This window comes from Lithobates pipiens, unplaced genomic scaffold (genome assembly GCF_037356315.1).
Source record: "Lithobates pipiens isolate NorthernLeopardFrog02 unplaced genomic scaffold, aLitPip1_a1.2 Scaffold_19, whole genome shotgun sequence".
Taxonomy (NCBI): domain Eukaryota; kingdom Metazoa; phylum Chordata; class Amphibia; order Anura; family Ranidae; genus Lithobates; species Lithobates pipiens.
The window spans coordinates 466,271,194-466,717,159 of NW_027507764.1; the positions used below are offsets into that span (position 1 = coordinate 466,271,194).

A 445,966-nucleotide genomic window follows, 5' to 3' on the forward strand; every position below is an offset into this window, starting at 1 on the left:
TGGCAAAGTGCATTCCTGAGAACTGAGTTAGAAGGGTGTTGTATTGTATTTGAGCCGAGGAGAAGAGACGTTGTCATTGTGTGTGTGTTAAAAGATTCAATAAACAAACGACTTTCCAAACTACGAATCATTATCACGAATGTCTATACATACATAAATAGTGAATTTCAACGAATACGAACGAATGAATTCGACACTCTACGAATAATAATGAATTATCCGAAAACTTAATAACGCAACATAACGAATATAACAGAACGAAATTATGCATTTTACGAATTACAACGAACCGAAACTAAACAAAATTTTCCATTGTGCACAAGTCTAGCATTTGTAAATTTCAAAAGCCAATATAAAGGAATACTAGCAGTAAAAGTAAAAGCATTTGTGGGTTAACCAATAATTGTTTTGTATAATTCTCCTTTAAGGGGCTATGACGGGGATGTGTCCTAGGCCTACATACTTTTTCTAATAGGTGTCCCTTGTAACCATCTCAAAAAGTTGGGTGGTATGTTATTGCAGCTGCCCAGTCCTTAGATATGGTGGCTGCATTAGTTGTCTTTTTTATGCTTTTTCCTTTATTTATATGTGGTGGTGTTGCAAATAATACACATCTTATCCCTTCGTATCTATACTTCTACACTTATTTCTCCATTGAATCTATGGCGGCAGCCATGGTTGTCTCTAGGGATGAGCTTGGGTTTGAACCCAGGGGGAAGCTGATGGGGTGAGAAATTACCCACCCCACAGTTGTACATATACAAAGAGCAGAGATGTCCAGTATAGCAAGGAAATAATATGGCAACATTAGTTGGTCACTCAGCATGTAAAAAAAATATGACAGGCTGAGATGGTAGAGTGGTATAGCAATTCCAAATTTTTACCGCCGCCGCATAAGTAGGGTGCTGGTTCAGTATGCAAAATGCGTATGAGCAAAGAAAGTCCGGATAGCCGCACTCCAAGTAAATACTTTTATTGAAAAATAGGTCCATGCAAATATGAAATAAAAAACATAATTACTGACGTGTTTCACGCCACTTTACCGGTGCTTAATCATAGCCCAAACTGAAAGGGGTAGTCATTGTTTGCATCTGCACACCCAGCAATTATCTGTGGTTAAGAACACATGCCGTGTCTGTATCCAGGGTCGCCTCTGCCTAACTGTAAGTAACCACTGGTTGAGCTGAAACAAGCAAATAGCAATGGCTCGTCTCAGCCTGTCATTGCTTTATACAGGCTGAGTAGCTGCAGCTGTTTGCATACAGCTGTGATCCTAGCCACGAGAATGTGTTGATTTATGCCACTGGAATCTGCTATATGCAGATAATCGTCCATGTGATGCAGAACTTACAGGTCTTGACCCTCCCCATTGCCTGTAACTAGACAGTGAAAGGAGAAGCAGCATACTAATTAGCTCAGCTGTTTGTCACTCTGCTCTCCTCTCCTATCAGCATGTTCTTCGTTAGCCTTGTAGCACTGCCAACCTTTTCCTTGGGCTGTGTCTCTCTCTTGTAGTCTTAGCTCTGCTGTACGGGGACTTCAAGAAGCTAATATCAGGTCAAATGCAGGTACATGCACTGCTTACATGAAAAAAATCCATAAAATTATTAACTACATTAACCACTTGCCTACTGGGCACTTTTACGCCAATTTTCAGCTTTCAGTGCCACCGCATTTTAAATGACATTTGCGTGGTCATGCAACACTGTACCCAAACTAAATTTTAATCATTTTTTTCACACAATTAGGCTGGATTCACACCTATGCATTTTTAATGTTTTTTGTATTTTGCAGATTTGCACTACAGTCCATTTAACATGGTTTCCTATGGAACACGTTCTGTAGTGCAAATATGCAAAATGCAAAAAGCACTAAAAATGCATAGGTGTGAATCCAGCCTTAGAGCTTTCTTTTGGTGTATTTAATCTCCCAAAACAGCTGTGGAGACAACTGTTTTGGGAGAAGTCATTACCTTGGAGCGGTAATTCTTTGTATATGTATTTAAGCACTGCTGGGATTTTTATTTTTTGCTAAATAAATGAATAAAGACAAAACATTTTGAAAAAAACAAAAACCTTTTTATAGTTATAGGTAATTTTTCTCCTTCACTGATGTGCTCTGATGAGGCTACACTGATGGTCACTGATAGGCTCCACCGAGGGGCACTGATAGGCTGCACCAATGGGCACTGATGAGGCGCCCTGGTGGGCACTGATGAGGCGCACTGGTGAGCACTGATGAGGAGGCACTGGTGGGTACTGATGAGGCTGCACTGATAGGCAGCACTGATGGGCAGTGATAGGTGGCACTGATGAGGAGACACTGATGAGCACTGATTGGCAGCACTGGTGGACACTTATTAGCAGCACAGTTTGTCAGCATGAGGAAAGGAGTGCCGATAACCAGCTTCTGTTTACATGCTTGATCAGCTGTGATTGGACACAGCTGATCGTGTGGTAAAGAGCTGCTGATTAGCTCTTTACTTCAGTCTGTGATCAGCAGTTTCCTCCAGATACTGTGATCACAGAGCGGGTGCGAGGCAGGCGCAATCACGGGAGGTCATCATATGACAGCCTCCCAGAACTATCTGTCTGCGCTTTAGCCATCATTTGGCTATAGTGCAGTCAGCAAACAGTTAACTACGGAGACAGACCCAGACTTCCATGCTAAGTTTCAGACAAGCTGCATCAGACAAACTTTTTCAGTTTTCATCTGACTTTTGTTGGCTGTGCGAATGGAAAAACTTTCTGGCAACAAAAATCCGATGGAGCAAAGTCTGATCGTGTGTACAGAAAACCATAGGACTTTTGTACAAAGTCCAAACACGCATGCTCAGAACCAATGCAAAAGATCAGACAACAATATGGAAGTTGACCAAAGGTGGTGGTAAAGAGCAAAAAAAACACGTAATTTGGTGAAAGTTGGCTGAAAAAGTCCAATGCCCTTTGTTAAAAAATCCACAGGAAAGTTTGTACAAAGTTCGATCGTGTGTATGAGGCTTAAGTAAGAAATGTTTATTTAAAGCCCTACTCCAGGCAATGATTGGATTTTAAAAAAAGTGCATTGTGTGTCAATTATCTTAAGCCAATGGGTCAAATTGTGGGCGACATCAGCCGGTACAATAAAAACTGGCAGACATTTGATCCATGTGTATGGGAGCCGGTCCGACAGAAGCTGGCCATTTGGCCATCTTCTGTTGTGCCACGTACACACGATCGGAATTCTCATCGGAAAAAGCTCTGATGGTTTTCCCGACAGAATTCCGACGGAATTCGGCTCAAGCTGTCTTGCCTACACACGGTCGCATCAAATTTCCGATCATTTATAATGTGGTGACGTACAACACATACGACTTGACTAGAAAAGGGAAGTTCAATAGCCAGTAGCCAAAAGCTTCTGTCTCATAGTTGAATCTGAGCATGCGTGATTTTTGGCGTGTCGGAATTACGTACACACGATCGGAATTACTGATAGAAAGTTTTTCCGGCTGGAAAATTGAGAACATGCTATCAATTTTTGGCTGGTGGAAATTCGGACAGCTAAATTCCGATGGAGCATACACACGGTTGCATTTTCCGATGAAAAGCTCTCATCGGTCTTTTTCTGGCCGGAATGTGTACGCGGCATTGGAAGAGCATGCTGGAAAACCAGCAGCCGACTGTCACCCGATGGCTAAGAGTGTTGACCGCCCCCCTGTCAGAATACAACAGCTATTACAACAGCCTGTGGTTTCAGTTAGGTAAAATGGGCATTTTAATAGTTTTTATTCTTCATACCAGCGATTAGTTAGAGGGGATAGAAGGGATTGCTAATATCTCAGAGTTGGACTCTTTGCTGGTGTGATTTTTAATATTTAAAGGGAAAGGCCCACTTTAACTTTTTACATTCTGCTTTCCACAGGTAGCCTAGTTCTGTTTGCAATGTTTTGGTAATGGCAGAACAATGTAAATCCCTCCATAGTCCTGGTGAAGACATTTAAAAAGCATTAGTAATAGTAAGACCTCATCTGGAATACACACTTCAGTTTTGGGCACCAGTTCATAAAAGAATATCAGAGAACTGGAGAAAGAGCAGAGAAGGGCAACCAAACTGATAAGAAACATGGAGGGGCTCATCTATAAGGAAAAATTAGAGCAGGGGTAGGCAACCTTAAAGAGGTGGAGATCTACCTGAACAACATGGGAGAAGTTAAAGATCACCAGGCACACTGTCGCCTCCTCACACCAGTTTCAAACCTGTAATTTCTGTACTATTGTGTCGCAATCCCCTGCATTGCAGGCAGGCATGGACTGGCCATCGGGACTACCAGGAGTCTCCTGGTGGGCCAAATGGCTCAGTGGGCCAGTCAGGTGCAGTCCTGGAGCTGCTCCTCTCTGACAGTGAGTGATCGCGATTTCACTCCTGTCAGAGGGAGCAGCTTCCATCATATGCTGGAGAGAGCATTAAGCTATGCTCCCTCCAGCCTGCAGAGGGAGATAGACAGCCGGCAGACTTTCCTTCCTCTCTCTCCCCCTATCACCTGTTATCATATGACTGGAAAGAGCAATGAAAAGCTGCCTTCAAAACTGTGAGTACATGTGGAAGGGGGAGGAGAGGGAGGACACTCTGATGTGAAGGGGGCTGATGGTGGGGACTCTGATGTGAAGGGGGCTGCTGGTGGGGACTCTGATGTGAAGGGGGCTTCTGGTGGGGACTCTGATGTGAAGGGGGCTTCTGGTGGGGACTCTGATGTGAAGGGGGTGTCTGATGTGGACTCTGATGTGAAGGGGGTTGCTGGTTGGGACTCTCTGATGTGAAGGGGGCTGCTGGTGGGGGATGCTGGTGGGGACTCTGATGTGAAGGGGGCTTCTGGTGGGGACTCTGATGTGAAGGGGCATCTGTTGGAGATTCTGATGTGAAGGGGGCTTCTGATGTGGACTCTGATGTGAAGGGGCTGCTGGTGGGGACTCTCTGATGTGAAGGGGGCTGCTGGTGGGGGCTGCTGGTGGGGACACTAATGTGAAGGGGGCTTCTGATGGGGACCTGATGTGAAGGGGGCTTCTGGTGGGCACTCTCTGATGTGAAGGGGGCTGCTGGTGGGGACTCTGATGTGAAGGGGGCTGCTGGTGGGGACTCTGAGGTGGTGGGGACTCCTGGTAGGGACTCTGAGGTGGTGGGGACTCCTGGTAGGGACTCTGATGTGGTGGGGACTCCTGGTGGGGACTCTGATGTGAAGGGGGCTTCTGGTGTGGACTCTGATGTGAAGGGGGCTGCTGGTGGGGACTTTGATGTGAAGGGAGCTGCTGGTGGGGACTCTGATGTGAAGGGGGCTGCTGGTGGGGACATTCAAAGTTAAAGTGGGCTGGTCATGATGAAGTCCAGGGCCAAATTTTTGTCCCAGTCCAGCCCTGATTGCAGGGCAATCATGGGTTTAAATCAACTGGTGAGGAGGCAACATATCTCCTCCTCAGCACCTGTCAAACACACTCAGAGGCAGCAACTAAAGGTGTACACATTCTGCAGCAGGAATTAACCACTTGCCAATCATGACCCATTCAAGTAAATGGGGCCACTCCACATAGGACAGGCGTCAGCACTACAGAGGGGGCATCAGCTTATGTGGCTCTTGCTCCCTACTACAGCTCCATCTTTACAAGTAGTCCTTCTGCATTGCACTGTGTTTGATGCTTTGGGATGGTGGGTCAGCAAGCTCAGACCGCGATCTACCAATCACCTGTCCACAATCTACTGGTAGATGGCTATCTACAGGTTGCTGACCCCTGGATTAGAGGAACTGAATTTATTCTATCTTGAGAAGAGGTGATTATGAGGGAATATGATAAATTAACATGTATAAATACATAAGTCGTCCATATAGTGAACTTGGTGTTGACTTATTCACTTTCAGGTCATTACACAGGACAAGGGCACGCGCTTTATTTCCGGAGGAAAAGAGATTTAACCTCCAAAATCGAAAAGGCTTCTTCACATTAAGAGTTGTGAAAATGTGGAATAGACTCCACCAGATCCAGTTATGGCCAGCTGAGCTAATAAAAAATTGCTGAACTGTGGGCATAAGACAGACACACTTGAAGCAACTTCGTCCAGATTGAAAAGTGAATAAAAACAAGTGACAGTTACACAGATACTGTGGGGACTACAGAGGTCAACACTTTTCGCACTCAGAGCTTACTCATGATGGAAGTATATGGAGGTTTTCAATGTATGTATTATTTTGTTTCTATTGGTATAACTCGATGGACTTGTGTCTTTTTTCAACATAAGGCTGATGTCAGATGGGCAATTCTGGTGCTGGGGACAAATCTGCAAAAGTGGGATTGCTGTCTGTCTATACTTATAGAATTGTTCCCTCTGTAATTGAACACAGTGGGATGTTGCTCTGCTGTTGGTCCAGATACAGGTAAACATCAACCATTAGTGATCTCATTGCCTCAGTAAGCAAGGGAGTAATTCCACAGAGACAAACAGGAAGCCTCTTAACGATCTGCCAATGGAAATTTTGACAAAATACTAATGGCAAATCCGATAGTGGCAGTTACCCACCTGACACCAGCCTAACTATAGTAAGAGATTTATAATCACCTATGTATTTTAATGTTGTGTTTAAAGCTGAGCTCCAGGTATGCTCTTTCTTACACTGTGGAGCTAATGTAGGTAAGCATATCTAATACCTCATGGATCACTGAAGAAGCTCTCAATCACTGTAGTACTTAGTGCTACGGTACTACAGTGATCACTGCTATCTTCCTGATAGGATAGCTCAGGTGGGTTCGGACTCATGTCCAAACTTGCCTGAGCTCACCCCTAGGTGTTACTATGCAGAAGGTCAGCCACTCAGCACAGGACCTCTCTCTCTATTAGCATTGACTACTACAATGATTTCCAGCTTCCCAAGTGGCCACTCAGGTATAAGAAGCCAGAACTTTATAACTACTGATGGATTAAAGCGGAGGGCCGTTTAAAAAAAACACTGCAGCAAACACTGCAGCTGCTGACTTAATCAGCCCACTTACCTGTCCAGGGCGCCCGCGATGTCGGCCGCCAGAGGCCGACCCGTCCCTCGGCTCTCGGGTCCCGGCGTCGCCATTCCTTGTAAGTGAAACAGGCAGTGGAGCCTTATGGCTTCACTGCCCGTTTCCTACTGCGCATGCGCGAGTCACGCAGCGCTTTGTGAATGGGACACGCTGTGTTCTGGAACACACAGTTCCCAGAACACAGCGCGACCCATTACCCAGAAGACGCCGCACGTAGGAGAGAAGACAGAAGATCTCCGCGGAGGAAGAAGAGGAAGATTAGGATTATGTGCCTAGCAACAGGCACTTCTGGTAAGTAAAAAAAAAATTTTTTTTCATTTTTTTTTTTTTTAGATTTTTTTTGTAATTTTTAATCTTTTTTTTTTTTTTCAGGGTGGCCCTCCACTTTAAGTGAATAACATTAATTATCTTGTTACAATGGCATCAGAAAGTTGGGATACATAAGGCCGCGTACACACGGGCGGATTGTCTGCCCAACTTAGTCCGCTGAACCGTGTTTCAGCGGACAATCCGCTCGTGTGTGGGCTTCAGCGGACTTTTTCAGCGGACAGTCTGACGGACTTTGTCTTTCGGAATTTCCGTAATTTTGTCCGCTGAAACTTGGTTTTGTCCGTCCAAACTTGGTTTCAGCGGACAGTCCGCTCGTGTGTAGGCAAGTTGGACGGACTAAGAATGGCGCATGCTCAGAAAGGATTTACACGGCCGAAGGTTGCATTGCAGTGTATTGGACGTCGTTTTTCTAGTCCCGTCGTATGTGCTGTACACGTCATCGCGCAAGTTTTCAGCGGACTGTCTGTTCATCGTGTGTGGTCAAGTCCGTTCATTCAAAATTTGGAGGGACTGTCTGTCGGATTGTCTGACGAACTTAGTTGGGCAGACAATCCGCCCGTGTGTACGTGGCCTTAGGCAGCAAGGGAATATGTTACCCTTTAATAAATAGACATCCACACTCTGTGCTCAGATGTCTCAATGAGGTGAAATATCTTTATACAGTATCTCAGTACCTAAGTGAAAATGTCCAAATTTGGCCCAATTAGCCATTTTCCCTCCCTGGTGTCATGTGACTCATTAGTGTTACAAGGTCTCAGGTGTGAATGGGGAGCTCACACTCTCACTCTCTCATACTGGTCACTGGAAGTTCAATATGACACCCCATGGCAAAGAACTCTCTGAGGATCTGAAAAGAGAATTGTTGCTCCACATAAAGATGGCCTAGGCTATAAGGAAGATTGCCAAGACCCTGAAACTGAGCTGTAGCACGGTGGCCCAGACCATGCAGTGCGGGACTAGCAAAGGTGGCAACATTGACCTCCTTCGCTAGTCCCGGCTACCTGGAGCCGCGTTCAAAATTAACTGACTTTTCTCCGTGCGGGAAAAGTCTGTTCATTTCAAAAGTATGGTGGACTAGCACACACGGCCGTATTGTCTGCCAGACTGCAAGTCCGGTGGACAAATTTTGATGCAAAACTACTTTCTAAGTACGCCAGACTTTTGGGTAAAAAAAGTCCGCCGGAGCCCACATGGGGGGATTGTCCGCCGGACTTTTCCGCCGGATTGTTTGATCGTGTGTATGTGCCATTAGTAACACAGATTACTAATCAGCCAATTACATTGCAGCAACTCAATGATTTAGGCATCCAGATGTGGTAAAGACGACTTGCTGAAGTTCAAACTGAGCATCATAATGGGGAAGAAAGGGGATTTAGGTGACTTTGAATATGGTATGGCTGTTGGTGCCAGACAGGCTGGTCTGAGTATTTCAAAAATGACTGATCTACTAGGATTTTCACGCACAACCTTCAAATATCCAGTGAGCGGCAGATGTGTGGACGAAAATGCTTTGTTGATGTCAGAGGTCAGAGGAGAATGGGCAGACTGGTTCAAAATAATAGAAAAGCAACAGTAACTCAAATAACCACTTGTTACAACCAAGGTCTGCAGAATACCATCTCTGAACGCAAAACACATTGAACCTTGAAGCAGATGGGCTACTGCAGCAGAAGACCACACTGAGGGGCACTCCTGTCAGCTAAGAATGGATGAGTCTAATTTTTAGATTGGATGGAGAGCATCTGTGAACAGCAATTCATTACCACAGATTCTCAATTGGATTTAGGTCTGGACTTGGCCATTCTAACACATGAATATGCTTTGATCTAAACCATTCCATTGTAGCTCTGGCTCTATGTTTAGGGTTGTTGCCCTGCTGGAAGATGAATCTCTGCCCCAGTCTCAAGTCTTTAGTAGACTCTAACAGGTGCTCTTCTAAAGACCCGCAACACACCCTTTAATTTTCGGACATCAATTGTGTAATGATGACCGATCATCTGCAAATCTTACCATTAGTACGGTGCTTTTGACAGCCGATTGCACTTTTTTGTCAGACAAAAGCTAAATGTGCAGACTATAAAATTTTTGTCGGACATTAACTCAGAGTCTGATTTTCCTTTCATTAGTATGGTTTTCATACGAAAAAAATCGTAAGAGCAAGACTACGCATGCTCAGAAACAAAAGAATTCATACTAAACTATTCAACAAATTACGTCACTTCTGACATATGCTGTCAAATGAAAATTCTTGTATTGTTAGTAACCTCTTCACTTTCGATATGAGACTAGCATGCCACAAAAATCGGACGTTCTGTCGTCCGAAAATCAAAGTGTGTGTACGAGGCTTAAGATTGCCCTGTATAAGGCTCCATCCATCTTTCCGTCAACTCTGACCAGCTTCTTTGTCCCTGCTGAACAAAAATATCCCCATAACATGATGCTGCCATCACCATGTTTTACGGTGGGGATGGCGTGTTCAGGGTGATGTGCAGTGTTAGTTTTCCTCCACACATAGCATTTTACTTTTAGGTCAAAATGTTAAATCTTGGTCTCATCTGACCAGAGAACCTTCTTCCACATGTTTGCTGTGTCCCCCACATGGCTTTTCCCAAACTGCAAATGGAACTTCTTATGGCTTTCTTTCAACAATGGCTTTGTTCTTGCCACTCTTCCATAAAGGCCAGATTTGTGGAGAGCACGACTAATAGTTGTCCTGTGGACAGATTCTCCCACCTGACCTTTTGGATCTCTGCAGCTCGTCCAGAGTTACCATGGGCCTCTTGGCTGCTTCTCTGACTAATGCTCTCCTTGCCAGATCTGTCAGTTTAGGTGGATGGCCATGTCTTAGTAGTTTTGCAGTTGTGCCATACTCTTTTCATTTTTGAATGATGGATTGAACAGTGCTCCATGAGATGTTCAAAGCTTGGGATATTTTTTATAACCTAACCCTGCTTTAAACTGTCTGGTGTGTTCCTTGGCCTTCGTGATGCTCTTTGCTCACTAAGGTTCTCAAACAAACCTCTGAGGGCTTCACAGAACAGCTGTATTTATATTGAGATTAAATTACGCACAGGTGGACTCTATTTGCTAGTTAGGTGACTTCTAAAGGCAATCGGTTCCATTACATTTTAGTTAGGGGTATCAGAGTAAAGGGGGCTGAATACAAATGCATGCCACACTTTTCAGATATTTGTTTGTAAAAAAAATGTTTATTTATCAGTTTCCTTCACAATTATGTGCCACTTTGTGTTGGCCTATCACATGAAATCCCAATAAAATACATTTATGTTTTTGGTTGTAATATGACAAAAATTTGGAAAATGTCAAGGGGTGTGAATACTTTTTCAAGGCACTGTGTGTATATATATATATATATATATATATATATATATATATATATATATATATATATATATATAGATATACTGTATAACATACTACACTATATTGGTATTTTCCCCTCTGATGGCGGTGTTGATCTGGAACACTGCATGTTGACAATACTGAAAAGAGGAGTTGTAAATGAGAGTTTGCAGAGCCTGTTTTGCCTTTCTTCGAAAGTAAGGTTGTTAAATCTGGTGGGTGCGGTGTGATCACGGATGGAGGGATAGTGCGTTTCTGATTCTTTTCATCCTGTTGGATTGACACTGTTTGCTTTCTACACAGGCTGTTATTTATATATCATCACAAACATTGCTTGTTTGTTTTGTATGGATACTATTTGTATTGACATTGTAACTTTATTTTGAAAAAGTTACAATTCATTTATTCACATTGTAGCACTAATAGTTGTGTGTTCTCACACAAGAGCCGGTTCACACATGGGCAACTCAGATCCGACTTCAGGTCGCCCCTAGTCGCCTCAGGTCGTACAACATTTAAAAATCAATGTAAGTGAATGAGAGCCATCTTCATGCACGCTACTGAAGTCGCTCCGACTTCAGCAGAGGTTCCTGTACGACTTCAATCCGACTTGTAGGCGGCTGGTACCCATTGATTTCAATGGAGGTCGCCTCCAAGTCGGATCTCCGTCTATACGTAGGCGTGGGTTCCCCCTCCAAGAGCATACCAGGCCCTTAGGTCTGGTATGGATTCTAAGGGGAACCCCCTACGCCGAAAAAACGTCGCTACCCGGCCGGCCAGGAAAGGGGGTGGGGACAAGCGAGCCCATGTTGATGAGGCCTCTTCCCGACAACCCTGGCCGTTGGTTGTCGGGGTCTGCGGGCGGGGGGGCTTATCGGAATCCGAGAGCCCCCTTTAATAAGGGGGCCCCCGGATACCGGCCCCCCACCCTATGTGAATGAGTATGGGTTACAATGTACCCCTACCCATTCACCTGTGAAAAAAATGTACAAAAAAACACGCACACAAGGGTTAAAATAGTTTATTGCACAGCTCCGGGGTTCTTCCGTCTTTGGGGGTCTTCTCGCCCGGCATCTTCTTCGTCGCCGCCCTCTTCTTCCGACTTCGGGGGTCTTGTCCCCCTCTTCGGTTCTTCTTGCCGGGCCATCGCTTCTTCTTCCAGCTCTTTTACTAGCGGTGGCCCGGTCTTCTGTCGCCGCCATCGCCGTTGCCGCCGCCTTCCGTTCTTCTTCTTCTGGAGATGTTGACTCGATGCTCTCTCTGGCCGCAATGCCAGGGACGCGGTGCGCAGCGACTTATATAGGGACAAGGGGCGGGGTCACCAGTTGATGTCACATGGTGACCCCGCCCCCTTACGATGTCACAGTCCCGGAGGATGATGGCTCGCTCGTCCCCACCCCCTTTCCTGGCCGGCCGGGTAGCGTGCTCGGATAAGGGTCTGGTATGGCTATGGGGGGGCCCCATGCCGTGTTTTCGGTGTAGGGGGTTCCCCTTAGAATCCATACCAGACCTAAGGACCTGGTATGCTCTCGGAGGGGGAACCAACGCCAATTTTTTTTTTCATAAATTTGGCGTGGATTTCCCCCTTCAGACCTCATTCTCTGATTGGCCACGGCAAAAGTCGCCTGGCCTGGGGCGACTTAAAGTCATGTTGTAAGTTGCCCCAGGTCGTGTCTAAGTCATGTTCAAGTTGTCTCCAAGTTGCCTCACAAAGTCGTCCTGGAAGTCGTGTCGCCCCTGTGTGAACCGGCTCTAAGGGTAGCTCAGCGCTGGGCTCCTTGAAGTGTAATGCTGGATACACACAATGTAAATATCAGCTGGTTCAGCAGGGACCAAGACATTCAGTGTGTACAATTGACTGTCCAACAGAAGCGTTTCACAACCGTCCTCTAGCAAACGGGCATGCTGGCAAATCAAAATGTGGTCAACAGCAGATCAATGCTGGCAGCCAAATGACTGTGAGCACTGATCAGTGTGTTCTGGCCGGGGGGGGGGGGGGGGGGGGGGGAAGCACATGAGCATCAAAACCGGACCATGGAGTAATGGAAGAAGATGACCTGGTCTGATCAATCACTTTTTTTTTACATCATGTGGATGACCGGGTGTGTGTGTGTGTGTCACTTTACCAGGATGCATTATGGGAAAAAGACAAGCCAGCAGAGCAGTGTGATGATTTGGGCAATGTTGAAGGATCTGGCGGCTTGTTGCATACTTTCAGAGGTCTAGTGGAGTCCATTCTTTGATGGGTCAGGGTTATTTTGGCACAAAAAGGGGACCTACTCAATATTAAGTGGTTGGTCATAAAGTCATGGCTGATTTTAGTATATACTTACATGGTTCCAGGCTAAAGAAATATAACTATGCAATACAGATCACCTTTGAAGCTACAAATGCCATGTACACAGGTCAGTCCTCCATCTACTGGGGCCATTCTCAACCTTTTCAACACAGAAGAACAATTTGAAATTACTTTCCATTATCAGGGAATCCACGATAAAAATGACTATATCTACAGCCATGGCCAAAAAATGTAAGAATAACACAAATATTAAAGTGATTTAAGGGTTTTTTTTTTTGTGCAGCTTGTTTTGCACAGGTCCTTGTCTTCTGGGGTCACTGCCAGGTGGTTTTTCGCCCTAATGTATAGGATGCATTAAGGTAAAAAATCATGAAGGTTTACAACCCCTTTAATTTTCACAAAGTGCTGCTTCAGTGTTTTTAGATCTTTTTGTCAGATGTTACTATGGTATAGGTATAATTACAAGCATTTCATAAGTGTCAAAGGCTTTTATTGACAGATACATTAAGTTTATGCAAACGAGTCAATGTTTGCAGTGCTGACCCTTCTTTTTCAAGACCTCTGCAAATCACCCTGGGATACTGTCAATCAACTTCTTGGCTACATCCTGACTGATGGAAGCTCATTCTTGCATACTCAATGCTTGAAGTTTGTCAAAATGTATGTGTGTGTGTGTGTGTGTGTGTGGGGGGGGGAGGGGGGGGTTCACCTGCCTCTTGAGGATTGACCACAAGTTCTCAATGGGATTACGGTCTGGGGAGTTTACTTGCCCTGGACCCAAAATGTTGATGTTTTGTTCCCCAAGCCACTTAGTTATCACTTTTGCCTTATGGCAAAGGTGTTCCATCATGCTGGAAAAGGCATTGTTCATCACCAAACTGTTCTTGGATGGTTGGGAGACATTGTTCTCAGAGGATGTTTTTGTACCCTTTTTTAATCAGGGCTGTGTTCTTATGCAAAATTGTGAGTGAGCCCACTCCCTTGGGTGAGAAGCAACCCCACACATGAATGGTCTCAGGATGCTTTACTTTTGGCATGACACAGGACTGATGGTAGCGCTCACCTTTTCTTCTCCAGACAAGGTTTTTTCCTGATGCCCCAAACATTCATCAGAGAAAATTACTTTACCGGGGTCCTTAGCAGTCTAATCCTTGTACCTTGCGCAGAATATCAGTCTGTCCCTGATGTTTTTCCTGAAGAGAAGTGGCTTCTTTTCTGCCCTTGTTGACACCAGGCCTTCCTCCAAAAGTGTTCTCACTGTGAGTGCCGATGTACTCACACCTGCCATTCCTGAGCAAGCTCTGCACTGGTGGTGCCCAATCCCACAACTGAATCAACTGTAGGAAACGGTCCTGGCACTTTCTGGACTTTCGTGGGTGCCCTGTAGCCTTCTTCACAAATGCATTGGTTATTTTTTTTTTCTCTGGGGGGGGGGGGGGGGGGCGGGGGGTGGAATGACACCAGGGACTGTAAGGCTTTATGAGGGGAAGATGGCAAATCATGGGACCCAAAACGATTAGTTTATAATTCTAGACATTAGTCTTTATTTTAGTTGCTGGTCCAGTATCCATCAAGTAGCTCTTTGGTGAAAAGCTTGGGCTATATGACCTACCTGTCACGTCCTCTTCTCTATTTGAGATGCCCATGTACTATAACTTATTGATGGAGTTGGTGAGCAATATGTTTACTTGCATCTTTGATACATTCACTGTTGTATGAAATTATGAGCTGTATATTATTAATTTTACTCAAATCTGACAACCCTTTTAGACATATATGGAAGTTCCCTGAAGAAGCAGCAAATATTCTGCGAAGCGCGTTTGAACTTGATGTGTTGTGCAAACAGATTTGATAAAAAATGTTAATGTTTTGTTTTCAACTCCAAATATCTGTGTTACGTGGCTGAATTATCATATGCCTATCATTCTCATGTTCTTATATGGGATGTTTTTGATGACCCATGTATGGGTCTTTTTAATATTTATTTGTAATAAAAATTATTTATATCTCTTAAATTATGTATGGGTCTTTCTCAATGACAACATCACATCCAATAAAGTCCTGCCGCCCCGTTGGAGTAATGTTTTTTGGTTCTTGTATGGGATTAAGTTAATTTTCATGGCAAAGAGGGACTTTGCAATTATTTGCAATTCATCTGATCACATCATAATATTCTGGAGTACAGTTAAACCTTGGATTGCGAGCATAATTCGTTCCGGAAACATGATTGTAATCCACAGCACTTTTAAATCAAAGCAAAATTCCCCATAAGAAATAATAGAAACTCACATGATTCGTTCCACAGCCATTTAGTCATAGGTCTTTCAGTTTATAGTTCATATAAAAAGATTATAGCAATGTGATAGGTTGTATACAAGAAACGAACAAAACTCTGGACTCCGGATTAAGTAAAAAATTAAAATGCCTTTATTTCTTCAAGTGAAAAAACTCCATATCACACGAAACATCACAGCAAAGGGAAAAATAGAACAAAATACTGACGCGTTTCACGCTAAACCCAGCACTTACTCATAGCTATGAGTTGTGTAACCATAAAATGTCCATCCTCAAATGGAAGCCTCCACAAGGGGATTAGAAGCAAAATTCAGCAGGAGCTACAAGTATAAAAGAGAAGAGAGGTACCTCTAAGTGTAGTAATATGGTTACATTTAATGAAAGTACAACATTTAGCAACTCACATGGTTGATGATTAAAAGAGGCACATCTAAGTATTCGGGCATCTGGAGTAAATCTATCCACATAGACTGTCCTCCGCACCGCTGACTCTCACCGCTGTCAGTCTGCAATTGTGATCGGGAAGACTACCCTGCAGTAGTGTGATCTAAAAGCGAGGCTTGAATGGCTCTTGGAACGCAGCGTGGAAGGGATGGCCTTCATGGCGATGCGGTGGATGGTCTATGCGGACAGCTTTACCCCAGATGCCCGAATACTTAGATGTGCCTGTTTTTAATCCTCAACCATGTGAGTTGCTAAATGCTGTACCTTCATTAAATGTAACCGTATTACTACACTTACAGTAGAGGCGCCTCTCTTCTCTTTCATACTCAGTTGTGACGTGATGCTACTCGTATATCAAGACATCGCTCATTTATCAAATCAAAATTGATAACATTTTGCTTGTCTTGCAAAACACTCTCAAACCAAGTTATTCTCAAAGCAACGTTTTACTGTATATGCAAAATACCATCGTATAAACAGAGGCAGCAAACTGTGAAAATGAATATTTGTGTCATTCTCAAAATGTTTGGCCAAGGATGTAATACTCATTATACATTAGTGTGGTCAGTGGGAAGATAAAAAAGATATATGGTGTCAGTGGGAACTTATCTGAGAGACAGAACTTTCTCATTGCTCAAGGAACTCCTAGCACCCTCTGGAGGATCCCTGGTGTACAGTGTCATATATACAGTATATAGCTGTGTGTGTACAGTATATAGCCCCCTGTGTGTACATTATATAGCCCCCTGTGTGTACAATATATAGCTGTGTGTACAGTATATAGCCCCCTGTGTGTACAGTATATAGCTGTGTGTGCAGTATATAGCCCCCTGTGTGTACAGTATATAGCCCCCTGTGCTCCCCATACACAGTACAGAGGACGGGGTGTCAGGCACTGTCCAATCACACACAGAGCTGTCAGGTGGCACCCAATGGGGTTGATCCTTCCTGTCTTCCAGCTGGAGGGCTCCTGGAAGGAGTGCAGTGTGAGGCGGGCTGTGTTGCTGTGAGCACCTAGGAGGAGGAGGAGTAGAGGGAGGTTGGTTGGGAGGAGGAGGAGGAGGAGGGTTGCCATCCTCATGCACCTTCCAGGCAGTGCCGGGCGGATGAGAAGTGATCACACCGGAGAGATGATGAGATCTCCGCCGTCTGCCTGCTGATCACACCGGTGGCTCTCCGCTCATCACCTCCTTATGGCGTCTCGGCAGCAAACCCGGATCCAGGTCTACCTGGAGAGCAACCGGATCGGTCCGCTGTTCGAGGTGAGCGGGGTGCGGGGGGGGATGAGGACACATGGCGGACCGGGGACCGGAGCACACTGTCCATGTACGGGGAGAGAAGAATGATGGTTTGGAGGATACATAGCGATGCAGCGTGCTGTCTGTGTACCGGGAATGTGCCATGGATCAGGGGACCGGAGACACACATCCCGGGGCCAGGCGGGGGAAGTGTACGGAGCTGAGTATATGGGAGGACCGGGGCCAGGCGGGGAAGTGTACGGAGCTGAGTATATGGAAGGATCGGGGGCCATTGTGTGTGTGCGGGGAAATGCTGACTCCACAGCGTCCTCACTGTTGCCATAGCGAGGGGAGCGGCGCCCAGGTGTATCGCTGCTGGAGGCCCCACAGCGCCCCTACCGGCCGTGCGCTTCTATAGCGGCCCAACCACCACTTACACTGTAATTCCACCTCTGCCGCCAATTAGGGAAGATAACACCTACTTTATATTGTCACATCTTCCCCATCACATGACATCACTAGAAAAAATATTTACATTTTTATGTTTAGCATTTTAAGTGCTTTTTATTTGCGGAACCACTTGCTTACTGGGCACTTTTACTCCCTTTTTGCCCAGGCCAATTTTCAGCGCTGTCACACTTTGACAATTGCGGTCATGCAATACTATACCCATATTAAAATGTTAGCATTTTTTTTTCACACAAATAGAGCTTTCTTTTGGTGGCATTTAATCACTGAGGAGAACATTTTGAAAAAAAAAAACTAGTTTCATAGTTATAAAGTTTTGATAACTGGTAATTTTTCTCCTTCATTGATGTGCACTGATAGGCGGCACTGATAGGTGGCACTGGTGGATACTGATATGCAGCACTTATATGCACTGGAAGGTGGCACTGGTGGGCACTGCATAGCAGCAGTGGCTCTCCATGTTCTGGACTGATGTCCCTCTGATAGAAGCCAATAATCAGCTTTTTTTTTTTTCTCCTCGTGCTGTCAGCATGAGGGGGGGGGGGGGGGGGAACGGATTACAATCTTCTGTTTACATCCCGTGATTGGGATCGGTCCCTTAATCCAATCTGTGATCAGCTGAGTCTCATTGCCCAGCACCCCAGCGAGAGCTGCTCCCGCCCCCTCCACAGCCTAGCACCCCAATGAGAGCCTGAGCCAGCTGCTCCCAACCCCTCCACAGCTCAGCACCCCTGGTGAGAGCCTGAGCCAGCTGTTCCCACCCCCTCCACAGCCAAGCACCCCCGTGAGAGCTTGAGCCAGCTGCTCCTGCCCCCTACACAGCCCAGCACCCCATTGAGAGCCTGAGCCAGCTGCTCCCACCCCCTCCACAGTTCAGCATCCCAGTGAGAGCCTGCTGCTCCCACCCCCTCCACAGTTCAGCATCCCAGTGAGAGCCTGAGCCAGCTGCTCCCACCCCCTCCACAGTTCAGCATCCCAGTGAGAGCCTGAGCCAGCTGCTCCCACCCCCTCCACAGTTCAGCATCCCGGTGAGAGCCTGAGCCAGCTGCTCCCACCCCCTCCACAGTTCAGCATCCCGGTGAGAGCCTGAGCCAGCTGCTCCCAACCCCTCCACAGCCAAGCACCCGGGTGAGAGCCTGAGCCAGCTGCTCCCACCCCCTCCACAGCTCAGCACCCCTGGTGAGAGCCTGAGCCAGCTGTTCCCACCCCCTCCACAGCCAAGCACCCCCGTGAGAGCTTGAGCCAGCTGCTCCTGCCCCCTACACAGCCCAGCACCCTATTGAGAGCCTGAGCCAGCTGCTCCTGCCCCCTCCACAGTTCAGCATCCCAGTGAGAGCCTGAGACAGCTGCTCCCACCCCCTCCACAGTTCAGCATCCCAGTGAGAGCCTGAGACAGCTGCTCCCACCCCCTCCACAGTTCAGCATCCCAGTGAGAGCCTGAGACAGCTGCTCCCACCCCCTCCACAGTTCAGCATCCCAGTGAGAGCCTGAGCCAGCTGCTCCCAACCCCCCACAGCCAAGCACCCTGGTGAGAGCCTGAGCCAGCTGCTCCCACCCCCTCCACAGCTCAGCACCCCTGTTGAGAGCCTGAGCCAGCTGTTCCCACCCCCTCCACAGCCAATTACCCCCATGAGAGCTTGAGCCAGCTGCTCCTGCCCCCTACACAGCCCAGCACCCCATTGAGAGCCTGAGCCAGCTGCTCCCACCCCCTCCACAGCCAAGCACCCTGGTGAGAGCCTGAGCCAGATGATCCCACCCCTCCACAGCTCGGCACCCCTGGTGAGAGCCTGAGCCAGCTGCTCCTACCCCCTCCACAGCCAAGCACCCTGGCGAGAGCCTGAGACAGCTGCTCCTGCCCCCTCCACAGCCAAGCACCCTGGTGAGAGCCTGAGCCAGCTGCTTCATTCCCCTCCACAGCTCAGCACCCCAGTGAGAGCCTGAGTCAGCTGCGCCTGCCCCCTCCACAACCCTAGAGCTCCAGTGAGAGCCTGAGCCAACTGCTTCCACCCCCTCCACAGCCCAGCACCCCAGTGAGAGCCTGAGCCAGCTGTTCCTGCCCCCTCCACAGCTCAGCACCCCAGTGAGAGCTTGCACAAGCTTTTCCTGCCCCTTCCACAGCCCAGATCTCCAGTCAGAGCCTGAGCCAGCTGCTCCTGCCCCATCCACAGCCCAGATCTCCAGTGAGAGCCCGAGCCAGCTGCTCCTGCCCCCTCTACAGCCCAGAGCTTCCGTGAGCGCTGGAGGGACAAAGCAGAGAGCTGGTGACTGGAGGCTGAGAACCAAGCAATTAGTCTTTGATTGCTTAGTTCTTGGTGTAGAGGTGGCAGAGAACAGCTGCTGCTGGGATCAGTGCTGCAGCCATCTAGGTGACTATGACTGATTTTTCTTTTCCATTCCTGAACTTCTCTTGTAAGGATTGATAGCGCAGTCTGTTTAGGGTGAAAGACACTGTGGGGCTGTCCAGAAAGCCTTAGAATTGGCCATGTCATTCGCCTTCAAAACATCTAAATGTTAAGAATTTTGTAATTAATTTTTTTTTAGGTATGCTGTGTGAATGGAAACACAAAACAAACATATAGTGGAGTTTTTGAAAATTTGACAGCAGGAATGGAAACTCCCTTTATCCACTTCAATCGCACGTTATAGCTGAAAGACGGCTACATGGCTGTCGTCCAGTTCTGGGACATCCGCCCACAACCCTGCCCCCTGCTTGGGCACAGCTGATCACAGATCAGGGTAAAAGGCCAATCGCAGAGTCCCATTACCATGCGATCAGCTGTGTCCAATCATAGCTGATCACATGTAAACAGACTTGCCAGTTATTGGCAGTTCTTTTTTCATGCATCGTGTCTGAGGAAAGGAGAGCCGATAATCGGCAAGACTGTCAGTACATTGTTTACACTGATAATCAGAGCACTAATTATAAGTGCGGAACAGTACAGCTCATCCATGCCTCCTCATCATTGTTCATCTCCTCATCAGTGCCCATGAGTGAAGAAGAAAAATTACTTATTTGCTAATTTTTATAACAGAAACTAAGAAAAACATTTATTTTTCAAAAGGTTCAGTATTTTTTTTGTGTATTTCACAAATCATAAAAAACCCAGTGGCGATTAAATACCACCAAAAGAAAGCTATATCTGTCTCAAAAAAATGACAACAATTTCATATGTGTACAGTGTTGCATGACCGCGCAATTGTCATTCAAAGTGTGACAGCGCTGAAAGCTGAAAATTGGCTAGGGCAGGAAGGGGGTTAAAGTGCCCGTTATTGAAGTAGTTAAATCATATGTCCACTTGAACAGTGGAATTGGGGATAGCACCTACTTTATATTTGTAGCAAAAGTGGAAATACACCTTAAGGAGCCCCACATGCTTGGCACATTTGGAATGGCATTTATTGAAGACGTTGTAAACCTCCGGAACCCCCCCCCCCCCCCCCCCCCAAAAAAAAAACCCTACAAGACAAAGGCATTATAAAATACTTACCTTTAGAATGATGTCCTGCAGTGCCGCTACTGCATCTCCCATAGCCGACATCTTTCAGCAGAGATACTTCCGGGTTTGCGGGCTCCAGCGTATGCGCACCGTTGCCGCCAGTCACAGCATGGGTACTGAAGAAAGGGCATGAGCGGGACGTTTCTTCAGAGAGCATGCGCCAATGACGTCGGCCGCAGTGTATATAGTGAATATCTCCTAAACTGTGCAAGTTTATGAGATATTTACAGTACCTACAGGTAAGCCTTATTATAGGTACAAGTGGTGTAACAGACTTGACAACCACTTTATCACCATGTTCTTGAATCTACTAAATGAAATCAAGGCTTTATTAACTGGCTTGGTGATTTTATAACAGCACAGCATATACGCAATGTGCATGCCTTATTTTCAAAGTCCCTGAAAACCAGAAGGCAGTCTTTTCCAGTATGGTAGTTTATAGTGTGGGGGCATCTGCTGATTCTAATAATCACTCGGATTTCAGTTTAGTGGAGACAGCTCAATGATAGGTGGGATCAGACGGGTTGCTGTGCTCTTCTCACTACCCATAAATTAAATGAAATCCGTCATTTGGCACATTGTGGTTAGTGATGTTTTTCATAGTATAGTAAGCTATAGTAGGAAAAGAGGTTTTGGTTTTCTGAAGTCATATCTATGAACAATCCATCCTTTTTGTTTGAGATGAATTGCTGTACTGGACAGCTGTGGGAAATACCTCACTAAACGTTGGCTGGCTGCACATAATCCAATTTGAACCAGCAATGTAGTATGAGACCACCACAACAGTCCATTTATTATACCCAGTCCGGCAGATTGGCAGCCTACATATTGATTGGCAAATCAAAACCTGATTGTGTATGACCGGTTTTACTGTTTGTCCTTACAGTGTGTCCATGCAATAGTGTACTATGTATATTTATGATAATCTATTCATTGGATCCTAGTTAGATCTAGTGTGTCATATTTAGGAGGCACTTTTCTTTGAAACCACTTGCTTCCCAGTGCATCCTTGAGACCTCTGAACCAAGGGGTAAAGCAGTGAGTGTGCTGGTCCCCAATCCCTTCCTGTACCATATCAGGCCAAATGCCTTTTAACATTCAGGAGATACCTTGAAGGGTAAGGGAGAGGTGGGGGGATGGGGTACAGCAAAGCCTATCCCCCCTCCTTGCAAAGCACACTTGCCCCAGTGTTAAGGGTCTCTTCTCCATCTCTAATGCCCCAAAAAGAGGTAGGGGTAATTTAGGGGGGGGGGGCTTGTTAAGCCCCCTTGTAATAAGGGGGTGACCACATAACTTTTCCTCCCAGGGGAATGAGTACAGGGGTACATTAGTGAAAAGGTGAAAAAATCCTATAATGAAATAAAACACAAGAATATACTTACTGGCTTAAAAAAATAATGCTTATTAAAGTCCCTGCAAGGTAAATCTATGTCTGTCTTTCAATCAGTGCTGGGACAAGGTCATCTAGAGCCCAGGGCGAACATGCCAAAATGCCCACCCCCCCCCCCCCCCCCCCCAAGATGTATGAGCATCATGTGTCAGAAAAAAAACACAAAAACACTGAGCACTAATCTGCATACTTACTTCCTAAGCGTAAATCTCCCCTCTTTTCAGTACAAATCTGCCCCCTGCTGAATTCCCCCCCTTTCAGAACAACCCCCCCCCCCATCCTCCAAATGCCCCCCTCAGAAAAAAATTCAGTCCTCCTAGCTCAAATCCTCTACCCCCCTCCCAGCACAAATTCCCCCAAATCCCTCCTCCTAGCACAAATATCCCCCCTCCTTACACAAATCCCCCTAAATCACCACTCTTGGCACTAAAGTTTCCCTCCTAGAACAATACCTATTCCTGCCACCACCCAAATCCCACCATCTAACACAAATCGTTCCGCCTAATATCCTTGTGGTGCCCTCCCACCTGAGGTAATACCACAGTGCCTAGGGCAGCCACCCCTCTTGCCCACCCCTTGTCCACCCCTTGTCCCGGCTCTTCTGTCAATGTCCAGTGAATGTTGTAGATGTCAATAGCTGATGATCATAGCTTTTGGCTCCAATTCAGTGGGGATCTTTTCACACATCTCCAGCTGATAGGAACAGACATGGCTGGTGTGAAGGGGCCCTAAGTTAAACGTTGATGCAACCCTGTTGCAAAATTAAAGTATAGAAAGAAATTGCATCTTGCAGAAAAAGAGCATTTAGGCTCGGTTCACACCTAAACCATCCGTGGATTGCACAGCAACACTGTCCGTCCCTGTTCTCCGTTTCAAGGACGAATCAGGGCAGAATCTTTGCCTGAATTCGGTCCTGAAGCGTTTCTGTGCAGTGCGCTCCGCAGTCGCACCGGAGACATGTGTACCGACTCCATAGAGAGCCGGTCATATTCTCCTGCTATGCGAATTGGATGTTGGGAAACCTGCATCCAATTCGCATAGGTGTGAACCCAGCCTCAACTTTATTCGACCTGCTACACATGCAAGATAAAGACACTGCAACCCAATCAAGCAATCTGGGCCGTCAAGATCTCTATTTCTATTATCTATTTCCACTCACTGTGTCTGACTTGTAGTCTCCCTCATGTAACACAAGAGGCCTTCCATGTAGATTCATTTGGCAACCAGGTGAGGATGAATAAAATTTCTCTTTATTTAGTCCAAGGATAACACGTTTCGAATAGAGCCAACACTAATGCGTTTCAGCCTACCAAGACCTTACCCGTAGCAAGTCTGACATAACCAACTAGAAAGATATATAGATATATGCTATACCACCTGCTAGCAAAAATCGCATGTAAAATTCAACAGGCTGATTGTACATTCAGCCTGCCCATATGTAGTTGGAATCTCTGCCAGTTCCTGCTGAACCGGCTGAGATTGAAACCATCTATGGCAGGCTTAAAGTGACTGTAAACAATCACCTTGTAAAACAACCTATTCCGTTTGAAAATAGAAATGAAAGGCAAAACTTTTTTGTAAAGATATAAAAAAAAACATAAATCCCTTTTTCCCCCTTTAAAAAAAAAAAAAAAAAAAGTGATCACATTCCCTCTGTTCTCAGCTGCATAAGAGCTGGGGGGAGGAGAAGCAGCAGTATACTGAGCTTTCCATTGAATGGCTGTGCGGGGGGGGGGGGGGTTGTCTGGGCAAGTCTGATCATTGGAGGAGAGCACATTGAGTTCCCAGCATAGCTAGATAACTGACTATGATGTATTCTCCTGCTTAGTGTGGTCAGTTTTATAATAGGAGAGCAAGGGGACTAGCAGGAACACCAGGGATTTCATACAAAGGAAGCAATACAAAGAGAACAGCTACTTTTCATACAAGTACATATTATAGCAGGCACATACCAGAAATATGAAGTGTTGGGGTAACAGACGCTTTAAGCTTTAGTTATTTAGCTCTGTAAACAGGTGTTTTCTGCGGGGAAGGTAAGGTCAGTTCGGTAAAAGTGAAAAATACAGTATTTCTAAGCAGTAGTTAATTTTACCTAGCTAAAAGTATGTGTGTATATGCATATGTGTGTGTGTGTGTGTGTGTGTGTGTGTGTGTGTGTGTGTATATATATATATATATATATATATATATATATATATATATATATATATATATATATATATTCAAAGCCTTTTATGGTAGCATGACTGTCCACAATTAGATTGGTATAAAATGATAATCTATCCTAACAGCTTCTAGGCTTGAAAGATCAAAGATTCTGTATTCTTTGATGAGGCAAAATGTGAGTTTTTCATGTGCTTCTTGGGGTGATGATTAGCAAGGGTTCCGCAGGGTATAAATTCTTAGGAGACAACTCATATCGTTATATTCCTTCAAGCCCAAAGTTTATAACAAGATCTATAGACGGTGTTAACAATGTTGGGGCTCATTTACACCTTCATCTTTGAAAAGTAATCGATGGAACGCTTTTCACACAGCAGTGCAGGCATGGCTGACAGGCATTCAGGAGGCAATACTGCCGCCTTCTGAATGTCAGTTTTTTTTTTTTTCTGACAGCCAAACAGGGTTTTGAAATGCTAAGCTTGCTGCTGCAGTGTGGCCCCATTGACTTAAATAGCAGCGGTACTGTTCATTGAATGTGCCGGAGGGGATCATTTTTTGCTGCCCTGCAAAGTAAAGCATTGTGGCTGCAGCATGCGCACCACCCTATCTAGCTGTATTTGTAGCCTAAGGTAGAGGGGGCATGAAAACATCCCTCAACTGTCTGTTTTTACCCCCCCCCCCCACACCAAAAGTGTAATCTAAGCCTAGGCAGATATTAAAAATAAAAATGATGGATTTCCCTATCCACGCAAGTGAGGTGTGGACTCCTCTGCTGTCAGAATACACTGATTAGATCTGCAGCTGATTTCAGTTAATGCACAATAAAACTGGAGTAAGTGGAGCAGTAGCCAGTCAGGCCATGTGCTGAAAAGTAGCATTCTGATAGAAAGAGAAAGCAGTAACAGAGAGCTCAGCTCATTACTGTGCTCTTTCTCTTTCACTAGCCAGCAAAGATCTGGGCTCAGAGGAAGTGAATTGAATGTTGCTGGCCACCAGACTGAGGACATCTAGTGGCAGAAAAAGTAAGGTCCAGGAAATATCCTTGGATTGAAGCTGAATATTGCATCAAGGGCTAGCTTTGTTTTTCTTATCCTTTTTAAATGGGCAATTTATTTTTATCTTTTTGTATTTGGCTAGAGTTCTCATTTTAAGTTAATGAAAATGTGAACTTTTGGGACCTTCGTTAGTCTCCTTCTTCAGGCTTTATGCAATTCCCTTACGGCACTGAGGCTGTATAGCTGTAAACACTGCCCGGAAATAAGGATGATGGGATTTACATGACTGTTCCATTCTGGAGTCAGAATTTGTCTGGGAAGTAGGTGCTCAACCTAGATCATACCAGAACAAAGATTGAAATCGGAAGACAGAAGGTGGAAACGCTGCAAACCTGAGCCCAGCCACTATACAGAAAGGTAAAGATACGGCTTTAGCATAAGATCCTCCTGACTACATTTCTCTGACGTGTTTCGTCCAACACATGGGGCTTAATCATAAATATGTTCTCTTTGATTCTTCTGATTGGCTTCTGCTAGCCTGGATCAGCTTGTTTGAACACTGACACCCGTTTTGTGCTTTGGACTGCAGGTTGAGGCTTTGTAGTGCTTTGAGCAAAGATCGAGCTAATCTTATTGGGTAGAAATAAAGATGAAGGTATTCCTTGGGCAATAGGTCTCTTTAAAAGGTAATAAATACCTGAAAGTGTGATATTTTAGCACTTAATTCTAAGTCTAGATTTGGTTTAAAAGTCTTCTGGCACAAAGGAACACTTGACACGTAGCAGTACAGCTATCTGATAAATGAACAGTTTATTGCCAAGTATCTTAGTGTCCAGGTTTCATAATGTAATGCTAATTTCACTATGTGTGTGTGTGGCCATTCTGAATAATTACCCCCATGTCCAGGCACAGAGTTGTCTCCAGGGCTCTCGGCTCAATTCAGATTTAGTTATTAAAATGTCCCAACGGACACAAAAATAACTAATTTTTATTCTGCTATTCATCTTCTTCACCTGACTGCTCTACTTGCTAATTTCCTATGATCATATCCTAAAGTGTTTTTTACAGAGTGAAGCCACCAATATAGACTATTGCAGCTTGCATAGGTTGCACACCACATATCAGTAAGCATGGAAATGAACATATCAGTGAACAAGTCTTTTAAGTAAGCCTGTTAAAAAAAAAAAAATAATAATAAAAAAAAAAAACCTGTATGTCCTGTTTAGAGGATCTTTTAGGCTAGGTTCACACTGCTGCGATGTCCGAGATCGGATGTGATTCACACAGCACTGCAGTGCAAATCACATGCGATCTCTGTGCGATGCGATTTCAGCCATACAGATAGTATGGTCCGAATGCGATGCGAATTCAGCCAAACTTGTACAGGACCCTTTTTTGGTCCGCAACAGAATCGGATCGCTTGGGTGTTCACACCATGCAATCCGATTCCTGTACGAGTTTGCAGATCGCACTGCGATATGCAAACTGATTTGGGGGTGTCATTAACTTTTAACTAACACTCCCAGCAGTTCTCATAGAGCAGTGTGAACTGCCGCCGGGAGACATGCGGGAACCCGCAGTAGATTCGCAGCGTTCCCGCATCGCAGCTGTGTGAACCTAGCCTAAGTGCCAAATCTTACCTGAGCCTCTCCAACACACATTAGGGACTGTGACAGAGGTTGCTTGAACAGGAACATGTAACAGGAAGCTCCATGTCAGCCCAGATGCATTGGTTTAATTCACTCATTTACATTGGGTTCACACTAGTGCGATGCAGGAACCAGCGCCATTCCAGCGCCGGTTCCAGCATTGCTCCTCTCCCGCAGGCAGTTCACACTGCCTTGTGCAAACTGCTGCGGGTGTCATTAAAAAAGTTTAATGACACCCCTAGTTTAGTTCACAGATCACAGTGCGAACTGTAAACTCGCACAGGAATCGGATCGCATAGATGCGCACACCCCTGCGATATGAATCTAGTTCAGGGAAAAACCAAGTCCCTGCACTATTTTCTGTATGAATTCAATGCAAGTTCAGCGATGCAACTATATGGCTGACCTTGCATTTCTCAGAGATCGCATGTGATCGGCACCAGCGGGGCGAGTGCGAATCACATGCGATCTCTGAGATCGGGCTAGTGTGAACCCAGGCTTAGGTCTGGTTCACACTGCTGCGACTTCCACGCCAACATCCCAGCGCAACTTCAGCACAACTTACATATGACTTCTGTTTTTTGTTTTATTTTACATCTACAGTAAAATAGGAACAACCAATGGAGATGTTCCCAATAATATACATTAGAATGCACTAGCAGAACAAACAAAACAAATTATAATGAAATATAGCACTCCGTGGACTTAATAGTCAAAGGGGTTGTAAAGTTAAATGTTTTTTCACCTTAATGCATTCTATGCATCGTAGATCGAAATTTTGATGGTTAAGCATAAACAGGCTGAATTTCAATCCATCTATGCTTATTCTTCTTCAAGAGAAGTTGATCTAATGATCGACAATTCCTGAACAGGATTTTTGGTATACTTGATCACTAACCGGTTGCATCGCTGATCAGTGTATTCCGGCAGCAGAGGAGTCTCGCTGCCAGAACACAATGACACAGTGGAGGGTTTCCCACATTCACCTCAATTGTGTGGATGGGGGAATTGGAAATGGCCAGTTTTAGAGTGGGTTCTTCCATTAAGGTTGACCTCACTCTATGATTAGTGCTGTTCTATTACAACCTTGAAAGGGACTTGGCTGTACAAAGCATAAGGCCCCATTCACACCTGAACGTAGCGTTTTCAGGCAGAAAAGCGCGTGATTTTGCTGCGTTTTTACCCCTGCAGGTCACTGTTCACTCTGCTCTACACTTTTATGACTTGTTTACATGTGCTGCCATGCTTACTGCCCCTCTTTAACCACTTGCTTACTGGGCACTTAAACACCCTTCCTGCCCAGACCAATTTTCAGCTTCCGGTGCTCTCACACTTTGAATGACAATTACTCAGTCATGCAACACTGTACCCAAATTAATTTTTTGTCCTTTTTTTTTTCCCACAAATAGAGCTTTCTTTTGGTGGTATTTGATCACCTCCTGGGGTTTTTATTTTTTGCGCTATAAATGAAAAAAGACCGAAAATTTTGAAAAAAAAACCTGCATATTTCTTTGTTTCTGTGACAGAATTATGCAAATTATTAATTTTTCTTCATAAATTTTGGCCACTATTTATACTGCTACATATCTTTGGTAAAAATAACCCAAATTAGTGGATATTATTTGGTCTTTGTGAAAGTTAGAGAGTCTACAAGCTGTGGTGCGAATCGCACAAAATTGATCACATCTGATGTACTGGTGGACTATCTCGCTTCTTGTGACCCGAACAAGCCAGGAAAGTACTAATACCCCCCAAATGACCCCTTTTTGGAAAGTAGACATTCCAAGGTATTTAGTAAGAGGCATGGTGAGCTTTTTGATGTTGTCATTTTTTTCCCACAATTCTTTGCAAAATTAAGATTTTTCATATTTATTTATTTTTTTCCACAAAATTGTCATTGTAATAGGTTATTTCTCTCACATGGTATGTGTATACCACAAATGACACCCCCAAAAAAATTCTGCTACTCCTCGTGAGTATTACAATACCACATGTGTGGGACTTTTTCACAGCCTGGCCACATAGAGAGGCCCAACATGCAGGTAGCGCCATCATGTGTTCTAGGAACATAAATTACACATCTAACTTGTTGACTACCTATTACACTTTTGAAGGCCCTGGAGCACCAGGACAATGACACGTGGCACTGATGACAGATGGCACTGATACATGGCAATGATGACACTTATACGTGGCACTGATGACAGATTGCACTTATACGTGGCACTTATACGTGGCACCGATGACACGTGGCACTAATACGTGGCACTGATGACAGATGGCACTAATACGTGGTACTAATATGTGCCACCGATGACAGATGGCACTAATACGTCCACCGATGACGTGTGACACTGATGACAGATGGCACTGATAAGTGGCATTGATGACACGTGACACTGACAACAGATGACATGTGACACTGACAGGTGGCACTGATGACAAATGGCACTGATACGTTGCACTGATGACAGATGGCACTAATATGTGGCACTGATGACAGATGGCACTATGTGGCACTGATGACACGTGGCACTGATGACAGATGGCACTGGGGACAAATGGCACTGACACCAGGTGGCACTGGGGACAGATAGCACTAACAGGTGGCACTGGGGCAGGATGGCACTGGGGCGGATGGCACTGGGGGAGGATGGCACTGGGGCGGATGGCACTTTTTTTTTACACTCACGGCCGCTGCAGCCGTTCATCTCTCCCCTCTCACTGTGAGGAGGGAGAGCGGCGCTGAGAGATGATCTCATATGTTTACATATGAGATCATCTCACATTGGACACGCCTATCGTGCTGTAAACGGCTGCTGTGATTGGTCGTTTACAGCGATCTGTGTTTGCCTGTCTCCGGGGGACACGGCAAACACAGAACTTCCCCGATGCGCACCCGCGGCGGCGCGCATTGCGGAAGTAAACAACAGGACGTCCAGGGACGGCCTCCCGGACGAAAGCGCCCGCTCTATGGCCGTCTTTCGGCTATAGGGCGGGCGGGAAGAGGTTAAAGAGGTCGACATTGAATCGCTTTTCAGAGGCAAGTTGCCTGGAGATGATGGGATGGATTTTACTAAAGGCAGTTTGCAAGTGCAGTTGCTCCAGAGCTTAGTAAATGAGGGGAAGGTCTGTTGTCTTCCATCATCAAATCATGTGCAAGAAAAATTTCATTTTTTAAAATTTTTGTTTTATTCCCTTGCTTGTGATTGCAAAGTGAACCTTCATCTCATTTACTAAGATCACAGTGTACAGTCTATTTGCATTTAGTAAATCCACCCCGATATGTCACCTTACCACATAGTTACATAGTAGCTGAGGGTGAAAAAAGACACAAGTTCATCAAGTCCAACCTGTGTGTGTGATTATATGTCAGTATTACGTTGTATATCCCTGTATGTTGTGGTCGTTCAGGTGCTTATCTAATAGTTTTTTAAAACTATTGATGCTCCCCGCTGAAACCATCGCTTGTGGAAGGGAATTCCACATCCTTGCCACTCTTACAGTAAAGATCCCTCTACGTCGTTTAAGGTTAAATCTCTTTTCTGCTAATTTTAATGAGTGGCCGCGTATCTTGTTAAACTCCCTTTCGCTGAAAAGTTTTATCCCTATTGTGGGGTCACCAGTATAGTATTGTAAATTGAAATCATATCCCCTCTCAAGCCTCTCTTCTCCAGATAGAATAAGTTCAGTGTTCGCAACCTTTCTTTATAACTAATATCCTCCACACCCTTTATTTGTTTTCTTGCTCTTCTCTGTACTCACTCCATTTCCAGCACATCCTTCCTGAGGACTGGTGCCCAGGACTGGACAGCATACTCCAGGTGCGGACCAGAGTCTTGTAGAGCAGGAGAATTATAGTTTTATCTCTGGAGCTAATCCCCTTTTTTTTGCATGCCAATATTCTGTTTGCTTTGTTTGCAGCAGCTTTGGCATTGCATGCCATTGCTGAGCCTATCATCTACTAGGACCCCCAGGTCCTTTTCCATTCTAGATTCACCCAGAGGTTCTCCCCCTAGTGAGTAGATTGCATTCATATTTTTGCCACCCAAATGCATTATTTTCATTTTTCGACATTAAACCTAATTTGCCCACCCCAATAATTTGTTCAGATCTACTTGCAAGGTTCCCACCTCCTGTGGAGAAGTTATTGCCTTGCTTAGCTTAGTATCGTACACAAATAAAGAAATTGAGCTGGTTACCCCATCCTCCAGGTTGTTTATGAACAGATTAAATAGGATTGGTCCCAGGACAGAACCCTGGGGGACCCCACTTTCCACACCTGACCATTCCAAGTACTCCCCATTTATCACTACCCTCTGAACTCGCCCTTGTAGCCAGTTATCAATCCATGTACTCACCCTATGTTCCATGCCAAGAGACCTTACTTTGTACAGTAAATGTTTATGCAGAACTGTATCAAATGCTTTTGCAAAATCCAGATGCACCACGTCTAAGGGCCTTCCTTTATCTAGATGGCAACTCGCCTCCTCATAGAAGGTTAATAGATTGATTTGGCAAGAACCATTCTTCATGAATCCATGCCCATTACTGCTAATGATACCGTTTTCATTACTAAAATCTTGTATATAGTCCCTTATCATCCCCTTCAAGAGCTTGTATACACATCCATCGAAATGGGTCAATTTAGGTGGCAATATTGTCTGCTGAACAAAACCTGTTGTATAAATGTTGCCGCTCAGTGGCAGCATGTACTACCGTGGCCACTGGCCATGCTAAGATGGAGGAGGTTGGTTAAACTACGGCTCAACCACTCTATTTTACTGTCCCTGCCCCCCCTGTATAAACAAGACCTTAATATGTAATGCTGCGTACACACGATAGGACATTCCGGCAACAAAATCCATGAGATTTTTTGCAACGGATGTTGGCTCAAACTTGTCCTGCATACACAAGGTCACATAATGTTGTAGGAAATTCCGAACGTCAAGAACGCGGTGATGTACAACGACCCAAGAAAATTGAAGTTCAATAACCAGTGCGGCTCTGCTTGACTCCGAGCATGGGTAGAACTTTGTGCGTCGGAATTGTGCACACACAATCGGAAAAGCTTCCATCGAACATTTTCCGTCAGAAAATTAGGGTCCATGCACACTGGTTTCCAGAGGAGTTTAGCATTTTGCCTGTAAAAGCAACTGTTGTCCTATGTGTCCATGTGCTTTAGGTTGTTTAGAGGAATATTAGAGGCATATTTTATGCTCCGCATTTAGAGGCAGAGATTTTCTGGCAGAAAAAACACTAAATAAATACACTTGAATTCTTCTAAACACCGGAACAAAAAATGCTCAAGATTAGCATTTTTTTCTGCCATGCATGGACCATAATACTTATGAAGATGGTAGTACATTGGTCTTCTACACAAGAATCAATGAATATTTTTATATAAAAGTCTGCTTTATATTGATGCGCTGGCAGGTCCCGGGGTGAAGTGTAACAGGGGAACTGAGCTGAGTTTGATGTATTTTTTACAGTGATGGGTCACAGATTGAGAGACAATACCAGTGATTGTGATTGGATTTTACAATGGTTGGTCACAGAGTGATCTTCTAGGAGATATAAACATTTATGTGTTTGAGCAGAATGCATGCCTATTGGCACTCTTCCTGGCATAGCAGCAGCAGGTACGAAATTCCTGACAATCTTTTTGCACAGATCATTATCACAGCACATGTCTTCATACTGGCAATTAACACGTTGCTAATGATAAGGACACTTCCATGATGGATGGATGTCATAGGAGCTCAATGGGAGTTCAGCTGTTTGCTTGGCTTTGGTAGTAATAGTTGTTTTTCTATTATGTGCCCAAAGTGACTTGAAATTAGAATTACTGCTTTGTCAAAAGATTGCAGATGTTATAAAAAAATGTGTGTTTTAATATATTTATACATTATGTTCTATTTAGAGAACATGTGGACTAATTAGGAATAGCTAGATAGATATATTTCCTTGCCCAGTATGCTTGTTAGCCATGCACAGTCTATTTATGCGACAAGAGTTCATCAGCTGATTCTTTCAGAAGGGACTTCGATCTTTTCCTTCTTGACTTAGCTTTGGAAAGATAATTACCAAGCCTTGAATGCATTTGACTATGGATTACATCAGTGATATTTTGGCTGGGCTAACTCATTCAAACTCCATTAGGTATATAATTTAGATGCATTTGTCATCTGAATATTAAGAGGGCATTGTTGGCAATGTTAACTAGAAGAAAAAACAAGACTCTTGAGTTTTTTTCATTTGATAGCGATGACTCTTAGGTCCCATTAGCACTAGTGAAGCACGCCATTGGGTTTTGCACAAATGTGCGTTGTTTGCGCATAGTCACACAATTAGGACAGCCCATTAATTTCAATCGACTGGCCTACTTGTAGCAAAAAGCTCATGCAGTGAAATATATTTACATATTATTTTTTATGTTCTAGCACAGTACTACTTTCACGGTTTTGACAAAGCACATATTAAACGTGTGAAACGTGTTAACCTTTTTTTCCCCTGCCAACATGCATTGTGCCTGTTTTTGATTTTTTGACTAAAGAGGCTTTTATCTGCATTATATGGGTGTGCAGCCGTCCATTCTTCTTTCTTCACATGTACTCTACAGCAATGACTGGGCATGCACCCCATGCATAGCTGGATTGTAGACACCATCATTTCCGGTTCACCTGGAGCAGCAGGATTGATTTTACAATTTCCTTGGCAAGTCTGGATTTTTTTTTTTTTTTCTTTTTTTTAAGTATTTATAGTCCTAAAGTCTTGGCTATGTGTTTTTATTGCAATTTGTCTATTGTATATGTTGTGTTTCATGCATTTCTGTTTATGAAAAAGGATTTTTTAATTTTTTTTTCAAATAAAAAACAATGATTAAAAAAAATAAAAAAAGCTCATGTACCTTTTTGAGACTTACTCATTCTGTGCTTTTAGTGCAACATGTTTTTGTGCACACAAGAAAACGCTTTTTACTTTGAGTCTGGAGCTCCTTTAACTATGAATGTCATTGCAAGCATGAGGAGGACTTTTGCCCGTTTTGTGTATGCAACACTGCATTTTTGTGAGAGCTGCCCCTCTACACTAGTGTAATTGGGGCCTTAGACTAGGTCATATACATGCATATATCAGTACTGCATATGTTTGGCTTTTAGAAAAATATGTAAAGTTAAAGAGGCTCTTCAGCGTGGGAAAAAAAACAAACATAAAATAGTCAGCAGCTTCAAATACTATAGCTTCTGCCTTTTCATAAAGATTAACTTACCAGTCCAAGAATCCAATACTGCCCTCAGCCAGGTCGGTCCCCCCCCCCCGGCACCTCCATCTTGGATATGGTGTTTCACAGCAGGCTTCCCACTGCACATATGTGAGTAGTGCAGCACTTTCTCAATGGACCCACCGGCTCCTGGGACCTGTGATGTATCCCAGGCAGTGGCAGACAAGCACAGGGGCGAACTTGCGCACAAATCACCTAGGTGATCTGAATGGAAGTGGGAATGGGTACCAGTCCAAACAAGGTACTCACTACCTGAAAATGAAACCCTGAGAGGGGTGGAGATTTTACACTTAAATTAGAAGCTTACTCCAATACAAATGTAGCTGTACTCCCGTAGGGGCTGCTAGTTGTTGTGGTCCATCACCCTGCCCAGCCAGGCACACAGTCCTCAAGCATCTAGAGACATGAAACAGTCCAAGCACTTTTTTTTTTCTTTTTTATTGGGGGAATTCAGCTTGGATTAGAGTAGGGATGGTAGGAGATGCCCAGTTGAAAAAAAAGACAAGTAGGTATTGAGACTATATACACTTTCTGTATATACAACGTCTACTCCTCCTCCAGCATTTCACTTGACTACTGATCTCACCCTTCAGCACATCACTTGCTTGCCAATTATCACTCAAGGGACCAGCTAGCACTGAATGCAGGCCTGACACTGGCTCAGTCAGGCCTAAAGCAGATGTCCTTTACAGGCAGGGACCACAGGCCCCTTTGGTGTAGCAAAATTGAAGGTAGTCCCAGTGCTAGCTGTCCCACATGGCTACTGATCCCAGCACCACCTCTTCAGGCCCTGATAGCTCTCCTGGCTGCAGCTGCGCCTCTCCATTGCCTGTGAAACCACAGTCCACTTCACAGAGTGCACTCTCCCAGTCCTCTCAGGTGTGCCTCCCCAGTCCTCCTGACTGTGTGTCACTTGCCATTCTCCTGGCTGCGTTCTGTTGTTCCTACCTGGAGACTTGCCTGGCAGTGCTCTTCTGCTGTCCTCTCCTTGCTCCTGTGCCTCCTGTCCAGGACACTTCCTTGGGTTGTGAGAAGGTCCTGTCCACACCCGAGCCCAGGCCCGAAGTCAAGTCACTCCACTCCACTCCCCTACCCAGACTGGGGTCCCAGCAAGGCCATGACAGCCTAGTACTCCATCTTCAGCTTCCACCCGAACAACTCCAACTCCCACACCCTGAGTTTTTGAGGAGGCCTCCCCCCTGCCAATTCAGGTTGGGGATTGGTTAGGGCTCCTCAGAATACTCCAGGCAGCTCCACCTCTCCTCCTTCCTTTCCAGAAGATTTCAGCATATTCTGGAAAGAAGTGGGAGGACTCAGCTCTGCCTGAGTCACTCCCAACCTCTATCAAAAACAAGCAGGCTTGGCTACTAGCCAAGCCTGAAATATACCTACACGACAGAAATCTAACCACTGTAGTGTCCTAACAACACTAGAGGGTGCTACACTAAAATCTCCTAATCTACTGGAATCCAAGACTAACCTATCTAGCTCTGTAAAGAAGAAATCTCTATACATACGTTTTCTGAATCCGGTTTGGTCCCACACTGAGCTGTCAGCGGCGGCTTCTCTGTGGAGGTGGGTGCAGAGGAGGCAGCCAACAGCGGAAGCCCCATAGTAACTCTATGGGTGACATCACTTCCCAGGCTGTCTCTTATGCAGAGCTTCTGCTGTGGGAGACCAGACCAGAGCGGCTTCAGAAAAGGTATGTATAGGGATTTCTTCTTTACAGAGTTAAATAGGTTAGTCTTAGATTGTTCATGGCTGTAAATTTTGAGATTTTAGTATTAGGGTGAACTTCCACTAAGTTCATAGACCAAAGCTGGCCATAGATGGGTAGAATTTCGAATGAACATTCTGAGGAAAATAATGTTCTAAGAAAGTTTGTTCATTTTTCTAATCATTTAGTGGGGTCAAATCGATGTTAGCTTTCCACTGCAGTAATGAGAAAATTTTGAAGGAGCGGGATGGAAATTTTTTCTCAAATAAACATATTTCTAACCGTGTATGTGGTTTTCCTTCTGTAAAGTGCATTCATACTAAAATCAAATGTTAAAAGCAAACAAAATTTTTCAAACAACATTTGAATGTTCTGAAAATTTTAATATGACTTTTCTTAAGAATGTTCCTTCAAAATTCTATCCATCTATGGCAAACTTAAGCTAGAGCAGCAAAACAACCAACATTATAATGTTTGTGATGTATAATATTATTATTGTATTTGATTTGCTATGTAGTGCTTATACAGACTTGACAGTTTACTTGTTGCCATGTTGGGACAATAGAAGTATTGTAATGCAACAGCTATGTAAACATTCCATAGTTACAGCCCAGCTCCTAACAACTTTTTTTTTTGTTGGCTTTGAACAGAGGTGTTTTGGATTCATGCTCTAGATAAGATAGGGTCTTAGTTATTAATTTCTTCCTGGCAAAAGCCTTATTTTTTTTCCTTGAACTCCCTTTAGATTTACAGTAAGGCTTTATGTACACTGCTGCTGGTAAACGGATGTTTAGGATCAGTTGGCCATTTTTTTCAGCTACCCCTAAACTCTCCTCTGTTATTTTATCTGTACATGTACAAAGGGTTGTTTATAGTCATTTCTAGGCAATTGAGTTTAGAAGCATTTTTTGGAAAGCAAAAAAATGCGTTCAGGACGGATGTTCAGAGGCATTTGAAATGCCAAATGCCCGTAACAGTTTGTAAACACGTGTAAACGTGGTAACTCCTGTTTAGCCGCATTTCATTTTACAGAGATTTTTAAGTTTTTGACCATTTGAAAAAAATGCTTCTAAACACAAACGTGGCTAAATGCGGCATGTAAACATGGAAAAAATTAAATTTTTAAATTCCAGTTACTATCTGTCAAGTTAAATAGTTCAGGAGAGGTTTGTAAAACATCCCATGTACATTAAGCCTAATGTGTCATTACATATGTTGTATTCTTTCTCTGTTTAAAATCAAATTACCTGTTTTCATATAGTTTTCCCGATTTTATTGTCATTATCCATCTGTTCCTTTTACTTTATCTGTTTTTATGATTATGTACTTTTACCTATGGCTTTATAAATGGCATGTTAGACTTGACACTGTTGTGCTGCTTGTTATTGCTGATACTGCAATAATCTCTTCATGTGTGCTGCAGCCTGTGATAAGATTTTATATAATTTAATATAGAGTGTGTGTGTGTGTGTGTGTGTGTGTGTGTGTTGTGTGTGTGTGTGTGTGTGTGTATACCTGGTTTATAATCAAGATAGAAGGTGCACAATGGAAGGGATTATTAACTGTATACCAAAATTCCTCAGCAGTCCACTATGTCGGCTTATAAAAGGAACCAAATAAATGCCTTTTATATCTTGATGGGAACAGAAGTCCCAATTTTGCGCATGTCCAAAGTAAAGCTACATTCTGATGTCCATGTGCCCCATTGCAGTCCCATCTACAGGAGTACACACTAAAGGGATATTTAAAGTAATAAATGGAGTGAAAGTTTACCTAGAGGTTGGGATCTTCCCTCCCTAAAGCCTAATAAACATGGACAGAATGGTGGGTGACATCAGCCGGTTCAATAAAAAACAGCCAACATTCGGCCCATGTATATGGCAGCCAGTCTGACGGACGAGCATGCTGGAAAACCAGCAGCCAACCAGCTCCCAATCAACGTTCTCAGCCAATGGCTGAGAGCGCTGACCAGAGTGTTCTGGCAGGGGGGCTGTCCCCTTGCCAGAACACAATAGCTCAGCAGGGGAAATCACTGTATTAACATCTGGATTGTTAGTAGAGCAGCTCCGATCTAAGCTGTCAGGTTTTTTTTGTTCAACCTGCTGGGTTGAATGAAAAAAAACAAGTAGTGTGTACTAAGCTTAAGGCTAGGTTCACACTGCTTCCTCCACCCCAAACTCGCTCACCCATGTCTTTATGGACCTTGCTTTGTGCACTGGTGCGCAGTCATGTTGGAACAGGAAGAGGCCATCCCCAAACTGTTCCTACAAAAATTTAGAACATAAAATTGTCCAAAATGTCTTGGTATGCTGACATCTTAGGAGTTCCCTAAGAACTAAGGGGCCAAGCTCAACCCCAGAAAAACTACCTAGCGAAGTATGGTTGGATGTGCCATGAGACGCCTCCATCCCGATATAATATACAAAGTAACATTAATTGCCAATGGGACTTTAGATGAGGAGTAACACACTCAGTAATAAAATCAATAAAGTAAGGTTTATTGGTAAATACAATTTAAAACAGATCAACATTTATGACAATATGACTTGTGTCGCAATTGTATATGCTGTATTATTTTTTTCTTTATTTGCTATTTTTCCCCACAAAAGTAAAGTTACCTTTTAGGTAATATAATTATGAATTCACTTCTGAATATATGTTCCTACAATAGTCTACCCTGGCTATTCTCAACTAGGGGCCGTAGAATGCTAGGGTTCCTCCAGAGGTTGTCCAGGTTTCCGTGAGCTGTGGCGGATTGACCTCCCATAAGATGCTGCCTACTTAGTTTTGGTGTCAATCCACTTGGCAGAGCCAGTTGCATGACATAAAAGATGTTTTTTTATGTCTGCAATGGTGGCATTCTGACAACCACTGTAAGAAAGTCATTCTTCCTATTGACCACTAATGTAAGGGGTATTATTTCCACTGACCACTAATTAATTGGTTTAGCAGGGGTTCACTGAGACCTAAAAATATTTTAAGGGTTTCTCTGGGGTAAAAAGGATTAGAAAGGCTGGTTTATACATTATACTATTTCTGGTCACTTGAAAGGTTCTCCTCAGTCCTCCTGTTGGGCTCCATTTCTGCATCCAGCTATTCACTTACCTCCAACACATTGCCAAAATCATCTCCCTTAGAGTGAAACTAAACCCACTGTCACAATTTGATATCTGGATGCATACTACACATTTTGAAAAAAAATGTAAATATATTTTTGAAGCCATGTACACTCTAGTCATGTTACTTCCCCCCCAGCTTCACACCACCATGTGCAGTCAATGGGTGGAGCTAGCTAGAGACCTCCATGTAATCTGCAAAATCACTGCAATACAGTAGCAGCAAGACTCCCTATGTTTTCACACAGAGAGTCCTGATTGATGTGGGACTCCTCCTAGTTTACCGGTCTGATGTTTCACACAAAGCTTAAGGACCGTTCACATATTACATTTACTAGCAGAGTTGGTGGTAAAAGCAGTCTGTGAACTGTTCCTAAGGTTTGTGCTTTGTGTGAAACACCAGACCAGTAAATTAGGGAGAGAAATCCCCTATTAATCGGGGTTCCTAATAGTGCCGTCCCGCAGTCCTAACTTTGGAGCCGCCCCTGTCTCGTGGGGCCACTGGAACGGAGAAAAACGAAGAGGCTGAAAAGGAAAGTTCATGGAGCATGGGCAGGATTGTCCCCATCAGCCACAGAATCGGCTGCCATTTTGTTGACAGTGAAAGAGGTAGGAGATTAGAAAGGCAGGATCAACTAGGTAGTCATGTAAATATAAAAGATGGGAAAAGAAAAGATGCACAATATAGATAAAGAACATCATCATAAATTCAAATGCCAAGAGAAAAGTTTTGCGTTTAGTGACACTAGAAGATTCTGTCTAATCTTCAAGTACACCTTTTATAATGGCACATAGTTTTATTTTACCTATAATTGGTTGGCTGCTTCTTTAAAATAAGATTGGCGTCAATCTCTACTACAATCATATCAAGCTTCCCAGTATTTTCTGTGCTTTGATGGCCTGGCTAAGGGCCATACTGCCTGTGGGCAGCTGATCATTTGGAACCAAACCTTGAATAATCAATTTTTCCTCCCACTTGATTAAAATCGTATACAAAGCAGTAATGAGGGCCATCAGGTCATCTCTATTCCTCTCCACAGAGATGAATAAAAGATTGGAAAAAATAAAATAAAGACAATTTTCTGCCAAAGCAAAGGCTGGCACTGGCTCACACATACAGATCTATTTTCGCACAATGTGCCAGATTGTATAATCGGGTTATAAAGTTAAACCTGTATATGGGGTTTGTAGGCTACCTTGTTTCTTGCTGGGTCTTGGGGAATTCTGTTGCCCACATATGAAGAATGTCTTACAACTCTAGCCACACAGAGGTCCACGGGGGATCATTTGCATCCAGATGTACTGACCAGAGAAATTATTGCAACAATGTTTCTTGTAATTTAACTTCTGATGAAAGTGAGTTTATCATGGCTGTGTCAGTATGATTGAATAAATTAAATTAACTTTAAAAAGCAAATTTTTTCCCTGTAATACACACCCCAGATTGACAGTTTGACAAATGTAAAATCAATGATTTCCTCAATCTGTACTTCCGAATAATGAATTATTTCTATCATTTAGCAGGAAAGTGTGTTTAGTCTTGCCGAGGGACAATAATTGTTGCTTAGTATGGGTATTAAAACAGAGGTTTGTATTTGGAAGCCTGGTGCACATTGATGTATTATATCCCACTGCAACCAATCAGCATTAATCAAACAATATTTAACTGCTGAGAGATAGAGCTGTTAGGCTTTCATGGATTATAGCATTTCATTGATCTTCACAGAGCCTTGTAAAAAGTCCAGTCTCAATGAAATCCAGGATATTGTTTTGAAATGAAGGGCTCATGAAATCCCTAATTGTAACCAATAATCGTAATGAGAGCAGATGATATGCAGTCCAGTACCCAAAACACTCATAAAATATGTTTACCACCTGTAGTACATTATGTTTGTTTACCAGGTATCTGAGCAGAGCAGTGACAACTCCCAATGCATGCCCAGATTCCTTTTGTCCTATTTGAAGGCTGCAAGTTATTGCACATTGGGGAGAAAGGGTCATTTCACATGATCCAATACAACAAGCAAATATCCGCAATGGTATTCTAAGCAGCCGGCATAATTTGTTTGATCATCAAAAATAAAACATATAAAAGTCCACGTGCAGTGCTATAATTAAAAATCCAAGGGGGAAGAGTAGATAAACCCGTCACCAGTTTCAGTATGTGTAGAAAGGCACACTACACCGCACCACATGGAAATTCAGTCTGCTTACCAGATAGCTAAAACAAGCAGGCATGAAGTGGATGAACCACAATAACGGCTCCATTCCTCAGCTCAAATCGAATTTAGATTGAATTTCAAACCAGGGTTGCGGTTAATCATCAGACTTTTTCATACTGTCACAACTTCTTATGACTCTCACATAGGATGTATGTCAATCAGTGCCCAATGAAGAAAAAAATACAGCCAATAGTGAATCCGTAAAGTTATATATAAAAATGTATTGTAGTAACGTACATTTCAGTACAAGAACAAATGCATCATAAAATTGAACTGCTCGACTCTCAGCATGCTAGTGTCAGCCCGTCTGACATGTTTCATCCAACAGGATTTCATCAGAGACGTCCTTTCACATGGCCATGCAGGGAATCTGTTCCATATTGTGACTTCAAGCTATTTTTTTCCTTATTCTGACATCGGACAGTGGTGGACCCATCCAGAAAGAGACCCAGCAACACAGTAAGTACTGCTAAAAAAAAAAACTCTATTTATTATAAACAAGGAGATGAAAATCCAACCAATTAAGCTAACATGTTTCAGCCCTGTTGGCTTCCTTTGCTAGATTTTTATCTTCTTGTTTATAATGGATGATTCTTTGGCAGTACTTACTGTGTTGCTGGCTCTCATTTTGGACTGTTATTATTGTGATCCTGCAGAAGCTCAGAGCTAGAGTGCCAGTGATTTCCATTCTTCTATTTAGGGTTGGGAGGTTGCAGGGCAGCTTATTATTTTTTCATTGGTGGACCTGTGAATAAGCCTTTAGGTGGCCAGATGTAAACAGATTTGCGACAGGCTACCTCTGATCAATCGTGGTTAGGTCTGGGAAAACAGAATAGGACACAATCCTTTTTTTTTTTTTTTCTTGTAGACCTGGAGGGACTTGGAGGTAGTCATATTAAAAAAAAGATTCATACCCATTTACATCTGTCTGCCCGAAGACTTGCATAAAGCTTCCGATCAGGTCCACCTGAAAAAACTTGACACGCAGACCTGATTGCAAAGTCCATGTCAAAGAGGCCAAATGGTGAAAGCCCGCCTTAAATGATAGAAATAGATATGTAGTCAGGAATTGTAATAAAAAAACATTTTTATGGTCCTATCTTCATTTACTGTAATGTTAGTTGTACAGGGTGTCTACATATGATTGCACAATTCAACAGATCCTAGAAGTAGCCTCATTGATCTCAGCAATGTTGCATACCTTGTCAGGGGCACCCCATCACTACAAAAGTCTGGATGTGAGAACAAGCAGTAGCATGAGTGCTGAAAGGTGTGTCTGTTACTCGGCTCTGTCTGCACATATAAGGACTGGTAGCAATATTTTAACCACTTTCAGACCGGACCATTTTGCTGGTCAATGACCAGAGGTCTTTTTACAATTTGGCACTGCGCTGCTTTAACTGGTAATTGCGCGGTCATGCAATGTTGTATCCAAACGAAATTTGCGTCCTTTTTTTCTCACAAATAGAGCTTTCTTTTAAAGGTATTTGACTGACTCTGAGATTTTTATTTTTTGCGATATAAACGTAAAAAGTGCAAATTTTGAAAAAAAATGATATTTTCTACTTTTTGTTATTAGAAAAATCCAATAAACTAAATTTTAGTCATACATTTAGGCCAAAATGTATTCAGCCACATGTCTTTGGTAAAAAAAAAGTCAATAACTGTATATTTATTGGTTTGCGCAAAAGTTGTCACATCTACAAACTAAGGTACATTTTCTGGAATTTACACAGCTTTTAGTTTATGACTGCCTATCTCATTTCTTGAGGTGCTAAAGTGGCAGGGCAGTACAAAACCCCCCCCAAATGACCCCATTTTGTAAAGTAGACACCCTAAGGAAATTGATAAGAGGCATGTTGAGCCCATTGAATATTTTTTTTTTTTTTTTTTAACACAAAGTTGTCACTAAATGATATATTGCTCACACATGCCATGGTTATATGTGGAATTGTACCCCAAAATACATTCTGCTGCTTCTCCTGAGTACGGAGATACCACATATGGTCGACTTTTTGGAAGCCTAGCCGCGTACGGGGTCCCGAAAGCCAAGCACTGCCTTCAGGATTTCTAAGGGCATACATTTGTAATTTTACTCCTCACTACCTATCACAGTTTTGAAGGCCATAAAATGCCAAGATGGCACAAAACCCCCACAAATGACCCCATTTTAGAAAGTAGACACCCCAAGCTATTTGCTGAGGGGCATGTTGAGTCCATGGAATATTTTATATTTTGCCACAAGTTGCGGGAAAATTACAAACTTTATTAATTTTTCACAAAGTTGTCACTAAATGATATATTGCTCACACATGCTATGGGCATATGTGAAATTACACCCCAAAATAAATTCTGCTGCTTCTCCTGAGTACGGGGATACCACATGTGTGGGACTTTTTGGGAGCCTAGCCGTGTACGGGGCCCCGAAAACCAAGCACCGCCTTCAGGCTTTCTAAGGGCGTAAATTTTTCATTTCACTCCTCACTACCTATTACAGTTTTGAAGGCCATAAAATGCCAAGATGGTACAAAACCCCCACAAATGACCCCATTTTAGAAAGTGGACACCCCAAGCTATTTGCTGAGAGGCATGTTGAGTCCATGGAATATTTTATATTTTGCCGCAAGTTGCGGGAAAATTACAAACTTTTATTTATTTTTATTTTTTTCACAAAGTTGTCACTAAATGATATATTGCTCACACATGCCATGGTTATATGTGGAATTGTACCCCAAAATACATTCTGCTGCTTCTCCTGAGTACGGGGATACCACATGTGGTCGACTTTTTGGAAGCCTAGCCGCGTACGGGGCCCCGAAAGCCAAGCACCGCCTTCAGGATTTCTAAGGGCATACATTTGTAATTTTACTCCTCACTACCTATCACAGTTTTGAAGGCCATAAAATGCCAAGATGGCACAAAACCCCCACAAATGACCCCATTTTAGAAAGTAGACACCCCAATCTATTTGCTGAGAGGCATGGTGAGTATTTTGCAGCTCTCATTTGTTTTTGAAAATGAAGAAAAAAAAAAATAATGTATATTTTTTTTCTTTTATTCAATTTTCAAAACCTTGTGACAAAAATGAAGGTCTGCAAAATACTCACCATACGTCTTGGCAAATAGCTTGGGGTGTCTCCTTTCCAAAATGGGGTCACTTGGGGGGATTTTGTGCTATCTGGGCATTCCATGGCCTCCGAAACTGTGATAGGCAGTGAGGAATGAAATCAAAAATTTACACCCTTAGAAAGCCTGAAGGTGGTGCTTGGATTTTGGGGTACCGTACGCGGTTAGGCTCCCAAAAGGTCTCACACTTGTGGTATCCCCGTACTCAGGAGAAGCAACAGAATGTATTTTGGGGTGTAATTTTACATATAACCATGGCATGTTTGAGCAATATATCATTTAATGACAACTTTGTGCAAAAAAATAATAATAATAATGTCTTTTTTCCACAACTTTTGTCAAAATATAAAATATTCCATGGACTCGACATGCCTCTCAGCAAATAGCTTGGGGTGTCTACTTTCTAAAATGGGGTCATTTGGGGAGGTTTTGAACTGTTCTGGCATTTTATGCACAACATTTAAAAGCTTATGTCACACATCACCCACTCTTCTAACCACTTGAAGAAAAAGCCCTTTCTGACACTTTTTGTTTACATGAAAAAATATTTTTTTTTGCAAGAAAATTACTTTGAACCCCCAAACATGAAGTGTTTTTTTAAAGCAAAAGCCCTACCGATTAAAATGGTGGGTGTTTCATTTTTTTTTTCACACGGTATTTGCGCAGCGATTTTTCAAACGCATTTTTTGGGGAAAAAACACACTTTTTTTTATTTTAATGCACTAAAAATCACTATATTGCCCAAATGTTTGATGAAATAAAAAATATGATCTTAGGCCGAGTACATGGATACCAAACACGACATGCTTTAAAATTGCGCAGAAACGTGCAGCGGCGACAAACTATGTACATTTTTAAAAGCCTTTAAATGCCTTTACAGGTGACCACTTTAGATTTACAGACGAGGTCTACTGCTAAAATTAGTACCCTCGATCTGACCTTCGTGGTGATACCTCACATGCATGGTGCAATTGCTGTTTACATATGACACCAGACCAACGCTTGCATTCGACGTTGCGCCTTAGCAGGGGGGGACAGGGGTGTTGTTTTTTTATTTTTTATTATTTATTTTGCTTTTTTATTTTATTTTTAAACTGTTCCTTTCATTTATATATTTTTTTTAATGATTTTTATTGTTATCTCAGGGAATGTAAATATCCCCTATGATTGCAATAGGTAGTGACAGGTACTCTTTTTTGAAAAAATGAGGGTCTATCAGACCCTAGATCTCTCCTCTGTTCTCAAAGCATCTGACCACACCAAGATCGGTGTGATAAAATGCTTTCCCAATGGCGCTGTATACATCCCGCAAAATCTAAGTCATGAAATGCTCGTAGCTTCCGGTGTCTTAGGCCATAGAGATGATTGGAGCCATTCTGGTCTCTGATCAGCTCTATGGTCAGCTGGCGGAACCACCGGCTGCATTCTCAGGTTCCCTGTTGGGACAGGAGAGCCTGAGAAAACCATGGAAGATGGTGCGGGGGGGGGGGGGGGACATTCCCTCCCACTGCTTGTAAAAGTAGTCTAGAGGCTAATTAGCCACTAGAATTGCTTTTACATAAAAGCCGACCGCTGGCTGAAAAGAATTATACCAAGATGATACCTAAACCTGCAGGCATCATTCTGGTATAAGCACTCAAAGTCCAGCAACATACCAGTATGTTGCTGGAACTGGTTGGGCATATATTGTAATTTTTTTTTCATGCAGCCTGTGGGCTGAACGGAAAAAAATATTGATCGGTGGGTATGCCCACCATTAGATACCTCCCTTCATCCACCCACTTCTAATGGTGGGCATACATGCACCATTTATATATGCCGAAGCATGGGGGCATCCTCCCGCAAAAGGTAGGAGCAGATCGCTCCTCCACCCCTTATGCCCCCATGCTTCGGCATATATGCTCTTTTTTAACTGTGGTGGTGAAATCACCCCCGACAGTGCTGGAGTCGCGGCTTTATGTATCGTGGGAGCAAACGCTGTTGCTGTCAAGATAAATAAAACCGCGCTGCAGCAGAATGGCGTACCTGCTAAGCAAATGATGGTTAACAATAAAACAAAGTAACATTACAGTATAACAGTAGGACTTACCATACCTGCAAAGCAAATACAAAAAAAAAATAGCAAAAAATAACACATTTAACACAATCTGTGCCTAAAATATATATATGCCGAAGCATGGGGGCATCCTCCCGCAAAAGGTAGGAGCAGATCGCTCCTCCACCCCTTATGCCCCCATGCTTCGGCATATATGCTCTTTTTTAACTGTGGTGGTGAAATCACCTCCGACAGTGCTGGAGTCGCGGCTTTACACATCGTGGGAGCAAACGCTGTTGCTGTCAAGATAAATAAATCCACGCTACAGCTGAATGGCGTACCTGAAAACAAAAAATGGTTATGTACGTCGACAGAATGGCACGGGCAGGCATATGGGCGTACCTGTACGTCCCTGCCTTCCCGCGGGTGGGGGGCCCGATCGGGCCCCCCCCCGGTGCCAGCGGCGGTCGGTATCTGTTCAGGAGCGATCCGGGATGAGGGGGCGGCCATTCATTCATGGCCACCCCCTCGCGATCGCTCCTGACGAATAGAAATGCAGTGTGACATCACTTCCTCTCCTGTAATGTAAACACAGGCAGAGGAAGTGATGTAATCTCTCCTCGTGTCGGTCTTTTTCGTTCCGGCACCGAGGAGAGAGGATCGGTGAGTTGCACCAACACACCACATGTACAGTAGAACACGCCAGGCACACATTCACCTCCCGATCACCCCCCCAATCACCCCTGCACCCCCAGTCACAGTGACGCCAATTGCATTTTTATTTTTTGCATTGGTGTCATTTGTGACTGTAATAACTGTTAGGGCAGTTAGGGTTAGCTCCCTTTAGCTCTAGGCTACCCCCCTAACCCCCCCAATAAAGGTTTAACCCCGTGATCACCCCCTGTCGCCAGTGTCACTAATAAGCGATCGTTTTTCTGATCGCTGTATTAGTGTCACAGGTGACGCTAGTTAGGCAGGTAAGTATTTAGGTTCGCCGCAGCTTTTTATAGCGTCAGGGACCCCCATATACTACCGCATAAAGCCCCCTGATTGCCCCCTAGTTAACCCTTTCACCAGTGATCACCATATAACTGTTACAGGTGACGCTGGTTGGTTTAGTTATTTTTTTATAGTTTCAGGGCACCCACCATTTATTACCTAATAAAGGTTTAACCCCCTGATCACCCGGCGGGTGATATAAGTTCGAGGGTCAGATAAGGTCTGCGTCGTCCCAGGCAGCGTCAGGTTAGTGCCAGTACCGCTAACACCCACGCGCAAAGCATACACCTCCCTTAGTAATATAGTATCTGATCAGATCTATATTAGAGTTGCCAGCATTTTAGGTTTCCCAAAACGCATTGTTAGCGGGATCAGCCCAGATACCTGCTAGCACCTGCGTTTAGCCCCTCCGCCAAGCCCAGCCCAGCCCACCCAAGTGCAGTATCGATCGATCACTGTCACTTACAAAACACAACACACATAACTGCAGCGTTCGCAGAGTCAGGCTTGATCCCTGCGATCGCTAACAGTTTTTTTGTAGCGTTTTGAAACAGTCGCTGACAGGCTAGGTGCTTTTTTACCTGTGAGTCTCACTAGTGTACCCCTAAATTTAGAGCCCAAAATGGCAAAGCGAAGGTACACTAGTGAAGAGGCCTACACGTTTCTGAGCATGACAGATAGTGAAGAGGACGTCACTCATCTGTCAGATTCAGGCTCAGAATACGATCCTGTAGAGGACAGCGGCTCCATGACAGATAGCTCTGGCGACGGAGATGAGGTCCCTGTTAAGGACAGGTGTACCCGATCCCGAATGTATTCTGTTGTTCGGGTGGAGGAACCGCAGGTCACTCATATGGAGCAGAGACGTACTAGAGCCGCTCATCCTTCTGGTGAACTGGCAAGCACCAGCGGCCTAGTACACCCTGGACGTACATCCAGCACTGCAGTAGCACGTGGTGACGTGGCGAGTCCCATAAGTGCAGTTCAAGCTGGTGAGGTGGCAAGCACAAGTAGTGTCCCGCTGCCACCAAGACAAAGACAAAGACAGGCCCGTCGTACCCATAGTGCCCTTCCTGCAGAATTCGCCAATCCTAATTGGGTGCCCACCACTTCTGCAGAACCCGTACTTCCCCCATTCACTGGCCAACCTGGCATTAACGTGGAAACAGTTGATTTTACGACACTTGACTTTTACTCAAAATAGTTACATTCAAGGCATGCCATGAATTATATTTATTACACTTACTGGTCCTCTCAACTAGACTACCAAGCCATCAAATGGCTAGTGGGCTGGTGGCATGACAGATCCAATGTGCAGCACCATGGCAACTGCAGATGAAACAGAGGCTAAGATGGCAGCTTCCTTGGCTGTGAAGGATAGCAGGGTTCAATTTCACTTCAAGTGTAATTAAAGGCAAATCTTTGTTTTAGTTCTAAATATAGTGTGTAGAGGGTAGAACACTTGTCAATTGTATTGCTGTCTGTACCCCAGTTAGGGAGATTCATCCTCTCTATTTGACCTGTTTACCATTATCATTGAAAATTAAAGTAAAAGAAAATTTAAAATTTTGGGTTGGCACCAGAAAAGTAATGGAGGGAAATTTTTCCAATGGGGACACTAGTTCTGGTGACCCTGGTCACACCTCTGGATTTCCTTTCACTTCCTGTTTTGGCTATGGGACAGGAGAAAAGGATGAAAAAACCTTTCTCTTAGTTTGAGAGTTTTTTTAAAGGAGCTTGTGGCCTTCTTTAGTAGTGCCACTGACTTCAAACAAATACAGAAACAAGACTTTAAGTCAGAGCTACTGTTAGAAATCACTGGGCCCCATACAGCTTACCTGAAAGTGCCCCCCCCCCCCGGGCCGAAAGTGACTGAGGACATAGATGTATCAGTTCCTTTCTCTACAGCCTCGGCTGCACAGATGAATGAATAGAAAGCACTCTGAGGCTTCCTGCTCATTCACGAACAATAGTAAACATGGTTTCCTAAGCTTCAGTGATGAATGGGCACAGTAGTGATTGGTACCAATCACTCGCTGTTTTAATTCGGGAAAGGACTATTAAATTACATATTCACTGTCCCCTTCCCCTACTCTCCATCCTGAAAAACCCCTGTGTGCCTGCAACAGCTTCTGGCAGGAGAGGAGGGAAGCTGGCAGAGCAGCAGGGGAAAGGGGCACACAGGGGGGCTCAGACAGCAGATGGAAGGGGTGTATGTGCTAGAACCAATCCCCCTGCAGTGCAGCCGGAGGGGGGGAGAGGAGGAGAAACTGGGAGCACTGCAGGGAAGGCAGTAAAGGATCAATGTCTGCAATAAGACAGTACAGCAGGCCCTCTTGCTCAGCGGGTACCCAGGTCCCCCTTTTGAACTGATGGGGCTCAGGCCCAGTACAGGAGGGCTGGCTGTACTGCCTTATCAGCGGCCCTGCTGTTGTAAGTACTACCATGCAATAGGATTGTGGTGTATAGACAGTGGTCAGTCATCAGGATCTACCTTGAAAGATCTATCGCATTTCATTGCTGCAGGCAGAATTGCTGTAAAAAGAGCTCTTCTGCTCAAAAGTTACACATCACAGTATTTTAGTAAAAGTGCTGCCATACTTTAAAGTGACCTTATTGGAACTATGCACTCTTTATTGAAGTCAATGGTCACTGTTCAAAGATATAAATGAATATAATGTTTGCATGCAAAACAAAATTGGGCAACAATGATTGATGTACAAATATATGCAAAGCAGAGAAAGGTAGAAGCAGTGTCATGTAATTAGCATTTGATTACAGGTTCTGTACTGTGACAGTGCCTGCGATTCCATTAATAAATGATGAGTGTGGCATAGGTCATATGAAACAGTGTGCTGGAATTTGCACTTACTGTTCCCATGTGCATGCTCATAATTACTCGGCTGCTGTGTTAGGGATATTCTCGATCCCTTCCTCTTGTGGCTCAGCATCTAGCCTTTATAACAATGTTTGTTACTCCACTTGGCACGGGCAGTTAATTAAAGTTTTCTTCTTGCATGCAGAAATGTCAAATTCTACTCACAGAGGGCGAACTTGAAAATATAATCATGTTCACATGCCAAGGCTGGAAAAGTAGCAGACGATGCATTGTGTGCATTAAATGGCTTTATTTTTAGGTGTTTCCTAGTAACCCTGCTAGCAAACTATTTAATTTTTTTTGTTCTTTTTCAATTTTTTTTAAATCTGACAGCTTCTCTTAATAACTTCCGGACACCAGTATTCATAGGTGATTTGTTTAACACTACTGTAGAAAATATAAATTGTTTATGCCATTTGGTTCTAACCATTAACCATCCTGCACTTAAAATTCCAGTGCTTAAAAAAGTACAACTCTATGGCAGCCTAGATCAATATCTACCACTCACGGTACATTAGTCTCTTGGTCAATGGAAAGAAAGCTCCTTACATTTGTGGTCAGTGGGAAGAATCACCTTCTTGCAGATTGCAAAAAAGATCATTGTTGTCAGTGGCTAACTATCGAAGAAGCAGAAATTGCTCATTGCCTAAAAACAGCTATTAACCTCTGGAGGAATCTTTGGGTTCCCCGGTACCCTGTTTGAGTGTCAAGTGCCAAATCCAGTTACTATGTAATGCACACGTGTTATAAAATAAATTAAAAAATAATTTACTTTCTGTGACTGAGCCAAATCCTCCTTCATTTGTGTTTCACATGCTCCCCCTCCCACACATTGGAAGGCATTGCTGTTAATCCAAAAAGCATTGGCCTGGTCTAGGTGTGGACAGAGGTCAATTGACAAGCTACAGACCTCATGAATCAGTGGTTGCTAACTATGATGTCCAAACCTACGTAAAATGTTTTCATCCTATTCTATTGCAAGTGGGCCCAGCCTATACAAGAGTGGCAACTGAAGCTAAAAATCATTGTAGTAGGCACCGCAACTACAATGATCTCCACTAGTTTCTGGGTCCCATGCTGTGTGGTTGCCCTGCTATATTGTGAACACAGGAGTTTCCGGACATGTACCATTCAGGGAACACTTTGTATTTTCTTAATAAATGCAAAGGGTTTTCTGATTGAACGAGGTGGAGAAGTGGGTGTTGATGTTCCTCCCGCTACAGTGATTTTTTTTAGCTTTCATGAGGATCTTGCAGGTATGGCACATACGCAATTTCATAGATCCAAAATGGACCAATGTAAAAATCACCATAACTGGAATTCAGCTTTTAGTGCTGAATCACATGTTTCTCTAATGATAAGTCTTAGTTCTACATTCATTTTCTACCAATAATAATATTGGCTGCAAGAACAGCTTCTTTACTACTGCTTGCGGCAGTTTTGATCACCACATAGTCTGAAAGTTGTTCATTTTGCAAAACCAAAACATCCATGGTTGCTGCTTTTTTGCAGAGAAACATGTCCCCCTTTATGCCAGAAAATGCTAAACAAGTAGCCCTGGTTTGTGTTTTCTTAACTCAAATACACCTTTTAATGTCTACATTTATTGGTGAACCACCTAAATATGTAAATGTTTTACAAGCATATATTTTTACAAAAACATAGTTCCTCTTAAGGGATTTAAGCCTTGATACCCATGGTGAAAGCATGCTATATTCACTAAACCAGGGATATGCAATTAGCAGGACCTCCAGCTGTTGCAAAACTACAAGTCCCATCAAGCCTCTGCCTCTGGGTGTCATGCTTGTGGCTATCAGAGTCTTGCTATGCCTCATGAGAATTGTAGTTCCGCAACAGCTCGCTAATTGCATATCCCTGCACTAAACCATAGTATTGTCGATCACCATATTTATATCTATAATTAGGTGACTGATATTTTCTATTGATTTTAGCCTAGGGCTGCATAGAGTGTTGACTGGCCTGTGGTTCTTGGTATGTCACAATGGAGAGGTCAAGGACCACTGCTGAGTTATATTGCCATTGTGGTGACTATGGGTATCTGGCGGTACCTGCTGTTCTATTAGTTGTAATTATTGAATTCACCCTTCTATTTGTCCTGTTGACAATTGTCACTAAGACAGAAAGTGATGTGAAATCCAAAATTTGAGTTGTCACCAGAGGTGAGGTAAAATCCTTCAACTGCGACAAATTTTCCTATGATATAGTTGGGAGTTCTGTTCACTTTCAAGAAAAGTACCCTCATTTCCAGGACAGAAACAAAAGTGAAATCTCTCCAGTGGAACACAGTTAGCAAAAAAACACATCCCTACTCTATCCACTACTCTAAATTTGGCCATTGAAGGATCACAATTCAGGCAGTTTAGCAGGGACCAGCTGAAATTTGATCCATGCCTGGCTGTTCCTGCTTGACAGAAGTCAATCCAAAGATTGACTTTTTTTGAACGGGAGTGTTTGAGCAGTGGCTGCAGCCACAGATTAGTGTATACTGACAGTGGAGGATTCAGACCCAAAGATTGAGTCTAACTTATGTTTGACCCGGACATCGAGCTCTTCCTTAGTTAGGAGCTGTTTTGGGGGCAGGAATGCCACATGGCCATATTTGGACTAATTAATTGATCAAATGTGACCATATTAGATCAATAATGTCACCAACATCATTGATTGGGGCGACAGCCTGCTGTCATAGGCAAGTTTAAGTGGGTTCGACCCCAACCTTAGCTCATCCTTAGTTACAACAACTTCTATCATAAAATAATTGAGCACACTCACTCTTGGGATATGAACATGTGTGTTCTGTTGCAGTGCAATCTGTGACATTTTCTTATTGTCTAGAGGTAAAAAAAGAAGAAAAACAAATGGGTTTCTATTTTGGTGTAGTGTTTTTTTGTCCAGGGTTTGTTTTGTAACCTCTTTGGTGCCCTAGACATTAGACTGCACCTCTACCAAGGGCTATGGTATTGTTACAAATGGAGCAGCAGCACGCCTTTCACCTCACATCTCTCTTGTGAATAATGTAGAATATGAAGCAGCTAACAGGATATCCCATTTTGTATCAACTGGAGCTAGAAATCTTATTTCAGATATATATATGAAAGTATAATGTGATTTTCTTGGATCAATAATCCTCTGATGCTGCAAGCCCTGCAGTACAAGGCACACAGGCTTCTAATGTATACTGATGCTATCTCATTGTTCTGAAGATATATTATTTTCAATAGAAACACAATGGTAAACCAAAGTATAAATTATTTTTGTCTTAAATATGAAATATGATATTTACCAGCTAGTAGCAAACTATTTTCTATTGGTGGTTTTATATTCAGCTTTCCATAAAGAGCTCAAACACTTGTATGGTATTTGCTTATGAAGGTTTTGTCCATGGGCCTTAAAGCAACAATAAATCTCTTGTGTACATGGCTGGATCGGATCAGGCTCAGTTAAGCATGGGGGGGATCCTGCAGCACAGAAGGTTCTTTTACTTAATGGATATGATGCAATAAGGTAAAAAACGTTAAGTCTTTAGAACCACATTAAACCCAAGTGAAGCCTTGGTATGTGTGTTTATGTTGACTTCATTAACTTTTTCTTTGGATAAAAAAAAAAGTTGTATTAAACCCAAAAGCAAAGATTTATTATACTGTAGCTTAACCAATTCCTAGATTTGATGGCTGCATTAGTTTTCTTTTTAAGTTTTATTTCTTTTTTCATCTGGTGATCCAGTAAGTAAGTGTTGTTTTTCAACAGAACACGCTGTTCTGCAGATGTAGCAGTTAAAAGGTTAAGACAAACTATTTACCACTGGCAGGGGTACTTACAAAGATCAGCTTTTATTTATTAATGTGAAACCTTTAACCCAAAAGGGAAAAAAACAAAACCCTTTTGCTATAAAGTGTTAGCTAAAGTTGGCTTTAATTTCTTTAGTTTATTAAAATCTGCTAATAACAACTAACCCTCCCCCCCAGACTGACAGTGCTGCTGACCAAAGGTGCCTCTGTTGCTTCTTCATCCAGAGTGCAGAAACTCTAAGCCCTTGTACACACAGTCAGACATTCTGACAACCAAATCCGTTGGATTTTGTCCGACAGATTTTGTCCGAAACTGTTGCATACACACGGTCGGACAAAGTTGTTGGGAAATCCGATTCTACATAACGTGTTGACATTATTTCGCTACGACGGGACTACGTTCAGGCTAGTAGCCAATAGCTTTGTCTAGGAATTTGATCTGAGCATGCGTGGCACTTTGTCCGTCAGAGTAGGCTACACATGATCGGAGTATGTCCGATCGGAGCATTTTGTCGGAAAATTTTACGGACAAGTTGGAAAACTTGGTCCGTCGGATACTCCGACGGAAACAGTCCAATGGAGACCACACACAGTCGGATTATCCGACAAAACGGTCTGATAGGACACATTCCGTCGGAATCTCCGACCGTGTGTACAAGGGCTTTATACATGAAGTGTGTTATTGGTCAGATCATCAGGTGAAAACTGAGGAAAAAGCAAAGAAAAAGAAAACAAATGTGGCCACCACATCTGATGATTGACAAGCTGTAATATATTACATTTCTGGCTTTGAGTTTTGTGACACTCAACCAGGACAGGGGCATTTGGAGGGGACTGCAGGATGGCCTCTTACCCACTAACTATGGGCTCTGGCTTTTAAGGGAACACAACTTTTTGTAAAGTGTATACCTGGGGGACCCTTGGGTTGGTCTTGTTTCTGATTCAAGTTCATGTCTCCCCAAAACATACAGACTCTGGAAATCTAGGCCCAGGATCCATATTTAGGGCCTAGATGCCCCATTACCAACAATGACTGCTTCAGACTGTGAGACTCAGAACAGATGCTACTATCATCAGCTCAAAGTAACCTAATTCTGTGGTATCCTGATATAATCTGTTTAAGGTGTTCTGTTATGTAGCAGCGGGCTCCTGAAGAGCACGTGCTATGTTTTTCAAAGTTAAAGCTTTACCAAAACTACAGTTTGGTTTGGGCCTATTTGACTAAATTTGGCTTCTGTGTCAGTCTGACTGGACTGTGAGATGTTCGGCCTGGCCACAGGGGGGCACTGTCTCTGGTGGTAGGCGTAAAATTTATGGTCTGGTTAGGCGCTTGAATTATTTCCCTCTCTGAGTCAGGTCAGTGGGAGTGGCCCTCCCGCTGTGCCCTCTGGGAGAGGGTATTTAAGACATGGACGTCACGTAGTTCTGGGTTCTGGTCCAGTATGCTGTGCTGAGTATATGGTCCTGGTCTTCCTGACCAGCCCCCGGGTAGGCTATGGCCTGGGGTGCGGTTCCACCCGACTTTGATGCCTCGGGGCTGGCTAGCCCAAGGCAAGGGAACTAAGGAAGGATTCCAAGGTGGATGGGTGCTGTCTCCGGTCCGGGAGAGACCCAGTGTACTTTGAGCATTCCAGGGGAGGACTCTTTAGAAGAACACCACGCGTGAGGTTGGTTTTCTTAACGAGAGCCTGGAAGGGCTGAAGTAATCGAGAGAATCCGGTCTTGGGGATATCGCCAAGTGGGCTGAAAGATCCAGGTATCCTACAAGTGTTCTACCGCTTAGTTTTCCCTACGTGTTCTGCAACAATGTTGGTGATAAAGACTTTGTTTCTAATGCCGCGTACACACGATCAAACAATCGGGTGGAAAAGTCCAGCAAACTCAAGTCCGCCGGACAATCCCCCCGTGTGTAGCCTCCGGCATACTTTTTTGACCCGAAAGTACGGCGGACTTAGAAAGTAGTTTTGCACTCCAATCTTCCCGCTGGACTCTCATTTCGGCAGACAATCCGGCCGTGCGTATGCCAGTCCGCCGTACTTTTGAAATGAACGGACTTTTCCCGCCCGGAGAAAAGTCCGCTCATTTCAAGCGGGTCTCCAGGTAGGCGGGGCCCGCGAAGGAGACGTCGCTGGCCCCGCCACCTGGTATGGACTTAAAGGGGAAACTTAAACTTAAAGGTCCACATCAGACCCTTGTCCGAGCATGCTACCCGGCCGGTCAGGAAAGGGGGGACGAGCGAGCGCCCCCCATCCCAAAGCACCTTGTCCCCATGTTGATGAGGACAAGGGCCTCTTCCCGACAACCCTGGCCATTGGTTGTCGGGGTCTGCGGGCGGGGGGCTTATCGGAAACCGGGAGCCCCCTTTAATAAGGGGGCCCCCGGATACCAGCCCCCCACCCTATGTGAATGAGTATGGGGTACAATGTACTCCTACCCATTCACCTGTGGTAAAAAGTAAAAAAAAAAAAAAAACACAACACAGGGTAAAAATAGTTTATTGCACAGCTCCGGGAGTCTTCCAGCTTTGGGGGTCTTCTCGCCAGACTCCTCCGCTATCTTCTGCAAGCTCTTTTGCTAGCGGAGGAGCCCGGCTTTCTTCCTCGCCGTCGGCCTCTTCTTCCGACTTTGGGGGTCTTGTCCCCCTCTTCGGTTCTTCTGCCGGGCCACCGCGCCTTCTTATAGCTCTTTAACAGGCGGTGGCCCGGCTTCTGTCGCCGCTGTCATCGCCGCCACCCTCTGGCCTGCTGATCTTCTCTTCTTCTCTTCAGATGTTGACTCGTCGCATCCTTTGCTCACAATGGCTCCGCCAGATGATGTCCCCGCCTATTATGATGTCACAGTCCCAGCATCCTCTGGGACTGTGACACCATAATGGGCGGGGACATCATCCAGCGATGTCCCTATATAAGTCGCCGAGCGTCGCGTCAGAGCCATTGTGAGCGAAGGATGCGACGAGTCAACATCTGAAGAGAAGAACAGAAGGTGGCGGCAACGACAGCGGCGACAACAGAAGACCGGGCCACCGCCTGTAAAAGAGCTATAAGAAGGCGCGGTGGCCCGGCAGAAGAACCGAAGAGGGGGACAAGACCCCAGAAGAGGGGGACAAGACCCCAGAAGAGGGGGAATAGACCCCCGAAGTCGGAAGAAGAGGCCGACAGCGAGGAAGAAAGCCGGACTCCTCCGCTAGCAAAAGAGCTAGCAGAAGATAGCAGAGGAGTCTGGCGAGAAGACCCCCGAAGACGGAAGACCCCCGGAGCTGTGCAATAAACTATTTTTACCCTGTGTTGTATTTTTTTTTGTACTTTTTTCCACAGGTGAATGGGTAGGGGTACATTGTACCCCATACTCATTCACATAGGGTGGGGGGCCGGTATCCGGGGCCCCCCTTATTAAAGGGGCTCCCGGATTCCGATAAGCCCCCCGCCCGCAGACCCTGACAGCCAACGGCCAGGGTTGTCGGGAAGAGGCCCTTGTCCTCATCAACATGGGGACAAGGTGCTTTGGGGTGGGGGGCCGCGCGGCCCCCCCTTCCCCAAGGCACCCCCCCATGTTGAGGGCACGTGGCCTGGTACGGCTCAGGAGGGGGGGGGGCGCTCGCTCGTCCCCCCCTTTCCTGACCGGCCGGGTAGCGTGCTCAGACAAGGGTCTGATGTGGACCTGGGGGGGATTTTTTTCGGCGTGGGGGTTCCCTTTTAAGTCCATACCAGGTGGCGGGGCCAGCGACGTCTCCTTCGCGGGCCCTGCCTACCTGGAGACCCACTCGAAATGAGCGGACTTTCCTCCACGTGTGTGGGCGAGTCCGTTCATTTCAAAAGAAGGGCGGATAGTACGGCGGACTTAGTATGCCGTATTAGTCCGCTGAAAAAGTGCCGTGTGTGGGCAAGTAGCCCGTTCGGAAAGTCGGATGGACAGTCTGGCGGGAAGTCCGCCAGACTAAGTACGTCGGATAGTCCGCTACGTGTGTATGCGGCATTAGTAAGCACCTTGTTGGCTGCTAGGCCTTGTGAGAGAGGGACTGTCCAACCTGAGTGCTCATCCAGCTGTGAATGACTATTCTCTGGATGCGGATAAGAGAGAGTAGATGTGGCGCTATACTCAGAACTTATTATAAAAAATTAATTGCAAAAATAGTACCAAAAAAATGTAATAAAGACAGGGGTGATAAATGTTATCACCGTGCTTAAAGATCTAATGTGGTACTTATGAACTACCAAGACATCTATAAAAGTGAATCTTATATGGCCGTATGTGAAAAAGGGCGACAAATATATAATATCACAGTAGTATAAATTATAATGCCAGCAATCGCAAAGTGAAAACATTTTGAAAATTATGACCTAATATTCAATTATACCATGTGCCAAACTGAAAAAAAAAAAAACCCACACACCTAATGTGCTGCTATTGCTACCTAAATCAACCTATAAAATTCATACAAGATTTGCTTAAACGAATAATATATATGAAAAAAGTATAAACACAATGTGACACTCAAACTAAATTAAAAAACTGAATGTGACAGTCAGATTATGTAGTAAAAAGTCCCATTTAAAGTAGAAAAACGTGACTGGTGCAGAAAGATTATTTATGTTTTTCTTCAGAAAACCAGAACTTCTGCCGGTGCGCTTTTCAGTGAATAGTAATGTTATTACCCTCACCAGAAATCTTACCCCTGTTGGGGTGAATAAGCCTCCACAGTATGAGCCACTGTGCTGCTCTCTGGCATCAGCTGGTGTTGTCCTGGGAGATGCTTGCTCTGCTAAAAAAAAAAAAAAGCTGTGAAATGTGGTCATGTGATCCTTAGTTCTTCACATCCTTTGATGTGAAGAACTAAGGATCACATGACCACATTTCACAGCTTTTTTTTTTTTAGCAGAGCAAGCAAAGCAACGTAATTTAATGGCGGTTTGCCTGCCAGTGCCATTCTGCTGCAGTACACCTGCGGTGGCTGGTCGGCAAGCGGTTAAAGTGTAAGTTCACCTCTACAGAAAATCTGTAAGGTAAACTTATACTGGACCCTCTCCCCATTGCACCCGGCCCCACTAACTTGGAGTGTGGTGGGCTCCCATTCTGATAGATCATACAGCCACTTTACCAGTCGGGGATTTGAAATCCCTGCAGCTTTCTCTCCTCTTCGCCCATGGGGACAGGACAGGCTATGCAGGTTCTGATTGGTTTGACAATTGGTCAACGGCGCTGACCAATTACAATGCTCATATACATAACTCCTGATGAGGTAAATTTGGGAGATTACGCAGAAGGGATTTCTAAGCCCCGGACTGAAGAGGCGGCTATACGATGGCTCATAATGGAAGATCGCTGAGCTCCAGGTCAGTGGGATTGGGGGGGGGGGGGATGAGGAACCGTCCTGTGTACATTTTTTTCATGCTAATATTCTGCCAGCTTTGGTAGCTGCAACTTGACATTGCATGCTATTGCTCAATCTGTCATCTACTTTCAAGTGTATTTCTCCCATTGTTAACAGAATCACCTATTGTTTTTGTCTGTCTGCTCATGTATGTGTTTATACTTGTAATAATGTGTATTGTACAGTACTTTGTATTTAGGGTTGTAGGTGCCGAATGGTCTGGTCACCTAGGCTGGTATAGGTGACTAGTGAATTATCTCATGTTAATTATATAACTATCAGCTATTAGCTGCTAGAGATGGACTAGCGTAGTTTATGTTGGCTGTTCTTTAGTTATGTTAATTATATTCCTGTATACAGTTTCCTTTGCATACAATAATTTGATCAGGCTCATCTGACCTGTTGTAGTATATACATTCTGTGTGAGTTTTCAAAAGAGTCCCAGTTCCCATACAAGCTATTGTCGGCTAGTCTTGAATGCTCAGCTATAATATATGATTCCGAAGTCCAGACTGGAGGAAGCTGTATACTGACGGAAGCAGTCGAGTTGGGTGCTGCACGGTTCTGTCACAAGTTTAATACTGTTTTAGTGTCTAAAGAATACTCTATCATCCAGGTTCTCTTTCATGTTTCTATTGCAGGTGAGAAAAGGATAATGAGAATATAATTTTCTAATTTTCCCTTTTTTTTATTTTTTTGCTGCTTGCTTGATATACCTAAAGTGGTAGTAAGTGCCAGTTTTTGGGTAAACCGATCATACTGGAAAACACGGAGCTTGAATCCATCCTTCGGGTGAAAGATCTGGAGAAGCCCATGTCTCAGGTTTACGGGTCCCTGCTGGTTGCTGCCATCCCCAAGCTGTCCTTCCTCCACAGGAAATGGGTGGGGGACATACCGGAGCTGGATGAAGATGATCGGAGGGAGATTTGGGATTTTCCATTCTCCCCTCTGGTCTCAGCCAGGGACAGACTAGTCCAATATAAAATTATACACAGAGCCCACTACACACCCCACCGACTGCACTGGATGTCGCCGACGATTTCCCGGCGTGCTGGCGGTGCTCCTATCAACCAGGGGACTTCTTTCACATTTTCTGGGCTTGCCCAGCAATTGCACATTATTGGAGGGAGGTTCTCCATATGATAGTTAAGATTACTAAGATTAGTGTTCCTTATGATCCTAAATATTGTCTGCTGGGGCTGGTGGAGCAAATGTCAATCCTCTTTTTGTACTATGCACGCAAGGCCATCACAATGAACTGGAAGCAATCATCTCCCCCTTCTATAAAAACAAAATAGATGCAGCGCTAATAACAACACATAATTGAAATACGTGATAAATTAATTCATGAATAATGAATACAGTTAATTAACCACAAAAGGAAAAAAGAAAAAGAAAAAAAGTGATCAAAAAAAAGAAAAAAAGAAAACTAATACATTAGAATCAATAGTGAAAAAATGTATATAAAGTGCCCACGCTATAAGTGAGTAATAATGATCTCCGTGATCTATCTTCAAACAGCATGCAATGTGCGTCCTCTTCACCACAAATAATGTATAGATTGCCTGCTTACCAGAGGGCGATGACTGCCAAAAGAAAAGTCTCGCCTAGCGTTTGGGAAATAGGTCTCCCGCAACCCTTTAGATGTTCATAGAGCCTCCGTATGTAACACTGAATGCTGGGAAACAAAAGAGACTTCCATAGTGTGATACCATAAAATCAATACGTTTTTAATAAAGATAACGTTTGCACTCGCAAATTACTAGTCATCAAATGGCCGAAAATATATCTAAGTGGGTAAATCTCCAATGCGGTCTCGCCAAAACAATCGCTCTACTTCCTTGTTCCTGTATCCATCCACCGTTTTGCGTCTAGCATGATGACGTCACCGTCAAGGCCCTACCCTACGTGTTTCGTCAGCAAACGGACTTCGTCTGGGGATTGGCCAGTCCTCCTTCTGTCAGGTTCTGAAAAAAATCTAGTGAACGCCAGTCTGCCCCTGTATAAAGCCACCTACTCGGGCAGGGGTTGCCCACAAAAATTTGAAAGGGTGTGGACCTGTTGGCTAGATGATCATACTACGGCAACTGATGCAGTAACTAACCCCTAGAGTAACTTTACGGTTATAGTATGATAGTGGTTGACTCAGGTACTCTCATCTCACATTATCCTGTCATTATAGTATTGAGCACAGACTCTCCTGACCTAAACCTCTCCCCACATTGGGGTATAGATCAGCAAGGTTGTGTTCTGCCCTGTTGCAGACTGTTGCTGCTTCAGAGGCAGACTGTTTAGGTTATAAGATGTGCCCTGTTGTGGTCGGTTGCTGTATCAGAGGATTTGCCCCTGTGTGGGTAATGTTTAGCCCCTGGCTGGGCAATTTTTGTATGTTAATTAAAAATTTAATAAAAAAGTGTTAAAAAAATAAATAAAATAAAAAGTTGTTTTTTGGATTTGATTAAGTACATTGAATATTTCCTAAACTTGCTGTGTTTAGAAGGTATTCCCACTCGATGCAGCTGGTGACATCACCAGTGCATGCACTCTGGAGGTCTGGCATACCGTGTCGGACCTTCAGAGCTATGTGCCGTTGCCAAATGTTCCCGTGTGCATGCGAAGGAGTGATGTCACAGCTGTCCTGGCCACTTGTACAGGAAGCCTTGTCAGCGGTGACAGCGTGCCGCTGGAGGGATTCATTCTAAGGTAAGTATTTCATGCAAGCTGCGGTTTACTACAGCTTTACTTGTACATATAAATGTTCTATTCATTAATATGTAAGAGGTCATTAAAGCAATATGGTAAATCGGAGAGTTAAAATTGGTATGTAGGGATCAGTAGAACAAGGTGAGGGGTCTTGGTGTTCTGTGGTCTGTCCATGTTTTGAAAAAAATGAAGGCCAGTTCAAAAAGGGTTAGAGAGCCTTCTTCAAAATAGCACGTTTAGCAAATATTGAAGAAAGCAGTTACTTTACATAGCATCTAGAAAGCTGTTTCATTAATATCCTTGGCCTAAATGCTTAATCATTTTACAAGAAGGGTTAGATTTTGTCATTGCTATGATGGAGATACAGAAACCACAGAACTACTTGGCCATGTCCAAAGAGCTGGATCAACCCAAGAGTGTTTCTCAAACCATAATGTTTAGAATGGTTGTTTTTAAAGAGCTATACCTAAAGTAACCACTGTAAAAACTGCTGTGATCAGAAGTCTGAAAAACTTGATATCTTTCCATTTGACTAGTTTGAGAAACTGACTATTCCTCTTTCTAAGGTTGGTTGGAGATTTAGTGGTCCATCGTCATGCTTGCAGACATCTTCATCCCAGTTCCCAGGATACTCTCACCCTGTCCACCAGTCGCACATATGACACCCTCCTCCTGAGTGGTCCAGCAGCCCACATCCACTTTCCATTTGGTTCCGTCTGGATCACACTCACTTTCTGGACAGTCCCAACCCTAATTATGTGGGAAATGTGCATTCTCACTAACTCCAATAAGGGAGACGCAGCCCTGTACACGCCATCGGGGGGACAGAACACATAGATGCAGTACTGTCTTGGCAAATCTGGCATCTATGTATCTTTTTGGTTTAGAATCCATTTAGAAATATTACATTTTAGGTGCTCTTCCCACCTTCCCTTTCTGAAGAATTCCTTCATGTCACTGCAAAGCTTACAGTAAACCTTTAATTTCCTTTAGATTTTTGATTTAGATTTTTTTCATCTTTTTGATTTTAGGCTAGTTCGTTCTGTGTTATGTTTGCAAAGAAAAAAAAAGGCTGCAAGTTAAAAGCAGAATTTGCAGTAGAATGTTAGTAGGTGTAAAAGGTACCTGAAAAACAAAAATTCGATTTATACTTAACTTACCCCGTTCTTTCTGCCAGCTTGGTGATTATATCACAACGATACTTGGGGTAAGATTCTGGGGAATACAGAGCAGTCCAAATCTTGTGAGAAAGTGTTCTTGTAACTGGATAGAGTGTCTTCTCGCAAGATTTGGCCTGCCCTTTCCCAAGAATGTTCCTGGAAGGATGGTGATGTCATGCCCAGTATTACAAGAAGATCATATGAATCAAACTTAGATTTTGATTAGGTTATTTTCTAGTCTGCCACTGATTTTGATACAGAAGTGTTCTGCAAAATCTGCTATTGTTTACTTATTTCATGGAATTGTGTGCTTCTGGGAAGATATTTAATTTTTGCATATGATCAAGAAAAAAATGCTGCTTTCTGTCTGAGCAGGTTTCTTTGTTTTGTAGAGAATAGATATAGGATGGATATAAAAAGTGGCATAGGCCCATGAATCATTACATATTACTAATTAGAGACTTTACTTGTGTTGTATCCTATTCGTTTTTATTTTTTTTATTTTATTTTATTATTAATGCTGTATGGCCCATTTTCTTTTTTTTTTTTTTTTTTTTTTACAATAAGTTTTTATTAAGCAAATGTCACATTGTAGTTACAGAGTCAACATATACACGTAAAGGAAGCCTGTGCTAGCAGGAGAACAGACCAATATAGATGTCACAGGCTACAATATGCAGAGCACTTATCTGCAACAACAAATAATGCACACTAAAAGTGACATAAAGAATTGAGTGATGAGCCCAAATAGGGCCCTATGAACCCTTTAATGAGTAAAACAGACATCACAGCCTCATATCAAGGGAAAGGGAAGGAAGCAGGCTAAAGTTAGAAAGTGTAAAATAAACTAAAAAGATGACAACCAAGGAAATAGAAAACCTATAGAAATAGAAAGGAAAACAGAGTGAGTTTGCAGAGCTTCAGAGATCATGTAACACCTCCCCGCCAGGCCGGCCCAAACCGAGACCCCACCACACCAATCAGCTAAGTGTCTGGGGGAGAGGGGAGTTCAGCCACTAGTCAAACTCTCGAAAGCCGCGGAGTATTTGAACTGAACCCAGGGGGACCATGTAATGTGGAATTTGTCAGCCGAGTCCTTAGCGGTAGCCAACATTTCTTCCATGGCAAAGATATGGTTAACCGAGTGCACCCAGTCTCGGATAGTGGGAGTAGTGGAGAGTTTCCAATATTTAGGAACCAGGGATTTAGCTGCAATCAGCAAGTATTTTGTCAGAGATCTGTTATATTTGCCCAGAGAGACGTTAGATATATGCAGGAGACAACAACCCGGGGTGAATGGCCCATTTTCTTAACATCTGATTAACACCTGAAAGTATCAGTAAATATTCAATGGACTCCTGCGCTTAAATGGGATTTGTGAGGAATGCTCTTATTTAGTGGATGCCGCAAGCACTTTCATGAGACACTAAGCACTTTGTTTGCATTTTTTGCACTTTATTTTTGCTTGCTTGCTTTTTTTGCACTGTAGTTTTGCATTTTTTGCACTTTATTATTGTCACTAGTTTGCGCTTACGTAGCTAGTAACTGTTTATATTTCAGTCACTTTGGTTTTGCTATGATGCACTCGGCCCTTTCTGTCATAGAAGTCTGATTTATAGTTAGACCACTGCATGTGGTTTTGCACTTAGCACTATTTTTATATCATAGAAATATAAGTTGCACTTGGGATTGTGACAGTTATTATTGTGTACACACTGTTGCAGGCACTATTGATAGAAGAATTTCTACATTAGGATAAGAGTTCTCCCTTACTACTTTACCATACTAGTTTGAATATATACCATCTGACATATCTCCATCTGAATAATTTAGCTCTATAACATTTTCGTGTAAGGTCCCATTTTTTTGGAAGCGCAGCACCACCATTTTTTCTTTTAGTCTAAACACCTGAAAGTAACTTGTTTTTTCCTTTTTTTTTTTTTTTTTAATACTGCTTTCAGGTACTTTTCAGGCAAATGATTGGACCGCATCTGCCTACCACCTTTTTTTGTGGAATTTTAACAGCATTGGGATTGGTTTTGTCACTTGGACTTTGACAAAGTCCAAGTGACGAAACCGGTCAGGGAGTGGCTTTGCGGCGACCTGAAGCGATGTAGTGTAATCTGCGTTCCAAACACATGGCTGTGAAACCGGAAGGGGATAGCGCAAGACGGTGAGCTGACTGAGGTTTATCCCCACAGCACAGATAGTTTAACCTGAGCTGCTGGGTTTCACATTGAAATTAACATGAGGCTGTGTGATCAATCTGGGACCAGCATTGGCATTTATGGAAAATACTTTTTATGAAACTTTTAGACTCAAATAAAACGAATCAAACGGATCTGCTCGATGTGGAGTCTGCTTGCTTTTTTTTTTTTCATGTACTGCTGCTATTTCAGATGTCTGGAGTTTGAACCAGAGGTGGAGGCTGTGATATTGGTGGTGGAGTAAGAGTTGTTGAATTCTTCCATTTGGTGAGTTTAAACTCTTAGGGGGTCGTGTGGAGCACGGTGTGGAGGATAACGGTGTTGAGTGCACTTACCGATCTATCTACAAAACTCACCCATTTCAGCTCTCTCACGGACTTGGTTTATTTCCTGGACATCTATCACTGTATTTAAGACTGTGATTAGCAGCACTATTTTGAGTCTGTTTATATGTATATATTAATCATGTACATTTATGTGAATAGTATGTGTTGACTGGAGCGCTGCTTTGATTATTGAATTTTAATCGCTTTTAAGTGATTGTTAAATTGTTTTAATCATATATATATATATATATATATATATATATATATATATATATATATATATATGAGAGAGAGATAGGTATAGATATAATATATATTTATAATATAATATCTCATACATACACACACACACACACATATTATATTAAAAACAATGTAGGTAACTTATAATACTTGCTATATTAATAACCGGGACCAGTGATCTTTGCAATGAGTCTTGCGCTGCTGCACATGAGATTACTGCAAGTCGCTTGTCAGTTTCTGCGGATCGGTCACAAGAAATCACCCAGCATAGCAAACAATAAGAAGTTATTTGCATTTAGTAATATATTTTCAACTTCACTGCGTGATAAAATTCTGTTTTGTCTTCTGGCTTCATGTTATAACAGAAAAGGAATGGGAAAGCACTGGTAAGACTGGTCACGCCTAAACTCCAGCACATTGCAGTGAATAATGGTAAAGGAAGTGCTGCGTAACAAAAACCTTACCTGCATGATGAATGAGGATTGCATACCTTTCTATTGCATTCTACTACAATACCAAGAGAGATGGGAGTTTTCTGTTACACTAACCTCCTATAAATGACTGCTATAGTCAAGCTGTTTATGAAATTACTGACTCAGTCTACCAAAAAAAAAAAAGAACGGAGAAATGCTTTGTTTTAGAAGACCATAACAAAGCAGGCAATGAGCCGGTATCATGGCCAATGATCTTGAAAACAGCAATAACAGAAAATGCAACACAAATATCCTTAATCTTATTCTCAATCCTGAATAACCTGAAGAACTTTATAAATAAGGGATGAGTGCTATTAGCCCCAAAGATTCTATAACTTTATCTCTGTAGTAGTTCCCTCAGAGTGTTTGGGGAGGGGGAAATGAAAAACGACTCATTCTAGGACCATTCCTCGCATATGAGAAAATCTTTGTGTGAAATATTCCTTTTTATTAATGGTGGAATTGTACACAAAAGTTCTTTTAAATGGATAACTGTATGGCTCTGGTTTGGCTTTCAGTGCTGCGCCTTGAACGTTGGTCCCCCCTCTCTATATTGCATTCAGTAGATTTTCTTCTGGAGAACCCATTAGATGGCTATGACATCTGCATTATAATAGACCCCGAGTGGATTTATTAATGTTTGTAAAATGGGTTTAGAAGGGAGCTTCTATCAGGTGCTATCAGGGCTGTGGAAGAAAATATCCAAGCTGAAATTACAGATGGCAAAATAAGATTTGGCAGAGGAACAAGCATTGCTGCCTCAATCCACACAAAACATTTTCTAAACAGAGGTAGGGGTTACAACCTCTGTTTTTGGGATAGGAAGTAAGGGAATTCAGACATCAGCACAAAACTGACAAGAACATTTGGATAAGTGTTCTGCTAGAGCGAGCATCATCCCATAGTACTGTCCCTGTACTTGAAAAAAACATGCAGAAGTCCAAGGATGTGACTGGAGCCTAAGGCTCATTACCAGCTGGTTCCTGGATATTAAAATAGAAAACAGCTTGCCGTGCTCATGAAACTTTTTGCTTTGAATTTGAATAATTAATTTTCACTTACAATTGTGCTGGCTTACTTGTGAAATATTGGATTTGCTCCCTTTTTCAGATTTATGATCTGAGAAGGACTCTGGAATTGAATGGCCCTTTTAGGTGTGACATTTGCTGACCTTTCAAATGCCCAATGTTGTGCTGATATCACACACTGTTGCAATTAACATAAACTGGAGTGCATACATAAAAGGCACAAAGATCTCCTTTTGGTAATGTCCAATATGCCCAAGAACCCCCATTTAAGGGGGGGGGTGCTGAGGGAAATCAGGTAGATGGCCATAAGGGCGCCACACAATCAGGTAGATGGCCATAAGGGCGCCACACTGATGAAGTCCAGAGTAGTTTTTCATTATTGAAAGATCAGCAAGATAAGAAAGCCACTGCATTATAGGGTTCACAAACTCCTCCTTTCATCAGGGCTTGTATGTAATGTTATTTCAGAAATTCCCAGACACAGAAAACTGCAGATTTCACAAAATTCTAAATTAACACTCTATCAAGTTTTTTTTATCGCTGTCTGTTTCCCCTCTGGGGACATTCAGCCTCTCGCATTGTCCTGGTGACTGCCACTAGAGCAGGCAAAATCTTGCAATGTGGACACTAAGGCCGCGTACACACGGGCGGACTGTTCGCCCAACTTTGTCCGCTGAACAGTGTTTCAGCGGACAGTCCGCTCGTGTGTGGGCTTCAGCGGACAGTTTCAGCGGACAGTCTGACGAACAAAGTTTTTCGGAATTCCCGTTAGACAATCCGCTGAAACTTGGTTTGAGCGGACAGTCCGCTCGTGTGTAGGCTTGTTCGTCAAACTAAGCCTCGCGCATGCTCAGAAAGAATTTACACGCCGAAGGTTGCATTGCAGTGTATAGGACGTCGTTTTTCTAGTCCCGTCGTACGTGCCGTTCACGTCATCGCGCACGGTTTCAGCGGACTGTTCGTTCATCGTGTGTGGTCAAGTCCGCTCATGCAAATTTTGAGTGGACTGTTGGTCGTACTGTTTGACGAACAAGGTTGGGCGAACAGTCCGCCCATGTGTACGCGGCCTTACTGTTGTTGGAAGGAGTTCTATCCATTTTTACTCTTTCCAAAATAAGAAAAAAAAAGTTTTGGCTTTAGATACACTTAACCTCCCTGGCAGTTTTCTTGAGTGTAGCTCTGGATTAAATTTCAGTACCATTAGCGGTAACCTCGAGCCACACTCGGGACTGCATTGCAGGATCCTGGTGCAGTGTACTTGCCTTGTCCCCAGGTTCCTGCAATGTCCCCCTGCTGTGTCCGTGGGCTCTGTCCTTTGCCCCATGCTCTGTGTGCTGGGCTCTGTTTCCTGTGAGCGACGCACGGGGGCGGAGCCCGGTGGCAAATTCAAAAAATTAAAGAGTCATAACACATACAGTACACTGTAATCTTACGGATTACATTACTGTATGAAATCATTTCACATCCCTTTTTGTCTCTAGAGCTTTGTCCTATGCCTGCATGCAGTTTTATATTCTTTATACTGCTGAGATTGTCCATAGCAAAAGTGACCAGCTAGAAAACAGCGATAGTAAATTAGAACACTTGCAGAATTGAGTGATAGTGAATCGTGGGGAAATTTGTTTTATTATTATTTTTTTGAATTATTTATAGTTATTTATTATATTATAATTAATGATTTTGTGTTTCAAACTTTATCATACCCGGGATATCTACTAGACTATCGTTTGGACAGATTTAAGTGTGTTATTGCTAAGAATTACAAGCTTACAATATAAAACGCCAAATTTCTTTGCAAAACAATTGTATCGCTTTGAGACGCAAAAATCTGACATATTCATACCGCTAGGGAGGTTAAAGAGCAGAAACATCCTTTATAAGTGAGATGCAAAATGAAAATAACTAAAATATAACTCCAGTCAAAAATATTTTCTAGTTTTGGAAATAGTAGGGAAGGGTTAATCATCTGTCAGGCTTCTGTGCATTCTGTGTCCCTGTTGGAAAGATGCATAGCCCTACCATGAGTCTTGGGGATCATTGTCAGCAGGAGACAAAGTGAGGGGGGATTCTGAACCATAGTACTTCAATTCACTACCAGGTAAATCATTACTACTAGAACTCTTTTAATGTCCTTTTTTGTTTGCTACTTTTATAATGATGTTCTTGTTACCAATGTTAATGTGAATTATTTAATGTTTAGCTTGAAATGATTTTTGATAATTTAATAACACAGGAATAATTGGATCTCTACAGGAGCTCTTATCAGCTGACAAATAATCTCAGGAAAACCAGCCTGTCTGGTTAAATGCCAGAAAAGGTTAAAATAATGTAAACAAAAAATTATATTATTTTTTTTACAACTATTTGGACAAAATTGCATAAAAATGGTTTTGTACCTTGTCTTTGGTACTTTTTTACAGATGTTTTTTGAGGTCACATTTGTTTGAACCTTCAAATGGTTATTGCAATGGTTCTAATAAATAATTATAATAAATAAATAAATTATATATATATATATATATATATATATATATATATATATATATATATATATATATATATATATATATATATATATATATATATATAGCTTTTACATGTATTTAAATTATCAGGTGCTAATGGGGTGTGACCAAATATTAACATATTTTGCATGGACCCTCTGCACACTGTTATACACCCTTGCTAGCAAACTGTTCAAATGTAAAACAGGGATTTTTAGTATTGCAATACATGTTTAAGCTAACCAACTGCACCAAAGTAATTCCTCTATGGCCAGTCCTACACTGTTTTGCCACTGCAAATGCTCAGTGGACACAATGCCATCCTGGGGCACAGAGACACAAGCTTCAGGTCTGGTTACTTGCCTGCCTTACAACAGAGAAAAGATACACCTGTGCTCAAATCCCAATAGCTTGTACATGTGTTTAACCACTTGCCTACAGGGCACTTTTACACCCTTTCGGCCCAGGCCAATTTTCAGCTTTCACCGCTGTCACACTTTGAATGACAATTGCCTGGTCATGCAACACTGTACTCAAATTAATTTTTTATATATTTTTTTTCCCACAAATAGAGCTTTCTTTTGGTGGTATGTATTCACTGCTGTTTTTTTTTTTTTTTTTTACAAAAAAAAAAAGTTTTTCTTAGTTTCTGTCAGTAAATTTTGTAAATAAGTAATTTATCTCCTTCACTGATGGGTGCTGATGAGGCTGCACTGATGGGCGCTGATGAGGTGGCACTTATGGGAACTGATTAGGTGGCACTGATGAGGAGGCACTAATATGCCACACTGATGGGCACTGATAGGTGGCATGGATAGGCGGCACTGGTGGGAGGCACCGATGGACATTGATGGACAGCACTGATGAGCAGGCACTTATGAACACTGAAAGGCAGCAGTGACTGGCATCGCTAATGGCCACTGATTGGTGTCATTGATGACCACTGATTGGTGGCAGTAGGGGGGGCTTTACTGTAATCAGGGCACTGATGATCAGTGCCCTGATTACATGTCCAGGTGTTCCAAGCGAGGGGATGCCGCTGATCGGCTTTCCTTGCCACACACTCTGTCAGTGTGAGGCTATGAGAACGAGTCACTGGCACTTCTGTGTTTACATGTGACAGGTCACAGCCCCTCACATGGTTAAAGAGCCGTGCAATCGGCTCTTTAGAGATTGGGGTTGCGCTGTGTCTTAGCAACGCGCTGCGGTCACAATGGGCACACTGCGCGCAGAGAGTGGCCGTTCTGGGCGTTGTCATATGATGTTTACCCAGAATGAGAGCCACACCCGTCCCTCTGTCATTTGACTGTGGGCGAGCGGCAGGCGTTTAAACTATCAGGTGCTAAAGGGGTGTGGCCACATATTGCAAATTCTGGATGGATTTACTTTTGCATAGTCTGCTGGAAAGGCTGTATAGCAGTGTGCAGAGGGTCCATCCAGAATTTGTAGTGTTAATATGTGGTCACACCCCTTTTGCACCTGATAGTTTAAATACATGTACAGGTATATCTTTTCTCTGTTGTAATGCAGGTCAGTGACCAGACCTAAACCTAGTAGCCACCCCCCCCCCCCCCCACCTTGTGTCTTTATGCCCCAGGTTGGCATGGTATCCACCATAGCATTTGAAGTGGAAAGACTGTGTAGGACTGGCTATAAACGGGATTACTTTGGCATAGTTGGTTAGCTTAAATATGTATTGCTATATGTGAGAACTAAGGGTGTATAGCAGTGTGCAGGGGGTCCATCCAGCACTGTGAATAAATAACGCAGCCAGAGGGGAAGGGGGTGCAGGGGTATCTGTATGTTACAAAATGTGAAATTATCCTAGGGGTATGCCTGAAAGAAATTCCAGTGGATTCTAAGCCTGTGAAACCATTGTGATAGTTGACAACTAATAAAAGAAATAGTTGAGGTTCTCTGAGATATCTAGAGCTTATGATAGGTCCCATAGAGACCACACTCTATATCTGTGATGGAAAGCTGAAAACCAAGAGAGTGAAGGGAAAATCGGTAAAGAAACCACAAGACGGGGGGATAGAGAGCAGGGAAAGAAAGCGAGAGAATGGGGAAATGGGGAATGGGGGTGTGGGACTAGTTTAGGCAGTTTAAATAGGCCTCTGCAGTCAGTGCAGGTGGTATGCAGTTATAGGCCAACAGAGTAATGCCCTGTACACACAGTCGGACATTCCGACCACAAAATTTTGTCCTAAACTTGTGTTACATACACACAGTCGGACAAAGTTGTCGGAAAATCTGATCTTTCGGAACGAGGTGACATACATTGCGTACGATGGGACTACGTAGAGGCTAGTAGCCAATAGCTTTGGTCTCGTAATTTAATCTGAGCATGCGTGGCACTTTGTCCATCGGAATTCTCTACAAACGATCGGAAAAAGTCAGATCGAATTTTGTTGTCGGAAAATTTTAGATCCAGCTCTCAAACTTTTTCCATCGTGATTTCCGACGGAAAAAGTCCGATAGAGTCCACACACGATCGGATTTTCCAACAACTTAATCCGATCTGACTTTTTCCATTGAAAAGTCCGACCGTGTGTACAGGCTATAAGTAGAGATTTTGTGCTCAGGAACCCATAACTGCTTATATTCAGGGGAACAGTTGAATTTGATCCAATAGAACCAGGTGTTTGTAGATTCAATAACTTCCTTCATCTGCTTAGTTTAATTAATTTTAGTAAACCATAGGATCAAAGGGGGGGCTTCGTCTGCTTCCAGAACAGTGGAATGCACACTTTTGTTGTGTTCAGTAAATGGATAAGCGTAGAGCATTTGTAAAGTTTTAGCAAAATTTGAGTCGGATGGAGCAGAAAAGCTGCCGTGTTCTCGGGCAGCTGAACTTCTGTTTGAATATCCAGCATCTGACACGTGCCCAAAAATCTTGAATACCCCTATAGGCCCAAAAGATGTGTAAACAGGTTTCCTCCTTCACCCGGCAACACCAGCATAATGGAGAGCTTGAAGGAATCATTTTGGTAGGATTGTGGGCACCCTATACCATTGAAATTGTATATTATATCTCCTGTATAGCACATGCAATTAAGGCCTTGTGGGTCATCTGAATAATACGGTCTCTTTACTGGTCAGTGAAAGTGATACCCAAGTCCTGCTCCCATTTGTCAAGTATTTTGGAGACAGTGAAGAGAGCTGATTAGAAGGTGATAGGATAATGATACACTGTGCAGTGGCAGTTTCTCTGCTAAACAGAGTTTCTCAAACTCCATCAGGGTTAGCAATAGTACTGCTTTCCCCCAAATAAGGGTCAGGATGTGATGTATTTGCATAGCTTTCCATAAAGGCAATGTTTTGTGAATCAGAAACCAAGTTCCATTGCCCTGTTCTGCAAAAGTGTTGTAAGCAGTAGGTGCCTTGCTGCACCACTGATGAGAAAGAGCTATTATGCAGGCCCAGAGGAAATTTTGAGTTACCTACCACCAGGTTCAAGCCCAATGACTTGGAATCATTCACATTTGAGAGCTTAGAAGTCCTTAAAATCGACAATGTGCTACCAATGGTTGGGTGGTGAAAAAGGTGTTGGGGTACATCCATGGAAGACCTTCTAATGGCCACTTCAAGAAAGCCTGTTCTAAAGCGACTCGTCTCTTGCTGGAGGAGGGATGGCAACAATTAAGAATCTGGGCCATATGCGTGGCCTTGTAATATTTACCAACATCTCGCAATCCTTGTGATTTCCTTGCCCAGAAAAAGTTCCCCAGTTCTCTCCATGTCTTGTTCAGGAATATGCCTAGGATGTTAATTGGTAGGGTTTGGAACAGGTATAAGAGACACGAGGCAGGATGTTCATTTTGATCACGTTACTTCTTCCAAAATATGATAGTCTTAGACCACTTGGCAAAGTCTTTCTTGAAGAATACGTTTTTTTTTGTTTTGTTTTTTGCCGTTTTTTCTTTTTTTTCTTTTTTTTGTCTTAGATCTTTATGGAAATAAAATTGCCTAGGTTTTATAAAGTACAAATATGTACTAAGCGTAGGGTCTAGCTACCCTACAGCTAGGTGCCTGGCAATCATGTGTTACTCAGCTGTATTAATGCAAACTTGTATACCTGACAGCATTACCCCTTCCCAATAACAAGTCATACAAGAGTGGCCTGTTTTGCCACTCAAGGTGCGCTCAAGTAAGACAGGAATTTGAAAAATATGGTGTAATGGGGGTGGGGGGCTCCTGAAAATCTCAGTCTGTGTGAAAATACTGCTGCTAGATATTTCCATTTCATTCATGCTATTAGTTTATTATGTTTAAAGCAGAACTCCAGTCAAAATCATAATCCGAGGATTTTAGAAATATGTACAACAAATATGTCCAACCTTCACCTTATAGCTGAAAGTATTCTCCATGTACACAGTTCAGAAGCCTTCCTTCACAAGAAAGTATGGTGCTAGCACTTGACCTATCTGATGGGTAACTGGCAAACAATGGTTGCTGAAAGTGTGTATAAAACCAATAATGAACATCATCTTTTTTTGTTCCCTTTCAGTTTAGTAATTTTACCATTGATAGTTTTGTTGTGTTTGCTTGATGAGGGTAAAACATACATGTTGATCTTGCCAAAAATCCTGTCCGGTGATAACTTGTTGTGCTCTCTGCCTGTGCTGCGCTCTAATCACATTCTTCAAGCTTTATTTCCACAGGACTACAGAACCCCTCCCATCTTTTTTTAGTCCTGTTTCTATTGTTGAAGAATAACCAGGTGAAAATTAATTAAAGGAAAATTGGACAAATCTACCCCTGTAGTGCCCCCTTCCCCCTGTCCTGGAAGGGCTAAATGCTTATTTAGTCTAGGGATGCAGGAATAAGCTGTATTACTGACTTTATCCCTTGGTCTGGCAAGCCCCAGTGCTGCTCACTTCTGCCTGAAGCTCTAGGCTATGGGCAGTCCATCAGCCTCATTATATACAGTGCAGGGATTTGCATATGAAGGAGGTGAGCATGGGTCTACCACCCAAAATACCTTTAAAGACCCATTAGCGCTGGACCAGTCATATGGATAGAGGCAGTCTGTCACAGCTGGGAACCCAGAAATAAGGCAATTTTTACTTTTTCTTTTATGGAACTATGCGGTGCATTGTTGTAACCTATGTGAACAAAAAAGGTGATCTGTAAAATCACAGCACACAAAAAAGTTCAGAGGGTACAAAAATGGCCAAATTTCTGAGAAAAATGGCCTCTAACATGGGGCACAAGGCTCCTAACAGGGACAGGGTACTCCATGGTCTACTTTGGCAGAAGCCAGATGGACCCAGCTTCTTGGTTACAAAGCCGGTCCATCAAGTACTCCGAAGAGAGACCCCTCCAGTTGAGGAGAGACACGAAAGACCCGAAGGCCACAGAACCCGCCCCCAACAACAGAGCAGGCCCCGATAACCTGCACCCTCCATCTTTGTGCATAAAAAACATGTAGTGCAAGTGCCTATGATAAATGAGTACAAAAAAAAAAAAAAAGTGCCAAGTACAGATACACAAAGCAGGCCTTAATGTCAGTATAAAAATTACCCTTGGACTAGTCACAATGCCTGCCTAAAATGCATGTGCAAGAAAAGCAATTAGTGACGTTACCCAGTGCCAGTGGAAACACAGTGGGGTTCCATACCATAGTAATATTCTTGACACCTCTGGGAGGCCACTCCCAGTGGGCACATCACTGGGAGCTCCAGGAGTAAGGCAATTATTACACCTCATCTCTGCACCCCTAGAATAAATGAGCATTAACCCTTGCAGTGTAGGGGGCTGCAAGGGTAGATTTTATCAAATTCACACCCTTCAGCTTTCAAAAAAAAAAAAAAAAGTAATCCTATGCAGCCAGCACATTGTAGGTCTGGTGAGCTTCAGTATATTGTTACACTTTTTTTTTGGGAGGGGTGGTTGATGGGCTTAAAGCTCTGCTTCTTTGGTCACATCTGCTAGTTTGGTGGTACACAAGGTCATCCTGTGCTCTTCCCTCTTTTGCATGCCTTATTTTTGTTTGCATGCAAGTAGTAAGTAAATATTTGCATACACATTTGCAGTTGCCTGCAGTCTTCCGTCTTTACACATATTGTTCATTTAATCCTGGTGCTTGACAAAATGAGTGCAGTGCCATGCAGCTAAACATAGTAATTACCACTCAGCATCACATGTGTTTTGTTTTTAATTAACACTTTTTTTTTTAATTAAAGCTAAAGAACGTGTGATCTTGAGCAAGAAATAAAATCTGGAATAAGCACATTGGAGTAAATCAAGGTTTTTGTTTCTAATGCACCTTGGAATCCAGAGTGGTATGTTTGGGAAACCTATTTTATTTCTTGCTGATTTTTCGAATAACAATCTTTTTTGTTTTTCTGAGATGGCCAAAGCACTTTTGCTAGATTCGAGTCTAGTCATTTCAATTCTTGCTCTCATTTCTCTGCATTCTGGCTAGGAGGTTGAATGGCAGTGTTTAACAGGTTTCTTTATATACATGATTTCCCAAGGAATGCATCAGCTTAGCACAGTGAGTAACTGAGTATTCAATGCTGCTTAAGGGTGGAAATGTTTGCTAGATAATGAGGAATTAGTTTGTATGGACATGTATCGGCTTCATTTTATGAACCTCCACAGAGAGGTAACGGTGCACAATCTGCTCATGTACTTTTTTCCTTCTGATAATCTCCTGATTTAAGTGGTTAATGTGGACCTTAGTAAATTTTGTTAAGGGAGAATTCCACTTTCATAAAAAAAAAAAGTATACAGAACAAGCAAATTTGTAATTTTATGTTATTTAAAGCTATCTTTCTGTTTCAATATGAAGGTACTGTAATTTTCTATAAATGTTCCAAAATTGGAATGCAATACGGAAACTTGGAATTGTTCTGGTGTACTTTACGTCCCTAGAGATGTTATTTCCTGCTTGTGTGATTGGCTCACTGATTTTCTCAAATGTCTGCAGTAAAATGCTAGTTTTAAACATCCTCTGCAGTAAGAATTTCAGTTTTGTTACGATACGTCCTGAAGAGTTTACGAATTCTAAAGAAATGCAAACATTTCAGCTTTCCTCGGTTAAAATAAAAAGCACCAGAGATTAGATTTAAAGTTTTTTTTTTTTTTTTTTTTTTTTTTTTTTTTCCAATAGAAGTTTATTGAAACAATTGACATAACAATACAAGTATAACATTGAACAAAAGCCCATAAGGCACCATATAACATATTGTTCTGTCATAGAGTCCGATACAGAGTACCTCACACTGCAATATTTCAAGTATGCCATTATAATAAAAGTAACAAAAAAAGGAAAGGCCTCTGTATATACGGAGCCAGAAAAAAGTGCTGATAACCCCCTTTGACCAGTGCATCCTGATACATTCGTTTGTCGGGGGGGGGGATTAGATTTAAAGTTGACCTTCCTATTCAGTAATCTGTCTAGAAAAGGTATGGTGAAACAACTTTTTTCTTCAGCGCAAAAAAGGTATGGCTCCACTACACAGCTTGTAAAAATCAATGCAATGTGCATTGATCACCCAAAGGGGATCGTCATTTTTCTCAGCGAAAGCTGATTTACTCTTTAAGTGCGATCACAGTACATTCCAAACCCTTTTCTATGCTGAAAGTTTTTTTAAAGGGAATATGGGAATATACAGTATAGTGTTTTGTGTGTGTGTGTGTGTGTGTGTGTGTATATGTATATGTATATATATATATATATATATATATATATATATATGTATATATATATATGTGTGTGTGTGTGTGTGTATATGTATGTATATATATATATATATATATATATATATATATATATAATATAATATTGTCAGTTGAATCTGACATTTTGTATATGACTGTTTCATATGTATATTTCTAGATTCCTTTTGTTTACTAGAATATTTTAGGGTATTGTGCCAAAAAAGAAGTTGTTTACAGCACTCAGTAGTTGATGTTCAGATTACACGCGGTTGTCAAAATGCATGAAAGTTGTCATGATTGCAACCTAGATGGTACATTGTGGGTTGGGATCCCCAATAGACTTTCTGATTTGGACCTTTTTTGTGTGATCTCAATAGCAGACTGACTGCTGGCTGTTGTACTGCTATTTGGGGCCATAAGATATAATTATTGAACGCTTTGTTTAAATGACAGAAACCTTTCACAGCCAGCTGAACTCTTTTGCAGCATCAAAAATATAGTTTTATATGGCCTTTAAAAAATAGAATAGGAGATAGAAATAGATGTCTACAAATCACTTTTTGATTGGCTGTAACAAAAATAGATCTACATCGAAGTGGTGAATTAGTTGAATAAATAAAATAATTGAAAGATTTTAAATGCAGGTTGTATGTATGTCATGAACAGGTGTGACCAGACTGTGTGGACTGCAAAGAGGAAACCAACACACATGTAAGGTGAATAATATAAAGTGTATTAAAGATAAGTAGTAAACAAGTAAACACCCCAAATACAAATAGTGTTCAACTAACCAACAGAAACCCACAGACAACAAATAATATATACATCCAAAGGGAAGTGCTAAATTCAAACACGTTAGCCAGGCCAGGGTCATACGCAGCAGATCAGCAGATGAACAAGGGCAGGACAGAAGAGGGAGATGATGGATGGGATCAGGCTACAAGGGAACAGGAACACCGGAGGGACAGAATCAGGATGGGATCGGGTACAGGTTACAGGCTAACAGGTCAGGGAGCAAGGACGATACCAGGGCAAGCATGTGAATGCTTGCCAGTTATTTATATGCATACTTGCAATTAGCCTCAGGTGGCACCTGATCGCAAGAGGTGCTGTTTGCTCCACACTGCCAGGATCCATCCGCTGGTGGACGCCAGTACTGCAGCCCAAAGATGATATAACACCAGCAGGGGAAAACTTTCCTGACAGTTCCAAACTGCCAGGAGACACCTGCTGGTGGACCTCAGTACTGCATGCCAAATGATAGATATTACCAGTGGATGGAACCTTTCCTGACAATGGATTTGTCTTAGCCCCTGTACACACGGTCGGAGATTCTGCCAACCAAATCCGTCGGATTTTGTCCGTCGGATTTAGTCCGACGGATTGTGTCCGAAACTGTTGCATACACATGGTCGGGCCAAGTTGGCGAAAAATCCAATCTTTCACAACGTGATGACGTAATTTCGTTACAATGGGACTACATTCAGGCTAGTAGCCAATAGCTTTGATGTAGGAATTTGATCTGAGCATGCGTGGCACTTGGTCTGATGAAAATGCTCTACACATGATCGGATTAGGTCCGTCCGGCCAAGTTGGTCGGGAAATCTTTCCAACATGTTGGAAAATTGGGTCGGACGGAGATTCGGACGGAATCAGTCCGATGCATACCACACACAGTCGGATTATCTGACGACACGGTCCGATAAGACTCATTCTGACAGATTCTCCGACCATGTGTACAAGGGCTTAGAAGAAATTCTGATGTCAAGTAATAGCTTATCCATTTTTAACACATACCTCTACAGTATGAAGTCCTGTACTGAGACATTCAGACTGTGATTGTGGACCCGTCCTTCTAAAAATACCATCTGACTGTCATGCTTGCCCACAAACTTCAATACTGTTTTCATGTTTGACTTGGTACAAGTATGCAAATTCGCAATTTCAGCCATAAACGCATGACAGAAAATATGACAGCCAGAGATCTTGGTGTGAACCTAGGAATGCCTTGGGTCAACCCAGCCTTCTAATCAGCCTTAGTGCTCTTATCATTGAGCAGGATTGGCAAAAGATTGAACTCTACATTGAGAATGCACATAGCAGTGGTGTTGAGAACGGTAATAAGAGATTATCTAGAAAGATATACCTCTGATACACCTCTACTTCTCTTACCCTTTGATGATGTATGACCTTGTGTTGTAAGTTCTGGACATTGTGAATGTGATGAAAACAAGAATGATTAATAAAATATGGTTATATACTCTGGTCAGCAATTGGATTGTTTTGGAAGACACTTGTCAGAACACAATAGCACAGCAGGGGAGATTGCTGTACTAACATTGGATTGTTAGTACAGCAACTCTGACCTGAGCTGTGAGGTTTTGTTAATTGAACCCGCTGGGTTGAGGGAAAAAAAAATAGTAGTGTGTACTGAGCAGAGATCTTTATCTCGACTGTTCTGTTTTTTATAAGGAAACTGAGAAACCTTCAGATGCGATAGGAGTTCCATATTGATATTTTATTGTCATAGTGGAGCGCATAGAGGTATACATCAGCGTATGTTCTGATATGACAGTTATCAGAGAACTAATTTATAGAACTTCTAATCAAAAGCAACATGTATCCATGGCACATCACTTTATCTTATCTTCATACACATGCCATACCTAAGGCAAAATTTCATATTGCCAACAGACATATGTTGACAAAGTCCCTAAAAGTTGTTTATCACTCAAGCTAGTGTGACCATCTTAATTACTAATATAAAATGAAGGATGTATCCTCATGTTAACTATTATCATACTACAATTGGTAAAAGAAAGGAATCAACTAGTAGCGACCATATATTAACCCTATACCTAATTCCCCTCTTTGATCACTAGGCTTTATGGTCTAGGGCAGGGATCCTCAAACTACGGCCCTCCAGCTGTAGCAAAACTACACATCCCATGAGGCATTGTAAAACTCTGACATTCACAAACATGACTAGGCATGATGGGAATTGTAGTTCCTGAACAACTGGAGGGCCATAGTTTGAAGACCCATGGTCTAGTGGCTGTGAGAAGCACTTTTACTTACCTGATCCTCTGCTCCCCCATGCTGCAGCGGTACATTGTACCTGAGTGTCCTCACATCCAGTGCAGAGCTGAGATTTCTGCATTAGTCTTGATGATGTTCAAGGACCTTGGATCACTGGTTCTATATAATAATCTTTGGGGGTTCTAAGTAATTTTGTAGCAAAAAATACTAATTTTAACAGGTAAGTAAAAAAGGTTTAGTCTTTAATTGGTTAAACTGCCCTCATTAACAGACTGAAGTTCATTCCTTTGATCTCAAAAGAAGGAAATGTTACAATGTTTCACTTTTATCTCTCCTGAGATGTTGTAATAAACTTGGCAGGCTTCCTGTTGTTTTTTTTTGTATTTTTGACAGCTGTCGGCTTGAGCAGAGAACTCTCCGCACTGAATCAATTAAAAAAATGCTGTGTTAAGATTGCGAGGGGGGGGGTTGAATCGCAATCTCGATTCTTTAATGATTAATCGTGCAGCTCTACTCTCCTGTATCCTGCAGTAGCTGCAGGGGAGAGAGAACTGTGTGGGGACAGTGCACAGGGACTTCAGAGCAGTGTAGGGAGGGGGTGCACAGGGACATCAGAGCAGCGTAGGGAAGGGCAGCATAAATATGGGAACCAATCCTTCTGTGGCTTCCCCTGCAGATCCACTTGCAGCAGCTGAAAGCTGGTGTGAGGGAGAAGCTGACTGCGCTGGTGGAGCCACAGAGAGATTGGTTTAATCGATTGCCTTCACTGCTCCAATCACACCCCCTATTGCTTGTCAGATGCCTGGGCCCCTCTGTTGAATTTGTAGGGGCTGAGCCCCGTACAAGATGGCCGCCAGTACTGTCTTATAGGTGGAAGTGATGGCCTGCATGCGTGCAATGGCCATCTGTATACAATGTAATACCGCTCTACAATTTCAAATAAGGAGGTGTAGATAATGAAACTAAACTCTGACATTCTCTCCAGTCAATATACCGTTATACTTTTAAGTGATGATGTCTGGGACTGGTAGTTGTTGGACTCAATGTTACTGGTATTTTTAGCCTTTTTTTGCTGTAACAAGAGGACCCATGTACTTTGGATGAACCTGGTCTTATTCCTATCCTGAAATTTGGATCACTGTAAGATACTGGCACAGGAGTAAGACAGTGTCGCATAGCAGTGGTGTTAAGAGTGACATTACAAGATCATCCAAAGATATATCACTGATTCTCTTACTGCTTGTTATGCATCGTCTTGTCTGCTAGGTGAGTGCTGATGAACAATAGTTAAGGAATTAGAACTTCCAGGCGTCCTGGAAAAGTAAAAGATGATTGTGTATGAGATAAATAAGTACAGCAAAAATCCACGGTTTTTAAAATGGTAATTGGGTTTACATAAAACACTTTTTTCGATTTGATTCCTTAGTCACAGACCCTGTAATTAAGGAATTTGTTTAATCCGAATTGGTTGCAATGGATTTGACAAGCTTAGATTTTCTATCAACCCTGTTATTGGCTGCTGCTGTAGAGTAAATGACTTTGTACTTTTTGGATAGTAACACATTTTTATTTTTTATGTGGGACTTTTTTTTTTTTTTTAAAGTGGTCATCTAATTTGTGTAATTTAATTTTAATTATGATTTCTTTTGATGATTACAGTGTCTGTTTTATTTAAATATATATTGACTTTCTTATTTGAAGTTTTTAAAAGAATTTCTATTTGAACTGAGACTGTTGCAGTTTAAAAATATCAGAGCATGTGCAGAAAGTAGAGTTTCTGATAAGTTTATGGTGGGAAAGGTGCTATACCCATCTTGCTGGCACATCCTTGTATCTGAGATGATCATTGCTTTGTAAACATGTGAATGGGTTCAGGTAGTTATTGGCTATTTCTATCTGTGTTAAGGTACAGAAACTAAAGGCAGCTTTCCTGAATGGCAGTTTCCAGCAAAGTAGAACACGCCTATTTTTTTTTTTTATGACTGATGTGTACCCAAACATGTAATCCAAGAAAATTTGTGACAAAGATGGTTATACAATGTGCACCCCTTTCTTGAAATCGCCCTTATTCATGCTTTTCTTTCCTGTTTCATTTGCTCAAGTAAACCCTTTTGTACTAACCTTATGATAGCTGTACAAGGCCTCATTAAATCATGTAAGTCAGCTATTTCTCTTTTTTGGTTTGTGCAAATTGGGCAATTTAAGGGATATAATAAAAAAAATAACCAAAAAATGTTTGGGAGATTCCAACGGACAATATTTCAAAATTAAAACTTTATTATGGGAACCAGCTTCCTATAACTTATACATGAATCAAAAACCCCTGAAGTCCCCAATAAACGCCCCACTCATAAAACCAACACTATCCTAAGTTATATATCACCTATCAATTTTGTTTCAAAATGGCAAAAAAATAACCGTGTGGAGCTCCCTGCAAAAATACAGATTCCTGTGCAAGGACCCTTCCTGGAAAAGCACCTTGACTCCATGTTGATGTGGACAAGGGCCTCTTCTCTATAGCCCTGGCCTGATGCTTGTTGGGGTTTGTCGGCAGGGGGCTTACTGGAATATGAAAGCCCTTTAAAATTAAAGGGCTCTTAGATATTGTTATATTAAGAATGTTGTGTGCTTCATTTTGCCCATTGAACTCTTTTAAACTGTTTTTTTTTTTTTTTTTTATTGTTCTATTGTAGATTCAGAAAAAAATGTATTTAGTATTTTGTAGGTCCTTATTTTGTTCAATTCTTAGGTTATCAGTTTAAGGAACCTAGCAGGCTAAATACCAAACTTTGTGGCCATCCAAATGCTTGTTTTAGATTTTTTTGTATGTTGAAAAATCTGTGTGACTTTGAAAATGCTCTTTATGAAGAAGAAATGGAAATCGTGTTTTAGGTTAGGGTTAGGTTTTAAGTCCCACTAACCTTTTGGCTATCCCTTTACCTTGACTAACTGAAAAAAGTTAATGTTGCTGAACTGTAGAATTATTGTGGTACCAGAAAATGCTTTTGTTGTCTTGTTGTTTCCTTTGAAGAAACCTTGGATCCTTGGCCCATGATGAATATGAGGCCTCAGCCTTTTTCCAAGTTAAAATTAAGCTATGTAGTGTTTCAAGGTAACATTTTTTTCCTCTTATAAACACTTCATGTTCAGCCATATAGGCAGACTGAGGAATCTGATTACATCATTCTCATACCTTTTGAGCACAGCTTGTAATCTCATAGGACTATGGTCCTGGAACAAATGAGGAATATAATTGTTATGTCAACAGCAGTGGCGGCCTGTGGATTTTTTTTTGGGGGGTGCTGCAAACAGTATGCTACCCCCCGCTCAGTAGCACTTACCTCATCAATAGTGGCTTCCCCTGCTCGACCACAGCCTTCCGTTCTCCTGCTTTCCACAGGTCACCACGGCGATGGTGGTGGCAGCTTCAATTTCCTCTCTCCTCCTCGGCAGCCAATCAGGAGTGTTCTCTTTTTGGCCAATCTGAAAACGGGTCTCACACCGGAAAGGTCGTAATTAACTGCACATTATCTGGACAGAATGTTTGGGGAGATAGTGATGTGTTCCTGCTTAGGAGATGTATGTTAGCTTGGGGGCTGCAAACTCTGCAGGGCTCCAACACACACTCGTTGCCTTTCCAACCCTTCACATATTTCCACATAAACTTCCCTCCTGGCATTAAACTTTTGCCAGGTATGCTGCTCAGCTTACCACCCCAAACTGATGTTCCTCCTTCAGCTCACCTCTCTACCTGCATGTCCTGTGAGCAGAATAGCTGATCTAACCATCAGGTAGCTGTGATTGACAGGTAGATTGAAGCGGAAGCTGTCATGGGGCCCCCTGCTGGCAGTGCCTGAATGGTCAGGTGTGCGGCACTTACTGTTGCAAGCTGTGTCGGCAGCTGGTGGTGTAGCACCTGCCACACAGCTCGCATACTTCAAAGTCTTGCCGGACACGGCTGCTAACAGGGAACTGGGTTCCTGTTGTGGAAAAAGTACAGGAACTCCGTTCCCATGCGTTTCTGCAGGACTTGAGCCCTGAATCTATCCATTGCATATAGAGGGTGGCGTGAAGAGAGAAGGTGGTGCCCCTAATGGTTGGACCACCACTAGACAACAGGAAAAGAAAGCTTAAATATTCAGAATTAAGCTTAGAATATTGTAGCTATCACTGGATCTCTGGATTAGCTAAGAGGACAATTCCAACAGTGGGATTTATGAAAAGGTGCATTTGAAATTGGGGGAACAAAACAGAATACATTGAGTGCTGTCATGTAATAACCACATATAGTTATCAGAATACAGATTTTTATTTTTATTTTTTTCCTTTCTTGCATTAGTTGTCTTATATGTAATATGAAAACTGTAATGATTGTCTTTATATATAATTGGAAGCTTGGAATGCTTTTTTTTTTTTTTTTTTTTTTTTTGCTCTTTGCATACATTTTAAAAAATCACACCATTAATTTAGAGTTCACCCATGGTGTCACACAGCATTATTAGACAGAACAATAGCTGTTTTTTTTTTGTTCAGAATTTTTTGGGGGTGGTTTACTAAATAGGCAAATAGACTGTTTACCTTTAGTGAACCACCCCCAAAAAGTCTGAAAAAAAAAAAACGGCTATTCTGCCTAATGCTTCGCAAGGGGAAGATTTTTACTTGGCTTTGTGAATGAGGTGAAGATCTGCTGACTTCCATCATCCGATCTTTGGCTAGCAAAATTATAAATGATTTTATTAATTTTTTTCCTATTTTTCTTGCACGTAATTGGGTATTGTGGCTTTTTAAAACAATTGGCAAGCTAAGGGACAATTACCTTACAAAGTAAACAGTCTTTAGTAAATCAACCCCAATTGATCTGACTAAAGCATGAACAGCTGGGAGCAAGAACGGGGGAGGTCACTCTTCCTCTGCTCTTGTGGCTTTTTTCAGCAAAGCAGATAGAGGTAACCTAAAACAAACAAAAAAAAAATGGTCAGAGTTCCACTTATTTGCTTAAAATGAGAATGCATTATTTCAAATTTAAATATTTTAAGTGTTTTTTTTTTATATTCCTGTTTATAACAAGAATGTACAACATCATTATGCATTCTTTTTAACAAGCTTTCAGGCAGAATTCAGATGTCTCGAGGCAGAGTTAAAACTCTGCAAGAAATAATTGTAGCCTTAGGTAAATGGGTGTCTAGTTCAGTGGAAAGCAGCTATATATTAGGGTGAGACTTTAGACTGGTAGAATCGATAGCCAGATGCATAAAAATAGATTTTACAGGTAGCATATTGTAATCAACTTTTTTGTTTTGCTGTAAATTCTAAAGTTCACCCCCCCCCCCCCCCCCCCCAAAACTAGAAAATTATATTTTAAATTAAGTGTTTCAATTAAGAAAGTGAACACTTTTTCCTTAAATTAGCACTCTGCTTAACCTGGCATATCAGTTTATAGAAATAAGAGAATTCTGTCCTACTGGAGACATCAATATTTCATTGTTCTGAAGTGCATTTTTATGCTCGATGTAATATGAATTTAAACTCTTTACCTTTGGGAAAACTGCAGATAGGATGATGACAAGCTAACATTTTAAATAAGAGGATTTAATTCTTCTTTTGTCAGCTTTAAGTTGGTAAAGCATTTTCTCCTCCATTTTTCTAATTTTGCTCTACTAAAAAATCTTCCCCAAGACACGTAGCACTGTCAGCAGTTTATGGATTCAGATGCTCACTTTAAAGTTTATAATAGTAATGCTGACATAAGGGTTTGATTGTGTGTGCTTAATGTAAAAAGTATTTTAGCCTGCACACCTTTTGTGATTGGCATTGTAAGTATTTATTAGTGGGCACACAAATTCACAACAGTATTGTTTATACATGTCCAAAGTCTATTTTTGTACTGGGTATCCAGTTCAGAATGGTAGTTGTAACCTATAAAGCCTCCCAGAACAGAGCACTTTTTCACATTTCTTTTTAGTCATCAAGAATACACCTATACAGAACCTTTTCACTTTTCTTTCAGGTCACCATTTATGCCACTTAGGGGCCCTCTCACATGGGCTGTCCGATCCAGACCACCTGTCAGTTTTTCAGGCGGATGTGATCGGACCCTCCATCTTCTCTATGGAGCGGGAAATGTCCACTGACACCTGATCCTGTTCGCCAAAAACAGACGGATGGTGGTCCTATTTTCCATCTGTCCGGCGGATCGAATGCGATGGAAACAGACAGGCGGTCAATTTCCTTCTTTACAAGGATACTGTGGTGACCTTCTGGTGTAATGCAGTTCAGGAAGCCCTTGCCTTTACCTTTGGATGTGATGCTTTTCCCATTTGCTAGGAAAACTTTGTCTTTTACACTGTAATCAATGTTTGTGAAGAATGTCTCATCGTCTCAACATGAGTTCGACTCAAATTCGAAGCTCATCCCTACTCCCCATAAGGGATGGCATTGATGGTGTGGGATGGATGACAACTGGCTGCAAAAAAAGTAGTGCTACCAGAGCATGGTTTCTTATAGGTGCATGTTGAAACCTCACCTGTAGTTAGATTGCCTATTAGAGTAATGTCTAAATAGTTGGTACTGTAAACCTCATGCTCAATTGAAAAATGCTAATTTAACTGATTGTTATTAAGACATTTCCAAAATTCATGCAATCCTATAGTGTCACCATCCCAAACCATCATAAGGTCATCCATGTAGTGACCATACCATACCATAAATCTGCCTGGCAAAGAGGTTGCTGGGAGAGAACAAAAATTGTTCCTCTCACCAACCCTGTTAGAGATTCGCCATGGATGGTGAGAATCTAGCGTCCATTGACGCCCCACAGCGCTGGACATAATACACGCCATTGAATAAAAAATAATTGTGCTTTAATAAGAGCTCAACGCTTAACAAATTGAACTCCTGTAGCTCCTGACAATAGGAGCTATAGCGTTGAAAATGATATTGGATGGCCTGCAATCCAGCGCTGTGGGGAATCGACGAATAAAGTGCCTTCACATCCACTGTAGCCCAAACATAGGTAGATGTCCATTTGACAGATGTAATATGGGATAGGACTCTGCTCGTATCTCTAATGTAGCCAGGCAATCTGTGTACTAAAGGCTGTAGGTGCTGGTCTACCCATTCTCCCAAATGCTCCAATAAGGAACCAATTCTGGCCACGATTGGTTGTCTCTGTAAAGGACAATCAATTTTGTGAACTTTGGGGAAATGATGGAAGACCGGCACCACAGGTTTATCCACATAGAGATACTCATCAGTTTTGGATGACAAAACTCTCATAATAATGGCCAATTGTAAATGTTTTAAAAGAGTTGATTGAAACGGCATAGTGGGATTAGTGGACAAGGGACGATCTGTATCACTGTCACTAAACTGTCTGATAGCTTCAGATCTATATTGTTCCCATCACTACCACTGCTCCTCCCTTATCTGCTTCTTTTATCACTAACCCCTTATTGTCTTTTAACTGCTGTAGATCCTGTCTCTCTTCCTTAGAAATGTTAGTTTTCCTAGATGTTAAGCTACATTGTTTCAATTGGATCAATTCCCCCTCTATTAAAGCCTGAAATGTATCTATAGTGGAATTTCTTGCATTTACAGGGTAGAAAAACTTGTCCCCATATTATGATGTACTACATGAAACTTCATAGAAGCCCATATGCGATTCAGAGTACAGCTGTTCTAAAGTTAATGATGCAGATAAGTCCTGAAACCTAAAAGAAGAAACATGTGGACAAACATCCTGTTCTACAGTTGATTGATTTTGGTCAGAATCACTCACCATCTCTGATGTCAGTGGGTCATCCACCTGTTCATCCGTTCCCTGTTTGTAATGTTTCCACAGCAGGAGGTTCCTGACAAACCTATTGGTGTCCAAAATGGTGTTTGAAAATATCAAGATGATAGGTGGGTGAAAAAGATAGACCCCGTGACAACAGAGATAATTTAGAATCAGTTAAGACCTCATCCGTTTAATTAACTACTGAAGTGATGGTAGATAATTTGCTACTTATTTTCTCCTCCTCTCTGGATATCGCCGATCTCCGTCTTCTCCCCCTCACCTTTGCCTTTTCTTGCAGTGTCCTGTTTTCTGGTTGGTTGTTTTTTCTTTGGGTGCTGATAATATGTTTCTGATATGGCATTTGACACCCCAAATGCAGGCTAGAAATCCAGCGTGTTTGTCAGCACCGGATCGCGTGGTACAAAAGTACCATGTGATCCGGTTGCTCTATGTTATTAAAGTACTGAATGTACTACTTATGATGCAGTCTGTTGTGAGTCAGCTCATTCAAAATGAATTGGCTTAAATTGCGCCGCACAGAACTTTATGTGACAGGAACACGCTCCTATATTGTGATTGTAAGTCATTTTCTACAAACCAGTATATGCACATGTAATGAAGTGTGCTATACTTGTACAGTCATGATAAATGTTTAATTGAAAGCAACAGAATGCTTATAAGATTCAAGTAAAATTAAGTTTTACATTAATGGTTTCTATTAATTATAGTACTTTTCAATTAAAAATCTGAAGCAGATGTTTCTGTAATTAAAATCTAGTACTTAACTAGTGTCTTCTATGTCTGTTTTTTAATTCTTTTCATTTTACAAAAAACATCAATAGAAGGTTTAGAGCCCATTCACACAGGGGCAACTCCTGATCCGACTTCAGGTCGCCCCAAGTCGCCTCAGGTCGCCTCAGGTCGGACAACATTTAAAAAGCAATGTAAGTGAATGAGAGCCGTCTTAATGCACACTACTGAAGTCGCTCCGACTTCAGAAAAGGTTCCTGTACTACTTCTATCCGACTTGTAGGCGACTGGTACCCATTGATTTCAATGGAGATCGCCTCCAAGTCGGATCTCCGTTTATACGGAGGCGACTTTGACAGAATTATCAGCTCTCAAGAGGGAACTCCACGGCAAATTTCTGAAAAAAATTTGGCGTGGGTTCCCCCTCCGAGAGCATACCAGGCCCTTAGGTCTGGTATGGATTCCAAGGGGAACCCCCCTACGCCGAAAAAACGGCGTGGGGGTCCCCCCCAGATCCACACCAGACCCTTATCCGAGCACGCTACCCGGCCGGCCAGGAAAGGGGGTGGGGACGAGCGGGCGGCCCCCCCCCCCTCCTGAGCCGTACCAGGCCGCGTGCCCTCAACATGGGGGGGTGCCTTGGGGGAGGGGGGGCGTGCGGCCCCCCCACCCCAAAGCACCTTGTCCCCATGTTGATGAGGACAAGGGCCTCTTCCCGACAACCCTGGCCGTTGGTTGTCGGGGTCTGCGGGCGGGGGGCTTATCGGAATCCGGGAGCCCCCTTTAATAAGGGGAGCCCCCGGATACCGGCCCCCCACCCTATGTGAATGAGTATGGGGTACAATGTACCCCTACCCATTCACCTGTGGAAAAAAAGTACAAAAAAAAAACACAACACAGGGAAAAAATATTTTATTGCACAGCTCCGGGGGTCTTCCGTCTTCGGGGGTCTTCTCGCCGGACTCCTCCGCTATCTTCTTGTAGCTCTTTTACTAGCGGAGGAGTCCGGCTTTCTTCCTCCCCGCCGCCGGCCTCTTCTCCCGACTTCGGGGGTCTTGTCCCCCTCTTCGGTTCTTCTGCCGGGCCACCGCGCCTTCTTATAGCTCTTTTACAGGCGGTGGCCCGGTCTTCTGTCGTCGCCGCCGCCGCCGCCGCCTTCCGTTCTTCTTCTTCTCCAGGAGATTTTGACACGACGCTCTCTCCGGCCGGAATGCCAGAGCCGCCCTGCGCTGCCACTTATATAGGGACAATGGGGCGGTGTCACGTGGGTTGATGTCACATGGGTTGGTCACATGGGTTGATGTCACATGGTGACCCCGCCCCCTTACCATGTGACATCAACCCATGTGACCAACCCATGTGACATCAACCCATGTGACACCGCCCCATTGTCCCTATATAAGTGGAAGCGCAGGGCGGCTCTGGCATTCCGGCCGGAGAGAGCGTCGTGTCAACATCTCCTGGAGAAGAAGAAGAAGAAGAACGGAAGGCGGCGGCGGCGGCGGCGACGACAGAAGACCGGGCCACCGCCTGTAAAAGAGCTATAAGAAGGCGCGGTGGCCCGGCAGAAGAACCGAAGAGGGGGACAAGACCCCCGAAGTCGGGAGAAGAGGCCGGCGGCGGGGAGGAAGAAAGCCGGACTCCTCCGCTAGTAAAAGAGCTACAAGAAGATAGCGGAGGAGTCCGGCGAGAAGACCCCCGAAGACGGAAGACCCCCGGAGCTGTGCAATAAAATATTTTTTCCCCTGTGTTGTGTTTTTTTTTTTGTACTTTTTTTCCACAGGTGAATGGGTAGGGGTACATTGTACCCCATACTCATTCACATAGGGTGGGGGGCCGGTATCCGGGGGCTCCCCTTATTAAAGGGGGCTCCCGGATTCCGATAAGCCCCCCGCCCGCAGACCCCGACAACCAACGGCCAGGGTTGTCGGGAAGAGGCCCTTGTCCTCATCAACATGGGGACAAGGTGCTTTGGGGTGGGGGGGCCGCACGCCCCCCCCTCCCCCAAGGCACCCCCCCATGTTGAGGGCACGCGGCCTGGTACGGCTCAGGAGGGGGGGGGCCGCCCGCTCGTCCTCACCCCCTTTCCTGGCCGGCCGGGTAGCGTGCTCGGATAAGGGTCTGGTGTGGATCTGGGGGGGAACCCCACGCCGTTTTTTCGGCGTAGGGGGTTCCCCTTGGAATCCATACCAGACCTAAGGGCCTGGTATGCTCTCGGAGGGGGAACCCACGCCAAATTTTTTTCAGAAATTTGCCGTGGAGTTCCCCCTTGAGCTCATTCTCTGCTTGGCCTCGGCAAAAGTCGCCTGGCCTGGGGCGACTTGAAGTCGGGCTTGAAGTAATCACAAGTCGTTTTGAAGTCGTCCCAAGTCGCGCTGTGATCTTAACTCAAGTCGTGTCCAAGTTGCCTGACTCAAGTCGCCTACAAGTCGTGTTGCCCCTGTGTGAATGGGCTCTTACAGAAATGAGTTATGATGGTACATGGTTGTAGTAGAAAATAGACAAGATCACAACCAATATGTAATGGCTGATTTCACTACATGCTACACCAAGAAAAAGTTGTGCAAAAGTGTCACCAATCAGATAGAATGAATATGAAAATAAAATATCTCAGCAATAGCTCCACATAAACAATACAAAAACCAATAAGTCTAAAATTGTGTTGCGCTCTCATTATAAAGTGCAGAGAGTCATGATGACAAGCTTCCAATAAGATGAAAATAAATAAATAAATAAATAAATAATAATAATAATAAAAAAAAAAAAATATATATATATATATATATATATATATATATATATAAATTAAGATGTAAATTAAAAAAATCATAAATCGTCCAATAAAGACTGTCAGTAAAAAAGTGCAAAATGTTCATATAAATGCGTGTGTTATCAGGATCTCATGCTCTAATGTGAATAAAAAATCCTTCACATCCAAAAGTGCACACCCCACTCATAAGCCTCTTACCAGCTACTATGACCCCAAGATGGAGGTCTGAACCTTTAATTACTACACTATGCATTCTTCCTTTGTTTCCCCTCCTCATTGAGTCTATTGTGTATCATCCTGGTTGTATGGTAATCCATCCTGGAATTCTGCCTCTTGACAACCATCCATCCCATGGGGATACTGTGATAAGGTGCAGCCAGACCGCCATCTTGGGGTCATAGTAGCTGGTAAGCAGCTTGTGAGTGGGGTGTGCAACTTTTGGGAGTGAAGAATTGAGATATATATATATATTTTTTTTTTATTTTATTTTTTCCCCCTACTTGCACTTTCTGCACTTTATATTGATAGCGCAACACAATTTTAGACTTGTTGATTTCATAACATACTGCAAGTGGGGTAAAAAAAAAAAAAACTCTGCATCCTTCTATAAAGCAAAGCAGCTCTGCAAACTCTTATGGTGTATGGTGAGAGGTAGAAAGACTCTCCAAATCTGATAGCTCAGGGTTGTTTTAAAAATCAATTTTGAATGCAACACAATTCAGCTTGTTACAGATGCCTTTTCTATAATCCTAACCAAAAAATGCAGCATATTGAATTTTTTTTGTACCATAGTAAACATAGGTTAAGTGCCTTTTATTAAAACAAATTGCTTTTGTAACTGTTATATCTGCTATATATAAGCAAAATTAAGTTTTTTCCTTTTAAACACTTGTGTGCCTCTGGGTAATCCAAGACTATAGATATAGAGAAGATTGTTATGTACGACAAACCGATCTGGGCTTAATGTTGGCCTGCTGGTGGTGCGCTGTATATACAAGAAAGAACAATACAGACATAACTGTTCATAAATCAGCATTCCGCTTATCTCAGATGGAACCGTTTTCACTGAAAACACATAAAGAATCAATTGTTTACAGCCAAGGTCTGTGTTATATATCGTTATGTTCAGACCTCAAGGCCAGAGCTAAGCAGTTCCATTAATTGCAGGGTAAACCAAGGATATCATCTAGAGATAGTTTATGTTCATATACACAGAGACACTCAAATATCTAGGGAATCTAGGGAGAAACTGTAGCCTGAAAACAGCTGTACTGGTAGTGTTTATGTATAGCCCACAACTATGTCCTTTTAAAAACAGCCAAGGGTACGTAGCTCAGAATCTATAGGGGACAGTTCAATGGCACCACCAATGCATCTGGGTTGCAGCGCACTTCAACGCACTGCAGTACACTACCATGTGTTGTGGTGCCATATGCTGCTTAAAATGGTGCATTCATGTTTTTTTGGTGTATCCATTCAAATGAATGGTCAGCCTTAAAGTGTATTTTCACTTTTGCAGCCATATTGGGATACCACCTTTTTTATATTTATGTTTTTAATAACATAGCACAACTTAAAAAAATAAACATTAGTGGATAGATTTTTGAGTATTTTTTGCTTCAAATTCTTACATGCTGTCTATTAGAGGTCGACCGATATATAGGCCCTGAAAAACGCCCCAGTGTGAAAGGGGTCTAACTGTTAGATTTTATGAGATGAAGGGAAACAAAAATAAAAAAATCGGCCTAACCTATCGGCCCAAAAAAATTGGCATCGTACATCGGCCGCTGCAATTTCTAAATATCGACATCAGCATCGGCTAGAGAAAAACCCATATGGGTCGACCTCTACTCTCTATGCTTTGTGATGTTTAGGAGGAGCTGTGGAGTAATGTTTAACATAATTAAGGCAGAATTCCAGGCAAACCCAGCTACTCTTAAAAGTGCTCAAAACCCCCTCCGGACACCTATTCTGGCTAACCTGTGTAGGAAAGATCTGCATTCTTGCCATACTTGTAAGCCCACTCTGGTCCAGTCAAGTGATCTCTCCTGTTTCAACCAGCCCCAGCTGCAGAGGAGAGAATGCTCAACAATGGCTGGTAATGCAGTCACCCATAGGCTCCTATGGCCCATCCATTGTCTGCGTTCTTTCCTCTGCAGCTGGCCCTGGCTGACATGGGAGAGATCACATGATTGGACCAGAGCAGCCTGAAAATAAGTTACAGATCTTGCTTGGGCTTCATTTAGATGTGTTGTTGGGGGGGCAGCAAAAATGCGTAGTTGAGACGTGTTTTTGCGACACGGCAACTACCCCTCCTTAAAGCTAAATTCAACTTTTGTAAAAATAAAATAAAATAAATGCACATCTTTTTGCAGGTAAAAAAAAATGTGCATTTGTTATTGTTTTTAATGTAGCATCCTGTAAAGCATTGCACCCATTATCAGGAGATTGTGGGTGCAATGCCTTGATCCTGCGGACTTAGTACACTGTAGGCCCGTACCTCCGAGATGAGCAAGTTATTGAATGGCAGGAAGAATCAATGAACTACAAGGATGCTCACTGGTGCCCTAGCAGTTCATTGAGATATATAAGCCATCATCCGCAATGGTTTATGGTATTTGTAGTCTTTTCCTTCACAGGAAACTGTAAATGAATGACGTGGCTGTGTGGGATCACCGCTGCCCTGTTTTCAAATTGTGACAGCGAGTGCAGGAAACGTTGGCAATGGGTGTAACATATAATCTGCTCCTATCCCACATATAACATATGTAACCTATAACCTGCTCCTATTTATCCTTTAACCTGTAATAAAATGTGGACAGGGGTGTATATACAGCACAGCACTATCACATACACACAGTACTCAGAAAATGCACAGGACCCTTTTTTAAATTTGCAGCAAATTCGCACTGCTGCTTCACCGCAGATATGTGAATCGGCTCCATAGAAAGCCGGTTTTGTTCCCATGTCATGCGAATCGGATATGGTTAAAAACGCACCCAATTTGCATTTATGTTTATATTCTGCCAAGAATGTGTCCTAAACACCTTATTGAAATCCCCTGAATGTCTGTTAGTATCTGGATTAGTGTTATAATATAATTCAAAGTTTTTTGTGGGTGCACCAAAGCTTCTGTGTGGCCCAGACAGTTTGACCAAATCAATTTAAAGTGGTTGCAAACCCTCACATACACTCAGTGAAGTGACTGGCCTCAGGTGATACACCGAGATGAAACCAATTTTCCTACTTGCTGTATGTTGCACCTGTCTATCTAAAGTCTTGTCTTCTCTACATCCATTCAACATCCAGAATTTATACAGCTTTTCTGAGCTATCATAAAAAAAAGGGGGTGGAGAGCTGAAATTACATTTAGAAGATCTCAATGAGGAGAAAGCTGATTGGAGGGAAGGGACACACCCCATTTCATTCATCACACAGGAACAGAGCTGCAGCTGTCCCTCAGCTGGAGGTCCCTCCCCGTCACCATTTTTCTCCCGGAGTCAGAAGTGATTCATGCTGATAGCAGATGAACGAAGCAGCAGACATAAATTACACTAATGCCGCATACACACGATCGGATTATCCAGCGGACCAGAGTCCGCCAGACAATTCGCCCGTGTGTGGGCTCCGGCTGACTTTTTGACTCAGCAGTATGGCGGACAATCCGTTAGTCTGTGTGCTAGTCCACCGGACTTTTAAAATGAAGGGACTTGCCCACACACGGAGTAAAGTCCGTTCATTTTCAACGTGACTCCAGGTAGCCAGGACTAGCGAAGGAAGTCAATGTCACCGCCTTTAATAAGGGGGCCCCAAGATCCCGGCCCCCCACCTTATGTGAATGACTATGGGGTACGATGTACCCCTACCCATTCACCTGGGGAAAAAAAGCGTTGATAAAATAAACACAACACAGGTTTTTAAAATACTTTATTAGACAGCTCCGGGGTCTTCTTCTGTCTTCAGGGGTCTTCTCGCCGAACTCCTCCGATATCTTCTGCTCTTTTACAGCTAGCTCTTTTACTAGCGGAGGAGCCCGGCTTTCTCCTTCGCCGTCGCCGCCGTCCGGGGGGCTTCTTACGATTTCGGGGGTCTTGTCCCACTCTTCAGTTCTTCTTGCCGGCTTCTGCTATCTTCTTGCAGCTCTTTTACTAGCTTTAGCCCGGTCTTGTTGCTGTCGCCTTCCTCTTCTTCTCTTCCTCTTCCAGTCGTGTGTGGGCAAGTCCGCTCATTCGGAAAATCCGGCAGACCTCTGCTGCAAAGTCTGCATTAGTGCTCTTAATTGAGACAAGTACACACTATAGAGGGATATGCTTTGTTCATATTTCATGTCTGAGTTTGACAACCACTTTGAGTAGGTCTAAACTCAATTAGTGAAACTTCATGTAAACATTAATATTTTATTATTACAAGTCACTTGCAATCTTGCAAGCTTTTTTTTAATACTGGGTGATCCTGTGCTAGGATGATGACATTGTATCCCTGTCTCACAGTTGCTTTTCAGCCTAGTTACCCTGTCACACTGGCTTTCAGTGGAGACTGCCAATGCTTATTGCACAGGCATATTTCATTGTTCTCGCCAACAAGAAGCCTGCCCTGTGCAATGACAAAGATATGCCACTACATGTATGTAGGAAGGTATTGGCTGCAAAGTGGTGGAGGGAGATCAGTAGCATTGAAATGCAGCAAAGGATGAGAAAATTGCCAATGATTTGATTCACAATGCTTTAGCAAACTAAATGTCAGATTTCTGGTAGATTTAATTAGACGACTTCAGATTTCCATTGTGTGTGTTACTGAGCAATTGACATATGAATGTAAAAAAGTGATTTTCCTCACTGTGTCAACTAGCCCAACATTACCATGTGGCTTTATATTTGACCGTTTAACTTCAAATAAAACCTTTGGGTTTGAAAAATGTCTTCCTCTTAAGTTATTCCCTGAAATTTCTATAGCCATGTTGTTCTAGACATTTTTTGGATTAGCAAGTGGGGGTTTTACATTCAGGAATATCTTGCTGGACAGCAGTTATTTAATAATTTCAGCACAAAGAAAATGATTCTCAGTTTGCTCCGAGATCCAGTCCATTACATAGATTGCATTTTTGAATCATCCTGTGGCCATCCATGCATTTAATACATTGTGGAATTTAGTCACAGGCCATTATTCACAAGTCCAATTACAAGGAAACTTTAATTAGCTGTGTCTAAATGTACCTGTAAGAAGTTATGGTAATTAATAGCTATTCTGTTCAGTTCGTAATTGATAAACATATGGAAAAATGTGTTCGGGAAAGGAAAAGAAATCTGTGTTAGTGGGTGGGATGTTCTTTATTGATGAAGTTATGCTGAAAATAAATCATAGTTTTGTGTGTATGATATGGAATCAGGATAATAAATGAGGACAATTTATATATTGTTCCTTATTATTTTATGCAAAATGTTTTTCAACCCGCATCACTCTGTTTAGTTTTTTTTTTACTAATGATTATAGCTCATTGACTTATCATTATGAAGTTTCAGGTTCATTTTCTACCATGGCTATTTACAACAAGCTTGTTATCCCTACATATCATGTATTCCTTCTATTATACCAAAATTAATTTTTTTATTTTGCAAAATGTAGGGTCATTTACTAAAGAAGTGGGGCATGTTGACTTTTTCTTTGCAAGGGATTTTTCTCTTAGCTTATTATGTTGCGAAAAGTCACTTTGCAAAGAATACCCAATAACTTGCAAGGAAAATAAAATAAAAAAATGTTTGCTTGCTCAGGTTTGGATAATGAAAGACAGCAGAACTTTACTTTATTCACAAAGCTAAAGGGAAAATTCCCTTACAAAATGAATATTCACTTGGCTAACTGAACAGCCTATTTTTTTTTTTTCTACATTCTTTAAGAAAAGACGAACACCACAAATACTTAACAGAAAGATATTGTACATGTCAAATTAATCAGGAAGAACAGAGCATCAAGCATGTTAATAGTACAGGTTATAAGGCATCTGTTGGCTTACACATCACCGTGCAATGTGAACTTCCACATACATCAAAAAGTACAATTAAGGAAATGAAGATAGAAACGTAGTGCTGCGGTGTCACCCAGTTTTTATTTGAAAACTGAGAAAACCATAGCATACCCCAGTGTAGCAGAAGAAATAGATGCTAGGATAAAAGAAAATAAGACAGTCATGTGGTCATGATCCACAGCCCAGGGGAATCGGCCTGTCAAGGGAGAGAGGAGGGAAGATAAAAAAAGTGGGGGTAACCAAAATTATGTGGGGGAATGGGTAAGGGAGAAGGATGTTATGACAATAAGAAGGGATCCATCCATTGGCAAGCATTACCTATAAAGGGTAAAAATATGGTTTAGGTTACCATCTTATATGACTCCCTGTCAACTCCGATAAATGAAAGATAGAAAGGTATAAGGACTACCATATTGGACAGCCTATTTGTCTTTATTAAATCAAGACCATTAAGTGGGTGAGATTTATCCTAGATAGTTTTTTTTGTTTTTTTGCATGCTATAAGAAGAAAACAAATAAGAATGTTCTTATCAAGATGTTTGTATGTTGGATTTTAGTTGCAACAATTCCAAGGTTTCAAGCTGTCCTTGAGACGTTCTAGTAAAAATTAGAAAGATTTAGCATACATTGGCTAAATTAATGCTCTTGGGGTTTAAATGTCTTTTTAACTTTTTTGACTTTGAATAAATTGGCTTGTGTCTATATTTCTGTACTGAGTTCCCATGTAAATGATTCTGTATTCAGTGTAGAATATGGTACTTTATAACCTCTTTCAGCCTGTGTTTTTCTATCCAAATTTCAGCATGTGTCATACTGTTGTGTCCATCAATCATTGTCTGTGTTCATCAGATATGAGATATATTTATTTATAAGTAAAAATACACATACTTTTATTTTTAAGGGTATTTGGATTCACTTTGTAGCTCAATAACCTCTTGAAATGCTCTTGCTCTGTGGGCTCATATTATATATTTATGGCACAAGGACACAATCTTTCTGGGTTCTCAGGATTAATGTATTGTAGCAGTTTCAGCAATTCAGAAAGTACACCTTTTAGAAACTTTCCGACGGGGAGTTTGCCTACATGTTCATGCATGCTTTGCATGCTCAATCAAATATTGGCTCTCTGATGGGCAAGATATATTGTCCATAACACCACCAACCAGATGAGCAGCAGAATAGTCTTTTCTAAACCAAGTCTGTTTCCCTCTCACTGTCACTGAGACTGGGTACCCATAGCTATTAGTCCAAAACCTTAGAGAATTATTATTACCTATCATAAAGAGAGGCTGCATTGCCATGTTCTAAAAAAATATTTTTTTTTTGTTTTTTTTATAGTTGGACATCAGCACCCAAAAACTGAAAGTAAAAGCTGGATTTGTGTCCTGCTGTGTGTATATATACTAGGAACTGTGTTTTTACTACAGACAGGTCCCAGATAACTAGCTTATTTTTATTTTTTTATTCTTTGTGTGTATTACTTTATATAGTTTTGGCTTCTCAGTAGGTTCCATGAATTAAATTATTCCGAGACTGCCAACTCATCTGACATTTTAAATTATTCAGGTTCTGTGTTTATTTATATTTTGTTAGTGACTTACTTGGATTTAATCAGCAGCAGAGTCTGTGTAAATCATTTATGTCAGGATTTGTGAATTGGGAAGGGGTGAATTGGCAATAGTTAACACCCTTATAAAAGGCAGACACTTAAGTCACCAGGATACTGGAAATTGGTTACTCAAAACTTTTTTATAGAGAATATATTTTTGGAAAACCACAAGTCTCTCGCATAAAAGGAGGTCTTATTCTCCCTGCTTCATTTTTAAAATATTTGATATTCTTGAAAATGCAACATGAAAAGCCACAGCCCACCAAGAAACACCCAAAACTGAACACAGAGTTAAGAAGAATGGCACAGAGACCTTTCTAGTAGAATATCTAAGACCTATAAGCCCTTGTACAGACGGTCGGACATTCTGACAACCAAATCCATTGGATTTTGTCCGGATTTTGTCCGAAACTGTTGCATACACACGGACAAAGTTGTCGGAAAATCCGATTGTACATAACGTGATGACGTTATTTCATTACGACGGCACTACGTTCAGGCTAGTAGCCAATAGCTTTGGTCTAGGAATTTGATCTGAGCATGCGTGGCACTTTGTCCATCGGAGTAGGCTACACATGATCGGAGTATGTCCGATCGTAGCATTTTGTCGGAAAATTTTACCGGCAAGTTGGAAAAGTTGGTCCATCGGATATTCTGACGGAAACAGTCCGATGGAGACCACACACAGTCGGAATATCCGACAAAACGGTCCAGTAGGACACATTCCATCGGAATCTCCAACCGTGTGTACAAGGGCTAAGATGCTGACTATAAATTAAATGTGGATAATTCTGTGTAGATTGACCCATTAATGTTGAATTAAAAAAAAAAAAACACACCACAGCTGCTGAACACTGCTCCAATTTTCATGTGAAGTCCACCGAGAAACTGCTGACCTCCACCAGCATGAGGAATCTGTGAGAGCTGCAGTGGACCACAGAGATCAACACCTCCCAAGGTGTTGGTTTGCTTGCAAACTTCACACAAACATATTTTAGCAACATTTGTTGGTGTGGGACGCAGGAAAGGTAAGTATTTCTGATTACTTTTACAGGTATGCCTGGATTTAACAGTATAGCAGCAAGGACAATTTACATTTAAAGCAGCCTGGATTACATGGTCTCTGGCAGCCAGGAGCATCATTGGAGGTTGTAAAGATTTTAAAGTATCCACCCCCACATAGAATCTATGGGTTTTTAAAACCTTAATTTGTAACATAAGGCAAAACTTTTTTTTTTCTCCATTTTGGAAAGAGTAAGGGAAGGTCTTTTTTTTTTTTTTTTTTTTTTTTTAATCTGTGTCCTATAGGGGAGATTTCCCTTCACTTCCTGTCTCATAGTCAAAACAGGAAGGATTAGAAATCCCTCCAAAGTGAGGGAACCACGGGGTGTCACAAGGGTCACCAGAACTAGTGCCTTACTGGAAGATTTCACCTCTATTACTGTTCTGGTGTCAACCCAAAACCCAAATAGAGAGGGTGAATTTCCTTATCACTTTTACAGTATGTATTAATGAGCATTTTGCAGGTATTGACAGGCATTTTTGATGTGTCTTCATGTAGATCATTAAACTATTTAGGCTTGTTACTGTGGCCTGAAAATGCATGTAAGGCTCGTCATACATGTGTTTTAATGCATTATGATTGACTTCTATTGGCCTTAAAGGAAAAGTGGGGCCAACATTTTTTTGGCTGTACTTCTCCTGGGGATCACAGGAGTGCACTTCGCTCGGCTCTCCTGTGACCTGTATTCTGCTGCTGAGAGCCTGAGATAACCACTCTTTTGCTCCCTGCAGTCCAGCGCTCCAGTGAGTGCTTGAGGGGCAGAACAGAAAGCCAGTGACTGACAGTCACCACTCTCTTCTCACTGAAAACCGGAAACTGAGCGATCTACGAGTGAGGGACAGATGGAGTATCAGATTAATGCTGAATCCACCTAGGTAAGTATGAATGTTTGTTATTTTTTCTCTTTTTAAAATGCATGATGGCAGACAAAAAGCGCAGTTATTCCAAATGCACTGCAGCACTGCGTAGAGATGTGAACAGGCACTGTCAGTAACATTGCCTTTAACCCAATCATTTTAGCATGTTCCAGCGTGCGTATAAAAATGCAGATATGTGAATGGGATGTAACACTTACTGATATGATTACTTTCCCAAGATGATTTCTTTCATGTTTATCTAAGAATCTAAAACTTTAAAAATACCAGAGCTGCCCTATGAAAAAATTGTCTTTTTTCGCTCTATTTTTAGTTCTTAAACTTTGCTGTTTGTTTATCGTTGCTAAAAAAATTTCCTGTGTTTCCTTGGGAATTAACACATTAAAGTTGAGATTTACACCTCTACATTCTGATGATGATAAGCATGGTTTGCAGATCTTGTTTAATTTTGTATAGCTTGATAGTGGTTCTCTGCCAGCAGGTGCTGCAAGCAGCATGAGCTGTCACATACATGGTGGGCCACATGCCCGCTACAGATGCAGCGAACATAAGGGGTAGAGGAAGATGGTCACTGTTGATTTTACATTATCATCCTGCAAAACCTTTGGGTGGATTAATGTTTATTTTTGATCTGTTTACATCCTCCCTTTACGACTTGTCTATACTCTTACATCCTCATTTACATTTATAGAACTAAACACTGTAACCCAGGTTGCCAATTACAAAACTTTAACATATATATTTTGATTAAAATCCCTGCCATATTAAACCCTGTAGCAGGGTTGCCACCTTTCCTTCAAGTCAAATCCGAACACTTTAGCGGACCACGGCAATTATTTTTTTTTTTTTAAATAGTAAAAACTATACATATATTTTGCAATTAAATAACATTTCTAATCATATGAAGTTAATCACAAAATTCCCCCTTTGCATTAGAGTCCATAGAGTTCCCCTTTTACATCTGATCCCACAGAGTTCCCCTTTTACATCTGATCCCAAAGAGTTCCCTTACACTGTAAGGGGCGACTCTGCAAACTCTGATGTAAGGGGAACTCTTGGGACTCGAACATAAGGGATGTTCTGGGAACCCGGATTTATGGGGGAAACACTGATGTAAGGGGTGCTCTGAGAACCCAGATTTACCTTGCTGTACTCAGAGGCAGGAGAGAAAAGTGGGAAGACTTCAGTCATAGACCGGGATGGATGGGGAGCTCACTCACCCCTTGGCAGTCAGCACCTCTCATCCAAATGTATCTGAGGCTGCTGGACTTCCTTTTCTGAGGCACAATGCCAGGGATTGGAATATGGACAGACACAAAAGGGTAGGGGCGATAGGAAGAGGAGCAGATTGATCCCTCTCTTCTCTCCAGTTTGTGTGTGTGAGAGTGTGTGTGTGTGTGTGTGTTAGTGCTGGCTTTGGGAAGTGTGAAAGAGAGTGAAACAGACACTGTTGGCTTAGACAACTGTTGCCAGCAACTCTGATGGTAAGCCATAATCTAGTCTGAATAATGTGTCCGGGTTTCAGGTGGTCAGAAAAGACACATGATTCCAAACCTGAACTGTCCCGGTGAATCCTGGACAGGTGGCAACCCTACCCTGTAGCCAGATCGATCATTCATTTTAACAATAGTCTTCCAAAAAAAATGATATGGCATTTAACATATTTTATGGGTGTTATTTACTTGTATAGCCCCCTTGTGTAGACATCCTAAAGCTCTGAAACTGATGCTAAGTGATGCCATCTTAGATGTGATGTCAGCAGCCTTAGCAGACTAAGGCTGGCCATTCATTATTCAATCCTCTTGTACAATTTTTCTTTACATTTACCAAAACCATATAAAATGAAGTCAAGCCTAAACATTTTGTATCAATTTGTATGCAATCAAGCAGACCTTTGCATTACATAGTTGAAGGTAAAACCAAAATTGAATAAGAACATTGTATAATGTATGGCCAGCTTAAAGCGGAGCTCCACCCTAAAGTGGAGCTTCCGCTCATTGGAACCCTCCCCCCCTCCGGCGCCACAGTTGGCACCTTTCAGGGGGGAGGGGGGTGCAGGTACCTGTACAGTACAGGTATCTGCACCCACTTCCGGCATAGATATCTTCAGAATCTACGCCCCTTTCCGCAGGTCCCCCGCTGTCTGCTGGGAAACACACGGATCCCAGAGACAGTGGGGACCATCCTTGTTGCGCAGCGCGACTCGCGCATGCGCAGTAGGGAACTGGGAAATGAAGCCGCAAGGCTCCACTTCCTGATTCCCATACCCAAGATGGCGGCGGCAGCACCCGAGAGACAATCGAGAGATCGTCTTCGGGTGCCGACATCGCGGGCGCGCTGGGCGGGTAAGTGTCCTTATTTTAAAAGTCAGCAGCTGCAGTATTTGTAGATGCTGGCTTTTAAAAAAAACAAAAACGGCGGAACTCCCGCTTTAAGGCCCCTTCACAAAGGCCGGCTCCAGTTTTGCTTATTGGGGAATTGATCCGCTGATTCCCTGCTGAGTGGAGCTGCGCGGTGACAGCTCTGTGTCCGCTCCACCTATGCAGAGCAGACACGGACACAGCCTACTCTGCTCTATGGGCAGCCAGATGTAAACAGACCGACTGCCCATTTACACCTGAATGCCCTCCAATCCTGCCAGAAGGAAAGGATCAGATGCCCTCCCGTTTGTTTTTATTGGATCTAACCTGGAGGTAGCTGGGTATAAATAAACACCAGTCTGTTTACATCCGACTATACATAGAGGAGAAGGGGCCTAAGAAGTGACTCTATCTGCCTCTCTCAACAAGTCTCAACAGGGGTTTCATGGAACTGTAGGGTTCCTCAAGCAATGAACGATTTCTGCCTCTAAGATAAGTATCTACTGACACAAATAAGTTTAGCTATCTGTAATGACAGGGAGCGGGGGGCTCCTTCCCAATGACCACAACTGTAGTATGTGTTGTAGATATATACTTAATAGTAGGTGTTCTCTAAGACCTTAAAGTTATTTCAAAAGGTTCCTCCATGTTAAAAAGACTGAGAATAGCTGCTTTGATTTGCTTCCCTCCCTAAAAGCCACCCTGCAAGTAATCTTCTTTTTATCTGCAATATTTTAAGTTGGTGGCAGTGTACAAGGAAATCAGTCAAATGAAAGTGGACAGGTTTTAACATTCCACAGACAGAGCCTCATTTTACTAGTCAGATATATCCATCCACTTCTGTCCTGCATTGAAGCTATGATGATACCCACCCCACATGATGAAATTTGGGCCAAGTCATTTGCACTCACAACCAAGCACTGCATCATAGAAGATCACAAATTCCTTCATACTTGAAAGCATTGTGTATTTCCTGAAGGCTCAAAATTAGTATTGGCACATGGGGAAGGTGAGTATAAGTGGGTCACGGAATGGGCTTTAACCCTTTCGCTGCCAGGTCTGTACCCCATATGGACCTGACAGCAGGGGGTTTCACACACAATTCTGTGGCTCCAGCCGCTGAGTTTGTGTGTAAAACTGACAGGCAAACTGCTGCCTTTCAGGTGCCAGCACTGCCACCTGATTGCTCATACACACCCCCCATTACTGGTGCCCCCCAGGCTGCTGCTCCCCATCATGCTTTCTGGGCTCCACTTGCCCATCTGCGGGCCAGGAGCAATATGATGGGTGCCAGAGCCTGGAGGGAAAGGAGAAGAGGGGATACGCATCCGTTCTCCTCCCCTTCTTGTTGTGACATGGAAAATTACATCTATGACGTCACTTCCAGGTTAGCCTTTCTGTGTCCCTGGTTGTATTATGCCACAGGGGAGTGTAGTCATGGGTTTGTGGTAATTTGAGCTTGTCCGATACGATTTCCCATACCTGCGTATATTGGTAAAGCAAGAATTTGCAGTCACCCACCCTCTCTGCACCTCTTATTACTCCTGTTATTGCAACAAAGGGGGTCTAAGGTCGAATGTGACAATCTGGGGCATAGATAGTGTTGAAGTCTGGTAGGGCCATTCCGGCAAGGTCAGTAGAGTATTTTAGTTTGCTACAGGGGAGTTTGTGTCTGCTGGTACCTCATACAAATGGTTTAAGTATTGCTTCCATTGATTTGAAATGCTTAAGCACCAAGTACACTGGCGAGTGCCATATCATACATAATATTTTGGGCAGTAGTACCATTTTCACAAGATTTATTTGGCCTATTACTCCTAGAGGAAGTCGGGTCCAAATTTGAGTTTTCTGTTTAAGCATCTCAAAGTGTGGCATTATTTTCATTAGGACATAGTCAGCTGGGTCTTGAGTGGTCTGTATTCCTAAGTATTTGATGTGATATACTCTCTGTAAAGGGAGCAGGGCTCGGTCTTTTGGCGATGGGAAGCTGTCAAGAGGAAGTTTTTGGGATTTGATTTGAAGGCTTGAGAAGGTACCAAAACATTTTATCAAGGCCAGGGCTGTGGGCAAGTAGAGCAGAGTGTCACCTGCATACATGCTGATTTTCTGTAACTGATCCCTTGCTTAGGCCTACTAGATCAGGATGTGCACAGATAGCGATCACCGATGGCTCTGCTGCCAGAGCGTAGAGCAGTGGCGATAGAGGGCAACCCTGTCGTGTACCTCTGGTGAGGAGGAACTTTCTGAGGACCACTCATTGGTCAATACCCTAGCAACCGGAGCCTGATATAGTAGTTGAACCCATTTTATAAATCTGGTGCCTAGGCTAAATTTTCCCAGGCAGGTCCATAGATATCGCCACTCAACCGAGTTAAATGCCTTGGCCGTGTCCAAGGTTACAATCATTCTGGGCCCTGGGTTGCCATGGGATGTCTGAAGATTTATAAATAATCGTTGAAGATTGAGCAAGTTGTTCCCGCCCGGCATGAAGCCCAACTGGTCTTTGTGTACCAATGATAAAATGACTTTTTTGAGGCGAATGGTTAGGACTTTTGCAAAAATATTGACATCCACCTGGAGTAGAGAAATGGGGCAATATGATTCTGGGAGACTCGCTTCCTTGCCTGGTTTGGGGATTGATACTATTGATGCTTCCCTCATGGAGGTGGGTAAATTTGAGTTTTCATATATGGAGTTATACAGCAAGAGAAAGTTGGGACCAGGAGATCCGAGTATGTTGAATAGAATTTAATAGGTAAGCCATTGATCCTAGTGACTTAGATCTGGGGAATTCAGCTATGGCCTCGGCAATCTCCTCTGTCGTCAGCAGTGCCTCTAATTCTAAAACATGTTCCTCAGTTAGTTGAGGGAGATGTATCTCACAAAGGAAGTCCAGTGAGGAGGTGTCAACCGAGACTGAGGTTGTATATAGTGTGGCGAAGAAGTCCCTAAACATTGTTTTTACCTGACTAGGTTCTGTCACCAGTCCATTCCCAGGAGAGCGGAGTGAAATCACTACGGGTGGCCTCTCCTCACAATGCACTAAGTAGGCTAAGCGCTTCCCAGCTCTTTCCCCACGTTAAATAATTTTTGTTTATGAAAAAACAGTTTACGCTTAGACTTTTCGTAGTGCATTTATTCAACTGCTCTAGTTTGTAATTTGAGAATATTTGCCCTATCCAGTGTGAGGTCGTCCAAAAACGCTCTCTCCACAGAGAGCAGGTCAGTCGTTTCCCTACCCAGTGCAGTTTACGAGGCCTAATGCCTTGTACACATGGTCGGACATTCCGACTACAAAATCGTCGGATTTTTTTCCGACAGATTTTGGGCCAAACTTGTCTTGCATACACGCGCACAAAGTTGTCGGAAAATCTGATCGTTCAGAACGAGGTGACATAGAACACGTACGACGGGACTATAAAGAGGGCAGTAGCCAATAGCTTTCGTCTCGTAATTTATTCTGAGCATGTGTGGCACTTTGTCCGTCGTATGTGTAAAAAAAAACGCACTATAAAACCCCTCTAAGGCTGCTTTCACACTGGGGCGGGAGCAGCGTCGGCGGTAAAGCGCCGCTATTTTTAGCGGAGCTTTACTGTCATTTTAGCGGCGGTGTGCGGGCGCTAGCGGCCGAAAAGGGGTTAAACCTGCCCGCAAAGCGCCGCTGCAGCGGCGCTTTGCCGGCGGTATTGCCTATTGCCGCGGTGTCCCATTGATTTCAATGGGTAGGAGCGGTATAGGAGCGGTGAATACACCGCTCCTTCACCGCTGCAAAGATGCAGCTAGCAGGACTTTTTTCACCGTCCTGCCAGCGCATCGCTCCAGTGTGAAAGCCCTCCGGCTTTCACACTGGAGTTAAAGGGGCCGGTTTTTTTCAGGCGTTACACAGGCGCTATTTTTAGCGCTGTAACGCCTGAATACCGCCCCAGTGTGAAAGCAGCCTAATAGCTGCAACTCAAAGTGGTATACAACACTAAAAGACAATCAAAACAAATGGAGCTGCGCTAAAAACTAACATAACCATGTGAGTATGGTGATAATTAAACCACGTGTATATATAGGGAATATAAACAATATACCCCAAAGTCCAATTATAACAATCAAAAAGACACTAACACTTCATCCCAGGGACTTTGGGGCATATTGTTTATATTAACTATATATACATGTGGTTTAATTATCACTATACTCGCATGGTTATATGTTAGTTTTTAGCGCAGCTCCATTTGTTTTGATACTTTGTCCGTAGGAATTGTCTACACATGATCGGAATTTAAACAATTGGATTTTGTTGTCGGAAAATTTTAGATCCTGCTCTCAAACTGTGTGTGCTGGAAATTCCGACGGAAAAAGTCAGATGGAGCCCACACACGATCGGATTTTACGACAACAAGATCCGGTCGCACATTTTCCATCGGAAAGTCCGACCGTGTGTACAGGGCATTAGTCTGTTGATTCTTGTTGTGAGTGTCGATTGGGCGTGGATTTTAAAGGCGTCCCAAACTATCTGTGGCGATGCAGTGTCTTCATTAGTCAGGACGTATTGTCCCCATTCAACCATTATGTCTTCATCTTCTGGTAGTAATGTTAGCCAGAAGGGGTTTAGCTGCCACGTAGCTGGGGGACGTTTGTGTGGAAGGGACAGTGTGGCTCAGTAGGGACAATGCTCCGAGAGTGATCTAAGGGAGAATTCTACATTTCACAGTCTGGGTAAGAGAGAATGTGATATGAGGATGAGGTCTATTCTGGACATTAAATGATGTGAGGAGGAGAAGCAGGAGCATGCCTGTAGCGTTGGGTGTTTGGACCTCCAAGTATCCACAAGATTAAAATATGCTAGCAGTCTAGCAAATTATGTAGCATGGGATGGAAGCTGAGTTTGAGTGTTTCTGCACAGTCTATTAATGTTTGGGTTGAGGGTGTTGCATAGTGTTGTATGTGGGGTGAAACTTCGCTGTACAACTAACACATTATAGGACTATGCTCACTTAGTGTAGTGAGCTCTCTAGTGGGTTGTCATCTTCCGCTGGGAAGAACTGATAAACATGGAAATATCCAAGTAAGGATGGTGGAGTAGGCTGATCCTATAGTGAAGCCTGGAATCAGAAGTCATCTTCAGCAAAGGAAATTGTAGGACTGGTGTGAGTCTAACATTGCACATATGGGGCAGCAGTGACCCCTGATGGTAGCTATGATGCAGCGTTGAGGCCATATTTGCAGAGTGTATGCCCTTGTTGTCAGATAACCCGACCGTGTGTGGGCTCCATCGGACTGTTTCCGTCGGAATATCCGACCAGCAAAGTTTTAGAGCAGGGCTCTAAAACTTTCTGACAACATGATCCGATCAGACTTTGTCCGATTGTGTGTAAATAATTCCGATCGAACAAAGTGCCACGCATGCTCAAATCAAATTCCTAGACCAAAGCTATTGGCTACTAGCCTGAACGTAGTCCCATCGTAATGAAATAATGTCATCACGTTCTGAATGATCAGATTTTCCGACAAGTTTGTCCGACCGTGTGTATGCAACAGTTTCGGACAAAATCCGTCTGACAAAATCCATCTGACAAAATCCAACGGATTTGGTTGTCAGAATGTCCGACCGTGTGTACAAGGGCTATGTCTGCAAACTTGAAGTTTAAGTACCAAGTGTTTCTGTGTCCCCAGGGAAGAGATACCATGCAACAATATCAGAGAGCAGTCAGCTTCTTTTTTAGTGTGAAAGGAGTCAAGTGGGAATCCGGGGATGAGAAAAGGGGTACATTGCATTGTTTCCTATCTGGGTGTTTCTCTCTGTTCAAGCCAGGCAATTGCCACATCAGGCTCTTCAAAGAAATAAACTCTGTCTTCTCCCTCCACTCAGATGTGCAGGGAACAGCATTGCATTTTTTATGTGCTTGATGCAAAGGTGTCTTTTGGGTTCCGCGAAGGTCTGGCGTTGGTGCTGTACTTCTGCAGAAAAGTCTGTAAAGACCGCAATCATCTTGTTTCCAAAAGGTATATTCGCTTTTTCTCTGCTTAATCAAAGAATAGTGTCTCTGTCCTTGTAGTTGAGGAATTTTGTATTAACAGTGCGAGGCAGTGCCCCGGCCGGTGGCGGTCCTTCAGACATACGGTGCGCTCATTCGACAAACGTAGGTGAGAACTCCTCTTCACCGTATGTGTTGCAGAGTAGTCAGTCAAGGAATGGGGGGGGGATCTTTCCCCTCGACCCCCTCAGGCAGGCCAATGAATATAAGATTGCAGTGGCGGAGTCTGCTCTCAATGTCATCTTGTTTCTGCAGGAGTTGGTTAACCTGCAGCTGTGGTGTTCTGGAGGGGATCCTCCACATTGCTCAGACAGGTCTCTGCATCTGTGACCCTCTCCCTCAGCTTATAGAAGTCCTGTCTCACTAGGGAGATCTGGCTGTGAGTGTTGTTTGGCAGGCTGTGATAGCTTCTTGGCAAACTGTAAAACCTCCAGCACCTTTGCTGTATCCGCTCCTGTGGATGTCCCCTCCCCCAGCACGGCGCCGATATGTTGTCCAGGGGGTCCTTTTCTTGCCAACGATTTTTATTGAACTTAGCGACCACGACTGTGGCTTTTTTTGGTGGAAACATGGCCTAGGAAGGGACCTGATGTAGCAGCAGCAAAAGTCGGGCCTCGGGCAGTGAATAAGGTCCCAGGAAAAGCGGTTCAGGATATTCAGCTGGAGAAGCTCAGGTCACTAGCGTCCTACCTCATGCCACTCCAGGCCATGCCCCTTGAGTATCTAATCAATGCAACTTCGTCTTTTATATTTTAGCAAAAATGTGGGTAGTTTGTTTGCCCTAAAATTCATTTAGTGTGTTTTTTACTTAATTTTTGCGTTTCCTAAACCTTTGCGTTAATTATATGTGACATAAAAAATTGGGTCTATCACCATTTTATTTTCTAGGGTGTTTGCTTTCAGAAAATATATAATGTTTGGAGGTTTTGTGTAATTTTCAGGCTTAAAATTATTTTTTAAATGTGTGCAAAAAAACCCCCTGCAAAAACGGCTCTGGCAGGGAAAGGGTTAAGATACTTTTCCCATGTAATCTCTTTAAATATAATTGCAATAATTTATTTACTTAAAGCGGGGTTCCACCCTAAAGTGGAACTTCCGCTGATCGGAACCCTCCCCCCCTCCGGTGTCACAATTGGCACCTTACAGGGGGGAGGGGGGTGGATATACCTGTCAAAGACAGGTATTTACACCCACTTCCAAGCATAGACTCCCGTGGGAGTCTATGTCATTTCCTGTCCTGCCGTGCTGTCTGCTGGGACACACACGGGTCTCAGTGACAGCGCGGACAATTTCTATTGCGCTGCGCGACTCGCACATGCGCAGTAGGGAACCGGGAAGTGAAGCCGATTCGCTTCACTTCCTGATTCCTTCACTTAGAATGGTGACGGCAGCAGCCGAGAGCCGAGTGATCGATCGGCCTCGGCTGCCGGCATCGCTGGAACCCGGGACAGGTGAGTGTCCATTTATTAAAAGTCAGCAGCTGTAGTATTTATAGCTGCTGGCTTTTAATATTTTTTTTTAGGTGGAATCCCTCTTTAAACTATCAGAACAGTGGAATTGAGTTAATTTCAGAATTTTCTGTTGATCGTTAGTAATTACCGCTGTGTTGTCAAAAGTGGTCAAGGTAAGGTAGCCCAGCCAGAAGTCTTGTGTATGAAATTGGGTATGGAAGAGAAGGCCTGAATGCCAGGCACATTTGTTTGCTGGACCAACTTTTATCAGAATGTGCTAGATCTACCTGTGTAGCCAGCACCTACCAGGTAGATCCCTACTTTATACCTTCTGTAGTGCACTGTGAGAAGGAAAGACATTTTCAAATTAACTGCTAAAGCACAAACACAGACATCTCTATTGTATGCAGAACCCCCATGACCTATTCCAGTGCATACATTTTCATATGTAAACCTACTCAGATGATCTTTCACAACTCGAGATAATGACGGTCATTTTTTTTTTTTATATAATTTTTCAGATAGTCAATGTTTGTTCTGTAGGTTAATTGTAATGAGTAATGATGTGTGGAGAATGGATGGCCTTTAGCTGTTCTGGCCTGTTACCCTCATGTTCTAAACAATTAAGCTGTCATTGTTGATATGTATCATGCGGCTTTGTTACCAGAGATATTTTTATTATGATGAAATGAAGACTCAGACTCAATCTTCATCTGTATACTTTAAAGCTGAACTCATGGATATTGGGCACATATCAATGCAGCTTGGCATTAATAAATACACCTGTAGCACTGACCCCCGAAGGAGCTGCTAAATTTGTTTGGGCCTGCACTCTGTTATTAAACCCCCACTGACTTGGCTCAGACACCTTGACACAGCTGTGGTGCAATGTTGGTGTGGAATAAATGGTGAAAAATAACCCCACAATATACAGTGTAATGACAGTATACCTTGATTGTCACCTGGGTATCCAAGGGCTCCACCTGCTGGAGAAAGAATAATACTCCACACCAATGTACTTAACCAAAGGGGTATTTTTATTGTGGTAAAGATAAGGTGATAATTACAGTGAATCTGAACAACAGGTAAATATGGCACAAATACAAGGGAGCTCCCACTAATTTAACTTCTAGGTGCAAGGCCTTGCAATAACACACAGTCTTTGATCTTCTTTTCTTCTGCTAGCTATAAAGGTCTGTAGTGATTTGTAATCCAACAAAGTGAGATAATAAAGGTTAACTTAGAAGCGATCCTGGAACTGCTTCTGGAGGTACTCTAATGATTATTACCTCTGGTATGGCACGGTACTAAAGTGTGAAGAGGAGTAGGCTTTACACCTGCCTATAGTCAGTCTTTGTTAGATCCTCCTACGTGGGACTACAGGTCCCATCGCCTCTGTATGGAAGTCTAACTGTATGCAAGTGCGTAATAAACTGTGGGCCACAGCCCCCTCACCAACTGGATGTGATGGGATGCAGTAGTTGCGCTCTGGTGCACTGTGTCTTGCATCTAGCTGGCCGGCTCCGTCACACCGCTCTGTTACGCAAAATGCGCTGGGTCCCTCTGATGGCTCCGACAGGTGTCTCTGGATCCTTCCCGACCCGATCACTCAGTCTCTCCAGCTATCAGATGAAACAGATTTGTCTTTGCTGTGCTCCATAGTGGCTGTAGGCTGCGTTCTCTGGAGACACTCCACACAGGTCTTCACAGACAGGCCATGCGTCCAGAAGAGACCTAATATGGCCGCACGGGGCCCTTTTATTGCCTACCCAGCATGCCTTTCAGTACAGGGTGATCATGGGTAGGTCACCTGGCATTCTGGGTAAATGAGGTCAAATATCAAACGTAAACATGGTCACTTCCTGTTATATTTCCAACATTATGAAAAGGAAAATCATCCAAGTCAATTTCCAGTTTTGGGTGCTAGATGGCGCCAAATACTAAGGAATAACATCAGCGCTACACACCATTACATTTATTTCTAAAAGCATGCAGTGTCATGCATTGTGCACTTTTCTTACCTTCAACCACTGGTTGAAGGAAAGAAAATAGGTTGATTCCTGCAACGGCACAGTCAGTGTTGATGGGGGAATCCCTGCTGGGGAGCGATTTTATTCCAACAGCAGGAGGTTTCCCAGCCATCACAATTAAAGTTGTTGTAACCCTTAAAAAAAGATCCTGTTCCTTTAATGATCTATAGCACAGTGCTTGTGCCATATCATTTGTCCCTTCCTATGTTGTAATATACCTGGTTGATCCTGCCTGTTCCTGTGTTCCACGGTCTGTGCTGACCAAGGTATTCATGGCTGCTGAGTTTACATGCCTCCGTCATCTTGCCCTCTGCTGTGAGCCTCTCCCTGCTCCCCCTCCCTCCCTGCCTGTCAGCGTAATAGTGGCTCTCCTCCCTGCCCCCCCCCCTCCCGCTATTCAGCTGTAATATGCAGCAACAGTACTTGTATTTCCTCTGCATTGTGCATTTTTTTTTTCAATTATAGTGTGTGTGTGTGTGTGTGTGTGTGTGTGTGTGTGTGTGTGTGTGTGTGTGTGTGTGTGTTTTTTTTTTTTTTATGAAAAGGCTAAATACCTTTCTTCCATACCGCTGCTGTGTTGTCACGTGACTCTGTCAGAGTCGGGGTGATGCAGTGCCTGGACTGATCTGTGTGACGTCAGCAGAGAGTGGACTTCAGACTGCTCTCTGCTGAAACGGGTCACAGGAGTGCTAACTAATTTCATTAAACTAATTAATTTAATTTAATTAAACTAATTTCATTCCTGTGACCCATAGGAGAAGCCCAGCCAAACAAGCTCAGAGTGGACTTCTCCTTTTAAAATATATATACAGTGCCTTGCGAAAGTATTCGGCCCCCTTGAACTTTTCAACCTTTTGCCACATTTCAGGCTTCAAACATAAAGATATAAAATTTTTATTTTTTGTGAAGAATCACCAACAAGTGGGACACAATTGTGAAGTGGAACGAAATCTATTGGATTTTTGAAACTTTTTTAACTAATAAAAAAATGAAAAGTGGGGCGTGCAAAATTATTCGGCCCCCTTGCGTTAATACTTTGTAGAGCCACCTTTTGCTGCGATTACAGCTGCAAGTCGCTTGGGGTATGTCGCTATCAGTTTTGCACATTGAGAGACTGAAATTCTTGCCCATTCTTCCTTGCAAAACAGCTCGAGCTCAGTGTGGTTGGACGGAGAGCGTTTGTGAACAGCAGTTTTCAGCTCTTTCCACAGATTCTCGATTGGATTCAGGTCTGGACTTTGACTTGGCCATTCTAACACCTGGATACGTTTATTTTTGAACCATTCCTTTGTAGATTTTGCTGTATGTTTGGGATCATTGTCTTGTTGGAAGATAAATCTCCGTCCCAGTTTCAGGTCTTTTGCAGACTCCAACAGGTTTTCATCCAGAATGGTCCTGTATTTGGCTGCATCCATCTTCCCCTCAATTTTAACCATCTTCCCTGTCCCTGCTGAAGAAAAGCAGGCCCAAACCATGATGCTGCCACCACCATGTTTGACAGTGGGGATGGTGTGTTGAGGGTGATGAGCTGTGTTGCTTTTACGCCAAACATATCATTTTGCATTTTGGGCAAAAAGTTCGATTTTGGTTTCATCTGACCAGAGCACCTTCTTCCACATGTTTGGTGTGTCTCCCAGGTGGCTTGTGGCAAACTTTAGACGAGACTTTTTATGGATATCTTTGAGAAATGGCTTTCTTCTTGCCACTCTTCCATAAAGGCCAGATTTGTGCAGTGTACGACTGATTGTTGTCCTATGGACAGACTCTCCCACCTCAGCTGTAGTTCTCTGCAGTTCATCCAGAGTGATCATGGGCCTCTTGGCTGCATCTCTGATCAGTCTTCTCCTTGTCTGAGCTGAAAGTTTAGAGGGACGGCCAGGTCTTGGTAGATTTGCAGTGGTCTGATACTCCTTCCATTTCAAAATGATCGCTTGCACAGTGCTCCTTGGGATGTTTAAAGCTTGGGAAATCTTTTTGTATCCAAATCCGGCTTTAAACTTCTCCACAACAGTATTATGGACCTGCCTGGTGTGTTCCTTGGTCTTCATGATGCTCTCTGCGCCTTCAACAGAACCCTGAGACTATCACAGAGCAGGTGCATTTATACAGAGACTTGATTACAACATTGGATCATTCAGAGATGCTCGCTGAACTTCTGGAGTGAGTTTGCTGCACTGAAAGTAAAGGGGCCGAATAATTTTGCACGCACCACTTTTCAGTTTTTTATTTGCAAAAAAGGTTTAAATTATCCAATAGATTTCGTTCCACTTCACAATTGTGTCCCACTTGTTGGTGATTCTTCACAAAAAATTAAAATTTTATATCTTTATGTTTGAAGCCTGAAATGTGGCAAAAGGTTGAAAAGTTCAAGGGGGCTGAATACTTTACACACATATATAGTGTTTGTGTGTATGTATATTTATGTATATTTATTTATATTTTTTTATTTTTTTTACTTTGGAATAAAGCTTGTACATTTTGTAATGTCTAGTGTTTTCCCATTCAAATGGCACATAGAGGTCTTTAAAGGACATTGTCATTTTTTGTATTGAGCATTAACCCCCCTAGCGGTAATCCCGAGTCTGGCTCTGGGTAGGAATATACTGATAGGAGCGGTAACCCCGAGCCAGACTCGGGATGGCTTCGCTCGATGCAGGGGAGGACACAGGGAGAGTTACTTACCTTGTCCCCTGGATCCAGCGATGTCCCCCGCGCTGTGTGATCGAGCTGTCCTCCGCTCGATTCACAGTGCCGAATGCCGCCGAGCTCCGTTCCCTGCGGCGTTACGGCGCACGGGAGCGGAGAGCGGCGGCAAATTCAAAAAAGTAAAAACACACAAAACACACACAGCACTGTAATCTTACAGATTACAGTGCTGTATTAAAAAATACACACCCCCTTTGTCCCTAGTGGTCTGTGCAGTGCCCTGCATGCACTTTTATATTATAAATACTGTTTTTTACTGCCTGGAATTTGGAGATTGTCCATAGCAACCAAAAAGTGTCAATTTTTCAGTGTTTTAGGATTTGATTACATTATTGAATAATTTTTATTATTCTTTATTATATTATAAACGTTGAAAAAAGGAAATAATGGAACTGCGCAATCCTTAATATTTAAATTAAGGTGTGAGTAAACAATAAAGTGCATGTGTGCTCAATGTTGTGCAAAGTATTAACATAAACCCCAACATAGAAAATGCATTAGCGACATATACCCATGCAGTACAAGTAAGACCACATATAAAATAACACCAATTGTTATAAATAAGCACTAATAAATCAATACTGAAATCTCAATGGTACTAGTGCTTCAAAGAAATATGTGCAAAAAAAATACTAAAATAAAAATCAAAAATCAAAAATAAATAAAAATAAAAAACTTGTTAAAAAGTCCAGGTAAGTGAGTTCAAAACAAACAAATGTCCACAGTGACTTGTCCAAAAATCCAAAACAGGTGTAGTCGTGAAGCAAAAATTAAAGTGCACCACCACCGTGTAGATAACAAATGGCTCCTTACCAGATGCCCCAGTAAGGAGTGCGTATCTTAAAGGTCAAGACAAGGTATGCATCAGACTCAGATCTTCGAAGGATAAGAGACTAGTGATGGCCGAACGGTTCGCCCGGCGGTCGTTTCGCGGCGAATTTCCGACTTTCGCCGTCCGCGGGTTCGAACGCCTTTTTCCGTCGTTCGCCCCGGCGGACTTACGTGTTTAATGTATACAAGAACTTTAACCTTTCGTGACACGTTTATCATGTGTTACAGGACAACCAATTGAGACATGACAGCTCATGGACACTTGGACATTCCCCCTAACCTATAAATACACCCGATCCGGTGGCCATTTTACATTCTTTCTTCTGTCACTGTAGGGAAAGGATCCTGTGTGGAGTAGGGACAGAGAAAACGCTAGCTATTTGGTACACAAAAGTTCTTTTCAGGACTGGTATAGGTGTTAGGTCAGCAGCCTGAGTTTCTTTTGTCAGTTTAGATAAAGGGACAGAGCGCTGTATGCTGCTATTTTAGGGACAGCTCAGCCAGATTAGTCTTTCTTCATCATCATCATCATCATCATCATTAGCTGTTACTATCAGGTCCACAAAAGAGCTGTTCCAGCTAATCGTTCCAGCCTACTCTTTTTTGCCAATTTGTATAGGGACAGGCAGGAAGCAGTGTGTCAGGCAGTGAGGATAATTTTAAAGACTTGCTGTTACTATTAGTTCCACAAAGGTTCTTTTCAGGACTGGTATCAGTGGTACGGTAATAGGCTTGTACACGTATAATATTCTTTCTTCCAAATATAGAAAGAATATTATACTTGACTGCTGCCCTTCTGCTGCAGTCTGCTAATCATTCACAACTCACTTGTTCCACAAAGCTCTTTATCAGGACTGGTAACTTGGTCTGTCTAGGGTGCTACGGTACATAGGCTTGGGTGCGGTACAGTCTGCTGTTCTGTAAGGACCGCTATCGGTCCACAATACATAGGGTTGCCGTGCACTACTGCTGACCGCTGCCCTATACTGCAGCAGTCCTTCATTGGTATAGGGACTGACGTACAGTCTGCTAATCACTAACACACAACCTGCTTGGTCCACAAAAGTTCTTATAAGGACTGGTAACTTGGTATAGGGTGCTACGGTACATAGGCCTGAGTGCGTTACAGTCTGCTGTTCTGTAAGGACCGCTATCGGTCCACAATACATAGGGTTGCCGTGCACTACTGCTGACCGCTGCCCTATACTGCAGCAGTCCTTCAGCGGTATAGGGACTGACGCACAGTCTGCTAAACACTAACACACAACCTGCTTGGTCCACAAAAGTTTTTATAAGGACTGGTAACTTGGTATAGGGTGCTACGGTACATAGGCCTGAGTGCAGTACAGTCTGCTGTTCTGTAAGGACCGCTATCGGTCCACAATACATAGGGTTGCCGTGCACTACTGCTGACCGCTGCCCTATACTGCAGCAGTCCTTCATTGGTATAGGGACTGACGTACAGTCTGCTAATCACTAACACACAACCTGCTTGGTCCACAAAAGTTCTTATAAGGACTGGTAACTTGGTATAGGGTGCTACGGTACATAGGCCTGAGTGCGTTACAGTCTGCTGTTCTGTAAGGACCGCTATCGGTCCACAATACATAGGGTTGACGTGCACCACTGCTGACCGCTGCCCTATACTGCAGCAGTCCTTCAGCGGTATAGGGACTGACGTACAGTCTGCTAAACACTAATACACAACCTGCTTGGTCCACAAAAGTTCTTATAAGGACTGGTAACTTGGTATAGGGTGCTACGGTACATAGGCTTGAGTGCGGTACAGTCTGCTGTTCTGTAAGGACCGCTATCGGTCCACAATAGATAGGGTTGACGTGCACCACTGCTGACCGCTGCCCTATACTGCAGCAGTCCTTCAGCGGTATAGGGACTGACGCACAGTCTGCTAAACACTAACACACAACCTGCTTGGTCCACAAAAGTTTTTATAAGGACTGGTAACTTGGTATAGGGTGCTACGGTACATAGGCCTGAGTGCGTTACAGTCTGCTGTTCTGTAAGGACCGCTATCGGTCCACAATACATAGGGTTGCCGTGCACTACTGCTGACCGCTGCCCTATACTGCAGCAGTCCTTCATTGGTATAGGGACTGACGTACAGTCTGCTAATCACTAACACACAACCTGCTTGGTCCACAAAAGTTCTTATAAGGACTGGTAACTTGGTATAGGGTGCTACGGTACATAGGCCTGAGTGCGTTACAGTCTGCTGTTCTGTAAGGACCGCTATCGGTCCACAATACATAGGGTTGACGTGCACCACTGCTGACCGCTGCCCTATACTGCAGCAGTCCTTCAGCGGTATAGGGACTGACGTACAGTCTGCTAAACACTAATACACAACCTGCTTGGTCCACAAAAGTTCTTATAAGGACTGGTAACTTGGTATAGGGTGCTACGGTACATAGGCTTGAGTGCGGTACAGTCTGCTGTTCTGTAAGGACCGCTATCGGTCCACAATACATAGGGTTGCCGTGCACTACTGCTGACCGCTGCCCTATACTGCAGCAGTCCTTCATTGGTATAGGGACTGACGTACAGTCTGCTAATCACTAACACACAACCTGCTTGTTCCACAAAAGTTCTTATAAGGACTGGTAACTTGGTATAGGGTGCTACGGTACATAGGCTTGAGTGCGGTACAGTCTGCTGTTCTGTAAGGACCGCTATCGGTCCACAATAGATAGGGTTGACGTGCACCACTGCTGACCGCTGCCCTATACTGCAGCAGTCCTTCAGCGGTATAGGGACTGACGTACAGTCTGCTAAACACTAATACACAACCTGCTTGGTCCACAAAAGTTCTTATAAGGACTGGTAACTTGGTATAGGGTGCTACGGTACATAGGCTTGAGTGCGGTACAGTCTGCTGTTCTGTAAGGACCGCTATCGGTCCACAATAGATAGGGTTGACGTGCACCACTGCTGACCGCTGCCCTATACTGCAGCAGTCCTTCAGCGGTATAGGGACTGACGTACAGTCTGCTAAACACTAATACACAACCTGCTTGGTCCACAAAAGTTCTTATAAGGACTGGTAACTTGGTATAGGGTGCTACGGTACATAGGCTTGAGTGCGGTACAGTCTGCTGTTCTGTAAGGACCGCTATCGGTCCACAATACATAGGGTTGCCGTGCACTACTGCTGACCGCTGCCCTATACTGCAGCAGTCCTTCATTGGTATAGGGACTGACGTACAGTCTGCTAATCACTAACACACAACCTGCTTGTTCCACAAAAGTTCTTATAAGGACTGGTAACTTGGTATAGGGTGCTACGGTACATAGGCTTGAGTGCGGTACAGTCTGCTGTTCTGTAAGGACCGCTATCGGTCCACAATAGATAGGGTTGACGTGCACCACTGCTGACCGCTGCCCTATACTGCAGCAGTCCTTCAGCGGTATAGGGACTGACGTACAGTCTGCTAAACACTAATACACAACCTGCTTGGTCCACAAAAGTTCTTATAAGGACTGGTAACTTGGTATAGGGTGCTACGGTACATAGGCTTGAGTGCGGTACAGTCTGCTGTTCTGTAAGGACCGCTATCGGTCCACAATAGATAGGGTTGACGTGCACCACTGCTGACCGCTGCCCTATACTGCAGCAGTCCTTCAGCGGTATAGGGACTGACGTACAGTCTGCTAAACACTAATACACAACCTGCTTGGTCCACAAAAGTTCTTATAAGGACTGGTAACTTGGTATAGGGTGCTACGGTACATAGGCTTGAGTGCGGTACAGTCTGCTGTTCTGTAAGGACCGCTATCGGTCCACAATAGATAGGGTTGACGTGCACCACTGCTGACCGCTCACCTATACTGCAGCAGTCCTTCAGCGGTATAGGGACTAAGAGTTTTGTCACAGGGTCATTTAAAAAATGACATGCAGAGGAAGAGGCAGGCCCTTCCGCAGGGGTGGTAGGGGTAGGGCAGGAGCAACAGGCTTGAGCCAAAGTGGGAAGTTGCAGAAGGTGCGTTCAATTACTTTAAAGGATGCACCAGACTTGGTTGAGTGGCTCGCTCAGCCTTACTCTTCTGCACCCTCCTCATCCTCTCGATCTGCACCCTCTTCTTCACTCTCTGCTATGTGCACCCCCAAAGACACTACCACCAACAACACGACCACCACCACCACCACCACATACCTTCCGCTTGAGTCACTGGAATTATTTTCCGATCCATATCAAGAGGACATTTCTGATGCGCAGCCACTCTTGGTATTGGATCAGGAAGAGGAGGTAGCAACAAGCGCTACTCAGCAGTCTGACGCCAGTACCCAGATCAGCCCAAGGAGGAGGTTGGTCCCCGGTGTTGCTGCCTACTCTACTTATAGCGGTGGGGAAGGTGACGTTGATGATGACGTGTCTAGTGATGTCACGTGGGTGCCCACAAGAGAGGAAGAGGAGGGGAGTTCAGAGGGAGATATGGACCAGCAGATAGGGAGGAGAAGCAGCAATGACTTACATTGCACAGCAGGGACAAAGCAGACTGCAAATGTATCAGGAGCGAGTCATCGACCATGTACGGTCACATCTGGCGCTCCCAGGACACCGGCACATGGCTCCGCAGTGTGGGCTTTTTTTAACGTGTCCGCTGCTGACAATAGCGTTGCCATCTGCAATCTTTGCAGTCAACGCGTTAGTCGCGGTAAGCCCAATACTCACCTAGGGACGACCGCCTTAAGAAGGCACATGAGCAGCCATCACCGAGCCCAGTGGGAGCAACGGAACACACAAAGCCACACTGCAGGCTCTCACCGTCCAGCCTCGTCTTCTACTTCTCCTTCTCCTCTCTCCTCACAATTGTCCTCCACTCCACCTTCCATCACGCCAAGCTCACATTTTTCTGCAAAAAGGCAGGCTTCCGTGGGCCTAATGTTTGAGCGTAAAAAAATGATGACGCCGGATAACCCTCTTGCCCAACGGTTGGCGGCTGGCTTGTCAGAACTCATAGCCCGCCAACTACTGCCATATAAACTGGTGGACTCGGAGGCCTTTCGCAAATTTGTGGCCATTGGAACACCACAATGGAAGGTCCCAGGAAGGAAGTATTTCTCAGAGAAGGGCATCCCAGAGCTATATGGCCATGTTCAGCGGCAAGTGAATGTATCTCTGGCACACAGTGTCGGTGCCAAGATACATCTGACCACAGACACGTGGTCTAGCAAACACGGGCAGGGAAGGTATATCAGTTTTACTGCCCACTGGGTGAACCTTCTGACGGCCGTCAAGCATGTAACCCGTGGCACCCGTGTAGATTTGGTTTTACCGCCACGGATTGCATGCAGGCCTGACTCTTCTTCTCCTCCTCCTACTCCATCCTCCTCCCTCTCCTCCTCAGCTGCCTCCTCCTTTTCCGCTGCTAGCGTCTCTTCCACTGCACCGCCCAAGCTCCCCAGAACCTATTCCACATGCCAGGTGAGACGTTGCCATGCCGTGCTGCGTCTGTTGTGCCTGGAAGCAAAGAGCCACACTGGCCCGGCACTCCTTTCAGCTTTGCGTTCACAGGCAGATGAGTGGCTAACACCGCTCAATTTGACAGTTGGTAAAGTGGTGTGTGACAACGGTGCCAATCTGCTTAGCGCATTGAAACAGGGCAAAATCACGCACGTGCCGTGCATGGCACACGTCTTAAACTTGGTCGTGCAGCGATTCCTTGTCAAATACCCTGGGGTCCAGGACATCTTGCGGCAGGCAAGGAAAATCTCGGCCCATTTCAGAAGATCTTACACGGCCATGGCTCGCCTTGCTGACATTCAGCGGCGACACCATCTGCCGGTCAGACGTCTTATTTGCGATTGCCCGACGCGATGGAACTCAACCTTCTATATGCTTGATAGGCTGCTCCAGCAGAAACGTGCAGTTAACGTCTACCTGTATGAACTCTGCGAAAGAAACGGTTCTGGGGAGCTGGGTTTTTTTTCACCGCGCCAGTGGCTGCTCATGCGCGACACATGCAGACTTCTGCGGCCATTTGAGGAGATCACCAAACTGGTCAGTCGCAGCCATGGCGCCATCAGTGACATGGTACCTTATGCCTTCTTTCTGGAGCGTGCATTGCGTCGTGTCATTGATCAGGCTGTGGAGGAGCAGGAGCGGGAAGATGAGGAAGTCGCAATGCTGGATGAATTCCCAGGGGGGGCTACTCTATCTGAGACAAGTCAACAACAGGAGTCTGATGAGGAGTCAGAGGAGGATGGTGCCGGGGCGGATGAGCAGGAGCAAGAAGAGCATGCTTTAAACCTTTCTGGGATCCCTGTTGTGCGAGGATGGGGAGAGGAGAATGAAGAGGACGACATTATCCTGGATGATGAGCAGGAGCCAGGCCACCACACCGCTTCCACTTTAGTGCAAATGGGGGCCTTCATGCTCCAGTGTTTTAATAGGGACCCCCGTATAAAAAGCATGAGGGTCAAGGACCAGTACTGGGTGGCAACGTACTTAGACCCCCGGTACAAACACAAAATGGCGGAAATGTTACCGCCGTCGCAGAGGGCTGTCAGAATGCAGCACTTCCAGGCCTTGCTTCGAGAAATGCTGCATTCTGCTTTTGCGTGCGCTGGCAGAGGAGCAATTCCCACTCCCAGAGAAGGATTTGCGGGTACCAATCCAACAGCGCCTGCAAGAAGAGGCCGGTTTGAAGATGTGTTGGTGACTTCGGATATGAGGTCATTCTTTCAGCCGACCCATCGACAGGTGTCATCCGGATCCAGCATCAGGGAACGCCTAGACCGTCAGGTGTCCGACTACATTGGGTTAACGGCCGATGTGGACGCTCTGAGGAGTGATGAACCCCTAGACTACTGGGTGGGCAGGCTTGACCTCTGGCCAGAGCTTGCCCAATTTGCAATCGAACTGTTGGCTTGCCCCTCATCCAGTGTCCTGTCCGAAAGGACGTTCAGCGCAGCAGGGGGGATTGTGACCGATAAGCGTACTCGCCTAGCTCACCACAGTGTTAACTACCTCACATTTCTAAAAATGAATGAGGCATGGATCTCGGAGGAATTCAACACATGTGATCAGTAGACCATGTATATGTCTATAAACAATTTTTGGAATCAAGCACACAGACCTTCTTAATTCATTTGGCTCACTTCCCTGACCCAAAAAAGCACACCGTACTATATGCCCCTACCCTCCTCTTTGAAGAGGTTGAGCGGTGTCATATTTCTACTGGGGCTGCTTATTATGAGGGGTTCCCACCATCCCTGTGCTGTGCTGACTTCCTCCTGGGTGTTCTTATTATGAGGGGCTCCCACCATCCCTGTGCTGTGCTGACTTCCTCCTGGGGGTTCTTATTATGAGGGGATCACACCATCCCTGTGCTGTGCTGACTTCCTCCTGGGGCTGCTTACGGTGCTGCTGTCAGCGCTGTATGTCACGGAGCTGCTGTCAGCGCTGTATGTCACGGAGCTGCTGTCAGCGCTGTATGTCACGGAGCTGCTGTCAGCGCTGTATGTCACGGAGCTGCTGTCAGCGCTGTATGTCACGGAGCTGCTGTCAGCGCTGTATGTCACGGAGCTGCTGTCAGCGCTGTATGTCACGGAGCTGCTGTCAGCGCTGTATGTCACGGAGCTGCTGTCAGCGCTGTATGTCACGGAGCTGCTGTCAGCGCTGTATGTCACGGAGCTGCTGTCAGCGCTGTATGTCACGGAGCTGCTGTCAGCGCTGTATGTCACGGAGCTGCTGTCAGCGCTGTATGTCACGGTGCTGCTGTCAGCGCTGTATGTCACGGAGCTGCTGTCAGCGCTGTATGTCACGGAGCTGCTGTCAGTGCTGTATGTCACGGAGCTGCTGTCAGCGCTGTATGTCACGGAGCTGCTGTCAGCGCTGTATGTCACGGAGCTGCTGTCAGCGCTGTATGTCACGGTGCTGCTGTCAGCGCTGTATGTCACGGAGCTGCTGTCAGCGCTGTATGTCACGGAGCTGCTGTCAGCGCTGTATGTCACGGAGCTGCTGTCAGCGCTGTATGTCACGGAGCTGCTGTCAGCGCTGTATGTCACGGAGCTGCTGTCAGCGCTGTATGTCACGGTGCTGCTGTCAGCGCTGTATGTCACGGAGCTGCTGTCAGCGCTGTATGTCACGGAGCTGCTGTCAGTGCTGTATGTCACGGAGCTGCTGTCAGCGCTGTATGTCACGGAGCTGCTGTCAGCGCTGTATGTCACGGAGCTGCTGTCAGCGCTGTATGTCACGGTGCTGCTGTCAGCGCTGTATGTCACGGAGCTGCTGTCAGCGCTGTATGTCACGGAGCTGCTGTCAGCGCTGTATGTCACGGAGCTGCTGTCAGCGCTGTATGTCACGGAGCTGCTGTCAGCGCTGTATGTCACGGAGCTGCTGTCAGCGCTGTATGTCACGGTGCTGATGTCAGTGCTCTGTATTACGGTGCTGCTGTCAGTGCTCTGTATCTCCTGCACCCTCTTGTTTGCCTACCCTGGTCCCTGACCTTCCCTCTCCTCCATTGCCTTCATTAGCTCCATAGTCCTGAATTGTCAGAACAATTTCCCAAATAAAAAAAAAATGCTTGTAGTTATCGATCCCAAATTCACCTCATACATGTATTATGCTATTGTCCAGGTGGTGGGACTACGTGCTACCCCCTAATAATTACCCCGTGGCCGCAAATTCGACCTAAAGGTTTGCGAAATTCGCCTCCCATTGAAGTCAATGGAGCCCGCGGCGAACGGTCGTTTTCGCGAACGTTTGTGTCCGTTCGCGTTTCGCGTTCGCGAAACGTCCCGTCGGAAGTTCGTCCATCACTATAAGAGACCACTGGTGCCGGACTCAAACGAATTTCAACCAAGAAGCAGATGTTCACTCACGTAAATTCATCCCAAGCATTATTATACTAAACAGACAACCACATAATCGTGATGCGCACGGAAGCCGACATGTGTTGGTTGGCAAACGGATACCTGACAATTATAAACGTTATCATACCCGGGATGTCTGCTAGACTCTGGTTTGAACAGATTTAAGAGCGTTATTCCTAAGAATTACAGGACTACAAAATAAAAGCCAGATTTCCGTGCAAAATAATTGTACCGCTTTCAGCACCTAATTCCAGACTGAATCATACCGCCAGGGAGGTAGAGTTGTTACAGAGGAGGTGGTGGAGGCATTGTACTTTGTTCTTGCTGTGAAGAAGGTTTTCAGTGCTTGTTGGAAATAGGCCTTGACTAGCAATTGGGTAGATATTTATTTATTTTATTTATTACAGGCATGGGCATCCGCAGAACTTTTTTCAGAGGGGGTCATCATTTTAGGGTCACCCATGCACGACCCCTTTTCGACAATGTCATTACCACATTATCATGGTCAGAGACTACAGAGGTAGTACAGTCCCTAGGATAAGTAATGTCCCATGTCCCATGATGCTTTCCTCTCCTAATCTCCTTTGATTGGCCCTCGGTTATAGCCAACAGGGAAGGAGCGGAGCCCTACTCCGATAGCGACGCAACTGTGCTGAATTTAAGATCCGATCCCTGATTCCAGGGGGAAAACTTGACCCCCCCCCCTTGCCCCTACCTGCGGACGCCCATGATTACAGGTACTTTTTATAGAGCTGTCAATTTACACATATTTATTACACATTCACACCAGCCCCTGCTGTCAAGGAGCTAATCTAGGGTATGGCATTTTCCACAAAGATTGGTATGTCTAGGAGTGTTGCCATGGACTGCTGAGCATTTTTTTTAAATAATAAAAAAAGAAAATAGATTATACTGTAACCTACTGATATGACAATTGCATGGTCGTGCGACGCTGTACCCAAACAAAATTGACATTCTTTTTTCCCCATAAATAGAGTTTTTTCTTTTGGCGGTATTTGATCACCTCATGGGGTTTTATTTTTTGAGCTATAAACAAAAAAATATTTTGTCATTTTTGCTATAATAAATATCCCCGATTTTTTTATTTTTTTTTTTTAAAGCAAATTTTTTCCTCAGTTTAGGCCGATATGTACTCTTCTACATGTTTTTGGTAATAAAAATCGCAATAAGCTTATATTGGTCGGTTTGCACAAAAGTTATAGCGTCTACAATATTGGGGATAGATTTATGGCATTTTTATTATTTTTTTTTTTTTTTACTAGTAATGACAGTGATCTGTAATGTTTATCAGGACTGCGACATTATGGCAGACACATCGGACACTTTTGACACGTTTTTGGGACCATTGACAATTATACAGAGATCAGTGCTGTAAAAATGCACTGATTACTGTATAAATGTCACTATAGGAGATGACGGATCGCTGTTCCTAGCTAGTAGGAACTCACAGTCTGCCTCTCCTCAGCTCACAGAACAGGGATGTGTGTGTGTGTTTATCGCGATCGCCAGCCACATGTATCGGCACCCCCGCAGTGCAGCGGGTGCATGCGCGCGCCTGCTATCTCGCTTAAAGGAGCTGACGTACAGCTACGTTGGCTCACGGGACCGGGACCGTGCTGACCTGCCGCAGTATAATGACTCCGGTTGGCAGTAAGTGGTTAAGAGGGCATTTTCCTCACTGGACAGAAAATGAATATAAATCTTTTAATAGATGGAAAAAGGGTTTGAGCTTTAGATATACACTATATTGCCAAAAGTATTGGGGCACCTCCCTTTACACGCACATAAACTTTAATGGCATCCCAGTCTTCGTAAGTAGGGTTCAGTATTGCGTTGGCCCACCCTTTTCAGCTATAACAGCTTCAACTCTTCTGAGAAGGCTGTCCACAAGGTTTAGGAGTGTGTCTATGGGAATGTTTGACCAGTCTTACAGAAGTGCGTTTGTGAGGTCAGGCACTGATGTGGACAAGAAGCCCTGGCCTGCAGTTTCCGCTCGAATTCATCCCATTCTATCAGGTTTAGGTTAGGACTCTGTGCAAGCCAGTCAAGTTCCTTCACCTCAAACTCGCTCATTTGTGTCTTTATGGTCTTCTTTGTGCACTGGTGCGCAGTCATGTTGCAATAGGAAGGGGCCATCCCCAAACTGTATTTTGGGGATTGTCCAAAATGTCTTGGTATGCTGATGCCTTAAAAGTTCCCTTCACTGGAATTAAGGGGCCAAGCCCAACCCATGAAAAAACATCCCACACTATAATCCCCCCTCCACCAAATGATTTGAACCAGTGCACAAAGCAAGGTCTATAGAGACATAGAGTTTGGAGTGGAGAAACTTGACTGGTCTGCACAGAGCCCTGACCTCAACCTGATAGAACACCTTTGGGATTAATTAGAGTGGAGACTGTGAGCCAGGCCTTCTTGTCCAGCATCGATGCCCGACCTCACAAATGCACTTCTGGAAGAATGGTCAAACATTCCCATACGCACACTCCTAAACCTTGTAGAAAGCCTTCCCAGAAGAGTTGAAGCTGTTATGGCTGCAAAGGGTGGGCCAACTCAGTATCGAACTTTTCAGACTAAGGCCGCGTACACACGCGGGGACTGTTCGCCCAACTTTGTCCGTCAAACAGTTTCGGCAAACAGTCCGCTCAAACTTAGCATGGACGGACATGGCCACACACGACGGACGAACAGTTTGCTGAAACCGTGCGCGATGACGTGAACGGCACGTACGATGGGACGAAAAATACGACGTCCTATACACTGCATTATAGCTTTCGGCGTGAAAATCCTTTCTGAGCATGCGCGCAACTTTGTTTGACGAACAAGCCTACACACGCGGGGACTGTCCGCTGAAACAAGGTTTCAGCGGACAGTTTTTCGGAAATTCCGAAAAACCTTGTCCGTCAAACTGTCCGCTGAAACTGTCCGCTGAAAGCCCACACACGAGCGGACTGTCCGCCCAAACACTGTTCAGCGGACAAAGTTGAGCGAACAGTCCGCCCGTGTGTACGCGGCCTAAGACTGGGTTGCCATTAAAGTTCATGTGCGTGTAAAGGCAGGTGTCTCTATACTTTTGACAATATAGTGTACTTTAAAGTAGAACGCCAGAATTTGGATTCTACAAACTTTCAACTAGAATTTAGTTGTGTTTGCTCTCTGGCAGAATGCAAAAAGGAAGTGAAATGAATTTCAGCATCCCTGTTTCTGTAGGAAGTGTGTTTTCTTCCCAGTGCGATAGTATGTCTGCTGAAGCAGAGATTCATGTTTACGGGGAAAGCATTCTCTATTTTTGTATGACTCCAAGCTGCCTACAGTGCTTCACAGTGGGGGATAGTAAGCCACACAGATATGAAGGATTTTTTACATCTTTCTACTTATGAAGCACTATTACAGCCGTGTCAACTCCAAATTCAGGTTTTGTTAACATTGCTACTTTAACCACTTGCTTACTGGGCACTTAAACACCCTTCCTGCCCAGACCAATTTTCAGCTTTCGGTGCTCTCACACTTTGAATGACAATTACTCAGTCATGCAACACTGTACCCAAATGAATTTTTTGTCCTTCTTTTCTCACAAATAGAGCTTTCTTTTGGTGGTATTTGATCACCTCTGGGGTTTTTATTTTTTGCGCTATAAATGAAAAAAGACCGAAAATTTTGAAAAAAAAACACATATTTCTTTGTTTCTGTGACAGAATTATGCAAATTATTAATTTTTCTTCATAAATTTTGGCCACAATTTATACTGCTACATATCTTTGGTAAAAATAACCCAAATTAGTGGATATTATTTGGTCTTTGTGAAAGTTAGAGAGTCTACAAGCTGTGGTGCGAATCGCACAAAATTGATCACATCTGATGTACTGGTGGCCTATCTTGCTTCTTGTGACCCGAACAAGTCAGGAAAGTACAAATACCCCCCAAATGACCCCTTTTTGGAAAGTAGACATTCCAAGGTATTTAGTAAGAGGCATAGTGAGCTTTTTGATGTTGTCATTTTTTTCCCACAATTCTTTGCAAAATTAAGATTTTTAATTTTTTTTTCTCCACAAAATTGTCATTGTAATAGGTTATTTCTCTCACGTGGCATGTGTATACCACAAATGACACCCCCCAAAAAATTTTGCTACTCCTCCTGAGTATTACAATACCACATGTTTGGGACTTTTTCACAGCCTGGCCACATAGAGAGGCCCAACATGCAGGTAGCGCCATCATGTGTTCTAGGAACATAAATTACACATCTAACTTGTTGACTATTTATTACACTTTTGAAGCACCAGGACAATGACACGTGACACCGATGACAGATGGCACTGATACGTGGCAATGATGACACTTATACGTGGCACTGATGACACGTGGCACTGATGACAGATGGCACTAATATGTGGCACTGATGACACGTGGCACTTATACGTGGCACTGATGACACGTGGCACTAATACGTGGCACTTAAGACACGTGGCACTAATACGTGGCACTGATGACAGATGGCACTAATACGTGACACTAATACGTGCCACCGATGACAGATGGCACTAATACATGGCACCGATGACGCGTGACACTGATGACAGATGGCACTGATAAGTGGCATTGATGACACGTGACACTGACAGGTGGCACTGATGACAAATGGCACTGATACGTGGCACTGATGACAGATGGCACTAATACGTGGCACTGATGACAGATGGCACTATGTGGCACTGATGACAGATGGCACTGATGACAGATGGCACTTATACGTGGCACTGATGACAGATGGCACTGGGGACAAATGGCACTGACAACAGGTGGCACTGGGGGCAGGTGGCACTGGGGGCAGGTGGCACTGGGGTGGATGGCACTGGGGCGGATGGCACTGCTGGGGGAGGATGGCACTGCTGGGGGAGGATGGCACTTTTTTTTTTTTTATCAACTCCAGGCAGAACGGCTGCCGCTGCAGCCGTTCATCTCTTCCCCTCTCACACTGTCTGTGTGAGGAGGGAGAGCGGCACTGAGAGATGATCTCATATGTTTACATATGAGATCATCTCCCATTGGACACGCCGATCACGCTGTAAACGGCCGCTGTGATTGGCCGTTTACAGCGATCTGTGTTTGCCTGTCCCCGGGGGACACGGCGAACATTGAACTTCCGCGATGCGCGCCCGCGGCGGCGCGCATTGCGGAAGTAAACAATAGGACGTCCAGGGACGGCCTCCCGGATGAACCGCCTGCTCTACGGCCGTCATTCGGCTATAGGGCGGGCGCGAGGTGGTTAAACGCCCGGGTGTAGTAGACAAAAATAAATAGTGAAAAGGACACTCACATCATTTTACTGACTTACACCAATTAAATTTATAAAATTTGTTTCACACAAATAGAGCATTCTTTTGGTGGTATTTAATCACTACAGTTTTTTTTCTTTTTTCTTTTTTGCTATATAAACTAAAAAAAGACCAAAATTGTAGAAAAAATATTTTCTACTTTGTTATAAAACATAAAACAAACAAAAAAAATGTATTCTGCTGCCTGTCTTTGGTAAAAAAATAAATAAATAAATAAAATAATCCCAATAACTGTATATTATGTGGTTTGTGTGAAAGTTATAGCATCTACAAACTATGGTATATACGCTATATTACCAAAAGTATTGGAACACCTGCCTTTACATGAACTTCAATGGCATCCCGGTCTCATGCCTCGTACACACGATTGGACATTCCGTCAACAAAATCTATGTTTTTTTTTCAGACGGATGTTGGCTCAAACTTGTCTTGCATACACACGGTCACACAAAGTTGGTTGGAAATTCCGAACATCAAGAACGCGGTGACGTACAACAAGTACGGCGAGCCGAGAAAAATGAAATGAAAAATGATTTTGAGCATGCGTGGCACTTTGTGTGCCGTAATTGTCTACACGTGATCGGAATTTGCGCAAACAGATTTTGTTGGAAAATTTGAGAACCAGATCTCAAATTTTGTGCGATGGAAATTCCGATGGAAACTGTCCAATGGCACCTACACATGGTCAGAATTTCCCATTCAAAGGCTCCCATCAAACATTTTCCATTGCAAAATCCGACCATGTGTACGAGGCATTAGTCTGTAGGGTTCAATATTGAGTTGGCCCACCCTTTGCAGTTATAACTGCTTCAACTCTTCTGGGCAGGCTGTCCACAAGGTTTAGGAGTGTGTCTATGGGAATGTTTGACCATTCTTCTAGAAGCACATTTGTGAGGTCAGGCACTGATGTGGACAAGAAGGCCTGGCTTGCAGTCTCTGCTCTAATTCATCCCAAAGGTGTTCTATCAGGTTGAGGTCAGGGCTCTGTGCAGGCCAGTCAATTTTCTCCACCCCAAACTCACTCATCCATGACTGGTGCACAGTCATGTTGGAATAGGAAGGGGCCATCCTCAAACTATTCCCACAGAGTTGGGAGCATGAAATTGTCCAAATTGTCTTCGTATGCTGACGCCTTTAAGAGTTCTCTTCACTAGAACTAAGGGGCCAAGCCTCTTAAAAGCAACCCCACACCATAATCCCCTCTCCACCAAATGATTTGGACCAGTGCCCAAAGCAAGGTCCATAAAGACATGATGAGTGAGTTTGGGGTGAAGGGCGGGGCAATGAAATTTTGAACTCTACGGACTAAGACTGGGATGCCATTAAAGTTCATGTGCGTGTAAAGGCAGGTGTCCCAATACTTTTGATAATATAGTGTTTATATGAATCAGGGATTTATTTTTTTACACTTTGGTATTAAAGTGATTATCACTGTAACAGCAATATTTTGAGCTATCGTGAATGGGTTACATTAATAACAGTTGTGTTTACTATTGTGTGCTGTGATTGGCCCTCAGCTAGGGATGAGCTCAGTCGTGTTCGCATGGAACGTGCAGAGCCCGCCAGGAAGTGAGCGCAGCGCTGCGCTAATCACAGGCAGTGAGACATTGCCCGATCTCTGCAGCCACGCATCGGGGCAATGTCTCACTGCCTGTGATTAGCGCAGCGCTGCGCTCACTTCCTGGCGGGCTCTGCACGTGTTCCATGCGAACACGCCTGAGCTCATCCTTACCCTCGGCTATCACATGGTAAAGGGTGCTTTGATTGGCCCAGATACCATGTGATAGCTGTGGGACAATTTTAGCATTATAATGCCAAGAACAGCTGTTATGAATGAAACCCATTCATAACAGTTCTGTTTAAATTGTGATCATATGATCGCATAGTGATAATGTGATACCCCAGTCGTTCAAAGTAACCGGATACCAGGAGCCGCAATCCGCAGTGTCTGGTAAACACAGCAGTCATGGGAGCAGCTTGCTGGTGCCCATCAGCAAGCAATGTAAATGTACATGTACATAGTTATAGTTAGTCTGGTTGAAAAAAGACACAAGTCCATCTAGTTCAAACAATAGAAGTTAAAAAAAATCATACAATTCTATATGCACAATCCTATACCCCCAGTTGATCCAGAGGAAGACAAAAAACTAAAAAACTAGCAAAGCATTAAAAAATTTGTTCCAGCAAGGGAAAAATAAACCTTCCTGATCCCCCGAGAGGCAATCGGATAATCCCTGGATCAAAACTTTACCTATAAATGTTGGTATCCAGGTATATTATGTACATTTAGTAAAGTATCCAGGCCTTTTTTTTAATGCAATCTACTGAGCTGACCAGAACCAGCTCTTGAAGGAGTCTATCCACAGTTTCACAGCTCTTACTGTGAAGAAACCTTTCTCTAGACGTAACGTGAATACCTCAACACCAAGTTCACTACAAGGCCTACTGAGAAAGCCATAGCGACAATCGTTTAGGGGAGGATTAGCCCCTGTACACACGGTCGGAGATTTCCACAACCAAATCCGTCGGATTCTGCCCGTCGGATTTTGTCCGTCGGATCTTGTCCGAAACTGTTGCATGCACACGGTTGGACAAAGTTGCCGAAAAATCCGATCTTTCAGAACGTGATGACATAATTTCGTTACAATGGGACTACGTTCAGGCTAGTAGCCAATAGCTTTGATGTAGGAATTTGATCTGAGCATGCGTGGCACTTGGTCCGATCAAAATGCTCTACACATGATTGGATTAGGTCCGACCAGCCCAGTTGGTCGGGAATAATTTCCAACATGTTGGAAAATTGGGTCGGATGGAGACTCGGACGGAATCAGTCCGATGCATACCACACACAGTCAAGTTATCCGACAACACGGTCCGATAGGACACATTCTGACGGATTCTCCGACCGTGTGTACAAGGCTTTAGAGTTCAGCGACGTGCATCGGAGTCTCACCTGGTGAGGTGGTGAGCTGAATTGTATTATTACTACATACAATCTATTTTCTTTCATTCTAGTAAGTGCAACTGTGTAGCGGGTTCTTTTCAGTAAAGTATCTATACGGAACATACTATGTTTTGCCTTTTCTGCTTTACACATATTATCCGATGAGAGTTGTGAGCTTGAGATTGTGAGCACGGGATGATCTGGTATAAGAAACGAGAGAGAAGGATTTGAGCTGTTGTCTCTGTTTATGGGAAGACACCAGCCTGTTTCTTATCCACATGGAGCTAGGAGAGGACGTGATCCATCATCCAATTAATGAGGGAATGAGGAGTGGAGCCGCTTGATCAGGTTGTGAGGAGATATTAGCCCTTTTTATCTTTACATGGAGCTGAGAAGGCACGCTATCTGGTGAAGGATTGACACATTGTTTTCTCTGATCAGTCACTGGATATATTGAATTATATTGATATATTCATGGAGGAATTTAGATGAATTAATTCACAGAGAACATTGTATATTTATTTATTTATTGGTCTTGGTTTTTTACACAATTTAATACTTTGTATGGTAATTAATTTTGCTGCGCCACACTGATTTGTATTATTTATTTTATTGAGGTGTTGTGAAAATCACTCATACAGTTGGCAGGACAGCAATTTTTATATAATGTGTGTGTATATATATATATATATATATATATATATATATATATATATATATATATATATATATTGTAATATTTGGGGGTTATTTTAGCTTAAAGGTAGAGCTTACCAGTGAGCTGAGTCCACGCCAGATATGCCGTTTTAAGGGCTTGTAGGCCCACTTTTATTAAAGAAAGAAAAGTCCGATAACAAAATAGTTGCCCACACAGGGGTTTCAGCTTTCCACAGCAATAATGTACGTAGAACCAAAAATACCAAGCCACCTGGCTCTCTTTAGCAGCACTGCTGCTCAGACTTCTGCTGCAGCCCTCTTGGCTCTTTAACAGAGTTCCTGTACACCCAGTACCTCAGCACTCTTTACTAGCTTCTTTTTCAGCCCACAAGCTTGGACCCTCTGTCTGCTCTGACAGACCGACCTGTGCAGACATGCACACTTCTTCTCCCTTACACGCCTGGACTCCTCGGGAGGGTGGAGCCCAGAACCATGGTGTTGGCTTTGTTTTAAGCCCAAGACCCACCTGTGCAATCATCCAGCCAGACTGCTGGCTGTTCCCAAAACCCGGTCCCAGGATTGGAGATTCCGTACTACCACAATATATATATAAAATATATATATATTAATAATTTTTTACACACCGATTTCTTATCATCGCTTGCACTGACTGTTAAACTCCTTTTTTTTTTTTTTTTTTTTTTTTTTTTATACACTATAAGGACCACTTGTGTATTGGTACATGTTGATCATATCCACCCTTAATCTCCTCTTTTCAAGAGATAATAAATTCAGTTCCTCTAATCTTGCCTCATAGCTGAGCTCCTCCATGCCTCTTTACAGTTTGGTTGCCCTTCTCTGCACTTTCTCCAGTTTCCCGTTATCCTTTTTGTGAACTGGTGCCCAAAACTGAACGGCATATTCCAGGTGAGGTCTTACTAACTATTTGTACAGGGGTAAAATGATATCTCTCTCTGTAGTCTATACCTCTCCTAATACAAGAAAAGGTTTTGCTCACTTTGGAAGCTGCAGCTTGGAATTGCATGCCATTATTAAGCTTATGATCTACCAGAACATCCAGATCCTTCATCATTGGTTCTCCCAGTTTTACTCCTCCTAGTATGTATGATGCATGCATATTCTCAGCCCCCAAGTGCATAACTTTACATATTTAAACATTAAATCTCATCTGCCACATAGTTGTCCAATTAAACAGTACATTGAGGTTGACTTGTAAGTTGGAGACATCCTGTAAAGAGGTTATTTCACTACATACAGTGGTGTGAAAAAGTGTTTGCCCCCTTCCTCATTTCCTGTTCCTTTGCATGTTTGTCACACTTAAGTGTTTCGGAACATCAAACCAATTTAAACAATAGTCAAGGACAACACAAGTAAACACAAAATGCAATTTGTAAATGAAGGTGTTTATTATTAAAGGTGAAAAAAAATCCAAACCATCATGGCCCTGTGTGAAAAAGTGATTGCCCCCTAAACCTAATAACTGGTTGGGCCACCCTTAGCAGCAACAACTGCAACCAAGCGTTTGCGATAACGTGCAATGAGGCTTTTACAGCGTCCTGGAGGAATTTTGGCCCACTCATCTTTGCAGAATTGTCCTAATTCAGTTACATTAGAGGGTTTTCGAGCATGAACGGCCTTTTTAAGGTCATACCACAACATCTCAATAGGATTCAGGTCAGGACTTTGGCTAGGCCACTCCAAAGTCTTCATTTTGTTTTTCTTCAGCCATTCGGTGGTGGACTTGCTGGTGTGTTTAGGATCATTGTCCTGCTGCAGAACCCAAGTTCGTTTCAGCTTGAGTACACGAACAGATGGTCGGACATTCTCCTTCAGGATCTCTTGGTAGACAGCAGAATTCATAGTTCCTTTTATCACGGCAAGTCTTCCAGGTCCTGAAGCAGCAAAACAGCCCCAGACCATCACACTACCACCACCATATTTTACTGTTGGTATAATGTTCTTTTTATGAAATGCAGTGTTCCTTCTACGCCAGATATACTTGGACACACACCTTCCAAAGAGTTCCACTTTTGTCTCATCGGTCCACAGAATGTTGTCCCAAAAGTCTTGGGGATCATCAAGATGTGTTGTGGAGAAATTGAGACAAGCTTTGATGTTCTTTTTGCTCAGCAGTGGTTTTCTCCTTGGAACTCTGCCATGCAGGCCATTTTTGCCCAGTCTTTTCCTGATGGTGGAGGCATGAACGCTGACCTTAACTGAGGCAAGTGAGGCCTGCAGTTCCTTGGACGTTGTTGTGGGGTCTTTTGTGACCTCTTGGATGAGTCGTCGCTGCGCTCTTGGGGTAATTTTGGGAGGCCGGCCACTCCTGGGAAGGTTCACCACTGTTCCATGTCTTCGCCATTTGTGGATAATGGCTCTCACTGTGGTTCGCTGGATTCCCAAAGCTTTGGAAATGGCTTTATAACCCTTTCCAGACTGATAGATCTCAATTACTTTCTTTCTCAATTGTTCCTGAATTTCTTTGGGTCTCGGCATGATGTGTAGCTTTTAAGGATCTTCTGGTGGACCTTACTGTGTCAAGCAGCTCCTATTTAAGTGATGCCTTGATTGTGAACAGGTGTGGCAATAATCAGGCCTGGGTGTGGCTAGAGAAATTGAACTCAGGTGTGGACAACCACAGTTATAGTATGTTTTAACAAGGGGGGCAATCACTTTTTCACACAGGGCCATGATGGTTTGGATTTTTTTTCACCTTTAATAATAAACACCTTCATTTACAAATTGCATTTTGTGTTTACTTGTGTTGTCCTTGACTATTGTTTAAATTGGTTTGATGTTCCGAAACACTTAAGTGTGACAAACATGCAAAGGAACAGGAAATGAGGAAGGGGGCAAACACTTTTTCACACCACTGTAGCTTGGTGTTATCTGCAAAGACTGAAATGGTACTTTTGATCCCAGACCCTATGTCATTTAGAAATTTATTAAAAAGTAAGGGTCCGAAAACTGAACCTTGCGGCACACCACTAATATCCTTAGACCTTTCAGAGTAAGAATAATTAACCACTACTCTCTGAATACGATCTTTTAGCCAGTTTCCTATCCATTTACAAAGTGATTTTTCCAAGCCTGTAAACTTTACTTTACACATTAGTCGTGTGTGGGGAACTGTGTCAAATGTTTTTGTAAAATCCAAGTATACCACGTCCACAGCCACCCTTCTATCCAAGGTTTTGCTTACCTCCTCATAAAAAGAAATCAGAGTTGTTTGACAAATGATGTCTTTTATGAATGACGTGTCCACCATAATGTCGCAGTCATGATACAAATCGCAGATTGCTGCCATTTACAAGAGAAAAAAATATAAATGCTATAAATCTATCCCCTATTTTGTAGACACTATTATATTATATTATTATTTTTTTTTTTACCAAAAATATGTAGAAGAATACATATCGGCCTAAACTGAGGAAAAAAACGTTTTTTTTCCTATATTTTTGGGGATATTTATTATAGCAAGAAGTAAAAAATAATGCATTTTTTTTTTTTTTTCAAAATTGTTGCTCTTTTTTTGCTTATAGCACAAAAAACTAAAACCGCAGAGGTGATCAAATGTCACCAAAAGAAAGCTCTATTTGTGGGAAAAAAAGGACAACTATTTTGTTTTGGGTGCAACATCGCACGGCTGTGCAATTGTTAGTTGAAGCGACGCAATGCCGAATCGCCAAAAGTGCTTTGGTCAGGAAGGGGTAAAATCTTCTGGGGCTGAAGTGGTTAATTTATTTTTTCCAGCAAGAACTCTTCTATGTGGCCTTATTTTAAACTCTCCAATATCTTCTCAACTATAGAAGTTAAACTAACAAGTCTATAGTTGCTTTGTAAAGACTTTAATCGCTTTTTAAACATAGGCACCACATTGGACTTATGCCAGTTCAGTGGTACTATTACATAGTTACATAGTAGGTGTGTTTGAAAAAAGACACAAGTCCATCAAGTCCAACCTATGTGTGTGATTATATGTCAGTATTACATTGTATATCCCTGTATGTTGCGGGCATTCAGGTGCTTATCTAATAGTTTCTTGAAACTATCGATGCCCTCCGCTGAGACCACCGCCTGTGGAAGGGAATTCCAGATCCTTGCCGCTCTTACAGTTAAGAACCCTCTACGTAGTTTAAGGTTAAACCTCTTTTCTTATCATTTTAATGAGTGGTCACGAGTCTTGTTAAACTCCCTTCTGTGAAAAAGTTTTATCCCTATTGTGGGGTCACCAGTATGGTATTTTGTATATTGGAATCATATCCCCTCTCAAGCGTCTTTTCTTCAGAGAGAATAAGTTCAGTGCTTGCAACCTTTCCTCATAACTAATATACTCCAGACTATTTATTAGCTTTGTTGCCCTTCTTTGTATTCGCTCCATTTCCAGTACATCCTTCCCGAGAACTGGTGCCCAGAATGGGACAGCAAATTCTAGGTGCGGCCGGAGCAGAATCTTGTAGAGCGGGAGAATTATCATTTTATCTCTGGCATTAATCCCCTTTTTAATTCATGCTAATATTCTGTTTGCTTTGTTAGGCTCAGCAATGGCATTCTGCTATCATCTACTAGGACCCCCTGGTCCTTTTCCATTCTAGATTCCCCCAGAGGTTCTCCCCCCACTGTATAGATTGCATTCATATTTTTGCCACCCAAATGCATTATTTTACATTGTAGCCCTTGTAGCCAGTAGCCCTTGTAGCCAGTGTTCAATCCATGTACTCACCCTATGGTCCATGCCAATGGACCATATTTTGTACAGTAAACATTTATGGGGAACTGTGTCAAATGCTTTTGAAAAATCCAGATACACCAAGTCTATGGGCTTTCCTTTATCTAGATGGCAACTCACCTCTTCATAGAAGGTTAATAGATTGGTTTGGTTTGGCAAGAACGATTCTTCATAAATCCATGCTGATTACTGCTAATGATACCATTTATATTAGTAAAATCTTGTATATTGTCCCTTATCATCCCCTCCAAGAGTTTACATACTATTGATGTTAGGCTAACTGGTCTGTAATTCTCAGGGATGTATTTTGGGCCCTTTTTAAATATTGGTGCTACATTGGCTTTTCTCCAATAAGCTGGTACCATTCCAGTCAGTAGACTGTCAGTAAAAATTAGGAACAATGGTCTGGGAATTACTTGCCTGAGTTCCCTAAGTACCCTTGTGTGCAAGCCATTTGGTCCTGGTGATTTTATTAATGTTATATTTCCCAAGTCTAATTTTAATTCTGTCCTCTGTTAACCATGGAGGTGCTTCCTTTGATGTGCCATGAGGATAAACACTGCCGTTTTGGTTACTGAAGCCCCCCGATTCCCTCGTGAAGACTGAGCAGAAGAATACATTCAATACCTTCGCCATCCTTTGTAACCAGATGTCCTTCCTCATTCTTTATAGGGCCAATATGGTCTGTCCTCCTTTTTTACTGTTCACATTTACATTACATTTACATGTTTTTTTTTGAAAAAAAATTATTAATAAAAATGCCATAAAACTATCCCCTATTTTGTAAACGCTATAACTTTTGCGCAAACCAATCAATAATCGCTTATTGCGTTTTTTTTTTACCAAAAGTATGTAGAAGAATACGTATCGGCCTAAACTGAGGGAAAAAATGTTTTTTTATATATTTGTAGGGAATATTTATTATAACAAAAAGTAAAAAATAATGCATTTTTTTCAAAATTGTCGCTCTATTTTTGTTTATAGCGCAAAAAATAAAAACTGCAGAGGTGATCAAATACCACCAAAAGAAAGCTCTATTTGTGGGAAAAAAAGGAAGTCAATTTTGTTTGGGAGCCACGTCGCACGACCGTGCTATAGTCAGGTAAATCGACGCAGTGCCGAATCGCAAAAAGTGGTCTGGTCTTTGACCAGCAAAATGGTCCGGAGCTGAAGTGGTTAATGATAATTGTAAACAAGATAAATAGGGTGAATCTCCGTAATGGGGGCACAGACAGTAATAAAAACTTTGCAGACAAGGGTTTTAATCCTTCTCCACTCTATCCAAAACTAAAGAAAAGCTTTACCTTTAGCTATACTTTAAAGGCAGGTTATAGTCAGACATGAATGTTTCTGTATCTAATTTGCCCTGGACACAGCTTACTTGCTAAAAATCTGTAATTGTTGTACAGCCCCCCCCCCCCACTTGAACACAATGAGCCAGGTGGAACTGCCCCCCTTCTGCTTGTCATGAATTTTTTCATGGGGGCTGATATACTCTTGATGAGGAAATGCCTATCTTGTGTTGTAGTGCTGGTTAACACTGATGCGACTTGAGTTGCACAGAATCGCATGACAAGGGAAATCACATTATTTTCTGTGCCTGTTCACATCACTGTGACTCTGTGCAGTTTGATTTTGGAAAAGGTTTCTGTGCTACTTTGGTGTGATTTTAATGTAATTTAGCGCTATAGATTATGCTAACCACATCCAAAGTTGCATCACATAATCACACTGAAAATTGCTTCAAAAACGCATTACAGTAGTGTGAACCAAGCCTAAATCATTGGTCAACTCTGTTACAAAGTTTTCAGTGATAAATATAATCTGCTTAGTTTCAGTATGTAATTTGTTTAGTAAGCCTGGGTTCACACTTATGCGAATTGGATGTGGACACTGTGACCAACTCTCAATGGAGCCGGTTCAGACAGCTCCGGGGCAGCCTGCATTGTCAAAGGGTCCTGTGTGTCTTTGGCTCCATTTCGGGTGTGAATTCAGACAAAGATTTGTACCTGATTCGCACCTGAATCATTGTACAGAGATGCACCGGACCCCCTGCTGGGACTTGCGGCCGCATCAGTGTGAACCCAGCCTTAATGTTGCATTTCATTAGCTGCTTAAAATAATGTCATGATTCTAAGCTGTTCATGGACATTTTGAGAACCCAGATTTCCAAATTATTCAAGATTGTCAGTATTGGTAATACATTTTTCGAAGAAAGAAAAAATGTTAATGTGAAACAACTTTGCCAATTTTTCAAGTGAATTGAAAGCTAAATTTTAATTCCATAAAATGCACAATCATAAAGTCCTTGTCTGTGTGTTAGGATGGCACACACTTGGCACACACTCATGGGCCTATTTCTGGCATGCATTGTTAACATAGTCCCATAGAGAAGGTTCTTTGGATTGGTAAATTTAACCTTTAATGGTGAACACACAACCTAGTTGAAGACTACACAGTTGAAAACTAAGTAAAAGGTCCATATCCATCTTCTTTTCCTCCTTAAAGTGGATGTAAACCCAATTCATGAAATTTGAGCTGGGAACATCTGTAGTATTTTGTTATCTCTCTCCAAAGCACTATGTCCCATAGCTGTGTCTTGCTCCGTAGCTCTGTTATAACCCTAAGAACTTCTCACACGTTCTCCGGGATGGGAGTGTATCGGTGGGGGGGTTGCTATAAATAGATTAGCAGTCAGCTTGCCGTCTAATGTGCGTACACATGATCGGAAATTCGGCCAGGAAAAGACCGATGAGAGCTTTTGGTCAGAAAATGCGACCATATGAATGCTCCATCTGATTTGTAGCAGAATTCCAGCCAGCAAAAGATTGAGTGCAGGTTCTCAATTCTTTGATCAGAAAAAGTTATGATCGGAAATTCCTGTCTGTAGCAATTCCGACACGCAAAATTCCTACGCATGCTCGGAAACAATTCGATGCATGCTCGGAAGCATTGAACTTAATTTTCTCGGCTCATGGTAGTGTTGTACGTCACCACGTTCTTGACGGTCAGAAGTTCAGTGAACTTTTGTATGACAGTGTGTATGCAAGCCAAGTTTGAGCGGAATTCTGTCAGAAAAACCATCCAAGATTTTTCGGATGGAAAATCTGCTCGTGTGTATGTGGCATAAGATCAGAGCTGTGAAAGCATTTTAATTCTTCTACCAATGTGGGGGGGGGGGGGTGCCTTTCCTCCAATCAGGTGCTCCCAGTGTAATCCAAGCCTTCTCTAACAGTGCAGAATGAGGAAGTGAAAATTCTTACCCAATGTAAGATTTCTAAAAAATATAGCAAGCTGATGACTGCAAATATACATGTAAAACTTATGTAGGGATATTTGTTTCATCCCTGTGTATCATCTGAGGCTGTTCACTTCACTGGGTATATGTGAGGGTTTGCACCCACTTTAAAAGAGAAGTTGTTCTTTTTTTTTTTTTTACCTAGGGTTGATGCAGCATCAGACTGATGTTCCCCGGCAGCTCTAAGACTGAGAACTGATAGATCAAAGACCACCGATCGCTCAGTTCTCAGAACTCCATTTTGATTGTTAGTCACCGCTCTCTCTCTGCTCTGCCCCCCCCCCCCACGCATACTGGAGTGCTAGGCTGTGGAGGGTGTAGCATGTTTAAGCTCTCAGCATCTCGCTAAGAGTGCCGGATGCCGTTCCAGGCATGTGGGCGGATCCTGACTTTATTGTCATGATCTTGCTCCAGCCTACACTGGCTCTGTGATTTCAGCCCGCTGTCTGTTGAAAACTGGTTACAGATGTGCAGAACAAACTGCGCTCCTGTGATCCACAGGAGAAATGCCATTAAACAAACTTTGGCTGTACTTCTCCTTTAAGGGATGAGCATGTATGGCTATGGTTAGAAAAAAAAACTCTCTCTCAACTGGAGCTTTTGTGGCCTAAGGTGTTCCTCCTGATCACATGCTCTAGTGCAGAGTTTCTTAACCAGGGTTTCTCCAGCATTTGCTAGGGGTTCCTTGAGCAATGAGCAATTTATGTCTCTCAAATGTGGATTTAATTTACCTTTTTTTTGTTAATTCTCCTTTAAGGGTGTGTGGCAGGGTGCGTGTCCTATGTCTACATACGTTTGGTAGTAGGTGTCCCTCGTTCCCATCTCAATATGTTGGGAGGTATGGATAAGTTCATATTGGCACCACTGATCTTTTCAGCTATCTGTAAGGGGGCGATTCTTCCCAATGGCCACAAGTGTAAGGAGCATTCTTCCCACTGACCATCACACTAATGTATCACGAGTTGTAGATATAGTCATTTTATCAGGGGTTCCCTGAGACCAGAAAATTATTTAAAGGGTTCCTCTGTGTTGAAAATTTTGAGGGCTACTCTAGTGTAATCCCACCCATATGGGTGTCTCCTACATGTCGGAACCTCCTTGCAATCTCTGCAGTTCTGCTGCAAGCATCTTTCATAATATGTCGCATCTCAAAATTTCGCTAATGCTGGCCATACACTATACAAAAAATCAGCCAAACCAATTTTCAAAAAACTAACATTCGGCCGTGAGAGCAAACAATAGTGCCATCAGGTAATGACTGATAAATCATTCAGTGGACATAAATGAATCATTTTTTGTTCATTTTTTTAAATATACTTAGCGCAAACAGTTCGGACGGGAAACACATTAACCTTTCAATTCATCGTTCGTTTGGCAGAAAATTTCCAAACTTGTCCGGTTTTTTTATCGGCTCAAAAACGTCCCAATGATTATCGATTATGTGCCCATTTACTGGCCGAATAACAAACGAATTGTCTAAATGACCGACTTTCAGCCGATTTTTTTCGTATAGTGTATATCTAGCATTACTAATCCATTAGGGACGGTTAGCTCCAACATAGAGGATAGTTAAAGCAGATCTTGTATGCTAATCACTCAGACACCAGACGTTCTTTTGAGGTGGTAGAGTTTTTATGTCCTGCTGGTTGCCAAAAAAAAACAAAAAACTAGTGTACGGCCATCTTTAGGCCTGGTTCACACCTATGCTGGTTGCAGTTTGCATATTCTGGGTGCATTTCGCGTTTTTCAATACAATAATGTTTTTGATCCATTGAAATCTATAGAACCAATAACCAGAAAAAAAGTCCCTGGCCCTTTCCATAAAATGCATAGATGTGAACTATATCCATAGGAAACCATGTTTAATGGACTGTAGTGTGTTTCTGCAAAACTGAAAACGCAAAAAAAAAAAAAAAAATGCATAGGTGTGAACCAGGCCTTAAACTGGAATGCTTATTCTCCAGGTAAATGTGGGGAAATTTTAATAAAGATCTGTAAAAATTCAAAAAACTGAATTCAAATACTGAATATCAAATCATTACAAGCAATTACCTCATACAGTTACCAGAATAAAATCTATTTAACTGTCGTGGCCCTTTTAAAGAAAACCTCTGAGGGGGGGTTAGGAGCTAATTAGTCCACCATAAATGTGTCTCCAACCTCAGTATTATGCCTCCCTGTCAGTTGATAGCTCTTACAGTAATGGCACATTGATAGTGGGGTGACTGGCTTAGGAAATTGCTCCAAAGTCTGTACATAGAAGGGGCATTGGCTAATATTGAAGGCAGCTACAGGCATTGTATTATTATGTTTACTCATGTTAGTAAAGTTATGCAGCAGACCGATGCACCCGGAATACAGGATTTTCTCTAATGCACTGCATTACAATAAATTGTTGCCTATGTGACAGATCTATTAAAAACATTGTTTTTTTTTTTTTCATGTCTGCGTGTGTTGCATGCGTGAGAAGGAATCTAATAAAAAACAAAACAAACAAAAAACAAAACATTAAATACATAGAGGAACTTAAAGAAGTTCTTAAAGCAATATTGATATACTTTGGGTTATTATACTGATTTTCTAAAACGGTATAGTGCAATATCTGGTGCAGCTGTGCATAGAAAACAATCAGCTTCCAGGTTATTTTTTATTTTTTTACCAAAGCTTAAAGCCTCGTACACACGGTATGATTCTTGACCAACTGAGCATCTGATTTTTGTCAAAAGGGCGTGTGCCAGGATCTTGTCTTGCATACTAACGTTACACAATTGATGTGCCACAAACAGGAACGTAGTGACATACTACAAGGATTTTCAGCTCTTGAGCGCCTCCCTTTTCGGTTCCTTCTGCTAATTTAGTGTTTGGCGAGCATTGATTCTGAGCATGCTTGTTTTGTACTTTCGACTTTTGTGTGACGGATTTGTGGACTGACCATATGAAAATCTGACATCAAACCGTTGTCTGCCATAAATGTACTAGCCTGTCATCCAACATTTGTTGCCCGAAAGTTGGATAACAATTGTCAAAAGGAGCGTACTAACGGTAAGATTTTAGGACAACAATCTGTCGAGAGACTATCCCCTGCTAACAATCGTACCGTGTGTACGCGACTTAACAAACTGAAGCTAGAAGCTGATTGGCCACCTTGCAAAGCTGCACCAGATTTTGCACTCTCCAGTTTTAGTAAATCAACCCCTTAGTTACAAAAAATTATTTTCTAAACTGCTTTGAGTGCCAGCATAGCCTTAACTGATTCTCCCCATCTGAAAAGATTACATAAGCAATGCTCTGGCATACATTAGTAAATATGACTGGCATTGGGGGAAGCCCAGAGCTTTATGCAAAAAAGGCAAGTATGCTAGCACTTCTTTTTGCATTTACCGTATGGACTAAATAATTATGATGAAAGAGGATTGTTAAATGCTAATTTGCAACCAGCACTGGAATATGACAACTCTTGTGTAATAGTTATAACTAGAGACTTGATACACTAAAATATAAGCCGGACCCTCAAGGTGCCACCTACTTAATTATTATGTCAAAAGGGGTGAAACAATATGAACATATGGGGATTGGATACCCTCAAAAACGTTAGAGTAAAAATGACAAAATGAAAAAATACTAGAGGCTATACTACACTTTGCTTTACTTTTCAGTTTAATATTTTTTATTAAAGATTTTTTTGTATGATTTTACAACCAGTTTACAACCAGTTAAAATATTTGTGATATCCTAAAGCCGCTCTTTTATGTCTGCTGTCTGTTCCTCATCATTGCTGTTTCCGTGAGTCACGACCGGTGGATCCAGAGTTGAAATGGACCAATCATTACTTTCTGGCACCATCGGCTGCTGCAGTCTGAGGACCCTGCCACTGGACAGCCAATAGAAAGTATCCATGTCATTTAGGCAGTGTCCTGGTCACCTAAAAAAGACCCAACTCTACTACAAGGAATAAGATGGAAGATTTAAAGGTGCATCATATGACCATAAATTAAAGTGGTTGTAAAGTCAGAAGGTTTTTTATCCTAATGCATTTTGTGCATTAAGATAAAAAGCCTTCTGTGTGCAGCAACCCCCCTAATACTTACCTAAGCCCCATTGTTGTCCAGCGATGTCCACGTGTGCCTCGGCCATCCGGGACTCTCCCTTCTGATTTGGCTGAGACACAGTAGCGGCGCCATTGGCTGCTGTCAATCAAAGCCAGTCAGCCAATGAGGAGAGAAAGAGGGCAGGGCTGAACCGCAGCTCTGTGTCTGAATAGACACATGGAGCTGCAGCTCGGCTCGGGTGCCCCCTGTAGCAAGCTGCTTACTGTGGGGGCACGCAACAGAAGGGAGGGGCCAGGAGAGCCAAAGAGGGACCCCAGAAGAGGAGGATCCGAGCTGCTCTGTGCAAAACCACTGCACAGGGCAGGTAAGTATAACATATTTGCTATTTATTATATTGTTATTAACTTCAAAATTCAGTGATTTGTCTGTTAAGCCACCTGCTTTAGTACAGTTTTTGAAAATATAGTAAATTATCTTAAAAACAATATATAATAATTTGTATATTACTTATGGTAATTAACCCATTGCCACCCAGGCTAATTCTGACACTTCTCTCCTACATGTAAAAATCATAATTTTTTGATATATAATAGATATATAAATATTGTTTTAGCAGACACCCTAGGGAATCAAATGGTGGTCGTTGCAACTTTTTATTTTACACAGTATTTGTACAGCAATTTTTCAAACGCGTTTTTTTTGGGGAAAAAACTTTTATGACTATAAAAAAAACCAATAAAGTTAGCCTGATTTTTCATTTTTTTTGTATAATATGAAAGATGATGTTACGTCAAGTAAATAGATACCTAACATGTCACACTTTAAAATTGCGCACACTTGTGGAATGGCACCAAACTTCGGTACTTAAAAATCTCCATATGCGACGCTTTAACATTTTTTATAGGTTACATGTTTAGAGTTACAGAGGAAATCTAGTGCTACAATTCTTGCTCTCGCTCTAACATTCACAGCGTATGTAACCTGTGTGTATCTGGCTCTGATACTAGCCAGTGCCAGTGCCTCACCAGCCTCTCACCTCACCACATGTCCCTGGTGCAGAAGGAGCTGCACTCCTGTAATCCACAGGAGAAGTACAGCCAAGCAAGCTTTGGCTGTATCTTTCCTTTAATTTGTCCTGTTGATCATGTTCTTCAGTAAAGGAAATTATGGGAAAATCCCAAAATGTTAGATTTGTCATAGGAACAGGAGAGGAGGAGAAATCTTCCAATGGGCACATATGTTCTGGTGAAATCTGTCACAGCGAAGATTCCCCCTCACTTTGGAGAGATTTCCTGTTATCACTAGGACAAGAAGCATGAGTTTTTCCAAGGGGACACAGACCAAAAAAATTACAAGGGGCCTTAACTATTCCCTACTCTATCTGGAATAAAAAAAAATGGCTTTGCATACATTGGTTTTAAGTAATGTATGCTAATGCCACAATCTATTCCTCAATTAATATGCTATATTACTATGCAAAAATATTTCTGGCTTTGTAAAATACAAACTTGTAATGGAATCCCAAATGTACAAAGTTAAGAGGAAGGAGTGATGGAGGAAAAATGTGTGTGTGTGTGTGGGGGGGGCTGCAGTCTGCTCATGTAATTTGTAATGAACACATATTTGCCTTTCCGAAGCTTCCCTCCAACCACTTTGTATATTATTATATATATACTGTGATTTTGTACTTGCCAAATATGCTGCAGAAATCTTCCTCCAGTGAGTCTGGCTGCAGCCATTTTAACTGTGGGCAGCTGAAACTGCTGCCTGTTCACTTCCTGGATTTACACAGATACACAGAGGCACACCTCCAACTCTGCAGCTCTCATTGCCCCTCTTATGACTCATCCCCCCACCCTTCCTGGCAAACTCTCACGAGAGCGAGAGCGAGAGAGAGAGAAAGCGAGAGGGCTGTGCATGATGTTATAAGCTTAGACTTTTTTTCAGACGAGAAACAGCAAAGGGCTGTATAAGATATTTACTGGCAGAAAAAAAATGTTTTACTATCCAAAGTTAAAACAACAAGGGCAGAGGATTTAATAGATGGAAAGATGAAAAAATTACTCAAGGTCCCCTTTTAAACTTTTAATACATTGGCATCAATAGTGTAAAATCTTCCGAACGCAATTAACAATGTACTCTGAAATATAGGACACATTTTGATCCAGCTTGAGGAGCTCAATTCCTCTTAGAACTACATTTTATTGTAAAATTGAAACTTTTGCATATATTCTAATAGTGTGCTGCTTTGAGACTCCAAAACGTAATTACCTTTCTTACAATGACCTCTCAATTGCGGTTAGACTTACACTGCAGATTCTATACGTTTGCAAGAGAATATCCTACATTTTGGTTTAGAGATCATTATGATTAATGAAATGTGAATGCAGGTCTGTACATTAGATGTTTTATAGGAGAGTATAAAGAAAAATCTATATATTTTCATAGTTTTTTTTGTTTGTTTTCATGGGCATTTCAAGACATACTTTCAGAGCAATTAACAGCGTTTTCTTGAATATGCATACCTTTTGCTAAACTCCTTTGTTGTAGCCACTTTTTGAAACACAGGAAAAAGCACAGGATCACGTTTAAGGCCTTGTTCACACCTATGCATTTTTTAGTGCATTTTCAGTTTTGCAGAAAGACACTACAGTCCATTTAAAAAGGTTTCTTATGGATGTAGTTCACATCTGTGCACTTTATGGAAAGGGCCAGGGTTTTTTTTCTTGTTTTTGGTTCCATTGACTTCAGTGGTTTTAGGTTCAATTCACATCTATGCATGTTGCTTTTGAGCGTTTCTGCAGTGCTTGCCACGTTTTGTGGACACATGTTGTTTTTTTTTTTTTTTTTTTTAACAGAAAATTTTTATTAGACAAATCAGCATTACATTGCAAAGTACAGTAAATCCGATATTACACAGTTGTAGAAAGGAAAAAAACACCTTCATCCAGTAATCATTCTTAACCACTTGCCGACCGCCTCACGCCGATCTACGTCATCAGAATGGCACGGGCAGGCATAAGCACATATATGTACGTCCTTTGCCTCCCGCGGGTCGGGGGCCCGATCGGGCCCCCGCCCGGTGCCTGCGGCGGTCGGTTTTCGTTCGGGAGCGATCCCGGACGAGGGGACGGCCATTCATTCATGGCCACCCCCTCGCGATCGCTCCCGACGAATGGAAATCCCCGGTGACATCACTTCCTCTCCTGTAATGTAAACACAGGAGAGGAAGTGATGTATTCTCTCCTCCGTGTCGGTATTTTTCGTTCCGACACGGAGGAGAGCGGATCAGTGAGTTGCACCAACACATCCCACACACAGTAGAACATGCCAGGCACACTCACACCCCCCCTTTACCCCCCGATCACCCCCCCAATTACCCCTGCCCCCCAGTCACAGTGACACCAATGTCATTTTTTTTTTTTTTTTTTTTTTTTTGCATTGGTGTCATTTGTGACTGTAATAACTGTTAGGGCAGTTAGGGTTAGCCCCCTTTAGTTCTAATGTACCCCCCTAACCCCCCCAATAAAGGTTTAACCCCGTGATCACCCCCCGTCGCCAGTGTCACTAAGGCTGGGTTCACATTGCAGCGGTTTATGAGAACGAATGTGATTCGCACCGCACTGCAGTGCAAATCACATCCGATCTCTGTGCGATTCGAGTTCAGCCATTCGCCGCACCCGCCGCACCCGCCGCACCCGCCGCAAATTCGCACGGGACCCTTTTTTTGGCCCGCAGCAGAATCGGATCGCATGGGTGTTCACACCATGCGATCCGAGTTTGCAGATCGCACTGCGATATGCGAACTGATCTGGGGGTGTCAGTAACATTTCACTGACACTCCCAGCAGTTCGCATAGGGCAGTGTGAACTGCCGCCGGGAGGCATGCGATGCGGGAACCCGCCGCGGATTCGCGGCGTTTCCGCATCGCTCCAGTGTGAACCCAGCCTAATAAGCGATCATTTTTCTGATCGCCGTATTAGTGTCACAGGTGACGCTAGTTAGGCAGGTAGGTATTTAGGTTCGCCGCAGCTTTTTATAGCGCTAGGGACCCCCATATACTACCGCATAAAGCCCCCTGATTGCCCCCTAGTTAACCCTTTCACCAGTGATCACCATATAACTGTTACAGGTGACGCTGGTTGGTTAGTTATTTTTTTATAGTTTCAGGGCACCCGCCATTTATTACCTAATAAAGGTTTAACCCCCTGATCACCCGGCAGGTGTCATTTGTGACTAATAACTGTTAGGGCAGTTAGGGTTAGCCCCCTTTAGTTCTAAGGTACCCCCCTAACCCCCCCAATAAAGGTTTAACCCCGTGATCACCCCCCGTCGCCAGTGTCACTAAGGCTGGGTTCACATTGCAGCGGTTTATGAGAACGGATGTGATTCGCACCGCACTGCAGTGCAAATCACATCCGATCTCTGTGCGATTCGAGTTCAGCTATACAGATAGTATGGCTGAATTCGTGTCACACCCGCCGCAAACTCGCACGGGACCCTTTTTTTGGTCCGCAGCAGAATCGGATCGCATGGGTGTTCACACCATGCGATCCAAGTTTGCAGATCGCACTGCGATATGCGAACTGATCTGGGGGTGTCATTAACATTTCACTGACACTCCCAGCAGTTCGCATAGGGCAGTGTGAACTGCCGCCGGGAGGCATGCGATGCGGGAACCCGCCGCGCATTCGTGGCGTTCCCGCATCGCTCCAGTGTGAACCCAGCCTAATAAGCGATCGTTTTTCTGATCGCTGTATTAGTGTCACAGGTGACGCTAGTTAGGCAGGTAGGTATTTAGGTTCGCCGCAGCTTTTTATAGCGCCAGGGACCCCCATATACTACCGCATAAAGCCCCCTGATTGCCCCCTAGTTAACCCTTTCACCAGTGATCACCATATAACTGTTACAGGTGACGCTGGTTGGTTAGTTATTTTTTTATAGTTTCAGGGCACCCGCCATTTATTACCTAGTCTCACTAGTGTACCCCTAAATTTAGGGGTGTCTACTTTCTAAAATGGGGTCATTTGGGGGGGGGGGGTTTGTGCCATCTTATGGCCTTCAAAACTGTAACGCCCTTAGAAAGCCTGAAGGCGGTGCTTGGTTTTTGGGGCCCCGTACGCGGCTAGGCTCCCAAAAAGTCCCACATATGTGGTATCCCCGTACTCAGGAGAAGCAGCAGAATTTATTTTGGGGTGTCATTTCACATATGCCCATGGCATGCGTGAGCAATATATCATTTAGTGACAACTTTGTGAAAAAAAAAAAAGTTTGTAATTTTCCCGCAACTTGTGGCAAAATATAAAATATTCCATGGACTCAACATGCCTCTCAGCAAATAGCTTGGGGTGTCTACTTTCTAAAATGGGGTCATTTGTGGGGGTTTTGTGCCATCTTGGCATTTTATGGCCTTCAAAACTGTAATAGGTAGTGAGAAGTGAACTCAAAAAATTACGCCCTTAGAAAGCCTGAAGGCGGTGCTTGGTTTTCGGGGCCCCGTACGCGGCTAGGCTCCCAAAAAGTCCCACATATGTGGTATCCCCGTACTCAGGAGAAGCAGCAGAATTTATTTTGGGGTGTCATTTCACATATGCCCATGGCATGCATGAGCAATATATCATTTAGTGACAACTTTGTGAAAAAAAAAAAAAAAAAAAAAAAGTTTGTAATTTTCCCGCAACTTGTGGCAAAATATAAAATATTCCATGGACTCAACATGCCTCTCAGCAAATAGCTTGGGGTGTCTACTTTCTAAAATGGGGTCATTTGTGGGGGTTTTGTGCCATCTTGGCATTTTATGGCCTTCAAAACTGTAATAGGTAGTGAGGCGTGAAATCAAAAATTGACGCCCTTAGAAAGCCTGAAGGCGGTGCTTGGTTTTCGGGGCCCTGTACGCGGCTAGGCTCCCAAAAAGTCCCACATATGTGGTATCCCCGTACTCAGGAGAAGCAGCAGAATTTATTTTGGGGTGTCATTTCACATACGCCCATAGCATGTGTGAGCAATATATCATTTAGTGACAACTTTGTGTAAAAAAAAAAAAAAAATTTTTTTTTTGTCATTATTCAATCGCTTGAGGCAAAAAAATAAAATATTCAATGGGCTCAACATGCCTCTTATCAATTTCCTTAGGGGGTCTACTTTCCAAAATGGGGTCATTTGGGGGGGTTTTGTACTGCCCTGTCATTTTAGCACCTCAAGAAATGAGATAGGCAGTCGTAAACTAAAAGCTGCGTAAATTCCAGAAAACGTACCTTAGTTTGTAGATGTGACAACTTTTGCGCAAACCAATAAATATACAATTATTGACTTTTTTTTTACCAAAGACATGTGGCTGAATACATTTTGTCCTAAATGTATGACTAAAATTGAGTTTATTGGATTTTTCTAATAACAAAAAGTAGAAAATATCATTTTTTTTCAAAATTTGCGGTCTTTTTACGTTTATATCGCAAAAAATAAAAATCGCAGAGGCAATCAAATACCATCAAAAGAAAGCTCTATTTGTGGGAAGAAAAGGACGCAAATTTTGTTTGGGTACAACATTGCATGACCGCGCAATTACCAGTTAAAGCAGCGCAGTGCCAAAGTGTAAAAAGACCTCTGGTCATTTACCAGCAAAATGGTCCGGTCTGAAAGTGGTTAAATTAATAATCCAGCAGTACAGATAACAGGAGTAGCCATTACTCTATTATAAATGCAGGACATCCCCAGCGGAACTTCACAGTCATCATGCAGGTACCTGACATTTGCGCGAGCCGGACACATGTTTTTAACGTGATTTTGCCGTGATGTACTTTTTGCCTGTTTTTTTTTTTTTTACACTGTATATAGCTGCTTGCTAAGGAAGGGGTCGGGAAGCCGGCGGCCACAACCTTAACAGCCGGTGAGTCATCAGCTGTCTGTGGGCTTCCCCGCTCAATTTAAAAAAGAGAATTGCCATGTATAAAAAAAAAAAGGTAGGGTCACCCCCAGGTCCATCCCAGGCCCTCGGGTCTAGTATGGATCGAAGCCTTATTCCTCTACTAAGGTGACCACAAACCACACAGTGTAAAGCAAGGCATGGTAAGCCAGTAATGGTATAGAATATGCTGCATGGACAAACAAACTTTTTTAGTGTCCTATTGTACAAAATTGTACAATGTATTACAAAAGCATTTAATTATAAACCTATAAAGAATATTTCAAAATATGTTTCTCAAAAATTTCACCTCACTCAATTATCTTTTAGCACTTGGCTTCTAAAGGTACATAAACTTGATATTGTGGATGTTTCAGAAGACTTTTGTGAAGGAAAGTTCCATGATTTTTCACAACCTATTTACATAGTTAGTCAGGTTGAAAAAAGACACAAGTCCATCCAGTTCAACCAAAACTATTCCGTGGGTATCAGTATCTACATCTTAAGAAGGAAAGTTTCACAGCACCCAAAGAAGTGGGGTTTCTAGTACCCACAAAGTGAAGAAATGGTGGAACTCACCCTCATGAAAGTCTTTAAGAACATCCAGGTTTTAACACTACAACATGTGGAAATAGAGTATGGTCTGGATTTGCTAGTCAACAACTGTAATCTTTACAGACCTACAGAAAAAAACACATATTCAACATAGTCATGGTATTTTTCAACCAACAACATAAACTAATTGTACCTATGCGTGCATTTATTTGTTATACGTGAGTGTTAGAAACCTTTTTCAATGCTCTGGGGGGGTGTTGATCAGTGTTGGAACCTAGAAATAAAGATAGGTGACCAGTTAATAACATTTTTGTGATGTTTGGTCCATGTAGGGCATCTGGTTGGTGAGTAGGCAACTTCACACACCAGAGGGTCAGACAGACCCCAGGCTTATGATGACAAAATTCTGAACTGGAGATTGAAGCAGTACACCCAAAAGATTGAGTGTGCAATTATGAATATTCCAAATACTAATTGAGTACAATAACAAAAGTGTTTTTGGGCCCGAAATGATCCCCTTAATCGGAATTTAACAGAGTGTGAAGTTCACAACCTGAGACTCAAGAAACGGTTACATATATATATATATATATATATATATATATATATATATATATATATATATATATATATATAATGTATGTATGTATATGTATGTATGTATGTGTGTATACACTGGGACACAACAACATTCAGCCTCTGGTTTGAGAAACTTAAGTGGTGGTGTAACTTCACTAAATTTCTCTTGAAATTCTACTCTTGGCTTCCCTTTCATTTGATGGTGTTTAGTTGTGCAACTACTATTCTCAGCTGCGCATGAGCAGGAATTCCCTTTGATGCAAATTGTGGTCAAGCCCCCTATTCCTGTGAAATTAATATTTGCTAGTATTAGAAATAGAATTGATGTAGAGTGTGCGCTGTGAATGGAAACTGTATATTGGGAACATACTTTAGATGCCTCTGGGTGACAGTTTTTGAGAATTTAACGCGAAAAGTTGCAGTTCTGCTTTAAAATTTTTAGTTAGATTTTTTTTCTTACTGTCAAGTTTAAAGAATTGCCTTCAATTGTGCTGGTAAAACAAATGTTGAACAATGTAGCTTTTATCAGGATGAAATCAAACCTGAAAGTTTATTATTCTCATGTGTCAAGCAAGCACAGAGCAGTCTTGGTAATGAATTCACTTGAGATGCTCCAGTTCACACTAATGCTTTTAAATGGAAATTTCATAACTCCCGTTTGATCACATATCTTTCATATTCAGATGTGCTTTGTGGGCAGTTAAGCCAGGGGTGTAAAGATTTATGTAGCATTCAGTCTATATGCAAAGAGATAGATCACAAAGAAAACAATTAAAACCATGCAGAGTTTTAAACGCTGCTAATATAATTGCCTAAAATCTATCTTTATATTAGCTTTCCAGAATAATTTGTATACCATTGCTGACAGACAGCTATCAATACAGGCATTACAGTTGCAATACAATTTGGTACAAGAAGAATCAGAAGGCCCTGCTCGTTAGAGCTTACAATCTAATACAAAAGATAATTGTGGGGGGTGAGCTGATGGAGAAAGTAAAAACACAGTGTATTGGTTAGAAGCAGGATAGGCTCCTTTTAAATAGAAGTGTTTTCAGGGAGCATCTAAAGATGGATAGATTCGGAGATAGATTGGTGTAGGGAGTTCCATATGAGCATTTGGTGAGATAAGCAGTAGGCTGCAGATATATGATCTTTGTTCTACAAATGACATATCAAATATCTCTTAGGGCAGGGGTTCTCTACTCCTGCCCTTAGGACCCACAAACAGGCCTGATTTTAAATATTACCTAGGGGAGATGCAGACTAGAATACTGCAATCACTGAACAGCAAATTATATCACCTGTAATATATTTCAGTTATCTTCAAAACCTGACTTGTTAGTGGGTCCTGAGGACAGGAGTTGAGAACCACTGTCTTTGGGCACATGGAGCTGTAAACAAGACAGTGTGGGTGAGCAGAGGCATGGACACAGGAGTAAACACTAGCATGCTGTATGGAATACAGACTGCAGGTATCAAGCAGCAGGGATGACCAGGTCTGTGTAGCTGTACTTAGGAAACCAGACTGTGCATGGTTAGAATGGAGTTTATTAATGCACACAATACCAATGCAGGACCAACAGACCAAATGCAAAAACAAAAGTGAAAACAATGTGACAGTTAAGCAAAACCAAACCAACAACCTAACTATATGCATTATATACAAATGGAAGGGAGCTGACATAAAGAGGGCATAAACAGGACTGGAAACAAGGGGAGTAGAGATATAGGGTATCAAGATACAAGGTACAGGAGAAGGCAAGAATCATCAAGCAGAAATAAGTCTAGCAGGTTAAACACTGAAGCAAAATGGAAAAACAGAGGGGGGACTAAATACCCTCCCAACAGCTAGCATCATGTGAAGACTAATTGGTGCCACCAGCAGGCGAAGCAGTTCCTTACACATGGATGCTTTCATGCATTTTCTGATTAAATATTCTTGCCCAAGTATCTCTGCCTGTGTTATGAAGATGAATGGAACATGTTGTGTGCAATAAAGCCCATCTAGCTGTTGAGGAACTATATAGCAGTAGTGTCTACAAGATACAGCCCAACTATTTTTGACCTTCATTCACACTAACTTGCTGTACAGTGTAACAAGTGTGTATATATCACAAGACTGATGGGCGGGTTTACACAATTTTTGGCTGGTGAAACTGTTTGCATGTATTTGAGACTGTTTGGTTAACTGTAAAGGCAACATGCAGTTGTGTCGTTGTGTCATACATATTTCTCTATTCAAGTTAAAATTAACAATGATATGCAAAATATGGTGAATATGAAATATCATTTGCATATACAATATCTTGTATTTTGAGCCAGTTGTGGAAGATTTAATCTTTGACCAAAAAGCCTATTGGCTGGTGTTGCACTTTAATGAAACCTGGTCCATAGAACGGAAGTCTTTTTTTTTTTTTTTTTTTGTTTACCTATTTTACTGAGCATATGTGACTAATTAAAATGTTACATCCCTATATTTAGAGAGACACTATAATCTTGCCCATTCAGGGAAGTGGTCATGCCCCCCATAGTCTGGTAGCATTGCCTGCTGTGATGCAGGCAGGAGCTGCAAAGGAGCACTGGCAAGTATAACTGGGTTGCTGGGGCCCTTTACAAAGACATCTTCACTTATGGATCAAATAGGCAAGATAGCTTCTCTTGAAGGAATGTCAATGTGATAGAGGGATTGTAATAAGTTACTACTTTATTAAGGTTGAAAAAATAAACATTTTCTTGGGAATTTTTGCATCAGAGTTTTGTCATTTATGTGTGTGACTTTTTGTTTTAGATGTGCTGAAGATTATACTGTGTGTTTTATAAAATTGTATCAGGTGTTAGAGGTGTAAGGGCACAGCTCCACAATTATGCTTATGAAAAATCTAAATTGACAATTTCAGAATGTATAAAAATTTTGTGAAAGGCCAGCATTTTTAAATCTGGAACTTGCTATTTTGACCGGTAATTCTACAATATACCATAAAGAAATAATTCTGGGTGGCTGCACTTCCAAAAATCCTTTTATTGAAGCTTCATATCACAAGTGGTTGACAGATGTTGCAGGGGACAAAGAGGTAGATGCGTTTTGTGCAAATGTTAGTGCTTATTCATTACCTATTGGAACTAGTCTCCACAATCACCTATATACTGCTCTAATGTCGCATCATTAGGTTACAGAAAGAGAAAACCCAGCTAGAATACACAGTACTTACACTCAAATTTGATATAAAGAGTTGGGTCTAAATCCACTGCCAGAATAAAATCTGATACACCAATCGAGCTCAGAGCAAACTTGATGTATCAATCAAAATCATTGTATAGTTACAACAACATACAGAAAATCATAGAAAACATTTATACATGTATACACACAATGAAGTTGATGTTGAAAACAAATGATTTTAAAAGCAAAGTGTTAGAACATCATGAGGGCCGATACTGGCAGATTCCCAAAGTATGTGCATAGTCTCGAATGAACGTCAATGGCAATAAATAAATAGGAGAGTGATAGGTGCTAATAGACTACAGGAAACTAGCTAAGAAAGAGAAAAAAAATAAGATAAATATATAGGAGAGAAATAGGTGCTAATAGACTGCAGAAAACTAGCAGGAAATTGGAGGAAATAAAAAAAAAGGGAAAAAGCAAGGTGCGGCAATCATAAAAATGGGTAAGATCCCACTCAAAATTTAACCCATTGGGTATACGTGTTCTCAAATGGAAAATCCAAAAGCCCTGCCACTTGCACAGCAACCTAAAGACATCACCTCCCCTAGGTGGTCTTTAACCACTTTCAGACCGGACCAATTTGCTGGTCAAAGTCCAGACCACTTTTTGCGATTTGGCACTGCGTCGCTTTAACTGACAATTGCGCGGTCATGCGACGTGGCTCCCAAACAAAATTGACGTCCTTTTTTTCCCACAAATAGAGCTTTCTTTTGGTGGTATTTGATCACCCCTGCGGTTTTTATTTTTGCGCTATAAACAAAAATAGAGCGACAATTTTGGAAAAAACGCATTATTTTTTACTTTTTGTTATAATAAATATCCCCCAAAAATATATAAAAAAACATTTTTTTCCCTCAGTTTAGGCCGATACGTATTCTTCTACATATTTTTGGTAAAAAAAATCGCAATAAGCGATTATTGATTGGTTTGCGCAAAAGTTATAGCGTTTACAAAATAGGGATAGTTTTATAGCATTTTTATTAATAATTTTTTATTATTTTTTTTTTTTTACTAGTAATGGCGGCGATCAGCGATTTTTATTGTGACTGCGACATTGTGGGGGACCCATCGGACATTTTTGACACATTTTTGGGACCATTGTCATTTATACACTAATCACTGCTATATAAATGCAGTGATTCCTGTGTAAATGACACTGGCAGTGAAGGGGTTAACCAGTGGGTGGCAGTGTAGGGGTTAAGTGTCCCTAGGGATGTGTTACTAACTGTGGGGGGTTGGGCTTTCATTTAGTGAACACTGATCTCTGCTCCAATCACATGGAGCAGAGATCAGCGTCACTAGTTGCTAGGCAGAATGGAGAAATGTTGTTTACAACGGCACTTCTCCATTCGGCCGCTCCGTGAGACGATCGCCGGGATGCCCGCGGCGATCGAGTCTGCGGGTCCCGCGACCGGACTCACGGGGGTCCCGACCAGCGCGGGAGCGCGCCGGCGCGCTCCCGATGGCAGGGCGACAAATTTAAAGGGACGTACATGTACGCCCATTTGCCTGCCCGTGCCATTCTGTCGACGTACATCGGCGTGCGCTGGTCGGCAAGTGGTTAAACTCTTTCAACCCCCTGTATTTGTAGAGCTGTGAGATCGCCACCATGTGATCGATTAAAATGATTAGCAACATTTGTAGAGTGGTTCTTCTGTATATCATACACATGATCATGGAGGCGATCCTGCAATCTCCTTGTTGTTCTGCCCATGTATTGTATGTGGCAGATTTTACATGTAATCAAGTATATCAAATATTTGGTGTTACAATTTATGAAAACCTTCGAGACTGTAATCTCTGCCACTAACTGTAGACTTAAATCCTTCTCCCATAATCCAATGTGGACAACCAGGGCAATCTTTTGTGCCACACTTGTAGTTCCCCTTAAAATCAAGCCAAGTGGTCCCCCTCTTATTACTAGATGTAAAATAGCTGGGGGATAAGGAGTTGCCTAGAGAGGGCACACGTTGAGAAACTATTCTACAATGTACCCATCATTTAAATATATTATTTTCTAATCCAACTCTTTGTATTTTTCCTAGGAGTTAATGACCAAACTAATTACAGAGACACCAGACCAGCCAATTCCATTTTTAATTAATCATCTTCAATCAAAATTGGGAAATGTACCTCAGCTTCCAAGAACCTTTTCTGGGTCAGCAGCTTTGTGGGCAGAAAGTGAATCGTCTGGTAATTTTTTTTTAAATAATATATTTTTTAAAGCCACTTTTTATTGTTTTGTAAAACATGAGTTATAATCATATTATCCATATGTACATTATATATGAAGAAAATATGTTTTGTTACATTTGTTAATGATAAGAATAAAACAATGTCATGAAATCTCCTTTAAAACAAATAGATCACTAGACAATTGCCTTTATCATTATATCTGATTGATAGGTTGCAGGTTGAAGTAAATGTTGAAGTAAATGTTACTCCAACATTTCATATTTCTGATATGTGCCTCTTGTACCTTGTACTTGTGTTAAAAAGTATCCTGTCCTCCTTGTCTTGCTTCCTACCTGGTGATTCTGCCAGTCCTCCTGCTTTCCTGTTTTTAAATGACCATGCTAGGCATTGAAGTTTGTCCATCCGAGCATGCTCAGTTTTATGGCTATGCTGGGAGAACAGACCCCCCCCCCCCCCCCTTTTAGAGCCATTCACTAGGAAGATCTCTCCATGTCCATTATGTAGCTGAGAACAGAGATTGTGTGATCACTTATAAAAGAAAAAAAAGCTGTGGGGTTACATATACTTTAACCATTTAAGCCAGGGCTATTTTGCTGGCCAAAGACCGGAGCACTTTTTGCGATTCGGCACTGCGTCCTTTAACCACTTGCCGACCGCCTCACGCCGATGTACGTCGGCAGAATGGCACGGGCAGGCATAAGCACGTACATGTACGTGCTTTGCCTCCCGCGGGTCGGGGGCCCGATCGGGCCCCCGCCCGGTGCCTGCGGCGGTCGGTTTTCGTTCGGGAGCGATCCCGGACGAGGGGACGGCCATTCATTCATGGCCACCCCCTCGCGATCGCTCCCGACGAATGGAAATCCCCGGTGACATCACTTCCTCTCCTGTAATGTAAACACAGGAGAGGAAGTGATGTATTCTCTCCTCCGTGTCGGTATTTTTCGTTCCGACACGGAGGAGAGCGGATCAGTGAGTTGCACCAACACATCCCACACACAGTAGAACATGCCAGGCACACTCACACCCCCCCTTTACCCCCCGATCACCCCCCCAATTACCCCTGCCCCCCAGTCACAGTGACACCAATGTCATTTTTTTTTTTTTTTTGCATTGGTGTCATTTGTGACTGTAATAACTGTTAGGGCAGTTAGGGTTAGCCCCCTTTAGTTCTAATGTACCCCCCTAACCCCCCCAATAAAGGTTTAACCCCGTGATCACCCCCCGTCGCCAGTGTCACTAAGGCTGGGTTCACATTGCAGCGGTTTATGAGAACGAATGTGATTCGCACCGCACTGCAGTGCAAATCACATCCGATCTCTGTGCGATTCGAGTTCAGCCATTCGCCGCACCCGCCGCACCCGCCGCAAATTCGCACGGGACCCTTTTTTTGGCCCGCAGCAGAATCGGATCGCATGGGTGTTCACACCATGCGATCCGAGTTTGCAGATCGCACTGCGATATGCGAACTGATCTGGGGGTGTCAGTAACATTTCACTGACACTCCCAGCAGTTCGCATAGGGCAGTGTGAACTGCCGCCGGGAGGCATGCGATGCGGGAACCCGCCGCGGATTCGCGGCGTTTCCGCATCGCTCCAGTGTGAACCCAGCCTAATAAGCGATCATTTTTCTGATCGCCGTATTAGTGTCACAGGTGACGCTAGTTAGGCAGGTAGGTATTTAGGTTCGCCGCAGCTTTTTATAGCGCTAGGGACCCCCATATACTACCGCATAAAGCCCCCTGATTGCCCCCTAGTTAACCCTTTCACCAGTGATCACCATATAACTGTTACAGGTGACGCTGGTTGGTTAGTTATTTTTTTATAGTTTCAGGGCACCCGCCATTTATTACCTAGTCTCACTAGTGTACCCCTAAATTTAGGGGTGTCTACTTTCTAAAATGGGGTCATTTGGGGGGGGGGGGTTTGTGCCATCTTGGCATTTTATGGCCTTCAAAACTGTAACGCCCTTAGAAAGCCTGAAGGCGGTGCTTGGTTTTTGGGGCCCCGTACGCGGCTAGGCTCCCAAAAAGTCCCACATATGTGGTATCCCCGTACTCAGGAGAAGCAGCAGAATTTATTTTGGGGTGTCATTTCACATATGCCCATGGCATGCATGAGCAATATATCATTTAGTGACAACTTTGTGAAAAAAAAAAAAAAAAAAAAAAAGTTTGTAATTTTCCCGCAACTTGTGGCAAAATATAAAATATTCCATGGACTCAACATGCCTCTCAGCAAATAGCTTGGGGTGTCTACTTTCTAAAATGGGGTCATTTGTGGGGGTTTTGTGCCATCTTGGCATTTTATGGCCTTCAAAACTGTAATAGGTAGTGAGGCGTGAAATCAAAAATTTACGCCCTTAGAAAGCCTGAAGGCGGTGCTTGGTTTTCGGGGCCCTGTACGCGGCTAGGCTCCCAAAAAGTCCCACATATGTGGTATCCCCGTACTCAGGAGAAGCAGCAGAATTTATTTTGGGGTGTCATTTCACATACGCCCATAGCATGTGTGAGCAATATATCATTTAGTGACAACTTTGTGTAAAAAAAAAAAAAAAATTTTTTTTTTGTCATTATTCAATCGCTTGAGGCAAAAAAATAAAATATTCAATGGGCTCAACATGCCTCTTATCAATTTCCTTAGGGGGTCTACTTTCCAAAATGGGGTCATTTGGGGGGGTTTTGTACTGCCCTGTCATTTTAGCACCTCAAGAAATGAGATAGACAGTCGTAAACTAAAAGCTGCGTAAATTCCAGAAAACGTACCTTAGTTTGTAGATGTGACAACTTTTGCGCAAACCAATAAATATACAATTATTGACTTTTTTTTTACCAAAGACATGTGGCTGAATACATTTTGGCCTAAATGTATGACTAAAATTGAGTTTATTGGATTTTTCTAATAACAAAAAGTAGAAAATATCATTTTTTTTCAAAATTTGCGGTCTTTTTACGTTTATATCGCAAAAAATAAAAATCGCAGAGGCAATCAAATACCATCAAAAGAAAGCTCTATTTGTGGGAAGAAAAGGACGCAAATTTTGTTTGGGTACAACATTGCATGACCGCGCAATTACCAGTTAAAGCAGCGCAGTGCCAAAGTGTAAAAAGACCTCTGGTCATTTACCAGCAAAATGGTCCGGTCTGAAAGTGGTTAACTGACTATTGCGCGGTCGTGCGACTTGGCTCCCAAACAAAACTGACGTCCTTTTTTTCCCCACAAATAGAACTTTCTTTTGGTGGTATTTCATCTCTGCTGTTTTTATTTTTTGCGCTATAAACACAAAAACAGAGTGACAATTTTGTAAAAAAACACATTATTTTTTACTTTTTGCTATAATAAATATCCCCCAAAAATATCTTTAAAAAATTTTTTTTTTCCTCAGTTTAGGCCGATACGTATTGTTTGACAAATTTTATTTATTGACTGGTTTGCGCAAAAGTTATAGCGTCTACAAAATAGGGGATAGTTTTATGGCATTTTTGTTAATGATTTTTTTTTTTTGTACTAGTAATGGAGGTGGTCAGCGATTTTTGTTGTGACTGCAACATTATGACAGACACATCAGACAATTTTGACACATTTTTGGGACCATTGACATTAAAGCGGACCTCCACCCAGAAGTGGAAGGTCCGCTCATCTGATCCCTCCCCCCCTCCGGTGCCACAATTGGCACCTTTCAGGGGGGAAGGGGGTGCAGATACCTGGATAATCCAGGTATCTGCACCCACTTCCGGGATAAGCTAGCTGCAGGTCCCTCCGCCCCCCACTGTGTTCTGGGAAACGCACAGTTCCCAGGACACAGCGAGGACCAGTGGAGAGGCGCAGCACGACTCGCGAATGTGCAGTAGGGAACCGGGCAGTGAAGCCGCAATGCTTCACTTCCCGATTCCCTGACAGAGGATGGCGGCGGGGGCAGCCGAGAGATGAGCGATTGCTCGTCATCTGCCGCCGACATCGCTAGACCCTGGGACAGATAAGTGTCCATTTATTAAAAGTCAGCAGCTGCAATATTTGTAGCTGCTGGCTTTTAATATTTTTTTTAAAGGTGCAGCTCCTCTTTAATACAGTGTAAAAATGTCACTGGCAGTGAAGGGGTTAACCACTAGAGGAGCGGGGAAGGGGTTAAGTGTTCCCTGGGGAGTGATTCTAACTGTGGGGGGATGGGCTAGCAGTGACACGACACTGATCGCTGCTCCCGATGACAGGGAGCAGACGATCAGTGTCCTGTCACTAGGCAGAACGGGGAGATGCTGTGTTTACATCTGCATCTCCAATTTCTTCAACTCCATGACACGATCGTGGGCACCAGGCAGACATCGGGTCCCGTGGGCACGGTCACGGAGGCGTGCACGGCAGTAAATTCAAAGTAACCCACAGGTACATTACTTTGCCCAGCCGTGCCATTCTGCCAACGTATAAGTACAGGAGGCGGTCGGCAAGTGGTTAAGGAACATGTTACCCCAGTATTTAGTATTAGTATTTTAGTTATTAGTATTTTAACATGTACCTAATCATCTGCCTTCCAGCGCTAGAGCTCCCCTCCCTGTGACAGCAGGAGGAGATTCTTCTCCCCCCGCAGCTGCTTTTATGTTCAAAATCGACACAAGCCCAATCGACACAATTGCGTGAAATGTCTTTTTTTTTCATAAGACGTTCCTGGCAGGAAGGGAAGTCCAATCTACTCATCTTGTATCATTCATATGGACTATATAATATATACTATTACATATGTCCTCAAAAGACAAACTTCTAGAGTTAAGTATAACATTGTTGATAATATAGAGTTATAATTCCCTAAACTTTTCATCTGTTATACCAGGGAGGTCAGCTTGTCATTTTTGGCTAACATATTTATTACAGGTTTGGTAATATTTAGTAGCCGGCCTACTAAAAAGTTTGGTAGAAAAAGGTGCACAAGAAACAGGAATAAACACAGCCTTGTGGACTCTGAAGCAAAGAACATTTAAAAATTTGGGGGAGAGTCATAAGGAGTGGACTATTGCTGGGGTCAGTGCTTCAAGAGCCACCACACACAGACATATTAAGGACATGGGCTACAATTGTCACATTCCTTGTGTTAAGCCACAGCCACTCCTGAACCAGGGACAACATCAGAAGCATCTTACCTGGGCGAAGGAGAGAAAGGACTGGACTGTTGGTGGTCAGTGGTCCAAAGTCCTATTTTCAAATTAAAGTAAATTTTGCATTTAATTTGGAAATCAAGGTCCCAGAGTCTGGAGGAAGAGTGGAGAGGCACAGAATCCAAGTTACATGAGGTCCAGTGTGATGTTTCCACAGTAAGTGATGATTTGGGGAGCCATGACATCTGTTGGTATTGGATCACTGTGATTTATCCAGTTCAATGTCAGTGCAACCCTCTATAGTAGATACCTTGGATTATGAGCATAATCCTCTCCAGAAGAATGCTTGTAATCCAAAGCACTCATATATCAAAGCGAGTTTCCCCATAGTAATCGGTGGAAACTCAGATAATTAGTTCCAGTGTCACAGCTAGTGTATGCAGTACCGCATGTGACCAGAGGTGTGGGGGATGCTCTGAGACTCTTGGGAATCTACTGTTTCCGAGTATCACCGAGAGTCACCGGTGCCCCCTCACCTCTGGCCACGAGCGGTACTGCACATCCCAGAGGCTTGAATCCTGCTCATCTTGCGAGACAACACTCGGAAATTGGGTCAAGATTAAAAAAACAAACAAAAAAAAAACGCTCGTATTGCGAATCTCTCGTAAACCACGTTCAAACTTTATGGAGATGCTGATTTCATTTTCCAGCAGGACTTGGCACCTGTCCACACTGCCAAAAGTACCAATAACTGGTTTAATGATCATGGTATCACTGTACTTGATTGGCCAGCAAACTTGCCAGACCTAGACCCCATACAGAATCTGTGGGGTATTGTCAAGAGGTAGATGAAAGACACCAGACCCAACCATACAGATGAGATGAAGGCCGCTCTCAAAGAAACCTGGGCTTCCATAACATCTGAGCAGTACCACAGGCTGATTACCTCCATGCCACACCTCATTGATAAAGTAATCCAAAAAGAGCCCAGACCAAGTATTCAGTAAGCCAACATTTCTGTATTAAAAATCCTTTTTTTTATTGGTCTTATGTAATATTTACATTTTCTGAGATACTAAATATGGGGTTTTCACTAGCTGTAAGCCATAATCATCAACATTAAAAGAAAAGCTTGAATAATATCACTCTGTGTGTAATGAACCTATATAATATGAGTTTCACTTTTTGAATTGAATTGTTAAAATAAATTTACTTTTTGATGGTATTCATATTTTTGAGATGCACCTGTAAATGATGATATTTAGACTCAGAGAAAGAATGCCTTCTATGTCACTGTTAAGCTGAAACCACTCCAGGTTTTCCAGAAACAGGCTTCTTATTTCGTTTTTTTCGGAGGGTGGGACAGCAATAGGGAGGGAAAAAAAGAGAAAATTATGCCTGGCTTGGTGTATTATCTTCTCATACAACATATATATAATGTTATTAAGTAGAAATGTAATAGTCATTTATTGTCTTCTTACAGTGCCTTGCAAATGTATTCACCCCCCCCCCCCCCCCCCTTGGCATTTTTCGTGTTTTGTTGCCTCACAACGTGGAATTATGGATTGTTTGAGGATTTGCATCATTTCATTTACTGAACATGTCCACAACTTTGAAGATTTTTTTTTTTTTTATTGTAAGCAAACAACAAATAGGACAAAATAACAGAAAAAGTCAATGTGCATAACTATTAACCCCCCTAAAGTCAATACTTTGTAGAGCCACCTTTTGCAGCTATCGCAAGTCACTTTGAATAAGTCTCTATGAGCTTGCCACATCTTACCACTGAGAATTTTGCCCATTCCTCCTTGCAAAACTGCTCCAGCTCCTTCAAGTTGGATGGTTTGCGCTTGTGAACAGCAATCTAAGTCTGACCACAGATTTTCTATTGGATTTGGGTTCTGGGCACCAGCTAGGCCATTCCAGCACAATTACATGTTTCCACTTAAACCACTCAAGTGTTGCTTTAGCAGTGTGTTTGGGGTCATTGTCCTGCTGGAAGGTGAACCTCCGTCCTAGCCTCAAATCACACACAGGGTGGTACAGGTTTTGCTAAAGAATATCCCTGTATTTAGCATCATTCACCTTTCCCTTAACTCTGACCAGTTTCCCAGTCCCACCTGCTGAAATGTATCCCCACAGCATGATGCTGCCACCACCATGTTTCACTGTGGAGACGGTGTCCTTTGGATGATGTGATGTGCTGGGTTTGCGCCAGACATAGCGTTTTCTTTGATAGCCAAAAAGTTTAATTTTAGTCTCATCAGACCAGAGCACCTTCCCCCATACATTTTGAGTCTCCCCCATGCCCTTTTGCAAACTCAAAACGTGCCATTTTGTTTTTTGCTGAAAGTAATGGCTTTCTTCTGGTCAGTCTGCCATAAAGCCCAACCGTACGGCTTATTGCCATCCTATGTACAGATACTACAGTCTCTGCTGTGGAACTCTGCAGCTCCTCCAGGGTTAAATTAGGTCTCTGTGCTGCCTCTCTGATTAATGCCCTCCTTGCCCGGTCCATGAGTTTTGGTGTGCGGTTGTCTCTTGGCAGGTTTGCTGTTGTGCCATGTTCTTTCCATTTTGTTATGATAGATTTGATGGTGCTCCTAGGGATCATCAAAGATTTGGATATTTTTATATAACCTAACCCTGACTTGTACTTCTCAACAACATTGTCCTTTACTTGTTTGGAGAGTTCCTTGGTCTTCATGGCAGTGTTTGGTTAATGGTACCTCTTGCTTAGGTGTTGCAGCCTCTCGGGCCTTTCAAAAAGGTGTGTATATGTAATGACAGATCATGTGACACTTATATTGCACACAGGTAGACATCATCTCACTAATTATGTGACTTCTTAGGTAATTGGTTGCACCAGAGCTTTTTATGGACTTTAAGGGGGTGAATACATACGCACATGCCAATTATCAGTTTATTTCCGAAAAATCATTTTACGTATACATTTTTTTCCTAACTTTACTTCACCAACATAGACTATTGTGTTCTGATCCATCACATATAATTCAGATTAAAAAAAAACATTGACCTAAAGGCTGTAATGTAACAAAATAGGTAAAAATTAAAGGGGGGGGGGGGGGAGGAATACTTTTGGAAGGCACTGTAAGAGACCTGAGGAGATGCGCCAGGTACATGTGGGTGCAAATGTGTATGTTGTACATTACAATAAGATTGTATAGTGTATATTTTTATAGTTCTTGTTTTGATCTGTAGTATATTGAGGCTTATGAATGTGTAGAATTTTTAATAAGTTGGCATAAAGGAAAAAAATTTACATTTTTTTATGTATGCAATATGAATATCCTATATTGTTTTTATCCAACCTTTTCAGAACTTTCATTTATCCTCATTCCTCCTGCTAAAAAAAGTTTGATAACTCAATCTTTAAGTTCTTATATACTGTATACAGACAAGAGTAGCTCCACCCTATCCTCTCAGTATTTTTATTAGGATGGATCCTTTAAAGCTGAAGTTTAGCTATAAAGGATTTTCCTGCAAAGCAGCTAGACAATTTATACACACAGCTGTATTGACAAGGCACCTTGGATCCTCTTCTATCTTGAATCATATTCTGCCATCAGATTAATGTAGCATTACTACTACTATGCTTATGATTTACCCAGCAGACATAGTCTACTGTACACTCTTCTGGCTACCACCCAAAGTGTTGGCCTAAAATAAATTGTACACCACTCTCCACATCACCTATCACAGGGTGCGGTTTTCGGACTTGGACCCAAGTCAGTACAAATTTTGCGACCCAATCCTGAATCCATAAGATTGTAAACCCATGTAAAACTGATAAGGGCTTATTAAGATAAAATGTTACAAATCATAGCCAAATAGACTATGTTTTTACAAACATGCCTCCGCCAGAAAATTGTCTTTTCTGCCATGGCTGGATAACAGGTGTATTATATTTTGTATTTTTCATTAATGATTTAAGTACGAAAATAGAATGAGCGACACCATACACACAGTCATGCTAAATTTGCATCTAATAATGTTACATTGCTGGTTTTAATTATGCATATTGATATTTTTTTAATTAAATTAGCTGAACATGCATACACAACTAGCAGACTATTTTGCATTAAAGCCGAACTCTAGGCAGACAGCTTAAAACATATTTCAAATTCATAAATTGGAACTATTTTACCTGCCAAAGGATTTGCAAACAGTATACCACTTTCTTTACTACAGTTATTAAAGGGGTTGTAAACCCTCAAGGTTTTTCACCTTAATGCATTCTATGCATTAAGGTGAAAAACCTTTTGTAGTGCAGCAGCCCCCCAGAGCCTCCCTTTTAATATACCTGAACCCGATCGTTCCAGTGATGTGAATGAGCAGAACCGATTCAGCCGATGTCTCAGGTCCTCATTGGCTGGATTAATTGCAGTAGGAGCATTGGCTCCCACTGCTGTCAATCAAAGCCAGTGACACAGGAGCTGGTGGGAGGGCCGAGTCCTGCTGTCTGTGTCAATGAACGCATCAGCAGGACTCAGGAGCGCGCCTGCATGAGTCCCCAGGGAATGGAGGTCTCTGTGGGGGACACTCAATGAAGACGAGGAGAAAGGAGTGCTGCTGGGGGACCCCAGAAGAGGTGGATCGGGGCCACTGTGCACAGTGGAAGTGAGTATGACATGTTTGTTATTTAAAAAACAAAAAACAAAAAAAAACCTTTACAACCCCTTTAAACTTAATGAAGAAATTATAATTTTGAAAACTCAACTATATGCTACATATACAGTGGTGTGAAAAAGTGTTTGCCCCTTCCTCATTTCCTGTTCCTTTGCATGTTTGTCACACTTAAGTGTTTCGGAACATCAAACCAATTTAAACAATAGTCAAGGACAACACAAGTAAACACAAAATGCAATTTGTAAATGAAGGTGTTTATTATTAAAGGTGAAAAAAAATCCAAACCATCATGGCCCTGTGTGAAAAAGTGATTGCCCCCCTTGTTAAAACATACTATAACTGTGGTTGTCCACACCTGAGTTCAATTTCTCTAGCCACACCCAGGCCTGATTATTGCCACACCTGTTCACAATCAAGGCATCACTTAAATAGGAGCTGCTTGACACAGTAAGGTCCACCAGAAGATCCTTAAAAGCTGCACATCATGCCGAGACCCAAAGAAATTCAGGAACAATTGAGAAAGAAAGTAATTGAGATCTATCAGTCTGGAAAGGGTTATAAAGCCATTTCCAAAGCTTTGGGAATCCAGCGAACCACAGTGAGAGCCATTATCCACAAATGGCGAAGACATGGAACAGTGGTGAACCTTCCCAGGAGTGGCCGGCCGGCCAAAATTACCCCAAGAGCGCAGCGACGACTCATCCAAGAGGTCACAAAAGACCCCACAACAACGTCCAAGGAACTGCAGGCCTCACTTGCCTCAGTTAAGGTCAGCGTTCATGCCTCCACCATCAGGAAAAGACTGGGCAAAAATGGCCTGCATGGCAGAGTTCCAAGGAGAAAACCACTGCTGAGCAAAAAGAACATCAAAGCTCGTCTCAATTTCTCCACAACACATCTTGATGATCCCCAAGACTTTTGGGACAACATTCTGTGGACCGATGAGACAAAAGTGGAACTCTTTGGAAGGTGTGTGTCCAAGTATATCTGGCGTAGAAGGAACACTGCATTTCATAAAAAGAACATTATACCAACAGTAAAATATGGTGGTGGTAGTGTGATGGTCTGGGGCTGTTTTGCTGCTTCAGGACCTGGAAAACTTGCCGTGATAAAAGGAACTATGAATTCTGCTGTCTACCAAGAGATCCTGAAGGAGAATGTCCGACCATCTGTTCGTGTACTCAAGCTGAAACGAACTTGGGTTCTGCAGCAGGACAATGATCCTAAACACACCAGCAAGTCCACCACCGAATGGCTGAAGAAAAACAAAATGAAGACTTTGGAGTGGCCTAGCCAAAGTCCTGACCTGAATCCTATTGAGATGTTGTGGTATGACCTTAAAAAGGCCGTTCATGCTCGAAAACCCTCTAATGTAACTGAATTAGGACAATTCTGCAAAGATGAGTGGGCCAAAATTTCTCCAGGACGCTGTAAAAGCCTCATTGCACGTTATCGCAAACGCTTGGTTGCAGTTGTTGCTGCTAAGGGTGGCCCAACCAGTTATTAGGTTTAGGGGGCAATCACTTTTTCACACAGGGCCATGATGGTTTGGATTTTTTTTTCACCTTTAATAATAAACACCTTCATTTACAAATTGCATTTTGTGTTTACTTGTGTTGTCCTTGACTATTGTTTAAATTGGTTTGATGTTCCGAAACACTTAAGTGTGACAAACATGCAAAGGAACAGGAAATGAGGAAGGGGGCAAACACTTTTTCACACCACTGTATGTGTAACATGGACTGTAGCTTATAACTGCTTCAGAACTTTAAACCTTCTTTTGTTGCTGCTATAATAGCCTTCTGCAGTTTACACAGGGTTAAGCTGAATATTCATTAATGTAAAAATACAGCAGCCATCTTTAAGGAGACTACTTTACAATGCTCGTCTATGGACTATCACCAGTGCAGGGAGCAACTGGCTGGGTCTGATTCGATCCTGGAGGTGATTGGCAGATGCAAAAGAGCAAGGAGAAGGAAGTCAGCAAAAATAAATACTTTTGTTTTAAATATTTTTTATTCATTTTAAATAGTCTACAAATAAATATCCAAATAACAGATTTGTATAAACAGTAAAAACATATACTCGCCACACAAAGAGAAAAAAAAAGAAAAAACACACAGGAAATACACCTTTGTATATGTCTATTTAAGACCACATTCTATTTTCATAATATCCCACTTTATTTCCCCCTAAAAAGAAAGAAAGGGGACAGTAGGCGGGGCAGAGATCCTCTAAATTGAAATGCATAAAATATATAACGTTCCTCGGCCTTGCCCTCTACTCCCCATATCCTCTCTTACACCCCCATTTCCCTTCCTCCCACTGTTTTTTCCCAACCTCTGCCTATTACTTGTTTTGTGAAATGTATCCCCACAGCATGATGCTGCCACCACCATGTTTCACTGTGGAGACGGTGTCCTTTGGATGATGTGATGTGCTGGGTTTGCGCCAGACATAGCGTTTTCAGACAGAGCATCTCAATGTGATAATAATATTGATTATATTGTGAGGAAGAAAAAAAAAGGGGGATGAATTGTGTATAAATGTAAATATTTACCCTGCTCTCCCACCACTCTTACCCCCCTTCAGGCCCAAAATGGACATTGTGCATTCAGTGAAAGTGTGGAATCTTATTAACTGAACAAACAGATTATGTGCCCTTTTATTTAAAAATTCACCCACCTATCTCTATTTAAGAAAAAACTGAATCCAGAATCTCACACTCGGGATTGGGAGAAATAACAGATGCTGTACCCAAATACACCTGAATACCAGATAATAAGTGATACTGATAACAAATAAAAACAAATCTCTGTGGTTTTTATTTTTCTGTGCTATAAACAAAAAATAAGAGCGACAATTAAAAAAACAAAACATGTTTTGTACTTTTTGCTATAATAAATATCCCCCTTTTTTTTTTTTAAGTGAAATTTTACCTCAGTTTAGGCTGATATGTATTCTTCTACACATTTTTGGTAATAAAAATAAGTTATAGCATCTACAAAATGGGGGAAAAATTGCAAAATGGCATTTTTATTATTATTTTTTTTTACTAGTAATGGTTATCAGCAATTTTTATCGGGACTGCGACATTATGGTGGACAGATAAGACAATTTTGGCACATTTTTGGGACCATTGGCATTTATATAGCAATCAGTGCTATAAAAATGCACTGATTACTGTGTAGATGTCACTGGCTCCGAAGGGGTTAATAGTAGGGTCAATGGGTTAATTGTGTGTCCTAGAGAGTCATTCTAGCTGTGGGGGGATGGGACTGCCTGAGTGAGGAGAGTGATCGTTGTTTATATATAGTATGAACAACAGATCGCTCTCCTCACCCCTGACAGCATGTAGATCTGTCTGTTTACATTGACAGATCTCTGTTCTTTCTCTATGTGGAGCGATCACAGGTGCCCGATGGTCATCGCGACTGCCGGGCACGCGTATCGGCTGCAGCGTCTCACCATGGGCGCACATGCACCCCCTAGTTGTCAAAAGACGAACCATGTAAGGTAACGTTGTGTTACTCGAGGGGAGCCAACCTGCTGCAGTGCAACTGCGGCAGCTGGTCAGGAAGGGGTTAAAGCATGTTATACAGCACAGTGCCTGTGCTGTGTCATTTGGACCCTCATATCACCTGAAATACCTGGCTGATCCTGCCTAGTGATGCCCTCCCCTCTGCAAACAGACCACGATAATCACAGCTGCTGAGCCCCTGATACCGTGGTCTATTTGTGTGATTTTTGTCAGCCACAGCCTGCTCTTCTGTGTCTGTCTCCTGTGTCCTTCTCCCCCCTCCTCCTTCCTCCCCTCTCTGCTTGTACAATGTGCCCCCCCCCCCCCCCCGCTCCTGCTGCTCTACGTGCTCTCTCATATATTTTATTACATCATCCCACCCTCTCTGCACCATTAGCAGAAGTTTTCCTGTGCCTGTGTTCTGTAAAAATACTGCACAATTCTACCTGTATGAGCTCAGCTCCCACTGCTCAGTAGATTGTAGGCGGCTCAGCGCTCTGTGTCTCCTCTCTCCATCTCCTCCCCGGTTGACTTCACAGCAGGAGGGCTTGGCTGATACTATGAGCCAGAGACAGAACAGGGGAGAGGAATCAGCTGAGCACCCGGAGCTGAGCTCATACAGGTAGAATTGTGCAGTTTTTTTTTGTTTTTTTGTACAGAACACGGGCGCAGGGATACTGATAATGATGCAGAGAGGATGGAATAATATAATAGAAGTGGGTTAACAACCACTTTAAAAGAGAAGTATGGGTTTCCTTTTTTTTTTTTACATCTATTCTAAGTGAGCTGCTGATATCTAAAAATCATTCCAGCTCTCTCAGAAGTGCCTCCATTCTGTTAAAATCTAGCTAAATATCTGTGGGTCGGGCTACAGACGTTCATACAGTGTAATACTGACAATGGTCTGGCTCTGGAGTCTGGATCCACCCACTTTCCTGTCATTTTGCTTGATTGATATCCTCTCTGCTTGTTCCCAAGACGTCACATAGTGTAGCTGCTCCCCCTCCCTTCTCTCTCCTGCCCCCTCCCTTCTCCTCTGCAGCGTGTTTCAATAGTCAGAAGTGTTGGCAGAGAGGAGATCACTTTGTTTAATAACTAAGGTAAGAGAAGTCACTGATAGTAATATGTAGAGGAGATTTACATACACAGTACTACCTACCAGAGTGAAAATAATATGTTTGTAAAGCAGAATACACGTATGGATGTGACAGCATACAGGCATTCCTAGAATAGTAAAATGAAATAAAATCAGAGCTAACATTGTGAATGAATCCTTTTATTGACTATCTGGATTTTTATATGAGACGAAACCTTCCATTCACATCTACTTGTATTTTCATACTGAAGCCCAGTGCTCCTCAGACATGGACAGAGGTTTGCTCCCCCATAATTGGTGTATTACCTAGTACCCCTATAGTAATAATGTTTCCTTCATTGTAAATAGAGCATTGCAGGATTACATGCCATACAGTGTCATTACATGTTGTACAGTGCCATCACATGCTGTACAGAGTCATCACATGCTGTACAGAGCCATCACATGCCGTACAGTGCCATCACATGCCATACAGTGTCATTACATGTTGTATAGGAGTACAGTGACAGAGGGATGATTTATATGTACAATAAATGAGACTCTGGGGACATATCAGAGATCACTTTAGATGTGGGGGGAGTTGTTAGTCCCTCTCTCCTATGTACTGTACACACACTCTCTCCCCTCTCCCCGTGGGTTGTAGGAGACACCGATAGAGACTTTGAATGAGGGAGGGGGGAGGGAATTCGGGGGCCACAGGAAGGAACATCAAAGCCCAGGAGAGTTATGTTGGAGTCTCTCAGGAGAGCTTACAGATAACAGCCATGGTAAGGTGAGGATCACACAGTCTCTGATTCTGGGTTTTAGCTGGGGACATGCTGTCATGGAAACAGAGGCAGGTGAAGAACGGGCTTGTTCTAGATAGCAGCTTGGATGTGCACCTCTTCATCAAACACACCCACATGTCCTCCAGAGGGAGAGGGTGAAGGAGTGGCTGGATTGTGGAGATGTTTCCACCCCCTGGAAAACTTTTGAACAGAAAGGACTGGTGAAAGAAAGAAATACTACCTATTTTTGCATTCCCATACTTCTCCTTTAAGTATAATATAAATTAATTATAAATATGAACCAAGTGCATATTTCATGAACCATGAAAATCAATCTTGATTGGCACACTTCATGTGATATGCTACTAGTAATTCAAAGTGCACAACTTGAATGAATAAAAACGTAATCATATAGAACAGTCAGATCAGATATTCATACAAATAGGTGTAAAAAGTCCATCAAAATTAAAGTATGTATATGTGCTGAAATGTGCTCTCTGTAAACATAAATGTAGCAAACAGATGCATTGCAGCTCCTTACGATAACCAAATGATCACAAATTATAGAGATCATTAGAGCCTGTGTATAATCCAAACAGCGACATTCTCAGAACAGGAATCTCCATACAGGTCCAGGATCCAGGGCTCAGAGACCTGTCTCTTTCTGGTTTCCAGTCATGCTTACAAGGTGGGCTACATCACTCAAAATGGGCATAAAAGAGGTAGTCTCATAGCTCAACTTGTTTAATGAAACAGTTTCATAATATATAAAGTTGCACTTAAATTCACAGAGGAAATGCAAAAGCAAAAATATGGATAGCTTGCAAGCAAGCCTCAGGCACGGTCTCACCCGCCTAGCTCACCTTTTTTAAGGAGAGCAAAAAATAAAATTGTGTTAAAAAAAAAATGGGGACACCTCTTCTTCTAAGGACGGCTATCTGAAGCCACGTACACACGGGCGGACTGTCTGGCCAACTTAGTCCGTCAGACAATCCGACGGACAGTCCGTCATACTTTCGAATGAACGGACTTGACCACACACCACTTTTTGAGCGGACTAATACGGCGTACTAAGTCCGCCATACTATCCGCCCTACTTTTGAAATGAACGGACTCGCCCACACACGCGGAGGAAAGTCCGCTCATTTCGAGCGCGTCTCCAGGTAGGCGGGGCCCGCGAAGGAGACGTCGCTAACCCTGCCGCCTGGTATGGACTTAAAGGGGAACCCCAACGCCGAAAAAAATTGTGACTTTAACACAAAAGCAACTATCTAAACCAAACATGGGTTTTCAAAGGTGGACAGACCCATTTACTTGGATCCACATTATAATTGAGTGCCAAAAGATGTCCATGTTTTAAACAGGGGTTTTCTAAATCAAAGCCAATTTCTATAGTATTAATAGAAACCGAAACAGAAATCTACCTTGTATGCATTTTAAAACACACATGGTGGCCTCACACCAATATTAACACGCTACTGTTTAGTTTGAAATGTATAAAAGACCAAGTACCTTTCCATTACACATTGACGAGCCATTTGAAATTTTTTTTTAGAGGCAAAATAAGGTAAGGAGTCTGCAGCTCAAATTGGCTAATAGTAAATTGATGCTTTATTACCAGACCTCTAAACATCTATCCTACACGTGTGCGTACGATACAAAATAGTAGTGTTAATAACTCCCTCACTATTAATGCTCCCCAAACATCAAATATACTGATGATACAATGGTGTCCTCAGTCAATAAAGACAAAACATATACAACAAATTACAATTCAAGCAAACAATTTTGAGTGATCACACGTATCCCCAAAACCACAGTACCCGTGAAACCAGTCCAGTGTGGTTTTCATACTCACAATACAACCGTATTCACAGCTGTGATGTTATCCTCTTTCGCTCTACATTCACCACTGTGCAGCAAAAAAAAATTTAAATGTACTCTCACCACAAGAATATGACCCCTTGATGTTAAGTGGGTCATATAATTCAAAATGTAATACTGTAAGGAGAGGAGGATCAGGGCTACTCTGTGCAAAACATTGCAAAGAGCAGGCAGACGTGTTTTTTTTTTCTTTTTAAATTATTGGTTTACAATCATTTTAAGGGAACTTACCATGGCTCAAATATCACACATTTTTAATCTAAAACTAAGTGTATTTCTTTTCACAGAATATAAAGGAACTAGAAGAGATTTTAGAAGCTATGATAAACCCTGGCAAGCGAATGCAAAGAAACCGAAAAAATCAAAAAGTGACCTTGCGGTCTCCAATATTTCACCACCATCACCGGAATCAAAGTCATGTAAGTAGATTATAGCAGTCAAAAAATTATTTATTCCATTTCTTTTAAGAAGACTTATATTTACTAATTGAAAATATTAATTTACCCTACAGTTAAAAAACAACTAAAGTTCTTGCAGTGTTCACTGAAAAAGCCCTATTCTAGGAGATAGTGCTCTTGTTGTGGGCTAAATTATGGGTTGTGTCATTTAACTCGGGGAGGGTGCATCATAATGATGGCCTGGGATCAAAGTACTGCCACAGACAACACGTCATTATGAAGAGCAACTCTTTGCTGCATTAAGGTTCACCTACCGCCATACAACTCGAGCAGAAGATGAAGGTCTCATGATGTCCATGAACTGACCAAAAGACATCTGGAATTGAGATATATATTTGGGGAATTTTAAAAAGATATATGGTGGTTTCATGTAGAGTGGTGGGAGGATGGTGACAGGCTTTAAAGATAGTTTAGTTTCACTGCTACTGAAATTTAAATTATAAAATGTTTTGGTTCTCTATATTCCAGGGAGTAATTTGCTTCAAAGTGTATTTTTAATTTTGTAACTCATTATTGAAAAAAAAGGTATATGGAAAATATCTAATCAGACAAAAGATCTCCTAAAGATGGCGGTTTGTACATCTATCTGACAATTGTTTGATAAGATTATTTGACCCTGTTGGTTGAGCATGCATGTTTCTGAACAATCATCATCACATCACCACACATACTGTATAAGGCTTTCATGCTCATGCACTGTGAAAATATCTTTGACACCAGCTTAATCTTGGAGGAATAACTTCAGCTGACTGGGAAACTTAATTCCGCCCAATTTACTATTTTGCTACAGTCGCAGGTACCCATAGACAGGCTGCTGTTACATTATTCAACCAGAATTAGCTAGAATATATAAAAAACTTATTTTGTCTATGGTTACTCTACAAGTATAGACAAAAGGTTCTGTAATTACATTGTCAGGACATTTATATGTCTGTGTGAGCTCACAGCAATGTCTCTGTGACTCAGTCAGAGTAAGTTGTAGTTGCATAACATGGGGGTTGATTTACTAAAGCTGGAGAGTGCAAAATCAGTCTCACTTCTGCATAGAAACCAATCAGCTTCTAACCTCAGCTTGTTCAATTAAGCTTTGGCAATAAAACCTGGAAGCTGATTGGTGTCTAAGCAGAAGTAAGACTGTTTTTTTACTCTCCAGCTTTAGTAAATAAAACCATGCAGTCTCTATAATACCCTATAATGGAGAGTCCAGCTGAGAATATCTACTTAAATTTAAACTGTACATAGTGCAGCTACTTGCAGTTATTCTCATAAACATCATCCCTCTCAGAGTAGGCCAGGGCAATACAGGTGAACAGATAGCGGGATCCAAGGACAAAAGGCCACCCCACTTGACCTGTAGCATTTGGGGGGTGTTCCACACAGTATCCAGGTCTTATAGAGAAGCTGTATACTATTTGGCTCTGGCCTGACTACCCACAAGACAGTTATGACTACGAAAGTCCTCTCATCTGGCTGCAGATCCCTTGCTCAGCTACCTCTGCCTCATCAGGTGAGACCTCTCTGAGCTGCTAATGGAAGGAAGTTGAAGAATGTACACTTCTTGGACATATTTATGAACCCAGGCATTTATGGAAAATAAAATTTAAAGGGGCATGTACCTGTATCCAATCATAATGAATAAATGGACACTCTGCTACAAATACACTTAAAGTGATTGTAAAGGAAAAATATTTATTTAAAAAAAATAACAAACCTGTCATCTCATACCTGCTCTGTGTAATGGTTTTGCCCAGAGCAGCCCTGATCCTCCTCTTCTTAGGCCCCCCACTGGCCCCTCCCCTTTGCCTAGAGCCCCCATAGTAAGCCTTGTGAATGCTCACTCCTAGGCCGACTCTGTGTCCATAAGACTCCGTGAGCATGGCTCAGTCCCGCCCCCACCTCACTGGCTGTGATTGACAGTAGCGTGAGCCAACAGCTCCTGCATCTTTGCCAATCAGGAGAAAGAGGCCCAGGAGAGCCTCTGGTCTCGTGCACATCGATGGATGAAAAACCAGGCTTAGGTAAGTATTGGGTAAGTATTAGGGAGGGCTGAAGGGGGAGCTGCAGGTTTTTTTACCTTCATGCATAAAACGTATTACAACCACTTTAATTGACTGCATTTGGATGGGCTTTTAGGTTGTAATGACAAACTTTAAAACCTGTATTAGCAGGAAGCATATTCTCCCATGTCTGTTTTTGATTTGGTTTGCAAGGTGGTAAATCGGAGAGGTTCGGAGTTGGGCTGAAAGGAACCAAAAAGCTCTTCACTATCCTGAAATGAGGAATAAAACTGTTCTTTTTAAATAGAAGTGAGACATGCAAATACCTTATGTTTTAAGAAGACTCTACTGTGTTCAGGGTGATAAATACAAGCAATACCACCACTCTTATGTGGACAAACTCAAGCTTTCTGGTTTTCCTTCAGCTTTCTAACAACCATTTCATTTGAACCTGAATCCTTTATAATACTGTGATATATATATGACAGCTGTGTGTTATTTATTTTGGGCGTATGGAACAGATATGTGATAAAAGCTGACACTTCTAATCTTCTACACAATGAGAGATTGCTGTTTCTTTTGATTCTGCATACAATTCTGAATCCGACAACCCCATAAAGGAAGGTGTCAGTTTCAGATTCTGAAGTTATTCATTATGATAGCTTGTGAAAAAAAAATGTACGTTGTGCAGTGCATCACTTCAGTGCCTTGCTTGCCACCTGAAAATGGCATTGTGTATTCACATTTTCCTGATAGCAATGTTTGTGTGTGTATAATATAGAGCATTATACTGCCTGGTTTAAGTGTTATGACTGCTCTGGCAAAACCACTAAATACAATACCTATACATAGATACTGTTGGGGCCGTATAGAGAAGGAAGTAACCCACACATTTCTGCAGTTTTGCAGAATTTGTGCTCCAGCTAATTTCGCAGCTTGCTCTTTCCAGACAACGAGTGAATGTCATAATGTATCATTGCAATTATATTACTGTCCAAGTGCCCACTGTAAACTCTCACTCATATGACCATACTTAAAGAGGAATCTCACCCAAAAATTTAACTTCTGCTCTAAGTGATGATGATGACCCCCTGACATGCCACATTTTGCATATCATTTTTTTTGGGGGGGGGGGGGAGGGGGAGCAGATACCCTCTTTTTAGAAGCATCCAGCTCCCACTTCCTCCCCTGGCTCTGCAGTGCTGGAAGGAAGATCACCTCTACTCCCTCCCTCCCTGCAATCTTCTGGGACACATCACAGGCCCCAGAACATTGCCCGGGCATTCACAGCACGCAGCGCGGCTCACGCAAGTGTGGTGCGTGCCTGGCTCTGAAGTTATAGCCAGGCGCCCACAGCAAGAATACCAATGCCATGGAGAAGATGGGCAGAGGAGTGGGGTTTCGTACGCCCGCATCGCTGTACCGTGGGACAGGCGAGTGTCAGATTATTAAAAGTCAGCAGCTACACTTTTTGTAGCTGCTGACAATTTTTTTTTTTTTTCCGCTTTAAGCTCTTTAGCTCCAAATATGTTTACACTACATTCAAATTCCAGCTGAGAAGTATAATAAATACAGTTGTGCTCAAAAACTTGCATACCTTTTGTAGAAATTGTGAAATTTTGGCATTAATATTGAAAATATGACTGATCATGCCAAAAAACTGTCTTTTATATAAGGATAGCAATCGCATATTAAGAAGTGGAAAAGTAGGGGCTCTTTTGATACCAAGACAAGGTCATATAGACCAAGAAAGACTGCAGCCACAAGTGGCGGAACAATTGCTCAGGATACAAAGAAAAACCCATAAGTAACCTCAGGAAAAATACAGGCTGCTCTCCAAATGACAGTGTGATTGTTTTTAAGGAGCACAATTCAACGATACTTGAACAAAAAAGAGCTGCATGGTTGAGCTGCCAAAAGGAAGCCTTTATTGCGCCAATGCCACAAAAAAGCCAATGAGGCATATCAAGGTGTTGTTGGGCATATTGTAACCAGGCTTTTTTTGTGGAACTTGTACAGTAAAGGCTTCTTTCTGGAAACTTGACCATGCAGCGCTTTTTGTTCAAGTATCATTGTATTGTGCTCCTTAAAAATGACCACACCATCTTTTTCCAGAGCAGCCTGCATTTCTCCTGAGGATACCTGTGGGTTTTTCTTTGTATCCCAAAAAAATTCCTATGGCAATTGTGGCTGAAATCTTTCTTGATCTACCTGACCTTGGCTTGGTATCAAGAGATCCCCCAATTTCCCACTTCTTATTAAGTGATTAAACAGTACTGACTGGCATATTCAAGGCTTTTGATATCTTTTTATATCCTTTTCCATCTTCATTCCATTACTTGTTATGCAGGTCTTTTGACTGTTCTTTTCTACCTCCTCAAGGCTCAGTGTCTAGCCTGCTTAGTGCATCCATGTGAGCGCTAACAAACTCATTGTGACTTTTTAAATCACAATTAATGTCTGTGTATAGACAAACGTGGGAAATTAATCTTTAATTGCCATTTTAACCTGTGTGTGCCACCTTCTGTGTCTGTACCAAGGCCAAACATTCCAGGGTATGTAAACTTTTTATCACAAAAATCGAATACCTCCAATATTGGGATTTTAAAGGCAATATAAAACAAGAAAACTTTTTATATATAAAGGAAATATATGATTTATTGATACCAAAAAAATCCTAAAAATAGTAATCTTATGGTTGATACCAAAATAATGAAAACTGAATATATAAATTCACATAGATGTGACATTAGAAAGTAGCAAATTTCAACTACAGTTCAATAAAGAGACCTAAAATACAACATAGCTCTAAGTGATAAGTGGTTGAAGAGTCCAAGGACTCTATTACTATTTTGAGGATTTTTTTGTATCCATAACGAATTTATTTCCTTTTGTATATAAAATTTCTTCTTTTTTATATTGCCTTTAAAATCCCAATATTGGAGGTATTCAATTTTTGTGTATTATAAGGAATGATGGCAATTGCATGCCATTCCACATGAGCCTAGTTAATTTGTAAACGTTTTATCAGGGCCATTTGGGTAATTTCTGTTATTATGATTTAAAAAGGATCCAAAAAACAATGTGATAATAAATGGCTTCATGTAATTGCTATGCTTAAATAAGACAATTTTTTGGCATGAGCAGTCATATTTTCAATATTATTGCCAAAATGTCACAATTTCTGCCAGGTTATGCAAACGTTTGAGCACAACTGTAAATATTGTCATATGGGCAGATTTTAAGCAAATAACTGATTTCAAGGGAAAATTCATGTAAAGATATACATAGTAACTGATGATTTTACACATTCGCCTGGAGTTGCTGTTTAAAAATGGGGCATATACTCAGGGCTGCTGTTGGAAATCACGGGCCTCCATACAGCCTACTTGACAAGGCCCCCCTCCGAAAATATGAAAACAATATTATTACCAAAAAATACACTACAATGATTTCTAGCAAGCACAAACATAACACAACTTGCAAAATTCCCACAAAATTGAAAAGATAAAACTGTATTGAGTTAATAAAATTCTGGGCGTAAATGATACTCATTCACATAGGTGCTGTTGCCTGTATAGTATGGATCTGCTTTTTTTTATGTGACCATTGCAGTATGCAGGCAGCCTATGTTATGCAATGGGGATGCAGCAGCTGTATGAACACAGCTGCTGGTCCTAATTTGACAGGCATGCGGATGAAGGTGTTTCAGAAAACAATGAGGTGGCCTCTAAAAGTCATACATCTAGGTGCCCTGAAGTGGGGAGTAGAGTGGCAACCTCAGCCTGGACTCCAACCAGGCCACACTTCTCCATAAGGATGGATTCTTTCTTTCCTGCAGTTGGGTCTGCCCTTTTTACCAACCAGGTGTTTTTTAGCATTTGTATTGAGCCTTGCTTGGTTATTATGCTGTAATAATAAATTTCATTAAGGATATACAGTACTGCAAAAGTTTTAGGCAGGTGTCAAAAAAAGCTGTTAATTAAAAATGGTTTTGGAAAAAGAAGTGTTAATAGTTTATTTTTATAAGTTAAAATGGAAAGTAAATGAATAGAACAGAAAATCAAACCAATATTTGGTGTGACCATCCTTTGTCTTCAAACCATTTGCAGAAATACAGCCCCAAACTTGCAAGGAACGTGCTTCACTGTTGCCTGCAGAAACTCTTTATTGTACCACTCTCCAGCCCTTCGCCAACAAACTGCCTCCTGCTACAGCCAAATATTTTAATTTTTGACTGCTCAGTCCAGGGCACCTTCTGCCATTTTTCTGCAGTTCCTATGTTTTAGTGCATAGTAGAGTTGCTTAGCCTTGTTTCCACGTTAGAGATGTGGCCTTTTGCCCAAAATTCTTCCATGAATACAACTTCTGACCAGACTTCTCTGGACAGTAGATGGTGTACCTGGGTCCCACTGGTTTCCACCAGTTCTGTGCTGGGGGCACTGCTGGACACCTTCCGATGTTGAAGGGAAGTAAGCATAATGTGTCTTTCATCTGCTTCATTACGTTTCCTTGGCCTACGACTGTGTCTATAGTCCTCGTTGTTGCCTGACCAATAGTGTCCTCAATGCTGAGAAATACAGGAAGATACTTATCCATCATGCCATACCATCAGGGAGGCGTATGACTGACCACTAACTTATTTTGCAGCAGGACAAGGACCCCAAAAATACAGCCAATGTCATTAAGAACTATGTTCAGTGTAAAGAAGAACTAAGAGTCCTGGAAGTGATGATTTGACCTCCCTTGAGCCCTGATCTCAACATCATTGAGTCTGTCTGGGGTTACACGAAGAGACAAAAGGATTTGAGGCAGCCTACATCCACAGAAGATCTGTAGTTAGTTCTCCAAGATGTTTGGAACAACCTACCTACCGAGTTCCTTCAAAAACTGTGTGCAAGTGTACCTAGAAGAATTGATGCTGGTTTGAAGACAAAGAGTAGTCACACCAAATATTGATTTGATTTAGATTTTTCTTCTGTTTGCTCACTTTGCATTTTGTAAATTGCTAAATATAAACAATTATGATATATATTTTTGAAAGCATTCTTACTTTTCAGCATTTATTCACACCTGTCCAAAACGTTTGCACAGTACTGCATATACACTATACCATTACCAGTAAGCGGCATAGCTAAGGTTCTCCCAGAAACCCAGGCCATTTTGCAGTTTTTGCCCTTTTTTTTAAAAACTAACTTGTCTGTGAAATGCTAAAGTTAGGTTTCAGTTACAGTTTTGATATAAGGTTATAAGGTTTTCAATTTTATAGCAATTTTTTAATCAGTTTGGTGCCATTTTTGCACATAAAATTCTATAAATCTTTGTGTTGCTTGTAGGGCTTGACTCATTGCAAGGCACAGACATGTTGGCATCATCTGTGCTGCAATCAGTGACAGAGCTCTGTCTTGATCACAGCCTGTCACTTAGTGAAATTCCCCCCAGTTGGCACGTACGTGATGCTTCCAGTAACTTAATTAGCTATTCAGTGAAGTGGTTCACACTAGGATTATCATGTTGCTGATGATGGAAATCATTAATATATTTATAGGAGAGAGCTGGTTGTTGTAACAGTAGCAATACCCAGATAACGTGTATTGGTGCAGAATGAGGCTGCATGTACAAAATTGATCTATTACCTTTAAATGGTTATAATAATAATAGCCTATCTTCTCAGAAAATTTCATTTTTCCGCTAAGGTTGCTGCATTACACTGGCCCACCCCGGTTCCTTTTCTCAGTAATCTAGGGATCTGACAATCCCTTTTTACTTACCTGTTTGTAATGTAATGCAGAGAAAAGATAATTTAATACATCCATTGTCATCTTCTTTCTGCCTTTCACCAACAGAAAGCCTGATGCATCAAAAGGTCGGTGCCAAAAAGGTTTGCACAGCAACATCTTTGTTCTAAACAAATAAGATTACCTTAAATTACTTTGTTAGGAAATTTGCAATAAAATATAGATCTCATCAATTGTTATTGCTGTTTAGTACACACAATGAGATTATCAGACACATTACAAATTATTATTTTTTGGATGCTAATCTCCATATCGAAAACGAATAGGTTACTAAAGTGTAAAAATTCTCGTACGACAGAATAAAAATTTGGGCGTAATGCAATATGTTGTATTGTATTTGTATTTTATTTTTGGATGAAAACTATACTGATTAAACTAAAATCACACTATCTGGTATCATACGAGAACTTTTTTTGCATTTGTCCATTCGAAAAATTTGGGGCGACTGCTGTGTACTAAATATCAGATTATAGTACAATCGATTTAAAAGCAGTATTTTTTTGTACGATATTCTGATTGTGTGCACGGGGCTTTAGATTTACCAAACTCTAATCATAGAAATATGGCACTAATAAGGGCAGAACTGTTTCTGAGTCAAACAACTGTAGATGTGAATTTGCTGAGGCCTTTGATGTTACATTTCAAATTAATTGTAAATTATTATGTAATGGTACCGCATACAAGCTAATTTATTTTTAATGTCTAGGGGGGGCCATGGACTAAGATTAAAAACAATAGAAAAAAAAATATTTTAAAAAGGCAGTAGTATTTTTGGACCTGAAAACCACCAGTTTCTCTAATAAAGGATTTTGTAATATTATTTTGCAGAGGCGTCTAAATTGCCTGAACAACTGGATTAAATATTCCTGCAGGGATTTATAATATGTGCGCGTGTGTATATTTATATATAAAAATGAAAGTTTAATGTAGATGTAAATCATAATTGAATGATATATTGTTTGCTAAAGCACCAAGGAGGGAATTCAGTACAGCATATTCAACACTTTTTGGTGTTTTGCAACACTATTTAAAATAACCTGTGCCTAATTCAGGAAAGCCTTGTGACAGTCTCTTTTGCAGTTCTAACACATATTACTATAAGAACCGATCGCTATGGCTGGAACAGATTCAAAAAGAATAACCACCAGTTTGTGGAATAAGAAACTGCATGTACAGTGCCTTGCGAAAGTATTCGGCCCCCTTGAACTTTTCAACCTTTTGCCACATTTCAGGCTTCAAACATAAAGATATAAAATTTAAATTTTTTGTGAAGAATCACCAACAAGTGGGACACAATTGTGAAGTGGAACGAAATCTATTGAATAATTTAAACTTTTTTAGCAAATAAAAAACTGAAAAGTGGTGCGTGCAAAATTATTTGGCCCCTTTACTTTCAGTGCAGCAAACTCACTCCAGAAGTTCAGCGAGGATCTCTGAATGATCCAATGTTGTCCTAAATGACTGATGATGATAAATAGAATCCACCTGTGTGTAATCAAGTCTCTGTATAAATGCACCTGCTCTGTGATAGTCTCAGGGTTCTGTTGAAAGCGCAGAGAGCATCATGAAGACCAAGGAACACACCAGGCAGGTCCGTAATACTGTTGTGGAGAAGTTTAAAGCCGGATTTGGATAAAAAAGATTTCCCAAGCTTTAAACATCCCAAGGAGCAATGTGCAAGCGATCATTTTGAAATGGAAGGAGTATCAGACCACTGCAAATCTACCAAGACCTGGCCGTCCCTCTAAACTTTCAGCTCAGACAAGGAGAAGACTGATCAGAGATGAAGCCAAGAGGCCCATGATCACTCTGGATGAACTGCAGAGAACTACAGCTGAGGTGGGAGAGAGTGTCCATAGGACAACAATCAGTCGTACACTGCACAATCTGGCCTTTATGGAAGAGTGGCAAGAAGAAAGCCATTTCTCAAAGATATCCATAAAAAGTCTCGTCTAAAGTTTGCCACAAGCCACTTGGGAGACACACCAAACATGTGGAAGAAGGTGCTCTGGTCAGATGAAACCAAAATCGAACTTTTTGCTCACAATGCAAAACGATATGTTTGGCATAAAAGCAACACAGCTCATCACCCTCTACACACCATCCCCACTGTCAAACATGGTGGTGGCAGCATCATGGTTTGGGCCTGCTTTTCTTCAGCAGGGACAGGGAAGATAGTTAAAATTGAGGGGAAGATAAATACAGGACCATTCTGGATAAAAACCTGTTGGAGTCTGCAAAAGACCTGAAACTGGGACGGAGATTTATCTTCCAACAAGACAATGATCCCAAACATACAGCAAAATCTACAAAGGAATGGTTCACAAATAAACGTATCCAGGTGTTAGAATGGCCAAGTCAAAGTCCAGACCTGAATCCAATCGAGAATCTGTGGAAAGAGCTGAAAACTGCTGTTCACAAACGCTCTCCATCCAACCTCACTGAGCTCGAGCTGTTTTGCAAAGAAGAATGGGCAAGAATTTCAGTCTCTCGATGTGCAAAACTGATAGAGACATACCCCAAGCGACTTGCAGCTGTAATCGCAGCAAAAGGTGGCTCTACAAAGTATTAACGCAAGGGGGCCGAATAATTTTGCATGCCCCACTTTTCATTTTTTTATTGGTTAAAAAAGTTTCAAAAATCCAATAGATTTGGTTCCACTTCACAATTGTGTCCCACTTGTTGGTGATTCTTCACAAAAAATAAAAATTTTATATCTTTATGTTTGAAGCCTGAAATGTGGCAAAAGGTTGAAAAGTTCAAGGGGGCCGAATACGTTCGCAAGGCACTGTAAATAAGACCAAATTTGTACTCAGAGTGGAGCATGTATTTGCTGGGAAGCTTTCATAAATGTGACTGGTTCTGGAACAGGGCCAGTGGGTTGCTAGGATGTCAGTGGCTGTGACTTTCCCAACAACTGGTGACTCATCTCAGACCACTTTCAGCTGCCATCCGGGAGATTCCCAAGCCGACAGGGCCCATAGGAGTTGAATGAAGCTGCACTAAGTTTGGAGTGTTGAATGCAATGGACACTCCAGCCTCAAACCGGCCATACACAGTTAAATGGAGGAATCCCCTTCTTCAGCAGAACATTGTTACATAATTACATAGTTGATAATGTGTGTGTGTGTTTAAATCACTACCATTTCTCACATCCCTGTATATTGCATTTGCTAAGATGCCCATCTAAACTTTTTTTGAAGTTCTCAACACTCTGCACTGACACTAAGACCTGTGGAAGGGTATTCCACATCCTTACCATTCTGACAGAAAATATCCCCTTACGCAGTTTAAAATGGTTGTAAAGGCTGAATTTGCTTACCTTCATGCATTCTATACATGACAGTAAAAATCCTTCTGTGTGCTGCTCCCCCACAGTCCCTCCTTTATACCCACCTGAGCCCCCTCTCAATCCAGCAATTTGCATGGGATCCTTGGCTATCCCAGGTCTCTCTCTCCTCGTTGGCTGAGACACAGCAGTGGGAGCCATTGCTGTCAATCACAGCAAATGAGGGGACAGAGTGGGGGGCGGGGCTGAGCCATGGCTCTATTTGTCTTATGAACGCATAGGGTGGGGCTCTGGAGCAAACATGCACCAGTGCCCCCGTAGCAAGCAGCTTGCTATTAGGGTCATTAGAACCAGGAGCACTGGCAGGGAACCCGCAAAGAGGATGAGGGCTGTTCTGCAAAACCACTGCACAGACCAGGTAAGTATGACAAGTTTGTTATTTTAAAACAAAAAATCCAAACCTTTAAAATCACTTGTTTTGAACTGCTTCTCTTCCAGCTTCATTGAGTGTCTTCTTAGGAAATCTAAGATTGGATAGTTTTCCCCTACGCTAGAATCACAATTGTGATATTCATGTATTGCGATCATTTCTCCTCTCAAGTGTCTCTTCTCCAGAAAGAATATGTTTTAATGTTTGTAGCAGTTCCTCATAACTCCCCCCCATTAGCTTAGTAGCCCTTCTCTGGACTTTTTCCAGCACCAGCATATCCTTCTTAAGGACTGGTGACCAGAAGTGGACAGCATACTTAAGATGTTGCCAAACCAGAATTTGTAAAGTGGAAAGTTAGTTTTACTTGAGTAAATATGTTTTCAATGCATGTTAGTAGTCCACTGGCCTTGCTTTCTGCAGCTTAACATTACATACAATTGCTGACATTGTCATTTACTAGGAACTACCGATCGTTTTCCAACTTAGATTCTCCAAGAGGTTCACTGACTCACACAGCCCCAGCCTCTGCTCCTCTTGCTCCCACTCACTGATGATACCGCCCCTGGCTTCTTCTCCTCCCACTCACTGATCACACAGCCCCCTGCATCAGCTCCTCCTGCTCTTACTCACTGATCACACAGCCCCCTGCATCAGCTCCTCCTGTTCCTGCTCACTGATTACACGGCCACTGCTGTCCTTTCTTACCGCTCACTGATCCTACAGCCCCCGGCATCCTTTCTTCCTGCCCCCATTCACCTATCGCGCGGCCCACTGTGTCCCCTTCTTCTTCCACTCACTGATCACTCTGCTTCAAAGCAACTCACTGCTTCCTGCTGGGGTCCCTGATTCACATCATTGTCACTCTGCTCGCAGCTCTGACCTGCCCTTGTAGTCAGCCTCTCCCAGCCTGGCATGTGTCTGTCTCTCTCACAGCCCTGCATGTGTCTGCATCTCTACAACATCCACCGCTGTCAGAGTACACTGATCAGCAGCTGCAACTGATTGGCTGCAGCTGCTGATCAATGGAAAATTTGACATGTCCCTTTTACAGAATTCAATTAAACGATCAACTTCTATTGAGCAGGTAGCCCACAAGTATGTATGGCCAGTTTCAGTGCCGTCAGTTACCTATGGCTTTGTTCAACAAATTTATGTACAGGTTTCATACATGAGTTTATTGGAAATGCGTTTTGTGTAAAGGCATGACAGAATTCTAACCAATACCAGAAACCACTAAAGCCTTTACAGCAGGAGCGTGTTCAGCTCACAGCACTACACGCTACCTGGATTGACCACAACAAACCAAAAAGCTATGTGTGACATAAATATGATCTCAAAATTAAAAATGTAAATATAAATATTGCAACCAATAACTAATCAAAAGGAGAAGTAGAAGTGGGAGTTTTAAGGTGCAAATTAATCAATATTGAGAACAAATTCAAAAATATATAAATAATGTTTAATAAACATCATTTAAAATACTATATTAAAACCAAGATGACTAAATTCATACGGCCATTGTACAAAAGTTTCTTGACTCTACATGTTTTACCACAGTCATGGCTTCCTCAGGAGCATGTGCACAGTATCACTATAATTTATTGATTTTATAGTGATACTGTATGCAGTCGTGAAAAATCTCCCGAGGAAGTCATGATTGTGGCAAAACATGTAGAGTTGACAAACTTTTGTACAATGACCATATGACTTTAGTCATGTTGGTTTTAAAATCATATTTTAAATGATGTTTATTAAATAAAATGTATATATTTTTGAATTTGTGCTCAATATTGATTAATTTGCACCTTAACCACTTGCCGCCCGCCCTATTACAAATTGACGGCGGCAAAGTGGTTTCATAATCCTAACCGGACGTCATATGACGTGATTAGGATTATGAGCCGCTGCGCGCCCCCGGGGGCGCGCATCGCGGCGATCGTTGTTGCGGGGTGTCAGTCTGTGTCCAATCACGGCTGATCACAGTGTAAATGGGAAGAGCCGGTGATCGGCTTTCCCTCACTCGCGTCTGTCAGACGCGAGTAGAGGAGAGCCGATCGGCTGCTCCTCTGACAGGGGGGGTCTGTGCTGATCGATTATCAGCACAGCCCCCCCGAGGATGCCCACACTGGACCACCAGGGACACCACTAGACCACCAGGGAAAAGGTAATAAAAATCCATAATCCTCCCTAGACCACCAGGGTGCCAGTCAGCACAATGGGTGCCAATCAGTGCCCATAATGGATGCCAATCAGTGGCCACAATGGGCATCACTGATTGGCATGCATTATTGTTTGGCACTGATTGGCATCCATTACTATAACACCGATGCCGCCTATGAGTGCCCACCTGTGCCGCCTATGAGTGCCCACCTGTGCCGCCTGAGTGCCCACCTGTGCCGCCTATCTATGCCCACCTGTGCCGCCTATCTATGCCCACCTGTGCCGCCTATCTATGCCCACCTGTGCCGCCTATCTATGCCCACCTGTGCCACCTATCCATGCCCACCTGTGCCACCTATCCATGCCCACCTGTGCCGCCTATCCATGCCCATCCGTGCCGCCCATCCGTGCCGCCCATCTGTGCCAGCTATCAGTGCCAATTTGTGCCACCTATCAGTGTCCGTCCGTGTCGCCCATCCGTGTCGCCCATCAGTGCCGCCTATCAGTGCCACTTCATTGGTGCCACATTGGTGCCCATCAGTGCCACCTTATCAGTGCCCATCAGTGTAGCCCCATCAGTGCCCATCAGTGAAGGAGAAAACGTACTTATTTACAAAGTTTTGAAACTGAAACCAAAAAAAAAAATTTTTCAACATTTTCGGTATTTTTTTATTTGTAGCGCAAAAAATAAAAACCGTAGAGGTGATCAAATACCACCAAAAGAAATCTCTATTTGTGGGAAAAAAATGATAAAAATTTCATTTGGGTACAGTGTAGCATGACCGCGCAATTGTCATTCAAAGTGCGACAGCGCTGAAAGCTCAAAATTGGTCTGGGCAGGAAGGTGTTTAAGTGCCCTGTATTGAAGTGGTTAAAACATCTACTCCTCCCTTTGAAATGTTTCTACTATGAAAAGGTGGTGCTTGTAATTAAGACCGCATATCCTTGTTTAAATTTATTTTTCAACTAATAACTAATGTCAACTACTGAGTGGGTAGCCCAACACCTAGACACACAACTACTACACCCTAGGAGGAGTGCTGCTGTAATCAGGGAGAGGGAACTCCACCTGTGAAGATAAAAGCAAGTTAAGAGAGAAAACAGTGCAGAGCTTTATTAAAAACCACATATACTCACAAAATAAAATGTAAAAGAGTGCATATAGTCCATGAGAAAGCGCTCACATAAAACACAACACATTTACAAGGAAAGTATGGATGAGCAGCCATATTGTCTGGATCACTTGTGGCCTGCTGACAGTTGAAGAACTGGGCTGGATGCCAGATGTCTCTGCTGCTCATGCTCAGCTCGCTCAATCCCAAGACAGCACCCAGTGGACGATGGTCTCTTGTAAAAATAGGGTCCCAGGACGCCTTCCGAGGACACCTCCTCTTCTTCAGCTAACACCCACGGGCTACCCGCTCTCATTAAATAGCCCCCACAAGCTCCAAAGCATGGGACGGGGGCAACAAAGGCAGACTGACAGCGTGCTGGGTGGGAGGGAAACTAGGAATGATATAACACCTCTGATGATACAAAGTGATCAGGGAGTAGACATTTCTGCCATTCTGTGCTCTTTCACATTTTATTTTGTGAGCTTTTAATAAAGCCCTTTGATCCGTTTACTACACCAGAGGTCTGCGCTGCTTTCTCCCTTCCCTTGCTTTTCTCAGAATTCTAAACTGTCTATGACACTCTTTATCAAATTCAGGGTAGATGACATACACAGTTGTCATTTTCTAATGCAATACTTGTTTCAACATTTTGGTACGTTATAGTGCTGCTGATCGCCTGCAGCCTCTCTCCAGCCACTCTGTCTATATGCATGCGCCCCCACCATAGCTGCATGGCATTTCTCAGGGCAGGTTTCTTGAAGATGGCAACAGTGGTGCATGCCTGTGTAATGTGTGTTCAAATGTCTTCATCAGGAAACAGACACAGAATGCTGTCACCGTTTTACAGGAAGTGCCTTGCAAAATAACAATTGTTTATAATGCACAATGCTTTAGCAAAATAAATGTAATTTGGTTATTGGTTACATCTACAGTAATGCTCATTCTGATCTGTACCAGGTTTTTTTTTTTTTTTTTTTTTAAACGAAGGGTCTCTCTCTTCCAGTTCACTTTAGAGTATTAGAAATTGTTTTCTTGTGTTTTCAGTGCCCAGGTCAATTGAACACCCTAGATGGGATTGGAGGACAAAACCAGAAAGTCATGATTTTGATGAATTAAACCACATCCTTCAGGAAAGCAAAAAGCTGGGGAAAGCTTTGGAGAACCTGTCACGTAGTAAGTAGCACCAAATCTGACACCTATATTTGTTTATAATAACCCTTTCTTGAACATTGTTGGGATTTGAAAGAGAGACATTTACTTATCTGTGCATGTGTGTGTATGATTGAGATACATTATCATTTATATTATTTTGTTTTAATACTGCAAATGTTTGCAATGTTTTATGTTATTCCTGATGCTTTACATTTTTCACAGCATTATAAGTACCCTGGGATGTAAAATATTTTGTCTAATTTTATTTTTTTGTTCTATAGGTATTGCTGTTTCAGATGACCTTGAGCAGGTAATATAAATATGCTTTACTCATATCCTAAATAGTACAGATGCAATGCATAATACCCCAATTTTTGTAAAGAAATTTTATTTATATACTGTCTTGTCAGAGGTCCTGAGCGCAAATTCTCCAGGTGAACTGAAAATCAGATCCATATAAAGGCCTAGGCCCCATCTGGTCCCACAAAGGCTCTGGAAAATATTAGAAGATTATTATGTCCAAATATATTTTGGGTCCAGTGTGAACCCTCATTGGCTGCTTTAAATAACCTTGATTTTATAGAAGAGTCACCACTGTGGACAGATGTGCCTTTCAAAAACGATATTACTCCATTGGACTTATCAAAGCTATAGTACATTGCATGCCTACATGCAAACCACCATTCTTTATATGCTAGGGCTGCTTTTTATTTCCAGTTTAACATTCGCTCAGACAGAGGAACAATATTCTGCTTAAATAATTGAACTATTTTATGGGGATGAACCAACAATCGATTTTCTGGTCCAACAATCCTGTGTTGATTGCCTTGGGCAGTATTGATGTTTTCCTCTTCATTCATATACTATATTATGAACGTCACAACGATTACCAGTTTGGCCTTTTTTGCAGTCTGGTAGTAATCTGTGTTCACTTCAAAGATCAGAAACTATCCACTTACATGGAACGGAGGCACATACTGCTTGTAGAACTTTTAAGCTGAACCCCAGACAGACATAAAAGAAAAATATGAATGCAGCTGGTATTTTTGAATCATATATTAAATATATTTTTTCTATTGCAACTGATGTAAGTACCTCGACTTGACGTGGTATCAGCTTCTTCCAATCCCAGACTCAGGGAAAGGGATTGCTTGACAATGGCAATGAATTGCAAGAGTCGTGACATCACCCAAAGGCTCCCATGGTCCAGTTGTTGGCGATCCCTCCTCTCCTCTGCAGCAGTCGCTCCCTTACACCGGGTAGCTGGAGTTGCTAGATCGCGTGACTGGACTGGATTAAAAACAGAATCTGGAGCAGCTGTGCATAGTAACCATTCATCTTCTATCATCATTTTCTGAGCTTAAAGTGATATTAAAGGCATAGTAAAAACAAACCTGTCATACTTACCTGCTCTGTGCAATGGTTTTGCACAGAACAACCTTGATCCTCCTCTTCTTGGGTCCCCTGCCAGCGCTCCTGGCTCCTCTCCCTAGACCAGTGCCTCCAACAGGAAGCTGCTTGCTATGGGGGCACTGGTGTATGCTTGCTCCCGAGCCCTGCTCTATGCATCTATAAGACACATTGAGCCGTGGCTCGGCCCTGTATCCTGCTCTCTCCTCATTGGCTCACTGGCTGTTGCTGTGTCTCAGCCAATGAAGAGAGAGAGACCCATGACAACAGAGGCTCCCAGGCACATTGGTGGATCTAGAGGGGGCTCAGGCGAGTATTAGGTGGGGCTGTGGGGGGAGCAGCGCACAGAAGGTTTTTTACCTTCATGCATAGAATGCAAGAAGGTAAAAAACCTTCAGCCTTTATAACCACTTTAAAAGCCAACTCCAAGAAAATGATTGCAAGGGTTAAATGCTTATTATGTTTAGGGAATAGATAAAGAAGCTCTATCACTTACCTCATTCCCTACTTCGACTGGCTCCAGCACACTCTTCCTCCCCCAAAGGTGCGGTCTGTGAGCAGAGCTCCAGCGTCATCACCTACAATACAGGGACATTAACCCTGTATGGTACACTGAAGAGGTTGGAGTGAAAACCTAGACACTCACAACTTACAGAGCAGGCTATGGGGGCTGGTTGCAGTGCTGGAGAGAGCTTGCGAGAGTGAGTAGTGAGGTATGCTGCATGAAAATAGAGAGAGAGCTCAACAATGGCTGGTAATGCCTATGCAGTGACATCAACCATAAGCCTCCTATGGCTCATCTATTGCCGGTGCTCCCTCTTCTCCCCTGTAGCCAGTGCTGGATGACACAGGGGTGCCAGTCACATGACTGGAGTGGTCTGAAAATAGGTAAGTACTGTATATGAACCTTTCTTCCACATGATAATATAGGAGCTAGTAGTGGGGAAAGGACAACTTTAAGATTAACCTTGAATTCTACTTTAAGCTTCATTTTTTACAGATCTTAAATGAATTGGCAAAGCATGGTTACCATACAATTTTTTTTTTTTTTTTTAATATGGTACCTCCTTTTTATGTTTTTTAGCCAAATGTATATTTTTTTGTTTCATACAAGTTGTTGCTAGATTGCAAGACTAAACTTTTTATTTTTACTTTTATTTTATGCAAATGCTGGTTATCTCTTCTGTAAAGCACTGAGTAAAAGAGTTATTTTCAGATTATATTTCTAGTATCTCAATTTGCCCTGGTTAATAAAGGATTCACAAAGAGATCCTACAGAGCCTGCACTTGCATGTTGCAAAATTCATAAATATCAAATTTTGTAAGGAAAAACAAAGCATTAATCTCCCAGCCAATTGAACATATTTTAGAGGGTCTTCTTCCTATCCTTCCTCTACCTGAAGACTGAACTTCAAACTTCTCCATCATCTCATTCTCCACAGACATTACCTTTTGTTTCACCTTCTCCTCTCTTTTTAGATTGTAAGCTCTCATGAGCAGGGCTCTTAAAACCATCCTGTCTCAAATTGTATTATAAGTGTACTGTCTCCCTTTTATTTTGTAAAGCACTGCACAAACTGTCATCAAAGATAAAAGCCTTGCTGCAGCAAAATTAGGGACAGTGCTTTGGATGTCTGAAATATAACATCCAGCTCTGTAGAGTTCTGGGGAGAACAGAAACCAATCACATTAGCAGGGAATCAGAATTCCGAGGACATCACTACAAGGAAACAGTATTTGAATTCTTTGGCAGTTTTAGAAAATTCTAGGAGAATGCAGATTGAAATGGGAAGGTAATTTCAAACTGTTATGATGCAGAACCATTTACACATTTCAGCTATGGGCCTATTCATTTGACAATAACTATACTTTACTATATGTATGCCACAATAAGTAGCATTACCTTTATGATATGTATTTTTTAGAAAAGGGCCCTTCTTTTGGTAGTGGTTTCTTTCTGATTTAACCACTTGCTTACTGGGCACTTAAACCCCCTTCTATCCAGACCAATTTTCAGCTTTCAGCGCTGTCGCACTTTGAATGGCAATTGCGCGTTCATACAACCCTGTACCCAAATGAAATTTTTATCATTTTTTCCCCCAAATAGAGCTTTTTTTTTGGTGTTCTTTGATCACCTGTGCGATTTGATATATTTTTTTGAAATGTAAAAAGAGCGAATTAAAAAAAAAAAAATTTTTTGTTTGTTTTAAAATTTTATAACGGGTAATTTTTGCCCGTCATTGATGTACGCTGATGAGGCAGCACTGATGGGTGGCAGTGATGGGCACTGATGGGTGGCAGTGATGGGCACTGATCGGTTACACTGATAGGCAGCACTTCTAGGTGGCACTGAATGGCACCACTAGTGGGCATTGATAGGTGGCACTGGTGGGCATTGATAGGTGGCACTGGTGGGCATTGATAGGTGGCACTGGTGGGCATCGATAGGTGGCACTTGTGGGCATAATTACTTTATAAATGAGGCATAATTGCCTCTTCCTTTTCGGGACCGATGTCCCTTTAAGATAAGCTGGTGATCGGCTTTTTTTTCTCCTCCACTGTCAGCGTGAGGAGAAAAAAAAAAAACGATCACGAGCTTTTGTTTACATCATGTGATCAGCTGTCATCGGCTGACAGCTGATCACATGGTAAGGGGCCGGAACCGGCCCCTTACTCAGATCGGTGGTCATTCAAGTCTCAGTGACTCAGTGATCACAGAGCGCTCCGTGCGTGCCCTGTAGGGCGCACGCAGGGAGCGTGCACAGGAGAGGCCGTCATATGAAGGCCTCCTGGAAGTTCACATCTGCACTGTGGCCATCATGCGGCCATAGTGCGGATGCCAGGAGGTTAAAGTGATTGTAAACCCAATGTATGTTTATTTTTTAACCACTTGCTGACCAGCTGCTGTCATTATACGGCGGCAGGCCGGCTCGTTCCCACAAATCGGCGTAGGTGTACGTTGGCTCCCTTAAGAGCCATAGCAGGCGATGTGCGTGGCCACGTGTCTGCCGGCCATGCACGATCGCGGGAAAGAGAGCCAGAACGGGAATCTATCAGTGTGAACAGACAGATCCCCGTTCTGACAGGGGAGAGGAGAGAGATCTGCTGCTGTTAGTGATTAGGAACAGTGATCTCTCTCCTCCTCCAGTCAGTCCCATCCCCCCACAGTTAGAAACACCTCCAAGGGAACACATTTAACCCCTTGATCACCCCCTAGTAATAACCCCTTCCCTGCCACAGACATTTACACAGTAATCAGGGCATTTTTATAGCACTAATCGCTGTATAAATGTCAGTGGTCCCAAAAAAGTGTCAATAGTGTCTGATCTGTCCACCTCCGATAAAAATCACAGATCGCTGCCATTACTAGTAAAAATAAAAATTATAATAAAAATTCCATAGATCTATCCCCTATTTTGTAGACGCTATAATTTTTTTTTTAACCAATCAATGTATGCTTATTGCGATTTATTTATTTTATTTTTTTAACCAAAAATATGTAAAATTGTAGAAATTTGTTTGTGTTTTTTTGGTCATATTTATTATAGCAAAAGTAAAAAAAAAATTATATTTTATTTTTCAAAATGATCGCTCTTTTTTTGTTTATAGCAGAAAAATAAAAACCGTAGAGGTGATCAAATACCACCAAAAGAAATCTCTATTTGTGGTAAAAAAAGGATGTTCATTTTATTTGGGTACAGATTCGCACGACCGCGCAATTGTCAGTTAAATCGATGCAGTGCCCTATCGCAAAAAATGGCCTGGTCATTAAGGGGGCAAATCTGTTCTGTAAGTGGTTAAATGACAAACATGTTATACTTACCTGCTCTGTGCAGTGGTACAAGCTATTGGGATTTGAGCACAGGTATATCTTTTCTCTTGTAATGCAGGTCAGTAGTAGCTCCCCCCACCTTGTCTCTATGTCCCATTTTATCATGGTGTCCACTGTAGCATTTACAGTGGCAAAGCAGAATAGGACTGGCCGTAAGAGGGATTACTTTGATGCAGTTGACCAGCTTAAGCATGTGTTGCAATATATGTGAACTAAAATTCCCTATTTTTCATTGCATAGTTTGCTGGGAAGGGTGTAGCACTCTGCAGAGGGTTCACCCAGAATTTGTAGTGTTATGTGGTCACACCCCTTTAGCACCTGATAGTTTAAATACAATGTTCAATACAAATGTACAAGTTATTGGGATTTAAGCATGGGCAGGGGCGGACTGACATCTCATGGGGCCCCCGGGCAATCAGAGATTATGGGGCCACACAGTATGCAATCACACAGTATACACAGACATGTTTCTATTGGATAAGAAGGTACTGGAGAGGTGGGGCAGCTATAATCTCTGGATTTTTAGACCAAAAGGATGTTGGTAAGGGACATTTCATAGGCAGATGTAAAAAAGAAAGAAAAAAAAAAAAGATTTTTACATACTGTCCCTTATTTTACTGAGGCTGGCAACCCAGATGGGGCCCCCTAGTGGTCCAGGACCCTCGGGCAGTGCCCGAGTTGGCAAATGGTCAGTCCGCCCATGAGCACGGGTATATCTTTTCCTTGGTTCCCCATTAAGTTTTCTTTTGATTAACAGTGCACAGCAATAGCTGGAATCAAAAGTTTGACAGTTCTCCATCAGACTCTGCCCACCCCAGTACAAAACTCCTCAGCTAAGGGCCTGTCAGTGTGATGGCGCAGTGGGGGAGGGAGTTAGCTGAGGATCAGTGTCCTACTATTCAGTGCAGACATGCATACAGTGCCTTGAAAAAGTATTCATACCTCTAAAATTTTCCACAATTTGTCATGTTACAATCAAAGACATGTATTTTATTGGGATTTTATGTGAATGACCAACACAAAGTGGCACATAATTGTGAAGTGGAATGAAAATGATAAATGGTTTTCCAAATTTTTTACAAATAAATATCTGAAAAGTGGGACGTGTATTTGTATTCAGCCCCCTTTGCTCCTAAACCCCTAACTAAAATATAGTGGAACCAATTGCCTTCAAAAGTCACCTAATTAGTAAATAGAGTCCACCAGTGTGAATTATTCTCAGTATAAATACAGTTGTTCTGTGAAACCCTCCAGAAATTTGTTAGATAACCTTAGTGAACAAACAGCACCATGAAGGTCAAGGAACACGCCAGACATGTACGGGATAAAGTTGTGGAGAAGTTTAAAGCAGGGTTAGGTTATAAAAACAATATCCCAAGCTTTGAACATCTCACAGGGCACTGTTTAATCCATCATTAGAAAATTATGGCACAAGTATGAGTATGGCACAACTGCAAACCTACCAAGACATGGCCGGCCACCTAAACTGACAGGCCAGGCAAGAAGAGCATTAATCAGAGAAGAAGCCAGGAGGCCCATGGTAACTCTGGAGGGACTGCAGAGATCCATAGCTCAGGTGGGAGAATCTGTCCAAAGGACAACTATTAGTCATGCCCTCCATATATCTGGCCTTTATGGAAGTGTAGCAAGAAGAAAGTCATTGTTGAAAGAAAGCCATTAGAAGTTCCATTTGCAGTTTGCGAGAAGCCAAGTTGGGGACAGAGCAAACATGGAAGAAGGTGCTCTGGTCAGATCAGACCAAAATGTAACTTTTTGGCCTAAAAGCAAAACACTAAAGCATATGCATGTGTCAGAATGGCCCAAAGACCAGACCTAAATCCAACTGAGACTCTGTGGCAAGACTTGAAAATTGTTGTTCACAGACGATCTCTGTCCCCTCTGACAGAGCTTGAGCTATTTTGCAAAGAATGGATACAAATTTCACTCTAGATGTGCAAAGCTAGTAGAGACATCCTCAAAAAGACTCACAGCTGTAATTGCAGTGAAAGATGGTTCTACAAAGTATTGACTCAGGGGGGGCTGAATACAAATGCACAAGTGAATACCAAATAAGTGCAGCGCTAAGTGAACATGAATAAGTGCCCTGAGGCGATTCAGTTCGCATAGGTAGCGCTATACAAGTCACTCATTCATTCATGCAAACAACCTGTGTGTGGAGACAGTGGTTTCACCTGAGATATATCTCCCAGAGGAAGTTGCAAGGCTGTGATGAAACTAGTAGGAGGGGCTTGGAGGGCTGACGTATGAGAAAGTATCTGGAAAGTTTGTCTTAGTGGGCTGGACAGAGGGAACACTGCTGACCGGAGCTGCAGATTCGGATCTGGGGTAGTGTGTGGTTTTGCCCACCTCTTTGGTATGGTCTGACAACTTGATATTGCCCAGGTGTTCTGTGCAGTAATTCTTGCACTGGTACCCCTTTTTCTATGGTCTGAGAATTTTTAGTAACCAAGTATGGGAGGCCCCCTTGAACTTTTCAACCTTTTGCCACATTTCAGGCTTCAAACATAAAGATATAACATTTTTATTTTTTGTGAAGAATCACCAACAAGTGGGACACAATTGTGAAGTGGAACGAAATCTATTGGATTTTTGAAACTTTTTTAACTAATAAAAAAATGAAAAGTGGGGCGTGCAAAATTATTCGGCCCCCTTGCATTAATACTTTGTAGAGCCACCTTTTGCTGCGATTACAGCTGCAAGTCGCTTGGGGTATGTCTCTATCAGTTTTGCACATCGAGAGACTGAAATTCTTGCCCATTCTTCCTTGCAAAACAGCTCGAGCTCAGTGAGGTTGGATGGAGAGCGTTTGTGAACAGCAGTTTTCAGCTCTTTCCACAGATTCTCGATTGGATTCAGGTCTGGACTTTGACTTTGCCATTCTAACACCTGGATACGTTTATTTGTGAACCATTCCTTTGTAGATTTTGCTGTATGTTTGGGATCATTGTCTTGTTGGAAGATAAATCTCCGTCCCAGTTTCAGGTCTTTTGCAGACTCCAACAGGTTTTCATCCAGAATGGTCCTGTATTTGGCTGCATCCATCTTCCCCTCAATTTTAACCATCTTCCCTATCCCTGCTGAAGAAAAGCAGGCCCAAACCATGATGCTGCCACCACCATGTTTGACAGTGGGGATGGTGTGTTGAGGGTGATGAGCTGTGTTGCTTTTACGCCAAACATATCGTTTTGCATTGTGGGCAAAAAGTTCGATTTTGGTTTCATCTGACCAGAGCACCTTCTTCCGCATGTTTGGTGTGTCTCCCAGGTGGCTTGTGGCAAACTTTAGACGAGACTTTTTATGGATATCTTTGAGAAATGGCTTTCTTCTTGCCACTCTTCCATAAACGCCAGATTTGTGCAGTGTACGACTGATTGTTGTCCTATGGACAGACTCTCCCACCTCAGCTGTAGTTCTCTGCAGTTCATCCAGAGTGATCATGGGCCTCTTGGCTGCTTCTCTGATCAGTCTTCTCCTTGTCTGAGCTGAAAGTTTAGAGGGACGGCCAGGTCTTGGTAGATTTGCAGTGGTCTGATACTCCTTCCATTTCAAAATGATCGCTTGCACAGTGCTCCTTGGGATGTTTAAAGCTTGGAAAATCATTTTGTATCCAAATCCAGCTTTAAAATTCTCCACAACAGTATTACGAACCTGCCTGGTGTGTTCCTTGGTCTTCATGATGCTCTCTGCGCTTTCAACAGAACCCTGAGACTATCACAGAGCAGGTGCATTTATACAGAGACTTGATTACACACAGGTGGATTCTATTTATCACCATCAGTCATTTAGGACAACATTGGATCATTCAGAGATCCTCGCTGAACTTCTGGAGTGAGTTTGCTGCACTGAAAGTAAAGGGGCCAAATAATTTTGCACGCACCACTTTTCAGTTTTTTATTTGCTAAAAAAGTTTAAAATATCCAATAGATTTCGTTCCACTTCACAATTGTGTCCCACTTGTTGGTGATTCTTCACAAAAAAAATTAATTTTATATCTTTATGTTTGAAGCCTGAAATGTGGCAAAAGGTTGAAAAGTTCAAGGGGGCCGAATACTTTCGCAAGGCACTGTGTGTGTGTGTATATATATATATATATATATATATATATATATATATATATATATATATATATATATATATATATATATATATATATATATATATATAAATTGTATAACAGGTGAATGGGGTACAGAGACTGCTGATCCTAACCAAAAAAAAAATCATGAGTTGGATTTGGGATTAGCCACGAAAAACGAATCCATATACAGTATCTCACAAAAGTGAGTACACCCTCACATTTTTGTAAATACTTTATTATATCTTTTCATGTGACAAAACTGAAGAAATTACACTTTTCTACAATGTAGTGCGTGTACAGCTTGTATCACAGTGTAAATTTGCTGTCCCGTCAAAATAACTCAATAGGCAGACATTAATGTCTAAACCGCTGGCAAACAGAGAGTATATATAATGTAATGTAGGTAAGAGCAGCCTCTATTTTGTTTCCATCCAAATGGATGGAACAGTAAGAAAGGTAAGATAGAGAAAATAGATATGGCGCTATACCTTTTTAAACTCACTAAAGAGCCTGTTCTGAGTGGAACCTGTCCTGTTAAACCCCTGTATGGTCTTGGCCATTGTGCTGCAGCTCAGTTTCAGGGTCTTGCCAATCTTCTTATAGCCTAGGCCATATTTATGTAGAGCAACAATTATTTTTTTTCAGATCCTCAGAGAATTCTTTGCCATGAGGTGCCATGTTGAACATCCAGCGACCAGTATGAAAGAGTGAGAGTGATAACACCAATTTTAAAACACCTGCTCCCCATTCACACCTCAGACCTTGTAACACTGAGTCAGATTACACCGAGAAGGGAAAATGGCTAAGTGGGTGCAATTTGGCCATTTTCATTTAGGGGTGTATTCACTTTTGTTGCCAGCGGTTTAGACATTAATGGCTGTGTGTTGAGTTATTTTGAAGGGACAGCAAATTTACACTGTTATAAAAGCTGTACACTCACTACTTTACTTTGTAACAGTGTCATTTCTTCAGTGTTGTCACGTGAAAAGATATAATAAAATATTTACAAAACTCTGAGGGGTGTACTCACTTTTGTGAGATACTGTATACAGACCTAAATCTGTGGCACCAATCTGGGATTATGTGTTCATCAAAAATAAAGTATACAAATAAAGTATAAGTAAAGTAAAATAAAGTATTCCTCTCAAGACAACCTGACAAGAGGCAGGGCCGCCATGGGGGGTGGGGACAGGTCCCAACCAGGCCCACATGGGCGGACCGACTATTAGGACACTCGGGATGAATCCTGGAGCCAGAGTGCCAAAGCAAGTTCCGGGTAACCCCCTCATGACTCTACCATGTGTACATCTGGGTTACCTGTTACAGGTAACCCGAATGCAAACTCCTCTCCACTCCCAAAGCCCCCTCCCAGTACAGGCCTAAAGCAATGTAAGGGGCCCGGAAATGAATGATGGCTGCCCAGTGTAGTAGCAATGTGGTTTGGTACCATTTTAAAGTTTACACATTTGTGTGTTTTGATACAATTAGTAAAATATTGATTCTAGTAAGCCCACTAAATACACAGTGAATTATCTTCTTGTTGGTTGAGTTAAAGCAGGATTTTATTAACTCGGGTGTTGCTCAATTGTTCCTACCAATGACTCCCACCGCTTTGATTAATTATTATTAGTAATAATCTTTATAAAGGTTAACGATGGGGATGACCTGGAGGGTCCAAATTTGGTGTGTGTGTGTAAGTAGGGGAGACACATAGGGGTTGATTTACTAAAGGCAAATAAACTGTACACTTTGCAAAGTGCAGTTGCACTCTGCAAGAGCAGTTGCTCCAGGGCTTAGTAAATGAGCAGAAACTCTGCTGACTTCCATCATCCAATCACGTGCAAGCAAAAATGCATTTTTTTTTTCCTTTTCCTTGCATGTGATCGGGTATTCTTTGTAAAGTGAAGCTTTATTTCATTTACTAAGCTCTGGGGCAACTACACTTGAAGCAGGGCCGTCTTTAAGGCAGGAAAAAAGGGGCAGATGCCCTGGGCCCTGTCATTGTTGTGGGGCCCAAAGCAGCTGCCTCATACTTGCCAACTATCCCAGTTTAAATTCCCTTGTACCTTGAAGTTTTAGTCCTGTTCTGTGTCCCGATATCTCAGTGTGAAGTGCTGCTACTGATGCTACTCAGCTCTGCCCTGTTGTGTACAGATGACTCGCACGCAGCCCTGTGTTTACATGTAAATAACTGGCATTCATATGTAAATAGAGGCGGCATTGCTAAGCAAATAGATGTGGCCAGCGGAATTGATATGTAAATAAAGGCGGCATTCATATGTATATCATGCTTCCCTGCAATGAGAAGATGGTATGCTGTAACCTCTAGCAACCAATCAGTGAGCAGTATTACTGTACAGTAATCTCTAGCAACTAACAAGCAGAAATCATTTGCTGTAACCTCTAGCAACTAATCAGTGAGCTGTAATGTGTGCTGTAACCTCTAGCAACCAGTCAGTAGTCAGTAATGATATGCTGTAACCGCTGGCAACCAATCACAATTGCTGCCAGATCTGGTACAGTAAACTGATTTTAAGTCTTGCTTCTATTTATTGTATGTCTCCCAGCAGGTGGAGAGTGAAATTGCATGGGGGGGTGGGCCCAAAGAAAATTTTTGCCCGGGGTCCAATCAATATTAAAGACGGCCCTGACTTGAAGAGTACAACTGCACATTGCAAAGTGCACAGTCTATTTGCCTTTAGTAAATTAACCCCATAATCTTGTCAGGCAACACACACACACACACACCAAGTATAGGGTCAGTGGGACTGCACTACAGAAAAGCAGGCTGTCATTGACAGTAGATGCACGCTTTGCCTGACACAAGCTGCATATGACTGCCTGCCTACCATAGAGATGTGTAGGGGTCATTCTTGTGATTTTGTGGGGCCCTCAAGCTGCTTTTTTTTTATTAAAACGGCTTGACAACTTTGTACTTCACCTTTGACACCACTAAAGTAAACTTTTAGTGAGAGAATAGCAGGCTGCTGTTGCTGACTTCTATTGCAATGCTAGTTACCAGGCGGATTCAGTAGCTTCAGTGCTGATTAACTGACCTGAAGTACGTACTGTAGATCAGGTGTTCTGCCTTCACTCTGAATTGCTTTTTCAAAGTGACTCAGAAACTATTCAAGTCGGAGGAAGCCAGACAACTAAATGCTTAGAAGGAGAGCAGAAATTGTATGTCTGTTTTTGTACTGAGAAAATATAGAGGCTGCCTTTGCAAACCTATCTTCTAAAAACCCTAGTTGCCTGGCTGTCATTCAGATCCAGTAGCTTGAATGCTTTTGTACTAACCTTAAACAATATGCAGATCAGGAGATCTGACATCATAATCTGCATGTCCATCTAGGTCAGTAACCGAAAATGTTAAATCCAGAGACAGCCAGGTAGCTGGCATTTGTATAAAGAGGCCAGGAATGGCAGACCAGATTACCATAAGATCGGCACAATCTCACAGTGATCTCATGTTTGTGGCACTCGCTACCAGCTGCTACTTGACTCTACTGGGGGAAATCAGTTTATTAGACATTTTAAAGAACTCCTGCCAGGCATTGTTATTCCTGTGAAAGCAATGCTTGGAATGTCTTCTAGGATCACTTCTCTGCTCTACACTCCCATCCCCATAAAAATAAATATTGAGTACTATCATGCCTTAGGGGTGTCAGGTATAGCACACAAGTGAAGGAAGAAGAGCATCCATGATCTGGCTCACACTGCACATGGTTACTGTGTGTAGCCGCCCATCTCTGCCCGTTTGTGCATTCATATTGCGAGCAGTAACGCGCCAAGTGCCCCACCGCTGCAATACTGCAGAGTATCCCGCACACTTCCATCAAGGGGAACCGTCAGGACAGCCCAGCCCCGATTTGGATGTCCATCCACGAATCAGGATCAGGGAGAGAGGCTATATTACCAGCATCTATCATTAGAGTGCTGTGATGAAGAAGCAGACATCCCAACCTGCAAAAACTAATTTCAAGGAGGTGGCAAGCTCATTTGAGGGAGGTCACACTCTGTGCCAACAACCCCCTTCCCCCTCATTCATAATAAGATACTATAATAAAATAATACTTTAAAAATAATTAATAAAATAATGCCATAATGAAAAAATACTTTAAAAGATAATGTTGTTTCACTCTCACCTCAATATTTCTTTTACAGTCATTTAACCCACCATGGACTACGGAAAATTCACTGCTGCAAACAGTGCAGAGAGCTACACCGTCATTGTTTTTTTACCCCTATTATGCATGGGTACAATTTGGTGTATTCTGGGGTGAAGTGCGTTGTGTACTTTTTTTTTTTTTTCCATGATGGTTCTACTCTGCCACTGATAACCCTGGCCCTGCCTGTGTAGTAACTCTGGCACCAGGCTGTTGTAACAAATTTATATGTATATATAAAAAAAAAAATTGCTAATGGTCCCTGTGGACACCTGCTAAGTATGGTCTCTGTGGGCGTCACCTGCTGAGTAATAGCCGGTTCACACAGCGAGGCGCGGCGAGGCGTCTCCGACTTGCCTCGCCGCGACCTGCGGGGACCTCAGCGGCGACTTGCAGAGGACTTCTGTATAGAAGTCAATGCAAGTCGCCCCCGAAGTCGCCCAGAAGTAGTACAGGAACCTTTTTTCTGAGTCGGAGCGACTCGAGTCGCTCCTCTCAGAACGGTTCCATTGTACAGAACGGGGGCGACTTGCGGGAGCGAGGCGAGGCGAGCCGTGTCGCCTCGCATCGCCTCGCTGTGTGAACCGGCCCTAAATGGCCCCTGTGTAGAGAATCTGGCCCCTGCTCCTAAAATGGCCCCTGATCAGACTTGTGCTGTGACTCACTGCTGTGGGATCATCCTGAGTGACACATGATGATGAGTGAGCTGAGAGATGTGGTGAGAGAGTGACACACAGTGATGCTCAGCGTCACTGTGTCACTCTATCCACACTCTGCAGAACTCACACACTCTGGAGGACCAGCCTGTGCGTACAAGAGTCAGTGTGACTCCTCCCTCCTCACACAGACTGGCCTTCCTAGCAAGGGGAGGACATCTGTCATCATCAGACATGAATGACTCATAAGCCGGTGGGTTCGCACTGCTGGCAGTTGCAGACCGTTGCACAATGAGTCTGTCTGCCAGCTTACACACAGCACACTCTGTCACACCTGGCTGCAAACCCCACCACAATCCTTGCATGACAGAGATGCTAGGGATCTGATCCACTGAGCAAATTCTGGTTAAAAGTTGTAAAAGTGGAGCAATTATCAAGAGGGGGCCCCAGGAATGTGGGGGGGGGGGGGCGCTGGTGACCAGAGACCACCTTCCGCAGAAACAATACACTAATACATCAGTGACCCCCCCCTCTGACTGGCCTGGCAATGCTGTCACTGACCTCTCAGGTGCACCGTGCAGGAATCAGTCAGACGGCTTCAGCTTGGTGGCTCTGGTTTTATCCTATAGTCTCCTCTCCACAGTCTACACACGTCTGACTCCTCCTGTGACCCCCATCCCGGCGATACTCTAACTCCTCTCCAGACTCCCTCAGAGACTGCAGACATGATACAAGAGATGATCAGCGACTGAGGACATGAAACAAGAGATTATCAGACTGTGGAAATGATACAAGAGATGGTCAGAGACTGCGGACATGATACAAGAGATGGTCAGAGATTGCAGACATGGTACAAGAGATCAACGCAGCCTCACTGTGCCCATCAATGTAGCCTCACTATGCCTATCAATGCAGCAAAACTACCAACAATGCAGCCTCGTCAGTGCCCATCAATGCAGCCTCACTGTGCCCATCTGCAGCCTCAGTGCCATCAATGCAGCCTCACTGTGCCCATCTGCAGCCTCATCAGTGCCCACAATGCAGCCTCACTGTGCCCATCTGTAGCCTTGTCCATGCCAACACTGCAGCCTCAGTGCCATCAATGCAGCCTCACTGTGCCCATCTGCAGCCTCATCAGTGCCCACAATGCAGCTTCGTCGGTGGCCATCAATGGAGCCTCACTGTGCCCATCTGCAGCCTCATTAGTGTCAACAATGCAGCCTCACTGTGCCCACAATGCAGCCTCACTGTGCCCATCTGTATCCTCAACAGTGCCCATCTACAGCCTCACTGTGCCAACATTGCTGCCTCACTGTGCCCATCTGTATCCTCATCAGTGCCCATCTGCAGCCTCACCAGTACCTTGATTACACACCGTGGGTGTCTCCTGCTGTGTCATGCAGCTGCAGCCTTAACTGTTCAGTGGCCATCCACTGTAACAAAGCCCCGCCTCCTCATCCATGATAGACAGTCAACTGAACACAGATACAATGCAGGGAAATTGAATCAGTGTTCCATCTATCATGAATGAGGCTTTGTTACAGTGGACAGCCCCCCAACAGTTAAGACTGCAGCTGCATGACACAGTGGGAGACACCCGCGGTTTGTGATTATGCAAACGGAGGGAGAGGAGGACTCTGCATTTGGATTGGCCCTGGGTGCCGCTGCAGCCACAGCTCAACGTGGCCCCAGGGCAGGCGGCCTAATGGGAAATTTGTCGGTATCCCAGGAGGCCAGTCCAGCCCTGCTCCAGGCTGGGTGGCAATGCAGGCTCAGCCGGGAGATCGTGCCGCACTCGTGGGTGTCCGTGAGCATGCCATCAAATGTGGGAGTATCCCGCAAATCGAGGGAGACTTGAGATGACCGAAGAAGCAACACTCTAACAAAGAAGGCAACTTCCCCTAAGGCTATATTATTCATCCAGTCCTCTACATTCTAATTTGCAGGCCAGACCTGGTTTCATAAGGCTTTGAGGAAGAGGAGAATCCTTGAAGCACGTTAGCCGAACGCCCATCTCTTTATCACATGTTATGGTCACCAATGAAAATTTTTTTTCATTACTGTTCAACCAAGTGAAGTCATTTTATTCTAGCAACATTTGTGAATACGTAGTATTTTTATTTATACCATTTTGTTTTAAATAAACATTTTAAAGGATATATACATCAGGCAACAGGCCTTCCATTTCTTTTTTCTGTTTATCGCACACAAATCTGACTGCTGTTTGGGGTCTTTACCCCCTTATACTTTTCTTGTTTTACCTTTCACGTTTTAAGTTTGTAAATGCAAAGCCTACTCAATGTATTCCATATGTTCTTTTACTAGGACACACGGGCATTTAACTCTTCCCTTCTAAGACCCTGTGTGATTGGAGAATGGGTGGGACGTGAAGACAATGACATTGACCCTTTAGCTGCTGAAATGATTCAACCTCCTATACCAAGAAATAAAAACGAACAACGGGAAGTAGATGAAGGCAGTGGCAGCCCTGCTGGAAGGTGAGAGATACATGTCCATGAAAACTGTTCTATTGCACTGTACATTAGTGTCAGAACAGCTGGTAAGGGGAATGCAGTAATCATTGTGAACACAGTGACCCTCGGTTTCTGATGAATTGCTCCACTCCCTAGAGTGGAGACATAACTGACCTGACACTTTGGCGCTTCTTCTGAAATGCAGAAATGATGGCTCTTTTTTTTCATGTTTTTTAGCAATTTGAATCTTATAATAGTATCTCTCTGGGGCTTCAGATCATCAATCTACCCTTATAGTTCCGATCAACTCTTATGTTAAAAGCCAAATCAAGATTCCCTAATGGATTCTCAAAATGTTCAATAAATAAAGCATCCAGCTTCACTATTGCATTGTAGAGGGGTTGAAGACACAAAATATAGTGGAGAAATGATGTTGCCGAAAACAAGTCACTGGGTCATGGGACCTAACATTGCACACCCAAAAGTGAATTATTACGGTCGAGGGGAATTGGTTGTTAAGGATATGAGGGACACATAGAGCAGTATTAACATTCTGATGAAATAAACTCCCTCATAGTTTTATGGTTTGTGGTCATTGCTACTGTAAAGAAGAGTTGAACATTCTGTCATGTTTGCCCCAGATCTATTGGGCCTCATGGGCACAGATGTTTAGAGGCTGCAAAGTTCTCTAGCATAAAATCCCTTACACAGTATATGTCCCTGAATGTGCCCCTTTCACGTTTGAGGACATACACTGTACATGCATGCACGTGTTAAAACAATTCACGAGCCAACAGCATTTACACTAGTAGAGTTGCATACAGCCATTCAATTGTATGGACAGCTGTATGCACCACCTGGAGCTCCCTGTGCATGGGAACATACCAGAAATTTTACATTGGAGAACATTGCAGCCTCTAGTCATCCATACACATGAGGCCTTATTTTCCGAATTTCATAACTGATTGAATTTGAGCTGTGTTCCTGCCTGGGCATGGAAAAAAGATGGTGCCCATTAATGCAAGCCTTAGATCCTATCTGTGGGGCCATGCTACTTGAGCAATACAAAACTAGAATGTGCTAAAGAAGTTTGCATGACACCTTCTTTATACGAATGGTACCATAGATCTATGGAACCCAAGAAATAAAAAATGATTGCATTTTACCAAATTAACTAAAAGTCCTCCTAAATGTCCTGCATTCCCCTCAGCTGGTGGAATTAACCTCAAGTGTTCAAAAGTTATTAAAAACTGAAACAATAAAAGAAAAAAAAAAGTAATGGTGAATTGTAACTGCAAATTTTATGTCCCCAATTTTAGACTGGGAATTAAAGTTTGTGCCCTATATAGATTGTCAGATTGGCATTGATTGCGTGAACCATGGCTTCCGCAAAAAGTCTGCAAATATAACTTTCACCTGGAGTTTTCCCATTTAGAGAGGATTTTTTAGTATTACATCCATGTTTTCTGAAACAAGACAACTGTTGTAATTTTGACTTTAATGGGAAAGACCTGTTGACACTTTAAAATTACATTCTAAAAAGCCAGCTAATACGAATCAATGGCAGTCTAAGCAGAAAACAAACATCAAGCTACTGGAGATAATGAAATATTCATAAAGTAATGCTTGAAAATTATTTTAAGGAGTAGAAAATGTGTTCCTAGCCTTGAGTCCACAACAAACACCATTAAATATTCCTATGTAGGGAGTGTATATTATTGCAGAGACACAGTAGAAGGTGTCGGTTATACTGTAAACCTGCATTTCTTTTCTTACATCAGGGGACACAGAACCATAGTAATAACTATGTGGGTTATATCAGACCGACAGGTGCTGGACACTGGCACACCCCTAAGGCGTGTACTTCCCCCATATAACCCCTCCCATTACTGGGAGTCCTCAGTTTTTTTGCCAGTGTTTAAGGTGTTGGGCACGAGTAAGGATGTGTTGTGCTGAGTTCCACGGGCAGTAATCCTTTGATGAGAGCCAGCCATCCTGACCGGATCTGTTCTGATATCTTGTAATGGGCTAAATGAATGGTACCTGGGCCTCGTAATCCGAAGAAATTAGGTTTTGCTTGCGAATGCTTCTCTTTGAGAGCTGAGCCGTGGGATCCAGTACTTTTTGGTAGTGAGGCCAATAAAAGTTTACTGCTAGGGTCCTGTCGCACATCCAGGATTGCAGGTTTTTTCTTCTACCATTTAAAATACATTTTTTATGAAAGATTATTGCTATGATGTCTCTCCATACTAGGACTAAACATAGCTTATTCCCATCTAGTCCTCAGGGCCCTTTTGTTGAGGTGCAGGAGGCTGGGGATCAGGTAGATCTTCCCAAATATTGGAAGATACTTATTTTTCCTCTTTGGAGGATCCTAACAGGGAGGGAGTAGCCTCACAAGTCAGGTGTTTTGTCTACTCCCTTAACCCTTTTGTTGCCTGCAGCACAGGCTCTTGAGGTATCTACCTCTAATAAGGTTCATTTGAACCTCCCCCACCCGGGAATGTTTTTTCCTATTCATGCATAGCTTATGTATTCTGAATGGGAACATTTCTATGAAGAAATGGGGTGTTCCAGCAGAGTCTCACATGTCCAGTGGATAATGCACTGATGTTAAAGGATCCAGCAAGTTAAGGTTGGAACTTCCTTTTAACCACTTAATAACCGGCCCATAGCCGATTGAAGGCTACAGGTCAGTTGCTTAACTCTGGGAGGACGTACTATAACGTCCTCCTAGAATTCCACTTTCGCGCGCCCCCTGGGGTGCGCACTCGTGAGCATCTGTGACCGTTTACAACGTGATCGCTCTGTCAAATGACAGAGCGATTACTTGTAAACAAACTGGCGTGATGTTATTACGCCGGTTCCTCCCTCCCCTCTCTGTACCGATCAGTACAGTGGAGGGGAGAGATTGGTGTCAGCAGCGCTGTGGGCTGTATCTGCAGTGCCCACAGCGCTGCTCACCGACAATTAACTCTGCGATTCCCTGCCAATACTCTGCAATACCCAGCAATGCCCTGCCAATACTATGCAGTACCCAGCAATACCCAGCAATGCCCTGCCAATACTCTGCAATGCCCTGCCAATTCTCTGTGATACTCTGCAATGCCCTGCCAATACTCTGCAATGCCCTGCCAATACTCTGCAATACCTAGCAATGCCCTGCCAATACTCTGCAATACCCAGCAATACCTTGCCAATACTCTGCCATAAATTGCCATACCCAGAAATACCCAGCCATACTTGGTGATACCCAGCCATACTTGGTGATACCCTGCCATACTCAGTGATACCTTGCAATACCCAGCCATACTCAGTGATAACCTGCAATACAGAGCCATACTCGGTGATACCCTGCAATACCCAGCAATACCCAGAGATACTCTGCAATACCCAGCCATACTCGGCCATTCTCAGCTATACTCTGTGATACCCTGCAATACCCAGCCATACTTGGTGATACCCTGCAATACCCAGCCATACTCGGTGATACCCTGCAATACTCGGTGATACCCAGCCATGCTCGCCTATGCTTGGCAGTACTTAGCCTCTGTATGTTGCCAGGCTGTGGAAGTCTCACACATGTGGTATCGCCATACTCAGGAGGAGTAGGAGAATCTCTATTTTGGGGTGTCATTTTTGGTATGTACATGCTATATAAATGCTTGTATAAATGGACAACTTTGTGTTAAAAAGAAAAAAATGCATTTTAACCACTTCCCGCCTGCCGGCCGTCATATGACGTCCTTGAATTTGTGCGGGGATATCTGAATGATGCCTGTAGCTACAGGCATCTTTCAGATATCAGCTTTTTTAGCCGGCGATTCCCTACACCAGAAGAATGATCATAGTGGCTGTTCCGCTGCTTGATCGTTCTTACAGGAAGTGAGAGGGGACGTCCCCGCCTCGCTCCAGTGCTTCTACCGACTCGCCAATGCGATCAAAGCCAGAATGTTTTTTTTTTTAATTTCAGGCTTCCCAGCCTAGCGGTGAGATGTGGGGTCTTATTGACCCCATATCTCACTGTAAAGAGGACCTGTCATGCCATATTTCTATTACAAGGGATGTTTACATTCCTTGTAATAGGAATAAAAGTGATCAAAAATTGTATTTTTGGGGAAAAAAGTGTCAAACTAAAATAAAGTAAAATGAACAATAAAAAAACAAAAAAATGTCCCCATCTGCTCGCATTGCAGAAGCGAACGCATACGTAAGTCCCACCCACATATGAAAACAGTGTTCAAACCACACATGTGAGGTATCGCTGCGAATTTTAGAGCGAGAGTAATAATTTTGGCCCTATACCTCCTCTGTAACTCAAAACATGTAACCAGTAAAAAAATGCAAAGCGTCGCCTATGGGGATTTTTAAGTAGTGACGTTTTGGCGCTACTGCACGAGCGTGTGCAATTTTGAAGGGTGATATGTTAGGTATCTATTTACTCGGCGTAACTTCATCTTTCACATTATGCAAAAACATTGGGCTAACTTTACTGTTTTTTTTTTGTTTTTTTAAAGCACAAAACTATTTTTTCCCCCCCAAAAAAACGCATTCGAAAAATTGCTGCGCAAATACCGTGGGAGATACTCTCAAGGGTCTTTGCTAAAAAAAAAACATATGTAATGTTTTGGGGTTCTATGCAATTTTCTAGCAAATAAATGATGATTTTTACATGTAGGAGAAAAATGTCAGAATTGGCCTGGGCGCTCCAGAATGCCTGATGGTGCTCCCTGCATGTTCGGCCTCTGTATGTGGCCACGCTGTGTAAAAGTCTCACACATGTGGTATCGCCATACTCGGCAGTAATAGCAGAATGTGTTTTGGGGTGTAATTTGTGGCATGCATATGCTGTGTGTGTGAGAAATAACCTGATAATATGACAATTTTGTGGGGAAAAAAAAAGGAAAAAAAAATCTTGATTTTTCAAAGAATTGTGGGAAAAAATGACAAGTTCAAAAAACTCATCATGCCTCTTACTAAATACCTTGGAATGTCTCCTTTCCAAAAAGGGGTCATTTGGGGGGTATTTGTACTTTTCTGGCATGTTAGGGTCTCATGAAATTAGATCAGTACATCAGGTGTGATCAATTTTCAGATATTGGCACCATAGCTTGTGGACTCTATAACTTTCACAAAGACCAAATAATATCCACCAATTTGTACTTGTCTTTTACCAAAGATATGTAGTAGTATAAATTTTGGCGAAAATTTATGAAGAAAAATTACTAATCTGCTAAATTTTATAACGGACACAAAGAAAAATTCATTTTTTTACAGAATTTTCGGTCTTTTTTCTTTTATAGCACAAAAAATAAAAAACCCAGCGGTGATTAAATACCACCAAAAGAAAGCTCTATTTGTGTGAAAAAAGGACAAAAATGTCATATGGGTACAGTGTTACACGACTGAGTAATTGTCATTCAAAATGTGAGAGCACCGAAAGCTGAAAATTGGTCTGGTTATTAAGGGGGTTTAAGTGCCCAGTGGTAAAGTGGTTAAAGACCAGATGTCTTTTGCAGTCTTTCTGCAATTGGTGTATCTCAGTCCATTAACCCTTTAACGTCAGCTCCACTATTTTGGTGGAGCACATTTTGAGTCACGCAAATTCATTTAAAAATTTAGACTTCTAAGGGTTAAGTAACAGGTGTGAGAGACCTGAAATTCGGCCTGATCAGTAGGCCCGGCAATGGGCTGGTGTATCTGACACACTGTGTCTCACAGATGACTCCCCGTTTAAGCCTTATGGCTTATACTGGCAGAGTTCCATGGCTGAAATATTGATCAGATGAAGCACCATGTGAAAACTCTTTGCCAGTTTGTGTCCCTTCCTGGGGTACGGCTATTTAGAGTGGATAAGTACATCCAAAAGGGTAAAGCTCTCTTTACCAGTAAAAGGAGGTTAAACATTTCTCCTTTAATCTTGCTTCCTCTCCTATGCCTGGGGCATCTGCCTTTAGGCCGTCTCAACGGTCTCAATCGTCAAGTTCAGGGTAAAGTCCCCAAGGGCAGCACCAGGATCTTGGGGGCAGAGAGCCCATAAAGCAGAATGCTAAAGCCTTCTCATGAAGCGGCACCCCCACTCGTTTGGGTGAGGGGAAAGGTCCTGCGATTCTCAAAGTCTGGTAGGAACAATTTTTTCTCTAGGTTACGACTAGAGTTTCAGGAGCCCGGATGTCTCAGTCAGCTTTGATCTGAGGGTCTGGGTTTCGGGTCCCTGTTTGGGTCCTGCTTGTGGGGTCCTTGGGCTGCTGATGCGGAAGTCTTTATGCAAGAGTTTCCGTCTCCTCAGAGAATGTTCCTAAGGATTCAAAAATAAAAAAAAGAGAAGAAGTCTCTCTTTCTGGCCTCTGGATCAGCTGTTATCCCAGTCAGTGATATCAGAGGTTCCCTTGGTGGAACGGGGTTTTGGCTCAAACCTTTTAAGGTTCCATAACTAAACAAAGACGTAAGACCCATTCTAGATCTCGAAGATCTGAATCGGCACTTAGACATCCGATCCTTTCAGAATTAGATCGGCTGTGTCCTTCCTGCAAGGAGGGGAGTTGCATATCTCCATGTGCCAAAGTTTCCCGCTTACCAAAAATTTCTTTGAAATATAAAATTATTTTTTTCAGTTTTGGCTCTGCCATTTAGTTTAGCCACAGCACCACAAGTGTTCTGAAAGATTCTGTCACCTCCTTTAGCCAGGCATAGCGGCCCTAGCCTATTAGAAGATCTACTTTTTAATAGATCATTCAGTCTCGAGTCTAAGACCAGAGTCTGATTTCAGCCGTAAATATCTGAAATCTCTAGGTTGGATTCTCAACCTAGGAAGATTCTCCTTAAAACCATCAAGGAGATTACGGTACTCAGGGGGGCTGGTTATAGATACCATATAGAAGAAGGTATTCTTACCCCAGACGAGAATCAGTTCCATTGTAGGATTAATTCAACTTCTCAGAACAAAGGAAAATTCCTTCATTCGGCTGTGCAGGAGATTTTTAAGGGAAATGGTGGCCTCCTTCAAGGCCATCCCTTACGTGCAGTTTTACTCAAAGACTGCTTCAAGACACCATCCTGTCGGACTGGAATAAAGAAGATTCAGGCCTTGTTTGTTTCCAATACGCTTGGCTCCTGACATAGGTCAGAGCCTAAATTGGTGGTTGTTATCCAGCAAAAGGGAAAATCTTTATCCTGGAAGGTGTTAACAACAGATGCCAGCCTTCTAGGAGGGGGGGGGGGGCAGCCCTGGAAGAAGATTCTGTTCAGGGGAGATGGTACAGGTTAGAGGACCTTACCTATCAACTTCTTTGGAAGTTTCAGGCAGTACATCTGGCCCTAGAATCTTGGCGGTCAGACTACGGGACTATCCTGACAGGATTCAGTCTGACAAGGCCACGACGGAGTCTTACATCGATCACCAGGGGAGGCACGAGAAGTCGTGCAGCCCAAAAAGAGATGAATAATGTTCTAGCTTTGGCAGAACACAACATTCCTTGCCTATCGGCAATTCTAATTTTTCAGGCGTACTACTTGAGACACCAACAATTATTTCCGGGAGAATGATCTCTTCACCCCGACATCTTCCTAGCAATATGTCTGATGGGGTATTCCGGACATGGACCTATTCGCGTCCATATTTATTAACAAGGTTGACAACTTTGTCAAACAAGGGGTCTGCTAGCAAGCGGAACAGACGCATTAGTCTTCCCAGGGGATCAGTTTTCACTGATCTATGCATTTCATCCAGTTCTGCTAGTTCTGCGCCTTCTCCGCAGGAACAAAAGGAGGCCCAGCGGGTTCCAGAAGATCTTAATTTACCGAGATCATAAAGATGGCAGTAGGAGTCCTTTGGACTCTGCCATTATAGCCAGACCTTCTTGCACAAGGTCCAGTATTTCATCCTACCTTACGGACAAAAAGTTTAACAGGTTTGACTGTTGAATCCCACTTTATAAAAGATCGTGGGTGATCTCCTTCGGTAGTGTCTACTTTGACTAATGCCAGGAAGCTGGCTTCCAGAATCACTTACTTTAGAGTCTGGAAGGCATAGGTTTCTTGGTGTGGATCCGGGGGTTGGCACCCCAGGAAGTACTGTATGTCAATAGGCAGGATTCCTGATTCCTGCATATGGGATCTGAAATGAAGCTGGCCTTGACTTCTATCAAGAGCCAGATCCAGGCCTTGTCTGTGTTTTTTCCTATGGCCTCTTGCTTCCCACTCTTGGAGCGTAGCTTATTCAGGGGGTGACACAGTTTATTCCCCCTATCAAGGCACCTCTAAATCCTTAGGATTTAAGATTGGTCTTGTCGGCTTTGTTGAATCAGCCGTTTGAACCTTTTGAGAAATTCCCTTGGTTCTTTGACAAGAAAGATAATCTTTTCTGCTTGCCCTTTCTTCTGCTAGAAGAGTATCGGAACTAACGGCTCTGTCTTGTAAAGAGACATATTTCATCATGCATAAGGATGAGGTGGTTTTATGTCCTCATCCTGAATTCCTACCAAAAGTGGTAACAGGTTTTCATTTAAACCAAGGTATTATTCTTCCTTCTTTTTCCCCAGAGCCTTAATCTGGGGAAGAGAAAGCACTACATGTAGTAGTAAGAGCGATCAGTCTAATTAAGGGCGGCCGCTCAGCTTCGCAAAACACAGGTTTTGTTTGCACTACCAGAGGGTCTAAGATATGGACAGGCAGCATCAAGATCCACTATTTTTCAAATGGATTTGTCAAAGTGATTGTTCAAGCTTCAGCTTAAAGAAGAAATTTTTTCCTTCTCATATTAAGAGCACACTCATCCAGGGAGATTAATGCCTCTTGGGTGGTGCATCATCAGGCCTCTATGGCTCAGATCTGTGTGACTTGATCTTCGGTTTATACGGTTATCTGATTTTATCAAATCGATATTAAAGGTCATGAGGATATTGCCTTTGGGCACAGCATATACTACAGGCTGCAGTATGAGTCCTTTGGCCTCCTGTTTTTTGTTCCGTCTCCCCCATTCAGTTGCCATTGCTATGGGACATCCCACATAGTTATTACTATAGCTCTGTGTCCCCTGATGTAAGAAAAGAATATAGGATTTTTAAAACGGCTTACCTGTAAAATCCTTTTCTTTGATGTACATCAGGGGACACAGAGGTCCCTCCCTTCTTGGTATACACTTGTATTGCTTGGCTACGAAATTGAGGACTCCCAGTAATGGGAGGGGTTATATGGGGAAAGTACACACCTTAGGCATGCCAGTGTCCAGCACCTGTTGGTCTGATATAGCCCACATAGTTATTACTATGGCTCTGTGTCCCCTGATGTACATCAAAGAAAATTATTTTACAGGTAAACCGTTTTAAAAATACTATTTGTATCATGCTTTAAAACTTGATTTTAGTAAATTTTTCTTATTTTCCTCTTTTTTTGGATGTAGTAGAGAAAAGTTGGACCTCTGTCCATGTGGGAAAGAGTTAGAACATTGTTTATATTTTATTGCTGACTTTGTTCCCAGTTATTTTTCTCCCTCACTTCCTGTCCCAGTGACTGTATCACACCCTAATGCATAGTGAGTCCTCAGGACAGATCATGAGAGGAAACCTTTCCAATGAGAAAACCACAATAAAATCAGATTTTTGTTGCCGTCTGTTGTGGTTATTTCTATTACTATTTGTCTCCGAGAAGGTGGCGCTCAACTTAGGAAGTGAGGGAAAATATACCTACAGGCAGTCCCGAGTTACAAACGACTTATACTTAAGACCAGCCTCAAATGCTGGCCACTTGTGCTCCACGCTGGTCCTGGATACCTCTGAGTGCCTCTGGACACACCCCACACTGCAGTACTACATGTACTGCATGGCCAGAAGAGCCCCAGATAACATAACAAGTGCCCAAAACATCCCACCCCCTTGCACAGGCAGAAGTTACACTTACAAATGCAGTGTTCAGATTACGAACAAATTCCACTTACAAACCTACAGTCCCTATTGTGTTCGTAACTTGAGACTGCCTGTATAGGGGACAATGACCAGATCAGAAACCTTGCAGAGTTTCCATCCTTTTAGCCTGAAAAAAAAAGTTTTGACTGCGGTTGTGTGTTAAAGGGTATGTATACCCAAAAAATTATTTTCATTACTTATGCTTTGAGTTTACATCTCTTACTGTATTAAATGCATATATTGTGAACTGGAAAGCACAAATTTACCTTTAGTTATAAGGCTTCAGCTGGCCATACATGGCTTAAAATTTACCAAAATTTGCCAAAATTGGAGTTGCTGATGTCCCTGCCAACACTACCCAGCTAGACAAACTGATTGAGAAAACAAATGAGGTAGGTGGACAAATTCTGCTGAACACTGGCTGCAGCCAATCAGCTGCAGTCACTGTTTGGGTATGCTGACAGTTACAAGTGGTGGCTGTCAGAATACAGTAGATGGCAGTGGGAGATTTGAACATTCATATTGTTTTTTGGGCTAAATTTAACATGCTTTCACGCATCATTGCATGGTCATTCCAAAATTCTCAAAATTTCTATTTAGTTTGTATTGACAGTGGAGCGTTAAGGCACACTATATTTAATTATGTCTCTTGTGTCCAAATCTGTACATCTGATTTTCCAGCTTTGCCGACTTGCTCTACTCATATTCAGGGAGTACCACTCTCCCTGTTGGATTTTTAGTTTATTTTGCATCCAGTGAGAGAGGGGGGAACAGCGATGGAATTCAAACTGGAAGGGAGAGCCAGGCACTATGGCAAGGATATCCCGCTGGAGCTTTCAAGTAGATGTAGGAAGCCAGTAGATGATTCAGATTGCTCACTTCCATCTATAGAAAGCAAAAGTGGTTTTGGGACTTTAAACAAGGGGCGTGATCACATGCAACTCAATCCATAAATCAGAAATAAGAAAGTTTTTATTTTAGAACTTTGAGTGAGGCACAAGACACGTGGTAGGAGAAATTGTAAAATTGTTTAATTGACATATAAACAAAGCACAGTTAAGGTCAAGCTATGTGTTGGGAACATGATGATATTGATAGGCTCAACACGTTTCGTGACCAGTTGCCACTCATCAGGAGAAAACACATAGCATATCTAAAAAAAATTAGAAAAGGTACCAAATAGGATCTAATGTTTTGCCCAGATAGTAAGAAACAAGGCAGGGGCAAGAGGAAACAAGATGTGTATCTCCCTGGAATACTTGCGTATAAATTGTTCTAAATAAGCAGTTTTGCAAGTCAGGATCTGCTAGGCAAGTCTGTCCCGGGAGCTGAGGGAATTAACCCAAGGAAGAAGCGAGCGAACAGACACACCCCTGGAGACCCTCCAAACGTAATAGGCAATGGTGAAAAATTTGAGTTTTTCCTCAACCTTCCCCTTTTTGGGAAACCGCATGATCTTCATGTGATTTTTCACCTTTTTTATTCTTTTTTTCTCTTTTGTGGTATATGTTTTCTTTCACTTTGTATCCACTATACTTTTCACTTTTCCAGGCAACAAAGGGTGTTGGTTTCTTATCCATGATTATGTATGGGAGGAGCCCAGGGAGTATCAGGTGTTACTTATACCCTCACTGGGAGTTTTGTTCACATTCTGTCTTTTCTCCTCAAACATGCACATCATGTCTTAGAGCACATCTCTGTGCGATGCCACCAGGTAACTATCCCCGTGATTTCCTCTCTATCACCAAGGCTGCACACCTCCTTGTTTTTCTTCAGCCTTTCCCCTTTGGGGTATTGCATGATTTTCATGTTATTTTTCACTTTTTCTTCTCTTTATGTGATATATTATTCCCTTCACTTTGTATCTAGTATGCTTTTTACTTTTTCAGGCAATAATGGGTGTTGGTTTATAGTTCATGAATACTGTATATACTGGTACTGATATATTGTATATACTGGTACCATTCACAAATATTGGTCCAATATTATTTTCTCTACAGACATATTTGGAATTTTTTCACTATTGCCTATTATGTTTAGATGATGCTCCTGGGGTGTGTCGGTTCGCTCAATTCTTCCTTGGGTTCATTCCCTCAGCTCCCGGGACAGACTTGCCTTGCAGATCCTGACTTGCAAAACTGCTTATTTAGAGCAATTTATATGCAAGTAGTCCAGGGAGATGCACATCTTGTTTCCCCTTGCCCCTTCCTTGTTTCTTACTATCTGGGCAAAACATTAGATCCTGTTTGGTACCTTTTTTCATTTTTTTCAGATCTGCTATGCGTTTTCTCTTGATGAGTGGCAAATGGCCACGAAAGGCATCAAGCCCATCAAATGTGATAATGTTCCCAGCACATAGCTTGACCTCAACTGTGATTCATTTGTATCTTATAACACATTTGTATCCATCACTCAATAAGCATTTGGCTGGTGTGTGTGTGTGTGTGTGTGTGTGTGTGTGTGTGTGTGTGTGTGTGTGTGTGTGTGTGTGTGTGTGTGTGTGTGTGTATATGTGTGTATATATATATATATATATATATATATTTTTTTATACCATTTCTTTGTACATAGATAAAAAATACTCATGATCAACCATGTATCGTATGTGTATGAGGCATGCTTTGTTTATATGCCAATTACAATTCCTTCTACCACATGTCTTGTGCCTCACTCAAAAGTCCTAAAAAAAAACCTTTGTTCCACTTCCATCTATAATTGGAACTATGTAGCATACCCCAACGAGGGCCGCTGGCTGATGATGGTCAAGGGCACAGTCACTGTCCACTTCACTAGTGCAGAGGCTGCCAGCACACACACAGCAAAGTCCAGGCACACTCACACAAAGCGCAGTCTAGGGGATATCTTTTTTTAATTTTTTTTTTATTTTAGGTAACTTGGATTGGGTGTAGGGTAATATGGGATACTTCAGAACCACTAATAGAGACAAGATGACACACTTCTCTATGTTGCAAACTTCAGGAACAGTTCTTCTGCTCAGCTCAGCTCAGGGTACAATCTTCCCATGAGAAACTAGTTCAGAAGCTAGAGGAGACTACTGTATGAACTTCTTAAGAGTGGAACTAAACTTAAGGGGACTAGTTGTTATTTACTCCTCAGGAGAGGAACAATGGGGCCCAGCAATCCCAATAGTACACAGTCACCAGGATATTGCAGCTAAATAGTACTGACGATACTAGGGGAGCAGCTGTGCCCATTCAGCTTCCTCCAGGTGCCTTCCAGTGAGGCTAAGTGGACAGGATCTTCAGGTGAAATCTTGGAGTGTCAGAGATACTTCTTGGTGTGGGCCCCCCAGCTCTGTCACAGCCAGGACCTCAATGAACAGCAACTTGAAATAGCAAAATGGGGGGGGGGTGGGGGTAGCTACCCCCCTCCTAAACAGGTGAAATCCCTTCAACAGGAAGACACTGCTGTTCTAAAGTTCAGGCTATTGATGGGTTCCTCATCCACCTTCTGGGTAACCTCCCCAGCAGCACAATAAATATTCATACTGTCCATTTGTCCTTCACTCCTACGTTCCAGAACTTTCAAGAAGGTAGGCAAGAGTAATCAAACCTGCAACCTGTGAAATCCAGAACAACCAAAAGAAATCAACTGCTCCAAGAATTACAGAGGAGCCAAAAATAATTAAATTTACCAAAAATCCTAGCAACCTAACTAGAAGGGTGCTACAATTAATTGTGGGTGAACTGACCTTTTAAAGGTTTAGGCCAACCAAAGATAATTCAATTTTGGGTGAACAGCAGTCAGTAATGCCGCGTACACACTACTGGTTTTTCCGTCAGAATAAACTCTTGACGGTTTTTCCGACAGAGTTCTGCTGAAACGGACTTGCCTACACACGATCACACCAAAGTCCGATCGTTTAGAATGCGGTGATGTACAACATGTAGGACGGGACTAGAAAAAGGAAGTTCAATAGCCAGTAACCAATAGCTGCCCTTGCTTCGTTTTTGGTCCATTGGAACAGCATACAGATGAACGGTTTTCCCGATAGAAATTGATTCTGTCAGAAAGATTTAAAACATATTCTATTTCTTGGTCCGTCAGAATAAAAAAAAAAAAAAATCTGCTGAAGCCCACACACGATCGGAATATCAGATAAAATAATTCCTTTTTCTGCTGGAAAGTGTGTACCGTGTGTACACGGCATAACATGTTCAATGTCTCTGAAGCGGGATCTCAAATTCCTTCCCAAAAGATTTGGTACTTCTTGCTTGGCTTTATGTTAACCATTATTTTTTCTCAACTCATACAGTATTTTCCATAGGGAGCCCAACACCACATCACTCAGTATAACCTTTGCTGAATTTTGTGAAAACCACATTCGTAGTCATAGCATTTGTATTAATGGGTAGTCATAGCATTTGTATTTATGGATCCTGTTGGTCTTTATCCTCTTTTCACATTTTACTGCATGCTGTGCGATACCTACTGATGTAAGCGCACTGTAAACAATAAATTGTCTACTGAACTTGTTCTAACTTCACAAGGCAAATAGTCTAGCAGCCTTGCAAGAGGCAATGCATGCAAGGACATCTGAGGACTAATACTAAAATCGGAGAAAAATGCATAGGGATTAAATAACCAATTTAAATTAGATACCAACCTGAAAGCTTGGTATGCTGGCTGGTGTTAACTTTGACTTCACTGTCTATTTGTTCCAGATCAGGGACTCAAAGTCACAAAAGGGGACCAGAAATGGCAGCCCCAGTTTTTCACATTTGAACTTCATTACTTCATTTCCTCAGTGTTCACTCATCTATGTGGGGGAGATTTACTAAACCTAGTGCACTTAGAATCTGGTGCAGCTGTGCATGGTAGCCAATCCGCTTCCAACTTCAACTTGTTTAATTAAGCGTTGACAATAAAACCTGGAAGCCAGTTGGTTTCAATACAGAGCTGCACCAGATTTTTCACCCCAGTAAATAACCCCCTGACATGGGCTAAATATGCAGCCAAATATTCCAGGTTGGTAACTTAGGGTATTGAAAGTAATTATCATTTTCATAAGGCAGTCAGCAGACAGATTATACACAGGAGGACCCCTTCTCCGCACTAGTTTACTAAAAACAATTCTCTTCTATCCAGAGAAGAAGGAACAACTTGTTTATTCTATACACATTGAAAAAGAGTGCACACGAAAAAAAGAAAGGAGAGTCTGCTTATCTTGGAGAGAATCTTTATAGAGAATAAATAATGCTTCACAATGTTCTGAGATAGTACAGGGCAAAGCCTTTTAGCACCAGCATTTATAGCAAAATGTTCACCCTAGTCATACTCCTCATCGTACGTCTTATCAGACCATCAACACTTCCTATGCAAAAGGAACATGTTCACGAATTGACATCAGCAAAAAAAGGAATGTTAGAAAACGGCTGGCTAAAAATATACCTGCAATTTTTTTTTTTTTTTTTTTAGAGAAAGTTAAAAAAAATGAAAATATCATTTTCAGCAACTGTTTTATCATTACACTACCTACACACTACTAAAAATAAGCAGGGATTACCATTTATTCTACAGAACATCAATTGCCTCAATGTTTTAAATTTATTTTCTCCAATATATTTTTTCAAAAAAAAAAAAAAAAGGTCTTTAAAGCGGCAGTCCACCGGGACTCCACGTTTTTTTTTTTTTTTAAAAGCCAGCAGCTACAAATACTGCAGCTGCTGACTTTTAAATAGTGACACTTACCTGTCCAGCGCGCCCGCGATGTCGGCACCCGAAGCCGATCGCTCGCTCGGCTGCCGGGTCCCGCCGCCATCTTGGGTATGGGAATCAGGAAATGGAGCCTTTCGGCTTCATTTCCCGGTTCCCTACTGCGCATGCGCGAGCCGCGCGGCGCAATCCGGACGGTCCCCGCTGCCTCTGGGAGCTGTGTGTTTCCCAGCAGGCAGCGGGGCACTTGCTGAAGGGGGCGGGCGCTTGCGGAACGGGGGCGTAACCTACGCCCGTTCCGCAGAGAGCTAGCCCGGAAGTGGGTGCAGTTACCTGGATTATCCAGGTAACTGCACCCCCCTCCCCCCTGAAAGGTGCCGATTGTGGCGCCGGAGGGGGGGGGATTCCGATGAGCGGAGGTCCATTTTAGGGTGGACCTCCGCTTTAAATAATGTTTACATTGTGTATTGTGTGTGTGTGTGTGTGTGTGTGTGTGTGTATATAATATAATATATATATTATACTGTGTGCATAAAAATTCATACCATATAGCTAAATCAGGGTGGAACATTTCTGCCATGTAGCCAATATCCTTTTCATAAGATTACATCCAATGTGGATCTCCTCCGTTTTCCACCAGACATGTATCAAAAAATTGGAGATGCAATCTCAGTCTTTGCAATATTTCCTTTTATTTCAAATGTTCATGTATATTACAAGCAAAAAGCGACTGTACAGTTTTGAACATAACCGTGTTCTGGGCAGATCACCCATGTGAAAAAGTCCTCTCTTAGCCCAATTTATCTCCCCCCCCCCCCTACACACACAGCAAAACCTACACAGGTGTATCCCTACAATCAATCCCAAAATTACCCCACACCAAACTTATTTAGATGGATAGCACACTACCCATGTATTGGTATATTATAGCTACTTTTAAGCATCATTTATTTTAGGACTGTAGCAACATTGGCTCCTAACACTACAATGTAACAAAAATAGAAAAATACAAAATAAACAACTAAACATATAAATGATCAGAGTCCCTACACTCTTATAAGTGTCTATATATCCCAAAAGTACACCACTCCATTGGAGCTGCGACTTCATTCTTCTTCTTTCTCTACAAAAGATCATATAAACCATCTAAGATGAATCAAGCACAATATATACTAGACATTGCATAATACCATATTTTTTTTGTATTTTTAGTAATTTTTTTAATCATAAAAATAAATAGAGATCATTATTCAGACCATATGGATGTAATGAATTTAACTGATTTATCCATCAAACTTTCCTTAGTTTTTTTATATATACACAGTATCTCACAAAAGTGAGTATTCCTTTCACGTTTTTGTAAATATTTTATTCTATCGTTTCATGTGACAACACTGAAGAAATTACACTTTACTACAATGTAAAGTAGTGAGTGTACAGCTTGCATAGCAGTGTAAATTTGCTGTCCCCTCAAAATATCTCAACACAGCCATTAATGTCTAAACCGCTGGCAACAAAATTGAGTACACCCCTAAGTGAAAATGTCCAAATTGGGCCCAATTTCCCTCCCCAGTGTCATGTGACTCAGTGTTACGAGGTCTCATGTGGGAATGGGATGCAGGAGTGTTAAATTTGGGGTTATCGCTCTTACTATCTTACTGGTCACTGGAAGTTCAACATGGCACCTCATGTCAAAGAACTCTCTGAGGATCTGAAAAACAGAATGGTTGCTCTATATAAAGATGGCCTAGGCTATAAGAAGATTGCCAAGACCCTGAAACTGAGCTGCAGAACGGTGGCCAAGACCATACAGAGGTTTAACAGGACAGGTTCCACTCAGAATAGGCTTCGCTATGATTGACCAAAGAAGTTGAGCGCATGTGCTCAGTGTCATATCCAGAGGTTGTCTTTGGGAAATAGACGTATGAGTGCTGCCAGCATTGCTACAGAGGGTGAAGGGGTGGGGGGGGGGGGGGGGTCAGACTGTCAGTGCTCAGACCATACACCGCTTCTTCTAAAGATATTTCACAAGAAAGCCCACAGTTTGCTGAAGACAAGCAGACTAAGGACATGCATTACTGGAACCATGTCCTGTGGTCTGATGAGACCAAGATAAACATATTCGGTTCAGATGGTGTCAAGTGTGTGTGGCGGCAACCAGATGAGGAGTACAAAGACATGTGTGTCTTGCCTACAGTCAAGCATGGTCTGGATCTGCATGGGGAGCTAAAGCTCATTGAGGGAACCATGAATGCCAACATGTACTGTGACATACTGAAGCAGAAAATGATCCCCCTCCTTTCGGAGACTTGGCCGCAGGGCAGTATTCCAACATAACGACCTCAAACACACCACCAAGATGACCACTGCCTTGCTAAAGAAGCTGAAGGTAAAGGTGATGTACTGGCCAAGCATGTCTCCAGACCTAAACCCTATTGAGAATCTGTGAGGCATTCTTAAACAGAAGGTGGAGGGGCGCAAGGTCTCTAACAGGTACCAGCTCTGTGATGTCATCATGAGGAGTGGAAGAGGACTCCAGTGACAACCTGTGAAGCTCTGGTGAACTCCATGCCCAAGAGGGTTAACGCAGTGCTGGAATATAATGGTGGCCACATAAAATATTGACACTTAAAGCCCGATTTGGACATTTTCACTTAGTGGTGTACTCACTTTTTTTTCCTGCGGTTTAGACAAATGGCTGTGTGTTGAGTTATTTTGAGGGGACAGCAAATTTACACTGTTATACAAGCTGTACACTCACTATTTTACATTGTAGCAAAGTGACATTTGTTCAATGTTGTCACATGAAAAGATATAATAAAATATTTACAAAAATGTGTACTTACTTTTGTGAGATACTGTACAATATATTACTGCTTAACCACTTCCTGCCGGCCTATAGCAAAATGGCTACCGGGCGGTTGTTCATTTATCCTGACTGGGCTTAATATAATGCCCTTCAGGATAACAGCTGCCACGCGCCCGTGGGGGTGCGCATCGTGGCAATCGGTGGTCTGTCAGTCTGAGACACTGCTACACCGATCTTGGTAAAGAGTCTACAATGGGGGGTCTTTACCACGTGATCAGCCATGTCCAATCATGGCTGATCACGATGTAAATAGGAAGAGCCGGTGATCAGCTTTTGCTCACTCGCATCTGACAGACGCGAGTAGAGGAGAGCCGATCGATGGCTCTCCTCACAGGAGGGCTCTGCGTTGATTGTTTATCAGCGCAACCCCCCTCTCAGATTACCACACTGGACCACCAGGGATGCCACTAAGACCACCAGGGAAGGGGGCAACATGTGGATGGCCAGGTATGTCCACATGTTCAAATGAATGCCCAGTCTGTGCCAATCAGTGCCCAAAAATGTACTAAAAGAGACCAGTGATGCCCAGCAATGCCACCCATCAGTGTCGCCCATTAGTGTCATCCGTGCCACCTGTCAGTGCCCATTCATGCCCATCAGTGCCCACCTATCAGTGCCCATACGTGCCACCTATCAGTGCCACCTATGGGTGCCCATCAGTGCCGCATACGTGTTCCACCTTTCAGTGTCACCTCATCGGTGCCCATTAGTGCCGCCTTATCAGTGCCCGTCAGTGCAGCCATATCAGTGCTCATCATTGAAGGAGAAAACTTATTTACAAAAAATTTTAACAGAAACAAAGAAAAACCTGTTTTTTTCTAAATGTTTGGTCTTTTTTTATTTGTTGCGCAAAAAAATTTTTTTTTTAGCAGAGGTGATCAAATACCACCAAAAGAAAGCTCTATTTATGGGAACAAAATGATACAGTGGGAACAGTGTTGTATGACTTCTAAAAAAAAAAGCTAAAAATTGGCATGGGCAGGAAGGTGTCTAAGTGCCTGGTTCTAAAGTGGTTAACAAACCCAGTTTATTTCCCTGTTTATTGTTTTTGGTAAGCGACATAAATACATGACTATAACTTTAGCTACTAGGCTGTTCTACTTTGTATGCAAGAATTGTGCAAATGCAGAGCAAACATAGATTTGAATAGTACAATACACATGAGATGTACAGGGCTTTGAAATGTAAACAGAACATTGACAGAATTTAAATTAAAGGAAGACAACCACAGGACAGGATAAAAATACCCAGTAAGCTTGCGTTAGACTTATTTTTACTGCATCCGCTTAAAGTATTTGCATGAATGATTAAAAATCGTTTACAAGTATAGTGGTTGCTTGTCAAGCATAACATAACCTATCACTCCTATACCACAAAAATGAAACTATCATCCCATATACAAATCTCTTTATTGGTTCTCTGACCTGGGACATTCATATTAGTTCTTTGGTTTAGCTTGTATACTCATTTCCACTGCATTCATGTTCCATTAGATTGGAGTTCTTTCCAATAAAAGATAACAAAAAAACAAATGCAACCATCAAGTAAAGCTCAAAAAAAAATGTGTAATAAGAAAAATACATAGACATTACTGACACCTCTTCTGAAAATGCTGGTTGGCAGGCTTCTATCTGTTTTATAGGAGTCACGACTTGTCTCAGATTTTCTGGCTGTGTACCAGTTTAAAGTGGTTGTAAACCCTTGCATATACACAGTGAAGTGATTGGCCTCAGGTGATGTAAAGATGAAACAAATTCTCCTACATAAGTTGCACCTGTTTATCTGCAGTCTTCTCTTTTCTACATCCATTTAAATGCAGCATTTATAAATCTCGTCTCAGCTGTCAGAAAACAGGGGTGGAGAGCTGAAATTACACACTGCAGAGCTCAGTGAGGAGAGCTGATTGGAAGAAAGAACCCAGAGCTCCTTCACACAGGAACAGAGCTGAGACTGTCAATCAAAAGCCGCGTACACACGGGCGGACTGTCTGGCCAACTTAGTCCGTCGAAACACATTTCAGCGGACAGTCCGCTCGTGTGTGGGCTTCAGCTGACTTTTTCAGCGTGCAGTCTGGCGGACTAAGTATTTCGGAATTTCCGTAATATTGTCCGTCCAACTTTGGTTTCAGCGGACAGTCCGCTCGTGAGTAGGCTAGTTCGACGGACTAAGTATGGCGCATGCTCAGAAAGGATTTACACGGCGAAAGGTTGCATTGCTGTGTATTGGTCTTCCTATTTCTAGTCCCGTCGTACGTGCTGAACACGTCATCGCGCAAGCTTTCGACGGACTGTTCTTCATCCGTGTGTGGTCAAGTCCGTTCATTCGAAAGTAGGACGGACTGTCCGTCGGATTGTCTGACGGACTAAGTTGGCCATACAGTCCGCCCGTGTGTACGCGGCTAAAGACTGTGTGCTGGAGATCCCTCCCTTGTCATCTTTTTTTTTTTTTTCTCTTGGTTTCAGGAAAAAACTGTCAGAAGTGACTCAGATAGCAGAGGAGTGAGGCAGCAGACAGAAATATGACCTGGTGATCTGGACTGAGACACACTATTGAGGGATCTGCTTTGTTCATATCTCATGTCTTAGCTTAACAACCACTTTAAAGTGGTTGTAAACCCATCTGGGGAAAAAAAAAAGCAACCTGCAAGGCAAAGGCATAATGAGCTAGTATGCATAGCATACTAGCTCATTATGAATAACTTGCCTGAGAGCAAAGCCTCCGAAGAGGTCCTCCGTCTTCATGTCTGCCGCTGCCATAGATCCCGGAGTGACTTCCGGGTCTCGCTGCTCCGGCGCTGTGATTCGCCGGAGCAGTGATGACGTCACTCCCGCACATGCGCACGGGAGCCGACACTCGCGGCATATCGCCGCGATCTGCGGCCTGCCCAGTGCGCCTGCGCACCGCTGTCTATGGCGCATGCGCCGTAGACAGCGCTGGCTGTCTTTTTGTAAATATCTCCTAAACCGTATAGGTTTAGGAGATATTTCTTGGACCTACAGGTAAGCCTTAATCTAGGCTTTACCTGTAGGTCAAAGTGGTTTGTAAGGGTTTACAACCACTTTAAGGACATTGAGTCAAACATTAAATTCAGAGACATGTGAGAAACTAACATTTTGAATAAGGTGTGCAATGGTAACCTGCTTGTGTTTTGCATGGCAGATTCCATTTAACAAGTGAATTGGTAGTGCAAGGAGAACAGGAATAGTCTGCTTAGTTTACGTGAATCTGGAGTAAGTGAAGTCCAGTGCAGACTTCTGAGAGGCATGCTTGTCGAGGTTGCATCCAGTTTGTGTTGTGTAACCCACTATTCAAGAGCTACTGCCTACTATGTAAAGTTGCAATGCCATCAAAATAGGAAGGATATCACAGCCATTGGAACTTAGCAGAGCAGCTAGCAGCATGAACAGAATGCTTATATAAAAAAAGCTATAGCCAAGATTTCAAAATGACCTGTCAACGCGCCGCCTTTAGACTAAGAACTAAAGTTACAAAAGTGGTCAAGTGCCTTTTTTTATTCTAAGGCTCTTGGGTTCTACAAAGATGACTAATGAGAATAGTCACCAAATTGTAAGGTTATAGAATTTCTTAGTTTTAACATGTTTTCTTCATATATAGCTCAATAATCACAAGAGGATAGAAATCGGCTAGTTTGTAGACCATGTTCTTCTAACATGGAAAGGTGCATCTGCACAAGTGATAATGGACACTGGAAAAAAAATATTTTACAATGGCAGTGAAATTTTACTCTTTATCCATGTCTAAAGTACAATATGCTTTTTCTTCTGGTTTTAAGGTTTGTCAATTGAACGTAAATGTTCTCAATAATGGCAAAATATACTTAATTTTTAGGTAGCACATATTTTGAGTATTTGTTTACTCCAATGTGACTCTGTCATTACAAGTACCTGCAGCAGCCCTCCGTTTACAACTGTATGAACACATCCTGCGCCATTCTGATTAGACAAATCTCTGTTAACGCCCCCACCCCCCTTTCTTCTTCCACCAACACATTTTTTTTGGGTTATCACTGTGATGGGCTACTTTGCTGTTTGGAATGTCCATGAGGCAGAATGGAGCAGGCAAACTTTAACATTACCTGACAATACTAGAGCTGTAAAGCGCACCCCAAACATTGCAATCCAACTGTAAAATTTCCTGTAGCTCTACAAATGCCATTGGAAATATTTTCTTTTTCCTTTAACCGTTAATTTATATGATAGTGTTAAACGGGACAAATAGAGAGGATGAATTTCCCAAACAGGGATGCAGACAGCAAGAAAAAAAAGCAGACAGGTGTTCCAATTTCCTTTCAACTCTAGCCAAAATGAATAAAAATTATTTTAGTTATACTTTAACGCTGATCACATAACATGTAACAAAAAAAAAAAAAGGATTTTTGTTATACTCTGCGTTCATTGAAGGGCACAGCTCTACTTTAGACCATCATCAGCTACTAGGTATAGTGCCATCTGCAGGAGTAGAATGCTAGGTACAATAAAAAAAAGACAGTCCAGCCCTTGTTGATTGTCCCCAACCCCACACCAAACACACACTGTGGAATCAGCCATGGAAGTTACAGTAGGGCATAAAGTGTCCTAGAAATTCTAGTTCTTTTGGTTTTACTTTAGGCAAGTCACTGGCTGTAATACAGGCCAGATAATATACAGTAGGGAAAATAATTATTTGATCCACTGCAGATTTTGTAAGTTTGCTCACTTACAAATAAATGAAGGGTCTATGATTTTACCATAGATGTATTTTAAATCGTAGAGACAGACTATCAACCAAAAATCCCAAACAAAAGCAAGCACAGAGGCAAGATGTTTCCTGTAGTTGATTACCAGGTTTGCACACATCTAAGGAGGGATTTTGGTCCACTCTTCTTTTACAAATCTTCTCTAAATCCTTAAGGTTTCTTGGCTTGGCAACTCAGAGTTTCAGCTCCTTTCATAAATTTTATATAGGATTACAGTCTGGAGATTGGCTAGGCCACTCCATGACCGTAATGTGCTTCTTCTTGAGCTACTCCTTTGTTGCCTTGGCGGTAAGTTTTAGGTCATTGTCATGCTGAAAGACCCAGCCATAACCCATCTTCAGTCTTCTGGTTGAGGGAAGAAGGTTCTCATCCAAGATTTTATGATATATGGCCCTGTCCATTGGCTCCTCAATGAGGCAAATCAGTCTGTACCTTTAGCAGAGACACATCCCCAAAGCATAATGTTTCCACCTCCGTGCTTGACTGTAGGGATGGTGTTCTTAGGGTCATAGTCAACATTTTTCCTCCTCCAAACACGATCCCCCTCCCCAAGAAGGCAGGTGTACAGTCATGCCAATGAACAGTTAAATGATTCAGAGAAGGATTGGGAGAAAGTGCTGTGGTCAGATGAGACCAAAATGGAGCTCTTTGGCATTAACTCGACACGCAGTGAGTGGGTCATGACAATGACCCAAAACATACCGCCAAGGCAACAAAGGAATAATTTTAAAAAGAAGCACATTAAGGTCATGGAGTGGCCTAGTCAGTAGGAATGGGCTCGGGCGCGTTCAGGATCCCACCTGCCTGATCCCACCAGGAAGCCGACACTGCACACCACCAATGACAGGCAGTGAGACATTTCCCGGTCCGCAGCTGCAAAGATCGGGAAATGTCCCACTACCTGTGGTTAGCCATCTACAGAGTGCACGCCCAAGCCCATCTCTGCTAGTCAGTCTCCAGACCCTAATCCTATAGAAAATTTATGGAGGGAGGCTGTAACTTTGAGTTACCAAGTGAGAGCCAAGTAACCTTAAGGATTTGGAAAAGATCTGTAAAGAAGAGTGGACCAAAATCCCTCCTGAGATGTGTGAAAACCTGGTCACCAACTACAAAAACGTCTTACCTCTGTGCTTGCTTGGATTGCTCCACCAAGTACTAATTCATGTTTTGCTTGGGGATCAAATACTTATTTTACTCACTGAACTGAAATTCAATTTATAATATTTGTATCCTCATGTAAAAAAACATCATGTGTTTTTTTCTGGATTTTTGGTTGATTTTCTGTCTATCATTTAAAACGCACCAATGATAACAATTATAGACCTTTAATTTCTTCGTAAGTGGGCAAACTTAAAAAATCTGCAGGGGATCAAATAATAATTTTTCCTACTGTACATCCATCCTGGTAGTCTCTTCAGTTTGAACTATTGAACTTCATACAGGTTCAGCATGACAGGCCTGGCAGGAGTAGCTTGTGGTGTATATTTTGGAAGGTTTTTGGTTATGAGTAGAACATGTTTTTATTTTTCAGATATGATTGAATAAGAAACCCCCCTCCCTCCTCTGTGCCTCTAGAGGACTCCAAAGAGGAGTCTTTCCAGACAGCCTGTGCAGTCTCAACACCTAATTAGAAGTCGGATGTAAAGTCGGCCTCCCTGGGGAGTAACGATGAAGCGTTCTACCTCAACTTTACTCTAGAAGAGGCGTTGGTGTAGATACTAGTTAGGTCACTCTCTGTACACTTTGGGATTGATCACACAATGCATGGAGACTGCATTTTTCTACACCCTGGACAGTCCTATCACTACAGAACCTGCATGGAGCTCAATGGTTCAAACTGGGGAGACTGCCGGAATCTAAATCACCTGGCCTGTCATTCAGCCACTGACTTTCTTGAAGTCAAACCAAAGGAACAAGGATTTCTAGGAGGAAATGTTTGACCTACTGTAATCCTAGATGCTAATGAGCTTTCACCACAATATGGCAGGATTTGGACACCAACATGGGATGCCCATTGGCTGTATTTATTTTTTGTTGTACCTAGAATCCTACCTCTGAAGGTGACACTATACCCAGTAGGTAATGATCTAAAGCAGAGCTGTGTCCTCCAATGAAGGCAGAGAAAAAAACATTTACAGTAGAAACATGTTTTTCTTGATAAATTGTGTGTGTTACAGCTGCTTTAAATGCACATTATTTGAACAAAAGAGAAAAATCTATCATTTGTTCTACAGACATTGTAAATGCTGAATTTCAGTATATAGTTATTGTCTAAGATAATTATTATATTGGTTTAAACTGAGATGGTTCTGTGTGCACATAACTGTGGAAAAAAATGTTTCTGCCATGTCCTCCTAATCCATCTTTGCAAGGTAAATGGAGCTTTCAGTCTTGGAATTTCTTATGAATATTTATAGCTATCTAAATGAAGGCCATTTTTTGCAGACCAAAAATGGTAATGTAAAATCCATGGACATAATTGTATAAAACCGGGCCCTGCCTCTTTAGTAGCAATATTTAAGTGGAATCCTAGACAAAACTTGTATCTATTTATTATATTTGAATGACGTTTGCGCTTGGATCTCGTGACAGAATTTATTATTATTATTTTTTTTTTCTAAGTTTTGGCTAGTTTTACTCTAATGTTAATTCCACTGCTGTGATGTACCATTCTTCAAGCCCAGCTCAGTTTAAATCATCTAAATGCATTCTAGTGCATCAAAACAAAAGGTATACAATGTTTTAATGTTTTCTTTAGAAAACAGCCACAGCATGACTTTTTTTTAGCTTATGGTCATTTAAAATGAGGATGCCATGAAGATATGATGAAAAAAATGCATAAATAGGGGTTCAAGAGACCCCAACATTTTTTTTATCTAACCTTTTTAATAGGAAGAAAAATAGCTCTTCCAACTTTTTTTTTTAGTTGGTTATTGCTTTATTTAGGTATATGCCCTGCAAAATTGCTATAGAGCCAACATTTCTGTGAGTATTTTATCCTACTATCTGCCACCTTCCCCCATCATCATTTACTATGTCAGGGCTTCCTGTCAGCTGCAGAATAATGTTGCTAAAAACCATGTATTAACAGGGCAGATATCTAGGCAAGGAATTAGGGTTGGTGTTTAGAGGGAATTAATTGCAGGATGGAGCATTGATGGCACAGATTAGGAAAAAGTACGCTACACAAAGAATAGCTACACATTAACTTTCACTGCTGTTCAATTATCCTTAAGATTCATGTTATAGCTACCATATTTATCGGTGGAAAAAAACCTTACATTTTAAATAAAGAACTTTGAAACAAAATTAGGGTCACAGCTCATTAATGCACCCTGCTTAGTGCCCATCTACAGCCTCTAAATTGCCCATCAATGCACCCTGCTCAGTGCCCATCTGCAGCCATTACATTGCCCAACAATGCACCCTGAGCCCATCTGCAGCCTATAAATTGACCAGCAATGCAGCCTGCTCAGTGCCCAGCTGCAGCCTCATCTTTCCCATTGCAGCCTTGCCAGTGTTGGATTATGGAAGTTTGAAGAGAACCGCGCTGCACCCAACAGTGTCTAAGCAGATGATACTTAAACTCACTCCTCCCCTTCACCCCTGTGATGTCAGAAGAGAGGGAGGATATTGTAACCTTTGGATTCAATTAGTATTGAATAGAGCCAATAATATCTTAATACCATGCATCACTCATCCTATAGGCAAATCACGTGATATAACATATTCAAACCATCCTCCTTACAATGTACATATATAACATAAAAATTAATATCATAAAGACCCGAATGGTTGTGTAAAAATTAAATAAATAAATAAATAAATGAAAATTTAACGTGAATAATTCATTAAATTCATTAGAATAGTCCTCATAACAGTCCAACTGTGAAAGATCCAAGTTTAATTCCACCACGTGCCAAAACGGGAATTGATAATATAAAACATCCTTTACTACATATCCATATTCACCATGTGATCTATGTGGAAAACTTCACCACCACCGAGATAAGAATTGGCTCCTTACCAGATGCTTTAGAATAAATGGCATATATGCAGTAAAGTCTAATCCAGACTTCCCAATCCTCCTATGCAGTCCAAGACATGTAGAAAGGATTAGACTTCAAAAGTGGGCAGCGCCGGCTATGCGCATACCTCCGATTATCAGGCTCTTTCAGCAGATATATGTTACTATATTCATTTGCTATAGCTGTGTGTATCATAGAATATATAAATAGTTCAAGTCCTGAAAACAAGAGTCCACTCTTTATATATAGCAGCGCATAGATATGCACTTCTGTTCAGAAAAAACTTTATCAAATGCCCATGAAATGGTGGTGATTGGATACAGTTCTAATTGTGAAAAAGGAGGGATACAAAACAGCTTCCCCCTCACGATCCACCTCTTGTGCTCCAAAACGAGAGCCCCTTTTGGGGATACACTCAACAAATCTCTAAATAATTTGAGCCTTCACACTATCAAAACCAATTCCTCCTTGGCCGCTAGATGTCTCTGTGGTTGATAAGGGGGTCCAGTGTGTCTCATCTAAAAAGAACAAAATGCGCCAACATAGCGTAATATTGCTTCGACCTTTTTATTTTAAACCACCCATACAATAAAAATATGTGTACCAGAAAGATAAAAACAATCGCTCAAAATATCATATCATATCATACTGTGCCTTTTCCTTGTTCGGTGTACCCAAGAAACAGCGGAATCCGCTCTATAACCACCGGCTCACTTCCTGGTGCCTTGGTTGTCCGGAACTCAGAATATGGACCGCACACGTCACTTCCGGTGTGTATTACGGACTGACGCGTTTCGTCACTTCCGACTTCGTCTGAGGGTGTGTATAGCTGTGTGTACATCAATCCAAAAACCATAAGACATCGAAGTCCATAGATCCAATAAAATTTCAGCAAGGGGGACACACACCCAGAGAAGAGGGTAAGGTAATGATATGTTGGCCACTGGAAGAGTAAATCAGGTCAATAACCATTCTAAGGGTATATAGTTGAAGATTCGAAGGATCAGCTTCCCCTGTCAACCCAGGGGGTGATTCCAAGCAAGTACTCCCTCCAGAGAAACTTGCTGTTTGAAAGAAACACACGAAGTCTGTGCACGCCGGGGCTTCCCGCTGACCCCAGGACTCCTTGAGTCCAAGGAGGTTTATTTACTATTTACATTATTGCTGCATGCCAGGAGTCCTCCTTTACTACTATACAGCGATCTGATGCTGGACCTTCACATCTTCCATGCAGAAGCTGCAGAATAGATTGCAGCCGCATTGCCCAATCCCCTTTCTTCTTGTCCAATCATATAATGTTCGGTATTATATGAACCCATTCATAAAATACAAAGTATTCTGTGAATAAACAGCGGAGAGGAGGGGCGGGCAGAATGGCTGTTATGTAGCAAAGCACATTCCTTCTGTTAAAGAGCTGGGATTATAGTAATTAAGAAAATGATGCCTACTGCAACTGTTAACATTTGTACAAGCACATATTGTACATATGTTACTGCAGACTGTGTATATTACTATAAACCAGATTATGGTGATTCAGTTGCGTCCTGTGCATAGAGGTCTATCATTACCTCTGGGGGTTATCCTAGATCTGGTCCATGTATGCTGCTGCAGGCCTATTATTGCTGCTGGGAATTACTATGGCTGGGAAAGGGGGTGGTCATTCTTTCTGCTGGGGTTTATTGCTTGCCCTGACACTTGCTGAGGAATATCATTGCTTGCCTTGGCACATTATGAGGTTTATCATTGCTAGCAATTACACCAGCAAAGAGGCTTTTTTTTTTTTCTTCGGTTATCTCTTTAGTATAATCTTGGCCCTATTTTGTGTAAACCATGGCAACGGATAGGGGGAAAAGGATGCAATACTACAAGCCATACACCATGAGGCAACAACCACTTTATTGATCACACCCATAAGTTTATAACAGACGTTACTCTACATACACTGCTTTCTTCATATCTTCAAAGTGTTGCTCCTACTTTTTTTTTTTTTCTTCAATAATTTTTGTCATTGTAGGTGATACACTTACACGTAACAAACAAAACATGAATACTTCCATTCAGTATAGATCCTGACCAATCAATTCTTCTTGCTTTTCTATGTTTGTTTTGTTGTCATCAACTGTTCCTTGGCTTCATGCAAGTTCTAAGCCTCAATATCCTGGAAGCACATTTTACTTTACATAAACCCAAGTATTCACAGTGGAATACAATGCAGTGAAGAACAAAAAAAAGAAAAGGAATGTCATGAAGTCAAATGCACCAAACTTCTGCGTCTGCTCCATGAGTCCAACATTATAGATCTATTTATTGTTCGCCAAAGATATAGTGAAGGTCCAATGTTTTTTTCAAATAAACCTATTTTGTCATTCAAAGTAGCTGATTATTTTTCATTTGCAAATAGCTCAAATGTTGGCAATTATGGTTTATTTTTACTTCCGCCGATACCAATTACTGAACCGATGATTGCTAACCAGCAATGTAAGGGACATTGTTACATACTTCTGATCACTGCTGTCTGCATCGATTTTCTCAAAAAGGGGTAAAATCTGTTCTTTTTACACAGTTTCTATATAACATTTTTCATTTTCTAACTAAGCATTTTTAATTATATTATGTCTTCTTTCATTATTAACATGGAATTTGGGCATGGGGACATGGCTCCCCTACATATATTTTTAGCACCAACATAGCCACCCCCCCCCCCCCCCCCCTCCAAAAAAATAAAATAAAATGTCTGGAGCTGCCTCTGCCAGACCATCATATGAACGTTATACAAACAGAAAGGTGCAGCGCTCTGAACAGGGGAATACCAACGGGCAGGGCCAGTCCACAGGTGGGTGCTCAGGCAACGGTATCCTCCAAACAACACCCAAATAGGTAGGTAAAATAGAAAAATAGCCGGCAACTCCAATCCATAAGAAATATTTATGGGCACATATAGGAAAACAAAAGCAGACACGTTTTGGCTGAAGAGCCTTGGTCACTGCATGAAAATAAGAGAAACACATTCTATGAATAATATATGGGGATCTCCACTCACCCAATCGGCATGAGGCTAATAAAGCAAATTGAAGAGTTGTTGGGTTGGTGGGGGAGTGTACCACTATAAAGAAAGCTCAGGAGCTGGACATACTATTGGTTGATGATCTAAGCACATAAACCGAAAAAAGTAATTAAACACTAGATGTGAAAATACTCATGACACAAGTGAGATAGGAGAAATAAAAAATGGAAAAAGGGAAAAAGAAAGAATAGGAGAAGAAAAAATAATAATTTAAAAGTGAAAACAGGAAAAGAGCAAAAATGAACAGTAGGGGACACAGAAGAAGGGAAGAAAAATAAATAAATAATGAGTGTTATTGCATTATGAGCGTTGTTGGAAATTCAATAATTCTAAAACCATGGACATACATTTGGTGTCCCCTATTACCCCCTCCACCCCCAGTTTGTGACTATGGGCAGCACCGTAGGTAAAGTGATTAGCACTTCCGCCTAGCAGCACAAGGGTCATCAGTTCATATTCCAACCATGGCACTACCTGTCTGGAGTATGCATGTTCTCCCTGTGTCTGTGTGGGTTTCCTCCGGGTACACTGGTTTCATCCCACACTCCAAAGACCTGTTGGTATGTTAATTGGCTCCTGTCTAAATTGGCCCTAGTATGTGTATGTTTGAATGTGAGTTAGGGACCTTTAATTGTAAGTTCCTTGAGGGCAGGGACTGATGTGAATGTACAATATATATGTAAAGTGCTGTGGAAATTGACAGTGCTATATAAAATAAATAAAAGCCTCCTGCCTTATAGGGAAGTCTTTATACAAGAGTATGTCTGGCATTTTTGCCCATTCAGCCCCAGAAAGCATTTCTGAGGTCAGGTACTGATGTTGGTGTTGTGGATCTGGATTTGTGCACAGGATATGAGTCAGGAGTCTTCCCCAAACTATTTAAAAAAATCAATAAAAATATAAGGTAAATAAAAAAAGTCCATATACAATGTGCATCTGTTTTCCAATAATTAAAGTGCAGTTGTGCTCCAAACTTCAAGGTGTACCACACACCCCTCCTGTGTCCCCACTCACCAAATAGAATGGACCCCTAGCTTGATAGTCTAGGGGTCATTCAGGCTAGAATGCTGGCCATGAATGCCAATTCACAGAAGGGTCCAGTGAAGATCTCCCCCCAATCCTGATGGTCATAAGTTGGTAATGACACCAAAAATGAAAAGAAGGGGCTGATAGTTAAGTACAGTTAGCAGGTGTTTTTTGTGCAAAAACATAGATTGGTACTTACAAAATAGAGAAGTTAAACACGCATATAACATTGCAGGGATAAAATCCAGGAAATGCCGCATCCAGCATGGTGTAATTACCAACTTTATAACCATCATGACTGGGGGAGATCTTCATTGGACCCTTCTGTGAATTGCCATTCGTGGCCAGCATTCTAGCCTACATGACCCCTAGACTGACAAACTAGGGGTCCATTCTATTTGGTGAGTGGGGACAGGAGGGGTGTGTAGTACACCTTGAAGTTTGGAGCACAACTGCACTTTAATGATTGGAAAACAGATGCACATTGTATATGAACGTTTTTTATTCACCTTATAGTTTTTTTTTCCCCACTTCTAGAGCCAGTATATTTACATTTTTCCCCAAACTATTGCCAAAAGGTTGGAAGTATAGTTATGTAAAATGGCTTTGTATGCAATAGCATTAACAGCACCCTTCACACTTGAAAACACCCAATGTCATGCATTTGGAAAGGTGCATTTGGGTGTGATGGTTAGGTATCTACAAAGCTTCCACCTTATAGAATATGGACATTCCTTTACAAGTCTTTTGTCAGGTAAGACAAATACTATATAATGCTATATGTATTTCACATGAACCCACGGGGTTACCCTTTAAAAAAGTTTTCTCCTTTGAGCAATAACTTAAAAAAATTAACAATGAATGTTTTTTCTTTCCAGCTTAAAGATGGAACCAAAAAACAAAGGTCTGAAACAACAGCAGCAGCAGCATAAGAAGCTCCTGGCAGCCATGTTGTCCCAAGACTCCTTTGACTCTATACACAGCACCCCAGCGTCTGTCACAGAGGAAGATATTGATAATGAGGATGATGCAATGGAACTGCTAGGTAATTTATAAGGTCACTTATTTATTTATAGTGTGCCTAGATAGAGAAGGTATTAATTGTCATGTTAAGCACGTGAAGTCCACATGGGGTCAAGGGATGTAGTCTAATCCCTTCTTTGATTTTTCTGGGTATTTATTTCCCTTTGTTGTCAGCAGCAGCGTGGTACAAGTTGAATTCTAAGTGCTGTAACCTGGCTTCATGTTTCCACACTGCTTATCACTATAGTTTCTTTAATGCGGGTGGTCAAATCTGTTTCTCTTTAACGGAATGATGATTATAGCTAGTAGTGTAGAGGTCATTTTGTTTTGTAAGGGCAAGAAGGTTGCTATATAAAGCCTGGAACTAATGGAAAATCTGGACTGACTTTCCTTCTCTGACCTGCAGTGCAGAAATGAGCAACGCCTACACTTTTCCTGGCTGTGGTTTTCCTAAATTGTCCCAATTCATTACAGGAGAGTTGGCGATAAAAACTATTTACTGTGACTAATAAAGGAGTTCCATTTTTTTTTTGCAAATGAGACACTTTGGCGCACACAGAGATGCCCAAGCAAGTCTATGCTGCCAACACAAGTCCTGGATGTCAGTTCAGGTGAAGGAGATTGGCTCGGTGGCTGCTACTTCTGTTAGCTAGAAATAGCCCTGCATGTAAACAACAAAGAGAGAAAAGGAACATGGCGTCATCTAAGTGTAATATTAAAGCCAGCTGTTTATTTAAAAAAAATTGCCAACTGACAATTGTAGCACCCTTTTGTGTACATAGTTGGGTAGTATAAATAGAGGCTTGTTAGAAGCCTGTGTGTGAGTCAGATGGTTTACTTTAGGTCAGGCTGGAGGGCTCTGTAGGTCAGAACCCCCTGGTTCTAGAAGCTTGAAGAAACTTCTAGCAGCTAGTGGGCGGAGGCCACGAGGTGCTGATCTAAATATTTGTGGGAATGTGGTCAATCCCTAGGCAGGATGCCTGGAAGGGTGGCTGAACCAGCCCTTAAATTTTGGGGAGCCTGGCCAAAATGCGGAGTCCGATGGACCATGGAAGGTTGAGGTGCTGCTGTGTAGCCTGGGAGGGGGCCAATGGAGATGAAGGGTTCTGCCTCCAGGCTGGAGGTTGGAGGAATTATGAAAGCTGATAGAGGGACCCAAAGCTCAGCAGGTCCTTAGGTGGTTGCCCTACACAATGAAAAGGAATAAAAAGCACTCTTAGAGTATTGGTGTCCACTGTATGCACTCTGGTCTAGTCCCGCTGTGTCCTGCGCCTCTTGTGCTTGAGTTGGCTGTGTCGGTGGCTCGGGTACGCTGGGTGAGCAGCAGATGGCATCACTTTCCGGAGATCGCTCTAGGCTGGAGTGCATACAGTGGACACTAATACTTGAAGAGCGCTTTTTATAACTTTAATTGTGAATGGCAATTTTTTGAGAATAAACAGCTGGCTTTAATACTACAGATGGTGCGGTCTTCCTTTTCTCCCTTGTTGTTTCCATATTTGAACAGTTAGTCCAATGAAAACCTTTGTCTCAGCTTTGGGTGGCAGAATACATTTTGAATCATCCAGCATCAAGATCTCTGCAACCACATACACTATAGTGTCAAAAGTATTGGGACACATGCACTTTAATGGCGTCTTAGTCTGTAAGGTTCAATATTGCGTTGGCCCACCCTTTGCAACTATAACAAGTTCAACTCTTCTGGGAAGGCTGTCCATAAGGTTTAGTATGTCTATGAGAATGTTTGATCATTCTTCCAGTAGCGCGTTTGTGCAAGGTCCATAAAGAATTTTGTGGTGGAGAAACTTGACTGGCCTGCAACCCAATAAAACCCCCTTTTTAAAGCATTACAGCAGAGACTGCTAGCCAGTCCTTCTCATCCAACATCAGTGCCTTACCTCACAAATGCGCTTCTGGAAAAATGGTCAAACATTCCCATAGACACACTCCTAAACCTTGTGGACAGCCTTCCCAGAAGAGTTGGAGCTGTTATAGCTGCAAAAGGGTGGGCCAACTCAATATTGAGCCTTACCGACTAAGACTAGGATGCCATTAAGTTCATGTGCGTGTAAAGGCAGGCGTTCCAATACTTTTGACAATATAGTGTACCCGATCCCACTCATCAGTCACAGCTATTGTGGAAATGTGGAATTTGGGGAAGAGATACTTTCTCGATTCTCACAGAACACAGAATGCCTTTGAATATATGTGAATATATATTTTATTAGTAATAATTATAATAATATTCTGTAAGACAGTACAGTTTGAACAGTAGGAAACACTTTCTAATCTCCTTATTAATACTTTTAGGCTTTTCTTTCAATGGCTGCTATAATTTTTTTTATTCGTTTTTGAATTTTGAGTGACTAAAGCCTTGACAAAATTAACATTTAAATATTTGAGTTTTGCAATACATTAGAACAGTTAGTATGTAGTGTAGCCTAGCTTAAAACTGTGGCAATACTACCCTCATGTGGGCAAGATTTATATTGCAATTTACCAAGCTTCACTCTACTTAGCTACCCGTTTATAACTTTAAACATGACAGGTAAAAGCACAGAACGTGTTCTATGTTTACTTGGAGTATTTTTCCTTTCCGTTTAAATATTATTTTTTTTTTCAGTCACTTGCAATATGTTTAAGAACGTGCTAGAAATTTTGACTATCCAAGGAGAATAGTCCCCTCTGCACATCATAACCCTCTTATACTTCCAGGAGTGTCTAATTATGCTTTGCTGGCTCAGCATCTCCATCTTCCTGTACACCTCCCTACATGAGCTTCTATGTAACTGGTGGGAAAGAAGTGAGAGGGAGTACTATAGCACATTCTATAGACATTTGAGTGACCATTTTGAGTTTCTTGGGACCTCCGATATCTCATCTTAGATGGTGGCAAAAACACCCAAATAGCCCAGTGTTTATTAAATACCACCAAAAGAAAGCTTTATTTGTTTAAAAAAGTACCATATTTATCGGCGTACCCACCTTCAATTTAAGAGGGACGTTTCAGGAAAAATACTTTTTTTTCAAAATAAACCACTTTGAAGCAAAATAATGGTCAGTGCCCATCTGAAGCCTCAATGCAGCGTGATCTGTGCCCATCTGCAGCCTCAATGCAGCGTGATCCGTGCCCATCTGCAGCCTTAATGCAGCGTGATCCGTGCCCATCTGAAGCCTCAATGCAGCGTGATCTGTGCCCATCTGCAGCCTCAATGCAGCGTGATCCGTGCCCATCTGCAGCCTCAATGCAGCGTGATCCGTGCCCATCTGCAGCCTCAATGCAGCCTGATCTGTGCCCGTCTGCAGCCTCAATGCAGCCTGATCTGTGCCCGTCTGCAGCCTCAATGCAGCCTGATCTGTGCCCATCTGCAGCCTCAATGCAGCCTGATCTGTGCCCATATGCAGCCTCAATGCAGCCTGATCTGTGCCCATATGCAGCCTGATCTGTGCCCATCTGCAGCCTCACCATCTCTCGTGCAGGAAATCACTGAACCGTCATCTCCTGTTTACTAGGCTCTCAGTCGGCAGTCACATATACAGGCAATGACGGCTCTGTAAATTCTGGCAGCGCTCATCGGTGATCCGCCCCCCTCCATCGTATAACACACACGTGACTTGCCCTATATTTTCAGGGGGAAAAAGTGCATGTTATACGCCGATAAATACAGTATATAAAATAATTTGGGTACACTATTGCATAAACAGGTAATTGTTAGTCAAACTGTCACAGCACTGAAAACTGGAAATGGCCTGGAAAGTAAGAAGGTGTAATGCTGGTGTTGAGGTTGTTCAGTAAACACCCAGTCTTGTGACACACATAATGCTGAGCAAAATCACTGAACTTGTGTTAATGGGGCCCACCAGTTTAACACAGAACTTTGCATTAGTCAGTGTTTTCAGTGGGTGAAGCACTTACTTAAAAGAGAAGTATGGTCAAGTGGGTCACAGAAATTCATTTACTTATGCTCTCCTGTGACTCAGTATCATCTGATTGCGAGCAATTGTCCACTATCAGCTGCCATGGCAGAGCCACTCCAGATGCTTCAAGGTCCCCAACAGTATTGTTGGGATCCACCCAGTTGCTTGATTGACAACTGGCTCTGCCTCTCAGTGTGCAGCTGAGAGCCGGAGCCAGCTGTGTCCACCGCCTCTTATGCCCAACGCTCCAGTGAGTTACTCACAGTCACACCTGCCCCGAGCAGACCAAGAACTGAGCTTTGAGCAGTCATGTGATTGTGTAGTTCTTGGGCTTAGAGCCGACGTGGGACAGCTCCAGCCTCACCCTGCAGCTGTCCCACGTTGTCTCTAAGCCCAAGAAATACACAGTTCTTGGGCTGTTTGTTTATATAAGTGAACCCTAAACTTTGCCATTAAAGGCCTGCTATGCATATATAAGATTTACTCTTTTTTTTTGGACAGGGTTGACGTTACTTAGCTGAAAACTAGCCAAATCATTTTTGCAGAGCTAACCTGAAATGGCGTATTTTAAATTGGTTGTAATCCTGTTACACCATTTGTACCTACAGGTAAGCCTATAACAAGGCTTACCTATAGGTACCTTGAATATCTCCTAAACTTGCACAGTTTAGGAGATTTTCAATATATGCGCTGCTGCTGATGTCATCAGAGCAGGCAGACCGAAGTAATGGGCCACTGGTGCCATTTCTTCAGGAGTCGCGCTCTGACCAGCCGGAGTCACGCTGTGATTTGCCGGCTGCCATACGGAAGTGACGTCATCAGGGCTCCGGCACTGGAGCCACGTACTTGGAAGTAACTCCGGTGGAAGATGTCTGCACTATACTCAGAGGGCAGATGCTGATCCATCGTTCTAAGGTAAGTATTTCATAATGAGCTAGTATGCGATACATACAAACTCATTATGCCTTTGTCTTGCAGGGTTTGTTTTTGTTTTTTTTCCCGAGGTTAACAAAGAGTTATACCACCTTGAATACTGCAGATCTGTTTCATTATCAACCGCTTGCCAACCATATAACTTACATATACGGCGGCAATGCGGCTCTCCTGCGCCAGATGATGTACTAGGTACATGACTCGGCACTTCTGGGTAGGGGGCACGCTGCCGGCAACCCCGCTGTGCTGTGATTATACACAGCAGATGCCAATCAGTGGGTGCTAATCAATGGATGACCACTGGCACCCACCGATTGTTGGGAAGACACACAGGACAATGCTTTGTCTATGTAAACAAGGCAGAGCTCTGTCCTGTCAGCGGGGAAGTCATGGATATTATTTCCCTGCAAAGCAGGGAATAAAATCCATTACTTCCTTTAGTAAAAGTGCCTCCCACAGTACAAAACTCTGGCTAGGCACACATTTAACCCTTTGTTCAACTCCTTCCCAGCCAGTATCATTAGTACAGTGACTGGTGCATATTTTTAGCACTGATCACCTTTATGGTGTCACTGGTTTCCAAAAGTGTCCCATCTGTTAATTGTTGATGCAATACTTCACAGGCTCCTAACAAAAAAAAATGAATGTTTTTTTTTGTTTTTTTACCTGCAAAAAAAAAAATGTGCATTTATAAAAAAAAATTGTAAAGGAAAGGTGAACTTATCCTTTAAATGATCAATGCTAAACTGCATACACCTCCCACCGAGCAACCCAATACACACAACAATATGCACTGTAATACAGACTACATCATGTACCCAACACATGCACCCATAACCAGTAATACTTAAAGTGATATTAAAGTGGTCATTAAGGCAGAAGGTTTTTAACCTAATGCATTCTATGAATTAAGATAAAAAAATCTTCTGTGTGCAGCAGCCTCCCTCAGACCCCCTAATACTTTCCTGATCTCCCTCTCGATTCAGTGATGTTGCACAAGAGCCACGAAGTCCTGCACTCTCCCTCCTGATTGGATGAGACACAACAGTGGGTGCCATTGGCTCGCTGCTGTAAATCAAAGTCAGGGAGCCAATGAGGAGAGAAAGGGGGCAGGGTGGGCGGCGCTGTGCCTCTGTATCTGAATAGACACACAGAACAGCATCTCTGTTCGGATGTCCCCATAGCAAGCTCCTTGCTGTGGGGGCACTCGACAGGAGGGAGGAGCCAGGAGTGCCAGCGAGGGACCCAGTACGAGGAGGACCTGGACTGCTCTATGCAAAACCACTACACAGAGCAGGTAAGTATAACACATGTTATTTTTAAACAAAAAATAAATCAAAATAAGACATTAGTATTACTTTAAAGTCTTGTTTTTTTTTTGTTTACAAATAACAAACATGTAATACTTACCTGCTCTGTGCAGTGGTTTTGCATGGAGAAGCCTAGATCTTCCTCTTCTCGGGTCCCTTGTTGGCACTCCTGGTCCCTCCCTCCTGCTGCTTGCTATGGAGGCACCCGAGAAGAGCTGCTGCTCTGTGAGTCCATTCAGACAAGGAGCCGCGGCTTAACACCCCCACCTCCTCTATCTCATTGGCTCACTTGCTTTAAAAGCAGTGGGAGGCTGACCTGGCCTGCCCCCTCTCTCCCCTGATTGGCACACTGACTTTGACAGCCCTGGGAGCCAGTGGCACTGCTGCTGTGTCTCAGCCAATCAGGAGGAGTGTCCCATAGGGCTTAGACATTCATGGACATTGCTGAAGAGAGATGGGGCTCAGGTAAATAGGTGGGTGCTGGATTGGCTGCTTCACACACAAGGTGTTTTATCTTAGGCTTCATGCACACGAGACGCTGTTAAACACGCGTTCAGAGGCAGTTGGACACTTTTTTTCAACTGCCCCTGAACTCATTCAATGTTATCCTATGTGTCCATGTACACAGTCTCGTTTTTTGCAGTTTTCATGCAGTTGCGTTTAACCTAGTTTTTTCAGAAGCAAAAAAATGGGTTCAGACGCAAAAGTTTTCCACGTTTCAGACGCAAAATGCGGCAAAACGCAGCGTTTTGCCGTGTTTTAGTTTATAAGCGTTTTTAAAGGTGACCTTTTTTTTTACACTAAAAATCTCAAAAATTATGGCAAATGATGAAAAACCATTAAAAAATATTTTAAACAATTGCAATTGCAAGTGGACAATCCACAACTTGTGGAAAGTGACATGGCAGGTGGCAAGTGATGTGGCAAGTGGACAATCCACAACTTGTGGCAGGTGAAGTGGCAAGTGGACAATCCCCAACTTGTGGCAGGTGACGGGGCAAGTGACGTGGCAAGTGGACAATCCACAACTTGTGGCAGGTGACGTGGCAGGTGACGTGGCAAGCGGACAATCCACAACTTGTGGTAGGTGACGTGGCAGGTGACGTTGCAATTGGAAATCCACAACTTGTGGCAGGTGACGTAGCAAGTGACGTGGCAAGTGGACAATCCACAACTTGTGGCAGGTGATGTGGCAAATGGACAATCCACAACTTGTGGCAGGTGATGTGGCAAGTGGACAATCTACAACTTGTGGCAGGTGACGTGGCAAGTGAAAAATCCACAACTTTTGGCAGGTGACATGGCAAGTGATGTGACAAGTGGATAATCCATAACTTGTGGCAGGTGACGTGGCAAGTGGACAATCCACAACTTATGGCAGGTGACGTGGCAGGTGACGTGGCAAGTGGACAATCCACAACTTGTGGCAAGTGATGTGGCAGGTGGACAATCCACAACTTGTGGCAGGTGACGTGGCAAGTGATGTGACAAGTGGATAATCCACAACTTGTGGCAGGTGACGTGGCAAGTGGACAATCCACAACTTATGGCAGGTGACGTGGCAAGTGACGTGGCAAGTGACGTGGCAGGTGACGTGGCAGGTGATGTGGCAAGTGGACAATCCAAAACTTGTGGCAGGTGATGTGGCAAGTGACGTGGCAAGTGGACAATCCACAACTTGTGGCAGGTGACGTGTCAAGTGGACAATCCATAACTTGTGGCAAGTGATGTGGCGAGAAGATAATCCACAACTTGTGGCAGGTGACGTGGCAAATGACGTGGCAAGTGGACAATCCACAACTTGTGGCAGGTGACGTGGCAGGTGACCTGGCAGGTGACGTGGCAAGTGACGTGGCAAATGGACAATCCACAACTTTTGGCAGGTGACGTGGCAGGTGACATGGCAAGTGGACAATCCACAACTTGTGGCAGGTGACATGGCAAGTGATGTGAGAAGTGGATAATCCATAACTTGTGGCAGGTGACGTGGCAAGTGGACAATCCACAACTTATGGCAGGTGATGTGGCAAGTGGACAATCTACAACTTGTGGCAGGTGACGTGGCAAGTGGACAATCCACAACTTTTGGCAGGTGACATGGCAAGTGATGTGACAAGTGGATAATCCATAACTTGTGGCAGGTGACGTGGCAAGTGGACAATCCACAACTTGTGGCAGGTGACGTGGCAGGTGACGTGGCAGGTGACGTGGCAAGTGGACAATCCACAACTTGTGGCAAGTGATGTGGCAAGTGATGTGGCAGGTGGACAATCCACAACTTGTGGCAGGTGACGTGGCAAGTGATGTGACAAGTGGATAATCCACAACTTGTGGCAGGTGACGTGGCAAGTGGACAATCCACAACTTGTGGCAGGTGACGTGGCAAGTGGACAATCCACAACTTGTGGCAGGTGACGTGGCAAGTGGACAATCCACAACTTATGGCAGGTGACGTGGCAAGTGACGTGGCAAGTGACGTGGCAGGTGACGTGGCAGGTGATGTAGCAAGTGACGTGGCAAGTGGACAATCCAAAACTTGTGGCAGGTGATGTGGCAAGTGGACAATCCACAACTTGTGGCAGGTGACGTGTCAAGTGGACAATCCATAACTTGTGGCAAGTGATGTGGCGAGAAGATAATCCACAACTTGTGGCAGGTGACGTGGCAAATGACGTGGCAAGTGGACAATCCACAACTTGTGGCAGGTGACGTGGCAGGTGACCTGGCAGGTGACGTGGCAAGTGACGTGGCAAATGGACAATCCACAACTTTTGGCAGGTGACGTGGCAGGTGACATGGCAAGTGGACAATCCACAACTTGTGGCAGGTGACATGGCAAGTGATGTGAGAAGTGGATAATCCATAACTTGTGGCAGGTGACGTGGCAAGTGGACAATCCACAACTTATGGCAGGTGATGTGACAAGTGGACAATCTACAACTTGAGGCAGGTGACGTGACAAGTGGACAATCCACAACTTGTGGCAGGTGACATGGCAAGTGATGTGAGAAGTGGATAATCCATAACTTGTGGCAGGTGACGTGGCAAGTGGACAATCCACAACTTATGGCAGGTGACATGGCAGGTGACATGGCAGGTGATGTGGCAAGTGACGTGGCAAGTGGACAATCCACAACTTGTGGCAAGTGACGTGGCAAGTGGACAATCCACAACTTGTGGCAAGTGACGTGGCAAGTGGACAATCCACAACTTGTGGCAGGTGACGTGGCAGGTGACGTGGCAAGTGGACAATCCACAACTTGTGGCAAGTGATGTGGCAGGTGATGTGGCAAGTGGACAATCCACAACTTGTGGCAGGTGATGTGACAAGTGGACAATCCACAACTTGTGGCAGGTGACGTGGCAAGTGGACAATCCACAACTTGTGGCAGGTGACATGGCAAGTGGACAATCCACGACTTGTGGCAGGTGACGTGTCAAGTGGACAATCCATAACTTGTGGCAAGTGATGTGGCAAGAGGATAATCCACAACTTGTGGCAGGTGACGTGGCAAATGACGTGACAAGTGGATAATCCACAACTTGTGGCAGGTGACGTGGCAAGTTGACAATCCACAACTTATGGCAGGTGATGTGGCAAGTGGACAATCCACAACTTGTGGCAAGTGACGTGGCAAGTGGACAATCCACAACTTGTGGCAGGTGACGTGGCAAGTGGACAATCCACAACTTGTGGCAGGTGATGTGGCAAGAGGATAATCCACAACTTGTGGCAGGTGACATGGCAAGTGTACAATCCACAACTTGTGGCAGGTGACGTGGCAGGTAACGTGGCAAGTGATGTGGCAGGTGACCTGGCAGGTGATGTGGCAAGTGACGTGGCAAGTAGACAATACACAACTTGTGGGAGGTGACGTGGCAGGTGATGTGGCAAGTGGACAATCCACAACTTGTGGCAGGTGACGTGGCAGGTGACGTGGCAAGTGGACAATCCACAACTTGTGGCAGGTGACGTGGCAGTGGACAATCCACAGCTTGTGGCAGGTGACGTGGCAAGTGGACAATCCACAACTTGTGGCAGGTGACGTGGCAAGTGGATAATCCACAACTTGTGGCAGGTGACCTGGCAGGTGACATGGCAAGTGACGTGGCAGGTGACGTGGCAAGTGGACAATCCCCAACTTTTGGCAGGTTACGTGGCAAGTGACACGCTAAATACAAGTACACTACTGCTCTCACATCTGCTGCTACTCATTCTGGTCTCACAAAATGGCTGAAATAGTTAATACTGTTTTTTGAGCTTGGGGGGGGGTCTTATGATGTTACTATACATTTCTAAACGCAGGTTTCAGCTTAAAAACATGCGTTCAGCAGAGTTTGCACCGGTATCTCGTGTGCATGGGGCCTAAGGGGGCTGAGGGAGGCTGCTGCACACAGTAGGTTTTTTATCTTAACCACTTCGCGCCCGCTCTATAGCCAAAAGACGGCTACAGAGCGGATGCTAACTGCCACCTGTCTCTAGTGCCACGTGTCCCCAGTGCCACCTGTCTCTAGTGCCACGTGTCCCTAGTGCCATGTGTCCCCAGTGCCACCTGTCAGTGTCGCGTGTCATCAGTGCCACGTATTGGTGCCATCTGTCATCAGTGTCAGGTGTCATCAGTGCCACGTATTAGTGCCATCTGTCATCAGTGCCACGTATTAGTGCAATCTGTCATCAGTGCCACATCAGTGTCACGTGCCATGAGTGCCACATATTAGTTCCATCTGTCATCGGTGTCATATATGTGTTTCAGCGTCATGGCGGTTTCGCCAGCAACAGGGCTCTAGGGCCAGGGGAAAGCCGCAAGGCCAGGGCCAGAAAAGGCCCTAGGTCCAAAATTCTTCTAAACCCAGCACCAAGCCCTCCTTTTGAGGGGACGCCCCCACTCCATCGGGTGGGGGAAAGACTTCTGCACTTTGCGGACATTTGGAAAACAACAATTCAGGATGAGTGGGTCTTCTCAATTATATTGTGCGGTTACAAGCTGGAGTTGCGGGGGGTTCACCCTCAGAGGTTTCTAAGATCCACCGTTCCCTCGGATCCTCCAAAAAGAAACGTATTGCTTCAGGCACTAAATTATCTAGTGTATCAGGGAGTGATTGTAGAGGTTCCTGCATTCGAAAGGGGCACGAGGTTTTACTCAAACCTGTTAACGGTTCCGAAACCAAACGGGGACACAAGGCCCATTTTGGACCTAAGGTCCTTGAACAATTATCTATTGATACAGTCCTTTTGAATGGAGTCTGTCTGCTCAGTAGTAACCTCACTTCAGAGGGGAGACTTTATAGCTTCCATCGATATAAAAGATGCGTATTTACACCTACCTATCTTTCAGCCTCATCAGAGGTTCCTACGTTTTGCAGTAGAGGACCGCCATTTTCAGTTTGTGGCTCTACCCTTCGGGCTCGCTACAGGTCCCCGGATGTTCACAAAGGTCCTAGCACCAGTACTGGGTCTTTTAAGGGCCCAGGGGTTCCTGGTGCTTGGGTATCTGGATGACCACCTACTCAGAGATCACTCAGTACAGGCTCTAGAACAGAGCATAATATACACAGTGCGGCATTTGAGAAGCTTAAGCTGGATAAATACTAAAAAGTCAGCCTTGAGACCAGCTCAAAGTCTAAAGTACTTAGGTCTGATGCTAAACACGGTCCAAGCAAGAGTATTCTTGCCACCCAGTAAGGATCTGTGCCCTGAAGGATCAGGTGCGTCAGATAAGGGGCACCAGACAACCCTCCATTCGACTCTGCATGAGTCTTCTAGGGAGGATGGTATCTTCTTTGTCCTATGCCCAGTTCCATTCCAGGCCCTTACAACAAGTCATCTTGTTGGCTTGGAACAGATTAAGAAAAGCTCTGGATTATCCAATGTGCTTATCTCCTCAGGTATACTTAAGCCTAAACTGGTGGTTGCAGGATCAAAACCTGCGAAAGGGAAAATCCTTTCTCCCGTTAACTTGGAAAATACTGACTACAGATGCCAGTCTGTCAGGCTGGGGAGCGACCCTAGACGGGCTCACAGCTCAGGGGAAATGGTCAGGGACAGACCAGACCCTGCCCATCAACGTCCTAGAATTACAGGCAGTAAGTCTGACCCTGCGGTCCTGGATGGTGGAGCTTCAGGACTGCCCCATAAGGGTTCAGTCTGACAATGCCACGGCAGTGGCCTATATAAACCACCAAGGTGGTACCAGGAGTAGTTCCGCTCTGAAGGAGGTGAACTACATACTAGCCTGGGCAGAGGGACATGTGCCAATTATATTGGCAGTCCATATCCCAGGAGGCATATTATCTCAGCCGCCAGCAGATCTGCCCAGGGGAATGGTCTCTACACCCGGAAGGGTTCCAGGAAATTTGCCAATGTTGGGGATGATCAGAGGTCCACCTACTGGCATCCAGGTTCAACAACAAGCTACAGCAGTTTGTGTCTCAAACAAGAGATCCTCTGGCAATTGGGGCAGATGCTCTGATATTTCTGTGGAGCCAGTACTCCCTGATTTATGCTTTCCCTCCGATCCCTCTCCTTCCATATTTGTTACACAGGATTCGGAGAGAAGGGGGTTCCAGTCATTCTGGTGGCACCAGCCTAGCCCAGGAGGCCCTGGTTCCCGGAGATTGTGAGACTGACAATAGACGGGCTATAACGCTTCCAAGTCACTCCGATCTACTGTCTCAAGGTCCTTTATTCCACCCCAATTTACAGCCTCTAAATTTTGACAGCATGGCTATTGAAGCCAGGGTGTTAAAGGACCGTGGCATCTCAGGACCAGTGGTGTCTACTCTAGTGAATGCTAGAAAAGCCGCCACTAGGAAGATTTATCTGGAAGGTCTAGAAGACTTCTATTGCTTGGTGTAAAGCCAGAAAATGGCATCCTCGGAAATATATGATTGGGAGAATTCTCTCTTTTCTACAGCTGTCAGCTGTGGAAATAAAATTGGCTTTGAGTTCAATCAGAGGTCAAGTTTTGGCCCTATCAGTATACTTCCAAAGGCCTTTAGCCTCCCATTCACTGGTCCGAACCTTTATGTAAAGGGCAACTCGCTTGCTTCCTCCCATTAGGTCACCTATGTGTTCTTGGGACTTGAACTTGGTGCTGTCTGTGTTACAGAAACAACCATTTGAACCTATTAAGGAAATTCCATTAGACTTGCTGTCACGCAATCTAGCCTTCCTGATGGCTACCGGCCTCGGCTTGAAGGGTGTCGGAGTTGGCGGCCCTTTTGTGCAGGGAACCATACTTGATCCTTCACCATGACAGGGTCTTGTTACGACCTGTTCCATTATTTTAGCCAAAAGTGGTGTCGGCCTTTCATTTAAATCAGGACATTATTTTGCCTTCTTTTTTCTCAAAGCCTCGTTCAGTGGAAGAGAGTCAACTGAATTCTTTGGACGTTGTCTGGGCAGTCAAGGTTTATTTGTCTAGATCTTCGGAGATCCAAGGATCAGACTCCTTTTTTGTTTTACCAAAAGGACCCAAGGAGGGGCAGGCAGCTTCCAAAGCTTCCATTGCCAATTGGGTTTGTCAATTAGTCATTCAGGCCTACCGTCTGAAACATAAAGCTCCTCATTAATTTTATACTTTTTCACATTTATGCTTGGTAGCGCTACAATTATTTTTTGAATACATTTGGTTTTAGGTGGGGGGACACATAATGTTGGCAGCTACCCACAGGGTAATTACTTGATTGGATTGAGGTGATTGCGCGGTTAACTTATATATTTATGTATCATAGAGTCTGACAAACTGGTGGCAGCGGGGCTGAACTCTGCACCTGTGTTTCCTGGGTGCACAAAGACATTCGAATTTGATGTTCCCATGTGCTTTGTAGCCTTAAAGTCTGTATTTGCACAGACTTACTGTAGGTATGCCATCATGTGACAGTGTCTGGGCCTTGTGCTTTAGAAGCTCTAGTAGTGCTCTGAGAACCATAAAAATATGATGTGGGACCATATGGTCTCTATTGTTCACATGCAACCATAACTTACAAGTTTTTAATACACTATGGGTTTACTGTACTAGAGTTATAACACATTCTGTAGGTGCTGAGTTGAAAACAAATGGACTGAAACACTATGTAGTGCAAAAAAAAGAGTAGGGCTACTTCGGTGTATTACAGCAAAGAGACTTAATTGGGAGATAACTGAAAAAATAAATTAATACCAAACCCAGGTGAAAAATCTCAGACCCCCTTTTACCAGTTTTCTCTCTACAAAGTCTTTAGTTCAAATCCCCTGGTAATCGCTCTGCCTGCCATGATTAAAGTGGTTGTAAACCCTTACAGACCACTTTGTGCTACAGGTAAGCCTATAATAAGGCTTACCTGTAGCTACCAGGGATATCTCCTAAACCTGCATGGTTTAAGAGATATCCCCTGTATTTGCATGTGCTGACGTCATCGGCACATGCACACTGATACATACTGAAGCAATGGCATGTATGTGCCATTGCTTCAGTGAGTGTGCCATTACCACGCACATGCGTGGGAGTGACGTCATCCCGGCTCTGGCCAATCACTGTACCAGAGCCGCGATACCCGGAAGTAACCCCCGGGAGTGATGTCGGTCGCCGGAGCGGTGTATAGGCACCGCAGCAAGGGCTTCGATCTCAGGTAAGTATTACATAATGAGCTAGTATGCTATGCACACTAGCTCATTATGCCCTTGTCTTGCAGGTGTTCATTTTTTTTTTAAGTGGGTTTACACCCACTTTAAGGTCTTCTATAGTCAAGAAAATGGTTGTCACTGACGTGCATTAAAATTTTTAAGCCTATCACTGTTTCATAGTTCTAAGTGTCCGGGATGCTGTGGGACAGTCCAAGGATTTGTACAATGTCCCACAGTGTCCAAGCTTTACCGCTATACTTGGCAGTTATGCTGTTCTTCCATGAAATGGCTTCTATCAGGGTTGTTTGCTCAGTGCATAAACATGTACACTCTCCCAATACATGCATGTCTATGTCTGAAAAAAAAAAACGTATTTTCCAGTTATTGAATATGTTCATGATGATAGCCATAATTTACTTATCTTTGCAGGTTCTGCTTTCTGCTTTTGCAGTGCTACACAATGGTTGTGCTTTATTGCTCCTTCGTACTACAATTCAAGTCTCTGAATCTGCCAACCCACTAACAGCAATGTACTACAACACCTGAACTCCAGCCAGCTAAATACACTATTTAAATACGTACATACAGTGCCTTGAAAAAGTATTCATACCCCTTGACATTTTCCAAATTTTTTCATGTTACCACCAAAAACATGTATTTTATTGGGATTTTATGTGATGGATCAACAGAAAGTGACACATAATTGTAAAGTGGAAAGAAAATGAAAAATGGTTTTCCAAAATTTTTACAAATATGTGAAAAGTGTGGTGTGCATTTGTATTCAGCCCCCTTTGCTCTGATACCCAGAACCAGGGCTGGTGCAAGGATTTTTGACACCCTAGGTGAAACCTCATTTTGCGTCCCCCTTCGCTCCACCCCTGAATCCCCTCCTTTGCCCTGCCCATGTATACCCCACCTTTTTAATGAAGCACCTATCAAATGCAGCCTACCAGTGCCCATCAATGCAGCCTACCAGTGCCCATCAATGCAGCCTACCAGTGCCCATCAATGCAGCCTACCAGCGCCCATCAAAGGCAGCCTCACCAGTGCCCATCAATGAATGTTTGCTTGCTTCCATTCATTCGGGAGTCGGGACACAGACAGTCGTCCGCCACCACTGCTCCTCTGACACTATGTGCGAATGGAGCGGAGGCTGCCTGCTGATGCTGAGACTTAGTTGCTTGCTGCAGAGAGAAGATAGTAGGAACACCAGTGGCCGGGCGCCCTAGGCAGCAGTGTGCCTTAGGTGGCTGCCTAGTTTGCTAAGTGGTAGCACCGGCCCTGCCCAGAACCAAAATCGAATGGAACCAATTGTCTTCAGAAATCACCTTATTAGTGAATAGAGTCCACCTGTGTGTGGGGAGGCTGAATAAAAATGCACACCACGCTTTTCACATATTTATTCATAAAACCATTTATCATTATCCTTCCACTTCACAATTATGTGCCACTTTATGTTGGTCCATCACATAAAATCCCAATAAAATACTTTTACGTTTTTGGTTGTAAGGCCCCTTTCACATGGCAAGCCCGCTCTGATCTGCCTGTCCATTTTTCAGGCGGATCCGAGTGGCAATCCATTAACTCTGATGGGGAGATGGACGCCTGCCATCCGTTACACTAAAATCAGATGTATGGCGATACGTTCGCTATCCGTCCTGATGGATCGGTTTGGATGAGATCTGATGAAAACGGACATGCTATCCGTTTTCGACCGATCCCTCCATAGGAATCAGTGGTGTTCTGACAGGCCCCGCTCAGTGAACAGAGATGAACCTGTCATCCACCAGCTCAGTGGATATCAACGGAGAGATCTTCTGCTGAGCTGGTGGACTCCGCTGAGTGGATCTGCCTCGTGTGAATGAGGCCTAACATAACAAAATGTGGAAAATTTCAATGGGTATGAATACTTTTTCGAGGCACTGTATACAATTACTGCTTTACTTAATAAAGCATCTATGATTCTGTCAGATTGCACAACTAGTCAAGTGAGACTTATGCCGCGTACACACGAACGGACTATCCGGCTGACGTGGTCCGGCGGACCAGAGTCTGCCGGACAATCCGCCCATGTGTGGGCTCTGGCGGACTTTTTCTTTCCAAAAGTCCAGCGGACTTAGAAAGAAGTTTTGACTCAAAATTGTCCGCTGGACTTGCCCTGCGTCCCCCCCACTCCAAAGCACCTTGTACCTATGTTGATGAGAACAAGGGCCTCTTCCCGACAACCCTGGCCGTTGGTTGTCGGGGTCTGCGGGCGGGGGGCTTATCAGAATCCGGTAGCCCCCTTTAATAAGCGGGCCCCCAGATACCGGCTCCCCACCCTATGTGAATGAATGTGGGGTACATTGTACCCCTACCCATTCACCTGGTGAAAAAAGTGTAAATAAAAAAACACAACACAAATTTTTAAAATAATTTATTAGACAGCTCCAGTGGTCTCCTTCCGTCTTGGGGGGTCTTCTCGCCGGACTCCTCCGCTATCTTCTGCTAGCTCTTTTACTAGCAGAGGAGCCCGGCTTTCTTCTTCGTTGTCCCTGCTCCCATCCGGGGTCTTCTTCTGACTTTGGGGTCTTGCTCTTTGGGGGTCTTGTCCCGCTCTTCGGTTCTTCTTGCCGGGCCTCCACTATCTTCTTATTCTTCTTTGCGATGTTGACACAATGCTCTCTCTGGCCGCAATGGCTGGGATGTGTTGTGCTACTTATATAGGGACAAGGGGCGTGGTCACCGGGTGATCTCACATGGTGACCCCGCCACCTTATGATGTCACAGTCCCAGCATCCTCCGGCGGACCTCAGCTGCAAAGTCTGGCGGTTTGTCCGCTGGAATAAGTCCGCTGGATAGTCCGATCGTGTGTACGCAGCATTAGGTGCACTCAGATGCTGGGAGACCGTACTTTAGTGTTCTAGACTATGGGTAATTGCTGGTTCTGACTCTCTGATTTACCAGTTAGACAAAGAAATGAAGCTAAATAATGAAGCTAAACAAATATAAATCTCATAAAAAGGCATAAACAATTCATCAATATTACCTTAAAGTGATTGTAAACCCTTACATATACCCAGCGAGGTGACTGGTCTCAGATGATACACAGATATGAAACAAATACACCTGCATAAGTTGTTCCTGTTTAGGTCTTCTGCAGTCTTCTATTCTCTACATCCGTTCAAAGTCCAGAATTTATAACGCTTGTCAGAGTGCTCATAAAAAAAGGGGATGAAGAGCTGAAGTTGCATGCTGGAGAGCTCAGTGAGGAGAGCTCTGAGAGTTGATTGAAGGGAAGAGACACACCCCCTTTTACACAGCACACAAGAATAGGGATGCAACTAACGATTATTTTCATAATCGATTAGTTGGCCAATTATTGTTTCGATTAATCGGTTAATAACCTTAAAAAAAAAAAAAGTGGTGTATAATTTAGTTAATATGTAACGTTAAAAAAAAAAAAAAGCTATTTATTCTTAAATATCTCTATGCAGTGGTAAATATAAATAACCAACTATATGGTTAGAGAGCAAAATCTATAATCCACTCTGAGAACAACAGACAGAAGAGATATACTGTATATACTATTAGAGGAGATCTTCCCTCAAAAAAAAGCTCATTTTAAGAACGTTTGTTCAAATTTCTAATCGTTAGTGGGGTCAAATCGATGTTCATTTTCAACCACAGTTACAAGAAAATTTGGAAATAGAAAACTGCTTGGTGAAAGGAATTTTCAGACAGTGTATGTGGTTTTCGTTCAGAAATTACATTCATTTTAAAAAGAGAATGTTAAAAACAAGTGAACATTTCAAAATAACATTCTTTCAACTAATGTACAAAGATTTTTCTTCTGAAAATTGATCCGGCTCGGTATGCAGTTTGCTTTTGATCTGTTTCTGCAGTGCTTTTTGTTGTGCGTTTTGATTTTTGTGCACGTGATTTTGCTGTGATTTGAGTTTTTGCATTTTTTTGGCCAATTTGTTGTTGGGCAGATTAAAAAACACAATTTGCTGCAAAACCCATTATATGCTTTTTGCAGCTTCTCCATTGAAGTACATTGAACAAAAAAAAAAAGCATTGTTTTGCGTTAAAAAAAAAAAAAGTCCCTGATTGTTTCCAAATACACAGCGGCTAAAAAAGGGCACAGATGTGAACGTGTTCCATAGGAAACCATGTAAATGAACTGTAGTATGTTTCTGCAAAAATCACCAAAAAACACATCCGTCGGATTTTGTCTGTCGGATTTTGTCCGAAACTGTTGCATACACACGGTTGGACAAAGTTGTTGGAAAATCCGATGTGATGATGTTATTTCATTACGACAGGACTACGTTCACACTAGTAGCCAATAGCTTTGGTGTAGGAATTTGATCTGAGCATGCGTGGCACTTTGTCCGATCGGAATTCTCTACACATGATCGGAGTATGTCCGATCAGAGCATTTTGTCGTAAAATTTTACCAACAAGTTGGAAAACTTGGTCCGTCGGATACTCCGACTGAAACAGTCCGATGTAGACCACCCACAGTCGGAATATTCGACAAATCAGTCCGATCGGATACATTCTGTCGGAATCTCCGACCATGTGTACAAGGGCTAAGACGTTTAGTAACATAATGGGGTTAAAAAAAACTAAAAGTAGCCCTTTATGCTACAACAAAAAGCAGATAATCACTACTGTAAGGGGTTCATTTTTTTTAACTGTAGAACTGTGAAAGTGGTATTTACAGTAGCGATTATTTGCTATTTTTGTACTATAAAGGGCTCATTTTCGTTTTTTTTAACCCCATTATGTTACTGGCCAATTAATCGATTATGAAAATAGTAATCGATTAATTTCATAATCGATTAGTTGTCGATTAATCGATTAGTTGTTTCAGCCCTACACAAGAACAGAGGTGAGGCTGTCAATCTGCTGGAGATCCCTGCCCTGTCACCACTTTTCTCATGGTGTCAGGAAAACTTGTCAGAAGTAATTCATGCTGATAGCAGAGGAATAAAGCAGCAGGCAGAAATCACACTTAATGCTCCATTATGCTTTACCTTTGCAGAGAATCAAAGAGGAAGTAAAGCCATCAGGGTTTACTTCCACTTTAAGGGTGTGAGGTTATTTTTAATTCAAAGTTCCTGTAAATCTCTTTATTAAAAGTCAGCAGCTACAAAAAAAGTGTATCTTCTTTTAATAAAAAGTCACTCACCTGTCCCACAATCCAGCGACGTGGCCACCCAAACCCTCCATTCTCTCCCCCGCCTGTCCATGGCGCTGGCAATACTACCGTGGGCATCCGACTGTGACAGCTTGCAGCTTCACAGCTGGGTGAGCATGTCTCACTGCGCTGTCCTGAATGGCCGCGCAATCTTTTGGGACCTGTGATGTGTCCCAGAAGATTGCAGGGTGGAAGGGCCGCCTAGGCGGCCCAAGCAAAAATGGGAGTTCATCAGTAATCGTGATGCATCGTGGAATCGAATCGAATCGAATCGTTGACCAGATAATCGAATCAAATCGTGAGACCAGTGAAGATGCGCACCTCTAATATTTTTATAGATATAGATAGCTATTCAGAGATGGCGCCTTTTCTTTGTCTTTCTTTGTTTTTCTGTTTCCTATTCAGAAATTGCTTCTCTCCATAAGTGCAGCCCTAAGTGTGGAAGATACCCTATTATAGACTTTCTGGTTCATAAAGACATCTGTTTTTGCTTGGTCCTGAAGTTCAGAGCGCCCTTACAAACTGTATCTGGATTAAGTGTAGCAATATGGTTACTTTTAATGAAGGTACAACTTTTAGCAACTCACATGGTTGATGATTAAAACAATCACATCTAAGTATGAAGGCATTCGGAGTAAACATAGACCACATAGACCATTCTCCTTCATTAAATGTAACCACACTGCTACACTTCGAGGCGCCTCTCTTCTCTTTTATACTCTGTGGTTCCTGATGGATTGTGCTTCTAATCCCATTGTGGAGGCTTGCATTAGGACATTTTATGGTTACACAATTTATCACATTGCTAGATTCTTTTTATATGGACTATAAACTGAAAGACCTATAAAAAAATGTTTGTGGAATGACTCATCAGAGCTTCAATTCTTTCTTATGGGAAAATTTGTTTTTATATACGAGTGCTTTGGATTACAAGCACGTTTCCGGAACGAATTATGCTCGAAATCTGAGGTTTACAACCTCTTTAGGTATGAATTTTATTTATTTATGGTACTCGTATAGCGTCGTCAATATACGCAGTGCTTTACATATACATTGTACATTCAAATCAGTCCCTACCCTCAAGGAACTTACACTCTAAGGTCCCTAACTCACATTCCTACATACATATACTAGGGACAATTTAGACAGGATCCAATTAACCTACCCACATGACTTTTTATATATTTTTTATATTTTTGCATCAATATGTTGGTCATTTGCCCTTCATAAAACTCCCCAAGCACTTTCAGGCTCCATGCACACTGGGCTTAAAATAAATTCCTGTTCCCTTGGCAGAAATAAAAAAGGCACATATATAACTTTTTTTTGTGCAAAGTTTAGGAGAGTTTTAAATTTCTTTCTGGGGTTAAGCTCCAATCAAATGCAAACCAGAAGTTTTTTTTTTCCTGCCTCTAAATGTTGAGTTCAGAAAATGTCTCGGATTGTCCTCATGTGCATGGATACATAAGATAGATACCACTGAGTTGCTTCTACAGAACACTAAACTCCTGTAGGAGCAGCATTTTTTAAGCCAGTGTGCATGGAGCCTGTAAGGTAAACCAGATTCCCAACAAAAGAAAACCAGTGCGACCTTATGCTAATATTCGTGTGTGTGCACATTGTTCACATGCAAATACTTCTAGACAAAGATGTACCACTCCTGTTCAGCGTGCTCACATTTGTGCGTGCGCTCGCATACACGCATGCGCACGTGCACATACGAATTAGCATGCATACTTGGCACCCAGCTGCCTATTTAAACTGACCTGTCACCATGAGCAGTTGCTGGATGGTCTTCCACTTGTACCTGTATTCCTGTGACCTGATCCATTGAATCTGCTTACCTGTGTATGACCCGGCTTCCTCCTGGACTCTGCCTTTTCTCCTGTTTTGACTTTGTTTACCTAATCTCTCTGACCTCGGCCCGTTTACTGGACTTATCTTTGCCTGCTGATTCTGTACTGTGCTGCCTGGCTGTATATACCTTGGCCTGCTTCTTGGACTTTGCTGACTCGGTGCCTTGATACTCAGCGGCCACTGATCGCTGTCTGCATATCGGCTCTATTATCATCTCTTGGTATGGGGCCAAGCTGCTTCAGTATCCTGTTCCTAGGACTACAACTCCCAGCTCCTTTCACCTGAGTGTAAACTTCCCCAGCCAGCTATTCGAGCACTCGTGCCACTCCGTGTCCTCACACTCTGTTTCCGCCTTCAGGAGTGTTGGGCAGGAGGTGCAAGAAAGGCCTCCACAACATTTAAGTTGTCACCAGGTATGTGATAGTACTTCAGAGTAGCAAGCAAGAAGATACAACTGATACTGATGCAGTAACTGGGATGTTAAAAACTTATAAGCATTAAGCATTATTCCTCATAAAGTTGTGCAAGCTATTGAGACATCTGGTAAACCCAATGGGACATTTTAGTGGTAGGCATCTTGTTTTCCGCAGTCTGTAGCTATTTGCAGTTGTCAAAGAAATTTTTGCCTAGACACAACTGCCAGCTGTAGATTCCTCTGGTAGACAACATGGATGCCTGCAGAATGTGATTGCCCAATTCCCTGCTCAGCACAGTTGATACAGCAAAAGCCTTTGGAAGCATATCTGAATCTTATAATATTTTTTGTCCCTGCAGTCTTTTATTATAGTATGGCATTTGTTTGATCATTTGGAGAAAGATGGATTTTAACCACTTCGCGCCAGGAGGGATAGTTGCTCTATGATCGTTCTCTGCATTCAAAAAAATGGCACCACCTTGGCTGCGGAGCCATGAACGTTTTTTTGAGGTCTTATAGTCCCCATATATCACTGTAAAAAAGACCGATTGTGCCATATTCCTATTACAAGGGATGTTCACATACCCACCTCTTTTAAGAAGGAAGTCAACGCAGGTCGGCTCAAGCTCCATGAGCCGATTCAGTTCGCATTTGCAGGGGTATACAAGTCATTCATTCATTCATTGTAATAGGAATAAAAGTAATCATTTTTTTTTTAAAGTGTTAAACTAAAAAATATAAATTCAAATTAACATAAAAATTTTTTTTAAAGTGTCCCTGTCCCCGTGAGCTTGCACGGAGAAGCGAACGCATACATAAGTCCCACCCACATATGAAAACGGTGTTCAAACCACACATATGAGATATCGCCGTGAACGTTAGAGCGAGATAAATAATTCCTACCCCTAGACCCACTCTGTAACTCAAAACATGTAACCAGTAAAAGATTTTAAAGCATCGCCTATGGAGATTTTTAAGTACTGAAGTTTGCCGCCATTCCACGAGCGTGTGCAATTTTGGAGCATAACATGTTAGGTATCTATTTACTTTGCGTAACTTCATCTTTCACATTATGTAAAAAAATTGGGCTAACTTTAATGTTTTTTTGTTTTTTTTTAAAGCATGAAACTGAAAAAGTGTTTAAAATATTGCTGCGCAAATACTGCGCGAGATAAAAAGACGACCGCCATTGTATTCTCCAGGGCCTTTGCTAAAAAAAATAAATATATATATATATATATATATATGTTTGGGGATTCTAAGTAATTTTCTAGCAAAAAAAAAAATTTTTTACCTTGTAAACAACAGATCTCAGAAAAATAATTAGGGGAATGGTACTGAAACACATTTCTACCTTACAATCTCTTACTTTAAATGCTTGTAATTGATATGGGTGTTTTAGATTTTTTTTTGCAATGCTTTTTATACCTTGTAGTTTTAATTAGTTATAGTATATACATGATTTTGTCCACCAGGGGACACTGGTGCTTTGTCGCTATGATAGATGAATCTGAAGTTTTCCCAGGTAATTTAGAAGAATCACAAACCAAATAAGATTAAGTGATTCTAGAGATACAGATTGTATTTTAGCACTATAAATAATTGCTATTTTAATAGGTTGTTTTTTTACTATCATGTTATCATTAGAAGGAATATAGGAAAACTTGAAATTGCATCTGAAATGTACTTGAAATGCATGTGTGTGGTCCGCATAAAAATGAAAAGAAATTAGGATGGTTCAATAATCCAATAGTATCCGGGTGCCTCCTCACATTTTAAGATGTGTGGTTGAGTAGACAGAAAATAGATTAAGAAATGCAATGAATTGCCCCTATTTTGCCTCTGATCTATAGAATACAAAGCAGAGCGCATGTCATTGATCGACCTCTATTGTGCTTCAGTGAATAGAAACCCAGCACTATCACAAGCCATTAATTGGATTTAGATGCAAAATTATATTGGATCATCCTCTATAAATGGGGCTTCTCACCACGCACATGTGAAGCATATCAACCTGTTTAAGTCATTAAGGAAATTAGAGGATTTTTCAAACTTTATTCAGTTTTTATAATGGTATTTTCTCTTTAAACTTTACAGCCATTCTGTGCTTACATAGCCGATTACCTTTTTTTTGTTTGTCTGTTGCTAACAAAAAAAATATATATCAGTAATATTCTTTATTACATTTTTATCTTGTATAGAGTAAAGAAACCTTTTTTTTAAGGACTAGTGTTACTATACCCCGGACCCCGCATTCACTATATCCGGTCTCCCACAGTACAAAGAACACGTAAATGCATTCATTTTAGTAAATATCAACTGCTAAATACCTTTATTCCTCAGCAGTATAAGTGACTTCTATCAGTGTATGGCTAAGCACTGGTTAAAGCCTGTTGGAGGAGTTTTCATTCTCCTCTGACTGTCCTATGAGGCTGTATGATCCCTGAATTTCTGTCTGGGCAGTGCTGTATGACCCCATGCTGATCACATGCACCCCCCCCCCCCCCAAAAAAAAAAACACCAAAAAACTTTCTAGCAGTACACACCAAACTGAGCATGTGCAGAGTGCCCCAAAGGCTCTGTACTATCAGCAGATGGAATGGGGACAGTAAAAGTGGATCATCAGAGAAGACAAGGGAAACAGGATCAAACAGCCTTTTTACACAATGCAGAGGATTAACCTTTTAAGTTCCACAGTATAACAAGCATGCTTTACTGCATATACAGACTGATTTTAATGTTGTGGGTTTAGTAACACTTTAAGCTTTAAACTTTCCATATTCAAAATTAAAATGGAATCATAATTAACCCTTTCCCGCCGAGCGTACGCAGATGTGCGTACTCGGCTTCCGGGTATACCGGGATGATGCCCGCACCACGATCGGGAGCACCGATTCGCCATCCGATGCCTCCGGCCGCTGGGGAGGAACTGGAACGAAGCCGTAATCGGCTTCGTTCCAGTCTCCTCATAGTAAACACGTAAGCGACGTCATGACGTCACTTCCCGTTTACTCGGCTGCCAATGGCGCCGGTTTTAAAAAAATATCCGGTATTCAGAATCGCCGTTTTCGGCGATCTGAATACACTGAAGTGTAAAGGAAGGGTGGGGGGTCTTTTAGACCCCCGATCCCTCCATAAAGAGTACCTGTCACCGCCTATTACTGTCACAAGGGATGTTTACATTCCTTGTGACAGCAATAAAAGTGATAATTTTTTTTTTTTTAAACAATTTAGTCATTTTAAAATAAATAAAAGAAATAAAAAAATAAAATTTTTTTTTTTTAAAGCGCCCGCCGTCCCCGCGAGCTCGCGAAGCAAAGAAAACGCATACGGAAGTCGCGCCTCCGTATGTAAACGGTGTTCAAATCACACATGTGAGGTATCGCCGCGATCGTCAGAGCGAGAGCAATAATTCTAGCACTAGACCTCCTCTGTAACGCTAACCTGGTAACCGTAAAAAATGTTTAAAGCGTCGCCTATTGAGATTTTTAGGTACCGTACTTTGTCGTCAATCCACAAGTGCGTGCAATTATAAAGTGTGACATGTTTGGTATCTATTTACTCGGCGTAACATTATCTTTCACATTATGCAAAAAAATTGGGCTAATTTTACAGTTTTTTTTTTTAATTCATGAAAGTGTCCCTTTTCCCAAAAAGTTGCATTTAAAACGCTGCTGCGCAAATACCGTGTGACATAAAATAATGCAACAATCGCCGTTTTATTCTCTAGAGTCTCTGTTAAAAAAATATATATAATGTTTGGGGGTTCCAAGTAATTTTCTAGTAGAAAATATGGATTTTAACTTGTAAACACCAAATTCCAAAAATAGGCTTAGTCATGAAAGGGTTAAAATGTAGAGCAGTGGGAAACCAAAATGTACCAGTAACTGAGAAGGGGGTGTTCTCAGGCCCTTAAAAGATATCTAAAGTCAAAAACAAAAATGTATTATATTGCAGTTTACAATACAGTAAAAATTAGTTTATCTTGCCAAAATAGCAGTGTCCTTTTCAACCTTCTGTGCACCAAACTGTTTATCAGTCTCAGTAGCTATCTTTGGTGATCTCCCACTGTAATGGCAATGAAGAGTGGAGTAGTAGTACTTTATATCAGGAAAGCAGCCTAGAGTGAAGACCACAGCTCCCACCATAGATACAATGGAGCGAGTGAGCATAAGCACCCTACGATAGGAAGTGCGATTAATGTATAGTGTAAATCAAGGCTCATAGGACATCTCCTAATTGTTGTCAAGTTCCGCTTATAGGAGAACTTCACCGAAAATGTAGATTTCCTTTCATTTCCTGTTGACTCGCTCTGTTTGCAAGCATGAGTTGTATGTAAGTCAAATGTTTATAACTCGGGGACTGCCTGTATTTGCAAAATGTTCTTCCAGCTCTTGCCTCTACTTTGCCATTTCTTTGTTGCCCTGTCCCAATTTTTTTATTTTTTGCGAAGCCTTGCCTTCATTAATTTCAAAATGCCCTTTTTTTTTTTTTTATGAAACAGTTTTTCATTTCAAAGATTTGATATGTTTCTATTCTCTGTTGTGAATAAAATACGGGTTTATGAGATTTACAAATAACTCAATTTTTATGGAGATTTTACACAGTGTCCCAACTTTTTTGGAATTGGGGTTGTAGTTGATCTGTAATCTAGGAGGCAGAGTAGTTATAGAATAGTTTAATAACCAGTTCAGGCATGTCTAAAACATGTGCAGGTTTAGGAGTATAGCATAACAGGAACAGAAACTAACTTGTACAGAGTATAGAAAGTATTATGTGTGGAATAGTTGTATATAGTGGGAGCTACAGTCCATGCCATCACATATCCCCCCTCTTAGTCCAAAACAGCCCTTTTACTCAATATTGAGAAATACAGACAACAGTGTAAGAGTTATAACACAAACACTACTATGCATTTTAAAGTCAGCAGCTACAAAAAGTGAAGCTGCTGAATTTTAATAATCGGACACTCACCTGTCCCAGGGTCCAGGGATGTGGGCATATGAAGCCCCGCTCCATTCCCCCTCCTCTCTGAAGTGCCGGCTTCACCACTGTGGGCTCCCGGCTGTGGCTTCACGGCCAGGCACGCACTGAGCATGTGCATGTCACGCTGTGATTTGCCGGGCAATCTTCTGGGACCTGTGACGTGTCCCAGAAGATTGCAGGGAGGGAGGGGGGAGAGGTGAACTTCCTTCTGGTGCCGCAGGGCCCTGGGAGGAAGTGGGAGCTGGATGTCTGTAAAAAGAGGGTACCCACACCCCAAAAAAAATGACATGCCAAATGTGGCATGTCAGAGAGTCACCGTCACTTAAAGTTGACGTTCCATTTTTGTGTGGAACTCTGATTTAATTAAATCACATAACCCTTGGTCCATAGACAAGGCCTTCTGATTCCTTGAGTATGTCTAGGTGGGTCAGGTTTTTGGTCTCTAGTTTAGTTGTTATCAGTAGGAACACAAACATTTCCTTAAGCAGTATTTTTCAAACTTTATTTGACAAACAGCTGCAAGACAATTGGAAATCCATACAGTAGCTGCCAACTAGACAGTTTATAGGTGTAAGGTCCTTTGACTTGTTTGGATTTTCCCTGCTTTAGTAGGCCAGGTTTTTAAAAGTATAATTAAAGGCAAGCATATTATTTTATTAGTTTTGGACTGAGTGGAGAGGGATTAGAATACAGGTTTTTATTACTATCTGTGGCAGTCCATCGGTGCCTCTATAAGAACCTACAATATCAGAATTAGGAAATGGTACTGGCTAGAGTGGTGGAGTGTGTCTGACAACAGATTTGTAATGACTCTGAAGTAGTGTAAGAATGGGTGGTTGTTAGCACTCTCGCTTAGCAGTAAAAAAAAGGGTTACTGGTTCAAATCCCAACCACGACACTGCCTGCCTGGAGTTTGCATGTTCTCCCTGTGCCTGTGTGGGTTTCCTCTGGGTACTCCGGTTTTATCCCACAGTCCAAAGACATGCTGGTATGTTAATTGGTTAATTGGCTTCTGTCCAAAATATATGGGCCCTAGTGTATGGGTGTGGGTTAGGGACCTTGGATTGTGGGCTCCTTGGGGTGGGGACTGATGTGTGTGTGTATGTGTGTGTGTGTGTGGAGCACTGCGTACAAATTGACAATGTTATATGGGTACCTTAAATAAAAAATAATAATAATAGATGGGCATCTTGATAGGACACAATGTATAGGGGTTGTGAACATGCACACTCACTTAGGTTGAACTGGATGGACTGGTGTCTTTATTCAACCTTACTAACTATGTAACTGTCATGTGTAAATATATAAGGCACTCTCCTAAGGTCTCTGGTGCTACTAAGCAATAAGACCAATGGAAATATAGCCATCAATGAAGGATAATTCATATTTAATCCTGTAGTAAGGTTATGGAACAGGACTCAACTTATTTTGATCATTTGCTTTATAGAAGGTTCCGTAGTTGTACGTAGGGGCAACCCGTTCATTGTGGGCATACGGGTGCCCCCCCCATCCAGTGCCTCTACCCTCCCTATCCCTGCGCCTGGCCTCTTTCAGTACACCGGGTGCATTAATTCCTGTGGCGGGGTGGGCAGGGGAGTGGTTTTTGGAGCACCCGATTATAGCCAGAGGCTCTAATAGGCTTCAAAATAGGGTGGACTCGGGACACAGAGCATTGCATCTGGAGCCCACCCAGGTGTGTTGCAAAAGCGAATGAATATTCACTGTTGCAACACTGATCCTCCTCCTGGCAAATCTAGAAGTGGGTCTGATACCCATCACCTGATTGGCTGAAAGGGCAGGTGATCCTATTGAACACCTAGGAGGAGGGGAGGAGACGCATGGCGGAAGCGAGAAGGAGAAGGCACAGGAGCCGCTGTCCCCTCTGCTCTCCTCTCTCTCCCCCCTCACCCCTCCTTCCTGCCTGTCATCTCCATCTGTGTCTGTACTGCCCCCCCCCCCCCCCCACAGTTATTCTTGTAATATAAAAGCTTTAAATTTTCACTGCCAGCATCTCTATTAGAGTCTGGCATAGCACAGTATTTCAGTAGTTTAAAAAAAAAAGTGTTCCAATTACATAATTTGAGCTGTCTTCAGGCCGGTCACATGATTTGCGGCCACTTTACTGCTAGACAGGAAGTAACCTGTCTAGCAGTAGAATGACAAAGTATGACAAAGGTTTTCAAAATGTTCAGCTATCTTGCATTTACATCTTGGCAGGTGCAGTTAGCTTGCCTGTCATTAGATGGCTCTGTTTCCATTATGGTATGGTAAGGGGAAAATTATAAACATCTGTTAGGTCCCTTTTTAGAGAAGTCCCTCCTCTAGTGATATAAGGGTGGAATTAGTGCTCATATAAATACCAGCTGTGGGTGGGACCCAGTGTGGATGGGGTATGGGAACAGAACACCCAGAACTGCAAAGCTGTAATCCTGTACTGAGTTGAGGCAAAGGCTGAAGTCTCAGAGAAGGTGGTACAGATCGTAGGAGGAATTGTTGTAGTTACCCTGTCTCCCTTGATCTTATTCTGATGGTCCTATAGAGGGGTACGCAATGCTTTGGAGGCCTGGATAGAGTCCAGATATGAGTAGTGGTGGAAGCCTGAAAATTAGTTTGTCATCTGGCAGCATGTCTGGCTGAGCACAGCTATAGAAAGGAAATTGGGAAGAGATTGGTATGCTAACAGAAGCACCTTGTTCCCCCTGACCCTCAGCTTCGAGTTAAGGGGTTAATCCCCTGACTTGTTTAAAAAGGCTGTTTGTTCCTGTATGCACAGATCCTCTTCTTCCACTGACTCCAAAACAGGTTCTGATACAACAGAGTTAGTGGAGTCAGGCTGCACATGCTCAGTTTGGTGTGTATTTCCAGAAAATTTTTTTCTTGGGAGAGTGCATATGATGAGCACAGGACCAATCAGCATTGCCCATACAGAGGGTCAGCGGACCTGCATCCTGATAGGACAGCCAGTGCAATATGAAAACTACTCCTACAAGCTTTAATCAGACACTGATAGAAGTCACAAGACTGCTATATACTGCTGATGAGAAACGGTATTTAGCAGTTTATATTTACTAAACGGATTGCATTTCCATGTTATTTGTACTGTGGGAGACCAGATATAGTGAATGCAGGGTCCTGGGTTTAGTAACACTTTAAATATTAAGGCTTCTGTCCAGAATTTTTGTGAGTGGACCTCTGGTCGGCAATGACACAATATGGCATAGATTTTAACTCAACAACGGGGTGGTGGTTGTACAATTTGGGGCCAACATCTGCCTAATTGTAGATCCCCTTACATTTGGCACACAGCAAAGTTTGCAATGTGCTGTGGCATTAACCCTTTACCTATTGTGGTGGACCAACATGAGGTACCTTGAAGTACTTTATAGCGTGGGACATCAGGGAGTCCCCACCATAGACAAAGTGGTACATACAGAGACTACACTCCTTAATGAACTCTGAGGCCGCGTACACACGCGGGGACTGTTCGCCCAACTTTGTCCGTCAAACAGTTTCGGCAAACAGTCCGCTCAAAATTAGCATGGACGGACATGGCCACACACGACGGACGAACAGTTTGCTGAAACCGTGCGCGATGACGTGAACGGCACGTACGACGGGACGAAAAATACGACGTCCTATACACTGCATTATAACTTTCGGCGTGAAAATCCTTTCTGAGCATGCGCGCAACTTTGTTTGACGAACAAGCCTACACACGCGGGGACTGTCCGCTGAAACAAGGTTTCAGCGGACAGTTTTTCGGAATTTCCGAAAAACCTTGTTCAGCGGACTGTTCGCTGAAACTGTCCGCTGAAAGCCCACACACGAGCGGACTGTCCGCTGAAACTTGGTTTCAGCGGACAGTTTCAGCGAACAGTCCCCGCGTGTGTACGCGGCCTGAGAGTAACCCAGTCTGGTATAGCTGGTGTACAGAACCTTTCCTTTCTCGCAAACCATTTCAGAGATAAAACTCTGCCACCTGCAGGCAGTGCACAGCAACGTTTCTTCTCAAGTAAACACAGCAACAAGATGCAGAAAGGCCAGCACTTTTTAAGTTTCCACAATGCATGCTTTTTCTTCATAGCGAGTACAGGATAAAAACTAAACAGATGCTAATGTTTTTCAACCAATCCTGGCCTTGTGAGCTCATGCTGGTTCTTTGCGGAGTTTCTGCTCATGCTTGTTCTGTATTGTAGTACTGACTCAACCTTTTGTACATGTTTAAAGAAATACAAAAAAAGAAAATAGTCACTGAAGGTGACCTAGTGCTTTCCTAATGCAACAACAACATCATGAGGATTAAACGTATAAAATGTCCGAACATCCAAGGTCATTCACATGTACTTCTTTTCCCATTTCAGTTGCTTGGCGTCACGCATAAAATTGGGTAGTCTGTATACCAAAGGTTGCAAGTGACTCACCAAGCCTCTCCTAAAGGCAACCAAAGCCTGCTACAGTGTCCCTCTGGAGGTATCTGCACTTTAGGAAGATGGTGAAAAACAGATTTCATGGGGGGACTTCGGTAAAGCAGGCACATACTGTACATATCTATTGCACTCCAGCTATGGACAGTTAGTGTACCAGATCTACTGGGCTAGTATCTTTGTTTTTTCCCTTTTCTCTTTTCAAACCCTTATATTTTTTTTCAAAGAAAAAAAATGGCTTGAATGCCACTATATCTGTTCCCAAACTAAAAAACCAAGAAAAAATAAATCAGTCAAACTTGACTCAAAGCTCTAGAACAGCCAGCCCTCCATTGTTGCAAAGCACTGTGATTCGTTGTGAGGAACCACTGAAGGACCCCCTTAAAGGCTAACTCACCCTTTAGCAACATGTTACACCCATATTTAGGATACTAAGCAACCCGCCCCCAAAATTCTGTGAGATCTGTGAATGAATGAACTGCAAGTCTCATCTACCACAACAAAAAATAGACGTGTAGTTCTCAATGGAACACGAGCGTGGTACTCGGTGCACTCATAGTCCATTTACATTTCCTCCAGCTGAAAGCCAACAGGAGTATGGTCGGTCAGAGAGCTGTAGGAACAGTTTGCAGGAGCCTGACATTTCACCTGCAATCTACTGGTTGCAGGTGCAATGCTTTGCAGGCTCTTGTGAAAAAAAAAAAATGAAAATGTACATTTTTGTGTGCAAAAATATGTGCATTTACTGTATTTTCTGGCGTATAAGACTACCTTTTACACTTAAAAAAAATGCCCACAAATAGGGGGTCGTCTTATACGCCGGGTATACAATGCTGCCCAATGGATGTCAGCCCCCAAATGTCTGCTAATACTGTATGTGGCTTCAGCTACAAACAGTATACGCCATTGAGCCAATCCCGGCGAGCGATGTATTCTATTAATGAATACAGAGCCTGCTTGGATTGGAGTAACAACCTCTGCCAATTCGAGCAGGCTACATAGAGTAGCCTGCTCGGATTGGCTTTGAGAGAGAGAGAGAGGCAAGGGCTGATGATGCTACAGCCTCTGCCGTTCCAAGCAGGCGTTGTATTCATTAAAAGAATACACCGCTCACCATACTTCCCTGGGTAAATCCATTCAATGATCTCCTACTACTATACATCCTGCTGTTTGCCTTTGAGGTCCCAGGCACCCAAGAGGGACAGGTAAATCTGGTACATATGACAGGGGGGTTATTGAATACATTTTGGTGGACAATTCCCATAGAATGTAACCCAAAAGTGGTATAGGTTTGGTTAGTGAAAAATTCTACTTTCCAGAGTTGTGGCATTGAATAGATCTCTGTTTGTGTTATTATTGTTTGATTTACTTTGACATCACAGTATGGCGGATGAGTAGTTGGCATTCTTGCTTTGTGTTTTTTAATGGTTCTAATGTTTTTTTTTAAATGGTGTTGCCTCAGAAAGGGGGTAGTCTTATACCGCGAGTATTGCCCAAAACCTATGTTTTCACTTGAAAAATAGGGGGTCGTCTTATACGCCGGCAAATACGGGTAATATTTTTTTTTAAACATTTTTGTTAAAAGTTCTTTTTAGAAACTCAGTTCATAGTTCTTGTCTTTTCAGTGAGAAATATGTCCCTGTTTTTCTGTCTTGTAATCGCGTGGAGAATAATTGTGTCGGCACATTCTGTATAGTTATCTGCAATTTACAGCATTTTTTGTATTTATCATAATTGCTTAATATGTTAATTTTGGAAGCCAAAATCCCTAGAAACGCCAATGTGTCAGCCAAGTAGAAACTATACTTTGTCCTTAGAATGTCTCTGCCACGAACTTGGATTATCTTTTCTCCAGCTGTCAGCATCTCTGCCATACAGAGAGATCTCATCACTGAAATTTACATCCTCTGTACGTGCAACCCAACTTTTCTGGATAATCGGGAGTCTAAAAGGTCCTCCAGAGAGTGTAGAAACAGCTTGAACAGAGTTGTACTTTTAAAATGAATCTGCTGAAAAATTGAAGCTTGTGAAAGAAAAAAAAAAAATACAGAGAAAAAAATATGTTGTTTTATCCCTTTTAGTGTAAATGGAAGGTAATGGGATTGTTAGGTCTTAAAGACGTCTCAAGTCTATTCATAATTAAACAGTGTCTGTCAAAAAGCCAGGTCATTTCAATTGATAGAAAAGCATGGGAAACTGGTATTGCCAAAAGATTCCTTGTTCAGTAGTGTTGAGAAGAGGGCACTCACGAGGCATGGTGATAGGTTACCAAGGTGATGTGGTGGGGAAACATTCATATATAGCTGCAGAGGGCACTTGTCCAGGGGATAGCTTATATATGTGAAAAGAGGATCTGACAACTACTTTCCTCATTGTATCTTCAAAGAAAAAAATTCTACTTTAAAAAAATTTAGTTTTATTTTATTTTTTTATATCCCAGGGACTTCTATACATCCTTATGTTCTTCCAACAGTTTTAAACAGTTTCACCATGACTCTTCGTAGAAGAGGATTGTGAATTGGGAACCCTGGCAAATTATTAAGCAATCGATCAAGAGCTGTCCCCATTCATTTATGGTGGTACACAATGAAAACTGCAGCAGAAAGTAAATACAGAAAAGAATTTTCCTGTGGATGTATGCTTGTGCTTTGAATTGGTTTTTCTTTTCTTCCTTTTATGCAGGCTTGGTGGCATAATTTACTTTGCCTTTGTGTAGTTAAGTTAGGAAGTTTAGGAACTTTAGGTTGACTGTTGGAATTTTAATCTTAAAGTATACCTTTTATTTAGCAAAAAGCCTAAACGTGTAATGGAAGAAGTAGGCAAGGGAGACACTTTTCGTGGTCCTTACAATGACTATACGTATGGAAAGTGTTAACTGTATTATAGCCTTTGCCTTTATACTGTTTGCAGGGTTGTATGACAGCAGTAGGTGTTTAAGATGGAAAGCTTTACAGACAGGAAGCTATAAGGTGGAAAGTAATGTTTTTAGCATTAGTTTTTTCTCCTAGTTGTCTTTTTGGTCTTTGTATTCCCTTACTTCAGCATTAAATAACAGCGTTACCTAACTTTCCTTCAGCTTAAACTCCTAAAACTCCCATAGGAACATGTTTAAATAGTCTGAGGCTTTTTTTTCTTGAAAGATGGGATTATCATCACCTGTTCAAAATGCAACAAAACCTCACTTTTCTCGTATTGGTACAAAAATGGCTAGTGCGCTTTAAAATACTTCTCTACTAAAAATTCAGAGGAACATTACTTCAGTATTCCTATATAGGTATACTTAAAAAGGTATCAAATGTATAATTAAATACACAAAATAATAAAACATGAACAGCTGCGACTTTGCTTCTAGATACACGTATACACAAAGAATTTACCAATAATAAGTTGCGCTAAATACTAAATTAGCAATACATATATTCAAGTGACTTAGTGCAAACTAATGCATAAAACATGATTGATCGAAATGATGAAGGATTCAAATCCTATGAAAATTATCAATCGATACTTATAATAATGTGACTCGGTGCAAACTGATGCATAAAGTTATGATTAACCAAGATAATAGAGGTTTAAGAGTCTATTCAATTAGTTAAAGATAAAGATGTAGTTAAAATAATGAAGGTTTAAGAGTTCATTCAAATTATCAATTGATATCCTTGGTGCGATTATAACACACAACCCCGGAGTAGTGGTATAGAAAAGGGTCTTTCTTCCACCTTCACACAGACTGCCGCTTACCAGCTCGTATGGATCTCTTAACTACAGGAGATCATGAACACCTATGACTTGATACCCAGCCCGGGCCTTTGGTTACTCTAGTAAGATTCCCAGCTACTTTTTGGGGGTTGGTGGCTCAATCAGGGGATGGATAGCAGATAGTTCCCAAAAAAGGTTTCATTTGTGTAATGGAATCATATGCAAAGTACATATTGCAAGACAAGATAAAAGGTAATTCACTACTTGAGTGTTGTGTGTGTTAATAGCACCAAGGATATCAATTGATAATTTGAATGGGTTACTTCATTACTTTAACTACATCTTTATCTTTAATTGAATGGACTCTAAATCCTCTATTATCTTGGTTAATCACATCTTTATGCATCAGTTTGCACCGAGTCACATTATTATATGTATCGATTGATAATTTACATGGGCTTTGAATCCTTCATCATTTTGATCAATCATTTTTTATGCATTAGTCACTTTAATATATGTATCACTAATTCCTATATACATTCTAATAGTTCTTTCAAGGATTTGTTGTAATGAGAAGCTTATAGTCCCCCCCCCCCCCCCCCCCGTCCCCCTCCCCCTCCTAAATAAAGACCTAAACTAAATCCATTCAATAACGCATTGGGGTTTATTTACTAAAACTGGAAAGTGCAAAATCTGACACAACTCTGCATTTAAACCAATCAGCTTCCAGGTTTTATTGTCAAAGCTTAATTAAACAAGCTGACTCTAGAAGCTGATTGGCTACCATGCACAACTGCACCAGATCCTGAATGCACCAGTTTTTGGGTAAAGTTTGTAGTTATACTGTGTGTACATCTGAGAGCCATATTTGCTCATTACCTATCCAGTTTCCACTTCCTGCATGATAATACTGCACAATGAAATACCCCAACTTTCTTACAACTAGCGCCGCCCTGCTAGATGTAAAAACAACAAGCGCTTACACCCTAAAACGTGTGTATATATTCTGGGGGGTGTGGAATTACGTACCTCTTAACCTCCCTAGCGGTAATCCCGAGTCTGGCTCGGGTTGGGAATTTCATTACAATAGCGGTAACCCCGAGCCAGACTCGGGCTTGCACCGCTCGATGCAGGGGAGGACACAGGGATCGTTACTTACCTTGTCCCCTGGATCCAGCGATGTCCGCCGCGCTGTGTGATCGAGTTGTCCTCTGCTCGATTCACAGTGCCGAATGCCGCCGAGCTCCGTTCCCTGCGGCGTTACGGCGTACGGGAGCAGAGAACGGCGGCAAATTCAAAAAAGTAAAAGTACACAAAACACACACAGCACTGTAATCTTACAGATTACAGTGCTGTAGTAAAAAATACACACCCCCTTTGTCCCTAGTGGTTTGTGCAATGCCCTGCATGCACTTTTATATTATAAATACAGTTTTTTACTGCTTGGAATTTGGAGATTGTCCATAGCAACCAAAACATGTCCCTTTTTCATTTTTTTTTGGATTTGATTACATTATTGAATAATTTTTATTATTCTTTATTATATTATAAACTTTATCATACCCGGGATGTCCGCTAGACTCTGGTTTGAAGAGATTTCAGAGCGTTATTCCTAAGAATTACAGGACTACAAAATAAAAGCCAGATTTCCATGCAAAATAATTGTACCGCTTTCAGCACCTTATTCCAGACTGAATCATACCGCCAGGGAGGTTAAGCAGCTGTTTTAATTAGGCTCTATATACTGATAAAGACCTATCACTATTGTACAGAAAACTCTATAAAGATAAATCAACACTTCCGAAAGATGAATCAATCTATCAAAAGAGAGTCAGAAACAGCGCATAATATTCTAAATACAGACAATAACGATGGTATGCATTAAATGGTTAAAAAAAACGTCCTCAAAACATTTACAAAACATTTAAACCATATAAATGAATATATGTTGAATAAATTACAAGCTCAATATCTCATATTATGACCATCTAGCCAATGTCCATCTAGAAATTAGCGCTTGATGGTGAGTTCATTAATCTCACAGTCATTCAACATAGTTCGTTAGAAATCATGATCTATATTGCACTATTGCCCGAAATACACCTCCACGCGTGCACACATGCAAACACCGCAAGGAATCGTTGCCAGTGAAGAGTCCCCCTTAGGTATTTCTCTTACCAGACTCAGCTGGTTTCACACAGCTGATCAAGAAATCCTCTTAGATGTAAATGCAGGTTTCTTTTCTCTTCATATACCACACCGCTCGGTCTCCAAAGGAAGTATAGTTACAAAGAAAAGCGCATATAGTGTAATTCCGTTAAACAGACAAGGTGCTTTATTAAATTAAAAACCAACAAACATTGCACTCACAAACGTTAAAACTTTCAAAGCGTAGATTCAATATATGGATTAGCAGCTAGGATCAGATATGATGTCAACACGACGAAACGCATCAGGGTGGAACCATACGAGATTAAACACAGCAGGAGTGACAGGAGAAAGAAGGGGAGAGGTGCAGAGCCAGGAAATATCAGCGGGGAGCGTTCTATTGCTGAGGGCGGTAGGACCATCCTCTAACCTAGCTGTCTCTATCTGATCCTAGCTGCTAATCCATATATTGCACGCGTGTTTGCATGTGTGCACGCGTGGAGGTGTATTTCGGGCAAAAGTGCAATATAGATCATGATTTCTAACGAACTATGTTGAAGGACTGTGAGATTAATGAACTCACCATCAAGCGCTAATTTCTAGATGGACATTGGCTAGATGGTCATAATATGAGATATTGAGCTTGTAATTTATTCAACATATATTCATTTATACGGTTTAAATGTTTTGTAAATGTTTTGAGGACGTTTTTTTTAACCATTTAATGCATACCATCGTTATTGTCTGTATTTAGAATATTATGCGCTGTTTCTGACTCTCTTTTGATAGATTGATTCATCTTTCGGAAGTGTTGATTTATCTTTATAGAGTTTTCTGTACAATACTGCACAATGGCTTTGCTTATCCTCACTTCAGGTATACCAAACAAGGTGTGCCTGACTCTAAAGAATAGTCTCTGTAGTCTCTTAGGTAGCCAGGAGCTAATGTACACTATATTACCAAAAGTATTGGGATGCCTACCTTTACACGCACATGAACTTTAAAGTGGTTGCAAACCTACACGGTTTAGGAGATATTTACTAAAAGACAGTGACAGCTGTCTATGGCGCATGCGCCATAGACAGCGGCACGCAGGCGCACTATCGTCGTTAGCAGCGGCATGTGGCACGGGAGTGACATCATCGCTGCTCCGGCGCTGTGAGTGGCCGGAGCAGTGATACCCGGAAGAAGATGGATGCTCCGGACTACAGGGGACAGCGGTGACATCGCTGGCTCCTGTGTCAGGTAAGTGACACATAATGGGCTACTATGCGATGCATAGTAGCCCATTATGCTTTACCTTTGCAGGGAGACAAAGAGGAAGTAAATCCATCAGGGTTTACTTCCTCTTTAATGGCATCTCAGTCTTAGTCTGTAGGGTTCAATATTGAGTTGGCCCACCCTTTGCAGCTATAACAGCTTCAACTCTTCTGGAAAGTCTGTCCACAAGGTTTAGGAGTGTGTCTATGGGAATGTTTGGCCATTCTTGTAGAAGCGCATTTGTGAGGTCAGGCACTTGTGTGGATGAGAAATGCCTGGCTTGCATTCTCCACTCTAATTCATCTCAAAGGTATTCTATCTGGTTGAGGTCAGGACTCTGTGCAGGCCAGTCAAGTTCCTCCACTCCAAACTCCCTCATCCATGTCTTTACGGACCTTGCTTTGTGCACTGGTCCAAATAATTTGGTGGAGGGGGGATTATGGTGTGGAGTTGTTTTTCAGGGGTTGAGCTTCGCCCCTTAGTTCCAGTAAAGGGAACACTTAAAGCATCAGCATACTAAAACATTTTGAACAATTTCATGCTCCCAACTTTGTGTGAACAGTTTTGGGATGGCCCCTTCCTGTTCCAACATGACTACGCGTGCACCAGTGCGCAAAGTATGGTCCATAAATACATGGATGAAGAACTTGACTGGCCTGCACAGAGTCCAGACCTCAACCCGATAGAACACATTTGGGATGAAGTAGAGCCAGGCCTTCTCGTCCAACATCAGTGCCTGACCTCACAAATGCACTTCTGGAAGAATGGTCAAACATTCCCATAGACACACTCCTAAACCTGGTGGACCACCTTCCCAGAAGACCTGAAACTGTTATAGCTGCAAAGGGTGGGCCAACTCAATATGGAACCCTACAGACTAAGACTGGGATGCCATTAAAGTTCATGGGCATGTAAAGGCAGGCATCCCAATACGTTTGGTAGTATAGTGCGTCTGATCTAGGCTCTATGCCATTTGAGGGGGCTCAGTGGCAGTGGATTTATTCAGTACATTTTTTACTTGAAGTAATAATGGGATTTGGTAAAGCCGACATGGGCCTATATAGATTCCTATACAAAATAATATTATTATCCCCTCTCTGCTGAAATAATGCACATATGCAGCATATTACATAGGTGGGATTTCTTCCATGGCGCCACATATATATAGCATGTTTTTTGGTGGGAGTGTGCCCGATCTCATACGGCAAGCTTGGAGACACAGCTGTCACCAACAGGCACAGTGATCACTTGTTTGAGGCACCTCTCTTGCATCTCATTCTCCTCTGTGAAGAGGAAAATATACATTAGGGGGGGGGGGGGGGGGTTTCTAAGACTGGAGAAAAAAGAATCTGCAGCAGTTGTGGCAACCAGTCAACTACTCATTTTCATTTTCAAAGCTTAAATGAACAAGTTGAGGCTAAATGCTGATTGATGCACATCTGTTCCGATTTCAATAAATTCCCCGCACTGCGTCTTTTTCTCCCTGATATATGAGAAGTCCGGTAAAAAAGTCTATAAAAAAAACATAAATAAAGATAAAATATTCAGGGCTTTATCTAGGGTAATGTTAGGGGTCAGTGTCTACGTCACAGTAAATCTGACCACAAGCAGATAGGCTGCAGTGTGGACTATTGTTTTCTGACAGCCAGGGCCAGCGGTTATCAGGATACCCCAACAGCAGTTGTATTTGACTAGATGCATCCACTATTCGGCCAACAATTTTCCACCTGGCTCCTTTGATTTCTCAAATAAAGAATTTAAAGTGGGAGGGGCACCCATGAAGCAAATTTTCAAATTTCAAATGCAAAGTTATATTCGGTTTTAATAACACATGTCTGAGTTGTAAAACTGGGTTAAAGCGGGATTGCACTGGGGAAAAAAATATTAAAAGCCAGCAGCTGCAAATACTGCAGCTGCTGACTTTTAATAAATGGACACTCACCTGTCCCGGGGTCCAGCTATGCCGGCAGCCGAGATCGATCGCTCGGCTCTCGGCTGCTGCCGTCACCATTCTAGGTGAGGGAATCAGGAAGTGAAGCATTGCGGCTTCACTTCCCGGTTCCCTACTGCACATGCGCGAGTCGCGCAGCGCAATAGGAATTGTCCGCGCTGTCTCTGGGACCCGTGTGTGTCCCAGCAGACAGCGCGCAGGGACAAGAAGAGGCATAGACTCCCATGGGAGTCTATGCCCGGAAGTGGGTGTAAATACCTGTCTTTGACAGGTATCTGCACCCCCTTCCCCCCTGAAAGGTGCCAATTGTGACACCGGAGGGGGGGAGTGTTCCGATCAGCGGAAGTTCCACTTTAGGGTGGAACCTCTCTTTAAAGTGTTAAAATTTGTTTTACTTTCCACATTAAACGATTAATGTCAATTTGGTGCGGATACAAATAGTATTAATAAGTATTGCCACATATAGCTGTGTCTGTTATAATTAGTTAAAAAATATAAATTCACAGAAAAATAGCATGGGCTAGCATAAAGGGGATCAAAAAAGAAACATACACGGTTAATAAATTTCAAACAAAATGTATTTATATTGGCAATTTATATGGCCGCGGTGTTATCCACGCGGTTAACCTGATAGTAAATAATTTTAAAAGAATATAAAGAATATAAAGCCATCCTGGCTAAAATGAACAAATTAAATGGTGACCATCCAAACAATTTTGGACGACTACTCCCCACTTGGACAACATCATGACTAAACGAAAACAGGGAGGGGGAGCGGGTTGTCGCTTGTCTAGTTCCAACGGTCAGTTAGCCCCATTCTCTGCTCCTTTTATAGGCTCCTTCAGCGTGGGCTTTAGCGCCCGCCAATTCCATCCAATCCGACACTGGCCCTTGGCTACCAATCCCTTGGCTGTTGCTGCCCAGCGTGACAGCGGCAACCAATGGCAACCTAAAAAATAGAAAAGAGGGAGAGAAAACTGCAGACCCCTCTGAGCCATCCCATGCGGGCCCCAGCATAATGCTATGACCCTTCAAAGCAACCGTATGCACATTTAATGCTTTCAGTTGTGATTGTTTGTTTTTTTGTTACTTTTTTTAAATTTTTTTTTTCATTTTCTTTTATGTTGTGATGACTAGTACTTTGGCTGTCTATGAATGAATTTAATTAGCTGCTTTAGTCGAAATAGTAAATAATCATCTATATTTTGTATGTGTGTGTGTATATATATATATATATATATATATATATATATATATATATATATATATATATATATATATATATACACATACATACATACAAGAGTAAGTTTTAGCCATAGAGACTGACAATTTAGGAACCTATTAATACAAGGGTTTAGTATCCGAAAAAATAATGGCTTATCTGTACAGGAATAACGTTTAGCAAACAGTGTTGCATCAAAGCATATAAACCATAATCAGATTGGTAATCACTTAAAGCAATTGGAATGATTCCCTGTAGTAATTGTTTATCTCAGTAATAAGGTTGCTCTAGTTTAAAGGGAACTTCCTTGAAAACTGAAAACCTGCTGCTCCAAGGTTTTTTTTGTGACAGAGATTTACATTACAGGTTAAGTTCTGCACTACTCTATATTGAAATCTGGTATTGCAAATTGACCATCAAATTAAATTTTTCTTTATTAGAGCCAGGGTGTTTCTTTGGTCAGGCTCCACCTCTCAAAATTAGTATTTTACTAGGAGTTTTATTTTTGAGGTACCTCCATGTTGGTAAACAAAGGGGTCCTTATCAAAAAGGTAATGTTAATTTTTTTTTCAGGATGTATTGGCTGGTGAAGGACACTCTCAAGGGAACTTTTTATGGGGCTTACTATGTATTATACTGTACATTGTTATGTTTTGGTAGTATCTTTGCAGAAAGATGTTTGTAATAATTTGTAATTATAATGGGTGTTTGTATTGTAGAAGACCTTGATGATCTTCGAATGGAAGGTGTTACCAGTGTGATGCCATCTGGAAGTAAATTTAGCCAAGGACGTAGCAACTATACCACTGAACCTCAAGCAAAAGTCACACTCAATATCTGTTCAAGATGTGCAAGGTAAAGATGGCAGAGAACAATCTGACATATTGTACAGTCATGTAACAATACAATTTTTCACAATATTTTATGGTAAGTGGTGATTACAATATTTACATTCATGTCCTGACATGGGCAGCTGCCAGTTTCAGCTCTTCCTTGGTAGAGTGGCTGCAGATGCTTTGGTTAAAACTTTTGTATGGAAATGTTACAAACACAAATGAAAGAACACAAAAGGTCAGTCCACCCAACATTAATGTTGATGTTATTGAAGGAAAGTGGTGGTCTGTATGCAAACTTTTCACAGCCAGGAGTTCAGGCTCTCATGCTGGAGTTATAAAAAAGATACAAGTAGCTGATAAGTGTTTCAGCCGGTTGCCATCTAGTCCTAACTAAAAGCATGCATTTGGGTCCATGTGATGCCTTTCATTTAATTTTAGAGGTATTGTTCACAAAGAGAACAAGAATTCCTTTGGTATGAGGTCATATGATTTATTCCATGAGCAGTTTTTTTATGCGATACTCACAGATGTTCCACTGACTTCTATATAGCACGTTTAAAAAGGAACTCCAGCTTTTCCTCCCAAAAATACTTGATGCATTGCACATGTAAATTAATCACAACTGCAAAGTCAGTTTGTAACTTACCTTAGCTGTATACAGCAGGTTTTTGTGTCTGTGATGTCACGCCTCTTCCTGGCTGAATTTCACAGTTCTCTGACTTCCTGTTTCCTTCCTTTTCAAGTCCTTACACTACATGTCCCATGATCCTTTAAGCTTCTGAAGCTTCAGGGTGGGCTTGTACCAGTTCTGGGAGTTGATGTGGGTGGATCCTGTGGTTACTGTGGGTGTTTCTGGACCTTCATATGGTAGTGAAAAGTGTAAATGTGTCATACCTTCTGCTGTGTCTTTCCTATCTTGCAGCATGCCAAAGAATAATGGCTTACTGCAAGACTACAGAGGGAGGGCTATGGGAAGGTGTTTCCTTCATATGTAAATTAATGGGTTCACAGAGAGCAGGGCTCTGGGAAGGCGGGATCTGAAGAGTGGGACTCTCTGGCTACACTGGTTGGCATATTTAACTGGGCAGAATTTAATTCTAATTATGATCCATTCCATTCTGCCCAGCAGCAGCACAACTAGCTTTCAGAACAGGCTGTGTATGAAGGGGTTTCCTTCTTGAATAATGCTGTGATCTGTGAGGCAGGACTTGGGAGGTTTGGACTCTTTCTTTAGATGTGACTGGGCAGAACTGAATTCTATTTAGAATGTATTCAATCCTGCCCACCGTCAGAGCTGTGAAGAAAGTTACATCATTTACAGAGTCTGAAAGACTACGGAGGGGAGTGTTGCAGGATCTAGCTGCTGCAGGAGGGGGCTATAGAAGAGACAAAGTCTGTCAGCAGGATATGCAGAGTGTCACATGATACAAGGCCACAATTAAACCCATAATATCGGTGGATCTGCAGACAACAGAGCAACATGGTACAGATTCTATGCTGGAATTTATCATTCCATTCAGTTCTTGTGCAAATAAAGCTGGCATTTCGCTTTAAAGCATACATAAAGTCAGCATAGACGAGATCGCTTGATGATAAAATATGTTGGATTTTTTTATTTGTACAGTGTGTGTAATATATTCCGTATATACGGTATATTACTAGAGGGATTTTCTAAAGAGAAACAGCACAAGCAATCTTATTATGATATAGCGTACACATGGAAGGAATGAGTGCTGTGTATGTCTATAATAAACATTTCTAAAAAATTGCAGTAAGAACTGCTTTCTGCAGGCTTCTATCAAGCGTGTTCCACTTTCCCCTAGTTTTTAAGGTAAATCTCAAAATCTTTGTGGTGGCATCTATGAACTGTAGTGCACACAGGATGAGCCCCCCAGTGCTATGTTTGCAGGGTGGTCTGGCTGGTGGGAGGGTGTAGATTGGAGGCAGGGGTATCCTTTACAAACATGTGATTAAATGCTTAAGGACAACTGCATTATAAATGTATGATATAAAACATTTTATGACTATATTCTATAATAATAATAACAATAATAAACAATTATAATACTAAGCTAAATTATAATAATTTTGTCCATGTAATAAAAACAATGTGTTGTCTACTACTTCACGTCTGTCGAAGATGACAGTTTAAGTATTGTATTGTTGAAACAAAATATGAAGTACTGATTGATTTGCCCTCTAAATGGGCTTACCAGTATTTTGTTCTTAATGTCATTTTGCCTATGGCAATATTTTTAAACCTTTCAGACTTCATTTTAATCATAGGGGATTTCTAGGATTGGGTGGGTGGTGAGACATGCTCTCAGGGGCCGGTTAGTCCATTTAATTACTCATTATTTCTTATGAGTGTAAGGATGCATAGTAGTTATGTCTATTCACTTTTTGTATGACAAGAGACATGCAATCCTGAATATCTTACCCAAATGTATCACACTCATGTCAACATACTGTACCCTTTGTCTGACACTTCGCATAACTGCATTGCTAATTTCACCCCAGGCATTGGTATGTGTAAACCTGCAGCTTTCAAACTTATACTTGTTACTAAATATACCAGGAGGGGCCACAGACATAATTGTGTTTTTTAAGTAAAGATAATGGTAGACAGCATGCCAAAGGTATGAAGATATGACATAACATATATTACCTAGATGTGACAGCTTGTTAATGTAAATTGATTATCTGCAAAAGATTACACTTCTTGCACCATGTGTTGGTTATAGATATGTCTTTTACGTAACCATTACGGCTCTTTACATGCTCAGGGGCTTTTTTTAATTAGAAAGTGTAATGTAGTGATGAGAGACATCCCATCATGACCATTCTCAAATGTCTAGTTTGCCTTAATATTTGCTTGCAGATCACAGATGAAATTGAAGTAGAATGGATAAAGCTCCTGAGCTGCATTCAAAAATATAGTGCAGACAGCTGTAGAATGGATAACACAAATGTCCTAACCTGCCTTAAAGCTAAGCTGCAATAAAAGTGCTAGCAATACGATTAGAAGATTTCAGGATACCAAAACTGTATGTTGTGTTGAGCAGGTGAAATCTTCATTTTGGGCTGGTTTCTAAAGTTCTATCAAAGTTATGTAGCACTAACCCCTGAAGGAGCTGCTGGTTAGATTGGGCTTGCACTCTACTGGGAAACACCACTAACTTGACTCAATCCCCTTGGCACAGCTGTGGTGCAATGTAATACAGTACAATATAAGACAATGCAAAGTACCTGTATTATACCCTCAGAATCCACTGGCTCCACCTGGTGGGGAAAAACAGTACGCCACACACTGGATACTTAACCAGAAATATCTTTACTGCAAAATATTTAAACAAGTGATTACAGAAATTGTGCTGTCATCCCAACATAGGACGACAGCACAATATATTTCAATATAAAACAATATAAAATGTATACTTGTATACATGTATAAACCTGGGAGCTCCCCCTGCTTTAAAGGCTATATGTGAGGCCTCACTTAAAGTACTTTATCCGGGGTCTTCTTTCTTCGCTAGCTAAAGTCACTCCTTTGTTATTTGTAATCCAAAGTCCATGGAGGGTTAAGCTGAAATGCTCCTGGTGTAACTCCAATAACTTATTTACAACTCTTGAGGCGCCAAGGTAGATAGGTCTCAAGCCTGCTCAGTGTCGGTTGCTCTGCTACGCCTCTGTGGATCTACAAGTTCCAGTGAGGCCTGTACGTGAGTCTAACTGTGTGCAAAGTTAATAAACATTGGGTCGTAACCCGCTCACCAACTGGATCAGAGTTCCGCGTGATCACTTTGGTCCGGCAACTGTAGCCTGCCTCTCCGTCAGCTGGGCCAGACGCTCTGTATCGCTTCACCGAATCAATCCGGTTCTCCAATTCTCCGCTGAGTGTCTCTGGAGCTTCTCAATCTGGTTGCCGTCTTTCAGGCTCCGTCAAGTCACTCTGCAAACAAACAGGCTGAGGTTCCATGATGGCTGCAGGCCGCTGTCTCCGGGAAGCCTCCTCACAGGTCCGCACAGGCAGGCAACGCGATCCCAAGAGACCTAAAATGGCCACTCTGGTCCCTTTTATCCCCTACCCAGCATGCACTGTGTAAGAGAATGTTCATGGGTAGGTCACACAGACTGCTGGGTAACAAGGTCAACCTTCAGAATCCAAACAAAACAGTCACTTCCTGTACAAGTCTTTAGGTTGTCCTTCGGTAATAATATGCAGGTGCGTTACCCATATTTGGTCACTAAATGGCTCTGGTACGAAACCCCAGTAAAGTCCATAGACCTTACATTAAAATATACATAACCACATCAATAGGCAAGGATGTCAGCGCTACAGTTATGTACAGATAAAATCAGAGCCACAGTTTACACACTCACCCTGGAAAAAGGCTCAGGGTGAGTGTGGAGCTGCATGGGAAGGGGGCGCGCTGGTAGGCAGGCGGGGTTAAACGTAAGCCCGTGCGGTCTCCCTCTAGCTTTACACTCATACACTTCGTATCCCTATCCTGCACATACCACCCACCGCCATACAATCTGTACCCCTAACCTGCACATACCACCCACTGCTACTCTCTGTGCCCCTCTCCTGCACATACCACCCACTGATATACACTTTGTACCCCTCTCCTGCACATACCACCCACTACCATACACTCTGTAACCCTCTCCTGCACATACCACCCACCACTGTAAACTCTGTTCCCCTCTCCTGCACATACTATCTACTCTTCTCTCTCAGCAACCCTCTCTCTCTCTCTCTGCCACCTCTCTGCTTTTGCGCTTTCTCTCTCTCTTTCACTCTTTCTCTCTTTCTGCCACCCCTCTTCCTCTAGCTCTCCCCGTCTCTCTCTCTCTCTCTCAGCCAGCCCCCTCTCTGCCACCCCTCCGCCCTTCTCTCTCTGCCATCCCCTCTCTTTCACTCTTTCTCCCTCTCTCTCAGCCACCCCCTCTGTCTCTCTCTCTTCCAGACGCTCCCTCTCTCTCTTTCTCTCTCAGCCACCCCCCCTCTCTCTCTCTCTGCACCTCTCTCTCTCTCTTTGCCTTTCTCTCTCTGCCACCCCTCTCTCTCCCTCTCTCTCTGCCACCCCTCTCTCTCTCTCTCTCTCTCTCTCTCCCAATTTATGAGAGTGGAATTAGGGCAGGGCAGAGTAGGGGTTGGGTGGGGCAACTGGTTTACTGCATTTTGGGGGCAGTAAAACCCCATTTATTACAATATGGCTAGCTCTCACCTATGTGCTTCATTTAATATTTTTTTGTGCATTTATGTGCAATAAAAGGAGCATTGGATAAATTAATTTGTGTTATGTGCTTTCGTACATTTGTAGCACATCCAATCAATGGAAAAACTCTGTACTGAATGTTTGCCCCTCACTTTACAAGAAGACCTAGTTAAAATAGAGGGGTGGGCAGCTGCTAGATGGCAGATGAGGTTTAACATTGCAAAATTTAAAGTAATGCACTTGAAAGCTAAAAATATGAATGCAAGTTGCTCGCTAGGGGGAGAACATCTGGAGGAATCAAGGATAGAAAAGGATCTGGGGTCCTAGTAGATCACAGGCTCAGCAATAGCATGTAATAGCGAAGTTGGTTGCGTCAGCAGGGAGTGTGGATAAATGTGAAAACGTTTTTTTTAGATGTGTTTCTTTGTGAACGCCATGTACACCTTCTCCTCAGAAACATCTAAGGCTGGTGATGTTTTTCCCATCCTCACAAGCAAGGTGGATGGAGGAATCCTCCCTTATTGTTATTGTGTTCTGACAATGGGGGCTTCAATACCAGAATACACTGATCAGCACTAAAGCTGTGGTTCGAACAAAATTTTTCCAACAATACCGTTCAGTGGAAGTTGATTATAATGCAGTGTACATGTGACCGGATTTTCCGAGGGGAAATGTTGGATGTGAGCTTGTTGGCGGTAAGTCTCACCGTATGTATGCTCCATTGGACCTTTGTTGTCTGACTTTCCGTCAACAAATTTTGGCTAGCGGGTTCTCAAATTTTCCACCAACAAATGTTTGTTGGATTTTCCGATCGTGTGAACACAAGTCCTTCACACAAAAATCCACCCATGCTCGGAATCAAGTATGAGCTGGAAGCGCTCTGTCTTGTAAAACTAGCGTTCGTAATGGAGATATCACGTACATCTTGTACGTCACTACGTTCGTAATTGTTGGCCAAAGTTTGTGTGACCGTGTGTATGCAAGACCCATTGAAGCCAACATCCTTCAAACAAAAATTCACGGTTTTGTTGTCGGAAAGTCTGATCGTGTGTACAGGGCATTAGAATGACTTCTGTTGAATTACCAAAGATGAATCCAAAATTTGTCCAGTTCAGCATTTGATCCATCTATGGCCAGCTTAAAAAGCAGGACATTTTTTATTTATTTATTTTATTTTATTTTTTTTAACATTTATTTAGGTATGCTGTGTGAATAGGAACACATAACAGACATATAGTGGGGTTTCCCCAATTTGGCTGCAAATGTGAAAATACACATTAACACGTTTGGAAGTCACTGACCTGAAACAAGTATGCAGATTAGGTGTTCTTACATCATCGTCTGCATACTTGTGGATCAATGACTAAGCACCAAAATCATAAACCGTTAGACAACTAGTAATTTCCGAAGATGTCAGCAATTGAAGACAATTATTTCTTCCAATCCAAGTTTCTTTGAAATGCTAGTTTATTTTCCCGCTGCACGTAAAGATTTAGGACTCATTTAGGTTTGCAGTAGGGGGCAGTACAACCCTATGGTTGAGCCACTTTTTACCACCACTCAGTTGCTCCCCTTATGCTGCAGAGACATTGTTGCAGACGCAATGCTTAGCGGCCGTGACAGAAATGCTCCCCCGGTCACGCTTGTTCAAGTAAATAGGGCTGTGCTACAACCACTCAGCAACAGTGCACAACGCTTGCGGTTGTCTGGTATTTACGGGGTAAAAAAGGAGAGCAAAGCAGGTTTAAACGAGCTGTAGCGCAAATTAAAGCACACAGAATCATAGAAATGGTTCCACGTGTATGTAATCTTAGACCTCATTAGTTCTCTGATCTATGTTTGTAAAGGTTATAGGTATCTCCTTTTTGCTTTTTTCACAACCAATATTTGAGTAAATGGTTAACCACTCAGGACCTAGCCTTGCTCAACTGATTTTTAATTTCTTAAAAAAGTATTAGTACTAGTGAAAATTCTACAGATTATAATTTCCCAGAAAAGCTGATTATACTGTATTTTTCCTGTTTTATCCCTTCGTTTGTAGACTGCATCCCTGCCAGTCTCTGCCAATGTAATATTAGCAATAGGTTAATATTGATCGGCTTTTCTGATAAACATTTTATAATCGTACTTATAGGAAGCTTAAGCTGGTACTGGCTTATGTTTGTGCATTGGGCTATAGTTGATTGATTAACCCATGACTGGCCTGGTTAACATATTGTTTTTGAATGGGTACATTAATGTAGTTTTGCAATGTTGTGGTTGAACACAGCTCTGTTATTTATTGTAGTACATATTAATAAGAGCATATTATGTTGCTATTTTGTATTGTATTATTGTATATTTTAGATTATTGTAAATAAAAAAAACACTTGACAATTAAAATTGCAAATCCTATGTGATGAGTAAATATGTAACTTCTGTTGCTACCAAGCACCAAATAGAGAAGTGCAGGAAGTAAAGCTGGCTATACATGGTTAGATTTTCATGTCAATGTTTGTACGGAAGTTCTGAAAAATCATTGGTCAGAACATTCTTTCTTGCCATCAACGAGGCAACTTTTTTGTTCGAAATCCCTTAAAATTTTGTTCAGACTTGCTATTTGAAAGGAATCTTAGATTTATTAAACAGGCTTTGTTACAATATGTTCAATTTTTCCCAAACAAAAAACATATTTTGCAGTCAGAATTTTGTTTGAAAAAAAATGCCCACTCTTTTTGAATTTTCTTGTAACTACAGGTCAAAATGAACATCTATTTGGCCCAACCATTAGATAATCAAACTTTTCAAAAACTAAAATTTGCAAAGAAAATTTTACTGGTATATGGGCAGCTTTACCCCTTGTTCACATTGCAGCGATTTGGCATGCAATTTGACATGTAAATTTGCGGTGCCTCACAGATTCCCAAACGTAGTTTCTGTACTACTTTTAGCTACTTTTGGGTGCGATTTCAATAGACATCTATGCAGAGACCCACACAGATGTCTCTGAAATTGCCCCCGAAGTCGGGACTGACATGCGGGAATGAAATTGTGCGAGTTTAGCTGAACTCGTAAAATTGAATTCCCGCTGTCAGTGTGAATTTAGGCTTAAAATGGTTGTATAGGTCCTTTTTTTGTTTTTGTTTTGTTTGTTTTTTTAAATAACAAACATGTTATACTTACCTCCACTGTGCAGTTTGTTTTGCGCAGAGTGGCCCTGATCCTGCTGTTCTGGGTTCCCACGGCGACTGTTTCGGTTCTTCCCCGCAATAGATAACTCCATCGGGAAGCTCTCTCCCGAGGGGGTTACCTTGCTGGTGCGCTCCCGTCCCATACACTCTGTGTCCATAGACACAGTGCATATGTCTCGTCCCACCCCCCAATGCCCGCGTCATTTGGATTTGATTGACAGCAGCATGAGCCACTGGCTGCACTTCTATCAATCTATCCAATGAAGAGCTGAGAAGACCGAGCCGAGAAGCCAGTGCGTTCTCGATGCAGGACTTTTGAGAGCTCAGGTAAGTAAACTTGGTGGCTGGGGGGCCTGTAACCATCAGATGTTTTTTCACCTTAATGCATAGGATGCATTAAGGTGAAAAAACTGGAAGGTTGACAGCCCTTTTAATAGAAGACGATGAATACAGTAGGTACATTGTAGTGATAATAATTTTGTGATAATAATAGTGGTAATTTTTGTAAACTGACTCTTACATGATTTTATCATGACAGCACGTAAAGACTGATAGTGTAAGGGCCTGTATTAGTAGGATTGACACAGGAGTCATTGGTAGGATGTCTTCTTCTTGGTAAGAGGACTGACACAGGAGTCATTGGTAGGACGTCTTCCTACCAATACAGTTTAATAGGGATGTAAGATCAGATTAACATGTTGGCAGGTGTAAAGTGTAGTGCCCTTTTTAGAGGTGCCACTCCCCTGGTTATGTTAGAGGGTGAGGTTTGTGCACTTTATTTTTAGCTGTGGGAGGGCTCTAGGCAGAAGGAGGGGAGCAGGTCACCCCTGACCAACATCATGAAGGTCTGTGATCTGTGCATGATTTGTGGCTGTACTGGCAGGAGGCTCGAGATGAGGACCAAGGAGGGTGACTCTCAAGGGAGAAGGTGTCATTAGATAAGCTACCCCAGACCTAGGTTTAGTAGGTCTAAAGTCTGGAGTAGTTGAGAAAATAGTTGTTGTTTGATAAGATGCATCTTTGACATTATTGTTCTATGCACTGTAAGGATTCATGGAACTGTGGTGTCATGTACTGTACAGAGAAAATGTTGTTATGCCAGTAAGGTATGCAAGTTGTTTTTTAGTAAAGCTTTGAAAAAGCATCTTGAGTGGACATTCTTTATTCTGGGAAACAGGCCCCCGGCCAGGAATATATGAATACTTTGAAGGGGATGGGCTTCAGGCCTGGAGTATTTGTGACAATATGGTGGAGTTGCTCCCGGAAGGTAGGTATGTGAGTGTCCTATCCGGAGTGGGGCGTGACCTGGAATAGCTTGGCAGGAGGTACTGTCCAATCCATTTCCCTTATAGACATACCTCCCAAATCTCTGAGTTGAGAAAGAGAGACACCTTTTAGTGGAAAGTATGTAGGCAAAGAACGCATGCTTGTGATGCACCAGTTACGCGGACCGTGAAGGTTTGTTACACATAAAAATGGTTGGTTTACCCGCAAGTGTTTTTTTGCTGCAGACCAGAAGGAGGTCAAATGCACATGTGATGGACTTTGAATGATCTCAGTAATGTCCCAAACTAATCTGAAATGCATATTAAATGCATCAGAAAGCAAGCTCCATTTCCCGAACCAAAATGGCCCTTATGATGGCACAAGTATTAGTAAATCTCCACTACTTGGAGAGCAGGCTAAATAAAGTGTGTTTTGCATCAGTGTGAACTGAGCATTTAAGCTGGTCATAGATGGAGCGATTTTCTTTCCAGTAGGCACAGTTTGCAGGAAAGAAAATCGCTTGATTCCCCCATTAACACAGTCAGTATTGATGAGGGAATCTCCCCGCAGAGCAATTGTGTTCTCCCACCGGGGGTGGTTTGGTGGTCCCTGCCAGGAGAAAACAGTGATTAGTGCTATAATAGACACCAAAAAAAAAAATTGCGTGTAAAATCCAACAGGCCAGTTTTACCCAAGTTTATTGATCAATCAACTTTATCGATCAATACAGTCAGCCTCCCATACATGGTTCAAAGCTCGGCCAATCCCTGCTCAATGGGCTGAGATTCGAACTGTCTATGGCCGGCTTTAGTGATACGAAGAAAATAATGTTTACAGCTTTATAAACTGGGGCTTTTGTTTTTCTTGTGTTTCAGATTGCAAGGCGGTAATCTGGCTCAGGGAGCAGAGGAGACAGCTAAAGATTGCTCCTCTTCAGATAAAGCTGCAGCAAATGCTCTAGGTGAGTAAAAACTGTTTCAACTGTTAAGAAATTTCAGGAATGATTAGCTCAAATACATTAAATCATATTTTAGATTTTTGTGTGAGTGAGTTCAAAACCTTAAATCTGTTTTTATTTTTCATGTTGTTTAAAGTGGTAGTAAAGCTCCCCCCGGACACTCCAACCTACAGATAAGCTTATAATAAAGCTTACCTGTAGGTACAATGAATGTTTCCTAAAAGTGCACCGTTTAGGACATATTCAGTGTCCCTGCAACTGGTGACGTCAACGGCGCATGCGAACCAAAAGGAAGACTGGGTGAAGATGGAAGCCCTGTCTGTGGTGACAGTGTCATCGGAGGGCTTTGGTTGAAAGTAAGTCTTTCATAATGTGCTAGTATGTTGCATACTAGCAAATTATGACTTTGGCTTGCAGGAAGAAAATTTTTATTTTTTTCTTCGTCAACTTTACTTCTGCTTTAACTTTTTCTTACATGGTAAAACATAGTAAAGTGCCCATCTTAAAGTAGAATTTCAGACAAATCTTTTCTTTTAGTTTTAGATATAGCATGGGTGGGTAGAGCCTCTGTCTGTTCCATTTTTTTTTTTTGTTATTTCTGGATTATACTAGGGTCTAGGGTTAATTGTGAGGTCAGGTTAAAGTTAAATTAAATTTTAAGTGGTAGTTTGGAGGGTAGGTTAAAGGAAAAAGGTACACTCAAAGCTTGTTGGTTCACAGGGGTGTAGTTCATTCTTCACTCCTGTGAGACGTTTTCAGAAGGCTGCTGTTGGCTGACATTGCAGAGCTGGTCCAGGCTGGGCAAAGATTTAGAATATATGGTTGGGATCCTGGACCAGCATTCGTCTCGACCTCTTAACAAGCCGCTGAGAGCCTGAGTTAGCTGCTCCTGCCCCCTCCACAGCACAACGCTCCAGTGAGTGGCTGACAGTCACCAGCTCTCTGCTCATGGAGAACTGAAAACTGAGTGATCAGTGGTCTTCGATCGCTCGGTTTTCAGTCTTAGAGCCAGTGGGGGACAGATGCAGCATCTGACCAATGAGAAATGGTCACAACCTCTGACTTAGCCAATCAGAGCAAGATTTGTATTCATGGATAAAATACATTGCTTTCTCTGAATGGCTGAGTGCCGCTGTGATACATTCTACTGTGTTCCGGGTACGAGACTGGAAGTCTCAACTCAAACCCGGAACATAGTGCGGTATACTGTATGTAGCCGTAGCTAGCCCAAAACAAAAGATGGAGTTTAGCTTTAAATATTCTTCAGAAGCAGGAAATTAGCTTTACAACATATCCTCACTGATCTCTGTAACTGCAACTCTGTGGAGCAATTCAATACCCAAATTTTTTAAGAGAAGCAGAAGTCTGTCCAAGTTGTGTCTCAAAATTCCACTCTTCTTACGTACTAGGGATGCACCGATACCCATAAAAATGCTCCCGATACCGAAAATGATACTTTGCGATGCGATTTGCATCAAGACTCGCATGCAATTTTAACAGGAATGCAGTGCAATTCCTTTGTGAATTGCATGCATTTTCCTTCACTGCTCATGTGTGTTTGTGCATAGAAAGGGAAAAGCACAATCTATTGTTCAGGTTTTAAAAAATGTTAGAACTCGCATAAAGTAGCGTTCAAAGGCAAAATTTGCATAAGTGTCTCGGTCCCGCAGATAATAGAAAATCACGACCACTGGAGGTGCTCACAGGACTGGAGGAGATATATAGACATTCCACCCTCAAGCTGACATCACTTCCGCCCTATACCCAAGGGGTCCCGTGATTTTCTATCATCGGCAGGACCGGTGTTCTGTCGAAATAGCCAACTCGCCAAAATTTCCAAATACGTCACTTCCGGTGACTCTCTAGCAGCAGATTTTGATCAGTTGTCCCTACTAGCCATGCACGCGTGCACCCGACAGAATAACAGAAACCCCCGGCAGCTGTTGGAGAACACCACGATTTTTCCTCAGATCTACCAATCGCCGCAGTACCCATGCGCAAGGTATGAACCTTTGAAAATTCATCCAGTTCTCCAACAGCTGCCAGGGGTTTCTGTTATTCTGTCGGGTGCGTACATGTGCAGTATAGCCAACTTGTCGAAATCTGCTGCTGGGAAGTGACGTAGTTGGAGATTTTGACGAGTTAACTATTTCCACAGAACACCGGGACACCTATGCATATTTTGCATTTGACCAGATATGTATTAATGTGAGTTCTAACATTTTTAATAACTGCCCACTAGATGACTCTTTTCCCATTCTATACACACATAGAAGCAGTGGAGGAAATTGCATGCGATTCACACAGGAAACACACCGCATTCCTGTTCAAATCGCATACGATTCTTTACAGTGCAATTTGCGCCTGGTTATTTTGTATTGACGCAAATCACACCGCAAAGTATCTGCGAGTACTTGACCGAAGGAGAACAGAGTTAGAGTAATGCCGCGTACACACGATCGAATTGTATGACGTACTTAGTCCGTCATACAATCCGGCGGACAATCCGGCGGACTTTCTACCCAACGGACTTGGCCACACACGGATACACAAACAGTCCGACAAAAGCTTGCGCGATGACGTACAGCACGTATGACGGGACTAGAAATAGGAAGTCCAAGACACAGCAAAGCAAACCTTTGGGCTCCTTCTGCTGACTTTGCGTTAGTGGAAGTTTGGTTAGAGACGATTCGCGCTTTTCAGACTTCAGCTTAATTCGTCCGTTATTTTTTTTTTATTATTTATTCTCGAATTGGAATATTAATCATAAGATGAGGATGAATAAAGACATTTGTGATAACTCTGTGTGAATATAAGCAGCAAAGCAACTTCACTTTTCTCACATTATGAAGAAGAAAAGAATGTGCTATATTAAAAGATCACAAAATTAGCAGCATGACGAATATGCTAGCTTCAATACGAACACTAGTTTTACAAGACAGAACGCTTCCGCCCTGTAAATCCTTTCTGGGCATGCGCCATTCTTAGTCCGTCGGACTAGCATACTGATGAACGTATTGTCCGCTGAAACCAAAGTACGACGGGAAGATTGGTGTGCAAACCGACCTTCTTAGTACTCCGGACTTCACGTTGAAAAAGTCCGCTGAAGCCTACACACGAGCGGATTGTCCGTTGAAATGCGTTTCAACGGACTAAGTACGTCATACAATTCGATCGTGTGTACGCGGCATTAGAGAACAGAAGACTTGGCAGGCTGTGAAGTTAGAGAAAAATGAACTAAGCTGCTGAAATTAAACTGAGTGTTTTCTATTTTAATCACTTCAGCTCCTGAAGATTTTAACCCCTTTATTACCAGGCTATTTTTTGCAATTCAGCACTGTGCAACTTTAACTGGCAATTGTATGGTCACAGGTAATGCGCATGTGCGAAAGTGAATATCCGCCCATTGACGGAGATCCTGGGATAATAAAAAAAAGTTCACCCTGCCAAGTAGCCAATCCCATGAATAAGTCAATCTATGATGAAACATGTCGGGGCGAGGCTACTTGGCGAACATTTGAAGTAGGCACAGGATGCTGAACACCCTGTATTGATCGGGGGATAGTGGGAGCGGAGATAAGGAGGAATACAGGACGGTGAACACTCGATATCGCTTGGCGTACAGTGAGGGTGAGAGAAATTCTGACCATCTCGTATATCCTGGGTCTGCCGTGACCATCCATGCTCCAGTATACAGATTTTAATGATTGATGTGAAGTTTACCTTTTATGGTGTCACTATTGTTTTACATGTGAGTGCATTGAAGTGAGATTTTTGGCGTGTGTTTAAAAAGTTTTAAACTGTATTACGCTATTGGAGGCAATCTCTTTTTTTATTGCATGGATGCGCTTATGTGAACTGCCAAGGAAATCATGTCGATCTTCTGAACTGCAAGCTTGAGGATCTCCCATTTAACCCCTGTAAAGAGGGTAAAGTGATATTAGCCAAACACAGAAGTGTGAGGCTTTGCAGCTGGTTTAATCACATAAGGGGAGTCACAGACACCGTGATGTGGTGGAGGAATGCGCTTGCAAGATTTCTTTAACTAAGAGACACTGGTCATCACTTTTTATTTGTAGTTTCTCATTTTTTTGGACCATCAGTCTAGGATGGACTTTGGTTGATGGGGGATGGACACTGCACTATTTATTTGGATTATTTAATAATTTAGTTTTTTTGGTTATTATTTATTTTTATAGGGTTGTTACTTTGTATGTGAGTTTTCACAATTCACTATATTAAATGTTTAATAACTCTCTTTGCTACAATTTAATCATTGTTTTTTCACATTGCACTAGTTAATGGGCATTGGTTATTTTTGCATATAATACTGTGTTACACTTTTGAGCGCTGCTTTTTTTCCTACAATTGAGGAAGGATTTTTTTTTTACACTATTGATTTTGTTTATAGTAGCAGCTGGGGTTAAGGGATTTATTTTTACAATATTTAGCACAGTGATGATACACGTTTGTGAGGGAAAGCGTTTGTGTATTATTGATTTACAATTGTACGGTCATGCAACACTGTACCCAAATAAAATGTATATCATTTTTTTCACACAAATAGAGCTTTCTTTTTGTGGTATTTGATCACCACTGGGTTTTATTATTTTTTATTATATGCATGAAAAAAAGACTGAAAATTGTGAAAAAAATATATATTTTTTTCTTTCTGCTATAAAACATATTCAAAACATTTTTTTTTTTAATTAACCTTCTTCATGAATTTAGAAAAAAAAATCAGATGAAGCCCCCACACGATCGGAATATCCGATGAAATGATTTTGTCGGACCTTTTCTGCTGGAAAGTCTGGTCGTGTGTACACGGCATTAGAATAGTGTTTACATTTTATGATGGGGTGCCTCAAGACTGTTCATAATTTTAAAGGGTGCCTCGAGACTGTCCATTGTAACCACTTCCAGCCCATGGACATCATATGATGTCCTGGACTTTGAGTGGAGATATCTGAATGATGCCTGAAGCTACAGGTATCATTCAGATATCATCTTTTTCTGCCAGTGATTCTATGCACCGTAAGAACAATCATAGCTGCAGTTCAGCCGCTTGATCATTCTTACAGATGGCAGGAAGGGACATCCCCCCTCCCGCCACCCTCCGGTGCTTCTCCAGGCTCGCCCGTATGATTGGCAAGGCGGAGAACGAAACGGTTGCCGCCGGAAGTTGATCATAGAGATTTCTGGTGAAAAGATGGTCCCCAATCATCCATATGACCCACAGAGGCCCGGGCGTGACGTTATGATGTAAATCTGGGCCGGTGGATGTAAGCAAAGCCGGAGATGCGGCTGGAAAGGCTGAGACAGAGTTCACCTCTCCATAAAAAGGACCTATCACAAGGGATGTTTACAAGGGATCAAAAAATTTTTTTAAAGAGGAAGTATAAGAATAAAAAAATTAAAGGTAAAATTAACAATAAAGAAACATTTTTTTTTTAAAGCGCCGTGTGCTCACGCACACAAGCGAACACATACGTAAGTCACACCCACATATGTAAGCGGCGTTCAAATCACACATATGAGGTATCGCCGTGTGCATTAGAGCAAGAGCAATAATTATAGCCCAAGACCTCATCTGTAACTCTAAACTGGTAACCTGTAAACAAATTGAAAGCATGGCCTATGGAGATTTTTAAGTAACAAAGTTTGGCACCATTCCACGAGTGTGCGCAATTTTAAAGTGTGTCATGCTAGGTATCTATTTACTCAGCGTAACCTAATCATTCACATTAAGCAACAAATTGGGCTAACTTTACTGTTTTTTTTTTTTTTTTTTAATTCAGAAACTTTTTTTTTCCCTCCCCAAAAAAAAACATGTTTGAAAAATCCCTGCGCAAATACAGAGTAACGTAAAAAGTTGCAACAATCGCCATTTTATTACTTAGAGAATCTGCTAAGAAACATATATAATGTTTGGGGGTTCTGAGTAATTTTCTAGCAAAAAATTATTACGTGTAGGAAAGGAGTGCCAAAATAGGCCAGGTATGGAAGTGGTTAAAGGGTGCCTTGACTAATAAAAGTTTGAGAAACACTGGACTAGAGGACCAGTGCTTGTTTATTATTGATCAAAAACAGATCGTGGCAACCTACAGTACCTACCTCCTGCAATATACTATGTAAACTGTTAATGATAGTGGTGGTGACTTATTACTGTGGCCAAATAGCCCTTTATGTGCCAGTCCCGTTAGTCGGGTTTTCAGTCCATGATTGCAACCGCAGCATATTTCGGTGTTGTGTACATTAATCAGACTTCATGCTTGATATCTCACTACATAGTCCTTTTTTAATTCCCAAATTGCCTTGTTGTTGCTTGTCGCTGAAGTCTATAATCACACTTGAACAAAATTTTCAATAATCACTACATTCAGCAAATCTAAACATGCCCTGTTAAGTAAGTCACATATTTACATTATCGTTAATGGAACATTATCGTAACTTGGAAAATATGGAGATATTACAAATATGGAAGAAGATGGATGACAGAAGATTGTCATTTAAACTGAATTCTGCACTTCAGCTACTTAAAATATCCTACAGGCATCAATTATATTGCAACAACACTGAGACCTAGCCTGTTGTAATTCCTGGCATTGTGTATCAGCCTGCTTGTCTTCATCATGATTAAATAAGATCCACTGATTCAGTACATGAAGACGTCACTCATCAAAATAGATTCAGTGGCAGGCATGATAGAAAACATATTACCGGTGTAACTCGAAACCTGCTCTTAAACCTATTTGTATAGTTTTGGCAAGAAACATGAGGGTTTACATATTTCAAGAGATTAATTATTTCAATGTAATTATATGAAACTTCAATTTTTTATTTTTTTTGTTGTCTGCTTGGAACAGAATCATTGCCTGGAGCAGAAACCTTAATGGAGGATGATGAAGAATTTGAGAGTGCCTCTCAAGTGACAGGACCTGTAAGTGGAAGAAATTACTCTGGTTTAGTTCATTATTTGAAAAATGTATTTGCATGGCACAGTAATTTATAAGAAAAAAAACTCAATGCTATGTACTTGAAATTATGTAATTTATGGATCTGATTTTGAGTTTAAAATATGTTGCATGTATGGGTATAGATTTATCATGCTAGAGCCTAAGTGACACAATATGTAAACTTGGTCTTGGCTACAGATGGCCCAGTTTGTGACACATTTGACTTGCATCTTTGATTTCAATGAAAAGAAGAGGGCTATGGACTTTCTAGGCACTAATACAAAATAATTTTTTAGTTAAAAAGGTATAATTTTATTTACAAAAGAGCATGTTTACATAAATGCATATTAAAAAAAAGGAAGAAGAAGTCATATACACTCAAAAGTTTATCAGCAAAAGATGTTACATTCATTCATATCATATTCACGATGTAGTTACTGAGAAATAACGAGATGATGTCTTCAATAGTAGATAATCTCAGATTTGTATATAGTTGACAAGATGGCAAAACATCAAAGGTGGCAAGATGCTGATACTGAATTCATGCCCGACATGTTTCGCATACTTTTAGACGCTTTCTCTGGGGCCAAATTATGACTAATTCTTGAGGACGAAAGGACAAAAATAATTTACTCATCAACAAAGCACAATAATATTAATTTCTATTATAATATCAAATTTTTTCAAAAAAGTCTGGACAAACTGGACTAGGGGTGTAGGGGCACATAATATGAGACAGCTTATAAAGGGCACTAGGGGGGCACACGTAATATAGTAAAAAAACAAAAAAACTATTTTGAATACATTTTTTTTCCTTTTTTTCTTTTTATTATTTTTTATTATTTTATATCTATATTATATAATATTTAGTATCATTACCCTTTTGAGGATATGAGTCTGTGGACTCCTAGAAAAATGCCAGGGATCATGTGTCTATTCTGTTTTTCCACCCGGGCAGGAAAGGCTCACAAACAAGGCTTTTGATGTAATGGGACCCATATATGTTTATAGCAGGTTGAAGCCAGGAACCGAAAAATTAGATAGTTCCCTCAATAAGAAAAAGAAACCGTAAAGTAAAGTAAAGTTTTTCTTATTCAGGGAACTATCTCATTTTTGGGTTCCTGGCTTCATGATCCCTGGTGTTTTGCTAGGAGTCTATAGATATATCCTCAAAAGGGTAATGATGCTATATATTATTTAATATAGATATAAAATAATAAAAAGAAAAAAGGAAAAAAAAATATTCAAAATGTATTTTGTTATATTTTTACTATATTACATGTGCCCCCCTAGTGCCCTTTATAAGCTGTTTCATATTATGTGCCCCTACGCCATCTTTAGTCCAGTTTGTCCAGACTTTTTTGAAAAAATGTGATATTATAATATAAATTAATATTATTGTGCTTTATTGATAAGTAAATACATTTTGTCCTTTCGTCCTCAATAATTAGTCATAATTTGGCCCCAGAGGAAGCATCTAAAGTACGCGAAACATGTCGGACATGAATTCAGTATCAGCATCTTGCCACTTTTGTTGTTTTGCCATCTTGTCATCTATATACAAATCTGAGATTATCTACTATTGAAGACATCATCTCGTTATTTCTCAGTAACTACATTGTGAATATGATATGAATGATGGCAACATATTTTGCTGATAAACTTTTGAGTGTATATGACTACTTCTTGCTTTTTTTAATATGTATTTATGTAAGCATGCTCTTTTGTTAATAAAATTATACCTTTTTAACAAAAAAATATTTTGTATTAGTGCCTAGAAAGTCCATAGCCCTCTTCTTTACTTCTTTTCATTGAATGCAATTTAGGACGTGGCACCTTTATCATAACCTCTTTTTAGGTGTATCCACCATACCACTAGGTGCATTGATACACGCAATTCCCATTTTTTTCTTTTCCTTACATCTTTGATTTGTTTATGCTTCATTGAATGCACCCTTAGCACAGAATATTACACTCTTCCCACAAAACCCCAAAACTTAAAGTGGAACTTAACTGTATCTGAGCAGTGAAAACCGAAAATGCTATTTTATAAATTTTTTATTGTTATAGCAAAAGCCCCCAACTGTCTGCCTCCAGGCTTTATTTTGTCGAGAAATCACTTCCCTAGCATTTCTTGTTGCAACCATCTGGAGTAAGGGCAGTTAATTCCTTTAAAGCATTTACTTTCTGGAATCCATCTGCCCTTAGGTCAGGCATGCAGGTGGGAGGGCATGCTTATCTGACAAACCCCCTTCTCCAGATGAAAAAATAAATAAAAAAAGACCATGCAAACTGGGATGTATGACATAATTTTGGCCTAGGCTACAAACTAGGAAGCAGCTGAAAAGATGTAAAAATAGAAGAGGTTAAAACAAGTAAATATACCTTCCTCTCTACAGTGGGTATAGAAAAGAATTGCCCCCCTTTAAAAGAATCACATTTTGTTGCTTTGGCGCCCGAAATGAAGACAGACACAGTTTTTGTTTAATCCAACTTATAACATCCAATTGAATGATCTAACACCATAATGTCATAAAAAAAAACATAACAATCACTCAGTTGGAAAAGGGATCTACCCCCCTTGTGTCAGTATTTTGTTGCACCACCTTTTGCTTTAATTACAGCCTTTAGTCTGTTGGGATATGTCTCTCCTAACTTTGCACATCTAGACTTTGCAATATTTGCCCACTCTTCTTTGCAGAATTGCTCAAGTTCAGTTAAATTTAATGGTGGTCTGCAGTCTTCAAGTTATGCCACAGATTATCAGTGGGGTTTAAGTCTGGTCTTTGACTAGGCCATGCAAGAACATTCAACTTTTTCTCCATTACCCACTGTGTGGTAATATTTGCTGTGTGCTTTGGCTCATTGTCACATTGGAAGGTAAACCGTCTTCCCATTGACAACTTTCTAGCAGAGGGCAGCAGAATTTGATGGTATTTTTCCACATCCATTTTTCTTTCTATCCTGACAAATGCTCCAGTCCCTGCTGCAGATAAACACCCCCATAACAGGATATTACCACCTCCATGCTTTACTGTAGGAATGGTGTTATTTGGATGGTGGGCTGTATTGGATTTCCACCAGACATATCGTTTGGTGTTGAGGCCAAATAATTAAATTTTAGTCTCATCTGACCATAACACCTTTTTCTTTGTGGCCTCAGAATCTTCAAGGTACGTTTTGGCAAAGCTCAGTCATGACTGCATGTGGTATTTCTTAAGGAGTGTCTTTTTTCTTGCAACCCTTCCATACAAGCCACATTTGTGGAGAATGTGTGATATTGTTGTCACATGTACACAATGACCACTCTTTGTCATACATTTCTGCAACTGTTTCAGAGTTGCTGTAGGCCTCTTAGTAGCCTCTCTGACCAGTTTCCTCCTGGCTCTTTCATCCAGTCTGGAGCAACATCCTGATCCAGGGAGGGTCTGTGTTGTATAAAATACCTTTTACCTCTTAATAATAGACTTTACTGTGCTTCTAGGCATTGATAAAACCTTTGAAAATGTTCCTGACTTGTGCTTGTTTACTCTGGATATCTTTTGACAGTGCATTTACCTGTATTTGATTGCTTCAGTTGCACTATCGGGGACTGAAATACTCCAGAAAAGCTCTTTTCATGATGAGCTAATCAAAATAACCATAGCTGATCACAGTTGAAAGTCAAACAGCTTTGTGTGCCAGAAGGTGATTAGATTTACCCTACATTTAAGGAGGGGATGATCCGTTTTCCATCTCAGTGATTCTGTTTTGGAATTGTTTTAATTTTTTTTCTGACATGTTGGTGTTATATCTTTCACCTGGATGTTATAGGTTTCACTGAGTAAATACAGCTGGATAAAAAAAAAAAAAAAAACTGTGTCTGTCTTTATTGCAGGCTGTAAAGCAATGACATTTATTATAGTTAGTCTGCGGCAACATGGCTCGGCTGTGCAAATTGCTGTCATGTTACTTTGGCTCCTATTTTGTCCACTAGGGGCGCGTGCCCGCCAAAGTAGGGCCGGAAAGTTGAGGGTGGAAAGGTCTTGTTCTACCATGGTGGATGCTTTGGGGATGGGGCAAGGGAACCATTCCGTGCCGCCCTGTGGTATAGTTTCGAAGTTTGGGTGGCCCACCCCACTCTGAATTTTGGGGTACGTGAGCAGAGTGGGACAGATGTGGGACAGGCCTTGGTGCCAGATCAAACGTATGGAGCATAAGCAGCTGAAAATGTGTTTTTAGGAACAGTAATAGGTACTGTCTGGAATAAAAAAAGTAGTTTAGGGAGGGTTTCCATTTTGAGTGTATTGATGCGACCCAACCAGGGCAGTGGGGATGAGTTCCAGTTATCCAGTTCTTTCCTAAGCCAGCTCAGTAAAGGGAGATAATTAAGGGTACAGAGGTCTGACAGGTTGGAGGGAATCGTTATCCCTAAATAAGAGATGCCTCTGGAGCCCCATTGGAATGGGAAATTATCCCGTACTTGGGCGAGAGTAGTGTGCGGTAAAGAGATATTAAGGGCTTCTGTCTTAGACATTTTTAATTTGAAGTTACTAAATTCCCCTAACCTGTGGAATTCTTGCATCAATGAGGGTAGGGACATGTGGGGTTGCTGGATGTAGACCAGGAGATCATCTGCATAAATCAAAAGTTTGTGGTCGGAGGAGGGTGTCTGGATCCCCACTATAGATTTGTTTTGCTTGATGGCCCTAACCAGGTGTTCTATTACTAGGACAAAGAGTAGGGGAGATAGCTAGTACACTGAAAGGGATCCTTGCCTGGCTTGGGTATGACAGAGATGTTAGTGGATAAAAGGTCTCTAGATGGTAGATGGGAATCATCTATGGAATTAAATGCCGCTGACAGCAACGGGGCGAGGGGCTGGGCAAATTACTTTTGGAACCCAAGGGAAAATCCGTCTGGGCCCCGGACATTTTCCAGATTTCAGCCCTTTGATTTGTTCAATCGCTGCTACGCATGGGATATCCTTTAACAAATTGTCGTTCAGGTGCAATAAAAATGTTTTACGGGATTTAGGGGGTTAGCTAGGCTTAAGCGTGTGGGGACATGGTCAAACCACAATATGTTGCCAAGGGATGCCTTAAGTAGGACATCCAACAAGGATTGGAAGACTAAGAAATAGTCTATACGACTATAAGAGTTGTGGGCTATGGCGTAACAGCTGTAGTCTCTCTCAAATGGCTGTTGCACTCCCCGGACATCGACCAGTTGAGCAGAATGCAAGAGTGATTTGATGTGTGTGAGAGTGGAGTGGGGGATGGAGGAAGTGTCTATGGCCAGGGAAAGGGTCACATTGAGCTCTCCACCTAAAATAAAACAGGGACTGCCAGAGGAGTGTAATTTGTTCAGAACCGTGGACAGGAAGCTCCCCTGGTCTCGGTTTGGTCCATACACATTAGCCACTGTGAAAATAGAGGAGTTACATTTTAATTTGAGAAAAAGATAATGACCTAGGGCAGTGATGGCGAACCTTGGCACTCCAGATGTTTTGGAACTACATTTCCCATGATGCTCAACTACACTACAGAGTGCATGAGCATCATGGGTAATGTAGTTCCAAAACATCTGGAGTGCCAAGGTTCGCCATCACTGACCTAGGGGATCAACAAGGGAGTCTAGAACCTCTGGGTGGAATGATTTATGGAAGGCTATAGACACCCCTTTTGATTTGGCCTGTGTGTTTGTGCAGTGATACCATTGGTGATAGTAATGATCATTAAGGGCCGGGACGGCTTGGCCCCTGAAGTGGGTCTCCTGCAGATGCAAAAGTTGGGTACTGGCCTTGTGGAAGTGCTATAATATCTGGCTTCTTTTCTCTGGAGTATTGAAACCCCTACAGTTAAAGGATGATAAAGTTATATGGTCATGTGACAGCATGGAAACATTGAAAGGAGAGGACACTAAATTTCCATATAACAGCTAACACCGAGCTGTAATTGCACCAAGGCTTGCTTAATATGGAGGAAAAGGGGGGGGGGGGGAGAGAACAGAACAGGGAGAGTTGAGGAGGTGAGAGCAGGGAGGGGTGGGCGGAATCCATTTCCAGTACAGAAGAGATGGTAGGAGATGGGAACCACCATTGAAAACATAAAAAGAAAAAATATAACAGGCCACTAGGTGGCAGCTATAAACCATTGAGTAAATAACTTGACATTTCTAAAATGTAGAACTGACTAGAAAAAATACAGTGCATACACATCCACTATCGTTCCTAAGGGTGGTTGTAAAGGAAGTGATCCCGGCTGTGGGGTAAAGGTGCAAAAATAACAGGTGCTGAACTTCTGCTACCGTGGGATGAATGGGAGACTCGGGGTAGTAGGGGTGAGGGGCGAGTCTGGTAAGGAGACCTGGCACAGTTCCAGGGTGCTCAGGAACTGTGACAGGTTCCCCAAAGTGCGGAAGAGGGCCGTCTGGCCTTCCTGATGGACCTGCAGTTGGAATGGAAACCTCTATTGATATTTAATGTGTTTCTCCTGGAGGAGAGATGTGAGTGGCTTGAGAGAGCGTCTCATGGCCAGTGTTTGGCTCGAGAGGTCTTGAAGCAGCATGGCTGGGGTGTTGTTCAGCCGGATAAAGTCTTGCGTGCTGTGGCCCGCATAATTTCCTCCTTAACCTTGTGGAAATTGGACCCTACAAAGTGTATCGCAAACAAAGGAAGAATCAGGGTTCTTCGGGCCTGAGTTCCTGTGAACTCTGTCCAATTCAATGTGGGCATCTTTAGGCTGCTGGAGTAGCTGATTAAGGATTGTGGTGACTGCCCCTGGTAGTTCATTCTGTTCCACTGTTTCAGGGATGCCACATATTCTGATATTGTTCTGTCTGTAACGGTTCTCAATATCGTCTTGGTGGTACATGAGCTGCTGCAGTAAAACAGTGTGGGAGTTTAGAGGCTCCTCGTGGGACTGCAGTGTTTTGCAAATGCCGTCAGTGGTGTTCTCTATGTCTCCCATACAGACCCCCAGGTCTTTTTTAAGTTCAGTTATCTCCTGCCTGTATGTCTTTTCTATGCGTGAGACATAATGTTCAAAGTCAAATTTTGTGGGCAGGGATTGCATGTATGTGTGCAGAGATCTCACCTGCGATTCCATATCCCAACCATCACCGGAGTATAGTGAAGCCTGTGAAAAGCTGTGGGGGCTGTGTAAGGGGGGGTTCAAGGTCTGCAAGGGAGGCTGAATGGCCCTTAGACCTGCATCCCATCTGCTGGCTCAGAGTGGGCCAGGGATGGAGGTGCTGGCACTATCTTGGATTTCCCCTGGTTCATGTAGGCCACAGATACTTGTGTTAGAAACGTCCCAAGTCACCCTGTGTCCGGTCACTGGCGGGTTTGGACTGATCCTTGGGTTTCCTCTTGCCCATCGGTGTGATTTGGAGAGAATGTGGGTGATGATAGAGGTAATAGAACCCCGTGGAAGCTGTCAGGACCAAGGAGCTGTCGTGATAATCAGAATAGCTGAAACCAAGACAAAATGTGTTTTATGTATGTTTCTATAGCCTTCCCTTGCTTGATAAAAGTCCATTACCTTTATTTACATATCCTCATTCAGACTTTCAAAGAAGGTCATGGCTGTTGGGTATATGAACATGACAAGTATTAAGCTCTGCAGTAGTTTTTACTTGACTTGAAAAAGGCCTAAAAGTTATGTTCTTGGACAAGATTAGTAGATGACCTGAAAGGGGAGCCACACGTTTGTATACATCACATTTTGTTTATTCAGCCTGTTAAATTCACCAAATAAATAGTAATTTTCCAAATGTATACACATTTTTACAGTAAGTGTGTTTACTACAATGGTTATAGTAACTTTATTTGGTGAGGGAACCAACAAACATGTGATTTGATCAAGAGTGCCAAAACTTGTAAGAATACATGGCTTTGCTGTAGCAGAGAACGTCTAGAATTACTCTTTTGCACAATTCTTGCCCCATGCATGATTATCTTTCATGCAGAAAGTATAGTATTTTTTTTAGAGTGCATAGGATTATTGTAGTGTTTAAGTAAGTTTAACAATTGTTTCCACATTTTTACACGCTTGCTCTAGGGGTTACTATATGGAGATTTTCCTTCTAGTGGGGTAGTAAATTTTACTGTAATGTCTGCTGATTTACCAAAGGAGTTATGAATCTTCACACACACATTTGTGTTTAAAATTCATTTTAATTATCCAATTCAGATGAAATAACTAAATAGGAATTAGCTTTTTCCATGATTGAGTAATTTAAATGATTGTTCACAAAATGTATTGCAACAATATTCTCTACTTTTGAAGTAAACCCACCTCACAATTATAGTCATATAGAGAGTTCGTTGTTTTCAATATGTTAAAAAAAATATAGTTCACATTTTCTTTAGAAATTGTATTTATTTTTAGTTGTCTACTTGTCTCTCTATATCTTCAGAGAGATCAGCCCCAAAAAAAAGGTAAAACTAGGCACAATCTTATTAGCTTAATCCCTACCATTAGGTATGTTTAACCTAATCAAACTTACAGTATCTTTTAGAAAGCAAAGGGATATAGTAGGATGGGGTAGAGTAGGGATTTTTTATGGTCCATTGGGGAGATTTAATTTACTTCCCTTCCAAGAGGTACAACAGCAAGTAAGAGGAAATCTCTCTAAAGTTGGAGGAAATTAACTTTGTTGTCATAGGAAATGGGTGTCTCTGCTGCACAAATTCTCCCCTATTCCCATTACAGTTACAACTGGGTTTCATCACTCAGTCCAGGTGACAATGGTCACCAAGAGAAAAAAGAGGGTAATTCTTTCCAATGGGGGCACAGGCAGAAATAAAAGCCTGACAAGGGTTTTAACACTCCCTCACTCTATTAAAAGTAGAAAAAAATGCTTTTGCATGAGATATACTTTACCTTATCTTTATTCTCATTAAAAGACTTACATAGCACTAAATCTTTAAAAGAATGAAATCCCATTGGTGTCACCAACATTTTTAAAGGCCAATAGGGGCGCAGGAATGTATTTGTTTTTATTAAATTTAATGAGTAATAAAAACAATTTACACCTTTATCAAGTAAGCATCACCGTGAAACAGCAATACCAGGGGCCTTGCTCTTTTTGTTGCCTTTTGCAGCTGAAATACTTATGGCTAACAAATGCTGCTGAGCTGGTCCCTGGCTCCACCAACCTCTGCAGTGTTTGCTTGGGACATCCTGGAGATGAGGCTGCTCTGATAATAATCTGCTTGATTGAAATTGACAGATGAAGAGTATGAAATAATCCAGACTCTCAGGGCCACCTTTGGGAATAGCCTGTCTGCTGGCTTTAGGTGTCACAGCTTGCCAGCTCTACACAAACTCTGGTACAGTTTCTGGCATTGCTATTTTGTGATTATTCATATCTGCCTTTAAATTCTTACTTGATATAAGTGGATACTGTTTTTATTACTTATATTTTACCAAAAGATGAACACATTCCTCCGCCTGTTTTGTATCCACTCTCTGTACCAGCTGGATATTCCGCAACCCTTACAAGGCACTGCAGGACTAGTTTTCACATTTTATATGGACTTTATGATGTTTATGGACCCTGATTCTACAGTTGTGGCTCTGAATATGTGCACTGCTATATATCTTATCATCCATAGGTGTTTTAACCCTGAAGAGTTTTTCCAAAACTGTTCTCAGTTTTAAATGGACTTCCTTTTTAAAACACATCAAGTAATTCGATGAACGTGTTTTTGTCTTTGTTTTGAACAGAATCATTGCCTGGAATAGAACCTTTAAAGCAGTATTAAACCAAATAAAGCAAAAAATGTTACATATTGAATCTTACCAATCCTTAGATGTGGTGGCTGCATTTGTCATCATCTTTAGTCTCTTTTCCCTTTATTTCCACTTGGGGATACAGACAATGATACACTTCTGTCTTAGAGTGTCTCCACTCTGGATGGAGGAGCAACTGAGACACTTTTGGCAGCAGCATTGTCAATCTGGAGAGAGGGTAGTGCTAGACTAGCAGGTTTAGATGGACGTGACTAACAAATGAAAGCTGCACTCCAGCTACCACTTTTTAAACAATTACAGAAACCGTTTTTATATACATAAGTAAAAGCTAACAGTTGTAAGCACCCCTGCCATTGTTAAAGCGGAACTAATGGTTCAATTTTAAAGACTGCAAGCAGGCAGGCTCTTTTATGCTGAAGAGACATGCAATGCATCTTCTGCAATCAAATAAACCTACCTGCCTACTCGCAGTCCTATTTAAAATGTACATTGAGGTGCTCAATGCAGCTCAGTTTAAATTCCAGTATATAACCTGTGTACTGGGATGACTGAACCCCTGCTCATGCAGAGAAGTAACATCACCCCCTGCCAGGCAATGAAGATGGCTGCAGCCCAGGTAGAAGATGCCAGCGAAGAAGGGCAAACCACTGAAGGAAAGATAAGCATAGAAGGCTTTAGTTCCACTATAAATCTTTTGTCTAAACTTTCTAACTGCCACTTTTGCTGAACAGCTTGGTCTGTTAAAGTAAATAAAAAAATAACAGACTTATTGGCTGGAATACCAGATGGAAATAAAGGAAAAAAGCTTAAAAAAGAAAATGAATGCAGTTGCCACGTCTAAGAATTGGTAAGCTGTAATAAATTACATTTTTGTTTGGGGTTTATGATTGCATTAACGAAGAATGATGTAGTTGAAGTTTTTAAAGGGATTAAAATGTTTTACATACATGCATATATGCTGAAATCCTATGCTGTTCGCTATCTGCTGTGGATGTCACTTTAATACTTTCAGGTTTCCCATGGCTTCACTTTAAAGTAAATACGAGTTGCTTATGTACCTCTGAAGTTCCAGTAGGGCAGTAACTGATTTTCATGGCTAAACTATGCTTATGAAGTGATGCTTGATGTGTCAACACAATTTAAAGGCTAAAAATATTAGGCATGCCAACTTCTGAGAAGCAGGTGCTGTAAATGACAGTTGTGAATGATTTTAGAGTTGATAAATATAGAAAAGTGACACGTACAATTATCTGCCTGTAGTTATTGGTGTTAAATGTCTTAAAACATTTAATGTCCTTTGATGTCTGAAAATGAAATTGGAGCTCATATGCCATTTGACAGCAAATGACCTTGTCTAATGTGGTAATGATGTCCTCCATAGTGGTCGACACAGTATAATTGGCATTTGCTGGGGTAGATGCGTTTTGTCTTGTACTGGACAGGCGCTCTGCTTGTAGAAGACTCAGATTGTGAGAACGACCACTTAGGAAGTGCTCAGTTGAACAGTTCAGCAGGTTAATGCTAGAATAGGAATCAGTGATTAGATCTCTGGGGATTTTCTCATGGTACTCTGTGACCTTCAACACGTCATTTTCCTTCCGCTGTGCCTCCTGCAATTAAACATTGTGATAGAACTAACGTAAGTGAGTAGAACAGCCAACGCCTTGATGGTTTTGTTAAACATTGCTGTTGCCTACTTCCGCATTTAACCAATTAGAAGCAAGCAAAATGCATTTTTAGTGCTTGATATATCAGACTTTTTTGAATTGGAACCAAACGTTAAACAATATCATTTTGGTGAGTGATTTATTTGATTTCCTTAATTTAACTTCTAAATATATTTCTGTGAGATTGTAGATGCTTCAGGTCATATTGGGTTTTCCCTAGACTATCTTATGCTACATAGTGCCAAAGTTTATTTGTTCACATTGTATGTTGTCCTTCATGCTTGGCTCATGTCACTGTGTTAAAATTGTACCAAAAAACGGAACGTTCAGCTATTTCCTCCAGTCTAATTTTAAACCGGTTTGGTGGTCCAGTATATATTTACATTTAAAGTGGCAAAATTTGTCTCAGTTTTGGATAGAGTAGGAAAAGGTTCTCTGTCTGACATTTCCCTTCATCTCCTGCCCCAGAGATTCAACAGAAAATTAGAAAAAACCTTCCAAGGTCAAGGGAAGTCACTTAAAAAGTTGTCCCCAGAAAAGTTGTTCCCACTGGAAGATTTACCCTTACCTCAAATTCTGGGGACAATTCTAAACTTTTGGATTTCCACTCTTTCTTCACATTGGAAGCACAGGCAGCAATACAAACTTGACAGCCCAACCCCTCCCCACTATTTTCAAAACTAAAAAAGGCTTTGCATAGAGATTTACTTCAGGAGTTGCAAGCAGGATCTGAGTAACTGGTGCCTGAGCCAAATTTCCAGAATACACAATGATGGTGAAAATGGTTTTGCCTGGCCACAAATAATTATATTTCTAGATGCTGATAAATGACAAAATGGCTCATAGACTTAGAGTCAATGTGATACATGATCAGCTTTTATGGTTCTATATGTGGGCTAGTGGCCACACAGTTCCCCAGTCACATTGTCCATGCTTCACATCAGGGCCCTACCTTTTGGCTCCAGCAGCCCAGAGCAAGAGGTGGAAGAAATCTGGAGGAGGCAGATTTCCATCTTCTCCCGAATGCTGGATGAGGCCCTGCATGCCCCCTGCCCTTGATCGGAGTCATGCCTTGCCATGATCTGGACTAGCTCACTGCTATCACCATAGCAACGAATGACACCTTGCATCATAGCCCCAGGCACTCTGGTTGAGAAACACTGAGCTAGAACGCTTATATTTCTGTGATACCTGTGTCTGGTAACTCACATTCCAGTGACCTTAAGTTGAACACATCCTCTTAATGTTTACAGAGTTTGGCAGCTGGAGCTTTAAAGTGGTTGTAAACCCTTACAGACAACTTTGACCTACAGGTAAGCCTAGATTAAGGCTTACCTGTAGGTCCAAGAAATATCTCCTAAACCGTTAGGAGATATTTGCAAAAAGACAGGCACTGCTGTCTACGGCGCATGCGTCATAGACAGCGGCGCACAGGCGCACTGAGAATGCTGCTAACGGCGATATGCCTTTAGTGATGGCTCCCGCGAGTAACGTAATCGCGGCTCCGGCCAATCACAGTGTCGGAGCCACGATACCTGGAAAGAAGATGGATGTTCCGTGGAAGAGGGGACATCGGTGACATCGCTGGCTCCTGTGTCAGGTAGCCCATTATGCTTTACCTTTGCAGGGAAACAAAGTTTACTTCCTCTTTAACTACGAATGATGTTTCACAATGACACTATTCACCAGCTAATTAAATATGAATTGAATCTTTTAATCTGTATTCATATGGCACCAACATAATGTGTAGTGGTTTACATGGGACAGATCGTCATATAAGTTCCTTCCCCAGAGGTACTTACAATCTGATGTCACGATAACAATCACATAGTTAATTATAATGTGTTCTAAGATGTATTTGGTCAGAACAACTTTTCTCAACCAGGGTTTTGTGGAACCCTAAGGTTCCTCCTGAGGATGGTAGAGGTTCCTTGAGCAATAGTGAATTTATCTACCTACACTGGCCACAAATGCAAAAGGGCACTTCTACGTGGGCAACTAATATTTGGTGAAGACCACCATTTTTACTGTTTGTTTCCTGCCCAATATTATTATTTATATAAATTCATGATTATTACTAAAATTGTGTACAGAGCAGCATGGTGTAAAATATGCTACATATGCCAAATTATTTATTCTTCTCTTTAAAAATGTATTTTAGTGATCATATCTATGTACTGCAAGCTTATGAAGAAATATTTTTAGCAGGGGTTCTTAGAGACCAGAAAAATATTTAAATGGTTACTCCAGGGTAAACAAGGTTGAGCAAGGCAGGTTTGAGGATTATCCTACCAATATGCTTTTAAGTGTTGGAAGAAGAATGGAGCACCTGGAGGAAAACCACACAACGATGTAGTGAACATATGAAGTCCATGCAGGTAAAGTGATTGTAAACGATCACTTTGTAAAACAACCTATTCAGTTTAAAATAGAAATGAAAAGCAAAACATTTCCGTATAGATATATATTCAAAAAAAATTATAAATACCTTTATATCTTTTATAAGATCACATTCTCTCTGTTCTCAGCTGCATAAGAGCTGGGGAAGGAAAAGCAGCAGCACACTAAGTTTACTAGTGAATGGCTGTGCGGGGGGGGGGTCATGTCAGGACAAGTCTGATCATTGGAGGAGAGTACACTGAATTATCAGCATAGCTAAAGAACTGACCACAGTGTGCTTTCCTGCTTAGTGTGGTCAATTTTAAATAGGAAAGCAGAGAGACTGGCAGGAGCACCAGGGATTTCACACAAGGGAAGCAATACACAGAGAACAGGATACTTTCTCATACAAGGTACAGCAGGTATATATCAAGAATATGAAATGTTGGGTTAAAAAATGCTTTAATGTAATTGGCAGCTGTTAAACCCAAAGATGATAATGCTGGAAAGGAAAAGGTCACCTACTTTAATAGAATGTTGCGGTTTCTGAGCTGTGGGAGGAAAAACTATTTTATGTTACTTCACAGGAGCAATGCAAACAAATAGGAGACATCCGGTTTACCTGCTGTACTTATTTCGTACATGTAAAATATCAATATAGAACCATTTATTAGAACATTTGTCTGTTATAATATACTATTCTGGCCTTTTAAACATGGGACATCTAGCTGCTGTGCATTCCTCCTGGTGTTTTCGTGCGACCTGCAGAGACAGTTGCGTTGTAGGGCCTGAAATGTGAGTACCGCTCAGTACAGCATTCAGCACCGTCCAGCCTCAGCCTGCCTTAAGCTGGCCATAGATTCATTGTTTTTTTTTTTGCCCCTAATGCAATCGAGGTGGATGGAGGAATCTCCCAGCTGAGACATTGTATTCTTGCAGAGGGACTCTCACCAGTAAAAATACACTGATCAGGGCTTGCAGCCTCTGATCGAGAAAGTTTTTCCAACAAGCCTGCTAAACAGAAGTTGATTGCTAGATTGACTTCTGTCGAGCGAGAGCGGCTACACAAATAAACATTTGTCTAGTCCTTGCTGAACCAGCCAAGTATTGATCCATCTATGGCCAGCTTTAGCATTTGACAGGCTGCAGGCAGCAGAGCTGGATATTGCACCTGTCCTCTGGGCACACCAAAATGCCAGGGATGCACTACACTCAGTGCCCCTATATGCAAGGGGCCTTAGCAGTATTATTATTTTGATGGACTTAATTTCCTCTTCTTTTTTTTCTAAACAGCAATAATTGTCTATAACTATTGTAATACTTTTACAGTATAATTGTATAATGGCTCTATTTTAGATTAGTATGAATATAGAAATAGAACTGTATGGCAGTCAAAGTAAAATCTCTGACTGGAGTTTTATAATTTCTCCCAAGAGACTGACTTTGATGTGACAAAGGGCTGACATTTCATCCAGTGTTGCTTTTACAGGCCGTAGATTAAGATATAGCACAGTGAACTGACATAATGAAATGTGACATGTTAATCTGTGGAATGCAGATGTATGAGGTGTGACATATGAGCCCACTTAAGTGTCACAGCTTCGGCATGGGAATATTTAGAATATCAAGTTTGCGTAAAGCAAAAATGAAATATAAATTTCTGTTTATTTTCTAGTGGTAGGAATACATTTTCTTTCCAAAAAAGTTCAGTTTAATAAGAGATTTTTTTTTAACTCTTAACGTGAACCTGATATTAGTGAAAATGTTGCTTGGCATTTCACCAGACACCAGTTCCTCTTTAGTAACAGGGTTTGCAAATATTCAGTTGTTTCTTTTTTTTTCTTCTTTCTTTCTTTTTAAAGTAAATACTGCCTACAGTGTAAACTAAGAAAATAAATGTAGACCAAAGCAATAGAATGCAGTAGAAAGATGGAAGCAAACACCGAAAGCCACTCAATTTCAAATGTGACAGGAAGGCTTCAGCTCCATCCCTTCCTAACCACGCCCCTCTAATATGTTTCTCCCACCATGGGCTTAATTGTAGAGGTGGGAATTGAATTCTGTCTCATGATTTTATGCATCATCAGCCTATTAGACGCAAATACAGTTGGAGTGAAAAAAAAGACCAAAGCAAGACAGAAAAAAAAAGCGAAATCGTATCGCTCAATGTATAGCACTGTGCTAGTTCATAAAATGTACTTACAGTGCCGTTACTAAAAATCATAGTTACACAGTGACCTAAGAGAAAATTGAATTGACCATAGAAGGATACATTTAAAAATTCACAAAATTACTAAATGTGTACACACGGTCGGACTTTCCGACGGAAAATGTGCGATTAGATCGTGTTGTCGGAAAATCAGATCTTGTGTGGGCTCCATCTGACTTTTTCCATCGGAATTTCCGACACACAAAGTTTGAGAGCTGGATCTAAAATTTTCCGACAACAAAATCCGATCGTTTAAATTCCGTGTGTAGACAATTCCGACAGACAAAGTGCCACGCATGCTCAGAATAAATTACGAGACGAAAGCTATTGGCTACTGGCCTTTTTATAGTCCCGTTGTACGTGTTGTATGTCACAGCGTTCTGAACGATTGGATTTTCCAACAACTTTGTGCGACCGTGTGTATGCAAGACAAGTTTGGGCCAAAATCCGTCGGAAAAAATCCGACGGCTTTTGTCGTCGGAATGTCCGACCCTGTGTACAGGGCATAATACTAAAGATGTTTCACTGAAGGTACCTCTGTGACAGAAAACTAAGTACAAGAGACTAGAAAAGCTAAATGTGAACAAATCAGCAGGTCAGGAGTTACACCTGGAAATCCTTAGGGACATTAGCTCAGTTACAGCCAAGCTGCTATTTCTAGTTTGTAAAGACAACTTATTGGCTGGAAGGGCACTGACTGATTGGTGTAGAACAAATGTAGTACCAATTTACAAAAAAGGATTGAGATGTATACAAAGACTACAGACAAGTCATGTGCTGTAAATTTAAATAAAACAACAAAACCCAAAAGCAGCTGTTCACATTGATTCCACCTTAAAGAGGAGGTCCAGCCCCACCCCACGAAAAATTAAGTCAGCAGCTACAAATACTGCAGCTGCTGACTTTTAATATATGGACACTTATCTGTCCAGGGAGCCTGTGATGTTGGCACCCAAGCCGATCTTTAGATCAGCTGTCGGGTGTAGCCGGCGCCATTCTTGGTAAGGGAACCTGGCAGTGAAGGCTTTCGGCTTCACAGCCAGTTCCCTACTGCGCATGTGCGAAGCTCACTGCGCCTTTTAACTGGACCGGCGAGTGAGGAAGGAGGAAGGGGTCGAACTTCCTGTCAAAAACAGGTATCTCTTCCTCCCTCCCCTTGAAAGGTGCCAAATGTGGTACCGGAGGGGGGGAGGAGACAGGTAAGCGGAAGTTCCACTTTTGAGTGGAACTCCACTTTAAGTTATACTATTTAAAAAAACACATTGAACAGCACTTCAGACCAGCCTAACACCAATCGTATATAAGGTATTCTAGGGTGTGGTAAGAGACTCTATTCAGAAATCTGGTTGTGATGAAGGCATCATAAGTGACAATCAGCATGGATTTATGAAAGATCAATTTTATCAGATCAACGCGTTATCTTTCTATGAGGACATAGGTGAGAATTTGAAAGTAATGAAGTCCAGTGGACATAGTTTATCTAGATTTTGCTTAAGCATTTGATAGTGTACCTTATGTACATTTAATCTATAAAATAGGGTCTCTTGGAGTTGATGAAATTTTATGTACAATACTGTGCAAAAGTCTTAGGCAGGTAAGATAAAAGGCTGAAATTAAGAATGCTTTAAGAAATAGAAATAAACTATTAACATTTCTATCAATTAGCAAAATGGAACGTAAGTGAACAGTTGAGTTGCTTAGCCTTGTTTCCACCTCCTATGCACAAAATATAAGAACTGGGGTGCAGAAAAATGGCAGCAAGTGCTCTGTACTGATGAGTCAAAATTTGAATTATTTGGCTAAAAAAACTGTTCGCGAAAGGCTGAAAAGCGGTACAATAATGAGTGTCTGCAGGCATCAGTGAAGCATGGTGAAGGTTCATTGCAAGTTTGGTGCTGCATTTCTGCAAATGAAGTTGCTGACTTTGTCAGGATCAATGGTGTTCTTAATTATGAGAAATAGGGGCAGATGCTTATCCATCATGCCATACTATCAGGAGGCATCTGATTGGACCAAATTTATTCAGCAGCAGGAAAACTACCCCAAGCATAAAGACAATGTCATTAAAGTGGAGTTAAACCCATAATTTAATCTTTGCTTCAATGGCTACAGTCCCGCAAGTTTAACAACATTTGGCTTTTTTTTTCCCTAGCTCTGTGCACCTTGTTGCTAGGGTGTCTTGGGTTTTCTTCCTCCTTCCTCCTAAAGTGCCATTTGACTAGCTTCCTTGCCATAACAATGGGGTGGGCAGTTCCTCCAATGCCACCCGTTGTGATGGCAACCTGATACAATCCCTGAGCTATGCCCTGTGTATAATGCGCATGCGCAAGATTGGGAGGTGCATGCTGGATAGCCAGCCGCACCTTATCCCAGAAAAGAGTCTTAGTGGGCTTCACATGCCTATAATCATGATGGAAGCGCTCAGCATGGTGAAAACAAAGGTTAGTTTAAAAAAAAAATTAAAAAATAGAACAGAGGATTTAGTATTAACATCCTTTACAGAATTTAATACCAGCCGAACGGTACCATAAAAAAAAAAAAAAAAATGTGGTTGGGGAACTCCACTTTAAGAACTATCTCCAGTATAAAGAAGAACAAGGAGTCCTGGAAGTGCCACAGAGCCCTGATCTCAACCTTAATGAGTCTGGGATTACATGAAGAGACTAAAGGAGGCAACCTACATCCAGAGAAGATCTGTTGGTTCTCCAAGATGTTTGGATGAACCTACCTGCAGAGTCCCTTCAAAAACTGTGTGCCTACAAGAATTGATGATGTTTTGAAGGCAAAGATTGGATTTGTCAGGGAAATGGCCATAGGACTGGCAATCCTGCCAGTGCCCTTCATGGTCACGCCAGGCAAATACCCACGCGCGATGACGGGTGCACGCAGGTGCGCAACAGCGTGCACACACCGTGACAATTGTTGGCGCCCTCTGGCCTATTTAAACCTGCTGCAGATGCATGCAGGTTGCTGGATTATCGTCAGCTTCCTGTGTATCCTGTACCTACTATCTGCATCTGATTCCTGTTTACTACCCGGCTGGCTTGACTTCTCCTGCTCTCCGCCTGCATCGACCCCCTGTTTGGACCTGACTAGTCTCCACACCTGTACCTCGTCTGACCGCATGGTGTTTGACCTCTGGCCTGGCTACCAACTCCGTTCTTGATTTATCCTGCTGTACCTCATTTGAGACGGATCCTGCTGTGTATGACCCCTGGCCTGGCTGCTGACTCTTGATTTACTCTTCTGCTCCATAACCTGGCATCTCTCCTCGCAAGGTTGCCCAATTGGCTTATCCAGCGCACCCCAGCTGCCCTCTGATACTCAACTACCCAGCAGCAGCACTTGGCAATCCGTGCACCTTTGGGCACCGTACTCCCTGTCTCACTCCCAGGGGTACGCTGCACTTAGCCGCAAGGGGCGCCCTCTCAGTAATCCGGCCTCACGCCCAGGACTTTACAGGTTTTCTCTTCTAGTCAATTGCTTTCCCTTTTGTTAATTGATAAAAATAAACTAACACTTCTGTTCTGAAAGTATTCCTAATTTATAGCATTTTTTCACACCTACCAAAATGTTTTGTACAGTGCATGAATATGAAAAGGTCAAGAGAGTAGTCATAAATGAATCATTCTTTAAATAGTCTAAAGTTGTGAATGGTGTGCCCCAAGGTTCTGCCATGGGGCCAATGCTGTTCAAATGGTTTATTAATGATATAGAGGTTGAAATCAGGGGCTTGATTTCAGTGTTTGAAGATGATCCCAAATAATACAGGTAAATAACTGCATCACAGGATGCAGCATAATTAGAAGAAGATCTTGACAAAGTAAGGGGGTGGGCAGCTGCATGGCAGATAAGGTTCTATACTGAGAAATGTAAAGTTATGCACTTCAATGCTAAAAATACAAATGCAAATTACACATTAGGAGGAGTTCCCCCTGGGAGAATCGGTTTTGGCAAAGGATCTGAGGGTGCTTGTAGATCACAGACTTGGCAAAAGCTAATGCCAATCTGCAGCTAACCATTCTAGCAAAATACTGACATGCATTAAAAAGGGCATATTCCACAAATAAATCAATAATTTGACCCCTTTACAAAACACTGGTTTGGCCTCATCTTGAATACGCAGTTCAGTTTTGGTCATTGGGCCCCAGTAAACATGTTAAATTAGAAGGAGTTCAGCAAAGGGCAATAAAATTAATAGGGGGATGGTCAGTTATCAGGGTCAATTAGATTGATTACAGTTATTCACTGTGTAAAGAAAAGTGCTTAAGAGGGGATAAGGTTATAATGTACAAATATATCATGTATCAAAGGTGACTCCATAACTGTAATAAACTATTCACTCTGAGGTCCCTAAAGAAGACATCTGGACATGATTTGAGGTTAGAAGAAAGGTGGTTTAATGCAAGTTTGAGGAAAATGTACTTACCCGAAAGGTGTACTAGAGTGTTGACAATGTAAAAAAAACAAAAAACTTTCAAATGTCTTTCTCAGGAAGCAGAATATACAGGGAATTGTTAGAGAAGAAAAATGACACACACACATAAATACATACATAAACACACATAGCTTGCACTTTTGATGGTTTCCTTTCCTTTTTTTCAGTTCAAGGATGCTTAACCACTTGCCGTTCACTAACAGTAGATTTACTGCTAGTGGGCAGTAGTTGCAGGCATCTTGATGTACTGGTACGATGCGTGCAGAGGCATGCTCCCATTGTGGGATATCATGTGGATGCTATGACTGATTATAGCGGTCACATGTTTACAGTGTAAACAAAACAGTTCTGAATGGCTTCTATGCATGACTGTTTGCTTACTATTGTGATGCTGTGATTACCCACAGCTATCACATGGTACATGGGCCAATCACAGCACCCCGTACCATGTGATTAGCTGTAGCCAATCACAGATCACAATAATTAGCAATCTGTCATGCATGAATGAAAGCCACTATGGTGACACTGAACTACTCTGATGACAGGATGTAAAAAATAAAAATAAAAAGGAAAAAATTGAATAAATATTTTATATATTTATATTAGAACTTAAAAAAAAAAAAAAACTTGGATTGTCTTCTGCAAAAAAGGGTAATTTGGGTGGGCTTTGTACTGTCCTTGCATTTTAGGGCCTCAAGAAATTAGATGGGCTGTCATTACATAAGAAATGATACATTTTCAAATATACTGTATATAATACAGTTTGTAGACTCTAAATTTCACACAGACTAAATAATGTACACTGATTTGAGTTATTTTTACTAAGGAAATGTAGCAGATTACATTTTGGCCTACATTTATGAAGAAAAGTTATTTGTTTGAAAAAATTTATAACAGAAACTAAGAAAAATTAGTTTCCTGACAGACTCCATGGCAGCCTACGTGTGGGTTTAGTCCCGCCTCCATTACCCTATAGGACGATACTCCCATAAATCTTTGCTCCCTGCCAGAGGCCGTGTTCTTTTTTTGTCCTCCTCCATAGGACCTAGCATGTGTCTTTTTACCCTGAGGACTTGCATTTTTTTCTGCGATACGGACCGGCCGAGCGACTTGGAGTCGCATATTTCCAATAAGCTCTAGCTACTAGCGGAGTATGGAATAGGGGCATATGGAAGAGGCGCTGAAGAGGTGTATGCCTGGTCACTGACAGGTGAAGCCGCGTGATTAGTCGTGAGCCTAGCTACTAGCAGGTGACTTTCGCCCCCCCCCCCCTCCTCCCAGAAGTCCGGCATGTGTTTGGGGACCTACCTCGGCTGATGTCCGTCTACAGGAGTGGTGAGCTGTTTCTTTTTCCATGGCAGCCTTTCTGTGTAATTTCTGTGTATTTTCTTTCTTTTGCAGTGCCTTTTCGTTCCCCATACATCGCTGTGCGGTGTATCTGGCTTGCTGGGCGGCTGGTTTCCTTGCGTTCCAGCCGCCCAGTTACTTCCTCGTTCGCCGCTCGGTCGTTCTGCGCATGCGCGAGACCGGCGCGAGGACAAGGCTTGGTTCGCGCATGCGCGTTGCGGGCTTCGCGCATGCGCACTAGCATTTTCATGACAAAATTTGTGACGTCATTAAGGCGGCAATTTTAAAAACCGAAAACAGCTTGCAGTGTTTCTGGGATGCTTGTAAAGCCTGCAGCGCCATTCCTGAGCCCTGGTTCTTCAGCATTAGGTATGTGTCTTTGATAAGGTCTGTTTATCTCTGCCTCCTTAGCTGTTTTCTGTGTTTAATTGGGGCTGTTTTATCTCCAGCCCTGATGGATCCTTTGGATGCCTCACCGCCTGCTAGTGGCCAGCCCTCTCGGAGAAGGTACTTTTTTTTGGGTTACCTGCCGGGGGGGGGGGGGGCAGTGGAACATTAGGTTATGTTCCACTAACACTGCTGGATTTTCTCCCTTTTCAGCCCTTCTAGGTCTACTCAGCGACGTAGTTCTCACCGAGGAAGTGACTCGTCTAAGTCCCACCGCCGGCATTCCTCTTCCAGATCCAGACGACATGATTCTCCTGCGAGAACCAGTCTCCGTAGCCGGGAATCTTCCCACCCTTCAACAGCTTGCCCAAGTCATGTAGCTGAAGGTTTATGCTGGGGGTGCAGGACGCAGGTTCCTGTTGACAAGTCCCTTTGTGATGCCTGTTATGTTAAAGCGATGGGTGAAAGGAGTGACTCTGACCAACAGCTGAAGTCTATGGTGGAAAGATTGGTCAAGGACAGTCTTAAGAAATTTGAAGCCCCCCAGTTGTCCCCCACAGAGTCTCCAAGGTCTCCGGGGAGGGATGCTCAGGCCCAGGACACATGGGATTCCTCGTTGCCTAGCCATCCGTCTGCTGTCCTCTCAGAGAGTGAGTCTGAGGAAGAAGAGTCTGGTTCGGGTTTTGACTTTGCCCTGCTCCCTCCCTTGGTCAAAGCCATTAAGGAAACACTGAACTGGGAAGAGCCGGCAGTGGCCCCGGCGAAACAAAGAAAGTTTTTTAAGCAATTGAAGAAAGAGCGTATTAGCTTCCCTTTCCTCTCAGAGTTGGGAGAAGTGATCTCGGAAGAGTGGAGTAAGGTAGAGAAAAAGAATTTCCTTCTATCTAAGATTCAGAGACTTTACCCTTTTAAGGAGGAAGAAGTTAAAAATTTGGAGTCTTCCCCTCTAGTGGATGCAGTGGTAATGAGATTGGTCAGACATGTGACCCTTCCTCTTGAGGACACAGTCTCTTTTAAGGATGCTCTGGATAGGAGAATTGATTCTGACCTGAAGAGGATCTATCTTATGGCTGGCATGGCCTGTAAGCCAGCCCTGGCCTTAGTGGCTCTGTCTAGAGCGATGGAAGTTTGGTCCGATAGTGTTGATGAAACACTCAGGAATGTTTCTGAAGATCTGGCCAAGAGTTCTCCCATTCAAGAACTAAGACTGGCTTCAGCCTTCTTAGGAGAGGCCTTGATCGATATTATCCGCCTGGTAGCTCGAGTTATGCTCTCGTCTGTAACTGCCAAGCGTGCCCTGTGGCTCCGTCCTTGGCTAGCCGATCCCGCTTCTAAGCAGGTTTGGTGCCGTATTCCTTTTGATGGTTCTTCCCTTTTCGGCAATTAGCTGGATAGTGCTATAACTCGAACCACCGGGGGTAAGTCGGGGTTTCTCCCCCAGGATAGACGCCTGCAGAATCAAAGAAGATCGTTCCCAAGAAAGCAGGGTCAAGATCGTGCCAGGGAGGCACGCACTTACAGGCCTGGACGGGAATTTTCCAGATCTTGGAGGTCCAGACAGACATCTCTCAAAAAATCTGCAAAGGGCAGTTCGATGGGGGAAAAGGAGCCTACTAAGTCCTTTTGAGATCGAGCCTGTCCAGGCGGTCTGGGTAGGAGCACGTTTGTTCCACTTTCGGCACGTTTGGGCGGCCTTGATCCAGGACTTTTGGACCATCAAGACGGTTTCCTCCGGGCACACTTGGTCGTTCAGCAGTGTCCCCAAACTCAAGTGTGTTCCCACATCCATTCCAAAGTCGGAAGAAAAAAGACAAATTCTTCTAACCTACATAAAATCTTTGTTGGATCAAGGCGCCGCTATTCCTGTTCCAGACAACCAACGCGGCATGGGAATGTATTCTCCTCTTTTCCTGGTCCAGAAAAAGAACGGTACATGGAGACCCGTAATAGACTTGACGCGTCTAAATCGCTTCATAAGAAAGGAAAAATTCAAAATAGAAACGCTGTCCACGATTCAACAATCAGTGCAGCCAGGGGACTGGCTTGTCTCAATAGACCTCAAAGACGCCTATTTTCAAATCCCAGTGGCCACAGAGTTCCAACAGTTTCTTCGTTTTTCCATTGGCCAGCTTCATTTACAGTTTACTTGCCTTCCTTTCGGTCTGTCAACCTCCCCTCGCACATTCTCGAAGGTCCTTCTAGCAGTCGTAGCATTGTTGAGAGTCAGAAAAATCCAGATTCATCATTATCTGGACGATTTGCTTCTTCTCGCTCAGGACAAGGATTGTCTCTTGAATCACAGGGATCAAGTCATCGCAACCCTCAAGGAATTCGGGTGGCTCCTGAATTTAGAGAAAAGCCAGTTAGTTCCTACACAGTCTCTCGTGTTCCTCGGCGCCCTGTTCAATACAGCAAAAGGTACCATCTCTCTGCCCGAGGAGAATATTGCAGTAGTACGGGACAGGATCCACCTGGCTCTCCATCTCGTCTCAGTGCTCTTCATTGCCTAAAGATCATAGGCACCATGGTGTCTACTATACCGATGGTGAAGTGGGCACAGTGGAGGATGCGCCCCTTTCAAATGGGTTTTCTTCGCCAATGGTCGGGAGAAAAGGCCCAGTCCATCGAGATTACTCAGACCATGAGAGGTTCCCTTCTCTGGTGGCTTCGTCGGGAGAACCTATTGAATTGCCACTCTCTTCTTCCAATCAAATGGATCTCAGTGACGTCAGATGCCAGCAACAAGGGCTGGGGGGCACATTGTCTATCGGAAGTGGCTCAGGGCATTTGGGATTTTCCCTCTCGGGGAATAGTGTCAAATGTGTTAGAACTACGAGCAGCCTTCCTAGCGCTGTTGGCATTTCCGCATCTGATAGTGGGTGCATCCGTAGTCCTCAGGCTGGACAATACAACTGCGGTCGCATACGTAAGGAAGCAAGGGGGCACCAGAAGTCGGTCTCTGCTGAGGGAAGTGGATCCAATAATGCGTTGGGCCCAGAGGAATCTGGCCAACCTAACAGCACCTTATGTTCCTGGAGTCCTCAATGTCCAAGCGGACTTTCTATCACGAGTCCACTTGGACAACAACGAGTGGACCCTTTACGAAGATGTGTTTCAGTGGGTTCTATCCCTGGGGTTGTCTCCAGAAGTGGATCTATTCGCCTCCCCTTTCAACAGGAAGCTAAAGAGGTTCTATTCAAGGTTCAAGGATCCGCAGGCCTACGGGATAGACGCCCTAACAGAGCAGTGGCGGTTCCACAAGGCATACGCCTTCCCTCCAATTCCAATCATCTTCCAGTTCCTGAAGAGACTCAGATGGGAAGAAGTAGAAGTGTTGGCAATAATTCCGCATTGGCCCAACAGGCCCTGGTTTCCTCTCCTATCCCTCCTCAGCTTTCGGGACCCAGTTCCTCTTCCATCCAGACGGGACCTGCTCTCCCAGGGGTCGATTCTCCATCCATGTCCGGCTCACCTTCAGTTGAAGGTCTGGTTCTTGAGAGGGGAAGGCTGGAAGCACTAGGGTGTCCTAAGGAAGCCATTTCCACCCTCTTAAGTGCGAGGAGAAGAAGCACAAATAAGGTGTATGAACGGATCTGGGCCAAATTTGTATCTTATGTGTCCTCCAGAACCAGTTCCTACGTTTCACCCACAGTTCAAGACGTTTTGGGGTTCCTGCAATCAGGCTTGGATTTACCCTTGTCAGTTAGCTCCCTTCGGGTTCAGGTCTCGGCTATTTCCGCATTTACAGGGGTTCAGTGGGCCAAGCATGCCCTTATCCAGCAGTTCTTCAAGGGCGCAGTAAGATTGAGACCCCAGAAAAAAACCAGATTCCCTAAATGGGATCTGCCTCTAGTTCTGGACTTCTTTTCTCTTCTCAGTAAGGCTCTTTCCATCAGAGAACTCACCCTGAAAACTGCATTCCTGGTGGCGGTCACCTTGGCGAAACGAGTGTCAGAGATTCAAGCTCTAGGAGTCAAGGAGCCTTTTCTAACTTTTTTTCCGGACAGAGTGGTCCTAGTTCCAATGTTGGGGTCAAACCCTAAGGTCACTTCGGTTTTCATGAAAATCAGGAAATCTCTCTACCCTTATTCAGATCCTCGGATTCCTCGGAAATTCATCCTCTTGACGTTGGACGCTCATTAAAGCTCTACTTGGAAGCTACAGCTCCATTCCGGCAGTCGGACTTCCTGTTCGTTCTGTTCTGTGGGAAGAACAAGGGCACTAGAGCATCAGTCAGGTCAATTGCGGCATGGATAGTTCAAGCGATCCAGTGGGCATACAGAGAAAAGGGCTTGGCTCCTCCTTAGGCGGTGACGGCACATTGGACCAGAAGTCTTTCTACCTCGTGGGCCGCATCTCGCCATGTGGCTCCGGACGTGATATGCAGGGCGGCCTCGTGGTCTTCAATTCACACCTTTATGTCTCATTATTGTGTTGAGCCGGCGGCTCTATCCTCAGTTGACTTTGGAGTTAAAGTTTTGTCAGTTGACGGTGTCAAATAAATCTTTGTTAAGCAGCATTTTTGCCCACCCGGGTGTGTCTTGGCGAGTTATTTCCCACACGTAGGCTGCCATGGAGTCTGTCAGGAAAACTGAAAATTTATGTCAAATACTTACCGTAATTTTCCTTTCCTGATGGACTCCATGGCAGCAGGAGTTCCCTCCCAAATGGCTGGAGTAGGATAGTTACCGAACACGGCCTCTGGCAGGGAGCAAAGATTTATGGGAGTATCGCCCTATAGGGTAATGGAGGCGGGACTAAACCCACACGTAGGCTGCCATGGAGTCCATCAGGAAAGGAAAATTACGGTAAGTATTTGACATAAATTTTCCGTTTTTTTTTTCAAATTTTTTAACAATTTGTATTTGTGTGTTGCATGACTGAGAAATTGGCAGTTAAGTAGCACAGTGCTAAATGGCAAAAAATGCCCTGACCATGAAGGGGATAAAACCTTCCAGTGGTCAAGTGGTTAATGGCATAAAATGTCAACACAGTTATCCATTACAAACAAAAAATTGCTTGTATTTGCGCAGCAGTTTTTCAAGTGCAAGGGAAAATACACTATAATGATAATCCCAAAATACTGTATAACCCAATTTTTGGTAAAGTATAAACTATGATGTTAAGCAAGTATATAGATAAACAAAAGCTTTAAAATTAATCATGCAATCGCTTCAAAATACTTTACTTAAAAATCTCCATAGGCGACACTTTAAAAATGTTTACAGGTTACCAGCTTAGACTTAGAGGAGGCCTAGTGCTAACATTATTGTTCTTGCTATAACAATCTTGTGATACCCCACATGTGTGGATTGAGCGCCATTTACATATGCAGGCGTGACCTATGTATGCGTTCGCTTCTGCTACAAGCATGAGGGGATGGAGGCGCTTGAAAAACAAAAAAAAAATATATAATACATTTTTTTACACTTTCCCATTGTTTTTTTTTAATAACCTTTATCCTATTACAAGAAATGTAAACATCTTATAATAAGAATAAGGCATGGCATATCCTCTTTATAGAGAGATCTGTAAGACCCCATAGCTCTCATTTATGCTAGAAAGCAATAGATAAAAAATAGGATTTTTATAACAGCTTACCTGTAAAAATCCTTTTCTTGGAGTACATCAAGGGACACAGTCCACCATAGTAATATCTATATAGGTTATAGGCCACCTTTAGGTGAATGGACGCTGGTATAACCAAAAAGTAAATAGGAAGTGCCCCTCCCTATATAAGCCCTCCCACACCGGGAGTATCTCAGTTTTTGTAGCAAAGCAATATATACACATATCCCAATAAGAGCAGAGGGACCACTGTGTCCCGTGATGTATACCTAGAAACAATTTTACAGGTAAGCTGTTATAAAAATCCTATTTTCTTTATCGTACATCACGGGACACAGACCACCATAGTAATAACTATATGAGATGTCCCAAAGCAATGCCACCTCTCACTACATCGAGAGAATGTAATCATTTTTCTTCTGCAGAATGAGGTTCTGGGAAAAAGGAAGGTAAGGAAACATCTTGATTTAGATGAAAACCAGACACTACCTTTGGCCAAAAGGTTGGGTGTGGACACAGCACAACCTTATCCTTGTGAAGGATTAATTATGGCTCTTTACAGGAGAAGGCAGCCAATTCTGATACTCTTCTTGTAAAAGTTATTGCAACTAGGAATACCAATTGTCAAAGGATCAAAGGAATATTCCATATAGGTTAAGAGTTGTCTTTGCAACACCGAAAAAACCAGATTCGAATCCCATGGGAACAAGGGTATTCTAACTGGCGGAGTTATCCGAGTTAGCCCTTCTATGAATGCCCAGACTAAAGAGTGTAAAGGAAGTGGCTTTTGGAAAAACACTGCCAAGGCCCGAAATCTGACCCTTGATTGTACTCAAGGCCAGCTTAATTTCTACTCCTAATTGTAGAAAGACTTCTTCCTATGACATACTTACGAGGATGCCAACCTTTGGTTTCACACCAAGTATGTAGACCTTCCAGACCCTGTAATAAATGGTCCTGGAGGCCGGCTTTCTGGTATTAATCAGGGTGGTTACTACCGAACCGGAAAGCCCTTGATTTTTTTAGAATGTGGGCTTCAATATCCACACCATTAAATTTTGCATTTGAAAGGCAGGATGGAATACTGGTCCCTGTGACAGCAGGTCCTGACGAGTTGGAAGAGTCAAAGACTCCCCTACTGCCATTCTCACAATTCCTGCATGCTAGGATTACTGGCTTCCCTTCTTGTCTGATCCTGTGAAGCAGCCGTGGTAGCAGCTGAACTGGAGGGAATGAATAAATCAGTGAAAACTGATTCCATGGGATCACTAATGCATCTACTCCGAGTGCAAGTGGATCCCTTGTTCTCTCCACTAAGTTGTCCAACTTCTTGTTGAACTTGGATGCCAATAGATCTACATCTGGCGTACCCCATCTTTGGCATATGGCTAAAAAGACATCAGGATGTAGAGACCATTCTTCCGGCAACAACTGTTGATGGCTTAGAAAATCTGCCTGCCAATTTTCCACTCCTGGAATGTAAACTGCAGATAGACTTGCTTCTCTGCCCAAGACAGGATATGGTCCACCTCCCTTTGGGCAGCGTGGCTTCTGGTGCCTCCTTGGTGATTGATATAGGCCACTGCTGGGGCATTGTAAGAGTGTATCCTGACAGGAGCATTCCGCAACCTGGATATCCAGGCTATTAGCACCAGATGTACTGCCCGAATTCTAGGATATTTATGGGCAAGGTCTTCTCAGACTCTGACCACTTCCCTTGAACAGTGGTCTCTTCTAGAACTGCTCCCCAGCCCCATAGGTTGGCATTCTTTGTTACTACTTTCCAAGAAACTAGAATGAAGGATTTCCCCTTCTGTAAATTCCTGGTTATCAACCACCCGTTGAGACTCTGGCGTACCTTTGGAGCCAGATTCTGTTCCAAGCAGACAGAATGCTGTGTTGCAACAGTCTTGAATGAAACGGAACCACTTCGAAGGAAGCTACCATCTTCCCTAGTAGTCTCATGCAAAGGTGAATGACCCTTCTTTGCCTTGACCACCTGGACCAGCTCTCTTAGAACGTTGACCTGTGCCTGAGGCAAGAACACCCTTTCCTGGGGTGTGTCTACGACCAGGCCCAAATACTGCATCCTTACTGGCTGTAAGGATGATTTCTCTAGATTGAGAATCCAACCCAGGTGTTTCAGATAACTGACTGTTCTGAACACCCCTAGATTTAACCTTGCTATTGACTGATCTACCAGGAGCAGGTCATCTAGGTATGCTATTACTGCTATACACTGGCCCCTTAGTCTTGCTAGTACTGGGGCTAACACTTTTGCAAACAGTCGGGGCACGGTGGCTAATCCAAAAGGCAAGGCCACGAACTGAAAGTGGCACTGCTCTACCGAAAACCGCGGGAAATATTGGCACATGTAGATACACATCCTTGATATCTATGGATGCTAGAACCTCTCCTCCCGTAGGATGGAAACAACTGACTGAATCAACTCCATTCGAAAGGAGCTGAGGTTTAGAAAGTGATTCATATTCCTGAGATCTAGAATGGGTCTGACATCTCCATTTGGTTTTGGTACCATAAAGAGATTTGAATAAAACCCCATGTCCCTCTCTTCTGAGGGAACCTCTATTATCACTCCCTGACAGTAACTGGCCCAGTGCCAGAAATAAGGACTTTTTCTTTACTGGGTCCTTGGGAACGTTTGATTTTTGAAAACGTGAATGGTAGAAACTCTTGGAACTCTAGTTTGTAGCCTAGGGCTACTACAGAAAGGACCCACTTGTCTTGGATTTCCTCTTGCCAAGTTTCTGAAAACCACCGCAGTCTTCCCCCCACTCGATCGAGCGGGGCGCCCCTTCACAAGGAAGCCTTGGGATTGTGAACTTCTGACCCCAGGGCTTTTTGTAGCCCTGTGTCTGGTTATGGGGCTTACCCTTTGCCCCTGATGGTGGAGGCCGTCAATACTGCCTGGAGGCTGTTGCCCCAGGCATAGGAGGGAAAGTCTTGAAAGAAGACTGTCTATTCTTTTTCTTAACCGGCAGAAGGGTACTCTTACCCCCAGAAATCTTTTTAATATATTTATCCAAATCTTCCTCAAAAAACCTTTCTCCATGAAAGGGAAACCCAGCCAAGAGCTTCTTGCTTGGTAACTCAGCTGACCAATTCTTAAGCCACAGAGTCCTGCGCTTATGTATCAACATAAGCGCAAGGCGAGACGCCTGATGGATGGAATCATTGATCGCGTCTACTGCAAAGTATAGGGCCCTAGGTAGCTCAGCTAAACTTTGGGCCTCATCAGCCTGAGCAGGAACTTTAATAACCTGCTTGAGTTCATCCCAAAGGAATTGACAGATGCTTATTGCTACTGCTGCAGGCTGTACCACTGCACCAGCTACAGAAAATTAGGCTTTTAGTAGAGATTCCAACTTTTTATCAGCTGGATCTCTAAATACTTGTACATTGTCCACTGTATACTTTAAACTCCCGTTCACAGAGGAGATAGCATCCACTGCTGGCAAATCCCATCTCTCTAAAGAACTTTTTCTCCATAGGGTAAAGAAATTAAAATTTCTTAGGGGGAGAAAACTGCTTATCTGGGTGATCCCACTCAGCATAAATTAGTTGCTCCAGTAACGGGTGCATAGAGAAAGCATGAGAACCCTGTGGGGGTTTTTAGCAAACCCTGAGAGGGGAAGGAAACCTCATCCACCTCCTGCAGGAGGCAATTTATATCCAGAGCGGACCAAGTCCGTAAGGGATTAAATTAGCAAATTCTGAGATTGCAAAGTTGAGAAAGGTTCTTCAGATGCTGAATCAACAGAAGAGGAGTCACCTGAACCTCCTTCCCTCAAAGGTACCCCCACTATAATCTGCCCATTGTTCCAAAACGGGAAGGTCAAGGATAGGAGAAGGGGACTTGCCAGGTTTTCTTACCTCCTGGGAGGATGACATGAACAAATCGGCTATTTTTCCCTCCAAACCAGCCAGAGCCAAAGCTATATTGTCCTTAGTGATGAATGCAGAAGCTGACATGTTGGGGGTAGCCACCATGCCTGAGACAAGATGGCTCAGATTCTCCAGATGCTCCAGGTCCTTCAGGGGAGGATAGAGCTGCAGGCATGCAGGTACTAAACAAAATGCATCTACTGCTGACCTTTAGTCTAGCAATTTCAGCTTACATGCCCTTGTGCGCTCTGTGTCCCTCCGTCAGCCAACCAGACACTCCTAGAGTCTAAAGCTTTTAAGCAGTGAGCCTTGTGCTCCACGTGCACGCAGATGGCATTTAAGCCACGCCCCCCACTGATTTTTTGAAAGGATTCCTTTCTCACATTCTGCACAGAGATAGCCGGCCCTGTAGTGAGGGCGGATTTGAGGGGAGGCGCGGGGGGGGGGGGTCTTCATCAAGGGGGAACCTGAAGTCTCTGATGGTGGATGATCCCCCCCCCAAACCCCTACTGATGGCTGACAGAGCAGGAGAAATGGCTATGCTGCCGTAGGATCCTTTGCTGACACCTGAGCACATCACAGGGGAAGCATGGAATGCTGGAAGCCAAGTATGTAGCTTTTACACCCTCTAGTGGAAAAACACAGGCAAGGCATCGCATACTCACTCCAGAAAGATCAAGTGAATCATATATATACATTCCTTGTGTGACTTGCCTGATCCCCACCACAGGACTGCTGGAAATTACCACAGACAGATTCAGCCTTCACCCATCATGGTGGGCCGGGTCCCCTTTCCCGGGCCCACTCCCTTGGACCTGTACAGCACCACTGCCGGAAAACTCTTTGGCTGTATTAACATGACCAAGGTGCCGGGTCCCAGGGTCCAGTTCTCTAAAGAGAAGCATTACAGGCAAAAACCTTGTTTCTTCTTGTACGAGGCCTGGGTACCATCCATTTGGCTTTCAAGCACTTTAGATGGATTCGTTTGCACAGCCCCTTGATCCCATCAGGGATTACTTAGCGGTGCTTTCTTAGCACTTCAACCGTGACCAACACCTTAGACATTGGTGAAAAAACTGAGATACTCCTGCTATGGGAGGGGTTATATAGGGAGGGGCACTTACTGTTTCCTTTTTAGTTATACCCATGTCCATTTACCTAACGGTTTCCTATAACCCATATAGTTATTACTATGGTGCTCTGTGTCCCGTGATGTACGATTAAAGAAAATTTATCTCCGGCTTTCCAGCGGAAAACAATTGTAGTGTTTACATCTGTGAGAGACAAAAGTGATGTCATCAGGGTCATGGAGGTTGCCGGGGACCAACTGGTTCACAGCCAGTTTAAACCACCATTGGATTGGCACGGGAGAGCCCCGAGCGGCACTGTTGGGCAGTGGCAGGGGACGTCCCCTACCGCTGCCTGTAAAATCAATCTAATGGCTAATAATTTGCTAGGATCGCTTTTACAACACAGGGAATAAAAAAAAAGATCTCTGGATGATCAAAAAAGAAGATATTTAATCTCTTAGCCCTTGTACACACGGTCGGACACGGCTGGGCTATAACATTTTCTGACAACATGATCCGATCAGACTTTGTCCGATCTTTTGTAGAGATTTCCGATCGGACAAAGTGCCACGCATGCTCAGATTAAATTCCTAGACCAAAGCTATTGGCTACTAGCCTGAACGTAGTTCCGTCATAACAAAAAAACGTCATCACGTTGTGAACGATCGGACAACTTTGTCCGACCGTGTGTATGCAACACCAGTTTCGGACAAAATCCGACGGACTTGGTTGTCGGAATGTCCGACCATGTGTACAAGGGCTTACAGTTCATTTTCTCTCTAAAGAAGCCGAACCTGAGTACAAATGTCTGTCCCCTGATCATTGCTGCCACACAGAGGTCAAGCACGCCCCATACTGAGCCAGAGTCAGCAGGCAATGTGAACCTTGCTGATGGCAGAGTTATAGGTTTGACTCATCAAGGGGGTTTTTGAAGAGAGTCCACTGCTTCTCCACTAAGAGAAATGGAGCAACTCTGCAGTTTATGGCAGGGGACAGGCTTTTCTGCTTTATAGCTGCTTTAGAAAAAAAAATAAAAGAAACTAAATTGATGAAAGCTTTTAGTTTTGATGCACCTTCATTGTATTTAGCTAATTTAAACTGAGAGCTCAACTAGACATAACAAAAGTCACAATTTGTGTGCACTGAAATTCATCTTTTATTAAAATGGCTTTCAAAAAAACAACTATATTTTACAGAAGTATGTAACTTTATATCTTTCAATAATATTGTTTTCAGCTTTGGGTCCATGCTTTAGAATCCACTAGATTAAATAACTACTAAAAAGGAAGAAGAATTGGTTACATCATGAGTTCAGCACTGAACATGGGTACTACAAAACACCTTTCACATTGTCCTTTACTTACTTTGATAGTACTATTCTGTTACAGTCTGAACAAGCTGGCAGCACAGAAAGCAGCTGTATGAACAGGTGGTCATCAGACGATCTTTCATGTAGAACCAAGATATTATTTGTAATTTTATTATGTCATGGAAATAATAATGCCATATGCTTAAAATATATGATTTATGTTACTAGTTTAATCAAATTAAAATGCAAGGTTTTCCATTGAAAGCAGATTAGGGTCTGTTTATATTGCTTGTGTTCAATATAAATGTCATAGAAGCACAGAATCTTGGCAGGAGGGATGTAGAAATTAGTCTTTCAGCAAAACATTCACTAAGGTTACTTTCGCCATATTCAATACAAACCTTGAATCTCACACCATGTGTAGATTAGACACCTAGGTGACAAATATAAACTCATCCAGTGCCCTAATATATATACACTATATTGTCAAAAGTATTGGAACACCTGCCTTTACACGCAAATTGCCTTTAATGCCATCCCAGTCTTAGTCTGTAGGGTTCAATATTGAGTTGGCCAACGCTTTGCAGCTATAACAGCTTCAACTCTTCTGGGAAGGCTGTCCACATGGTTTAGGAGTGTGTCTATGGGGATGTTTGACCATTTTTCCAGAAGTGCATTTGTGAGGTCAGGCATTAATGTGGATGAGAAGGCCCTGAAGGCAATCTCTGCTCTAATTCATCCCAAAGGTGTTCTGTTGGGTTGAGGTAAGGACTCGGTGGAGGCTAGTCAAGTTCCTCCACCCCAAACTTGCTCATCTTTGTCTTTATGGACCTTGCTTTGTGCACTGGTACGCAGTCATGTTGGAACAGGAAGGGGCCACCCCCAATCTGTTCCCACAAAGTTAGGAGTATGAAATTGTCCAAAATTTCTTGGTATGCTGAGACCTTGAGTTCCCTTCACTGGAACTAAAGGTCCAAGTCTGACCCCTGAAAAACAACTCCACACCATAATCCCTCCTCCACCAAATGATTTGGACCAGTGCACAAAGCAAGGCCCATAAAGACCTAGAAGAGCGAGCTTCGGGTTAGAGGACCTTGACTGACCTGCACAGTCCTGACCTCAACCCAATAGAACACCTTTGGGATGAATTAGACTGGAGACTGCGAGCCAGACTTTCTTGTCTAACATCAGTGTCTGACTTCACAAATGCGCTTCTGGAAGAATGGTCAAACATTCCCATAGACCAGTGTTTCTCAAATCCAGTCCTCAGGCCCCCCCCAACAGGTCATGTTTTCAGGTTTTCCATTATTTTTCACAGGTGATTTGATCAGTTTCACTGCCTTAGCAATTACCACAGCGGTTTCATCTGAGGGAAATCCTGAAAACATGACCCGTTGGGGGGGCCTGAGGACTGGATTTGAGAAACACTGCCATAGACACACTTCTAAGCCATGTGGACATCCTTCCCAGCGTTGTTGAGGTGAAGAGTTGAAGCTGTTAAAGCAGCAAAGGGTGGACCACTCAATATTAAACCCTACAGACCAAGAATGGGATGCCATTAATGATCATGTACGTGTAAAGGCAGGCATCCTAATACTTTTGGAAATATAGTCTATAAATAGCCTTTATACAGCATATATAGCCATCCTGGCAGTTTTAAATGTTTTTGGTCTTATAAATAAATTATTAATCATAAATTATGAATACTACAAAATCTATATAAGATACCTAGAAATATGTTAAAAAACTTGTATAACAATGTATGGTGAATATGAATAAATAAATATATATATATATATATATATATATTATAAACAATATTAAAATGAGAGGAACAGATAAAATGAGTCAGAGAAATAGCTAATGTATGTATAAAATAACCAAATGAATAATCACATATCCATCTGACGCACAGAGGTATATGTATATATACACAAATATGTATACGTATGTATATGCATGTATAACTGTATACAGAGAACAGAGTTTGGACACATGAGATGATATATGTACATATGTGCCCGCATACTGTACATCTGAGGAATTGGATAAATAAGATAAAACTAAATAAAACTACATGCTTCCAATTCCTCATTTAAACCTTTCGGAACGAGAGAATCAAGCATGGAAATCCAAAATACTTCTCTTCTACATAAGAGGGAAAATCTCTAATTTGCTGTCAAGGTCTCCTTGAGAATGGTCTCTATGACAAAAACTTCCAGGCATTTTATGTCGTCACTGTGCATACAGTGAAAATGCCATGGAACACTGTGTTCATCACATCCTTTTTTAATGAACCTGCGGTTATCCCCAATTCTTGCACGCAGGGTGCGTATGGTGCGCCCCACATACAAGAGACCACAGGGACACCGCAAGACATAAATAACAAATCATGTGATGAACTGTTTAATTTAAAAAGTTTTTTTTTTCTTTTATTGGTGGTAATTTTGCTCTGACCCATCAGGGCATGGACTTCACTAGATCACTGAAGATATGCTGTGATATCTGGCACCAAGCATCAGTAGCAGATCATTTAAGTCCTTTAAGTTTTGAGGTGGAGTTTCCATGGATCAGATTTTTTTTCCAGAACATCACACAGATGCTTGATTGGATTGAGATTTGGAGACTTTGGAGGCCAAAAGAAGGTGTAGGTGAAGTCAACACCTCAAACTCACTGTTGTGTTCCAGCAGTGTGGAAAGGCGCACTATCCTGCTGAAAGAGGCCATTGCCATCAGGGAATACAGTTTGCATGAAAGGATGTACTTGGTCAGCAACAATGTATAGGTAGGTGGGATGTGTCAAGGTGCCTGTCAAATGCAGCCACTTGTGCCCGTCATATGCAGCCACTTATGCCCAGTATATGCAGCCACTTGTGACAATCAAATGCAGCCACTTGTGCCCGTCAAATACAGGCACTTATGCCCAGTATATGCAGCCACTTGTGCCTGTCAAATGCAGCCACTTGTGCCCGTCAAATGCAGCCACTTGCGCCCATTATATGCAACCACTTGTGCCCATTAAATGTAGCCAATTATGCCCAGTATATGCACCCACTTGTGCCCATCAAATGCAGCCACTTGTGCCCAGTATATGCAGCCACTTGTGCCCAGTATATGCAGCCATTTGTGCTCGACTGTCACTCCACTAACCCCCCTCCGTTCCAGCCGCACTTACCGCTCCTCTCCTGGAGTGACGGGGCTCTCCTCAGCTGGAGGCGGTGGCTCGGCAGCTCTCTTCCTTGGCAGCTTGGCGGCTCTCTTCCTCTGCGACTCAGCGGCTCTTGTACTCGGCGGGAAGCGGCGGCTACAGGTCCTGTGTTCTCTCGACTTGTCTTCAGGCTTCCTCTGCCATGTCTCTTCTTCCGCCATAGTGTTAGGCATCCAATAGGATTGCCTAATGCTTTGGCCAATCAGGAGACAGGTCTCACTGACCTGCCTGCTGATTGGCAGGGAGGAACATTAGTGTGAAAATAGCAAAAATGTTCGCTATGCCACACAACAGGGTGGGATCAGGACGCAGTCCTCTGCACCCCGAGCCCACCCTATTTTGAAGCCTATTAGAGCCTCTGGCTCTAATCACGTGCTTCAAAATACACACCCCTCGCCTCTCCCCACCATAATAATTTGTGTGTCCGGCATTCTGAAAGGGGCTGAATAGGGAGGGCGGCGCCCGTGCGCCCACAACACACGGACCGCCACTGCATGAATGGCAGGACCAGGTGTTTCTCAGCAGAACATTGCCCAAAGGATCACACTGATCACTACTTGTCTTCTTCTCATACTGCATCCTGGTGCCATCTCTTTGTCAGGAAAGTGACACACACGTGCCCAGCCATCCACATAATAGCAAAATGTAATTCAACACATCAGCGTTAGGAAAAACATTTATTTTGTTTGCTGCCTAATAAATTCCACCAACTTTCAGATGCCATTGTAACAAGATAATCAATGTTGTTCACTTAACATGTCGGTATACATAAAGTTATGGATCATCAATGTGTATAAAATCAGACAAAAACCCCTTAAAAATGAAAAAATATATAACTTTATCCACTGAAACTTTCGCAGCCTCACATTGACTGTTTATTTTATGGGATCATTTCTGTTTTGTAACCAAGATGCACTTGTAACTTGAAATAAAGCATAGAAAAGTACCTACTTTATCTAAATAATATGGCATTGCAGGTTGGGATGACACTGGGATTTGCCAGGATTAGAAGGAAAGATGTAATTTCCTTGTTCTGGAAAGTAACAAAATACTAATTAAGTCAAACCTATCATTTGTGTATACAGTATATTATAACATAAACCGTTGTTACTGCGTGTTGCTAATCAGATGTTCATCACGGGTCTACAGTAATGCTCACAAACCTCAGACTTTAGGGAAAATCCATATTTCCGACAATTAGAAATCTACATTTTTGGCACATGGAGGAGACTTCTTATTGTTTTCTTCACTTGATTATTTACTGTAAATAATCTGAGAGCATCTTTGTTTATGAAAATGACTACATGCTCACTATAAGAAAGTAATAAATATAGTGTTTTATGTGTGAGATGTTCTTGAAAAGAATGATAATAGGGCAATTATGATTTAAGTACACATTCTAAATATATGAGAACACCATCACTCATGCATTAAGGTCTTTAGAGTTTGTAAAGTTACCAGTCCAGAAATTAAAGCGGCGCATCACTCAAAAAGTGAAGGACCACTGGTTTGTTCTCCACCCCCAGCCTGTAACTGTGTTATAGTTTTTTTTATGTTTTTTGTTTTTTTGAGGAGGGGGCGGGGTGGAAGTGACTATGAATTAATATTAGTAAAGGCAAGGATGACACCGCTTGCCCTGCCATCTCTCCTTCTGCAATCTCCTAGAACATGTCAAATGTCCCAGGAAGCTGAAGGACCATTCACAAGCTTGTGCGAGGTTCCTCCTCAGTGGTAAGAAGAACCAACTGTGGGAAGACAGTGCTGGATTCCAATTCTGATTTTTCAAAGTCAGCAAATGCAGTATTTGTAGCGTCTGACTTAAAAAAAAAAAAGTAAATAACCAAAGTTCCTCTTTAAAGAGAAAGATTCAGGACCTGTTTCAGCTTTGCCTCCTGACCATTATCTAAACTATATCTGAACTGTGTAATTTAGGAATCCTGTTTCAAAAAGAACATGAAAGCCACCGTTGCTGACTTCTGACTTATCTGACTGTCCCTGATTTTAAAGTGCTGTCACCTGCCTGAAACACGCATGCAGCATGTGAAATCATTGGCATACTTGTTCCAGGTTAGTAATTCAAAGTATTAAAGTCATTAGAGCAGCATGAAAGCCTGACAGCTAGTAATTTAATAAAAAGGAAATCGGTGGTGGCAACCTGCAAAATTCCCCCAGTACACATTCTTTAATATTACTGTGAGTTCCAGATAAAAGAAATGCTGTGCAATTTCTTTCCTATTTCAGCAGCCAACCCCCTTTGAAACTATTTGACGTTTCACCACTTTGCAGGGAATAATTTGGATTTAATCCAAAGATATAATACGGATAATTGTATATTATGCAGTATAAAAATAGCCCTAGCAATTGCTTTATAAAGTTACAGTTGAGAATTTTCTAGATTTCTGCATGAATACCTCCTGAAATGTGTTCTCATCTTCATTAACTTGTAATAATTAAAAACAGTCCAATATAACAAACACATACAACATCGCCATTTCCCAAATAGCTTAAATATCTAAAGCCGCGTACACACAGGCGGACTGTCTGGCCAACTAAGTCCGTCAGACAATCCGACGGACAGTCCGTCCTACTTTCGAATGAACGGACTTGACCACACACGATGAACAGACAGTCCGTCGAAAGCTTGCGCGATGACGTGTACAGCACGTACGACGGGACTAGAAATAGGACGTCCAATACACAGCAATGCAACCTTTCGCCGTGTAAATCCTTTCTGAGCATGCGCCATACTTAGTCCGTCCAACTAGCCTACTCACGAGCGGACTGTCCGCTGAAACCAAAGTTGGACAGACAATATTACGGAAATTCCCGAAATACTTAGTCCGCCAGACTGCACGCTGAAAAAGTCTGCTGAAGCCCACACATGAGCGGACTGTCCGCTGAAATGTGTTTCGGCGGACTAAGTTGGACAGACAGTCCGCCCGTGTGTACGCGGCTTTAGATTATTGATAAAAATGTGTGGGAGATTTTGGGTTGATGGACTCTTGAAAAGAGAGTAAATTTAGTCAGATGTTCTATTCAATTTAAAAATGAGTTTCAATGGACAAGTTATATAAATTAAATATAAAATATATATATTTTTAAAAAATATATAAAAAATAGAATATAAATCAAAATCACTCAAATGTGGTCTCACCAGAATTTTGTTGAAGTGCAGTATAGCCTAATCAAAAGAGATGTAAGAAGACCTTGGAATAAGAGTTATGAGCTAACATCATAAGGGGAGAATTTTCAAAGCTTGTACCCTCATTATTTAAAGTCAAGTTGATAATTTCTTAAAGACATTTTCATCATTACCTCTCTCTCTCTCTGAGTGGCTATTCTGCAAAGATCAATGCAAAGGAACACTAGATAGGTGACAAAGATTGCAGGCATCTCTTGATAAGTTTATGATTCTAACACAAGGAAAACACTAAAGAAGGGTGTTTTTAGAAGTTACCAAAAAATAAGCCACTGCAAAAAGAAAACAAAAAAAAAACAGCCTATCTTACATCTGATAAAGGTCAAATGGCTAATGCTAAAGATTGCCTGTATATTCCACAACAATTGGATTTTTATGGATAAATGAGAACATTCTTGTAAGTGTATATAGTGTTCTGTATGGATAAAAGCAAAACCTCAGCCTAAACTCTACCCTAGTCCCCGTACAGCAACTGCATAGTGTAACCTGGGAGACAGGAAGCAGGTACAAAAGCTTCCTGGGATAAGCAGGCTTTCAGGCACAGATACCATATCCAGTGAGGTAGTGACAAACAGTGTATAGCACAATCACTGATCATGGTATTAGTATCACTGGTGTTGTCAGTGGCAGTTAGTCAGTTTCTCCCCAGCATCAGTTAGTGGCAGAAAGCCTGCCACACTATCGTAGTCCCACTGTAAGTTGCTGATAACTGCCATTAGTAGTATAAAAAAAATTCCAATATGTATATATTCCATAGTTTGTAGGTGCCATATCTTTCATGCAAACCAATCAATATACACTTATTAGATTTTTTTTCTACCAAAGACATATAGCAGAATAGAATTTGCTGGATCTTAAGTGGTTAAACAAATGGTAAATCTCAGTGCGAGGCGAACAACCTATTTGCCTTTAGTAAATCAATACCTTTTATGGATTAAATCTAGCATTTGCCTCTCTTTTAGATTTTCTTGATGATATGATGGCAATCTAACAAAAGGCTGACATTTGCATAAATTAAAAATTTTCATTTTCATAAATGATTCTCAGATTTTGCTCTCAGTGTATGTTCCATAAAATGTAATTGTAAGTATTTATTCTTTCTAATGAGCATTTGATTGAGGACTAGCACTGCTGCCATCACAAAAACGTAATCTGGTAGTTTGTAAGTCAATAAGCCATTCATGCTAATGGCGCAGTAATTCCTACATAATCAGCCTTCATAATATTTCAGTTTCATGCTTTAGCAGTTGTGCAGTGGGTCTAAATATGATATGCAGTCCAATAGGTATCATAGTTTGACCATACTGCCCAGAGTACTGTACAATCTGTGTGGCCTGGTCACAGGACAGACCCCACTTTTGTAATGCTAGTGTAAATGAAAATGTTCATGAGGAGAGGTGTGACCGTTACTCATCAATGACAGCATAGACCACTGGAGTGGGAAGGCAGCAAGTACATTTACTAACAACAAATGGCATGTGAAGAATTTTTACATTGATAGTACTGCACTATAGAAAAAAAATAAGTATGAAATAAACTCCAAGTGGACCTTATCCCCTTAAGGACCAGAAGAATTTCCCCCCTTAATGACCAGGCAATTTTTTGCGATACGCCACTGCGTCACTTTAACTGACAATTGTGCAGTCATGCGACGTGGTACCCAAACAAATTTGACGTCCTTTTTTTCCCACAAATAGAGCTTTCTTTTGCTGGTATTTAATTACCTCTGCGGTTTTTATTTTTTGCGCTATAAACAAAAAAAGAGCGCCTAAAAGACAAACAAAAAAAACAAACAATATTTTATACTTTTTGCTATAATAAATATCCCCCCAAAAAAGTCTTCATTAGTTTAGGCCGATATATATTCTTCTACATATTTCTGGTTAAAAAAATCACAATAAGCGTATATTGGTTTGTGCAAAAGTTATAGCCTCTACAAAATAGGGAATAGATTTATGTAATTTTTATTGCATTTTTATTATTTTACATTTTTTGGGGATGGGACTGACTAGAGGAGGAGACATATAGCTGTTCCTGATTAGTAGGAACAGATGATCTGTCTCTCCTCTCCTGACAGAATGGGGTTTTGTGCGTTTACACACACACACCCGTTCTGGCTCTCATGCCTGCGATAGCGCATGGCCGGTGGACATCGTAGCCATGCGTATTGGGTCCCCCGCCGCGAAGCGGGCACCTGCTAGAGCTATTTAAAGGGCCGATCTATGGCAATTCGCAGGAACAAGCTGACCTGTCGCAGTATAATGACAGCGGCTGGTCGGCAAGTGGTTAACTTGTGATTCAGCAAGATCTGTGTTCTTTCCACTTGTTAAGGCCTTTAAAAAGCAAAAATAAGTAGTTGGGATCCCAACCAATAGCTTGCATTTTATTTTACATTTCATGTTGTCCAAAATATCTAAGCTAGTAAGATTTGTAAATTTATATTTAACAATCCAAGCTTGTAATTATGTGGAGTTCTTAAACGGCACACATTTTACTCACATGTTTAAGCCGAGTGGTTTAATTTATCAGGGACATAAAATAATCATTTAAATCACTTGACACATGGCTGACCTTTTTGTTTGGCACATTGCTCCTAACCTTATTAAAAAATTGCCCCAAATGAGCCCATATGATCGGATACCCTTGTAACTTGCAATTTCTAAATTGGAAAGAAACCTTAAACAACAGGTGTTCATTTGAATCCTAATGCCTATCAAAACTTTGAACAGTTAAATGTAAGTGTAGAACTAAATAAAGCAGAGTTGGCAGTTGTCACAGCTCATTAAATCCTCTGCTTTAGGAAACTGCAGTATTTAGATATGAACAATATTTTTGTAAGTTAAACTAGAACATAATGTCCACGTAGCAATTTTACAACTTCTAAAACCTGTCCTTATTTGTGGAACTAAATCAAGTTTGTTTTTGCCAAATCTCGTTGAGGAACCACTAACTACACATTTCATTGTTTTTATTATAAAGACAATTTGGGTATAAAATTATCAAAACATTAGCAAAGCTTTATAGAAATCGGTCATTAGTAATGATATCCTCTTTCCACACAAGTCTAAATTAATTCTCGTTTCCCTCTTAATGAACATGGAAAATGCATTTTAGCTTAGGGCAGCAGATATGGGGATACAGCTTTAACCATTCCAGCCCCGCAAGTATTTGCCCCCTTAATGACCAGAGCATTTTTTGGGATTCGGCACTGCGTCGCTTTAACTGACAATGGTGCGGTCGTGCAAAGCTTACCCAAACAAAATTTACTTCCTTTTTTCCCCCACAAACAGAACTTTATTTTGGTGTTTTTTTTGCGCTATAAACAAAACAAACGACCGGTGCACGCCGATGTACGTCGGCAGAATGGCACGGGCAGGCAAATGGGCATACCTGTATGTCCCTTTAAATTTGCCGCCCTGCCATCGCGAGTGAGCCGCCGGTCAGGACCCCCAGGACTCAATTGCCGTGGGCATACTCGCGATCATCTCACGGGGTGGCTGAACTGGGAGATGCCTTTGTAAACAGCATCTCCCCGTTCTGCCTAGCAACAAGTGACGCTGATCTCTGCTCCATGTGATTGGAGCAGAGATCAGTGTTCACTAAAAGAGAGCCCAGCCCCCAACAGTTAGTAACACGCCCCTAGGAACACTTAACCCCTACACTGCCACCCGCTGGTTAACCCCTTCACTGCCAGTGTCATTTACACGAATCAGTGCATTTGTATAGCAGTGATTGCTGTATAAGTGACAATAGTCCCAAAAATGTGTCAAAAATGTCCGATGTGTCCGCCATAATGTCACAGTCACAGTAAAAATCGGTGATCGCCGCCATTACTAGTAAAAAAAAATTAATAAAAATGCCATAAAACTATCCCCTATTTTGTAAACGCTATAAATTTCGCGCAGACCAATCAATAAACGCTTATTGCGCCTTTTTTTTTTTACCAAAAATATGTAGAAGAATATGTATCGGCCTAAACTGAGGGGAAAAAAATGTTTTTTATATATTTTTGGGGGATATTTATTATAACAAAAAGTTAAAAATAATGTGTTTTTTTCAGAATTGTCGCTCTATTTTTGTTTATAGCGCAGGGGTGATCAAATACCACCAAAAGAAATCTCTAATTGTGGGAAAAAAAGGATGTCAATTTTGTTTGGGAGCAACGTCGCACGACTGCGCAATTGTCAGTTAAAGCGACGCAGTGCCGAATCACAAAAAGTGGTCTGGTCTTAAGCCAGCAAAATGGTCCGGTCTGTAAGTGGTTAATCGGCTTAGGCCGATATATATTCTTCTACTTTTTTTGGTAAAAAAAAAATCGCAATAGGCATATATTGATTGGTTTGTGCAAAAGTTATTGCGCCTACAAATTACGGGATAGATTTAGGGACTTTTATTTTTTTTATTGTTTTTATTGGTAATGGTGGCGATCTGCGATTTTTAGCAGGACTGCGGTCCTGAGCTCCGTGACCGCGGGACCCACAAACCCAATCGGGTCACAGAGCTGAAGAACAGGGAGAGGTAAGTGTAAACAAACCTCTCCCCGTGCATCCTAGTGAGCCTGTCACTGATCGTCTGTCCCTGTTTTTACAGTAATCAATGCATTTTTAATCGCACTGATCGCTGTATTAATGCCAATGGTCCCAAAAATGTGTCAAAATTGTCCGATGTGTCCGCCATAATATCACAGTCACAATAAAAAATGCAGATTTCTGCCATTACTAGTAAAAAAAAAATATTAATAGAAATGCCATAAAACGATCCCCTATTTTGTAGACGCTATAACTTTTGCGCAAACCAATCAATAAACACTTATTGCGACTTTTTTTTATTTATTTTTTTACCAAAAATATGTAGAGGAATACGTATCTGCCTAAACTGGGGAAAAAAATTGTTTTTTTTATATATTTTATTGGGATATTTATTATAGCAAAAAGTAAAAAATATTGAATTTTTTTCAAAATTGTAGCTCTATTTTTGTTTATGGCGCAAAAAATAAAAACCGCAGAGATGACCAAATACCACCAAAAGAATGCTCTATTTGTGGAAAAAAAAAGGACACAATTTTTGTTTGGGAGCCACGTCGCAATGACCGCACAATTGTCAGTTAAATTGACGCAGTGCCGAATCGCAAAAAGGGACCTGCAAAATGGTCCGGGGCTTAAGTGGTTAATGAATGAGAAGCTTGTAAATGTAAATGCGAACTGAATTGCCTCAAGAAAAAATAAAACAAGACATAAGAGATAAACGAGAGTGGTTTGGACACTGAAATTATGATCATGCCTCTTTATTTAGCTTGAGTGGAAAAGTTGACAAACAAACAAAAAAAAATCACTAATGATCCCCCCCACCCCCCAACTGCATTTTCGCATTGTATAACGCATGATCAGTGCTGGTGTGATGACATTGACGACCGAGGTGGCACCAAGACTTGCATACAAAGCGGCTTATTGAACTGTTCCTCGCAACAGGAACTAGTATGCCAAAACATTTCCCAACTGAAGATTAAGGTAAATTTCAGTGAGCGTTAGAACCTTTAGTTACAAAAAGATATAGATTAGGAGTGGTAAAGGGGATCGATAAAGATTTATGTTCCATGTTTATAGTTCAACTTTATCTGCTTTTGTTTGCTCAAAACCTTGTAAAATAGAAATCTTCTATTTATTCTGCCCACATGTTTTATAATATTCCTCTTGAAATAACTATAAATGATATAAATACCCACTGACTCATATTAATGATGAACACCCCACCATTTTTCAGGGTAAATCTATTTCTAAAGGTGCTATTGACATGAAATGTTCACTACATGTCGCTAAAAAAACATGCAATCCATACATACAAAGAAACCAGAACAAATAAATTCAGAAATTATGTTATGTATAATTAAATGGAATGACATGGGAAAAAGTATTGAACACACTAACTGTAATGTATTTAATACAAAATCCTTTGTTGGTAATGACAGCTGCAAGACCCCTCCTGTATTGAGAAACTAGTGGCATGCATTGCTTAGGTGTGATTTTGGCCCATTTAAAACATAAAAAGTCTTCAAATCTTGAAGGTTCTGTGGGCCTCGAATATGAACTCTGATCTTTAGCTCTTTCCATAGATTTTCTGTTGGATTCAAGTCAGGTGTTTGGTTGGGCCATTCTAGCAGCTTTATTTTCTTTCTTTGAAACCAATTGAGAGTTTCCTTGGCTTTGTGTTCAGAATCATTGTCTTGCTGAAATGTCCACCCTCGTTTTATCTTCATCATCCTGGTAGATGGCAGCAGAGTTTTTTTTATCAAGAATGTCTTGGTACATTTTTCTATTCATGCTTTCTTCGATGATATGAAGTTTGCCAGTACCATATGCTGAAGCCCCCACCATAATGTTCTCAACTCCAAACTTCACTGTTAATATGGTATTTTTGGGGTGATGTGCAGTGCCATTTGACCTCCAAAAATGGTGTGTATTATGGCACCAAAGTGTGTGCGTGTCTAAATGTTGTGCAGAACTGTAAACAAGCTTAAACAGCTTTTTCCTCAGCAATGGAGTCTTGCGTGTTGAGCATGCATGCAGGCCATGGTGGTTGAGTGCATTACTTATTGTTTTCTTTGAAACAATTGTACCTGCTAATTCCAGATCTTTCTGAAGCTCCCCACAAGTGGTCCTTGACTCTTGGACAACTCTTCTGATGATTCTTTTCACTTCTCTGTCAAAAATCCTGGGAGGAGAACCTGGTCGTGCCTGGGTTATGTTGAGAATATGTTCTTTACACTTCTAGATTATGGCCCCAACAGTGCTCACTGGAACATTCAGAAGTTTAGAAATCTTTCTATAACCAATGCCATCAGTATGTTTTGCAACAATAAGGTTGCAAAAGTCTTGTGAGAGCTCTTTGCTTTTACCCATCATGAGATGTTTCTTGTGTGACACCTTGGTAATGAGACCTCTTTTTATAGGCCATCAGTTGAAACTGAACCAGCTGATATTATTTTGCTCTGTCAAGGGACAGGATTGCTTTCTAATTACTGATAGATTTCAGCTGGTGTCTTGGCTTTCAATTACTTTTTTGCACCTCTTTATGTGTTCAATACTTTTGTGTCCCTGCGCCATTCCATTTTATTATTACGCATAGCCTAATTTATGCATTTATTTATTTTTGTATGTATTAATTGCATTGGTTGTTACCGACATGTGGTGAGATTTTCATGTCAATAGCACCTTTAGAAATATATTTACCTAGAAAAATGGTGCCACGGTCAATAATTATTTTACCCGTTGTATATGATAGAATGAAAGTGTATTATGATTATTTTACAGTTGTAGGTGCCAAAATAAATGCAGTTCTGTGATAGCCTATGTGGCCATGCACATCAGGTGTTTAGATCAGTATTTTAGGAGGCATAAAGAAAAAACAAAAAAACCAAAGCTGCATTCAGAGAGCAGCTTATGAGCATAATTTACGTGTGTATGTGACTAAACACATGCATGTGTGCGTAAATTTAGTGGCCGGTGACTAGAATAAATTAACATTCTGGCCAGAAGAATGAGTTTACACTCTATGCCATGCCCCCTATAAATGTGCATAATGTTGTGCGTAATTATGCACCAAAACAAGCTTTTTTTACACTTGATTTCTTGCCAACTTCTGGAAGAAAGAGCCATCTTATGGCCTTAGACTACAAGCATCCACCTATAACTGGTACATCTTTAACATGGCATTGCTTAAAGTTGTATTAAAGGTTTGGCTTTAAAAAAAAAGTCATACTTACCTGCTCTTTGCAAGGGTTTTGCACAGAGCTGCCCCTATCTGCTTCTTCTCGGGTCTCCCGCCGGCGCTCTCCCATGACCAGTGCCCCCAATAACAAGCCGCTTGCTATGGGGGCACTGGTGCATGCTTGCTCCCAAGGACCTGCTGTATACGTCCATAAGACACATACCTTGTCCCCCCCCCCGCTCTCTCCTCATTGACCCACTGGCTGTGGCCAATGGCTCCAGCTGCTGTCCCAGCCAATGAAGAGAGGGAGTCCCGGGACACCTGAGGCTCTCATGCACATTGCTGGAAACAGATTTAGCTCAGGTAAGTATTAGGGGGGGGATGGGAGGTCTGCTGCACACAGGTTTTTTACCTTCATGCATAGAATGTATGGAGGTAAAAAACCTTCAGCCTTTACAAACACTTTAACTTTATAATGACAGTCTGGTATAGGCATTTTTTGTTGATAGCTACACTGACCATCACTTATCCACAGATATTTGTGTTGCTATCTTTAAAACTGAACTACTGAAAAAAAAATGTAATACACAGATAAAACACATACAGTATGTGACAAACCCAACCATGACAGAGGCTTTTGGAGGGGACTAGGGGGTAGCCTTCTACCCACTGATTATGGACCATGGAGGAGACCGTGGAATTTGTCCTACTTCCCCCCCCCCCCAGTCAGAGCATGCAAAAGGGCAGAGTTCAGACTCTGACCCTATGAAGAGAGCAGATCATTCTCTAATGATGGACAAATGTGTAATGAATGCTGAGAGAGCTGTATCTTGGTGCCCGGCAGTCTGTCACACAGTATATTGCAGCTATTTTACCTGTCCCAAGATTTGTGCACCCCATCATGACACCCTTTTGCCAAACAGCACAGAACTTTCTAGCAGGGCAATTCTCTGCTGCTGTTGACTCTCCCCCACACTGTGACTAAACAGAGAAAGGAAAAGCAGAAGACACTCTGTCACTCTGTTCCTCCTCTTATTGGCATGCATATTGTTGGCACACATGAGCACTGCAGCACAACTGATTGACTCCTCATGCTGCTTTTCCCTCTTTTAGTCTTCTGGACTTCCTGATGTGCCAGACATCTCAAGAGACTACTATTAAAGGCTGTGTTCACCTTTCTGAACATGTTACATGGGTATTTAGGGTGTAACATGTCCAGCAACCTCCCCTCACACTGCCGAACACCCCCTCATTGTGACAGCGGGTGGGGGATCCTCTCCCCGTACTCGCTGTCACAATTTGAAAACTGTGTGGCCTGGCAGGTCTCAGCCCACATGGTCTCATCCTTTATTCATAGAGTTCTGTGAATGAGTGATCCAAAAGTACTGTCTGTCTTTGTGGCAAGTGGTTTGTAATTCTCAGGGACCTGTGAGGATGCTGATGAGCGCTCTTGTAGTTTATTGCTCTTCCTGCTCCCCAGTAATTGTCTGTCCATAAAGGAGGTACAGGCAGACAACTTTACTGAGATTCTGCAGGAGCCTGACATTGCACCCACAATCTACCATGCAATGACCTGCAGGCTGCTTAGAACATTTTTTATAAATGCAAATTTTTTTACCTGCAAAAAAGTGCCTTTTTTTTTTTTTTTTTTTGAAGTGAACGTACCCACTAAGCCAAATTTCAGGTACTCGCACTATTTACATTTAAAAACAAAAAAATGTAATGATATGTTTATTAATACAGAGCTACGTTCATTTGTGTTTTATATCTGACTGCAGTTCCATTTCAATTTGTAGAAGTAATTTTCTTATTTTTGATTTATAACATTAGGCCAATAAGTCATTTCAAAACCCAGAAATCTGGGAAGTGTAGAAAGAAAAAGAGAAACTAACTTTCCACTGAGTACACATTATAGATGTCTGGAGGATTGTATCTACTGTATCTTCAAATTGGTGGTTTGGAATATGCACAAAGCACATTGAAATAGCATTCAAAGGAAATAGAAAAAAAGCCGAGTCTCATCTGCACACCAGCTGTAGTAATAGTCTACTAATATGGAATCAAAGAGGACTGTAAATTCCTGAACTTTCTCTTTTATTATTGGCAAAATTCACAGACAATTGGCTGGCACTCTTTAAAACTATTTTTTTAAATGTTGAAAAATGTAGGCAAGCAACTCATTAAATTGTAGGTACCAATTAAATGTACAGTAATGTATGTTTTGTGTAGATTATTTTCTCTAGAAATTGCATTTTTTGCACACCACCACCAGTGTTGTTCAAAGCCCCATCCATAATTTAGAGGAGTCTCTGTTCATGTTTAATGCTAGCAAAGTGTTTTGGTCATACCAGTTTTATTAGCTGCTTTTTGTCTTTACTGGCTAGAACTCAGAAATCGCAACTACACAGCATGTTTTGGCAGCTGCATTTTGCTTGCCATATACTTTATTTTACGTTTAGCAGAACAGAAAAGATAATAACGAATTCACAATGAAAAATGAGTGGGTGAGAATACTGTGGTAAGTGTTTTTTCAGGATTTGAAATATTGGAATAACAGTACCCCCTTTAAAAGTACTAGCCACGTTGAACATGCTTATTCAATTGACCCATCATCATATCCAGGGGCGGACTGACCATTTGGCCACTGGGGCACTGCCCGAGGGCCCCGTGCCACTAGGGGGCCCCATCAGTGTTGCCAGCCTCAGTAAAACCAGGGACAGTATGTAAAAATCTGTGTTTTTTTTTTTTTACATCTGTGGCTAAAATGTCCCTTACCGACATCCTTTTGGTCTAAAAATCCCGAGATTATAGCTGCCTCACCCCTTCAGTACCTTCTCAGCCAATAGAAACATGTCTGTGTATACTGTGTTATTGTATACTGTGTGTGTGTGTGTGTGTGTGTGTGTTTGTATATACTGTGTGGCCCCATAATGTCTGATTGCCTGGGGGGATCCCATAATCGCCTATTGCCTGGGGGCATGAGTTGTCAGTCTGCCCCTGATCATATCAGAACTTTTCAAAAACCAGAGCAAAATTGTAAGTCCCCTTTTCAATAGTAGCGAATATTCTTATATTAGGGAGAAACTATACCGATCATCCATTACACATTATGATGATCCACCATATAACTCACCAAGGCATAGACTCCACTAAACCTAGTAGGCCCTTTAAGCCCTGTAAGTTACTCGGTGGGGACTCCAGGGATAAGACTTGTTTTTACAGCACATATGCTGCCCACAGATGCTGGATTGTATTGAAATCTGGACAATTTGGATGCCAGGCAACACTTCCAACTTGTTGTTGTGTTCCTTTCTTGAATTAATCAGACCAGGCAACCTTTTTCCATTGCTCTGTGGTCCTGTTTCAATGCTTACAAGCCCATCATAGGTGCTTTTGTTGAAGGACACTGGTCAGCATGCGCACCCTGACCCTTCTGTGGCTACATAGTCCCATACGCAACAAACTGCGATGCACTGTGTGTTCTGACATCTTTCTATTGGAACCAGCATTAACTTTTTCAGCAATTTGAGATACAGTAACTCTTCTAATGGATCAGACTACAGAGCCAAGCCTTTGCTCTCCACATGCATCAGTGCGTCACCAAGGCCCTTTTGCCGATTTGCTGATTTTCCTTCCTTGGAGCACTCTGGTCAGTCCTGACCACTGCAGACCAGGAAAAGCCAACAAGAGCTGCAGTTTTGCAGTTTCTCTGACTCCGATGTCTACCATTACAATTTGGAGGTGATTCCTTGCTGTATTCCTTAATCGTTTAAAAAATTGGTGTCCCCGTCTACCCCTACAGTGTTTGTGGTGTGAGACTCGTGGAAAAACATAGGTGAACTGAATAACAGATATTTTGGTAGAAGAAATTGAATTTTTGTACTCTACTGTAAAATATTTTTCTGGTGTTTGAGAGACACAGGATTCACAGACATTTGGGTTATATTACAACCAACTGTATGATTTGGACAATGGAAACCAAAAACAGTGACAAGTCAGGTACAGAATAACTACTCCCACCGCCAGCATGCCCTAAGGTAGCCATACATTATACAATTTTCTTATTCAATTTCCTTTAGATTTAACTTCAGCAATGTAGTACAAGGGCCTGCCTGACTGCATACAAATTGAAAGTGTTTCGGTTTTACCTCATATTATATGGCTTAGGTAAATCTAAAGGAAAATTGTGCAAAAAAAATGTATAATGTAGGGCTAGCCTAATGCCGCATACACACAATTGGATTATCTGGCGGACCAGAGTCCACCAGACAATCCGCCCGTGTGTGGGCTCCGGGATACTTTTTCTTCCCAAAAGCCAGGCGGACTTAGAAATGGGTCTTGACTCAAAATTGTCTGCCGGACTTGGCAGTCCGGCGGACAATCCGCCTGTCTGTGTGCTAGTCCGCCGGACTTTTGAAATGAACGAACTTGCCCACACACGGAGAAAAGTCCGTTCATTTTTAATGTAGCTCCAGGTAGACAGAACTAGCGAAGGAAGTCAATGTCGCTGCCTCCATCGGCGAGATTGACACCTTGCTAGCCCAGTCACCTGGTATGGATTTAAAGGGGAACCCCTATGCCAAAAAAACAGCGTGGGGGTCCCCCAAAGTCTTTACTAGTGGAGGAGCCCAGCTTTCTCCTTTGTTGCCGCCGCCATCCGGAGGTCTTGTCCCGCTCTTTGGGGGTCTTGTCCCGCTCTACGGTTCTTCTTGCCGGGCCTCCACTTTCTTCTTCCAGCTCTTTAACTAGCGTTGGCCCGGTCTTGTTGCCGCTGCCTTCTTCCTTCTTCTTCTTTTTCTTGTTTTTTCGACACAACGTTCTCCCTGGCCATTGGTAAGAAAGAAGGAGTGGAGCTTTTATTAAGAAAAAGTCAAGATTTGCATGTAAACATAGCTACCTATATTTAAAAAAAAAAAAAAAATACATATATCTAGAGATCTAAACATGACAAACAAATCTTTTTTTTTTTTCTTTTTATCCTGGCATTAGACACTATCTACCTATACATATTTATTTTTCTGCAGGCAATGTTTGACTCTGTAAATTTAAAGTGTATGTATAGCCAAAAACTTTTTCTTCGTTTTTTGATACTGTAGGGTGGGATAATAACCCATTTAAAGTTTTATTGTCTCATTTATTTGTCCTGGTGACCATTATCATCAGGCAGAAAGTGGTGGGCAATCCAAAATGATATTGCACCAAAACTGGAGGTGCAGTTAACTCCTCCAATGGGAACCTCCTGTTTCAGTGAAAACTGCCTAAAAAGCAAATTCCCCCTCACTTTGTAGCGATGCCTCACTATTTGTCATGCCTCCTGGAAAGGAATTGAAGGGAAACCTTTCCAAGGAGGCACAGATATTTTAAACTGACACAAAGTTTAACTTTTTTCAAAATGTAAAAACATCTTTTTATTATATGAAGACTTTAACTATGGAACTGTGTTGCCAGGTTTAAATGATTTAATGAAGCACCTCTAGTAGAAGAGGCTTTATACTCAACTGTCCCACCATTCGTTCCTCCAAAGTTCACTCTTGCAGAGCAATAACCTCTTCACTTCTGACACACAACCTTGTGTGTTGAATGTGTGGTCTTTTGTTGTGCTCTGTGGCTCCTGATTCCAGCAGCTGCATCACTACAGGACACAGTAAAGTTGTAGGAGTCAAACGAAGAACCCATACTGTTGGTGGGGAACGGTGGGGGGCGAAATCTACACTAATGACAACTTTGAAGACTGTTCAGGCAGCCATAGCTCTTGGACAGGGCAAAGCTTGGATGCATGGGTGGTGAGACTGCTGAAAATAAAGCCTCTTCTTTTGCAGGTGGTGCTTGGTTTCAGAGGGAGTTACAAAGTTATTTTAAAGCAGAACTCCAGGAATATTAAAGTAAAACTGAACAGCCAATTTAAAAGATAAAATAACAAAACCGGATTTGCTGCAATAACTATCCTGGAGATTTACCCCACATTACTTTTTTTCTGCTGTTAGATGATCTCTGTATAATGCCCAGCATCTTCCAAGGCTAGGTTGTCCTGGACCTGCCCAAGCCTGTTACTTGACAGTGAAAGGAGAAGTAGAACAGTGATTAGCTCATCTGTCTGTCATTCTGCCCTCTCTTCCTATCAGTATGCTCCTTGTCAGCACATGAACGGATTAGCTCATTGTACTGATTTATTCCTCCCACATTCCAAATCTTCCATACAAAGACTGCAAGAAACTGATACCAGGTCAAATGCAGCTTCACATTTGGAGTGCCATCACTGAAAGTCTGAATGTAATACATTCCATTACATACCAAAAAAGGCAATCTGACGCTAGATCAGACACAGTAAACATTAATCCAACTCTTCCTTCCTAATGCAGTATCCATTATAGCCACAAGCCAGGGGAGAAAAGTTCCACCATTCCAGCCAAGAGACCAACAGTACAATATGAGACATAGAGGAGCACGGCAACTCCTCCTATCTTAGCTAACTTTTGGATAATTGGGTGCCCAAGAAAATATCTGAAAGGCAAATGTCTGCTTTAAAATCCTGCTAGCAATTTTGCAAGTTTTATTTAAGTACACGTTTACTTCAAATGACAAGTAAACCCAGTGTTCTTTGACTTTATGATGGCAGGGGATACAAGTGATGACAAGTAACTATCTTTTGTTTTAAGAAAACAGTTCTACAATTCACAAATTAGACTTCTACTACTAGTAAACTGACGATGTCCTTTCTGGTTATGCCCCTTAGGCTGGGGCGTTTTTAGCCATATGCCTATATCTGAGCCCGAAGATACTCACATGAACTTTGCTTTCCATTGTTTGTGCTGGTGGTTTATGGACTTTAATTCATCTTTTTATAACAACTTAATCTCCACATTTGTTTATCCAAGAAACTGTATAATACAAATAGCTCAATTTAAACCACAGCTTTGCTTATGTAATTTTCACTGACGCATAAAGGTTGCTTTCTTTTCCAAGCAATTATGTGAGGCAGATACATTTTCCAGAAAGGAGATTCTACGTTTTGTAATCTCTTGTCTTTCTTTTGCAAATAGGATAATAAAAAAATAAAAAAAGACAGGATCTGAGATGTTGTAACAAATCAAAATATGACTTTCCTCTTTTGTTGAACAGATTGCGCAAGCATACATGCCAGTGTTAGCTTCCTTTGCTATGAAATCGGCCTTCAGAGTTCAAATATAGTTTTATATACAGTATGTCCTCCATTAATCAAGTGAAATGCTTTACTATTTGTAATTTCTACTTCCTGTAATTATAGGAGATACATACTGGTTCATTATCACTTTTAAAAGGTCAGATTAAACAATATTAAATAGCATTTATTCTAAAAACACACTATATTTATTTGACTTTTTTCAAGGAATAGTTGTGAATGTATTTACTTTATATGTCAAAAACCCAACTGGAATTATGAATTTATTTCACTGAATGATGTGACAGAGAGATATAAAAGGATCAGTGTAGTTCTGATCCCAGGGATGGGGGAGCAGAGGAAGTACCTTGGTCTTTCACAGTTCTTGTGCATATTTTATTCAAACTAAAATAAACAATGTTTCAGGTCTTGGACAGGTAAATATGAAATATTGGATATGAAAATTATGTATTGCTAATTTCATCTAGGAGGTGGCACATTAGGTAATTTTTTCATAGGTTCCCCCTACTTTCTGTTTGAAAAGCCAATTTTACGAAGCTCAGTAGTGCAAGCTGACATATACTCACATAGGTGAATAAGTCGGAGAAATGTCTCATCCTCCATCTGGCCATGTCAGAGGTTTCAATCAGAGATCAGAGGGATTACTTACTAAAGCCCAGTACACACAGGCCAAATGTCAGTAGACATCAGCCAGTAAAAAAAATGTCCAACGTTCGCCCCGTGTGTAAATGAGCCAGTCCAACAGAAGATGTGCAAATTGTCCGGCTCCTGTTGGACAAGCATGCTGGAAAACCAGCGGCCGACTAGCTCTCGATCAGCACTCTTAGCCAATAGCTGAAATTGTTGACAGGAGTGTCCTGGCGGGGGGGGCGGGTGTCACCCTGTCAGGACACAAAGCTCAGCAGGGGGTAGATCACAGTACTAACGTCGGATCATTGTTACAGCGGCTGACAGTTTGTACCAGACTTAAAGGTATAGAGCATGTTCATCTAGTAAAGTGAATGAGGTGAAGCTATGTTCACTTCAATTATCTAGTCCTATTCTTTAATTACCTCTGCATATGGTTTAATATTCGACATTAAGGATGAGCTCAGGCGTGTTCGCAGCTCCACGTGCCCGCCAGGAAGCTGACACTCCGCAGCACTAACCACAGGCAGTGAGACATTAACGATCTGTGCAGCTGAGGATTGGTAAATGTCTCACTGTCTGTGATTAGCGCTGCGGAGTGTCAGCTTCCTGGCAGGCGTGGGCACATGAAGCTGTGATCACACCTGAGCTCATTCTTATTTAACATAAACACAGCTTAAAGTGATTGTAAAGTCTCATTTAAAAAATAAATAAATACTTCCTCTGTGCAGTTGGTTTTGCACAGAGCAGCCTGGATCCTCCTCTTCTCAGGTCCCTCTTTGCTGCTCCTGGTCCCTCCCTCATATAGAGTGCCCCCACAGTCAGCAGCTTCCTATGGGGGTACTTGAGCTGAGTCACAGCTCCCTGTGTCCATTCAGACATGGAGTCCCAACCCAGTCCCACCTCCTCTCTCCCTTGATTGGCTGACGCACAGCCACGGGAGCCAATGGTGCCACTGCTGTGTCTGAGCCTATCAGGAGGAGTGGTATTTGTGGACATCGCTGGAAAAAGATGGTGCTGGGGTGGTTGCTACACACAAGTTTTTTTATCTTAATGCATAGAATGCACTATAATAAAAACAACCTTCTGCCTTTATAACTCATTTTAATCTTATGTACTAAGCTAACAGCCTTTACTTCTCTTCTTAAACAGCTTCCAAATCAACCCCGCTGTGTCTGAAAGGTGTCATGTATTTGTAAAACGAATATATTGTGTGTGTAACTTAAAGTAGAACTATGGGTAAAACCTTTTTTTTTTGTTCATTTGCATAAGGGAGGGTATAACCCCTGTAAGGTTTACTTTTGCCATCTTTATCCCATTGGGGAGATTTACCTTTCTTAACTAATAGCTGAAACAGGAAGAGAGAGAAAATCCCTGCAAAGTAAGGAAATCTCTTTGGGACCCCCTAGTTACCAGAACTAGTCTCCCCGTTGGTAGTTTTCCCGTCTATTACTTTTGGATTTTCTTTTACTTTCACTTTCACTGATAATGGTAAACAGGACAACACAGACCGCAATAAAGACTGACAGGGGTTCTAATCTATTTCCCATCTATCCAAAACAAAAAAAGTTTTGTTTTTAGCTATACTTTAAGAAAACAGATATAAAATGTTTACTTTACTAACTTTTTTCCACTTGTTCTTTAATCCAAAATGTTCTCCCTTGTGAAGGGAACGCCTAAAATTATGAATCTTTTTCACTGTGTGAATATACCTTAAACATGACCTTTCTCTAGATACAGTATGGTTAAACGTTATTACCACTTTGGTCATAAAATAGGACAAGAGCAGTGAATTTATTATTTTGTAATTTCAATAACAATGTAAAAAGTTAAATGCAGAGGTCCCCTCCAAAGATGCCAGACCTTCTCAGCAAGCAGACATCTAGCCAGTAAGCATACAGCTACAATACTTACCATATTGATGCCGTGCTTTAAGTTTGGGTATAATTTTAAGTAGAAGCACAATAAGGAGGGAAAAAGTGGGACTTTAAAATGAAGCGGCTGAAGTGTGAGGGTCAGAAAAAGGTAATTTAATTGAATTCATAATATATAATACAAAGTAAATTCATATATATACATACATACATGTGCCATTGTTGGGCACAAGATGTGTTATATGAAGACATCAAGGTGTATGTAAAGACACATAAAGTCAAAAAACATATATGAACAATAAATAGTATGTGGAGCAATAGCATAGCCTAAAAATGCCTCAGGGCGACATATCCGGTACCTATGTTTGTAATCACATAATGTAAACATAAATGTACTGAATTAATATTAAAAATTAAAAGTAACGTCGGGCCGTAGTAATTATCACTGTAGCATCAAATGTAGCTCTACGCGTTTCGTGGATGTATTCTCCACTCATCAGGAGCAGATGCGACAGATACCTGTAAAATATATAGATATGGTAAACCACACTCTGTATAGAGGGGAATAGGTACAGTACATAGAGTGCTTTCAAAAGAGATTGACTAAGCATATCTACCATCCCCGGCAGCGAACACAGCAAACAGCAACTGGTCCGTGGTGCGTCGGAGGCGCAGATCGCCCCCCCCGGGAGCTGAGGCGGCATATTTGGGCGGCGGATATAGTGAACAGGTGCCTGGGTATGAAGATAAGTTCCATGTGCTAACAGTGCTGGTATATGGAGAATAGGCGTATCTAAAACAAAGTATGTACATGAACGTTAAGTGAGCATGTAAAAGAATGTAATGAAATAAAAGAGATTGTAAGTGTGTGGGGTGAAAAAATAAATATACAAAGAATTCCGTGATAATGAGAAGTAGTGTATGGGAATAAGAGTGTATAAAAATGAAATATATGAAGAGTGTTAGAACAATGCGAGTGAAGACTAGAGGATGAAGTGTAGACATATATGTTGGTTGTGATGTGCCTGCAGAGGTATGAAAAGGATGAACAGTGTGGTGAGAGTGTGGGGTGTGAAATGAGCCAAAGCAAAGGGAGTGCTAGGTGAGTGCGGTGAAAGGGTAAAGATATAAAACAAGTGAGTGTAAAGGTGATAAAAAATGAAGTGATATAACAAAGGTGGGCAAACAAAAAAACAACCAAAGTGAATCCAGGACCAAATTACACCTACCCGATAGCTGTAAACCCAGCATCACCCAGTAAAAAATCAACTGGTGTGCGGGAACCACAGGAGGAGACCGGCTGTGTCAACAGCCATCCTCAACTGGGAAAGCCCAAATACAAGCCGCCAGCACCACGTGTGTGAACCGAGGGGGGGGGGGGAGGGGCGCCAACACTAGAGCAGGTGGAGCCGCCCAGCAATTGGCGCCGCCCAAACACCCCCGTCAGGGTCACGTAGGTGGTACCTGCGGCGTCGGCGCGATGACGCGAAAAAAAAAAAAAAAAAATGCACACGTAACGCGCATGGCGCGCAGACCGTGGCGCCGATGCACGGAGGGACAACCACCCGAACCTCCCGGACATAAAAATTATATGTACAGGGAGGAGGGGGAGGAGCCCACAATGTGCATCGCAGCTCCCATAGGTGAGGAAAAGGGGCCGCCAACGCCACCAACGCTACCAGCAGCCAAATGCAGATCACCACCAGAGACATAGACATGCATAATTCAAAAGGACATGAGTGTTCATGTATAACCATAGGAATTGTACTGGAGATGTCATATAAAATACTTAATAGACTTGTTGTCAACATACACCAATAAACCAAGTCCGTTCTTGGCTATACCCGATGTACATATCCCTGTAGGGCATATGGACATCTAAAGAATGACCCTAACACATGGATAGCAGGGGAGCACTACTAATCCAGATCTCCAGCCGCTCCCATCCCTGTAATAGTAGGCACAGCAGTTTGGGACTTTAAATGAGGCACGGGTTAGCGCCTCCATCCCGGTATTTAGCACAATAAGGAGGGAAAAAGTGGGACTTTAAAATGAAGCGGCTGAAGTGTGAGGGTCAGAAAAAGGTAATTTAATTGAATTCATAATATATAATACAAAGTACCGTATATACTCGAGTATAAGCCGAGATTTTCAGCCTCTTTTTTGAGGCTGAAAGTGCCCCCCTCGGCTTATACTCGAGTCATCGCTGTCTGCCCGCTCGATCAGCGTGTCGAGCAGACAGACAGCGGCCATTCTATTCAAAAGCCGCGCCTCCGGCTCCGCCTTCGCCTGTGATAGGCGGAACACTGAATTTCCCAGCAGCCTGTGTTCCGCCTATCACGGACATCGTATCATCCTCGTACTACGGACGAGGATGATACGACGTCTGTGATAGGCGGAACACAGGCTGCTGGGAAATTCAGTGTTCCGCCTATCACAGGCGAAGGCGGCGGCGCAGCTTTTGAATTTTACAATGGCCGCCGACGAAGAGGGCACGGGACGGAGGCAAGGCAAGGCACGGCACGGGACGGGACGGGACGGGACGGATGCAAGGAGGCAAGGCACGACACGGGACGGATGCAAGGAGGCAAGGCACGGCACGGGACGGAGGCAAGGAGGCAAGGCACGGGACGGAGGCTCGGGACAAAGGTAGGCTGGACACACACACACACACACACACACACACACACACACACACACACACACACACACACACGGATGGAGACACACACAGGGATGGATGGATGGATGGAGACACACACACACAGGGATGGATGGATGGATGGATGGAGACACACACACACAGGGATGGATGGATGGATGGACACACACACACACAGGGATGGATGGACGGACACACAGGGATGGACGGACACACAGGGATGGACGGACACACAGGGATGGACGGACACACACACAGGGATGGACAGGCATGTCTCACCCTCGGCTTATACACGAGTCAATAAGTTTGCCAGTTTTTTTGGGGGTAAATTGGGGGCCTCGGCTTATACTCGGGTCGGCCTATACTCGAGTATATACGGTAAATTCATATATATACATACATACATGTGCCATTGTTGGGCACAAGATGTGTTATATGAAGACATCAAGGTGTATGTAAAGACACATAAAGTCAAAAAACATATATGAACAATAAATAGTATGTGGAGCAATAGCATAGCCTAAAAATGCCTCAGGGCGACATATCCGGTACCTATGTTTGTAATCACATAATGTAAACATAAATGTACTGAATTAATATTAAAAATTAAAAGTAACGTCGGGCCGTAGTAATTATCACTGTAGCATCAAATGTAGCTCTACGCGTTTCGTGGATGTATTCTCCACTCATCAGGAGCAGATGCGACAGATACCTGTAAAATATATAGATATGGTAAACCACACTCTGTATAGAGGGGAATAGGTACAGTACATAGAGTGCTTTCAAAAGAGATTGACTAAGCATATCTACCATCCCCGGCAGCGAACACAGCAAACAGCAACTGGTCCGTGGTGCGTCGGAGGCGCAGATCGCCCCCCCCGGGAGCTGAGGCGGCATATTTGGGCGGCGGATATAGTGAACAGGTGCCTGGGTATGAAGATAAGTTCCATGTGCTAACAGTGCTGGTATATGGAGAATAGGCGTATCTAAAACAAAGTATGTACATGAACGTTAAGTGAGCATGTAAAAGAATGTAATGAAATAAAAGAGATTGTAAGTGTGTGGGGTGAAAAAATAAATATACAAAGAATTCCGTGATAATGAGAAGTAGTGTATGGGAATAAGAGTGTATAAAAATGAAATATATGAAGAGTGTTAGAACAATGCGAGTGAAGACTAGAGGATGAAGTGTAGACATATATGTTGGTTGTGATGTGCCTGCAGAGGTATGAAAAGGATGAACAGTGTGGTGAGAGTGTGGGGTGTGAAATGAGCCAAAGCAAAGGGAGTGCTAGGTGAGTGCGGTGAAAGGGTAAAGATATAAAACAAGTGAGTGTAAAGGTGATAAAAAATGAAGTGATATAACAAAGGTGGGCAAACAAAAAAACAACCAAAGTGAATCCAGGACCAAATTACACCTACCCGATAGCTGTAAACCCAGCATCACCCAGTAAAAAATCAACTGGTGTGCGGGAACCACAGGAGGAGACCGGCTGTGTCAACAGCCATCCTCAACTGGGAAAGCCCAAATACAAGCCGCCAGCACCACGTGTGTGAACCGAGGGGGGGGGGGAGGGGCGCCAACACTAGAGCAGGTGGAGCCGCCCAGCAATTGGCGCCGCCCAAACACCCCCGTCAGGGTCACGTAGGTGGTACCTGCGGCGTCGGCGCGATGACGCGAAAAAAAAAAAAAAAAAATGCACACGTAACGCGCATGGCGCGCAGACCGTGGCGCCGATGCACGGAGGGACAACCACCCGAACCTCCCGGACATAAAAATTATATGTACAGGGAGGAGGGGGAGGAGCCCACAATGTGCATCGCAGCTCCCATAGGTGAGGAAAAGGGGCCGCCAACGCCACCAACGCTACCAGCAGCCAAATGCAGATCACCACCAGAGACATAGACATGCATAATTCAAAAGGACATGAGTGTTCATGTATAACCATAGGAATTGTACCGGAGATGTCATATAAAATACTTAATAGACTTGTTGTCAACATACACCAATAAACCAAGTCCGTTCTTGGCTATACCCGATGTACATATCCCTGTAGGGCATATGGACATCTAAAGAATGACCCTAACACATGGATAGCAGGGGAGCACTACTAATCCAGATCTCCAGCCGCTCCCATCCCTGTAATAGTAGGCACAGCAGTTTGGGACTTTAAATGAGGCACGGGTTAGCGCCTCCATCCCGGTATTTAGCACAATAGGGAGGGAAAAAGTGGGACTTTAAAATGAAGCGGCTGAAGTGTGAGGGTCAGAAAAAGGTAATTTAATTGAATTCATAATATATAATACAAAGTAAATTCATATATATACATACATACATGTGCCATTGTTGGGCACAAGATGTGTTATATGAAGACATCAAGGTGTATGTAAAGACACATAAAGTCAAAAAACATATATGAACAATAAATAGTATGTGGAGCAATAGCATAGCCTAAAAATGCCTCAGGGCGACATATCCGGTACCTATGTTTGTAATCACATAATGTAAACATAAATGTACTGAATTAATATTAAAAATTAAAAGTAACGTCGGGCCGTAGTAATTATCACTGTAGCATCAAATGTAGCTCTACGCGTTTCGTGGATGTATTCTCCACTCATCAGGAGCAGATGCGACAGATACCTGTAAAATATATAGATATGGTAAACCACACTCTGTATAGAGGGGAATAGGTACAGTACATAGAGTGCTTTCAAAAGAGATTGACTAAGCATATCTACCATCCCCGGCAGCGAACACAGCAAACAGCAACTGGTCCGTGGTGCGTCGGAGGCGCAGATCGCCCCCCCCCCGGGAGCTGAGGCGGCATATTTGGGCGGCGGATATAGTGAACAGGTGCCTGGGTATGAAGATAAGTTCCATGTGCTAACAGTGCTGGTATATGGAGAATAGGCGTATCTAAAACAAAGTATGTACATGAACGTTAAGTGAGCATGTAACAGAATGTAATGAAATAAAAGAATTTTAAGTAGAAGGGACTCTCCCAAAAATGTAAGCCAGTCTTGAAAACATCACTTTCCTTGCTGAAATGTTTTTCAGGTATGAATAAATCATATAAAACTGGCAAATAATGGGAATGCGTCAGAATTCCATGCTGCGGTAGTCTATAGCAGTGCTTTCTCACTCTAGCCCTCAAGTATTCCCATCAATGCTAATTAATGCACATCATTTAGATTTATTCTATTCTACATCTGAAAGCCATGGGGAACAGACATTGAGGTGTTATTCATAAATTCATTCTTACAAACTGTCCCTGAAGCATCAAAGCGTAGAAAAACCTAATGCCTTATGTACTGGATTAATGTTTTTGAGGGTGGGGAACTTTTTGATCCTTTCCATATGAAAAACCTAAAAGGCATACAGGTTGCTATCAGTACCATAGGGATGCATACTGTTTATTTGTGTATTAAGAGCAGGGGTCTCCAAACTTTCTAAACAAAGGGCCAGTTTACTACCATTCAGACTTTGGGGGGGCGTGACTGTGCCCAGTAGTAGTAAACAATGCCCTATCTTGGACGTTAGTGAATGGAATAGTGCCCCATATTTGGTGTCAGTGGAACCAATAGTGCCCCATCTTTGGTGTTAGTGGAAGGAATTCTGTCCCATTGTTGGTGTAAGTAGGAGAGTCAGTTGAAGGAATAGTGCCCTATTGTTGGTGTCAGTGGCAGGAATTTTACCCTATTGTTAATGTCAGTGGCAGGATAATGCCTCAAGGGCTGGATAAAAGCCAGCCATGGGTCGCAGTTTGGAGACCACTGATCTAGAGGAATGGATTCTGTGGTTCATGTTTTAGACTAGTATCTCAGAGTGAGGAGCACGTTTTATAGCAATACTCATTTAAGATGTATAGCAAGCTGTAATGTAGTATTAGCGCTGTTTGTATTTTGCACCGCATATGTCTGTAGTGTGTTATGCCAGAAAATATATACATAAATATATTCTGTCAATTAACCTACAAAAAACATTGCTAGAAGAAATGGAATGGTTAGTCCATGGATTCCATCTTTATACAGTCTTTGCTATGCCTTTCCTATGTCCCCTGCATGCCCTCTACTTGGCCAGTATCTTATGTGTCCACTTAATGCACTAAAATAGAATTTGTTATACCTAGCATGGCCAATAGTATTACTTTATTGACAAGTGATGTGTGTATACCACATTTAGCTGGACATCCTTAATACGGATGTTTTTAGAAGGATAACAGACTATTTCTGAAAGTGTTCAGCACACCAGACACTTCTAATGGGAAGCAATGTGTTTCCACAAAGTTTGTTGTACAAGAAACATATAATTATTGCTTTCCTTTTTCAATTTTGAACTTGTTTGTAAAAGTACATTTTCTTACTTTTTGAACTTCTTCAGCGTCAACCAGTCTGGGACTCGGAAGTCTTGTTTGCCAGAAGTGGGGGCTCACCTAACCAAAAACTCCTGAAAGAAGCTTTAACCGCAAAGGAACTGCAGAGCATGGAAAAGCATCTAGCTGGTATGTGCAAAAGGGCTTGTTACTGTGGATGAGGAAGGGGAGAAATGTTCACAATAAGAATGAGCTATATAAAACAGCCATCTGCATGTTATCAAATAAGTTTTATTCCTTGCTCTAACATTCTCATCATTTAGACTGACTCATCATTTAAGCTGTGTTATCAGTGAACTGGGCAACAGGCTCTTTCAAACCTTTTAGCTGATAATGAAAAGTCATTCTGTAATACCAGTTGGCATTTTTCAGACTTGTGTAAATAGTACTTGCCCCCATAAAGAAACAGATTTAAAAAAAAATAAGACTCTTATAAAATTTGATTCATAGTCAGTATATTTCAAGAATGTTTAGCGAAAGAGGTGTGGGTGCTTAGTGTTTTTCTGGAGAGTTAAATCATCTGTTTCTCACTTTTACTGCTACAAGGCAGCAGCTGCATGCAGGATCACGTGTGCATATATAATATATATATATATATATATATATATATATATATATTATGTGTAATCCTGCAAATCCACCTGCGATGGGCGCATGTGTGCTGCCAGCAGGCAGCTTCTGCTGTGACAATCCTCTAAAATAATGGTGGCCACACAGAATTTTGACACTTTGGGCCCAGTTTGGACATTTTCACTTAGGGGTGTACTAACTTTTGTTGCCAGCCAATTAGACATCAATGGCTTTGTGTTGAGTTATTTTGAGAGGACAGCAAATTGACATTGTTATGCAAGCTGTACACTCACTAATTTTACATTGTAGTGTAATTTCTTTAGTGTAGTCACATGAAAAGCTATAATAAAATATTTACAAAAATGTGAGGGGTGTACTCACTTTTGTGAGATACTGTATATATATTTTACTGGTTTCTTTTTATCAATGTTACACATGCAAAGTGAACAAACAAATGAAAAATCTTCATCAAATGATTAAAATAAATCCTTAACTCACCTTTGGCTTAAAAAATAGCATTATTTAACCACTTCCCGACCAGCGCACGACGATGTACGTCGACAGAATGGCACGGGCAGGCATATTGGCGTACAGGTACGTCCAATATTCAATGCCGCCCTGCCATCGGGAGCGCGCTGCCGGCAGCGCGCTCCCGCGCTGGTCGGGACCCCCGTGAGTCCGGTCGCGTTTCTCCATTCTGCCTAGCAACTAGTGACGCTGATCTCTGCTCCATGTGATTGGAGCAGAGATCAGTGTTCACTAAATGAAAGCCCAACCCCCCCACAGTTAGTAACACACCCCTAGGAACACTTAACCCCTACACTGCCACCCACTGGTTAACCCCTTCACTGCCAGTGTCATTTACACAGGAATCACTGCATTTATATAGCAGTGATTACTGTATAAATGACAATGGTCCCAAAAATGTGTCAAAAATGTCCGATCGGTCCCCCACAATGTCGAAGTCACAATAAAAATCGCTGATCGCCGCCATTGCTAGTAAAAAAAATAAAAATAAAAAATTATTAATAAAAATGCTATAAAACTATCCCTATTTTGTAAACGCTATAACTTTTGCGCAAACCAGTCAATAATCGCTTATTGCGATTTTTTTTACCAAAAATATGTAGAAGAATACGTATCGGCCTAAACTGAGGAAAAAAAACGTTTTTTTATATATTTTTGGGGATATTTATTATAACAAAAAGTAAAAAATAATGCGTTTTTTTCAAAATTGTCGCTCTATTTTTGTTTATAGCGCAAAAAATAAAAACCGTTAAAGCGACGCAGTGCCGAATCGCAAAAAGTGGTCTGGTCTTTGACCAGCAAAATGGTCCGGTCTGCAAGTGGTTAAATTGGTACACTAATAATTGTCTCCCTTTATATTGTAAAGCGCTGAGCAAACTGGTAGCACTATATAAATCCTGTATAATAATAATAAGACACACAGTCTTTGATTTCAGCAATATGTTTACAGTTTGAATACCCTTTCAAATTCAAATGGAATTTGATTTGAAATTCAATTAGAATTTCAATTCGGATTTTGGAAATTCTGACAAATTTAATTTCGTTATTCAGAGAATTTGGTAAAATTTGTTTGTACTGTAATTCGGATACATTCGAAACTCCGAATAACATAAAAAATTGTATGAATTTTTATTCAGAACGAAACAAACCGCACATGTATAAAAAAAACAAGAATGCATGTGAGTAGATTCATACTTGACACTGGAAATATTATCATCTGTGCTTATAGCAGTGGCAGCCACTGTGGATATGCTTTGATGTGGATGATGTTGGATACATTGTTATATACAGTAAGTAGTCCACAGTGGGTTTAAATTGAAGTAGTTACTTTTGCTCTGAGCAAGCACTGACTGACAATATAATGCCCAACCTGTGTCCCTTTGGTATATATATGTGTGTGTGTGTGTGTGTGTATGTATATATATATGTATATATATATATATATATATATATATATATATATATATATATATATATATATATATATATATATATATATATAAGGTGCACTGCAAGACTTGCTTATGTAGCGCCGGTACTCCTGTACGAGCTATGTTAGTAAATTTATTTTTTTCCTAGGACTATAGGTTGGTCTTGGGGTTAATTTCACTAAATTGTGATTCTGGCATCAGTTTGGCTGGACTGTACTATGTTCTGCCTGGTCATAGGTGCATGTATCATCTCTGACAGCCATTGGAACACAGTCTGTTTGGACACATTGGCTCAGAGAGAGAGATTTGTACCCAATCAGTGGGTGCGTTGTCTCGCTGTGTATTCCGGGAGAGGGTACTTAAGGTGCTGAAGTCACGTGGTTCTGGGTTCCGGTCCAGAAGTATGCTCTGACTCCATGGTCCTGGTCCTCCTGACCAGCCCCCAGAGGCCCTCATGGCCTGGGGTGCGGATCCATCTGTTTCTGAGTCTTGAGACTGGCTAGTCCGAGGTGCAGTAACTGGAAGGAGGATTTCAAGGTGGTTCGGTGCCGTCTCGGGTTTGGAGAGGCCCAGCAACTCAAAACGCAAACGGGGGAGGACTCTTCGGAAGAGGACCATGCACAAGGCTGGCTGCTCGGTAAGAGCCTGGAAGCTAAGCTGTAAGGACACCAAGTAAATCCGTATTCTTATGGTATCGTCGGACTGGCTGCAAGATTCTGGTACTATAAGAAAGTTCCTAATTTCATCCTTTGGTTACAACCAAGTTTCTGTGAGAGACTTTCTGGGTTCATCTAAAGTTTTACAACCAAGTCTGTGGAGAGAATTTGCTAAGTTTGAATCACTCGTCGGCTGCTAAATCCATGAACCAGGATTTATCTGACAGTTGAAGAATCCAATTGTGAGTGGCTATTCGCTGGATCATCTAGAGAGAGACATTTCAAGTGTCAGCAGTTTTCCATACAAGTACCTGAGCTTTCCTACCCATACCCTCTATTCCCAACTGAGAGACTGTGTTTTGTTCAACGTTTTATGCAAATAAAAATTCATCAAAAGGGATTCAAGTGTCGGTCTCTGGAGTTATTGGGCCATCAACCTCGGGAACTCCTAGACAAAAACAACGAGGTGGAAAAAGTAAATTGTAAGCCCAGCAAAACCAGCAGCTCCTTCAGGGGTCAGTGCTACACTTATATCATATATTTTATCTTATTTGTTTCCTTATGTTTTAACTACATTTACTAACTACACACAAGTGACAATATAGAAATAAGTATGAAAAATATAAGCCATACTCCAAAGCTTAGCTTTTCTGTTTCATTTGTCCAAACAAATTGCATACATTGATGTCTCCACCTAAAACCAACCTTCCTTAACGTGTTTCACAACTGCTGGCTAGCTCAGTGGAGTGAAACGTTAAGAATACCAGGACCTTGAAGCTGAGCTTCAGCACAGTGGCCAAGACCATACAGCAGTTTAACAGGACAGGTTCCACTCAGAACAGGCCTCACCATGGTCGACCAAAGAAGTTGAGAGCACGTGCTCAGCATCATATCCAGAGGTATCATATCCAGAGGTTGTCTTTGGGAAATAGACGTATGAGTGCTGCCAGCATTTCTGCAGAGGTTGAAGGGGTGGGGGGTAAGCCTGTCAGTGCTTAGACCATACGCCGAACACTGCATCAAATTGGTCTGCATGGCTGTTGTCCCAGAAGCCTCTTCTAAAGATGATACTCAAGAAAGCCAACAAACAGTTTGCTGAAGACAAGCAGACTAAGGACATGGATTACCGGAACCATGTCCCGTGGTCTGATGAGACCAAGATAAACTTATTTGGTTCATATGGTGTCAAGCGTGTGTCGCAGCAACCAGGTTTAGGAGTACAAAGACAAGTATGCCTTGCCTAAAGTCAAGCATGTTGGTAGGAGTGTAATGGTCAGGGGCTGCTTGAGTGCTTCCGGCACTGGGAAGCTACAGTTCATTGAGGGAACCATGAATGTCAACATGTACTCTGTCATACTAAAGCAGAACACGATCCCCTCCCTTTGGAGACTGGGCCACAGGGCAGTATTCCAACATAACGACCCCAAACACACCTGCAAGACGACCACTGCCTTGCTAAAGAAGCTCAAGGAAAAGGTGATGGAATGGCCAAGCATGTCTCCAGAGCTAAATCCTATTGAGCATCTGTGGGGCAATCTCAAATGGTGGAGTGAAAGACGACTCCAGTGACAACCTGTGAAGCTCTGGTGAACTCCATGCTCAAGAGGGTTAAGGCATTGCTGGAAAATAATGGTAGCCACACAAAATATTGACACTTTGGGCCCAATTTGGACATTTTCACTTACTCACTTTTGTTATTAGCAGTTTAGACATTAATGGCTGTATGTTGAGTTATTTTGAGGAGACAGCTAATTTAAACTGTTATTCAAGCTGTACACTCACTACTTTACATTGTAGCAAAGTGTCATTTCTTCAGTGTTGTAGCATGAAATGATATAATAAAATATTTACAAAAATGTGAGGGGTGTAGTCACTTTTGTGAGATACTGTATATGCATACATGTAAAAGGTAATCATTTTATGTAGTCTGTTTTAAAGTTCATAGGTCCTTAAATGCTCCCAGAAAAGCTACATCTCAAGGCAGGTATTGCACAATCACACATGGAAATTAAATTCTGGTTGCCATTGGTAAACTGCCCAAATTGACACAATTGGCATGAGTAAAGTGTTACAGAATGTGCTATGTTTGATATTACCCACAATGCTGTGTGCTGCTAATTCTCAAATGGTGATGTACCCTTCTTGTTTTGTGTACTAGCACTTCATTAAGGCCACACAGCGATGATACAGCTATACTGTGCTAAACTATGCTTGTTTTTTTTTTTTTTTTGCCACATTCTGCACATAACGGTGAAATGGTGTACTTATTCATGGCTGGCCTCACCCTTCTTCCTGACTAATATGTATCCCGGGGTGTAATAAAATACTCCATTTGAAACCCAACTGTGTTTATGTATTTGTTTAAATCATTTCAGTTAGGTCTGCATTTCAGTATGCTGAGTTCTCATAGTTTCTTTGTAGCTACACTGGAGTATTCTTGAAATATGAAATGCAAACTCTTTTGTTTTCCTTTGAATTTTATTATCTTAAATAAATTCAATAAATTAATTTACAGCAGTGTTGCACATTCTAATGGTACATCATACTGAATGTTATCCACTTAGAGACAAATAAGTAAATTATAGCAGTTACAGACCATAACATTTTTCTGATTCTAAAATAATACAATAATACACATCAAACAGCATTTGAATACCATACGTCAGAACATTCAGTTACTGCCCAAGAACATCACATTATAGGTGCTGTGTACACCTAATGTTTGTGTATAATGTACTTCTTCAAAGTGAATATGTGGACAAGCTTTGGACATTCAAGAATTTACATATTCTTAAAGCCCATATACAGTTTGGGTAAAAGCGTTAAAGATGAAAGCCCCACCCTCATTATGGGTCGGGCATGCTCAAGTAGGGGAGGGGGCAAATAAGAGGGGGTCTTTGTAGCTTTAGGTACTAGAGGCATTCTTACCTGAAGTGGTTATAAACCTCTGAAATTAAAAATGAACAAAGAATTTCCTTCTATAGTGTGTACTTGCTTTGAGCCAAAGCTCTAAGTGTGATTTCTTTCTGCTGTCTCCTTCCTCTGCTATCTGCACAAGCCACTTCTGATAGGTAGAGTGCCGACTCCAAGCAATCATGGGTGATGGGAGAGGGGGGCTCCAGCATGCAGCCTTTGATTGACAGCCTCAGCTGTGCATGTTTTCCTATGAAGCTGTGTGTGTGTGTGTGTGTGTGTGTGTGTGTGGGGGGGGGTGTCCATTTCCTTAACTCAGGTCTCAGATTACACTCCATTCCCTGCTCTATGTGCAGTGTGTGACATCAGATCCCCACCTCCTGATTCTGGAAGTTTAGGAGTTCTGTGTAAACTGTATACTTTGGATGGCTCTCGAGAACTGTGGGCTGCAGATAAACAGGTACAACCTTAGCTACATAAGGTACATAATCTTAGCACTCTGCTCTCTTCCCTGCTAGAGCACATGTGTTTACTTTATAGTTTAGAAGGTTACCTGGCTGCACAGGTGGTAGGGGAGCATAAAATGCTTAGCTGCTGAAAGGAAAGTGACCCTTTTCTGAAAACTATTGAGGTTAGTAGGGACTTTTTGTAAATGTGCTGCTTGTTAGGAATATGTAATTATTTGAATATCTGTAGCCTGGGCATGGTTGATCTTTAAGGTAGGCTAGGTTCACACTTTTGCTGCATTTGATCCAATTTTTGGCATTCTAACAACCAGTGACTCAGCCCCTGCTGTCAGCCAGGAACTTTGCAGCTGACAGCAGAATTTAAACAAAGAAGCCTGTCAGTAAAAAAATAAAACAAACAGCATGCGGGTCCCCCCACTATCCATACCAGGCCCTTCGGGTCTGGTATGGATTTTAAGGGGTACACCATGCCTAAAAACGAAATTCACACCAAACCTTCATCTGAGCATGCAGCCTGGCAGGCCATGAAAGGGGGCAAGTGTGCAACCCATACCAGGCCACATGCCTTCAAAAAGGGGGGACTCACCGTATATGTCCCCATATTGATAAGGGGGCCTCTTCCCCACAACCCTGGCCCAGTGTTTGTGGAGATCTGTGGTCAGGGGGCTTCTCAGAATTTGGAAGCCCCTTTAACAATAGGGGCGCTCCAGATCCCAGCCCCCGTGTGAATTCACCATAAAAAAGTCAGTGTCAGATAAAAGCACAACACTTTTTGATAAGTGCTTTTATGGAAAGAATTGCTAAATTGTCCCCAGTGTAAATCTATCGTCGATCATGTAATCCACATCAATCATCTAAATGACATTTGCTGATTTGCATGAAAAAAAACCTGCCGACACCCAACTCCTCCTGTAGCCTGCCTAGCGCTGAATGACACACCGCTTACCCCCCCATCGCTGAAGTAAATAGAGGGGTGAGAAGTCATCTGGTGGCATAATTGAAGATATAGGGACATGTCCACAATATACTGCACTACAAATAAATGAACACTGCATAAACCTTTGGTTCACTGGATGCCATTGCATGAATGGGCTGCATAACACAGTGTATCTTACTACAATAAAAGATGTGCTTTGTGGCAAATGGTTTTCTAGTGTGAACCGACCCTAAAGGTATCCATATAGCCTGGGTCAGCCACTGACATTTGATTAAATGAATACTCCTGATTGGACTGTATAGAATTCTTTAGCATTTTTTTTTCCCAAAATTAAATTACTGAAAGACCAAGTCTGCAGTTAGCTACCATATCTGCCAAATAACTGCAATCCACTAAAGCTGTCTAGTTGGAACAATTTCCGTTCCTTTCAGTTATAGACTAGGAGTACCCAGATCGGATGTCAAACCCATTCAGAATCTTTCCAGTTCAGGATCCAGTACAGGATTTACTTTGAGGGAAATATTACAGTAAAGGTTGACCCAACTGTGTGTGGTAGATCTTGCATTGACTTGGTGTCCCTCATTTACGCAACATAGTTTCTACTTTACTAAGAACAACCACATAACCATTACATATCTAGTTACATATTACAGGCCCCATCCGTTTTAAATTGGTGTACACACTTTTTGATTGAATGTCACTGCCAAAACCAAAGTGATTGTACTTGCATGATGTTTCCAGAAATATTTCATAAAAATAAAATTGGTAGATACCATATTGTACAAGAGAACAATATGCTATGGAATGAAGCAAGTTTCTAGTTGTCGTGATATTATAAATAACTCTACTTGTTTGGCAACAATGGATTGAAGTGTATTTTTAGGTTTTGTGTGAACTTTGGATTACAGAATTTGTTCCGAATGTTTTTTGTCATGTGCTGTTAGAGCTTCATCTACTGTTATAGACAGAGAATTGGAGCCTTTTAAGCTTTACAAGCAATATCAGCACAAAGTTCATATTTCACCAGGCCTTAGTGGTTTGTGGCACACACTACAAAGCCTTACTCTGTGGGAAATCCATAATTTAAAAATTGACAGAGAAGAATAAAAAAAGGAAAATATGAATGTTTTCATAGTGTTCTTGAAAGAATATTCACTGCCTCTCTGAGTGTTTGTTTTGATCTTGCAGATATTGAGAAGGACTTGGTGCTAATGGCAGAAGCAAGTATGTCAAGGAGTTCTGGAAACCAACATGGGGCTGGTACAAGTGATCCTCAAGGAACTACATACCACATAACAAGTGTGCAGAATCCAAAGCCACAAGTGCCAAATCAAACCACCAAGAACTTACAGCTTCACCTTCAAGGGAACAAATCACCTCCACAAGCTACCAGTAGAACCCATGGTTCAAATCCATCAAATAGCAGGCCACAGACTCCGAATTCTCAGTCAAGTAAACTTCAGACACCTGTGACTCCAGTTGGTAGGCCTGGAACACCAAACAGCATGGTGTCTCGACCAATAACCCCTAGTAATCAGGGAAGTAAAGATGGAATTACTCCTGTGCCTAGGAGTAGATCTGTAACTGTTAAAAGTCAGATTGGATGGACAGCTAGTGCGCTGCCTGGAGTTCCAGCTACAGAAACCTTAGCAATTGCCTCTCAGCGGAACAGCACTGCAGAGGTAAGAAAAAAACATTCAATCAGTTTGCTATAAAAAGTAATCAGATCATAGCATGATAATGTGAATTTTCACAACTGCCAATAAAAGATAATTATAGTTTCCAAAATCCTTAATCTAAAATTGTCACAATTGTTAGCAAGGCAATTACATCTGGGCTGTTAATATTTTGATACATTATCCAAAAGCCAGTAAATAAGGAAATTCAGTAAGATATAAAAATACCTCTTAGTCCAGTGATGCCTTCACTAAAAAAATAATTATAGGAGAATTATAATTATAGAAGTATGGCCAAATCTTTTTGGCCATACTTCTGGGTTACAGGAGTTCACTTAGTTGTGCTCCTGTGAACAAGAATCAACTGACATTGGGCTAAAGTCTGCTGTCGTCTGATTTCACAGAGCTGCCCCGGGCTCTGAAAGAACCCTGACAATAATATTGGGATTCACTTAGCCGCTGAGAGCCTGAGCCAGTCATTGCCCCATAGCCCAGTAATCCAGTGAGTGTTGGAGGGACAGAGCAGAGAGTGGTGACTGACAGTTATTGCTCTCTGCTCAGAGTGAACTGAGCAATCGGTGGTCATGTGATCACTCAGTTCTTGGGCTTAGATTCAGCAGAGGACAGCTATAGCATCAGACCGATGCTGCAGCAGGGAGGTGAGAATGTATGTTTTTTTTTTTTTCAAATCCTACGCTTCTCCTTTAAAAAAAACTATTATTTTCAACAAGCAGTAAAAGCTATTTTAAACAAGCCCTTGTTTGTCTTTGTAGCTACAGGCATTGTGAAGAAACTAATCTTCAAAAATCACATAAGTCAACATACGGTGTCCCACAATACTTTGAGCAGCAAAAATTTGACTGTTTTCTTAGGATTAGTAAGAGTTTATAATGTTTGCAGTATTTTCCTTTAACCACTTTCAGACCGGACCATTTTGCTGGTAAATGACCAGAGGTCTTTTTACACTTTGGCACTGCGCTGCTTTAACTGGTAATTGCGCGGTCATGCAATGTTGTACCCAAACAAAATTTGCGTCCTTTTCTTCCCACAAATAGAGCTTTCTTTTGATGGTATTTGATTGCCTCTGCGATTTTTATTTTTTGCGATATAAACGTAAAAAGACCGCAAATTTTGAAAAAAAATGATATTTTCTACTTTTTGTTATTAGAAAAATCCAATAAACTCAATTTTAGTCATACATTTAGGCCAAAATGTATTCAGCCACATGTCTTTGGTAAAAAAAAAGTCAATAATTGTATATTTATTGGTTTGCGCAAAAGTTGTCACATCTACAAAATAAGGTACGTTTTCTGGAATTTACGCAGCTTTTAGTTTACGACTGCCTATCTCATTTCTTGAGGTGCTAAAATGGCAGGGCAGTACAAAACCCCCCCAAATGACCCCATTTTGGAAAGTAGACCCCCTAAGGAAATTGATAAGAGGCATGTTGAGCCCATTGAATATTTTATTTTTTTGCCTCAAGCGATTGAATAATGACAAAAAAATATATATATTTTTTTTTTTACACAAAGTTGTCACTAAATGATATATTGCTCACACATGCTATGGGCATATGTGAAATGACACCTCAAAATAAATTCTGCTGCTTCTCCTGAGTACGGGGATACCACATATGTGGGACTTTTTGGGAGCCTAGCCACGTACGGGGCCCCGAAATCCAAGCACCGCCTTCAGGCTTTCTAAGGGCGTAAATTTTTGAGTTCACTTCTCACTACCTATTACAGTTTTGAAGGCCATAAAATGCCAAGATGGCACAAAAACCCCACAAATGACCCCATTTTAGAAAGTAGACACCCCAAGCTATTTGCTGAGAGGCATGTTGAGTTCATGGAATATTTTATATTTTGCCACAAGTTGCGGGAAAATTACAAACTTTTTTTTTTTTTTTTTTTTTCACAAAGTTGTCACTAAATGATATATTGCTCATGCATGCCATGGGCATATGTGAAATGACACCCCAAAATAAATTCTGCTGCTTCTCCTGAGTACGGGGATACCACATATGTGGGACTTTTTGGGAGCCTAGCCGCGTACGGGGCCCCGAAAACCAAGCACCGCCTTCAGGCTTTCTAAGGGCGTAAATTTTTGAGTTCACTTCTCACTACCTATTACAGTTTTGAAGGCCATAAAATGCCAAGATGGCACAAAACCCCCACAAATGACCCCATTTTAGAAAGTAGACACCCCAAGCTATTTGCTGAGAGGCATGTTGAGTCCATGGAATATTTTATATTTTGCCACAAGTTGCGGGAAAATTACAAACTTTTTTTTTTTTTTTTTTTTTCACAAAGTTGTCACTAAATGATATATTGCTCACGCATGCCATGGGCATATGTGAAATGACACCCCAAAATAAATTCTGCTGCTTCTCCTGAGTACGGGGATACCACATATGTGGGACTTTTTGGGAGCCTAGCCGCGTACGGGGCCCCGAAAACCAAGCACCGCCTTCAGGCTTTCTAAGGGCGTTACAGTTTTGAAGGCCATAAAATGCCAAGATGGCACAAACCCCCCCCCAAATGACCCCATTTTGGAAAGTAGACACCCCTAAATTTAGGGGTACACTAGTGAGACTAGGTAATAAATGGCGGGTGCCCTGAAACTATAAAAAAATAACTAACCAACCAGCATCACCTGTAACCGTTATATGGTGATCACTGGTGAAAGGGTTAACTAGGGGGCAATCAGGGGGCTTTATGCGGTAGTATATGGGGGTCCCTGGCGCTATAAAAAGCTGCGGCGAACCTAAATACCTACCTGCCTAACTAGCGTCACCTGTGACACTAATACAGCGATCAGAAAAACTATCGCTTATTAGGCTGGGTTCACACTGGAGCGATGCGGGAACGCCACGAATCCGCGGCGGGTTCCCGCATCGGATGCCTCCCGGCGGCAGTTCACACTGCCCTATGCGAACTGCTGGGAGTGTCAGTGAAATGTTAATGACACCCCCAGATCAGTTCGCATATCGCAGTGCGATCTGCAAACTTGGATCGCATGGTGTGAACACCCATGCGATCCGATTCTGCTGCGGACCAAAAAAGGGTCCCGTGCGAGTTTGCGGCGGGTGCGGCGGGTGCGACACGAATTCAGCCATACTATCTGTATAGCTGAACTCGAATCGCACAGAGATCGGATGTGATTTGCACTGCAGTGCGGTGCGAATCACATTCGTTCTCATAAACCGCTGCAATGTGAACCCAGCCTTAGTGACACTGGCGACGGGGGTGATCACGGGGTTAAACCTTTATTGGGGGGGTTAGGGGGGTACCTTAGAACTAAAGGGGGCTAACCCTAACTGCCCTAACAGTTATTACAGTCACAAATGACACCCGCCGGGTGATCAGGGGGTTAAACCTTTATTAGATAATAAATGGCGGGTGCCCTGAAACTATAAAAAAATAACTAACCAACCAGCGTCACCTGTAACAGTTATATGGTGATCACTGGTGAAAGGGTTAACTAGGGGGCAATTAGGGGGCTTTATGCGGTAGTATATGGGGGTCCCTGGCGCTATAAAAAGCTGCGGCGAACCTTAAATACCTACCTGCCTAACTAGCGTCACCTGTGACACTAATACGGCGATCAGAAAAATGATCGCTTATTAGGCTGGGTTCACACTGGAGCGATGCGGGAACGCCACGAATCCGCGGCGGGTTCCCGCATCGCATGCCTCCCGGCGGCAGTTCACACTGCCCTATGCGAACTGCTGGGAGTGTCAGTGAAATGTTAATGACACCCCCAGATCAGTTCGCATATCGCAGTGCGATCTGCAAACTCGGATCGCATGGTGTGAACACCCATGCGATCCGATTCTGCTGCGGGCCAAAAAAAGGGTCCCGTGCGAATTTGCGGCGGGTGCGGCGAATGGCTGAACTCGAATCGCACAGAGATCGGATGTGATTTGCACTGCAGTGCGGTGCGAATCACATTCGTTCTCATAAACCGCTGCAATGTGAACCCAGCCTTAGTGACACTGGCGACGGGGGGTGATCACGGGGTTAAACCTTGATTGGGGGGGTTAGGGGGGTACATTAGAACTAAAGGGGGCTAACCCTAACTGCCCTAACAGTTATTACAGTCACAAATGACACCAATGCAAAAAAAAAAAAATGACATTGGTGTCACTGTGACTGGGGGGCAGGGGTAATTGGGGGGGGTGATCGGGGGGGTGTGAGTGTGCCTGGCATGTTCTACTGTGTAGTGACGTGTTGGTGCAACTCACCGATCCTCTCTCCTCGGTGTCGGAGCGAAAAATACCGACACGGAGGAGAGAATACATCACTTCCTCTCCTGTGTTTACATTACAGGAGAGGAAGTGATGTCACGAACGATTCCTATTCGTCGGGAGCGATCGCGAGGGGGTGGCCATGAACGAATGGCCGCCCCCTCGTCCGGGATCGCTCCCGCACGAATACCGACCGCCGCAGGCACCGGGCGGGGGCCCGATCAGGCCCCCGACCCGCGGGAAGGCAGGGACGTACAGGTACGCCCATATGCCTGCCCGTGCCATGCTGTCGACGTACATCGTCGTGCGGCGGTCGGGAAGTGGTTAAAAGATCTCACATAAGGAATTACAATCATTTGCCAAAAAAAAAATTCAGTTGGGGTTCCTCATGATTTGATCTATTTCCTTTAAGGGCTCTTTCACACGGGCAATCAGCACAACGGACACCACCTGTCTGTTTTTTACCCGATCCGCCAAAAGGATGGAAAATAGGGTCTCCATCCGTCTGGATTTCACAGACCGGATGGGATCAGGGATAGCGGCAGGTGTCATCCGCTGCTCCATAGAGGTGAATGGAGCATCCAATCAGGTCTGCCTGAAAAATTGACAGGCGGACCTGATCGGAAAGCCTGTGGGAAAGGGGCCTAAGGCTAATTTTAGACTTGTCTAAACTGCCGCATAGTGATGGCCGAACGGTTCGCCCGGCGGTCGTTTCGCGGCGAATTTCCGACTTTCGCCGTCCGCGGGTTCGAACGCCTTTTTACGTCGTTCGCCCCGGCGGACTTACGTGTTTAATGTATACAAGAACTTTAACCTTTCGTGACACGTTTATCATGTGTTACAGGACAACCAATTGAGACATGACAGCTCATGGACACTTGGACATTCCCCCTAACCTATAAATACACCCGATCCGGTGGCCATTTTACATTCTTTCTTCTGTCACTGTAGGGAAAGGATCCTGTGTGGAGTAGGGACAGAGAAAACGCTAGCTATTTGGTACACAAAAGTTCTTTTCAGGACTGGTATAGGTGTTAGGTCAGCAGCCTGAGTTTCTTTTGTCAGTTTAGATAAAGGGACAGAGCGCTGTATGCTGCTATTTTAGGGACAGCTCAGCCAGATTAGTCTTTCTTCATCATCATCATCATCATCATCATTAGCTGTTACTATCAGGTCCACAAAAGAGCTGTTCCAGCTAATCGTTCCAGCCTACTCTTTTTTGCCAATTTGTATAGGGACAGGCAGGAAGCAGTGTGTCAGGCAGTGAGGATAATTTTAAAGACTTGCTGTTACTATTAGTTCCACAAAGGTTCTTTTCAGGACTGGTATCAGTGGTACGGTAATAGGCTTGTACACGTATAATATTCTTTCTTCCAAATATAGAAAGAATATTATACTTGACTGCTGCCCTTCTGCTGCAGTCTGCTAATCATTCACAACTCACTTGTTCCACAAAGCTCTTTATCAGGACTGGTAACTTGGTCTGTCTAGGGTGCTACGGTACATAGGCTTGGGTGCGGTACAGTCTGCTGTTCTGTAAGGACCGCTATCGGTCCACAATAGATAGGGTTGCCGTGCACTACTGCTGACCGCTGCCCTATACTGCAGCAGTCCTTCAGCGGTATAGGGACTGACGCACAGTCTGCTAAACACTAATACACAACCTGCTTGGTCCACAAAAGTTCTTATAAGGACTGGTAACTTGGTATAGGGTGCTACGGTACATAGGCCTGAGTGCGTTACAGTCTGCTGTTCTGTAAGGACCGCTATCGGTCCACAATACATAGGGTTGACGTGCACTACTGCTGACCGCTGCCCTATACTGCAGCAGTCCTTCAGCGGTATAGGGACTGACGCACAGTCTGCTAAACACTAACACACAACCTGCTTGGTCCACAAAAGTTCTTATAAGGACTGGTAACTTGGTATAGGGTGCTACGGTACATAGGCCTGAGTGCAGTACAGTCTGCTGTTCTGTAAGGACTGCTATCGGTCCACAATACATAGGGTTGCCGTGCACTACTGCTGACCGCTGCCCTATACTGCAGCAGTCCTTCAGCGGTATAGGGACTGACGCACAGTCTGCTAAACACTAATACACAACCTGCTTGGTCCACAAAAGTTCTTATAAGGACTGGTAACTTGGTATAGGGTGCTACGGTACATAGGCCTGAGTGCAGTACAGTCTGCTGTTCTGTAAGGACCGCTATCGGTCCACAATACATAGGGTTGCCGTGCACTACTGCTGACCGCTGCCCTATACTGCAGCAGTCCTTCATTGGTATAGGGACTGACGTACAGTCTGCTAATCACTAACACACAACCTGCTTGGTCCACAAAAGTTCTTATAAGGACTGGTAACTTGGTATAGGGTGCTACGGTACATAGGCCTGAGTGCGTTACAGTCTGCTGTTCTGTAAGGACCGCTATCGGTCCACAATACATAGGGTTGCCGTGCACTACTGCTGACCGCTGCCCTATACTGCAGCAGTCCTTCAGCGGTATAGGGACTGACGCACAGTCTGCTAAACACTAACACACAACCTGCTTGGTCCACAAAAGTTTTTATAAGGACTGGTAACTTGGTATAGGGTGCTACGGTACATAGGCCTGAGTGCAGTACAGTCTGCTGTTCTGTAAGGACCGCTATCGGTCCACAATACATAGGGTTGCCGTGCACTACTGCTGACCGCTGCCCTATACTGCAGCAGTCCTTCATTGGTATAGGGACTGACGTACAGTCTGCTAATCACTAACACACAACCTGCTTGGTCCACAAAAGTTCTTATAAGGACTGGTAACTTGGTATAGGGTGCTACGGTACATAGGCCTGAGTGCAGTACAGTCTGCTGTTCTGTAAGGACCGCTATCGGTCCACAATACATAGGGTTGCCGTGCACTACTGCTGACCGCTGCCCTATACTGCAGCAGTCCTTCATTGGTATAGGGACTGACGTACAGTCTGCTAATCACTAACACACAACCTGCTTGGTCCACAAAAGTTCTTATAAGGACTGGTAACTTGGTATAGGGTGCTACGGTACATAGGCCTGAGTGCGTTACAGTCTGCTGTTCTGTAAGGACCGCTATCGGTCCACAATACATAGGGTTGCCGTGCACTACTGCTGACCGCTGCCCTATACTGCAGCAGTCCTTCAGCGGTATAGGGACTGACGCACAGTCTGCTAAACACTAACACACAACCTGCTTGGTCCACAAAAGTTTTTATAAGGACTGGTAACTTGGTATAGGGTGCTACGGTACATAGGCCTGAGTGCAGTACAGTCTGCTGTTCTGTAAGGACCGCTATCGGTCCACAATACATAGGGTTGCCGTGCACTACTGCTGACCGCTGCCCTATACTGCAGCAGTCCTTCATTGGTATAGGGACTGACGTACAGTCTGCTAATCACTAACACACAACCTGCTTGGTCCACAAAAGTTCTTATAAGGACTGGTAACTTGGTATAGGGTGCTACGGTACATAGGCCTGAGTGCGTTACAGTCTGCTGTTCTGTAAGGACCGCTATCGGTCCACAATACATAGGGTTGCCGTGCACTACTGCTGACCGCTGCCCTATACTGCAGCAGTCCTTCATTGGTATAGGGACTGACGTACAGTCTGCTAATCACTAACACACAACCTGCTTGGTCCACAAAAGTTCTTATAAGGACTGGTAACTTGGTATAGGGTGCTACGGTACATAGGCCTGAGTGCAGTACAGTCTGCTGTTCTGTAAGGACCGCTATCGGTCCACAATACATAGGGTTGCCGTGCACTACTGCTGACCGCTGCCCTATACTGCAGCAGTCCTTCATTGGTATAGGGACTGACGTACAGTCTGCTAATCACTAACACACAACCTGCTTGGTCCACAAAAGTTCTTATAAGGACTGGTAACTTGGTATAGGGTGCTACGGTACATAGGCCTGAGTGCGTTACAGTCTGCTGTTCTGTAAGGACCGCTATCGGTCCACAATACATAGGGTTGCCGTGCACTACTGCTGACCGCTGCCCTATACTGCAGCAGTCCTTCATTGGTATAGGGACTGACGTACAGTCTGCTAATCACTAACACACAACCTGCTTGGTCCACAAAAGTTCTTATAAGGACTGGTAACTTGGTATAGGGTGCTACGGTACATAGGCCTGAGTGCAGTACAGTCTGCTGTTCTGTAAGGACCGCTATCGGTCCACAATACATAGGGTTGCCGTGCACTACTGCTGACCGCTGCCCTATACTGCAGCAGTCCTTCATTGGTATAGGGACTGACGTACAGTCTGCTAATCACTAACACACAACCTGCTTGGTCCACAAAAGTTCTTATAAGGACTGGTAACTTGGTATAGGGTGCTACGGTACATAGGCCTGAGTGCGTTACAGTCTGCTGTTCTGTAAGGACCGCTATCGGTCCACAATACATAGGGTTGCCGTGCACTACTGCTGACCGCTGCCCTATACTGCAGCAGTCCTTCAGCGGTATAGGGACTGACGCACAGTCTGCTAAACACTAACACACAACCTGCTTGGTCCACAAAAGTTTTTATAAGGACTGGTAACTTGGTATAGGGTGCTACGGTACATAGGCCTGAGTGCAGTACAGTCTGCTGTTCTGTAAGGACCGCTATCGGTCCACAATACATAGGGTTGCCGTGCACTACTGCTGACCGCTGCCCTATACTGCAGCAGTCCTTCATTGGTATAGGGACTGACGTACAGTCTGCTAATCACTAACACACAACCTGCTTGGTCCACAAAAGTTCTTATAAGGACTGGTAACTTGGTATAGGGTGCTACGGTACATAGGCTTGAGTGCGGTACAGTCTGCTGTTCTGTAAGGACCGCTATCGGTCCACAATAGATAGGGTTGACGTGCACCACTGCTGACCGCTGCCCTATACTGCAGCAGTCCTTCAGCGGTATAGGGACTGACGTACAGTCTGCTAAACACTAATACACAACCTGCTTGGTCCACAAAAGTTCTTATAAGGACTGGTAACTTGGTATAGGGTGCTACGGTACATAGGCTTGAGTGCGGTACAGTCTGCTGTTCTGTAAGGACCGCTATAGGTCCACAATAGATAGGGTTGACGTGCACCACTGCTGACCGCTCACCTATACTGCAGCAGTCCTTCAGCGGTATAGGGACTAAGAGTTTTGTCACAGGGTCATTTAAAAAATGACATGCAGAGGAAGAGGCAGGCCCTTCCGCAGGGGTGGTAGGGGTAGGGCAGGAGCAACAGGCTTGAGCCAAAGTGGGAAGTTGCAGAAGGTGCGTTCAATTACTTTAAAGGATGCACCAGACTTGGTTGAGTGGCTCGCTCAGCCTTACTCTTCTGCACCCTCCTCATCCTCTCGATCTGCACCCTCTTCTTCACTCTCTGCTATGTGCACCCCCAAAGACACTACCACCAACAACACGACCACCACCACCACCACCACATACCTTCCGCTTGAGTCACTGGAATTATTTTCCGATCCATATCAAGAGGACATTTCTGATGCGCAGCCACTCTTGGTATTGGATCAGGAAGAGGAGGTAGCAACAAGCGCTACTCAGCAGTCTGACGCCAGTACCCAGATCAGCCCAAGGAGGAGGTTGGTCCCCGGTGTTGCTGCCTACTCTACTTATAGCGGTGGGGAAGGTGACGTTGATGATGACGTGTCTAGTGATGTCACGTGGGTGCCCACAAGAGAGGAAGAGGAGGGGAGTTCAGAGGGAGATATGGACCAGCAGATAGGGAGGAGAAGCAGCAATGACTTACATTGCACAGCAGGGACAAAGCAGACTGCAAATGTATCAGGAGCGAGTCATCGACCATGTACGGTCACATCTGGCGCTCCCAGGACACCGGCACATGGCTCCGCAGTGTGGGCTTTTTTTAACGTGTCCGCTGCTGACAATAGCGTTGCCATCTGCAATCTTTGCAGTCAACGCGTTAGTCGCGGTAAGCCCAATACTCACCTAGGGACGACCGCCTTAAGAAGGCACATGAGCAGCCATCACCGAGCCCAGTGGGAGCAACGGAACACACAAAGCCACACTGCAGGCTCTCACCGTCCAGCCTCGTCTTCTACTTCTCCTTCTCCTCTCTCCTCACAATTGTCCTCCACTCCACCTTCCATCACGCCAAGCTCACATTTTTCTGCAAAAAGGCAGGCTTCCGTGGGCCTAATGTTTGAGCGTAAAAAAATGATGACGCCGGATAACCCTCTTGCCCAACGGTTGGCGGCTGGCTTGTCAGAACTCATAGCCCGCCAACTACTGCCATATAAACTGGTGGACTCGGAGGCCTTTCGCAAATTTGTGGCCATTGGAACACCACAATGGAAGGTCCCAGGAAGGAAGTATTTCTCAGAGAAGGGCATCCCAGAGCTATATGGCCATGTTCAGCGGCAAGTGAATGTATCTCTGGCACACAGTGTCGGTGCCAAGATACATCTGACCACAGACACGTGGTCTAGCAAACACGGGCAGGGAAGGTATATCAGTTTTACTGCCCACTGGGTGAACCTTCTGACGGCCGTCAAGCATGTAACCCGTGGCACCCGTGTAGATTTGGTTTTACCGCCACGGATTGCATGCAGGCCTGACTCTTCTTCTCCTCCTCCTACTCCATCCTCCTCCCTCTCCTCCTCAGCTGCCTCCTCCTTTTCCGCTGCTAGCGTCTCTTCCACTGCACCGCCCAAGCTCCCCAGAACCTATTCCACATGCCAGGTGAGACGTTGCCATGCCGTGCTGCGTCTGTTGTGCCTGGAAGCAAAGAGCCACACTGGCCCGGCACTCCTTTCAGCTTTGCGTTCACAGGCAGATGAGTGGCTAACACCGCTCAATTTGACAGTTGGTAAAGTGGTGTGTGACAACGGTGCCAATCTGCTTAGCGCATTGAAACAGGGCAAAATCACGCACGTGCCGTGCATGGCACACGTCTTAAACTTGGTCGTGCAGCGATTCCTTGTCAAATACCCTGGGGTCCAGGACATCTTGCGGCAGGCAAGGAAAATCTCGGCCCATTTCAGAAGATCTTACACGGCCATGGCTCGCCTTGCTGACATTCAGCGGCGACACCATCTGCCGGTCAGACGTCTTATTTGCGATTGCCCGACGCGATGGAACTCAACCTTCTATATGCTTGATAGGCTGCTCCAGCAGAAACGTGCAGTTAACGTCTACCTGTATGAACTCTGCGAAAGAAACGGTTCTGGGGAGCTGGGTTTTTTTTCACCGCGCCAGTGGCTGCTCATGCGCGACACATGCAGACTTCTGCGGCCATTTGAGGAGATCACCAAACTGGTCAGTCGCAGCCATGGCGCCATCAGTGACATGGTACCTTATGCCTTCTTTCTGGAGCGTGCATTGCGTCGTGTCATTGATCAGGCTGTGGAGGAGCAGGAGCGGGAAGATGAGGAAGTCGCAATGCTGGATGAATTCCCAGGGGGGGCTACTCTATCTGAGACAAGTCAACAACAGGAGTCTGATGAGGAGTCAGAGGAGGATGGTGCCGGGGCGGATGAGCAGGAGCAAGAAGAGCATGCTTTAAACCTTTCTGGGATCCCTGTTGTGCGAGGATGGGGAGAGGAGAATGAAGAGGACGACATTATCCTGGATGATGAGCAGGAGCCAGGCCACCACACCGCTTCCACTTTAGTGCAAATGGGGGCCTTCATGCTCCAGTGTTTTAATAGGGACCCCCGTATAAAAAGCATGAGGGTCAAGGACCAGTACTGGGTGGCAACGTACTTAGACCCCCGGTACAAACACAAAATGGCGGAAATGTTACCGCCGTCGCAGAGGGCTGTCAGAATGCAGCACTTCCAGGCCTTGCTTCGAGAAATGCTGCATTCTGCTTTTGCGTGCGCTGGCAGAGGAGCAATTCCCACTCCCAGAGAAGGATTTGCGGGTACCAATCCAACAGCGCCTGCAAGAAGAGGCCGGTTTGAAGATGTGTTGGTGACTTCGGATATGAGGTCATTCTTTCAGCCGACCCATCGACAGGTGTCATCCGGATCCAGCATCAGGGAACGCCTAGACCGTCAGGTGTCCGACTACATTGGGTTAACGGCCGATGTGGACGCTCTGAGGAGTGATGAACCCCTAGACTACTGGGTGGGCAGGCTTGACCTCTGGCCAGAGCTTGCCCAATTTGCAATCGAACTGTTGGCTTGCCCCTCATCCAGTGTCCTGTCCGAAAGGACGTTCAGCGCAGCAGGGGGGATTGTGACCGATAAGCGTACTCGCCTAGCTCACCACAGTGTTAACTACCTCACATTTCTAAAAATGAATGAGGCATGGATCTCGGAGGAATTCAACACATGTGATCAGTAGACCATGTATATGTCTATAAACAATTTTTGGAATCAAGCACACAGACCTTCTTAATTCATTTGGCTCACTTCCCTGACCCAAAAAAGCACACCGTACTATATGCCCCTACCCTCCTCTTTGAAGAGGTTGAGCGGTGTCATATTTCTACTGGGGCTGCTTATTATGAGGGGTTCCCACCATCCCTGTGCTGTGCTGACTTCCTCCTGGGTGTTCTTATTATGAGGGGCTCCCACCATCCCTGTGCTGTGCTGACTTCCTCCTGGGGGTTCTTATTATGAGGGGATCACACCATCCCTGTGCTGTGCTGACTTCCTCCTGGGGCTGCTTACGGTGCTGCTGTCAGCGCTGTATGTCACGGAGCTGCTGTCAGCGCTGTATGTCACGGAGCTGCTGTCAGCGCTGTATGTCACGGAGCTGCTGTCAGCGCTGTATGTCACGGAGCTGCTGTCAGCGCTGTATGTCACGGAGCTGCTGTCAGCGCTGTATGTCACGGAGCTGCTGTCAGCGCTGTATGTCACGGAGCTGCTGTCAGCGCTGTATGTCACGGAGCTGCTGTCAGCGCTGTATGTCACGGAGCTGCTGTCAGCGCTGTATGTCACGGAGCTGCTGTCAGCGCTGTATGTCACGGAGCTGCTGTCAGCGCTGTATGTCACGGAGCTGCTGTCAGCGCTGTATGTCACGGAGCTGCTGTCAGCGCTGTATGTCACGGTGCTGCTGTCAGCGCTGTATGTCACGGAGCTGCTGTCAGCGCTGTATGTCACGGAGCTGCTGTCAGTGCTGTATGTCACGGAGCTGCTGTCAGCGCTGTATGTCACGGAGCTGCTGTCAGCGCTGTATGTCACGGAGCTGCTGTCAGCGCTGTATGTCACGGTGCTGCTGTCAGCGCTGTATGTCACGGAGCTGCTGTCAGCGCTGTATGTCACGGAGCTGCTGTCAGCGCTGTATGTCACGGAGCTGCTGTCAGCGCTGTATGTCACGGAGCTGCTGTCAGCGCTGTATGTCACGGAGCTGCTGTCAGCGCTGTATGTCACGGTGCTGATGTCAGTGCTCTGTATTACGGTGCTGCTGTCAGTGCTCTGTATCTCCTGCACCCTCTTGTTTGCCTACCCTGGTCCCTGACCTTCCCTCTCCTCCATTGCCTTCATTAGCTCCATAGTCCTGAATTGTCAGAACAATTTCCCAAATAAAAAAAAAATGCTTGTAGTTATCGATCCCAAATTCACCTCATACATGTATTATGCTATTGTCCAGGTGGTGGGACTACGTGCTACCCCCTAATAATTACCCCGTGGCCGCAAATTCGACCTAAAGGTTTGCGAAATTCGCCTCCCATTGAAGTCAATGGAGCCCGCGGCGAACGGTCGTTTTCGCGAACGTTTGTGTCCGTTCGCGTTTCGCGTTCGCGAAACGTCCCGTCGGAAGTTCGTCCATCACTACTGCCGCACCCAGTAATATATTTAGGTTTTGTGCTGCCCTAGGCCTGATTAAACTCTGCACCCCCTAATTTAAATTTGACCCACCCCTTCCTGTCAAGGCCACACCCATTGCTGTTTAAAAACAAAATCAAACAAATGGTGTTGCGCTACCTCATAAAATTAAGCTATACTATAATCTCTTATACCAAAAATGTATATTAAAATTTGTGCTAACAAAGATGCAATTTCTGCCTATTAAGTGGCAGTGGATCTGGATTCTCAGGGGACTGCAGCACCCCGGGAGCCTCAATCTACTTGACTGGACGTGCCTATTCTGGATCTACCCCTGCCTCCACCACAGGTTCGCTAGCACGGTTCCTATACATTTTATTGTCAACCCGCAAGGAATACACATCCTAACGTTGGAAACATCCTCCACAGCTAACTGAAATCTCGGATCCCTCTAGGCCATCGCCTTACAAGCAATGAGACCTATGTGGAAACTATAGAAATACAAAACATCAACCGTGGGGGCCAGTACTTACCTGTCAGGAAAGGGGATATAATCCCTGGATCTTTCTATTTGGTTGTTCTGCTGTTTACCTTACAGCAGTAAGGTAAGGGGCCACTCCACCTGATGTGCCGTGAAAACACTAAAAATAAGGATTAGAGACACGTTTTTGGCAACCCTTTGGAGAAGCACTGAATTAATCACTGGTCACTTTATTCACCCCAAGTTCACATATAGACTCTATTTAATGAGTTACTTTTGCTCTTTCTTTCATTTTGTTGATTTTGCACGGTGTGTGCCACGTCTGGAATTTTACACAGTTCTTTGATTGAATTATTTTAGAGATATTTTGTATGCACAAGACACTTTGATATGTATTGTTGCTACTTTATTTAAGCACTGGACACTTTATGTTCAACCACTTGATTATTCACGACTGTATCTGTCTGAGGCACTTTATATAGTTGGAATTATTTTGTATACACTGTGCAATATATAACTGTTTAATTTAGGGTATACTACACCCACTTAATAGGCAGAAATTGCATCTTTGTTAGCACAACTTTTAATATACATTTTTGGTATAAGAGATTATAGTATAGTTTAATTTTATGAGGTAGCGCAACACCATTTGTTTGATTTTATATACAGGTATTATTTGGGGGGTAGGGTTTATACCCCTGCAGGTGGCTTGCTGCAACCTATTTTTAGTGATAGCTTATGCTCTTGATGATAGCGCAGGGATACTTTTACCATATTTCCATTGCTGTTTAAGACCCATTTAAGAGCTGTGGACAATCCCAGCTCATCACAACAAAACTCAATGAATTATTCGGTTTCATTCAGTAAAAATGGTTGCTTATACTTACTATGGTAACACTGTATTGCTCTGGTCACAGTGTGTTAATAATAAAAAAAATAAAAAAAATAACAAAAAAAGGAAAATAAGTTGAATGTTAAAAAAAAAAATGAAAATAAACAATAATTAAAAATAAAAAAATATAATTTTTTTTTTTTTTTTTACATACTGTCACCAGTGTCCCTGATCACACCCTGCAATGGTGACCATATGTAAAAAAAGAAATTGTGAAAACAAAACTTTTTTTTAACTTCTTAATATTTAAAAAAAACTGTGACAAAAAATTACTAACTCGCCATGCCTGTTCCTAAATACCTTGGAATGTCTGCTTTCCAAAAAGGGGTGATTTGGGGTATATTTGTACTGCCCTGGTGTTTTTGGGTCTCAAGAAATGAGATAGGCCATCAGCACATCAGCATTGATCGATTCTTAGATATATACCATAGTTTATGGACTCTATAAGTTTCCTACAGACTAAATAATATACACTGATTTGTGTTATTTTCACCAACAAATGTAGCAGAATAAATGTTGGCCTAAATTTATGAGGAAAGATGATCTATTTGCAAAATGTTATAACAGAAACAAAGAAACACATTTTTTTATTTTTACTTTTGGTTCACCAAAAGAAAGCTCTATTTGTGTGAAAAAGTACAGTGTTGCATGACCGCGCCATTGTCATTCAAAGTGCAACAGCACTAAAAAGCTGAAATTTGGCCTGGACAGGAAGGGGGTGAAAATGCCTGGTATTGAAGTAGTTAATATTATTAGCAGATTGAATCATTAATGTCATTTTTTTTTCTTTTACAAATAGTTCCAATTTAAATAACTTTTATCTGATTACATCGTATGAGTAACAAGATGTACTCATACGATGCTAAAAATGTTTTCAATGAAAGCAAAATTCAAATAAAGGATTTTTTATTTTGTTTATTTCTATTGCCATTCTAATGAATCTGCTAAAGAGGCCTTGAAGGTGGCATGCTCGTTACATTAATTTAGTATGCCAGAAAACAGATATTGTAAATTTAGAAATGGAGAATTACACGCAACATTAAAACAGAATAAGGATGTCCACATGGGGCCTGCTCTACAATTAAGATGAGATGTCAACACCGACATCACTCACTGTGCACTGAAACACAGCTTTAGGCTGAAGGTTTCCCTGTGTGTCTGTACACACTGAATGATGACTGTGCTGACATTTCAATGCAGCTGGATGGCAGCACTTTGTCTTCTGGATAATGATTGTACAGCTAAGGCATTTCCACCTGGTCAACCTGCTTAGAGCGAAATGATGCGGCAGAATTGTACACAGTGTCATTTATTGAATGCAATGTATGTGCTGAAATGTAACCACCATTTCCCACATCATTAAGTTGGAGCTTTCAGGAATTTTCTAAGTCTGCATGAATACATTCCTAACATGTCGCAATATAAATAGCGTACTTTTTCTAAAAAGCTGTACATTTTATCAGTAAGAATCAGTCAGCAGCAATTCAAATACTGGGAAAATAATGGCCTCAGTCTGCTGCAGGCCGGAGAAAGCAATCACTAAGGCTCCTTTCACACGAATGTTCCAAACGGGTCCACCTGTCCAGCTTTATTCAGCCGGACCAGATCAGACCATACATAGCTCTCTATGGAGCAGCGCATGTCAGCGGACTTGTGTCTGCCAACATCCAATCTGATCCGAGCCGCCAAAAACAGATGGATGGGGTGGATCTTCTCCTCTTTGGGGTGGATTGGATGACAGATGGAAACGTACAGGCGGTCTGTTTCCATCTGACTACCTCATAGAGAAGAGGAGGCTTTGTCAGTGTCCACTTTTAATAAAAATAAAATCAGCGATACACCCCGAAACAGAATGAAAAAAATAAGAATAGCTGCTAGCAATAAGAGAAATATACAATCTTCAACACAACATATTATTATTATTATTATACACGATTTATATAGCGCCAACAGTTTACACAGCGCCTTACAATGTATAAGGGGATATATAACATATAATAAAAAAATTGCAGCGCTCAAAAATTTTTCAAAGGAAAGCGTAAAGTGAACGATATAATTTACATTTTATGCAGTTGAATATTGGTGTCGTCATCATCAACCGCTCTAAAATGGTGTTATCCGCCTGCTCAGTGGGGATCAGAGGAGTCTACCCTGTCTGAAGGGGGCCTTACTCTCCGCTTTCCTAGAGATCTAACCACAATAATCTCTTAAAGCGGGAGTTCCGCCGTTTTTTGTTTTTAAAAGTCAGCAGCTACAAATACTGCAGCTGCTGACTTTAAAAATAAGGACACTTACCCGCCCAGTGCGCCCAGGATGTCGGCACCCGAAGCCGATCTCTCGATCGGCTCTCGGGTGCTGCCGCCGCCATCTTCGGTATGGGAATCAAGAAGTGCAGCCTTGCACGAGTCGCGCTGCTCAATAAGGATGGCCCCCGCTGTCTCTGGGATCTGTGTGTTTCCCAGCAGACAGCAGAGGACCCGCAGGAAGTGGCGTAAATACCCGCAGAATCTGCGGCTATCTATGCCGGAAGTGGGTGCAAATACCTGTACTATACAGGTATCTGCACCCCCTGAAAGGTGCCAATTGTGACACCGGAGGGGGGGAGGGTTCCAGTGAGCAGAAGTTCCACTTTAGGGTGGAGCTCCACTTTAACGGTTTTAACTTTGTAGCAATCACACTGTGAGAGACTGCAGCAGGTGCTTTGGGACATTTGTAACTCAGCCAAGAACTACACAGGTACCAGGATTTGCATTAATATTATTTTACAGGATTTATATAGCGCCAACAGTTTGCACAGCGCTTTACAACATGAGGACAGACTGTACTGTTACAATACAATTTAATACAGGAGGAATCAGAGGGCCCTGCTCGCTCGTTAGAGCTCACAATCTAGAAGGGAGGGTCAAGTGAAACAAAAGGTGATAACTGTGGGGGATGAGCTGATGGGGAAAAATTAGCTGATGGGAAAAAATTAGCTGATGGAGAAAATTAAAATAGGTTAGGTGTGGGTAGGATAGGCTTCTCTGAAGAGGAGGGTTTTCGGGAATTGTCTAAAAGCTAATAGAGTAGGAGATAATTGGACAGATTAGGGTAAGGAGTTCCATAGGATTGGAGAGGCTCTGGAAAAGTCCTGGAGGCGAGCATGGGGGGAGGTGACGACTCAGACCAGTAAGTAGGTACTCAATAAAGATTATTCTGTCCTTCAGGAGAGAGAAAGGCAACTACAGCACACTGAAGGGATGTACTGTGATCCCTGAGAGAGATCATAAATACTTCTAAGGCTGGATTCGCACTGGTGCGTTAGACATTGCATGTGATTCACACCACACGGCTGTGCAGATCACATGTGATGTATATGTCATGCAAATTCAGCCATACATATTGTATAGCTGAACTTGCATTGCATTAACACCAAAATGGTGCAGGACCCATTTTTTGGTTCACCCTCGAGTCGGATTGCGTGAGTGTTCACATCCATGCGATCCAATTCTTGCATCAATTTGATAGTTCGCACTGCCATATGTAAATCTGGGGGTGTCATTAACTTTCTATTGACACCCGCAGTGGTTCGCATAGAGCAGTGTGAACCGTCTGCGAGATCTATGCGATACAGCAACCGGCACTGGAATCACGTTGGTTACCGCATTACGCTAGTGTGAACCCAGCCTAGGACTACTTTAAAAATGTTGATGTTTTGCCCATTGCATCTTTATTAAAGTATAACTAAAGGCAAAACTTTTTTTAGTTTTGGATATAGTGGAGAGGAATTCGAACACTCGTCAGGTTTTTATTTGCTTTCTGTGAAAGTAAAAGAAAATCACAAATTTTGGGTTCTCATCAGAACACTAATAGAGGGGAAATGTTCCAATGGGGACACTAATACTGGTGGCACTGTTAACAACAAGGAATTCCCTTACCTTGAAGGAATTGTCTCTTAATTACTGTTTTGGCTATAAGACAGTAAAGGAAAATCTCACTAATGGGACAATGGCTGCAAGCACAAATCAAATGCTTGTTTTCCAGCATGACTGTTCCACAGAAGACGTTGGACCGGATTCTGTTGAGCAGAGAGGAGAACATACATACAGAAAGTTGGCCAGTTCCTGCTGAACCCATTGAATTTCAGTACATGTATACCCAGCATAACAGTATCAAGTGGCTATATCTTCATATCATTGCTATTTTCTCTTCTCACTCTTCCTTTATCTTTCTTGCTCTTCCTTCCTCTTTTCTTTTCTTACCTATTCTGTGCAGACTCTTGCTTCTCATGGCTTGAGGTGGGACAAGATTTAGGCATTAGAGTGTTATTTGAAAAACACTATGATACATGTCCATCGTGGGAGAGGTTCCCTTATTAAGGGAATGCCTAAGGAAATGACTAAAGGAAAAAAAATGTGTAGCGCTATGATAAAGACAAAAATATAAGATTATACGTGTCACCATATAAATCCTTGGAACGAATGAACCATATTTCCTAGTGTTAAGTAAACATAAATCCCCAAAGCCACATTTAAATAATCAGACATTTGAATTATAAATATAAGTGAAAAAATATATGTGAATAATGATCATTAACAGATAATAATCAGAAAAAAGTGCATGTGCTAAATAAGTCTCAAAATGTGAAGTCCAATGGTGAATTTGTAGGAAGATCAACTTTCCCAAAAACAACTTTCAAAGACAATGCGTGCTCTTCTTACATGCAACACCCCCACCATCGTGTGACTGGGGGAGGCTTACCAGAGGACTTGGACTTAGTCAGGCGTATGCCTTCCAAGTCTTGTAGGCTTTATATATGGAATCTACCCAATGGGTATAGATATTCCTCTGACTCAGCTTGCACCACCACATCAAATAGGCGAAAAATGTGTTATTGTACAATGAGAGATGGGGTAGTAGTCCCGTACATAGAACAAAGAAAGATGGCAGCAGCAAGCCATGTGCTCACATCTGTAAACCAAAGACTACCAGAGACTACTACCCCATCTCTCACTGGACAATAACTAATTTTTCGCCTATTTGATGTGGTGGTGCAAGCTGAGCCCAAGGAATATCTACACCCATTGGGTATATTCCATATATAAAGCCTACAAGACTTGGAAGGCATACGCCTGACTAAGTCCAAGTCCTCTGGTAAGCCTCCCCCAGTCTCACGGTGGTGGGAGTGTTGCATGTAAGAAGAGCACGCATTGTCTTTGAAAGTTGTTTTTGGGAAAGTTGATCTTCCTACAAATTCACCATTAGACTTCACATTTTGAGACTTATTTAGCACATGCACTTTTTCTGAATATTATCTGTTAATGATAATTATTCACATATATTTTTTCACTTATATTTCTAATTCAAATGTCTGATTATTTAAATGTGGCTTTGGTGATTTATGTTTACTTAACACTAGGAAATATGGTTCTTTCTTTCCAAGGATTTATATGGTGACACGTATAATCTTATATTTTTGTCTTTAGCATAGCGCTACACATTTTTTTCCTTTAGTTATTTAAGCTTTTTTGCCTAGAAGCTGTGTTGGCGGCTCGATAAAGTTTATCACCACAGCATAGTATATATTAAACCACGATTAATGCCTAAGGAAATCCCTTATCAGATTGGGACCACTTTCACTAGTATTAGCGATGTGTCCCCAATTTTCCACAGCCCCTCTATGAACAATGATAGAGTCCCGATCCCTTTGTTTATGATGCTTGGAAGACTGAAGTAAAAACACAATCATTGCATTTTCTGATCAAGCCATGATATTAACATTTCTCAGAAAGTGGAGCTGCAGGTAAAATCTAAAATTGCAGCTCTGGATCTCTTTAATATAATTATGAGTTGTTTGAAATTCAACCAGGGTGAACTGAAGATCTTGGCTGTGATAAAATCTGTAAAGTAATCAGACAGGCCTTAGATTCAATTAGGTCTTCTACCCAAACTACAAAAATGTTTCTTCAACAATGAGTAAAGAAAACAAGATAATGTTATCACTTGCATATGTTTGATCTGGTAATGAACATGGTTTCATTCAACTTTTCTGTTCATAGGAAGTAAGGACACGGAGGAAATCAGGAGAACTTTGTTTTTGTTTCTATGCCAGTGACCTGTTGATGAACTACTATATTTGTAGCCCCTAATATTTTTGTCCACGCTATAGCCCTTAATCAGAACAGTCACATGGACTATATTATCTCCGTGACCATCAACAAACACTTAGATAATTGCAGTTTTCCACAGGAAGCAACAAAATGCATTTTTTGATAATTCTATTTGCATAAAAATGCAGATATCTTGTTAGCCAAGGGGTTGTATGTCTGGAAGTCATGGATCAACTCCCACACGCCTTCCAAATGAGATAAAATGAATGTAATTATTTTTTTAAATGCTGTGCCAAGATAGCAATTATAGATAAATGGGAACACACACACACAAATAAAATAGCTAAATTTTATGATCTCCAGTAAAATACTGCCAAGTGTAAAGTCATGTACTGCATCCCACTACTGCACTACAGGTGGTGCGTGCTGTAAAATGTTCTATAAGGCTTATAATACGGTTTTAACTGTGTGTAGTAAAGCCTAACACAGTATGTTTTGTTACTCAACGTGTGTACAGAAAAATTATATAATGTTCACTGTGGAATCCAATGTCACCTAAACTGGTCTGGTAAGAGCAATGGACTTGCTGATCTGGTTTTACAGTTCCCGTGCTTGTTCTATCACTAGCAATTAGTCATGGCATTAGGCTGGTTATAGCTGGATTGAAATTTGGATGGTTCAACAGGAACAAAATTTTGATACATCTATGGCCATTTATGTTCGGCAGAATTCAATCTAACCATTGACTTCTGCCAAATGGGATTGTTGCAAATTTTTTCTCGATCAGCTGGCAGCAGATGCTGATTAGTGCATAGTCCTGCTTTCCGAATACAATGGCACAGAAAGGAGGATTCCTCCATTCACCTTGCATGTGGGGCTGGGGGAATCACTTCTTTTTTTTTCAATCAGCCCTTGGCTGAACAACATAAATAAAGCATCTATGGCCAGCCTAAGGCTAGGTTCACACCTATGTGGTTGGCATGGCCCATGTTTGCTTGGGCATAGCAGCCTGTTTACTTGCATCGGCTGCTGTACCTACAGAAAATGCAGAAAAAAGGTCCCTTAACCATTTTTAAAACTGCAGCCACAAGGGAATTCCGCACCTGCAAACGCACTGTATGTTTACATGCATTGAATGCTGTTAAGAATGAATGGCAGCCGCTTGCATCTGTAAAAGAGCACATTGGCTGCGGGTAGTTTCTGGTGCAGGTACAGGTGCAATTCCTGCACCCACAACCAGCCCTACAAGTGTGAACCAAGCCTAAGTGTTTAGATCTGCAGCATTGTAATCTATTTTTGTGAAATGTAGTGCAAAATTCACTGAGCTCTGGTCAATTTCTTGATGTCTTCTAAGTTTTTAGGAGTGCAGGTACTAAGGTTTAGGTGGGACTGAACTCAAAAACTCAAGAATTCCTATGTTATAGGGAACATACATTTTAATTGTGCCTAAAAAGTACCCCAAAAATCTACCCTTTGTCTGCAATTCTTTATGAAAAATAACAGTGCACTTTCTGGTATGTTAGGGTTGCCTGGACACTCCTGTGCATACACCCTTATAGTTGTATATCTGCTGTGTAAGATCTAAGGCATTGTAGATATGGAGTGACATTTGGTTATGTCAGTACTATGCTACTCACTGTTCACCTTGCTGAAAGCTCTGGCACGAGGAAGCCTGCCCTTCAGGGCCGGGACAAGAGGTGGGCAGGAGAGGCAGTTGTCCTGGGCAAATATGGAGGCAGCAGGGGGTAAGCATTGTTCTATAAGGGAAAATATGGGAAATTTGTGCTATAGGGAGATTTTGGAGTGATTTGCACTGGGAGGGGGGATTTGAAGGCGGGGGAGAAGATTTGTACAAGGAGGGGAAATTTTAGAGGTATAGAGGTAGAGGATGTGTGTTAGGGTGGGGTGAATTGTTTTTTGGGGGGGAATTGGGGTATGGGGAACAAAGATTGGTGATGAAAGGGGGGATTTTAGCAGGGGGAGGATTTGTACTGGGATAAGGGGGGGGATTTATGCTTAGGGGGGTAGGCATGCAGATTAGTGTACAGTGTTTTTGTGTGTGGGGGGTGGGGGGATTTTGCTGACACATAATGCTCATGCATCTTGGAGGGGAGGGGGCACACAATTTGGCATGTTCACTCTGGGCTCTACATGACCTTGTCCTGGCACTGTTGCCCTCTTAAATAGAAGAGAGGACAAGCTCAAAAATTTAGGATCGCCATTCAGTCCTACACAATATAATAATGCCAAGCTACTTCTTGTACTGTAGCTGCTTAGCTAGAGGTGTTGAGGTGTAGAGCTAGAGATATATTAGTTTAAGTTGAATGGCTGTATCTCATTAACCACTTCAGCTCCGGACCAATAAACACCTTAAGGACCAGGGGTCTTTTTGCAATTTCGCACTGCGCTGCTTTAACTGGTAATTGCGCGGTCATGCAATATTGCACCCAAACGAAATTTGCGTCCTTTTCTTCCCACAAATAGAGCTTTCTTTTGATGGTATTTGATTGCCTCTGCGATTTTTTTTTTTTGCGATATAAATGGAAAAAGAGCAAAAATTTTGAAAAAAAAAGATATTTTCTTCTTTTTGTTATAAGAAAAATCGAATAAACTAAATTTTAGTCATACATTGAGGGCAAAATTTATTCAGCCACATGTCTTTAGTAAAAAAAATGTCAATAAGCGTATATTTTTTGGTTTGCGCAAAAGTTATAGCGTCTACAAACTAGAGTACCGTATATACTCGAGTATAAGCCGAGATTTTCAGCCTCTTTTTTGAGGCTGAAAGTGCCCCCCTCGGCTTATACTCGAGTCATCGCTGTCTGTCTGCCCGATCAGCGTGTCGAGCAGACAGACAGCGGCCATTCTAGGATTCAAAGGCCGCGCCTCCGTCGGTGATAGGCGGAACACTGAATTTCCCAGCAGTCTGTGTTCCGCCTATCACGGACATCCTCTCATCCTCGTCCGTAGTATGAGGATGAGCGGACGTCCATGATAGGCGGACCACTGACTGCTGGGAAATTGAGTGTTCCGCCTATCACGGACATCCGATAGGCGGAACACTCAATTTCCCAGCAGTCAGTGGGAAATTGAGTGTTCCGCCTATCACCGACGGAGGCGCGGCTTTTGAATCCTAGAATGGCCGCCGACGAAGAGCTGAAGGACGGAGGCTCGGCTCGGGACGGGACGGGACGGGCCGGGACGGGACGGGACGGGCCGGACCGGACGCAGGCTGGACGGACGCAGGCTGGACGGACGCAGGCTGGACGGACGCAGGCTGGACGGACACAGGCTGGACGGACACAGGCTGGACGGACACAGGCAGGCTGGACACAGGTAGGCTGCACGGACACACACACACACACACACACACACACACACACACACACACACACACACACACACACGCATGCACACACACACACAGGGATGGATGGACACACACACACACGGATGCATGGACACACACACACACACACACACACACACACACACACACACACGGATGGATGGACACACACACACACACACACACACACACACGGATGCATGGACACACACACACACACACACACGGATGCATGGACACACACAGGGATGGATGGACCCACAGGGATGGACGGACACACAGGGATGGACAGGCATGTCTCACCCTCGGCTTATACACGAGTCAATAATTTTTTCCAGTTTTTTGGGGGTAAATTGGGGGCCTCGGCTTATATTCGGGTCGGCCTATACTCGAGTATATACGGTACATTTTCTGGAATTTACACAGCTTTTAATTTATGACTGCCGATCTCATTTCTTGAGGTGCTAAAATGGCAGGGCAGTACAAATCCCCCCCAAATGACCCCATTTTGGAAAGTAGACACCCCAAGGAAATTGCTGATGGGTATGTTGAGCCCATTGAATATTTATTTTTTTTGTCCTAAGGGATTGAATAATGACAAAAAAAAATAAAAAATAATTTTTTACAAAAAGTTGTCACTAAATGATATATTGCTCACACATGCCATGGTTATATGTGGAATTGCACCCCAAAATATATTCCGCTACTTCTCCCGAGTATGGGGATACCACATGTGTGGGACTTTTTGGGAGTCTAGTCGCGCACGGCACCCCGAAAACCAATCACCACCTTCAGGATTTCTAAGGGTGCAAATTTTTGATTTAACTCCTCACTACCTATCACAGTTTCGAAGGCCATAAAATGCCAAAATAGCACAAAACCCCCCAAAATGACCCCATTTTGGAAAGTAGACACCCCAAGCTATTTACTGAGAGGCATGTTGAGTCCATGGAATATTTTATATTTTGCCACAAGTTGCGGGAATATTACAAACTTTTTTTTTTGCACCAAGTTGTCACTAAATGATATATTGCTCACACATGCTATGGGCGTATGTGAAATGACACCCCAAAATACATTCTGCTGCTTCTCCCGAGTACGGGGATACCACATGTGTGGGACTTTTTGGGAGTCTAGTCGCGCACGGCACCCCGAAAACCAATCACCACCTTCAGGATTTCTAAGGGTGCAAATTTTTGATTTAACTCCTCACTACCTATCACAGTTTCGAAGGCCATAAAATGCCAAAATAGCACAAAACCCCCCCAAATGACCCCATTTTGGAAAGTAGACACCCCAAGCTATTTACTGAGAGGCATGTTGAGTCCATGGAATATTTTATATTTTGCCAAAAGTTGCGGGAATATTACAAACTTTTTTTTTTTTTGCACAAAGTTGTCACTAAATGATATATTGCTCACACATGCTATGGGCAGAAGTCAAATTACACCCCAAAATAAATTCTGCTGCTTCTCCCGAGTACGGGGATACCACATGTGGGGGACTTTTTGGGAGCCTAGCCACGTACGGGACCCCGAAAACCAAGCACTGCCTTCCGGATTTGAATATAAAATGCTATAAAAAACAAACTAACCAGAGTCACCCGTAACACTTATACGGTGATCAGTGGTGAAAGGGTTAACTAGGGGCAATCAGGGGGTTCAAATTTTTATTAGGTAGTATATGGGGGTCCCTGGCGCTATATAAAAACCTGACGGGGAACCTAAATAACTAACTGGCTAACCAGCGTCACCAGTGACACTTATACTGTGATCGCTGGTGAAAGGGGGTGAAAGGGTTAACTAGCAGCAATCAGGGGGTTAAAACCATTATTGGGTAGTATATCGGGGTACCTAGCGCTATAAAAACCTGGCGGTGAACCTAAAAAAATAACTAGCTACCTAGCGACTGTAGCGACACTAATGCAGCGATCAGAAAAACGATCGCTTAGTGACACTGGCAAAAGGGGGTGAAAGGGTTAACTAGCGGCAATCAGGGGGTTAAAACCATTATTGGGTAGTATATCGGGGTACCTAGCGATATAAAAACCTGGCGGTGAACCTAAAAAAATAACTAGCTACCTAGCGACACATGCAGCGATCAGAAAAATGATCGCTTAGTGACACTAGCAAAAGGGGGTGAAAGGGTTAACTCTAGGGGCAATCAGGGGGTTAAATCTTTATTGGGGGGTGATAGGGGGCTACCCTGGACCTAACACTAACTGTCCTGACAGTTTTTACTGTCACAACTGACACTGAATGCATTGATCAGTAAAGAAATGATCAATGCAATCAGTGACACTGTGACTGGGGGGGGATCGGGGGGCGATCGGGGGGGGGATCGGGGAGGGGTTTGTGTGCCTGTGTGTACCTACATGTCAGTGTAGTGTTGGTGCACACTTACTTTTAGTCTTCTCCTCGTAGTCCGGTCAAAAAGACCGCCCCGAGGAGAATGACATCACTTCCTCCTTCCTGTGTAAACAATACACAGGGGAGGAAGCTTCTCATTGGCCAGGAGTGATCCAGAGGGGGTGGCCGAAAACCAACGGCCATCCCCTCATCACGGAGCGCTCCTGGACCGAATCGGACCGCCGTAAACAGCGGGAGGGGGTCCGATCGGACCCCCCACCCGCTGGAAGGCAATCACGTAGATGTACGTGATTGTGCCTGCCTGTGCCATTGTGCTGACGTACAATGGCAATACGGCGGTCCTGAAGTGGTTAATGTCTAAACACTTAGAATAAAGTGTGTGTGTGTATGTGTGTATATATATATACACACACACAGTATCTCACAAAAGTGAATACACCCCTCACATTTTTGTAAATACTTTATTATATCCTTTTTATGTGACATCACAGAAGAAATATGACACTTTGCTACAATGTAAAGTAGTGAGTGTACAGCTTGCATAACAATGTAAATTTGTTGTCCCCTCAAAATAAGTCAACACATAGCCATTAATGTCTAAACTGCTGACAACAAAAGTGAGTAAACCCCAAAGTGAAAATGTCCAAACTGGGTCCAATTAGCCATTTCCCCTCCCATGTGACTTGTTAGTGTTACAAGGTCTAGGGTGTGAATGGGGAGCAGGTGTGTTAAATTTGGTGTTAACGCTCTCTCTCCCTCAAACTGGTCACTGAAAGTTCAACATGGCACCCCATGGAAAAGAACTCTGAGGATCTGAAAAAAAGAATTGTTGCACTACATAAAGATGGCCTAGGTATAAGAAGATTGCTATGAAACTGAGCTGCAGAATGGTGGCCGAGACCATACAGTGGTTTAACAGGACAGGTTCCACTCAGAACAGGCCTCGCCATGGTCGACAAAAAAAGTTGAGTGCACACACTCAGCATCATATCCAGAGGTTGTCTTTGGGAATTAGACATATGCGTGCTGCCAGCATTGCTGCAGAGGTTGAAGGGGTGGGGGGTTCAGCCTGTCAGTGCTCAGACCATGCGCCGCACACTGCATCAAATTGGTCTGTATGACTGTCGTCACAGAAGGAAGCCTCTTCTGAAGCTGATGCACAAAAAAGCCTGCAAATGGTTTGCTGAAGACAAGCAGACTAAGGACATGGATTACTGGAACCATGTCCTGTGGTCTGATGAGACCAAGATAAACCTATTTGCCTACAGTCAAGCATGGTGGTGGGAGTGTCATGGTCTGGGGCTGCATGAGTTCTGCCGGCACTGGGGACCTACAATTCATTGAGGGAACCATGAATGGCAACATGTACACACTGAAGCAAACCATGATCCCCTCCCTTCGAAACGGGGCTGCAGGGCAGTATTCCAACATAACGACCCCCAACCTACCTCCAAGACGACCACTGCCTTGCTAAAGAAGCTGAGGGTAAAAGTGATGGACTGGCCAAGCATATCTACAGACACTGGAGTCCTCTTCCACTCCTCCATGATGACATCACAGACCTGGTGGATGTTAGACACCTTGTGCTCCTCCACCTTCTGTTTGAGGAAGCCCCATATAATGCTCAATAGGGTTTAGGTCTGGAGACATGCTTGGTCAGTCCATCACCTTTACCCTCAGCTTCTTTAGCAAGGCAGTGGTCATCTTGGAGGTGTATTTGGGGTCATTATCATGTTGGAATACTGTCCTGTGGTCCAGTCTCCAAAGGGAGGGGATAATGCTCTGCTTCAGTATGTCACAGTACGTGTTGGCATTTATGGTTTTCTCAATGAACTGTAGATCATTGAGGTATCAACTGTAGCAAACAGTTTACAGACTTTCTTGTGCATCAAATTTAGAGGAGGCTTCCTTCTGGAACAACAGCCATGCATACCAATTTGATGCAGTGTGAGGCGTATGGTCTGAGCATTGACAGGCTGACCCCCCACCCCTTGCAGCAATGCTGGCAGCACTTGTACGTCTATTTCCCAAAGACAACGTCTGGATATGATGCTGAGCACGTGCACTCAACTTCTTTGGTCAACCATGGTGAGGCCTGTTCTGAGTGGAACCTGTCCTGTTAAACCACTGTATGGTCTTGCCACCTTGCTGCAGCTCAGTTTCAGGGTTTTGGCAATATTCTTATAGCCTAGGCCATCTTTATGTAGAACAAAAATTCTTTTTTTCAAATCCTCAGAGAGTTCTTTGCCATGTTGAACTTCCAGTAACCAGTATGAGAGAGTGATAACACCACATTTAACACTGCAAAACAGATTACAGCACACACATACAAAAATTACTATCCTGCAAGGCTAGTTAAAAACACCTGAACATATTCAAAAATACGGGGGTTTGGTCACACTATATGGTCATATAGTACTAAGCCCACTTACTGAAACAAAGTACCCCAAATTAGTGGGTCCTACCCTAGTAATAGAATGAAAGAACCTGTGTCTCAAACATGGGAGATAAACTCCTCTATGTGGGAGAACTGAAGGGATTCCTCCTATGTACTGGTGGCCACTAATAAGAGGTAATGAAGAGGGGGAGGGGTGCTCCAGCCAAAGAGAACTGGCCAGGGTCCATACAATATAAAACACCACATTTAACACACCTGCTCCCCATTAACAACTGAGATCTTGCAGACATCAACGAGTCACATGACACTACAGAGGAAAAATGGCTAATTAGGCCCAATTTCGACATTTTCACTTAGGGGTGTAGTCACTTTTGTTGCCAGCGGTTTAGACGTTAAAGCGGAGTTCCAACAACATGTATTCATTTTTTTTTTTTTTTTAACATTTCTTAAGCTCAGAACATTCACATATAACACTTGATTTTTAAATGTCCACTTTACTATAAAAAAGAAACTTATATTCTGTTGTCCTGGCAGATCCCATATTGCTTGTGGGTATGTGAAGCCCACAAGCCTACTGTTCCAGGATACGGTGCAGCTGAGTGACCAGCATGCACTGCCGGTTCTTGCGCATGCGCAGTATGACTGGCTCGTAGTGCCGTAAAGTTCTCACTTTGCCGTCCCAACGGGTGGTGTCATCGGAAGTGCCCGACACATTGTGATGGCAATGAAGATCAAAACGCTAAAGACGGGAGATTAGACATTGCAGGGAGAGATCAGCGCTGCTTTAGGTGAGTATTAAAATATTGTTTAAGATAATGGAAAATACCACGCTAGACAATTGCATAATAGACAGAAGCTGCAACAAAACCATCAAATCACTATGGTGCAGATTAAATAATAAAAAATATATGCTGCGCTAAAAAGTGAACCACTACACATAGAAAAGTGACACAATAAGGGAATATTAAAATACCACAATCTATTTTTTTTTTTCAAACAATGTCCATATTTATAGATCAGTGTAAAAAATAAAAAATAATAGATAAAAAAATATGATGAGTGTATAGTAAAAATAAATAAAAAGTGAGCTGCTCAGTCCAATTTAAGAAACAAATTCCAATGCCCATCAGCTTTCACTGAAGAAAACTTAATTCAAAAGAGGAACGTTCTGTAAGTGAGGATCCTTACCAGAGCGAGTGGACCCCCTCACGAGCGGAGTCAAAAGTGAGCAGATTACGCCCTCTGCATGGACAGATAGATCTCTGATGCCTTGAATCTCTCCGGCGTCTTCCGATAATGACCGAGGAGTCACTTCAGCGGGTTTACATCCACTTTAAAGTCCGACCATAGGTTTTCTTTTTTTTTGGACCTTTTTTCTTTATTTCTCCAGGTAAGTATGACATTTATTGTTTTCATAAGAAAATAAAGCTTTACAATCACTTTAACTGGCCAGTTTCCTCTGCATGTGATGCAATTACAAGCTGGTGAGGTGTTTCTAGTGATAGTATATGGTTTTCAGAGATGATTGTAAGGTGGCTTTGCTTATTTACTCAGATTTCAGAGTATTTCAAAAAGTGATGAGACTTTTTGCTTGCTACCTGGTTGTACATTAATGAGTGGTGACTGAACTGCAGTAAGAAGTCCAGTTACAGTCTGGCAAAGATGCATTAGCTATTTCTAACAATATTGTTGGTTCCAGCATCAAATAATAATTTGTATAAATATTGATGCAACTATAAATGTTTGATATGCAAATAATTTTCTGCACCATTTACTAGGAGGAATCCTATGAACAATTGCAGGGATCTCGCCAGCCCTGGATCCTCCCAAGTGACACAGAGAGTGAAGGTGTGGATATAGAGAAGGAAAAACGTAAGTTTCCTCCATTGCTATGAGGACCATATTTTTACATATTTATAACATTTTTGGAAAAATGATCCATTATTTCATAAAGTATTTTTCATAATATCCAAAGCTTTCACAGTTATGACTTCCAATGGATAGTGGGTAACGATTTAAACTTCCAAGTTTTTTTGTTATTAATTTAAAAGTGCATGAAAAAAATACGCTATACCAAGGAGAGGGTACAGTACTAGATGCCACATAAACAGAGCCCAGGGAAATAATACCATAAACTATGTATAATATATAAATGAATTGACAAAAAGTGTGACCAAATACGATAAAAAGAAAGAGAAAGTAAGAGTAAAAGCAGAGATCCTACACCCAACATCATATAGACAACGTTGTCTATGACCAAAGACAAACACACATAAAAACATGAAACAAAGCATATGACAACACCTAAGAAAACATATATCATCAGAGCACTATAAATGAGTGCCAATTCAGATGGCTGTACCACCGACCAGGCAATCCTCTTAGTAAAAATACATGCAATGGCTGTTGCAAAAATGGAAAAATAGGAAAAAATCAAAAAGAGCATCAAAGCATGTCTAGGGGAAATACCGCTAGTATGGAACAGTCCTGGGGACAAAGGGAGGACCAAGGACAGGAGTATATATATATATATATATATATATATATATATATATATATATATATATATATATATATATATAAAAATCCGCGCTTAGGATAATCTGAACTGCTGCTTCCCCCCAGAAAGAAGTAAAATCCAAACAGAATAAAAATAAAGGAGAGGGGGGTGTCGCTGTTCTATATAACAAAAACAATGTGGTATCCAACAGGGGATAAGGAACCCTGGTTATATTAATATATAAAGTGACATGTGCTGCCTCAAAAATAAAATAAAGTGACATGTGCTACCAAAACTTAGTGTTCATAAAAGACATCAATCAATATAAGTGAATATAACTAGTTGTCAGCAATAATAAAATTGCCAAACAGAAAAAACATAATATGCTATGCCATGACTAGTGCTACCAGAATGAAGGCAAAGACTTTTATGAACACTGAGTCTTGGTAGCACGTGTCACTTTATTTTATTTTTGAGGTAGCACATGTCACTTTATATATTAAAGGACAGGAGTAAATTGCTGCATGTCTGTAGATACTGTGGCATCCACTGAATTATGTATGAAAATGGACCAGCCAAACACTGCTAAAGCCTATCAATGTTCCAGTGGAAGCATGAGGGTGCATAATAGTTCCCAGATGGCTTTATGGTGATCGGACTGGAATGGATGCAGTGATGCAATGAGCAAAGGTAGTACATGTATGTATAACTCGCTATCAGCAGAAAGTTTCAAGGGCAGCACTATGCAATATAGCTGTACCAGCTAATCAGAACTTCCCTGCTCTCTCCTCATGGCTTAGTTGCTAGTCACGTACCTCCAGAAGCAGTTCACTCACAAAGTGTGGAGAGCGGAGGGGAATAGCTGGGATGGCTGGCAGGCCGCCACTGCTGCACATTAGAACGGCTCCCGTGTCCCTCTGTTCAGAGAGCACGGTCTGCTCCATGGGCCGGCACGAGGCGGTGGTATCAGCTTGTGCTTGGGAAGGTGTCTGATGCTCAGAGGAGAAAAATAGTTCCCATTAACTATTTCACCACATGGGCCCTTGTAAAGTCACATAATGTGATCATAAAGTAAGATAAGAGAAACTCCTATGGTTTAGAACATACAACTCGCTGAATATTGATGAGCCAGTGCAACACATTTATATAACTCTTTCTTATTAGGGGAAATCCCACACTTGCATACAACTCATGCTTACAAACGGAGGGAAACAACAGGAAGTGAGAGGAAATCTACCCCTAGGAAGGGAAATTTACTCCACTGAAGCTTTATCACCAATCCTTGTTTCTATAACAACCCAAAATCCAATTGTTACAGGGACAGAAAGTGAGGTTAAATCTCCTGAACAGGGGCACAGACAGCAAAACTAACATTACATATCCAAAAAAAACTAAAATTTATTTTTTTAGCTGGAGCTATACTTAAAAAATTTACCTTGCATACAAAGTCAACTTAAGAACAAACCTGCAGATCTTGTTTGTAACGCGGGGACTGCCTGTATTTCTAATGTGTAGATTTGCATAGATAAATAGTCAATCTGCTAGATTACCAAGTCTCATTTCCTTATTTCAAACACAAAGAAAACAATGTCAAAGGCTAAATAAATTAGTTTATTTTCTAACCAACCTGCATAGAAAATAAGAGTTTGAATCTTATTGGTTGCTCAACTTAAGCCAAAGTATTTTATATTGTTTTGGACAAAATAGAAACGGGCTAGAGCCTTTTTCAGGTTGTTATTGGCATATGTGTCCCCTTTGGGGATATTTCTCTTTTACCAAGACGCAGTGATTGGAAATCTCTGTCCTATGGTGACACAGACAAATTGAAAAAAACAAAACAAAAAAACTTTTTTTTTTTTATTAGAGTGGGGAGAGGAATTTATGGTTTTATGACCTTGTTATAGCTGTTTTTCCCCCTGCACTGGTAACAACCACCTCCTCCCCGATTTTTGCATGACCATTACAGGAACAGAAAGTAAGGAAACATTTCTGACAGACCTAAATAAAACCCTGACAGAAATATTAATTCCTAACAACTTTCTTTACTGCTAAAAATGACCTGAGTTAGGTTTTACCATTAATTTGTGTATGTTTTTATATTTATTAGGCTTAGCTGCTGTAATGGTTTCCAAAAGATCTCTTGTGCTGAGATACTAAATGAGAGAATGATTTTGTACGGTTGCAGGTGCTGTGTAAACACAGAAAATTGCCATAAATCAGATATAATTACCCGAAAATCACAACCACCTGGAATTAGAATGTGTGCATTGTGGCTAGAGCAGCAGTTCAAAGATGTTCTGCAAGTGTCTACCTTGTATGTGGTCTTCATGTTATGCACAGAACTCTCTTGATGAATAGGTCAGCTGGGACACACTATACTCCAGTATCTGAAATGATCATACAGCCCTCGTTATTATGATTGTACGTTATGGGAGCCAGACGTTTCAAATTTATGAGTTCAGTACCAGAAGAAAATAAACTTGGTCCAACACCTGTTTTCTGACTTAATATGTCATAGGTTATTGTGGAGATAATACAGATTTCACAATTTTTTACTACTTATTAGCAGCATTAGAATGAAACTGTGCAGCTGGTAAAAGTGGCATCAACTTATAAAGTACATAGTTCAAATATGCATAGTAATTTAATTGCTTATACTGGGATAATAAGACTCACTTTGAAGCTGTTAACATCATCAGCTTCAGCAGTTTATCAAAGTAGGTATTGTGCAGTATGTGTTCTGTTGACACATTACAGGAACTGCACAGTCACGAAGATGTCTTGGGGACGTGCTTTGCCCTGGAAAAAGAATGATATATTTCAGTAATTGGTTCATACATTACAGACTACAGCATTGTTCCAAAAATGATGCAGCTTTTGCCATTAAGAACATTGGTCACTGTGTTCAAGTATATCGTTAATAAAAAAGCAATGCCTGCCAAGAATTTATCCAAGAAATCTATGTAGTGAGTGCTTAAGATCCTCAGAATGTAGACACTTATGCAGTGCTTTCAGTACACAAAGACTATTTTGGCTTTTGCGCTTTAAAGTTATTTTCTTTTTAATTTATACAATTTAATAGAAATTAATTACATAAACAATTATTATACACACTTTTACACAAGCATATTCTATTCAAATTGTATATGTATGTGCTTATTTCTATATTAAGAACATGCCCAAACCAATGGCTTCATGCTCCAGACTTGCACCTCTCATCCCACATGGACAACCAGCGTGTTCGCTACCACAGCCCTTCTTCACTCAGTCAAAAGTAAAAAATATAAGCCACACTCCAAAGCTTAGCTCTTCTTTCTGTGTTTAATTTGTCAAAAAAAAGACTGCGTACATTGATGTTTCACTCCACTGAGCTAGCCAGCAGTAGTGAAACTCGTTAAGGAAGAATGGTTTTAGGTGGAGACATCAATGTATGCAATTTTTTTGGACAAATTAAACAGAAGAGCTAAGCTTTGGAGTGTGGCTTATTTCTTATTTATATTTCTATATTGTCACTTGTGTGCACTTATTAGTAAAAGTAGTTAAAACATAATGAAAAACATACATAAGATAAAATATATAATGAAATAAGCAAGTCTTACAGTTCACCTTTATATGTGTGTATATATATATATATATATATATGTGTGTATATATATATATATATATATATATATATATATATATATATACCCTGTTTCCCCTAAAATAAGACCTAGCGTGAGTGTCGGTGATGGCTGCAATATAAGCCCTACCCCCCAAATAAGCCCCATCCTCTTTCCCTGAAAATAAGCCCTACCCTGAGAATAAGACATAGAAGGACTTTAACTGGGGCTTATTTGGGGGGTAGGGCTTATATTGCAGCCATCGTCGACAATCACGCTAGGTCTTATTTTAGGGGAAACAGGGTATATATACCAAAGAGAGACAGGTTGGGCATCAGGGCATTATAGTGCCAGTCAGTGCTTGATTAGAGCAAAGGTAGTTCAAATTCAATATCAACCCACTGTGGACTACTTACTGTATATAAAAATGTATCCAACATCATCCACATCAAAGCGTATCCACAGTAGCTGTCACTGCTATAAGCATAGATTATATTATTTCCAATGTCAACAACGAATCTAGTCAAATGCATTGTTGATTTTTAGACATGTGCAGTTCGTTCCGAATAAAAATTCGGACAAATTTTTCATTATTCAGATTTTCAAATGCATCCGAATCTCCGAATTACAGTACAAACAAATTTTACCAAACTCTCAGAATGACGAAATTTAATTTGTCAGAATTTCCAAAATCTGAATTGAAATTCTAATTGAATTTCAAATCAAATTCCTTTAGAATTCGAAAGGGAATTCAAACTGTAAACATACTGCTGAAATCAAAGACTGTGTGTCTTCTTCTTATTATTATATAGGATTTATATAGTGCCAACTGTTTGCACAACGCTTTACAATATAATGGGAGACCATTATTAGTTTTCCAATTGAAATAATGCTGTTTTTTTAAGCCAAAAGGTGATTTAAAGATTGATTTTAATCATTTGGTGAAGATTTTTCATTTGTTCACTTTGCATGTGTAAAATTGACAAAAAGAAACCAATAAAAAATATATATACTTTTATATGAAATCATTTGTACTTGACATTATTTTTTTCTTAGCTGGCTAAAACTTCTGCACAGTATTGTACATAGTAAATTGTTGAATAAGATATCACGTTTATTAACTAGGACACTTCACATATCCCCTCCTCCTCAAAAAAGTCCACGCCTTTGGTATCCGTGACTGTACTCTAAGTTGGTTCTCTTCCTACTTATCCATCCGTACCTTTAGCATTTCTTACAACTCTACTTCCTCCTCTCCTCTTCCTTTCTCAGTTGGGGTCCCCCAAGGTTAAATTCTTGGACCTCTCCTATCTTCAATCTACACCTCCTCCCTGGGTCAGCTGATAGCCTCCCATGGCTTTCAATACCACTCCACGCTGAAGAGACCCAAAACCTCAGCTCATGCCCTCTGTCTCCTCACATATAACTAATTTACTATCAGATATATCAGTCTGGATGCCACAACACTTCCTCAAACTCAGTCTATTCAAAACCAAACTTATAATTTTTCCTCCCCCGTATGCCCCTTATCCTGATCTCTTTCAAAATCGATGACACAACTATAATCCCATCCCCACATGCCAAGGTTCTAGGTGTAGTCCAGGGCTCTGAACTCTACTTTAAGCACCACGTCCATTCACTGTCCAAATCCTGCCACCTCAACCTCTGCAACATCTCCAAAATACGCCCCTTTCTAACCAATGACACAACAAAGCTCTTATTTCACTGACTGGTCATCTCTCGCCTCGGCTACTGCAACTCCCTTCTCATTGGCTTACCTCTACATAGTCTGTCACCTCTTTAATCATGAATGCTGTTGCCATACTCATCCACCTTACCAATCACTCTGTGTCTGCTACTCCCTCCACTGGCTTCTGCTCGGCCAAATAATTAAATTCAAAATACTAACAACTAACAAATTTGAAATCTTTTGATTCGGCTGATTAAAAATGTTTTGGTTCAAACATTACAAATAAAAAAAAAAATCATAAGAAAATTCAAAATGATAAAGGAAACTAAATCCGAATACGAATTCTAAAAAAGGAATTCAATGAATCAATTGAATTTAACTAAAATAAATAAATAGATTTTTCCGTCATGCACATGTCTATTGTTTTTATTCATGCATATGCACAGCACACTGCTCCATCAGCTTTGTTGTTTATAGTGGCAGAACTATCTTTATAGCAGCATATGCAACTGCTATGCAGCCCAAGCAGTAGAGGGGCCAGGTAGGGGCCCCAGGAAGCAGGAGTGGACTGGTCCAGGCATCAAATGTGTCACTGCTCAATCAACTTTGTTGCGTATAGCGGTAGAACTATCACCATAGCTTCATATGCGACTACTGTGGGACCCAGGTGTCTCCTGCCTGATCCCTGCTCTGTCCAGGCTGCAGGGCAGGCACTCTTAAAGGAGCCATCCACCTGTGGGCTGGCCTCCCCACTGCTGGGAACGCCCCCCCCCCCCCCCCCCCCTGCTCGCTGTGTTGATCAGATGTGCAGGGGATCCATGTACACAAGTGATAGTTAATGCTCCCCCATCTTTGCACCCAAAGTCATCCATGGGTGGTAGTGTGTGTCAGAGAGCACAATGCCACCCTAGAGGTCCATATGCAGTGAACACCTTGCACCCATGGATGATCCACCACTGGCTGCTGATACCATGTTGTTTTGGTAACGCCTAGTTCCAGGCTGATGTAAGTCTGAATATCAATATTTTTATATGGCCAGTCAAATCCCCTTCCCTTTATGATAAAGGTCACTCAAGTACAGCTTTATGGGAGGTGAATTAGTGCCATCCAAACTTCAAATTTCAGGTTTTCCATGGAGTTTTCAATAATGGAGCAAGGACACAGTGCAGGAGAAGTAAAAGGTATTGTTTTGCACTGCAAGTTGCCTAATATGCATCTGCAGTATTTACAATTTACATTCTCCCCTTGATTAGCTTGCTATATGAGTTTGGTTGTTACCACTCAGGCCATATAATCCAGCCATATGTGCAAGCCAGACTTCAGAATTTGTCTCCCCACAATCAATGTACACAAGGTTAGGCTGCACACTGCAAATATGTTTCTGCTTAATAACTTTATTTAGGCAAGTGGTAAAGACACTCTATCTGCTTACTGCCTGTGACACATTTCATTGTCTCCAGGGACTTAATCACTAAGAGTCCATCTTGCTAACTCTCTTGGTTTATTACTTTAAATCCTTGGTCTGCAACATATATGCAGATAAGGATTTCTGACCTACATTATTGTTTCAGGTCAGGGAAACAAAACATTGAAACCGAGAATCAGCATAACAGTCACTGAAGTAGACCAGTAATAGAGGCCCATGTATTTCTCCCCTGACAGGTGATTTTAAAGCGTATCCATATTTTCACTTTTGCAGTACAATTTTAGTACAGTACATATGTTTGTTATGTGTTCCTGTTCACACAGCACACTTAACATTTTTTTATAATATTTCTTGCCTTTTAGATGTTTCTTAGAAGAAGGTATCAAGGCTGACTACAAGGTTTTTTGAACAATGTTAGAGTGAGCCTGTGCTAGGTCTGTCCTCATCAACATGCAATGCAAAAGCCTAACCTCTAATGCTTTGTTAGGACAGAGTGTTCAAATCTAGTTAACATTGATAATTGAGGATCTGCCTGCATAGTACAGACAGGCTTCATTATTGAGAACACAACTGGTGTTTCATCAGATTAGGCGACCCGTCAATGTGTAATGGAAGTGACATTCTGTTGCCGCCATCTTGCTACACCCTACACTCCTCCATATTAAGGATTCACTGAGAAGGGAGAAAGCAGACATCTTTTTACACCCAATCGGAGTTTTGCATTTCACTTATGTTTAACAGTAAAGTGAGTTTTTTTTATACTGAAATACAGTACTTAGAACTCCGTATGAATGTTTAGATGTTGAATTTTTTATGTTGCTTATATGTGTTTCTCCCTTTGTGCTGGGAGTGTGCCGCATGGCATGCTCCCAGCACAAAGGCTGGGGTCTCACAGAGAGTCACAGACCCCGTACTAACAGTCAGAACCTGGATATCCCGATTCCGGGTCACCTGATCACTGTGGCAGTCTCTGATTGGCTACCACAGTGATCCATCCCTGTGAAGCCCGCCCCGTGTTTTTTTTCTTTCTGTGAATGGAGAAGGACACAATATATCTTTCTCATTCCTTGCAAAAAGAAAAAAAAAGTGTTTGTAAAAAAGTTTTGATCTAGGTCAGTACCAGGGTTAGTGTTTGGGTCAAAGGTCAGGGTCAGTATATTTCAGACAGGATTTTTTTTTTAAGTCAGTGTACAGTGGTGTGAAAAAGTGTTTGCCCCTTCCTCATTTCCTGTTCCTTTGCATGTTTGTCACACTTAAGTGTTTCGGAACATCAAACCAATTTAAAAAATAGTCAAGGACAACACAAGTAAACACAAAATGCAATTTGTAAATGAAGGTGTTTATTATTAAAGGTGAAAAAAAATCCAAACCATCATGGCCCTGTGTGAAAAAGTGATTGCCCCCTAAACCTAATAACTGGTTGGGCCACCCTTAGCAGCAACAACTGCAACCAAGCGTTTGCGATAATGTGCAATGAGGCTTTTACAGCGTCCTGGAGGAATTTTGGCCCACTCATCTTTGCAGAATTGTCCTAATTCAGTTACATTAGAGGGTTTTCGAGCATGAACGGCCTTTTTAAGGTCATACCACAACATCTCAATAGGATTCAGGTCAGGACTTTGGCTAGGCCACTCCAAAGTCTTCATTTTGTTTTTCTTCAGCCATTCGGTGGTGGACTTGCTGGTGTGTTTAGGATCATTGTCCTGCTGCAGAACCCAAGTTCGTTTTAGCTTGAGTACACAAACAGATGGTCGGACGTTCTCCTTCAGGATCTCTTGGTAGACAGCAGAATTCATAGTTCCTTTTATCACGGCAAGTCTTCCAGGTCCTGAAGCAGCAAAACAGCCCCAGACCATCACACTACCACCACCATATTTTACTGTTGGTATAATGTTCTTTTTATGAAATGCAGTGTTCCTTCTACGCCAGATATACTTGGACACACACCTTCCAAAGAGTTCCACTTTTGTCTCATCGGTCCACAGAATGTTGTCCCAAAAGTCTTGGGGATCATCAAGATGTGTTGTGGAGAAATTGAGACGAGCTTTGATGTTCTTTTTGCTCAGCAGTGGTTTTCTCCTTGGAACTCTGCCATGCAGCCCATTTTTGCCCAGTCTTTTCCTGATGGTGGAGGCATGAACGCTGACCTTAACTGAGGCAAGTGAGGCCTGCAGTTCCTTGGACGTGGTTGTGGGGTCTTTTGTGACCTCTTGGATGAGTCGTCGCTGCGCTCTTGGGGTAATTTTGGGCGGCCGGCCACTCCTGGGAAGGTTCACCACTGTTCCATGTCTTCGCCATTTGTGGATAATGGCTCTCACTGTGGTTCGCTGGATTCCCAAAGCTTTGGAAATGGCTTTATAACCCTTTCCAGACTGATAGATCTCAATTACTTTCTTTCTCAATTGTTCCTGAATTTCTTTGGGTCTCGGCATGATGTGTAGCTTTTAAGGATCTTCTGGTGGACCTTACTGTGTCAAGCAGCTCCTATTTAAGTGATGCCTTGATTGTGAACAGGTGTGGCAATAATCAGGCCTGGGTGTGGCTAGAGAAATTGAACTCAGGTGTGGACAACCACAGTTATAGTATGTTTTAACAAGGGGGGCAATCACTTTTTCACACATGGCCATGATGGTTTGGATTTTTTTTCACCTTTAATAATAAACACCTTCATTTACAAATTGCATTTTGTGTTTACTTGTGTTGTCCTTGACTATTGTTTAAATTGGTTTGATGTTCCGAAACACTTAAGTGTGACAAACATGCAAAGGAACAGGAAATGAGGAAGGGGGCAAACACTTTTTCACACCACTGTAGGTGTGTTTTAGGTAGGACCAAAAAATTGCTTCTGGGCTGCACTACGGATGCAAACAATAACTAACATACACATATGTGCTACCGTTACGATTATCAGGAGAAGGAGAATTTATTTTGGTTTGTTCTTTGATAGTAGGTTATGGTAGTAACAAGAAATATACAGCTAAATAAAAAAAAAATAGTTTTACTATTTTGGGCCAGTTTGTCTTAGATAATAACAAAAAAAAAATCAGGAGACTAGCAAATGAAAGCCCAATTTGTCCTGAAAAAAGGTATAAAAAGGTATAATCCACCTGGATCCACAAAGCAGTTTTGATGATATCTATGGATTTACTAACATAAGTCAAAATTGCAGAATTGGGCTTAGGCATTTAGATTTGTTTTACCCTTAGGTGTGAAGGGGTTAAGGAAAATTTATCAAATTGTTACTATATTATTGGGATGGCTGACTAAACGTTACCATTCTGACTGTTTACTACTTGTGCTGAGCTTTCAGATTAAAATGTGAAACTCTTATTGTGGCCATTTGGTAACAATACCCATTGGCCTTCATTTAAGAGTTTGGCATATTGAAGAGTTAATGTGCAGTTATGTATGCCTAGAAATCAATTTGATTTCCACTTTTAGCAGTTCGGTCACACAAATAAAATATTATTTCAGCCTGGTTGCAGTGCGATACTGTGTTTTGCAAATTGCCATATTCAAAAAGGCCATGGGAGGGTTTCCAGCTCTCTGCAATGAGGTGGAAAGGTGATATTTGACTTTTATTAGCGCATGTGTGTATATCACAATCATAGATCATTTATAGCTTTGTAACACAAAAGTGAGATTAAAGCAGAAGAAGACAGAAACGTGGTATGTGGAGGAACAGTAAGAATAATTCTGGGCTTACAGGACTCCAGAGAGAGATGAGTAATCAAATAGTTATGTTATATATGGCTGCTAGAAGGGGAAATCACAGAGATGTCAATGAAAGGTGAGGCGATAATTACTGTGGACTGGAATATTCCACTTGCTAAGTCAGCCAATACTAGTGACACTCTGGATTCCTGGAATCGGGTGTCTAAAACAATCACGGAGAAGTATTCTTAAATGTGATCCTTGCAGATGGATAAATAGTATCAAATGTTTTCTAGCAGAAGAACTGGCCCTGAAGAGCACTGGTCATCACGGTTAAATACATAGACAGCGGTTAAGCAGAACCACACTAAAGCAGGATTTTGTTATTGTAGCTCTTGGAATGGCTGACTGAAGTCCAATGAGAGGCTGTTCATGTAAATCTTTACCTTTTGTGGGAATGAATAAGTGGAAGGCAGTAACAGTGAAATAACCTAAAACAAACATGTAGTATTACATTATACTGATTTTTCTGACAGCTCCACAGCAGGAGCTGTCACTTCTGGGAATGGCATTTATGTGGTAACTCTCTGAGCCAATACCAGTCTATGCTGCTTGCAAACCATTCATGTTTTCTAGGGTCAGTTAGCAATGCTGCTCAATATATAAAATGACATGAGTCTTAAAACATTTATTGATCTGGAGTATAATCTAATCCCCCTGAAGGCAAACACAACCTCCCTCCCACCAAGTTAAACTGCATCATCCAGATTTAGAGTCATTATTAATCTCACCTACTACATCATTTTATTGTTAGGATTGCTGATGTCATTCTATGTCAATTTATTCTACAAATCCTAAAGGTGACCATACAAGAGGTAAACTTGAACTGCCCTGTCATCTGCATAATTTCCCATGTGCAGGGTCAAAGGCAAACCTGGACCATTGCGCTCTTGGGTTCATGTTTTTTTGCACATTCTATCTTTTTTCATTGGGCCCTAAATGTGCATCCATCAATAAATGTATATCCCATATTTTTGTCAGCGTACTGCAGAAGTGGCAGACATTTTCTTTTGGCTGTTTATGAGCATTGGGCTGTGATTAAAAATTAGGCTGCATCCACACCGGCAGCTGCAACTAGCCGCTCAGAGCCTTAGCAGGATTCAGAAGATTCCTGCAGCTGCAATTCACATCGGCCTAAATGGCTGGTGTGAACGTAACCTTAATGACAACATGCCTTCACTCCTTGTTGGGGTACCATGTGCTAACATGCATGAAATTTTTGCTCACAAGTGTAAATTGTGTTTTAGTAAGTCGGAACTAAACTCTATCTGAGCACCACAAATTATAAATACTATTTCATTCATTTTTAATATGCAAAACAAACTCGCCCCTCCATCTATCCATGTCTCCATTCTTTATTTTTTGGAGAAATCACTTTGGAAACAGCCTCCTATTATTTCTAGCCACAGCCATCTTGAGTAAGAGCAGATGATTCATGTAGCATTTACTTCCTGGAATCCATCTGCCCTTAACTCAGGCATGCAGACAGGAGGGTGTGCTTAGCTGAAAAAGCCCCCACCCCCCTCCAAATAAAATAAAAAAAATGTTCATGAAGACTCATGGGATGTATGACCACATTTTGGCCTAGGCCAGATACCATGAAGCATCTAAAGAAATGCAAAAACAAATCTTAAGTATACATATACTTTCCTATCTACTAATTTGATCAGTGTAAGGATTGAAGAATATGTTACCCAAACCGCTTATATTACTGATATGTGCTTGCTATGCCATGTACTTGTGTTAAAAATGATCCTGTTTTCTTTGTATTGCTTTCCTTGTGTGAAATCCATGGTGATCCTGCCAGCCCGCCTGCTTTCCTAATTCAAACATACCACGCAAGGCATGGAAGCTCATCCATCAGTCTGTTCTCCCAGCACAGAAAACTATCTACCTGTCCTCCAATAACCAAGATTTTTTCTGACACCCCCCCCCCCCCCCGCACAGCCATTTACCGGGAAGATCAGTGTACTGCAGATTCTCTACACCAGGGATATGCAATTAGCGGACCTCCAGCTGTTGCAAAACTACAACTCCCATCATGCCTCTGCCTCTGAGTGTCATGTTTGTGGCTATCAGAGTCTTGCTATGCCTCATGGGACTTGTAGTTCTGCAACATCTGGAGGTCCGCTAATTGTATATCCCTGCTCTACACACATCAGCTAAAAAAAAAGACAAAAAAAGTATAACTTTTTAAAAAAAATATACACAAATGTTTTGCCTTTCAATTTTGTTTTAAACTGAATAGGTTGTTTTACAAAGTAAAGGTTTACATATACTGTCAAAATAGTTCACGTTGATTTGAGAGAGTTTAGTTCTGCTTTAAAACGAAAACTCCCTGGGCAAAAATGATTTCTTCTAATGGATAATGACAAATAAATCCAATAAAGCGAGTCACTACTGACATATTAGGTTGAAAATGACCCCATCCTCCAGATATTTGACTTATTTGCAGGTATACTGAAATAATTTGATAATAGTTTTTATACCCTTTGTAGTAAAATAACAAAAAACAAAAAATAGCCTGCAGCTATAGAAAATGATGGGCACTTTCAGCCTCCAGATCAGACATTCTCAAACAAGGTTCTGTGGAACTCTAGGGTTCCTCCAGAGGTTGATAGGGGTTCCCAGAGCTGTGGCTAATTGAACTCCCATCTAATGGTACCTGCATAATTCTGGGTCTAATGCCACTTGGCAGAGCCAGCGTTACGATACCAATCATCTGTATTGCTCTTTGTAAATGTGGCATGCTGATAATTCTATAAAGGGGCATTCTTCCTATTGATCGCCAATATAAAGGTCTGTATTCCCACTAATCCACAATGAATTGATTTTAGAAGGAGTTCCCTGAACCCTGAAAAATATTTTAGGGGTTCACCTAGGCTAAAAGGGTTGTGAAAGGCTGTTGTAGAAAGTAAATTGGTTTGCCAGACTAGTCTTTTCACTGACACATACTATTTCTACATAGTAGATTGACCTGCATGGTGTCATTTTTACCAGGTTATCTGCCTCAGCATCCTAAGTTGCAGCAAAGTGTTTTTAAATATGCTAATAACAGAAATTAATACTCAACGACTGTATACTGTTTCAGGGATACCTATGGGATGGAATAGCATGCAGGAACAGTCTGAAATCAAGGTCTGGTGGCTTGATAATGTCACTCTCCATTTATCCAAAGTACTGTATAGGGACTATATACAGATGGCAGAGCAACATTTTTATAGAGTAACATGCAGTAAAAGCAACTTTTCTTTCATTCACTATAAAAATATCTACCTAAACTTGTCTAAGCATAATCAACCATGAAGGCCATGATTTACTAAAGGCAAATAGACTGTCCACTTTGCAAGGCAATTTTCACTTTGCAAAGTTATTTTCCCTTAGCTTAGTGAATGAGTTGTGGTAACTTCCATCATCTAAACAATCAAGGAAAGAAATGCAGTTTTCTATTTTCCTTGCATGTGATTGGATATTCTTTCCAAATTGAATTTCAAAGCAATTTCCCTTATAGTGTGAACAGCCTATTTGCCTTTAGTAAATCCACCCCAAAGACTTGAAGAACGTGCAAGGTTTGGTGAAGATTTGTGCTTATATGTTGAAGAGTCGTAGTTTGCTGTGCTTCAACACTGAGTGCTTTCACACTGAAAGCGCCGGCCATTAGTGCTAAAACGCCGCTCGTTTTATCGCTGCTTTTCGGCCACTAGCGGGGAGCTTTTAAGGGTTAATAACTCCCATTTTGCAGCACTGCTCATTCATTCCAATGGGCAGGGCATTTTGGGAGAGCTAAATACAGCGCTCCCAACCCTCCCCAAAGAAGCTGCTTGCAGGAATTTTCATAACGTCCCACAAGAATGTGAAAAGTCACACTGGAATGAATGGGAGGTGGTTTTCATGCGTTTAGCAGAGGCCATTTCCAGAGCTAAAGCACCTGAAAACTGCCCCAGTGTGAAAAGGGTCTTAAAATTAGCAATGTTTTTATAACATTCTATTGACTTTAACTTATGATCTCCCAATTGTGGGGATAAAAGTTAGATGAGCAATAGGTACTGTAGAAGCAGATAGGATCACATTGGTTCACAGAATTACAAATATTTTGGCAAATAAAATAATACGCAAATATGTGCCTAAACTGTGCATTTAGTTGTTTGGCTGGAGTTCTGCCTTAAAACTTATGGTACACATGCTTGTGGCCTCACTAAAGTCGGTATTCATGGGGACACATAGGTCTGTACCTGTCTTTTCTTTGCTGGATTGTACTGCACAGTGCACTCCGGGTATAGAGTCTGAGCTGTCACATATCTGACATTGCTGCTATTTTTAGGAGTAGGAGGATTTTTCTTTAATGTTCTTTGGTGGTGAGTTATGGTAATAGCAAGAAATATATGGCTACAATTCAAAAATATATTTTTTTTTACGATTTTGGGCCAAGTTTCCTTTAATAATGAAAAAGATCAGACTATATCAAGGGGTAGTTTGCCTGGATACACTAATTAGTTGCAATGATTTGTACAGTTTTACAAACCCATTCCAAAAGTGCAAAACTGGCATCTTCTAGATTGTAAGCTCTATTGAGCAGGGCCCTCTGATTCCTCCTGTATTGAGTTGTATTGTAACTGTACTGTCTGCCTTCATGTTGTAAAGCGCTGCGCAAACTGTTTGTGCTACATAAATCCTGTATAATAATAATAATCAGGCGATTTGATGCACCTACTGTCAGGAAGGGGATTAAACCCTCATTTTTTTAAGCAGTTTCAGCAGCTGATTTACTCAGAGTATGTTGATTCTTTATCTTTTAATCCAATTTAAGTTGGTGCCATGACCGTTGCCCCAGGTTTCCCGGTTCAGGGTGTCTCCTTTCTCTTGCAGCATCCTATGGAGCCACCCTTGTATGCAGGGACTAGAGCTACGTCTTCCTATACTGTGTGCATCAATACAAACACACAGTCCCGTAGCCTAGGAGATCAAGGCACTACCCTGCCCCTTCCTCCTCTTCCACTCTCTCTTCTCCAAGCTAACAGACTACACTCTTTCCTGTGAGGACCAGAAGTTGAGGGAAGAAGCACATAGAGTGCAGGAGCCAGCAAAATTGGAAATTGTAAACTGCAAATTAATTTTAACAAATAGTCTACTCGGGGGATGCTTATTTTATTGTACTCATTGTGTTAAGCTAAAAAAAACTCTGACAGTTTAACACTATTTTAATGATGCAGTGGAGTTGCCTTTTAATGTGCGTGAGTCACTTGCAATATCCTTTAGCTTGAGGACTGAATATAATATCTAGACCCCCCAGAAAGTATAAGCTCACCCCTGCAGCACCTTTTTAAACTGTTAGTGAGATGTTCCTCTTGACATTTTTTTTTGTGCCTTTCAAGCAGGAATAATGATCTTGTGTTTGGCTCCCCCACTGCTGGTGTCTGGGAAAGTAAAACCTGCAAAGTAAACATGTCATTTGTTTCAGATACGTAATGTTCCCCCTCCATTTGTGGTCAGGAATCCTGGAGGACTCTCTTTCCCACATACTTTTCACAGCAAAGTGGTTACAGCTACTGTTCTTAACATTCTCTAATTTCATAGCAAAGTGTGAAGTACAAAGTATGTTTTCACATGTTAATCCTATTACAGACACTCTGCCTATTCCCTGCAATGTGAAGAGCAGTATCATTATAAAAAAAGAAACAGTTGACGTATTTATGGTGAGATGTACAGGTTAACTCTGTCCACACAAACCCTTATGTAAGCAATCCAGACATAAGCCAATAAAGTGCCTCACTCATTGTAAACTGATTACTTAATACCTTTACATCTGAAGCATACAATACAAAATAATTTATTTGTTGAACAAACTTTACATTTTGCAATATAGGAAGATTAATAGGAGTGCATTTTACCTGTTTTCAAGCTTAACTAATATAGTATGCACAAAATATCAGATTTATTTTAAGCCAGAAACAGTTATACTGTAGCTATGATGTCATCATCCAACATGTTGATTTTGTGGCCATAGGCATAAGCATGAACGCCTCACTTGTATCTTGTTTTGCTTGACCCCCCTTTCTGATCAGGCCATTTTTCGCAATACGGCACTGCATTATTTTAACTGACAACTGCACGGTCATGCAACACTGTACCCAAAATTGTCCTTTTTTTTCCCCCACAAATAGAGCTTCCCGTTGGTGGTATTTGATCACCTCTGTGATTTTTAGTTTGTGCTCTAAACCAAAAAAAAAAAATGGGGTTATTTACCAAAGGAAAATCCACTTTGCACTGCAAGTGTACTTGAAAGTGCAGTCACTGTGGATCAGAGGGGGACATGCAAGGAAAAAAAAAATCATTTTTTTCTTGCACATGATTGGATGATAAAATCAGCAGAGCTTCTCCTTATTTCAGATCTACCCCTTAGATTTAGAGCAACTGCATTTCCAAGTGCACTTTGAGTGCAAAGTGGATTTGCCTTTCGTAAATAACCCCCAATATTTTTTACTTTCTGCCATAAATTATATCCAATAAAAAAATGTAAAAATCTAATTTCTTCATAGGTTTTGGCCAATATGTATTCTGCTACATATTTATGGTAAAAAAAAATCCCAATAAGCTAATGATTGATTTTCTCAGAAGTTATAGCGTCTACAAATTGTAGGATATCATTTTTTTTTTACTAGTAATAGTGGCAATCAGCAACATATAGCAGGACTACAATATTGCAGCAGACAGTCAGACACTAACTGACACTTTTTGGGGACCTGTGACACTAATACAGTGATCAGTGCTAAAAATATGCACTGTCACTGTACTAATGACACTGGCTGGGAAGAGGTTAACAGGGCGGTCAAAGGGTTAACTGTGTGCCTAGCCAGCTAGCTAGTGTTTTTTCACAGTGGGTGAGGTGCTTTTACTAGAAGGCATGGACCCATGTCCCTGCTTTACAGGAACACAGGATCCATGCCTTGACAGAATGACAATTTGCCTTGTTTGTCTCGGTACTGGATGATTGGCGGTAAACGCAGATCAGCTTCCGCTGTGCATAATCACAGCAGGAGCGGGACGGCGCACATGTGTGCCCCCAACCCGGAAGTGTCGGATCACATACTGTACCTAGGCACAGCAGTGCCACCTTGCCACTGTATATTTAAGTTATACGGTCAGCAAGTGGTTAAAGCCCAACTCTGTGGAAAAAAAAAATCCCTTGCAGTGGGGCTGTGCTCACACTGCAAGGGTTAATTGCTATTTTATGTCTAGGAGAGCAATAAAAGAAATATACTTGCCTAATCCTGAGAATCCTGAGCTCTTCCTCAGAGCTTGACCGGACCCTGCAACTTCTTCACCCCCACACTCCACAGGTCTAGGATCCTCATAACCAGAGCAGGGTCCATAGTCCTGCTCTAGACGTTTTAGACACTGAAGGACAGAGTGGTGTGGGGAGAACACCATCTGTAAGGAGAACAGAGGCTCAGGTAAGTCAAACTGTTTCTCCTCTCCCCTGGGTAAAATTAGCTATTAACCCTTACAGTGCAGGCACTTCCTCATTGCAAGGGACCATTTTGTTTGGTTTTAATAAATAACCAGGCTCAAATCTTGGCACCAGTGCCCCCCCCCCCCAAAAGCTAGGTTCACATTTGTGTGTACCCCTTTTGCAAACCAATGTTTTGTTATTAATTCTTTATTTTCACCTCAATGCACCTTGCTAAAACACACACCAAAACACATGGTAGCAAAGTTCCATATGTTTTGGTGTAGTCCGATTTTAAAAAGAATCAGCCTTAAAGATTTAGGGTCTGTGGAGCATTTCTGTGGGCTGTTTCCATGCTTTTTAACCCCTTCACGCCTAAGAGGTGTAACAAATCTTAATGCTTAAGCACAATTTTGCAACTTTGACATCCTTAGTGAAACCATACATATCATCACAACTACTTTGTGCATCCAGGTGGATCATACCTTGTTTTGTTCAGGGCTTTCATTTGGTAGTAAGTGGATATTTTTTTTTTATATATTATAAAATGAAAATTGGCCCAAAATAGTAAAATAAAATCTTTTTTTAATTTAGCGGTATATTTCTTGTTCCTACCATAACCTACCATCAAACAACAACCCCAAATAAATTCTCTTGAGCTTGACAAATGCAGTGATACCACATGTGTATGTTATGACGTTTATACCTGTTGTACGACCCAGAAGCAATAGTGCACATGTGGCTTCTTTGTTTTTGTCCTACCTAAAACACACTGACACTGATTCTAATTTAAAACAAAATCCTGCCCAAAATATACTGAGCCTGATCTTGACCTTTGACCCTTACTTGATCCAAACATTAACCCTGTCACTGAACTAGATCAAACCTTGACCTAGGTATTTTTTCTTTCTTTCTTTTTTTTTATTTTTATTTATTTATTTTTTACACACTTTTTTTTCCCCTCTTTGCTAGGAAAGAGAAAGATACATTGTATCTTTCCTCTCCATTCACAGAGGCTACCACAAGAGGCCAATCAGAAGCTACCACAGTGATCAGGTCTGGAGTTTTTGGGAGTTTAAGGTCCTCCTCATTCGTACAGGACCAGGGGCTCTCGGTGTGACCCCAGGCTTTGTGCTGGGAGATACGCACATATGCGACCCCACGGAAAAAAGCCAAGTGCAGTGGGGCCACATATGTTATATCGGCAGGAAAGGGTTATTCATAACACTTTTCATACAGAGAAGGGAAATCAATAAAGTCTATACAACACATTTCTGGTATAGTCTCCTTTAGAACTACCTTGCATAATACAGGCAAGCATTTGGGTTGGTTTTGGTAACATTAACAGGGTTGAAAAATTCAGGTAGTTCTTAGTACTGCCATTTTCTTAAGTGAGAACTATTGTTAATTGTTTTTTTTGTTTTTTTTACTCCCCAGGGTAACTAGTGCACATTACACAGATCTGAGTGATCTTTTACTCTTATGAATGAACAAATAGCACAGATCATTTACTCAGAATGGTGACAGATCACTCAGAGCTGCAGCTCTTTGTGTCTATCAGAGGCTGCTTGTACACCTACACCATCCAGCGGATGGATCAAACAGTGCTGAGTGCTGCCATGGCATTGTTGAGGGGCAATCCTCTCAGTTCCTCATCAGCTTTTGTCCAACCCTTACTACAAAACTTCTTGGCCCTGCAACAGTGTAATGGGCAAGAGAGGGGATGCACCAGTATGCACACTCTGACCTTCAGATTCAAACGTGGTCTACAACACCCTTTTTGAATTACCCCCTGAGTGTGTATTATATATAAACAAAAAATAAATAAACCTCACACTAGATATTGATTAACATGGGATTGCTGCAACTAAATCCTGAATACTGGATCGAAAAATTACTGTGAAAATATAGTGTGCTATCCCTTTAAGTGAATGGCCAAACATGTGCAAAGTATAAAAACACAAATAATGTGCAAAATATGCAAATACAAATTAAAAACTAATTGCAAAAAGTGTCTCCTGAATTCATATACACAATACTAATTCATGTGTATATATATATATATATATATATATATATATATATATATATATATATATATAGTTCATGATCGATGAATATTCCTTATAGTGCTTAAAAAATGGCTCAGTGCTCCAGATTAATATAAGGTGCTCCAGTGCTCTTGAAAACTGTATAAGTAATGGCCTCTTACCAAACAGTGGGTAGCTCAAATTATGGAGATCAAACCAGCATGTGATATATCTCCCAGATATCCAAAGGTCTCACCAACAGATATCTCATTAAACCAAAACGGTCAATAGGAAATGGCTGCAGTGTCCCCACTGCTAAAATGTACAGTGCTTTGAAAAAGTATTCATACACCTTGAAATTTTCCACATTTTGTCATGTTACAAAAAGCATACTTTTTTGGGGGGATTTTATGTGATAGACCAACACAAAGTGGCACATTATTGTGAAGTGGAAGGAAAATGATAAAAGGTTTTCACATTTTTTTTTACAAATAAATATCTGAAAAGTGTGGCGTGCATTTGTATTCAGCCCCCCTGAGTCAAAACTTTATAGAACCACATTTCACTGCAATTATAGCTGCACATCTTTTGGTATGTCTCTACCAGCTTTGCACATCTAAAGAGTGACATTTCTGCCCATTCTTCTTTGCCAAATAGCTCAAGCTCTGTCAGATTGGATGGAGAGCATCGGTGAACAGCAATTTTCAAGTCTTGCCACATATTCTCAATTGGATTTAGGTCTGGACTTTGACTGGGCCATTCTAACACATGAATATGCTTTGATCTAAACCATTCCATTGTAGCTCTGACTGTATGTTTAGGGTCGTTATCCTGCTGGAAGGTAAGTCTCCGGCCCTATTCTCAAGTCTTTTGCACACTCTTAACAGGTTTTCTTCTAAGATTGCCTTGTATTTGGCTCCTTCCATCTTCCCATCAACTCTGACCAGCTTTCCTGTCTCTGCTGATGGTGTGTTCAGGGTTGATGTGCAGTGCTAGATTTCCACCACAAATTAGCGTTTTGCTTTTAGGCCTAAATGTTCAATTTCCTGGTCTCATCTGACCAGAACACCTTCTTCCACATGTCTTCCACGTGTTTGCTGTGTCCCCCACATGGCTTTCTTTCAACAATGGCAAATACATGGCACATTCTTCTTGCCACTCTTCCATAAAGGCCAGATGTGTGGAGTGCATGACTAATAGTTGTCCTGTGGACAGATTCTTCCATCTGAGCTGTGGATCTCTGCAGCTCCTCCAGAGTTACCATGGGCCTCTTGACTGCTTTTTTTAATTAACGCTCTTCTTGCCCGCCCTGTCGGTTTAGGTGGACAGCCATGTCTTGGTAGGTTTGTAGTTGTGAAAGAGAGAAAAGTTGTTAGAAATTGAATAGTGTGTTTTAAACTGCCAACATCCTAAATAGCATCGTAAAAAGAACATGCATCAGGTGCATTGGGGGACGTCCCCTTTGACTTTTAAATGGCAGAAAAAAGAGTAAGAAGGGTCAAAATAAATAAAAAGGTACACAAGTGCCAACTTTATTGGTATATAAAGATAGAAAAAATGTATATTGTGTACAAACACAATCAACTTTAAGATAAGTTATAACAGTGCATCAATGAATCAACATACAAGGCATAGTATAGTGACCCAAACTGATAATCCAAAGTGCTACCCAAAACCAATTGAGGTCAGCAAATTAGATATTTAACCTTATACCCAATATGTTTTGGAAATTTATTATTGCATTGATATATATTTTCCTTCCTCAGGGGTAGTGTTTTAAGGTTGGGTGGTTGTTTTCTTGCCTTTAACAAAAATACAAATATGTAGTAGTGTTGGTATATTGATATACATCAAAAAATGCTAACAATGACCTTTTTAGAAAGTATAACATAACAAGATCAAAAGTACTTACATATATTGCATATATTAGATTCACTAATCTAACCATTTCAATTATGGGAGTTTGACTAAATATAAACGCAATATTGTTTTTTTATTAAGTGTTTTTTTTAAACTGTATCACACTATGCAGCTTCTTCTGTTTGTTTACTTTTTGTGGCTAACAATAACGTGTGTGTGTGTGTGTGTATACATATATATATATACTTTATTCTCACACACACATATATGTCAATGTAAGCATGTATTGAATTCTAAGCAAAAACTTGTCAATGTGAGCATTCATTAAAGTGGTTGTAAACCCTTACAATCCACTTTGACCTACAGGTAAGCCTAGATTAAGGCTTACCTGTAGGTCCAAGAAATATCTCCTAAACCTATATGGTTTAGGAGATATTTACCTGAAGATAGCCACCGCTGTCTACGGCGCATGCACCGTAGACAGCGGTGTGCAGGCGCACTGGGTAAGCCGCAGATCGCTGCGATATGCCTCGAGTGTCGGCTCCGGTGCGCTTGCGAATCACAGCGACGGAGCAGGGAGACCCACCAAGAAGATGGACGCTCGGAACTACAGGGGACAGCGGTGACTTCGCTGGCTCCTATGTCAGGTAAGTGACACATAATGGACTACTATGCGATGCATAATAGTCCATTATGCTTGCTTTACCTTTGCAGGGAATCAAAGAGGAAGTAAACCCATCAGGGTTTACTTCCTCTTTAAAGTGTATGTATAGCCAAAGCATGTTTTTTAGTTTTATGAAGAGTAGGGAAGGGTTAAGACCTGTCCGGTTTTTGTTGCTGTCCCCACTGAAGTGATTTACTCTTTCTATTTGTCCTGGTGTCAATTGTCAGCATTTTATAATTTTCACTGAAGCAGGAAGTGAGGGGAACCCAATGGGAAACCTTCTCTGGTGACAGCTGTCTAAAATGGGATTCCTCCTCACTTTGTAAAAAACTCCCCTTGCCTCCTGATTTGTCTCTGGAAGTGAAATCTTCCACAATGGGACAAAGATAGCAAGTAAAAAAAATAAGTGACAAGGATTTTTTGTGCCATTTTTTTTTATTTTTTTAATCACTGTCTGCTTTCTTGCTAGGGAGATTCAACCTCTCTAGACCTGTTGACCATTGTGACCATGACTGAAAGTGAGGGAAAATCCAACATTTTGAGTTTTCACTAGAACAGGAAAAGTGGAGTTACAGCGGGACATCTGTATCGGTGGTAATTTTCTAAGAGGGGATTTACCTTGCTTCACATTTCAACCTATGTCAATATGTAACATTTATTTTCAAAGTGGTTGATTTGCTCAAGGTTAATACACTCTTCACTTGGCAAGGTAAATTCCCCTTAGCTTAATGAATAAGGTGAAGCTCTGCTGACTTCCATCATCCAATCACGAGCAAGCAAAATACTGTTTTTTTTTTGCCTTGTCATCTGTCCAACTGAACATGAATTCCGTAAAGACATGTTACTGAAATACTTTAAGCATCTATGTTGTGAAATCTATTAATATATCTGATATTTATTAAATACATTTTTATGAAAACTTCTTTCCATAGAAATAGTTTGACTTTTGGCCAGCCTACGTTGTTCATGTAGGACATCCCACAATGTAATTCTGTTCTATATCAGCATTTCATCTAACCTCCCTGGAAATCTTTGTCTGGCCTCTCCACTTCTCATTCTGACATGACTATTAATTCAACTTGGTGAAGGATCATGATACTTTGGGGTGAGGGGTAACTCCTACTGGGAGCTCAAAGTGATGTAATAGCTAGTAAAACAAACTGCGAACCTGATTTCTGTTTTGCTTATTTCTAAATGATTGATAGAGGGGGAGTGAGATTAACTGTGATCCTTCATCCATGTGTCCTTATTTAACACTTGAAAATATATGCAATTACATCTCAAAAGTGGAGGTGCTGATTAAACTTTTTTTCTTTTCTTGTAGGTTTGTGATGCCACGAGAATTGAATGAATGTTGAATACCAGAAGTGAATACAATTTTTCAGTAACTGGGTTTCACTAAAATGGGAGAATAGTTATTTTTATAATGTGTTTAATAATATTATCAACCTAATAATCATAACAACAAATATAATGGTTTATTATCAGTTGAATAAAATATGATCAGTTTTTATTCTAAAATGGCTATCAAACCGGCACCTTGCTAGTAAACTTAAAAACATAATCTAACTACTTGCCATTTTAATAAATGGTTTGTAAAGAAAATCATCCCAAACCGTATACTCTTATACTGAACATTTCCTGAGACTTTGTATATTGTATTTGTATTAACTTGTGTCGATGCAATATATTTAGTTCAAGTGAAAATATTTTAACCAAAAGGTTTCTTTGGAAGTATAAAGTCGCACATGGTTAAAAACTAGATTCTCACTTTAACTTTTGCGTGTTCCATGTTTAGTGAAAGGCTTCCATTTAGGGACTCCATTAACTGTTCCACATGAACAGTGTTATTTTATTGTAATTCTATAAACTTTTAATGCTTTAGAAAGAGCAACAATGAAGTGCAGAGTGCAATAACTTAATGGAAGTCAATGAAAGGTGATGCATTTTTGAGTTGCTGGACCTTGCTTGATGGTCTTTGACTTACTCTTAATCAAATTGCCCAAACAGGTTGAAACTGTGCAACTGAGTTTTTTTTTTTTTTTTGCACAGTATAGGTAAATGTAGCATGTTAAAGGTGAATGCAGTTCCATAGAACATGCGATTGTATTGTATTAATTAGTTCTTCATTTAATCATTTCTGTAGAAAAAGTATTCACCTCGGAAGGTGGGATCTAAAATTACGATCCTACAAATTTATTTTTAATGTTAGAATATAACATTCCTTGTTACCATCTGTTGGTATACCATCTTTAGAAGAACCTAACAATGGCATGCTGACATTTGGAATCCCAGAAAAAAGACATTGACTCTTGAGTCTCTAAGCATATAAATGGTTGATTAACTTTACTGTAAAGTCATGTAGCATTGGCAGGTCAAGTCAACTCGTGTCTTGGACTTCTTGTAATTGCTTTTCAAGTCATCTGTTTGTTGTTTGTTCTTTGCATCCCACTTTGTAGTTGTCACTTGACAGCTCTGCACCATGTCTTGTAGCATGTGAAAATTATGAATGATTTCACGCCCTAAGTAGCACTATTGGATTTGATTGCTTCAGGTTTATTATGGGAATTATACATTGACTTTCATTGCAGCATCCAAGATTACTGATCACAGTCAGGGTGTGTGTTTTTGGAAACAGTGCTGTAGATAATGTTTTATAGTACTTGCGATAATAATATAGAAGGCTTATTATTTAATATTTACACTTTGCTATTAAATATGAAGTCATTTAAAATAATTTGTGATAAAAGTTCTTACATTCTAGCTGTACCCAGTGCTTACACTTTCTGTAAGCAAATTTTGTATAGCTTTATTTTATTTTTAGTTACAACATATAGTCCTTTTTGAATGTAAAAAAATGCATGTTTTATTTTACAACGTCCTATTCCTTATACGTATACGAGAGTTTTAACAGCCTTAAATACTGGCTTCCAGTCTACCATAACATGGGAACTATTGGAATAGTGGAAGTTGCCATTCAGCCAAGGGGGCTTTTAGTTCTTGAGAAATATCAGTCCTGCAACCAATGGCATTGCACAGTATGTCAGCTGCCTCACTATGTCAGTATGTCAGTACTTCACTAAAGCCAAGTACACATGTACCAAAAGTGGACCAGTATGGCAGGAACCAGCCATCTTTCAGTACATTGTTACCGTGGTCTGTTCAACAGAAGCCAGTCTAACAACCAGCTTCTATTGAATGGTCTTGCTAGAAAACCAGCATTCGATTAACGCTTGCAGCCAATGGCTGCAACCACTGATCAGTGTATTTTGGGTGGGTCCCCCATCAGAATGCAATAGCACAGTGGGAGAGATCTCCACATCACACATTGTGGTGTTGTGGGGATCTGTGAGGTTTTATTTTTTTTCATTCAACATACTGGTTGAACAAAAAAAACTGAATGTGCATGCCCAGATTTTGCTTACTTAGGAAATAAAACACACCCAGAAAGAGTCAAAGGGGCTATAAGATTACTCTGTGGAAAAATCTGTTCCTTGTATAACAGATGTTCCTTATTAATGTCATTGTACTTACACCCATTTTCTTGTGAGATGCAACATAGATTTATTAATGGTCATATTTCTGGATTTATGGTGATGCATTATTACAGCATCACAAAATAAGTATACAGAAAGTACTTTAGAAGAGACAGGTCTAGACCAACGAATCATTATTTAATAACTTTTTGACATCAGTGCCTGGGATATAGTGGCCAAAAGGATTTCTTAAAGGCAGAATAAAATAATGCAATGCTGGCATGATTGTTAGGTATTTTCTTACCATTTTAAAATACTGTACTTTGTAAAGTTTTAGATTATGTAGTTAAGGATCAGCTATGGGTGGCATTGAACACAAAGCATAAAAGCCATACTAAAGACTTGATCCTTTTCTTCATGTGGAGTAACAGCTTTGAACTCTTCAGAGGCTGAAAAATTACCAAAAAGTAAGAAAAAGGATTTTGCAAATGTTATACTGTATTGTCCTCTGGGCATTCAGTGCATAAGACATGCTATCTTTGAGGAAGAACCCCCACATTTTGGCCTTTTTGAATTTATTTAAACTGCCAAAAATGACCACAAAACAAATATGTATTATTACCAGTATTGATTTTTTTCTTTCAGAATTTACACAGTGATATTGGAGGTATTTTACACAAGGCAGTATTATTTCCAAATGACATAAACCATAGCCCATTTTCTGATGCATTATGATGCAGATGCTTCCGAAAATGTAGCTACCATGATAGTCCATTGCTGTAGGTATACGTTGTATCCCATATTTACCAAATATCCTGGGAAGCAACCAGAAGAAAAGCTTTAACCATTTTGTATTCAATATAAACAAATTAGAACTTAAATTGCTTCCTCAGAAAGCCCAAAAAATCATTGAAATCTATGTATGCCTTGACATATCAATAAAGGGGTTAATCCCTGGAAATGATTGAACTCAAGCTAGTTAATTTTGGTTCATAGACTTAGGAGGTTGGACTCCTTTTAATGCTTGTTTTGCTTCAAAAGGACTATAGGGGTAGTCTTTGTGGAATAGCTGCAAACCTTTTTAAAGTGGCCCCTCTAGAACCTTTCATGTCAGCATTTGTTTTAGTTTTTTTCCAACCGAGCACTGTAATATACAACACCCACACCAATTTGATGAATTCTAAACCCTCTCTCTGTATGGAAGCCAACTGAAGGTGTGCTAACCCTATAAAAGGATCTTCTTTCCAAAAATGACAATTTTTTTATGTGTAAACCAAGGAAATTTATATATTATAAAGTCGACACTTCCATGCAATTTTTGCATTTAAATGTTTTAATATAAATTAGCTTGGAAATGGGACATTGGTTTTGTAGCACTGAATGTCTTCAGTTAGGAAAGAATTTTCCAACTCTACCAAAGATGCTTACTTGATCCTAATCGAAATACAAGTATGAATAATCTGACTTGAGAAAAGTTCAAATGTTGACATGAACAGGAGCTAACTGTTAATTTTTAGCAGTTTCTCATATTTTAACTTGTAAAATGAATGCTAAAATGCTTCTTGGTTAGTAATCTCTAGGTATAGAAGAGTTATTAAACATGCTTGCAGCCTTATATTTTTCCATATAAATGGATGCATGGTATTTTAGTAAAGTTATAAAAATGTGTGGTATAAATATTTAACATGATTTCCCCTTAAGATATCTAAAGCAAAGCATGCATACCATTTTAACTTTAAAGTATCTTACACGGTAAAGCTCCACTTGAGCAAAAGTGCTCAACATATAAACAGATTTTTTTCAAAATATTTTAAAATAGAGACTTAAATCAGTCAAGTCTACTCAATTATTTGCAGAGCAGTAGTCCAGAATCAGTTTAGGTTTAAATTCATATATTTTATACATTAGAATATCTTTTTCATGTGGCCTTTTTCTGCTCAATGAATGTGTTCTTTAATAACTGTAATAAAATAAGTGTAAATTTGGGGAAATTTAAAGTACTTCTGGAATCAGAATATCCCTGTAATGTTACATGGTATTTTTTTTTTCTTTTTCAAACAAACATGGTTTGTATGTTTCCACTTAATATTGCTAAATTTGTACTGATGAAGTTAACGTCACCCAAAAATCTTTTTTTTTTTTTTTTTTTTTACAACATTTATCATTCGTAGCCAATCACTATGTGTATAATTATATATATATATACCATTTTTCGAAGGCGATGATTAGTTAGTAAAAATGCGACATGCACAATGAAGAAGAAATTAGACATTTTCAGTGAAACATATTTAAAGTCAAGAATTGACATGCTAGTTTTTTTTTATATTTATATAGCAAACATTTCATAATTACATATAAGTCAATCATTTGCCTTAATTAATTTTTCAGTAGTATAGTAAATAAATGATTGCACTGTTCTAAGTTTAAGAGTGGCACAGACACATTTTATACTTACTGTAAACTAGCCAAAAGCTCTTGTAACAATATTGTTCTATTTGGCCATTCTGTAAAGAAGACAAAACACCATGTAGATGTGATAATCTAGCTACTTAGCCAGATTTTTGTAGTTACCTTGATTCTTAGATGTTCTACTTTCATCATGTTTTCATTTTAAAATTGTAGCAGTAAATAAATTAGCAATATAAAAATCTTTTGTTGGAGTTTTTTCAGCATATTAAGATTTTTATGTTTAATGAAACTATTTCCAATTTAAAAGCCCATAAAAATGCATTAAACGTGCATACCAATACTGCGTACAAGGTGCAAGTCTAACATTCACAATGTATACATTAGGGCTATGCTTTCTACACCAATGTTCTTTACCTTTTTGCTTCATGCTTGCTACATCCCTTTCCTTACTGTCTTCTCTCCGCTTCCTTTTTTTCTCCTTCCAGTTCCAACCTCCTTGGTTTCTCATCTTTACTTGTAATAGTATCATACACAAGTAAGGATTTGAGACAAGGTGAGTGCTATTGAGAAATGTGGAACTGTAATCCCTCAGAAGATGTAGCTCCTGCAGCATCCTGTTAAGTTGATGTTTATCTCATCCCAGTTGGTCACTTACATGCAACAGCAATGGGAAGAGAAAGGTAACTAAGACTTTATAAAGAGTTAGGGCAGGGTGTAACATGTTGGGAATAGGAAATGTGGAAAAGGTAGGCAGGAGACCAGAAAGAGAGATTTTTTTTTTGGAGGTGGGTCACAAGATTGATAAAAGTTTGTAACACATGATATAGAGCATTTCTGTATAGGTGGGGAATTGAAGGATAGGAATATGTAAATCTTAAATTTGGCACCTTATGCATTGTCTAAAAGTAGCAGAGTGTCTATGACTTGTATACTTGAGTTCACATATAAATTGTAAATTTTGTGTAAAATATTCTTTGCATGATAATATATAAATAAACAACACAAGTATCTGGTTCACATGAAATATAAACTTCTTATATAGTCACTTTAAATATATTGAAAAGTTGTTTTACAATCTACCTAAAAAGATGTCCTTTCATAAAACTATGTTGATTTTTTTGAAAAAACTTTGTAAACAAACTCTTATTATTGAATGTAGAAAAATGTGCAATATGTTGTAAACTAATGAAAATTTACAAGCTGTAATGAAATGCTTCTTCGGAAATTTGATTTGGAAACAATTTGGTGACTTTCTAATGAAGTGTTAAATAATAAAAACAAGTTTGTGTGCACTTGTATTATGAGGCATGTTTTGCTTTTCATGTTTTTCAAGGATGGATGCCTTTTCATATATTGATTTTTAACTGGTTGTGCTTGGTAACTGCTACCACAATAAAAACATTTGTAAGTATGTTTGGAAAGTTTTTCTTGGTAACAATGCATTATGGCAAACCAGGCATTATGCATGATAAAAATGCAATAGTGTGATAAAACAAAAGCACTTCGGTATTTGTATGACCAAAACTCTTCTCTTAATCATACAGTACAGGACACAGGAGCTGATTTTTAGACCCTATATGCTGCTACCTTCAAGTAATTAGACACCAACAAAAGCTTTGCTGTGGACTGTCCCCCAGTGTACCCAAATAACCCTGCTTGCTCCAGGAGAATCCATTGTTTTGATTGTATCCTTAGGTAACTGACCTCTTCTTCTGTTGCAGATTTTTTTTTTCTATTTTTTTTTAACAGTTTTCCTTATTCTTCAGCTGACACTTCTATCAACAGCTGACTGCCTTTTGACTTATGATCCACTAGCAGCTTCTGAATTGGTTACCCTCAATGTACGTTTGGGGAACCATTACCAGACCCTGCAACAGCAGGGCTGGCCTGTAATGTTGGTTCAGGCACTGGCTCCTACTTTCTCATCATAGTACATGATGTAACAAATGAGTTAGCCACAGGGTGCCATACAGGTCCAAGGCCATAGTCCATCCCTATGGCACCCAGACCCTATGCCCACCATGACATGTGAAGCCTAGACCCTGGATATCATTTCTGCTGACAACGCAAGTTGACTGTTTGCCATCTCACGTGTCACCTGATACCTCAGACACAGCCAAAGGAGCTTGGTTAGCCCCTGGGATATTTCATTTTCTTCATATTGGAAATGCTGAACCCTTTCAGTATTCATCTATTCAGTGAGGCACTTGGGAGTGGGAACACATGGGACAAATAGCGGAGATTCCGCTGCAGGCCCTGAGGAATCTCCAAGTACCTTTCAAGTTAATAATAGTTCCCTTGTTCCACAGTAAGGTCTTATGCTTACATTGCTGCTTTTTGCACATGCCCTTCAAAGCTCAAGTCCTCTTTGGAAATACATTGAGGAATACATTGAAGTGAGTATTGGAGGAAGGGGTTCCTACCCCACTAAAATGTGTTCCTAAATGGATCTTTCAAGATGGCAAACTATTCCCCTGACCCCTTATTTGCACCATGTGTTATTTCAGCCAGCCTGCAGCTTTAAAGTGACATGCTTAGAATTATAAGTAGGATATCATTAAACCAAATATATTTATATACTACGGTACTACTACTTCAATGTTTCTGTGCTGATCTGTATATCAGAAAAACTCTCTGAAGATATCTTTCTTCCACCATCTATGAAAATAAGGCTTCAATGAGAGGAATTGGCATACACAGTATACAATCCTGTTTGACAAGGACAGCACTGCAAGCTATAAAGCATATCTATGATCAAATGTAAAATTGTATATCAATTTCCAATGTATATTTCAATTATTTTTAGCCAACTCGTATGACTCTGAATGATATTAAATTTGTAAACTTACCTTGTAAAGTTTCCCACACTTGCTTGAATTCTGTGACACATATTCACTTAGAAGGCACTGGTGTGTCACACATTTCACAGACCCTGCCTTCTGAACTACAGAGGTGCTGAGAGAGGTTTCAGGAGGCCAAGTCAGTACAGGAATAACTGCTTGTAGGCAGCAAGGTACCACTGGATATGTAGTGCTTAGAAATTGATAAACAGAGGAGAAGGTACAAAGCATGCAGGGCCAGCAAACAGGCAGCGCTCACAACATGAAAGTGGATTTTCAAGTACCGTATATACTCGAGTATAGGCCGACCCGAATATAAGCCGAGGCCCCCAATTTACCCCCAAAAAAACTGGCAAACTTATTGACTCGTGTATAAGCCGAGGGTGAGACATGCCTGTCCATCCCTGTGTGTGTGTCCATCCCTGTGTGTCCGTCCATCCCTGTGTGTGTGTGTGTCCATCCATCCATCCATCCCTGTGTGTGTGTGTGTCCATCCATCCATCCATCCCTGTGTGTGTGTGTGTCCATCCATCCATCCATCCCTGTGTGTGTGTGTGTCCATCCATCCATCCATCCCTGTGTGTGTGTGTCTCCATCCATCCATCCATCCCTGTGTGTGTGTGTCTCCATCCATCCATCCATCCCTGTGTGTGTGTGTCTCCATCCATCCATCCATCCCTGTGTGTGTGTGTCTCCATCCATCCATCCCTGTGTGTGTGTGTCCATGTGTGTGTGTGTGTGTGTGTGTGTGTGTGTGTCCAGCCTACCTGTGTCCCGAGCCTGTGTCCCGAGCCTCCGTCCCGTGCCTTGCCTCCTTGCCTCCGTCCCGTGCCGTGCCTTGCCTCCTTGCCTCCGTCCCGTGCCGTGCCTTGCCTCCTTGCCTCCGTCCCGTGTCGTGCCTTGCCTCCGTCCCGTCCCGTGCCGTGCCTTGCCTTGCCTCCGTCCCGTGCCTTGCCAGGATCGCCGCTCTTCGTCGGCGCCTCGGCGGCCATTCTAAAATTCAAAAGCCGCGCCTCCGCCTTCGCCTGTGATAGGCGGAACACTGAATTTCCCAGCAGCCTGTGTTCCGCCTATCACGGACATCGTCTCATCCTCGTACTACGGACGAGGATGAGACGATGTCCGTGATAGGCGGAACACAGGCTGCTGGGAAATTCAGTGTTCCGCCTATCACAGGCGGAGGCGGAGGCGCGGCTTTCGAATTGTAGTATGTCCGCCGTCTGTCTGCTCGATACGCTGATCGAGCAGTCAGACGGCGATGACTCGAGTATAAGCCGAGGGGGGCACTTTCAGCCTCAAAAAAGAGGCTGAAAATCTTGGCTTATACTCGAGTATATACGGTAAGCTTATTTTGGATTGTCAAATATAAATGTTTGTATTTCTATATCAATGCTGCTGTTATAAATTGAATGTGTATGCTGTGACCATAGAACTTCTTTAAGAGCAGGTTAAGATATGAGTATATCAGGTTGTGTTAATATACACACACACTAATAAACAAACCAAGAATGGCTTAATTTGTATCCAGGACCAAATATTTAGAACAAAAATAGTCCGCTACCTCAATACCAGTCACTTTCACCCCCTTCCTGCCAAGGCTAGTTTTCATATTTTAGTGCTGTCATACTTTAAATGACAATTATGCAACACTATACCCAAATTCAATTTTTAATTTTTTTTTTTTTTTTTGCTATATAAATGAAAATATGCTAAAAAAATCTTTTGGAAAAATTTTTTTTCCTAGTTTTTGGTATAAAATTTTGCAAATAAATATTCTTGCTTAAAACTTATGCCAAAATGTATTTTTCTACATTGCTTCTGTAATGCCCCATACACACGTTCAGAAAATCATATGGAAAATACTGCTTTAGAAGCGATCGTACGATAACCGGATCGTTAGTACAGAGCTTTCGAGAACCGATCATTACAATTCATCCGATATTATTCTATTGGACGTGCCCGAATTTTTTTTTCGTACAATGCCAGATCGTACGATTTTCATTTAATCAGTACAGCTATCCTTTGAAAATGCAATACAAATGCTTTACAACACATGACATCACTTCCGAATTTTTTTTCTGTCGTACGAGAATTTTTGTGACTTTAGTAAACTCATCAGATTGTATCTGAGACTAGCATGCAAAGAAAAGGACGATCATTCGTCCGATAATCTCATTGTGTGTACAGGGCATAAGAATAACCTAAAGCAGTGTATAGTAAAAGTTATAGAGTCTACAAACTATGATATTTATATATTTGAAAATAGATCAATTCTGATTTGCTGGCTACCTGTTTCATTTCTTGAGGCCCCAAAATGCCAGGACAGTAAAAAATACCCCTCAAATGACCCCTTTTAGAAAGTAGACAGTTGTAGTTTTTCATCATAATTTTTTGGAAAATGAGGAAATTTGTTTTTATTATTATTTCTCACACAGCATATAATGAAACCCCAAAACACATTCTGCTATTCTTCTCGAGTATGGGGATACCACATGCATAATACTTTTTCGCAGTGTAGATGGTCCAAAATGCAAGGAGCACCTTCAGGCTTTCAAGAAACTTAAATTGCACATTTAATTTCCTGACTACCTACCAGATTTTTGGAGGCCCTTGAGCACCGGAATAGTGGAAATATCCACAATATTACTCCAGTTTGGAACCAAACACTCCAAGGTATTTTCGGAAAGGCATAGTGAGTTTTTTGAAAATTACATTTTTCACCACAAGTTTTTGGAAAATGAAGAAAGAAAATTAAAATTAATTTATATGCACAAAGTTGTCAATTTAATAAGTTATTTCTCACATGCAGTATAGGCATACTTACAATTACTCACCAAAACGTATTCTACTACTCCTCTCGCGTATGGCAATACCACATGCATAAGACTTTTTTCATTTTTGGACTGATTATATACTGGACATTGTGAAAGATTTACTGCTTGCATAGTAACCATTCAGCTTCCAGGTTTTATTGTCAAAGCTTAATTGAACAAGCTGAAGTTAGAAGTTGGTTGATTACTATGCATAGTTGTGCCAGATTCTGTGTGTACTAGTTATAGGAAATCTCCCCCATTAATGTTTACACAAATCAGCCAATGTACTTTAACCACTTGCAGACCGGACCATTTTGCTGGTCAAAGACCAGACCACTTTTTGCGATTCGGCACTGCGTCGCTTTAACTGACAATTGCGCGGTCATGCGATGTGGCTCCCAAACAAAATTCGTCCTTTTTTCCCACAAATAGAGCTTTCTTTTGGTGGTATTTGATCACCCCTGCGGTTTTTATTTTTTGCGCTATAAACAAAAATAGAGCGACAATTTTGAAAAATACGCATTATTTTTAACTTTTTGTTATAATAAATATCCCCAAAAATATATAAAAAAACATTTTTTTCCCTCAGTTTAGGCCGATACGTATTCTTCTACATATTTTTGGTAAAAAAAATCACAATAAGCGATTATTGATTGGTTTGCGCAAAAGTTATAGCGTTTACAAAATAGGGATAGTTTTATAGCATTTTTATTAATAATTTTTTAATATTTTTTTTTTACTAGTAATGGCGGCGATCAGCGATTTTTATTGTGACTGCGACATTGTGGGGGACCTATCGGACATTTTTGACACATTTTTGGGACCATTGTCATTTATACAGTAATCACTGTTATATAAATGCAGTGAATCCTGTGTAAATGACACTGGCAGTGAAAGGGTTAACCAGTGGGTGGCAGTGTAGGGGTTAAGTGTTCCTAGGGGTGTGTTACTAACTGTGGGGGGGTTGGGCTTTCATTTAGTGAACACTGATCTCTGCTCCAATCACATGGAGCAGAGATCAGCGTCACTAGTTGCTAGGCAGAATGGAGAAATGTTTACACAGCATTTCCTCCATTCGGCCGCTCCGTGAGACGATCGCGGGGATGCCCGCGGCGATCGAGTCCATGAGTCCCGCGACCGGACTCGAGGGGGTCCCGACCAGCGCTGGCGGCGCGCTCCCGATGGCAGGGCGGCATTGAATATTGGACGTACCTGTACGCCAATATGCCTGCCCGTGCCATTCTGTCGACGTACTTCATTGTGCGCTGGTCGGGAAGTGGTTAATGGTCACTTCTATACGCGTAGTCACGGAATATAGCTTAGTGTAGCATCACTTATAGCAGTCCCAGTTCCTACACATCTAGTAAGCCTAGTCTACTGGTACGTGGCTGTCCCAAGCAATGGCATGTACACTGGCCTGGTGTCTTGTAGTGGATGTGAAGATGGGCCAGTTCTGGCCGCAAGCAAAGGATCAGTGCAGGCAGAAGCGTGGCCAATAAACAGGCCTGGGTTAGCACAGGCAAACACTGCACGGGTGTGGTGTGGTGATCAGAGACACTGTAAATGGTATGGTGGTGATCAGGGTCACTGTGCAAATGGTGTGGTGGTAATCAGGGACAATATGACTGGTGTGGCCATGATCATGGACACTGGGACTGGCTGGTTGCACTGAAGTCAATCTATTGACTAACTTCAGTAAAACCAGCCTATTGGGTTTTCTTTTCATTCAGTCACTGCCGGCGGCTGTAGCCGCAAGCAATGATAATTGTATTCTGATGGTGGTGAAACCTCCCACTGTCAGAATATAATAGCTCCCCATGGTTGACTAAAAGAAAATTGCATAATGTATGGTCTGCCTAACTGATGATCAGGGACACTGTAATTGGTGTGGTGGGGATTAGGGATAATATGACTGGTGTGGCAGTGATCACTTTTAGTGGGTGGCAGTGATTAGGCATAAAGACTGGCAGCACTGGGTGGGTGACATTGTACTGCTGTGGTGGTGATATACAGTGATTTCTGTCACAACAGTACAGTGTCACAATAGTAACATTGCACACGCTCTGGAATATATATATATATACACACGGTGCCATGAAAAAGTATTCATACCTCTTGACATTTTCCACATTTTGTCATATTACAACCAAAAACTTAAAATCCCAATAAAATACACTTATGTGATAGACCAACACAAAGTGGCACATAATTGTGAATTGGAAGGAAAATGATTTTCAATTTTTTTTACAAATAAATATCTGAAAAGTGTGGCGTGCATTTGTATTCAGCCCCCTTTACTTTGATACCCCTAAATAAAATCTAGTGGAACCAATTTCCCTCAGAAGTCACCTAATTAGTAAATAGAGTCCCACCTGTGTGTAATTCAATCTCAGTATAAATACAGCTGTTCTGTGAAGCCCTCCAAGCATCATGAAGGCCAAGGAAACCACCCGACAGGTCAGGGATAAAGTTGTGGAGAAGTTTAAATCAGGGTTATGTTATAAAATAAATCACAAG

At 42.2% G+C, this 445,966-nt stretch overlaps 1 protein-coding gene across 1 annotated transcript; it reads left to right on the plus strand.

Annotated features, from left to right (window-relative positions):
* Positions 1–16,791: 16,791 nt before the first annotated feature.
* On the plus strand, positions 16,792–439,207 carry CUNH8orf34 (chromosome unknown C8orf34 homolog). The gene is made up of 14 exons (XM_077492843.1): positions 16,792–17,027; positions 160,533–160,680; positions 177,968–178,099; positions 193,972–194,100; positions 194,361–194,389; positions 210,568–210,740; positions 242,916–243,082; positions 285,699–285,834; positions 296,352–296,437; positions 303,301–303,374; positions 368,228–368,348; positions 376,909–377,402; positions 408,757–408,850; positions 433,236–439,207. The coding sequence occupies exons 1-14, from the start codon at positions 16,959–16,961 to the stop codon at positions 433,241–433,243; spliced, it is 1,860 nt and encodes a 619-aa protein (XP_077348969.1). The 5' UTR covers positions 16,792–16,958; the 3' UTR covers positions 433,244–439,207.
* The last annotated feature ends 6,759 nt before the right edge of the window (positions 439,208–445,966 follow it).

Bases quoted from the DNA above. Each gene is read 5' to 3' on its own strand.
- CUNH8orf34 (XM_077492843.1), top strand. From the start codon at position 16,959: ATGGCGTCTCGGCAGCAAACCCGGATCCAGGTCTACCTGGAGAGCAAC. The intron at 285,835-296,351 runs GTAAAGATGGCA...CTTGTGTTTCAG, and splicing joins ATCTGTTCAAGATGTGCAAG to ATTGCAAGGCGGTAATCTGG. The intron at 303,375-368,227 runs GTAAGTGGAAGA...GAACTTCTTCAG, and splicing joins CCTCTCAAGTGACAGGACCT to CGTCAACCAGTCTGGGACTC.